This window comes from Zootoca vivipara, chromosome 3 (genome assembly GCF_965207765.1).
Source record: "Zootoca vivipara chromosome 3, rZooViv2.hap1.1, whole genome shotgun sequence".
Taxonomy (NCBI): domain Eukaryota; kingdom Metazoa; phylum Chordata; class Lepidosauria; order Squamata; family Lacertidae; genus Zootoca; species Zootoca vivipara.
This window is the reverse complement of record NC_142586.1, coordinates 115971083-116547798: the sequence shown is the minus strand read 5'-3', so window position 1 is coordinate 116547798 and position 576716 is coordinate 115971083. Positions and strand designations below refer to the sequence as shown.

General features: G+C 46.4%; 7 protein-coding genes and 1 long non-coding RNA gene across 23 annotated transcripts; 3 read left to right on the top strand and 5 right to left on the bottom strand.

Moving 5' to 3' along the window:
- The first annotated feature begins 4056 nt into the window (after positions 1 to 4056).
- On the top strand, positions 4057 to 18460 carry LOC148686483 (uncharacterized). Its single transcript, XM_088667455.1, has 7 exons — positions 4057 to 4174; positions 6842 to 6999; positions 8797 to 8969; positions 9996 to 10254; positions 11960 to 12210; positions 16961 to 17058; positions 18360 to 18460. The coding sequence occupies exons 1-7, from the start codon at positions 4057 to 4059 to the stop codon at positions 18458 to 18460; spliced, it is 1158 nt and encodes a 385-aa protein (XP_088523581.1).
- Positions 18461 to 32980: 14520 nt separating this feature from the next.
- Positions 32981 to 91620, bottom strand: ZNF395 (zinc finger protein 395). 2 transcript variants are annotated; one of them, XM_060273189.2, is made up of 10 exons: positions 79051 to 79086; positions 59105 to 59351; positions 53795 to 54099; positions 50553 to 50668; positions 46964 to 47190; positions 44270 to 44370; positions 42691 to 42973; positions 38021 to 38113; positions 37182 to 37327; positions 32981 to 35838 (listed from the first exon to the last, which is right to left on the bottom strand). In XM_060273189.2, exons 2-10 carry the CDS (start codon positions 59339 to 59341, stop codon positions 35727 to 35729), a joined length of 1620 nt encoding a protein of 539 aa, XP_060129172.2. In that variant the 5' UTR covers positions 59342 to 59351; positions 79051 to 79086; the 3' UTR covers positions 32981 to 35726. The 2 variants fall into 2 exon arrangements, with proteins under 2 accessions (XP_060129172.2, XP_060129173.2); XM_060273190.2 differs by lacking the exon at positions 79051 to 79086 and adding an exon at positions 91431 to 91620 and having other exon boundaries at positions 34175 to 35838.
- Positions 91621 to 132368: 40748 nt separating this feature from the next.
- Positions 132369 to 160622, bottom strand: LOC118082660 (uncharacterized). Its single transcript, XM_035110471.3, has 6 exons — positions 160408 to 160622; positions 154318 to 154484; positions 153330 to 153396; positions 150513 to 150576; positions 133317 to 134071; positions 132369 to 133005 (listed from the first exon to the last, which is right to left on the bottom strand). Exons 2-6 carry the CDS (start codon positions 154455 to 154457, stop codon positions 132964 to 132966), a joined length of 1068 nt encoding a protein of 355 aa, XP_034966362.2. The 5' UTR covers positions 154458 to 154484; positions 160408 to 160622; the 3' UTR covers positions 132369 to 132963.
- A 51604-nt stretch (positions 160623 to 212226) lies between these two features.
- On the top strand, positions 212227 to 480486 carry NCOA1 (nuclear receptor coactivator 1). 11 transcript variants are annotated; one of them, XM_088666956.1, is made up of 24 exons: positions 212403 to 212695; positions 214419 to 214542; positions 279906 to 280082; positions 346164 to 346282; positions 388070 to 388175; positions 394989 to 395155; positions 416750 to 416844; positions 420383 to 420560; positions 427777 to 427956; positions 431300 to 431395; positions 432175 to 432315; positions 433745 to 433892; positions 434663 to 436001; positions 450277 to 450445; positions 452982 to 453167; positions 458578 to 458704; positions 462041 to 462209; positions 463651 to 463974; positions 465291 to 465392; positions 468611 to 469016; positions 470881 to 471055; positions 471252 to 471435; positions 474777 to 474863; positions 478961 to 480486. In XM_088666956.1, the coding sequence occupies exons 5-24, from the start codon at positions 388087 to 388089 to the stop codon at positions 479126 to 479128; spliced, it is 4530 nt and encodes a 1509-aa protein (XP_088523082.1). In that variant the 5' UTR covers positions 212403 to 212695; positions 214419 to 214542; positions 279906 to 280082; positions 346164 to 346282; positions 388070 to 388086; the 3' UTR covers positions 479129 to 480486. The 11 variants fall into 11 exon arrangements, with proteins under 11 accessions (XP_060129170.2, XP_060129169.2, XP_088523084.1 ...); XM_060273187.2 differs by lacking the exons at positions 214419 to 214542; positions 346164 to 346282 and adding an exon at positions 478783 to 478844 and having other exon boundaries at positions 212227 to 212695; XM_060273186.2 differs by lacking the exons at positions 214419 to 214542; positions 346164 to 346282 and adding an exon at positions 476159 to 476240 and having other exon boundaries at positions 212227 to 212695; positions 478961 to 479097.
- Positions 336279 to 348223, bottom strand: LOC148686482 (uncharacterized). The gene is made up of 2 exons (XR_015949253.1): positions 348086 to 348223; positions 336279 to 336468 (listed from the first exon to the last, which is right to left on the bottom strand). It is a non-coding gene; the product is annotated as an uncharacterized LOC148686482 (long non-coding RNA).
- A 3262-nt stretch (positions 480487 to 483748) lies between the features above and the next one.
- Positions 483749 to 486445, bottom strand: PTRHD1 (peptidyl-tRNA hydrolase domain containing 1). Its single transcript, XM_035110842.3, has 2 exons — positions 486195 to 486445; positions 483749 to 484130 (listed from the first exon to the last, which is right to left on the bottom strand). Exons 1-2 carry the CDS (start codon positions 486387 to 486389, stop codon positions 483960 to 483962), a joined length of 366 nt encoding a protein of 121 aa, XP_034966733.1. The 5' UTR covers positions 486390 to 486445; the 3' UTR covers positions 483749 to 483959.
- Positions 486446 to 486480: 35 nt separating this feature from the next.
- CENPO (centromere protein O) lies at positions 486481 to 494473 on the top strand. 5 transcript variants are annotated; one of them, XM_088666962.1, is made up of 7 exons: positions 486481 to 486804; positions 488066 to 488226; positions 488841 to 488967; positions 490242 to 490501; positions 491966 to 492137; positions 493542 to 493768; positions 494013 to 494149. In XM_088666962.1, exons 1-6 carry the CDS (start codon positions 486789 to 486791, stop codon positions 493721 to 493723), a joined length of 918 nt encoding a protein of 305 aa, XP_088523088.1. In that variant the 5' UTR covers positions 486481 to 486788; the 3' UTR covers positions 493724 to 493768; positions 494013 to 494149. The 5 variants fall into 5 exon arrangements, with proteins under 5 accessions (XP_088523088.1, XP_034966734.1, XP_088523089.1 ...); XM_035110843.3 differs by having other exon boundaries at positions 493542 to 494473; XM_088666963.1 differs by having other exon boundaries at positions 486500 to 486960; positions 493542 to 494473.
- Positions 494474 to 495709: 1236 nt separating this feature from the next.
- Positions 495710 to 576334, bottom strand: ADCY3 (adenylate cyclase 3). Its single transcript, XM_035110846.3, has 21 exons — positions 575732 to 576334; positions 574053 to 574936; positions 546945 to 547094; positions 528810 to 528940; positions 527463 to 527574; positions 523771 to 523898; positions 518719 to 518877; positions 515387 to 515549; positions 513507 to 513626; positions 512115 to 512257; positions 510629 to 510790; positions 508643 to 508730; positions 507123 to 507239; positions 503588 to 503850; positions 502316 to 502397; positions 501629 to 501787; positions 500841 to 500987; positions 499496 to 499615; positions 498432 to 498558; positions 497583 to 497707; positions 495710 to 496836 (listed from the first exon to the last, which is right to left on the bottom strand). Exons 2-21 carry the CDS (start codon positions 574740 to 574742, stop codon positions 496654 to 496656), a joined length of 3369 nt encoding a protein of 1122 aa, XP_034966737.1. The 5' UTR covers positions 574743 to 574936; positions 575732 to 576334; the 3' UTR covers positions 495710 to 496653.
- Between the last annotated feature and the right edge of the window lie 382 nt (positions 576335 to 576716).

The following is a 576716-nucleotide window of genomic DNA, read 5'->3' as shown; positions in this document are numbered from 1 at the left end:
GTGAATAAAAGTATGGGCGGGGAAGGAATATGCAGATGATGTTATGTTATTGCCTTAACTAAGCCTTGCAATAGTCAATGGAAACAGAACAACTCTTTGATGTCTGTGGGGCCCCTGGCAGGATAGAAGGTTAATATAGGGAAAATAGAATTATTGGGAGTAAATATGAGTACAAATTCAGAAACACAGATTAAGGGCAAGATTGGGTATAATTGGAGGTAAAGAGCAATCTTGCCCTTAATCTGGAGTTATAATTCATATTGCTGTGGAATATGCTATAATTTAGATATTACATGAAAATGAAAATAAGTAGGAATCTCTGAACAAATCTCTTGCATTTCAGTGGGGAAACTATTTTTATATTTTATTTTCTCACTGCTTCTGCTTCTTCATTAAGAAGGGAAAGTGCAGAATAGCAGCCTAACTGCTTTGCAGAGGTGGATAGGAAAAGGCACAGTGGGAGGAGCTGTCCCTGGGGGAAGTGGAAGATGTGTTGTGGGTAGAGATGTAAGAAGGCTTCATTTTCTGTTCTGCCCTATATTTGACACATGCGTCGCTGTTTCCATTCCACTGCAGGTCACTTTCCACCAAAAACTACATTATCAATATTGCTGTCTGCAGCGGTGAATTTATACAACTTATGTAATTAATTAGATAAATTATTATGTAATTATGTAAACTAGGTTGTCATTACGTTAGTCCCCCTCAGTGCAAATGAGGGGGGGCATGTAATCAATTACTTACAATTTGGGGGACAAAAGCAGCAGTGACAGCAAATGCAGTTGGCATTCACTGGCTGGGTTTCCATTCTGGACGTGGGGCAAATAAGCGAAGATTGGCAATTTCCGTTTCCATCAGAATTCTCCAACATCCCTGTTTGGGGCAAACCTCCTTTGTCCCTTTGCATGTTTCCCGTTTCCCATTTCAAGCTATTTCACATCCTGCCCCACAAGTCCTTTCCCTTGATCCGTTGGCTCTCAGCCGTAATTAATTGCTTTCTAGAATGAGGTTTCCACATCTCACACACTTCAATTAGCTACTTAATTAGCAGACTGAACTGCAAACAGCCAGCACTTACTTCCAAGTGCGGCTGAGTAGTTTCTGACTGTAATCCTGTAAGGTTGCAATATTGTGGGTCTTCCTTCTCAGCAAGCGCACAGAGGTTGCAGCTGCAATCCTCTAATCCAGTGGCTCCGAATTAGGGGTCTGGGGACCCCATGGGGTCCGCAGAACACACCCAGGGGGTCCACGGCCCCATCCCTTGCCTTCCCCCCTCCCACAACTAAATTTTTGTCATTTTTGCATGGTGAGATCACAAACCCGCTTTTATTTACTGTTTGAAACAAGCATTCATATGCCACCGATTCACATGGCGTACGATATAGACAGCCAGACATAGAAACAAATTCAAATTAAGCATTGCTTTTCCCTGTGGCCCCTGCTCAGAAGAGAATGAGGACCTGTTTTAGCACTGTGCAGTTTTTCAATATATTGGCCAAAATTAGTTTTGAAATCACACCGTGATAACAATTTTGACCTGGCAATATACAGCAATATATCGCTCCTTGCGCAAGGGAGAGCAAGGCAACCAATTTCAATGAATAATAATAATAATAATAATTTATTGTTGTTGTTATTGTTGTTGTTGTTGTTGTTGTTGTTGTTGTTGTTGTTGTTGTTGTTATTTATACCCCGCCCATCAGGCTGGGTTTCCCCAGCCACTCTGGGCGGCTTCCAACAAAAGATTAAAAGTACATGGATTCAAACTACAAGAAAGAAGATTCCACCTGAACATTAGGAAGAACTTCCTGACAGTAAGAGCTGTTTGACAGTGAAATTTGCTGCCAAGGAGTGTGGTGGAGTCTCCTTCTTTGGAGGTCTTTAAGCAGAGGCTTGACAGGCATATGTCAAGAATGCTTTGATGGTGTTTCCTGCTTGGCAGGGGGTTGGACTGGATGACCCTTGTGGTCTCTTCCAACTCTATGATTCTATGATTCTATACATTAAAACATCAGCCATTAAAAACGTCCCTATATAGGGCTGCCTTCAGATGTCTTCTAAACGCCAGACATCTGTTGTTTATCTCCTTGACATCTGATGAAAAACAAGCCACAGTCACAAAAATGAAAAAGCCACACAAACAAAACACAAAAACAGCAAAAACAAAAGCACCAAATAGCACCTCAGAACACTGCAATCAGAAATGGAAGGCTTTAATTAGGGGGGGGGCTTAAATTAGCTGTTCACGGGTAAAAATGGGAGGGGGGAAAGCCTTAATTACGATGGGGGGGACTCAAATGAGCTGCGCAGTAATGAAAACGGAAGCTCAGGAGCACATTTGACACCGGAGGCAAAGTTCAAAAACCAGAACACCTACTTCTGGGTTTGCAGAGTTCACGTTCCAGGTTTTGGGGAACTAGGCTGTCTGAAAACTGAGGTACCACTGTGTTGTTGTTGTTGTTGTTGTTGTTGTTGTTGTTGTTGTTGATCAACCCTTTGCCACCCATTGAAAATTAAGCAAGGGCAGAGGTCAGCAAACTTTTTCAGCAGGGGGCCGGTCCATTGTCCCTCAGATCTTGTGGGGGGGGCGGACTATATATTTTTATTAAAAAAAAATATGAACAAATTCCTATGCCCCACAAATAACCCGGAGATGCATTTATAAAAACTTCTGCTTCTCATGTTCTTATTTTTTTTAAAAAAAAATTAATCTAAATATATAAAAATGTTCACGATGCATGCGCAGGGGCCAATGTATGGAGATACAGGGGGGAGGGGACAACACTCCCCGGGGGAAACAGAGGGAAGGGTATCCTACGGAAACAGAGGGATGAGCCAGGGGGTTGGAGGGAGGAGGGGCGGGATACGTCATGGATTGGGACAGGGTGGGGGGAATCACAGGGATGACCCACAGCAACGCGTGGCCGGGCCAGCTAGTTTTAAATAAAAGGACACATTCTTACTCATGTAAAAACATGCTGATTGCGTAACAAGGCCCCAAGAAATCCCAATAACTCACAACGGACACAATAATTATGGTTTTGGTTTTTGGCATTAATTTTAGGCCACAACTTTATTTAAAATACAAATTAAATTCGAGTGTTGGCTTAGGCTTTGGTTAATCCTTCTGTCCACCCTAAGGGACAGGACCATTTCCATCTGACCACCGGGTCAGGACCATTCCATCTGCTCTGTTGAGCAGGACCAATTCCATCTGACCATTTGGGTCAGGACCAACTCCGACTTACCTCGCGGTTGGTAAGTCAAGTAAACACCCCAAGGGATTGGAGGTACGGTTTCCCAGTACTCTCCTTCCCCCAAGGAGTGTTCCCCGAGGCTCGGCTCTGTACTGGACACACCATCCTTGCTTAAGGCCGGATGATGGACTAGAGTCCCTGAGCCCCAGGATTCCTTTAACGGAATACTTCTATAAGGAGCAAATAATTGGGGGATAGGCCTATAGGCCATGTCCCTCCAAAACCATTTAACCAAAGCCTAACGGCCAACCTAACAAGTTGTGACAAATTGCTCGTCAGTAGGCGAAAACCACGTGGCAACAGCCAATCAGCCAAGTGGAAAAATTCCTACTGAACTCCTGAATACAGCGAGCCCCGCTAATCGGGCAAGCAGTGTCGGCTAAGGCCTAAAACTGGCGGCGGGTGGGTGGGGATTCGAAGCTTCTCCAACGGACTGGGCAAAAACGAAAGTGAGCGGTCATTAAGTTAGAAGTGCCTGTCAATCAAACTCAAGGCACGCCCCGTGAGTCAGCTTAACATTTTAACCCACCCCCTCCCAGATTTCTCTCAGGCCTGTCCGCAAATGCCACTACACTTTATTGAGTGTAATGGTCCTTGCCAGACCATCTGCAGGCTGGATTGAGAAGGCGATTGAGCCGCATCCGGCCCCCCGGGCCTTAGTTTGGGAACCCTTGAGCAAGGGAAACGACAAAATAGAAACATTCCTTATGCAAGAAATGAACTGCCCTGGTCAAGTCACATCCAGGTCAGCACAGGAAATCCCCAAAATTCCAACACTTCTGACCCATCTATTGTGCAGATGTCAATTTTGTCCAGGATACCAGCCTTTCAAAGGGGAGAAAACAGCCGGCCGAAGTCGCCTACGTCAGACAGAGAAGATCATAAGGGGAAAAGGGCATATCTCCAAGGCCATGCAGGTGAGTCAGGGTGCTCTGTCCCTAAGAACATGCACATGAAATAAGAGCCTGCCGGATTAGGCCAATGGGAGCCCATCTAGTCCAGCATCCTCTTCTCACAAATAAAGTAATATTCAATAATCCGTTAAGAGTATGATGGTAAACCGTAAAGGTAAACATCAGCAAATAATAATTAAACAGTTTGCACTTAACAGTCACAGCAAAGAATTGCTAAACTAAAAATGACGACAAGTCACAATGCCCATAAATTTATTTTTATAATATACCCTTGTCCTTGTCTTATCTCTTCCCAGCTGCTTCTGCTGTTCCCAAAGTCATGGACTGGGAAAGGTTCCTAGGGGTGGAGGGAGTGGGACAAGGCAGGTGGGAAAAGCCATTGCCGCTCTCTTTCCCCAAGCCGGTGCCCTCCAGATGTTTTAGACTACAACTCCCATGATCCCCACCCAGCACTCTGCTGGGTGCTGTGGGTCCAAACATCTGGAAGACACCGGGTTGGCTGCCCTACACGGTGCAGAACAGAAGCTGTGCAGTTGAATCCATAGATCCTATCTCTGAATCTCTCTCCCTCCTCCCTTTGCGTTGCTGCTACGATCTTAGTGCGAGGACAGGTGATGATAGGAAATGTCACTGTTATAAATGGCGAGGCTGGATTCATGCTTTATTTGTTGGCTGCTAGACGCTGCAAATATTTCATCGACCAGAGGAGCAGCCTTGCCAAGTCTGTCTCTGCAAAACAAAAGCGACACGAACCCAAGAGTCTCGGAGCACCTTTATCACAAACAGATTGATTATAACTTAAGCTTTCATGTACTAGGAGCCCGATACATCACGGGCATGAATTGTTATCATCCTAGGAAGATGCCTTATACAGTGGTACCTTGGTTCCCAAACTTAATCCGTTCTGGAAGTCCATCCCAAGACCAAAGCACTCTAAAACCAAGCCACACTTTCCCATAGAAAGTAATGCAAAATGGATTAATCCGTTCCAGACTTTTAAAAACAACCCCTAAAACAGCAATTTAACATGGATTTTACTAACAAGACCATTGATCCATAAAATGAAAGCGATAATCAATACTATAATAAATAAGAAAGTATTGTAGATGATAAAAATAAAACTTATTATTTTTTCTTAGGTGCACTGATAATAGTCATTGTTTGGATGGGGGCTTTCTGCAGTCACACAATCAATCAGTAGCTGAATTGGGTTCCACACAGTCACAAAAACGAAGCCACAAGCCATAGTTACAACAACAACGAAGTCACAAGCCACAGTCACATGTCAGTCCCATAAAACGAGGAACAAGTCGCAGTCAAGAAAACAGAAAAGCCACACACAAAAAGCACATTTCTTTTTTTTAGCAAAAATGAAAGCTCCAAATATCACCTCTGTGTTGTGTGGGTGCTTGGGACTCAACAGCCAACAGATTCAACAGGAACCCTGATTAGCAGCAGGGGACTCGATTTACAAATGGGACACACTCAAGCGGAACATGTTCGACTTCCAAGGCAAAATTCACAAACCAAAACACCTACTTCTGGGTTTGCAGCATTCTGTTTCCAAGTTGTTCATAAACTAAGCTGTTCTAAAACCAAGGTGCCACTGTATATACTGTGTCAGACCAATGGTCTATCTCGCAGAGGCGTTTTTAGGAGCGCCATTTCCACTGGGGACCCTTGAGCAGTGATGGAAGTGGAGCAAGAGCAGGCGCTGAATTTTAGCGCTGCTGAATTTTGAGAACCCAAAGTCTGCCACTGTGTCTAGCTCTGTATTGTCTACACTGGCAGGCAGCAGCTCTCGTGGGTTTCACGCAGGGGGTCCTTCTGCATGCAAAGCAGATGCTGTACTGCTGAGTGTAGAGAAATATTGAGGATTCAAATGGTTGTGTAACTTACAAAGTACAGCGTGTAGCGAAACGAAACCATTCTGGGACTGCTTTATTCTCCAAAATAAAAGTGGTTGGGTTAAATGTGTCGTGTGTGTGTGTACATGTGTGCACATGCAAAGAACAGAACAGCTTCATATACTTTAATAAGCAATTTATTATTTCCAGCATTTATATAACTCTTTCCAACAACCTCCCAGAGCAGTTTGCAGAAATGTTAAAACAAAGAAAAAAAATATACTGTACATATAAAGGGGGAAAGGGGGGAATACAGGAAAAAAACAGACATAGGAAAGCAAACAACAACAACCTGTTTTTAAACAACCAAAACACACATTCGTCCAACCTTGTGTATACATGTCTACTCATAAATGAGATCCATTCAGTTTGGTAGGGTTACTTCCAAATAACTGTACCTAAGATTGCAGGCTGAAACTCTGGACAAATAAAAAAAGGTCTTTGCTCCCAGCTGGAAAGAATTTGGGTTCGGGCTGGAGGAGACAGCTGAAATGTCAACTAGCTGAAGGGACCAGAATAACAGGCAGTTTTGACAAGCATCCTTCCTCAACCTGCTGCCCTCCGGATGCTGTTGGACTACAACGCCCATCATCCCTGAACATGGGCCATGCTGACTTGGGCTGATGGGCGTTGGAGTCCCACAACCTCTAGAGGCCATAGATTCCTGTTAAGAGTGTAGGGACAGGCCGTTTAGCTTCTCCTTGCTGCTAAAAAACGGCACTCTTTTGCATGTAACGCTGAGGCTGTGGAATCTCCCTCGCAGGTGGCCGCATCCTGAAGCTCTTCCACACCCCACATGAAAACATCGACTTCTCTTCTCTGGCCCAATCCCCGTTTGAGACAGTTTTGCAGAAATACCTCGGGAAAGGAGAATACCCAAACTTTCGGTCTGTTGCCATGTTCGAGAGCAGCTTTTTCCAGGTAAATGGAACTGCAGAGAGGTAAGCTACAATGACCTCAACTAACTCTGGAGCCCAGCATCCTATTTGCTGTGGCTCAGTGGCAGAAAACCTGCCCTGCATGCAGAAGGTCCCAGGTTCGGTCATCTCCAGGTAGGGCTGGAGAGCTGCTGCCGTCAGTGTAGACAATACTGGGCTAGATGGACAGATGGCCTGCTTCCTCTGTTCCTATAGCTTGTCAGAGCAAGTTGCAGGGAGCTGGACTGGATGACCCTTTGGGTCCCTCTCAACTCTACAGTTCTACGATTCTAGGAAAATAAAGGGAAATGAGATGTAAGAGGGAGACTACGGCACTAAGAGTGTCTCTCCTGAGAAATTATGTCAGGGCTGGTTCAGATGCAGGTCATCACAGAAGTTGCAGAGACAAGCAGAAAAGTTAGCTCTTTATTCAAGGAAACAGTGTACAAGGTAGCAATGCCTACAGACAGGACTGGCCCCTATGAAGCAGTTGCCAGGAGAGAAGGTCCTTGGCTTCTACTTCCTCTAACTCCTTCCCAGCCTCAAACTATGTGGGGTGTGTGTCTGTGTTCTTTGTTCTGCTACAAAGCCCCCCATGTCCTTGGAGACAAGGTTGAGCTTTTAATATAGTAGGAGCAGCAAGCTCTTAGGACGCTTCTGCAGCCTGTGTCCCCTCCACCTCTGCTTTATCTGCTGGATCTGAACCGCTTTCTGCACCTGACTCCTCTTGCTCACGAAAGCCTGTTGCCTCTTCAGCACCCAACGATTCCTCCCTCCCTTCCCCGTCTGACGTGTCCTCATGCCCTGGGAACTGAACTTCTTTTTTGTGGGCATGTTCAGGGTGGCAGGGCAGCATACACAATACGCAATTCAATCTGGCTTGTCCAGATTGAAATGTGTTCTGATATTTTCCTGGTAAGACCCCTTGAATCCCTCCTAAAAGAATAAAGACACCACAGTCTTATTCATAAGTAACATAAGAACTGCGGTGCCCGGAACTGGACACAGTACTTCAGACCTCACCTGGAGTACTGTGTCCAGTTCTGGGCACCACAGTTCAAGAAGGATACTGACAAGCTGGAACGTGTCCAGAAGAGGGCAACCAAAATGGTCAAAGGCCTGGAAACAATGCCTTATGAGGAACGGCTTAGGGAGCTGGGTATGTTTAGCCTGGAGAAGAGAAGGTTAAGGGGTGATATGATAGCCATGTTCAAATATATAAAAGGATGTCATATAGAGGAGGGAGAAAGGTTGTTTTCTGCTGCTCCAGAGAAGCGGACATGGAGCAATGGATTCAAACTTCAAGAAAGAAGATTCCACCTAAACATTAGGAAGAACTTCCTGACAGTAAGAGCTGTTCGGCAGTGGAATTTGCTACCAAGGAGTGTGGTGGAGTCTCCTTCTTTGGAGGTCTTTAAGCAGAGGCTTGACAGCCATATGTCAAGAATGCTTTGGTGGTGTTTCCTGCTTGGCAGGGGGTTGAACTGGATGGCCCTTGTGGTCTCTTCCAACTCTATGATTCTATGATTCAAAAAGAAAGTTTACTCACGGTCAGGCAGAGCACAGTGTGATCCCTGAAGGCAGGCTTTAGGCTTAAAGTTACAAGCATATACAAACAGGTTTTTTATACAAACCCCATATGTGGGTTGACCTAGTGACTGCAGTTAGCAGTCAGGGAAGTTTGCGGGATTCCTCATCCAGCCAGTCCCTGGCAGATCAGCCTCCTAGTCTAATCTAGGAGAGCTTCCCGCCCCGCCCCATTACCTTCTCCAACAGTTGCTCTTGATTTCTGCTACCCCAGGTGACGAAAAGGGGCCGGCAAATCTTCATGCACAACCAGTGCAACGAGGCCATCATCGGCATTGCCTCCACCAACGTCAAGCTCCCACTACCAACCCTGATGTTTATTGCTCGCCCTGTTGGTGCTGACCAAGTCTCCTCTGAGCCACACACAGACGAACCGATGCTCACCAGGCAAGTTAAGGCATCACGTCCAAGTACTGCTGTATAAATGTACAAAGGTAAAGGTAAAGGGGCCCCTGACCATTAGGTCCAATTGCGGACGACTCTGGGGTGCAGCGCTCATCTCGCTTTACTGGCCGAGGGAGCCGGCGTACAGCTTCCGGGTCATGTGGCCAGCATGACAAAGCCGCTTCTGGTGAAAGCAGCAAGCCCTAGGTTCTGTGGTTTACACCCACCCACGTCCCTAAGTGTTCAAGTTGTTGTTGTTGTTGTTGTTGGACATCCCTTTAAATAGTTGAAGATGATGTGAGAACAGCAGCTAATTTAGGGGCTGCCTGGCAGCCAAAGTGACACATTATGCTCTGTTCTCCAGCTCCTCGGTGACTCTCCTTTGCACCAGCCTTCTGGAGCAGCTACCTTACTCTGCCCAATGAAAGAGTTGGCCCTGGCTGCAGAACTGCTATGTTCAAAGCCGCACGGCTGCTTCCAACTGTGGAGCCAGAGTAGAGCCACCCTGGCTAGTTGCCAACAATAGCCCTCTCCTCTATGAATTTTTGTATTCCTCTTTGAAAGCCCTCCAAGCTGGTGGCGATCGCTGCCTCCTGTGGGAGGGAGTTCCGCAGGTTAAGTATGCGCTGCAAGAAGGGCTTTCTTTTATCTGTCTTGATAAGCTAGATGGATCGGTCCTCTTGGCTTAGGTACAAGGCAGTGGCTCCCCACAACCTTCTGCGAGCCAGTGTGGTGTAGTGGTTAAGAGCGGCAGACTCGTAATCTGGGGGACCGGGTTCGCGTCTCCGCTCCTCCACATGCAGCTGCTGGGTGACCTTGGGCTAGTCACACTTCTCTGAAGTCTCTCAGCCCCACCCACCTCACAGAGTGTTTGTTGTGGGGGAGGAAGGGAAAGGAGAATGTTAGCCGCTTTGAGACTCCTTCGGGGAGTGATAAAGCGGGATATCAAATCCAAACTCCTCTTCTCTTCTTCTTCTGCTGACTTGCCCCGAATATTATATTTTTGCATCCCCTCTGCTGCCACTGCAGGCTCATCCCTCTGAAATACGTGCGTATCTCCATTCACGACCCGGAGAAGCGGATAATCAAGATCAAGCTGATCAATGGGCGCACTTATTACCTTCGGTTTCACGCGACCAACGAGGAAGAGGAAGCCGTCTTTGACCGCTGGCTCTCCCTGGTCTACCTTCTCCAGCACCCGCCTCCCTGCTACCTGAAACCCCAGCCCAAATCCTACGCCGTGCTGGAGAACCTCAGCATTCGCATCTTCCCAAGCGACGATGAAGCTGTGAGTAGGAGCAAGACTTCGCAGGGGGGGCATTTTCGTGCCAGAATTGGGCGAGGGGAGTTGGAGGCACCCTTTGAAGCAGCACAATTAGCAAGAGAATAAAACATTAGACTCTGTCTGCTGCTGCTGTCGCTGCCAATCCTGCCAAGGTCTGGCTTTCCCAGGCCAGGTGGGGAAAGGCTTGCAAGGAATGACAATGTAAATTATTACGTTTTTCCTTTTAATTTACTCATGGTACCATAGAGGTTTTTTTAATAGGGACCCAGGTGGTGCTGTGGTTAAACCACTGAGCCTAGGGCTTGCTGATCAGAAGGTCAGCGGCTCGAATCCCCATGACAGGGTGAGCTCCTGTTGCTTGGTCCCAGCTCCTGCCAACCTAGCAGTTCGAAAGCACGTCAAAATGCAAGTAGATAAATAGGAACCGCTACAGCGGGAAGGTAAACGGCGTTTCCATGTGCTGCTCTGGTTTGCCAGAAGCGGCTTTGTCATGCTGGCCACATGACCTGGAAGCTACACGCCGGCTCCCTCGGCCAATAATGTGAGATGAGCGCGCAACCCCAGAGTCGGTCACGACTGGACCTAATGGTCAGGGGTCCCTTTACCTTTACCTTTACCATAGAGTTTTAGGGACATGAGTGGCACTGTGGGTTAAACCACAGAGCCTAGGCGGCCTTGCCGATCAGAAGGTCGGCGGTTTGAATCCCGTGACGGGATGAGCTCCTGTTGCTCGGTCCCTGCTCCTGCCCACCTAGCAGTTCGAAAGCACGTCAAAGTGCAAGTAGATAAATAGGTACCGCTCCGGATTAGTGCAAGTACTTTCAAAGTGCAAGTAGATAAATAGGTACTGTGCGCTGCTCTGGTTTTGCCAGAAGCAGCTTAGTCATGCTGGCCACATGACCCAGAAAAACTGTCTGCAGACAAACGTCGGCTCCCTCGGCCTATAAAGCGAGATGAGTGCCGCAACCCCAGAGTCGTCTGTGACTGGACCTAATGGTCAGAGGTACCTTTACCTTTACCATAGTGTTTTAGTTATGTTCTCCCTCTTCCCCTTTCATATGTCATTTTCTTGCCTTTCCTTCTCTCTTCCCTCCCTCCTTTCTTTCTTTCTTTCTTTCTTTCTTTCTTTCTTTCTTTCTTTCTTTCCTTCCTTCCTTCCTTCCTTCCTTCCTTCCTTCCTTCCTTCCTTCCTTCCTTCCTTCCTTCCTTCTGTCTTTTCTTCTTTCCTTCCTTCCTTCCTTCCTTCCTTCCTTCCTTCCTTCCTTCCTTCTGTCTTTCCTTCTTTCCTTCCTTTCTTCTTTCATTTCATTTTCTGAATGAATATGAGAGAGAGAGAGAGAGAGAGAGGCAGCTCAGTTGGTAGAGCACTAGACTCTCAGTCTCAGGGCCATGGGTTCAAGCCCCATGTCGAGCAAAAAGATTCCTGCATTGCAAGAGGCTGCACTCGGTGGCGCTCTTGGTCCCTTCCAACTCTACAATTCTTTGGTGACAAAAGCAAGCAACAATACAATAGCCAGTTGCTTGGGGGAAGTAGATGGTGCAGCTAAAGAGTTGTTTTATCATGGAGTGTTTACTGCCTTGGACTCCTGCATGAGGAATTTGAATAAACAACACATTTTTTTAAAAAAAATAATAATCTGCCCCTGCAGACTTTTCTGCTACGTCTGACTAGTTCCTGCCCTTCTCACCCTTACGCCCTGAACTCCAGGAGGTTTCTCCTCTTCCAGAGGAGCCAGAAGAGGAGGAGGAGGAGGAGAAAGAGAAGGAGAAGAAGAAAGAGGAGGTAGAGAAAAGCCCTGTTGAGAGCCGCATCATCTTTGAGGAAGAGGAGTATTCCACAGAGGAGAGGAAAGCGATAGAGGCAGAAGGACGCTTTCAATATAGCTTAAGGGACCTGTACGTGAGGGGACAGAGCAATGAGATCTACGAGAGCGTTCCCACAGTGCCAAACACACCCAAGTAAGACCAGAAGAGGACGGAACAAGGTGCCTCTAATGTTGAATCGTTACATTTCCTGTCTCTAACTCAGCCTTCCCCAACCTGGTGCCCTCCAGATGTCTTGGATTGCAACTCCCACCAGAGAGCGGGGCGCCAGGTAGAGGGAAGGCTGCTTTAACCACTTGGTCAGCTGGTCATCTATATCATCCTTTCACACAGAGGTTGGATGGCCATCTACCAAGGATTATTTAGCTGTGACTCCTGCATTGCAGAGGGTTGCACTAGAGGACCTCTGGAGTTCCCTCCAACTCTACAGTTCTAAGATTCTATTATCCACTGAAGGTTTTTAAACAGAAGACAGATGACCATCTGTCAGGGAGTCTTTAGTTATCATTGCGACATGGGGTTGGACTAGATGACCCTTGGGGGTCCCCTCCAACTCTATGGTTCTACGATGCTATTATCTTGCCCAGGTTTCTTGAGAAGGAATCAGAAATCCAGGGAATAATAAAAGTAATACAATGTTCTTGGGAAGGCTGGTAGAGAGGACCAGAGGACAGAAATTCTCCGAGGTTATTTAACGCTCTTGCGGTGGGGTTGTTGAAACAGTCTTCACCTGCAGCCAAGTTGTAGGGAGACCTTTAAAAAAAGCCCCACCCCCTTACAGAGCTGTCTTATATTTTACATCCGCCTGCTGGTAAATCGCCACCTGATAAAACCGAGTCAGTCCGCACCCAAAGGCTCTGTGGCCAATTGAATTTCAGTGTGTTCTGAGAGAGAAAAGAAAGGACTTGTTCACACAGTAACTATGGAACTCACTGCCACAAGAGGCAGTGATGGCCACCAACTTGAATGGCTTTTAGAAAAGGATTAGGCAAATTCACGGAGGAGGGTCAATGGCTACTAGCTAGGATGGCTCTGCTCTGCCTCCAATTCAGCAATGCTTCTGAATACCAGTTGCTGGAAACCACAGGAGGGGGAGGCATGCCCAAACCCCGCTTGTGTGCTTCCCATTGGAGCATCCGGTTGGCCACTGTGAGAAAAGGATGCCAGACTCAATCGGCCATTGGCCTGGTCCAGCAGGCTCTCCCTATGTTCTTATGCTTAGTAGTTTTGGGCTACATCTCCTAACCATCCCAGCCAAAGGCTGCTTTAAATATTCCCTCCCGCTACTTCATTGAGCGTTGGCTGGGGGCTTTGAGGGTTGTGATATGGACTGGAAGCTGGAGACAAAATGTGGGTTAATTCAACTCAGGCTGATCGTACACAAAGGTGCCATTGAGCCTGTTGGCGGTGTCAATCAGCAGAGCTGTCCAAGGTGCTGAAAGGTGGGCTCTCATTGCCTCCAAGCCAGAGATGCCTGGGTCACCGTCACAGCCCATCGCAATGTCTTCGCACAACGGTCTGCTGGTAAAAACATTGTGCTCACACTGACTTGTGCGGACAGGCTCTTCTCCAATTTGCTGGTTGAGCTTTTGTCAGTTTTTGGCACCCTTTGGTTTTTAGGCACTTGAGGAAGTGGAGTCTACCTGACCCGATGTGAACTGGACTCCGGGACGTTCTAGTGTGGCCAGATGGGATATCTCAGTTTCTTTCCTAGCCTCCATCATAAAATCATAGAGTTGGAAGAGACCACAAGGGCCATCCAGTCCAACCCCCTGCCAAGCAGGAAACACCATCAAAGCATTCCTGACAGATGGCTGTCAAGCCTCCGCTTAAAGACCTCCAAAGAAGGAGACTCCACCACACTCCTTGGCAGTAAATTCCACTGCCGAACAGCTCTTACTGTCAGGAAGTTCTTCCTAATGTTGAGGTGGAAGCTTCCTTCTTGTAGTTTGAATCCATTGCATCAAGAGTTGAAGGGTGCCTGGTTGCAGCAAAGAGGCAGTTCTGAATGCTTCGGGGCAGGCGAGGGAACTTCCACCCTGTGTCAGACTTAAAACCCTTCCACTTTGTGTGAGGGGAGGGAGATTAAATTTTCATCTGTATGGATGAACATACAAAAAATACCCAGGTGCAAATAGGAAAAGTAATCATAGAGACAACACACTTTACACAGAATAAGAACTGGGCTGCAATCCTAAACCAACTGACTAGGGAGCAAGCCCCATTGAGCATCTGAAAAACAAAGGAGAAACCAAGGTTGTAATTTGTAAATAACCAAGAAAGAGACTAAATGTTAGAATAATTAAATAAATTGAAGAAGTGTGCATGCACACGAAAGCTCATACCAAAATAAAAAACTTAGTTGGTCTTTAAGGCGCTACTGAAGGAATTTTTTTATTTTAAATAAATTGAATCCTGAAGGAGCGTCTCCACCCCCATCGTTCTGCCCGGACACTGAGGTCCAGCTCTGAGGGCCTTCTGGCGGTTCCCTCGTTGCGAGAAGCCAAGTTACAGGGAACCAGGCAGAGGGCCTTCTCGGTAGTGGCACCCGCCCTGTGGAACGCCCTCCCATCAGAGGTCAAAGAAAAAAACAGCTACCAGATTTTTAGAAGACATCTGAAGGCAGCCCTGTTCAGGGAGGCTTTTAATGTTTAATAGATTATTGTGTTTTATTTTCTGTTGGAAGCCGCCCAGAGTGGCTGGGGAAACCCAGCCAGATGGGCGGGGTATAAATAATAAATTATTATTATTTGATTATTATTATTTTAACATAACTAGGCTTCTGTCTATTGTTCCAATATTGTGTTAAAGGGGTTCCCAAACTTAGACAAGGAAAGTAGCCACAGCAGGGCCAGACTCAAATATGTTAATGCGTGGGAAGGATCCTACGAAGGAGGGTCCCAAAGTACCTTTAATTCATTAGAGGTTTTAAAGCAGAGGTTGGCTGGGCATTTGACAGGGATTCTTTAGCCCTGATTCCTGCCTTGCAGGGGGTTGGACTGGATGACCCTTGGGGGTCCCTTACAACTCTACAATTCTGTCATTCAATGATGCATATTGGGCTTTAAAGTTCAGCACCAGGGCCTTGAATTTAGCAGGGAAACAAAGAAAACAGCCAGCCAGGATCTCTTCAAACATCAGCGTCACACGACCCACGAGACCTTCACCAGTTAATAACTGCATTTAGGGCCCAATGGTTTTCCCAAATGATCTTCAAGAGCAGCCCCACGTAGAGTTCATTACAATGTTCTCATCTTTACCAAGGCATGTATAATGGGATAATAAACCCTTGGCGGACCATCGTCCAGCTGTCATTAATGTAACAGCTGACAACATTCGCAGATGTGGATGCTGGCAGCCTTGCAGAAATAAAATGCAAACTTAACCAGTGCTGGGGTCAGGGCATTTACTAGAAATACTTCCACTGCTATATTTTCCCAAAATCCGTGCCACACACACACACACACACCCATTTTTGGGAAAATATATTTTGTAAGTTAAAATTAGTGACATAGCAAACAATAGCAAACAATGGATTCAAACTACAAGAAAGAAGATTCCACCTAAACATTAGGAAGAACTTCCTGACAGTAAGAGCTGTTCGGCAGTGGAATTTGCTACCAAGGAGTGTGGTGGAGTCTCCTTCTTTGGAGGTCTTTAAGCAGAGGCTTGACAGGCATATGTCAAGAATGCTTTGATGGTGTTTCCTGCTTGGCAGGGGGTTGGACTGGATGGCCCTTGTGGTCTCTTCCAACTCTATGATTCTATGATTCTATGAATACAAGACTAGGCAATGGAACCGATAAATGTCAGAATAAAAATTTCAATTAACTAATTTATTAACAAAAATAGTGCAAGCATAACAAAGGGGGAGGGAGCAAAGAATCAAAAATTTGAACCATAAAAGCATCACAGCCTGGAAGGACAAAAGTACAAAGCTATAGTGCAGCTCCAAAGAAATAATAAAGTATTGACTCATGCAAATATTCCCTTTACAAATAATAAAGATTTATTTAAAAAATAAGTGTTCTCTACTTGAGAATAAAGGATCTAAATGACCCAGACGTTTGCATTTACTGGTGGCAATAGCTGCAATATCTGTATGAGAAATAAAACCATGCCATATATTTATATATCTAAAGTCTTCCCTTCAGATACATTGAGTTTAAGAAATATCTTTCTAAAAAGGGCAATTTGCCAAAGCCTTGAATACCAACAATCCAGATTATAAAGATTTTTTTAATAATAAAAAAACTTGCAACTACCGGTAATTTTTTTCAGGTGACTTTTTTATGAGGAAGGAAATTGGAAAAATTCTTGAGATATTTTTACAGCATACAGAATTAATGTAGGGTAGTATCCGGCTATGTTGTAAAGTGGACCCTTTAAAGCAGAGGTTTAAAGGGTCTTGATTAGTCAAGTGTCAGACTGTGTACACACCGTGCCTTAAAAAAAAAAAATTCAGAGCACATCCTTTCCCTCAAAGGATTCTGGGCACTGAAGTTTACCCCTCATAGAGTTGCCATTCCAAGCAACCTTTAACAAACTACAGTGCCCAGAATTCTTTGAGGGCAAAAAAAAATCTGCTTCGAATGTGCTTTAAAGGTGCAGTGTGAACTCAGACCAAGCCTTCTCTGAGAACGGCTTGGCTGGATCAAACGAAGAAAGAGATTTGGTGGCTAAGAGGCTGGGCGGCAAATTAGGGAACCCCAGGTTCAGACCTCTGTCATGAACTTTGCCTCAGGTGGGCTCAGGTGAAGCCCCCCTCTGACTCACAGACCCCCCCACCCCTGTAATATGAGGGGTCACAGTGCTTGCCTACCTTGCAGGGCCCTTGGGTGTGTGCCTGTGAAGCGCCATTAAGTGTTGTTGTTGTTATTTCTAGGGTATTGAGCTCAGAAAGTTTTACCTCTGGCAGTTCGTCAAGCAGCTTGACTCCAAAAGCTTCCAGCAAGCCTCAGCCGCCACCGCAAGTTTTCCCAGGTTTGTAGAAAAACATTCCCCACGCGTACTGCTCCTTACTCTCTGCACTTGAGAATTAACAGGAAGGACCTGTACAACTCCTGGCTGAGTCAGACCCAGCAAGCACAACGTCATTCTGTTCTCACTATGGACCAATATTAGCTCCAGGGAGATTTTCAAACTTGTCGGGGAGCCTCCGACAAGGACGCTCTTCCCTTTATCCTGGGATTTGGGTGGTCCTTGTGACTCCAGAAAGCCTCACCTGCCCTCACCCAGGCTGGGCGAGAGAATGCCTTTTGGCAAAGTGGCTAATTTCCACCCCAAATATGAAGCTGGTAGCCAGAATTGCAGCATTTTAGCCGTGCCTGCAACTAAGCTCCAGCACTAATGGAGTTTGTGGAAGGATGGTGTCCTTCTCTGGGAGCAGGTGGCAGCACCCGGTGTTCTTGGGACCCCAGGGCTCAGAAGGACCCATCTACTGGAAGCCAGCCCTGATCCTGCTGCGCTACTCTAGATAACCTCCCTGTACCAGTTGCTAGTCGGCAAAACTTGGGCCACAGTGTGCTAAGGGTGACTGTAAGAAATGCCTGCTATCAGTATGGGCTTGCCGTCAGACGTAACCCTAAGGAAGAGGGGGAATGTGGCCCTCTGGGCTTCTCTATATGGCCCTTGGAACAGTTTCCAGGCCACACCCCTCATTCCACATTTTTGCGTGGCTGGGATGTACCCTTAAATTATAGAATAATAAAATAATAGAGCTGGAAGGGACCCAGAGGATGGAGAGGGGTATGTGTGGAAACTAACCGACAGTACAAAGGAAAAATTGACAACCTTTGCTCCACCCACTTTAGCCTCTGGCTCCACCCACCACTCACATGTGGCCCTTCGGAAGTTGCCCAGAAGGGAATGCGGCCCTCAGGGTGAAAAAGGCCCTCCACCACTGCCCTAAGGGGATGGTTCTGACTTTGGGCATAAAGAATGGTGGTGTGGTAGTCTTTCAGCTCAGCCGTTGCTTCTTGACACTTCAGCAAAGTGTGGCGTAATGGTTAGAGTGTTGGACTGGAACCTGGGAGACCAGGGTTCGAATCCCCACTCAGCCATGGAACTCACTGGTTTACCTTGGGCCAGTCACCATCCCTTAGCCTCGTCTACCTCACAAGGTTGCCGTGAGGATAAAATAGGAAGGACAAACATGTATGCCACCTTGAGATCCTTGGAAGAGGAAGGTGGTATGTGAATGGAATGAATGAATGAATTGGACAAGGTCCCTGCTATTCCTCTCTTACGTAGATATGTGTGTCTGGTTTGGTCTTTTTTTGCAGTCCCGAAAAAAGAAGGAAGCAGCAGTCTTAATATTGTCACGCTCTATTCTATTGTCTCCAAAACGATTGAAAAGCAGGAAGGTGAGAAGAGAAAAAACTGAGCAGAGATGGGAAATGATCTCGGCCTGAACGTTATGGAGGAAGCAGAAAGGGAAAGCAGGGACTCAGGTAACCTTTGATGGCCCTTAGGTTTTATTGTTAACAGGAACAGACGAAGAGCTTGCTGGATTCAGGCCAGTGGGCCATCTAGTCCAGCATCCTGTTCTCACAGTGGCCATCCTGATGTTTGTGGGAAGAGAGCCCTCTCCCTTCCTTTGATTTCCAGCAACTCGTATTCAGAAGCATCCAATTTTCACTTTTTGCATCCTCGTAAGCCACTTGGGGATGCGGGTGGCGCTGTGGGTTAAATCACTGAGCATAGGGCTTGCCAATCAGAAGGTCGGTGGTTGGAATCCCCGTGACGGGGTGAGCTTCCGTTGGTCGGTCCCAGCTCCTGCCCACCTAGCAATTCGAAAGCATGTCAAAGTGCAAGTAGATAAATAGATACCTTCTGGCGGGAAGGTAAATGGCGTTTAGTGCGCTGCTCTGGTTCACCAGAAGCGGCTTAGTCATGCTGGCCACATGACCCGGAAGCTGTACGCCGGCTCCCTCGGCCAGTGAAGCAAGATAAGCGTCGCAACCCCAGAGTCGTCCGCGACTGGACCTAACGGTCAGGGGTCCCTTTACCTTTATGCCGCTTGGAAAAGACTGTCCTTAAGCAGTGTGTAAACTGTTTAAATTTAAATATATATATCAAAATTCAGTATTTTAAAAAGTTTAATTGCAGTCCCAGGAACAGGGCACATTCTGAAAACATCCCCCCAGTTGTTAAAGGCCATGCTCCTTGGCATTCAGCAAGAGCTGGTATCACAGACCCTCCAAGTGCCCCAACTTTCCAGGGACGTCCCTATTTTCATTGAAGATTCTTTTAAGTATTTAATGCTTTATTATGTTTTTATATATGTTGGAAGCCGCCCAGAGTGGCTGGGGGAACCCAGTAAGATGGGTGGGGTATAAATAGTAGGATAATCATTATGGAACGGGACGTCCCTATTTTCATCCGAGAAATGTTGGAGGGTATGGGATCGTGAACTTGCAAGAGGAGGGAGTTCCAGCACTCGGGGGCTGCCAGCTTTTAAAAGGAGGTGCCAGGGGGGGGGGATTCAGTTCTGCTTGCACTTAAAGGAAAAGGGGTCAGTGGGTCACAAAAAAATCACTACTTTTGAATTAACCTGGCTCTAGGCACATGGCAACTTGAGGAATGACACCTTTGCTTGAAAACGGAAAGCACTAAAAAGGTTAAATGCAATTAAGTAGACATTTGGTGCTTCTGTTGGAGAGGACTGCTGAATACTTATGGTTGCTTCTTGTACAATTAAGTTAAAACAGTAGAAAATTTGGGTGGAGATGGGAGAAAGCTTTCCTATTAAGGGAAATGTAGAATAATTTTCTGTTTTAACATTTTTCTTTTTCACTTCTAAGTGCCTTGAGACTCCCAAACCAGAAAGGCAGGTTAGAAATCCTCATCGTTATCATCACCATCCGGAGATAGCAGCTATTGCAGTACTACAAAACGCTTGCTGGCATTCAGACGGGTACAGATTCTTAGGCAGAAAACACTGAACGTTTGGAGCTTTCTACAACCTTGCGGTGTTTGTCCCTCTGCTATGCAAGGCGATGGACGCCTCTCTGTGTCTTGCCTAGGTGATTTCAGCCTTCAAAGCCCAAGGCTGGAGTCTGCAAGAGCCTGGATTCTGTGAGCTCAGAGGGGAGAAGACTTAAAACCTGGAAGCAAAGTTAGAAGAAGGGAGACAGAGGAAGAAGCGGAGAATCTGCAAATAAGAACTCGGGGAAGAGGGAAGGTGGAGATAGGTTTATTTTATTCTATTAAAAAGTCTGTTTTAGCTGCCATCTTAAACTCCTTTACTGTTTAAAGGCACAAAATTCTTGATTTGTGTTTGTATGGACCATGCACATTTGTTTTCTGTTCGTATTGTTGCAATGCCTTCACCCACCTATGGCCAAAGCATAGCAAACACAGCTCAGTTTTTAGCCTGGGTACTTTAAACTTTCTTTCTTTCTTTCTTTCTCTTTCTCTCTCTCTCTCTCTCTCTTTCTCTCTTTCTCTCTCTCTCTCTCTCTCACACACACACCCCTCTTTAATTAACCCGGGATTCACCTCTTTTGTAACCTCATTAGCAATCAAAGCCAATAGGTAATTGAGCTATACCTTAATTTCGAGAAAGAAGCCAGCTTGCGTTTTCCACAACATTGAGCAGAAACAGAAGACCTGACAGGTCTCCAATCTATTGTATTAGCAAGAGGGGGGGGGGTGTCCATAAGCGCACAGAGGTGCAGAATTCCACCAATTAATATTCCTGCTCGGTCAGCATTAGCTGGTGAGCGTGGGAAGGAGGCCGCCGTGGCACAATGGGAGCTCCTGGGTTCTGTTCCTTCCTCACTCGTATCTCGCAATCCATAGCAGGGAGATCCTAGAACAGGCATCCCCAAACTGCGGCCCTCCAGATGTTTTGGCCTACAACTCCCATGATCCCTAGCTAACAGGACCAGTGGTCAGGGAAGATGGGAATTGTAGTCCAAAACATCTGGAGGGCCGAAGTTTGGGGATGCCTGTCCTAGAACCTAGAATCGGAGATCTGGAAGGGGCCTGAGGGTAATCGCCTCCAACCACCCCAAAGCAGGCATCTCGACTGCAGGATTGCCAAGCACACACTGTTGGGCCATTCCATATCAAGTGGTCCAACTTTTTTACCTTGTGTCCTCCAATTTTCTTAATATTTTTGTACACTTGTCAAATGATCAAAACTAAGTTTCAATCTAAACATTTAGCAAGCTGTCAATCTGCTTTGGAACACGTTTTTAAAAGAAAAGCCTGACTAGCTTTTCAGATAACTTTTAATCATATAGCTTTCTAAAGAAATGCCTGATCTTATAGTTGGAAGTCTCATTTCTTCCGTTACATTTTACTCCAAGAAGACCCATTTATCCTAAGCAGAACCCAATAAGGCAGACATGTATGTACAAAAGATGTGACCCTATTGAGATCCTAAAATGAAATTTTGCAGGTAGATCTTAGAAATACTAAATAATGCATTTTTTGAATTTTAAAAATTATATTAATTTTTGCAACCACTTTTTAAATTTCGTAACTTAAATTTAAAATTTAAAGTAAGTCCCTCTTATGACATATCATATTAAAGCCCATGAAATTCTGAAGAGATCGGTGTTTTCAGTTTTGACATATCTCAATCCTGGGCTGAGCTTTTAAAGCATTTGTGTAGCCCGACGAGGCCAAAATCATATTTTTATTTGAAATTTCAAACACTCAAAACTAAAAAAACAGGACTGGTTAAAAAGCTAATATTTTAGATTTAAACTTAGTTTTGATCATTCAACAAGTGTACAAAATACTAATGAAATTGGATGACGTGAGGGGAAACCGGTTGGATCACTTGCTATGGAATGACCCAGTTGCAAAATGCTATGGTCGCCTTTCCATTGCACATTTGTGCAAAACCCAGTTAAAACTATTTAGTTTAATGAATTCAGCAAAATTGATGGGCTTGAGCCAGCTTTCCAAAGTCTGATAGTCCTTCACACCTCCAGCTCCCCCTGCTGCCTCCTAGTGCCCCCCAGGAATCCCTTGCCCCCCCCCCAAGAGGAGCAGTACCACCTGGCATTTCAGGACTATGACAGGAGTGCTCCCTGCCTGCCTCTCCACCCCCCCCCCACCCCCAATAAACCATTTGCAGAGGCGGGGAAATGTTTCCTACTGCCTTCGCTGAGAGGGAGCCCAACCAGGCAGAAAAGAGGAGTTTGACAGCAGTTATGAGTCCCAGATCGCCAGGCGGGCCCAGCAGCCTGGAACGGGTTGATTGCCCCGAATCAGGATCTTCCTGAGCCGGCATTCATCAAACAAGCTCTGGGAAGCACTTGAGCATGCTAGAAGGCATTTGAGTCCGTTGTATTCGGAGCGTTTTGGAGCAGAATGGGGACCATAAAACTCAATGCCACGGAAAGAGGAGAGGCGCGGAAATGACAACTCTTCGTTGTAGTTTGGGGAAAATTTATGGGTCGTTTGTGGCGCGAGATGAGGCTGCCGAGTTGGGGGCTGAATTATTGGCTATACAGGCTTATTTCTGTTGGGGACTGAATCATTTGCTACACCTTATTATTTCTTTAACTGAGCAGAACTCCAGAACTCGTTGCAAAGAAAGCAGTAGCAAGGCTTCGTTTCAGGACTGAAGGGAGGCCAGAATTTCAGGAGACAGTGCAGTTAGTCTACCCTCCCCTAATCCCGATGCACATGGGGCTAGAGGGCAGGATGTGGGAGCTATGTACTCTGTGCATGCTCAGAGGCACTGAAAAACTTTCATTACCGGTAATTATTCACATTTATGACTTCCTCACTGATTTTCCTTAAAAAAAGAAATGGACATACCATCAGCTCATATAGAACGGTGAGGCATTATGCAACAATGTTGTGCCCTCAAAGCGGTGCATCACAAATAGATCAAAGCAAAAATTAACAAATAAACAGACCTACAAGAAACGCAAAAAGCAAGCCAGAGACAACAGAGCAGGCTTTGCCAAGCTGGTGCCCTCCATATTGTGTTGGACCGCAATTCCCATCAGCCTCAACTTCAATGGGTGTCCATGAATGTTAAGAGAAGCTTTCCTCTGTCCAGATCCTTTTCAATATCCATTTTGCACTTATGCACACCCTAATCTCCCCACAGTGAGAGACGTCGCTGCACCTTTTCCCTAAATATATGCATTTTATGCTTGGGCAAATGCCTCACAAAAATCGGAGAGGTGGGAATTTCGAGAGCTGCATTTTGTCTCGCATCTTGCTTTGGGAAACACGAATCAGGAAGGTTTGCTTTAAAATGTGGCCTGAACGACTCCCATCCCTAATGCAACCCTGGACTGCTTGTCTCCCGGTGTAATTTTGCATGTGTCTACTCAGAAGTAAGTCTCACCTGAACTCAATGAGAAAGTGAGCGGAAGAGTTCAGCCTTAATCTGAAACTTCTCACCATGATATTCACACTGGCTTTACCTTTCAATGCCTGAGCAAGAAAAAAGAAAGTTAACATTTGGGTGGCTAAACACCTTCCATAGCCAATGCTCTAATACAGACAGACAGACAGACAGACAGACAGACAGACAGACAGACAGACAGACAGACAGACACACGACAGACAGACAAACTAATACCAGTGTACTGGAAGAAGCAAAGATCACCAGTGTTGAGCAATGATTCTTCAACATCAACTTCGTTGGACTGGTCATGTTGTGCGGATGCCTGATTATCGTCTTCCAAAGCAACTACTCTATTCCAAACTTAAAAATGGAAAGCGTAATGCTGGTCAACAAAAGAGGTTTAAAGACCGTCTCAAGGCAAATCTAAAAAATGGGGAAATACTTGCCTACGAGCACTCCAGTTGGAGAACAGCCTTTACCAAAGGTGTCATGGGCTTTGAAGACACTCGAACTCAGGGTGCAAGGGAGAAAACGTGCTAAGAGGAAGGCACGCTTGGAAAATCCACACCAATGTCCTCACTGTGGAAGGATGTGTGGGTCCAGAATTGGCCTCCAGAGTCACTTACAGACTCATTATTAAAACCATGTTTCTGGAAGACAAACTTACTCGGCTACGAGTGATCGCCAAAGAAGATGAGAGAATACAGAGACAGACAGGCATGTCTGCTTTCAAGCCAAGCCTCATATTTGGGAACGAGAGAACAGACACTGCCATCTGGTGGGTGAAACATTGTAGTGCGTTGTAGGAGGAAAAAAATGGGTCAACAGTTCCCTCTAGTGGATTCATGGTAGCATGACATGCACACGAAGTGTCTGAAATTTGGGGTCGAGCTGGGAAGGGAGAAAGAGCACTGGAGTCAAGCAATATCAGTAGGTGTTAAGGCAGGCATCCCCAAACTTCGGCCCTCCAGATGTTTTGGACTACAATTCCCATCTCCCCCGACCACTGGTCCTGTTAGCTAGGGATCATGAGAGTTGTAGGCCAAAACATCTGGAGGGCCGCGTTTTGGGGATGCCTGTGTTAAGGGATGGGGAGAAATTCTGTTGGGTTTGCATCTAATTCTGTTTAACTTGGACTTTCTGAAACGACGTGTGAACCGCAGCAGCTGCCTGCATCTTTTACCTCTCCATTATCTGAAGGCAGCCCTGTTTAGGGAGGCTTTTAATGTTTAATTGTTTTATTTCATTTTTCTGTTGTAAGCCGCCCAGAGTGGAAACCCAGCCAGATGGACGGGGTATAAATAATAAATTATTAGTATTATTATTATATAGCACAAGATTCACAAACTATTATTATTATTATTATTATTATTATTATTATTATTATTATTATTATTTATACCCCACCCATCTGGCTGGGCTTCCCCTGCCACTCTGGGCGGCTTCCAACAAACATTAAAATACATCAAATATCACAGATTAAAAACTTCCCTAAACAGGGCTGCCTTTAGGTATTTTCTAAATGTCAGGTACCGTAGTTGATTATCTCTCTGACCTCTGATGGGAGGGCATTCCACAGGGCGGGCGCCACTACCGAGAAGGCCCTCTGCCTGGTTCCCTGTAACTTGGCTTCTCGCAACGAGGGAACCGCCAGAAGGCCCTCGGTCCTTGACCTCAGTGTCCGGTCAGAACGATGGGGGTGGAGACGCTCCTTCAGGTATACTGGACCGAGGCCATTTAGGGCGTTAAAGGTCAGCGCCAACACTTTGAATTGTGCTCGGAAACGTACTGGGAGCCAATGTAGGTCTTTCAAGACCGGTGTTATATGGTCTCGGCGGTCGCTCCCAGTCACCAGTCTAGCTGCCACATTCTGGATTAGTTGTAGTTTCCAGGTCACCTTCAAAGGTAGCCCCACATAGAGCGCATGGCAGTAATCCAAGCGGGAGATACAAGTCGAAACAAAATATAAAAATTCCTTCCAGCAGCACCTTAGAGACCAACTACTGTAATTTGTCGTTGGTATGAGCTTTCGTGTGCATGCACACTTCTTCAGCTACACGAAAGCTCATACCAATGACAAACTTAGTTGGTCTCTAAGGTGCTACTAGAAGTAAATTTTTTATTTTGTTTCGACTACGTCAGACCAACATGGCTTACCTAACTGTAACTTAAACTACAAGTGTTATTCCAATCCTACTAATGATTTTAACTGTTCACAATGATTTTTAGGATAAATTATAAATTTCCCCCATTCCTTTTTAGAATTTTGGTCTTCCTAATTTTGGCATAATCCATCAACATAATCTGCCATTCTTCTCTGGTAGGGACTTTTATCTTCTTTCCATCTCTGGCCCAGAGCTGAATGCTCTTTTTTCAACCTTCCCCAGCTTCCTAGTCCATCGTAGAATCTCCATCATAGAATTGTAGAGTTGGTGGGGCTGCAGAAAAGTGGGAAAGAAATTGGAGTTGTGTGTACGAAGAATTTAAAAAGATGCTCAAAATTCCCCTAGAAAAAAAACCCTGAAGCGTTTCTTTTGAGCATAATTGGAAAGGACATACCACATTATTTCTATACGCAACTGCCGCAGCCAGGCTCCTACTTGCCAAAAACTGGAAAAGAAACTATATACCTACAAAGGAAGATTGATTAAATAAACTTTTTAAATTCATTGAATTGGCAAAATTAACTGCAGTAATAAGATATCATCAAACAAACCAGAAATTAAGGTCACAATGGAAACGGTTTGAAGAATACATGAGTAAACACTGTTCTAAAAACAACATGCTAATACGTTTAGACTAAATGTGTAAAGCTGACTCAGAAAACAAAATATTAGTAAAATAACAATATTAAGGATTAGAGATGAAGATTGCAATGTAAATAAGAATATTAAGGACTTGGAAATGACGTACACTGGTGAAGGAAAGTCACATAAGTGTAGTATTTATTTTTGTAATATTTTCATTTGTTTGTATTCAAGTTGTCTAAAATAAGTGAGTATATGTTTGGTTGTATGTGCATATTAAATAATAAAAGTAAAAAAGAAAGAATTGTAGAGTTGGAAGCGACCCAGAGGATCTTTTGGTCCAACCGCCTGCAATGCAGGAATACGCAGCTGTCGTTTAAAGGAATCGAAACTGCAACCATGGCATTGTCTGCACCCTGCTCTAAGAAGAAGAGTTTGGATTTGATATCCCGCTCTGTCACTACCCGAAGGAGTCTCAAAGCGGCTAACATTCTCCTTTCCCTTCCTCCCCCACAACAAACACTCTGTGAGGTGAGTGAGGCTGAGAGACTTCAGAGAAGTGTGACTAGCCCAAGGTCACCCAGCAGCTGCATGTGGAGGAGCGGGGAAGCGAACCCGGTTCCCCAGATTACGAGTCCACCGCTCTTAACCACTACACCACACTGAGCTATGGGTAAGGCCAGAAATAGGCAAATTCGGCCCTCCAGATGTTTTGGGACAACAACTCCCATCATCCCTGACACTGGTCATGTTAGCTAGGGGTGATGGGAGTTGTAGTCCCAAAACAGCTGGAGGGTCGAGTTTGCCTATGGCTGCGTAAGGCAGTGGGTGGGGGGTGGAATAGATGGCCTGGCACTACCTTTCCCCCAAAGAATCCTGGGAACTGTTGTGCATACCTGCAGAGAACTACACTTCCCAGCACCCTGAACAAAATGTTCAGTTTCTGTTAATTGGTTCTCATGGGAAACTTACAGATTCTTGCTTCACACAATTAACTCAAGGCAGTGTCAATTTACTCTTGGCAGAAAGCCAAGGTCTGCCTGGCCTGGAAACTACTCTCTGATTGGTTAATGACCAGCACTGGACTCTGTTATCTAGGAATGCTAGCACAGTTGTTTCTTGTTGGGTGTTAGGAGTAGGAGTGCTGCGTATGGTTGGAGAGAGAGAGACAGAGAGGATTTATTTTGCTTTGCTTTGTATGCAGAAACTCTGCTGGTTTTATTTTCTTTTAATAAATCCTGTAAATAGTTATTCTGCGTCTAGCCGACTAGTCATTTCCACCTCAACTAGCTTCTGCGCTGTGCAGGAAAACTCTGCTACGTTTGGGCTAAAGCCACTAGAGCTATGCCTGACACTTCAAAATTCTAAGACAAAAAGTACGGATGCAAATGCGCTTGTGATCTATCTGGGGCCAGAATAAGCGAGGGTCTTATTGAAGTACAACACACTCACACACCCAAATCAGAGGCAAAAGCAGGCTGTCCGGCCACGAGGCTCATCGCTCAAGCACCCCTGCCTCGCAAGAAACGTTGGCCCGAGGTGTGAGCCACCCAGGAGCATGTTTTTTTTATTACTTTCCTGCAAGCAAAGCCCAGGTGTTCCATCTCGGGGCGATGGTGTTTGCATTCCTATGAAGTCATAATTCATAGCAATTGAAAGGGAGGGGGAGGGAAATTCCAGTAGGGAAGCAAGCAAATGATGCGCCCGGTCCCACCCAGGCCGCACCTCACCCAACTCCATGTTTCCTTTTCCCCTCTCCCACCCTCCCTCCCTTTTTAATTTCCCTACTCAAAGCCTGCCAAGGAGGCTGGAGGCACTTTACAAAATAGAGCTCTCCATCGCCCTTCGCACTGCCAAACCTCTGAGACGGAGCGTGCAAGGCTCTGAACCCAGCTCACCCAAGCCCTGCACAGCTTCTTTGAATGGCTGCGTAAAAATCATAGAATCGCAGAGCGGGAAGGGACACCCGTGGGTCATCCAGTCCAACCCCCTTGCAATGCAGGAACAGCAGCTGAAGAATCCGACCCAATCGTCTTCCCGATCTGTTTAAAAACCTTGCCACGGAGGAGAGTCTGCTGCCTTCCAAGGGAGTGCTACCCTGCCTCGCAGGGTTGTTGTGAGGATCGGATGGGGGGGGAGAGCTTCGTGTGGCACCTTGAGGTGCTGAGAGGGAAGGTGGGATATAGAATCATAGATTCATAGAATCATAGAGTTGGAAGAGACCACAAGGGCCATCCAGTCCAACCTCCTGCCGAGCAGAAAACACCATCAAAGCATTCTTGACATATGCCTGTCAAGCCTCTGCTTAAAGACCTCCAAAGAAGGAGACTCCACCACACTCCTTGGTAGCAAATTCCACTGCCGAACAGCTCTTACTGTCAGGAAGTTCTTCCTAATGTTTACGTGGAATCTTCTTTCTTGTAGTTTGAATCCATTGCTCCATGTCTGCTTCTCTAGAGCAGCAGAAAACCACCTTTCTCCCTCCTCTATATGACATCCTTTTATATATTTGAACATGGCTATCATATCACCCCTTAACCTTCTCTTCTCCAGGCTAAACATACCCAGCTCCCTAAGCCGTTCCTCATAAGGCATCGTTTCCAGGCCTTTGACCATTTTGGTTGCCCTCTTCTGGACACGTTCCAGCTTGTCAGTATCCTTCTTGAACTGTGGTGCCCAGAACTGGACACAGTACTCCAGGTGAGGTCTGACCAGAGCAGAATACAGTGGTACTATTACTTCCCTTAATCTAGATGCTATACTCCTATTGATGCAGCCCAGAATTGCATTGGCTTTTTTAGCTGCTGCATCACACTGCTGACTCATGTAAAGTCTGTGGTCTACCAAGACTCCTAGATCTTTTTCACATGTACTGCTCTCAAGCCAGGTGTCTCCCATCCTGTATTTGTGCCTTTCATTTTTTTGCCCAAGTGTAGTACTTTACATTTCTCCTTGTTAAAATTCATCTTGCTTGCTACATATAAATGTAGTAAGTCAGGGAAAGAAACTTTAATAGCTCTTTTAGATCCTTCCCCCCAAAAAATATAATCAATGGGAGCAAACCAGAGTTTCAAACCCAAATAAAGACTTCAAACCCAAATAAAGACTCAAATTGGAATAACACAGAGTCCAAAACATTATCAGGCTGTTTCCAAAAGGCCTTGTGGTTGCTGCACACATACCTGAAGCACACAGGCACATCCACCAGGGGATTCTGCATGGAATGAGAGGCAGCGGTGGTGTAGTGGTTAGCGTTGGGCGAGGACCTGGGCGACCAGGGTTCAAATCGCCACCAAATCAGCATGCTCCCTGGGGGGCCTTGGGGGCCAGTCACTGCCTCTCAGCCTACAACTACCTCACAGGGTTGTTGTAGGGATGCCACCTTCAGTTTGAGAAAAAGTAACGTCTAAATGTCACCTTGATGATACAGTAATAGCAAGTGGAGCAGGGGGAGAAGAAAAACCCAGAGAAACTTAGGGTTATCAGGCCATATCATTTTATTATAAAATATATTTCATATTGCCATTGTAAAAATTACATTTCACATTGTTTTTGTTTTGCTTACAATAAAAAATAATACTTGGAAGACAATCAAAAAAGAAAAGCTCCAATTAGAGACAGTAATTCACCGATACGATATATTCCTCTGTTAGGCTTGGTAGAGTATCACCACCCAGGTTACAAGATCTCACCCCTTCCCCCTTTCCTGTCCAAACGCCTCGTAATAACTGGGAGGGGGGGTTGTGCCTCGGGGGGGGGGACTGTCCCTCACCTTTCCCACCCCACGAGCAACCCAGCAAGCCCACAAAACGGCCATGTCGCATTCCTTAGCTTTCTAAGGAGATCTTGACAGACGGACATTTGGAGAGGACGGCTAGCATCTTGAACGTCTGAACTGGCTGGTGTGACTGGTGCGAGGGAGAAAGGGCAGAAAAGGGAGGATCCTGGTTCTTTCTCCTCTTCCCGCACCTTTGTTAACTCTTTCAAAAGAGAAGAAGGAAATTGCTGGTGATCAGACTGGTCCCCTTTCTCCTGCACCCACAGAACTGCTTGCACCAAAGTGTGTGTGTGTGTGTGTGTGTGTAAAAAAGATTTCTACCAAATGCAAAAAGGAAGGAGTTTGTATCCAGGCGACTAGAGATGCGAGTTAACCCCGCCAGGCTGAGCTAACAAAAGTGTCTATGCATGCCCAACAGGTCACAACATCCACACATGCAGCCATTTCCTTGTGGGATTTCGCTGGTAGTTTATTTTGGTTGGGGTGGGTGGGAAACTTGCGGCTTTTCAGGCAACCTCCAAAGGATTGTGGGTGTTGTAGTCCAACAACATCCAAAGAGTCTCAGGTTCCCACCCACCCCGACTGAAACCCAAGCGTTCATTTTTCTTTCCTGGTAGGAAGGGGTCACAAATGAGTTCTGGATCGAACCAAACATTGTGCAATGGTTCAGTTTGTGTCGGTTTTCTGCCCAAACTCTTCCTCTCTCTCTCTCTCTCTCTCTCTCTCTCTCTCTCTCTCTCTCTCTCTCTCTCTCTCTCTCTCTCTCTCTCTCTCTCTCATGTGGGCTTCCAGCCTCCCAACAACAAAAAAAAAATCAACAGTGCAAAGTGTAAATTAGAAAACAGCTCCCGCCTCTTCCTATTAGTGCCTGGTAGAAACGATTCCTATATACATGTGCACAAAAGTCCTCTTAAAGTGGGGTGGGAGACCCAGCCCACAGTGGTGTGTGATCTTTCCTGGGTGTTCAACTCAAGCGACTACTGTCTCGCAAGGTCAGGATGCAGAAACGACAAACCACCAGATGGAGAAGAATATACCATAGGTGGCATGCAACAGAAGAATTGTACAAGTGTGGGATTTCGTGCTAACACGGCAGGATCCCCCTCTGATGTGTGTCCCGTTATGGAATGGGAACCCCTAGGGCAGATTTAGGAGGTGCAGGGAGGAGAGAAAGTTTCTGTTGCACAAGAACAAATTCGGAGCTGCCATTTGTACGAAGGCTGAAAACACACCTGTGGTCAGAGGAGCGACACACACACCCCATTTTACAGAGAGGTGAGGAAAAGAGAGACTTTTCACTATAAAAAGTTCTACGTAAGAAACTCAACCACATTTCAAGGGGAATTGAGAGAATGGGCCGGGGGGGAAAGGAAAAGGGGCAGGGAAGAGATTTTTAAAAATGAGATCTAAACATTTAGGTTTATTTTTCCAAAACAGAGGAAAGGGGAGCTCAAAGCTGTAAAGAAAATCCGGAGGAACTGCTGTTTTGGCTAGAGGAAATAGCAAATACTTTGCTTTCGGTTCATTTCCTGCCGAGGGAAAAAACTGAAGTTACCTGCAATAGTTGCAAGGCTAGTGTTGATCGAAGCTGGATTGTGTACTTTTGGGCCCTGAAATAATTTGCAAAACACCTCCCTGGGCATCATGCAGAGACACAAGATGAAGCTCACGCCTTTCGAAGTAGTGATGGGATTCGTGTATTGCTGGTTTCCACTGAGTGCAAAGTTCCGAAGCTCCCACCATGCCAAATACAAAAAGCAAGGCACTAGTCCACAGCGTGGCAACACACAGCCTTCCTCCTGGCTCTACGTATGCCCGTTACCGGTGCCAGCAATCAGAGTTACATGCGGGGCCACAAAGCGCTTGGCGGGGAGGACCAGAGTCTAGGAAGCAGAGCATCTTGAGTGGAACAAAGCAGGGAGGGGTAGCAGGCTGCATCTTAAACCTGGCTCCTCAATGAGGGCTAGTCTCATGCATAGGCAGCCCTCACAGTCAGTCTGCCAGGAGGAGGCGGTGGCAGAATGAGCCAGCCCTCCCTGTTCCCATCACTCGCCCCTTAGTTTCTGGCCGCCACACGTAGATGTAAAGTCCTCTATCCTAAGTGTAGAGAAAACAGGATTGTGCCCTTTTGGTGCAGGGGAAGTCGTGTGCCCTAGAAATAATGGCAGAGCGGAAATCTGTTGCATGGGTAGTAGATTGTTCCCTAGAGCTTCCATTGCGTTCTGGGTTCCCACCCCACCCCCCAACTTTAGACATATGTTGTCCAGTCTAACTTGTACTGCACAGCTCAGAAAATAAAAGAGAGGGGGGGGAACTCTTACCCCATGGAATAAAACAAAAATACTGACAACAAATATATTCCTATGCATGCTTAGCGTTTCCGTTTTCACTTTCCAAAATTTAAGTGCTATAGAATTGTGGAATGAGGCATTCTATGAACAAGGCTGGGAGGGGGGGGAGCATACAGCAACCAGGGCGCTGAAACCAGGGTGCTGCAACCAGGGTGGTGCTTTTGGCGGTGAGTACAGCTGATGGCCTCCCCACTGATGGAGTGCACATTCCTTTAATAGCTCGGTAACAGCAGGAAATATTCCCCAACCCCAGGGTTTTTGCAGCTTAGCAAGAAAAACCCAGATACCCGAAGTCCTTTTTTTTTCCTTTTTCCTTGACAAATTATTTCTCTGTTTCCGCCTCCTCCTTAATCACCTTTTAACAAACAAACAAAAAAGAAAAACAGAAGCGAAAAAGAGATTCCCAAGGGCCCAGACTTCTGCCAGTGAAGAAACTGGTCTCCAAATCTCAAGACAAATAAGTTCTGATGGGGAAGAGAGGTCAGGAGGCTCCTTCAGGAGCAGAAACAGACCGTTTTGGAAATCTGGTCGATTTTGCCGGACCTCAGAAAGGTCAAATGCAGAGAGATAGCTACGGATTTTTGAAGCAGGATGAATGAGTTTTCCAAAGAAACGTCCCAGATTATTTGTCCCCGAAATTTAAACACAGCTGTCAAAAAGACAACGTTCCCTCATCATAACTCATAAAGGTTTTTTCCCCCCAAAAAATGCACACTGCTTTGAAGAAATCAAAAGTCCACAAATATCCCAAAATCCGGCATTTGGAAATATAAAAATGCAGAAATCTGGGCTCAAGCTTTGTGTTCATTCTCTGGCTGTTCAAAGCCCTCAAATAAGACCCACATTTTGGCGTCAACCAGCTTTAGCACTGACCAGGAGTCTGGGCTCAGAGAAATAAAAAAAAATCAGACATACTGTGTATAGCAGCCTCCTGTAACTTTCGAGTCTTCCAGATGTTTTGGACCAGACCTGCAAACCAGCCCCAGCCAAAACACCAGGAGATTGAGGGAGGCTGGTGTGTGTATGATGCACAAAATGACAACAGAGAAAAACACAAAATTTTCAACAAGCACCAATAATGTACATAACTCCTTTAAAAAAAAAACTATCCCACCCCAACCCTTTAAAAAGTACCCTTAAAAGTAAAGCAGGGCTAGCTTTTGTTTTCTGTAAAGAAATCCTCGTTCTCAGAGTGTTCCTTGTTCATTCAGTTGCTCTTTTCTCAAGGAGAGATCTTTGTCTTTAGTTTATGGCTCATGATTATCAAAACGCAGGTGATTGGGAGGGGAAAACCACATATTTAATCTGAGCCCTTGTCGAACTGCCCCCAGACACACACCCGAAATTGGCACTGCCGCTGCTGCAACCGCAAGACGTTTTGACATCTGCAAAACGAAAAGCTGGCCAGGCAACTGGTTTTTGTGGAGGGAGGGAAGCGCTTTCCCAAGGAAGGGAAACCACGATTCGTTAACAAGGGCCCCCCTGTCGTGACTGGCAACCCCAAAGTTTAGTGACCTCGATGAGGGCTCTCTCCTTGTGCAGTGCCGCACCCACACCTGAGAGAGAAGCAGATGGAGTCGAGTGACAAATTGTAGGTGGGGGCTCCCACCTCCCCCCCACCTCCCCCCAGGGTCCTGATGCCTGAAATGGAAACCTGCTAGAAATGTGGTGTGTTAAAGCAAGTTGAAAATCTGATTATTATTTTTTTAAGTACTACCTAAACCAGGCATCCCCAAACTGCGGCCCTCCAGATGTTTTGGCCTACAACTCCCATGATCCCTAGCTAACAGGACCAGTGGCTGCGGAAGATGGGAATTGTAGTCCAAAAAAATCTGGAGGGCCGAAGTTTGGGGATGCCTGACCTAAACTTTCAGCTAAACCTGGGGGGGGGGGGTTGCAGGGAAACAGAGGGCTTTAACATTCCTGGAGTTTTTACATCTCAAGTTTCCACACCTGTCCCAAGACATCCCTGGGCTGCTTTGCACTTTTATCGTTCCCCAGTGCGGAGATCTAGTTCTCTGCGTTGATTGTCATTTGGCAACTCCGCTGTCTTTTTCCGGACCGCTGGCAGCCGTAGCCAAAGATACCCTGGCGCTAGGCTAGAAAGAGTGTTTTCCCAAAATGTTTTGCCCCTCCACACAACTCCACCGCATGAGCCAAGTGCATTCTCCCAGCATGCTCTGCAAAACGGCGCAGGACGCAGAGACGTGCTTCATGGGCTGGGTGCGTTGGCGATGAACGGTCTGGATTGCATGCGCAATGGGGCTGAACCCGAAGAGGAAGGAAGGAAGACCGTGATGCAAATTCCTCGACCTGACGCCCTGCCAGCATTTCGGACTACAACTCCCATCAGCCCCAGCCAGCCCAAAAGATTTGCAGGGGGGCCAAGCTGGGGAAGGCCAGGATAATGGCTTTTATGTTCTGGCACCCGTGACTTTGCTCGCTCCAGTTCTGACCAGAGCACCCACGAAACCACCCAATGGCACAAGTCTTGATTGGCAAGCCCACCATTAAGCAAAAATATTATTTCCTCCCTTGGGTAACACTGGGTCTGGCCTTTGAGGCCGGGGGCAACTGAAGCCACATACTTAGTTGCCCCAGGGCTGTTTTGCACATTAAATTTTAGGTATAAAATGGGGAAATAAAAGCATAAAGCCAATATAGCCAGGTTCCTTCCACTTCAGTTTTAGAAAACGAAATAAGCATTCGCTGGATTGTAGCTTAATGCAAGGATTGTTCTTTTGACAGCACAATGTTTAAAAAGAAGGGGAAACCCAATGCTTGGGTGCAAGCGAGTAATTCCTCCCGGGCACCAGAAATGAGAGCCAGCATGCTGGCAGAGTCCACAGGAAGTCAGCCACGCCCCTTCCTCCTCCAGCTGATGGACCCAGCGCCCTGTTGAGTCCACATCCGGCACCCTCTTGATTTGGGGGGGAGGGGGGTTAGACAAGGGGTGCTCCTATGTTCTCCATATTGCAACCACCGACCCAAACACTCAGCCAACCACGTATTGAGGGAACAGTTCGAAAAAAAGGTTCTTTGGTCCCTGGGCACACCGAGAAACAAGTCTGTTGAACTACACCAAGCCGAAAACTCTCTTTCCTCCCCCCATTGCACCTCTTATTTACAAATAGAAAGGGAGGCGCTGTGTGTGTGTGTGTGTGTGTGTGTGTGTTAAAAAAAGGAGGATAAGATGTGTTTAAAAAAACAAACATTCCCACAAAACACTGAAAATTAGAGGAGAAGAAAAAAAACCTGCCGGACGTAGAATATACGGAGCCCAAGGTGCACAGGTGGGCTCTCGAGATCTCCGCTGAAGCACGGGGAGAGTGGCTTCCAAGGGCGCCGACGCTGCAAAAACACAGAGGTCCAGCCCCTTGGCGCTTGGCTGGCAGCGAGAGAGAGAATTGCTCCCTCCAACTTTCCGCTGGGAAACTTGCATGCGCTCAGTCCAGGAATCGCTGGCAGGCCTTTTTCCACCGGCAAGCGGTGCACCACTGATCACGGTGCTCGATCCCATAGACCTTCCGGCACTTCTTGGCTTCGCCACGGACTTTCCTGCGGGAGAACGAAAGGCAGGGGACAAGCGATGAAGGAACCGCAGGGCTGGATCGTCGGCATGCAAAGCCTGGAGAACTTCCCAGGGTTATCCTCGCCTGAACACGGCCGTGAGAACAGGGGAACAGAGGCTGAGGGAAGCCTTTGCAGTCCTTCTCCCCCCCCTTTAAATCCTTTATTGAAATTCATAGATATCATACAGTATCTTAAATCCACACATACAAAGAAAAAAAATAACCTTACATAAATTTACAGTGAAATGTTAAATTACTCTTTCCACTTATTTTTTAACTAAGATAATATAAGATAAAGTAAAATAAAATAAAGTAGACTTCCCATCATTTCCCAATGTAATTGACATTTGTAATATTGAATGTACTTATAATTACTACCTTACTCTTAATATATTTTCTAATACTTTCTTACAACATGTCATACCATTTTTCCTTATCCTATATAATAAAGTCCAATGTCTCTGCGTCCAGTATTCCGTGTGTCCCTGGGTTACTGCGCATGTGCCCCACGGACACAGGGTTTGGACGCAGAGACAACCGCCAACCACCGCTCCGCCAACCCCCGCTCCAAAGCCCAGTCTCATGCTGGAGGTGCGCGGCGAGGCGGCGGGGGAGAGAAGCGCTCCTCCCCCCCCCACTGCCTTGCCGCACACTGCCAGCATGGGACGGCGCTTCCTCGGCGAACGCAAGCAGGCAGACAGCCCGCCTGCTTGCCTTCCCCGAGGAAGCCGAAGCGGCAGCGGGCGCCAAGGGAAGCCGGCTTTGGCTTGGTGGCGGCGGGAAGAACGGGAGGAATTCCTCCCCTTTTTCCCGCCGCCGCCAAACCAGTCCCCGAGCCGAAGTGCGGCGCGCCGGGGGCTTTTCGCCGTTTGCCTCCTCCTGGGGGGAAGGGAAACGGCGCGGAGCACCGCATCAAGGAGCCGGTCTGCAGAGTCAGCGCCCAGCAACGCCGCACAGAGCATCGCCTCCTCAATCCACCACGGCGTTGCTGGGCGCTGACTCTGCAGACCGGCTCCTCGATCCGGTGCTCCGCGCAGCGCTCACATGTGTTCTAGCGCCCGTTTATTTAACTTATAATTTATATAACTTATAATTACTTATAATTACTACCTTACTCTTAATATATTTTCTAATACTTTCTTACAACATGTCATACCATTTTTCCTTATTTCTTAATATTTACTTTACATTTACTTTACATTTGAACGCTGCCATAGATGTCATATCACTGTTACATTTTTGTAAATATCTCTTGAACATACCCCATTTTTGAATGGGTGGGGTATTATTATTATTATTATTATTATTATTATTATTAGTCGGCATTACCTTGAGCTGCTGGGCACCCGCAGAGGAGATGTGACAATCAGGTGGGATTTCAAGACAGGTGGCGGAGGAGGAGGAGGTGGCGGAGGAGGAGGCAGCGGCTGCGGAGGAGGCTGCTGCTCACTGAAACTCAGGGACCGGCTTCGCACCTGCAAACAAGAAACATACGCGCTTTACGATACACCCAAGAGCAAGTCTCTCCAGGACCCACCTCCCCAAGGAGCTGGAAACAGCCCTCTGTGCCACTCAAGATTCCTGCGGCCACAGAAATCAGGACTAGAGATGGGAAGGCCTGGAAAAAACCCGGGAAAATTGGGGGGGGGATCAGTTTTCCCCCCTGTTTTTTTCCAAAGCCGTTTTTTAGAAGTCCATGAGAAAAACGACAAAGAGGAAGAGGAAGAAGAAATGGAAAATGACAGTAGTTCAGAAAATGGGGTAGAATAAACTGCATGTATATGTTGTGTCTTGCATTTCTTCTTTTGAAAAAGCACTACTCAAAGGGTAGACCTTCTATGGATCTTAAATATGGAGGTGTATCTTAACTTTTCTTTGCTGTTGGTGCTAAGGGGAAAATCTGATGATTTTTACCTTGATGGTTTCTTGCTTTTTTGTTGCTTTTGAGGGGAAGGCGGGTGGTTACGTGTTTTATTGCAGGCGTAATACTTTTATATACACTGGGTTCCACGCAATTTGTAAAACTACTCCACACTAAACTTTGCTTCAGTTTTTCCAAAATTTCTATTCCCCCCCCCCAGGAAAAACGGGGGGGGGGAGGAACGTCGACATCTTTTTCTCATGGCTTCAAAATTTCCGTAATTTTTACATCTCTAGTCAGGACTTACCGGCGAGAGCGTGGGTATGGTTGATGTTGCGGCAGCCCAGCTGATACTGGTGAATATGTGCGGGGATACGGGAATCTGGATGGACGGCAGAGCCTGGGAGAGGAAAAAAACAAGGGAGGTGTGAAAGGATTCGCTGCATTCCCATCTCTGCTAAATAATAATAATAATAATAATAATAATAATAATAATAATAATAACCACTCTGGGCGGCTTCCAACAAAACATTAAAATACAGAAATCAAACATTAAAAGCTTCCCTAAACAGGGCTGCCTTGAGATGCCTTCTAAAGGTCTGGTAATTGTTGTTCTCTTTGACCTCTGGTGGGAGGGTGTTCCACAGGGCGGGTGCCACTACCGAGAAGGCCCTCTGCCTGGTTCCCTGTAACTTGGCTTCTCGTAGCGAGGGAACCGCCAGAAGACCCTCGGTGCTGGACCTCAGTGTCCGGGCAGAACGATGGGGGTGGAGACGCTCCTTCAGGTATACTGGACCGAGGCCGTTTAGGGCTTTAAACTTCAACACCAACACTTTGAATTGCGCTCGGAAACGTACTGGGAGCCAATGTAGGTCTTTCAGGACCGGTGTTATGTGGTCTTGGTGGCCGCTCCGTCACCAGTCTAGCTGCCACATTCTGGATTAGTTGTAGTTTCCGAGTCACCTTCAAAGGTAGCCCCACGCAGAGCGCATTGCAGTAGTCCAAGCGAGAGATAACTAGAGCATGCACCACTCTGGCGAGACAGTCCGCGGGCAGGTAGGGACTCAGCCTGCGTACCAGATGGAGCTGATAAACAGCTGCCCTGGACACAGAATTGACCTGTGCCTCCATGGACAGCTGTGAGTCCAAAATGACTCCCAGGCTGCGCACCTGGTCCTTCAGGGGCACAGTTACCCCATTCAGGACCAGGGAGTCCTCCACAACCGCCAGCCTCCTGTCCCCCACAAACAGTACCTCTGTCTTGTCAGGATTCAATCTCAATCTGTTAGCCGCCATCCATCCTCCAACCGCCTCCAGACACTCACACAGGACCTTCACCGCCTTCACTGGTTCTGATTTGAAAGAGAGGTAGAGCTGGGTATCGTCCGCATACTGATGGACACCCAGCCCAAACCCCCTGATGATCTCTCCCAATGGCTGCATGTAGACGTTAAAGAGCATGGGGAGAGGACAGAACCCTGAGGCACCCCACAAGTGACAGCCCAGGGGTCTGAACACTCATCCCCCACCACCACTTTCTGAACACGGCCCAGGAGGAAGGAGCGGAACCACTTTATGACAGTGCCCCTAGCTCCCAAGCCCTCTAGACGGTCCAGAAGGATGTTATGGTCGATGGTGTCAAAAGCCGCTGAGAGATCCAGCAGAACTAGGAAACAGCTCTCACCTTTGTCCCTAGCCCGCCGGAGATCATCAACCAGTGCGACCAATGCAGTTTCAGTCCCATGATGAGGCCTGAATCCCGACTGGAAGGGATCCAAATGGTCCGCTTCTTCCAGGCATGCCTGGAGTTGTTCAGCAACCACTCGCTCAATCACCTTGCCCAGGAATGGAAGATTTGAGACTGAGTGATAGTTGGCCATATTGGCCGCATCTAAAGACGGTTTTTTAAGAAGTGGTTTAATAACCGCCTCTTTCAGCGGGTCTGGGAAGGCTCCCTCATGGAGAGAAGCGTTTACCAACCCGCGAAGCCCATTGCCCAGCCCTTCCTGGCTAGCTTTTATAAGCCAGGATGGGCAAGGGTCAAGGAGACAGGTGGTTGGTTTCACTCGTCCAAGCAGCCTGTCCACATCCTCGGAGATTGGAATTGATCCCACACAACTTGACTAGACAGGACTCTAGCACTCCGCCGCCCCAGCCCTGCTCCCACGGTGGAGTCTACCTCTTCCCGAATCTGAGCGACTTTATCTGCAAAAAACTACATATTTTGCAAAATGCATTTATGGGGTGGCGGGGAGAGAGAGAGAGAGAGAGAGGTCAGTAGTTTAACTCTGTGCTGCCTGAAGGAGGACTCTGTTTTCAAAGTGTGCATCACCCTAGCCAGAATACCCTTGTAGGTGGCATAAAGGTAAAGGTAAAGGGACCCCTGACCATTAGGTCCAGTCGTGACCGACTCTGGGGTTCTGCGCTCATCTCGCTCTATAGGCCGAAGGAGCCGGTGTTTGTCCACAGACAGCTTCTGGGTCATGAGGCCAGCATGACTAAGCCGCTTCTGGCGAACCAGAGCAGCGCACAGAAACGCCGTTTACCTTCCCGCTGGAGAGGTACCTATTTATCTACTTGCACTTTGACGTGCTTTCGAACTGCTAGGTGGGCAGGAGCTGGGACCGATCAAAGGGAGCTCACCCCGTCGCGGGGATTCGAACCGCCGACCTTCTGATCGGCAAGCCCTAGGCTCAGTGGTTTAACCCACAGCACCACCCGCATCCCTGTAGGTGGCATACTAGCTGGTAAAAGCCACTGCGGCCACCTGAGCATCTGGGCACAAAGAGGGATCTGCGAGCAGCCCCAAACTCTGACCCTGTTGCTTCGGGAACCAGGCAGAGGGCCTATGGAATGCCCTTCCATCAGATGTCAAAGAAATAAACAATTATATGACATTTAGAAGACACCTGAAGGCAGCCCTGTTTAGGGAACTTTTTGATGACTGATGTTTTAATGTATTTTTAACCTTCTGTTGGAAGCCACCCAGAGTGGCTGGGGAAACCCAGCCAGATGGGCAGGGTAGAAATATTATTATTATTATTATTATTATTATTATTATTATTATTATTATTATTATTACTGCAGATCAGGCAACTGGCCAATCAGCTACAACACCAACATGACGGCAGAGGTGTTTCTGTGCAAAGTTGGTAAATTAAGTTGCAAACTGCCCTGTGAACTTTGAATAAAAGGCAGTAAACAAATTTAATAAATAACAGCCATGATGCAAACTAGCACAAATCCAACAAAATAACAACCACAGAGTTCCTGCTGCCACCGAAACACCAGGTGGTGACGGGTGCCGTGCACCCTGAAAAGATTCCAAAACGACCTGCCAGGAAACAAAGGGTCTCAAAATATTTGGGAGGGAATGCCCTTGGGTTTCTGGTCCCAAGTACAGTGGTACCTTGGGCTGCAAACGCTTCAGGTTACAAACTCCGCTAACCCAGAAATAGTACCTCAGGTTAATAACTTTGCTTCAGGATGAGAACAGAAATTGTGCTCTGGCAGCACGGGGGCAGCAGGAGGCCCCATTAGCTAAAGTGGTGCTTCAAGTTAAGAACAGTTTCAGGTTAAGAACGGAGCTCCAGAATGAATTAAGTTCTTAACCAGAGGTACCACTGTATATCAAGAAATCTCAAACAGCTAAATTACCTGTCAATGTTTCCCCGCAACTGTCATTCCTACAGAGAGCTTGTGATGCGTGGCTGAAGCAGGGATCTTAACAGAGCAGCAATGGAAAACCTTGGGGAAATCTGCATTGGTCTTACGGCTATTTGGCTGTTGTGTGGGGAAATGAAACACAATCCAGAAAGCTTTTATGACACCTGGTGGGGTTTTTATTTCCTACACTTTGGACTTAGATGCTCAACCTTCTCCATCCATCCGTGCAAAGCTTTGGGACGAGGGATGCCTCGGTTATATTGGTAAGTCCCTATTCCTCTTATTTTATTTTGAAAGGCTGGACTAGATGAATCCCAAACCGGAATTAAGATTGCCGGAAGAAATATCAACAACCTCAGATACGCAGATGACACAACCTTGATGGCAGAAAGTGAGGAGGAATTAAAGAACCTTTTAACGTGAAATAGGAGAGCGCAAAATATGGTCTGAAGCTCAACATCAAAAAAACCAAGATCATGGCCACTGGTCCCATCACCTCCTGGCAAATAGAAGGGGAAGAAATGGAGGCAGTGAGAGATTTTACTTTCTTGGGCTCCTTGATCACTGCAGATGGTGACAGCAATCATGAAATTAAAAGACGCCTGCTTCTTGGGAGAAAAGCAATGACAAACCTAGACAGCATCTTAAAAAGCAGAGACATCACCTTGCCTACAAAGGTCTGTATAGTTAAAAGCTATGGTTTTCCCAGTAGTGATGTATGGAAGTGAGAGCTGGACCATAAAGAAGGCTGATTGCCGAAGAATTGATGCTTTTGAATTATGGTGCTGGAGGAGACTCTTGAGAGTCCCATGGACTGCTAGAAGATCAAACCTATCAATTCTTAAGGAAATCAGCCCTGAGTGCTCCCTGGAAGGACAGATCGTGAAGCTGAGGCTCCAATACTTTGGCCACCTCATGAGAAGAGAAGACTCCCTGGAAAAGACCCTGATGTTGGGAAAGATGGAGGGCACTAGGAGAAGGGGACGACAGAGGACGAGATGGTTGGACAGTGTTCTCAAAGCTACGAACATGAGTTTGACCAAACTGCGGGAGGCAGTGGAAGACAGGAGTGCCTGGCGTGCTCTGGTCCATGGGGTCACGAAGAGTCGGACACGACTAAACGACTAAACAACAACGTCAGACCAACACGGCTACCTACCCGTAACTCCCTATTCCTCTTATTATTTATCGTTTGACTGCTTTGCACGTGGCAGGTTGCAATACCCCACAGCCACACTTTTGGGTTTTTCTAGTTGTCATAAAAAGGGTGAGGGGGGGATATATATTTGGGGAGGGCTGGCAGGGCCCTACCTGATACGCATGGTCGGCTTGGATGTGCCAGAAGGAACTCGGGGCCGACTGGCTGAGGGCGCTGCTGGGCAGGTGGTGCTCCAGGGGGGCTGCTTGGTCCAGGATGAGAGCCTCTGGCTGCGACGGAGTCTGCTGGATGGTGATGGGAGAAGAAGCACCCGCAGAGGTGGCGGTGGGGCTGGAGACGGCCGCTGCGGGTTCCGGGGGCGCCTCCTCCTTCACTTGCATTTCCGTGTAGTAGAAATCCTCTTCCCTCTTCCGCTGGTCAGAATTGGCGCCGTCTCTGCAGAGATGGAGGAGAAAGATGAAGCAATGCCCTGGGGCGACACAAGTCCAACATTTGCCAAATTTGGGGCTCTGGGGATTTAAATTAGAGGCACCCTTTCTCCATCAGCTCCCCAGATCAAATGGGCAGGTATTGTCCTCTCGACCGCAGAACAGCCCAGGTAGCATTAACCGCCCACCTCCCAGTTTCCCCCTTTGCTCGTCGACAATGCTGTGCTTTTGGGGGCAAATCCCCTGGGGATGGGCAATGTTGGCGGCTGCAATTGGCAAGCAGCATGGCACCTCCAGATTGGCCAGGCTTGGTATAAATACAGTGGTACCTCTACTTACGAATTTAATGCGTCCAAACACACGTTTGTAAGTCGAAAAAATTTGTAAGTCGAATCCCATAGGAATGCATTGGGGAAAAAAATTCGTAAGTCGAAGCAACTCTATCTAAAAATTCGTATGTAGAAAAAATGCTATCTAAACCGCATCCAAGATGGCGGATGGAGCTCCATTTGTAAGTAGAAAAATTCGTAAGTAGAGTTATTCATAAGTAGAGGTACCACTGTACCAGGTGGCTGGAAGTTCCAGCTCCAATTCTGGCCTCTACGCCAGTCGCGGCATCCACCATGTCTGGCTGTGATGACCCAACGGGGACAACTGTGACACTTGGGGTCGCTTCCACCTCTACAATTCTGTGATTCTACAACAACAACAACAACAACAACAACAACAACAACAACAATTCCTCAGGCTGCCAGGTACAGCAACTGATCTCGAGGAGCTCAACTTGGAAGTCCCCCTGCGCACAAATGTTCCCACTCTGGAATCAGGCACACCTGGAGCCTCTGGTTCCGTGAATAGCACCCAAGTTCCATCACAGAACGACAGAGTTGGAAGCTCCCCCAAGTCCATCTAGCCCAGGCAACGTCCAACTCCCTGTTGGGCATTGCTGATCTCTAGCCCAACCAGCTGCAATGAAAGGAATCTCAACACCGTGTCGCTTCCCTCTGGGTCAGGGGTCAGCAATTTTTTTCAGCCGTGGGCCGGTCCACTGTCCCTCAGACCATGTGGTGGGCCGGATTATATTGGGGGGGGGAGTGAACAAATTCCTATGCCCCACAAATAACCCAGAGATGCATTTTAAATAAAAGGGCACATTCTGCTCATGTAAAAACACGCTGATTCCTGGACCATCCGTGGGCCGGATTGAGAAGGCAGTTGGGCCGCATCCGGCCCACAGGCCTTAGGTTGCTTACCCCTGCTCTGGGTGAACGCCATTCGGCCGGGGTCTGGGGGCCTTACTCACCCCAAGTGCTGGGTCTTCACATGCCTCTTGATCCCCACGATGGAGCGAAGGACTTTTCCGCAGCTGGGCCACAGGCAGGTGTACATCACCTTCACAGAGTTCTAGGAGAGAGAGACACACCTGGGTCAGGTCTGCAGGCAAAACCAAGCAGGGGGGAAAACCCTCATTTGGGGACCCTGCATGGCTTTCCTCCTCCTCCCCTTCCGCTTGGACGGGGCAAGGCAGGGAGGAGCTCGGGCACAAATCCCAAATGTGTCCCCTTCTCGGCCTCTCCACCTGGCCTAGGAAATCTCCACAGATTTCCCTGCCCCACATCATTCTGGAATGCTTTCAACTGGCTGGAATGGGCCGTAGAAACCCAATGGTGCTTTTTTGCTTGCATGGAAGGAGGGCAGAGAAGAGAGTCAAATGGAGGCCACTGCACAATGGCAACATTGAAATGTGTTGCTCCACCCAGCCTTCAGTCTGTCATGTGGCCCTTGAAAGGCTTCCCAGGACTGAATGCGGCCCTCAAGGTGAAAAGGGTCACAACCCAAAGCTCTTGGAGATGAGCTCCCTCGGTGAGACCAGGAGCTTCCATTTTCCTAGCGCAATTGCTCCTTAGGAAACTAGAATGAGTGCTGGTTGGAGAGCCAGCGTAGTGTAGTGGTTAAGAGCGGTGGACTCGTAATCTGGTGAACCGGATTCGCTTCCCCACTCTTCCACATACAGCTACTGAGTGACCTTAAAATCTATAAAATATCTTTGTTCGCTTTCCATATTTCTGTCTCTGCATCTTCTCCATAACAGTTTGGTTTTTGTGAATTTAGAAGCAGCCCTGGGGCCCTCCCTTCTTCTTTCTTCCCTAGCACAGCCAAAGCCTCCCAAATCATTTCACACGAGGTTCCCTCTTTAAGAGGCTACCTTATGTGGCGGCAATGTGAAATTATCAAAAAGGCCCAGGAAAAGACATGCTGTATAAAGATTTAAAGAAAATGTGGGAAATCGTTGTCAAAAAAAACAAACACCTGAAGTTATGATATTGAGATGTACAGGACTTGGTGGTTTGTTTGAGCGAAAGACTTGGTTCTGATATGTGGGACTGGAGGCCAGGCCAAGACCAGCCAGCCCCTATGGACGGAAGAAGCCTCAGCCAAAGAAGATAAAGAAGAAAGACTGGCAAAATAAATTACTGAACTATCCAGGACAAATTATTACAAAAAAGGGCAACCGTTCTGTCACAGTGGCCGGAGTGGACTACTTCAGAGTAACGACGCTACGCAGCTCTGCATTTTATTCTTTTATTGGTGCTGCGTATTTACAGTGCTCAAGTCATTGCTATTTACACGGAGTGATGTGGTCAGTCGGTTTCAGAACCTCCTAATGGCTTTTGGCGCGTCTTTCTCCAACACAAAAGCTTTGGCAGACCCATCCTCTTTCCCCTCCTCTTTCTGCGTAATTCCGGAGTTGGGGGGATGGGTCTCCCGCCCTTATTCGCCCCTTCCTGTCCCACCTGGGACCCTGGCTCCTCTACCTTGCCTGAGCCTCGGACACGACTTCCTGCTTCCCCACTGGAATCGGAACTCTCTCTGCTTCCCCCTGTGCTCGGGGATTGGCTTGAACTCAGGAGGGGAGGGACTTCGCGATATCCCCTGTCCCTCACACGTTCAATGCATATTTTTTAAAGCTTTGTGTATAGATTCTTACATTGGTGTAACCTTTAAAAGTCACTTGTAATAAGATGAAGAAGGTTTTAAAATTGTATTGTTAAGTACTATGGACATGCACAAACAAGTATATTATAATAAAGCCAAGAGGGGGTAAATGGAAGTCAACCAAAAAAATTATCGTTTAATCTGGTTATGATTTTTTTTTCCTGGTTTGTTTTTTTTTTATCCGTTTTGTCATTTTTGGAAAACCAAAAAAATGTTATCAAAGAAGAGGAGGAGGAGGAGGAGGAAGAAGAAGAAGAAGACGCAGAAGAAGAAGAAGAAGAAGAAGAAGAAGAAGAAGAAGAAGAAGAAGAAGAAGAAGAAGAAGAAGAAGAAGAAGAAGAAGAAGAGGAGGAGGAGGAGGAGGAGGAGGAGGAGGAGGAGGAGGAGGAGGAGGAGGAGGAGGAGGAAGACGCCCCAGGACTAAGTCTATCGTCAAGCTTTCTTGTGTGTGCCTTGCTCATTAATAGGTATTTTTTGCTTAACTGAAAAAAATCAGTTAAAAAAAATTCTTACAAAAGGGACATCCACATGAGAAAGAGACCTGTTTTTCTCATCATTAGCAAAGTTAATTATCAGCCACCTGCTGAGTAAGAACAGACAAGTCTGCAGATCAGGCCAGTGACCCACCTACCGTGTTTCTCCAAAAATAAGCCATACCCCGAAAATAAGCCATAGTGATAGGCAGTTTAACCTTGTAGGTTAAGCTGTACCATACTTAATAAATAAATAAAAAGACATCCCCTGAAAATAAGCCACCGTGGGGGGTTTTTGAGGAAAAATAAATATAAGACGGTGTTTTATTTTTGGAGAACACGGTAGACCAGCATCCTCTTTTAAAGCCACCTGAGTCCGTGGCAATTACTGCCTCCTGCGGGAGGGAGTTCCACAGTTTAACGGTGAGTTAATGAAAGTCGGGGGGGGGGAACCAGCCAGGGAAGAATCCGTGTCACGTGGGCCGATTCTCCAGCCACTGCCCCTCCCCACTTATGCCGCCCCCTACCTTTCTCTTCCGGGGAGCAGGCTCATCAAAGAGGAAGGGGTCCAAGTCCGTCTCAAAGCCGTCGTCCGGCCGGGGAGAACTGAAGGCTTCGCTCGAGTACTTGGGGCTGGCCTCAGAATGGGGCGGAGACGGGGTAGACAAACCGCTCCAGTGCCCACTGGTGCTGCTGCTGCCACCGTCTGACATGTCTCCGCTTTCCTTCCACACATCGCCCACCGCTTGGGATGCTGGGGAAAAGAGGAGAGAGGATGAGAGGGGGTTGGACTAGATGACCCTCGGGGACCCCTTCCAACTCCACAGCTCTTTGAGAAACAAGACACCAACGTCTTTTCCAAATTGCTCTTTCCCCCCCAGATACTAGGCCAGGCTTCCTCAACCTTAGCCCTCCAGATGTTTTTGGCCTACAACTCCCATGGACCCTAGCTAGCAGGACCAGTGGTGAGGGATGATGGGAATTGCAGTCCAAAACATCTGGAGGGCTGAGGTTGAGGAAGCCTGTACTAGGCCGTGGCTCAGCAGCAGGGAATCTGCCCAGCATGGAAAGGGTCCCAAGTTCAAGTCTCACCTTCTCCAGATAGCCATTCAATCCATTCACCCATCTATCAACCTCTGTTTTGTTTTGTTTTGTTTTTGCTTTTTATTTATATACTTTTCAAATTTATACATTTCATTAGTTTTACAATCAATTTAACATTTCAAAATTTTACTTCCTTCCCCCCTCTTTCTGCGGTTCCTTAAATTTATTTTTTGATATCTTCTGCATATCCAAATTCATTTCACTTGCTCATTTAATTATCTACTGTAAATAAAAAGGTAAGGTAAAGGGACCCCTGACGATTAGGTCCAGTCGTGAACGACTCTGGGGTTGCGCGCTCATCTCGCATTATTGGCCGATGGAGCCAGCGTACAGCTTCCGGGTCATGTGGCCAGCATGACAAAGCCGCTTCTGGCGAACCAGAGCAGCACACGGAAACGCCATTTACCTTCCCGCTGTAGCGGTTCCTATTTATCTACCTGCATTTTGACGTGCTTTCGAACTGCTAGGTGGGCAGGAGCTGGGACCGAGCAACGGGAGCTCACCCCGTCGCAGGGATTCGAACCGCCGACCTTCTGATTGGCAAGCTCAGTGGTTCAACCCACAGCGCCACCTGGGTCCCTAATCTACTGTAAATATACACCCTTATAAAACTGCAGGTTATTACAATGATCCTGCTAATGTTTTTATCTGTTTGCAATTGATCTGTAAATTTATTTGTTTTGCTTTTTAATTATCCATAACTGAAAAGCATATGCACACCTGGGGGGGGGGGAGGAAAAGCAGCTTCACAATTTTGTGATTCCACCAGAATATTGAGGGTTGTTTCTGGGGTGGGGATACATCAGCAGTCTTGCTGAGATGGCCTTCTTCAGGCTGGTGTCTTCCAGATGTTTCAGACCGCAATTTAACAAACATAAGATGAGTCTACTGGATCAGGCCAATGGCAAATCTGGTCCAGCATTCCCCTCTCATAGTGACCAACCAGATGCCCATTATGGGAAACCCGAAATCAGGATTCGAACACAGGAGCGCTGTCACTTCCAGCAACTGATATAAGTTAATTTGTTTCCATGGGCCTGCGCTGGGTACGACATTGCTGGACAAAGCCCAACAAACTCAAAAGGGATAACCTTTGAGCAGGCATGGACAGGATTCCACCTGTGAAATTTGCATCTGGAAAGGAGGACAAGAAAATAAACCCCACACAACTCTGAGCTTCCACAACTGCGCTGCCAACTCAAGTCGATCAATGGCCTTTCCCACATGGGCAGAGTCCTATTTTTAACTTGTTTCCTGGGAAGCACCTCTAAATAGAGACACCGGCTCCTCTGGGTGCCCCAGGACCCATCGCTCCCATAATAGGCTGAGCATCCGACTGGAAACGGCGGCTGGGAGTCGGATTACGTGCTCCATGCCTCCACCGTCCCCCCTCTCTCTAGGAATGCAGACACAGTCCCAAATGCAGCCAGCTGCCCTCCCAAGCAGCTGTCCGACAGCAGGGCAGGGCGGAGGACACAGCGAGGGAAGCAAACGGTCACAAACAGCAACTCTCAAGGGACTCGGCCGGCAGGCTCCTCGGAGATCGCTTGGCCAGCAAAGTCCAGCCCCCACCTCCTTGCTGGTTTGAGAAGGCGGCTGAACCAGACGGTCGCAGGGGGGACGCAGAGGTCCCGTCAGACCTCGGAGGGAGACGGGGCAGCTGCTGGAGGGGAGAAATTGAGTGCTCTCTCTCACTCAAGGCCCGCTTGTAGACTAGAAGAGCCACTGTCCTGTAGCGCAGTGGTTAGAGTGCCAGGCTAGGACTCGGGTTCAAATCCAACCGCTCGGCCACTGAGCATGCCAGGTGACCTTCGGCCAATCGAATGGAACACAGCTGTGGTCAGCCTGAGGAAGGACCATCCACCTTGAGCCGCCCATAAAAAGCAAGTCTAGAGTGAGAGGCTAGGGCGAGGAACGCTGTTTTCAGGAACTCTTCTCGCAGTGATAATTTTGGGGGTGAGCTGAGAGTTTGTTTGGACCCTGGTGAGAACCTGGAGGCTGAGAGGGAGAGTTTGGATTTGATATCCCCCTTTATCACTATCCAAAGGAGTCTCAAAGCGGCTAACAATCTCCTTTCCCTTCCTCCCCCCACAGCAAACACTCTGTGAGGTGAGTGAGGCTGAGAGACTTCAGAGAAGTGTGACTAGCCCAAGGTCACCCAGTAGCTGCATGTGGAGGAGCAGGGAAGTGAACCCGGTTCACCAGATTACGAGTCCACTGTGTGTTAAAAAGAAAATATTATATATATTAGCAATTTTGCATTAACGCAACGTTTTTATGCGCAACAGTGTGTTTTTGCAGTATTTCGTTTACATCGTCTGTTGTCGCTTCAGTTTACTCAAATGTTTTAATCTATTAAGCCGCACAGAAATTGAATGATCAGTAGTCCATCAATCAATCAATCAATCAATCACTTGATCTACATTTAGGTCACATGCTGTTTTCTGGAACAAAACCTTCAGCAAATCTCATTGAGAGGAGAGTCTGAGTGCTCTGTGTGGTGTAGTGGTTAAGAGCGATAGACTCGTAATCTGGTGAACCGGGTTCGTGTCTCCGCTCCTCCACATGCAGCTGCTGGGTGACCTTGGGCTAGTCACACTTCTCTGAAGTCTCTCAGCCCCACTCACCTCACAGAGTGTTTGTTGTGGGAGAGGAAGGGAAAGGAGAATGTTAGCCGCTTTGAGACTCCTTCATGGAATTGATAAAGCGGGATATCAAATCCAAACTATTCTTCTTCTCTTCCTCTGTGACCGCGGAGGAAACAGGACACCTGAACTGCCTGGAAGAGGCTTCCCAGGATTTCACCCTGTGTTTGAAGGGCTTTCACGCATACGGAGCAAATTTGCTTTCTATTGCTCTGTTGCAGGGGAGCAGGGAGACCAGAATGACAATGGAAATGGAAAGCCTTTGCCAGCCTTACTTGGAGGCACCTGGGGTTGAACCTGGGACCTTGTGGCCCTTGCCACTGAGCCACGGGGTCCTTCCTATTTGATCTCGGTGCATCAAGCTCACCTGGGATGGCAGCGTCACCATTAGGGGGGCTCTGCACCACGGGGCTGCAGGATAAGCTGGTCAAGACCATGGCTGCCATCATCTCGTCCATCTCCACAGCAGCAGCATCCGATTTCCTGAAAAGAGAGACCGAAAAAGAGGGTGGAGGGGTGTTGAATATGAAGCCAACATACAAAAAAAGGTGACACACACCAGCATGTCCTACGAGAGACGGCGCCAGGTTTGAACCTGGGATGAGGCTGGATTCGAGCCCTGCTATCGAATCCAGCCTCTTCTGGGCTGCATCAATAGGAGTATAGCATCTAGATCTAGGGAAGTAATAGTACCACTGTATTCTGCTCTGGTCAGACCTCACCTGGAGTACTGTGTCCAGTTCTGGGCACCACAGTTCAAGAAGGATATTGACAAGCTGGAACGTGTCCAGAAGAGGGCAACCAAAATGGTCAAAGGCCTGGAAACAAAGCCTTATGAGGAACGGCTTAGGGAGCTGGGTATGTTTAGCCTGGAGAAGAGAAGGTTAAGGGGTGATATGATAGCCATGTTCAAATATATAACAGGATGTCATATAGAGGAGGGAGAAAGGTTGTTTTCTGCTGCTCCAGAGAAGCGGACACGGAGCAATGGATTCAAACTTCAAGAAAGAAGATTCCACCTAAACATTAGGAAGAACTTCCTGACAGTAAGAGCTGTTTGGCAGTGGAATTTGCTACCAAGGAGTGTGGTGGAGTCTCCTTCTTTGGAGGTCTTTAAGCAGAGGCTTGACAGGCATATGTCAAGAATGCTTTGATGGTGTTTCCTGCTTGGCAGGGGGTTGGACTGGATGGCCCTTGTGGTCTCTTCCAACTCTACGATTCTATGATTCTATGATTCTATCACCCTTTGAACAGCTCGCATTTGTTTCAATGAGCTGCGATTCCAGAATTGCAGGGGTGCCACAGGTTGCCTTCATGGGTGGGAGAGATCACCGTGTCTCACTGGACAGCCTTGAGCTGGGCAGTCCCTGGTCAATAAAGTACTGACCCACCACTGTCCCCTGCTTGCTTCAATGGGTGCTTGGAGCTCAGAGTATCGCTCAACAAGCGGATTGAATTTCTGCACCGGGGAGGGGGGGAGAGACTTCCAACAGTCTGACCCCCCCCCAAAAAAGCGCACTCCTCCACTGTCTCCTGAGACAGACAGGTGCTAACCATCGAGCCAATCAACGAGGGGATTGGATTAGATGACCCTTTGGTCCCTTCTAACTAGAATCGTCAAACTGAAAGGTACCCCCCCCCAATGAAATGCAAGAACCACAGCGGAAGAATCCCTCTAAGCCTTGATCAAGCATCTACTCAACAAGGCAGCAATGGAGGGTTTCAATCGGGACACTCAATTGGTTGGGTTTCAGCAGGCATTTTAAAAAAGGCAGCTTTGAAACCAGCACGGGGGTCAAGGAAAGTCCAGGTCTCTTTTCTCCAAATCTGCATGGAAAGCTGAACTCAGCTCAGCGCTGAACTCGCCTCGCCTGCTTCTCCAGGAAGAGAGATCTATAAGAGGCGCTTTTAACAGAATGAATTATTTAAGCAGTGAGTCCAAACAGCCCCCGAGATTTGGAGAACATCACGTACCTGGAGTCAGGAGAGAAAGCATATCGCTTCCCCCCCCCTTTTATTTTAAAAAATTAAGCATTAGTTGTATCCAGGAGTTAAGAAACCTTTCCTTAGGCTTTCCAGCTTGGACTGCCATGTAATGCTTTGGTCTCCTTTAACGCGGAGGGGCTGGAGCTCAGAAGTAGGCAGGGTGGGGGAGTTACTGAGGAAGGGGCCACATTCAGTCACCAGCATCTGTGATGAAAAGGCGTGTCTGGAAGCAGGATGCGCCCCTCCCCGAGACCCTGAAAACTCCTGCCTGATTTAGGAACATAGGAACCTGCCTTGCACAGAGTCAAATCACGAGGCTCCACTGGTTCAACAGAGCCCCCCCCCCCCGCCCCTGGCTCACGCGAGCTGGAGGGGGTGTTCTTTAAACTGCTCTGCTGAGCAGCACGCGGCATTTTCACACACACACACACACACACACACACACACACACACACACACCTCGATATACCGCTGGGCGAAGCTACCATCGCACTCTGCCCCTGGTGTATTGTTTGCTATTGCTATGCAGATTCTGGGGGAGACCAGAACAGGTTGCAATTAAAAAGAAAAGGGGGACTGAACATTACGAAGACCTTTTTGACAGAATGAACATGCTTGATGATATCTGAGGTATCTGAAGAAGTGTGCTTGCTAGCCAGGCACTGGAGGGACCTGTCAGGGGTAAGCATGGACCAATGGTACCAAGTTGTATGGGAAACGGCTCTACTAGAAAAACTAACCAGTAAGCTGAAACTGACACAGGGACAAACAGAAGAAGACACCCCAGAAGAAGACACCCCATACTTCACCCCAGTATGGTTCCCCTACATCACTTATACAGCCCAACATGACAACAACAAAAACTTACCGTCAGCATACAAATCAATATGGCTAACCTAATCAAAACATCCTCCCTCCCCACTCACACGAGAAAATAAAGATAATCACAGCCAACCATAAATGAGCAATCACATCTTAAGACAAATCCCGACCTCTCTCACCAACAGAGAAGCACGAACAAACAACAGTGAACCTGCACAAACGGCGATGACGCCGAACCCCTACACATATCACGAAAAACAGGAACATTGGCAATCCACCACACCCAACTCCCCATTCCACCCACCTCTTCCCCCCTTCCTCCTAATGTCTCAACATGTAAAATTGATGTGTAAAAATGATGCATGAGACACTGCTCTACCTTTGTAACCCAAGAAAATCCTTAATAAAAATGATTTTTTTAAAAAAAAAAAAGAAGTGTGCTTGCTCACGAAAGCTCATACCAATGACAAACTTAGTTGGTCTCTAAGGTGCTACTGGAAGGATTTTTTTTATTATGCTTGATGATGGATGCTGTAACAGATTCTGTGCATCACCGGGGGGGTGGGGGGGTGGACTTAGGACACCTTTTAGGAACCTCCCAACTTGCACCCACAGCAGTGCCGGCCCAACTCCTTCAAAAGGCAAGAACTTCAGTGAGGAAGTGAGCAGCCATGTGCAGCTGTTTTAACAATGGCGATCCATGTTTTTAAGGTGGTCTTATCACTTGCAAGCTGCCCCGGAAACCGAGCATTGTAAGGAAATAAGTATGACGCAGCCATGAGCGAAACATCTGGGACTCACCTTTTTGGCACGTCGATGCTCCTGGAGACCGACCTGGGTCCAGGTGCGGCTGTGGCAGCTGCCTCCATGGTCGGTCCGTGGTCCATGGCCACTGGGACGGCCTCATAGCCCGTCATGGCAGGAGCCCCGAGGTCCATCTCCAGGGCTGGGAGAGGCAAGGCCTGGATGTTAGCCAGCCTCACTTCCTCGGCTTTCCGGCAGACATAGAAGCCCTGCTCCAGAAGAAGCACCTTCACTTCGTTGCTGAGGTGGTCATGGTGCTCCACCAAACCGGGGGCCTCTTGCCCTTTGTAGAAGACATAGACCTATAAAGGGAGGAGGAGGAGAAGAGGAGTAGTAGTAGTTTGGATTTGATATCCCACCCGAAGGAATCTCAAAGCAGCTAACATTCTCCTTTCCCTTCCTCCCCCACAACAAACACTCTGTGAGGTTAGTGAGGCTGAGAGACTTCAGAGAAGTGTGACTAGCCCAATGTCACCCAGGAGCTACAGGTGGAGGAGTGGAGACGCTAACCCGGTTCCCCAGATTACGAGTCTACCGTTCTTAACCACTACACCACACTGGGAGGAGGAAAGGCACTCTCTCGTCATGGCTGCCGTTTCAGTCTGCGGCTCAAACCCCCAAGCCCAGTGTGCCATGCCTTGGGTTTTCAAGTTCCGAACTACCCTGAGATCTAAGGATGAAGGGCAGCGTGCAAATAAATAGAGAAATAGGTAAAGGTAAAGGGACCCCTGACCATTAGGACCAGTCGTGACCGACTCTGGGGTTGCGCGCTCATCTCGCATTATTGGCCGAGGGAGCCGGCGTATAGCTTCCAGGTCATGTGGCCAGCATGACAAAGCCGCTTCTGGCAAACCAGAGCAGCACATGGAAACGCCGTTTACCTTCCCGCTGTAGCGGTTCCTATTTATCTACTTGCATTTTTTGACGTACTTTCAAACTGCTAGGTTGGCAGGAGCTGGGACCAAGCAACGGGAGCTCACCCCGTCACAGGGATTCGAACCGCCGACCTTCTGATCAGCAAGCCCTAGGCTCAGTGCTTTAACCCACTGCGCCACCTGGGTCCCTAAATAAATAGAGAAATAAAATATACTAAACCCCTGAAAACAGGCCCCATTGTGCCATAGAATCATAGCTTTGCAAGGGACTATGAGGGTCATTTGGCCAACCCCCTGCAATGCAGGAATCTTTAGCCCAACTTGGAGCTCAAACTCACGACCCTGAGATCAAGAGCTTCGTGATCTCTATCAACTGAGCTACGCCCCCCCCCCCAGCATCCTTCTGAAGAAAATTGCACCTTCAGCCTAGCAGGAGTGAAGAAGGTGTTTGACTAGCAAAGCTGTGTTCGTGTTATTATTACTGCGATTTGTTGAATTAATTGACTTCCGAAGCACTGTCTCAATGCAATTCACACCTAAGATAATTGAAACCACAAATGCATTTAAAGCAAGACCGAAATCCTAACAAGCAGACACTTGTGGTACAGTCCCTGTTGTTGAGATTCCTGCATCTCAGGGGGTTGGACTAGATGTCCCTTGGGGTCCCTTGCAACTCTACAATTCTATGATTCTATGACCCATTTATCCAGCTGGGACAAGCTCATCTGGGAGACCTGATATCCACGGCCTAGATGGGTTTCCCCTCTCCACAGTGACCTAATTGGACACAGAGCCACTGCCTTGATTCCCAAAGTCTATTTTTACGTATGTAATTGCATCTGTGCGGAGATTGTCACACTTGTGTTAGTTATTCTTGGGGACTATTTATAGAGAACTCCGGTTACCCTATGGAAAGACTTAGGGTGCTGTAATGTACAAGCCGGTATGGAATGGGCAGCAGAAAATGAGAGATAAAACAGCACCCTCTTGGGAGGATAGATTAGCTGTGGACCAGACTCGATGGCTCAGAGTAGCATCTGCATGAAAAATCCCAAGAGCCTGCTGGATCAGGCCAAGAGCCCATCTAGTCCAGCATCCTGTTGTCAAAGTGTCCAACCACAAGTAAAAAGGTAAACAAGGACCCCTGGACAGTTATGTCTTATCAAAGGCAACTATGGGGTTGCGGCGCTCATCTTGCTTTCAGGCCGAGGGAGCCAGCGTTTGTCTGCAGACAGCTTTCTGGGTCATGTGGCCAGCAGGACTTAACTGCTTTTGGCACAACAGAACACAGTGATGGAAGTCAGAGCGCACAGAAACATCCGTTACCTTCCCGCCACAGCAGTACCTATTTATCTACTTGCACTGGCGTGCTTTCGAACTGCTAGGTTGGCAGGAGCTGGGACAGAGCAACGGGAGCTCACCCCGTCACAGGGATTCGAACTGCCGACCTTCTAATTGGCAAGCCCAAGAGGCTCAGGGTCAACCACTATGGTGTCTCCATTCCCCTCATCCAGCATGGGAAACTGAGGTCCAGCTCCAAATGCCTCGTCAGTTTTCTCACTGCAAGAAGTGAAGTTACAGGGAACCAGGCAGAGGGCCTTCTCGGTGGTGGCGCCCCGCTTGTGGAATGCCCTCCCATCAGATGTCAAAGAGGAAAAACAATTACACGGTTTTCTGTAGACAGCCCTGTATTGGAAAGCTTTTAATGTCTGATGTTTCAATGTGTTTTTTATATTCCGTTGGAAGCTGCCCAGAGTTGATGGGGAAACACAGTCAGATAGACAGGGAACAAGTAATATATGAGGAGGAGGAGGAGGAGGAGGAGGAGGAGGAGGAGGAGGAGGAGGAGGAGGAGGAGGAGGAGCATCATCACCTACAGGACCGCCTCTCCTGGTATGCCCCGCAGAGGACCTTAAGGTCCACAAACAACAATATTCTGGAGATCCCGAGCCATAAGATGGCTAGATTGGCCTCTACTAGAGCCAGGGCCTTTTCAGTATTGGCCCCAACTTGGTGGAACGCTCTTTCCCAGGAGACCAGGGCCCTGCGGGATTTGTCATCTTTCCGCAGGGCCTGCAAGACAGAGCTGTTCCGCCTGGCCTTTGGGTTAGACTCAGCCTGACCCCTGTGTTTTCTTCCCTCATGGCTTGGATTTATGGACTACTTGAAATGAGGCTGCACTTTAAATTTTAATACTGTATTTTAATCTGTATTTTAATTAATTGTTTTTATGTTTTATTGTAATTCTGTTGGTGTGAGCCGCCCTGAGCCCGGTTTTTGACTGGGGAGGGCGGGGTATAAATAAAAATTTATTATTATTATTATTATTATTATTATTATTATTATTATTATCATCATCATCATTTAGCAGTGCCTGAACACAAGACCAGCACTCTCCTCTCCTGTGTTTTCCAGTAACTGGTATTATTAATAATAATAATAATAATAATTGAGTTTATATACCGCCCTATACCTGGAGGTCTCAGGGCAGTTCACAACATATATAATCAGAATAAATCAGAATAAACAGAATAAAAACAACAACCCCCCAATAACACACACACACACACTCCCAGAAAAGAGCCACATGTCTTCTAGGGCTGTGAGAGAGGGAGAAGAACCTTTCTCCATCCAGGTTGCAGAAGACACTCTGAGCTCCCCAGAAAAAGAGAACGGCACAAACATCATAAAATCAATGTGAGGCAGGCCACAGCCTGGGCACGAGACACCCACTTCCGTTCGGAAGCTTCGCAGACGGATGCTTGCTGAATCGGGATGGGGTTTCTGCAAGAGCCCACAAGTCTGTCCAAACTCAACAGGAACCCTGCCCAGTATGTTTTCTGGCTAGCTGGCCTGGCTTGCGAGCTGGGACTTTGGGGTATATCCAAGAAGCCTTTGGACCTTGCAATCTCACCCACCCATCCTCAAATATCGAAACCTGTGCCAGCACCCACCTATAAGGCCAACATAAAAGGGACACGGCAGAGAGGTCGTTTTCACAGGCCATCCTGGCAGGAGACACTTCTTATTTTGCAACAGTGTTATAAACTCATATACAGTCAAACCTCGGTTCCCGAAAAAGCTCCGTTTTGGAACATTTCAGCTCCTCGACGCCGAAAACCTGGAAGTAACTGCTCTGGTTTCCGGATGATTTTCGGAAGCTGAACATGCTATGCGGCTTCCGTTTTGAGTTTCCCTATTGTATTGAGGCTTCCGCTTTCAGTTTTCGGTTGTCGGAGGTTTCGGAAGTCAAACGGTCTTCCGGGAACGGATTACGTTTGACAACTGAGGTTTGACTGTATAAACTAGTCACTAAATGGCAACTTAAACTTATGGTCACCGCAACGTAAGATCTTTTTCCCCCCAATGAAATTTATCATTGTTGTTAATTGAATTTATTTATTTTAACAATTTTTCAATTGGTTTTTAAACAAATACAAACACGGTAACCAAGTTCAAAAAAGTTTCTTGGAAGGTGTCTCTATTCGTTATGCCTTTAATTGCCCCCCCCCCTGTGAAATGCTCAGACATTGCTGTATCCCCACTGCTTTCCCCTTTAAGTTGGAAAAGCTGTGGAAAGCTTGGTTTGTTTATGCATTGGTGGGAATGGACTTATGTTTAAAAAATTCATTTATGCAGTGCTTTTTTTCCTGGGGGGACGCAGGGGTACACATACCCCTATACTTTTTGTGAATCTAAGTTTGACCTCGTTGAGGGGCAGTATTTCAATATGAGTATGAAAATGAGAGTACCCCCAAACATTTTTTAGAGGGAAAAAGCTCTGCATTTATATACCGCTTTACATTTTAATCCTGCCAATCTAGCAGTTCGAAAGCACATCAAAATGCAAGTAGATAAATAGGAACCGCTACAGCGGGAAGGTAAACGGTGTTTCCGTGCGCTGCTCTGGTTTGCCAGAAGCGGCTTTGTCATGCTGGCCACATGACCTGGAAGCTTTACGCCGGCTCCCTCGGCCAATAATGCAAGATGAGCGCGCAACCCCAGAGTCGGTCACGACTGGACCTAATGGTCAGGGGTCCCTTTACCTTTACCTTTTTACATTTTAAAGGGGGGGGAATCAAAGCAGTATAAAGGTGAAGGGGCCCCTGACCATCAGGTCCAGTCGTGTCCGACTCTGGGGTTGCGGCGCTCATCTCGCTCTATAGGCCGAGGGAGCCGGCGTTTGTCCGCAGACAGCTTCCGGGTCATGTGGCCAGGATGACAAAGCTGCTTCTGGCGAACTAGAGCAGAGCACGGAAACACCGTTTACCTTCCCGCCGGAGCGGTCTACCTTAAAACATCAAATCGCTCACTCTGGAATATAGTTGTAATAGAGGGAAATCATGCATAATTTGAGATATTGACAAGGACTAGAAACTCCAGACCCCTTTTACATGCTACCACACCCAGCAGAACAAATTGGTTCGGTTACCTTTTGGCCTGTTTGCAGGAGTGGCCAGTTCTGGCTCTGACCGCCAGAGTCTCCGACAGGCTCCTTGAAGCGGCCATCCTCACACGAAGCCAGCCGAGGAGACTCTTTGACATGCTCCGGCTGCAGGGGAGGGAGCTGGGCCATCATCAGCACCCCGTCCCCCAGCAAGGGGGGAGCGGAAATTCGGGCGCCCAGCAAGGACCGCTTCCCCAGCCTCCTGGAGAGAACACTCGCCATCTCGGACCCGCTGCAGAGAGAAAAAGGGGCAACAAAGGTTAGTTCACGGGGGATGGGCGACTGTATTTTCATATTTGTTTTCTCCATAAAATTTATGCACCTCTCGGTTGTAAAACAAACCAACTCCAAAGCGGCTTACAAAGAGAGTAACACTGTAAAACTATCAGTGAAAACGATGCTTCAAAACATTCAAAAATATAGTATCAGCAATGGCCTGAAAACAGATTAAAACACACATTCACATTCTTCACGTGGGCTTCTCTGTTCTCAGTGGGCGCAGAGAAGACTATAGGGAAGGCGCTTGCCTGATGTCAAGTGGCAGAGAGTTCCACAGTACTGATTCTGCCACCCAAAAACGGATTCAAGTTACAAGAAAGGAGTTTTTGTCTAAACAGGGAAACAGTTTCCCTTGGAAGGTGGTTGACTCTCCTTCCTTGGAGGTTTTTAAGCAGAGGTTGGATGGTCATCTGTCCTGGATGCTTTAGCTGAGATTCCTGCATTGCAGGGGGTTGGACTGCATGACCCTTGGGGGTCCCTTCCAGCTCCACAGTTCTATGATTCTACGAAACATGGAACCTGTAACCGTGCCAGTTCTGCCAATCACAGATTTGTAGTGTTGGAAGGGACCCCTGAGAGGGTCACCTAGCCAGGCCTTCAAGCAGAGTTAAAACACTCCTGGGTGGAAAATATTGGTAGTGGCGGAGCATCTCCTTTGCATGGAGAGCCCCCCCCCCCAATTCAATCCCCGGCAACTCCTGGTAGAACTGGGAGAGATCCCTGACTGGATCCCTGGAGAGCCACTGCTGCCGGTCAGTGCAGGCAGTATTGAGCCAGGTGAGCCAATGGCTATGACCCAGCGAAAGGCAGCTTTCTAGGAAGCAGTGATGAAATACGGGGGGGGGAGCATGTTTCAGAACCTCAGGGAAAGCACAAAGGGGGTTACTGTGCCGTTGCAAACATGCAACATCAGGAATTATTATTATTATTATTATTATTATTATTATTAATACATACCCCACCCATCTGGCTGGGTTTCCCCAGCCACTCTGGGGGGCTTCCAACAGAATATTAAAATACAGTAATCTATTAAACATTAAAAGCTTCCCTAGAGCTCCCTTCAGATCTCTTCTAAAAGTCTAAAATGTCGCCTGCAGAAACCCCACCAAATGCAGGGGCCTCTCAAACAACAATCGCCTTCCCAGCTGCTTTCGATGCGGTTCGACCAAGACTGGGGTGTCTCGGGAGCGGTGGCAGAGAGGCAGGAGAGAAAGAGAGCTTCCTTGTGCAGCAAGTGTTTGTGCAGCCAAGTATAGTAGAGATATTCATTTATTTTGCATTTGACCAGGGAAGTTTTTTTAAAAAACAAAACAAACCAGGAGGATGGCAGGCAGGCAACACCAGTGCCCACGCGTCCGTCTCCCCCCGCCCCCCAAGGGACAGCGCTGGCAGGAAGCGGCAGCCGAGAAGCGGAGGGATGAGCCTCGGCTGTGTAAACAGAAGTTTGCGCTTCCAAAATTCAGCAACAATTCCGCCTGTTTCTAAAGAGATCTGCAGCTCCACCGCCGGGCAAGCAGGGTTCCTAGAGGAAGCCCGAGCTCAATCGAAGCCCAGGGCTCACCTCTGGAATCTGCAACAGCGAACATGTCTTCTGGGCATGGGCAGAGAGCCTGGCTCGGGGCTGGCACCAGGGGACCATACAGGAGACCACCAAACCTCCATTCTCTGAAGATGCCCCTACCTACCTTTCGGTTGCCCACCTGCTCGGCATCCAGCACCTGTTTCCACCCTCTTGAATTGGGCTCTCCTTTTGGGTAGCTGAGATGACTGGGCCCAAGGGATGAGGGCAAACTAACTGGCAGGGGTGACGGCAAAAAGGAGACCAGCCCACACATCTGCCAGGTGTGCCCCCCAAATGCTGCCACTGGGTCTGGCAGCACAACCTAAGGAGAGCCTGCCAGATCAGGCCAACGGCCCATCTAGTCCAGCGTCCTGTTCTCGCAGCGGCCAAACCAGATGCCCCAGTGGGAAACTGGAAAGCAGGATCCAAGCACAAGAGCAACACTCTCCCTTCCTGTGGCTTCCAGCACCTGCGATTCAGAAATATTGGTGTGTGGGCAGAGCATAGGCCTCCCGGCCAGTAGCCTTTGATAGCCCTCTTCTCCTCCATGAATTTGTCTAATCCTTTTTTGTTGTTGTTTAGTCGTGTCCGACTCTTCATGACCCCATAGACCAGAGCATGCCAGGCACTCCTGTCTTTCACTGCCTCCCACAGTTTGGTCAGACTCATGTTGGTGGCTTTGAGAACACTGTCCAACCATCTCGTCCTCTGTCGTCCCCTTCTCCTAGTGCCCTCAATCTTTCCCAACATCAGGGTCTTTTCCAGGGAATCTTCTCTTCTCATGAGGTGGCCAAAGTATTTGGAGCCTCAGCTTCACGATTTGTCCTTCCAGTGAGCACTCAGGGCTGATTTCCTTCAGAATGGATAGGTTTGATCTTCTTGCAGTCCATGGGACTCTCAAGAGTCTCCTCCAGCACCATAATTCAAAAGCATCAATTCTTCGGCGACCAGCCTTCTTTATGGTCCAGCTCTCACTTCCATACATCACTACTGGGAAAACCATAGCTTTAACTATTTTTAGCGCCACCTCCTTTTTTAGAGCCACCCAATTTGGCAGCCATCACGGCTTCCTGCAGGAGGGAGTTCCACAGTTTAGCCGTGCACTGCATGAAGGACTGGATCTTATCCGTCCTGAATCTCGCAACATTCAGCTTCTTTGGAGTTCTAGTGTGCTGAGGGAGGGAGCAAAAACTTCCCTCCGTCCACTTTCACCAGGCCAGGTGTAATGTTATTCACTTTATCATGTCGCCTGTTCCTCACCTTTTCTCAGAACTCAGCCACCACAATGAGTCCATGTATACCAGTAAGGACGGGGTGTTTTAATTCTTGGGAGCAATTTCCAAACTGGTCTGAGCTACAGCACTTTTTAAGAACGTAAGCACCAGGTAGGGGCCAAGCCAGAGGAAGAGCAGCAGAGATATGGCAATGTGAGCAAAGCACTTTTGGAGGAAAGTAGAGGCACACAGCATACACCTGGCGCCCTCCAGATGTTATGGACTACAACTCCCATCAGCCAAAGTATCATGCAGCTGTGCTGACTTGGGGCAAAGGGTTGGATCTCTACACTGCATCCTTAAACCAGTTTGAGCCATTCCCTCTTCTTCACCTGGGAACCGGAGTTTGTAGAAAGGGATTTCTAACAGCAATGCACCCAACTGCTACCCCAAGAATTATTACTATGAACCTCACACTCCATCGCTAAATACCATCATCACCTTCAAAGTAGCCCAATGTAGAGCACATTGCAGTAGAAAGAGAGATCATGTACCACTCTGGCGAGACAGTGCACACAGACGGGAGTTAGGTAGACAGCCGCCCTGGACACAGAATTAACCTGCACCTCCATGGACAACTACAAGTCCAAAATGACTCCCAGGCTGCACACCTGGTCCTTCAGGGGCACAGTTACCCCATTCAGGACCAGGGAGTCCCCTGTCCCCCAGAAACAGTACATAAACAACATTAAGTACATTGGGTTTACATTGCTTTAATTGCCACACATGCACCCCTCTGCAAACACTCCCATCGCACTGCCAGCAAAGGAAGGTGATCATGTGGGATGAAGAGGCTGCAATTCCCCCGTCAAAGATGGCCGGCCTAGGTCACAAGGAAAACTTTGGTGCCACGCAGGGGCTGAATCATTTGCACCATGAGGCAGCCTCCACAATGTTCCTGGGGAAACAGAAACTGCCAAGAGCACTTCTTTGACAACATTCCCATGAAAGGGAAGTTTGGAATTGGAGTTGATAGACATGCCACAATTCAGAGGCTTCACCCCCTCGTGATAGGCTCATCCAAATGACCCATTTACTGAACGCTCATCCTGATTCGCTTGCACATTGCTTCCACAGAGGTTAGGCGGTGTCCAATCTCTACCGAGCGTATGTTCCGATTTATTCATGGGGCGGGTCTACAACAACGAGCATTCATCCTGACGTGCCCGCGTACGGGCCATGCATCTTTTCATTTAACCATTTATTCATCCCACACTTTTAAGCGCATTTCCTCATCACCCTCCCCGAACCCCTTTTTAAAGTGGGTATATTGCACTTGGACAACAGAGCACTTTAATCCACTTTTTAACTGTGCAAACCTAAGATTCCAGCATGTGCCTGGATCTCTCCCAGAATATACTGCCCATCTGAAGGTGACCTTAGCCAGACAGGAATGCAAAGACAACTTATCGCCATAGCTTTTTCCCTTAATCCCCCCCCAAAAAAAATCACTTCATATCCAGAAACAAGTTGGAGGAATGGGTCAAGAGCAAGTCATCACCCCTATGCACTAACCATGGGTGCAGGAAATGGAAAGGTGTATGAAAAGATGACCCGAATGATCAAGAGGATGGACCAAATCCCATAGGAGGGAAGGTTGAAACGCTTAGGACATCTTAGCTTACAGAAAAGGCAAGGAAAACCCAACACGACAAAGGTTTATGCTACTATGTTTGGCATGCAGAAAACGGCTAGAGAGACATTTTTCTCCCGCTCTCATAACACAAGAACTTGTAATGCTCACTGGTGTCAAACCCTTCTGTGCTGCCTGGCCTTTAAAGCCCTAAACGGCCTTGGCCATATTGATCTGAAGGAGTGTCTCCACCCCCATCATTCAGCCCGGACACTGAGGTCCAGCTCCGAGGGTCTTCTGGCAGTTCCCTCACTGCGAGATGTGAGGTTACAGGGAATCGGGCAGAGGGCCTTCTCGGTAGTGGCACCCGCCCTGTGGAACACCCTCCCATCAGATGTCAAAGAAATAAACAATGATCAGACTTTTAGAAGACATCCGAAGGCAGCCCTGTTTAGGGAAATTTTTAATGACTGATGTTTTAATGTATTTTTAATCTTTTGTTGGAAGCTGCCCAGAGTGGCTGGGGAAACCCAGCCAGACAGGTGGGGTATAACTAATAAATTATTAGTATTAGTATTATTAAAGGTAAAGGACCCCTGACAGTTAAGTTCCGTCGCAAATGACTCTGGGGTTGTGGTGCTCATCTCGCTTTACTGGCCAAGGGAGCTGGCGTTTGTCCGCAGTTTTTCCAGGTCATGTGGCCAGCATGACTGAGCCGCTTCTGGCGAAACCAGAGCAACACACGGAAATGCTGTTTACCTTCCCGCCACAGCGGTACCTATTTATCTACTTGCACTTCGTGCTTTTGAACTGCTAGGTTGGCAGGACTGGAGCGGTACCTATACCTATTTATCTACTTGCACTTTGACGTGCTTTCGAACTCCTAAGTGGGCAGGAGCTGGGACCGAGCAACGGGAGCTCACCCCGTCGCAGGGATTCGAACCGCCGACCTTCCGATCAGCAAGCCCAAGGCTCAGTGGTTTACAACACAGCGCCACCCGCGTCCCGTTGTTGTTGTTGTTGTTGTTGTTGTTGTTGTTGTTATAGCCCATTTGGGAGATGTCAACTGACAGGTGTATGTGGCTCAGGGGAAATGGCCTCCTGGGCCAAGACTGGTTCACAAGCTGGAACCCCCACCCCTTCAAAATATACTATGACTCCTGCACGAGCCCTAGGTCAAAGGGAGTGGTGGCCAAACTCGGCCCTCTAGATGTTTTGGGACTACAACTCCCATCATCCCTAGCTAACAGAACCAGTGGTCAGGGATGATGGGAATTGTAGTCCCCAAACATCTAGAGGGCCAGGTTTGGCCACCACTGGTCTGAGGGGTTGGGTGGACCCTGCTGGGCGTGGGTGCCAGACATCGCAGCCAGGGAGCACGCTGACCTGCTGGAGAGAAAACCAAGTTAAGATGCAAGACTGTGACTTGGCAAGACGAGGGTTCAGATCTTGGCTCAACAATACCGCTAGAAAGGCAGGATATAAATAATTCCAGTAAACCAGTTAAAAATATCTCATGGCTCTGAGCAGCCTCTACTCCAGGGTGGACATGCCCTCATCTGCGAAATGGGATCAGTCTGGGCCTGTCTTACAGCATTTCTGTTTTGCTGAGTAAGGAGCTGTTCTTAGCCGTCTGGGCTTCCAGACGGAGCAGGCTAAGAGATCTTCCAAGATAATTTTAGGCCAGTGAATTCTGACGATGCAGAAAGCCCTTTTAATAACCATGCATGCAAATTCAACTCTGCATGCCCATTTTAATGGGTGCTATGGGTGAAATCTGGAACGTGTCCAGAGGAGGGCAACCAAAATGGTCAAAGGCCTGGAAACGATGCCTTATGAGGAACGGCTTAGGGAGCTGGGTATGTTTAGCCTGGAGAAGAGAAGGTTAAGGGGTGATATGATAGCCATGTTCAAATATATAAAAGGATGTCATATAGAGGAGGGTGAAAGGTTGTTTTCTGCTGCTCCAGAGAAGCGGACACGGAGCAATGGATTCAAGCTACAAGAAAGAAGATTCCACCTAAACATTAGGAAGAACTTCCTGACAGTAAGAGCTGTTCGGCAGTGGAATTTGCTGCAAAGGAGTGTGGTGGAGTCTCCTTCTTTGGAGGTCTTTAAGCGGAGGCTTGACAGGCATATGTCAAGAATGCTTTGATGGTGTTTCCTGCTCGGCAGGGGGTTGGACTAGATGGCCCTTGTGGTCTCTTCCAACTCTACGATTCTATGAAATCCTGCTGCAGTCGCTACCCCACCACACGTTATCTATCTATTGCATGTATATTCTGCCTTTTCTTCAAAGCTCAAATTGGTAGCGATTCTTTTAATCAACTCTGTGAGGCAGGTGGTCAGGCGATGAAAGAGACTCACCATCTTCCCGGGGGGGGGGGGGTCCGTTCCACTGTCAAACTGCTATTACTGTCAGAAAGTTCTTCATAAGGAATCTCCTTAGCAGGAATCTCCTTTCTTATCATTTGAATCCATTGGTTTGGGTTCTCTTCTCTAGCTAAACATCCACAATCCCTCAGTCATTCCTTGTAAGGCTTGGTCTTCCAGACCCTGAACATCTTGGTTGCCCTCCTCTGCACGCCTTCCAGCTTGTCAACAACCTTCTTAAATTATGGCACCCAAAACTGGACACAGGACTTCAGGTGAGGGTTTGACTAAGGCAGAAGAGAGCGGGACCCTGACTTCCCTTGATCTGGACCCTCGACTTCTGTGGATGCAGCCTAGAATAGCATTAGCCACCTCAATATTACAGTCACCAATGCGGATGTGTGGACTGTTGGCGATGACCCAGGATGTTGGCCTTTGGTCAGGCTGATGGCGAGGCTTGGGAAAGCAGTTGATGAGTCTCTGTAGAGCTTCCTTGGGGTGCACTGTCAAGGCTACATCGTCTGCAAACATCTCTCGGATAAGGACCCCCTTTTGGTTGGTGTGGAGACGTGTTGGGTTGAACAGGCTCCCATGGCTCCTTGAACAGAAGTACAGTTGTGTCTTGAATCCCAAACGCCTTGGTACTCGGACATTTCGGCTCCGAATGCCGCAAACTCGGAAGTGAGAGTTACGCTTTGCAAACATTCTTTGGAACCCGAACATCCGACGATGGATTCCGTTCGATTTCCAAGGTACGACTGTACAAGCTGTCTTCAGGCGAGCTGAAGGCGTAGGAGAACAGAAGGGAGAAGAATATGCCAAAGAGGTTTGGGGTGAGAACACAGCCCCGTTTCATACCACTCTCTACAGAGAAGGTGTCCATGCTATTGGAGAGTGCTGAGTGCTCTCGCAGAAGGATACAATCATTTTTTGAAGCTCAGGTGGACATCCTATCTCGCTGAGCAGAGTGAAGAGTCCCTTTTGGCTGACGAGGTCAAAGGCCTCTCAGGTCTACAAAGGCGATGATGCCCAGGGGTGTCTCTGCCCCTTGCATTTCCCTGCCGCTGGCGCAGCGAGGAAATCATGCCGACTGTCGACCTCTGAGCTCTAAAGCCGCATTGTGACTGTCTGCGAGTGGCTGTAATCTCTTGAGAACGCACACGGGCAAAGGCTTCCCCCAAAGTACCCTGCAGGGAGATTCCCCGGTGGTTGTTTACAAAAAAAAAAAAAAGATAGGGCGATAAAGCTATGAATAAGAAAAAGTCAACGAGGACAGCCTACGCCTCCCCGCTCTGCTTCCATTCTGTTATTTGTTTCCTGGCCTAGAGACTCTCCATCTCTCTCTCTCTCTCTCTCTCTCTCTCTCTCTCTCTCTCTCTCTCTCACACCCACACACACACACACCCCTTGCTCTTTGCAAGAGCACTGCATACCTGCAATACCTGCAGGGGGCGGATAGGCGGGTGGGTCACCCAATGAGTAAATCAGAAGATTAGGTCTGGTCCTATGCTCTGCGCACACAACAAAAGCCACAATGTGCCCCACCCTCCACAGGGAGGCAGCAGGACAACACCCAATGCTGCGGTTTATTATATTTTTATTTTGGTTTTATTTATTTATTTATTTGCTATACTATTATTACTATTAATAATAATTAATCAATCAATTAATTGATTGATTAATTATACCCTGTCTCATCTGGCTGGGTTTCCCCAGGCACTCTGGGCAGCTCTCAGCAGAAATGCAGAAAACACGATAAAACATCCAACATTAAAAACTTCCCTAAACAGGGCTGCCTTCAGATTATTATCATCATTATCATCACATTCATTTATATCCTGCCTTTTTTTCCCCAGACTGTCTTGCACAAATTAAAACAACACAGATGAAACACAAAACACTAACACACACACACACACACACACACACACACACAGAAAAGATCATTAAAACAGAAAAGATACAATATAAAAGTTAAACCAGGCATCCCCAAACTGCGGCCCTCCAGATGTTTTGGCCTACAACTCCCATGATCCCTAGCTAACAGGACCAGTGGTCAGGGATGATGGGGATTGTAGTCCAAAACATCTGGAGGGCCGAAGTTTGGGGATGCCTAAGTTAAACGATACGTTGTTTTAATATTCCAGCGGTCCACAAGCTTTTCAGCTGCTCTGATGAAAAATCGTACAGCAACTCGCACGGTGCATTATGGAGAAATATTTAAGTCGTCCACCAAGACCCTCAACAATTTTCAAGTGGTCTGTAGGGGGCAGGAAAATTGCAAAACCTGTGCCCTATACAACTAGTACTGAATGGTGTAATGTCCAGGAAACCAAGTAAAGCAAGCCTTTAAAAAAAGCCTCAAAAAAAAAAAAGGACACCAACTATTTACTTTAGCACTCCAGAAAGTCTGTTATGCCGGAAACATTTTTGAGCAAAATTTTAACTCTTTGATTGAAAGCAGCTGTATTAAGAATATTCAGAGCAGGCAAAGTATCATGGGATTCAAAATTCTGTGTCTGTGTGTAAAGAAAACAACTTGTTCATCTTCAAAAGTACAATGCACAGGTGAGAGTCTTAGGCTCCCAGGTCAATGGAGAGGAAGTGACAACTCACACCTCAATACGCAGGTAAACTCATCCCAGGGGCCATCAGAATACAACCCGTGAATTTCGAAATCCAGGTTCCTGGTGCCAAAGTTTTATTCCAGGCAGCAAAATATTGAGCGACCCAAAATTCCACAGGGAATGTCACAAGTTTTGTGCCACAAGGTGTGTTTTGAGTCGCAAAGCAGAGGTCTTCGCTATCTTCAAGGGGACCTACTCGCATGTAAGGCCAGCCTAGGCTGCAAACTCTAGACTCCTTGCCTGGGACTAAGTCCCACTGAAGACAGCAGAACTTACTTCCAAGTAAACATGCACAGGATTGCACCATTAGCTTCTATATGTTTTTGTTTTTTAAATTGAAGTACCAAAACACAAGCTCTGCAAAATTTGCTTCGCCATTTAAATCCAGGCGAAATGCGAAATGCTACTACCATTGAGATGTTCCCATTCTGTCCTTATCTAGAGAGCCAGTGTGGTATAGTGGTAAAGATTGCCAATTGCACTAGCACCTGGGAGAGACCTGGGTTCAAACCCCGCCTCTCGACGTTCATTGGGTGCCCCTGAGGGCCAGTCCCTACCTCTCAGCCTACCCCACAGTTGTTGTGGGCATTAAATGAGGAGGGGGAGATCCCCAAAGACCTCCTTGAGTTGGAAGGGAAGTCGTCTAGTCCAACCCCCTGCAATGCTAGAAACAAATAAATATTATCGTTATTAATAGGCTACAGAAGCTACAGTAAGAAGCTACAGTTAGAACTGGATATGGAACAAGTGATTGGTTCAAAATTGGGAAACGAGTACGACAAGGTTGTATATTGTCTCCCTGTTTATTTAACTTATATGCAGAATTCATCATGCGAAAGGTTGGACTAGATGAATCCCAAGACGGAATTAAGATTGCCGGAAGAAATATCAACAACCTCAGATATGCAGATGACACAACCTTGATGGCAGAAAGTGAGGAGGAATTAAAGAACCTTTGAATGAGGGTGAAAGAGGAGAGCGCAAAATATGGTCTGAAGCTCAACATCAAAAAACCAAGATCATGGCCACTGGTCCCATCACCTCCTGGCAAATAGAAGGGGAAGAAATGGAGGCAGTGAGAGATTTTACTTTCTTGGGCTCCTTGATCACTGCAGATGGTGACAGCAGTCACGAAATTAAAAGACGCCTGCTTCTTGGGAGAAAAGCAATGACAAACCTAGACAGCATCTTAAAAAGCAGAGACATTACATTGCCTACAAAGGTCCGTATAGTTAAAGCTATGGTTTTCCCAGTAGTGATGTATGGAAGTGAGAGCTGGACCATAAAGAAGGTTGATCGCCGAAGAATTGATGCTTTTGAATTATGGTGCTGGAGGAGACTCTTGAGAGTCCCATGGACTGCAAGAAGATCAAACCTATCCATTCTTAAGGAAATCAGCCCTGAGTGCTCACTGGAAGGACAGATCGTGAAGCTGAGGCTCCAATACTTTGGCCACCTCATGAGAAGAGAAGAATCGGGTGTTTTCGCTAAATCGGGTGTTTTCGCTAAATTGGCAAAATGCCTGGGAAAAGCTCAACAACTCACTTTGGGGAATATGGCAGCCCTATAGTTTGCTCACTGGAAGGGACAGATCCTGAAGCTGAGGCTCCAATACTTTGGCCACCTTATGAGAAGAGAAGACTCCCTGGAAAAGACCCTGATGTTGGGAAAGATGGAGGGCACAAGGAGAAGAGGACGACAGAGAACGAGATGGTTGGACAGTGTTCTCGAGGCTACGAACATGAGTTTGACCAAACTGCGGGAGGCAGTGGAAGACAGGAGTGCCTGGCGTGCTCTGGTCCATGGGGTCACGAAGAGTCGGACACGACTAAACGACTAAACAACAACAATAGGCTACACAACATCAAACTAGGCTATGCAATGTTACAACCACTATAACAACCCCCAACCGTGAGCGCTGATTAAGTACTGAAAGCACATCACAAAGACATGTGTTAACATACAACAACTTTAAGAGATGCGTTCTTGCCCCCATACTGCAGACAGAGGAACTGAGGCAGGTGGCAATTGCCCATGAAATCCTCAGCTGAGATTTGAGCCAAGAGTTTGAGGTTCACAGTGCAACATTTCCCCCTCAAATGGTTTGTAACATCCCAATCCTGTACACATTTCCTCAGAAGTAAAGCACAAGTAAATTTCCTCAGAAGTAAATTTGAGCTTACGTCCAGGTGAGGCTGCCCTGCTATGTACATATTTGCAAAGATAACATAAAAGCAACACAGGTTAAGACAGCAAGAGAGGATGGCAAGTGTGGCGGGAAGATTCAAGGACATGTAACATGTAAACATTTCAGTGCAGCACAGTCGTCCCTTGGTTCTCAAACTTAATCTGTTCCGGAAGTCCGTTCCAAAACCAAAGCGTTCCAAAATCAAGGCATGCTTTCCCATGGAAAGGAATGCAAAATGGATTAATCCATTCCAGACTTTTAAAAACAACCCCTAAAACAGCAATTTAACACGAGTTTTACTATTTAACAAGACCACTGATCCATAAAGCAATAAACAATGTACAGTGGTACCTCCGGTTACAGACGGGATCCGTTCTGGAGCTCCGGTCGGATCCCAAGGCTTCCGCAACCAAAAGAACCACTTCTGTGCATGCGTGTGCAGCGACAGAGCACTTCTGCAGATGCCCACACAGCAAAACACTTCCAGGTTTGCCGCTTTCGCAACCCGAAGTTTACGCTACCCGAGTTTACGTTACGTTACGAGGGTAACGTAAGCCGAAGTGCTACTGTACTGCAGTCACACAATCAATCAGTAGCTGAACTGGGTTCCACACAGTTACAAAAACAAAACATAAAGAGCTGCAAAAACAAAAAGGCAAAATAAATAGCAAAGACAGACCTCAGCTTAACACACAAATCGGAAGTGTAATACTCAAAACGGAGCATGTTTGGCTTCCAAAAAAAGTTCGCAAACCAGAACACTTACTTCTGGCTTTGCAGTGTTTGGGTTCCAAGGTGTTTTGAGTACCAAGGTGTTTGAGAACCAAGGTACCACTGTATACTACATTATCAAAACTTTTTTTAATTTATTTGCGGAATGTGGGTAGATTTCTTTTCAAAACGGGAGCAAGAGCATCAAGCGAAACTGAGGACAATCCTAGTCGAGATCCAGAATGGCCGTTTGAACAGAGCGCTGCAGAAGACTCGACAAGCAAACCTCCAAAAAAGAAAGTTAGTTGACAATATGTGGATAGCTATCCAAGTCTTGGTTTCACACGGCAGTATGCCACTGGACTCCTTCTGGATATACAACCCAAAGCAGTATCCACGCCTCTCTTCAAGAGCATTGGCTATTCTTCTACAGTTCTCCGCGACATATTATTGTGAGCCGCAATTTTCAACTCTGACAAATATGACAGATCAGAAAAGAGAAAGGCTTATTTGTGCTGAATAGGAGGGGAGTTTGCTTGCTCAAATTAAACCTAATATAAATGAAATCAGCCAGCAAAAAGCTCACTCACACCTCTCATTGAGTTTGTAGAGTACACATACCTAAGGTACATAAGAGGCTTGTTTTTAATTATATTTTGGGAATGATTTGTGTTCTTAGGTAGTTGCATTGTTTTATACTTTCTGGGTGCCCCGTGATAATATTATAAAGTAGTTGTGTTCTACATTATAAATCAAGCACTTTAGTTTCTTTTTGTTTCCCAGCCTATTTCTTATCAATTAAAAAAAAAATCGACGTCGCAAATTTTCATTCTGAAAGTGTGGCCCAGAGATAAAGGTTTGAGATCCACTGATGGAATCTACATTGACTGAGAGCTCCTCTCTGTGTTTCGGGCACAAAGTAGTTCTCCCTGCAAGGAAATAACTCTGCCACTGAGCCACGACCCTTCGCAGGACAGAGAAAGCTGCAATATACCAGTCAGGCCTCTGCTCCGTTTAGCTCAATACCATTGACACGGACCAGCGGAAGCACTTCAAGGTTTCAGGCAAGGGAACCTTTCCAAGTCCTGCCTAGAGATGGTCAGAACTTGGGTCTTTCTGCACGCCAAGCAGATTTCCTGCTGCTCAGCTACGGCCCTCCCTTCCTAAAGGCAGCTGTGCGAAAGGGTTAACAGTCAAAGTCTCCAGGAAGGAAAAGGCAAGGATTAGCAGCTCTCTCTGAAGGAAAGCCTGCAGCTTGTAAACTTAGATCTGACGGCCTCAGCATATTCCAACAGAGAGACAGGGAGGAGGGTGGTTACACAGAGGGGGGTGTGGCGGTCTTGCCCAGAGGCAGGAAGGAGCCGGCAATGGGGTGTTAGGAAAGGGCACCCAAGGTGCAAATAGGAAAAGGAGAGTGGGGAGCTTGAAGGGCCGGTGGAACGCAGGCAAAGAATGTACAGTATAGCCTAGTGGAAAGCTGCTGAAAGCATTTCATCCCGTTGCCCAGATCGGCTTGGAACTATCATTCATAAGGTAGTTCCTGCCCTCATGCCTACAAAACTGGAAGAAAGACATGACACAAAAGGAAGATGGGTTGAGAGGGAGGAGGAAAATAGGTGGGGATGGCAGTGGTAATAGTATCCCTTCCTCCCAGGGTCCTTCCCTGTGGGAAGCCAGGGCTAGGATATGACTTACTGACCACCTTTAAAATTCCAGCAGCAAGGGGCTCAGGGAAGTCCAGCATTGCGTGCTTTTTAGAGGTGACAAAACTATAAGCAACGGTAGAGCAATTTGCCAAAGGAGCGTATAGATAAGGCTGAGTGCCTCAAACCTGGCTTTAGAACACTTTGGTTCTGGAAAAAGATATATTTGTGATGTTACGGTGGCAAGCCAATCGGCACAGTGCACGAAAAGCCAAATTAATTATTTTTATTATTATTAGATTTCTACACCAGCCCTCATCTGAAGATCCCAGGGGCTTTAGGATTTCTTTTGGATGCTGCTGTATTTGTTTGTTATTATGGGATGTATTCTTCTGTCTTCATATTGTAAAGACAGAAGAATACAAACAAAATTCAGCAGCATCCTAAAGCAATTTACAACATTGTATTTAAAATAGTTTACATACATAAAACCAGTTAAAACAATTGCATAGATAAAAACATTTTTATAGAGTTGTCAATAAGAATCAGTTGACAGGTGCCGCAGATGCCCTCTCCCCCGACTGCCACAGAAAACAACCTCTTGACACATAGCAAACTAGCAGGCTCTAGCCTGGCCTTCTCCTTGCCCTGCTAGCTTTCCATGTGCAGGGAGGTGCACAGCATTCTGTCATTTCACTGTTGCCACCTGCTGCACAGAGTGCTATCCTCCAATGAAAGCAGCTTCATGTGACCCCCACCGTCATTCTGAAGCCCACACAAGTTTCGAACACAGAGGGATTTTTAAGCACGTCATGCAGGGTTTCTGTGGCAGGATGGCGACAGGTCTTGTGACACCGCGCGGCCTTGCGACAACCGATTTTATCGTGGCAGAAGGTCGCGTGCAAAACGAGCCAGACTCCAAGGTGCCACCGGGGCCGTTTGCTGTGTGCTGCAACAGCTAACGTGGCTTGTTCCTCTTGAAATTACGCCTGCGATAGTCATCTGTGGTTTAAAAGGGGGGGAAATCACACAGAACCAGCCGCCTGTCGGAAAGAAGCTCCAAAGAGGCGATTCCTCCCCGGCTGCAGACTATCTATGTTTTCCGTCAGTGGCACAGACACCCACACAGGTGAGCATACAGAAAGAGCAGCCAGGTAGACTACCGGGCATATAAAAAACTGCCAGCCAAATAAAGGTGTGGCGGTTAGGGTGCCAGACTAGGACATCGGAGCAATGTTAAAAACTCAGGTATATAAGCTAGGAGCCAAATGGCTCCTTGAAACAGAGTTACAGGTGCCAAAACAGAATGTCTAGTTGCCATTTGGGGGCCAGGTGTCTCGAAAGTCGTATTTTTTTCAATACAACTTCTCGGTTCCTGAAATTCATTGGTTGTGCAGATAAAAAAACATAACAGAATTCTGCAGGAGGCATTGCTAGTGTGTGAAAACAGGCAGGATCCAAGGATTCCCAGGTACAGTGGTACCTCGACTTCCGAACGACTAGACAACCAAATTTTTCGACTTACAAATGGGGCTTACGAATTTCTCGACATCCAAATGGAAACCACAGCGGTTTTAGATAGGGTTTTTTCGACTTACGAATTTTTAGATGGGGTTGCTTCGACTTACGAATTTTTCGTTTCCAATGCATTCCTATGGGAAATCGTGTTTCAAATGGTGCTTTTCGACTTGCGAATTTTTCAACCTACGCAGGTGCCTTTGGAACGGATTAAATTCGTACGTCGAGGCACCACTGTATGCACCTCCAGGTGGTGGAGATGTCAGGTGCCATCCTGGCACCCGGGCATCTACACTTGGTCTCAAGTGGCTGATAAAAAAGGTAAAGGTAAAGGACCCCCGACAGTTAAGTCTAGCCGCAGACGACTCTGGGGTTGCGGCGCTCATCTCACTCTATAGGCCGAGGGAGCTGACGTTTGTCTGCGGACAGTTTTTCCGGGTCATGTGTGGCCAGCATGACTGAGCCACTTCTGGCGAAACCAGAGCAGCGCACGGAAACGCCGTTTACCTACCTACTTATCTACTTGCACTTTGACGTGCTTTCAAACTGCCGGGTGCGAAACACGCCTGGCGGATTTTGAACGCTGCCTGGGAGACCAGGGTTCAAATCCCCCCTCTCGGACACGAAGCTTACTTGCTGACCGCGGGCCTCTCAGGCTAGCCTACCTTACAAGGTTGTTGTTACTGGGATTAAATGAGGCGGGGAGAGACAGGTACACCACCTTGAGTTCCTTGGAGGAAAAGGAGGGCTATAAAGCCAATAAATCCAGTTCATTTCCTATCGCGGCATTAGGTGTTCCAAGGCAAGGTGGCAGTGTCACAGATTGTCCCAGGGAAAAGACCTGAGATACAATCCAGAAGAAAGCAGGAGAATTATCGGAAGAAGGAGGCAAAACCCATTTCAAAGGGACCTGACACAATGGGGGGGGGGGGAAGCACTCCACTCCAATCCTTTGCGCAGCTGGGCCCAAAAGATTCATAGAATCATAGATCTGGAATGGGTCCCAAGGGTCATCTAGTCCAACCCCCTGCAACGCAGCTGAAGAATCCTTGGCAGATGGCCATCTGATCTCTGTTTAAAGCTCTCCAAGGAAGGAGAGTCCACCACTTTCAGAGTGGGTCTGTTCCACTGTCGAACGGCTCTCTCACCGTCAGAAAGTTCTTCTGGATATTTAGTGGGAATCTCCCTTCTTGTAACTTGAGTCCATTGGTACTACCCTCCAGAGTAGGAGGGAACATGCTTGCTCCATCTTCTGTGTGAAAAGCCCTTGAGATGTTTGAAGAGGGCCGAGAAGAGTGGAAGCCAGGAGTGTCCACAAGGCCATTTTCTGCATCCGAGGCAGCCTGCTCTCATTCATAGCCTGAAAGGGCCACAGTCAAGGTTGCTCTACAGGAGTCGGCAGCTAAAGGCCATGCTGACAAAACTACCCTCCTTTACCCCACCAGCCAGAAAATTAAGAGGTCTCCATGGCCTACAGCATCACGGGTGGTCTGAAGACACTTCAGCACTTCTGAATAAGAGGTGCAGGGACTCGACCCAACCTTGGAACCAGGACCTACAACCCCTGCTTACAAAGAGCCGGCCACAGAATCGCAGAGCAGGGAGGCACCCCAAGGGTCATCTAGTCCAACCCCCTGCAATCCGGGAATTGCAACTAAAGAATCCCTGACAAGTGGCCACTTGAGAGCCCCAAGAAGACAGCAGAAGTAAGGCCCTAGTTGCCATCCCAAGCACACTTGCCTGAGAGTTCAACAGGCTTACTTGTGAGTAGACACACTCAGGCCTAAACCAGACCAGGAGAAAAAAGTAGCACAGCAAAGGGCCAACCAGATGTTGCAGCATTGTGTATGAAAGCAAAATCATAATGGGAGAGAAAGGACTGGAAATCTCAAAGTGCAGTGGATGCCCAAAAGGGGCCTGCCACCCAACGAGTAGGATCATAAAATTGCAGGGTTGGGACCACAAGGGTCATTTGGCCAGCCCCCTGCAAAGCATAGGACTCAAACCCACAACCCTGAGATTAAGAGTCTCATGCTCTACCGACTGAGCATGACGTTTTATTTGTTGTTGTTATTATTATTTATTGAATTTATATACTGCCCTATACTAGGAGATCTCAGGGCGGTTTTATTATAATACTTACTTATATCGTGCCTTTTCCCCAGGCTAGGACTCAAGATGGCTAACGCAAATCAACACAACAGCTCATAAAAAATATAGAAAGGTAAAAAAGCATGAAAGGCCATCACTTAAAGGCCACCATATTCTTAACAGCACTGTTAAAAGCCCTTTGCCTAAAACACAGTACAGTACTGTTCCCAAAGGACAACAAGGAGCAAGCCAGTCTAGCCTCAGAAGGGAGTCCCGAAGTCTGGGAGCAGCCACCAAGAAGGCCCTGCCTGCCTCCCCACCAGAACTAGAACTCCCATTACCTCTGACCATTGGCCAAGCTGGCTGCTAAGGTTTATGGGAGTTGGGAGTCCAGCAATGTCTTGAAAGGGGAGCCCTGGAGTCTCCATCCCTCAGTGTGCAAGGAGCTGTCCTACTCCAGATCAAACTATTAGCCTACCTAGGCCACGGCTGGCCCATCACCATGGCCGGCTACATTATTATTATTTCATTGTTATTTGTTAAATTTATATACCACCCTTCATCCAAAGATCTGAGAGGGGTTCACAGAATTAAATACAAGGTAAAAACACAAGTAAATAATTAAAACAGAACAGCAAAACAGCAACACCCCCTTTCCCACAGGTACATTTAAAAGGCTGTAGGATATTAATCAGCCCAAGGCCTGGTTGAAGAGGAACGTTGAATTATGCCTGGAAGATAATCAGTAGCCACTTCTCAATGTGTGCAGAATCCTGGTTCAGTCCCTAGCATCTCCGCTTGAGCCAGTGTGGCCCAGTGGTTAGTGTGTCAGTCGAGGACCTGGGGAAGACCAGGGCTCAAATCCCCCACTTGGTCATGGAAGTCACTGGGTGCCCTACCTCGCAGGGTTGTTGTGGGGACTAAAGGAGCGGGAGAACCATGCATGCCACCTTCCGCTCCTTGGAGGTAAACGTGGGCTAGAAATGCAGCAAACAGACAGATCTTGGAGAGAGAGGATGACCCCCTGCTTCGCCACGGGGGAGTGCCGCAGCTCACCGGTAAAGCTTCTCCTCTGCAGGCAGAATGCCCCAAACGACCATCAACCTAGATGCCCAAAGCCCCGGTCGGTGCGGACGCTCCCAAGCTCCTTTTGATCGAGCCGTCGCAGCGCGCACCTGGGAAGCGGCCTGCCGGACGCACGGCGCCACTTGCGAGGAAGGATCAGGTCCCCGCGGGGGGGGGGGCGCGGCCTGTGCACTACCGCGACATGGCCGCGAGGGGAGGGGGCGTGGCGGATGCCGACCCGAGCCCACCACCAACCACCGTTTCGCGCGGTGCCCCAGCCCGGCTGTCCCGGGGGTGGGCGTGCCAGGTAGCCCAAGGGGGCCGGGGAACGAGGCCGAAGCGGAAGGTGCGCGGAGAAGGCTCGGCCGCGGAGGCGAGAAGGGGGTGTGCCGGCCGGCCGAAAGCGCCCGCGGGTGCCGCCTCGCCGCGCGCCGCCGCCGCCGCCTGTGCAAAACACCGACACGGCTCGGAGGTGGTGGAGGCGTGGCGAACACGCGGGGAGCAAAACATAAGCGCGCACTACGCGATCACCGGTGATGGCGGGTGTGTGCGCGCGCAAAAAGCAGCGGAGGCGGCGGAGAAGGGCTTCCTGCAGCGGGGAAAGGAAAAGGGCGGGCGAGAACCCGTCGAGGGGAAAGCGGAGGCACCCAGGGCTGCGATCCGGGGCGGGGGGGGCGCAAGAGGAGGCTGCACGGTTGCAGGGAGGGATAATCCACGCACGATCGCCCTCCCTGGAAGAAGGGGGGGTCGTTGCATGGCATGGCAGGAGCGGAGGAATCGAGGAAGACACGCATGGAGAGAGAAAGAGTGCGCGCCTTCGGGCAGCGCGGAGTGGCCCGAGCAGCTTGGCTAGGGTGCACGGGCGCAGCGCGAGGGGAATGCGTCGCCGGCGCGCCCCCTCGCACACACCCCTCTCACCGCCGTGCAGCTGCAAGAGCAGAGTCGCCCACCCGCACCACAACCAGCCCCCCCATCAATCCCCACGCCCGCACCGCCAGCCCCCGACGGGCGCCCCCTCCCCGGCTTACCAGCTCCGTGCGCGCTCCGCCTCGCCTGCCAGCTCGGCTCCCTCCTTCCCTCGCGCAGCTTGTTTTGAAATTCCCCTTCCAGCTCCGCCGCGGCTCGCCCGCTCCCTCCGCCCTCCCTGCCGCCGCCGCCTCCTCCTCCTCCAGTCCCCTCCCCTCGGCTGTCCCCGGCACAGGCTGCCTCACGTACGCGGCTGCAGGCAGCCCCCGGAATGGAGTCCCCGCGCGCGGAAGGGAGTGGTGGGCGCGCAAAAGGAGAGAATCTCGCCAACGCGCGGAAGGGGCCGATGGATGGACCGACGGGCGTAGCGGCGGAGGCACCTGGCTGGAGGGAGGCGGCGCGCAGCGGTCCCGCCCTGGCCGTGGAGCTTCCAGAAGCGGCGGCAGGTTACCTGCGTGTCGCCAAGGGCACACCTGGATGACCGCCAGCTGGAGGCTGAGAGCCGCGCTATCTAGACTTTCGATCCGAGGCTTTTGGTCTGCAGAAAATGCACCCCCCACCCACCCAACAGGGAGTGAGAAAGGCCTAAAATAGCTTTTATTATTACTATATGTACATCCCACCTTATTTCAAAGGCTCTCAAAGTTAGACTGGCCTAAGGTCATGCAGCGGGATTCATGGCTCATCAGGGATATGATCCCTGGTCTCCCAGGTCCTAGACCAGGACTCCAACCTTGGTGCCCTGCTAGTTCTCTATATGTTACAGCACAAAGCTGGGTGGGAGGAGAAGGAGAAATTGGGACCCTGAGCAGAGAAAAAAGGGCCAAAGTGGGCAAAGGCAGAAAACAGAGAGTGCAGACCCAGGGCTGGCCCTGTTGCGCAAAGTCTGAATTGCACAAAAGTTGCTTACAAAGGGGGCTTATGGGAAGCCACAGGATATGAGCCAAACAGATCACGAATTTCTAGGCATTTGGTGTTTCCCCGCTCCCCAAAAACATAGTCTAGAATCGCTATGGACAAACAGTTTCTTTGAAGGAAGAAATAAATAAAGAGTGAGATGAAATTTGAGCATTCTTAGAATTTGGGCATGTATTGATTTGGAGGATTTTTTCCTTGACAGGGTGAATCGGGTCTACCCATCTATCCTCCCTTAATACAGTACTCCTAAAGTTCCCATCTTCACTGGCCAGCAAATGAGTGCCACAGAATTAAACACTCCCCCTCCCCTTCACAAAGGATGGCGGGTGGGTCTGCACCAGTGCAGGAAAAGAACTGTGTATTGGAACACTAGTCAGGAGTCGCCACCAGTATTTTTTAAGCTACACCAGTAGCTACACCAGGGACTGAGTGCAGCTCTTCAGGTCTCTCAATATGGCCCTCAGGACACTCTACAGCCCACATCTCCTTCCTAGTCACACACACCTTTGCAACCTCCCTTCGTGTTGTTTTCACGTGGCGGGGACCTGGGCTTGAACTCCAACAATGCCTTTTGCTTCCTTAGATGATGGACAGAGAGGAGGTGCAGGGGTGTCTTTGGAAACTAACCTACCATACAAGAGCAAGATTTAAGCGGTTCCTCCATCCATGTTTGTCCCTAGCTCTGCGCTCTGAGCCACTACTAAAATGCGGACCCTTGAATGCTTGCCCAAAAGAAAATGCGACCCTCATCTTAAAGGTTTCCCCATCCCCAGGTCTCTGCAAATACAGCAAGCCTGCAACTTGCCCACATTTAACATGTGTCCATTCAGCTTTACGCACTTGGCAGAATTAAATAGTACCGATAGTAGTAGTAGTAGTAGTACAGTGAAACCTTGGTTCTCAAGCAGCTTACAGTGGAACCTCGGTTTACGAACACCTCGGTTTACGAATTTTCAGGTTTACGAACGATTGTAACCCGGAAGTAAGTAAACCGAGGTTTCCGAGGCCTACGAAGGCCTCCGCGAAGGCCTGAAGACTGGGCCGCAGCTGTGGAGGCGCTCCCATGGCTCCGCAAAGGTCCGGAGCGAAGGCCCGGCCTCCGCGAAGGCATTGTGATTGTGGAAGAGGACCTGAGCCCCCATCCAAACAATGACTATCATCAGCCCAGGTAAAAAATCAATGCTAATTTTTTCCACCTAAAATAATTTTTTTCACCTAAAATACTGTCTGATTTATTTTATAGTACAGTACATTGATTATTGCCTTCATTTTATGGATCAATGGCCTCATTAGACAGTAAAATTCATGTTAAATTGCTGTTTTAGGGGGTGTTTTTCATCGTCTGGATCGTCCACTTTCCATTACTTTCAATGGGAAAGTTCGCTTCAGGTTAAGTATGCTTCAGTTTAAGTACAGACTTCCGGAACCAACTGTGGTTGTAAACCGGGGTACCACTGTAGTTGACGAACAAATCGGCTCCTGAATGGCAAAATCAGTTCCAACCAGTACCCCGTCATGCTTGACCCTCACAGGGTGCCATGGCTACCACTCGGGTAGGCCACCAAGCTATTGCCCCTTCATTCCACCGTGTCGGCGCACAGAACCAAGGATACCTGCTTGCCCCGGTCGCTGGCAACCCACGCTACGCCACTGGAGGGCATCAGTTTGGGGAAGGGTGCTTGTGCAGTGGAACCTTGGTTCTTGAACGCCTTGGTACTTGAACATTTCAGCTCCCGAACGCCGAAAACCCAGATGTAAGTGTTCCGGTTTTCAAATGCTTTTCGGAAGCCGAACATCCGATGCGGTTGTCGGCTATTGTTTCCGGGGCGCCTACGCCAATCGGAAGCCACAGCCTTGGTTTTCGAACATTTCGAAAGTCAAACGGACTTCCGGAATGTTTTGTGTTTGAGAAACTGAGCGGACATGCAAAACATTGCCCTGTCCATCTCCCCCGCACATTGCATGGCTGGGAGCTGAATGTGTGAACTGCCACCCCTGAGAAGCAGGGGTGCAGGCTCTACGCCAGCCTAGTGGCATGAGCTGCAGTTCTCACCTACTGAAGACACCTATGTGATCCAGCCCCCAGCAGAAGCTTACACTACCCCTTTGTTTGCACTGGGAGTTTGCAAGATATTTCTTTGGAGAGACACACCTAAAGTGCAAACAGGCAGCTGAGTGTTTGGAGGGAAAGGTGGCAGGGCGCCATATTGTTGAAACTCTCTTAATGAAAAGAAAAACAGGGGCGGGGCGGGGCAGGATCCAATTGTATGTTTCGCAGCACCTTCGCAGCAGAGAACTTTCTCTTCCAAAGAACATCCTCTTAGTATTCCTGTCTGCAGGGAATAAGGGGACAAGTGTGCTCTGTATTTCAATTTGGGGCGGTGGGGGGTAGGGGTTTGCCACAAGCTACAAAAATAGGACTACTTGAGGCAAAGTGGGAGTTGGCAGCCCTGGGCACATTTCCTAATACGTACAATTATAACAACCCACATTAAAGAATGTAAATGTTTCATAGAATCATAGAGTTGGAAGAGACCACAAGGGTCATCCAGTCCAACCCCCTGCCAAGCAGGAAACACCATCAAAGCATTCTTGACATATGCCTGTCAAGCCTCTGCTTAAAGACCTCCAAAGAAGGAGACTCCACCACACTCCTTGGCAGCAAATTCCACTGCCGAACAGCTCTTACTGTCAGGAAGTTCTTCCTAATGTTTAGGTGGAAATTTCTTTCTTGTAGTTTGAATCCATTGCTTCGTGTCCGCTTCTCTGGAGCAGCAGAAAACAATCTTTCTCCCTCCTCCATATGACATCCTTTCATATATTTGAACATGGCTATCATATCACCCCTTAACCTTCTCTTCTCCAGGCTAAACATACCCAGCTCCCTAAGCCGTTCCTCATAAGGCATCGTTTCCAGGCCTTTGACCATAATTGTCATTTGCACATTAATTGAAAGATCGTTGCAATTGGGTTTTGCATACCATCCAGTCACCTCAAGTTGCATCCGAAAAGGTGGGTTTTACCCCCCACCCCCTTGACCTGGAGTATACAGAAGAGCTAATCACAACTGCTTTTAAAAACACCTGAAGAAGTGTGCATGCACACGAAAGCTCATACCAAAATAAAAACTTAGTTGGTCTTTAAGGTGCTACTGAAGGAATTTTTTTATTTTGCTTTTAAAATCTTAAACTTTAAGCATTTCCTAGGAGAATTGCATCCTATCTCCATGGCAAGGGACACATATGTGAGACTTGTTCTTGGTGAGGTATCTCTGGTTAAGGAATTTCATCTTGCAGACTTTGGAAATGACTGCATCCTAAAGAACTAGGTCTGAGAACTACCACAGGAGTCTTCACACCACCTCAGATGTGGCTTGGCTGAAAGCGCTTTCAACCTGAAATACATTGCAAAGTCCTAGCTCAGGCATCCCCAAACTGCGGCCCTCCAGATGTTTTGGCCTACAACTCCCATGATCCCTAGCTAACAGGACCAGTGGTCGGGGAAGATGGGAATTGTAGTACAAAACATCTGGAGGGCCGAAGTTTGGGGATGCCTGTCCTAGCTTGACATTCAGTTCATCTGCAACATGCAGCCAAGAGCCATCAGTGGATATAGATACGAGTCCTATGAAGTCAGGGAGGAAAGGGCAAGCAGGAGGCCCCAGATTCAGTCCTTGGTCTCTCTAGGTATGGCTAGGAGAGACTCCTGTCTGAAACCCCTGGGAAACACAACCAATCAGTGTAGACAATACTGAGCCGGAAGGATCAATGGTCTGACTTGGTATTAAAAAAAAGCTTCTCATTTTGCTAGTCCTCTTGACTGCATCCTGGAGATGTAGTCTCTATGTCACAAGACTCTCTATTGTCAAAGGAAGCTGCCCTAGACCAGGTCAGGCTATTTTCCATCTGCCTGCTACCATCTAATCACACTGGCACAGCACTCCTGGGTCTTCTCTACAGAGTCTTGCTACCTGTGTTTTGTTTTGTTTTGTTTTGTGTGCGTGGGGTCGGAACTGGAGATGCCAGAGATTTAACTAAGAACCTTCTGTGCTAAGTTAGGCACCCTCCCTGCATTTTCCCAAACACCATTGTAATTCTACAATAGATATAACTCCATAATATTGCAATTCTATAAGGAAGGCTCTGGTGGCTCGATATTCTAGGGCAGCCTTTACCACGACAGTGCCCTCCAGATGATTTAAGACTGTAGCTCCCATCTTCCCTAGTCAGCAGGGCCATAGGATGCTGGGTTTGATGGAAGCCGTAGTCCAAAACATCAGGTGGACATAGTAAGCTACACAGAATCGGCTGTGCTGCTTTTGAGACAGGGCTATTTCAAGTACGTAAAGAAGGATTAATATATATATATATTAAGGAAGGGGTCTCTTTCACAAAGCTATAAAGGAGTTCCACGTTCACCTGCTATCAGGAGATTCACACTGTTTTGCAAAACAAAACCCATACACCTACCCCCATCAGACTCGCAACAAATCCATCTGTTTACACATCCCAGGCCGCTATCAGCAGGTGGAAATTCACAACGGGCAGAGCAAATATCTCCAGATGACTTGCTGGCATAGGAACATAAGGAGAGCCTGCTGGATGAGGCCAATGGCCCATCAAATCCAGCATCCTGTTCTCACAGTGTCAACCAGATGTTTATGAGAAACTCATAAGCAAGCTCCAAGCACAATTTCACAATTGATGTTCACAAGCATTGCTGCCTCCAACTGTGGAGGCAGAGCATAGCATAGGCATGATGGCTACTACTAGCCATTGATGGTTCTCCTCCTCCCATCTGGGTTAAAGCCATCTGGGTTGGTGGCCATCATTGCCTTTCTTGTATCTGTCCCCATTCATCCAACACCCAGCTTCATTGGAGGTGCACAAATGGTAGCATGGCAAGGCACATACCACAGTCTCTCTGCCACATGAGCTCAGAAGTGGGGCAAACATATAAAAATAAAAAGATTACAAAAGAAAGGAGAAGAGGGAGGGGGGAATCTATAAGCCCAGGCCTTCCTTCCTTCCCTTCCTTCCTGGGAAACCTAGCCAAATGGGTAAAGGTAAAGGGACCCCTGACCATTTGGTCCAGTCGCAGACGACTCTGGGGTTGCAGTGCTCATCTCGCTTTATTGACCGAGGGAGCCAGTGTACAGCTTCCAGGTCACGTGGCCAGCATGACAAAGCTGCTTCTGGCAAACCAGAGCAGCACATGGAAACGCCGTGTACCTATTTATCTACTTGCACTTTGACGTGCTTTCAAACTGCTAGGTTGGCAGGAGCTGGGACCGAGCAACAGGAGCTCACCCCGTCACAGGGATTCAAACCACCAACCTTCTGATCGACAAGCCCTAGGCTCTGTGGTTTAGACCACAGTGCCACCCGCGTCCCTAGCCAAATGGGTAGGGTGGTAGTAACAACAACAACAACAACAACAACAACAACAACAACAACAATCCCCAACCTGGTGCCCTCCTGATGTTTTGGACTAAAACTCCCATCAGCCTCAATCAGCATATCAGGCTGATGGGAACTGTAGTCCAAAACCTTTAGAGGGCACCAGCTTGGCAAGGGCTGTACTAGATTACCTACCTGCAACGTTCTTTCCTAGCACCAAAGGCAGGATCTGCAACCATTAACTGTTAATATTCATAAAGGTGCAAAAACAGCCAAAAAAAGGTAATTAAAATGACTGTGAAGTTTAAGCATCTTTCCTTTGTGGAAGAGTTTAAGCAGCCTGGGCTGATGGGATCTGCAATCCAAAACATCTGGAGGGCACCAGGTTGGGAAAGGCTGACCTTAAGGCTATGATGCTTTTTTAAAAAAATTAGGAGAACAACAAGATGCATGGGAGAGGGTTGGGGGAAGTATGCACGGTGCAAGAAAATGACCAGAGTCCTATCTTTCATATAGCTCATTTAGCAGAGCATGAGACCCTTAATCTAAGGGTCATGGGTTCAAGCCCCACATTGGGCAAAAGATTCCTGCATTGCAGGGGGTTGGACTAGATGACCCTTGTGGTCCCTTCCAGCTCTATAATTCTATGATTTAAACCTACCTCACAGGGTTGTTGTGAGGATGAAATGGGTAAGAGGAGAATCATGTACACCACTCTGAGCAACTTGGAAGGAAAAGGTGGCATATAAATGTAATAAATAAATAAAATACGATTCTATGTTTGTCCCATAGTTCCAGAATACCGGGTCCACCGGATACTCTTCCTAGCAGGAGAGGCAGAGCAGACGAAGGGGAGCACTTCCTCACATCATCCCCTCATTATTGCACGGAACTCCTTGCCACAAGATGTTGGCGGCAGCCCTTTGCGTAGATGGCTCTCAAAAAGGACGGAGCAAATCCATGGAGGAATTTTAGCTACACCCATGTAGGAGTGTGGTCATAAGCCTGAATTAAGCCCACCTCTCAGTACCAGCCGGCTGAAACCAACAACAGCACCGACGACAAAATAAGGCTTTCTGCCTGGCTGCCCTGCTTGCAAGAAGGACCAGGTGGGCCTCTGTTCGGACGTTTCCCCTGCAACACCAAACCACTTTTTTCGGTGCCCCCCGATGCACACACCCCACTGTTGTGTATTGAGTCAAAGGATTTTATATCTGTATTATTATTGTCTGTATTTGCATTAGGATAAAGTAACTGCCTTTTGGTTCCAGAGGGTACAGCTACTATTGGTTCATTTAAGCTGCTGTATTTGGATCCTCTGTCTTATTGGTTTCCTCCAAAAGGCAGCACTGTGATTGCTTGATATTGTTCCCTCCAAAATGTATCCCTTCCTAGCTAGTCCCCTGTCCCTATAAATGTAGCTTTCCTCTCCTCAGTCTTCAGTCTTGTTCACTTTAATAAAGAGCTGTTACTAGAGAACTGTCTCCAGCATGTTTTGTCAAGAGAGCTGAAATCACAAACCCCACGTCACAACAACTGGCGACGAGGATGGGATCCGGAATGCTGAGGAGCGGTTAAACACAACCCTGCCTCAGAGTCCGGATTGCAGCTGAGAAAAAGACTCACTGGCCAGCTGAGAAGACGACCCTGCCCGCTAGGACAATGGAGAGTCCAAGGGTATTGGAGCCCTTCCAGCCATCAGAGCCCCACACCTGGGAAGACTACGTCGAACGCTTCGAGTTCTTTGCAGTGGCTCAAGGGATCACCGATGCCAGCAAAAGAAGGGCCACATTCCTGAGCTACTGTGGGCCCGAGACCTTCAAGCTGGCCAAGGCATTACTTGCTCCAGCGAAGCTGAGTGAGACATCTCTCAAAGATATTCTTGCCTGCCTAACAAGCCACTTGGCGCCTACTGAGACCAAGATGGCCCGGCGGATGGAGTTCCATAAGAGGCAGCAGCATGCTGGGGAGTCTGTATCCACATTTCTGGCTGAACTCCGGAAGCTCGCTCAGCACTGCGGCTTCCAAAATCTGGAAGAGACTCTCCTGGATCGGTTTATTGGTGGTCTGAGCAGCAAAAAAGCCAGAAGACGCATCGTGGCTAAAGAAGAGGTTACCCTTGCTTCAGCCTTGAAAGAGGCCACCGCCACGGAGAATTATGAAAGAGAGGAGCTTGATGCCAGTCGCAAGGCCACTAAGCCACAGATAGAAGTTGCGCATGCCATGGACGAGCTAGAGGCTACTCCGAGCCAGAGCCCAGTCCGTGGGGTCGAGTCGGTGCGTCAGGCCTGCACAGTGCACAGAGATCGCCGAGGCAGTTGCCCAGGTTGTGGCGGAAACCATGAAAGGAAGAGTTGTCGTTTCAGGGATGCTATCTGCCGCACGTGCGGAAAGACGGGTCACATCGCCAGGGTCTGTAGATCGGCGGCGTCGGGAGCGACAGGAGCACCTAGACTGGAGCATCGCAGACCGCCCGCAGCAACTCGTTTTCTAAAGGACTGCCACTACGTAACGGAGATCAACGGGAGGGCCGTGCAGTTTCCAGCGCAAGGCAAGGCACACGTCAAGGTGAAGATTGAGGGTCAGCAGTGCGACATGGAGGTGGACTCCGGATCCGCATTCACCATCGTGTCGGACCAGACCGCGAAGACATTCTTCCCCAGGGGTAAGTTGCCCCCTCTGGAGCCCTTTCCGGCAACCTTGCAGTCGTACTCAGCAGGACGCATCCATGTTATGGGAATGTGTGCCGTGAGAGTACAGTTCCGGGACAAACAGGCTGTACTCAAACTGGTGATTGCGAAGGGCAGTCGCCCCAGTCTCCTGGGCACTGACTGGTTCCCTGCCCTGGGACTGAGTATCTCAGGGCTTAATTCAATCCAAACCTGCCCTGAGATGAGTGAGGTATTATGCAAGGAATTTGCTGGTCTCTTTAATGGAAAACTGGGTTGTTATAAAGGGCCCCCAGTTGACTTCGAGTTGGACCCCGGGGTGGCTCCAATCCGACTCAAACCAAGGCAAGTGCCATTTGCACTGCAACCCAAGATCGAGGCAGAGCTGGATAAATTGGTCAAGCAGGGAGTTCTCTCACCCGTGGACTCTGCTAAGTGGGAGACTCCAATCGTCACACCCCTTAAAGCAAATGGGGAAGTCAGGATCTGTGCAGATTACAAATGTACTATCAATAAGGCACTCAGGGGAAACTCATACCCCATTCCAGTCGTATCACATCTGTTGGCTAAACTGGCTGGGGGCAAGGTGTTCGCCAAAATTGACCTGGCACAAGCTTACCAACAGCTGCCAGTAACCCCACAATCAGCGGAAGCACAGACTATTGTCACACATAAAGGGGCGTTCAGAGTTAACAGATTACAGTTCGGAGTTTGTGTGGCCCCAGGGATTTTTCAAGGGCTCATGGAACGCCTGTTAAGAGGTCTGCCGGGGGTCTTGCCATTTTTTGATGATGTTTTGATTGCTGGAAAAGACCCACAGGAACTGGTTGCGCGTGTCCGTGCAGTGTTGCTCAAGTTCAAGGAGGTGGGGTTGCAACTGAAAAAAGAAAAATGCAGTTTTGGGGTGCCAACTGTGGATTTCTTGGGGTTTAAAATTGATGCATCAGGCATCCACCCCACAGATGCTAAGATTAAGGCCATCATCGAGGCACCACGACCACAGAACAAGACGGAGTTGCAGTCATTCCTGGGACTTATTAACTTTTATCATTCGTTCTTACCCCAGAAAGCTTCGGTAGCTGAACCATTACATAGACTATTGCAGAAAAAGAATGTGTGGCGATGGGGGCGGGAGCAGCAGAAGGCTTTTGACTCCTTGCGAGGAATGCTGAGTAGCAGGAGCGTCCTTGCTCATTATGATGAGTCAAAGCCGCTGGTCCTGGCATGTGATGCCTCTCAATACGGTCTGGGGGTTGTGCTGAGTCATAGGGAACCGGATGGGTCGGAAAAGCCCATCTCTTTCTATTCCCGTACGTTGTCGCCCACAGAGCGCAACTATGCTCAAATTGATAAAGAGGCACTGGCTATTGTGTCCGGAATCAAAAGGTTCTATGATTATTTGTACGGTCGCCATTTCTCCATTGAAACGGACCACAAACCACTGTTAGGGTTGTTCAACCCAAACAAACAAACGCCACAAATTCTCTCCCCCAGAATGTTGCGTTGGTCAATATTCCTGAATGGGTTCCAGTACACCTTGACCCATGTGCCGGGGAAACAGTTGTGCCATGCTGATGCGCTGAGTCGATTGCCCCTTCCTGGCGGGAGCAATGAGGATCCTGCTCCGGCGGAGCACATTATGATGCTAGAAACACTTCCGGGGGCTCCTGTAACAGCTACGGATATAGCTGAGAAAACTAGGAAAGATGCTGTTCTCTCCCGTGTGCTCACTTGGGTGGGGAGGGGGTGGCCAGGTGGTCCGCATGAAGAAAAATTCAGGCCTTATGCGACAAGGCAGCACGAATTGTCCATGCATAAGGGTTGTCTCCTATGGGGAGATAGGGTGATAATCCCAGCACCACTGAGAAACAGGGTTCTTGAGACGCTTCACATGGGACACCCGGGAATGGTCAGGATGAAGTCGCTAGCCCGATGTTATGTGTGGTGGCCTGGAATGGACCAGAACATAGAACAATGGGTACGAACATGCAAGGCATGCCAAGAGGTGCGGCCAGAAGTGGCCAGAGCACCAGTCCACTGGTGGGAGCAGTCCAGGACTCCCTGGAGCCGGCTGCACATAGATTTTGCTGGGCCATTCCAAGGGAAGGTCTTTTTGGTTATCGTTGATGCATATTCCAAATGGTTAGAAGTGGCGATGGTCCCTAGCATGGCATCAGCTGCCGTAATCAAGGTGTTGAGGCAGCTGTTTGCTACCCACGGGTTACCTGAGACCATTGTATCAGATAATGGGGCAGCTTTTGTATCCCAAGAATTCAGGGCATTCTTGGCTGATAACTTTATAAGAGGGGTCACATCCGCGCCCTTTCACCCATCCTCCAATGGGCAGGCGGAGCGCATGGTAAGAACAGCCAAAGAATCCATTGCGCGCTTAATGGAGGGTAACTGGTCGGCTCGCATTGCGCGAATGTTATTTTTGCAGCATGCGACACCGTGTACTGCGACGGGCAAGTCGCCAGCCGAGCTGCTCTTAGGTAGAAGACTGGTAACGGTGCTGGATTATGTCCACCCAGATAAAATGCCAAACCGTAATTCAAGAGCAACCCCCCAGGCTGAGACTGACACAACAAGGTATCTCGCCCCTGAAGATCTGGTCTGGGTGAGGAACTATTCACGAGGTCCGCGGTGGGTGGCCGGTGTGATCACCCGGGCTAGTGGACCTGTGTCCTATTATGTGACCTTGGAAAATGGGCAAGTTTGGAAGAGACATATAGATCAGCTGAGGCGCCGGGCGCTCAGCAGGGAGGAGTCAGATAATTCATCCCTGGCTAATGACGCACAGCTGCAAGACCAGAGTGAAAATGGTCCAGAGGTACAGTCACCAGGGGCTTCAGCAAATGAACCAGGGTCTGCTAGTCCTCATGATGACGAGGTACAGGTCGGGAACCCTGAGATGTCTGGGACTCCATCTGTTCCTGATGAAACCCCTATAGCAGCCCCTCCACCACAGGTAACACCCAATCCAGAACCTGCAACACCTGTTGTCAGGAGATCAGGTAGAAGTTGTAGGACCCCACAGTACCTGAGGGATTACGTCTGCTGTGCTCACTAGGGGGGGAGGGGTGTTGTGTATTGAGTCAAAGGATTTTATATCTGTATTATTATTGTCTGTATTTGCATTAGGATAAAGTAACTGCCTTTTGGTTCCAGAGGGTACAGCTACTATTGGTTCATTTAAGCTGCTGTATTTGGATCCTCTGTCTTATTGGTTTCCTCCAAAAGGCAGCACTGTGATTGCTTGATATTGTTCCCTCCAAAATGTATCCCTTCCTAGCTAGTCCCCTGTCCCTATAAATGTAGCTTTCCTCTCCTCAGTCTTCAGTCTTGTTCACTTTAATAAAGAGCTGTTACTAGAGAACTGTCTCCAGCATGTTTTGTCAAGAGAGCTGAAATCACAAACCCCACGTCACAACACCCACAACCTTCCTTCGAGCTCACCTCTTCGCCTCCGAGCCGCGGCGGGGTCCTCTCCTAGCGGGGCCTCCTCGCGGGGGCCGCCGCGCCCATCACCGCAGCCTCTGGGCGCGCACCGGGTCGCAGGAGAGCTGGCGCACAGCCTCCGATCCCCCCCCCCCCGCGCGCGCGCGGCTCCTCCACGTGCTCCGGGGCGCCGGGCTTTCCTTCTCGCCGCCTCCTCCACCTCCTTTGCCGGCCGGGTTCAAGCTTCTGCGAAGGTCTGTTGTAAACAAGCTGCCCACATGGCCCGGCCCCTCGGCGCGCATTGGCTGCGCGGCGCCATTTAAATACACGCCCCCCAGCCGGAGCTCTGCAAAAAATAAACACCCGAGCCAGAGAAAGGGACCTTCAGCCCTCCTCCTCCTCCTCCGCCTCCCTTCGCGCTCCCTCCCTCCCTCTCTCCACCTCCCGCTGTTGCTTTTCCTGATCTGTTTCCAGGGCTGCCTGCAAGCGCCCTGTTGCCAACTGCAGGGCTCGCCGAGGAGATGCGCGCATTCCCACGAGCCCGGGAAATGAACAAGAAGGCGCTCCCCGCTAAGAGGAGGGAGATCCAAAGGGCTGGGGCCTCTCGGCGCACCGCGTTCTTGCTGCAAAACATGCTTTAAGCGCCGTGGAGAGGGGAATTTATGTTCGTTTTCGTTTTCATTTGGAGAGCTCTGTGGCATCCTCAAAAGGCCGGCGCATTCAGGGCGGGAGCTGCCAGTGAAGCGAGGGGCTGGGTTCAAATCTCACTCGTGCCACGACCTTGCTGAACGCCTTCGGGCCTGGGGCGTTTGAAAACAGGCCACGTGGGCAAAGGGGCTTTGCAAACGCCACCGATCAGTTGAGCTGTGGCGCTGGCATAGCGGCTAGGCAAGAAGTCCCCCACCCCACCCCACCCCACCCCCTTACCGCTGGTCAGTTTCAAATCCTCTTTGCTTGCGAAGCCGCTGTATCTTTGTTTTTTTCTGCCACAAATAAAACCTCTGTGGTACCTGGCATCATAGTGTTATGAGTTTGGGAGGGAGGATGTAGGCTGTTTGCGACGTCCCTCTTTAACGCAGTGGTTCTCAAAACTTTTTTCTCTGGGCCACACTTTCAGAATAAAAATGTGTTCCGGCTACACCGATTTTTGTTTTATTGATAAGAAACATATTGGAAAGGGGGGGGGGCATCTCCTAGCAGTGCTTGATTTATAACACAGAACACAACTAGTTTATAATATCCACATGGGGAACTTTCACCTCTGCTCAGCTAGAGGTTCTCAAACATGCAGGAGGGAAACTTTGCCCAGCATTTATCCCAGAAGGAAGGAAGGAAGAAGAGGAGTTTGGATTTGATATCCCGCTTTATCACTACCCTAAGGAGTCTCAAAGCAGCTAACTTTCTCCTTTCCCTTCCTCCCCCACAACAGATACTCTGTGAGGTAGGTGGGGCTGAGAGACTTCAGAGAAGTGTGACTAGCCCAAGGTCACCCAGCAGCTGCATGTGGAGGAGCGGAGATGCGAACCTGGTTCCCCAGATTAGGAGTCTACCGCTCTTAACCACTACTACACCACACTGGTTCTCAGGAAGGGCAGTTTGGTACCTGGCAGTCCTCCACACGTGATATTTCTCCTTACAGCTCTCTAACCAAGATTTGGCCTGCATAATAGCTTTTTTCTGTGCATTAAAGCAGTGGTTCCCAAACTTTTTTGGGCCCTTGTTCCATGAACTCATCCCCAGTGCCCCTGCCCTATAAAAAGCATTATTCAGAGTAGCAGGTCGTAGGACCCACTGAGGAAGATGATAACACAGTGAGAGTGCCAGAGTGCATGGAAATGCTGTTTGCCTTCCTGCTGCCTATTTATCTACTTGCATTTTGACATGCTTTCGAACTGCTAGGTTGGCAGAAGCTGGGACAGAGCAACAGGAGCTCACCCTGTCGCACAGATTCAAATCGCTGACTTTCCAATTGGCTAGCCCAATAGGCTCAGTGGTTTAGACCACAGCACCATCCGCGTCCCTAAAATATGTTTTAACTGTTTTCATGGATGAAACTGTTTTGAATATGTGATTATACTGCTAATCGCTCTGCAATGCCTACTGGAAAGTGGTTCCTAAATGAAATAAAACTGCTACTACGGTATTAACATTACAAATCATCACCATCATAAAAAATAATGGTCGTGCATTTGTCGCGATGTCCCCAAATAGGTCACTGACTTTCTTTCTTTTCTCAGGGAGTGACGAGGAACATGTGTAGGCATGGCTGGGAAACTCATGCCAAAAACATGAAGAGTTACAAATGAGTGTCAGATCCTCATATGCTTGGCCTGGCATATCGTCAAAACAGTGTCGTGCTAAAAGGGAGAAACTCATACAAGAAACAAAAACTACAGTCTTCATCTATATCAGCGGCTCCCAAACTTTTGGTAGCCGTCAGTCCCTTGGTTCCACAAAACCATCCCCAGGCATTATTCAGAATAGTGGTTTACACAACTCACCAAGGAAGATGGTAACACAATAAAATTCAGTGAAGAATATTGCATGAAAATTTTATTTATGCATTCTTACTAATAAGGGTGAAGGCAATTTATAGCACAAAATATTTATATAGAACTCCATGCCAAACATACACAACCTTCACCTGCAAAGGATGTACAGTAACAATGTATAGTGAAATCAACTGGCTATCTTGTGACAACTCACAATTGTAAATACAAACAAAGAGACCAAAGGGTGACTGGGCGACGTCCAACAGGGTCTAAACAACAACAACAACAACCACCAGCAAAGTAGTCTAGCTTTTTCTGGAGCATACCAGCGACTTCCAACAGGGTCTAAACAACAACAACAACAACCAGCAAAATAGTCTAGCTTTTTCTGGAGCATACCAGTTCATGCTGCACAGGTGAAGCTACTGCAGTCTTAGGCAAACTCGGCCCTCCAGATGTTTTGAGACTACAATTCCCATCACCCCTGACCATTGGTCCTGTTAGCTAGGGATGATGGGAGTTGTAGTCCCAAAAACATCTGGAGGGTCGAGTTTGCCTATGCCTGAGCTACTGTATCTTTGCTTTCTCGACCACAGATAAAGCCCCTTTAACACGCCGGAATTAACACGCCGGAAAGAAAATATGACTATTAAAAGGAGCTTTTTCACGAGCAGGTCAAGGGTCAAGAATGCAGCCCACCACCCACAATTTACTAGAATGGAGTTTAGAGAATCTCCTGCATGCAACATAGTTAACAGCACATCATGTTAGTGAATGGCTTTCAGGCAGGGAGCTCTGACTTCGGATCCTGCCTCCTCCGCCATGAAACTTATTTGGCAACCTTAGAGAGGACATTATCTCTCTGCCTATCTTATCTCACAGGGTTGCTGTGATGGGAAAATCGAAGAAGAATGCAGCCTGTCATCTCCCTAGTGAAAATGATAGCCATGTGAGAAACCTTGAGCGTAAGATTTTGGTCAGGGGAAATGGCTAAGGAATTGTAAATCGTGATTTTGCCATGATCATTTGCCAACCGCTGATACCTGGCGCAAGAAGTGACTCTTTCACAGGCTTTTAACTCACATCACAACACTAAGCCCCTTCATCCCGCATCTCCATTTGTGGGTGTAAAATTTCCCTAAAACCACGCTTAGGGGTGGGGGAAGAAATTAAGTCCAGTCCATGTTTTAATGCAAAACGAACCGAGATTTGCACTTCTTGGAGCAATATGCAAACTGAAATGCAGCTATTCTTCAAAATCCACACCTCTTCAAATTTTGGGGTGTATATCGAGGGTAAGCAGCACAAAAGTGCATTTATTAAGGGATTGTGCATATCAACTTGCATTATATTAGGCAGAATTACCTACAACTATGTATTTATTAGGATAAAAGTGCACTGAAATTACAGATTTTCAGTAGGAAAGGTGGAGAACCTAGGACTGGGAAAGTGACAAACTGAGAGAAAGGAAACCTGACAGATTCATCTATCCCTTTCCTCTCCTTACTCTATCTCAAAACCGAAGTTGTTTTAAGCATTGCATTTCAATAAACACCGGCCACAGTTCTATTTGCTCATTGAAGGGTTTGGGGTAAGTAGAAACCCTGCTTATTATTTACCCCAGGGCCCAATGAAAAGTATCTCTGTTCCCCTTTGCCAGTATCACTGCCTTTACAAGATTAATACACACCCGCTTTTCCCTGCAGGGGGATTGAAATCCATGCCAAAGGTTAAACGGAACTTAAGCCAAGTTGTCTGGCTGCATCAGGCCGCTATCTTTCCGCGGGTGAAAGTTTCAAAAACTCCCTTGTTATTGCAATCCAGTTTCTTCCTATATACATAAAAATGTAAGGTTGCCATCACGCAGCCCCCATTGGAGGATCTGCAGTGCCTGTTGACAATCCCAAATTTGCATGGGCCAAGGTGGGGTAGGGACACAGAAGAGGAGGCGGGGTTTAAGATGGCGGTTTCAAACAATGGCAGAAGTTTGAATAAAGCAGGAATGGATGGACATATTATATGGAAAGCCTGAAGGAGCTGTGAGGATATGGTGGGGCTTGAAGAAACTTTGAGGGGTCGGGGGGTCGGGGTCGGGGAGCAGGGGAGGGGGAGGCCGGGTTGGAAGGCAGTGGGAACAGCAGGAGCAACTTAAATGGAGTTTGTACAGAAGGAATACAGTGGTACCTTGGTTTACAAACACAATTGGTTCCGGAAGTCTGTACTTAACCTGAAGCGTACTTAACTTGAAGCAAACTTTCCCATTGAAAGTAATGGAAAGTGGATTAATCCGTTCTAGACGGTCCGTGGAGTACTTAAACTGAAGCGTACTTAACCTGAAGCGAACTTTCCCATTGAAAGTAATGGAAAGTGGATTAATCCGTTCCAGACAGGTCCGCGGAGTACTTAAACTGAAAATACTCAAACCGAGGCGTACTTAAACCGAGGTATGGTTGTACCTGAGAGATTAAGTACACCCAAGCACTGTGCTGTTTAAGCAAGAGTGGCAAGCATCCACAGTGAGCACCAGTCCCAGACAGCTTTTACTACTACAGAGTTATATAACTTAATAATGCTGTAATTGCATATCCAATAATATTCAACCACACCCCCTTAGTTTTAATGATTTTGCAGCTCCCGTCGCTGCACTGCTAAACAGCTTCCCAGCCTTGGGGCACATCCGCGTGCAACACTTTCCTCTGAAGTTGATGAGATGTAATTTTACTTCTGTGCAAGTTTCACAGGCTACGTGTCCCCCGCCCCCTTTTCCAAATTACTCCTCCTCAGTCATGGGATCAGAGAGGAGGTGTCTGCCTCTCCCTTCTTTTCCCTGCATTTTGGGGTGGAAGTGAAAATCCACGCACTTTCATGCACTGGCAATGTGTTTGACACATAGTCACATGTCTCTTTCCCTCGAGAACTTTAAAAACAGCAACCAAAACGAGTCACACGGGGAAGCCTTATCTCTAATCCATCTGAGCTAGGAATGTCTAAAATCACGGGCAATTCTGAGGATTCACACAGAGTTGTTTCCAGCCCCAGGCCGCTCCGCAAGGTTATTTTTGGGCTGGTCTTAAGGAGTGGAATGTGGGATCTTGTAGGATTGCCATAGGTCCAGAATTTCCCAGACATACCTGGAATACTGCAGTCAGAAGCAGGGTCCAGGTGGAAATTGGAAAAAAATGTCCAGGAAAATCCAGACAAGTGTAATGCATTTTTAACATTATTTTTACCAACATACACATTTTTACACACACTTTTTCTTAACACACATTTTTTTTTGGGGGGGAGGGGTTTGCTGCAGAATTGCTCTGCAAAATTTGGAGGAACATATATGTTGACCAACAGCTGCATTTTCATTTGCGTATAGTTTTTTTGGGGGGAAGTCTAAATCAGGTAGGTTCTAAATGAAATGTGAAGCCAAATTTCTCCCACATCCCAAGCACCAACTTGGACCAGCTACCCCCACCGCAGTGGAAGTAAGATTCAGCCAATAATCTGGTTGGCTTCAGTATGTTTAATGGGAACATCATCCTTGCCCTTCCGCCTCTGGCAGCAAAATCTCTTGGGAACATGGGGAGCTGCCTTACACACACACACACACACACACACACACACACACACACACCATGGAAACAATTTCTTAAGAGCTAAATTTGGGATTTGCCTGGAGCACCACACATACCCTGTTTCTCATATTTTAAGACATACCCATAAAATAAGCCATAGCAGGATTTTTAAGCATTCAAGAAATATAAGCCATACCCCGAAAATAAGACATAGTGATAGGCACAGCAGCAATGCTGGCCGTGGCAGGAGGAGGAAGAAAAAAATAAGACATCCCTTGAAAATAAGCCATAGTGTGTTTTTTTGAGGAAAAAATAAATATAAGACATGTCTTATAATATGAGAAACACGGTATTAGTAAACATACGCTTAAAGAACTTGCTAACAATAATTCAGACAACTGCATTTGTCCCACTACAACAGTGATGGGCAACCTTTTGAGCTTGGTGTGTCAAAATTCACCAAAAAACCGAGCATAACTCGGGTGGTGTGTCACTTTGAGGGGAAAAAAACACCATAATTTCACGATATTTATAATTTAAATAACAAAAATGTGTAATTGTAATATATAACTTATTTAATATATCAAAAACTAATTATTTAACCAAACCAAACCAAAAAAACCCTTATTTATCACAAAGTGCCCAGAGTTGTTGAGCTTTTTGGGAGGGCTGCTGACCAAAGTTTTGGAGGTTTTTTGGGGGGGTGCAAAAGTTGCTTTGCTTTTTTGGGGGGGATGCCCCAAAGCTGCTGTGCTTTTGGGGGGGGGAGAACAGAAATAAATGATGAATAATACATTCGCTGGAACTAACACGCAGCACCGACATAGTCTGCCAAAGCGCCAAAAAACCCAACACAGAACAGGTTAAAAAACGAACACTGTTACACCCAATCATAGTCTGCCAAAGCGCCAGAAAAGAAACAGCACAGAAAGGGTTAAAAAACCAATATTTGGCTACCAGCAACAACAACAACTAAAAAGGATCAGCGGAGACAAGCTCTAGTGGAGACAAGCTGTAGGAACAAATGGGGGGGAAACAACAACAACAGTGCGAATGGGACGATGGGGCGCGTGCCAGCAGTGAGGGCTCTGCATGTCACGTCTGACACGCGTGTCATAGGTTCACCATCACTGCACTACAAGGTGATTTTTATTTACATTTATTGTGCACGGTTAGCCTTGCAGACAGAGATGTCCACGCGGAGCTGACTCGTGAGAAAGGTGCAACATCCACAAAAATCGAAGGCTATTTGTTTATTCATACACATACACACACTGCTAATTATTATTATTTTAAATCACAGAGGTTTGCAGTAATGTATGTACAAACCATACAATAAAACATTATATTTTAAAAAGTTGAAATCAGGTAACTGTTGTGGAAAGATGCATTGTTAATTGCCTGCACAAACCTGATGGAACTGACAAGTTTTCAGCAAGCATTTAAAAGTTGAAAGGCTGATTCTCTAGTGGCAAGGTGTTCCGCAGGACTGGGCCAGTGAGGCTGAAGGCTTGGTTTCTTTTTGTCAAATGAGCCTCGCCAACTCAGGGGAATGGCCAGCGATGCTCCTGCAGGTGATCTCAGTAACTGAGCTGGGAGCTGTCCAGAGCTTTGTAAATGAATACAAGGCTCCTGAACCTGGCTCAATAGTAGATGGGCAGCCAGCACAGAGGTCTGAAAAGCGGTGTAATATGTTGTCAGTCAGATCAGCAAAACTGGTTTGGCATACTATATTCTGAATGTGCATCAAACTCTTCCCAAATTTCTAATCTTTATGACAGGAGGAGGAGGATGTTTAGTAGGCAAAATTGTGGCCACTGCAGCAGACGTTGACCTCATGCACCAACAGTTCTGATTTTACAGGCGGATGTAAATGGTCAGTAGGTCCTTCAGGTCAATAGGTTCAGCAAATGAACAGAAAATCACAATTATTTCATCAAGTGATAGTGATACAATGGAAGGAGGAACTTGTGGTTACAAGAGTCATGAATTCTGGGTATACTAGGCTGGATCCACACTCAGGTTGCCCTCTTAACCCAATTTATGAGGGAATAAGCCTCACTGAACAAAGCTGGACTTATTGCTGGGAAGGCACAGCCAGTTGTCCTTGGAGCAGACCAGGTGTGTCTTGGACTAGATCCAGGCCCTTGAATTAAAAACATAGAGCAAGTGAGGCTCAGGCAATTAGACTAAAATGCTTTACATGAGTTTCTGAACAGGCGGAAATTGCAGGTGAACATGCCAGTCCATTTGGTGGGGTGGGGTGGGGATAAAAAAGTAACGCCACTGTAATATCTTTTGTGAGAACAAACTAAAACACCACAAAGCAAGCTTTCAAGTTACACAGGACTCTTTTTTAGGCTAGATATTCAGTATTGTATTGCTTTCAAGTCATGATGGTAATGACTTGGAGGCTTGAAATGCCCTGAAATGCTGTTTTTCTTCCTCCTTCCCCTCCTTCCCTCACTGCTTTTTTGCCTGAGAAGTGCTTGAGGGGGGGGGGTGACTTGAAAGCTGGCTTGCTGGCTTCTGCCATTTTAGTTGACACCAATGACCTCTGAGTTCCACAGAACTCTTGCTCAACTTCTTCAAAAAATAAAATATGTGAAACGTATTGCAAATATGGGTGATGATCCAAGGTGGACTCTTGAGCCGAGAAGTGGAGCCCAAGACCCATTCCTTGCAAAGTTGCAGTGGAGGCCTAGGGGCACTCCAGAACCTTCCAAGCTACCTTGAGATGTACCGTGTTTCTCCGAAAATAAGACACCATCTTATATTTATTTTTCCTCAAAAAAAATAATACTATGGCTTATTTTCAGGGGGTGTCTTATTTTTTCCTCCTCCTCCTCCTCCTCCTCCTCCTGCCGCGGCCGGCGTTGCTGCTGCGCCTATCACTATGTCTTATTTTTGGGGTATGGCTTATATTCCTTGAATGCTTAAAAATCCTGCTATGGCTTATTTTATGACTACGTCTTAAAATAGTGGAAACAGGTTAGCTCTCAGATTGAAGAACTGAAAGAATTTCAGTCTAGAAAAACAAGGGCATATACACTGGAGGCAAGGGAACCTCCGCAGAATGAAGTAATTAGATATGGGAATGGGATGTCCATCAACAACAAGTGTGGGGCCTGTGGCACTATGCTATGTGTCATGTCTAAAACATGGCTGGTACTCTCAAAGTGCTGTGTCGAAGAAAGTTTTGTGCATTACAGGTATACATGCAGAAGAGTACAGTATTAATGATAGCCCATTGCAGCAAAAACAAGTTGCAGAACACCTTCAGAACTAATGGATGTACTATGCCTAAGTGTTTGTGGACTCACATCCACAACAATTATGCCATAAATCTCTTAGCCTTTCAAATGCCACCATGCTCTTTGCTGTAGACTGACAGTGCAACTGGGATTGCCAAACAATTAGGGGAATGTTTGTTGGTTAATCACTCTCCTTTTTAATTGATTCAGTTCATGTATATTTGCAAATTAACCTCAGCATGTTATCGGCAAGATGGGGAAAATGTGAGCTCACACAACCTAGTGAAGGATAAAACACCCTTAATGTGTTTTCTAAGGCATTCCATTATATTTTCATGTTTCATTTCATGAATGGCGGTGGAATATTTTAATAAAACACAATGGAAAACAAAACAGAACAGAACCAAATTACCTGGATGTAAACTCCCCTCAAACACAATGGGATTTACTCCTAAGTAAATATTGACATAATGTTGCACTATGTGAGGGAAGGTGGGAAAGAGTCTTGCCACAACTAACAGATGGCCCCCAGATTCAGGAGTGCATCGCTGGCAGATTAAGATGCTTGGTGATTTAACAAATTTATAAATATATTAACAAATTTAAAAATATATGTGTGTGCACACTTGTTGTGGCGTGCTACTGTGGCTGCAAACACTACTGCATATGAAAGTTATTGCATTTTAATTATGCGATGGGTTAAGGCAGGGGTCAGCAACCTTTTTCAGCTGTGGGCCGGTCCACCGTCCCTCAGACCATGTGGTGGGCTGGACTGTATTTTGGGGAAGAAAAGAATGAATTCCTATGCCCCACAAATAACCAAGAGATGCCTTTTAAATAAAAGCACATTCTACTCCTGTAAAAACACTAGGCGGGCCCCACAAATAACCCAGAGATGCATTTTAAATAAAAGGACACATTCTACTCATGAAAAAAAAACACGCTGATTCCCGGACAGTCTGCGGGACTGGATTGAGAAGGCGATTGGGCTGGATTCGGCCCCCGGGCCTTAGGTTGCCTAGCCCTGGGTTAAGGTTAAGGTTAAGAAAGGAAATTCCCTGCTGGCTGTTGGGAGAGAAAGCATTCCTCCTCCCCTCCACCATTATCTCCCGCCATTGGGGGGGGGGGTGTAGCATCTGTTTGCAGCATGCACAAGTCAGTTTGCACCATGCACAGGAGCACAGAAGTCAATGCCCAGCATGGACCTAAGTTCTTGCGACAGAATAAAGCTCTTGATTCTCCCATTCAGGAGATTAATTCTGCCGCTGCTTCACTTCCCCCCCCACGTCCCACGTGATCTTGAGGCGGGGGCTGCCCCTTGCCTCGCCCCCCTTCCCGCCCGGACGGAAAAGTGACTACGTGCAGCTCCCCACGTGGAAGGGAGCCCCAACCGCACACAACAGCCGGGGCTGCACGTTCTCGCGCGCGCGCGCGCGCGACGGTAGCAGCGGGTGGGGTTGGGTTAAGGAAACGAGGGAGAAGGGCAGCAGCCAATCAGGGCCCTCATGACCATGGTAGGGGAGGGGGGAAGGAAGAGATGGCGGGGAGCGGGAGACCAATCGGCAGGCGAAGCGGGGAGTTGGGAAGCGAAGCGAGCCAATCGAAAAGCGAGCCGGGAAAAGGCTTTTTTTTTAAGAGCCGGGGCAGCTTGTAGCGGAGCGGGATGGGCGGCGTAGAGAAGCCGCGAGGGAAGGGGAGGGGCTGAAGTAGGAAACCTATAGCCAATCGCTGAAGACTGCCGGGCGACGAGGAAGCTGCTGTCGACCAATCCCGATGCGATGGCGCAGATAAGATCAACAACAGTACAGTAATAAAAAGCCTGAGCGCGGCGAGAGGGGAGGGGGAAGGAGGGGTAGTGAGTTCGGCCGCGAAAGTGCGCGCTCGAATCTGCTGAGGCAGCCGAAAAGGAGCCCGCCTTTTTTTTCCCTCCCCCCTCCCCCCCATGGCCGCTTCCTTGTATCTCCCTCACGAAGTGGGCGGGGTTTGTTATTCTCTCTCCTCAGCGCGAGGAAGCGGCGCTCGCCCCTCCCCCTCCCTTCCGAGGAGGGCGTTGGCGGGTTGCCCCTCCCCCCGCTGCAGCTTCATGAGGCGATTTCGCCTTTGGCTCCTCAGTCCCCCGCTTCGTACACAATTCACACGATGACACGCGACACGGGGAACAGCAACAGTCGACGAGCTAAAATACCAAGGCGTGTTTACTGCCCCCGCCCTCCGCGAAGTGGCCAGCCGCCTTTTTTTACTTTGATTCGGAGCATCTGTAAAACCCAACACACGACACAAAAAGAGAGGGTTTCGTACAATTAAAACAGTAAAAAAAAAAATCCTTCCAGTAGCAACTTAGAGACCAACTAAGTTTGTCATAGGTGTGAGCTTTCGTACCTATGAAATTAAAACAGTGTTTCTCGAACGTTTTCCCTCAGAATAAAAATGTGCTTGTATCACGCCAATTTTTATTTTTATAAGAAATACATTGGAAAGCAGCTGTGGGGATTTAATGTGTTAGTTGGTGCTGAGGGGCGTTTGGTGGCGCAGGGAGGACAAACACAAGAAGCCACTTTTCCATTCAATTTATTCTATTTCTATGCCACTTCCCATTCAAATAAATCCCAAAGCGGCTTACAAACAACAGGATAGAACATCGCAGATAATCACAAATACAATGCAAATCATGTAGTTTTGTAAACCAGTTGGAGGTGACTGTAGTTGAGCAGTAACGGTAGAAGGAAGGAAGGTGACATGCTGCAAAATTCCTATTCCTGAGGCAACCGGGATTTTAAAAGATCAGCCAACATAATAAAAATAAAACCATGCACAATTGAAATCGGAATGCTCCTGCAAGAGGGTTTTACTATTTAAGAAAGCTAAACAATACAGTGAAATGGATGATTACATGAATCAGCTTTCAAAAAGAGATATAAACTGGAAATTTGATTGCAAACAGCACTTTTAGCCACTATTTTCTTTTGAAAAGATTGGGAGAAGATGAGGAGGCAAAATGCCTCCTATTCCACAGGCCCTTCTTGCTGCTACTTTCTCCATTCGAACCTCTCTTGTTTCTTTAAATATGGCCCTACTTTAACGCAAGAAAGTCAAGCCGTTTAAAGAGGAAACACAGAGAACCAGACAAATGGTGTTTTATCCAGACTGATTCTAATATTTGTGTGTTGATTATTCAGCCAGCCATTTTCTAGGCCACCCATGAGAGGCCCACAAAAAGTCATCTGGATGGTTTGCAAATAAAAAATAAAAAATACAGTTCATACCAGAAAAGTAATTTGAATTCCACGAAGGACAATGTAGTATTGGAAAGGGTTGAGATATAACGATAAGAGAGAGAGAGAGAATAGGAGTGGAAACACGTGAAACAATGTGATAGTTTTTCAAAGGATAATTTTATTGTTTCCCTCATTTGTAAAACGCTTTGAGGTTTGCTTCTTTTTCACAAACAAGCAGTATATAAATTTTACTTCTCTGCAAATCAAGGAGTTTGAATTCAAATAGAATTTTTTATGACAAAAATAAAAAAAATACAGGGGTGAGGAGGGGAGGCAGCAGAGCCGTGGAAGAATTATAAAGGAAATTCAGCTGGTGTCGATGGCACAAGAAGAGATTGTTTTTAAGTCTTTCAGTGAAGCTGCGGTTCCATTTTTATACAGTATTTTAATGTACAGAACCATTTATCTTATACAGATGTTTTGGCAGAGTACCTGAAACGTGTGTGCTGCCTCTACACAAACAGAAAAAAAAGAGAATCGTGGTTTCACAGGGAATATCCAGAAGTAACATAAGTGACTCATTTAAGATTCACTTGAAACCGCACCACAAGTCCATATGAGGGAACTTTTCCCCAACGCCTTCCATGAGCCTACCATTGAAATTTGGGTTTAGCTTCCAGTTTAAACAAAGCCTTCTTATAATTTTCTTGGCACAACCTTTGAGTCTTCCATTTATAGTTTCCTTTGCAAATTACACTTATCTCTTTCATACTGAGTTGTTGTAGCTGACAATTCGCTGCTCACTTTGGTTTAGATCAAAACCACTCCCTCAGATTTTGTGAAGAAAAGATTAACAGTTCAGCCCAAACCGTTTTTTAATTTTAACATTCATGCCATGTTTTTTTATTGTTGCGACATGCTCTGGGGTCTATGGACAAATTACTTAAATTGTAAAAATGAGTTTAAAAATAAACAATTATTTGCCATATCAGTTCTTTGACACTACATCACCCAGAGGTAGTAATTTTATGAGGGTCCGAATAGAAGATCAGCCACTGACTTTGGACGATCCTGTTTTTCTTCTGCTAAGGAATATACATAGCTTTTAGTGAAGCTTTGTCTGGAAATCTCAGGAGAGGCAGGAATCTAACACCAAGTGGCAGAAATACTGGAAGTAGGGTTGCCAGACTCAATAGAGGACAGGACTTCTGTGCCTTCAATTGCCCTGCTCTCTTTTGAGTCTGGAAACCTTAAAGAGAAACCAGCAGACCCTTTGTTTAATTTCCAAGCAAAGGGTCTGCTGGTTTCTCTTTAAGGTTTCCAGACTCAAAAGACAGCAGGGCAATTAAAGGCACAGAAATCCTGTCCTCTATTGGGTCTGGCAACCCTAATTGGAAGGTGGAAGGTGGTTTGTGTTCATTAATCTGGACCAGGCCTCTAATGGGTGCTCTTGTTGAGCAGTTTGTTGTTGGAGCAATTGAATTGTAGAGTTGGAAGGGAGCCCAGGGGTCACCTAGTCCAACCCCTTGCAATGCAGGAATCTCAATTAAAGAATCCATGAGATACATCCCATAGATGCCCTTAAAGCACATGTTCAGGGGGCAATCTTTTCCATACACAGCTAGTTGACACAGACTAGCAGGATCCACATGGAAAGCCAAGATACTGTTGCACCAGAACAGTAACAGTATCTCAAACCCACAACAACATGCATTTTTTCTTTAAACGAGACCGTTGGCCCTTCCTGTTTCTTGGTTGCAGAAGCTCATCAGTGCAACATGTGCAAACAGGCCGACTTGTGTTTGTGCACATATATTAAAACTTACCCCTTGGTTGCTGGACCATGAAGTATCTGCAACATGCAGTTCTTACTTCCTGATAGTCCATCCTAAACAACCTGGGGCCGCCTCCTACATATCTGAACCCGTCTGAGAAATTGGTTCCACTATGGAGGCCGCCCTTGCTGCCTTAAGTTTTCATTCTAGGAGGTAGTTCATCTGACCTCTAACTTTTATTGCAGGTACTCTTTTGTTGTATTTTATTGTGTTATTTGTTTTACTATTCAGGTGGGCTGCTTTGACTCTGCTTTGTTGCAGGCAGGCAGAGCAGAAATCCTTGGGGTTGTGGAATAAAGAACCGTCACAACATATTCACAAAACTGCAGCTTTTTACTAAGTGTGAATCAATCTGGGACAACCTCCTGGTTCGATACTCATGCTCTGTTTTTGTCCCTGTATAAGGCTTTTTGCATGCAGCTCCTGGACAAAGTCTAATAATAATAATAATAATAATAATAATAATAAAATTTTATTTATACCCCGCCCTCCCCAGTCAAAAACCGGGCTCAGGGCGGCTGACACCAACAGAATTACAATAAAACATAAAAACAATTAATTAAAATACAGATTAAAATACAGTATTAAAATTTAAAATGCAGCCTCATTTCAAGTAGGCCATAAATCCAAGCCATGAGGGAGGAAAACACAGGGATCTTGCAGGCAGGACTGCATTTTGGGATTCACACACAAGTCCCAGCGCAGAAGCTTGCTCACGGAAGCAATGCTTAATCACCACAAAAGCAACTTCTTAGTTAAGATCACCCCCATCTCTAGCAAAATATGGAGTTCCCATCATAATAGTCATGGTGGGAAGGATTTTGAACAGCAGGAAAACCAGAACAGTGCAGAGCTGAATATATAATGTAGCCTTATATTGTGTTAGACCATTTAAAGACTATTATTCTCTCATGGGTGGGTTTTAATCACATACCAGCAAACTTAGGTTGTGCAATTAAAGTGGATATGGGGCTCTTATAAAAACCAACCCACTTCCCCAGCACAAAAAAGTCAGATGTAAAGTGACAGGGAAATGCACTGGGAAGTATGAGCTAACAATTTCTCACTATATAACCTGTTACTTGCCTGCAGACAAATCAGAATGAATCATCAATAAATTGTGGAAGTTTTTTTTAACCCACCTGTAAACACATCAGGATTCAGGATAGATGATCAACAAACGGGTCATCTGCAATCAGCCTTAGATAGTTACAAATTAGATAGTTATAAGTTAGTTGCAAAAAAGGAAATTCTGACTAACCATTAGGAAGAACTTTTTGACAGTAAGAACGGTCTCCCTTGGGAAGTGATGGACTCTCCTTCATTGGAGGTTTTTAAGCAGAGGTTGGATGGTCATCTTTCAGGAATGCTATTGCTGAGATTCCTGCATTACAGGGGGTTGGAGTAGATGATACTTGGGGATCCCTTCCAACTCTATGATTCTATGAATTTGCCTGTCTCATCCAGTATTGCCTATTCTGGCTAGCAGTGTTTGTGGTCTACAGGATCTCAGACATGGGGGGGCACAAAAAAAGATGGCGAGAAGTTTACCCCTATATATATATACATTAATGTTTTTCTTGTATTCATTAAGCCTATATTAATGATGAAAATTATTACCGCTACCCTCATAGGCCCTGTGGCAGCAGTAGGCCAGGTCAGAAGGGAATGATTTCTAGGATTGCCAGAGCACATCGTCTCCCTTACCATCTGTACATGACCTCTTTCCTTGAAGTTGTTGCATGGGTGAGCTTCTGAGCACATTAACTCCCCCCCCCCCCAAAAGAAAAAACCCACAATGATTTTTGGACTTAGAGTTCTCTATTTCATTGGCAGGGACTCTAGTCCAAGGTGCCAAGCCAGAGAGGCCTTTCTCTGCCCTGCTGCCCAAGTTCCTTTCAAACTGGAAATGTAAAGAACAGCAATCTGGGGCCTTCTGTACGCAATACATGTGGACTACTCCAAAGCTCTGGGCTCTCCCAGCCAATTCTGCAACATCTGAAAACAGAAACAAAAGCAATCCAAGCCCACCTATGAGCCAAGACTCTCTGGGTTCTAGTAGGAGACCGATGACCAACTTCCTCCTGTGCTTTTCACTGAGAATTGACTCTCTGCCAACATTCTGTGCTCAAAAGTAACAAAACCAGCACGTGCAATGCGTCCCAGAGACTTCTCAGCTACAACCTATGGTAAAATATTGAATGCCGGCAATAAACACAGCGTTAGAATGTGGTTATATGAAGTCAGACTTCTATTGGCCCTTACCCAGGGAGGGAAATGGGATCTAAACAATTAAATCCCTTCATCGTAGTTTCTAAGCAGTTGTTTCTTTTGCATTTCGCTGCGTGAGAATACCACACTTGCTTCCACAGACTGCAGTCATAGAGCCACTTAACTGGGAAGAAACCCCATTAAGCTCAATGGGATTTGCTTGCAAATGATCAGCAACAGAAGTGTGCTGTCAGTGTGAGATTTGTTAGTTCATTAAGAATAAGCATGGACAAACATGTCAATTTTACATCCTCATTTTGCCAACTTTAAGCCCAGTTCTCCATATTTCCACACCAGTTTGCAGGAAAGAAAGAGAAAAAGAAAGAAAGGTATCAGGCATTTTAGTGTAAATTCCTCCTAATAGGCACATGTTTGTATGCAATTGTGCCTAATATATACATTTTTAAAATTTATACTTTCTTCAGTCATGTTTTATTCTGGATTGTTTTAATTGATGTTTTAAAGTGTAAACCATTTTGAGATTTTTTCTTAAAAATATAAACCCGTATAGAAATGAATAATAATATTTTTTGCAAATAATTTTTTATAATATCATGCATTTTTATGCTACTCTCACTGAAATAAGTCTTTTTACACACATGCTACCCTAGTACATGCATTTTTGTACATTTTACTTGACCAGAGGAGAACTGTAGTGCAAAATTTGGAGGTGTGAATTTCAAAGTACTGCTGTGCTTTGGTTTGCATATTGTTTCAGAAAGGGTGGATTTGGTAGGCTTGCCTCTAAATGCAAACTGAATTGAATTTCTTCCCCAACCATAATTAGGAAGTGTATATACTGTAGCATCCTCCAGCCATAGGCATTTGGAATGGCTGACAAAAGCAAAGCAAGAGCAGCAAGATAAAAGCATGCTAATGACAATAACATTGCTTTTTAAATAAAAAAAGGCAGAAAACAATAAAATCATTGGATGAAAATCTATGGGTAAATACTCTGCTTTAACTGATGTAAAATTGCTCCCAGTCCCTCATTCTAGACTATTAACAGATTGGAACCCCCATTTTGTCAGTAAACATGTACTATTTTATGGGTGGATAAAATTCATTATTTTTAGCACTGTTTTTTAGCTGCCGGACAACGAAAGTGAGTGGTGGCAATCCATTTTTGTTGGTCTTGTTCATGCTCCCTGGTTTCCCCAGCTCACACTCCTGCATGTAACAACCACATTTTTATTTAAAGTGCAAGAGGCGTTTAAGAGTGTTGTAGCTGTAGTCAGTTACATAACTGCTGTTTGCAGCATCTTCAAAACACCCTCGGGCACCCTTCCACAAACACATGATGGATGGAAAGCCCTCCATATTTCATTCAAAAATGCCAAGTTATAAATTCACGCGGGATGGAGCGTGTTCTGTTGGACAAATGGAATGTTCTGGATCGCGGTTTTCTATTTGTACTATTTGGCCAGCATGTTATGCTTTTTGCAAAGCAGATGTACTGGAACGTGAAATACTGGCGGCCGCCCTCCCCTTTAACTTCAGCTAACGAAAGTGCTTTTAACAGGGGAATAACTCACTTGAATTTACACTTAGAAGCCTTAAATGTCATTTTATTTCACTTAACTACACATTCAGCACAGATCAGTGTTCATTTAGAGTTCCAGTGTCACCATATCAAAGTTTATGTTTACCAGCTTCGGATTGTCAAAATACTAGTCCCTGGCATAGCATTAGAGAATGGGGTGTTTGTATAGCAAGACACCCTCTGCTTCCATTTCACTGTATCTGAAGAAGTGTGCATGCACACGAAAGCTCATACCAAAATAAAAACTTAGTTGGTCTTTAAGGTGCTACTGAAGGATTTTTTTTATTTTACTTCGATCCAGACCAACACGGCTACCTACCTGTAACCCTCTGCTTCTGTTTTCCCTTCTGTAAAATGGGAATAGCTGGAAGTTACTTCAAAGGCTTGTTGTAAGGAATGAAAATAAAAAGGGTAACACCCTTTGCAAATTAATCATGATATATGAATGACATGCCCTAGTAATTAGGACTGTCTTACTTGTGCTTATTCTGCAAGTTTATCCTCTGCGCTCATCATGCTGTTGGAGTCACAGCACTGAATTTCTCTGTTGGAATCGGGACACCTGAAGAACCGTAACTCTTCCATCCAGAACCAGCCTTCTATTCAGGGCCAGCCCAAGACATTTTGGCACCTGAGCCGAACCACAAAATGGCGCCTCCCCGTCCTGGCCAGGGAAGAAGGGGTGAATGAAGATCTTCATCAGGAATAAGGGTATTCACCAAAAGGCCACTGTAGAGGCGGAATGCGGGGGCTGCCAAGGAAATGACAGGTCCGGCCTCCAAGGTGCATTCCTTGGAGGCTAGATCAGCTGCCCCTGTGGATCCTGCCACCTGAGGCAATGGTCTCACCTTGCTTCATGGGTGGGCCGGCCCTGCTTCCATTCCCCACTGATGTCTGAAACCTTGACCCATGGCGCCCTAGTGGGGATTTCGCAAGGCAGATCTCCTGCTATGCCCTGTTGTCCGATGAAAGCCTAGCTTAAGAAGTGCCCAGCTGCATCAGACCTTAAGGCCCATGTGTCCATCACCCTTCTTCCATTGCAGCCAGCCAGAGACCTCTGAAAAACACTTAAGAAGCATTGTAGCCATCTGCTAGATCAGGGGTCCCCAGACTTACCAGGCTTCGGGCCGGAGAGAAGGGGAGTGCGCGCGCAGCGGGCCGGAGGGCGTGGGAGTGTGCGCTCGTGCGCATGCGCACACGCACACGGTCGGGAAAAAATCGCCGAAAATCGCTTGTGCGCATGCGTATGGGCCTCCCCCGACCCGGAAGTGCATCGGAAATGACCTCTTCTGGGTCGGGAGAGGCCCATACACATGCGCACAAAGGATTTTCGGCTATTTTTTGCCGATTTTGAAGATCGCCGCCGCGCCGTGCGCCGTAAGAGCGGGCGGCGGCAGCGGGCGGCGGGGGTCGTCGTGGGCCGGATTGGGAGGCTAATTGGGCCGCATCCGGCCCGGGGGCCGTAGTCTGGGGACCCCTGTGCTAGATAAAACTTTTAAGATTGCTCAATATTAGTTCACCACGCAATATTTCTCAGTTAAGGTAATTCATACTTTCAGTGGACTGGTATATATACATCTGTGAACCAGTCATACAAACTTCTTGAAATAATATAAAGTAGGGATTTTATACTCCACTCTTCATTCCAGGAGCTCGGAGGAGTATTTTGCCATTCAAAGAACCCTGCAAGGTAAGTTAAACCAAGAGGCAATGCTTTGCCAGTGGTACCTGTTGTGACGTGGGGTTTGTGATTTCAGCTCTCTTGACAAAACATGCTGGAGACAGTTCTCTAGTAACAGCTCTTTATTAAAGTGAACAAGACTGAAGACTGAGGAGAGGAAAGCTACATTTATAGGGACAGGGGACTAGCTAGGAAGGGATACATTTTGGAGGGAACAATATCAAGCAATCACAGTGCTGCCTTTTGGAGGAAACCAATAAGACAGAGGATCCAAATACAGCAGCTTAAATGAACCAATAGTAGCTGTACCCTCTGGAACCAAAAGGCAGTTACTTTATCCTAATGCAAATACAGACAATAATAATACAGATATAAAATCCTTTGACTCAATACACAACACCCCTCCCCCCCTAGTGAGCACAGCAGACGTAATCCCTCAGGTACTGTGGGGTCCTACAACTTCTACCTGATCTCCTGACAACAGGTGTTGCAGGTTCTGGATTGGGTGTTACCTGTGGTGGAGGGGCTGCTATAGGGGTTTCATCAGGAACAGATGGAGTCCCAGACATCTCAGGGTCCCCGACCTGTACCTCGTCATCATGAGGACTAGCAGACCCTGGTTCATTTGCTGAAGCCCCTGGTGACTGTACCTCTGGACCATTTTCACTCTGGTCTTGCAGCTGTGCGTCATTAGCCAGGGATGAATTATCTGACTCCTCCCTGCTGAGCGCCCGGCGCCTCAGCTGATCTATATGTCTCTTCCAAACTTGCCCATTTTCCAAGGTCACATAATAGGACACAGGTCCACTAGCCCGGGTGATCACACCGGCCACCCACCGCGGACCTCGTGAATAGTTCCTCACCCAGACCAGATCTTCAGGGGCGAGATACCTTGTTGTGTCAGTCTCAGCCTGGGGGGTTGCTCTTGAATTACGGTTTGGCATTTTATCTGGGTGGACATAATCCAGCACCGTTACCAGTCTTCTACCTAAGAGCAGCTCGGCTGGCGACTTGCCCGTCGCAGTACACGGCGTCGCATGCTGCAAAAATAACATTCGCGCAATGCGAGCCGACCAGTTACCCTCCATTAAGCGCGCAATGGATTCTTTGGCTGTTCTTACCATGCGCTCAGCCTGCCCATTGGAGGATGGGTGAAAGGGCGCGGATGTGACCCCTCTTATAAAGTTATCAGCCAAGAATGCCCTGAATTCTTGGGATACAAAAGCTGCCCCATTATCTGATACAATGGTCTCAGGTAACCCGTGGGTAGCAAACAGCTGCCTCAACACCTTGATTACGGCAGCTGATGCCATGCTAGGGACCATCGCCACTTCTAACCATTTGGAATATGCATCAACGATAACCAAAAAGACCTTCCCTTGGAATGGCCCAGCAAAATCTATGTGCAGCCGGCTCCAGGGAGTCCTGGACTGCTCCCACCAGTGGACTGGTGCTCTGGCCACTTCTGGCCGCACCTCTTGGCATGCCTTGCATGTTCGTACCCATTGTTCTATGTTCTGGTCCATTCCAGGCCACCACACATAACATCGGGCTAGCGACTTCATCCTGACCATTCCCGGGTGTCCCATGTGAAGCGTCTCAAGAACCCTGTTTCTCAGTGGTGCTGGGATTATCACCCTATCTCCCCATAGGAGACAACCCTTATGCATGGACAATTCGTGCTGCCTTGTCGCATAAGGCCTGAATTTTTCTTCATGCGGACCACCTGGCCACCCCCTCCCCACCCAAGTGAGCACACGGGAGAGAACAGCATCTTTCCTAGTTTTCTCAGCTATATCCGTAGCTGTTACAGGAGCCCCCGGAAGTGTTTCTAGCATCATAATGTGCTCCGCCGGAGCAGGATCCTCATTGCTCCCGCCAGGAAGGGGCAATCGACTCAGCGCATCAGCATGGCACAACTGTTTCCCCGGCACATGGGTCAAGGTGTACTGGAACCCATTCAGGAATATTGACCAACGCAACATTCTGGGGGAGAGAATTTGTGGCGTTTGTTTGTTTGGGTTGAACAACCCTAACAGTGGTTTGTGGTCCGTTTCAATGGAGAAATGGCGACCGTACAAATAATCATAGAACCTTTTGATTCCGGACACAATAGCCAGTGCCTCTTTATCAATTTGAGCATAGTTGCGCTCTGTGGGCGACAACGTATGGGAATAGAAAGAGATGGGCTTTTCCGACCCATCCGGTTCCCTATGACTCAGCACAGCCCCCAGACCGTATTGAGAGGCATCACATGCCAGGACCAGCGGCTTTGACTCATCATAATGAGCAAGGACGCTCCTGCTACTCAGCATTCCTCGCAAGGAGTCAAAAGCCTTCTGCTGCTCCCGCCCCCATCGCCACACATTCTTTTTCTGCAATAGTCTATGTAATGGTTCAGCTACCGAAGCTTTCTGGGGTAAGAACGAATGATAAAAGTTAATAAGTCCCAGGAATGACTGCAACTCCGTCTTGTTCTGTGGTCGTGGTGCCTCGATGATGGCCTTAATCTTAGCATCTGTGGGGTGGATGCCTGATGCATCAATTTTAAACCCCAAGAAATCCACAGTTGGCACCCCAAAACTGCATTTTTCTTTTTTCAGTTGCAACCCCACCTCCTTGAACTTGAGCAACACTGCACGGACACGCGCAACCAGTTCCTGTGGGTCTTTTCCAGCAATCAAAACATCATCAAAAAATGGCAAGACCCCCGGCAGACCTCTTAACAGGCGTTCCATGAGCCCTTGAAAAATCCCTGGGGCCACACAAACTCCGAACTGTAATCTGTTAACTCTGAACGCCCCTTTATGTGTGACAATAGTCTGTGCTTCCGCTGATTGTGGGGTTACTGGCAGCTGTTGGTAAGCTTGTGCCAGGTCAATTTTGGCGAACACCTTGCCCCCAGCCAGTTTAGCCAACAGATGTGATACGACTGGAATGGGGTATGAGTTTCCCCTGAGTGCCTTATTGATAGTACATTTGTAATCTGCACATATCCTGACTTCCCCATTTGCTTTAAGGGGTGTGACGATTGGAGTCTCCCACTTAGCAGAGTCCACGGGTGAGAGAACTCCCTGCTTGACCAATTTATCCAGCTCTGCCTCGATCTTGGGTTGCAGTGCAAATGGCACTCGCCTTGGTTTGAGTCGGATTGGAGCCACCCCGGGGTCCAACTCGAAGTCAACTGGGGGCCCTTTATAACAACCCAGTTTTCCATTAAAGAGACCAGCAAATTCCTTGCATAATACCTCACTCATCTCAGGGCAGGTTTGGATTGAATTAAGCCCTGAGATACTCAGTCCCAGGGCAGGGAACCAGTCAGTGCCCAGGAGACTGGGGCGACTGCCCTTCGCAATCACCAGTTTGAGTACAGCCTGTTTGTCCCGGAACTGTACTCTCACGGCACACATTCCCATAACATGGATGCGGCCTGCTGAGTACGACTGCAAGGTTGCCGGAAAGGGCTCCAGAGGGGGCAACTTACCCCTGGGGAAGAATGTCTTCGCGGTCTGGTCCGACACGATGGTGAATGCGGATCCGGAGTCCACCTCCATGTCGCACTGCTGACCCTCAATCTTCACCTTGACGTGTGCCTTGCCTTGCGCTGGAAACTGCACGGCCCTCCCGTTGATCTCCGTTACGTAGTGGCAGTCCTTTAGAAAACGAGTTGCTGTGGGCGGTCTGCGATGCTCCAGTCTAGGTGCTCCTGTCACTCCCGACGCCGCCGATCTACAGACCCTGGCGATGTGACCCGTCTTTCCGCACGTCCGGCAGATAGCATCCCTGAAACGACAACTCTTCCTTTCATGGTTTCCGCCACAACCTGGGCAACTGCCTCGGCGATCTCTGTGCACTGTGCAGGCCTGACGCACCGACTCGACCCCACGGACTGGGCTCTGGCTCGGAGTAGCCTCTAGCTCGTCCATGGCATGCGCAACTTCTATCTGTGGCTTAGTGGCCTTGCGACTGGCATCAAGCTCCTCTCTTTCATAATTCTCCGTGGCGGTGGCCTCTTTCAAGGCTGAAGCAAGGGTAACCTCTTCTTTAGCCACGATGCGTCTTCTGGCTTTCTTGCTGCTCAGACCACCAATAAACCGATCCAGGAGAGTCTCTTCCAGATTTTGGAAGCCGCAGTGCTGAGCGAGCTTCCGGAGTTCAGCCAGAAATGTGGATACAGACTCCCCAGCATGCTGCTGCCTCTTATGGAACTCCATCCGCCGGGCCATCTTGGTCTCAGTAGGCGCCAAGTGGCTTGTTAGGCAGGCAAGAATATCTTGGAGAGATGTCTCACTCAGCTTCGCTGAAGCAAGTAATGCCTTGGCTAGCTTGAAGGTCTCGGGCCCACAGTAGCTCAGGAATGTGGCCCTTCTTTTGCTGGCATCGGTGATCCCTTGAGCCACTGCAAAGAACTCGAAGCGTTCGACGTAGTCTTCCCAGGTGTGGGGCTCTGATGGCTGGAAGGGCTCCAATACCCTTGGACTCTCCATTGTCCTAGCGGGCAGGGTCGTCTTCTCAGCTGGCCAGTGAGTCTTGTTCTCAGCTGCAATCCGGACTCTGAGGCAGGGTTGTGTTTAACCGCTCCTCAGCATTCCGGATCCCACCTTCGTCGCCAGTTGTTGTGACGTGGGGTTTGTGATTTCAGCTCTCTTGACAAAACATGCTGGAGACAGTTCTCTAGTAACAGCTCTTTATTAAAGTGAACAAGACTGAAGACTGAGGAGAGGAAAGCTACATTTATAGGGACAGGGGACTAGCTAGGAAGGGATACATTTTGGAGAGAACAATATCAAGCAATCACAGTGCTGCCTTTTGGAGGAAACCAATAAGACAGAGGATCCAAATACAGCAGCTTAAATGAACCAATAGTAGCTGTACCCTCTGGAACCAAAAGGCAGTTACTTTATCCTAATGCAAATACAGACAATAATAATACAGATATAAAATCCTTTGACTCAATACACAACAGTACCCAAGTGCATTTTATAGCTGGGCAAAGATGTTAACCCAGGTTTTTTAAAAGAATGACATTGGTTACATACACATCATACATTTAAGGCACCTCCACCTGCAAGAATCCTAGGAATTTCAGTTTGTTAATACTGCTTAGAATTGTACCTCTGTGAGGGGAAAACTACAGTTCCCATTATTCGTTGGGGTGTGCTTTAAATATATGGCGTATACACAGCTACTCTCTTTCAACAATGCTAATTCAAAGACAACACTTTTCTTAAGCACTCAGACATCTTAACGTACATTAACTGCAGTATTCCCCATGAGGGATGGCAGCTTACATAGTCTGTGCAATTAAATAGATTTGAGCCATATTCTGCAGACAAGGTTAATTCAAACAAAATGCACCAAACTGTGCAAGAGAGGAGCGGGTGCCGTTAGAGCTCCTGTCTTCTAAACACCCTTGGAGCTGCTCTTTCTTTTTGCAAAAGCCTCGTGTTTTGTTTTGTAGGTGTTTTTGTTTTTTCCAAGGAAAGCATTCTATAATGTGTCTTGAGAACTTTCACCACCATTGTGGTAACAAGAGGAATAGGAACCAAACCCACACGGCCTCTTTTCTTTTCTTTTTTTAAACTCTCCACAGCTGCCAAATATTTTCTGAGCCAGAAAGATCCAGTCTCAGCAGGCTGGATATATAAACGTGATGAGGGAGGGAGGGAGAGGATCTGGGTTGTTTGGCTTGGCTCTCTCTGCTGTTAAAAAAAAAAACAGGCCCACATGGAAGCCAGCAGAGAGAAGTTTTCTCCCCTTAAAGAGACAGCACTGAAAACCTATTAAGGGAAGCTGGAAAAGGGATCTGTAAACACATAGCCGACTTTCAGATGATGTCAGTGAACTGAGCCATATTTAGATGGAAGAATTCACATTTCTAAGCATTAATCACAACCCACACTTCCTCCTAGCTTTGTGCGTGAATGCTGAATATTAGCCTAGGCCTTCCCTACGCTGGTGCACCACAGATACTTTGGACTACAACTCCCATCAGCCCTGTGTGTGGGGCAGATGGGAACTGTAATCATACAATCATAGAATTGTAGAACTGTAGAGTTGGAAGGTATCCAAAGGGTCTTCTAGTCCAATCCTCTGCAATGCAGGGATCTCAGCATCCATGGCAGATGGCCATGCAACCTCTGCTTAAAAACCTCCAAGGAAGGAGAGTCTACAACCTCCCAAGGGAGACTGTTCCCCTGTTGAACAGCTCTTACCATCAGAAAGTTCTTCCACCGCCTTCCGAGGGAGACTGTTCCAATGTCTAAAACATATTGAGGAGCCCAGGTTGGAGAAAGCTAGCCTAGGTTCAGTTCTGATCATCAACTTGATGTTCCCGGAAGAGATCTCTTTCAAATTGTTGTTATTCTACTGCTTTGTTACATTTAAAAGGCTCGCCTAGCCGCCCAGAGTGGCTGGGGAAACCTAGCCAGATGGGCGGGGTATAAATTAATAAATACTACTACTACTACTACTACTACTACTACTACTACTACTACTACAGTGGTACCTCTGGTTAAGAACTTAATTCGTTCTGGAGGTCCTTTCTTAACCTGAAACTGTTCTTAACCTAAGGTACCACTTTAGCTAATGGTTCCTCACGCTGCCGCCGCACAATTTCCGTTCTCATCCTGAAGCAAAGTTCTTAACCCGAGGTACTATTTCTGGGTTAGCGGAGTCTGTAACCTGAAGCATCTGTAACCTGAAGTGTCTGTAAGCCGAGGTACCACTGTATTATTATTATTATTATTATTATTATTATTATTATTATTATTATTATTACCTAGTCCAGTATCCTGTTCTCGCAGTGGCGAACCAGAGGCCCACAGGAATCCTGCAAGCACAAGCTGAGTGCAAGAGCACTCTCCCTGCTTTTGATTCCCCAAAATTGACATACATAGATATATTGCCTTGGACCAGGGGTCGGCAAGGTTTTACCTGCCTGGGCTGGTCAAGGGCCGTGGAGATCTCTCTGTGGGCCGGCTCATGTGCGCATGCGATTTCCGGTGTCTTGGCATGCGCAGACACAGTTTCCAGCACCACGGAAGTGAGGCCCTGCCCTGCGCTGCGCCGGTTTAGCGCAGCGTGGGGGGACTTGCCGAGCAGGCGGCTTGGTTCGGGGGCAGCTCATGGGCCGGTTAAACTGCCCCCGTGAGCCGCTTGTGGTCCATGGGCTGCAGGTTGCCGACCCCTGCCTTGGACAGTGGACATAGAACTTAGCCTTGCCCCCCCATCAATTTATCCAATCCTCTTTTAAAGCCATTCAAGTTGGTGGCCATCACTGCCGCCTGGGGCAGTGAGTTCCGTAGTCCAACTATGCCTTCCCTCCTCTCGTCTTCCATTCTCCGCATGCTCTCAAGTGCTCTATGTCATAGTTTTGCGCCCCCTCGGCTTGGCACCCTGTTTAGTTGAACCACCTGCCCCACTCTAAATCCGGCGCTGAAAGTAGTTCCTATAATTTCCAGATGAATTGGAACATAAATCAAGTTCTTTTCTTCGTGGAATTTTGGTCAATTTTTAAGTTAATTCAATTTTAATTCAATGATTTTTATATACAGTATAAGTGTTTCATTGCACTTTACTCTGTGTTTGATTGTGGCCACTGCATTTGTCATGCTGCTGTTTAAGCTTAAATATCATAATGGTTGGGAAGAAGAAAACACAGTGTGTCTTGATGTTTTCTTTGATTTTTAAAGTATCGTTTAAACCTTTGCAGAGCCACTGGTAAAATTCTTAAGGCTTGGTGGGGGAATGCCAAGGACTGCATGAGTGAATTGTGAATCTAATTCAAACTAGAACTAATTCCCTTTTGGAGCTGGTATACTGAAACTAATTACTTTTTTTAAAATGAACTTTCCAAGCAATGTTACAATCGTTAAAAGACCAGCTATTTAAGAGCTCTCAGGTGGGTGCCATTCAGACCCCATGATAGAATAGTTTTAAATTTTTCAATAAAGTAAATCTTTTGTCTCCTGTCACCATTATGTACTACAGTTTCTCATATTCCCTTTCTGCGAAAGTTATTTCAGGCATAAGAACCTGCCCTGTATGGTCCTCATTTTTGGGGGGTGATAGAATTAGTAATTTTTAAAAAATTCTTATTGAACAGATTAAACTAAAATAACAATAACAATGCAGCCAAATAGGTTACAAGAATCCCCGAAAAGATTCAGCACAAGCACGTAAAGAGGCAAAATCAGGAGAGCGAATTTTCTGAAGACATGTTCTGATTAAAACCAACTGCTCCAATATGTAATAAAACTCCAGTTCTCCTTGCCAATATATTCGTATCAGATCATTCTTTCCCTTCCAATTAAAGGTGTGGCTTTGCTTATAAACAACTTACGTATTTAGCCAAAAGGATTTAGAAAAATCTTTCAGTTTTGCCTTTAAATGTCAGCGAAGAAGAAGAAAAAGACATAGTTGAGCATCACATGGCTGGATTGTCAGCCAAAGTTCAAATCTTAGGGGCATAACTTGTGTCTTTGACCAAAAGTCCATTTCTGCAGTTCAAATATTACTCCTCTCTCCTCTAAAAATGTTGAACATTCACAGAAAGTACATTTATGTGACATTTTAGTTTCCTGATGAGGATGAGGTGAACATCAGTGATATCCTGTGCAATTTTCTAGTAGTGGCACAGCTACCTGCTTCTGTTATGGGGGCCGGAATACTGTTCTATACTCGCAGAACCTCACAAATCCAGGCAGAACATCTGGGACAATAGCATTCAGCCCTGTCAACCTGCAATCCTCTACTATGCTGTCTGTCATCACTAAGCCTCTAGGCAAACTGATACCTGGATACCTGGTGCTTTTTATCACATGCCATCATGGGATACTTGGAATTCCATGGGTTGTTTTTTTTTAAAATAATTAATATTAGATTTCTTGCCCCCTTTTGACCATAAGGCAGTAGCAGATGATGTGGTGGGATGGAGACCCTTACCATACCTCCGGGCAGGTGGATCACTGCTGTTTACCAGAAGAGGTGAGCTCAGCATGGTGCAAACACTCCAGCAGAGCCAGCCAGCACTCCTAGTGATGTGTTTCCACTGTGCCCACCCTCCACGCTGCCTGGCCCCTTCCCCTTCTGGGAAACAGCAGCAACTCACCTGTCAGGAGGTCAGGTAATCACCTCCGCCCCACCATGCCATTTGCCAGGGCCCCGGGGGCTCAGGGCAGTGTGAAACTATTTAATAACAGTATTAGAAATCAGTTAAAACAAATCACATTCTTTCATTTAAAATATCACAGTATTCAATCATATTTTTTAAAATGTTATCTTGTGTTATCTCAGTTCACACTGATTCTTTAACTGATTTTAGAAATGTGTGTTGATGTGTTTTAAAATATCGAATGCCGCCACCCCTGTGACTGTATGGCGAGGGGCGATATAGAAAAACCTCAATTTGTTATTAAGAAAAATACATTTAGATGTTCCAAGTTCTGAGAGGAGGCAATATTCACTTTGCTGAAGTTAAGCAGGTCCCAGTCTAGCCAATGTCTGGATCTGAGGTCTGGATCTAAGGCACTTCCAAAAATTTGTTATAAGTCAATGAAAACAACATCCCGTTTATTGGGGAGGGGGGAGGGAACAAGATAATATATTAATCTGGAAAATCCTCCCTAAAAATGTGTTAATAAAGAGCAGGCCAGGAGTTAACTATTAATCATCGCCAGCAACATCACATATGCTTCCATTCCTCTGCAATGCCCTGTGTGCTCTTGGGGCCTTATTTCCCCTTCAGTTGCACTATTATCAGTTGCACTATTATTTTCTGGAAACTGCCCTGCCGCTCAGTATGCAGAAAGCAGCACTTGCACAATCTTTCAAACAAGGGTTTCTTGGCGGTTGTCGTGTTTTGTTTTGTTTTTGCATCCTTCCCCCATGTGGCCACCCTCTGGCCTGTGTTTTCGTCAGTCTGGGTGGACTCTGGGGAATGCATGTGCTGTACAGGGTTCTGTCACTGTGGCATGTGAGGATTACACAGGGCTGGAGCATGTTTCCTTCCTCCTTCAAGGAAAAAAAAACTCCCTACCCCTCCATACCTTCAAATTCTAGCCATTTTGGCTGAACATTGGATAGCCGGTGCAAAATTATGCTCCTGCTTCAATACAAGGCTGGCAGCGCAAGGGTGAAGTTGCTTCCACCTCCCTCTCGCTTCCTCCCCCTTCCATATCTTCTCCTCCTTTTGCTCTCCCAGCTTGAGCAATCAGGGTCCTCCCCCCACCTCCCTCTCAGTTTCCTGGCCTCCTTCCCAAATCTTCCCTTGCGGTTCTCGCTTGGGGACATTTGTTTGCCACATGCTAAATTGATCTCTCTCTGGAGGCTAAATTAACCCACAGCCACTGACACAGTTTCATAAACACACACACAAAGACAACGAGTCTTGGATTTCAAAAACGCTGCAGCCCCGGCTTTTGGATGGAGTCCCTTCCCTACAGCCTAGGAACCTCCTGCATTCCTTTCGTCAGATCGCTAGCAGCAGCGGAGTGAAAAATGAACCCCCTTCCCAATCCCTCTTTCGTTCTGGAGCAAAAGCAGTAGTGAAACCTTGTCTCTGCGACTTTGACCGTTTCCCCTGGCTCTGTTTCTGGAATGCTACACTTCCAGTCTTCTTTCCTCCTCCTCTTTCTCCTCCTAATATTTTCTGCCTGCTTTGGAAGAATATCTGCTGCACAGCAAAGAACCCTGCTGATTGCAAGAGAGGACTAAAACCATTTTTAAAAAAGTTATCCTACTGAATAATAAGAATGACAATTTTATTATTTATATGCTGCCCATCTGACTGGGTTGCCCCAGCCACTCTGAGCAGCTCCCAACAAAATATTAAAAACACAATAAAACCTCAAACATAAAAAACCCTTCTCTGATGAGTGCTGTCTTCAGATGTCTTCTAAAAGTTGTGTGGTTCTTTATATCCTTAACATCTGATAGGAGGGCATTTCAATGGGCAGGTGCCACCACCGGGAAGGCCCTCTGCCTGGTTTCCTGTAACTTCCCTTCTTGCAGTGAGGGAGCTGCCAGAAGATCCTCGGAGCTGGACCTCAGTGTCTGGGCTGGATGATGGGGGTGGAGATGCTCCTTCAGGTCTACAGGGCCGAGGCCTTTTAGGACTTCAAAGGTCAGCACCAGCACTGATCATCTGCCACAACTGGGCCACAGATGCCTGCTTGTGGGCTTCCCACAGGCATCTGGTTGGCCACTGTGAGAACAGGATGCTGGATCTGATGGGCTGTTGGCCTGATCCAGCAGGCTCTTCTTATGAATGGGCATATAACTCTGAACGTCTGCCTTTGAGATGAACATGAGTGGTCCCCAACTGTAGGCAAAGCACCTCTTATTCCAGGCAGCATCTGGACACAACAGCTGGATTCACATGTTGCAATAAACCAACCAGCTTTCTTCAACCTGATGCCCTCCAGATAGCTTAGACCACGACGCCCATGCTGACTGGGGCTGAGTTGGAGTTCTAGTCCAAAAGATCTGGAGAGCATCAGGTTAGCAAAGGCTGCAATGAACTGTTGTTCATCCCACTCACACCCCCAGATGGTGGTTTGCTTCACTCAGCCAAGTGCGATCACTAAGTGTGATCACTAAGCCAAGAACAAATTCTGGCTTCACAGCATGGTTTGTTTGGAGGGAAACAAACCACAATCCCCAGTTTGGATGTAACACTAAGCCGGGGATTGTTACTCCTGCTCACACAACGAGAAGAGCAAAGCAAGAAATAATGTACCCCTCTCCTTATTCCTTCTCTGCTTATGCCTCTGATTCAGAAACCATTTTGCAAACTGTCCAGGAGTGCATTTGGAGAGAGAGTGCAAGAGATCTCACGTTACATTGCTATCACCAGCTGACATGCAAGCCCCGTGTTCATAAATGATCAACCAGAGTTGTCTTGAAGCTGGTAGCGGTGATGACATCCTAAGCGGCCCCCTCCCCTTTTTTGCTGATTCAGGATAACGACACCCTCTGTGACTAAGAGGAAGAAACACTGCAGATTTTGTGTGTGTGTGTGTGTGTGTGTGTGTGTGTGTGTGTGTGTGTGTGTGTGCAGGTTCCTTCCATGCACAGAGCGCAAGGCATGGAGGTTTTCTTTAACGGCCGCGGATGTTGTGACATACCTCCAGGGCTAGTAGGGGCAATGTAACTGAATCACACCAGGATAAGGAATCTGGGAAATTTACAGCCGGCTTGCTCATGGTTGTGTCACACTTGCAAGGAAAGTACGTGCATTTTGACTGCTCTGCACCCAAGAGGATTCAGGCCGGTTCTTGCTAGAGTCAGCGGCCACTGAGAGATTATCTGTTAACCTCTGCTTTGTACACAAGGGGTATTTTCACACAGAAGAGGCATGCTGCAGACTTGGTCGAGCCGACATGGGTGGCTGCCAAGTACAATAAGCAAAAGTGGAGCCATTTGCGCCGTCACTAAAGAACTGCAGCCAAGGATTTGATGGGGCAATTGAAGTAAATGCACAGAGCTTATGCATTTAATGCCTTTTATATCCAGCCTTTCCAAAGCCCCAGGCGGCTTACGGAAAAGATTATAGCAACTAAACCACAGAACAGTTTTTTTAAAAAACAACAACATCAACCACCAACTGGTAAAATGCAAATACTGTATAACACACACAACCTCAGTGAAAGTGGTCAAGAAAATGTAATTAACACCCAGTAGCTGAAACTCCCTTTCAGAAATCTGAAAGGACCAGCTCAAAACCTCAATTGGAAGGCAATTCTACTGCCTCAGGGCCATTGCAGCCAAGGTCCTGTTCCTTCCTGCAGATGCACTGACTGCAAAACACAAAACTGTTGCAAGGCTCAGATGGGGGAAGGCTGCCTTCAGAGATAAGTTCCAACACACAGCCCCTTCCTCCTCCCTCTGTGCTATTTCCTAATCTGTGACCTTACTAAAATCTCAATATAGGCAGCCGGAACGTGCATTGTATTTAAGGTCCCACTAATCCAAATTCTGTGACTCACCCACCCACCAAAGAGTCTGAATTCTGCAACTTACTAGAGCATATTGTATCAATTAAGAAGCCATGAATGGGTCAGGGTGGCCAGCCACACTTCTTCAAGCAGCTTGTCCACATCCTCAGGCTGCAATACAGTAATCTGAACTGATCCAGTATAGATAGAGCAGACCTTGGACTTGCTGGCACCCGAATCTGTCTGAATCAGAGCAATTTTGTCCCTAACGTGCCCCTGACAGTGTGAGAGCAACACACTCTTGGCCAGGTGACAGAAGTCCATAAAAAAAAATCTGCTGGACAGCGACTTGCGGATGCAAGGAAGCAGAGAAGTAGGCTTTCATCATTGCCGCCCCCGCCACATGGCAGGCACAATGTTGCCATCTCACCTGTGTTTGGTTAGGTTTGGACCGAGTTTTAAGCTACCTGTGCTATAGCCACCCATCATTCTGTTTCACCGCACACAGGTTGCTGGAGTACCAAGCTGGTCTATGTGTTCCACAGCGATGGTGAGGGCACACAGCGGAGTGATCGTGTCAACGGCTCTATGCCTCTCACCATTCCACAACAGAGGTGCGAAGTGTGAGGGGGCCAGTCACACATTGTGCATGTGTGATGGCACATACCCTTGGTGAATGCACAGCCTTGCATTGTTGGGAGGAGGCCGGACGCAGAACCCAGCGTGGCACGGCTTCCGTCGCTGTCTCGTGCTCAGGAGGAGTTGGCCACTGAAACCACGATGCACTTGGCTCCATGCTTGGCCTCCTCTGCCCTCTCCACATTGAGGGAGCCCAGCCCCCTGCCACAGATATTGGGGGGGGGGACAAAGACAGCTCAGCTCCATAGAGTTGGCGCCCCTGTTCCACAGTGAGGCAGGAGCCAAACGTGTCAGCTGGAAAATCACTCAAGAGCATTCAGGAATCTATCAGGTTCCATCGGTTTCAGGGGGCGGAGCAACTCAGTTGCAGAATGGAGTAAGCGCTTTCTCTGCCGCACAGCTGAGGGAAAGGCGATTGGGCCTGGAGGAGTGTGGACTCAAGAGGACGTGTCAACTCACCGTGGCTGCTTACCTACCGTAGTTGTGTTAAAATTATTCTGTACGGTTTTGGAGTGAATCAAAGGGTGGACTTCCTCTTCACCAGCCAAACTGTACCCCCTTGAGAAATGTGGAAGTCAGAGTCGACAGCGGGAACAACTCTGCCGATTGCTCCACTTCGCAGGGAGATGACATAGGAAGGCCAGCATTTGCACGGGTCCACGAATTCAGTTGGACTTGCACCCTAGCTATGCCCCTGCACACACAAACACACACACCGGCATCCCATTGTTATGTCTCAGAACAACAAGTAAATAGGTACATATGAAAAGCCCGCTAGATCAGGCCAGTGACCCATCTAGTCCAGCATCCTGCTCTCACAGTGGCCAACCATGGGAAACTTGCAAGCAGGATTTGAGCACAAGAGAGCCCTCTCCCCTCCTGTGGTTTCCAGCAACTGGGATTCAGAAGCACTGCCACCTACAACTGTGGAGGGCAGAGCATGGCCATTATGGCCAGCAGCCGTGACAGCCCTCTCCTCTTCCATGAATTTGTCCCAATTCCCCACCCCCTTTTTTACATGTGATAAGATATCATGGGGTCACGAAGAGTCGGACACGACTAAACGACTAAACAACAACAAGAAGACATCATTTGGAAGCATGAAAAATAGCAGGCATTTTCTTCTGCCTGATGCAGCATGACAAATTCCCCATTTTTTGGAGAAATATAGATCTTAATGTGCTTGGAAGGTGGTGGTTGTTTTTGCTTAACTTTGGGCACAATGAGTGTTCTCTCTGTGTGTGTGTGTGTATGTGTCATTAAAATACTTGCTCCCCAATAACATACATATGACACAATGATCTTCTTGTAAATCAGAACATGTGATGGTGCCTCCTTGTTTTTGCTTCCTGCACACAATGCACAATTGTGCGCAGACAGGAGGGCCAAATGGAGCCATGCGAATCTTCCACCCAGAAGCTGTGTGACAGGCCGCATGGGATGGACTTCCTCCCCCGACTGCTGCAAAAGCCACATTTGGGGAAGGGGGCTTGTTCTTTCAACCTATGGAGGGATATCAGAACATACTTTTAAATCGAATCAAGGTGATATGTGTGAAGAGGAAGGCCTGGCGAAAACATTACACTGCTCTGCTAACACTGGAACTCAGGGACGTTCAATGAAGTTGAAGGCTGGAAGATCCATGTCGGATAAATGAAGGTCCTTCTTCTTGCATTGCAGAGTTAAACTGTGGAACTCCCTGCCACAGGAGGCAGTGAGGGCCACCAACTTAGAGGGTTTTAAAAACGGATTAGATAAATTGATGGAGGAGCCATGACGGATGTGCTCGGCCTCCACAGTCAGAAGCAGAAATGCTTCTGAATACCAGCTGCTGGAAACCACAAGAAGGGAGCAAGCTCTTTTGCTTGGGTCCCATTGCGAGTTACCCATAATGAGCAACTGGTTGGTCACTGTAAGGACAGAATGCAGGACTAGGTGGGCCAGTTCCCAGCAGATAATTGGTTTGCACAGTCAAACTGAGCAGGATTTAACTCCTACACAAGCTGGTGTCAAACCGTGCACAGCCAACACAGAATCGAAGCCCATCTCCCTTCCAAGTGATGTCAACTGATAGATAGGTATATGTGGCTTGGGGGAAATGGCCTTGTGGGCCAAGAAGAAGAAGAGTTTGGATTTGATATCCCGCTTTAGCACTACCCGAAGGAGTCTCAAAGTGGCTAACATTCTCCTTTCCCTTCCTCCCCCACAACAGACACCCAGTGAGGTGGGTGGGGCTGAGAGACTTCAGAAACGTGTGACTAGCCCAAGGTCACCCAGTAGCTGCATGTGGAGGAGCGGAGACGTGAACCCGGCTCCCCAGATTACAAGTCTACCACTCTTAACCACTACACCACACTGGCTCACAAGCCAGAGGTTCCCAACCGTTTCAAATTGCTGGAAACCACTGGGGGGGGGGAAGAGTGCTGGTCTTGTGCTCAGGTCCGGCTTACGGGCTTCTCTTTGGGACATCTGGTTTCCCCCTGTGAGAACAGGATGCTGGACTAGATGGGCCACGGGCCTGATCCAGCATTCTCTTCCTATATGACTCTGCCGTGGGCCCATGACATTATTTCAAGTTGGTTAGCCAAACGCCCTGCGTTGAGGATAACAGAGAGATGCCAGCCCTTTTTGGCACGTAGTTCTGCACATGCTGCCCGCTATCACTTAATCAGCGCATTCTCCTCCCGGTGTTGACTTTTTCAATGCAAACAGAGTTTCTAGGAGAACCTGAACTGGTCCTGCAGGGTTTTTGTTTTATCTTCCAGGCGGCTCAGATACATGCCTCCGTCAACACCCATCTCCCTGCTCTCAACCAATTCTCTGCATGGCTCTGGCTCCCCCACTCCCCTTCCCTCATCTGGGAGACAGCAGCACGGGAACACAGAGGGCAATCTCCTGCTCCAAAACACCCCTTGACAGCTGCTCTTTCAAACCATAAAACAGAAGGTTATCCAAGAAGGGGAGACCACATGTGTGCACATGCAACTGATCAGCACCACATTAATAAATTGTGGGGGGAGGAGGGGGAAGCATCAAACAATTTAAATTAAAGGGGAGGAAGCAGGTTTCCAAAAAGCCAAGATGTGAAAGAAATTTAGTTATGTGCGTTGAAGTTTGGCAGGTTGATGCTTTTGAAAAGGCCAAGAAACCTTGACTCTGTGAGAGAGGCACCCACGTTCGGAACATGGGAAGCTCCCTTATACTCACTGGTCTATCTAGCTCAGTATCGTCTACACTAAGGCTAAGCTATTGCCCTCCCCCAAGTGGAATTGATAATGATTTTAGGCCTGATGGAAAGTTTTGTGTGGGTCTTGCCCTCCCCTTTTTTTTTGCACTGCACCAGCCTAGACAGTGGCAAAGAGCAGGGCTCTGGGCAACATGCTAGCAACCCCCTTGCTGCAAAATGCCTCCTCGGTTCCCTGGCGACTTTTATCCATTGCCCTTATCAGACGTTTATTCATTTACAACTCCCTGACTGCAGGAATAAGGTTTGGAATTTCAACCCTGTTCTGGCTTCCCGTTGCCAAAAATCCCCCGGCATGTTACTGGCATCAGGCACATGAAAGATCTTACAAAAGAACCCCAGCACAGAGCAAACAAGCGAAGGCTGTCTGGGCAAGAAGAAGCATTTCGAAGGACCTAAGGGCAGTTTTGCACACACACACACACACACACACACACACACACACACACACACGGGCACACACAGGCACACACGGGCACACATTTCACTTTTTTGCTTTGCAGCTCAAGACTGCAGAAAGGGGAAGGGCTGTAGCTTAGCTGCCTTGCATGCAGAAGGGTCCCCGGTCCCCGGCAACATCTCCAGGCAGGGCTAGGACATACTCCCTGCCTGAAACCCCAGACAGCCACTGCCAGTCAGAGTAGATAATGCTTGATTTCACCTTCCTAGACAAACCGCAAGGAGTGAACCAAAGAGCAAGCCTTGGCTACAGCTGCCTACTTTGTCACCACGCTCCGCCTAACGTTAGGGACGGGCCAGCATGCAATAAATTGAAATAGTGTGCACACACAAACCACAACCCCAATCTCCCTGCAGGGGAGGGGAACCTTGGACACCGAACTGGCTGCAACGTCTTTTTTGCGCAAAATCAAATTGTATATAGCCCACTCAAAATTAATCCAACACAGGCAGTGTTGCTGAGGGGAGTTCAACCAGAGATTGTGATGATTTACTTGAGTTTTATCTGCCATTCCCCACCGAAGGAGGCCAGGGCAGCCGGCATCTCTACAAAACACTACAGAAATTCCAAATGACTAAAAACATGTTTTGACTTTATACAGCAATTGCCAAGCTGCTGAAATATGCCGCCCTTCAAGCAGAAACAATTAGAGGTCTCATCTGAATGGCGGCAACATTGGGGGCAAACACACTTCAGCAAGGACAGGGAGGTGGTTCCATCCTCAGGGCACCACCACAGGGAAGGCCCTGCTGCTGGGTCCTGCCTTGCAGGCCATGCACATTGGTAGAACCACCAGCAAGGAAAGGCCGGCCCACCCATTAGCCTTGGTTGGGCAGTCGCCTCCAGGCAGCAGGCTGAGAACAGCTAGGAGGGCCACCAGATCCAGGCACACCATCCACTTCCTTCTGTGCTTGTCGGCCGTGGCCACCTAGGAAGAGCGATGCTTTGGCTGCCACCGCCCAATCCTCTCTTGCCCCTTTCTTTCTCCTCCACTGCCTTCAGCGTGCTGGAACTTCCCTGCATTGCCAGCCCACCGATGAGGCAGACTGAAGCAGTTGCCTCAGGTGGCAGAATCCCGTTGGGCGGTGCCTGCTTCCCCAGACCGCCTCCAGTTGCCTCAGGCGGTGGCAGAGAAGGCAGAGGCACTGGGAGGTTGGCAGAGGAAGCAGAGGGGTGGACGAGGAGTTGGGGCGCCATTTTCTGTTTTGCCTCAGGCGGCAAAATGTCTTGGGCCGGCCCTGAGCACAGCCTCGCTTGCCAACCTTCAGGCTGGTCCATATTGGGGGAGATGGTGCCTGTGTCTTTAAAAGCCTCACAATCCCTGCCATCGGCAAACATGGCCAGCCTCGCTGGATCACACATGACCACGCACAGGAATATAACCAAGCACTAAGTGGCCGTAATCCCCGCACTCGGACCCAGCCAGTTATTAAAGTACAAAAGGGCAAATGGAGGCCAGAGGTCAGGGCAGTGAACCGTGGGCAGACAAGAGAATCGTGGAGGGCATCTGTGCGCAACCGCCGTCGTTTCCAGGCCACGCTTCCTGCTGCTCAGATGCTCCGGCTGCCAATTTTGCAGTGCTATCTGGTCAACCTTTTCTGCTCGATTGCTCTGCAGCCCAACGGACAATCTGGCTGATAGGACTCTTCATTTTCCCCCAAAGATCAGATAAGCCGAGGCACATCAAATCGTAGGATCATATGCTTCACTCTTACAGCAAAGTAATTGCTTTCGTTTAGATCGGATGCTTTAGTTGGGATTCCTGCATTGCAAGGGTGGACCAGTTGACCCTTGGACTCCCAACTCTACAATTATATGATCCTATGATTATGTATTTAGAGTAGTAAACTGCCTTCGAAGAGCCTCCCCTTGTGGTGTCGTGGTTAGAGTGCTGGACTGTGACTTGGCAGAGCAGGGTTCGAATTCCCGTTCAGCCATGAAGCTCCCTGGGTGAGTTTGGGCCAGTCACTGCCTCTCTGCTTAACCCTCCTCCCAGAGTTGTTGTGAAGAGAGGAGAAGGAGGAGAACTATGCCTGCCCCTTTGAGCTCCTTGGAAGAAACGTGGGATATGCATGCAAATAATAATAATTTTATTTAATGACATTTATTTCTACTACCACTACTCCAACTACGGGTATTAGATTCCTTACCCACATTTCAAGTAACATTTCCTAGACTTGTCAATAAAACATTATAAAATGCAACAGAAAAACAAGCAAAGTGAAGGTTGCCTTGCTGAGTGGTCCCGTTCAGGGTGCCAGCCAGCCAGCTCCCTCTGCTCCTAAGATACTCCATTCCCTTCCCAGCCACCACCCCTCAGCACCCAGCAGTCTGGGCCCACAGAGCATATTCAGTCCCCACCGGGCTCTTTTTCAGAGGAGGGAGAGTTCCCCCTCAAAAAGATGTCTTGTGCTTCTGCAGACTTCTGCTCCCTCATAACACTAGAACTTGCAGACATCCACTGACGCTGAAGATTCAGGACAGACTAAAGAAAGCCCTTCTTCTTGCAGCACACACACTGCGGAACTCACTGCCACAGGACAGGAGGCAGTGACAGCCACCAACTTGGTTGGCTTTAAAAGAGGATTAGACAAATTCATGGGGGAGGAGAGGGCTAGCGATCGCTACTAGGCAGGACGGCAAAGCTCTGAACGTCTCTCTTTGTTGATTAGAATGTGACGCTGATAACACCAAGGTTGCAGGTTCGATCCCCGTATGGGACAGATGCATATTTCTGCATTGCAGGGGGTTGGCCTAGGTGATCCTCAGGGTCCCTTCCAACTCTACAATTCTATGAGGGGCTGCTGAACTATGAGCAAAGGTGCCCCTTATTCCAGGCAATATCCAGACACCACAGCTGCCTTTGCAGGTCACAATAAAGCAGGCTTCTCCATCCCGGTGCCCCCTAGTTATTCAGGAGCACGACTCCCATGCTGACCAGGACTGATCCATCAGCCTCTTCTTACGTTCTTACATCCCATGCTCAGGAGCTGCCAGTCCTCTCTGCCAAGCAAGGACCACAACAACTGGGCTGCCCCAGATCCCGAATTCTGAATGGCCTGCCATTGTTTCCAGTTCTAGCAGTGCCCCAACATAACGTCCCTTTGTCATTTTACAAGGCAGATAGAGCAGCGCTGAGGGAAAGTGTTTGGGGTGGAGGGGAGAAGAGAACTGGGGCAGAAGACAATGGCCTCATTGATAGTCCCGTGTTGGGGGCAGGGTCACGCGTTGGGTGCATACGCATTCGTATTTTCTTCCTAGAGTGCGTCTGGCTGCTGAAAACAGCATGAATAATCATTTTTTATAAAATGACCAAAGGACAAGTTTGCAATCCAAAATGTTAAGAGTAATAACACACCTCTCATCTCAATGCACAAGCTTCAGGCAGCTCGATAAGATTATCTGTGAATAACTTACCAAATATTTGCAAATGCAGTATCTGTCTGTCTGTCTGTCTGTCTGTCTGTCTGTCTGTCTGTCTGTCTGTCTGTCTATCTAAAAGTGGGGCATCATGGACTGAGGAGTCCTTGCGCAAAAGCCCCTTTGAATTCAAGCCACACCTTGGTTCACACATCCTCAAGAGAGCTCCATGCAGCAGGGCTTCTGTCGTGCCCATTTTGCAGATGAGAACTGAGGCTGGGAAAGCAATTCCCTGAGACCATCCGGGGAGTTTGCCGCCAAGACTGGAACGGACATACCTTTTGCCAAGCGGGCACAGCAACACGCTTGGCGCTTCTTCAGGCAGCTTAACATAAAAGTATGGGAATGGAAAGCCCCCCCCCTAAAACCTTCTTTTTAAAAAAGAGTTGCTTCTGTGGTTTCCAACTGATAATTTTATTGGTTTATTCTCTTTGTAAACTGCTTAGAGGGTTTTTTTTGTTTGCTTGTTTTTACAATCAGGCGGTGCACAAATTTTATGAAATAAATAATAAATAAATGCAGAATTAACTTTTAATCGTTGCACCACCACCATCATCATTATTATTAGTGTTGTGCTCCGGCGATATTAAAAACTTTTATTATAAACAATTGCAATCGCCGACGTGCTTGTGGAAAACGCAGGCTATAAATAAAAAGGATGCGGCGGTGCTTGTTTTGAGCCCGAGTCTGTTGTTCCACATGACAACAAGCTCCTGTGCAGCTCTTGGAAGACCCACGGACACGCCCCCCCCCCAGCACCCTACAACAGAACACCACCACCACCCAAAGCCCTCCACCTGCCAAGTCCTGTAGAAAATGTTTACTGGGGCAGAGGAGAACCCAAATCCTGAAATGCTTTCTGGGTCCCCAAAGGCTTTCCGCCTGCCCTCCGTCCAAGAGGCCTAGAAGGAGCCTTGACAGCTCCGGGGGGCATGTGTGTCTCCAGTCTTTTCCAGCGTCTTGCCTCTGCTCTTCCCTCACCCCGACCTCGGGTCATACCTCCAGTGGCGCGATGGCACCCGGCGTGTCGCCTCCCTGTGGAAAGAGAGAAAGAAGGGGAACGAGGAAAGCAAAGCCTGAGGGTTTATGTCATTCCTTCCAAATGAACATGCACGTATATGAAAGACCACCAGAGTGGCTGGGGAAACCCAGCCAGATTGGGCGGGGTATAAATATTATTATTATTATTATTATTATTATTATTATTATTATTATTATCACATTGGATATGACTCATGGATGATGTGTGCGGCCATATTACCTACAAGGACCTATTCACACATGCAAGGGAGCCTTGAAGGCGCCCCCTTGGGTGTAATGGGGCCTGATCCCACAAGGCAGCCTACCTGCATCTCAGCATCGAGGTTCAAGGTCTCGTAGATGTCCTCAAAGCGCTTCTCTGGGATGGGGGGAGGCTCCTCCTCTTCCTGTTCGGGGGGCTTGCGGTGGTCTGCTGGCTGCCACTCCTGCGCTGGCCTGGGCCTCTTGCACACTTTGGCATACATGGCGCTCAGCCTTTTCTCCATGTCATAGCTGGTCTGGATGGGAGCCCCTCCCTCGGGTGTTGGTCCCGGCACCTGGCCCAGGGACTCACTGCCCTGCAAGGCTGTAGGTGGCTGTATTGGCACCCCACTGGACCCTATACTCCCCGTGTCCCTCCTGCGCAATTCGGCGGATCCTGCAAGCGGGTCCCCCGGGGTTGCAGCACAACCTGCGCTGCTAATGATTGGCAAGCCAGAGCCCTCCCTTCCCTCCCACCGGTCCCTGGTATATAATGCCCTTTTTCCATCCTCGATGCTTTCGTAAACTTGGTTGTCGATGCTCCCATTCAGGGGCTCCGCTCCAGATACACGGGCCTCCTTCGGGGTCATCGGGAGTTTCCTGAACTGCAGCGAGCTCGGGGAAGTTGCTTTTGGGCAGGATGCTCCTGATGGTCCCGAGGCTCCTAGGTGGTGCGGATCCGACTTTCTGGCCTTCTCCAGAGTTTGGTGGTTTGGGCTAACTGTGCGTATTTCTTTTGGGGAGCTGGCATTTCTGTGCTCGAAGTCTGCAGGAAAACCATTCGTTTGCCTCTCCACCTGATGACTGGGCAAAGAGCTACCTGCAGATAGATAACAATATGCATTTTAATTACATGTTGCTTTGAGTGCCTTTTTTTGGGGGGGGGGGAGAATATAACTCGTTTTTTTAAATAAATGCACATCATCAACAAATGTTCCCTTCAATAATAAGCTCACAGCAACAACATCCAACATACCATCTCAGGACTATTTAATTGCTCATCTTCTAACATTGTGTATGCCCTCAAATGCCAACAGTGCCCTTCAGCTCTCTATATTGGACAAACAGGCCAAACCCTACGCCAAAGGATAAATGGACATAAATCTGACATCAGGAATCACAAGACAGAGAAACCAGTAGGAGAACACTTCAATCTCCCAGGACATTCTATACAAGATGTCAAAGTAGCTGTCTTATTACAAAAAAAATTCAGAAATAGACTGGAAAGAGAAGTTGCTGAATTGCAACTTATTACCAAACTTAAAACCACGGAGAGACCTGGTCTGAATAGAGACATTGGATTCTTATCTCATTATACATGATTTTTAGCCATCTCGCCTTTGCTTTTTCCTGTAAGACCAATTGCAGTCATTAACAGTCGTCAACAGGTTTACCACACCTATCAGCCAATCATCCATTCCCACCACCCTCCTGAGAATACCCTTCCCCACTCTCTCACTATATATAAGGGTCTGGTGACTTCTGTTTCAGTGTATCTGAAGAAGTGTGCATGCACACGAAAGCTCATACCAATGACAAACTTAGTTGGTCTCTAAGGTGCTACTGGAAAGAATTTTTTTATTTTGTTTCGACTACAGCAGACCAACACTGCTACGTACCCGTGTTTCTCTGAAAATAAGACACCATCTTATATTTATTTTTCCTCAAAAAACACACTATGGCTTATTTTCAGGGGATGCCTTATTTTTTTCCTCCTCCTCCTGCCATGGCTGGCATTGCTGCTGCGCCTATCACTATGTCTTATTTTCAGGGTATGGCTTATATTCCTTGAATGCTTAAAAATCCTGCTATGGCTTATTTTATGACTACGTCTTAAAATAGGGGTGTAAGGGGAAGGGCTTATAGAGAACAGCCCCCCCCCTCATCAGAAGCAGCCCATCTCCAAGCAGTCAGGAAAGGGAAGGGGCGGATGAGGAAAGTCAGGAGATGGAAAGGGAGTGCCCAGGCTCTGGCAACATCCAAGGGCCCCTGCTCCACAGGCAGGAAGAGAGGGAGAGAGAGAGGAGAGGAATAAGGCAGACCGCAGACCCTTCCCCCCAACACCGGAATTGAGGAGGAGGAGAAGAGGGAGGAGATTCACTGTCCCGAGGCTCTTATGTTGGTCCAAATCGCGGAAGGGGGCAATGCCGGATTCTGACTCGGAATGAGGAGACATGAAACCATCAGCTCGCTACACTGTAAATAATGTGCACTAATAAAGACTTCCCTGACAAGGGGAAACAGGGTACCTGTAGCAAGAAGAAAGCTAATGCAGTAGGGATCATGGCAAACTGGAAATTTAAACCCCAACATGTGCAACAGGCCAGAGGCATTTACTGGTGCACATTCCAGGCACTGGTGTATGGAGGGGAGGGCGGGGGGAGCGCACCGCACTGGGTACCATTTGGGGAAAGGTTACCATCATGGCCTCCTACTGGGACGCGCTCCGTGCCCCCGCGCCGTGCCGCACACCGTGCCCCGGGCAGCATGCCACGCCCCCATGGGTGACGCACCACGCCCCCACAGGCGATGGGCGACACCCCCGGGGTGCACGCCAGCCACAGCTCCACCTGTTCTCCACTCCGGGGGGCTGCAGTATGTTGCTCTGCCACTGATTCCAGGATCCCAAATATTGAAGGATACGTCAAGGGAAGGGATGTTATTATTAATTGTTGCTATTGTCATGAATATTATTATTATTATGGTACCTTACCCCTCTTCAAGGAGGCTCCCAAGGCAACTAACAACAAGTAAATAAATGCAGCCAGCCCAAGACGGCAAGCACAAAGCAGCAGGATTGGTCTGTTAAAACTATTTAAACCATAGCAGCTTCCAAAATGTGGAACTTCCTCTCCATAGAGTTGCATCAGCCATCCTCATTATACAGTTTCCATCCTTTGCCGAAGATGCACTGGCTTTTGGACGGTTAAAACTTGTGCGATTCTCCTCCCCTCCCCGTTGGGGCCAGCTTTGTTGTCTGATGGTACATTCTTTGGTTTGCTTATAAATCGTTTTATTGGATTTGAAGGTCTTGTGGCTATACGGTTGTAACTAGGGATGGGAAGAAATTTGACTCAGTTCGCATTTAAAGGCGAATCATCCACACTTTCCAGATCGATACTCCAGCCGAAAAGCAGGCTTCTCCGAATTTTGCAATTTGTTAATGTGTACAAAACCAAGGTAAAGTGTGCATGAAAAAAATGCATGTACTGGTGAAAAGAACAAGCAAAAAATACATTGTTTTGCAGGGAAATGTTTTGCAAGAAAAGAAAAAAGAGGCGATTTTTGCACACAAAGCTGTACTATATGCAGTATTAGGAGAGGTTCACGCTAAAATGCCGATGAATTTTCACGTGGACTTTTTAACAAGAATGGAAATGCGCAAGTGATGTGGAACTGTAGAGAACCGAGTTTAGGGCTGGAAAAGTGAGAAATGGAGTGGAACTTAACTGGACAGATTCACACACACACACACCACTTACAACCCCCTATAGGACAGGTAAGAGGCCTCTTCAAGAAATTAATGGCTAAAAAACTCCACTGCACCTCTGTACCATAGACATGAGCAAATAAATATATTTTAAGTGGCAACTGGGTGGGGGGAAGTGTCCCTGAAGGATGATGTTGAAGTTACTTATTAGTGTCCAGTTCCTCACTTGCATGAATGTTTGAAGCACAACTCAGGCAGAAAATGTAGAATGAAAAAATTCCTTCAGTAGCACCTTAAAGACCAACTAAGTTTTTATTTTGGTATGAGCTTTCGTGTGCATGCACACTAGAAGTGTGCATGCACACGAAAGCTCATACCAAAATAAAAACTTAGTTGGTCTTTAAGGTGCTACTGAAGGAATTTTTTCATTTTACTTCGACCCAGACCAACATGGCTACCTACCTGTAACCAGAAAATGTAGAGAAAGACCTAATGCTTCTGAAGGCAGCCCTGTTTAGGGAAGCTTTTAATATTTGATAAATTATTGTATTTTAATATTTTAATATTTTGCTGGGAGCTGCCCAGAGTGGTTGGGGAAACCCAGCCAGTTGGGCGGGGTATAAATAATAATAATAATTATTATTATTCTGCGTCCCTGATTCCCAGTGTGCACCTTAGTTATACCCATTTTCTATCTCTCCATGAACAGTAATACTGAGTCACACCATTGAGCCCATCTAGCTCAGTATTGTCTACACTGACTGGCAGCAGCTCTTTTAAGTTTTCAGGCAGGGGACATTTGCCAGCCCTAACCTGGAGATTCCAGGAATTGGAGCTGGGACCTTCTGCATGCAAAGCACCTGCTCTACCACTGAGTTAGGGTCTATGACTGAGTGACTCTCCCCTTTCAGATTGATAATAGTTTTCTGCAATAAAATTGGTTTTGCACGCACAATCACTCACGAACACGTGAAGGAATTTGGGGGAAAGAGCACCGGGGCATTGCAGGCAGTGATGTGCTCTGGTAAATCATGCTGCAAGGACCACTGCCTCGGAAAGATGAGGGACAGAGGAAGGGCACGGCCCTGCAGGTGTGCGAGGGGAAGCTGGGCGGACAGAGGATCAAGCGGGCATTTTTGCAAAGCCTCGACATGGCCCTTTCCCACCCACCACCACGAACAGCATCAAAGCCTTTGATCCTGCGGTTACAGTTTGGGTTTTCTGCAAAGCAAACACTGGTTCGGCAAGTATCTCTGATGAAGGGCCCCACCTAGGCTCAACTTGCCATGCCACCCGTTTGTTTCTCTGTCAGGGAATTTGCACGCTTCACAAGACACACGTGTGTGTGTGTGTGTGTGTGTGTGTGTGTGCGTGTGCGTGTGTGTAGGGGAACAGAATCCAGGCTTTCCTTTCCTCTCCTGTTTTTGCAGAGAATCTGTTCTCCCCAACACCTCGGCAATCGTTTGGCCGAGCGCCAACACTTGTAATAAGTTTGTTCCTTTGGTTAAGCGTTTAAAGCCACGGAACAGGTTCCAACGCTGTCTGCAGAAGCTGTCAATTGCTGGGTCTGGCAGAGAGAACTTGCCCAGCAGGTTCGTTCTGCGGAAGATAAAATAACTGAGCGCAGTCTAGTGGGTTGGCCTTGGACCAGAGAGGCTTTAGGGGCTCTGCCTGCGTTTCCCTCCCCACCCTAACCACCCACCCCCAATGGAGCAAACACCAGTTTTGCAAGGTGGGGGTGGGTTAGGGTTGACCTTGGGCTGGTCACACTGCCTCTCTCAGCCCACCTTACAGGGTTGTGGTGGGGACTAAATATAGGCCACCTTAAGCTCCTTTGGAGGAAAAGGTAGGATGTAAATTCAATTAATCATCATCATAATGAACGACTGCATGAATTGATTTCTGACCCTGCAATCATCATCTCAGGCCTTCTTTGTGTCCCCCCCCCACCGTGAGAAGTCCAGAAAGTGGCAACATGGGAACAGGGCCTTCTCTGCAGTGGCCCCCCGTCTGTGGAATGCTCTGACCAGGGAGGGTCCTAGAGATGGAAGCCCCGTGGGGCTCAAATGGTTTGGCTCCATTTATCTCTATTTATTCCATAAGATTTATACGCCACTTGGTTGCTAAAAAAACAAAACCTCAAAGCGGTTTACAAAAAGATTTTAAAAAATCAATAAGAAAGTTAGCAACAATAATGTAAGTCTTTCGAAGAGTTAAAATAGCAAGAAACTGAAAAATTCCATCAACTTTCTAAATATCAGAGGAGGCTGTAGTCTTGTGATGTGTTTGTGTATGTACATACCAGTGCCGGATTTATGTATAAGCTAAACCAGCTATACAGCTTCGGGCTCCACTCACTTGGGGACCCCCCAAAAAAATTAAAGGGGAAAAAAACCTGGATGTACATTTCCAAAATATAACATAAAATAAAACCTACATACAGCAACAGTGTTTTGTGTTGTGTCAGCTCCTATGATGCAGGTCATGGGCCCGGCCTGCTAGCCTGCTCCCTAAAATATCACTGGTTTGCTCATTTCTATATCAATTACTTTGATAAAATACATATTTTGTTATGTACACATGGCTTTAGATACCTATTAGGTCCAATCACCATTTATTTATTTATTTATTTATTTATTTATTTATTCATTCATTCATTCATTCATTCATTCCCTGCCCATCTGGCTGGGCCTCCTCAGCCACTCTGGGTGGCTTCCAACAAAATATTAAAATACAATGGTCTGTTAAACATTAAAAGCTTCCCTAAACAGGGCTGCCTTCAGATGTAGACGCTCCTTCAGGTATACTGGACCGAGGCCGTTTAGGGCTTTAAAGGTCAGCACCAACACTTTGAATTGTGCTCAGAAATGTACTGGGAATATATAGCATATAGTCAACACAAAAACAGCGAACATTTGTTGTTGAACTGGAGGCTCATTCACTAGTGCTGATTTGATACTATCCCTAATAATATTTTTTTTAAGAGGAACTAAAAAGGGATGCCTGACTCCTAACCAAGCCTGTTCACAACATAAACAGAACAGGGATGTCCTGTTTAGGACGGAAGGAAGGAAGGAGCAAGGACTCTGAGGTTTCCATGCAAAGAAGGGGATTTTTCTGCCTCGTACTGACTTCCGCAAACACATGTTATTCTGGCTCCGCTATTCTGCCACAGGGCACCGCCAAACAGCCTGCTTATTGAGCATTCGCCCTGATTTGTTGGTAGGGAGATTAGTTGCCTGGCTATTGAATGCACGCCCGCTCTGGTTTGTTTGTGGGCAAGTTTAATGACTTCGGGTCAAAGCAAGTGCCTTATCCTTTTTGCGAGAAGTCTGATCTCCTGTGGACGGCGGAGTTTGCGGTGGCAGAGCTCAAAACAAACTAGAATCATGCGGCCTGAATTTTCTGGACATGCCAGTGAATCCCTCCCCCAAAGGGTGACAGGTTCCCAGCAGTAAGACCACCTGGAAGGAAACGTCTCTGCTTCCGCCCTGCTTTTGCTCCTGCAAAGAGCATGTTTCAGGTGGGTTCGTAACGCCTCGTGCAGAGATTCTGCCCTGCACAAATTCCAAATGCAGTGAAGTTGGGCCTGGGAACCTAGGAAGCTGTCTATCCTGAGACCATTGCTCCATCTAACTTAGTATTTCCTGCCCTGGCTGGCAGCAACCCTTCACTGTTTCAAGCAGGACTCTCCACTGTAAGAGCTAGTCAACAGCGGACTTTAAACAGAAGTTAGATGGCCATCTGTCATTGAGGCTAAAGTTGAGATTTGTGCATTGCACTCTATGATTCTATGCTTCTGTGAATGAAATTAAGAAATAATGGCTCAACTGTCCTTGCAAAGGGGTTTTGTTGCTCAGTTCCACAGGATTAAAGTGTTAAGCGTCCACTACTCTTGAATTTTTCTTTTTGCTCTGCAGCCAGGACAGGGAAGCCATGTCAATGCCCAGCAACACACACTCTCGGCCGCCCCTCCTCTATCCAGGGCCGGCTGCCCACAACTCAACGCTGCCTTCTCAACTCTCCAAATGCCCTGGCTCATTCTCAGCAAAGAGCTGCTCACCAGCAAAACGTAATGATTCACCAAGCTTGGCTGTCTGGGTGCAGGAGCCACACAAGCACACAAACATCTCCCATGCCTGCGTCGCACAGGAGAGCACCCCCAGAACCCCCCAGGCTCAGGAGCCAAGAAGTCTCCCCTGCCCACTCTCTGCCTGCTCAGGAGATTTGTCCATGTTGCAAGGAGTGTGTGCTCCCTCTGGCTGGAGAAGGCGCTGCTCATGTCTCCCTCCACAGCTCCAGCCTTGCACTCAGCCAACAGCAGTTTGGTGTTGAATTACTGCTGGAAGATTCCCCCATCTCTGGGGGAAGCAGGAGCAGCAAAGGAAGAAATGTGGTCAGCGCTGGAGCGGAGCGTTAACTGTTTCTACAGAACAGCCGTGCCAGGCTCCTGCAGCTGGGTAGGTGAAGGGGTGGGTGTTTCGCATTCAGGACATCCAGAGTTCAAATCCCCAGCATCTCTAGGCAAGGCTGGGCCAGACCTCTGTAAGATCTGCTGCCAAACAATGTGGAAATATACCAGGCTAGGTGGACAGAAGGCACATTTAGTATACCTGAAGGAGCGTCTCCACCCCACCGTTCAGCCCAGACACTGAGGTCCAGCTCCGAGGGACTTCTGGCAGTTCCCTCCCTGCGATATGTGAGGTTACAGGGAACCAGGCAGAGGGCCTTCTCGGTGGTGGCGCCTGCCCCGTGGAACGCCCTCCCAGCAGATGTCAAGGAAATAAACAACTATCTGACTTTTAGAAGACTTCTGAAGGCAGCCCTGTTTAGGAAAGTTTTCAATGTTTGATGTTTTATTCTTTTTTTTAATATTCTGTTGAAAGCCACCCAGAGTGGCTGGGGAAACCCAGCCAGATGGGCGGGGTAGAAATAATAAATCATCATCATCATCATCATCATCATCATTATTTAGGAAAAAGACGAGCTTGCAAAATTGTGTGTGGCATAGAGAGAGAAGGGAGAGAACAGTTTTTCTCCTTCTGCCATAACACTGGAACTCATAGATATCCAACAAAGTTTTACAAAAACAATTCCTTTAAAAAATCACTAGCAATTTAAAAAATCACTAGCAATTTAGTACGAATTTATATGAATATATAGCTACTCGCATGCAATTTTGCTTAATATACACATTTTTGCAAAGCAGTTTCCCCTTAGGCAATGCTCTTTTGCATTCTATTTTCACTGGTATATGCATTTCTACGCATACGGCTGTAGTATACCGGTATGTGCAATTTTCAACCTAAGGCCCATGGGCCACAAGCAGCCCATGGGGGTCATTTAACCAGCCCACGAGCCACCCTTGAACCAAGCCGCCCGCTCGGCGAGTCACCCCACGCTGTGCTAAACTAGCGCAGTGTGGTGCAGGGGATTGCTTCCGCGGCGCCAGAAGAAGAGTTGTGCAATGCCTGACCCTGCACCCGGGGTGGGGCGTTGCTACATACGACACATGTGCCGTATGTTGCGACACTGCACATGCGCTGTACATAGCGGTTTGCCGCCGGCGCTGCTTGAGTGCCCTATGGATGGCGGTGGGATCCCTCTGTCACCGCTGCAGCCGCATACAGAGGATCCTCCATTCACGGCTGTAGCGGTGACGGAGGGATCCCGGCACCATCCGTACAGTGCTGGAATGGCGCCGCCGGCAAACTGCTATGTACAGCGCATGTGCGGCGTCGCAACATACGCCGCATGAGTCGTACATAGCGACGCCCCACCCCGGGTGTCACAACGCCTTCGTTCGCCCCTGCCGCAAGCAGGATCGGGCATCGCACAACTCTTCTTCCACAGAGCAGTGCCAAAGCTACCAACCCGAAAGGCTGCAGGGTCAGTTTGTGCTATTAACACCATGGTTGCAGGTTCAGTCCCCCTATGGGACGGCTGCACATTCCTGCATTGCAGGGGGTTGGACTAGATGATCATCAGGGTCCCCTTCCAACTCTCCCATTCTATGAGCACGGCTAACCACGCTACAGGGTCTCTGACGCGTCTGAAACAAAATCTGAATGAAACTCTGCCCTGCCACCCTCCACCTACAATGAGGTCTGTGCCTCAGGCTTTCTGCCCTGAGAATTAAAAACGGCTGCCGGGGAGTTAAAGGGATTGTTCTCTTTGCTCTCGGTGAACTCAGGGATAAAGATCAAAAAGGTCTGAAAGCTGGACTGTGGGAGGGTGGGGAGTTGAAAGTAAAGCCCCTTTTCTGTTCCAGGGAAATCTCCTCCCAATGCATAGCCCAGTCTTCCCCAACCTGGCACCCTCCGATGTGTGGGGCTACAGCTCCCACCACCGCCCCCTGCCAGCACAACTGTCCAGAACATCTGGAGGGCACCAGGTTGGGGCAGGCTGCCGCCTTCTCGCCCCTGGCCCCAGCCTAGCCGGAATCACACAGATGTCCCCTCAAAGCCACCATCTCCATCTGGCGGATAATCCACGTTAAATAGATTCCAATCGCCTTACGCTCACGGCAGGCAGAGGCATCTCGGGACTTATATGCCGGAGAGACCCTCCAAGAGGGGGAAGCCCACCGCAGCACTCAGATTCACATACAAAAGGGTCGTTAACTTGGGGAGGGGGGGCAGTGTGCTTGCCTGAGCGTCTCCCTGGAGCCACATAACGTGGATCCTGCAGAGTGGCCTGTGAAGCGGGACGAGAGCCACTTTCAAATATCGAAAGGGCTGTCCCGTCCCGTGGGAGGCGGAGCAAGACAGCTTTCTGCTGCTCTGGTGTGGAGGACCCAAGCCGGTGGGTTCAAATGGCAAGAAAGGAGATTCCGACACTAAACATTCGGAAGAATTTTCCGCCCACCTCGGAAAGCGGCGAGCTCTCCTTCCTTGGTGGTTTTAAAGCAGAGGTCGGGTGGCCATCTGTCAGGGATGCTTTACCTGAGATTCCTGCATCACAGGGGGTTGGACTAGATGACCCCAGGGGTCCCTTCCAGCTCTATGATTACAGGGGTGGGTTGAAGGCTTTGTTGTAAACGTGGGCCAGCTCTAGAACTTCACAGAGTCATCATTACCCAACATCCCAATCTATAACATGCCCTGAATTAGGATCTACTGGCAGAGATGGCCTTTAACTATTTGGGGGGGGATTTGGCAGCTGCACCCAAGCAGCAGGTTCAGGGAGGAATTAAAAGGTCTGGGAAATGGGAAGTGATGTAGTTCTGGCCGCCGTTCCATGAAATCAGTAGGACTCACTTCCAAATAATGTGTAAGATACTTCCACATGGAAGTTTACTGTGGACTTGGCCCTGCCTAGCCTTCCAAGTTTTGTATGTTGTTCGCACAACACCACCCTCATTGAAATACGGCCCCTTTTTATTTCCCCAAATTATTAATTGATCTGGGGAGTTTATGGGAAGTGAGACCCTATCTTGCCAGAGTGGTGCATGCTCTGGTTCTCTCCTGCTTGGACTACTGCAATGCGCTCTACGTGGGGCTACCTTGGAAGGTGATCTGGAAACTACAACTAATGCGGCAGAATGCGGCAGCTAGACTAGACTGGGGACTGGGAGTGGCCCCCAAGACCATATAAAACCGGTCCTGAAAGATCTACATTGGCTCCCAGTACGTTTCCAAGCACAATCCAAAGTGTTGGTGCTGACCTTTAAAGCCCTAAACGGCCTCAGCCCAGTAGACCTGAAGGAGCATCTCCACCCCCATTGTTCTGCCCGGACGCTGATGTCCAGCGCCAAGGGCCTTCTGGCAGTTCCCTCACTGTGAGAAGTGAGGTTACAGGGAACCAGAAAGAGGGCTTTCTCAGTAGTGGTGCCCGCCCTGTGGAACACCTCCCATCAGATGCCTGACATTTAGAAGACATCTGAACGCAGCCCTGTTTAGGGAAGTTTTTAATGTTTGATGTTTTATTGTGTTTTTAATCTGTTGGGAGCTACCCAGAGTGGCTGGGGAAACCCAGCCAGATGGGTGAGGTAATAATAATAATAATAATAATAATAATAATAATAATAATAATAATAGTGTTCTGCAGGATAGTCACACCCCCACACCCCTGCCAGTCCCTAAAATATCAGAATCCCGCTCCACAGCAACTCTGAGCAGGGCTTTCTGTGTGGTTGCCCCTGCTATGTGGCAAACCATCCCTGGTGAGAAACGATGGGTGCCCACAATCTGTCCTTTTTGCAAACAACTGAAGGCATTTTTCTTGAGACAAGCTTGGATGGAAAGGTCTCTTGCCTTATATATTCATCTTGCATTGCTTAAAAAAACCCTTTCTTTCCTTTCCTTTTTTGCATGGTTTCAAAAACTTTATTAACTGTTTTTATGGCGTGTCTGCAAACTGCCTTGAGACACACATAAAAAAGTCAGTTGACCGATTGACTGATGGGTGGATGGAATAAAACCAATCAATAAATGTGTCAGAATTAAACAAGCTCCCAGCCAGGATCTACCTGCCTCCCTCAGCTGGCAGGAGATGTTGTTTTGATACTCCCCTCTCGCTATCTTATCTCTCATCGCCTCCCAAGAACTGATTCCACGCACCTCCCTGGTTTCTTGACTCCCACAATGGCTCTTTGGGGCAAGTTTCTGACTCGCCTCCAGCGAGAGAAGAGGGTGCCACACTTGCCAGCCGCTTTCTGGCGCACCCTTGGTGTGGATCCATCTTCCTGCAAGGATCTCCTGCTCCTCACGCCATCACAGTGGTCGCGCTCAGGAAACCACTTTGCAAGGCTTATGACATCAGGAGGTAACATGTGGTCGTGAGCAATGCCAACAGGAGATTCGGCAGCAACATGTGGGAGACGCTGCTGTGCCAAGCGACACACACACACAAAAAAAAAAGCTAAACAACTTCAATCCTAAAAAAAGGCTAACAACTTTGGGAGGGGGTTAAAAAAAAAAGCTCAACAACTTTTATCCTAAGAAAATCTCAACAACTTTGGGGTAAAATCCCAATCCTAAAAAAAGTCAACAACTCTTTGGTTGGCCCTCATACATGTTCACTTCATCAAACCTGGCCCTCTTTGAAAAAAGTTTGGACACCCCTGACATACGTAGTTAAACTATGGCTGGCCACTGTGTGCCATCCGCCAGATCCAGCAGGGCTCTGCCTATGTTCCCAAGGAGCTGCCGGTGGTCAGAGACAGTGAGATGGACACACACAGATCTGCAGCCACCCTGTCGACATAGAGAGCTGTCCATTTCCGTTAGAACAGACCTCTGGGAATTAATGGATTTGAGTTAGACATGTCCATTGGCTCCAGTGGGTCTGTTCTGTGCAGGATTAACACTGAATACAAGCGGAAGCCTCCCTTGATGTGATCTAAGCACGACTGACGCCCTGCTCAGCTGACGGTCTTCCCTTATTGAGGCGTCTCTCAAGAGATGCTGCCACGCTCTGGCTGCCTCCAGGCGGACTCTCGACTCACACAAAACGTGGCTGCTGTCCCAAACTTTTGTCGGATCGTAGAACAGTAGACCTCTGAGGGTCCTCTAGACCACCCCTGTGCAATGCAGGAATCACAGCTAAAGCATCCCTGGCAGGTGCCCCGCCCCAACAAACCTCTGCTTCAAAACCTCCAAGGAAGGAGAGGTCCCCCGCTTCCAAGGTAGCGCAGTCACTCTGTGCCACTTTCCGAAGCGCAAGAAGTCCGGTAAGAACAGCGATGGAAAATGGTGCTGGAAAGTGCTAGATCACAGCCGCTAGCTTGCAATGGTGACACCATTTAACCCCTGTGCAAGTTTGGCGTGAGCAGGTCTGGAAGCAGCCAAGAATTGCTTGCTTCCGCCTGAGATGCTCCAGGCATTAAGGTCATCCGAGGCAGTCGTTCTTAGGGTTCCCTGCCTCCCATCTCCAAGTGGGGACAGAGAAGTGGGGCTTTCTCAGTGCTGGCTCTCTGCTTAAAAAAAACGCTCAGTGCTGGCTCTCTGCTTAAAAAAAAAAAAAACGCTCCCCTTGCACATGACCCCCCCCCTACAAATTTCAGGCACCACATGGAAACAGATTTATTTGGCTGTGGCTTTCAAAGGCTGGGTGCTTTCATTTGCCGGCTGCTTTCAGTGTTTTATGGGTTTATTGCTGTTTTTATTGTTCTCGTGACCTTTACAGTTCTTTTTGTTTCTGCCGTTCTTCTGCATTTAATTTGGCCTTGGTTTTTTTAATAAAACATGCTTGCCACCTTGGAAGAAATAACGTTCACTTTAGAAGGCAGGATAAGAAATTGACGAAACAAAAATAGGTGTGTGAAGGGGCATTTAGCAGAAGAGCTTTGCTGAAGGGACTTGCTATGTTAGGGATGTGGGGTGGAGGGAATTGGGTTCTGTTCTCACTTAAAAGTGAACCAACCCGATTTGCTATTTCCAAAATAAAAAGCAGACCAAAAACACAGGCACCCTTCAAAAACCGCAGTTCTCTGAATCTTGCAATGCAGCTCTCTCGCTAAGTGATGTATAAAAAGTAAAGGGACCCCTGACTGTTAGGTCCAGTCGCGACCGACTCTGGGGTTGCAGCCCTCATCTTGCTCTATAGGCCGAGGGAGCCGGCATCTGTCCGCAGACAGCTTCCGGGTCATGTGGCTAGCATGACTAAGCCGCTTCTGGCGAACCAGAGCAGCGCACGGAAACACTGTTTACCTTCCCACCAGAGCGGTACCTATTTATCTACTTGCACTTTGACATGCTTTCGAACTGCTAGGTTGGCAGGAGCAGGGACCGAGCAACAGGAGTTCACCCCACCACGGGGATTTGAACCGCCAACCTTCTGATCGGCAAGCCCTAGGCTCTGTGGTTTGACCCACAGTGCCGAGAACTGCATATCCAGGGGTAAAGTGTACACTGAAAGGCCCATGTTGGTGAAAATAATATACAGTACACAGATGTACTATACTGCAGCAGGGCCATCTTTAACATATGCGCCGCTGGGGTGCAAAGATCCACCCAGAGCCCCCAAATTTAGTTTAGCCGCCCCCAAATTAGGTTTTATTGAGCTTTTCTTGGGAGGGGGTGAAGCCAAAGTTGTTGGCCGGGGGGGGGGGCGAACTCAAAAAAGGTGTTGAGCTTTGTGGGGGGGAATCGCTCACCTGCAAGAACGACGCAGCAGGAAAAACTGCTTTTGTTTCCTGACTCGTCGGGAATATTTGACGCTACAGAGTAACAGAGAGATGGAGGGAGAGGGACTTTTGCTCCATTGCTTTTCACTGCCGCCGATCGAGAGGGACTGGTATACAGTAGGTATACATTTGGCATCCCCCAGAATTCGGTGCCTGGGTGTCTCACACCCCTTGCACACACACACACACACCCGGTAAAGACCCTATACTGCAGGAAATTGCTTTGGGGAATTTTGGAGAAATTCACACTAAAATGCTAGTAGTTTTCATGAGGATTTTTTTTTAAGCGAACTGATATGGAAATGTGAAGAAATGAAGACTGGAACTATGAGAGAAACCAGAAGTGACACATTTGACTAATCCTATGCTAAGTCAAAGCAAACCACTGTCCAAATTAGGGCACGAGTGGTTTCCCCCTTGCCCTGTTCCTGTTCCCAGGGAAAACCTGCTCTTCAGTGATAAATCAGAGCAAACATCAATACAGAGAAAACCTGGATTGCCATTTGCTCCGATTGCACACTTTTGAGCAGCGGGACAAGAGAAAGTGGCAATAAACCCTTGGCCTCTTACAATACGGCCCCTTTGCATGTTTACTCAGAGAGTCCCGGCGAGTTGCATTGGACAAGTAAGTCTGCTGAAAACTGCAGCCTTGCTGAAACAATGACGTCTTGCAAAACCTGAGCTGCCTGATCAAAGCAGAAGGCGGCGCAGCAGCTCAGGTTTAGCAAAGTTAACCTAAAAGAGTCTACAGTGAGTTTAAATTAGAATCATAGAATCACAGAGTTGGAAGAGACCACAAGGGCCATCCAGTCCAACCCCCTGCCAAGCAGGAAACACCACCAAAGCATTCTTGACATATGCCTGTCAAGCCTCTGCTTAAAGACCTCCAAAGAAGGAGACTCCACCACACTCCTTGGTAGCAAATTCCACTGCCGAACAGCTCTTACTGTCAGGAAGTTCTTCCTAATTTTTAGGTGGAATCTTCTTTCTTGAAGTTTGAGTCCATTGCTCCGTGTCTGCTTCTCTGGAGCAGCAGAAAACAATCTTTCTCAGGTAGAACCTGAGATAGCTCAGGTTCAGCAAACATTATCTTTGTCGGGTTTAAACAGGAGGTGCCCTTATTAGGCTCTATAAATGGAGCAAATCTGTGGGGAAATCTGCCCTCTGCCATCGAGACTTGTGATATGGAACACCCTGGTGTGTTTGCTGTCAGTACGCAGCAAAGAATATTATCTGAGCTATTGGGAGCATTGAAGCAGAGCCCTTTGTTTTCTCCCCGTAACCGTAGGTGAAGCCAACGAGTCTGGGGGCAGAGCCCAAAGAGCTTTCACTTTCCGAAAGCTGAGAAGCCGCTGCCTCGGACACCGACTCCAGGACTGGAAGGGAAGCGCATATGTGTGCAGAGGCAGGCGCACCGTTTGCCTGCAAGGCCTCCAGCGATTTGCAGATGGGAGGCTATTGTTCCAACAGGAAAGAGAGCTTTCCCCTTTGCTGCTGGCTGCCCTGAGTTCCCGGCCAAAGGTGTGTAGGGAAAAACACTTTCTCACACTCCTGAGGATGAGAGAGGCTTTCCCCACCTGTCTTGCCCCAACATCCAGCCCTAGGATCCTTTCCCAGACCATGACTTTGAGAACAGTAGAAGCAGCCGGGAGAGAAAAGAGGAGTTCAGGGATATATAATTTGTGTGTCCTTCTTTCTCAGTTTGATCCTGTCACATGGTTTTGTGGTTTTTATGCATTGTGACTTGGCATTATTTTTATTGATTACAGTTTAGTAATTGTTGTAATTGCTAAGTGCAAACTGTTTATTTATTATTTGCAGATATTTAGATTGCTGAATACAGTGGAACCTTGGTTCTTCTTGAATGGCTTAGTTGACAAAAAAAAATCATTTCCCAAATGCCAAAAACCTGGAAGTAAGTGTTCCGGTTTTTGAATTTTTTTGGAAGCCGAACGTCCATTGTGGCTGTCAGCTATTGTTTCTGGGGTGCCTGCGCCAATTGGAAGCCATGCCTTGGTTTCCGAATGTTTCTGGAGTTGAAAAACTTCCGGAATGGATTAAGTTCGAGAACCAAGGTTCCACTGTATTGCTTTACTTGATATAAGGCAGTGTTTCTCAACCTTTTTTGGGCCAAGGCACACTTGTTCCATGAAAAAAATCACGAGGCACACCACCATTAAAAAAGTTAAAAAATTTAACTCTGTGCCGCCCTATATTGACTATATAATTATGACTGTAAGAAACACTTGCCAATTGCTGTGTTGGTTGCAATCTCCTGTAATAAGGCTTCACAAGCCGCTGATTTCTCTGCCAGCACAATCCTTTGCTCAGCAAGTTTCAGGTTGAGCTCATCCAGCCAGCTTCTTTAAGTTTGTCTAAAACCACCCTCCCGTGGTGGTGGATGTTGAGAGCTGCGCTCGCCCCGCGTCGTGACCCGGCCGGCTTCCTTTCCGGCAGGTCAGTGCTGTTTATTGGCGGCCGCCAGGCACGTGACAATGCAAATCGCCCTTCTCGTCGCTGCACGTTGCAGCACACCAGCCAGCATCTCGCGGCACACTAGTGTGCCGCGGAACAGCGGTTGAGAAACGCTGATATAAGGGATTCCCTTGGAATCTATTGCAGAAAGACAACTTGCTAACATGTCACTCTTATAAACGGCACATTTCAAGCATGGAGAAATCCCCTCCCATACTGCCCACTTACTGTTGTGCAACTCTCCATCTTCAAGGGTCTTCTCAGCTGGGCTCAGCCGGTCTTCCAGTCTCGTCTGCATAAGAAGGAATGAAAGAAAAATGTAAGAAGTTGAAGGATAAGGTGACACCTCTGGGGCCTTGGCAAATCAAGACGCAGTGCTATGGGCATCCTGCTGAAAGCGTGTCTCCTGTGGCTGCATCCAGACAAAATACACCTGGACTTCCTTCATGGCAGAAAGAGTTTTTCTCGGACTGCTGTTTGCTCCGATTCAGCTTTAAAGAGCAGGTTTTTGTGGGGGAGGTTCTGGAGCAAAATAAAAAAAGGATGCTCTGTCAGAAGTGGCGCTCCAAAGAGCAGAAGCTGCTCCCAGGGCCATTTCAGGGGTGCTTGCCTTCTCCTCCTGGTGCAAAAGCAAGAGGCCGGGGGGGCAATGAGCCTGGAGCCCAAATTTGCCATGCAAAAGCGAGTTGTTCCCTAAACCAGACTGTGCAGCCTTCATTTATGCTGTGCTGCTAACCAAACATTCACTTATCACTACTGTATTCTGTGCAATAGGCTCTTTAGACATTTGTGGAGTGGGATAGCTTTGCGCCATGAGAAGAGATGGACCCCTAAAAATGAGATGGGTACATTTCTTGCTGTGTTACTTCCTGGAAAACACACCACATCTGATCCTTTGCCACTCTGGTGCCCCGGTTTGTTTGCACTTTTGACTCCTGGGGTCCCTTCCAGCCCTACAATTCTATGATTGTACGTGATCACAAGGCTTCACGCCAAGCAATTGTTATCTTACTCTTTCTAGCGCACTTTCCTTTCCACAAAAAGCTTTGGGGAAAGCAGGCTCCTTGTGCAAAAGCCCAGATCCAATCTGAACTCTGCAAGCTGTGTTTGGCAGTATGCAACTGGATGCCACCCACAAACAGTGACTCCTGCACAAACTTATAAGTTTCCTATGTGCATCTTGGGCTTGGTGTGTGTGTGTGTGTGTGTGTGTGTGTGTGTGTGTGTGTGTGTGTGTGTGTGTTTTGAAGGCATCTGGCTGGTCTAGCCTGGCCTGTTCTTAATCACAAGCAAAAGGAACGGTAAACCGCAGAGCTGAGCATATGCTGCCACTTAGTGGCAAACACCAGCTTCAACATGCCTTTCTGAGGAATGGAGGAACCAGAACAGCCGGCCCACATTACCACCAGGAGGAGGAGCCAAGCCCAGCCACGAGAGAACGGTGCCACCTAATGCCTTTGGAATGGGTCTCATGAGAACAGCACCTGCTTTGTATATGGAAAGTCCCAGGTCCAATGACCGATATCTGGGACAAGAGACACCATGTTTCGAACCCAATAGATCTGCTGCCAGTCAGGGCAGACCAGTGGCTCTTAACCTTTCTGGGGTCACAGACCCCTTTGAGAATGTGACGGAGGCTACAGAGCCCCTCCGCAGGAAAAAAAAAGTGTGCACAAACCGCATGCACACACAAACGTTGAACGCAATTTATTTTAATGCCCTGGGGAAAGATTTCCTTCAAGGACCCCCTGAAACCCATGCATAACTGTACGCTTAAGGTCTTTATGCTGGCAAATCAGCTAAGGAGAAAGTTTCCATTAAATGGGCTTCTCTTTTTCAGTATGAAAACTGCCAGAATAAATAGCCATGTGTCTGAATTGGGACCCTAAAGGGGGGGGGGCTAATGGTTAAAGTCCCCTAACTGCATGATAGGGTTACACACACACACACACACACACACACCACTGGCAATTGGTGTTTTTAAAATACTGTAGTTAAGGTCGTGTGCAGTGTCTAGGTTGGCTCTAAGAGTTAATGATTTACCTGTCCAGGTTATCAAAGGAGCAGCAGAAAGGCACACATTCTTATTTGTTTTGTATTCCTGACTCCTCCAAAGCTCACGGCAGCTTAAAAAACTGATTAAGAGACAGCGCAGGAGTACCAAACGACTCAAATGCACAGCAGCACCCTAGAGGAGAAGCCTGTTTCTAAGCAAAAAGCCAGGATGCTGGTCCTGACTTCTGAAGCCCTGTGCACCTTGGAACCTGAGTGCCTTGAGGACTGCAACTTTTATGTGTTTACTTATAAAGGAATAAAACTTCTAAATGGCTGACTCAAAGAAACAAATACAGTCGTACCTTGGTTCTCAAACAGCTTGTGACTCAAACGTTTTGGCTCCCGGTTTGCAAATGTTTTTCGGAAGCCAAACGTCTGACACGACTTCCGCGGCTTCCAATTGAGTGCAGGAAACTGCTGCAGCCAATTGGAAGCTGCGGCTTGGTTTTCAAATGTTTTCGGAAGTCGAACAGACTTCCAGAATGGATTCTGTTCGAGAACCAAGGTACGACTGTAGAATAAATTAATAAAATCTCCAAGTGGTCTGGGTGGGGGAGAGATCGCGGGGGGGGGAGGAGAGGCAAGAGAGAAAAGTGACCAGGAGGGTTGACACCCATGGCATTCACTCAAAAAACCAAATGTGCCTTAAAATTCTGGAGACACCCCCTGGTGTTTGATTTCCGAGATCAAAGGCATAACTGCGGGGGGGGGGGCTCAGAGTCTTGCCACCATGCTGGTCACAAATGCCAGCTGGTTCCCCATGCTTCCCCAACCTAGCATCCTCCAAATGTTTTTTGGGGGGCAAATCTCCAATCAGCCGCAACCATCACAAGGAAGAAAACGGTCAAAGCGCTGCCGCCTAGGGCTGGTGGGAGTTCTAGCTCAGAACTGCTGGAGGGCGCCAGGTTGGCAAAGGCTGCCTTAGGACGTGGGCAGCATCTGGCTGGCGTTTCCAAACCTCCCTTGGAGACAGACACTGGAAGGACTCACCACGCTGATGAGATCTGATGCGTTGAAGTCCCTCTTAAAAGTTCTGGTTGATAATTGCCGTTTTTTCCTGGAACAGAGAGAGGGAGAGAGGGAGAAGAAAGAGAGACAGAGACATTTGCTCGGCTTTTGAGTCAAGAGATTTCACTGCATGCTCCTTGCGATGCCATTGAAAACACGTTTCAGACCCAGAGGCCCTGAAATCAAAGCAAACTCAGGAAGTTTCTTGGGCTATCCAGCATTTGGGTAAGTGGCCAAGTTGCCCATACTAATTCATTGGAAACTTCACTCAAGACTGCCAAATCAGATGGCAGCAATAGACACAAATTTGGTCAGACCCCGGGTTAGTCCTGTGTCCAGTTCTGGGAACCCCAGTTTAAGAAGGATATTGAATGTGTGCAGAGGAGAGAGACCAAGAGGATTAAGGGCCTGAAAACCAAGCCTGATGAGGAACGGTTGAACCCGAGTTTCCAGCTACTGTTGGACTACAACTCCCATCATCCCTAGCTAACAGGACCAGTGGTCAGGAATGATGGGAGTTGTAGTCCCAAAACATCTGGAGGCACACTGGTTGAGAAACACTGATCTACACTATACATTTAAATCCCATCCAGTGCACATTTAAAACGTGTAACTGGGGGCTGTAGTTACCCCCTCGGAGTTTGGGCTTTGCTTTGTTTCCAGTCAAAGTGTGCCCTGTGGATTCCTGCGGAAATCCTGTACCTCTTCATATCGTGTATGCTGATAAGTGGGTGGGTGGGATCCTGCCTTTGTTGTGGCGAGAATATGTTAACACCGGGGAGGCACCGTTGAACAACTATTAAACCAGAATGACGTGTGGATGGTCCAGTATAAATCCACAACTAACCCACTATTACTGCATCAATGACATGTTGTCTGTCCCTGGAGAACCTCCGTCCAGGTTCTCCTCTCTAAGTGCCCCAGGACCCTGAACACAGCCCCATTGTGACACCCCAAGGCTGCCACCTACCTTTTGAAGGGAAAGCAGAGCAGCAGCAGCAAGATAAGGGGGGCAACGGAAGCCACAGCCCCCAAGCCCCACACATGGGGGGAAAGCGGGGGCCCGGGAGAGGTTGCAGTCTCTGTCTTCTCTTCCAGCGGAGGAGCCATACACTCACGGGAAAGGAGGAAACGAAACTGAGGGGAAAGAGAGGTATGGTTTGTTTCTTTAATCTGCTTGATAAAATTTATATACCGCCTTGTTGCAAAAAACAAAAAGCAAGCAAACAAGCAAGCGAAAACCCTTCAAGGTTTACAAAAATATGAAACAAGAAAGGTTTAGAGCCATCCTCTGAAAAAATTTAAAATGCTAAAACAGATTAAAACCACACCAGCTTTCTAAGGATCTGGGTGGGCCTGCCTGAACAAGGATGCTTTTAGCAGGCCCCGGAAAGAGAACAGCTAAAGGCGGCTGCGACATATCAATAGGCGGGAATATAATGTCTGTAACTAAATATTATAAAGCGCAGGCCAACAGAAGGTTTTTAATCTGTGCAAATTTTATTTTATTTGAATCGATGTGCCAACTTTTTTCTCCAAGGAGTGCAAGGCAGCGTACGTGGTTCTTCCCCTCCTCATTTAATCCCCACAACAACCCTACGAGATCGGTTGGTTAGGCTGAGAGGTGGTGGGACTGGCCCCCAAGATCTAGGGAGCTTCAGGATTCAGCGAAACCCTGTCTCTTTCTGGTCACAGCCCAACACCCAACACCCTACTTGCTGGCTGCTGCCCCATAATGGCTCAGTGGTGGAGAACCCCCATTGCCCATCAAAGGCATCTTGCAGCTAAAAGGTTTGGATACAGCAGAGTGAGCGGGGTGTTTCTGTCTCTCAGATTATTGACTTTCAATAGGAATTTAACGGCATCATTGTTGACGCAGGAATTGGGTGGTTCAAAGATGTCGTCTGCCACGGCAGCCTTGGAGTCACAAACTGTGCCATCAATTTTTTGAATCTGTAGTTATGGGCGAAAGGGAGGTCAGTTGGTGGTATGGGGTCTTTCCGCTGTGCTGTTGTATTGTGAGGGGAATAGTGTTTGTATGAGGTATGTTTTTTCTTTATATTATTATTATTATTATTATTATTATTATTATTATTATTATTATTATTTATACCCCGCCCATCTGGCTGAGTCTCCCCAGCCACTCTGGGCAGCTCCCAGTTGAATACTAAAACAGTACAGCATTAAATATTAAAAGCTTCCCTGAACAGGGCTGCCTTCAGATGTCTTTTAAAATTAGGATAACTGCTTACAGTATTTCCTTGACATCTGATGGAAGGGCATTCCACAGGGCGGGTGCTGTTACCGAGAAGGCCCTCTGTCTGGATCCCTGTAACCTCACTTCTCGCAATGAGGGAACCGCCAGAAGGCCCTCGGCGCTGGATCTCAGTGTCCGGGCTGAACGGTGGGGGTGGAGACGCTCCTTCAGGTATACAGGACCGAGGCCGTTTAGGGCTTTAAAGGTCAACACCAACACTTTGAATTGTGCTCGGAAACGTACTGGGAGCCAGTGTAGATCTCTCAGGACCGGTGTTATGTGGTCTCGGTGGCCGCTCCCAGTCACCACTCTTGCTGCCGCATTCTGGATTAGTTGTGGTTTCCGGGTCACCTTCAAAGGTAGCCCCATGTAGAGCGCATTGCAGTAGTCCAAGCGAGAGATAACCAGAGCATGCACCACTCTGGCGAGACAGTCTGCAGGCAGATAGGGTCTCAGCCTGCGTACCATATGGAGCTGATAGACAGCTGCCCTGGACACAGAATTGACCTGTGCCTGGCTCCATGGACAGCTGTGAGTCCAAGATGACTCCCAGGCTGCGCATCTGGTCCTTCAGGGGCACAGTTACCCCATTCAGGACCAGGGAGTCCTGCCCGCCTCCTGTCTCCCACAAACAGTACTTCTGTCTTGTCAGGATTCAACCTCAATCTACATTGCAATGTAGTCGAAGCATAATTCCAAGTATGGTTGATACTTGGCCAATAAATTGTTCTGTTCTGTTCTATTCTATTCTATTCTGAGAGCCAACATCCAGGAGGCACCTTTAAACTGGTCACCCCACTCTCACTTTCTCTCTCCCTCTTCGCCCATCCATCCTATGACCCTGACACATGTCCCTGCAAGAAAAAGATTAATGAACGCCCTGACTGACTGCTCATGTTTCTTCAAAGACGACCCGGAGAGTAGGAAAAGAAGCACTGGAGGGATAACAGAGGTGAGGAGGAGGCACAGATGCAGAGCGTTAAGGACAGCAGGCGTACTTGGGAGATTGCTTTTTTAAAAAGAGAGAGAGAGAGAAGGCCTTTATTCCTCCTGGGACTCCATGCCAGAGAGGAGTCCAGCTCAGGGACCCACCAGGAAGAAGAGGCTGTATTTGAAGTCACCCAAGTGGCGTCTGCTGCAAACGACAAACAGGACAATCCGGTTTGGGTGAGCCCAAGGGAGCGATGTGTGATCTGGAGCTGAGCAGCCTCTGCTTGTTGATTGTCCCTCCCAGTTCTGGCTGGCTGGTGAACAAATGCAGGTGTCGGAGAGGAAGAAGAGGCGAAAGAGAGGAATCTGATTGATTAGCGGAGGGCTCTCCTTCCTGGGAGGTTTTTAAGCAGAGGTTGGATGGCCAGCTGTCAGGGATCCTTTGGCTGTCATCCCTGCATCGCAGAGGGTTGGGCTAGATGCCCCTTGAGGGTCCCTCCCAACTCTATAGTTTTGTGATTCTGTGATTCTGATTTCCTGGTTGGCTGTAGCTGTGTGGAACAGCACCTGCTTTGCACACCAAAGGTCCCGGGTCCAGCCCCCGGCACATCCGTGTAGGGTTTGGGAAGACTCCTCCGGCAGAGGAGCTTGACAAGCTGCTGCCAGCCAGTGTAGGCAACAGAGCTAGATGGACCAAGAGCCTGAGACTTATACCCAAAGCAAAATGGGGAAAGGAATAGCAGCAGAGTGGGTCCTTGCCCTGCCTTCTGCTTTTATCTCCAATGCTGTACCTGAACACTGACCTCAGTGTTTCTCAGTTAGCAAGTATTTCATGCCACTGCCTACATCAAAAAGAACTCGGATATTTAGTGTTTCCTAAGCTGACTACAGCTGCCCTCCTGCACCCATCACCTTGTGAGCAAGCTGCAAAGAATTCAGCGGGATTCACATACGATGAATAGGATTGCCCTGCAATTTGCTCTGTGCCCGGGTCCATGCCACACTTTATGTGCTTTTAGTGGTGCAAAATGCTCAATGTGTGCACACAGTAAACGCATTATGGCTGCGCATCTCACACAGGGACATCGTCCAGGATTGGCCACAGCTCCCTGCTACCAGGAGTTGGAAAAGCACATTCGTCGAAGGGTCACAGATTAAGCTGCCCTGTATTTCCCTACAGAATGGCAAACTTCACCCTGCAAGGAGAAACATCCCCTACTAGATGCACTGGAAGACTCTCAGGATCCCTTCCAACTCTTGTTTAATCCCTCCTATCTGTGCTTCGCCCGATAAAGACATAACAAGAGACCGATTCTGTAGTCCAGAATCCTATTCTAGCATCCAGTCCACCCAGATGCCCATGGAAAGTCCGCATGCAGGACCTGGATGCAACTGCAGAGCTCTCCCCACCTGTAATTCCTAGCAAGCAGCTTTTCGCTTCCAACGGTGGATGGGGAACATAGCCATTGCGACTAGCAACCACGGAGAGCCCTTTCCTCCTCCAAGAATATGTCTAATCCTCTTCTAAAGCTATCGAGGTTGGTGGGCATCACTGCCTCCTGTGGCAGGGAGTTCCACAGTTTAACTCTGCACTCCATGAAGAAGTCCTTTATTTTGTCTTGTACCTTCCAACATTCCAGCTTTATGACAGAGAGGAGGAAAACTTTTCTATGCACATTCTCCGTGCTGTGCATAATTTTATAAACTAATACTGTCCCTCCTTTTATGCACCATTTTTTTTCTGAAATAAAAAGCCCCCCCAAATGCTGCCACTTTTCCCACTAGAGGACTTGCTCCATCCCTTTGGCCATTTCACTTGCCCTCTCCTGAACCTTTTTCCTGCTCTACATTATTATTATTATTATTATTATTATTATTATTATTATTATTATTATTATTATTTTGGGTGCAGCAGTATTCCAAGTGCAGTTGTGCCATGGATTTGGACAACAACATTATGATATTTTCCTTTCTATTTACTTATTTATCGAATTTATACCTCACCTTTCACAACAACCCTGTTAGGCTGAGAGTGAGCGACTGGCCCAAGGCCACCCAGTTAGCTTCGTGGCTGAGGGAGGATTTGAACCCTGATCTCCCAGGTCCTTGTTCAACACTCTAACCACTAGGACACACTGGCTCATGTGTGGACAGAACGCATGGGGCAGATCAAAGAATGAGGTGGCCTCAGCTATTGCTAGCCGAAAAGAGGCCCACCCATGTCCTTTGCCCCTCTTATTTGGGGACGATTGAGGGCGAATACATCTTCCCAGCTCCAAGGCCTCAGTTGGAATGTCAATGAGAGGCAGAAAATTACATTAAATTATATCACTAATGCACTCCTTTTCCACCACTGTCCACCAGGTCCAGAGGGATTAATAAAGAGAGACGGAAATTAGACGAGGTCCAATTTTTGTCTCTAATCGCAGTGCCAGGAGAGAAATTGCTATGCAGCCAGCAAGGACTGCCTCCCTTCCATCTCCCTATGTTATCCACCTGTGTCTCTGCTCCAGGTGAGCACCAAATCTGCCTTAAAATTGCACCAAGCAGTTCTGTCCCGGTTGCTATCTATGATGTAAAACAATACGACGAGGCTGCCAGCCGAAAGTCATAAGAGGTACAGTACTTGAGATTCATTTATGAGGCGTATGTCCCTGGTTGAGATGGCAAAGTGACAACCTGTCGGAGTGGGATGACTGAACACTTTCTAAGGCAGAACTCTAAGTGTGAGAAACGTCACACGTGGGGAACATGTGGAATTAGAGATAATGAAAAATATTCAACGTGGTTGAAGAATTGATGCTTTTGAATTATGGTGCTGGAGGAGACTCTTGAGAGTCCCATGGACTGCAAGAAGATCAAACCTATCCATTCTGAAGGAAATCAGCCCTGAGTGCTCACTGGAAGGACAGATCGTGAAGCTGAGGCTCCAATACTTTGGCCACCTCATGAGAAGAAAAGACTCCCTGGAAAAGACCCTGATGTTGGGAAAGATTGAGGGCACTACTGGTAGGAGAAGGGGACAACAGAGGATGAGATGGTTGGACAGTGTTCTCGAAGCTACGAACATGAGTTTGACCAAACTGCGGGAGGCAGTGGAAGACAGGAGTGCCTGGCGTGCTCTGGTCCATGGGGTCACGAAGAGTCGGACACGACTAAACGACTAAACAACAACAATTCAACGTGGTAACATCGGAAGCTAAGGACTGCATTAATTTTGGCAATAATTTAGTTGTAATTTGTAAAGTCAATTTTAAAAATTGGTGGGGGGGCACCATGTGGAACTGCCTGCCACAAGATGAGCCACTGGCTACGAGCTTAGACCCATATTTCGATCTCTTCCCACAGGAGAGTTCTTATTGCAAGAGTAGTCCTGGCATTTTTGTGAGGAGTGGGGCATAGCTCAGTGGTAGAGCACTGTTGCAAGGAGGAGGTCCTGGTCTAATCCCTGGTAAGGCTGGCAGTGCCCCCCCCTCCCTGAAACCCTGGAGAGCCGTGGCTGCCACTCACAGAATACTGAGCTCAGTGGAGCAGCGCTCTGACTCGGTTCAAGGCAGCAGCAATATTGTTCTTGTGCCAGAAGACACAGCCATGATTTTATCAGCTAAGGAGGAAGAGCAGGAATGTTCCTGTCTTATCAGAACAACTCGCCAGGTAAAAACAGGACAGCAAAGAGCATCCTTGAGGAGGAGGAGGAGAGGAAAATGAACCAGCCCTGGGCATGCACAGAGTGTCTCTTCATCACCACCCAGCCAGATCTGTAGGGAGAGGCCAAATCTCTGGGTTTGCCAGCTTTCTCTCTCGTTCATTCCAGCCAAAACCAAATTTCTGCTCCCTCCGTGCAGGTGAAAAATGACTGCCAGCAACACTCACCTCGAGAAAGCGGCCAAGTCCTCCAGGCGAACATGTGCTGCTCGCCCCCCTAGCGCAGAAAAGGGCCCATTCTCGGCAGGGCAAGGAAGGGCTCCGGAGCTCCTTGGCACAAACTCTGAGCGGGAGTGTGGGCGGCTGGCTGGCTGACTGCTTGTCCAGGCAGGGAGACTGTGACTTCCTGGTTGCATCCACCCAGAGCCGCTCCGAGATCCACCTGCCTTGTCTGCAGAAAGGTGAAAAGAGCCACAGGTGGAATTTGTCCTGCCTTACCAGGAAACGAAAATCACTTTCTGCAAAAGGGAATCAGTGAAAGTCAGAAAGGACTAAGAGCTTTCATAAAAGAGAAAACATTCCTTAAAAAACAAACCTCCGCAACGATTAGCAAAATGGAACAAGACATTACTGCCCTCTCATCACGCTACAAACAAACAGGATCCAAAAAAACTTCTTAAACTTATAGAACAAAAGAGAAGAGAAATAGACTCTCTAGAAATCAACAAAACAATGATCAGAAAGGACTAAAGCTGCAGGGAATCCCTCTCCTGAGATTGAAGGTGGATTGAGGGTAGCGATGGGCAGATCTGACAAATTTTGGCTTCTCTCCATTTCTCATTTTCCATTTCCTGAGTTCAGTTTTCACACCAGTTCATGATTTTTTATTTCTAAGTTCCTTGTGAAACTTTGTCAGCATTCTAGTGCAAATTTCTCCAGCTGCACACATTTTGCAAAGCAATTTTGCCTCAAAGCATTTCTGTTTCAACAAGCCTGCTGGAATGTTTAGAAAGTTGGTGTGAATTTGATCTGCTTTTAGTCCGCTGTTGTTTCGGAAAGTTTTAAATTACAGTAGTACCTCGGGTTACGAACACGATCCGTTCCGGGTCGCAGTTCGTAACCCGAAAAGGTCGCAAACCGAGTGCCATTTCTGCGCATGCGCAAAGCGTGCACCACTTCTGCGCATGTGTGGAGCGCACGTGCGACAAAAACACTTCCAGGTTTGCGGAGTTCGTAACCCGAACTGTTCGCAACCCGAGCAGTTCGTAACCCAAGGTACGACTGTATTGCTGTTATTTTTCCTTATAGTTTTATCTCTTTCAAAAACTGCTTTGAGTGTTTTTGGGAGGGGGCTTTTTTGCAATCAAGGGGTGTATAAATCTTATGAAGTAGATAAAATAAATAATACGGTGCATGCTAGTTTCACTTACATATGCATTTTTATGCACACTTTGCTCCAGTAAGTGCCCTTTTGAAAAAGTTGCATGTTACTCGGCAGGAGAGCTGCATTGCAAAATTCATTTTTTAAAAAATAATAATAATAATTAGATTTTACAATTTTATATTCAGTTAACACAATGACATTACATAATGGGGGAAAAGCCCCCCCAAAAAAACCACCCCCTATCCCTCCCCACCCCACCCCAAGGACTTCCCCCAACTTCCCCTTCTGGTTTTTTTGATACATTTATTCCTTCTGCTATTGTTGTTCTGCACTGCAAAATTCAGAGACGTGTGGATTTTGATGGTGCCTATGTTTGCAAAGTTTCAGAAAGTGCAGATTAGGGTAAGATTGCTCTGAAAACACCAGCTGAATCTCAAATTCATCCCTAACTGGAATCAAGGCAATTTCCCAGTAAACACCAGCTGCCTTTTGAAAATGCACCATGTTTATTTACCCTACTATTTATTGCATCTTGGATGTCTCCAGGCCCTCTTAGGGTTTTGCCTGTTTTACAGGCCTTTAGCAGCTGACTACAGGAAGACATGGAAGGGACAAAGCGCACTTAGGAGGAGGCGAAACTTTGTCCCTTGCATTAGACTTCTTTAATTTTGCCAAAATAAACTTTTAAGAATGCTTAGGGTTGCAGCAGGCGGCCAGCATATTGCAATTGCAACTCAAATGGGGTACAAGAGAGCCAGTGTGGTATAGTGGTTAGAGTGTCAGACTAGAACCTAGCAGATCAGGGTTCAAATATCCACTCGGCTGCAAAGCTCCCTGGCCAATCACTGCCTATCGGCCTAACCTGCCTCAAAGGGTTGTTGCGAGGATAAAATGGAGCAGCGGGAGAACCAGGGGAGGCAGCCCCCTGGGGGAAAAGGTGGGTTGCAAATGCAATAAATAATAATAATAATTGCATACTGGAAATTTAGGTTTGCATGATTAAAGCGCAACACTGTCACCCTGGGGCAAGAAATCCACTTCTTTTTATAGGGGGGGGGGGCTTTCTGCACATAGCTGCCAAGTTTTCCCTTTTCTCGCGAGGAAGCCTATTCAGCATAAGGGAAAATCCCTTTTAAAAAGGGATAAATTGGCAGCTATGTTTCTGCAGCTATGAAAACAACAGGTAGCTGCTTTGAAAGGTCTGGAATGAACAAATTATTAGCAGGGAAACATACAGCCATTGTACAAGCAACTCAGGATGAATGTCTGTCAATTGTGCAACCTCCCCTCAAATAAATCAGGATGAATGCTCACTCATGATTGGACATTGTCTTACCTCCAGCAGGTAAGCTTTGTGGAAGCAAATTGAAATGAATTCGTCTCCCAGAGGAGTCTGCATGCAAAAAGTGTGTTTTCTTCAAGCAGCCACGGGTATTGAGCCGTGAGGTGATGCCAGCATTTGCCTCTTGCCTTACTGGCTCATGTACAGCAAGGGCCTGGTGACTTCTGTTTCAGTGTAATAATAATAATAATAATAATAATAATAATAATAATAATAATAATTTATTTATACCCCAGCCATCTGGCTGGGCTTCCCCTGCCACTCTGGGCGGCTTCCAACAAACATTAAAATACATCAAATATCACAGATTAAAAACTTCCCTAAACAGGGCTGCCTTTAGGTATTTTCTAAATGTCAGGTAGTTGTTTATCTCTCTGACCTCTGATGGGAGGGCGTTCCACAGTGTATCTGAAGAAGTGTGCATGCACACGAAAGCTCACACCAAGAACAAACTCAGTTGGTCTCTAAGTTGCTACTGGACATACATTTATTTATTTATACTTTGAATGCCAGGTGATTGATTGAGCTTCGATGAGATGGCAGCAGTCCAGATCTCAAAGCCATCGCACGAGGAAGCACTTATTTGCACGTGATGTTTAGGGCATATTATGACTCCAGGTACCCCCATTTGCACTTCAGCTATGCTTGCAGGTAGGGTTGCAATTAGGTGCTTAGCTACAGCCAAGCAAACAGCAAGCAGTTTCACGTCTGCTTCGCAACGGGGCACGAGGGGTGAGAACGGCATGCCATGTGCATGTGAGCTCATTTCTTGGAGGAATGCGCAGCTGCCACACCCATGAGACTGTCAGACCGGAATGAGGAATCCCCAGGTGGGAATGAGAAAGAAACTCCTTCCAGGGAGACAGGGAAGGGAGCTCCTGCCCCTTTCATTTATTTTTATCTGTTTCATAAAATTTATTTATAAAAAAAACCTGTAAAATTAATTAAAACATTCAAGCATTTAAAACCAGCTATAATTTTTTTAAAAAAACTAGATCAGCATTCTAGCTATGTGGTTCAGCTTGTTTAAGCGAAAATGTTTTCAGCAGTCACCGAAAAGAGTCCAGTGAAGGCATCTGCCTAATGTCAAGAGGCAGGGAGTTCCAAAGTCACCACGCTAAAGGATCAGTTTCTTGCAGCTGCAGAATGCAAATGGTATTACAGTCGTGCCTCTAGTTACGAACTTAATTTGTTCCGGAGGTCCGTTCTCAACCCGAAACTGTTCTTAACTAGAGGCGTGCTTTCGCTGCCGGCACACGATTTTCATTCTCATCCTGGGGCAAAGTTCTCAACTCGAGGGAACTCTTCTAGGCTACCGGAGTTTGTAACCTGAAGTGTTTGTAACCTGAGGCGTTTGTAACTTAAGGTACCACTGTACCTGTAACAGTGCCAGTTTGGGAAGCCAAACATTTGACTGGAGCCACTAGGCCTCACAGTCACTTGATCTTGGTTTTATTTGTTTGTTTGTTTGTTTGTTTGTTTGTTTTCTATACCGCCCTAGGCCCGAAGGTCTCAGCTTGCTGTTAGTATCCAAGCACAATCCAAGACCCTGGTTTTGACCTATAAAAGCCTAAATGGGCTGAAACCAGAGGTCCCCCCTTCCCCCAAAAAATATTCTTTCCCCTCTACATCAAGGCTGGGCAGAAGTTGAACTGGGGCTTCTTGGCAGAATGGTGATTCGCATGAGTTTGTTGAGGGTTTGTGATTCCCAATTATTTAGCAATAGCAACTGCAGATATCTCCTCAACCCAGCCCCAAATTATATCGCTGAAAGATGGCACTTGTTGTTGTCGTTTAGACGTGTCCGACTCTTCGTGACCCCATGGACCAGAGCACGCCAGGCACTCCTGTCTTCCATTGCCAAGATGGCACACTTAATGCTCTTCTAAACCTTTAGCCTAAGAGCCCTCTGCAAGTGAAAAACAGACTAATAATTTCATTGTCACCTCATTAGAGCTCTGTAATTAAAGGCACATTAAACTCTCTCTCTTTTTTTTTAAGTCAGACATTGCCGCAGGATGAAATATGTACCCACAATACCCCAAGCTAAATCATTTAGGTCTGTAGTTGAGGGCAGTAAATTACTGCACGATAGTTAATTAAATAGCAAGCGAGAGAGAGAGACCTTCAGATTTTCCGTCCTATTCCTCACCATAGCAAGTCTTTGCCGTTTATTTAATTCTCTAACTACATCACATTTTATTTCATTTTAAAACATTAAAGCAGAAGCCAGAGGTTAATTTCTTCAGAGAAATCTACTTCTGAGGTTCAAAATCTACATAGAAGTCATGGCTCCAAGTTTACCTCTCAGTAGTAATCTCCTAGTAATGGGTGAATCTGACAATTTCACTTTCTTGACTTTTCCAGCCTTAAATTCAGTTGTTCATATTTCTACATCAGGCTTTTAAAAATGTCTTCAGAAAACCCACCAGCATCCTAGTGTGATTTCCTCCTACGATGTACAATTTCATATGCAATTTTGCCTAACGCACACATTTTTGCAAAGCAATTTCCCCCAGTATTATGCATTTTCGTATGTCCCCCCCCATATGTGCTTTTTTTTCCCTCACATGCTTTACCCCACTATATGCATTTTTATATACATTACTTGTCTGGAGAACCACACTGCATGATTCAGACAAATAGGAATTTTGAAGGTGAGCTGCGCTTTGTTTTGCAAAGTGCAAATCAGGTAGGTTCACCATTAAATAGGAACTGAAGGCAATTCTCCCCCCCCCGCCCTATCTATGAACTATACAGGAGCCAGACAAATTTCAAGCAACCTATTTATTTATTTTTTTTTGGGGGGGGGGTTGCATCAAGCGTGTGTCTTACTGCTTCCCACTAACTAAAGGTGACCTGTTTGTTCAGCATCCGTTCTGATTTGCTTGCAAAAAGCTTGGATTATATCCAGTCTTTTCTGAGCATTTGTTCTTATTTGTTTATGGAGAGGTTATATGAAAATAAGCATTAACCCTGATTTGCGACTAAGTCTCCTGGCTAATCGTTCATTCCATACTTCTCAGTGCAATTTCCCCATTACCTTTCCAAATTGCAACATGTCTGATTCTTTTCTTCTTCTTCAGGTGGATTTCTTGCACTGGCGTATCTGACGAAGTGTGCATGCACTCGAAAGCTCATACCAATAACAAACTTAGTTGGTCTCTAAGGTGCTACTGGAAGGAATTTTTTTTATTTTTTTATTCTTTTTTTGTAAACCACCTTGAGGTTTTCTACACTCAAGCAGTATTTAAATTCTATTAAATAAAATTATGAAATAAGAGTGTTTTAATCCACTTCAATTGCACAAATCTCAAGTTCCAGTGTGTACTCAAATTCCTCCTGCAAAATACTGTCAGCTTACAAACACCATTTCCAACTTCTCGAAAGATTCCATCAACGGTGTCTCCAAAAAATCTTACACATCACTTGGGAAGACAAGCGAAGGCAGAAGAAGCAAAGATCACGAGTGTTGAAGCAATGATTCTTCAACATCAACTTCATTGGTCTGGTCATGTTGTGCAGATGCCTGATGACCGTCTTCCAAAGCAACTACAGTAGTACCTCGCTAGACGAATGCCTCACAAGACGAAAAACTCGCAAAACGAAAGTGTTCTGCGATTTCAATGGAGACTCGCAAGACGAAGTTTCCTATGGCGCGCTTCGCAAAACGATTTTTTTCGTCCCATAGGGTGCCTCGCAATAAAAAAACAAAATTCGTCTTGCGAGGTACCCTATGGGAAACTGCACTTCAATGCGTTCCTATGGGAGCTGCTTCGCAAAACGAATTTTTCGCTATACCAAGCGACTCGCGGAAAGAATTAAATTCATCTAGTGAGGCACCACTGTACTCTATTCCCAACTTTAAAATGGAAAGCGTAATGCTGGTGGTCAACAAAAGAGGTTTAAAGACTGTCTCAAGGCAAATTTTTAAAAATGTAGTATAAACACCAACAACTGGGAAACACTGGCCTGTGAGCGCTCCATTTGGAGAACAGCCTTTACCAAAGGTGTCCTGGGCTTTGAAGACACTTGAACTCAGGACGCAAGGGAGAAACATGCTAAGAGGAAGGCATGCTTGGCAAATCCACACCATGATCAACTCCCACCCAGGAACCAATATCCCCACTGTGGAAAGACGTGTGGATTCAGAATTGGCCCCCACAGTCACTTGTGGACTCATTGTTAATACCGTGTTTATGGAAGACAATCTTACTCGGCTACGAGTGATTGCCAAAGAAGAAGAGGTGTGGGTGGCCATGAACATTTTCCGTAACTGTTTTCTTTTTCACTGGTCAGGAATGTTCCAAATGAGACTTTTCAAATCTGTAGCAAGAAGTCATAATAGGAAGGAAGGAGAAGAATTATGACCGAAACTAGAAGAAGAACTTGATACATTATCCCTTTGGGAGTTACAAAACAATGGAGGCATCTCATAATTAAACCACATCCCTGTTGGGAGCCTTTTGTGGAATAGTTAAAAATCCAGTCATCATTCCCCCCAACATCCACATAAGGAGGAGGATAAAGGAACAAGATAAATGGGAAATGGGAAGGATGAAATGACCCGGGAGGGGGGGTGTTTTTCTGTGTTTGTCAGCTGGGTCAGGAATCAGATTACGAGGTTACCACAGCTGCTCTTTGAGGGCAGCTGTGTTGCAGTTAAAGCACTGCCTTACATGTTTAAATTTATCCAAGGTTTTCTTTTGTGAGCTTGTCCCTCAATATGCATATCCTTAGAAGCACCACTCCAGAACCTGGTGTATTCCAGACCTGGTTTTTGGAAAGCAGATTTTTCCAGCAGCACCAGTTCCCTGTCAGACACCCCACGCTAAATGCCAGCACAATCTCTGAGTGGTGCGATTTTCTGGGGGTACCAGCTGTTCTTCCCCAGGGTCCATGTTTCCTTTGGGAATGTGGCACAGCAGAGACTGTGGTGTCTTTATGATATATGGTTTTTTTATTTACACACATATATATACAAACACTATGAGCCTGTGATGGAGGAGCTCACAGCATCAACACCCCAGGAGAGTCTTGTTTCTCCCATAGTCGCAGCCTTGGATTCAAACAGAAATCAAACATTGTTCTCTCTCTGCCCTTTTCTTCCTTTCCTTTCCCTGCTTTGCTTCTAGTTCACAACACTGAACTCTCAGCTCTCGCCTTTGTCTTTTTCTAACCACCATCCAGTTGAGGGAGGAGGGTCACCTATTTGCCATTTCCCATCTCACACAGATCCACTTCCTTTGTTCCCTTTAATGGCCCATCACCCAGGCGATCCCCTCCTCAGGAAGCCCACCTGGGTTCTATTTTAACACTTGCTGGATCCAGGGGTCAGAAGGGTCTCGGCCTACAGCCTACTCCCACCAAACTCATAACAATACAGGCTGGTCCCCATTTCCACGGGGTTTACGTTCCGAGGCATCGTGCATTTAAGTGAAATCTCATATAATGGGAACACTATTGAAAAAAGCCTGCAAACACTCTCTAAAGTTAAACCCCTGGAAACTCCTAAAAAATCCCTTTTAAAAACCATCAGCACTTACCTGATCTGCCAAACTCCACCACGATCGCTCCTTCCAAACCTCCTTGCTCAAACGCCAGTTCTCCACAGGCATCAAACATCAGTGCAAGGGCTCCTGGGGTTGTACTTGCAATGGCTCGTGGGATTGCTACGCCCTTCTTTCAAGCCATGTTTGCCTTTTCTGTGCTCTTTTAGGGCTGTTTTTGCCCTTTTTCTAGTCACTTCCACATTTGACGTGATGAGCATGGCCAAATGAACGCACATAATTTGGCCGTTGCCCGCACTTTCTTCCTCACTTACACCCTGTTTCGCCCGCAGTTTCTCCACAAGACTCGGGAGAGTCCTTGTCTCTCTGCAGTAACTAAGAGGTCGATCCAATGGCCCTTGCACGCATGCAAATCCCAGCTCAGTGACGCTCTGGGGAAAGCTATATTTCCTGCTGCCTCGTCAAAACTTAAGATGCCAAAACCGGCACTTCTCGAACACTGGCTGCTGTTAGCTCACAGTGGAAACAACTAACACTGCTGACACTATATGGCATTATTGTTTGGGTTTGGGCAGGCTCTAGGGTGAGGGGCATGCATATGGGTAAAGAAATAAATCTGGATAACCACTCTGTACTTCCTATTGGAAAATACAGTAATATATATGATAAGAATAATATTGGCGAAAACTGGATATTGAAACCTGCTTAACCTAAATCATATATCCCAGTTTTACAGCGGCCCTTTAAAGTACGCTTCACGCAGAGTATATGCAGTCAGAAGTTGACCTGGCTAAGAAAACACCACCAAGAGCGTAGGGAATTATCTCCCTTATATGAACCCCCTTACTAGCTGCACACTTGTAAAAGTATGCAGATGGAAATACAAACGGTTCGGTTTCTTTAACTGAAAAACAAACTGACTCTAAAGAGACTTTAAACTAAAGATAAATGCTTTCTCTCTTAGCAATGTTATCTACCCACATTCAAAACCTCCCACCAACCTCCCATTGAACTACCCGAGAATTAACAGCAAACTAGCATTATAACTAAGCAATCATACTAAGATTCAACTAAGGAATCTCTTAAACTGAGAACAACGGAGAGAGTGATCTACTATGAGATGAATCAAACTGAAATATCTAACTAAGAGATACAGAAGGCTTTCTGGCAGAGCCTTATATACAAGAAGCAGAGCCCACGCCTGGGAGCAATTAACAGAAACACAGACACCTGTTTCTCTTAAACAGACAGTATTTACATTAGACCGGCTCTAAAGTAACTTGACTATTCAAAAAATCCAACACTTCCCCACCCCACCTGGTTCTGACTCAGAACATCCCTGTACAGTATCAGACACAGACGATGGCTTGGGCTTGTCCCAGATGATCTCCGGCAAGCAACTCCTCTGCCCTTGAGTGTCTTCTTCTCACTCAGCCCTTCAGAACCTCACTCTCCTCAGTTGTTGCAGCGACAATTCGCTGTCACTTCTTTCTCTCTCCATTCAGAAAAAAATGTCACAGGACAGACATTCTTCAGGGCCTTCAGGCGTTCCCACTCAACTTAAGGCAGCTGCAGCACAACTTCATAGGATCATAGATGACCCCAAGTGTCATCTATTCCAACCCCCTGCAATACAGGAATCTCAGCTCAAGCATCCCTGACAGATGGCCATCCAACCTCTGCTTGAAAACCTCAAAGGAAGGAGAGCCCACCACTTCCCGAGGAAGCCTGTTCCACTATTAAACAGTCAGAAAGCTCTTCCTTATGTTTAGTTGGAGTCTCCTTTCTGCAACTTGAAGCCATTGGTTCAGGTCCGACTCCTACCATCAAGAGAAAACAAGCTTGCTCCATCTTCCAAGTGACAGCCCTCAAGATATCTGAAGATGGCTCTCATATATCCTCTCTGTCTCCTCTTTCATGGGCTAAACATACCCAGCTCCTTCAACTGTTCCTCATACGGCTTAGTTCCCAGACTCCTGATCATCGCCTCCTCCTCTGCACACCTTTCAGCTTGTCAATGTCCTTCTTAAATTGTGGCACCCAGAACTGGACACATGTGTTCTGACCAAGGCAAAATAGAGTGGTACTATTACTTCCCTTCATCTGGACCCTCCAAGATTTTTAATGCTTTTCTTGAACTCTCTACCTGCACCTTTGGCATTCTGCATCGTGCTTGGCAGTCCAATATCAGTGGTGCCCCGTGCGACACTAACGTTTGGCACCCCTTTGCCGCTTGCACTCCATTCTACAGCATTGTTGTGGTGCTCCCTGCAGTGCAGCGCCAATTGTGGTCAAACCAGTCGCGCTACCATAAAACCACCTCTGACATAAGGACCTTGGTTGTGATGTTGTTGGATTTTTTTACAGGGTGGGGGAACAGAACAATAAGCAGCAAAATCAGTTACAGGTAGGTAGCCGTGTTGGTCTGAGTCGAAGCAAAATGGAAAAAAATTCCTTCAGTAGCACCTTAAAGACCAACTAAGTTTTTATTTTGGTATGAGCTTTCGTGTGCATGCACACTTCTTCAGATACGTATCTGAAGAAGTGTGCATGCACACGAAAGCTCATATAAAAACTTAGTTGGTCTTGTTATGTACTGAGCTGAATCCTAGAACAATAGGATTCAGAATCAGCAGTCCGATTGGTCCGCAGGAGCTACCTAATCCAACTCCAGGTGGAAGTGAATCCGCAACCTGATTGGCCTGCAGGAGCAGCCAATCAGGCGGCTGGTAGATATTTCAGGTCTTTAAGGTGCTACTGAAGGAATTTTTTTCTATTTTGCAGCAAAATCAGGTTAGCTAAGTTTGAATCGACAGGTCCCTTCTATTTTCCATATTCTGCTTTCTCCACTTGGCCCCTTCTCTTCCAGTACCTACCATAGCTGCCAAGTTTTTCCTTTTCTCGCGAGGAAGCCTATTCAGCATAAGGGATCTGGGGCAATTCAAGCACCCTGCAAGGGTACTCTAGTGTAGGAGCCCCCCAACGAAGGAGAAGAAATGAGCTGGACTTTTTCTTCGCCTTAGAGCTTAGGAAAGGCCTCTCATTTTTCCCACACAGTGATGAAAGTTCATTTTTACTGCAGCCAACCCTGGTCTCTCTCTCTCTCTCTCTCTCTCTCTCTCTGAGAGGGAGGGAGGGAGTGAAATTGTGACTGCTGTCTCCATAGAGCATCTGAAACAGATTTGCTCAGTTCCACTCACAGCTGAAGAGGGGAGGAAGTATTTCCAGATGTGTTAATGCACTGCAGAGCCAAGAAACAGTGAAGGAAGAGGCGGGGGCCATTCACCCCGTCCCAAATGCTCTTGCCTGCAACTTTCCCTGCACCTACTGAATTAGACACCCTGTGCAATTAGAGACTCTGTGCAATTAGATATTTCATGCAATGACTCAAGAGAGGCCATGCAAAACCATTTCCAAGGTTCATTCGTACAGTATGTGCTTTAATGCTACACACGCTATCTGATTTGGGTTGTCTCAAAGGAGCAGCCCGGGTCTCAACTCTTCCCCTCATCACCACCTCCACCCTTTCAAAGGTCTTCTCAATTTTCCTACTCTCGGTGCCCAGAGTGGAGGCGGAAATTTAAAACGATCAGCCTTCTAGCTAGATGAAAGACGCCAAATTACATTAAAAGTCTTACCAGCAATTTAAAGTACCCTGCATGGGTGGGTGGGACTTTACGTTGAAGCAGGCAGCCTCGTTTAAAATAAAATTAAAAAATGAATGATAAAATTGCCTTCTTCTTTCTGCCATTTGCAGGTAAATGCTTAGAAATAAATAATTTTTTTTTTTAAAAAAAAATGTCCAGTAACACCTTAGAGACCAACAAAGTTTGTTCTGGGTATAAGCTTTCATGTGCATGCAGGCACACGAAAGCTTATACTGTACCCAGAACAAACTTGTTGTTGTTGTTGTTTAGTCATTTAGTCGTGTCCGACTCTTCATGACCCCATGGACCAGAGCACGCCAGGCACTCCTGTCTTCCATTGCCTCCCGCAGTTTGGTCAAACTCATGTCCGTAGCTTCGAGAACACTGTCCAACCATCTCGTCCTTTGTCGTCCCCTTCTCCTAGTGCCCTCAATCTTTCCCAACATCAGGGTCTTTTCCAAGGATTCTTCTCTTCTCATGAGGTGGCCAAAGTATTGGAGCCTCAGCTTCACAATCTGTCCTTCCAGTGAGCACTCAGGGCTGATTTCCTTAAGAATGGATAGGTTTGATCTTCTTGCAGTCCATGGGACTCTCAAGAGTCTCCTCTAGCACCATAATTCAAAAGCATAAATTCTTCGGCGATCAGCCTTCTTTATGGAACAAACTTAGAACAAACTTAGTTGGTCTCTAAGGTGTTACTGGACAATTATTATTATTATTATTATTATTATTATTATTATTATTATTATTATTTTCAACTGCATCAGACCAACATGGCTACCTACCTGAATCAACAATTCCTAGTTCAATTGTGGCTCAGAACAAATATGGGGGTGGGGAATGAAGGGTCTGTATGGACAGGCAAAAGGCATGTTCATAACTCAGCTCATTAAACTGAGATGTGATCCTCCAAATCAGGCAAAACCAAACTACAGAATAGGATTTCCCAGTCATCACCAAAAGATTGAAATTCCTTCTTCTCCGGGACCTTGGGAAATTGTAGCTCTGTGAAGGGGAAGGTGTCTCCTAACAACTTTCAGCACCCTTTAACAAGCTATGACTCCTAGAATTATAAGAAGCGCAAAGGTCTCCCATCGCATCTTCAGTTTTGGACCAGGCAGTGGGAGCCAGGAGGGGGGCGCATCTTGTACTTGCAGATGCAAGCATCATTTGTGTGTGTGTGTGTGTGTGCTGCTGTCATGAAAACCAACACAGGGTAACAGCCAAAAGGTTAGATTTGAATTGCTGGGCCTGAACCTGCACTCTGCCAGATCCCTCTCTGTGTGGCCTTGGACAAAAACAGTCATCTCTCCGATCGCCATTTTTTACATCTATGTCATAACCTGAGATCTTAAGAAGAGGCAAAGTGCTGGATCCGACCAAAGGCCCATCTACTCCAGCAATCTATTCTTGCAATTGCCAACCAGATGCTTATGGGAAGCTCGTATGTCACGTGACATTGCTGGCACATTTAATGGAGTCGGCCGGTGGACATTTTAACAGCCAACACGCAAGGAAATTACACACCTGGACATTTTTGGCTTCTCCTGACCAAGTCTTTCCCCTGTCCATCCTCCCCCTCCCCAAATTGGAAATCTAGTTCCAGAAGGAATGCATTTCTGAGTGTTTTTCCACGTTCAGAATTCTCCAAGGAGGAACTAAAAGTGCAGTAAATAATGAGCATAATAATTAATGATGAACTCTGCAAGCGCTGGCAGCAGACAAAGTTAATGACACCCGAGCATTGCCAAACTAGAGACTCTCGTGAGATCCCAAAAGCAAAACTCGTCCAGAACTCCTCATGGAAATATTTTGACTGTAACCACAATAGTCTTGGCATCCTTCTGGTGTTATTTATTCCTTCTCAGATAATCAGGATTTACAGTAGTTACAAACATTGGCATGAGTGATCTTAGAAAGGGTTTTTATTGTGACCTGTAACCCAAGGGCTCAGCACTGTTTTTTAAAAAACAAATTGATTCACCTTACCCTACCAGTGAACACGATACTTTATAGGATACGGTAACTTACATGGCTAAAAGAAAAAGAGAGTTTCCTGCTCCTACATTTTATTGGTATATCTCCTGTTTGACTAGCCTAGCCACCTGCCACTTTTTAGCAAAAGATGGATATAAATTATTTCCTATAAATAAATTAAAGTGAGGTGCCCACTGTTGGGAGTTGTCAGGAGTATGGGCAGGAGTCAGGCTCTGGGGCCTGTAGTGCCTTGCAGGACTGGGGCCTGCCTCAGCTTGTGCTGGGGAAGCAAGGCGTGGCCACACAGGTGAAGACCTCAGCTTGTGCTGGAGAGGCAAGGAGTAGTCACTCAGGTGAGGCCACTTGAGATCTCACTGCACCTGGTGGCAGGAGCTGGGAGAGATAAAAGCTCAGCATTTTCCTTCAGCTCTTTGCCGCAGCAACGCGTTCTCTACCTTGCTATGTCTGGCTTCCTGCCTCCTGACTCTCGGACCTTCGCCTTTGGGACGCCTGCCTCCTGACCTTTGCCTGCCTCCTGACCTTCGCTATCCCTGCCTGGTTGCATCTGGCTTCTTGATCCTTGCTCCATGGACCTTTGCCTTGCCGACGTCTTGATCCTTGCTCCGTGGACCCTTGCCTTGCCGTCTTGATCCTTGCTCCTTGGACCCTTGCCTTGCCGACGTCTTGATCCCACAGGCCCTGTCCCTGCCTCCTTCCACCTGGTCTAGGGCGGGGCCTGGAAGGCCTCATAAAGGACTGCTGCCGCTGCTCTGCTGCTGGTGCTGCCCAGGACTCTCTCCTGCTGTGAGTGCCCACAGGCCCTGTCCCTGCCTCTCTCCACCTGGTTTAGGGCGGGGCCTGGAAGGCCTCATAAAGGACTGCTGCCGCCGCTCTGCTGCTGGTGCTGCCCAGGGGAACTTGAAACAGCACAGAGTCCTTTTTAAAATGCCTTTTAAAGAATTTTTAATGTTTTTATCTTCTTTGGGGTGGTAGGTGGGAGGGATTTTTAGTTGGGTGTGGGAATCTGTTAAATTTTAGTGTATTTGTAATTTTTATTGTTTTTGGTTTTATTGTTTTATTGTGTTTGGGGTGGTAGGTGGGAGGGATTTTTAGTTGGGGGTGGGAATCTGTTAAATTTTAGTGTATTTGTAATTTTTATTGTTTTTGGTTTTATTGTTTATTGTCTTTTTTGTGTTCTTCTTTTGTTGAGTTCTTTGCTGTTTTTTAGAGGTTTTATTTTGTTTTTAAGGGGAGGGGTCAGGGCTGCCCGGGAGGGGGTCCCAGCAAGCAAAATGGCTGGGGCAGATTCCACAGGGGGGGGTGCACTGGAACAACCGATCTCAGTGGTCACGGGTAGGAGGAGGAGTTACGCTAAGACCAGACCATGTCATTACCGAGGAGGCAGACTTAGTCGTTGTCTGAGGACTATCCCTGCCTCCAGGTCTGGTCCTGACCGGACGGATATTGGAATCAGCAAGGGATACCCACATGACCTGAAGGTGCTGCTGTGCAATGCCAGGTCGATGATGAATAAGACCACCGCCATTCACGACCTGATTGTGGATGGAGGATTTGACCTGGCATGTGTGACAGAGACCTGGTTGGAGGAAGCCGATGGGCCCGTTCTTGGCGCTGCTTGCCCACCAGGTTTCTCTTATGCACAGCAACCCAGGCCATCTGGGCGGGGAGGGGGGGTTGCAGTGATTTTTAGGAAGTCATTAGTTTGCACCAGGCGTCCTATTGGGAAGACCCAGTTCTCTGAGTGCATGTTCTGGAAGTTGGGCAATAGAGGCAGTACAGGATTCCTTTTGGTGTACCGACCTCCCCGCTGCACCAAGGATTCCCTGCCCGAGCTGCTTCAGGTCGTGTCGGATGTGCTCCTGGAGACACCTAGCTTGGTTGTCTTAGGGGATTTTAACATCCATGCCGACACGACCTTACAAGGAGCCGCTCGGGACTTCGTGGAAAGCATGGCCACCATGGGGCTGTCCCTGAATAAGTCTGGCCCAACTCATAGCCGCGGACATGCCTTGGACTTGGTGTTTACCTCTATGGATGTTGGTGATCTGACATTAAGTAAAAGCGAAACAAAAGAAGTGCCATGGTCAGATCACTTTCTGGTGCAACTGGACTTCTCCGCAACCCTTTCCCTCTGCAGGGAGGTGGGACCGATTCGGATGGTCCGCCCCCGCTACTTAATGGATCCAATTGGCTTCCAAAGAGTGGTAGGGGATGTTTTATCCCATGTCGATGGCCTTTCAGCTGATTCCCTGGTGGCCCGCTGGAATGCGGAGTTAACCAGCGCTATTGACTGTCTGGCTCCGAAGCGCCCTCTCAGATTGCATGGAGCCCGGACAGCCCCGTGGTTTTCCCCGGCGCTGAGGGCAATGAAACAGTCGTTGAGACGGCTAGAGCGCCGGTGGCGGAAAACTCATTTTGAATCAGACCGGACACGGGCTAGAGCTCAACTTCGAGCCTACCAAGTGGCAATGGCGACGGCGAAGAGGACCTTCTTCACCGTCTCCATCGCATCTGCAGAAAACAGCAGCAGGAGACTCTTCCAGGTGGTTCGCAATTTAGCGGAACCACCTGCTCCATCCGGGCCCAGTACGGGCCACATGATCTCCTGCAATGATTTTGCAAAGTTTTTTGCAGATAAAGTCGCTCAGATTCGGGAAGAGGTAGACTCCACCGTGGGAGCAGGGCCGGGGCGGGGGAGTGCTAGAGTCCTGTCTAGTCAAGTTTTGTGGGATCAATTTCAATCTGTTACCTCCGAGGATGTGGACAGGCTGCTTAGACGAATGAAACCAACCACCTGTCTCCTTGATCCTTGCCCATCCTGGCTTATAAAAGCTAGCCAGGAAGGGCTGGGCGATGGGCTTCGCGGGTTGGTAAATGCTTCTCTCCATGAGGGAGCCTTCCCAGACCCGCTGAAAGAGGCGGTTATTAAACCGCTTCTTAAAAAACCATCTTTAGATCCGGCCAATATGGCCAACTATCGCCCAGTCTCAAATCTTCCATTCTTGGGCAAGGTGATTGAGCGAGTGGTTGCGGAACAACTCCAGGCACGCCTGGAAGAAGCGGACCATTTGGATCCCTTCCAGTCAGGATTCAGGCCTCATCATGGGACTGAAACTGCCTTGGTCGCACTGGTCGATGATCTCCGGCGGGCTAGGGACAAAGGTAAGAGCTGTTTCCTTGTTCTGCTGGATCTCTCAGCGGCTTTTGACACCATCGACCATAACATCCTTCTGGACCGTCTAGAGGGCTTGGGAGCTGGGGGCACTGTCATGCAGTGGTTCCGCTCCTTCCTCCTGGGCCGTGTTCAGAAAGTGGTGGTGGGGGATGAGTGTTCAGACCCCTGGGCGCTCACTTGTGGGGTGCCTCAGGGTTCTGTCCTCTCCCCCATGCTTTTTAACATCTATATGCAGCCACTGGGAGAGATCATCAGGGGGTTTGGGCTGGGTGTCCATCAGTATGCTGATGATACCCAGCTCTACCTCTCTTTTAAATCAGAACCAGTGAAGGCGGTGAAGGTCCTGTGTGAGTGCTTGGAGGCGGTTGGAGGATGGATGGCGGCTAACAGATTGAGATTGAATCCTGACAAGACAGAAGTACTGTTTGTGGGGGACAAGGCGGGCGGGTGTGGAGGACTCTCTGGTCCTGAATGGGGTAATTGTGCCCCTGAAAGACCAGGTGCGCAGCCTGGGAGTCATTTTAGACTCACAGCTGTCCATGGAGGCACAGGTCAACTCCGTGTCCAGGGCAGCTGTTTATCAGCTCCATCTGGTACGCAGGCTGAGTCCCTACCTGCCCACTGACTGTCTCTCCAGAGTGGTGCATGCTCTAGTTATCTCTCGCTTGGACTACTGCAATGCGCTCTACGTGGGGCTACCTTTGAAGGTGACCCGGAAACTACAACTAATCCAGAATGCGGCAGCTAGACTGGTGACTGGGAGCGGCCGCCGAGATCACATAACACCGGTCCTAAAAGACCTACATTGGCTCCCAGTACGTTTCCGAGCACAATTCAAAGTGTTGGTGTTGACCTTTAAAGCCCTAAACGGCCTCGGTCCGGTATACCTGAAGGAGCGTCTCCACCCCCATCGTTCTGCCCGGACACTGAGGTCCAGCTCCGAGGGCCTTCTGGCGGTTCCCTCATTACGAGAAGCCAAGTTACAGGGAACCAGGCAGAGGGCCTTCTCGGTAGTGGCACCCACCCTGTGGAATGCCCTCCCACTAGAGGTCAAAGAGAACAATTACCAGACCTTTAGAAGGCATCTCAAGGCAGCCCTGTTTAGGGAAGCTTTTAATGTTTGATGGATTTCTGTATTTTAGAATTTCTGTTTTTTTTTTGGAAGCCGCCCAGAGTGGCTGGGGGAACCCGGCCAGATGGGCGGGGTATAAATAATAAATTATTATTATTATTATTATTATCCTTGCTCCTTGGACCCTTGCCTTGCCGACGCCTTGATCCTCGACCCTTGTACCTTCGCCTTCCTCCTTGCTCCTTGGACCTTCGCCTTGCCGACGCCTTGCTCCTTGACTCCCAGACCTTCGCCTCTGCCTTGCTCCTTGACCCTGTGACTGCCTGCTGCTGGACCCTCAGCCCTGCACCTGTTCCTGCTTCTACACCACCATCGTTCGCGACTGGACTTACCTGTCAGGGGTCCTTTACCTTTACCTTTTTTAATCTCATTCGTGAGATCGTCACCTTGTTGTGATGAGTGGGCTTGCATGTTCCTATGATCCTTGTGAGCGAAGCCATTGGGAGTCCTGTACTCCCAGCAGGGTCATCAATGGTGTCTCCCCAAAATTTTACTTATTGTCAGTGTACTGGAAGAAGCAAAGATCACTAGTGTCAAAGCAATTATTCTCCAACATCAACTTTATTGGACTGGTCATGCTGTTCGGATGCCTGATCTTCCAAAGCAACTATTCTATTCCCAATTTAAGAATGGAAAGTGAAATACTGGTGGATGACGAAAGAGGTTTAAAGATGCTCTGAAGGCATATCTTTAAAAAATGTAACATAAGCGCTGAAACCTGGGAAATACTGGCCTGCGAGTGCTCCAATTCTTGAACAGCCTTTACCAAAGGTGCTGAGGAGTTTGAAGACGCTCGAACCAGGACGAAAGGGAGAAACGTGCTAAAAGGAAGGCACACTTGGCAAATCCACACCGTGATCAACTCCCGCCCAGAAACCAATGTCCCCACTGTGGAAGGACCTGTGGATCCAGAATTGGCCTCCACAGTCCCCTACAGACTCACTGTTAATACCGTGTTTATGGAAGACTATCTTATTCGGCTACGAGTGATTGCCAGAGAAGAATTATGTAATCTTTTTCATGTTGCAAGCCACCTTGAGCATGGTTCTAACTATGGAAAAGCAGCATACAAATAAAATGATGTATGCTCAAGCCTTAGCCTGCGAGGACAGCAGACATGAGCACAGCTTTGCATTCTGTGGCAGAAAGAAGTTCAGGAATCAACAAACAAGATGAGTTGGGTTGTGCCTCCTTCCTTTGGGCCAAAGCTTTCAGGATATATTAGGAGTGTATGCCACAAGCCTGGAACAAGTCCTATGAAGTTGGCGAACACAATTGCAGGTTTATACGAGGTTTATTCAACTGGCAACACACAACCCCCTGGATTATGGAGCAGAAGTGGTGGCGTTCGGAGCGCTTGTTTGTCTTGAACAAAGCAGTATACCTTATCTGTCACTGACCCTGTTGGGCTGCAAAGGAGGTCAGAGTTTGCACAAGTGGTGTGGCTGAGAGTATTCAGTTAACCGCTTAACCACAGTAGGCAGCTCGCCTATTTATAGGCAGGCCCCAAAAATAAATCCCAACATCACGTGGGTTCTGCAGTTTTGTTTGTTTAGCCAGTCAAAGCATTTCTACCTCCGCTCCGCAGCTGGAACAGCTTCCAGAGTGGCTTACCGAGAAAACATAATTCCTGTCTTTAAACTTAGGATCTATTCTAAACAGACACAGCACAAAAAGAAAAAAGTGATGGGCAGGGAAGAGGAAAGCAAGCAAACTCAGGCACCCAATTCTTAATGTTATGAGGTTCTTATAATGGTCAGTTGTCTTTGTCCATGGAGTTTTCTTGGCAGGGATACTGGAGTGGCTTGCCAGTTCCTTCTCCAGGTGGATCACGTTTAGTCAAAACTCTCCACTATGACCTGTCCATCTTGGGTGGCCCTGCATGGCATAGCTCATAGCTTCTCTGAGTTATTCAAGCCCCTTCGCCACGACAAGGCATTGATCCATGAAGGGGACAAGGCATTGATCCATGAAGGGGCTGATCGCCGAAGAATTGATGCTTTTGAATTATGGTGCTGGAGGAGACTCTTGAGAGTCCCATGGACTGCAAGAAGATCAAACCTCTCCATTCTGAAGGAAATCAGCCCTGAGTGCTCACTGGAAGGACAGATCGTGAAGCTGAGGCTTGAATACTTTGGCCACCTCATGAGAAGAGAAGAATCCTTGGAAAAGACCCTGATGTTGGGAAAGATTGAGGGCACTAGGAGAAGGGGACGACAGAGGACGAGATGGTTGGACAGTGTTATCGAAGCTACGAACATAAGTTTGACCAAACTGTGGGAGGCAGTGGAAGACAGGAGTGCCTGGCGTGCTATGGTCCATGGGGTCACGAAGAGTCGGACACGACTAAACGACTAAACAACAACAACATAATGGTCAGTTAACAAGCTGCTCACATTTTTTATTTTTTGAAAAAACAGGTATTGGCGGCCTCTAAGAAAAAACAGTTACCCCCAACCTTCCTAGGTTTTAACTGGTATTTACTCCCACTTCCTGGGAGTATCAGAAATGCAGTCAAAAATTGCTGGGCTGGGTGGGGCTTTGAGTTTTGAGGGCCTGCCTGGAATCTGCTGACTTCTAAGAGGTATGATAATTTATCTGTTAGCAGCTGCCAGAGTGTTGGCACACACCCCAAAAGTGCACATATTCATGAAAATAATAAACAAAAACACTTTATATCAAGGGAAGTTGCTTGGAAAAATGTGACTCTATGGCAAAGCTACAGATCTAAAAATGCAGTGGTTAACAAATTTTTCATGCAGACATTTAAAAAAAAATTAAACCAATGAGGAAATGTGGAGAACTGAATTTAAGACTGGAAAATGAGAAACAGAGAAATTGAAATTGACAGATTCACCCACCCCTAATTTTGGCACAGTTTAGGGTTGCCATATGTCCAGAATTTATCGGATGTATCCGGAATACCGCAATCAGAAGCAGTGTCTGGGTGAACAACCTCCGTCTGGATTTTCACTGTAGCTCAGCGCTACACAAATCATGTTCAGATTTCGGCTGTTTATTTCCACTTAATCTAAGGACCGTAGCTGCAGCTCCCTCTAGAGGAGGCATGGGGGATGTCTCTACAAGGCTCCCAGAGGCATGTCCTTTGTAGGATGGGCCTCCAACCCCCATTTCTTGGGGTACCAGAAAAAGTGAGCCACAGCAAATGGTGAAAATAGGAAGGGAAACTTTGTCCTGGTGAAAATGCACCAGATGGAAAACTTTGGAGAATCATAGAGTTGGAAGAGACCACAAGGGGAATAGTGGTTGATGTTGTTTTGCTAGAGGCAGAAATAGGCATTGCATACCGTTTGTGTGACCCCACTGTTGGCTTAACAGATTGATTTAATAAAGAAATTCCTTCAGTAGCACCTTAAAGACCAACTAAGTTTTTATTTTGGTATGAGCTTTCGTGTGCATGCACACTTCTTCAGATACATTTGAAACAGATCTGTTTCAAATGTATCTGAAGAAGTGTGCATGCACACGAAAGCTCATACCAAAATAAAAACTTAGTTGGTCTTTAAGGTGCTACTGAAGGAATTTTTTTATTTTGCTTCGACTCAGACCAACACGGCTCCCTACCTGTAACTAGATTGATTTAATGTACTGGTATTCTTAAGTTTTTTAACTTGGTACATGGCAAGGGACCACCAGGGGTCAGAGCGGAGCCCAGCGGAGCGGTGCCAGGGCTCCAGGAGGCTGGTCATTCTGAGGGTGGTGTTGAGGCTCCCGAAGCGGAGAGTGGGCCTGGGGATCCTGACAGCTCACAGTTCCCTTGGGGAAGGTCTGAAGTGTCGGACTTGAGCGCTGTGGAGGGGGAGGTGTCAGAGACCAGGGAACCCGCTCAACCGTTGAGTAGCTCAGGGGGTGAAGTGAATGTCCCCACCCCTTCACCCCAGGAACGCAGGGGGGACAAACGCCGGGAGCGGAGACGGAAGCTAAAGACTCCAAGGTTCCTATATTGGCGCCAATCTAGACGTGTGCCACTTCCGGATTCTGACTCGGACTGAGATGGTCATGGACTTTTGAGCTCTGTCTTGTATATATGTATATAATAAAACTAGCTACAGAGTTTTGGAGCAATTTACTCGTGAGAAGCCACCCAGGGTCCTTACAGTACGTTGAATTTGTTTCTCTTTTTGTACATGACATTATGTTTGCAAATGTTGGGTGTTTTATAAAAGGTAAAGGTACCCCTGGCCGTTAGGTCCAGCTGCGGACGACACTGGGGTTGTGGCGCTCATCTCGCTTTACTGCCCGAGGGAGCCAGCGTTTGTCCGCAGACAGCTTCCGGGTCATGTGGCCAGCATGACTAAGCTGCTTCTGGCAAACCAGAGCAGCGCACGGAAACGCTGTTTACCTTCCCGCCAGAGTGGTACCTATTTATCTACTTGCACTTTGACGTGCTTTCGAACTGCTAGTTTGGCAGGAGCAGGGACCGAGCAATGGGAGCTCAGCCCGTTGCGGGGATTCGAACTGCTGACCTTCCAATCGGCAAGCCCAAGAGGCTCAGTGGTTTAACAGTGCCACCCGTGTCCCTTGAGTAGTTTATACATGCTTCAAATAAAATAAAGAATCGTATGGAAGGCGTTGGGGATGTTTATCCCGGAAAAAAGGAGACTGAGGGGAGATATGAGAGCCATCTTCAAATATTTCAAAGGCTGTCACATGGAAGATGGAACAAGTTTGTTTTCTCCTGCTCTGGAGGGTGGGACTCGAACCAATGGCTTCAAGTTACAAGAAAAGATTCTGACTAAACATCAGGAACTTTCTGAGGGTAAGAGCTGTTCGACGGTGGAACGGACTCCTTCAGAACGTAGAAGTCTCACCTTCACTGGAGACTTTTAAACATAGGTTGGATGGCCACCTGCCGTGGATTATTTAGCGGAGATTCCTTCATTGCAGCGGGTTGGACTAGATGACCCTCAGGGGACCCCTTCCACCTCTACAATTCTGAGATTCATATTGAGCTCCCCACTCATCAGTTAAAATAAAAGCAAGAGACCTAGCTAAGCCCTCCTTTGTGTTGAAGTGCATGCCTAGGGTGACCCTCGGCTTCATTTGGAGCAGATATTGGCCTCCACATCCTTGCTTGCCTGTCTCCAAACCCTGAGCTTCTTTTCCTGACGCACCCCCCCCCCGACTGTGCTGTGTCTGCCTCCTTCTGCAGCATGGGTTTTGTTGTGTATTGAGTCAAAGGATTTTATATCTGTGTTATTATTGTCTGTATTTGCATTAGGATAAAGTAACTGCCTTTTGGTTCCAGAGGGTACAGCTACCGGTACTATCGGTTCATTTAAGCTGCTGTATTTGGATCCTCTGTCTTATTGGTTTCCTCCAAAAGGCAGCACTGTGTTTGCCTGATATTGTTCCCTCCAAAATATATCCCTTTCTAGCTAGTCCCCCGTCCCTATAAATGTAGCTTTCCTCTCCTCAGAGCTCAGTCTTGTTTACTTTAATAAAGAAGTGTTACTAGAGAACTGTCTCCAGCATATTATGTCAAGAGAGCTGAAATCACAAACCCCACGTCACAACAGGTTTCATTTCATCATCGATGCATCGCGCGGTTCGCTCTTCGTTTCATCTGTGTATTTCAACTTACATAAAGCACAAAGCAACAGGGGAAGGAAAGCGAGCTGCTCCAGTTTCATCATATTCTTTCCCCACTGCCTACTGTGTCTCCTTGCACCGTGAATCGCTGCAACGCCCATTCATCACAGCCAGAAGTTTCCGAGGCAGAAGAAAGGGGTTCGGAGGAGATGGACCATCAGCAGGACAGGTGCAGAAGGCAGCCTTGCCAGAGGATTCTTCTGCACGAGCCCCCGGGGGGGTGGATGTGGGTGAAAGTGACGTGAGTGGGATTTAATGGCTGGAAAGAGTCGTTCCAGCACAGCTCAGCGAGAAACTATGCACGACCAGGGAGGCTTTTGGAGAGATGAAACCAGATAGGGAAAGGGGCTGGCTGGTGGCTTCGGGGTTATGAACTCGGAGCTGGGAAATACTAGCACAGCTAACGACCCAAGGCCCAAAAAACCAAGGACGAGCCTGGCTGAGATACCAGAAAGCAAACCTTCCTCAATCTGATGCCCTCTATTAAAAGCACCAGTCCCTTCAGGAGTCTAGGCAGGGGTTAGAGCGCGGTGCTGATAACACCTACGTTGCAGGTTCGATCCCCGTATGCACTGCAGGGGTTGGACTAGAGAGGATCCTCGAAGAGAGGGACCACCACCCTGAGGAGGCAGCAAAAAACGCCCACAACCCTAAGTCCTTTAGAGAAGTTCCCAGGAATTCCAATGAGATTATTTGCAGGTAAATTCAGCAGCGATCCAGTGCTGGCTGGTGAGGGGACATTTGTTTCTGAGAAAGCAAGCAGAGAAGGAGCAGCGACTCTCTCTCTGTCTGAGATCATTTTGAGGGGATCCCCAGGGATCATCTAGCCTGCAATGCAGGGATCTCCCTGAGCAGCACTGAGCCTAGGAACCAGACGTGCAATTTGATCCCTCCACGTTCCGTCTGAATCCGGGCAAACGCGCTGCCTGCCCCGCCCGTTGCCTACCTGCGTGGATCCCACGCCACGCCCAGCCCAGGGACGCAATTTACCGAGAAACTACAATCCCCACAATGCCTTGCGCCAAAACCCGGGATTCTTCCATCATCTGATTGGCCAGGACTTGTTGACAGTGACAGATTGCCGCTTTCTATTGGTCGGGGAGTCCGCGAAAGACGCCTTTTCCTTTACTCCCGCCTCCAAAGACTATGCTCGGTGCTCGGGCCAATGATCGCCGAGGCAGCGATCGGACTGGCGGCGCGGCTGGCCAATGGGCGTGAAGGCGCGAATGGGGATAGTTTCGAGCGGAGCCGCGGCGCCGTGAGGGGGAAAGTGCGGCGGGAGCTCTGAGGTGCCTTTGGGTGGGAAACGTGAGGTAAGAAATGGAGCAAAAGCGCGTTTTTTGTGAGGGGGAAAGTGGGCGCAGGTAGAAAGAGGCGGGAGGCGAAGTTTTTTGGGTTGTTATGGTGCCCGAAATCTCCCTAGGCTCCCTTCCCGGGCGAAGAAGCCTCCGTCGAGGGAAGGGGTTCCTCGGCCTACTGATGGTAATTCCTTAATTCCTGAGACAATGGGAAGGTTTTTTTTAAAAAAAATTCCTCCCTTGCAGAGAAACATTTGGTCAGTTTGGGAGTTAAAATGGTTTCAGGGCTGTCTTCCTGTGCTGCTTCAGACATGTGTTTTATATATTCATGTACGTGTTTGCTTGGTACATTTATGAACATTTATTACATATCTAAGACCTTAAAATTCTTATAACACACGAGCTTCTTGTTGGAAGAACTCTATAGGAATGGAGTTATGGCCCTGTGGTTTTGACAAAAGAATTGAACTGAAATAGCAATGGTGAGACTCAGGGGCGTACCCAGGATCAAAACTAGGGGGGGGCAAGGGGCGGGGCCAAGGCACGGGAGGGGAGGGGCCACAAAGTGGGAATGTGGGCGGGGCTACAGAGCACAGGTGAAATCAAAATAAACCTGAAGCGACGGCGGCGAAGGGGAGAAAACCAGCGGCCGCCTAGAGGAGAAGAGGGAAGTCTGGGGGTGGGCGGGGGGGGGGAGAGAAGGGAACCAGGCTTGGATCGGGGCCTCCGCGGAGGTCTGGAGCAAAGCCCCGGCCTCCGCGAAGCTATCCGAGGCTCCGTTGCTGCAGCGGTCTGGCAGGCGCTGAACGACTCCCGACGTTCGGGAGACCTTTGAGCACAGCCGCGCTGTGCGCATGCGCCCCGCTTTGCGCATGCGCAAAGGTCTCCCGAACGTCGGGAGCGTCAGCCCTTGCCCCCTCCCACACAGCGCGGCTGTGTGGACTCCGCACGGCTCGGGCGCAAGAGACTGCTGCGGGCGCCGAACTCGCGCTCCGCTGGGCTGTCCTCCGCCTCTGCCCACCAGCCCCGCCGGCAGCGCCACTCTTGCCCGCAGCTGCCCGACCGGCCCTGCCTCTAGAGTAGGGCAGCGGCCCCTCCCTGCCCCGCGGTGGGTACGCCCTTGGTGAGACTTAAATATTCATAAGAATAGGGCTTTTGGGGGGGGGTCCTGAAGGGGTGAAAGGTGGATTAACAGCACAGCCCTATCTCCTATACCTGTATAACTAGAAGAAAGCCCTGTTGAGTTAAATGGGAGTTGCTCTCAGGGGAACAGCACTGCAGCCTGTGTATGTAAATAAGTATGTAGTAATAATCATATTTTCTGTGGGACTTTGACATGGCAGCACAAATATTTGAAATTAATAATGTCTTTATTATATGATTTATTAACTGCTTAACCTAGTTTTTTAGTTGCGGCTATCTGGAGGAGACAAGCGCAGTAAGTACTGAGTGACAGTGAGATACTGCAGTGATGGACAAGTTTTTGAAAAGGAAAGAACTGGACTCTGAACAAAATTTGGAGCCAGATGAGAGCCCAAGTATGAGTGGGGATCAAAAGAAAGCAAAGATGGTTAGCTCAAGCAAATTCTCTGGCACAAGGCAATATAGCGAAAGCTATATTTCATTTGGATTTACTTTCACTGGAGATGCAAACAAACCAACTCCACTGTGCGTGGTGTGTGGTGAAAAGCTAGCTAACAGTGCTATGGTCCCAAGCAAACTTAAACGCCATCTCCAAACGAAACACCCTTCGCTTCAAAACAAGAATGCGGACTATTTTGTTCGCCTGCGTGAAAGCATGGAGAAACAGGCAACTTTCATGAGAAAAACCACAAAGGTAAATGAAAGAGCTCTTAAAGCTAGCTATCAAGTTGCTGAACTTATAGCCAAGTCAAAAATGTCACACACTGTGGCAGAGACATTAATACTTCCCGCCTGCAAAGCTATTGTAGAGGAGATGCTCGGACCTGAAGCAGCTAAGGAAATAGCCAAAGTCCCTCTCTCTTTTTTTGCAAGGCATTGCCAGAAAAAACAACAGGAGAAGAAATTTTTCGGGTCACATCAGAATACCTTGAACAAGGAGGACTTAAGTGGGAAAACTGCACAAGTGTCTGCACCGATGGAGCTGCAGCCATGGTCGGGCGCACCAAAGGCTTTGTAAGCAGAGTGAAGGAAAGAAATCCAGATGTGATTGTTACGCATTGTTTTTTACACCGTGAGGCCCTCGTAGCCAAGACTTTACCAGCAGACCTAGTTCATGTGTTGGATGATGAAGTGTGCATGCACACGAAAGCTCATACCAAAATAAAAACTTAGTTGGTCTTTAAGGTGCTACTGAAGTAAATATATATACAGTGGTACCTCGCAAGACGAATCCCTCGCGCAACGAAAAACTTGCTAGACGAAAGCATTTTGCGATGTTTTCGGCGCTTCGCCAAATAAAGTTTTCTATGGCCGCGCTTCACAAGATGAAGTTTTTCAGTTTTTTGTTTGTTTTTGCTGCAGCAAACCACGCTTCGGAAGACGAAGCGACTCGCGGAATTAATTACTGTACTTTCGTCTTGCGAGGCACCACTGTATCTAAAAACAATTTCAAGTCCAACACAGACGCCAATTGGGATTTTAACAATCACTTTTAAAAGCCTTCTTGGAAAAGGAAGTTCATTAACAGGCACAAAAAAAGTAACTGTGTGGCATATAGCGTGAGGGCCCTTCCTCAAAATTTTTCTGATCCCACTGTTTAAAATGGGGGATCTGTTGATTTCAGCTTCTCATTTTTCCATTCATAAGTTCAGTTCTCCACATTTCTGCACTGACATGCCATTTTATTTTTAGGAAAATCCTCACGAAAAGTTGTCAGCATTTCAGTGTGCAAATTTCTCCTGGTAAACTCACCTTTGCCTAATATAGTGCATTTTTCTCCAGGGTTTTTCACACAACACATTCATTTTTGTGCATTCTTTCCCCTAACGCACACATTTTTTTTGCACACAACATAACGTTTGCGGAACTGCACTGGAAAATTCAGAGAGCTGCAGATTTTGAAGGATGGCTGGTTCTGCCTGTGCGTTGCTTCAAGAAAGCGCAACTTATGTAGATTCACAGTAAAAAGTACTCTGAACCGAAGCCCCCCTGCCAACCCTCCTTTTTTAAAAAGCATATTTTTAATTAAAGATTTCATGGTTTACAAAAGTATGTGCAATGTCTTCTTTTTTCCAAGTTACATTTTCTACATATCCCTCCTTGAAATCTTTCCATGGGATCATGATGGGTGCATTAACTTGTTTCTAACCCAGTTTACGGATTAACATTTTAACTTCTGCAAAGTCATGAGATGTTTTGGAGCAGGCCTGAGTTACAGAGGCGAGCCTTCTGCACGGTGCGGTCAAAAGAAGCTGGCTCGCATTCAAATGTATCTCCAGGTAGAGGGCAAGAAAAGGGTGGCAGGAGGAGGGGAGAGAGAGAGAGAGAAGAGGTATAGTGTTATTGAAACCACTTCCAAAAGACTCCTGCCCTTCAGGTACATGGCGTTTCACAGGATCTGTAGGCAAGGAGGTGTTTTTAATTCTCTCAAAGTGTTATCTTGGATACCTTCCAGGGCCTAATCAATCACCAATGTCCTAGTGCTGGGAGGGTCTAAGTATTTTAGAACAGGTTTCTCAAATGAAGGTTTTTTCAAAGGCAAGTCAACTATTACAGAAAGGGGCGAAAGGAACAGAGCGGGAACTGGCAGCCCCAGGATGTGATGCAGGTCAGTGGGGGACCGGAGGCATGCCGTGCGTTTCAAATGCTGCTCCTCTTGCTTGCAATTGAACCTTGCCGATAGGTAAGTTAGGGGAGTTTTTAATATTTGATGTTTTATCGTGTTTTTCATATTCTGTTGGGAGCATCCCAGAGTGGCTGGGGAAACCCAGCCAGATGGGCAGGGTATAAATAAATACCTGTAAATAAATAACAGGTAAAGGACCCCTGGGAGGTTAAGTCCAGTCAAAGGCAACTATCAGCTTTCCGGGTCATGTGGCCAGCACGACTAAACAGCTTCTGGCACAATGGGACACTGTGATGGAAGCCAGAGCGCACAGAAACGCTGTTTACCTTCCCGTCGCAGTGGTACCTATTTATCTGCTTGCATTGGCATGCTTTTGAACTGCTAGGTTGGCAGGAGCTGGGACAGAGCAACGGGAGCTCACCCCATCGCGGGGATTCGAACCACCGACCTGATCGGCAAGCCCAAGAGGCTCAGTGGTTTAGACCACAGCACCACCCGCTCCCATAAAAACATTGCCAATACTGCTCACCTGCAACACCACCGACAGAACCACTCTCAGCTGGGAAACAAGACTGAAAACAAAGTATTGTTACAAGGGTTGTGCAGCACCCCAAATCTCTGCTGTGTGCTAGGAAGAGTCCAGAGGGTTCCACACAATATCTGGGGCAACTCAGACCGATGGGCAGGGTACAAGTAATAATAATAATAAACACTATTACAGTATTCCAGGCATTCACCCGGGGTTGTGCTTCCATTGGGGAAATGGAGGCACAGCAGAGGCTAGTGTCTTAGAAATATGGTTTGTTGTATGCATATTTACATCTGGGGTCTTCAGTGGAGGGGGCGGGCAGAACATCGTACCCCAAGGGCGACTCTCATTGCTCCTCTCATAGCCCCAGCAAGCTCAGGGCCAAAGCTGCAGTCTTACCTCTTGGGGCAGCATCTTCCAGCCAGCGCCAAGATGGTTCTGCCTTTTAGTCCCTGCATGGAGTTCTGCACACTTCCTTTCTTGTTCCTAGAAAGCTCCTAAACTAATAATAAAACCGCAAGCATTGCCGTGTGTGTCTGTGTAGAATATCTTCTCCTGCCTGTAGGACAGAAATAAGTTGCCAGCTCAGGGCAATTTACTTGAGTTCACCGAGGAGAGATATGTGAAGTCTCTGCACGCAGCCCACCAAGCCCAGCGATGTCTGGGTGGCAGGGGCTCCAGATTCTTTCCTGCTTCACGAAAACCTGTGCCACCCTCATGGCTTTAAGGTGCCACAAGACTCACAGCATCACAGAACTGTGGAGTTGGAAGGGACCCCAGGGGACATCTAGTCCAACCCCCTGCAATGCAGAAATCACAACTAAAGCACCCCAAAACTCCTGGCTTTTGCTGCAAGAAAGACTCATCCAGGGATTCCTCTGGAAGTTGTTTCCTAACCCAGCTACCTGAGAAGAAGAAAAAAGCCCCTTGCTCAGGCACAGAACACCTGCTTTACATGCAGAAGGTCCCCTGCTGAGCTGCAGTCAGTGTAGATCAGTGTTTCCCAAACTTGGGTCCCCAGCTGTTTTTGGACTCCAATTCCCATCACCCCTGACCACTGGTCCTTGCTAGGGATGGTGGGAGTTGTAGTCCAAAAACAGCAGGAGACCCAAGTTTAGGAAACCCTGGTATAGACAAGACTGAGCTAAGAGGACCAACAGTCTTTGACTTTGTGCAAGGAGTTCTTATGAGTTTGTGTTTTTTTACCAGGGGTTCTGTAGCTCTGAATGCAGGGGGCTGGACTAGATGGCCCTTGGGATCTCTTCTTAGCCTACCTTTCTTTTATTCCTTTGTGAGATGTGCTGTCAACCAGGCAGAGTGCAAAGAGCCCGTGGGGACATCAGAGACCACCCCTTGGAGAAGAGGAAGGAGTGCGGCTGGATCACTTTTCTTCCTGCCTGGCTTGTTTCCATTTCAGAATTAACAAAGAGAGAGAGAGAGAGGCCTATTATTGGATATTTCGTGCACAACAGATGGTTCTGCCTTTGCCTTTGAATTCTAAGCAGAAATTGCTAAGACAGCAAGAGAAATATATATATATATTTCATTTTCCATTGTCCTTGGGCTTCCTGCATTTCTCCAGGACAGATTAGAGGCTCCTCGGGGAAGCCAGAAGGGGGAACACGGCACCTACAGAGGCAGAACGGAAAGGGGGCGCGCAGAACGGAATACGGAGGCATTTCTGAGATGTGAAGCGCAGTTGACAGGACAGGACTGAGTGGCTGCAATGGCAGCGCCTTCCCAAAGTGGGAGATCAGGTGTGAGAAGAATGTGGGGGATCTTTGGAGCAAGTCCAAACGTGTGGAGGCTGGGAAGGAGAGAGGCGAGCGTTTTTTGCTCCAAAAGTGAGCTGGGGCCGCAGCCGGGCTGATAATCCCGATTGCTTGAGATAGAAAACCAGGAAGTCATTGCTCCTACCAGTCAGCAAAGACTTGGCATTGCAAACCTTAGAACCCAGATCCTTAAAAAGCCCAAACAAACCCAGAAACTGCTCACTTGGGCTGCATTTAAAGTACATGACTTCCTCTAAGGATTCCTGGAAACTAGTTTCTTGGAGCTCTGTTAGGGCAAACTACAGTTCCCGGGATTCTTTGGCGGGCGGAGCATGCTTTAAATGCGAAGCGTGTGTGAGTTATGGACTCACATCCCATTAAGTGTCCTTTATTTAGCAGAGTTTTTCGAGTGCTTAACACTTTAAATACCAGAGCAGTGCACAAGAGGAGAGAGAGAGAATTCAAGCTAAACAAAATAACAATGTCATAAATACAGTATAAAACAAGGTTCACACGGGCCCAATGCTAGCTGTGGACAGAAACTATCTATATGAGAAGGCCAGAGTGAAAAGGAAGGTTTTTCGCATCTCCCCAAGTTCATACCCCAAACAACTTAGGAGCATGTGAAGAGCCTGAGGATCAGGCCAACAGCTCATCAAGTCGAACAACCTGTTTACATAGTGGCCAAATGCCTCATAAGAGTTGAGAAATCTAGATAGACTGCTTCTGGGCCTGGAGGTTCCATAAGATCAGAAGAAGAAGAGACCTGTTGGATCAAGCCAGCAGCCCATCTGGTCCAGCATCCTGTTCTCACAGTGGCCAACCGGATGCCTGCGGGTCACAAGAGCCCTGCCCCTTCCTGTGGCTGCCAGCCACGGAGGCACAGCATAGCCACCGAGATTGGTAGCCATTGACAGACTTATCTTCCATCAATTTGCCCAGACTTATTTTAAAGGCACCCAAGTGTGTGAATGTTTACGGAGGCAGGAGAGGATATATTGTTTATTAATATCCTTCCTAACTTGCACTAGCAAGTTCTATAAATTAGCAGAGTTTTAACATTCCCATTTAAACGCACAGTGGGTAGCTGGTTGCAAGCTTGTTTAAGCTTCTCAATATAGATTCCGGGTAAGATCCCTTATTAACCCCTCTTAAAAGAATAAACACACCATAATCTTATCTAAGATACATAAAAGTAGTTTACTCACAGCATCATCAGTTCACAGATGGATCCCTGAAGGCAGACTTAGTTACATGTGAGTCTTTCCCATATGGAGATAGTCTCTTTCTCTGTTGGCTAAAAAGCTACTGGTCCAACGACAAAGTCCAAAAGGAGAAAAGAGGGAGATTTGCTACCTGCGCAGGTAAGGTCACACCCACCTGTAGTCACATGCAAGAGGAAGGATGAGCCAGGCCAGGAGTAAACAGGAAGTTTTCAACTGGCTGGAACAATCATACCCTTTGCATTTCCACTCTAGGCAAACAAGGAATGCTGTACTTGACTGCCACTAATGTATCGCATCCCACACTAAGTTGGTAGCTGCCTTGTTGCTTAGCTGCTCTGAAGCTTCCTGGCCCTGGGGATTGTCCCTTGTCCCTCTTCCCTTGCCTGCTCACCTCCAGACTGGGCAGGCTGTGAAACATCCAAGCATCACTCCCATTAACAATTAACTAATAACCAATTCATTAATTGCCCAAGCATTCACTGCAGTGACATAGGGCACCATCCGACCAGCGGGCGCTGCCATCACAACTAGGGTTTCTCCTGATCTCGGCTGGGTTAGAGCATGAGACTCTTAACCTCAGGGCCGTGGGCAAAAAATATTCCTGCATTGTAGAGGGTTGGACTAGATGACCCCTGTGAACCCTTCCAGCTCTGAAATTCTATCATTCTATGACTGCTGCACACAGGTCCCTCTTCTCTGTTTATGACATTGAGAGGTTCGCTGGACGCCATCACCTTCAGAGAGGCCCTCGGCGCTTGCGTACTGAGCTTCCTGCAAATCTTGGATTCTTTTCACTCCGAACTGCTGAAGAGAGGACAGATTCCAAGACAATAATGCCCACGTACACTACAAAGAACTTATAACTCACTCACTCTCCGCAACCAGAAGCAGCATAACCAGACGCTGGAAAGACCTGTCAGGAGTAAGCATGGAACAATGGTTCCAAATATTATGGGAAACAGCCCTACTAGAAAAATTAACCAATAAGCTGAAACTGACACAGGGACAAATAGAAGACGACGACTTCACCCCAGTATGATTCCCCTTTGTCACATACACAGCCCAACAAGACAATGACAAAAATCCACCAACAGCATACAAATCAATATGGCTAACCCAGGTATCCCCAAACTTTGGCCCTCCAGATGTTTTGGACTACAATTCCCATCATCTCTGTTAGCTAGGGATCATGGGAGTTGTAGGCCAAAACATCTGGAGGGCCGCAGTTTGGGAATGGCTGGGCTAACCTGATCCAAAACACCCACCCACCCCACTCACACACGGAACAAAACCCACTACAGCCAACCACACATGACTAACCATACCCTAGGCCGACCCCAACCTCTCTCACCACCAAGGGAACAATAGAGAACCTGCACAAGTGACGCTGACAAACCCGCCCCCCACATATATTAAGTAAAATAGAAACACCGTCACCTGGCCCCCCATCTACTTCTATCCCCCTCTTTCTTCCCAATGTCTCAACAAATGAAACTGATTTGTAAACATGTTATGAGAGACATTATATATATTTCCGTAACTCAAGAAAACCTTTAATTTAAAGAGAGAGAGAGAGAGAGAGAGGGACAGATGATCAGGAAGCTTGCTGTTCCTTTCTTACACACTGGGGTGGTTGTCTCTTAAAAAGAAAGAGAAAAGTGGCAGAGGGGAGAGAGGGAGGGAGAAAGAGAGAGAGAGACTGATGCTTCCTCTGTATTTTAAACTTGGCCTCTCACCCCATGTCTTCAATTAATGGAGGCAAAACTAATTAAGGAGGCAAACTGCGCTGCAAATTCCGCACAGGCTCCCCCATTTTTTTCCACCCAGCCTGTTGCCAGATTAGAAGGCGAGATCTGAATCGACATCTGTGGGCTTCATCTGTTGCTTGCATTTCTCTCCTCTTGTGGGAGTGAGAGGAGGGGAGGCAGCAGGGAGCAGTGATTAGGAGGACGGAGCTTGTTTTAACTCAGCCATTTATTCCTAGTTGTGTCATTGTTATCTTCTTGAAGCTGAGTGGAAGTTTTGCAGGCTCGGAGGTGGGAAGGAGCCAGCCTGGAGTTCTGAGCTTTACAGGGGAAGTGCAACTGTTGCAGAGTCAAGCAGCCTGCCGAGCCGGCTTGAGACTTAGCCGTGGATGGATGGAGCCTGGCTTTTGAAAATGAAGCTGTATCCCATCCATTCCGAGTCATGCGACTGTTTGGGTTTTTCTTATGTTTATTGATTTTTATACAACAGGCAAAACATTGGCCCTGTCTCCTTCCTCCCTGTCCCCAGATTCATGGCTGGTTAGGATGCGTTATCCCACAAGTTCAACATGTGTTTCAGGCAGATGAAAGCCATGTTCTTTTGGCCTTGCATCTATATATGTAGGCATTGTGCGCACAGATGTAACAGCCTTTCTCCGTAACCGCTGAACCATAATGTAACAAATTTGGCCACAATGTTCCATGCCCATCAGTGAGGGATCTGGCATAATTTTTTTTCCAAAAAAGCAAGCCTTTCATACCTAAAATAAGGATTAAACACAAAAAAGTGACACCCAAATTAGACGTCACCAGCAGAAGCTCTGAAGACTCCAGCAGCATCCAATAGAAAGGCAGATCGCCACCAGATGACATCACAAAATTCCACAGCAACCAACTGAAAACAGGCCTTTTGCAGCAACAAGGCTCAACATTGCCAAGTGGAGGTAGGGGCCTGCCTGGGGGGGGGCGAATATGGGGCAGGGATAGGTAATGGGTCAGAACAGGGTGGGGGGAGACACAGGGATGAAACCTGCCCTCTCCACAGTATCTCGCCTCGGCTTTGCAGACTAGGCTGAGTGGATTTAGGGGCCTGCCTGGGTGGGGGATGGGGGGGCAAATAGGCCGCAGCATAGAATCAACTGAATATGGGCCTTTTACAGGGCCATGCCTTTGGGTAGAATAAATGCTATTTCACATAACACACGTGGGTAGGGGAGTCAGGGTCGGGACAGGGCAAAAATTTGCAGAACACACGCATTGGGGAAATGTTTGTGTGCAAAATGAACGGGTCACAGAACGGGTCACAGGGATAACCCGGGGGGAGGGGCATAATAGGTCATGGATCAGGACAGAGTTGGGGGATTCACAGGGATGAAGGAGGGGGATGAGGGGGGAATCACAGGGATACTCTTTCTGACTATCGGTCGAATAAAGTGTTTTGATTGATTGATTGAATCACAGGGATACATCATGGATCGCCACAGGGTAGGGGAAATCACACAAATAACCCACAGCAATGCGTGGCAGGGCCAGCTAGTAGGAAATAGAATTCGACCAAATAGGGTTAGGGTTAAAATTGTCTGTAGCAGAGTCTTTTTCTTTTTCTTGCTGGCAGTTCCTGTGTTAATTCTTTCCATGAGGGTGAGATGCCGTTCTAGATTCCATTCTAGAATCCGTTCTCCAGTGCTTTGATATTACCAACCTAAGTCGCTTCCAAAGTTCCTCACTCCCATTACCGTAGCAAAGAAAGAGACCACACATATTTGGTAAGTTAAAAATGGTTTACTTACAAACTCTTCAAATTCATGAGCTTTTCCACACAGCAGTAAGAAAACACAGGCAGTAAAACTGAAGTTCCAAAGTGGTGCATGTTTCTAAATTATTTGTGTAGAAACACAAAGATGGCTTGCTTAAGCCATGTGGTCTAAGCTTGGAGCATCTTGCCTAAACCTCCTTGCTAACAAAGTTCACATGGTGGAATGGGAAAAACAAAGTCTTGATAACCCTTCCGCCCAAAGTTAAGGGGAGTGACCTAGCTAAGCCTGGCAGGACGGCTGAATATCCCACACAAATTTCAAAGAATGGCTGTGTTTCAGTTCTTCTACTGTTTCGGAAAGCGTGAATTAGTTCGATTCACCTTTAAACGCAAACTGAAACAAAATTCTCTCCAACCCGCTCTTGTGATTGATGGTGAGCAATGAATTGTTCCTGGATCTCATTCCCCCCCCCCTGCCATCTCTAAGCTCGTTACATGTCTGAGACCACAGAGGCTGGATGTTAGTCCACCCTGAAGGCTTTTCTGCAAAGTGGAAAGGCAGAGGAGAAACATTTTAAAATAAAACAAATGGAACAAAGTTCCTGTTGCCTCATTGCCTTAGTCAAGCTGATCTCACAATGCATTTAGAGGGCTTCGAGTGCCTCCTTTTTAATCAAAGCTAGGGATGGGGAAAGGAATTTAATTTAGTTTACTATTAAAGGTTTAAACCTGAAGGAGCATCTCCACCCCAGCCCAGGCACTGAGGTCCTTCTCTGGGGGCCTTCTGGCAGTTCCCTCACTGTGAGAAGTGAAGTTACTGGGCAGAGGGCCTTCTCGGTAGTGACGCCTTCCCATCAGATGTCAAGGAGATAAGTAACTATATAACCTTTAGAAGACATCTGAAGGCAGCCCTGTAATAATAATAATAATAATAATAATAATAATAATAATATATTATTATTATTTATACCCCGCCCATCTGGCCGGGCTTCCCCAGCCACTCTGGGCGGCTTCCAACAGAAAGATAAAACACAATAATCTATTAAACATTAAAAGCCTCCCTGTCTTGGAAAGTTTTTAATGTTTGATGTTTTGCTGTGCTTTTATTATTCTAGAAGCTGCCCAGAGTGACTGGAGCAAACCTGAAGGAGCAACAGATGAGCGGGGTATAAGTAATCATCATCATCATCCAATGCCAGGGCCTTTTCAGCTCTGGCCCCGGCCGGGTAGAATGCCAAACCGCAGGAGATCAGGGGCCTGTGGGATTTGACATCTTTCTGCAGGGACTGCAAGATGGAACTGTTCCGCCTGGCCTTTGGGCTGGACTCAATCTAACACCTCCCCCTCTCTTTTTTTAAAAAATGGAATTTGTATACTGTATAGGTTTTCCCTCGGCTCTTTTTGCTGGCCCATGTAGGACCAGCATGGATAGTTGGCCCCGGTGAATATTTGATGTTTTCTCCCCTTATGGCTTTGATCTATAGGCTACCACTAAAACGAGGCTGTATTTTAAGCTGCATTTTAAACAGTATTAATCAAATGTGTGGTTTTTTTTTAAAAAAAATGTTTTTACTGTATTTATATTAAGTGTTAGCCGCCCTGAGCCCGGTCTTGGCCAGGGAGGGTGGGGTATAAATAAAATTTTATCATCATTCAATATGCACTTACCAAAGCAATTTGAGTATCGAAACACAGCCATCCTTCAAAATTGGGACATACCAGTACCTGAATTTTGCAGTGCAGTTCTCCTCTAAAACAAGGTTTGCAAAAGTGCACATATTACTACAAAAGCGTACATATAAATTAATATATCTGTGAAAAGAACATAAAAATACATTATATTAAGAGAAAGCAGCTGCAAAGGTGTGTGAAATAGTCAATGCTGTCTGCAAAATGTTCCTAAATGTATTTTTACAAGGACTTTAAAATAATAACAATCACAAATTGCTGCAGAAATGTGGCGAACTGGGTTTACGGTTGGGGGAAAATGAGAAGTTGAGGGAACCAAAATGGACTGTTCCTTTTGTTCCTACCCAAAGCCTAAGTGGGGAGTCTCATCTTCATTTTCATACTGTATCTCCCTCCCAAATAAAACCCTCATCTCTGTGAAAAGAGCTAAATTGCCACCTAAGCTGGCTCCCCTTAAGTTAGGCCACAAAAACAACAATAATAGGATGGTGTTCCTTTAAATATTATTTCACTGCTGGTCCCAGATTATGATGATGTTACATAACTATCTTGGAGACATTCCATGCAGACTTTCTAAAACGCTGTCCTTCCGGTATAGAAGCACAAGAGGGCGCTGCGCCTGAGCCTTTTCCCTCCCCAGCCTCCGCCAAGCAGCTTGACATTCAACATTTCAGCAAAACCCTGCAACAACCAACTTAGCAAAGGATTTATTTAAATGTAGACAGCTACTTTCCTGTAAACCGTGCAAGTCTTACAAAAAAATAAAAATTCTCCGCACTGCCAATCGCTTGCATGAATTATCACTGGATAAGTAGCTGTTGGAATGTAAAACAACTAATTAACCTTAATGGAATTATGCATTAATCTTGGCTGAAGAATATTTCCAGACTGTAGAAATAAAAACGACATGAGATATTAAATCAGTGCGTGAATTTTATTATTATTAAAAAAAAACACAACTCCACAACTCTGTGTGCTTTTGAAATGTGTCATAGGTTAGCAGCAGGCGGGAATCAATGCGCTCTTACAGTGGACATCTGCTTAAGCTGGGCAAACATTTTAACCCTCTGAGGTAGATGCAAGGCTTAGAATGGGGAGCAGCGAAGAGAGGAGCTGGGGCAAATCTGCCCCCTTGAAAAATATCAGCTCTCTCTGTTTGTGTGTGTGTGTGTGTGTGTGTGTGTGTATGATATTGTGGCACTGGGAGAGAGAGCAACAGCTGGGGCAATGGGGAAGGAGTTACCAGAAAGCTCAGTGACTTCGTGCAAAACATTCTATATTCATTTTTTGGCATCTCCAGTTAAAAGAACATCTGGTTGCAGGACACAGAAAAACCTCTGCCTCCTCTTGATTAAAATAGAGAATTAACGGATTTTTAAAAAAACAAAAACACCTCGGCTAGCTTTAGAGAAGCGTTAAGGTGCTCCTAAATTCACTCGTGCAGCAGAAAGGCTTGGGAATTGCAAACGAAGGTGCCCCGCCTTGACTGAAACACCATGTGTAAGTCAGCCTTTGCCAACCTGGTGCCCTCCAGATATTTTGGGACACAACTCCCATCAGCCTCAGCTGGCGCGGGTTGGTGAAGAAGGCTAACCTCATCCCTAAATGCATCCCACTCTCTCACAAATGTGATGTTGTAGAGTACCAGACTAGGACCTGGGAGACCCAGGTTCATATCACTGCATCTAAGACTAATTTCCTATTGCTAAGGCAAATCTCCTTGGTTTTTAGGATGAATGTCATAGGCTGTATTAGGGCTGCCAGATATATCTGGGATTCGCCCATTGGGAATAGTGTCCAGGTGGATTTTTCGAAAAACACTGAAATGTCTGGAAAAACCTGGACTTCTGGCAACCATATTGAAAGTGTTGATTTTTTTATTTTGGCAAATTTTCTTTGCAGAAAAAGATCAACAACTTTTCACTTTTAAAATATGGCAACCCTATGCCATATCAAGGTAATATGCTGAAAAATCTACACAATGCATTTTCCCCCTGTTCGGGATAACTGAAGTAATTGTACAAACAGCTCCAGAACCAGCCATCTGATCTCTTTTAGATATTCCAGGGGCAGAGCACTCAACTCCTTATGGATATTTGCAGGGGGGGGGGTTCAACTTTGTAATTGCTGCAAGCCCAGCGTGGATTGTAAAACAGCAAAATTCGCATCTGACCCCTGAAGAGTTAAGGCAGAGTGAGCCAAAAGATAAATACTGTCATATATTATGGGCACAACAGACCCAATGTTAAGCACTTTCAAATTCCACCAGTATCAACAAGAAGAGAGATAAACATGTGCTTGGTTTTCCCATTGAAATCAGAGGGCCCTAACTTTGGCTCAGTTTGTACCCTGTGATTTTATTACTGGGCAGCACCGAGCCAAAATTGGTTTAACCAGTGAATCGCTTGTAGCAACTGCTGCTTGTCTAAATGAATTATTTTACAGGAGCTTTGATAATCTGTTGTTATCACACCCCCAAAACTTGTTTAGACCTTGTTTTCTCTGCGGTGCAGGAAGAGGGTGATCTGAAGCGGGGGGGGGGTGTTGATATCAGTCCCTTGTCACGGCCAGGTGATTTCCCAGTTGCTAGGACTGGTGCCCTTTTTGAAGCCATGGCCAACCTGTGGAACATCCATATGACTTGGGCCATTGGCATGATCCCTGCTGTTTTGTGGAGCCCTCTTGGCTCCCTGGTATACTCCAGAGCTTAGGGTGAGGAAACAAGCTGGGAGATGGCAAATAATAATAATGATAATGATAATAATAATAATATATACCTCACCCATCTGGCTGGAGTTCTCTAGTCACTCTGTACAGGTCCCAGCAAAATTGTAAAAATACAATAAAACATCAAATATTTAAAACTTCCCTAAACAGGGATGCATATTGATATTTTTGTTGTTAGGCGCCCTGAGCACGGCCTTGACTGGGGAGGGCGGGGTATTATTATTATTATTATTAGGCTGAGGCCATCTAGGGCTTTCAAGGTCAGCACCAACACTTTGAATTGTGCTCGGAAACGTACTGGGAGCCAATGTAGGTCTTTCAGGACTGGTGTTATGTGGTCTCGGCGGCCGCTCCCAGTCCATAGCTGCCAAGTTTTCTCTTTTCTCGCGAGGAAGCCTATTCAGCATAAGAGAAAATCCCTGTAAAAAAGGGATAACTTGGCAGCTATGTCCCAGTCACCAGTCTAGCTGCTGCATTCTGGATTAGTTGTAGTTTCCGCGTCACCTTCAAAGGTAGCCCCACGTAAAGTGCATTGCATTACTCCAAGCGGGAGATAAATAGAGCTTGAATGCAAGTGCAGAAAAACTCCAGTTGAATGCAATTGAACACTGATAAGGACTCATCATTGAGCCTACCTAGTAGGGTGGAAGGCATACTTTGCAGCCTCCATTGCATCCTCATTGTGTCTGGCTCAAGTGAGGCGACAAAACTGGCAGTAGCTTGTTTTTGCAAAGCATTTTGAGGATAAAATTGATCCTGATACTGTCAGGATTCACCAGGATCCTGACTGCTGTTACCACAGATTGGATTCAAGAAGTGTCCAGTCCTGTGGTGTTGGGTGAGTTTAAGTTGGTAATGATCGAAGATGTGGACAAGGCCCTTGGATTGGCCAGGGAGAGCCCTTGCGCTCTTGCCCCTCTTAGTTTCTGGTGGTGCGCTCCTTCCTGAAACTTTGCTGCTTCAGCCTATAAGTACAAGGATGTAGGGTAGGATCGTCCTTTGTGTAAGAAACTCCCGGCAGTAGAAAGCCAGCAGTTCAGGGTTTTAATTCAGTTTTCTCCCTGACGTCCAAGTAAACTGCCTTGTGGGGTATATAAATTAAGTAAATAAATGCCCCAAGAGCCTTGCAAGAACAATGCGGAAATATTAGGAGGGAATAGTGGTAGCTGCAATGGGCACCTGCAAAGCTCTCATAGCAAACCCCCTCCAATTTCTAAAGCAGACACACTAATTGGTGCACTTTGCAGGCTCTGCCAGTAGCTCCCGGACAGCCTGAGCAGCTGGGACTAGCCTTTTAATAAAGAATTCCTAGTGCCCTGCTCTGGGGAACATTAAATCAAACGTGTTTGTTATGGCTTTCAATAGTCATAGCAGCAAGCGGCAAAGGATGGTGCTCTGCCCATCTCCCCCCCCCCTCCGCCAGGAGTCTGTGTTTTCTTGGAACAGGCCTTGGCTGGCCTCAACATCCCACAGTGTGCCCTGCAAACATGTTGGAGGACACTTCTGGGTTCAGATATCTAACAGTTTTTCAGTGACTTTGCAGGTTTCAGTGCTGGAAGTCAGAGTCATAGCTATAAGGGGCTAGATGGGGGGGTTGCCCCAGGCGAAGCATCCAGAGGTGGCGCTGTGGTCTGAACCACTGACCCTCTTGGGCTTGCTGATAAGAAGGTCAGCGGTTTGAATCCCTGTGACGGGGTGAGCTCCCGTTGCTCTGTCCCAGCTCCTGCCAACCTAGCAGTTCCAAAGCACGCCAGTGCGAGTAGATAAATAGGTGCCGCTGTGGCGGGAAGGTAAATGGCCTTTCCTGGCACTCATCACGGTCCTCCATGTGCCAGTAGCAGTTTAGTCCTGCTGGTCACATGACCCAGAAAACTGTGGACAAACGCCGGCTCCCTCAGCCTGAAAGTGAGATGAGCGCCACAACCCCATAGTCACTTTTGACTGGACTTAACCATCCAGGGGTCCTTTGCCTCTTTTTTTCCTTCTGTGTGTGCATTGATCCTCATTTGCTTGTGGGGAAATTAGAAGACGCTGGCCATTTAATGAGCATTTGTTCTGATTTGTTCGTGGGGCAGTCAGACAACGCTACATCAATGCAAGTGATACTTGACATATCACAAAAAGTCCAATCCTTTTAGGGAAGAGGGTATTCTGCACGGAACATCCCAATGATCAACTATCTTTGGATAATTATCTTTTGCCGGTACGTGATTGAACCCCACCCCAAAACAGTAAGAGCCTAGAAGCACCCTCTGTTAGGTTTTTATGTGGGATTATTTCTGATTTGTTTGCAGGGTGGTTAGATGACAAGAAAAGGAGGAGGAGGAGGAGGAGGAGGAAGAGTTTGGATTTGACACCCTGCCTTTCACTCCCCTTAAGGAGTCTCAAAGCAGCTCACAATCTCCTTTCCCTTCCTCCCCCACAAAAAAACACACTCTGTGAGGTGAGTGAGGCTGAGAGACTTCAGAGTAGTGTGACTAGCCCAAGGTCACCCAGCAGCTGCATGTGGAGGAGCGGGGAAGCGAACCTGGTTCACCAGATTACAAGTCTACCGCTCTTGTCTTCCCATGGGTCACTTGTGGTCACTGACTGGTTGGACACAGAAGAATGGTAGGAAGAACCAGCTGAGGAACCTCCAAGGGAAGAAGGCTCAGAACCAGGGGATTGGAGGTGTTGGAAGCTGAAGAGCTAGCAGGGGGAGTCTGTGGCAGAGAGAAGTCCAGAATCAGAGGCAAACAGGCATAGTCTCCGTTTCTTGGGTAAAACACTGGAGAGGAGGGGACATAGGCAACTGTGGGGAAGCAAGGGCTTTCAGTCTCATCAACTGCTTCATGGGGGCCAGACCTTCCGGACAAGAGTTGCTGTACCCATTAGGCATGACACTCCTGTGCAGATTGTGGTTTTGCTAATGAAGAGTTAACGTCAACTTGTTTCGTGTGATTTACTGCTGGCTTGTTCCTGTCACTTGTTCATTCCACCCTTTCCAATGCATTTTGCCCTCAGTCTGCAACATATTTCTGTGCACGTTTGCTTGTTTTTAAGTGCATTTGTTGTGCTAGGCCTAGGGTGACAGAATGCTTTAATCCACCTCATGCTGAGATCTATAGATGAAGACTGTCTCAAGGCAAATTTTAAAAAATGCAGTATAAACATCAACAATTGGGAAACACTTGCCTGCAAGCGCTCCAATTGGAGAACAGCCTTTCCCAAAGGTGTCCTGGGCTTTGAAGATGCTTGGCAAACCCTCACCGTGATCAACTCCCACCCGGAAACCTGTGTCCCCACTGTGGAAGGATGTGTGGATCCAGAATTGGCCTCCACAGTCACTGACGGACTCGCTGTTAAAACAGTGTTTTGGAAGACAATTTTACTTGGCTACGAGTGATCGCCAAAGAAGAGAAGAAGCAAGAAGACAAATTTAATAAATAAATAAATAAATAAATAAATAATAATGTATTATTTGTACCCCGCCCATCTGGCCGGGTCTCCCCAGCCACTCTGGGCGGCTTCCAACAGAAGAATAAAACACAAGAATCTATTAAACATTAAAAGCCTCCCTGATGTCTTCTAAAAGTCTGGTAGTTGTTTTCCTCTTTGACATCTGTTGGGAGGGCGTTCCACAAGGTAGGCGCCACCACCGAGAAGGCCCTCTGCCTAGTTCCCTGCAACTTGGCTTCTCGCAACGAGGGAGCCGCCAGAAGGCCCTCGGTGCTGGACCTCAGTGTCCGGGCAGAATAATAAAATTATTAACGTGCAAACCTGAAGTTCCAGTATGCATCTGAATCCCTCCTGCAAAATACAGACAGCCTGGAGGCTCCCTGAGAGATGTGGATGGTCACCACTGACTAGATATGGCAGATTTTAAAATACAGATTGCATCAGCTGGGGATGGGGGAGTTGATAATTAATGGGATCAAAGCTGTTGTAGAGAGGAAATGCAACTCTTCCCCTCCCCTACCGCAGTCCTGATGAAAAATCCCTCCTCTGAGGTTACTTTGTGTGGAAACTCCCCACAGATACTGGTTGGGGATTCTGGTAAGTAGGCAGGTCAATCAGTTATCTGCTCCCAGTGTTGGATGCGCAAGACAACATCCTCCTAAGATGCATATATGCTTGTTATCTTTCTGGAGCGTCTGTGTGCATACATTTTAAGATGCTGCTGTGAGCCCGCCACGGGCTGCAGCCGTTGCTATAGCATCCTCTAGCAAGAACTCTGTTGTTGTGGGGGTTTTTTTGGTATCTGGGAGAAGATGATCTGGAAAAAAAACATTTCTGCAAAGCAGCTCTGAATAGGTGTCACCAGTATTCTGATGATACCCAGCTCTATTCCACTGTAACTTCTGAATCAGAAGAGGTCTTGCATGCCCTAAATCTGGATGGAATCATGGGCTGGATGAGGACTAATAAACTGTGTGTAATTATCCTGACAACAGAGAGACCCTATAGAGGGGTAGCCCATTGGGAAGTTTTTTTAAATAAAAAAAACTTACCAGATTTCCTCCCCCCCCCCCCAAGGTAAACCTGGATTTAAAGAGCGGGGGACAGAATGTAGCATACCCTCCAACATTTCTCTGATGAAAATAGGGATGTCCTAAAGGTAAAGGGACCCCTGACCATTAGGTCCAGTCGTGACCGACTCTGGGGTTGCGCGCTCATCTCGCATTATTGGCCGAGGGAGCCGGCGTATAGCTTCCAGGTCATGTGGCCAGCAAACCATAGCTTCCAGGTCAAACCATAGCTTCCAGGTCATGTGGCCAGCAAACCAGAGCAGCACATGGAAACGCCGCTTACCTTCCCGCTGCAGCGGTTCCTAGTTATCTACTTGCATTTTGACGTGCTTTCGAACTGCTAGGTTGGCAGGAGCTGGGACCAAGCAACGGGAGCTCACCCCGTCGCAGGGATTCGAACCGCCGACCTTCTGATCAGCAAGCCCTAGGCTCAGTGGTTTAACCACAGCGCCACCTGGGTCCCTATTCCATTATTCCATTATTCCATTATTATGTCCTATTCCATAATAATAATAATAATAATAATAATTGTTGTTTAGTCGTTTAGTCGTGTCCGACTCTTCGTGACCCCATGGACCATAGCACGCCAGGCACTCCTGTCTTGCACTGCCTCCCGCAGTTTGGTCAAACTCATGTTCGTAGCTTCGAGAACACTGTCCAACCAATGATAATAGTAACAACAACAACAACAACAACAACAAGAATACTCCACCCATTTGATTGGGTTGGACTGGCCACTCTGGGCTGCTTCCAACATATACAAAAGCATAACAAAACATTAAATATATAAAAAAACTTCCCTATACAGGGCTGCCTTCAAATGGCTTGGGGGGTCGGATGATGCCAAATAGGGACATCCTAAGGAAAAGCAGGACATTCCAGGATCAGATGAGAAACTGGGACTGCTTCTGTAAATCTGGGACTGTCCCTGGGAAACAGGGGCACTTGGAGAGTCTGATATAGATTGGTATTTTGAGGCTGCCACCATGTGGACTTTGTGAAAAACTTTCATGCATGAAACCATCCACCCCATTTGGAAACACCCAAGATATCCTGCCTGTGCCATGCGGTTGCCACAAACATTTATATTCAGGTAAGGAAGAATGCACCAGGAAGCTGAGCGGCTATCATCCAGGCCTCAAAGATCAGAAGGACTTTTTCCTTATCCCTGCCATACTTAAATCCAACTAGTATGTATGTTTTGCCCAACACAAGAGGTTAACCGTATCAACTTCCTGCTCTCCCCCGCTCCCAGGAAAACAGACAAGCAGCTAAGTTACACTGCAGAAGTGATCTTATTTTAAGGCGGCTATTGTTGGGATTTCATGCCCCTGCCATGCCAGGAGGAGAGAGCAACAGGTGGTAGCTTGAGTCAGCCTCTGTTGAGGAAGTCATGCATTTGTTGCAACCTTTGGCTTTGTTAATGAGGTCTTAGTTGTGGATTTGATACCAATGGAAAGACAGGGGAGGATCTACTTGCACCTGTTAGAAATCAGGGGAAGGTTTTGGTTAATGGGTCTGATGATGTAGTGGACATGACTGAACCCAGTGCTTATGAAGACGTTAGCTGGGGTGGAAGCATGAGAGGGCGAGTGTTATTATCATCATCATCATTATAATAATAATTATTTTCTATACTGCCCTTCATCAGAAGATCACAGGGTGGTTTACAGTATAAAAAACACAAAAATGCATAACATAGCAACCACAACAAAACAATGATAATTCCCCACCCCCTCAAGTTTAAAAGTCTATAGATTGTTTAAGTAGACAAAGGCCTAGGAAAAGAGGAATGTTTTTGCCTGGCGCCTAAAAATAGGTAATGAAGGTGCCAGGCGAGCCTCCCTTGAGAGAGCATTGCACAAGCAGGCATCACACAAGCTATTGGAGAGTTTTGAATTTGAGCAGTTACATACATGCCCAACCTCTGTCTATTTTGTTTTGGTTTTAAAAACAAACATTAAAACTTAAGTTTTAAATGACTCAGGTCCCAAGTATCTAAAAGGCTGTATTGGGTGCTGAGGTAGGCAGAGGAGGCTCCCTGTGTGCAGATGCTCAAGGGAGAGACTTCTTTGTGGTGGCCCCTAAGCTGCGGAACTTCCTCCCCACAGAGGTGCACCCGGCATTTTCATTATACAGCTTATAGAGAATGCTGAGGATGCACTTATTTACCCTAGCTTTTGATACTTGAGGTGTATGGGTTTTTTTAAAATTTTATTTGTGACTCTAAGCTGTTTTACACTGTTGTTGTTGTTTTTAATTGTGTTTAATGCTGTATCCTGTATTGGGACTGTAGGGTGAAGGGCTGGCAACAAATAGATAAAGGAACAAATAAATAAAGTGGGAAGAAAATGCATGCCGGCCACACTCCTAATTCCCCATTTAGAACCCAGCCCACTTTGTTTGATCTTTGGACATCTGGGTTATGTTAGTGAGCAGATATAAAGAAGTTGGCTAGCACATCCCAAATATGAAAATCTGAAAGTATTAGGCATATATAACAATACACACTGGAAAATTAAAGAAGTGAATTATGTGAAAGATAGATTTAAAAAAACCCTCTTGGGCAGCAAATCCCACTCACAATAAATTTGTGAATTTTTTTAAAATTAATTTTGCTCACCACATTACTGTATTAGATTGCTCATCACACTCAGCATTTTATTTTCACTTAATGTATTTTCTACATATTTTCTATTGACTAGAGTTGGTGATTATTCACCAGAGAGGATGTTCCGGGGCAATGAGCACCCTGACAAGCTTTGCTGGTGTACTCTTTGAAACAACCTCCTCACAGAAGCGTTTTACGCACAATGAGCAGCAAGTGTACTAAACACGAATTTCCAGCATGGTGAGTACACGTGAAGTCATATTGTGTGTGGTAAAATTGTGGGTTGAGGAACTGCGTGGGCTGAGCGGTGTGCTGTGTTCCAAGAATGCATCAGGGCCATGATACGCTACAGCAAGGCTGCCAGAAATAGCATGACTTATGGCGTCTCCATGAACGTAAGTTGCATTTGTGGTTAAGTAATCTGTGATTCTGCTGCTGCTGTACAACGTGGCTGTGATCTGGTTCACACTTCATATGGCAAGGACGTTCAGATTACGGAAGGGTCATAGCTCAGACCCAAACCACATGCGTGGTGTTGTTTTTAACACAAAAAGCGTCAGATTGAGGACGAGAGCTGATCATTTTAAGGATTACAGCAGGCAGGGGGATGAGGAATTAAAGTCTTTCCTCCCCAGTTGCATTCCATGGAACATGCCACCAGAAACTGATACTACATGCATTGGGAGGAAATCCCTTCAGCAGACTTGGGCCTCTTTTAGTTTAGTAAAAATACAAGCAAGCGGGTCCAGTGTGGTGTAGTGGTTAAGAGCAGTAGACTCCTAATCTGGGGAACCGGGTTCGCGTCTCCGCTCTTCCACATGCAGCTGCTGGGTGACCTTGGGCTAGTCACACTTCTTTGAAGTCTCTCAGCCCCACTCACTTCACAGAGTGTTTGTTGTGGGGAAGGAAGGGCAAGGAGAATGTTAGCCGGTTTGAGACTCCTTCGGGTAGTGATAAAGCGGGATATCAAATCCAAACTCTTCTTCTTTTTATCGAGGAGCATAAATGATGGATGGTGTGGAAAAAGTAGTTTCTCTCTCTCAAAATACTAGACACCCAAGTCACCTGGATTCAGGATAGGCAACAGTACTTCACACAGCATATAGTTAGACTATGAGGTTTGTTGTTTAGTCGTGTCCGACTCTTCGTGACCCCCATAGACCATAGCACGCCAGGCACTCCTGTCTTCCACTGCCTCCCGCAGTTTGGTCAAACTCATGTTCGTAGCTTCGAGAACACTGTCCAACCATCTCGTCCTCTGTCGTCCCCTTCTCCTAGTGCCCTCAATCTTTCCCAACATCAGGGTCTTTTCCAAGGATTCTTCTCTTCTCATGAGGTGGCCAAAGTATTGGAGCCTCAGCTTCACAATCTGTCCTTCCAGTGAGCACTCAGGGCTGATTTCCTTCAGAATGGATAGGTTTGATCTTCTTGCAGTCCATGGGACTCTCAAGAGTCTCCTCCAGCACCATAATTCAAAAGCATCAATTCTTCGGCGATCAGCCTTCTTTATGGTCCAGCTCTCACTTCCATACATCACTACTGGGAAAACCATAGCTTTAACTATACGGACCTTTGTAGGCAAGGTGATGTCTCTTACTTTTTAAGATGCTGTCTAGGTTTGTCATTGCTTTTCTCCCAAGAAGCAGGCGTCTTTTAATTTCATGACTGCTGTCACCATCTGCAGTGATCAAGGAGCCCAAGAAAGTAAAATCTCTCACTGCCTCCATTTCCTCCCCTTCTATTTGCCAGGAGGTGATGGGACCAGTGGCCATGATCTTGGTTTTTTTGATGTTGAACTTCAGACCACATTTTGCGCTCTCCTCTTTCACCCTCATTAAAAGGTTCTTTAATTCTTCCTCACTTTCTGCCATCAAGGTTGTGTCATCTCCATATCTGAGGTTGTTGATATTTCTTCCGGCGATGATTACAGTACTTGAAGATGCAGTAATTAGGGCCAACGAGACAGCATGCATGGGGGCAGGGGGGGCAGGAAGCTGCTACAAATGGCTAGAGCTTGGAAGGGCCTCGGGGCCCCATTATCTTGCATATGTTTTATGTAGCACTTAAAATATATATCTTGCATTCAGTATATGCAGAATTCTGAATAATGGCTTGCAAACTTGTGGAGTGAATAGAACATTCTTGGCTCTATACGCTTCTGGCCTATGACAGTGTAATCTCCTCTGAGCAGTCACATTTACATGTTTTCGTAAGTGAACACTGTGCAAATGCAACAAAGTTGTCCTGTTACACAGCCAAGTTAAAAATTTAAAGTGTATGGTTAGTTCAGCAATGATTGTGAGGGTGATTGTATTTTTGACATGAGCCTTTAGGCTCTTCATATTCTCAACAGGTACTGTCAGAGGGTCTGATGTGGCTACTCTAGAGTAACGACTCCAGCATGGTCTTTTTAGGCTTTTATTAAGTGCTGATTATTTACAGTGTTCAGAGCGGTTAATATACATCCTTAAGGTGAGGTGTCAGAACCTCCGAATGGCGATTGGCGCGTTTTCTTCCAGCATAGAAGCTTTGGTAGACCCAACCTCTTCCCCCTACGTTTGCGTCGCAATTCGGGAGTTGGGGGGATTGGCCTCCCCCCCCCCCGTGCGCCCAACTTCCTGTCCCACCTGGGGCATGGGCTCCGCAACCTTGCCTGAGCCTCGGACACCACTTCCTGACTCTCCGCTGGAGGCAGAGCTCTCCCTACTCTCTCCAGCGCTTGGGGATGGGCTGGAACTTAAGATGGGAGGGACTTCCCTGTATCCCTTGTCCCTCACAGGTACAGATCCAATCATATTTATGATTGACATAAACATGAGATAACACACTTGTTTTATATCCTGTGTAAATATTTTTAGCTGGTCTGCGCTTACCGGGGGCCCAATTCCCCCCCCCCCGGGGGCTCCAAAGCCACCCTTGGCTGCCTTGGCAGTAACAATCACGACCCTGGAAGGTTTAAAAAGGGGATCGAACAAATTCATGGAGGAAAAGGCTATTGTTTGTGATGGCTGTATAATGCTATGCCATGTATTGGAAGCCGTGTACACTTGAAGGCCAGTCACTGAGAGACAACGGCAGGTGAGCGCTTGTGCCATACTTGTGAGCTTCCCACGTGGTTCACCAAAGGATCAGGCCTTTGGTCTGACCCAGCCGGGCTCCTATTGAGCGTTTATAAGTTGCAGATTCACAAGAAAGGTTCTCCTTGGGGCTCTGATGGAGAGGCGAGGATTAGTTCCCATTCTGTGCCCACTGTGACCCTGATAATTATTGCCCCACCCTCAGCCGATGCTATTTTTATTTGTTAAAAGGGCTTGCGTGTTAAATGCAAAACCACTTTTATTTTGCCCTTAAGTGACAGAGCACATGCTCCGCACGCAGAAAGCCTTCATGTCCGTCATAGATTGTGGGGCGGAAATATGGATTTATAAACCTAAGAGGTTCACCAGGAAGCTGCAAGCTGGAGAGGAGAGGGCCGAGAGAGGCTAGCCATGAATAAAAAACGCTTGACCGTTTGCGTTTAGCTAGCACCACCAGTGGCTCAGCTGGGTGTGCTGCCACTGTGCTTAATGTGTGAATGGACTGACCTGCAGGCTAGCAGCACAGCCCCTCAGCATGCACAGTCTGAAGCCCCTCTCGCCTCCAATGCGCTGTGCTTTCTGCAACCCTCTCAGCACATTTACTGGGGAGCAAGCCGCACTGACGGCACTGGGGCTTACTTCCAAGTAAAGCCGCACAGGAATGCGATGCTGGCCTGCTGCCCGTTTGTAACCCACGCTTACGGATTTTACTTTTAAACTGCTTTTCAAAGAGCGCTGTCAACTTAAGCGGCGCCTTGTACAACAGAAGCACCCCGACCACATGCACAGACAGGTGATGCCCTAAATATCCTGCCAAGCACACTCACACTTAGGTGGTGGCTGTCACGGGGGGGGGGGGCAACTTGAATATAATATGGGGGGGGGGGAGACAGGTAAGCTCTGCCCTGCATAATTGCTCACTTGACGTGCAACAGAAATTCCCTTATGCTGAATAGGTTTCCTCGTGAGAAATGGGAAAACTTGACAGCTATGCATGCAACACACCCACCACTGGAATGGCAATGCCCATCAACTTTTTTTGGGGGGGCGGCAGCCCCTCAAATATTTAATTGGGGTGCATGGGCGGGTTTGGCCAGGGGGGCACAGAGGAGGGCAGCTGCCCCCTAAATAAAGTAAATAAATGAAAAAATGCTGAACTGAGCAACTGCGTCTCAGATAACTCGGTTCTGCAACCCCCCCCCCATCAATCCTATGGCTGTCCCCCCTCCCCGCGTCTACTTGCAGGGAGAAAAGCAGCAGAAGAATTCAACCCCCCCCCTTCTAAAACGAAGCCTCTCGTTAACATCTAACGCCTGGTGAGGAGGATACAGGCAGCTTCTGCGCCCGCAGCCCGGCGAGCTCTCTGCCCATGCTCAGAGGCGCTCTTTCCCGAGGGGCAGGTAGGCGGGCGTGAGGCGTCGTCGTCGAGTTCGGGCTGCTGCTGCTGCTGCCGAGGGGAGCGCGGCCTGGTGTCGCTGCTGCTGCCCGCGACCGGAGGAGGCGTCGGCGTCGGCGGTTCCCCTCAGGCGGCTCCTGCCACCCAGCCCAAGATGGCGGCGCGCGGCTGAGGCGGTTTGGGCCCCTCGCCTCGTCGGCGGCGTCGGCGGCGGCCTCCCCTTCTCCGTCCTCCGCCAGCCCCTCGGCCGCGTCCCGCCCCATCTCCTCCTCCTCCTCCGCGCCCCCTCGCCATTCCGCCCGCCCTCGGGAGCCGAGCAGGCGGAGCAGGCGCCGGAGGCTGAGGGAGCCGGACTGGACAGGGGGCCCCGGGCGCCCAGGAGCCCCGCCAAGGGAGCCGGGGCCCCAGAAGAAGAAGGAGGAGGAGGAGGAGAACCACCAGCACCCGCCGCCCCAGCAGGAGAGAAGAAGGGCCGCCCCAGCCACTGCGCTCCTCGCCGGCCCCGGGCGCGCCCGGTCCTCCTCGCCGCCAAGGAAGGCGACGACCCCCGGTCCTTCCCCGCGGAGGAGAGAGGGAGGCCTTGGCCCGGCCTGAGTCCGGCGGAGGCAGCAGGTGAGCCCGCCGGGGGTGGAGGGGCTGAGCTGTCAGGCGAGGAAGGGAAGCCCGGGGGTCGAGGCTTGGCTTTTGGGGTGGGGGAGTTTGCAAAAAATGAATTTTTTTTTGGGGGGGGCGAAGAAGCTCGCGGGGGGAGGTTTAAAGAAGGGGGCGGGGCACCGGGGTGCATTTTGGAGGGGGGGGTCTGCCAGGAAGCCAAGGGGCGATTTGGGTGGGTGCGAAGGAGGGGGCGGGGTCCGGGAGTAGGGTTTTTTTTGGCGCTGCACCAGAAGGAGGGGGGGAATTGTATGATTTTGGGGTCTGGGGGTGACAGGGCAGGGGGCAGGGGCGTGTTGGTGCAAAAGCCTGGCGATTTTTTTGGGGGGGGGTCGTCGTGGGGTGGGTGAGTCTCCCAGGGGAGTATGGTGGGTGCTGGAGAGCAGGGCTCCCCCGGGGGAGGTCTCTGTGCCAAGAGGAGGTTGTGGCAGATAGAAGGGAGTTTGCTTCTTTTGGGGAGGGGAGCGTGTGAGGGCAAGGGGACACACGGGGGTACCCCCCCCCCGCAGGAAGAAGACTTTCCCCCAAATGGTTGCAGACAGGTCAAAGGGGTTGCACTCCCCACCCCAGATTAGGGAGATGTGTAACGAAAAAAAGGGTAACTAGGATCCCTAGGGAGCTGGAAAGCTATAGGCCAGCGAGGGGATCCCCCAGAAGGATCTGTCAGATGCCAGAGAAGGTGGCGAAGTACCCCAAAACGGGTGAGTAATGGAAGATCCCAGCAGTGGTGGATTTAGGGTGGGGGTGGGCAGTTCCCTGACACAGGGTGCAGAGCAGAGGGGGTGCAAAGTTGTAGCAGTAGTAATCATCACCGTCATCATCCCTGTTTTTATACTGGTACCTACTCAGTTATTGCGAAAATAAGAAATATTGGGGGGGGGACTTGCTCAATTTTGCCTTTGCTCAGGCAGGGTGCCCTATTACCAAAGTCCACCCCATAGGTGATCTGTAGAGAAGTGGAGAGAAGGTGTGTTTGTGTGGGAGTGATCTTTAGTTATGGGGAATTGTTGGGGGGAAATGGAGTGGGAAGGGAAGGGGGGTGCCTGGGGTTTGATGGAATGTATGGGAAGGGGTTTCTGAGGGTTCACCAGGCTCTGAGGGGATGTGGTGTACCATCAAGTTTCCCTTTGCATCTTTGGTTAAACCAGAGTAGAAAGCAGTTCCTGGGGTTGAGATTATCTCCTCCCCACAACAAATCAGAAGTGGTGGTGAAACAACAGTAATAACTTTGGCTCTGAATGGGAGGGCTTGTCCCCCCACCCTCAAATCCCGGGGAGAGTCAGTTGAGCAGGGACCAGGAGAACACTAGAGTCTTAAAATCGGAGGCTTGTGGAAGGAGAGTGTCAGCAAGTATTTGTGTGTACAGAGGCAGAGAGAGCGCCTGGGTTGGGAGGAAGTGTGTATATGGTTGTTCAAAGTCGCTTAACTAAAAATCTGTAGGTGGGGGAATGCTCCTGCTCGTTTCTGGGTTATGTCAAGTGCCACATACACCCTCTCCCTCACCCTCCCCTTTAAAATTTCAGATGAATAGTGTAATTTTCAGGAGTAGGGAAAACTTGCCTACTCTTCTCCCACACCTAAACTTTTGACATGCCTGCATGTTCATGTTCTCCTGCAAAACGACACACAACCACCAGCAAGTTTTAATAGCAAAGTAGTGAAGCTGCGCTTTCTTCTTGTACAGATTGGTCATTGGGAGCCTGGCCTGCTTTGACTGCATAAACATGGCTGGGGCAGGGTGTCGTGCGACGGGCCCATATTGGGGCAAAGATGCGCAGTTGATGGTGCTGGTGTCAATCCCACAGCCTGTAAGCAGAAGTCTTCATTGCACAGAGAGTGGGCTGGGAGGGTAGGTGTTCTGCGTTGCTGCTTTTAAGTGAGGCCTCTTTGCTTTTGCATGTTGCATCTCATCATGTTAGAATGATTATCAAAAGCAGAGGCAGCAAACTCTTTTATGCACATTAATTGTTTACACACTCCTCTTTCAGAGAGCCTGGGGAGAATAAGTAATGTACTTGTGCAGTTTTTCTGGTTGAAGGAAATCAAGATGGCAATGAGGTGTCAGATGGTTTGGAGGGTAATTTGAGCTCAAGAGATGGATTTATTTATTTTTAAGGGCAAGGGATGAAATAGTCTTTGAATAAGGACTGAGGGTGATGCGAGTCTGACTTGGTGCTGTGTTAGAGTTTATGTTTAGAGACTGCCCAATTTGTGTTGCCTTCTGAATGGTTTGGTTTCATATAAAAGGCTTTTCCAGGCACTTGCCAGTTCTGCTCTAGTGTGTTATCAAATCAGCTTAGTGTATGTGTTTATAGATAATATGGTTTAATGTCTTACACCTGCAGCATAATGTTGCTGACTGGCTTTAGAATTATATGCATGAATCTCATGTTTGAGTGCATGTAAATTGCTTTCCTACCCTCGTCTTCAGGCAACTTGAAGTTTCTGAAGCTCACATCCTGGAAGTGACCCTCTTCTTGAATTAATCTCATGGGTAGGAAAGAGGGAATTACTTGGTTTTTTTTTTTTTTTGCTGAATGTGACATTCAGGGTGGAAAGAAATAGTGGCTGAAAGGAAACTTTTTTCCAGTGTGGGTTGAGAGCACTGCACCTTTACGTACTGCAGCACATGTTGACGTTTCAGTAACTGAGAACTGGGTTATCATCCTACCCTTTATTGTGTATTCCAGTCATTCTACTGGTTTACATTACAAAAACTGGAAAGTGTTCTTTGAAGTAAAGCGCACCATGTTTTAAAAATAAGCAAAGTTTTTGTAGTTCAGTAATGGGAAGAGGCTTCCAGGTATTTTCAAACCTTTTTGGGGCCATCCTCAGTCTCTTAGGTGCTGTTTCCTTGGAAGAAGGGCAGGATGCAAATTGTGTTTGTGTGTGAGAGTACTAAATGTCCATCTGGAATACCTGGAGTGGCATCAGTTTAGACTTCTTTAAGTCCAATGTCTGTTCATTCATTTGACTTCATTATAATCTGTCTCTTAACTTTGAGTCACTCCCCCGCCCAAGTGACTGACAATATAAATTCAATTAAAAGTGAACACCACCACATAGAAACAATGAGTTCATTAAAATCTATCCTAAAACTGAAGGAAGAAAAAAAACAGAGGCCAATGGGGCAGAACTGGCTTCATTCCAAGTAATTTGCTTCAAATGGATTGAGGGGGTGTGTGAGTTTAAAAGAAATGAAAAGAGAAAGAAGAGTTGGAAATGGTTTTCTGTTGTTTGCGTGTGTAAATCTTCTGCATATGAAGAAATACTAGTCCGCAGAATGAAGCTAGCACAAGCTCTAGTCGTGGTTTTAACAAAATACAGTGACATCCTTAAATAAAGTATGGAACTTGCTCCCCCAGGAGGCAGTGACGGCCACCAGCTTGGATGGCTTTAAGAGAGGATTAGACAGATTCATGGAGGAGAAGACAATCAGTGGCTGCTGGCCACAGTGGCTAAGCTCTCCCATCATGGTTAGTTGCAGTATGGTTAGTTGCAGTTCTTGTGCTCATGTCTTGCTTGCTGGTTGACTGAGGTGAAAACGGGATGCTGGACTAGATGGGCCTATGTGACGTCCTTATGACATTTTCATCTTGTGGTGATCTGCGGTAGATCTGTAAGAACTTGCTGTCTTAACAATAGCCACAACAAAATGACCCCCACCCTTTCGGATTATGCTGCTGAAACATAGACAAAGTGGATTAAACAGAAGTGGATTTTAATGGGGAAAAACTGTTAAGGTCCTCTAGTTCCAGGGTGGATAAAAATAAGTGATTTTAAAAAATAATAATAATCAGATTTTTCAAAAAATTAAATCGGATTTTTTTTATTTACATCGGATTTTTAAAATAAAATGCTTTTGGAGGAAAAATCTTTCTAAAGATAGTTTTCTATTTAAGTTACACTATAGTCCAAAGGCTATTCATCAGGAAATAAGGATTTCTTTTAAGTTTTTCATGTGTGCTAAAACTCAGTCTGTTATTTCTTTAAAAAAGTTTAACCACATCAGTTAACAAACATGGATTCATATGCTATAGTGTTATTGCTTTAGTTAAATAAATTGTTTAAATTGTAATTAAGGAAATGATTATTTTTCTCCTTCCAATAAAGTACAGCAGAAAAGTTATCCAAATATAAACAGTTAATTTATTAAACTTCACAATAATTTCATAATTATCTCTCTATGTAATTCTAATGGTATAACCAAATCTGTAATTTTTTATATAACTGTAAAAACTACTCTGAAAATTTATTATTCTAAAAATGAAACCTTCATCTGGTTGTAAATATTAAGATCATACCAGCAAGAATGAGTCTTTCTGTAAAAAATTTAATGATTTAAATCAAGTCTTATTGACTAGTGATTTAAATCAAATCTTACTGACTAGTGATTTAAATCAAGTCTTACTGTAGTGATTGAAATTGTGATTGAAATTAATTTGATTTAAATCAGATCCACCCTGTCTAGTTCTAGCACTCAAAGCAAATTCCTGCATGCTCTCATCTGGATTGCCCGGGTTCATTTGTTCCAGTGGCGGGTGCTTGGTTTTTATTGGGAGGTGTGTGTAGGTACATGCCCAAACTTTAATACATCACAGTTCTAATACTGCAAGACTGCCCAAGAACTGTGAATGTAGGTTTGCCTACTTAAAGAGGGATTTTTTCCCCTTTGGCAGCAAGGAGGCAAATGACCTAAAATAGAAAAACTTGAGTGTAAAACCATATTTCAGTGGTGGTGAAATATTTTGTTTTCCGCCGGCGTGGGGTGGGGAGTAGATCAAGCTGATGTTCATTTCAAATATATGGACAACTAGTTGGCCCTGCCACGCGTTGCGGTGGCTCAGTTTGTTAAATGGAGCCTCAGAGTCCCACTTCAGACTCCCCTCACCTTCAGAGTCCGCCTGTTTTTCGTGTGTTATGTTTACATAGGCACATTCCCTGTGTCTCCCCCACCCTGTTCTGTCCCTCCCCCCATCCCCCGGTTCATCCCTGTGATTGGGCCCACCCTGTCCTAACCTATGACCTATTCGGCCCCCCAACCCCCATCCTGGCAGGCCCCTACCTCCACTTGGCCTAGTCTGGAAAGTGACCTAGTCTGCAAGGCAATGTTGGGCCTTGTTTTCAGTTGGTTGCTGTGGAATTTTGTGATGTCATCTGGTGGTGCGGCTTTCGAGGCAGCAGCGTGCGATCTGCCTTTCTATTGGATGCTGCTGGAGTCTTCAGAGCTTCTGCTGGTGATGTCTAATTTGGGCACCACTTTTTGTGTTTAATCATTATTTTAGGTATGAAAGGTTTGCTTTTTTGGGAAAAAAATTATGCCAGATCCCTCCCTGATGGGCATGGTACACTTTGCCGTAATTTGATGCAATTTGGTTCAGCGGTTACGGAGGAAGGTTGTCAACTGGAGATATTTGATGCATCAGCTGAGCTTTTCTTTTAATGCACAAATTTCCTCTTGCGGCAAGCAAGAATATTTTATTTTATTTATTAAATTTGTTATTCCCTATATCTTGCCCAAGGCAACCCAGAGTGACTTCCATCCATCCATCCATCCAACCAACAAAAATACCCACAATACATTAAAACCAGGTGGGTGGGTGGGGAATGCATTATTCATAAGTGTGACTGATTTACAGTTCGTTGTGGAAAGTAAGTTGTGACTTATTGGAATGACTTTCTTGAATCTTATTACTGTTTTGGAATTATGTATTTTACCCCAACTCCTGGGCATCATGCATTTGAAAATATAATCTTAGTTGTTTATTATTATTAAGCTTACATTGTTCAAATATATTTGTAATGAGCTGATTTGGAGAGACATTTGGTGGTTGCTGCTAGTTTTGCGAAGTTTGAAAGGGAAGCTGTCAGAACTTATTACTATTACTGTATTACTTCCTCCATTTATGAATCTATTCTCATGAAGCATTTTGAATTGACTTTGCATTACAATAAAAACATATATAAAACAATTGCATGTATTTTTTAAAAATAATTAAAATAATTGTATATATAAAAGAGTTTCAAGTCCAGTAAACATACCAACTGGCGATAAAAATCTTGACTTAGAGGGCTCTTGAAAGAGGAAAGCCTTCAACAGGCACCATAAAATGTGGGTGGTAGTTTTACTCAGAGTAGACCCATTGAAATTATTAACTGACTTATTAACGTTTGTTCACTGAGTAAAATTTAGTTAAATTCCACCCATTATCTGTATATAGTCATTGCCTGTCTGAACTCCCTGTGAGGGAGTTCCAGTGATAAGGCACCCCACACCATAGTCCCAAGTTGCAATTATGAATCAATAATGCAGGATATAATATTATAGGGAAGCTTTTCAGCGATGGAGGTAGTTGTCCTTATTTTTGTAAAAGTAAAGTTTTATGTTTTTGTTTTGCCTAATATGCTCGCTGGAAACTCTGATCCTTCACTCTTTAAAAATGTTGTTTTAAAAGAAAATGTTGTTCTCTCAAAGAGAGAAAAAGAAGCAAAGCAACTTGAGTGTTAAAACAAACTATATGAGAGAAGACTAAGGGACTAAAAAGACTATGGGAAAGAGCAAATATAGTTTGGATTGGCATATGTGGGGGACAATCTTTTTACATAGTGTAGGCCAGGCATAGGCAAACTCAGCCCTCCAGATGTTTTGAGACTACAGTTCCCATCACCCCTGACGGCTGGTCCTGTTAGCTAGGGATCATGGGAGTTGTAGTCCCAAAACATCTGGAGGGCCAAGTTTGCCTATGCCTGTTGTAGGCGCTTGGCCTTAATGGGGGGCTACTTTCATTTACATTAAATTAAAAAGAGACCTTTTGTTTGAGACACAGGCTTAAAATATTTAATTGCATCCGGTGTATGCTAATATGGTTCTGCTGGTGCAAGAAGACTCCCCTTTCTTCTTTTCTCCCATCCACCTGCCCCCTCCAACCTTATAGAGTTGCTTTTGAAGGTGTGTTGGGAGAGAGGAAGAGGAAAAGAGGAAGCTCCGCCCACATGGAAGTCTGTTGCACCATCAGAGCTGTAACATTTTATAGGGCGTATTGTTGGTATCCAAAAAGATTTGAGAGTATTACATGCATAATGAAATTGGAAAAGTGTCTGTTGCCTAACTTGCTAGAGGCCCTTGCTTGTGTAAGGTAGTCTGTGTTGAGTCTTATAGGTAAATACTTCCCCACCCCAGGAACTGGAATAATTATCCTCTGTACTATAACCAGATCTGGATTTACATTAGGGCTGGCAACTCTGAAGTGTTTGGTAGGTGGAGGATTGGGTTTTTTTTTTTTTTTGCACAAACTGCTGTATTTGGAATGGGCTGTTTCCATAAAACTAGCAAGAATGCATCCAGCCAGAACCAGTGGGGTCTCATTTGGGCTTGGGGATGCATCAAACATTTATACGTCTTCCATGTGGAGAGCACTTCTGTGTAGGGAAAATAATATACAGATCTTTCCATGTAACATTGTGTTGTATAAAGATGTTAGCTTGGTTTCCATTTCATCAACAACAAGGAACTGAGCTTTATTTAGTACAACTTCAGGCAAGTCACCGAATAAATAGAGCTGCAATATAACTTATTGTAAATTATATTACAGCAAATATATGAAAGTTTAATTTGCAATAGTAAACATTTCAGAATAGTTGTGGTTTATGCTTACCGTGTTTCTCATATTATAAGACACGTCTTATATTTATTTTTTCCTCAAAAAAACACACCATGGCTTATTTTCAAGGGATGTCTTATTTTTTTCCTCCTCCTCCTGCCGCGGCCGGCATTGCTGCTGCGCCTATCACTATGTCTTATTTTCGGGGTATGGCTTATATTCCTTGAATGCTTAAAAATCCTGCTATGGCTTATTTTATGGGTATGTCTTAAAATATGAGAAACAGGGTAGCAAATATCCTCTCACTGTTATTTTTCCTCACGCTGTCTGCTTTGGCCCTAATTTTATGCAGCGACGTAGCTTAGTAGTAGATCTGGTTTGATCCTAGGCTTCTCCTGGTAGTGTTGGAAAAGGCTGCTATTTGAAACCCTGGAGAACCTCTGCCAGTGTGTGATAGTGGATTGCTCAATGGTCTGACTCTGCGCATGGAAACTCCCTGTGTTCCTGACTTTGATGGGGATTTTACTGTCCCTCACAAATATTATTACTGGTTTATTTCTAAACTACCCTTCCTCTGCTGGATCAGGCCAGTGGGCCATCTAGTCCATCATCCTGTTCTCACAAAGGCCAGCCAGATGCCTGTGGGAAAACGGTAACCAGGATCTGAGTGCAACAGTACCATCTAATATTTACTACCTTACTGGCTATGCAACAATGCAATGAAGGACTAACAGAACTCTGAAGCATTCAAAAACCAGGGTTGAAATCCTGCACCCAGTAAAGTCAAAGGGTCTTCGAATATATTGCTCAGGTGTTTTGGCCAGAAGGGAAATTTCATTGTCCCTGGTTTCAGCTAATCTAGCATAAAACATCAATAACTGCTGGAATAAAAGAGAAGAAACTGAAAATGGGCAGTCTATGTTTGGCTAGATATGCAAAGCTGTACAGCTGCAACATTGCAGTTCTACTTTCAGAATAAATGGCTTTCGAAGCTAACTGTTCAGCAAACTGTCCAAACAGTTTGTGCAACTTTTCTTTTCCTTTGCTGTGCACTGAATATTGTTGCCGTGAGACTGGAATGATGAAATCTCAAGTTCGGTTCCTATTTAAGAGAAATCAAGTTGAGTACAGTACATGTGAGTAGCATGACTCTGAAGAAACATAAAGGAAACTGGGTCAGAGTTGCTTACTTTATTTCAGAGCAGCTTTAGACTGGTTGTCTGTGTGTGTACAGAGAGGGGCCTTTTTCAGTTTGCTGTTTTGAAGTAGGACAATTATTTTTACAAGTGGGACCTGCATTAAGAGATTCAAATCCAGTTTCCTCACTCCTTCCCCTGCCCCAAAACAGTCAGCCTGCATGGCATGGCTTCTGAGCATATTCAGCCCTCAGTGGGGCTGTTTGGGGGTTTAATTTTGCCCATTTAGATTTATGGCCTGCCTTTCTTCATTCTGGAACTCAGCCCGCCACATGATCACAATGAAAAATATTGCGATCTGAACCAAGACCTAAAATCATGTTATGTACATATAAATCTTTCAAATTTTGTGCAAAACCTCCAAATGCCACCCCCTCCATTTCTTCCCCTTCTAATGACACTGACCTAAAAATTAATTGTAAACCTAACTGTGATTGCCAAAATGTGCCCAGCAGCCTGGAAAAAAATGGATGCCCTCTTAATTTTTGGAAGACCAATTAAAGAATCGACAAATAGGTTTGTTGAAAGATAGACTTTATTTGTAATATTTGGGAACAATACATTTCTGGATAATATCCAACCATATGCTTATTTCTCTTTGTTTTGAGGACCTGCTTCCCCTTCCCCTTATTTTCTTTCAGCACTTAGCAGCCCAGTACTTGGCCCCTTTTTATATATGGTACAGAAAGAGGTGTGTGTAATATGAATAAGCCATCAAAATAAAATTTAAAAACCTGCTGACCAACTCTTATTTATTTAATGTGCTATTATTATGCTGGTCAGCAATTAAAATGGGGGTGGGGTAGTTTAATTTTACCTAGGTGGCATCTTTTTGGGAGAAAAGCAATGACAAACCTAGACAGCATCTTAAAAAGCAGAGTCATCACCTTGCCGACAAAGGTCCGTATAGTTAGAGCTTTGGTTTTCCCAGTAGTGATGTATGGAAGTGAGAGCTGGACCATAAAGAAGGCTGATCGCCAAAGAATTGATGCTTTTGAATTATGGTGCTGGAGGAGACTCTTGAGAGTCCCATAGACTGCAAGAAGATCAAACCTGTCCATTCTGAAGGAAATCAGTCCTGAGTGCTCAATGGAAGGACAGATCGTGAAGCTGAGGCTCTAATACTTTGGCCACCTCATGAGAAGAGTAGACTCCCTGGAAAAGACCCTGATGTTGGGAAAGATGGAGGGCACTAGGAGAAGGGGACGATAGAGGATGAGATGGTTGGACAGTGTTCTCGAAGCTACCAACATGAGTCTGACCAAATTGTGGGAGGCAATGGAAGACAGGAGTGCCTGGCGTGCTCTGGTCCATGGGGTCATGAAGAGTCGGACACGACTAAACAACAACAACATTGGTTAAACCTTTAAAGGAGCTTAGTAGTATAATTTTAGGATTATGTGGTAATAGATATCCAGCTATTTAATTTATTGAGTTCATAATGGTAGTACGAAACCATAGTGTTTTAGGAAGTCTCCAAAAACCTTCAAAATTCTGCTCTATTCATCTGGTTGCACCGACAGTTATACCCTGTGCTACTGCTGACATTGAGTTACAAAGAAATTTTCATCCAGATCAGCAAGTAATAAGTTAGGTGGTATGTTCTTCCGTATCAGGTGCCATTAATTGGTATGGATTTCTTTTGCCTACATTCTTACAAACATACCGGCTGAATTCCTAAGCTACAATAAGAAGGCATATAACTTGCCTATCAAGCCTTTGGGGTTATTTACTTCAGTCTACTCACCTTGGTTTCTCTCTCCTCTCCCTGGTCCCCATTTGCCTCTCTGTGTTTTCTGCATAGGGGCATTGATATGTATCTTGCCTGAAAATATTGAGATCTTGGGGACCCACTCCCCTACATAGTCACCCCTTCATACGTTAAAATATTCCGGCCTCTTGCCAAGTTTCTGATCACATTGTTGCCATAGTGATATGTCTCTTGCCATACCCAGGACATACATACATTACAGAAGACACAGATGCACGGTAATAATGCAAGTGTTTATTTTTGATTTTTTATGCATGTCACATCTTTACATTTAAGCCTATATTATAGTATACACAGGTGCGGGGTGCGGGTGGCGCTGTGGTCTAAACCACACAGCCTAGGGCTTGCCGATCGGAAGGTCGGTGGTTCGAATCCCTGTGACGGGGTGAGCTCCTGTTGCTCGGTCCCAGCTCCTGCCAACCTAGCAGTTCGAAAGCACATCAAAGTGCAAGTAGATAAATAGGTACCGCTCTGGCGGGAAGGTAAATGGTGTTTCTGTGCGCTGCTCTGGTTCGCCAGAAGCGGCTTAGTCATGCTGGCCACATGACCCGGAAAAAGTGTCTGTGGACAAACGCCGGCTCCCTCGGCCAGTAAAGCGAGATGAGTGCTGCAACCCCAGAGTCGTCCACGACTGGACCTAATGGTCAGGGGTCCCTTTACCTTTTTATAGTATACACTAGCTAGCTAAATAGAGATCAGAAGACCCTTGGGTGGGATCTCATAGATTCCTAGGGACACAATTAGCTGACAATCAGGTACTGTATCTGGAGGCAGTGACATGTTTATACAAACATGAAGCAGATGCTGGTTTGTTTTGGGTCAGTCTTACACCAATTTACTCACTTTTGCATACTTGGGCACTGTACCTTTCAACACCCCCTACATAACTGTTCTCCCCCCCCCTTTCTCAGTGCAACGAAGGGTCACCCTTTGCAGTGCTCCCAGGTCTTAGCCTTTGCTTTCTGTTTCTTCCTTGAGGCCCCCGCCCTGCTTCCCTACTTTGCCTATCCCTGTGTTCCTTCTCAGATTGCTTCCATGGAACTGACCTCTTGTTTATCCAGAGTGTTTATTCCCTTGGTGATGCACATCTGTATGGCAGTTTTCCTGCAAATGGCCGTGTGTATCGCTGCCTCCTCCTCTTAAGGGGTTCTGATCTCTGAGAGAGGTGTTGGGTTTGACCAAACCGTGAGGCTGTTTCCACACAGTTATCATCTTGCTTTCGTTGATTCTACCCCTTAATATACCCAGTGATTTATCATGCTGTTAGAAAGCTTAGGGAAAAATCTCTTGGAGTTGTCTGCAGGGATAACTGATATCACGGGTGAGCAAATCATCGTTAAAAGTGTGGATTGGAAAATAATTGCATTAAACAAGAACACCCCCCCCCTGTTTACATTAAAATATTTTCTTTTTTCACCCCACTTTCTGCTGGCATAGAGTAGTCCTTTGCTATTTGTCAGTCACTGGCAGCCCCTGTGTTAGGAGAGGGCCGCCTCTCTGGATGCTCTCCAAGAATGCAGGATGACAGCCAGCACCCTGCTTTGGGGTCTCTTGGAACTCGTGCAGCTGTTGTCCCTCCTTCTGATCATGGGACTATGGTGGGGTGGGCTGGGGAGAAGGGGGAGGCTTTTGTAGGAGTCGGCCAGAAATGTGTTCAGTTGGATTGGAGAAAAGCAGCAGAGGCAGAGGCAGCTGGATGACGGTGACATTAAATCCGCAGCTGTTTTCTCTTGCTTTTACTCTGCACTGATTTTGCTGCTGACTGCATGTTTTCTCTCCCTTCCTTCCACTTCCCTCCACCCCTTGGCTCATTCTTTCGGCGCTGTGCTTTCTCACAGAAACATGTTTGTGGGTTGTTGGAGTTTACTGTAACTCTGGCTTGTCCTCTTACAGTGTTTGATGGTGGGTGTTTGGATTGTACCTACCGTAGCAGGATGGGGCCTAGGTACTTGGGTGCAACTCCTGGGTTGCTTTCAGATGACCTGTTTAGTGAGCATCCATCCTGATTTGCTTTTACTGGGTTTGTGGGGAGGTTATAAGATGACATGGCAATCACCTGTTACTCCAGTGTATTTGTCTGTCATTTTTTTAAAATACAAAACATCGGTTTGGGGTGGGTGAGGGGAAGAGTGTTGCTCAAGAAGTGCCAAATCCACTTTAATGGCAGATCCTAAATTTGCTATATGACTGAATCCCACCCACAAAATAGCACCAGTCTGGAAGTTGCCCAATAAATGTAAGCATATGAAACTGCCTGGTACTGAACCCGATCTTTCTTCTTGTTTCTTCTGACTGGCAGTGGCCCTTCAGGATCTTGGCCAGGGTTCTTTTCCAGCTTGGCTGCCTGGAATCCTCTGAATCTCAGACTTACTACATGTGAAGCATGTGCTCTGCTACTGAGCAACGGCTTCTCCTTTTTTTATTCAAGATGCCATTGCTTTGCGAACACGTGAGAGAGGGAGGGAGTAAGTTAAGATTGCCCCCAACAAGATGATGGAAGAATAGCAATAGCAGAAAGGCAAGCTGTGAGTACGTAGTATGGGAAATGGAATGGGGAGGAGGCTGGCTGTAGCACTTGAAATGCTCCAGTAGCTATTCCGTCTTTGTGGCCTTTCCTGCCCAATACTCTATTTCCTTTCATGAAGATCTGAAATTTATTCCAAAGTGGATTAGGCAGCAAATACAGGGCAGCTACATGAAAATGCCTACAGACCCACTTTTCATTCTCATAGTTAGCATGTTCTATATCACTTTAAAGATAAATTTCCCAAGTTTCATTATCTGGAAACAGTTTTCCAAAATGGCATTTTACACACGAGTGAAATAACCAGAAGTGTGACATGCAAGATTGCATAAGAACATAAGACGAGCCTGCTGGATCAGGCCAGTGGCATATCTATTTTATTTTATTTTATAAAATTTATACACCGCTTGATTGTAAAACACACACACACACACACACACACACAAACACACACACACACACACCAAAGCGGTTTACAAGAAGTCCATCTAGTCTAGCATCCTGTTCTCAAAGCGGCCAACCAGGTGCCTGTGGGAAACTAGCAAGCAGGATTCGAGCATGAGGATGGCTATTCTTGGAGGGAAGATCAAGCCATTTATCACAGAAATATTTTAATGTTAATTGGAGTTCAAATAATATTGGCTAAAGCACAAAATATTATGTAAAGAAGCTTACAAATGTTATATTGGTTACTATGGAGTTACCCTATATTCATGTGCAGTGCTCCACCATTCAGGTACGACTTGATCTGCTTCACATACATTACATCATGGGTAGGCAAACTAAGGCCCGGGGGTTGGAATGCGGCCCCGTCGCCTTCGCAAATCGGGTCACAGACGGTCCGGGAATCAGTGTGTTTTTACATGAGCAGAATGTGTGCTTTTATTTAAAATGCATCTCTGGGTTATTTGTGGGGCATAGGAATTCATTCTTTTTTTTTTATTTAAAAAAAAGCCTGGCCCCCCACAAGGTCTGAGGGACGGTGGACCGGCCCCTGCTGAAAAAATTTGCTGAGCCCTGCACATGAAGCAGGGTGGGGTGGAATGCTGCCTTTGGCTTATAACGCATACGTGTTTCAACACTGGAATAGTAACAACATAGAAAAGCAAAACACTAGAAGTGTACCCCTGAACCTAAAGAAGTCTTCTGTTCATCCAAAAATCTGCTTATGAGCCCTTGAATTCCCACCAAATCTTTGCCTTACTGCACTTTTGTTTCCACAGCAGGGCACAGGATACTCAAGGATACGCCTTTTAAGGGCTGCGTGCGTACTGGGGTCTGGAGGCAATTACAAGAATTGGTACAAGAGTAGGAAGCTTAGATTAATAAGGAGACAGCCAGCAGAGATGTTATAATCTGACCCAGAAGCCACTGTCTGCCATTTAGCGGAACTCTTAAGTCAAATACGCTGGCTTATTACAGCTGGGGATGTGAACCTTGTTCTCATAGGTAAATCTCCCTTAACAACGTACAGGCTGTGGTTGCATCTTGAAACTGAGTGATGAAATCCAAATGGCTGCAGTTTTAAGAACAGATAGGCAGCCATGGGAGAGGGAAAAACAAGAGAAGCAGTTCGTTATTGCACAAAAGTTAAGGCTCGCTAGCGCTTGTTAAACAGGCTCAGCAACTCGGTTACAAAGGTCAGAGCCTGTGCCTCTCGCTGTTCATTGCCAGAATCCATGATCCAATCCTCAAGCTTTCTTCCACAGCTTTGTTTGCTGGCCTTCAACCTTTCCAAAGCCAGGACCCACCTTTAACCCTCTTCTGCAATATGGAAACCACCTTTAATTTTTAAATATATTATCCTTACCTTTTAATATGTTTATGTCTTCCCATTTCCCTGGTGTTTTATCTTAGTCCTTGCCTCTTCTTCCTTCTCCAAAAGATGCACGATATGAACCATCTTGGAGGAAGGTGTAGTGACCCATCAGTTAGAAAACAGTGACATAGAACAGCTTGGACCTATGAGTCTCAGCCAACATAGCCAGTGGTCAGGAATGATGGAAGTGGTAGTCCACAATATGTGGAGTGCAAACGATTTGGGGAAATACGATGCAGACCAGGCCACCTACCTTTGCCTGGGGAGAGGTCCCTTCATCTTTCTAGTAAAAGTGACAGACAGATTACCTCTTTCACTAAGCTTTCTCAGTCCTCCCCTCAAGGCAATGTACAATAAAAACTGCCAAAAAACATTTAAATACAAAACCCAGCAGATATATATGAGAATGATAGATAGATAGATCGGTAGATATACAATACAGAATAGACACTCACGAAAAAGACCCATTCATCTGGCTGGGAATACCCAGTCTTCAGTTGTTTCCAGAAAACTGCATATAGCGGGCACCTCTCATACCCTGACATGAATGCTATTCCGTAGAACCAGCCACAAAAATCCCTGTTTCATATTCTTGAAACGGCCTCGGTCCTGTATACCTGAAGGAGCGTCTCCACCCCCACCATTCAGCCCAGACACTGAGATCCAGCACTGAGGGCCTTCTGGCGGTTCCCTCATTGCGAGAAGTGAGGTTACAGGGAACCAGACAGAGGGCCTTCTCGGTAGTGGCGCCCGTCCTGTGGAACGCCCTCCCAGCAGATGTCAAGGCAATAAGTAACTATTTTACTTTTAGAAGACAACTGAAGGTGGCCCTGTTTAGGGAAGTTTTTTAATGTTTAATGCTGTACTGTTTTAATATTCGGTTGGAAGCCGCCCAGAGGGGCTGGGGAAACCCAGCCAGATGGGCAGGGTATAAATAATAAATTATTATTATTATATTATTATTATTCTTGTGGAGAAGGCCTCTTTTTCTTTGAAACTTGAAGGAGAAGCTCTCCTGCAGACCACAGTGACCCACTGAATAAATAAGGGACAAGGCCGTCGCTTAAGTAATCTGGTCCTGAGCTGTCTAGGGCCTTATATGTGAATACCAATTTTTTGAACTTGACCTTAAATATATTTTATTACGCAGTTTAAAAGGCCATAGACTGGCTAATTAGCCAAAGGCCTGGGAGAAGAGGAATGTTTCTGTCTGGCACCTAAAGATAGGTAATGAAGGATTACATATGTATTAAAGAATACACAGTAAATTTAACATCTTCATTTACTGATGTGATTATTTTTTCTGAATTAATGCAAACTTTGCACTGAAAGTTACTTATATAGCTTCTGGGTTGGAAACTTGGTCAAATGAGGTAGTCTCTGCTACTACAATTACATTTTAAACTTTGGCTCTTTCCATTCCCGATTGCATTTTAGTTTCATTGTAATCAGGTGACCAGGTGCTCAAATCAGCACAGATTTCCTGTTTCATTCCTGGATATGGAGACTTGTGAATGGTGACTTACTGGAATTCTTTACATTAATTAAACCTTTAGCTGCAATGGTATTGAAATGTGTTGGCTCTTGCACTTTGTAGAAGTCCGAAGTAGCCTTTTAAGCTCTGAATCTGCACATTGCATGAAATTACTTGGAAACATAGTCTGCATGCCAGGAATACTCGTCTTTTATGTATAGGTCAACTACAGAGGGTCTCCATCTCCTGTTCCCCCGCTGTCTTCATGTTTCTCTTTTGAAGGAGAGCAGATAAACTGAGATGAGACTTTTTTCCACAGTGAATCATTCTTCTGAGAGGTAGTGGAAACACTTCATCCTTCTCTCATATTCCACTGAGAGGGCTTGGAAATAATGTCACTCACTCCAGGGGTTGGAAAAGCCCATTGGCAGTTTTACCTAGCAATATGCCTTTGAGGGTTGTAAATGGCAATTGCTGTTTGGTGCAAGTGGTCCATAGTCAGTATTGGAATTGTGCAGCAAACACACCTAAGCTGGATAAAATGAAATTTAAGACTAACCAGGTCAAACAAACCCCTCTAGAATGGAAGTCTTCAGCAGTGGATAGCACAGCAGACAAGAAGACCCTTGTAGGTACCTCTCTAAGGCTTCTTCATCTCAGTGCTGAGGTGAGCAAATGGAAAGCAATTCATACGCAGATGCCAAACATAATTCTAACGATTCTGCAATCCTTAATCAAAACTAGTCACTGTGAATCACCAAGGAGTCCTTCCATCTTCCTTTGAGGACCAAAATGTAGGAGATCCCTTGCCACTTGGCACAGCTCTGCTCTTGTGTGGATGCAATGATGGCGGGAAAAGTGGTTACTGTATCAGTCCTCTATGAATCGCACCCCCTCTTTCATCTGTGCTCTTAAAACAGCAACTACAGTTAAATACTTGACAGTTTAATAAAAGCTCACACAGCTTCCATAAAAGTATTGTATTTGGGAGGAGAGTTTGCAACCAATTCGAGAACTTATTGTGTCAACTCTTTTAGGTTGCTTTCTAGGCTAGGCATAGGCAAACTCGGGCCTCCTGATGTTTTTGGGACTACAACTCCCACGATCCCTAGCTAACAGGACGAGTGGTCAGGGATGATGGGAATTGTAGTCCCAAAACATCTGGCGGGACGAGCTTGCCTATGCCTGTTCTAGACCCTAAAACTAAGGGAGGTGAGAATGCTTTTAGTTGCTTTTAAAAAGCAATATTTCCTCCAATTTCCTCCAGTCCAAAGCCACTTCCCATTCTAACATCATAAGTTCCAACTTTTCCAAGACCACCTAGTGAGTGAGTGACTTGTTAACTCCAGTTATTTATCTTTTTGGACACACTGACTTAGCTGCTTATAAATGGTGTTCCTACAGTTATCAAAATGCTATGAAGAAATTGACCAATGATATTCCGACCCCAAATGAAATGCTAGCCAAATGGCAGGTAAGGCAACATTGCTAAATTGAATGTTTCCTGTTGCAGTTATATAAAGTTTGCATTACCAGCTGTAGAAATTACTAAATGCACCATTATTATTTTAAAATTCAGAGTGCAATACCAAATAAACATCAAAGCATTACTCTCATTTTAAGTTGCATGCCCTGTTAAATTGCTAATGCTCTGATGAGGTTCCAAAGCAATGTGGTGAACATGTGCATGACTGTAAACAGTGTTTGCAATGCCAAAACAGGAAATGCAAGTGAGGATATATATATATATATATATATATATATATATATATATATATATATATATATATATAATATTAAATATAAAATATTCAGGGTCACTTAGGCATTTCTTCCCTGGAAAAGAGCCCCACATGAACAACACTTGCATTTCTCCATGGAGGCAGTACAAGTTAGATGATTTTCAGTAGTCTCCCTTTTTAACATTTGTTAACACAGGTACCTTACATTCAGTCTTTTCAGTTATATAACAGCGGTTGTAAATATTTATTTATACAAATTGGTCAGTCACATATGCTAATTCTGTTGACATATTTACATAATATACTGTTCAAATGCTGATTTTGTTTAGTTGGGAGCTTCACTGAGTGATTATGCTTGAGAAGCATATTTTAATATATAATGCAAAGAGGTTGCAGAATGAAACATTCCAGTTGAAGGAGATCCCAGCGCTAGGAATGCTGATGCTAGCTTCCATTTTATTGTGTAAGCTGCTTTTCTGTCCATTTTTATGTTGAGGATAAGTTTGTATCCCAAACCCTCCTTTTGATACAGCACCACAGTAAGGTGTAGTGCCATGCTGTAGCAACCTCGGGCAACTTCTGACCTTCCAAGCAGGAAGATTTATGTGCCCCAGTGGCCCCAACAAGTGCTAAACACATTCTAATAAAGGTGACCACTGACTTTTTAATGCACGATCTGTTCTTAAATTGCCTCTTGTGGGCCCTAAATACTGAAATAAATAATAAGGGGCTTCAGTTGGGGTCATTTTGGGGGAGGGGCAAAGCTCATTGTGCATTTCCCTAGATTACAGCCATAGTGGCTTGCTCAAGGCAGTGCTTTCTCTGTAGCCTCTAGGTCAGGGGTCAGCAAACTTTTTCAGCAGGGGGCTGGTCCACTGTCCCTTAGACCCTGTGGGGGGCTGGATTATATTTTTTTTTGGGGGGGGGAGGAACGAATTCCTATGTTCCACAAATAACCCAGAGATGCATTTTAAATAAAAGGGCACATTCTACTCATAAAAACACGGTGATTCCCGGACCGTCTGCGGGACAGCTTTAGAAGGCGATTGGGCCGGATCCGGCCCCCGGGCCTTAGTTTGCCTATCCATGCTCTAGTCTAGGTTTTAGTTACAGGTAGGTAGCCGTGTTGGTCTGAGTCGAAGCAAAATAAAAAAATTCCTTCAGTAGCACCTTAAAGACCAACTAAGTTTATATTTTGGTATGAGCTTTCGTGTGCATGCACACTTCTAGTGTATCTGAAGAAGTGTGCATGCACACGAAAGCTCATACCAAAATATAAACTTAGTTGGTCTTTAAGGTGCTACTGAAGGAATTTTTTTATTTTGCTAGTCTAGGTTATTATAATTCATTACATTTATTTATTATATCCTGCCTTTCAGGAAACAAATCTTTCTAAGGTGGCTTATGAGAAGCATTAAACTACATTTTTTAAAAAAAGAACTAGGATCCTTCCTACAGAGCAGTTGGCTGTAAAATACCTCTCTGGTGGTGAAAGAATCCAACTGGATCAGGCTTTGAGGTGGTCTGTGCTTGCCTCCCTCTCTCCTTCCATCAGTAAAATGGGAATTAAATCTTGGACTATGGAAACTTTGCAAAAGCTCTTGGCGATGTAGATGCTAAGGACTGGAAAGAACATTGCAGCTTACAAGGGCTGTTTTCTTCTTCGCCAAGTGGCATTGGTGTGCATGGAGCTCTTGATTTTCAAGTGTTTTCATTTCCTTTTCCTTTAAAGTCAGGTGCCCTTTCAAAGACTCAACCTATAAGAACCCCTTATCTAATTATACTCTCATAATGAAAACTTGCCACAGCAACTTTTAGGTTCCTGCTGCTGCTGCTCTCATTAAAATGTTGTCTGTTACTCTTCCTCCAAGGAGCTTCAGGAGGCATTTTTAGCCTTACAAAAAACACCTCTGTAATGTGGGCTGGAGTGACTTGCCTGAGACGAGTTTCATGGCTGAGTGAGGAGAGTTTGAATCTGGGTTTCTCTTATTCAGACTTGGCTCTCTTTTTCTCCTACGAATAGCTCTGCTGGATTAGCCCAGTGGCTCATGTAGTCCAGAATCCCCTTCTCACAATGGCCTACCTACCGGATGCCTGTGGGAAACTGACAGACAGGACCCTAAGCACAAGGGTGTTCTCCCCTCCTGCAGTTTCCGGGAACTGGTATTCAGAAGCATCGATGCCTCCAACTGCAGAGGCAGTGCATAGCCATTGTGTCTCTAATTATTAATCAGTTAATTAATTTTCTATACTGCCCTTCATCTGAGGATCACGGGGTGCTTTACAATATAAAAACACAAAAATATATAGCATCATAACAAACAAACAAACAAATACCCCTGCCCTCTGCCAAGCTCCTTCCTTCCTTCCTTCCTTCCTTCCTTCCTTCCTTCCTTCCTTCCTTCCTTCCTTCCTTCCTTCCTTCCTTATACAAAAGTACATGCCTTGTCTCTTTTTTTCGGGTTGCACAATCTTTCTTACAAATCATTTACATTTGTCGTGAGACATCAGTGTTGAACACCGGCGTGTATGTAGTGCTTTTTATAATGTGCATTGTGTGAAACCTTTTAGTTTTGAATTACATTGACTTAAGAGAAAAAGATCATAACAGAGACTGCTAATGAGCCGTAGCTTTGGCCAAGGTAGCGGTCGAGGAGAAATCTATGAATGGTTGGGTCATTCAAGTGGCAGACACGCCCCCCCACCTCTCTGTGCAATGCTGGATCCTTGCGCACTGGCACGAGAAATGAAAGAGGGCTTGTGCTCCCAGCATTTGGAAGAAGCCAGGCCAGGCTAGGCTATAACTAATCATCCCAGCAGCGGAGAAAGTGGTCTGTGAAGGCATTTTCTTCCCCAATAGAAAACAAAAAAACGTCAAGAGGGGGAAACTGCTTAGGCCTCTGAAAGCAGAGTTAGAATCTAGGTGGGGAGGAAGAGCGTGAAAAGCCTGGAGAAATAGAATCCCAGCTTTGGCTGCTGAGTCATGGTAACACACGGAGTGCTGTGTTTAAAAGACACTCTGAACATTTTACACCTTGTCTTTCCAAGGTGAAGGAGCTTTTGCAAGCTGTCAGAAGTGTGATATCTCTCCCCCAGTCGTGTGTGTGTGTGTGTGTGTGTGTGTGTGTGTGTGTGTTTTCTTTAAAAAAAAACCATTTAACTTTTTTGTTTGCCGTGAGGGAGGTTAGGAGGGGCAGATGTGTACCCTACAATAAATATTTTTTTGTGTGTACTGTGTTTGCAAATAAATGGAATGGTGGGAAATAATTATTACTATTATTACTACTACAGTGATTTATATACTGCTTAATTACTGAGGTTTCTAAGTGGTGTACATAAAAATTACAGTTACAGGTAGGTAGCCGTGTTGGTCTGGATCGAAGTAAAATAAAAACATTCCTTCAGTAGCACCTTAAAGACCAACTAAGTTTTTATTTTGGTATGAGCTTTCGTGTGCATGCACACTTCTTCAGATACAGTGAAATGGAAGTTTCCAGGCACTTATGTAGAGAAGGGGTGGGGAGGGGTGGGGATGGGGAGGGGGGATCACTCAGAAGGGTGGTGGAAATGGGTGATTGACTGACTGATAGCTGTTGATGACTGCAAACGACTGCAAATGGTTTTGCATGAAAAAGCAAGGGTTGAGATGGCTGAAGATCGCTTATCATGTATAATGAGATAAGAACCCGATATCTCTGTTCAAACCAGGTCCCTCCATGGTTTTGAGCTTGGTGATAAGTTGCAATTCAGCAACTTCTCTTTCCAGTCTATTTCTGAAATTCTTTTGTAGTAAGACAGCTACTTTGAGATCTTGTATAGAATGTCCTGGGAGATTGAAGTGTTCTCCTACTGGTCTTTCTGTCTTCTGGTTCCTGATGTCAGATTTATGTCCATTTATCCTTTGGCGTAGGGTTTGGCCTGTTTGTCCAATATAGAGAGCTGAAGGGCACTGTTGGCATTTGATGGCATACACAATGTTAGAGGATGAGCAATTAAATAGTCCTGAGATGGTATGTTGGATGTTGTTGGGGCCAGTAATGGTGTTGTCTGGGTGTATGTGGCAGCAAAGTTGGCATCTGGGTTTATTGCAGGCTCTGGTACCAGTGTCCATGTTAAGTCTGGTGGTTGTATTATTGTGGGTGAGGAGTTGTTTAAGATTGGGTGGCTGTCTGTAGGCAATGAAAGGTCTTCCTCCCAGAGCTTGAGAAAGGGAGCGGTCATTGTCCAGGAGAGGCTGTAGATCTCTGATGATGCGTTGTACTGTTTTAGCTTGGGAGCTGTATGTGATGACTAGTGGTGTTCTGTTATTTTCTTTTTTGGGTCTGTCTTGCAGCAGGTTCTCTCTAGGTATCTGTCTGGCTCTGTTGATCTGTTGTTTAACTTCATCAGGTGGATATTTTAGTTCTAAAAAGGTTTGCTGTAGATCTCTTAGGTGAGATTCTCTGTCTGTAGAGTTGGAACAGATGCGGTTGTAACGTAAGGCCTGGCTGTATACGATGGATTGTTTGGTATGTTTGGGATGGTAGCTAGAAGCATGTAGATATGTTTGTCGGTCAGTTGGTTTTCTGTATAAGGTGGTGTCTATACGTCCATCCTGTATTTTTATAGTAGTGTCCAAAAAATGTATTTCTTGCATAGATTGGTTCATTGTTAGGTTGATGGTGGGGTGAAAGTCATTGAATGTCTGGTGGAAGGTTTCCAGGGTCTGTTGTCCATGTGTCCAGATAATAAAAATATCGTCAATGTATCGCAGGTACAGGAGAGGTTTGAGTGGGTAGGAGTTAAGGAAACGTTGTTCTAAATCTGCCATGAAGATGTTGGCATACTGTGGGGCCATGCGGGTGCCCATGGCTGTGCCGCTGATCTGGAGGAACAGGTCATCACCAAATTTGAAGTGGTTGTGGGTAAGGACAAAGTGGCAGAGTTTGGTAGCAAAGTCCGCTGTGGTTTTATCTGAAATGGTGTTCCTTATGGCTTGTAAACCATCATTGTGTGGGATGTTGGTATATAGAGATTCCACATCCATAGTGGCTAGTATAGTGGCTACCTGTTCCTCCAGATCAGCGGCACAGCCATGGGCACCCGCATGGCCCCACAGTATGCCAACATCTTCATGGCAGATTTAGAACAACGTTTCCTTAACTCCTACCCACTCAAACCTCTCCTGTACCTGCGATACATTGACGATATTTTTATTATCTGGACACATGGACAACAGACCCTGGAAACCTTCCACCAGACATTCAATGACTTTCACCCCACCATCAACCTAACAATGAACCAATCTATGCAAGAAATACATTTTTTGGACACTACTATAAAAATACAGGATGGACGTATAGACACCACCTTATACAGAAAACCAACTGACCGACAAACATATCTACATGCTTCTAGCTACCATCCCAAACATACCAAACAATCCATCGTATACAGCCAGGCCTTACGTTACAACCGCATCTGTTCCAACTCTACAGACAGAGAATCTCACCTAAGAGATCTACAGCAAACCTTTTTAGAACTAAAATATCCACCTGATGAAGTTAAACAACAGATCAACAGAGCCAGACAGATACCTAGAGAGAACCTGCTGCAAGACAGACCCAAAAAAGAAAATAACAGAACACCACTAGTCATCACATACAGCTCCCAAGCTAAAACAGTACAACGCATCATCAGAGATCTACAGCCTCTCCTGGACAATGACCGCTCCCTTTCTCAAGCTCTGGGAGGAAGACCTTTCATTGCCTACAGACAGCCACCCAATCTTAAACAACTCCTCACCCACAATAATACAACCACCAGACTTAACATGGACACTGGTACCAGAGCCTGCAATAAACCCAGATGCCAACTTTGCTGCCACATACACCCAGACAACACCATTACTGGCCCCAACAACATCCAACATACCATCTCAGGACTATTTAATTGCTCATCCTCTAACATTGTGTATGCCATCAAATGCCAACAGTGCCCTTCAGCTCTCTATATTGGACAAACAGGCCAAACCCTACGCCAAAGGATAAATGGACATAAATCTGACATCAGGAACCAGAAGACAGAAAAACCAGTAGGAGAACACTTCAATCTCCCAGGACATTCTATACAAGATCTCAAAGTAGCTGTCTTACTACAAAAGAATTTCAGAAATAGACTGGAAAGAGAAGTTGCTGAATTGCAACTTATCACCAAGCTCAAAACCATGGAGGGACCTGGTTTGAACAGAGATATCGGGTTCTTATCTCATTATACATGATAAGCGATCTTCAGCCATCTCAACCCTTGCTTTTTCATGCAAAACCATTTGCAGTCGTTTGCGGTCATCAACAGCTATCAGTCAGTCAATCACCCATTTCCACCACCCTTCTGAGTGATCCCCCCTCCCCATCCCCACCCCTCCCCACCCCTTCTCTACATAAGTGCCTGGAAACTTCCATTTCACTGTATCTGAAGAAGTGTGCATGCACACGAAAGCTCATACCAAAATAAAAACTTAGTTGGTCTTTAAGGTGCTACTGAAGGAATGTTTTTATTTTATAAAAATTACAGAAAGCAAATGGTGGACATATAGTGGACATCACCTTGCTGACAAAGGTCCGTATAGATAAAGCTATGGTTTTCCCAGTAGTGATGTATGGAAGTGAGAGCTGGACCATAAAGAAGGCTGATCGCCGAAGAATTGATGCTTTTGAATTATGGTGCTGGAGGAGACTCTTGAGAGTCCCATGGACTGCAAGAAGATCAAACCTATCCATTCTGAAGGAAATCAGCCCTGAGTGCTCACTGGAAGGACAGATCGTGAAGCTGAGGCCCCAATACTTTGGCCACCTCATGAGAAGAGAAGAATCCTTGGAAAAGACCCTGATGTTGGGAAAGATGGAGGGCACTAGGAGAAGGGGACGACAGAGGACAAGATGGTTGGACAGTGTTCTCGAAGCTACGAACATGAGTTTGACCAAAGTGCGGGAGGCAGTGGAAGACAGGAGTGCCTGGCGTGCTATGGTCCATGGGGTCACGAAGGGTCGGACACGACTAAACAACTAAACAACAACAACATATGGTGGACAAAAGAAAAGAAAAATAAGTATTATAAAAACGGAAAACTTGCTTTAAAATGCCACCTGGAATGGAAAAGTCTTTGTGAGGCACTCAGCTTGCCAGTTTCCTGCTCTCAGCCACAAGGGAGTTACACAGGATAGAGCCCACAATATGGCGCACAGGACACCTGGTAGACACAAGGCATGCGTCGGAGCCAAGTGGGATCACTAATAGAGACGGAGGAAGTTCTTAAAGTATCCTAGACCCAAGGTGTTAAGAGCCTTGTAAACTATTACAAGAACCATGAACTTCGCTGGGGAATGTATGGGCAGCCAGTGCAAGCTTTTATGCACCAGAGTTATGTGGCAGTGCATAAACTTTGGTGTGTGCGCGTAGGGGGGGGGTGTCAAGGGGAGGAACTTGGATGGATGATTTTATTGACCAAAGGAGATGTTTAATGCGTGGCTTTTTGTGTGCCACGTGGGACACTATTTAGATAGAAGGAACATGTCTCTAAACTGATATACTTATGGCACCATGATAAGCTGGCAAACCAGTGATTTTGACTTGAGTCTTTAGACTGTTGTTCCTCAAACTGAAAGAGAAAGAGTTAACCTAAGATGATGAAATAAACTGTCTTCAGACCTCTGGTAACAATGATTTTGTGTTGCCTTGCTTGTGTGTTCCTTTAGGACTAGATAGGACTAATCTGAGTGTATTGTTGGTGTAACTCTGTTTGCCACAGAAACTGTGGCATGGAAGAATGATTTTGGGCAAAAAATTGGTTATGAGAAATCTTGTTTATAAAATCTTGATAGCCATGCTGAAATTATGGTAACTTCATGCTTGCTCTTAACCACTGTTATCATGTCTGCTTCAAGAAGCTTGAAGTATTTCCATAATTTCTGTGTTTGTTCTCTCGATATTTAATGCTTCTTTGCCAAACCAACTTTTTTCTGGTAACATTTTAACCCGTTGGTGCCATATTACCATGGCGATTTTTTAAAAGATAAAACATACTTTATATGTACTGCTATTCATAAAAAATCAGACCATTTTACAGCAATCATATATAAAACCATGCAATAAAAACCAGTTTTAAAATGAAAAATCAGATATTATGGAAATATGTTTTCTTTGTTGCCTGCATAAGCCTGGTGGAATAGAAAAGTTTTCAGCAGGCGTTTAAAGGTTGAAAGAGAAAGGTGCCTGCTGATTTTTTGTTGGCAGAGTACTGGCATTTCACAGTGCTGGCTGGATGAATTAAGGCTCAGTTTCTTGTTGGTGTCCAATGAGCCTCACTAACTTGGGGAACAACCAATGACGTTTCTGTACATGATCTCAGTGATTGAGCTTGGATATAAGTTCAGGTGGTACTCTAGACCTAAGTTGTCAAGGAATTTGTAAATTAATACAAGGACCTTGAACCTGGCTCAGTTGTAGACGGGCAGCCAATGCAGATGTTTTTATAATGGTGTGGAACCCGGCTAATTTAAAATTACACATGTAGGCTTATTTTCATCATGGGGAGATTCTCTTGTGCAACTTGGAAGCTGTTGCTGCCCTTGTCATTCTGTTGTGTGTTTCTTTCCACCATTGTACACCCAGAAGAATATGTGTAGGTGATACTTTGCAAAATTGTTGATAGAGCATCACAATACGGCCTAAGCTATGCCTTGCTCTGAATGATCCATGTGCTAGTTCGTGCTGCCCAGTTTCTTCATGCTGAACAGAAGCAACAAACCATGATCTTGGGTGGACTGTATATCTTCTGGGCCTGGGATTGTGGTTGGTTTATCCCTAAACAAAACATGGTCGGAAGCCATGGTTTGTTCACGGGAAGTCATGGTTTGTTGCCACAACACATTTCTGAATGGCTAGGGGCGTTCTCATCTAAATGCTGCCTGCAAAAATGGAGGATATACCTGCTCTGCACAAACAGGACTATAAGACCACTTTTGACAGAAGTTGTATATTAGAGCTTTGCATGCTTTTTCACTGCCTCTTCACCCCTCCCCCCATATATTATTAACCATACATACCAGTATATGATAACACCGTATTTTCTCATAGCATATGGTTGCTGTGCAGAATACCGGTATGTGGTTAGCATATGTTGCAGTAATACTTCTAAGACAAGCAGAGCAAACTTGCTTGTATCCACAAGAAACTAAAAACAGGATTCAATAATTAGGTTTTATTTTATTTTAGTTTGTTCTATAGTGAAAAATAAACTGGGGGGAAAATGATAAAATACAGAGAATATGAAAATGCTTATGAAACACGTTGACATGAAATTATACAGATGTGAAACACATGGTGGCAGCTCTGACTTGACAGTTGCCTTTAATCTAATTAGAATGAAGCAAAGATCCTGTTGCCGCGTAAAATGTTGTTAATCCCAGGTTCTGTAAAATTGAAAAGGAGACAGAAAAAAAAACTCTTGTCTAATGGGACACACTCAAAGTAGCCAGGGTTATCTGCCCTTTTTAGAAATCTGCAGGAAAAGTGGATGAGGAAGGAGATACTTAAACCCAGTTGTGTTGAAAAGTATTTAACCATCTGATGGAATCAGCATACATTCAATTTCACTAAAAAGAGAGTAGTTGGCAACATTACATTTGGGTTGGGATGGTGTGTCTTTTAGTTCAGGGGCAAAGGTGATGTTCCAAGGCGGTTCTTGTTTACCTTCCGGTTGAAACGGGATGATTATTGCTATGTCATTTCTTAGACTGTGCCCAAGTCCTGAAGGCTCCAATCCCTGAACTCAGCTCCAAAGACTGTAATTTTAGCTTTTGGTAGTTAATCATTAAACATTATTTTGCACAAAACCTACCCAGGCATCTTTATAGCCCTTAAGATTGATAGTGCTCTTGGAACAAAGTGCCATGTCATAGACATGAAGCAAAATTTTCACTGACCAAGTGTTTAGTTTTCCTGTCCTGTAAAAGAAATATACTGTAAATACATAAACTAACACAGTCCTAACACATCAGAAACGTGTACCGTGTTTCTCATATTATAAGACACGTCTTATATTTATTTTTTCCTCAAAAAACACACACTATGGCTTATTTTCAAGGGATGTCTTATTTTTTTCCTCCTCTTGCCGCGGCCGGCATTGCTGCTGCGCCTATCATTATGTCTTATTTTCGGGGTATGGCTTATATTCCTTGAATGCTTAAAAATCCTGCTATGGCTTATTTTATGGGTATGTCTTAAAATATGAGAAACAGGGGTAGTGTACGTATTCCACAAATATAGCCAAAACTCACGTTAAAGCAAGTGTAAAAAAACACAAAAACCAATCAAAGTGAATCCTATTGGCTACATTTTCTAAAGTGCACAACATTGCACGATTCCGTTGTGGATGTAATAAGTGCATGAGCAACTGAGGCAGATCCATCTTGTGATCTACAGTAGTCCTAGTAAACATCTATCCAGTCCCAATCAACAGCATTTCAGCTTTTTCATCCTTGTCTGGCCAGAATTCAATAGAGATTTGCATTGGGAGTAGCTTGTTGCATGAACACATTCACTTTCTTTCTTTTGATGGTGGTGGGGGAATAGCATCCCCTAATGTACTGTACATCCCCAAAGGGCCAAGTGGGGGTAAATTAATAGAAGTCATTTTTTCAGTTGGAAGAGCCAGAAGCCAAAGTGACAGAGTGACATCAGGGATCTGGAGAACAATTGTCTGCAACCGAGATCCTCTCTGACTACTGTATCTGTGTTACTCTTCTAGGCGTTTTGCTTCTGGGTAACTCTGTTTCTTCGGCAGGAGAATGAATGGCAAAGCCAACTGAAGGACAAGAGAGCCATTCAGTGGGTACGTGAGAGAAGATCTTGTGTACAGTTTTGCCACCCTCGAATTTGTTTTTATTGTGGTTTGGTGCGATGAATTGCAGCTTTCTTTTCAGCAAGATTTTAATTTTGCATGTTAATTATTTATAAGCTACCTGGAGCTTTGGAGAGGCCGAATTAAAAATAAATAAATTGCCAGCTTCCTGCAGTTTCACTCCGGGGTTGTTGCTTTTGCTAACTAGGCAAGCAGATTTGAGATGAGAATGTTCGTGTACTCCCAACCCAGAATCATTAATTTGTGCATTAGACTCCCAGTGCAGCTTTTTGATGCAGAGAAATTCCTTCAGGCATATTTAGCTTGATCTGGGACAATTTTCTCCCCTGGAAGCCAAGTGATCTGCTGTTGGTAGCTGTCACTTTATAGATGCATATTGAGGTTAAATTTCAATCTTTATTGCAGTAGTAGACTATGTAACATGACCCAACAGTCCCTTCAAAGCAAAGCTAAACCAGTCCGGGCAGCTCCAAGGAAGCTGCAAGAGGGGTGTGTGTGGCTTTGGAGCAGAAAATAACACAGCTTTTTTCTTTACAATCTTGGGCTTTAACAAATGAGGTTCAGACTGTTCTCCCTGCACAGATTTGACAACTGATTACTTGCATGGCCCTTAATGGTGTCACCTAAGCAGGGAAGGGGATATTTGGGGATGAATGAGGAATAGGAAGTGGGCTGTGTAACTTTTATATAAGAATGTTGTATTGAAGAAATAGTACTCAGCTGATTTACTTACTATTGAGATCTGTAGAACTATGTAAGCTAGGTGCAGCAAGTAACACCTATGCTATCCTTCCTATGGGAAGGATCGGGGCAAGCAAGTTTTCTTCTGTGCAAGTGAAGGGCAGTCAAGCTGCTGAAAAAATTTCAAGTGCTGCAGGATGGTTTATGGAGGCTGTCATGCTTGGACCCTGTTTGTTGAAAACAGGATGCTGGATTAGATAGGCCTTTTGTCTGGTCTAGTAGAACTCTACTCATGTTTTTGTGCAATGATAGCCACTGACTTTGTAAGCCTAACTAACAGGGTCACTGTGACTTTCGTCTTTCTCCTCAAGCCAACATGATAGATGAATCAGCCCTTTTGTGTATTGCTGCAGAATCTAGAGACACTATGCCAATTGCTGTAAATGGGAATATCTACCTGGATCAATACAACTGGTCAGGGTGACCGGTTTCTTATAACTCAGGTGTCCTTGTTGCAATATCAGGACTTGAAATCTGCAGGGGGAAGAGTGGAACAACAGTCTGTGCCTATTGGCAGAGGATTTTAGGGTTTTAAACATGCTGACCTCTCTTCCAGCCTTGCTTCAGTTTGTTTTATTCCTGTCACTTATGTGCTGCCTTAGAGAGCAAAGGGCTCCCAAGATGGCTTCCATATAGAATTAAAAGCACAAAATACAATTGAACTTATCTCATTACAATTTCAAAACTAAAACAGCAATCTCTAAAACACTGTACAGCACAGCAAAACACAGCAAATAGGATAAATCAGATTAAGACAGTTAAAACGAAGACCTGCAACAGTTTAAGCAATAAAATACCCAGCCCAGCAGCTTAACTGAAAGCAGATTGAAACAGGAATGTTTTCAAGGCCTGTTTAAAATGTGGTCGATGTGGTTGTGTCCAGCCTGGGCTGTCCCAGGGATAATACATGCATGTGCTACTTTTATTGGGTCATGTTTTATATACCTTTCTAGACTGACAGAATTATGGCAGTGCAAGTTTGGCTGTTTCATCTGAACGGTTATGTAATTCTTACACCAGCACTGTGATAGCTTAATGAAGTGAAGAGAGGTCTGCCCTATTAACCTAGTTAAAAGGCTAACTGCAGGTAGCAGCTGTGATCTGATAATCTTCCTGTAAACATTATGCAGAATATCATGGAGAGACGTTTTTCTATTCATTGTGGGGGTCTTTGCTGCCTATTGACTCCCCTGGAAACAGCAACAGCTGTTGTCTGCCAGGGAAAGGCAATTTTCTTAAAACTGAGCTGAGCATATTTTCTTCTTGGTGCTTCTCACTAGGTTTTGCTCTCCTTTCGCTCCTGCCTCTTGCCTCAACTCCGTATCCCCACCTTTTCTTTTGATGCTCCTGTGTTTCCAAATGGAAAGAGTAGTTCATTTTTGCTCTTTTGCTATGAATTCCTTCAGATGAGTCTAGCTGCTTTTTTGTTTCTGTGCAGTGGCATCAGGCAGAAACTAGGGTTGGGAAGAAGTTATCGGTCAGTCTTGGAAAGCTGTTGTCGGTGTAGATACTGCTGACCTAGATGGACCAAGGGCCTGATTTGGTGTGCTCCCAGCGCAAACTCTGCAAAGCTTCATGATGAGAATGATGCTTGATATTTAGCCTAGTCGTCTGGCTCCAGTCCAGTGCTACTGAAGAAAAAAACCCAAAGACCTTGAATAGTTGTCCCTCTAGTCAAGCTCAAGTTCTGTGCATAAAAAATCTGAGTTAGTGGTGTGTGACTGATTTCTTTGGTATTCGTTAAATGTGTGTATTCTGTAGCAGCATATTTTATAAACGCAGAAATCGGGAGATGGCATCGTAAATCGTCTACCACAGAAGCATGAACTCTTTCAGAATGCATAGCTGACGACCCATTTATGGTTCTGTAATTCTAACAACCGTATGTTGAACTAAGGCAGGGCTTAACTGACTGCACAGCAATTTTACTAATTATTTGTATGCATTTATCAAATGTTTCTAGGCTGCTTTTCCAAAGAGTTCAGAGTAACTTATGTAAAGCAAGAAAAAAAAGCACAATCAGTACAAAGACTACAAATAATATTGCACCTCAGTAACTGAGAATCATCATTAAGAATTTGGCCAAATGTAAATTGAAATAAGGTTTTGCATCCATTGCAGAAAGTAGGCAAAAATGCACCACCTGGACTCATTAGGCAGAGTATTCCAGAGCCCAGGGACTACAGCAGAATGTCCCTGATCCTCTCACCATGGTAATTTTAGTGTATCATAATAAAGCCATACAGAGAAGGGCTTGATTTCCAACTGTGTGGCTCATGTAGCAAAATAAATTTTTCTTTTAGTTCAGGCATCCCCAAACTGCAGCCCTCCAGATGTTTTGGCCTACAACTCCCATGATACGTAGCTAACAGGACCAGTGGTCAGGGAAGATGGGAATTGTAGTCCAAAACATCTGGAGGGCCGAAGTTTGGGGATGCCTGTTTTAGTTCTTAAAGGGATGGTGCTTTCTCTCTCTCTCTCTCACACACACACAGAGAGAGAGAGAGACAGACAAAAACGCTAGAGAATTCAGCTGCTCATAATTTTTGGTTTAGACTTCACTCATGATTAATAATGATCTCAGCCAGAATACATCTTGCTCCCTCTGTCACCAGAATGGTGGATTACATTGTTCTGGGCAAGCTCTCCACATTTACTGGAGACCTCGGCAGACTTTCACTTATGACTTTGCGGAAAAGCAGAGTTGAGAAATGCCCTGGGAGTGGTTTGTGAGAAGGAGGATTGATTACATCTGAAGCAGAGAAACAACTGGATTTGAGCCGCTCTTGTTTTGTCCTGGTGATCAATTTTCTTACTTGCTTGGCTTCCAGTGACTTTAAGTCCCATATTCTGCTTTTGTACCATTCGTGTTCCTCCTTTCAAATTGACATGGCGTTGCAGCCTTATGTCATCAGAAGTATAACGGGGCCATGAGCAGATTTTTGGGAGGGTGATGGGAGAAAACTGGTTACAGTGGAACGGACAGCACAGTGCATAGATGGTATGTTTGGAGACAACACAGCTGTGAAGGAACAATATATTAAAACAGACAAAATGATAAAGGCCCTGCAAGCTCTAGACTGGAGAGATTTCAAGGAATGGAGGTATTCCACAAATGCAAATTTGGCTCCAAAACAGCAGCAAACAAAAAATGAAGTCATTCTCTCCTTACAATGGTCTTCAGACAAAAAAAAGGTACTTCTTTTAGTGTGTAACAGTTCAAAAGGACTTAATTTTTTCTTACATATGTGTGCAGAATTCCAGGTTGACTGCAATGCGGATTTGCAATGAACCTACACAATCTGTATAATACAATTGTGGTGTTGGGACATGCACTTGATTTCCCAGTGCTGTTTTCTTTACCCTGACTTGGTTTGGTTTGGTATGGTAAGGTAGGTAGTTGAACACATATTTGGGGAGTCAGATTTTTGTATAATACTAAGGAGAAGGGGACGACAGAGGACGAGATGGTTGGACAGTGTTCTCGAAGCTACCAACATGAGTCTCACCAAACTGCGGGAGGCAGTGGAAGACAGGAGTGCCTGGCGTGCTCTGGTCCATGGGGTCACGAACAGTTGGACACGACTCAACGACTCAACACCAACAAAACTTGAACCTTATAATCTTGATTCTAGATTATGCTTTATTCTGATTATTTCAATCAGATTAATTGGATTAATCATCAGCCTACTGTTCCATGTGGCTGAAAATAAAGCTTGGAGAGAGACCCCATCTTGTATGTCTGAAACTGTTATTTCCTAAAGATTCTGTATCTCCAATAGATTCTAATATCAATTTATTTATTTATTTAATACAGTAATGTGTTTTAGGTCATGGCTTTAACTTTGTTTCTAAAGTTATGTTTATAGATGCTGTTAGCCATCCTGGGCTCTGTGTGAGGAAGAGTGGGATACAAGCACTGAATAAATAAATATTTTAGCAGGTATGCATTGCTCATGCATGGGAGAAATATTTCACCTCACCTGCTTCAATTCAATTTTTTTGTTTGCATTTTTAGTTACATTTAGTATCCCGGATTTGATTTGACCGGTCAGATGCCCAAACCTGAAATGCCATGTTGTGAGCTTAAGTTCACTAGGGTGCTTGAGTAAATTTGTTTTAGACCTGGGACGTATATTAGCTAAGGATTAATAGGTTTATTCCAGAAAGTTTCAGTACTTCAGGACATCACCCAAAAGAGCAAACTTATCTTTCTGGAAGCTGTATATTTAGTGGCAGCTTCATGCTAGAGAATAGCGAGGTAGATGAGGGAGTGAAATAGGATGTTTGTTGGCTGGAGGTGCATCAAGAGCTAAATTGGGAAATGGATGTTTGAGAGCAGGATGGCCTTCAGATAATTATGCTAAAGGAAATTTCTAGCAACCCAACACCAAAAGGACCTAGGTCACGTACAGTTCAAGCATAAACCACAAAAAACGCAACCTGCTGAGAAAATTACATACAATGTCTAATTTATCTCCACATAGGGGTACACAATGTAGTAAATAGCAGTGGCACTCAACCGCTCTGTCATGTAAGTCCAAATAAAGTATTACAAAAAATGTTCAAACAGGACCCAATATATGTGGATCCTATGAAGTACGAAGTCCATAAGTAGATGCAAGCAGAACAAGGTTTTCCAGAATAAAAACAACCTGTTTCGCCTTTTGGCTTCTTCAGCCGCTTGAGGCCTAAATGATGTAAAAAAAATGCAAATGAAAATCTCTTCTTATACATTCATATAACCAAATGATCTATTCAATATTATACGTACATACCAACATAAGATTATAACCAGGAATACCATAATTATTTCTAAGGTTGTAAACCCCTTCACAATTTTGGTGAGGAACATCCTTTCTTCAACGTAATGAAATCTACAAAATGTACATAAATGCAATGCTATAGTCTTGTCATATTGGGATTAACAGACTCAAAATCATAAACCTGTAATATTTACAAGAGAGTAATACACACCCAACACTGCTTTCTATTCCAGGACACTGTGCGATACACTCATGTTACAAACTGTAATTTATACAGAAAGCCAAAGTACCCACCCAGGTGTATACAATTAACTAATAGTTACCTCAGTCTTAAAGCGATAAACCCCCCAAAATTCTGCAAGATTACAGTTCTTAAATGATAAGAAACAGTTAAGATCTAAATCTGTATTAAGACCTGAAGGTGTTAATGTATTAAATAAGTAAATAAATCTGGTTTCTTTCTGTAGAAGAATCTTCTTGGCTAGTTCCAAAGGGTACATGATATGCCCAAATAACGAAAAAAGATAAATCCTCGTCAGTATGAGACGCTTCATTAAAGTGTGCAACTAGGGGAGCATCATTTATATTGTTCCTTATTCTGGAACGATGCTCCAAAATTCTAACTTTAATGGGTGCATCAGTGTGCATGCCACATACAAGAGACCACATGGACATCTGATAATGTAAACCACCCTCAACGTGGCACATGTGGCAAAGGACTGTACTGTAAATTTTAAGCCCTCTGAATTGGTGAACTCCTTAACCTGCAATGCAAACCTACATGAAACACAATGACCGCATTTATAAAAACCACGGGGAGGATTGGAAAGAACCTGTTGTGTTGGAGTGAGTTTAATATCTGTGTACACTAAGGTGTCTTTAAAGGATCTAGTCCGACGTTTGGCAAATACAGGAGGGACATCACAACCAAGAATATCCTTTAATATGTGCCAATGGCGTTTGATGATGTTTTCAATCTTAGAAGTCATGTAATTATACTCAAGAGAAGCAAAAATCCAAGATGGGTGAGTACGGTTCTGTGTACTGGATGTTAACAGAGTAGATCTGTCTCTCATCTGGGACTCTCATCTATTTGTTTCAAATCAAATCAATAACCTTTATTAGGCATGACAAATTCAGAAGCTTCATAACAAAATTATGAGTAAAACATTCACATTATAAACTTCATGAAATAAAATACATATTAATTGATTTAGTATTTTAGAGCAATATATCAATTTTCAATTAGCATCCCCTGGTCCTCTCCACAGTGGCCCAATCTCTCTGCATAAACCGAGCACAAAAACTCAGCCACCACTAAAGTAACTCCATCATTATTATCTGACAATAACCCCTGAATAGTTGGCATTCCACCTGCAAATCAACATCTGTGATTCTCTGGCCCTTAATCAAATTTGATCATGGCCATAGTCATTCACATGGCATGGTTGCTCTTAATGAAGGGATGACCAGACTTCTCTCTTTGTTTGTGGTTGGAGGCAGCTTGCCCCAACATTGCTCTGACCTTTCTTTAATACTTCTTCTATTTTATTAACCCATGAGTTGCCTCTGTAAATGTTAACATGTTGCTGGAGGAAATAGCTATAGCAGCAAAATGTTGTTATGAATTTTGTAATTTTGTATTTTTATGCTGTAAACCACCCTGAGATTTACAGATGAAGGGCGGTACCCAAATTTAATATGTAAAATAAAAATAAAATAAATTTTCTTTCTTTTGGTCATGTTGCTGAACATTCAGTTCACTCTAAGTCAAGAAGTCACGGGTTTATAACAAAGTCAATTTAATTTATGTTAAGAAATAACAGTGGGAAGAGTCTGGGCAGCTCAGTATAGGAATTACTATTTTTGGACAGATTTCCTGTCATGTGGACATTGTAGTTGTTTAGTCTTTCATTTCAGACACGAATGGATGTAAAGGCACAGTTAAATTCCAGTTAGTCTTTGGGGCCTTTGAAACATGCCTGCAGGTTTAGAACGAGGGGAGAGCACACTGCACCTTTATATTTACAATACAAACACCTGTACATGAAGATCTACCCTTTGGGGAGATCAGGGAGACGAGATGAGACAAGACTTGAGAAGAAGAAGTGGGAGGAAAAGAAATCTCTTTAAGCCAAGCAAGTGTTGCTGGTATTCCCATGGACAGAAATGCTAAAAGGGAAGGGAGTTCATGATGGTTGGGAGTTTGTTAAAAGGGAGGTATTAAAAGCACAACTTCAGGCAATAACAATGAGACAATTTTTTACTTTTCCTCCTCTGTTTCCTTTCTTTATGGTTTGGGAGAGAGGGCTGTGTTTCTGTTAAAATACAATTAAAACTCATAGCATTCAGCATAGTGTATTACAGTTGCAACAACAGGTGGAATAATAATTAAGTGGCCCACTGAGCAATTTTCAAGTGGTCTGTGGGGGGGGGGAGTTTCGGGACTGCTTTCTTAAACAACAAAATGTTTGAATAAACAAGAAACTTTAAAAATTATTTCTCTGCTTGGTCGCCTTTGGCAGATTCTTACTCCCACGGGCAAGTGGCTATTTACAAGCTAAAGCAAAGTGACTTTGACAAATCATAGCAATAATTTATTACTTACACCACACCCATCTGACAGGGTTGCCCTAGCCACTCCGGGCAGCTTCCAACATAATAAAGACAGCAAAACATCACACATAAAAAACTTCCCGGTACAGGGCTGCCTTCAGATGTCTTCGGAAAGTTGTGCAGTTGTTAATCTGTTTGTCATCTGGGGGGGGGGAGGCCGTTCCACAGGGCCGGTGTTACAAAGAAGTCTACGGAAGGACATTTACCTATGTGCAGAAACTCGGGAGAAGCATTTATATTGCAAGACCTGTTTTGAAAGAGAAAGAGATGTGTGCTGGGGGGTCCACCATAATTTTCTGGCCTCCCACCTGTCCCTTCATAGGTTTCCCCATTCTACACATATGTGGCACTCCTTACCTGGACAAAGAGGGGCAAAGCTGACCATTAACCATTTCCTAACAGGGAATAAACTAGGAATTCCCACTGGTACTTTTTAAACTCATGAGCGTGGTAGAGTTAATTTTCATTGTTGTGGCAGCTACATTTAATTTTGAGGACCAAACTGGTGGTGATGAATTTTCTTAATTTTTTGGATGGCAGGATTTATGTTTTAAGTAAATGTGAACATCTGTGGGTTTGCATTACAGAACTGTGACTAACTTATTTTGCTTGATAGTGAGGAGAGCATCAAAGGGAAGGAATGTTTCTTTTCAGATAAGTGAGTGTCTATTTGCATGTGTGCACATGTGCGCACATTCTTGTGACGTATGGTCAAATGAAGCAGAAAGATACATTTTAAAAAAGATACATTTAAAAAACTTCAAAAAAAGAAATAAAGCAGTAAAAATAACCCAAAAAACAACAAATGAAGCAGAAAGGTCCCATTGTTACGGTCTGTTTGGATGTTTAACTCTGAGCACATCAGAAACGAGATCCAAACAAGATTAACATTACAGCAAATGTCCCTCTTCCCCCTAGCCCTGGTAATCCCAGATAGTGAAGGCAGAAGATATTTGGGCTTCGATGGGTCTCTAAGTGGAGTCTATTGAGTAGGCTCAAACCTCACCTTAGCCCATCATTTGCTTGTTCATTTAGGATTTGTAACCCCAAAATGACAGGGATTGCTTGATGGGTGCTTGATAACCTTCCTTTCCTGTTTTTGCGTTCATGAATTGCATTAAAATTGGTGAGTGGTCACAGACCTGCCACAGTGTAGTCCAGGCACCCCCAAACTGCGGCCCTCCAGATGTTTTGGCCTACAACTCCCATGATCCCTAGCTAACAGGACCAGTGGTTGGGGAAGATGGGAATTGTAGTCCAAAACATCTGGAGGGCTGAAGTTTGGGGATGCCTGGTGTGGTCTTTCTTCAAGGATAGTGAGTGATCAGCCTTGGACTGTCAGCGGTTATAGGGAGGCGGCCTCTTGAGTTCACAGGGCTCAGGTTTTTTAAGGTAATAAGGTGTGGAATTGAGCTTCCACAGACTACTTGCTCGTCTTGGAAGTGTGAAACTTGTAAAGAACTAGTATAGCCTCCAGTCTTTATTGAAGCCTGTCTATGGGGCAGTACACTTTCTGCTCTAGGGCTAGGAGTGCATCAAAGCTTTTGTTGCTAGTTCTCATCAGGGAAAAACAACATTGGTGTCTCCTCTAATTAAGGGTGGGCTGTCTTTAATGCCATCAAGGGGAAAAAGTAATTTTTAAAAGCATCAAAGCCCCTTTTATCTTACAGCTGCTGGTCTGAAGCATATACTAGAATTTTTATTTTTTAAACAACTTTTGGGTAGTATACAGGAGATATCCTGTCTCCATGTTAGAATGCATGGAAAGGTATAGTGTGTATCACATGCCCAATACTGTAAGAGTGAGATGTGGACTCTCAAGTTTATGTACAGTATCTGAATTATCTGTGTGGAGGTAGAATGTTGCTGCCAAATGGCTTTCTCACCCAGTGGCATGGGCTTACCGGGCATGTGCCTTTCCCTCCCTGGAAACTAGTGTCTTGAAGAACACTGTGAGGATGCAGGTACAGAGTAAAGAGAGGAGGAGCGTTGGACGGAACAAGGAAGCAAGTGGAAATAGTGAGGCAGAATGACACAATCAGACAGCAGAATTATTTCCCTGTGCTTTCCCTGTTGGATGCTCTTTTGCTCACCTGCACAGGGATAGATTGCAGATGGACACTGGGGGAGGAATCTCTCTATTGGGCTCCCCCTACAAGGCTTTAATGTTAGCTGATCTAAACCAGGGATCTTTGGGTATGACTCTTGGAGTACAGTTAATCGACCAGCAAAATGCCAAATGCAGCCAGTGGAAGTTGCCCAAACTGTGATTATGAGTACACGTATATAATATTAGAGGTGAGTGTGTGCTCGTAGCTGTTATTCTGTACGTTATTTCTCACCCATCTCCCTTAAAAGTGTGTGTGAAACATATTTGCAGATGTTAGCCTGCTTGCTAAACATCTCACCCTCAGTATGCTGGTGCCAAAGTCTTTGCAACTTCTTTTGTGCTTGCCACACCTGCTTGCTTTTCAGTAAGCATTGCATGGACTTACCACACCCTTAACACTAAATGAGTCCATGAGTCCACCTAGTTTCCTATTTTCTAGCAGCAGCTCTTCCAAGCTACTTTCTAGTTACCTTTAAGGTTGTAGAGACATGTTTTTTAATACTGTACTATTATTTACAGTGGTACCTTGGTTGCCAAACTTAATCCGTTCCAGGAGCCCGGGAGACAGCTTCTGATTGGCTGCAGGAGCTTCCTGCACTCAATTGGAAGCTGTGGAATCCATGTCAGATGTTCAGCTTCCAAAAAACATTCGCAAACCGGAACACTCACTTCCGGGTTTGCGGTGTTTGGGAGCCGATTTGTTCGGGAGCCAAGCCATTCGAGAACCAAGGTATCACTGTATTTCAATGCTAAAATAATTGGGCAGTTAAAATATTAGATTTGGAAGGTACCCCAAGGGTCCTCTAGTCCAACTCCTTGCAGATGCAGGAATCCTGCCCAGTTTTCCCTGGGTGGGTTCGAATACCAACCTTCTGGTTAACAGCCAGACACAATGATCCATTGTGCCACAGGAAATTATAATTACTTGTGAACTTGCTGATTGTTAGATCTCTTTCAGTCTCATGTGATAAACTTAATCATAAGCATTGCATGTAACTACACTCTTGTCACAATGCTGAGGTGGAGTATTAAAACAATCAAATAATTTTTAAAAATGAAGAAGGCTTTTTTTTGTTTGCCCCCTTACCACCTAAACCACCAGTCTAAATTTGTCTTCAGGTTATCTCTCTGGCATATTTATTGTTGCATTTATATGCTGCCCTTTTCTCCAAGAAGCTCAAGGTTGTGTACATGGTTCTTTCCCTCCTCAATTAATTCCCACAACAACTCTGTGGTGTAGGTTAGGGCAGTGACTTGCCCAGTTCTCCCAGTGAACTTTATAGCCAGGTGGGAATTTGAACCCTGGTCTCTCAGGCTGAAAACCGGTTTTCCTGTGGATACTTAATAATGGAGCAATTTTAGTTTCGTATTCCATTCTGATCTGGAGCAAACCTGCTTGATATCTGTTGTCCTGTGTCCAGCATTTCCCCCGCTACTTTGCAGTGATAATTTGCCTTTGGCAAAGGTTGACAGTATCCATTTTTAATTGCACGTGTTTTGTGTAGATTTGTAAGTGCTTTCCACGAATGTTTCTCTATAGAGACTCCTTGGGGGAATATCCATCTTCCCTGTTATGAAATGGATATTCTCCAAGGCTTAGTTTACATAATATCTGATCAGTGATGTTGGAGGCCTTTTGTAAATTTGATAAGGTGCTTACTAAGTAAGTTGTGTTTGCCATGAAAACAGGCGGGCGAGCTTGAAATGCTTTGCCGTTTGTGCAAGAGCAGGAGAACAAAGTGAAAGGTGCAGCACAGCTTTTGTCAGGTGCAACTGCACTCAAGACTAGGAGTGGCTTTAGCGCATGGAGCATTCTCAGGCCAGTCTGCATTTTAATGTGCAAATTGCAGGTTTGTTTTGCTGGTGTATTTTGGGTGGAGATGCAGCTCCAAATTGGAGCTCTGTCTGAAGCTCTAATTGACTGTATCACACCTTGTGTTCCTGTGGGTTCTTCACTAATTTTGCACTTCTTGTCGCTGATCATGTGAAATGGCCTTTTCAAAGCAGCTTGACTTAATGTGCAAGCAACGAAAAATCAGAATGGGGTGCAAAGTAGGGCAGTTTCTTTTCAGGCTCTTTTGATAAGCCGACTGTGCGCACTTGGGAGTGGTCCAGTTTCTACATACGGGAATTTCAAGGCTTACCTCATTTCTTTCGCCTGCTTCAGATCCATATGCTGTTAACTGCAGGAATTTGTTGAGAACTGCATTTTGCTGGTTTTCAAACTTAGCTTTCTTAACTTTACTTTGCTCAAGGGGCACCAAAGGGGGGAACCAAGGAAGTGATTAAAAATCTAGACTTTCCAGTGTATCCATGTCACAGTGACTGATAACAGCAGGTTTTTTAGCAGGTTCGGAGAGGCAGAAATGATTTGCTTCTCTGTTCCTTTCTTTGTTTTCGCTCTTTCTGTGTCTCTCCTTAGCCCTGCTTTTAACTCTCCTGGCAACGCTGCCTACTTCTGCTGACTCATGCCAGGCCTTTCTTCAGCACAATTTGACAGCCTTTCAAATATGAATGCTAGCTTAACCATAAAAGTTATTTTTCTAATGTCCTTAATGTTTGGCCCCTGTGAGTAATTTTTTTTTTTTTTTTTACCGAGCCGAAGCCTGCATAAGAGTAATTTATTGCTGGAAATTAAATCAAGGCCAACTGCAGTGATTCGGTCTTCAAAAATTAAAATCCCTGATTGCTGACTCAATTAGAATGCCAGTGGGTAAGTACGTCAAGCCTCCAGCATTTACAAGAAAAAGAATCGGCGCTCTTTTGTTGTGCACTTCTGAGCTTAAAAGCACTTACTGACCAAATACAGTACTTTATTCTGCTGTGCATTATTGTATTTATGTAACAGCCATTGTCTTCTATGTTGTGTGTCTTTGAAAGTGTTGGGTGAATGTGGTCTTGTGTTACCTGCTGAACCACTTCACTTTGCCAGTGGCCTTCAGACTGTATGGAATCGTTTTTGTCTAACTTAATTTTTAAATCTTGCTGATTTTTCTATTAGAATAGCATTCTGTGGTGCTCTCCATGCGGTGCTTAGGTTGGCAGTGTTGCTTTTCAACGTCCTACCTCTTTCAAGTGAATATTCCACGAAAAAGCCAACACTACCACTTTTATAAAGGGGGGGGGAATCAAATGTTCAAACTTTGTGTTCCCACTGATTATTTTCTGCAGCAGTGTGTATGTAATACAACCCTGAAAAGTGTGTTTGTGTGTTGTGATGCAGTTGTGACCCTGATCTAAATTACATCATGCAGGTTAAAATACAAGTTTGATCTTAAATTATAAAACAGGTTAGGGAGATCATACCACAGCATATGTGTGTGAACAATGTTAGGAATATTTCCATGAAGAAAACTCTCTCTCTCTCTCTCTCTCTCTCTCTCTCTCTCTCTCTCTCTCTCTCTCTCTGTGTGTGTGTGTGTGTGTGTGTGTGTGTGTGTGTGTGTGTGATATTTTCATGGTAATATTTCTTCTCTGGTTGCATAATCTTTATTATTGGTGACAATGTGTTAAAAAGGCTGCTCTTGGTCATACACTTAAAATATATATACATATGTTTGTAGCTTGCAGGTTGGAAGCAAATAAGAAGGCAGTAAACTATTGTCTGGTAACATTTCAGCCTTTGAATCAATTTTATTTTTGTGCTGTTGGGCATTTTTATTATGGATTTTTGTGGAGTAAACTTAAGGACCCCGCTTTCTCCAGTCATTGCAACAAGGGACTTAGCTTCCATTAGCATTAATGGGCATTAACCATTCCACGTATAGAAATTGCAGACATGCAAGGCAGTGCATATACTGCTCTGTGTGCACAGTTCCTGCATTATAACCATGGACTCAAGTCTTGTATGCTGGGCAATTGCAAGCCTTGTATTTCAGTCCCTTAAGTAAAGGGGGACAGAGGCAGGGAAGAAGAGGCAGGGCAGGTTGGTGTAAATCAGCCTTCCTCAAACTTTGGGTCTCCAGATGTTGTTGCACTCCAATCTCCACCTTCTCAGGCAGCATGGCCAATGATCAAGGATGATGGGAGTTGTAGCTCAGCAACATCTGGGGATCCAAGTTTGGGGAAGACTGGTCTGTATGCTCTGTATGCCCCTACTAGATTCCTTTTGGCTTCCAGAGTACAGTAGTCTTTTAGGGTTGCATGTTGCCTTCCTCAAAGATCTCAAAAATTGGCACACTCTTAATATAAAGTCTGTATTCCTTCTGATTGTTCATATGAGTGAACATGCAGTATGTCATTGTAACTCAAGGGCTCAAATCGAACCTTCGTAGCTGTCTAAAGACTCCTGTTGCTGCAGAGACCTGGATGTGGTTTGGCTTTTTTCCTCCTGCTTTTCCTCCTTATTGCTCTGCCAATTCTGAATAGATGGCTGGTGCGTATAGCCATAGGTTGATGTGAAGACTGATAAGATGTGGGGCATTTGGAGAAACTGAGGTAGCCAGGTGGATGTGGGTGGGTGGGAGATCTCAGTGGTAGATCATACACATTTTATGCTCAGAAGGCCCCAGGCAATTCCTGGCATCTCCAGGTGGGGCTGGGAGAGACCGCTATCTGAAACTGAAAAGCCACTGCCAGTCAGTGTAGGCAGTACTGAGTTAGATAGAACAATGGTCTGACTGTATTAGACAAGTTCCTAGGTTTCCTATGGTGCCTCTCACTGTTGATTCAGGTCTTGCCCACAAGAAGGAGAGTGTGCAGGCAGTTAGTTGCTAAGCAGCTGCTCATGTTCTAAACTTCATCTGTTGATGTAGTCTTCACACATAGGTACATCATCACATAGGTGATCCTGATTCAACCCTGGCGATCAATGGGGTGACAGATGTTGCAGCCAGATCGCCCTCACATCCTACATAGGTGATCCTGATTGACTGTAATGACTTCAGCATGTAGGTCCTGCTTAGAAATACACAGATAATATATCTAGATAATTTCATTTGTGTGCCACCTTTCCATAGTTCAAACCATGCTCAAGGCAGCTTACAGCATGAAAAAATACCTAATTACAACATCAGCAAGGCAGTTTATCACCTCCCCATCAATTTTTGAAATTAGCCAGGTGCCAGGTGTATTTTGCACCTGGGTATCAGCCACTTGCGACCAAGTGAAGGTGCCTGGGGTGCCATGATTGTGCCTGACATATCCGCCATATGGAGGTGCTTTGCCTGAGGATCATTGGATCTTGACTGGTTTCACACACCAATACCACATCCTGTTGAGTCTATCAGTTGTACAGTATTTTATTTGCACAATCAAAATGAATTTCAGGAACCCTAATGCTTTTTCTGCCTAGCCGGAGCAGCAGCAGTCAACGATGTTATAGTTAGTTGTTGTCACCTGTCTTCACTTACCCCACCCCTCTGCCCAGCTCACAGTTGTGAAGAATATTCCTAATGGTCCATGTCACCATTACAAAGAAAGGTCAGAATAGGCCAATATATATGTGGACTGTCCCTGGATAAAGTGACTTTTCTTCCTTATGTTCTCAAAGTTTGTATTTTAGTTCAAGGTTGTCATCTGAACTAGCCAAGTGTTAAATCACAGTCACTCCATCATTTGAAAAATAAGACTTAATAATAATAGTAACAATAACAACAACAATAATCATAATTTATTTGTACCCCGCCCATCCGGCTGGGTTTCTCCAGCCACTCTGGGCAGCTTCCAACAAAGATTTAAATACATTAAAATGTCACACATTAAAAACTTCCCTAAACAGGGCTGCCTTCAGATGTTTTCTAAATATCAGGTAGTTGTTTATCTTTTTGACATCTGATGGGAGGGCATTCCACAGGGCGGGCGCCACTACCGAGAAGGCCCTCTGCCTGGTTCCCTGTAGGTTTGCTTCTCGCAGTGAGGGAACCGGCAGAAGGCCCTTGGTGTTGACCTCAGTATCCGGGCAGAACGATGGGGGTGGAGATGCTCCTTCAGGTATACTGGGCTGAGGCCGTTTAGGGCTTTAAAGGTCAGCACCAACACTTTGAATTGTGCCCGGAAATGTACTGGGAGCCAATGTAGGTCTTTCAGTTGCCTGCCCCAAAATGGCAACTAGACTTTCTATCTTGCTGACTGAAACTTTGGTTTAAGGAGCCATTTGGGGCCTGGCTTATATATCTGAGTTTCTAACACTGCCCCCCCAATCCCTTTCTGCTTTCCTCTTGGTTAAATGAAATTACCTTGGACAGTAGTAATTGTTTCTTTGCCATCCTTGGTAATTAAAAGAATAAAGGGTCTTAGTGGAAAGTAGATTTAGCTCAGGAAACTGATTGCCAAATCACATCGAAAGATGTCTGAATGGAAGATTGTTGGATCTGCTTGCCTGATCAGGCTGTTTTCAATGGGAATAGCAAAAGTCTTTTTCTGTGACGAAAGGTATTCCTTGAAACAAATGTGCTCTTCTCCCCCCCCCCCCCAAGACACGGGTAGCACCAAGCAACACACAGTGACTGCTGGTTGAATGCATGTGTGTGCAGGCATGCAGTTGATTATTTGACAGGAACTGAAAATGGATTCAAGAAAGACTGATCAAGTGATCTAATTGTCATGATTAATGTTTGTACAGTATTCATGTGGTTGGAGGGAATGGAGAGAGAGAGGCGGGAGAGTGCTGCCCATCTCCCCAAGCTGCAAACTCACCCCTATAAGTTGCTGTAGACCAGGCATCCCCAAACGTCGGCCCTCCAGATGTTTTGGACTACAATTCCCATCATCCCTGACCACTGGTCCTCTTAGCTAGGGATCATGGGAGTTGTAGGCCAAAACATCTGGAGGGCCGGAGTTTGGGGATGCCTGCTGTAGGTGATGGTTCATGCAGTGGTACTCGGTTTATGTATGAGTTGCATTGTTTATCACTATTCACAGTGTCCAGGACTATCACGTGGTTGTCCATTGTGCTATGCTTGTGCAATCTTGTTGCACACAACAGGAGTCACTTGTTATTTCCAATATTTGGGAGATGTATGCGATAACCCTGCAGCCGGAGTGCCACCCTGAGGGAAGATGTCTGGATCCCACACACTAAATTGCAACTGCATGTTTATTAAAAAGGAAAAAAAGAGAAAAAAGATTGTATGCAAATTCTTTAGAACAACTTCAGAGAGAGAGAGAGAGGTAACCTGCATATCTTGTGTTAGCAGTACCAATGATTAGTTGTCCACTCATGCTGGGAAGCTGGTACTTTGGGGGGACAGTTCTCAACATGTAAAGGATCAATAACTTCTCAAGAATTTGTCTAACTGACATGCCATGTAATTACAAGAAAAGTAGTCCTTTCCCATCATTAATGAAAATTGAGATTTCAGCAAACGGATGACTCTGGGTCATTACTATGGGATTTCACTGGCCTTGACAAAGGAAGCATCAGAGGTTACCAGCCATGGTCACAAGATTTTGCAAACTTTATTTATGCTAATCACCTCCCTGTTCCGTTCCTGTTGTGGTATTGTGGGCTGAGCCTGTTGCCCACATAAGCTATTGCATGTTGAAACTGGGGCTGGGATGCAGGAGGCAACCAACGGATGCTGCATATTTTTCTGGGTTTCGTTGTAGCACAGTTATTGATCAGTTTAAGGAATCTAGGTCAGGGATTACTGTTCATGTGTTAAATGGAAACACATTGGGCAGGGATCCACAAATTTTGGCTTTGCTGAATACGTACAACCATATCCCCCGTAAAATAATAATAATAATTGCCTTTTTCAGATGATCACCATACAGCATATCTAGATATATAGATATATAATGAAACAATGAAACCACGAAACCTTTAGGCATGTGGCCCATGTCGAAAGAGACACAATACATTATCCATCTACATAGCATGGAGAGGAAGATGTAAAACAGGAAAGTACATGCAATCATAGCCTAATAATTACACATGGTGCCAGATTTTCCAGGCCTGTAAAGATGGCCTTCTTGAGAATGTATCATTTGAAGTAAAGTCAGTAAAGGATTGCCAAATCATATAGAAATAATCTTTGCAATTCAAGAGAACTTGAGGGAGGGCAGGCAGGCATTCTGGGTGGGCATTGTTGCCAGTGGTGGTCTGTTTGTGATGTCAACATATTGAAGCCAGTATGGGCATATCGTATATTGCTTTTTTCTTTCTTTCATATTCTCACTTTTATGTGTATCTTTGTTGTTGTTTTTCTCCCCCTCACTTTTCCTTCTTTTTTTGTATCACTTTATTTCTTTTAATTGAAATCACCTTTTTTTTAAAAAAAAGCACACTGAAGCCAAATTCACATGCAGTTTACATTAGACATAGCTCTCAAGTATATTTGCAATGAGATAAGTGTGTGGTGTCTGGATGTAGGATTCTTAGTAAGAGTGTTTTATTCAGTTCTAGTTAAAGAAAGGGAAGGGAAACTTTTATTTCATGACTGTCATCGCTCTGCACAGAAACTGCAGTGTTAAGGTTTATGGTTTACCTTTACTTAGAACTGACCTCTTCAAGTAGTTCTGCCTAGCCCGGTTTAAAGTTTCTCTTTCTCTGTCTGCTCTGATAAGCAGTGTGCTCCCTACATTAACAACTTAAGCTCTTTGGGTTTAAATCCACTTAAAGTTAAGCCTGCTGACCTCCCCAAACCAACAGAGTGAGCTGCGTTTATCACTTCGTGGAATCAGCATTTCTAATTCATGACACAAGATGGGCCCAGCGGCTTCTTGACAGCATATTCAATAGCTCATTGTGCACCTGCTCCTTTAATTCAGCACAGAAGCTCTGCTGTCCACATCACCTTGCTCAATAAATGTTGTCGTCTGCATCTATTTTTATTTTCTTTCTCTTCAATGCTCCAGTTGCTTTCTGGGCAGCAGCAACGGCCTGGCTGCTATTTTCTGGTGCCCATGTATCACGAACACATCCAGCATGTTCTTTTGTAGACAGCCATGGTCTTTGTAGGGATGTCTGGGTGATGGGTGTGTGTCTGTCATTTTCTTTGTCATTTTCCTGGCATTTCGGCTTCTTACAGATGTTTACTCATCATCAGTGTGTAGTGATGTACACAGGGCATTGAGGCTACTGCGCCTGAGCATAGGAAACACACTGTTGAGGTAATTGTAAATACATGCCTGGTGTCCTTGTGCCTTTGCTCATCTCTTTGAAGTTGTGCTGGCATCTGTCTGTCTTGGGAAACAATGTAGGAGCGTCCCTTTGGGAGTGAGGTCAAACTGTTGGAAGGTTGCAGTGCCTGCTGTGGCTTTAGAGACCAAATAAGGGAGAGACATGCTGTGTTGCAGCTGGGGCAGATGGAGGTATCCGGTTGTGCTGCTGCAGATGCAGGGCGTTTCTTTCCTCTGAGCTCCTCCCAGCGGTTATTCCTCCTCTGGTCATTGCTATATGAATACATGACGTGTCTGTCTGGCTCCTGGCACTGCGGTTGTCTGCAAGGGATTCCCAGGTGGCATGGTTGATTTTGCCAGCCTCCATGTCACATTTGCAAACATCTTTGTAACTCTTTGAAGTGGTCTTCCATATACAGTGGTACCTCGCAAGACGAATGCCTCGCACGACGAAAAACTCGCAAGACGAAAGCGTTTTGGGATGTTTTTGCCGACTCGCAAGATGAAGTTTTCTATGGCCGCGCTTCGCAAGACGAAGTTTTTCGGCGTTTTTTTCCCCCCCACGGCAAACCGCGCTTTGCAAGATGAAATTATCGCAAGACGAAGCGACTCGCGGAACAAATTACTTTCATCTTGCGAGGCACCACTGTATTATCCTTTTCAGCACTAGTAATGTGAGCGTAACAAGACATACTCTTTAAAATAAGCCCATGTTACCTTGGGCCTATCTATCATTGGCTTTGTGTGTTGGTTGCTATTCCTCATGCCTTGCATATTCTACTAGGACATTTATGTTAGCAGTGACCAATGCAACGGGCACCTTGCTTGTAGGCCGAGATCGAAAGGTTGAAATTAATAAGCTTAACTTGACCACTGTTTAAATCAGACTGTTCATTCTACTTGGTTATTTTGTTACTGCCACTTTGAAAAGTTATTGGAGATTCACCCCACCCCTCTTTTCAACCAATAGCCAATTACCCCAGTCCCTCCAACCTACTTAACCACTCGGGCCAGAGGGCTACACTTACAGAGTCTTCTGCTTGCTCTTTGTGCTCTGGAGATTCTCGGAGTTCACCTGAACCTCTGTCGAAGTCTTCACCTGGGCACAGTAGCCTCTGCTAACTGAGGCACTCTATAGTCCATGCTGACCCTTGGCTTCTAGATTACCTCAAAGGCTGCCTCTTGGGACACTCACACTTACTTGCAAACCTCCTTCAACCCCAGTCAATGATTTCAGCTCTTGGGTTCCTTGAGGCTTTGCAAGGCTCTTGTTTTATTTTATTTTGTTGCATTTATATACCACCTCTCCTCCAAGAAGCTCATGGTGATGCACACGGTTCTCCTCCTCCCCATATTATTCTCACAACAACCCTGTGAGGTAGGTTAGGCAAAGAGGAGTGACCAGTCCAGGGTCAACCTGTGAGCTTCATGGCTGAGTGGGGATTTGAACCCTGGTCTCCCAGGTCCTAGTCCAGCGCTCTAATGACCTCCACGTCCTTATGCCCTTTGCCTGGCTCCTGGCTTCAGCTGCTGCTGCCTCACGGGATAACTTGACCACGGTAGTGTGAGGCAGAGTGTCCGCTGTGTTATGCAAGAAAAACTCACCAAATTTCAACCAACTGTTTCTGTGTAAATGTACAAGACCTCCGTCTCAAAGCTGTCCTTGCTTTGACAGAATGCCGACTGACAGTTCACCCACCTGAAGTCCTATTTTGGAGATGTTGCATCTCTTACAGCTCCTCACGGCAAATCAAGATCATTTACTCAGTTAACTGTGAATTTGTGTGTGCAACTTTTAAGACAAACGCTTTACCTTATGAAAAGAACAAGTAAAGAAAAGGGATCCACCCCCCCCCCAAGAGTTTTCTCTCCCTCTCTCCTCCTTCCAGCAAAAGAGCCCAAGGTGGGTGGGTGGGTGGGGAAGCTAGCTTTGTGGCAGACATTTGTGCCAGAAGAGAACAGGATCTCTCACCACTGTCTAGTGAGTGAGTGGCTCTATGGAGTCCTGGTCTTCAGAATATCAGAAGATGTAGCCCTCTTCCACATGAACTACATTGTTTGCAGATCTCCATCATGCACAAATTTAGTCCTTTCCCTTTGGGAGAGGATCCACAATTATCTTTGAAAACAGGCAGCAGTATTCATCAATCATTTAATCAGCCACTTAATCATTTTTCATCACGTCTGTTGTCCAGTCACAAACAGCTCTATTTTGCTGGTTAAGAACGTTTAGCAGTCTGGAAATCATTTAAACTTTCGCAATGTACACTAGCTCCAGAATGTGACGTATTAATTAAATTCTGCTGCATCAAATATATCTTCACTCCCCCCTTCTCCCAACAGCTCTGCAAGCTTTATAACTCTGGTCTGTGAAGGATTGTGTATAAGTGAGTTTTCTTCATACTGGAGAACTGTAAAACACATGTTCTGGTTTATTTTTTTAATAAACCTTTTTTAAAATTAGATTAAGCACAGCAAAGAACGCTATAAAGTGAATGCATGTCAGAAGAATATTGGCGCAAGGATTAAACCTCAGATCTCTCCTCCCACGTCCGCCTTCATCCTTGCACATGTTGTGTCCAGGAAACTAACTCCACTGCAGATTTAAAGCACCAGGCAGTAGAATCAAACGAAATTATTTTGGCTGACTTTGTGAAGCCATTCAAGACTTGCGAACTGCGTTTTGTATGTTAAACGTTTATGACCATGTTTCCTTAGTCCAGCCTTTCTCAACCTTGGGTCCCCAGATGTTGTTGGACCACAACACCCATAATCCCTAGCTCACAGGACCAGTGGTCAGGGATGATGGGAGTTGTGGTCCAGCAACGTCTGGGGACCCAAGGTTGAGAAAGGCTGCCTTAGTCATTTCACTTTTAGATTGGGAAACTGAATGATATTGATTAATAAAGAATCCCCACCTGTATCCCCACCCCCGGCCTTTTTGGAAAGCACCTGGCAGGTGAGCAACTACAAGAAGCAACAGGTGCGCTGTGTGTTTTGTACATCTGAGCTCACCTAATAATGCATTTCAGATTCCTATGTGATTTTATTTTAATAGGTTGTTTTCATTTGGCATAAACCCATTCATAGCTTCCTTAATAACTAATAGCAAGTATGTATTAAAGATTATATAAGAATCTGTGTCATTCACTGGGACCTCATCTTGGGTAGATGTGCTGTTGAAATACTTGAAAGAGGTCATGTCTGTTGTTAAGCTTAGCTGTAACTTCCATGTTTAGTAGCTCAGCTAGGGCTTCTGTTTCCCTGATGCCGCCCCCATTTTGTATTTCACTTTGCAGCCAGAGATTTCTGGTTGCAATGGCTGGTGCTGAACTGGGAGAAGCTGTGCAAATTCTAACTTCGAGGAAACCCCCATAAACTTCTCCTTTTATAGAAAGCGGAAGGGCAAGGCTCTGATAGTGCTGATGTGGATTTCTAGAATTATCCCTCCAAGCAGTATATTTAGTTGGAGGAAGTAGGAGGTTGGGTTCAACGTGGTGCAATTTACAGCACAGTCTTGCCTGCACCATACCTGTTTGCATATGTTGCAAGTGCCCATAAGCTGAACCCGTCGCAAGGAATCCAATACTTAGGCAACACAACATGTTGGGGTTACAGGAAACAAACAAACAAACAGAAAACAAACTGCACAGAAAAAGTTGGCAAGATGCCAGCATGTTCTAAGCCAGAGGTCAGCAAACTTTTTCAGCAGGGGGCCGGTCCACTGTCCCTTAGACCTTGTGGGGGGGGGGCGAACTATATTTTGAAAGAAAGAAAGAAAAAAGAACGAATTCCTGTGCCCCACAAATAACCCAGAGAAGCATTTTAAATAAAAGCACACATTCTACAGTGGTACCTCGGGTTACAGACACTTCAGATTACAGACTCTGCTAACCCAGAAATAGTTACCTCAGGTTAAGAACTTTGCTTCAGGATGAGAACAGAAATTGTGCGGCAGCGGCAGCAGGAGGCCCCATTCAGGTTAAGAACGGACCTCCAGAACGAATTAGGTTCTTAACCCAAGGTACCACTGTTCTCATGTAAAAACACCAGGCAGGCCTCACAAATAACCCAGAGATGCATTTCAAATAAAAGGACACATTCTACTCATGTAAAAGCACGCTGATTCCTGGACCGTCCGCGGGCTGGATTGAGAAGGCGATTGGGCTGGCTCCGGCTCCCGGGCCTTCGTTTGCCTACCCATGTAATCTAAGCATTGCAAGCCTGTGCTGTTACAATGAGAGGTATGGGAAGTTGCAATGGAGGTAACAAAATAAAAAAATTCCTTCAATAGCACCTTAAAGACCAACTAAGTTTATATTTTGGTATGAGCTTTCGTGTGCATGCACACTTCTTCAGATACACTAGAAACAGAAGTGTCAGACCTCATTTCAGAGACAAAGAAAAACAGGAGCAGCTGACATGCAACACTGTTACCTCCATTTACAGGTAGGTAGCCTAAGGGTCTGACACTTCTGTTTCTAGTGTATCTGAAGAAGTGTGCATGCACACGAAAGCTCATACCAAAATATAAACTTAGTTGGTCTTTAAGGTGCTACTGAAGGAATTTTTTTTATTTTGCTTCGACTCAGACCAACACGGCTACCTACCTGTAAATGGAGGTAACAGTGTTGCATGTCAGCTGCTCCTGTTTTTCTTTGTCTCTGAAATGAGAACTTGCTAGCTGTGCCCCTTAGCATTTGCAGCTTGTCAACACAGAGGCATGGTTTCCAAACCATGTGAGGTTCAGCCCTAGAACTTCTTTCCAGCAGTAAGGATGATGGGATCTGAGCAGAGTCTGTGGCTCTTCAGATATTGGGGCAAATGCCCTGCTGGGGAGTAAGCAGGGAAGGGTTGAAGGTAAAAACATCCACTGTTGCTATAACCTTTATCAGTCTGGAAAGCGGTGTCCGTGCCTCTCCAGGACTAACCTGGGCTTCTTCTTCCCCCAGTTTAGAGTGTCTCTCTATACTAGTCATGAAGAAAGCCTTTTCTCTTCCTTAGAGGACTTACGCGGGCCCTTCATTTTTTATTTATTTTTTTAAAAAGCAGTGCAGGTGATGTGTTTTATGATGCACCGGGTTCAATTAAAAAGTGTTAATTCTTTTTCGCTCTTCCTTGTCAAGGGGAGCCAATCAGTATTTTTTTCTGCTGCTTTTGCAGCCTATTAAGTGCAGACCTCCCAGCTGAGGCTGGAAATGGGACACACAGCGGCATAGCTGTCAGGATGCCACATCTACATGGAAAGGAGGGAGCACAGAATTAGGGCGCTGCAGCAGCCTGTTCTTATTACTGCAAGAGCAATTCCTTTCTTCTTCAGAGGGGAAGACACTGAATACATGCAAATGGAATAAAAGGGATTGCGGGAGGAAGGAAGGAATGGGGAATGACTTCCAGATCTTTCAAGCTAGGTTTATTTGGTTCACATGGCTTCTGATTTGTGTCGTTGGAACTCCTCAGTTTGGTATGTAGATGTTTATTGGCTTGTTGGAGATGATTTGTAAAGCAAAATGCACTTGATGACGAAAAGCTAAGTTGTGACCTTGGGTCAGAGTTGCCCCTTTGCTTTGGTTACTTTTAAATCTTGTTTCCTGCAGATCCTGTATTGCAGGGGGGGGGTCTTTCAGATATCACTGAACTACAACTCCCACAGTCCCTGGCCTTTGGCTGTGCTGGTTCCGTCCAATAAGAGCTGTAGTTCAGCAACATCTGGAGGGCCACAGTTTAACCACCAATAGTATATTGGAGCTAGAGATCTTCAGTTTATTTCAGCTTTGTATCTACTTGTGTTATCCAAGCACTGTTCTACGATTATGGCAAGTTGAGGGTAGAGAAGTCAAGTTGTGGGAGGTATAAATGATAGAGTTGGTCTAATGCAATGTCTACGAGACTGAGTTAGGAGCCGGGTGCTCTTATGGGTTTGCTGTAAGAATTGCTGAGATAACGTGAGTTGAGTGTTCAGAGCCCTAGGTTGGCAAAGGCTGCTTTACACAGTGCATAAGTACTGTTGCCACAAGAAGGTGTGATTTGCCTTGGGCTTAGATGACTTTAAAAGGGGATTGGGCAGCTGCAGGGAGGAAGTTGTAGCCTATCAATGGCTTTTACAGTATTCCCAATGGCAATATGGGAAACTCCATGTTCAGAGGCAGTTTCTGGGGGCGGGGAAGCATCCGCTGCCTAGTACTGTTCTAGAGAACCTCCGATATTTCAACCCTTGAATTCATGTGCCTGAGCTTGAGGTACCCATATGTGCATGTGCTTCCTCCTGCTTTTGTGTGAATCAGCCTTAAAAAGCCTCGGCAGGGTTGCATGGCTGAAAGACAATCTCCTCTGGGTGAAAGAAGTGTTTTACAGTAGATGAGAGAGGAAGCTCTTCTGAAGCATCTTTGGAAATGTACAGTGCTGTAGACTTTATTACATTCCCTTCTCCCAGGACAAGAGCGAGTTGAGTTGGCACAAGCTTCTACTTGTATATGAATAAGCAGCAATTATGATGAAGCAAGCTTGCTTCAGACTTCAAACACCAGGGAGTTAATTTGCTGTAGCCTGATTGAAAACACAAATAAAACATTTGTAGGTGGCTTGCCTTGGGATAGAGAAAATACAGCCGGCATGTGGGGTTCTTTTTTAAACATGCAGATGTTCAGTCATAGTTTCCTTCTGCTGCAGGTATTTGACTACGCAGAATTAATGTGTGTCAGCTATCTTCAGAAGTAGCCTCTTTTGTTATTGGTTCATACATTTAGCTGTGCTAGTTATCTGTCGCTGGTGCACACCCGACTGGACAGCATTGCCATTTGCTAACATCCTGTCTTTATGTTGCTGCATGAGCCACCCTGAGAATATTTATATTGAATGGAAGCATAGAAGTGTGTAAAAGAAAGAAGGGATATGCATGGTAAGGAGCTGGTGTGCCTCTCCCAGCAGTAATGTGATGCAGTCATGTGTATGCAGACCCATTCTGCATGAACTTTCTCCACTTTTTGAGGGGAATGACTTGCACATAATTGGGTTCATGCTGCTTTCACTTCCAGCCTCTCCTGGACTTTCACCAGCATCTGGCTGGCAGGGTAACCAGACAGACCTGGCTACTTAGCCAAGCAGGGAAGGAATGTCAAAGACCCAAGAAAGTGGTGGCCAAACTCAGGAAGGCTGAAGCGATGGACTTTCCCCCAAGCAAATCTTAACGAATCTGTAAGAGAGCTCTGTGGCCAAATGGTCTTAAGCACATATCCAGCAGGATCCACAAGTACTGTCATGCTCTCCCTGTTGCCATGCAACCTCCCTTGGGTGGGTTGTGGACTCTCCTTCCTTGGAGGTTTTAAAGCAGAGGTTGGATGGCTACATGTCATGGATGCTTTAGCTGAGCTTCCTGCATTGCGGGGGGTTGGACTAGAGCAGGCTTCCTCAACTTCGGCCCTCCAGATGTTTTGAGACTACAATTCCCATAATCCCTGACCACTGGTCCTGCTAGCTAGGGATCATGGGAGTTGTAGGCCAAAAACATCTGGAGGGCTGAGGTTGAGGAAGCCTGGACTAGAGGACCCTTGGGATCCTTCCAGCTCTACAATTCTATGATTCTTTGCTCATTTTGCTAAGGGATGCTGGTGTGAGGAGGTGGACAAGCATGCAAAAGACTGATCTTTTATGAGCTCTTCTGCTTGATCTTGCCTGGAAGCTTTCCGACCTGCTGTACCCTTGCTATTTGAAACTTAATTTTTACCACAGCAGATGGCTTAGTCCTGTGGGCTCACACGTGGAAATGGATTTTGCACCCCCTGGGGTATCTATTAAACTTGTTCAAAAACCATCCTGTGAACTGAGGTTGGATTCCTGAATGTGCCCACTTTGCAGTATTTTCTTCAAACCGGTTAGCAATTGACCTATTCTGATGATACACAGTCAGGGGCATGGGAAGCTGCCAGTCAGGCAAGTGCATTGAGAGATTTCGCAGTGCAGTATAGTGGTATGCTTCACAAAGCTACTTCGGGGCTGCAAATAAATACAGTAGTGCCTACTTTTTAACATTTCTCTGATCTGCTGAAGGGAGGATAAAGCAACAAGTATTTTTTCTTAGGGGTCACAAGCCTGCCAAACTCTTCCTTGCACTGTTAAAAGCCTTTTTTACTTTTCATTTGCAAAGGACAGAGTATTTGACATCTGCTCCCTTGTTCTGGAGCAACTCATTCAGTGCAACAGGTGATGGTCAAATACCCTTGTATCACTGGTTCAAAAGCTCTGCTGCTCTGCTAAATTAATTTTGCAATTAAATGGGCTATTCCTAATCCAGTTTGGTGAGATGCAGACAAATCTGAACACTAATAATGTGCCCACTTTGCTGGGATGTTCAATCAGAGAAGCTTTGTAGCTTAATGGTATTAAAAAAAAACTCTGAGGTGGAAGTGGAAAGTTTTTTATTAGTCTTACAAAGTGGAGCACAGAAGGAGTCCCATCTACTCTGTCCTGCTGAGAGAGATTGAAAAGGATACAAGTTTGTTAGTGGACAGTCCTAAAAGCTTTTAACAGCTGTAAAACAGCCGAATATATAACAGCGTCTTTATTATCGTGATGTGAGAGGCTGTCCAAACAACTCTCAAGCCCTCCTCCCTGCCTGTTTTCTTAATGGCTTTACACATATCTTATTTAGAGATCAGCAGTTTTCTATGTAAATAGGACCCAGGCATTGCTACCTCTTCCCATTTGTGTTTCGGAACTGTGACCAAGTGTCTAATTCTAACTGTGACCAAGCTTCTAATTCACGTCTCCTTTCTGTGAAGGGAGTCAACACTCTGTGCTGCTGGAGCAGATTGCAAGTTGTTAGTATTGTTGCCTGATCTCTGTGATGTTGCAAGGCCACCAGGGGAGGTTTCCAGAGGTTCATACTGCAGCTTCCTTTTGAGCCAGTGGATTTCCATCTTGCCTTAGTTTTTAAAGCTATGCACTCTGGCCTAGCACCTTAGGAAGTAGCTCTAGACTAAGTTAGCCATAGTCAAGCTGCCGGCTTGATTCCAAGCCACCAGCCCCTGCCCCACCTAATGATCGCAGAAGCCTCTGTCTAGAAGTACACTGGGCATGCTAGCCTCTGCCTGTATTTGTTGGCATGGCTCAGAGAGCAAACATTTACAAGATTAGGTTGAAAATTTCATGCTAGGCTTTTGGTTGGCTTAACCTAACCCAGCCCTATTCTAGCTTTCTCTCTGGAGCAGTAAGGAAGTTGGCCCAGTTATGCACATAGCTTGGGTGAATTATTACAGAAGTGCACCTGTGGCTTCTAGAAGATGTCAGCATGTGACAGTGGCCACACCTAGGAAACAGCTTCGACTGGATGGCTAAACCAGGTGAGGGTAGCCCATGGATATCAAAACCTTGGTGAGACCGCTAGGGAGTTCCCTTGCATGCAAAGACAGGCTCTGGTGGATTGAGCAGATGAGACTACAGTGGAACCTCGGTTTATGAACACCTTGGTTTACGAATTTTCGGTTTACGAACGCCGCGGACCCATCTGGAACGGATTAATTCACTTTTCATTACTTTCAATGGGAAAGTTTGCTTCAGTTTATGAACGCTTCAGTTTTCTTTATGTGCCAATGCCAAAGATACTCAGGCCAGACCTCACATTCACTCCACACTGTGCATTGACCTGTTCATGTCTGTCATGTTTCTAGTTTGCTGTTAATTATATTATTCAGTGCGCTTTTGGAGAAAAGGGTTGAAGAGGTGGGGTATGCAAGGCCATGTCCCGCTACTGTGGTGCAGCAATCCAGCTCATCCAATTACTCTCCCATCCACTTCCTTTACTCTTCCCTATCCATTCACCACCCACTGTAATCTAATGAAAGATTATAGGAGGGGAAGCATCCCAGCTATATAGCTTCTTGACTGATATGAGGTGGGGAATATAGTGCAGTGAGGGGGCTGAAATTCTATATACTGTAAGGTGGTTTTGCCATAACTTCCTAGGTACTTCTTTTGGGCAGTGGTCAAGGGCTTGAGAGGCTGTGGCATTGCTTGCTTCTGCTGGCAGCTGACCATTAAGGAAGTTTACCAAAGTATTACAAACCATTGTGCAATATGCTGCTCTGCAGGGGAAATTGCCTTTAATCCACTGAATGTCTCCATTTATGCCTCTGTTTTTCTTTGTGGTGGGTGGGTGGGGCAGATAGAGCTGTTTTTTAGGGTGCTGGTGGCTTCTCCAGAAAAGTTTGAATTGGGGAAGGAATTAGGGAGATTTGCATAGGGCAGAGTTCTACAATATTTTCCCATAAATTACAGTGATCTAATTGAGCATGTCCGCTTAACTTGTATTGGGTAAACAAGCTAAAAATGTTGAAATTGCTAAGCTTCCTTAATATTGCATTTGCAGTTGACACCCATTTGTGGCTACTAATGGACTTATGAAATGCAAATTTTCCCACAGAAAATAAAGAAGACAAACCCTCCCTTTTCGACTCTCTAGACCAGGCATCCCCAAACTTCGGCCCTCCAGATGTTTTGGACTACAATTTCCATCTTCCCCGACCACTGGTCCTGTTAGCTAGGGATCATGGGAGTTGTAGGCCAAAACATCTGGAGGGCCGCAGTTTGGAGGTGCCTGCTCTAGACTCACAGGAAGATAACAATTTAGCAGGAGATGGACAATTCCTGGCAGAAATCCTACTTGTACTGTGAGCTCCATACTGGGGACTTCGTGTCCCCCCCCCTTTTGAGGAGGGTGTTTGGGTTTTGGTTATGTGTTATTAGCTTTTCTACCCACATTTTTAATTATACACGCAAGCTCTTGGTCATGACTTGGCTACCCTACCTTCATGGAGTTTTACAATATCATTTGTTTGCTTTGGTATGTTTAATGATCAACCTAGGATTATAATAAACAAGCCTGGTTTGTATTCGTATCTGTTTGTGTACTTGGAGCTATCACACTACTGCGTTATCAACATATTTAAAATATAATTATATTGCAAGGTGGGGACAGGTGACTGAATGGAATAAAAGCTTGGAACAAAGCCTTTGCCAATCCTAAACCTGTATTCAAGAACAGAATCAAATGCACCCCCTTTTCCTTTTATGGCTTTAAACTATGAAAAGAATCCTTAATTGAGAGTAATAACATCTTAGAAAATTCACCAGTCATTGTCCTTTGTTCCATTTCCTGCTTCAGAATTATTTTCCTTCTCTCACACCCATCCCCCATCCCCTGCCCCCTGTGGTTGGGTTAGGGCTTCCCAGCTAGTTGGGAAACATTTAGTGAATATGATGGTGCAATATTATGTAGTCAATCCATTTGGTTGCATCAGTGAGGCGAAATAAAGCCCTTAAAGAGTGAGAGCAAGGCTTTCTCAGAAGGCATAGTCGCGTATCATCCTCTTTTGAATCGGGTGCCCCCCAAAAAGCCAGTATCTTATTTTTGGTGTTTGTTTTCAAAAGGGGTGAAATGCCTAATCACAAAGCATTGCCTTCATTCCAGAGGGCATTCCAGTGGTACAGTACTTTGGTTCTCAAACTTAATGCATTCCGGAAGTCCGTTCCAAAACCAAAGCATTCCAAAACCAAGGCACGCTTTCCCATAGAAAGTACAGTAATGCTAAATGGATTAATCTGTTCCAGACTTTTAAAAACAACCCCTAAAATAGCAATTTAACATCAATTTTACTAACAAGAACATTGATCCATAAAATGAAAGCAATAAACAATGTACTGCAGTCACACACACAATCAATCAATCAGTAGCTGAACTGGGTTCCACACAGTCACAAAAACAAAAAAAAGAGCAGCAAAAACAAAAATGCAAAATAAATAGTAAAAACAGACAGGCCTCAGCGTAACAGAAGTGTGGCACTCAAATTGGAAGTGTAACACTCAAAACGGAGCACGTTCGGCTTCCGAAAAAAGTTTGCAAACCGGAACACTTACTTCTGGGTTTGCAGTATTTGGGTTCCAAGTTGTTTGAGTACCAAGGCGTTTGAGAACCAAGGTACCACTGTAGTTTGCTCTCAGTGACATTGGCAAATAACCAGCATTGACTTAATGTTCGTGACCCTCTCTTCTTCTATCTTAAAGTTCCCAGTCTTCCCATTTCTCCCTTTGGAATTCTGTTCTGTTTCTCGCATTCAGAAGTGCATTCCTTCTCTCATTCAAACCCCACTGACAAATTTATTCTTATTATTTGTGTTGTGTTCTACCTGCTTCACTGATTTCTCCAGTGAAATAAGTGATCTTAACATTTAGAACCTCCTCAGGGCCATTCAGGCAAATATGACTTTCTTATAATAGATAAAGTACTGACAATATGGCTGTTAACATAGGAGACCGGTAGTGGGATATGATATGATTGGTTGTACAGTACATTAGATTTCTTACCTGCCCTTTACCTAAAGATCCCAGCATGGGTTATGGCAATAAAATATACAATTACAGGAATAAAACAAGAAAAGTGTAAACAACAAGGAAGAAACAATTCCAGATATAAAAACAATGCAAACATTTAAAAACTATTCCATATATAAAAGAAGTTAAAAGTAATTCTAGTATAGTTGTGGACTGAGATATGAAGGGCTCTTTCCAGTGTAATTCTGCCTCTCATATCTCCTGCCTTTGCCTCTGTGACATTGTGTCGGGGACAGGACGCTTCTTGTTCTTCTGTAGCGATCTACAGGAACCAAGGAAGGGCGCCATAGCTGTGCTTTCTGGAAATGAATGGGAGGCATATACTGCGGAGGCACAAGGTGCCCTGCCTGCCTGTTTGCTTGCCTGCCACTCTTCACCCCAAGGTTCCGAGGTGAGTTACATCTTTAAAATGCAGTATTAAAAACAGTTTGAAACAACTTTTCAACCCTAACCCTGTGGAACGCCCTCCCACCAGATGTCAAAGAGAAAAACAACTACCAGACTTTTAGAAGACATCTGAAGGCAGCCCTTTTTAGGGAAGCTTTTAATGTTTGACGGACTACTGTATTTTAATATTCTGTTTGGAAGCTGCCCAGAGTGGCTGGGGAAACCCAGCCAGATGGGCGGGGTATAAATAATAAATTATTATTATTATTATTATTATTATTATTATTATTATTATTATTATTATTATGTGCATCCTTCAAACATATGTCAAAAGTCAAAAGTCAGGGAAGAGAGGTGTGTCTTAAAAATTCTCTGAAAGTTGTATAAGAAAGGTGCCAGGCGTACTTCTGTCGGGAGGGAGGTCCTCAACTTGGGGGCTGCCACAGAGAAGGCCATGGGTGTAGCCAGGATTTTTGTTGGGAGGGGCAGGCTTTTTGTTAGGGATGGCAGAACTTCAGTTTGCTTTGTATTTTTTTATGTTCTTTTATTGACTTGGCATGGCAGATGCCCCTCCCTGCCCTCCCTTGGCTATGCCCATGGAGAAGGCCCACTCCTCGGCTGCCAGTCCCCCCCTCCTTACCTCTGAGGGCAGAGGAACTACCAACAGGGCCCCCTTTCAACTGATCTCGGCACTTGAACATGAAAGCACCAGGCAACCCTTGACTATTTAAACCAGGGGTCAGCAACCTTTTTCAGCCATGTGGTGGGCCGGACTATATTGGGGGGGGGGATGAATGAATTCCTACGCCCCACAAATAACCCAGAGATGCATTTTAAATAAAAGCACACATTCTACTTATGTAAAAACACACTGATTCCCGGTCCGGCCCACGGGCTTTAGGTTGTCTACCCTAATTTAAACCTCAGTTTTCAGGTGCTAGCAGCTTTTTGTGTGAAGAAGGGCTCTTCCTAACCACCAGTGTGGAGGGAAAACTACTGCTTATCTCCAGCCTTATCTGTTCTTCATTTCCATTTATACATTTGCAGCTGTTTGTTCTTAATCCCATTTCTGTGGTAGTAAACGCCTTCCCTTTTAGGAGTGAGAAGTCACTGATGCTGTGCTCTGAGCAGTAGTGAAGCAATCAGCAAGAGAGAAGGTCCTCTCCAGAAACCCACCAGGGCAAAAAGAGAGAGAAGTGATTGTGTTTGGATTGTCAAATTTATACAGTAATAGAAATACAGAGCATTCTAGTTTTATTCTTCATTCAAAAGATCTTAGAATGAGCTGTTGCTTCATTCTGAGGAGATGGTAAGGTAAATAATTTGAGGCATATTACTTGAGCTCTATTAGAGGAAAGGAAATTACTGTCGCGGTCCGGTCGGCGGGCGTCAGGACCAGAGGCAAGATGGTGGTGAAGAAGCAGGAACAGGTGCAGGGCTGAGGGTCCAGCAGCAGGCAGTTGCAGGGTCAAGGAGCAAGGCAGAGACGAAGGTCCACGGGGCAAGAAGCAAGGCGAAGGTCCAAGGGTCGAGGAGCAAGGCGAAGGCAAAGCAAGGGTCCCAGGATCAAGGAGCAAGGCGAAGGAACAAGAAGCAAGGCGAAGTTCCAAGGAACAAGAAGCAAGGCGAAGACAAGGCGAGGGTCCAAGGAGCAGGAGGCCAGATGCAACCAGGCAGGGATAGCGTTGCTGTGGCAAAGAGCTGAAGGGAACTGCTGGGCTTTTATCCCTCCCAGCTCCTGCCACCAGATGCAGTGAGGTATCAAGTGGCCTCACCTGAGTGACCACTCCTTGCCTCTCCAGCACAAGCTGAGGCAGGCCCCAGTCCTGCAAAGCACTACAGGCCCCAGAGCCTGACTCCTACCCATACTCCTGACAATTACTGCCTTTTCTAATTAGGGCTGGAGGGGGGGGACCCTCATAAGGAACTGAGTCACAATAAAAGTGCATTTTAGACTTCTTTGCATAATCCATCAGATACAACTAGAATGATTAAATTAAAACTGGTAATGTGCAGTAGCCATCATTCTTTAGAATCTTAGTAAATTATAATAATCTTTCATTTTATTGCTGGTTGTATTTTTTTAAAAAACCAAAGTACTATTTCCCATCAAAAGTTATGAATTTTGGCAGAAAAAGTGACAGCGACATCTGCTCAAGGCTGTTGGGGTTTCTGTTATAAACTATCAAATCTTAATAGTGGAGAGAGCGTGAAAAATTCCTTTTTGGAGTGGTTTACTGTATCTGTAATGCAGAATGCAGCTGTTTAGAACTGTAGCAGGTTGAATTTCAACAGGGTGCATGTTGAATCTGGGGCTTAGCATTGCTTCTCTTGCCCCCAGTGCCTGTTTCTGGGGAATTTCTTTCTCAAGAGAGCAGGAATGATTTCATGGTCTTTGTAGCCTGTAGATGTTGAAGTGTTGTTTTTAGCATATGGGGGACAGTATTGAATAAATTATTCTGTGCAATGCTGTCACAATGTTCTGTGCAATGTTATTTTGTTCAGGTGTCAACTGCCTTCGTTAAACTTTTTTTTAAAAATGATTCTGTTCTGATTCCCTTAATAGAGAGTGGGTTCCATGGAATCTGGTTTCAGGTGCCCAAGACTTGTTGGAGGAACCATGGGCTCCCGAGCTCACAGGTGGTTCATAAGAAGAGACTGTTTGTGGCTTAATGCATGGGCTTGTGGTGGGGCAAAATACAATGCTGAAGAAGTGTGCATGCACACGAAAGCTCATACCAAAATAAAAACTTAGTTGGTCTTTAAGGTGCTACTGAAGGAATTTTTTTATTTCAATGCTGAACAAATTACTGTATTGCTATTAGTAGTAATTAACTTGTAGCAGGTTGAAGTTCAGTTTCTGTCAGTCGCACTTTATTACGTGCACGGAAGGAGCATTAAGATGCATCTTAAAATGGGTTAAATCCTCCCACAGTCGATCATCTCTGCTGAATCACTCAAAGGCAGATGACTCTGGAAGCAACAGCTTGTGATGGCATTAAGGAAGCAAAAGACCTTGGCATCCATTAATGTGGTCTAGTGGCGGTATAAAGAAGAAGAAGAAAATCTGCAAGTAACGAAAACATCTTTTGGCAAATGCGTAGGCCTTGGGAAGGGAAGAGAAATTCAAGCATAATAGGTGGATTGCCTTCAAGAACCATTTGTGGGTGTTAATTATCTTTGAATTGCAGTTGCTCTTATAATAAGATGTCACCAGGCCAAAGAGGAGACGAGATTTTTCCCATTCTGCAATGCCTATTACTGGTTTTAAACTAAATGGGTTGTTCCAACACTTGCAGAAAAGAAAGACAACCTTGATTTTTCTAGGTGGGAAGTGGAGGAAGGGAAGCCTCCAAACAGTCCCGTTCCAAGATTGCTTCTTGCCTCTGCAGCACATACATCCTCTGGGATCATTACTTGTTCTTTACAAGGGTTGTTGGGTGTGTGTTTTTTAGTTTTCTAGTAGAGATTTGTATTAATAAGCCAAAAGCCTTTTGACATTACATTTTGGAGTACAGGAGAGAGGACTTGTATAATGAATTTTTAGGGCACCGCCAGACTGTCAATATTGTAGGAGGGATTAAAGCACATAATGGAAATTTAGGTTTGCACAATTGAAGTGGGCTAAAGAACTCTGCCGCCCTAGGGCAATAAATCTATTTTGTTTTTTTAATGTTGTTAGGAAAGTGATGGAGGAATGTGCTGAAAAGTGATGGGTGAAGACTGATTAACGGGAAGATGTGTAAACACCCAGCAAACAAATTAGGATGAATCTTCCTTGTTGCATAACTGCCCTGCAAGCAAACCAGAATAAATACTCAATAGACAGGTCATCTGGAGGAGTCCTAAGAGGGGAAACCTTTGTGCTCTGAATCTAAAATAATCCATGGAGCAATTCAACATGTGGGATTGGTAAAGTGCTGGCTGCAAATGACTTCCATGTTTTGTTGTTGTTGCAAACTTTGAGCCCTATGACTTTGTCTTTTGCATGGAATGCCTCCGGACTACTGTAACTTGCAGCCTCTCTTGTAAAAAGGGTGTCACTGATAAAAGGGTATTCCATACGTGTTGCCGTTTACTGGTGTAGCAATAACTGTGTGGCGCCACACTCACATGGGAGTGTGTTTTCTTGGCTAACACTATGCTAATGTCACATTTGCATTGAGGTCAAATAAAGCAAGCTCTGATAATTTGATCAGCAGAAAGGATTTGAATAAATACTGTGGGCTGCAGCTATCGTGCAATTTTTTTATCCATGCACTTAATAAAATTAGCATATCAAGTTTCATAAATGTGGCAGATGGCTGAACGCCAGTTGGACATACTTCATTTTTCTTACAGGATTTTTATTCTGAAATTGCTACTGCCCAAAGCAAAATATTTTGATAACTCTTGATAATTGGACAGAAATCGGGACGGTTGAGAATCTGGGTCTGTTTCCGTTTCTGCTGTTATGTTTGTACAGTGGAGCTGTCCTCTCCCCTTCAGAGGATTCAGGGAGTAAATGTTGGGAGTGTGCAGGGAGAGAAAGGGGGAAGTCCCATTGTGCAGGCAGAACTCGGCTCACGCAGTGTTGGACACAATCCGCAGTGAATTGGACCTGCTTTTTATTATTTTGTGGTTCAGTTGTTGTTGTCAAAAATTTTGTATCTCCTAACGCAAAGTGCCTGTAGGCAACTTAAAGTAATAATTAAAAATACAACAGTACGTGATTTTTAAATACATTCATTAACCTCAGTGACAAAATTCCAGTTTGAACCAAACGCTAAAGAAAAACAAAATCCCCACTGAGAATATTAAAATTACTTTCTGAGAAAGGTGGCACTGCAAAACAGGAAAATGCTGCTACAACAGCTAGAACTATGAAAACACTAAAAATGAAAAGAAAAGAAAGAACTGGTCGGTGAGTGGAAGGAAGAAGTTTTCACCTGCCTCTAACTTTCATCTTTTGGATAGATAGCAGACAGATAGTGACTGTTCAGACAGCCACTCTTGTCTGTTTTAGCACTAGTACGAGACTCCATGTCAAAAGGAAAGAGAGTCAGCCCACAGCTAGGGTCTTTGAAGAATCCGCAGCAGAAAGGTTGACCCTCCTTCAGCCCCTCATTCAAATGCGATGCAACAGCAGCACATGCAGGAATCCCTGCATTTCCTTCTTGGAAATTCTGCAGCTGGGGAAATCCCAGCTATGCAAAACAAGAGTCTTTCTAACAAACTGCTTCCCCCCCCCCCTTAAATGCTGTTCCATGTTCGAACTTATCCCTACATTCATTCAGGTGGTAACTTAACAGAAGAAGTTGAGATCTACTTACAGTACTTCTCAGAAGCTGTTCTGGTCTTTGGGCCATTGGCCAGCATTTGCCCTCCACTGGTCTAAAAGTACATAATTGCCTTAATTGCTTTCAAAAGCAAATCTGATCAAAGCAGGGTTCTAGAAGACAATGAGGAGAGAAAGGGGATTGTGCCTTTCTGTAGCTCTGGCATATATAGTGTCTTTGAGTGGTGTGTTGGTGGAAAAGTTCACATCAGCCTTACTGCCCCATGGGGAATTAACTGGAAGCCAGAGGGGAAAAGTACTGGTGCTGAATCAGAGTTTTTTGCGACTTGTTTTCAATATGTATTCCATAATACCTTTTGCTAGGAAGAGGCAGAAACAAACTGCCCAGATTCAATTGTTGGCGTCTCCAGGTAGGGCAGGGAGAGAGCAGTATTGTAGACAATATTAAGCTAGATGGATCAGTGGTCTGGCTTGGTATAAAGCACTTTCCTGAAGTGTCCCCTCTCCTTAGAAGTAGTATAACCTCTGCAGGTTGTTTAGTGGTTGGTTTTTGGTTTGGTTTTGCATGTGGAGGTACAGGGACTTTGGGGGGACAAGTCCTGATGTCCTGGTCTCTCAGGCAGAAGCCAGGATTGGTTGAAGCACCATCTATGCCTGGATTGCAGGAATTGGGAACACTTTTGATCCGTGCAATGAGTGCCATCTGGAAATTAAGTATTTTTGTTTGTGACATGGTTAATCTGGAATTTGAGTCCAAGGTTGTTGAGCTAATGGGAAGACTTCCCCTTTTCCTCTCCAGAATTCAGTAATTGATGCTGAGGCCTTCCACTGGAGACTTAAGCTGACAGCTGCCCATTGAAGATAGATGCACCTGTTTGCTGAAGTTCTAAGATTCCTTTACTCGGCTTATGTGATTTACTGAAGAGTCTGATTTTTGTTTCCTCATGAATTATCTTCCACCTCTGGAAAGGTAGAGGTAAGTTGTGTTTCCCAGATTATTTCATACCTTACTCCTTAAAAAATAAAAAAATAAAAATGTTTTAGCCTGTCAGATACATTTTATACAGAAGCCTTTCAGCAAGTCATCTTCTTAAATATACATGCCATTAATATGGTAACAGTCAGAGGTATTGCTAAACAGTGGACTATGGTGAGCCTCTGTTTAATATGCTCTCCCTACCCCTTTGTGGGGCACTGAAAGTTTTTACTTTTGGTTTTGAATAAATTTATGTTTCCTGTTGTGGTTGAAGTCTGAAAACTGGTTTATTCTAACTGTGGTTAGTTCACACAAACCAGGATCAAGCAACGGTTTCAGATCCTGGTTTAGCTGAGCACTGATGCTTTCAGTCACCTTCCCTCAGCTGCAGAGGGGGAGGAGAGTCGCATGGAGTACCGAGGCTGTAGCTCACCACGTGGCTTCTTATTTGAATGCTAAGCCAGACCGTCCTGTTTCTGTGACAAGTAATAGCAGACATCAGTCGAGTCAGCCTCTTTGCCACCTAAGCTCACTGTATTCCTATCTCTGAAGACGGTTTGCCACTTTTGGCAGAGTATGATTATATACTCTTCTCTAGTTGAGTGATAAAACTCATCAGAAACATACTATCACATGAGGGCCATGAACAGGAGTGCTGTCTCCTGCCTCTTCCCCTTCTTTTAAATTTTTTTATTTTTATTTGCTGGTTGGTGGGTGGGAGCACCCAAAATGCTGTGCAGGTGAGATCCTATCCATCTACCTTCTGAATTTGTCTGGTGGCAGTTAGGCAAATTTGTGTTGTGGGCCTGTGCCCCACATCCATGCATTTTCTTCCAAAAGGCACACGCCAGGCAGACATTTTAGGAATTAATTCTGGAATCAATTGATGCATTAGATTATGAAACCTGCAGCAGGAGACTTGAAACCTCTTGGCATTTGTTCATATTTATTGTTTGCTATTAATGAGTTCAGTTCATGTTTTTGTCTTACTGGGCTTGTAAACTTACTTACTGCTTGCTTTTTAAGAAAGGTGGGATAAAAAGCATTTAAAACAATAAACAATTTGGGAAAATAAATGCAATAAAAGGTTTCTATTGGCGGTCTTTTTGTGTTACTTATAAGTGCCACATGTTCACCAGATGTAGCTTAGTTCCTGTATAATATGTAAATTGTGTTGTTTAGATGTAAAGAAATTTCAGGCTTCTGTTATCATAACCCCGAGTTTTAGTACCTCAGTAGTACAATATGTTTGGCAAAAGGCTTGAGTTTACCCTCAACCCCCACTTGCTACCAGGATAGCACTAGCTTGCTTGAAATGGGCTGGGGTATATCTGGATATATCTCAAGGGGTGTCCAACCAGTCGACCGTGATTGACAGGTCGACCCCTGGATGATCGTGATCAATCGCAGGATCCTTATCGCTCGCGTTGTTTAGAATCATGTACCACCCCCTCCCCCCTTGTTGTTTCCTGCATCACATTCAGTGAGCGTTCTATTGTTGTCTGCACACTTACTGTTTAAAAAAAGGTTAAAAACTTTGGGGAGCCCCCCTCTAAAAAAACCCCCAAAACCTCCACAACTTTGCAAAGCCCCCCCGGAAGCTCAACAACTTAGACCTGCAGCCCCCCAAATGGGTAGATCACTGCCAGTCCCCCCCCCCAGTAGATTGCAGTCTCTTGGGAGTTGGGCGTCCCTGTACTTATGGGCATAAGTTGGCAAGAGGATGAACACAGGGTTGTTGTAAAATGTGATACCACCATTGTGCACCTCCCACCCACCCTTTTTAAACTGGTAATGTCATGTGGCCAGTCTTCTGCTTTAATTTGTTGCAGGCATGGTCAAACTTGGCCCTCCAGCTGTTTTTGGGACTACAGTTCCCATCATCCCTGACCACTGGTCCTGTTAGCTAGGGATGATGGGAATTGCAGTCCCAAAACAGCTGGAGGGCCATCTGCCAGAAAGCTACCTACTGTTTTCCCCCCTCTCCTGTCATAGTGAAAAGGGGGCAGTTCATTTTATTTCACCTTGGATAAGGCAAGTATCAAACTGCAGCTTCATAGGAAAATGCTGCCAGATGCAGAAATGAAGCAAAATGCAAGGATAAAACTACCAAAGTGATTAATCATAGGTACCATATCTCTGCTTCCCTTAGAAGAGACCCAAGCTGGGACATATTAGCATTACTTAACTGCCAAGTATTCCTGCCTCTTTTTTAGGTGCACCTGTAATAGGCTTGAAAACAGGTAGACGAAAGGTCAGATCCCAGGCAAGGGGCTTGGCAGGCACAAAAGGCTCAGCCAGTTTGGATCGAGGGTGAGAAGCTCAGGAACTGGATGCAAGAAACAGAGGGCAAAACATCCTGGTTTAATGGGGCCCATAATTGCTGGAAGGGCTTATTGCACAGGCGAAGAACTGGAACCAGATCCAGTAAAGCTGAGGCGCTCCAGTTAAGACCAGGCACGCTCCTTGTGTGAAGTTCCGCAGGCCACGGCCTGCCCTCAGGTATGTCAAGCCTGCAGGATTTGTCATCTTGTGAGTTTCTCCCGTTAATCCCAGGATCAATAGTTCTGTTGAGGGAATAACAGGAAGAGGCACGAGCAGAGTGTCTGTGCCAAGTAGTTTCATGCCAAACTCAACTTGTTTTAGAGTGGCAGCCCTTTTGCTCAGGCAGAAGCTAATTTCCTAGAGGCAGGTGCACCTACCCCCTCCACCTACCCCCCTTCTGCAAAGCACAACTGGGGAACAACATTATTAGCTCGCCCTGGCCTCGGTAAATTTTATTGCTTTGTATTTGGCCGTTTTGTTTTAAGGTCTAAACATTTCTATTGCAAACTTGAATCTGCATAATGAAAGGCAGTGTGCAAATCCAAATAAATTAAATTAAAATTAAAGCTGAGCTTGGGCTTTGACATGCACTGTTGGGGCTTTCACGATTGGACTCAAGGGAGGAACGAGGGCACGGCAGTGTCGTTCAGGATCTGACCCCCAGCTGTGCAGTGTTGCATTTGCAGCTAACTATCCTGCAGAAAGAACTCTGTGTGCAGAGACCACAGCCATTGGGGACAGAATCCGATAGAGGCACTGAAACTTGCTCCCCCAAGTGATCACTCCATTTCCTTATATTCTGCGTCTTGTGTTTTGTGTGTGTGCTTTACACGGGAGCTGCACGCAGCTCACTCGCACATAGCCATATGTTGGGTGTCTCATATTAGAGAGAGGGTGCAAAGAAAAGCCACGTCGCTTCGTTGCCTACAAAGTGTGAACAGAATAAATGGCTGGGAGGTTTGTTTAGACAATATTAAGATGTTTAGTAAGGTAGCTAACGAGATGCTTTCTTCTTGGAACAGTCCTCAGCTCAGTGGTGAGCATAATTCGGTTAGCTTTGAAAAGAGTCTCCCCTTTCCCTGCATGTTCATGTTAACATTTATAAGAACCAGAGGTGACTGCTTGGCTTAGCTCACAGTAAATACTGAAAAGGCTTCAAGGTTGGGTGGAGAAACAACTCTAGGCTTTTAAGCAATCTGACAGAGAGACCTAACACATTAACAAACCTTTCAGTCTTCAGTGAATGAGAACTGAGTGAAATAAATTTGATTTCAATTATAAATGTGGGCATTGTGTTTTGGGCTCATGAAATTTTGCAGATCTTTATTTAATGTGCACTGAGATTATATAAATATATATATATATTCTGGAAGCTTATTGTAGCGAAGGTCTTGCAGTGTCTGAGATCATGCATTTTGAAATTTCAATTATATGAGCAATATGTAATGCTAAATGTCTGCTTTTTTTAAAAAAATGGTTAGAACACCACTTTCTTGTATATCTTTTATTATAAGTAGGTTGACCACACCGTTGTAAAGTCAATATATTGTTTTATCTAGAAACTTGTTAACGTTCTTATTGAAAATAACTAATCCTGTACTTTCCAAATGAGGGGCTATCTTAAAACCAGCAGCATCAGACAAAATCAGACTAATTAGTTGGCCTCTAAGGTGCTACTGGAAGGATTTTTTTTTGTTTCAACTATGGCAGACCAACACGGCTACCTACCTGTAACTAATTAAGGGGTGGACAGCAACTGGTGTCTTCAGAGACTGGTTGCAATCAGTGAAGGAGGTTGTCCATGAAAGCACATGCTACAGGAAGCTAGTTGCACAAACGGTGCCTGCTTTAAGGCAGCCCCTGTGATCCTACCTGAGCGGGGGCCTAACGCTCTGTGCAACAAACTCTTCCCCTCTTTAAAGATTTCTCCAGTGGTTTTTAAAGGGTGGATGGGTGAGGAGACTCCTTCAAAGAGTCCCTGTTTCTTCATCGCTGCATGACAGAGCAGTCCCTGTCAGAGCCAGTGTCTGCATAAAGCAGACAGCAGCTCTGAAAGGGACTGATCCCTTGTGCAGCAGTAAAAAAAATAACAGGGTCTCCTTGCTTTTGCTGCATTATCTTTTTTTTTTTTAAAAAGAGAGACTGCTCCACCTTCTTGGAAACCCCAACCCCATACGGATCCTTTACAGAGGTTGAAGGGATTGGACCAGGCAGGATTCCTTAGAAGGTTCCCCCCCCCAGCTGACACTACCAGTGACAATAGCTGATGGATGGCTGGGTGTGATTTTGGGGGAAATGCCCTCACTGGCCAAATTGGAGCCCCTGGCAGGCCAAGGTTGGCCCATGGCCTGAAGGTTCCCCACCCCAATCTAAGAAGAATGAAAATTTGAGATACACTTTAATGAGGTTTTTATACTAATGGTAGGCTTTTAATATACTTGCATTGAGGAATGGCATTGATATATGGGAACCTTTATATAGCACCAGCTGGTGTTGGCACTGTAATTATCCTAATTATTTAATAGGTACTTAATCTATAGCATTGCTATTTTTAAAAGACGAGAATTAAAAATGCCCTTTGGTTAGCAGCCAGATATATATATTTTTGATTGAGGGGCCATTAAAAAATACACCAGGTTTTATGGGTTGTAGTTTTTCAAAGGGACTTGGGCAAGCAATAAGATTGAGGAGGAGATGCAAATTAATAATAATAATAATAATAATAATAATAATAATAATAATATACCACTGCCCATCTGACTGGGTCACTTCAACCACTCTGGGCACAATACACCTGTCTTTAATAGGTTGAAAGGAATGTCAAAAAGTGATGATTCCCCCAGCAGTTCCTACAGGTCTCGGGAGCACCTTTCGGACTAGTACTTGCATATTTCTGTTAGTATGCCATCCTGTCCAGAAGATCAGGACAAGCAGCCACGTGTGATTGAAAATACATGGCTGGATGCTATAATCTTAGGTGTGTTGGGCTTGAGCCATTTTATGCTTTACCACTAAACCTAAAGTTTGAACAGTGTTCCAGCGATTACCGGTTGATGCTGAAAATCCCTTGGTGTTGATATCCTGCCCTCCTTGTGTCATGATTGAAAACTGGCAAGCTAGCGTTGTCAGTTTGCGGTCCCTCACCCATAAAAATGTTAAATGGTTTGCTTCCCTTCCCCTGAAACCTGGGAAAGTTTGATGGCTTCTAAAATTCTACAAGGCAGGCTGAAGCAGTATGTGGACCAAGAACTCCCAGAAGTGCAAGCTGGATTTCGAAGGGGCAGAGGAACCAGAGACCAAATTGCAAACAGGAACCAGAGGCCAAATTGCAAACATGCGCTGGATTTTGGAGAAAGCTAGAGAGTTCCAGAAAAAGGGGAGAAGTTGGACAACAGAGGACGAGATGGTTGGACAGTGTTCTCGGAGCTACCAACATGAGTCTGACCAAACTGCGGGAGGCAGTGGAAGACAGGAGTGCTTGGCGTGCTCTGGTCCATGGGGTCACAAAGAGTCGGACACGACTAAACGACTAAACAACAACAGCTTGAGGGAGTTTCTGTTCAGCTGTTTCTTGGTAGCCTTAATGTTCTGGGCATTGTTTTAATTCACTGAATGGCTTTTATGCAGATTTTCTGTGGGTTCTTTTCTCTGGATTGAGAGCAAGCATGGGAAGGGAAATCTCTGTCTGGGGGGGGGAGGGGGTGCTTGTCTGGGTAATCTTTGATCTATCCTCTGAAGTGTGCAGTCTTGTTTGCCTTTGGAGAAGCACGCACCTTAGCCCCAGGTCTATTTCCTGGAGTTGCAGTACAAATGAAAAGCATACACCCCACCTGTTTACCTTTTTTTGCATGACAGGTGGATGTCAGATAGCAGAAGATAAAATCTAATGCTTTGCCACTTGTAATGTCCATTGAGGCTGATCTCTATCTCATGCTTATTTTGTGTTATCCTCACAACTCACGTGACAAGATGGGCCACTGTAATTCTCTCCTGCAGAAAGGGGGCTGAGGATTTGAAACTGGACTTGCAGATTCAAATCCAGGTTAGTCCGCCAGATCAACATAATCAGGTGTGTGGCATGAAATTGCAAACTTGCAACTGACCAGCCAAGAGTTACCTAGACATGAGGATTCTCAGTAGCGGGGGGGGGGGAAATCAATATTGGAGTTGCAGTGGTTTATCATGACTTTCCTCTCCTCGTATAAAATTCATAATTTTGCATCTTTCTTGTTGTTACCTTCTTGCCCATATTTGGAAGGGGATCATAAAGGAATCGCTTTGTTAAGATGTGGAAGGAAATTGGAATTTACAGGGAATTTTTTTAAATTTACGTTAATAACTGGTAAATGAAAGCTTGGTAAAAATATGTATTCCACTTATATGCATGCTTGTTTGTGGCTACTGAGTTCCCTGCTTGAGGTAAAAGATCTTAACAATGAGCCTTAACAACGATGTTTTTTGCAAAATAAATAAATAAAAATAAAGCAGTTCTATATTTTAAAAGGAAGACAAAAGCAGTTCTATATCTTCAAGGAAGACAAAATAGCTCTTCACGTTTGCCCTGAAAACAGCAAATGGGAAGCCAGGTTTCACCCCCTCCCTGCTCCTAAAGGAACATCAGTTCACAGCTGTGGAGAGCAGCAAAACAAAATTAGCAGGGCAAACAGTCCTTGTGCCAGAAAACGTTCAGGAATGTATAAATATGTCAAGGCTGCAGTATCAGCCATAAACTGGGAAATGCAGCTGGTGACGTTTGCCAGGTGCCACTAAGGATTGCTGCTGAAAAATGAATCTGTACTGTTGTTCCAGGACTGCCCCATTGGGCTTGAGGTTGGGTGTGCCTTTATTGGGGGGGACGGGGACTAAAATGTTTCCTTGCAAAAGTGAGGCCCATAAATCATTACTAGTTCTGTATGCATGTCCCTTTTGTAGCAAGACAAAATATTACATTAGCAATCAAGAAAGTGATTAAGTGAATTCCTACTGGAAAGAGCCTCTTGATTTATTAAATCATAAAATAACAGCCGTATAACTTTTGTGGCCAATTACAGACTGCTGAAGAGGGTTTGGAGGAAATTTAAACATTGAATATAATTCAGAAACAGCCTGTTGTGGAAGAATAGTCTTCCAGGAAGCCAATCTCTCTCCCCCCCCCAATATATTTTTATTAAAGATTTCTTAGTTTACAAAAATACACGCATTGCCTCTTTTTTCAAGTTGTGTTTTCTACAGGTCAGTTTCATTTGTTGTGAGGCATTAGTGTTGCGTACAGTGTTAGGTTAGGAAGAAAAGAGGGAGAAAGAGGGGAATGGTGAGTGGGGTGGGGTCAGGTGGCAATGCTTCTATTCTTCCACTTAGTGTATGTGTAGGGTTTTGTGTCAGTGTCACTTGTGTGGGTTCTCTTACTATTCGCTTGTTGTGAAGCCAATCTCTTTACATTGGATTCTGCTGTCTGCATTTCTTGTCCATGCGGGTTTATTACGCCACAGCTGAACCTTTTCTGTGGCCACCGGATTGCGGGTTGCTTAGTTGGAGGGATCCTGGTCTCTGCAGTAAGCAAATTTTACTCTCCTTTTAATACCGAGAGACTACACAGAAGTTCTAGATATAATGCCTATCACTTTTCTCTCTCTCCATATAATCATTGATTTTTGTCTTTCAAAATAAACCTTGCTTTTACTTAACAGTCTTTTGCTTTACCCTTGGTGGTCATAATTCTTGGCACTTAAGATGCCTTGCTGGACCTTTGAATCACATTACACCTGCTATAGTACAAAGAGGAGAGATCTGGCGGGTTGTGATGCCAACTGTATTATGGTGTGTATAGAGCTGTGTCTGCTAATGTCTTGCAGGTATGTGGCAGCTATCCAGGGTGAGGCTCTAGTGTGAACGCTAATGGCCCTAAACTCATTTTAAGGTTAAAATTCACCATAGATTGGCTCAGAGAGTGATGAGCATCTGGGGCTGCCCAAATAGTCTCTGGAACTGCCACACAAGGAACAGTAAGAACCAGGCCCAGAAGCGGGATTCATATTTTTGAAGGAACCTTAGCAGCCTGATCTTCCTTTTCTTTGGAGCGTTATAGGGTTTCTATTTTTCCTTTGTTTTTTTTATTTAATTAAAGGGTGGGAAACAGTATGAGGTAATTGCTGGTTCTAACATTACTTGAATCTGAGAACCTTTTCTAATTTTTCATGTTTTATGCGGTGTATTGGCACATTCTTGTATTTAATCCTCTGAACTATTTTAATTTTGTTTTGGCTTGTTCTCTCTCTTTGTAAAGTTAGGTTCAGGTTAAATCGTAGTTGACATGGCATTAGGAGATTTTTTTTAAAAAAATTAAGATTCTAACTGCGCATTTACATGCAATGAAAAAATACATTTCTGTTTGCTATGTGTATTTTTGCTTCACTATTAGCATGCACGATTTCTGGCGTCTGCACATGCACAGATGCAATTTCCAGCGCTGAGGAAGGTTTAGCACAGCGCGCGGGGGCTCGCCAAGCAGGCGGCTCGGTTCGGGGGTGGTGGTGGTGGTGGCTCATGGGCCAGTTAAATGACCCCCATGGGCCGCAGGTTGCCTACCCCTGGTGTAGTCGATCTAGCAGGTTTTGGCTTTACCACCTGTCAGCTCTTGGCAGGCGAGTGTGGTTTTCGGGGAACAGTCTTGCAGACCAATTTTTATTTCCCGGCGGGCCGCCTTTGATTCACAGGCTGTCAGTTCCCCAACCCTGATCTCTGGTACTCTCCTGTACACAGGGTTCTATGCATTTGTTTTGTTTTAAGCATTTGTCCTCACCTGGTAGGTTTGAATTTTCAAGTGCACTGGGCCTGGGCCTAAAGTTTTGTATGGATTTCTGGAGATGCCACCACAACATCGTACTTGGTTCCAGGGCTCAGTGGAAACCATTAGCCACATTTTTTCACTCTCGTATCTCAAGTGCAGGGCCGGCTCTAGGTAGACTTCCGGTGGCGCGGTGCGCCAGGGCGCCGGGCCGATAGGCAGGGCGCCGCGCGGAAACCATGCTGCACCCTGCGAGGGCGGGGGCGCCGGAGCGATCTCCGCTCCTCAGCGCCAGGGCGGCCGACCTGCTCGAGACTGCCGTGCTCAAGTGTCGGAATCAAACCACAGCTATAAAAGTTTATACTGGATTGTATTTGCTGTAATTTACTGACATGTTACTTTAATCCTTTATTGACCAGGAAGCATTAATGTGACTATCAAGAGTGTACTGTTTGACAAATACCTCTTCTTGACGCACCATGTTTTCTCTGTTTGCCTTGTCAATAAAATTTGTAAGATTAATGTGCATATTTTAAATCCAGAAGATTAGAGAATTTGATGAGTCGGGAAAAGCATGATGGAAATCATTCTGCTCCATACTTGTTTATCATCAGTGCCAGATTCTGTAAAGTAAATAGTTATAGTGGCCAATATAAAGACCTTATTTAAACACTTTAACTACCTCATCAACCAATTAGCAAATATTTAATGGCAATTATCTAAGTCTGTTTAGACTTCCATGAAACTCGGGTATCTATCCATAGTGACTTTCCAGAGCTCACACAGGATTCCTTTTTTGGCATGTTGATTCATTTGTAGAATCTGGTTATGGAAGGTTCCATAGGAATACCCAAGCTGGGAATTGGTGAAATATTTGCTCTCTGAAAGTTCATGAAGGTGTTTGGTTTCTGTGGAACCCCAAAGAATTGATGCATCAGTAGAATTTGCTTTGTAGTTACCAGTTTTAGCAGAATGTCAGCTGAGGGCCTTAGACTAAACCCAAACAAGGTGTTTGTTCTCATCTTCAATGTGATAGGTGGTTATTGGCTTTATCTTTCATGATTTGAATATTGTGCCATTCTGTGCAATACTGTTGCCATTCACAATAACATAAGAAAAACCTGCTGGGTCAGGCCAAAAGGGGCCCATCTTGTCCAGCATCCTGTTCTCACAGTGGCCGATCAGATGCCTGTGGCAGGCGAGCAAACAGGATTTGAGCATGTGGGTGGCGCTGTGGTCTAAATCGCAGAGCCTAGGGCTTGCTGATCAGAAGGTTGGCGGTTCGAATCCCCGTGACGGGGTGAGCTCCCATTGCTCAGTCCCTGCTCCTGCCAACCTAGCAGTTCGAAAGCACGTCAAAGTGCAAGTAGATAAATAGGTACCTCTCCGGCGGGAAGGTAAACGGCATTTACGTGCGCTGCTCTGGTTTGCCAGAAGCAGCTTAGTCATGCTGGCCACATGACCCGGAAGCTGTCTGCAGACAAACGTCGGCTCCCTCAGCCGGTAAAGCGAGATGAGCGCCGCAACCCCAGAGACGTCCGCAACTGGACTTAACGTTCAGGGGCCCCTTTACCTTTACCTTTATCTTGTGGTTTCCAGCAGCTTGTACTCCGAAGCATTGCTTGCCTCCAGCTGTGGAGGCAGAGTATAGCCATCACAGCTGGCAGTCATTAATGGCCGTCTCCTCCATGAATGTGTCTAATCCTCTTTTAAAGCCTTCCAAGTTGGTGACCATCACTGCCTCCTGGGGAAGCGAGTTGCATAGTTTAACTATGTGCTCCACGAGGAAATACTGTCTTGTATATGACCTAAATATTCCAACATTCAGCTTTATTGTCCACATCTACACAATGTTTAGCTAAAATCGAAGAAGGCACTGGCAGAAATTTGAATGTCAAACACTTTAATTTGTTGATGACAATGACAGCAACAACAGTGATTATGATTTAATTTCAGTGCCTTGGACTTGGCTGTTCACACCTGAGTTAGTTGATTGAGGATAACAAGCATTTAACGTGTAACGTAGCCAGAATTTATGAGCCTGGTCCATCCCTCTTATTTCCAAAGATCACAATGTTTTTCGGAAGCTGAACGTCTGATATGGCTGTTGGCTATTTTTTCTGGGGCGCCTGCACCAATCAGAAACTGTGCCTTGGTTTTGGAACATTTTGGAAGTCAAACGGACTTCCGGAATGGATTAATTTTGGTGCTTTTGTTTTTGCTATTTATTTTGCGTTTTTGTTTTTGAGGCTTTTTTGGTCAATTTGTTTTTGTGACTGTGTGGAACCCAGTTCAGCTATTGATTGATTGATTGTGTGACTGTGTAAATGGATAAAAGCCTCCCCCATCCAAACAATGACTATCATCAGTGCAGGTAAGGAAAAAATAATAATTTTAATTTTTATCGTCTACAATACTGTCTTATTTATTTTATAGTACAGTACATTGATTATTGCTTTCATTTTATGGATCAATGGTCATGTTAGATAGTAAAATTCATTTTGGAAGAAGCCGGGCCTGTGTGAAAGTGGTGGGCTGCACCTGAACCAGAATGGAACCAGGCTGTTGCTGCTCAGAATCCAGAAGTTAGCAGAGCAGCTTTCAAAATGATTACTGGGGGGAAGCCAGCAGGAGATGAGGAGCATGCAGCTGGGGATAAATCATCCCCCAGGGATGAGTGAAAGTGTTTTTATGATTGTCCAAATGGTGGAGGGTAGAAACCGGTAATGAAAGTAATTCAATTATAGAAATTCAAAGAGGCCAGAATGCCGCAGGGTAGAAAGAAACACTGTGTGTTTATATGCTAATGCTAGAAGCCTCAGAGCCAAGACAGGTGAGCTAGAGTGCTTGGTTTTAAAGGAGAGCAAGGTATGGGGAACAGATATCACACCTGGAGAGAGACCTGTTTGAATGTAATGTAAAAGTGCTGTAAAAATGTATAAGATATTATTTGAATGAGAGACAAATGATAAGCAAGTAAAATCCTCAATGATACATTAGGCAATAGATATTGGTCATAATATAGATATGGAAGCATGGGAACGATTGTGGAATATGGATATAAAATTTACAGCGTCTTATGGCCTAAGAGAAAATTATATAAAAATGATATATCGATGGCACCTAACACTGAGTAAATTGACAAAAACATATAAATCCAAAACAAATAAGTGTTGGAAATGTAAAGAGAAAGAAGGTTCTTTTTAACATATGTGGTGGTCTTGTAGTAAGGTTTCCCAAAAGGAAAGCTTCTGGTTTTTGTTTTTTTTAACAAACATTATTTTAAACATCTTTTTCAATTCATTATATATCATTTCCCAGTAGTAAGGTTAAAGCTTACTGGGAAATAATATATAATGAATGGATAAAGATGTTTAAAATCATGTTTGTAAAAAACCCAAAAAACCCCAGAAGCTTTCCTTTTGGGAATTATAGGGACAGAACTACCCAAACTGTATAGAAATTTATTTATGTGTGCGACTATAGCAGCAATACATTACTTGCCCCCAAATGGAAATAAGCAGAAGTCCCAGCAAAAGAAGACTGGATACAAAAACTTATGGAATATGCAGAAATGGAGAAACTTGCCGGAAGAATAAGAAATCAGGATAACAAACTTTTTATAAAAGAATGGAAATGGTTTATTGAATATTTACAAACAAACTGTAAACAGATAAGAACACTGGCAGTTTTATAAGAGTATATATTTAAAGTAGATGAATAAATTAACAAATTAATTACAGGTAGGTAGCCGTGTTGGTCTGACGTAGTCAAAACAAACAAACAAACAAACAAAAATCCTTCCAGTAGCACCTTAGAGACCAACTAAGTTTGTCATTGGTATGAGCTTTCGTGTGCATGCACACTTCTTCAGATACACTGAAACAGAAGTCACCAGACCCTTATGTATAGTCAGAGGGTGGGGAGGGGTATTACTCAGAAGGGTGGTGGGAATGGGTGATTGGCTGATAGGTGTGGTAAACCTGTTGACTACTGTTAACATCTGTTAACAACTGCAATTGGTCTTGCAGGAAAAAAACAAAGCGTGAGATGGCTAAAGAAAGCTTTATCATGTATAATGAGATAAGAATCCAATGTCCTTATTCAGACCAGGTCTCTCCATGGTTTTAAGCTTGGTAATGAGTTGCAATTCAGCAACTTCTCTTTCCAGCCTGTTTCTGAAATTCTTTCGTAATATGACAGCTACTTTGAGATCTTGTATAGAATGTCCTGGGAGATTGAAGTGTTCTCCTACTGGTTTCTCTGTCTTGTGATTCCTGATGTCAGATTTATGTCCATTTATCCTTTGGCGTAGGGTTTGGCCTGTTTGTCCAATATAGAGAGCTGAAGGGCACTGTTGGCATTTGATGGCATACACAATGTTAGAAGATGAGCAATTAAATAGTCCTGAGATGGTATGTTGGATGTTGTTGGGGCCAGTAATGGTGTTGTCCGGGTGTATGTGGCAGCAAAGTTGGCATCTGGGTTTATTGCAGGCTCTGGTACCAGTGTCCATGTTAAGTCTGGTGGTTGTATTATTGTGGGTGAGAAGTTGTTTAAGATTGGGTGGCTGTCTGTAGGCAATGAAAGGTCTTCCTCCCAGAGCTTAATTAAGTTACGGTAATTTGGATATGCAGAAAATATTAAAAATAAATTTAAGGAACCACAGAAAGAAGAGGAAGAAAGTCAAGTTTTGAAATGTTAAAATGGCTGTAAAATTATGGAAATGTATAAAACTGAAAATAAATTTTTTTACACACACACACACATTAAAAAATGGTTGTGATTTTGCCAGCTCTTGTGTTCACTTATCCAGCTGCGGCCATCTGTGCAAGGTTCAAGATAGCCCCCCTCCCACCCCATGTTGTGCAGAATGTTGTATTTCATTTTCCCATTAGGTCTACTCAACAAAAAGCCTTTTGTGTTTCCTGAAACAGGCGAACATGTCTATGCCTCTGGAACTATCAGTCTAATTCCTTGGTGTTCTGTAACATGTTGCTTTCGTTGCATTCTCCGCGCTCACGTTGTTGCCTCTCTCTAAGTGTGGGTTAGTAAAGGGCAGGTGAGGGTGGGGTGTGGAAGAGAACATGGAGCAAAGCTGTGCTATACCTCTTCACTGGGCACAGGCCATTTCATTCCTTTCTATCCTTTTCTGGGGTGGGGGCCTTCTTTTCTCTAGCACGGGAGGAAACCCACCCTTCCATTGCAGGGGCCTTTTGTTGCCGAGTTACGGCACTACAAGGCTTTTACAGTCTAATTCAAGGAGGGAGCCTGCAGCCGTATATGTAGCCAGCCTTATATAACGTCGAAGCAGCTCAGATTTGCTCCTGCAAAGCAAAATGCACTAGTAAGTGGAACTTTGGCTACACGGATGGCTCTGAGGCATCCTTGCTCGATAAATGTGGCGCTGATAGAACTCCCCCGATTTATTTCCACCAACCAACAGAATAAGCAACATCTTCATTATAGGTTTAATGCTGCTGAGGCTTGGCTGACAGAGTCAAGCTCAATGGCAGAAGGCCAGGCTCTAAGCTGTGGGCAGGATTTTGCCCACATGGCTATCAGCACATCTGGCTCAAGCTCCATCCAGGTGGTGCAGGGTGGCCTTGGGCTGCGCTTGAAAAATGGCCTTGAAGGCACCGGGCTGGCTGAGGAGGGGAGAGAGTTCCCAGGGATTCCAGGGCTTGATCCAGGAACTGGATGTCTGATGGTGTTTCCAGATGACAGCATGAAACTTTTTTGGTACTGTATATGAGAGAGAAGAATTATAAAAGGCCTAAAGCGTGGTCTTCAGCATGCACCAGGGGGAAAAAGGTGGGAGGGTGGTGTTTCAGAGCCTAGGCATCCCCACTTCAATCTGTGTACCTATCAGTCTATCCACAGGCAGACGGTGGGACGTGAAGCAGAGTTCTCCTCCAAGGATCTGAGGAAGTGTCATAGCTCAGTGGTATATCATCTGCTTTGCATGCAAAAGATACCAGGCTCAATCCCTGGCATTTCCAAGTAGGGCCGGCAATGTCCCCTGCCTGAAATCCTGGAGAATGGTTGTCAGTCAGTGTAGACAATACTGAGCCAGGTGAATCCAGTAGTGTGATTCATTTTCAGGCAAATTCCTGTGTCCCTGCCTGTTCAGGCAAGGAGAAACATGCGGGGTCAAGCTAGCCCTTGTTTTGGCTCCAGGTGCAGCTGAAACCCCCTAGAAGTTGACCAGAGAACTTAGATTGGATAGCACACCCTCCAAGATTAGGATATGGCTTTCCCTGGCCTGCTGGTGGGAATCAACAATCCCTCTGTTCTTTCAGACAAAATAAAATAAAATCCTTCCAGCAGCACCTTAGAGACCAACTAAGTTTATTATTGGTATGAGCTTTCGTGTGCTTGCACACTTCTTCAGATATACTTCTTCTTTCAGACAGTTTTTAGACTTGAGACTTGCCTTCAATGCCCACCTGCAATATTGTGACCCAGTTGGGTTCTTTTTAGAAAGAAAGAAAGAAGGAAGGAAAGAAACCCCTTTGCTGATATGGCATCTCTACCCACCCCCCTGGCTTAGCCCTACATGTGATCCTGCCAAATCATGGTTTCTTCAGAGAAGAAGAAATGCCAAATTTGTATATGTGGTTGGAGTGTGGCTGGCCCCTTCCCAGTAGAAAATTGTTGTGGGACCCTTGCCAGCAGTAGTCACTGAAATGCCCTATATGTGAGACTTTGCTTTCCTCCTTTTAAGTTCAGGTTCATTTAGCTCATGGGTAGGCAAACTAAGGCCCGGGGGCCGGATCCAGGCAATCGCCTTCTAAATCCGGCCTGCAGACAGTCTGGGAATCAGCGTGTTTTTACATGAGTAGAATGTGCCCTTAAATTTAAATTGCATCTCTGGGTTATTTGTGGGGCATAGGAATTTGTTCACCCCCCCCAAAAAAATAGTCCGCCCCCCCCACAAGATCTGAGGGACAGTGGACCAGCCCCCTGCTGAACAAGTTTGCTGACCCCTGATTAGCTCCTTTGTCCGTGCCATTTACCCTCCATGAGCCTTGGCGACAGCTGCCCCATCATAGTACACAGTCAGTCGAGCTGTCTTATTTATAATCACTTATAAGCTGTCGCCTACGAAAGCTTATGCCACAGTAAACCAGTTTGTCTTTAAGATGCCACAGCACTTTATATCGTCTGACTGTTGACCTAGTTAGGTTCTTGAATGCCTTTCGGTTGCAGCTAGGCCTCTCAATATCACCTCATTTGGCAATATCTGTCTGTCACCTCATTTGGCAATATCTATCTATCTATCTATCTATCTATCTATCTATCTATCTATCTATCTATCTATCTATCTATCTATCATCTATCTAGTACAGATGGGGCTATTCAGAGGTTTGTTTGGGGCTATATACATTGTGCCAGGATTGAAATACCTCAGGGTTTTTCTGCTAGATCTCATGAATAGTAAGTAACCTGTTTTGTTGTGACAGTGACTAGACGTTCCATCCAGGATTTTAGACTGAATTGCAGTAGTTGGTGTAGAACTTCCTTCCTTCCTTCCTTCCTTCCTTCCTTCCTTCCTTCCTTCCTTCCTTCCTTCCTTCCTTCCTTCCTTCCTTCCTTCCTTCCTTCCTTCCTTCCTTCCCAGAAATATTCAGAAGTATTGAGATGTAAGGCTGGATATGGATAGATAATTTTGGAAGAAAAGGAACCTTTCTAGAAACAGGTGGGGGAAAGCAGCTGTACTTCTCCAAGCTTCACTGGAGTTTGGTAACCAGTAGCGCTTCTGGGTTGACTTAGCCACATTCAGTTATTAAAACTGCACCACACTATTTTTCAAAAACATTTTTCATCGGTGTTTGCAAGTTGCCCCCCCCCCATTTTCATTTGCTCTGCCCCTACCCCTCTCTTACTGTCCATTGGAACCAGATTTTTTTCCTGCCCTCTGAAAGATTTTTCTCCAGCTTTGGATTGCCATTCGCATCCCAACTGCACCCTGCAGGGACAATAATAATAATAATAATAATAATAATAATAATAATAATAATAATAATTTATTATTTATACCCCGCCCATCTGGCTGGGTTTCCCCAGCCACTCTGACTAGCAAAGAACATCAGAATATTTGCATTTTGGTTCATTTACCAGCGACTTAAACTAGGAGGTAAAGTGTTAGGCTGTTTTTTATCACAATAACTTCAATAATAACAATAAACAGAAGAAGAAACACTTTTGTCCTAAAATAATAATAATTGGAGTAGACGTTTATTATTGCTATCTTGAGTATATGATGAATGTATTTTATTAGGACTTGCACCTCCTTTGATGTCTAGGAACTCCCAACAATGTTGTTGTTTTTAATGCTGAAGAAAATCCCATAAATTTCTGATCTGTGTAGATTGTTGAATAATGGAACAAGCCCCTCTCACTCTCCCAAGGGTCCTAAGCAATACTTTGAAGGTCTCTGCAACAGGCAGTCACATATGTCATTTGTGGAGAAAGCTTCTTTGCTTGAAGTTAAGTTTCTTCCAGCTGGGTGAGAATGGACGCTGGGTTTGCAATGCAAGTGAGGCAGTTTTACTTCTCCAAGTTCATTAATTTATTTCCCACATGTCCTTTTGATAAATTGCTGTTCTCCAGTAGAACGTTTTGTGTGCCTTCCAGTGGTTACAAAGTGTTAGAATTTGTGCGCTTACACGATACCATTATTATTCTATGCTTACAAGATACGGTAGCACAATTGAATAGTGTGTTTATATCTGATAAGTTCTCATTAATGGGCTTGGCTAACACCCAAAGTGTCAGGTGTTTGCTCCTTTTCTTCTGGCTTTACGCCAAGATCAAACCCAATTTTTATCTTTATAAGAACTGAACTGTTGGCTTTATCAAGAGAGAAATTATGAATATACCACCAGAAGCTTTCAGGTGAACATAAACAATGACAGGTCTATGCCCCATGGAGCTTTGCAGTCTGTGGGAAGAAGAAACAGGGAGGGAGATGGAGGGAGAAGCAAGGATAGATGTGGACAAATGTAGCTCCATGTGTGTGAATTTGTGGAGATGAGAATAATGGTTTGCACCCAAAGCTTCACAGAGTCAGGCATAAGCTATTACTGAAGAAGAGCAGAACAGCTTTGAGAAACATGGTGTGTCCTTTGGGGCCTGGTTGTGGAGCCTTAATCTGGGAGGAATAAACAACTTGAGTGCCCTCATGCCAGAGCTTCTTGGTTTCAACACCATGAAGGCATGAAGCACACATGTTTACTATCTGCAGGCAGTGGAAAGCCTGAACGTTTTGTTTCCTCAGATGTTTGTCCTCATCTAAGCCTCAGCAACCCTTCACCCTTGATACACTGTTTTGTAGTTAAGTAAATGAGCTACCCATAATATATTATGACAGCCATGGGTAGGTTCTGCTGCTGCAGCAGCAGCAGCAACAACAACATCCTTGCAACATGTCTCTACCACCTGAGCAGTGAAGAACCTGCCCAGCCCCAACTAGGCCTTGAAATGTTATGGTGGAATACCTGTCCTGCTTGCTACCACTGTCTCCAAAGGATGCCATCAGTGGTTATTTAAATAATATATTTAAAGGTCTTTGGTGAAACACAGTCACATGGGAGTGAGCCAAAAGTATTGGTAAATAAGCATAGCTGTCAAGTTTCCCCTTTTCTTGTGATGAAGCCTATTCAGCTTAAGGGAATTTCCCTTTAAAAAAGGGAGAACTTGACAGCTATGTAAATAAGTGTGGTCTGAGAAGCCAGAATCCTTTGTTTGTACAGAGTTTAATTTTTTGTTGCATATAGACAATCTTTTAGGCCTCCTTAGAGTGAGGAAAGGAGCTCTTTTATGAACCAATTCTTTGCCTGTATCTTTTATTTCCTTGCATGTTTCATTATTTCTCCTACAACGAGACTAGCAAAAACCTTTTTCAAGCAGCCTCAAGCAGTACCTGATTTTTTTTTGTTATAGCCTTGGAAAAAGTATATTGGCTGTATCTGTGAATGAATTACTATGTTAAGTAACTTAATAGACTTGGACATGACTGGAAAGCTTAGTGAATGTAGTATTACATAATCTCCTTTTTTTGTGAAGGGCATATCTGAAAACATATTACTATCAGGAAGTTGTCCTGAAGCTTTGGCTGCAGACTTAGGGCTGTCCTTGTAGAGTTTTCTTTAATTAGGTTTTGAAGTAGACCTTGTGTTCTCAAAAACTTGCATGAAATGAAGACTTGGCTAGTCCAGAGTACATTTATTCAGATCTTTTCTTTGCTAGTAATTACTACAGGAATGACTGGAATGAAAAGCTGGAGCTTGCTGAAATTGATTTCCCCCCTCCCTTATAAACATGATCTCATGTAATGAACTGGATTAACATATATCTCAGATTGGACCAGAGTAGTATTGTAAAAAAGAAAAGAGAAAGTGAGCTTTAGCATAAAGCAGGCATCCCCAAACTGCAGCCCTCCAGATGTTTTGGCCTACAACTCCCATGATCCCTAGCTAACAGGACCAGTGGTTGGGGAAGATGGGAACTGTAGTCCAAAACATCTGGAGGGCCGAAGTTTGGGGATGCCTGGCATAAAGCATTGCTGTATACACCCCCTCTCTCCATACCTCCTTGCAGATACTCATTTGCGAAACTTTAATTGCATCACATACTCATTTCTTCCAGCTGCTTGCAATAGTGGAATGCCCTAGAGTTGAGACTTCAAACAGCCCCTAGTAAATGTTGCTTAAGTCTTTCCCCAAGATCTTCAGGGGATGAGATCTCAATAGCTTCTCTGGGCAGTTTGTTCCATTTATTCACCAACCTGTTAGATCAGGCATCCCCCATCTGCGGCCCTCCGGCTCCAGATGTTTTGGCCTACAACTCCCATGATCCCTAGCTAGCAGGACCAATGGTCAGGGAAGATGGGAATTGTAGTCCAAAACATCTGGAGGGCCGAAGTTTGGGGGTGCCTGGGTTAGATAGTTAAAGTATAGACCCACATGGGGTTTTTCAGGTGGATCAGAGTAGCTCCTTGGTCTAAGCAGCTGTACAGCTCCCTCAGATTGCATGGAGAGAGGCATTCTAAAGGGCAAGGGGCTGCCCTGTAGCAAGTTCCCTTCTCCTTCCTTAATGTCCCGTTCAGCTTAACTATGCTCTGAAGTCACACTTACGATGGCAAATAGGGCTGGGTGATATCTGGGTTTCAGCATTGCAGTATAGCATCAGCTAAACATCACTATACCAATATATTGCTATGTCTGAAATAAGGATAAGCCATTGGCTGGCTTCACGGTTTTCCCATATCGTGACTTCTGCAAACAGGTTGCATACACACACATGATTTGCAATATTTTTCCAGGTCAAAAATTATGAAACCAATATCATAACATGGACTTCAGATTAGTTTTGGACGATATATCAATATATTGCCCAGCCCTACTGGGAATTAAGAAAATATCATTGTGGCAGAATGAGCCACGAACTCGGTTTCTAAGTGTGTTGTGTGGACAACAATTGTGCTCCATTTATACATTTTCTCTCAGCTAGCTTGCAGAGTTCTCAGCGAGGAGCGTTTACTACTAGGGAAAGTTTTTATTTATATAAAAAGTCCCCTTGGGGAGGCACACGTCCTGTGCATTTTGAAAAAGAGGCCTTTCTGAGCAAAGTGCTTTCAGTTCTGTTTCCCCCCTGCCCACTCTCTGTCTCCTCCTGCTCTGGAGGCCAGCAGCTTGGCTGGAGGGAGTGGTGCAAAAAAGAGCTCTCTGGGATTCACAGCGATCACGTGGCATCTCCTCTTCTCCAAGGCATTGCAGCAGAGTGATGCTTGATAAGATACGGAGACCAAAGCCTTTTCCTTGAGAAATCCCTACTTGCTCTTCATGCTTGTCTCAGATAGACCAGTTGCGGAGGCAGGGAGTGGACAGAAAGAAGAAGGTAGGCCCTGCCAAGAAAAGATTTTTATTGGGTGGGAAATGCTGCTTTTCAGAGTGGTCCTCTGTGAAGGATTCCAGAATGCCATGGAGCCGTATCTGGACTGCTGAGTCTTGCTTCCTCTTTGTGGTTGAGAGAGTCTCTTCTTTTATGTTCAAACCGCAACACACATGAATGTTGCCTGCCCCATTTCTTGGCCCCAAACAGTAGCAACAAATACCTGCAGAGTATCGTATCAGAAGAGAATAAAATACTGTGATTTGAATGTTTTAAAAGCAGTATGATTTTTAGAACCATACTCAGGTTGGTTTAACAGCAACTTCAGAAATAGACTCTGCAAACAGCTCAAACACATGTTAAAAGGGTGACTGGAAAAGAAATCCTCTTCTAGTGCTTTCTAAATGGTATCATCATTCACTGCTTTTTATTATAGAATCATAATGAAGTCTGAAAAAATTCTCATCCATGTGTCTGAGCTCCATAGAAAGCACAATATTTAGGGGGGGAAACCCGCCCCAATTTTCAATTCATATTTTTTAGTCAAAACATTGCTACCCTGCTTTTCGGTTTAAAGAATTTCCAAAGCAGTTTACAGTTTGAAAATAGTAATTACAAATGATTCAAAAAAATATCATTTTTGTTTCACCGAAAGCAGTGATTAGGGACACAGTAAGGCAACATTTTGGAAATAGAAAGTGGGGTTGAATCTGCACACATATAAAAATGCTGTGAAAATGCTTTCTTTGAAAACATTTTGAAAAATACATGGAATTTGGCATAGCCATCTATTGTCACATTTGTATAGTATTACACTCTACAACACGTTTAAAACGTTTTATTTGCAGCTGTATAGCTGATGAGTCCTGAGTAAAGCTGTGTGTTCTTTAGCCTGGTAGCCATGGCATTGGTAAGATTCTTTAAACAGTCAAGATTCAGAAGTTGTCATTTTGGTGTTGTGGTCTTGAGACAACAACCACTAGTGAAAAGAGCAAACTGTTCCAGGATGTTTGAGGCATGATCTCTGAAGACTCTTGGGCCATTCACTGATCATTTTGTTTCTCTATTGAAATGTCATTAAGAACTGACAAGGAAAATCCACTGAAATTCTAGTAGTATCTTACTGTGTATGTGATCACTCTTCTTAGATTCCCAAATAGAATTCTCCTCTTTTATATAAATGCTGTGGTTTGTATCCAACTACGTTACACTCAGAATAGACCCATTGCATTTAATGGACCTAAGCTTATCAGTCCATTTTCAATTAATCTCTAGTCTGAATAGGACTAATATTGAAGAGCACCTTTGCAGTTCTTAAAAGAGATTTATATTCTCAGAAGTCGTTTATGCCTTCTTCACATCCAGATGTGTATGTTTAGTACTGCAGTCTTAATTTAGTTTAAAATTCTAATGTAAGATGCTATTCTGTATCTGTCTATAGATGTGGTTATAGCTATAACTATAGATAATGGTTTGGTTGTACTCTTTAGGCGCTGCTGAATGCATGTTATTTTTCTAGAAAGACAACAAGTAGCCTTCATGATATTATGGATGTAGCCCTTGTGAAGCAAGAAAGCTTTTTATTTTTTAACAGAAATTCAACAGGGTTAGCTTTTCTGGCATGAACACAGTGATAGAAAGCTTTAGTTTCTGATTTCACTGTGTGTTTTGCAGCTGTTTCAATGTGCAGAGTCTCTGGCTCGAAGAATGTTAGGCTTAAAAAAAACCCACTTGTGAGCCAACCAGTCCACACACACTAATGGAATCTGTGACATGATGGCTAAAGGAGAGTTAAAAGGTAAAGGGGACCCCAGACTGTTAGGTCCAGTCGCGGATGACTCTGGGGTTGCGGCGCTCATCTCGCTTTATTGGCCGAGGGAGCCAGCGTACAGCTCCCGGGTCATGTGGCCAGCATGACTAAGCCACTTCTGGTGAACCAGAGCAGCGCACAGAAACGCCGTTTACCTTCCTGCTGGAGCGGTACCTATTTATCTACTTGCACTTTGTGCTTTCGAACTGCTAGGTTGGCAGGAGCAGGGACCGAGCAATGGGAGCTCACTCCGTCGTGGGGATTTGAACCACCAACCTTTTGATCGGCAAGCCCTAGGCTCAGTGGTTTAACCCACAGCGCCACCCGCCAAAGTGAAAGGAGAATATGGTAGAAGCCGTAGTGGAGGATGAGTTTCAAAACATGAGTTGAAAAGGTGGCAGATAATCACAGTGTTTTATTCTTTGTTCACTCTGGAATAGTTAACTATTTGTTCACTCTGGAATAGTTAACTAATAGTTAATAGTTATCTGGAATAGTATTAGTGAGATGCAATAGCCCTTCAGGACTTCTGTGTTCCTACCAGAAGGGCAACAAGTGGAAAGGAGGGAAGGAACCTTAAATTGCATCTGCAATGGGATAATAGCTCCTAGAACCACCTGGAAGGGGAGGCCCCTTAGCTCAGTGATAGAGCATGCGCTTTGGATGCAGAAGGTCCTGGGTTCAAATCAACTGGTATCTCCAATTAACTACAGTCGTAACAAGAAAGCAGATGGCCGTGGAAGGGCCTTCCTTACCAGAGGCCCTGGAGAGCTGCTGCCAATTACAGGATCTGACACTGAGCTAGAACGTCCAATGGGCTGTCCTGGTATAAGGTACTTCCTTAGGTTTCTCCTTTTGAGATAGTATTACTCTACCTCTCTTCACTAGCGCCTCATAAATTTTCCTTGCTTCTCTCCTCCCCCCCCCCCCCCAGTTTCCTCAGGCGAAATGTTTCAAGAGATTCAGGAGGAAGTTATTGGCCCTCCTGCTAATCTGCCGCTCAGCAGCTTCTGGCTGAGCCAAAGCAGAGCTTGAAGAAGCCAACTAAGATAGCTGGAGCTGAGCCAGAATGTGTACCAAGTAGTTTGTTAGCAAAGGAGGTGAGCTGCTTGCTCACTGGCCATTTGATGCCTTCTTCTCGAGTCCAGAGTTCAGCAGTCCAGAGAGATAGCCATTGCAAGTGGCAATTGTAACTCTGCCATGGTCTACCCTTCCATGCAGAGAACAATGTACTTTTCTGGTATTGTTCCAGCAACGGACAAGGTATTTTCCTGGCCTTTCCCCACTTACTGTACTTTCTGTGCAGGTGGATTATCCCAGTAATATTTACAATAGACCTGTGAGGTGGTCCAGTGTTGTTCTCATTTGATAATTGGGAAACAACCATCGGCCCTTAGCTGGCTTTTCTTTTTAAAATACAGATGTGGAGAGCTGATTGTGACAGAGCATAGGCTGCAACCCGTTTCTTGCTTTGTCACCACCAAGACGATGCTTCTCCTTCCTCAGTTTTATAAGAGACTCGCATCGCAGGGGTATGTTGTGGGGTGAACATCTTGCTCGCAAATATTTATCTTTACCTCTGGGATTTACCTTTTAATGTGAAAAAGGACGAAGGCAGGATTTTGTAAGAGTAGCGGTAATGGGAAGGAAGCGTGTTAGCAGTGGCAGCGAGGAGACAGTATCCGTTTGGCAAACATGTTCAGAGGCTGAGGAGCAAGGTAAAGATCAGTACATAATAGAGAAACCATATTGAGAGTGGAGCTGTGGAAGTCTTGAGAATTGTGGTTTGGGTGTGGGAAACCCAGATTTGAGTTCCAGTTCATAACAGGGAGAAGGTAACCGAGTTTCCTTGGAAGCCACAATTTTTTAGCCAAAATTTCCTTGCAGAGGAGCTGTGAAGCTTAATCCATTCTGAGCTCTTGGGAGGAAGGTAATGACGAGCAGTTATTAAATAGAGAGGACATCAATTTGTAGATGTGAAATTGTCTTCTCTGATTTGGACTGGGAGTATATTAGCAGACGGAACGTTTCTGCAAATCTACATCTTCTGTGCTTTGATTCCTGCATTCTTTTCACTGTGGAGGATAGGAAGGGTAAAGGGACCCCTGACAGTTAAGTCCAGTCGTGAATGACTCTGGAGCCGACGTTGTCCGCAGACAGTTTTTCCGGGTCATGTGGCCAGCATGACTAAGCTGCTTCTGGCAAAACCAGAGCAGCACAAAGAAACGCCGTTTACCTTCCTGCCAGAGTGGTACCTATTAATCTACTTGCACTGGCATGCTTTCAAGGGAGTCAGTGTAGGCAATAATCAAAATGGCCTAGAGGGAAATAGGTGCATGCAGTGAAATTAATATATTTTACAGCCCGTTTAATCTGGAATCGCTCCAGTCTCCTGTTACAAGCGCTTAGAGGCCCATGTTTCTGGGCTGCTCTTATCCCATTTCTCCTTGCTACTCTGTCTTTCTGTTTTCATGGTTTAGGCAAAATCCTGCTGATTCCAGAACCACAATCCAAGTTTGTCAGATGGATGTTGCTTTAGTGAAACATTTCCCCCTCAAAATCGGGCCATTTAATGAGTGAGTTGAACCAGCAGAAAAGTTGTAGGATTCCTTCCAAAATACTTCCTTTTGTTAAATTCTATGCACACACACAGTAAAGCGTGTTGTATAAACTGGCTGAATTGATCCATAAAACGTTAAGTCTTTCATAATAGTGATGGCCCTTTCCCCTCCATACTCGACCAGTTCCATCATATTTATTTCTTAACCCAAACAACGCCCCCAGGCTGAGACAATGCATCTCTTGAGCCAACTGCCTTGCTTTGTTTGCCTAGACATGGGTCTGCCAAAGTACAGTAGACTGGATATTTCTGCCTCCTTCCAAGAACAATATGGATTCCTCATCACCTGCAGATATGGGGAAAGTAAGATGTATCGTTTTTCTGTTGCGTTGGCTTCCCATTGCATGATCTGAGCATCGCTCCACTACTGGCTGATTTCTTGCTTCTCGGTTTCAGAGACGGGGAGTAAAGTGTGGCCTCACAGTGACAACTCCTGTGGCAAGTTATCCCACTAACAGGACGTAATATAAGTGTTAGCTCAGCTCTGAAATCTATATGAATTGGAACACATTTGGGTGTAGCTGAAGAGTAGCCTCCCAGCGCCTGCTTTGCTTCCTTTCCAGCGTAGCTTAACGACCTCTGCCTCCCTGATGTGCTAGCTATCAGCGTGCAGGGACTTCTTCAAAAATTCAGTTCTTCACCCTGTCATCTGGAATGAAAAGCCTCTACTGTGTGGTTCTGCTGACTGTTCAGAGCGAAGTTCAGAGTCCTGGGTCCTTTTTATTTTCTTTTTCTCATACACTTGTGAAGCCAGTGGATGATGGAGAAACCACCAGCCATTAGGGAGCATTTAGTTTCATTTTGTCTCGCTCTGAAATGTGGTGTGTTCTTGTGAAGTTATTACTTATTTTATTCTCACTTTTTTTCTGTGGTGCTTGGTTCTCCCCCAGCCCTTTCCTCTTTTTGCTTGACTAGCTTCTTGTGTGCAGAGAGTGTAGCATGTATGGCCACCCTATTTGTGGGGTTGTGTAATGCCCGGTCATTCCAGCATTTGACTTTATGTAACATTTTAATTATCCACACACACACACAGAGGAATTGCTGCAGTTTCACAACCTCTGCTCACTGTTTCCAGGCATGAATCCAAGGTAGGCTCTTACTCCACAATGTTGGGGCTTTCACTATGATGGCAGCCACTGTAGAACAACAGAAGCAGTAAACAGTTTGTTGTGCTCCCCTTGTTTATTATTAATAATAATAATAATAATAATAATAATAATAATAATGGCTGCCATTTGTTCATTGAGTCTTTCCCTCTGGTGTGTCATTGTTGTCCAGTCCTACATCCCCATATAGATCAAACCTATGCAACTAGTGGCACACCAAGCTGTGTGCGCGATATCACACCTGCCAGACTGCAATACATAGTTGGTGGGCTGACTTCAATGGGGTAGCCCTCAAGTTGTGCAGCCCAGATGTGGATCTTTAGGATTCTAAGGGAAGTACAAGGTATAATACTTTGTATGTTTTTGAAAATGTTACCTATCATAACCGTGAAGGCAGACTTTCCATTTACACATTTTAATTAGCTGTAGTTCCAGTAGCAAACAAATGTCTCTGTTAAAATATTTTTCTTTGCAGGCGGAATCAGTTTCTAGGTGCATTTAATTACTCCCCCCCCCCTTTTTTTCCTACCTGAAAGACAGTAATTTGGATGCCTTTTGCTTTTTGAATCTTAAATAATAAGTAAATTTTGCATTCTTTCTTTTATTTTGCCATTTTGGTGGTGGCAGAGACACAACTACTCCTGTGTGTTTGTGGTCCCAGAATCTTGCCTAACTGAATGATCCCTTCATGGTTTGTCAGTTTTTTAAGCGGAAGCATTTCGGCTGAAAATGTCACAAAAGGGTTGTTGTGATATATGTCGTTTTACTTTTGTTTTAATAGCCAACTGGTCTATTTCCTGCTCAGGCAAATCTTGGCTAATGGGGGCCACATAGGAAAAGCCCACATGCCAGATCTCAAAACTTCAGAGGGGAAATTAAAAAAAAACAAGGATAAAAATATGTGCCTCCAGATCGAAGGCTTGACAGGTATTAGTGAACTTTTCTCTTGTGATCTTTACCTCTTGCATGTCTGATACAGGTGGGGATGTCTAATCCCAGAGTTAGAACACTGGAAGTGGCAAGCTTATAGCTCCGGCTGTGTTGAATGTGTTGAATGTGCACACCACCCTCAACCACTCCACCCCCTTCCCCAGTTGTTGTGGAAGGTTTTGTCTCTATTGTGATACCCATGGGACCATCAAACAGTTGTTTAAACTCCCTGAAGTATAAAAGCAACCTGAGGGGCTGGTGGAAGGCAAAGTACAGATGAAATGGAAACTCAGGAAATAGAAGCATGTGCAAATGGATGGCAAGCTTCCTTTTCAGTAGCTTTTGCAAAGCCCCAGATGGCAGAAAAGAAGAGAAAAGAAGTGTTTCTGTGTAGGTTGTTAGGATGGAAATACTCATATATGTACAGGCGTCCCCCCTCACTTATGTAGGGGTTATGTTCTGGGCCCCTGCACGCATAAGTGAAATGGCGTAAAGTGGGAGACACCCTCTAAAAAGCCCCCAAATGCCTATGATTCGTTGCTCCCCAGCTCTGCCTCCCTCCCTCTCTAATCCAGACCAATATAGCTAGAGTTGAAGCTCTGGGGCTGGCTGGAGGACGCATGGGGCAGCCACTGCTGCTGCTGCTGCTGCTGCTGCTGCACTACCCTGTGTGTCAGCTGTTAGGCGGAGAGGCTGAGCAGTCTAAAGAAAGCCCTGCTGCACCTCAGGTCTCTCTGGGGCTTCCTCCACCCTCACCGATGCCCCTCTTCAAGCTCTGGGGAAGGGCTCCTCGTGGCACTGTGGTCTAAACCACTGAGCCTAGGGCGGGCACCCCCAAGCTGCGGCCCTCCAGATGTTTTGGCCTACAACTCCCATGATCCCTAGCTAACAGGACCAGTGGTCAGGGAAGATGGGAACTGTAGTCCAAAACATCTGGAGGGCCGAAGTTTGGGGATGCCTGACCTAGGGTTTGCCGATTAGAAGGTCAGCGGTTTGAATCCCCGCGACGGGGTGAGCTCCCGTTGTTCAGTCCCAGCTCCTGCCAACCTAGCAGTTCGAAAGCACGTCAAAGTGCAAGTAGATTAATAGGTACTGCTCCGGCGGGAAGGTAAATGGCATTTCCGTGCGCTGCTCTGGTTCACCAGAAGCGGGTTAGTCGTGCTGGCCACATGACCCCCTAAGCTGTCTGCAGACAAACGCCAGCTCCCTCAGCCTATAGAGTGAGATGAGTGCCGCAACCCCAGAGTCGTTCGCGACTGGACCTAACAGTCAGGGGTATCTTTACCTTTACCATCCTCACCGATGCCCTCTTCTAGCTCTGGGGAAGGTCTCCCCACGAGCTCTCTCCCAGCATTTCCTGGTATTATTCTATTTGTTTGTTTGTTTCCTGGCACCACACATATATGTGGTTGCACATACGTGGGAGGATTCCTCTGCGTGTATGTGCATGCACAAAATTCTGGATTCTTTCACTGTCCTATGAAAGTGTGTTACCTCCAAAGCTTTTAAAAACTAAGGAGCCAGGGACCTGGGAAGCTTTACAAAACTGATGCCCCTCAATCTCTAAGGGCACCCCTGGGACGCCAAAATAGCACAAAGCATCTGCTCATGAAGCACACCTCAATTATAGGAGCAAGAGAAGAGCCCCACCCCACCCCACCCCACCCCATGTGCCATGAGCAATGTGAGTGAAGGGAAGTGGGTTAGGCTGCCAGGCAGACTTGTCTTTGGATCTCCATGGCAACAGAAAGGAATAGGTGGATCACTGTCTTGAGAAATGCCTGCTGGTGGTCTTGGTACATTCTCGATTTCTCCTCTTATTCCTTCCTCTCCCCTTTCCCACCCACTGTGCCTGACATAGCCCACTGCCTTTCCAGGTTCTTAATTGGCGAGGGCTAATAACCACATAGATAATCATGCACTATTTTCTAGTGCTGGTTATTAGATCAGCAGATGCTGTGGGGAGTATTTATTAGAGCATGCCATGTTAGTAATCCCAAGGTGTAATTAGACTTGCAGATTTCTCCTGCTTCCACAGAGCTGATAACATGGTCCAGATGCTTAGATGGCATGTGTGTTCATGGTGGTGGTCAGCCGATTAGACATTTTGCACCGTGCGTCTTGTCAGCTGTAAGATGCTGTTAGGTAACAGAGTCTTTGGGATTGATCCTTCAATTGCTTGTGTGGGAATGAATATTGCTTTGTGCAAGATGCGTGCGCCATGCCTTAAGTTTCTTTGTTGTTTTAATCAGTTGGCATTGACCTTCCATCTCCTGTGGTGCTTTCTCTTTAAAGTGTTGTTCTAATTGCTCTCTACTCAAACATCATTAAAACATTAGGAAATTGCATCCTGTGCTCCCTCTTGAATTGCATTGTCTGTGTAAAGGCTGCAACCCCAATTATTGTTCTGTTGGAAAGATTATGATTATTAAATTACTTCTCTAGCATTTTTCTGGCTACACAACTTTAGCTGATTAATTTATCTAACTTACGCACCACTTCTTCCTCCAAGAGTAGGCTTCCCAAGATGTCTCACATCCAGGCAACAGGTGCATTAGCAGAGCTGCATCGAGTGCTCTGGTCCATTCCTTCCTCTTCTCTCCGTAATGTTATTTCTGTGACCCCCCAAGAGGATGTTGACCCAGGAAGGCTGAGGACCCATGAAGGTATCCTGTTAAGGACTAATATTGGGGACAGAAACTAAGTGGGTTATACATGATCCCATCATTCTGCCTTGTCTTCCTGGGTTGACAGCACCCTTAGGCCACTGACTTCCCTGGAGCTGCTCCTGCAACAGCCCTCTGAGCAAAAGAATGGGCTGTGCAGTTGGATTTGTTTTCTTATTTCCCCTGGTGGCAGCAGCCATGTGGACAAAGTTAGAAGGGGGCTTCTTGTATGCTTTTGCAAAACAATTCAAATATTTTTTCTCAACTTGGCACAGTGCTTTTTTTCTTTTCTTTTAAACATTCCATAGCATTCTTAGCTCCTAGAAGTCTCCACTTTTCTAGCCACCCTCTCCCCCCCCCTTTCATTGGTAGCATAACTTGCTGGCTCAAGGCCACCTCCTGAACCTCATATTTACCAAGGCTTTAAATTTGGATCCTCAACATGGTGCCCAATTGGCTCTAAGAGCATCTTGCAGTCAGATGCAGGCAAAGCCAACTTGTGGTCAGATGAAGTTTCATCATGTCACGAGAAAAGCAGGAGAAAATGACAGCCTGTTTCCAGCAATGAAGGACAGATAAGACAGAAGGATGGAGCAATCAGATGACTGCGTTCCTATGTGGTTAGCTGTTTCGTGATTTGCACTGGCCATGTTTTCAAGGCCAGTTTTGTTGCTGTGAGATTTTGCCCAAATTTGGAACTGATTGGGTGTGGTCTTTGGACAGGAAAGTTTCAGGTTTGCATGATGTGAACAACAAGATGCATTCTGAAATGGTGGCTCTGAGAAATCTTTGAAGTGTGGGTTGAGCCAAGACGGTGAGCCACATTCCCAGCATGTTTGAGCATTTGGAAGACAAAAATGGTTACATACGGCAGCAGTTGGAAACACCAGGTTTGAGGGTAATGGAGCTCTGCAGATAGTGCCTGTTTGTTCAGATCTGTTCCCTTTAAGGGCGCCTCAGCTCATCATCTTAGGGCAGCCGTCTCGCTGCCCTAACCTCGGGACAACAGTCCCTTCCTTTTTCAGTTGAGGTTGGGTGGGGAAATGGAAGTTCTAAGTGGATTTGATCCTCATGGTCTAATTTGGCCTTTGCCAACTTGGTGTCCTTCAGGGGTTTCAGACTAAAAGTCCCCATCAGCCCCACCCAACATGGCTGTTGTTCCAAACATCTGGAGGATAACAGGAAGGTAAAGGTTGACCTACTCCTAAAATTCGCTAAGGAAAAAAATCACTAGCTTAGTGACAGAGCACATGCTCTACTATCTCAGGTATGGGGAACCTTTGTTGCTATTTACAGGTAGGTAGCCGTGTTGGTCTGAGGCAGTCAAAACAAAATAAAAAAATCCTTCCAGTAGCACCTTAGAGACCAACTACCGGTAAGTTTGTCATAGGTATGCGCTTTCGTGTGCATGCACACGAAAGCACATACCTATGACAAACTTAGTTGGTCTCTAAAGTGCTACTGGAAGGATTTTTTTATTTTGTTTTGACTTTGTTGCTATTGTTCAGCAACACCTGCTTGAGTTTAAAGGATTTGGGGCATCCGGGCTGGAGAGCTACTGCTGATCAGAGCAGTAGAGAGTACTGGGCGAGATGGAAGCATGTTCTCTAGGATAGTGAGTGTTTGTATGACTCAGGAAGGTGTATTCAAGGCAGCAGCCTCACTTCAGTGTTGCAGAGCGGAGCACTGGTGGCAGATAAACCAGCTGAAACATTTAGGATGACAGATTTTGCTTATTCCAAGGCCTGGATTCTTTATGATTTGTCTTAGAAGGTTTTTAGGCAGGCTTACAATGTGTAACATAATTGAGTGAGCAGCCCTATCAGACAATCCTTATAAGTAAAAGCAATTAGGAATGTTGTTTCAAACCAGTTGAGCTCTTTAAAGGTCAAGTGTGTTGGCATGCAGCTGAAGTGTTGGTAATACTAGCTGAGTAGCTTTGCTTGGGAGTAGTAATATTGGTTTGAAGCAAAAGAAGAATTAAGGGCTTGGAGTCACTATTTGCAAGAATGTGATCTCATTAAAGAGTGGGAACCTTGACAAGCCAACATATTGAAGCCCCTGTGTTTTCTCTAAAAAGGAGAAAAGACACCATATGCAGCATTTGATACCTCTAATTATCAGGCAAGCTGATTGCTAATTAACAGCTGAAATCACATAGTTTTAAAATATATGTTTAAAACCATTTTTGGCAGGTTCCAAAATTGCTGCTAACCATTTGAAAGGAACATTTAACATACAAGCATTTCACAGTGTCTTATCTCATTAATTTCTGTATCTGCTCTGTGAATTCCGATTTTATTGTTCTTCACTGTTATAGGTGAAGAACTGAGGTTAAGTGATAATTACTTGCTTAAGGCCACACAGTGTGTCCTAGATTTTAATCCATGGGAACCATGTCTAAGGCCAGCTCACTGTCTGCTGCATCTCACTGGAACATACTTTCTCAGCTTCTCCTAAAGAAGAATATCTGTGTTGCATTTTGGTTGGGGGATGCATCTAATGTAACTGGAGTAGCCAATTTTATTGTTGAAATATTATGCGATATGAAGGTGCCTTATACAGAGTCAGAAAAGTGACCACAAAATGGGGGAAATCACCATTGAGAGTAAATGAAAAAAGAGGAACTCCCAGATGTTAGAAGAGTTATTTATTTCAGGACTGATATATTTCAGAATAAACCTTATTCAGGGGCATGTTTTAGTATAGCAAATTCTTTTACTTTCAAGAGCGACATGAAATGACTTGGGTCTGGACTTAAATCTTCCTTCTGCAAATCCTGGGGATTGATTCTAGGATATTTTATTTATGCAGAGTGTGTGCCCTGCTACAGAGAAATGAGCCTTCCTTTCCATCCTTATTCCAGGAAGACCCCATGCTGGCAAATATTATTGTAGGGATTATCCCTGACCAGCTACTTTTGTCAGGAATGGTTAGGCAAACAAAATGGAGACTCATGCTCAACCATGTGCTACTACAGTACAGTGTGTGGTCCATATGCAAGGCAGGTAGTTTCGTCCATGGACATACTGGTTATCAACAATTAACATAAATTCTTTTAGTTTTTCACCTCTGATCTTAGTTGTCTTGTTCTTCAAATAGGAAATTAGTGGATCAGCCATTTCCATAAAAAGTTATAGGATTGCACTCTCTGTATTATAAGGGAAGAGTTCCACACTTTCTTCATGCTGCATGCGCTTTAATAAATCCTTTTTATGCACTTCACTGTTGCCTTCACTGTTGTCTCCTGCCTATAATTTGTGAGTGTTCCCCACCTGTAGATCTTAGGCGCAAAATTCAGTTGTTATGCTTGGACAATTGGAAGTCTGATGGTGAAAGAGTGAGATTTTCAGGGCTTTAAACAATGGAAGGGTACTAAATTACATATAGGGCCCATTGCGACTTGCCATGATGGGAAGTTATTCTGTTGTGGTGCATCCAGCTGCCAAATGGGTCCATAGGACTGGTCAGAAACCTGTGGTCTTTGTTCCAGCTGTGGGGCTATTCTCCTGCCCACTGAGAAATCCTTGGTTGTAGCAGCCTTGCAGCAGTGGCAGCAATATTTCTCTGTGTGCCTCCCTTCTCTGTAAAAAGATGGGCCACCACTTCTCCCCCACTATACCCACCTGCCTTCTCTGTGGCTAATGGCAGAGCTCATGCTTTATGTGAAGAAGGTCCCATGCTCAATCCTGCCAGTCTCTAGCCCTACTGGTTCATACCAAGACCAAGGTAGGTAAATAAGTTAGAACAAATCCTCAGTAAAGACCAGGTATAACCTCCATGACGACTTTGGATGAAAGTTAAATAAGGGGGGCTGCCTAGAGAAGCCCTTATGCTGTATCAGATCATTGGTTTATCTAGCTCAGTATTGTCTGCATCGACTGGCAGCAGTTCTCTGGGGTTTCAGGCAGGGAGCATTCCCAGCCCTCCCTGCACATGCAAGTGATTGAGCCTGGAACCTTCTGCATGCCAAGCAGATGTTCTGCCACTGAGCTACAGATCTTTCCAGATACTCATGGGGAGGACAACAGCCCTAGTCTGTTGTCGTTGTTCCCATAATGACTAGTATATACTCGACTCTAATGCACCATCAAATCTAATGCGCACCTCAGTTTTCAGAACCTTGAAACAAAACAAAAAAGTATTTGCTGGCCAACGTCAATGTGTCATCGAATGTAATGCGCACCTTAATTTTTTTGCAACATAATTTGGCCAAGAAAGGTGAGTGTTAGGTTTGAGTAGATGCGGTAGTTGAGCAGCTTGAGACTTTGCTAGAATGCATGTTTTGGATCGATGGTGCCAACCATCCCCCCCCCCAAACACACCATTTCAACAGGATTTGAAAAGCTTGAGAGGGGAGAACTCCCTGGTGGGGCTCTAGGGTTGTATATCTTCCAAAATTGGAGACAGCTGCAGCATGATGATGTCCCTTTGCTGTATGACAGGTCTTTCTGATGTATCCTGTTGAACAAGGTGGAGGTGTGTTGGTGTGTGGCAATTTGTTTCTGCTTAATTAAACGCAGGGTTTTGATACCATTCTGTCATTGTCTTTCAGATTAATGGGAGGTGGCACAGGTGGTTGGAGGTGTATAAATCTGGTGAAATCCTCCCGAGATCAGGTGCTGCAATGGTTGCACCATTGGGCTGCAATTTGTGCCTGGCTAATTAATCCCAAGGGGAGAGGGGTGTTTTTTTTTATTCGTCCTTGTAAGAGTAGCTAAAAAGAAGGGAATGAATTAAGAAGCATGAGCTGGGATAGAAAAATAGCTCCCACTTGCAGGTTGCGGTGCACATTTCAAAAACACAGTTGTGCAGCAACACATTTTTCTTCTGAGCCTGCCAGCAATCCCAGGTTAGGAGACGGAACATTGCTAATTCATGTAATTTAGTGCATGCTAATCTATGTAATTTGGTGCAAATTTAAAATAATACCTATTGTAACTAAAAATAGCAACATAAAAATATGTCTGCGGAACGTGAGTTAGGGTTCCTTCTTTAATGAATGTTATTGAGTAAAACTTTAACAAACATGAAAGTATGCTTTTCCACTTTCCACAATATTGGGGCTGGCTCAGGGCATTTCCCCTAACAGACCACTGACACAAGGCACAAGGAAGTTCTGCAGGGCAAACTTCATTGAAACAAATAGGAGCTGCTGGGCAAGAGCACTTTGTGTTCCCGAGCCTGATATTTGTCCCCCCACCCTTAATGGCAAATGTGCTCATGAAGCAGCTGCTCGCTGTGCTTCGTGTACAAGCCATCTCTTACAAACCAACAGGTAATTCAGGAAATGTTCCCCTAGATTCGTGGGAGCAGTAGCTTGGCAAACATTTTTTTTCCAGGTACCTTTCCCTTCTTGCATCGAAGAAAGGCTTCACAAGTTTCCCAAAGATTGTGAGAAGACTGCGCATGTTCTCCTCCCACAAATAATTAGATTCCCTATTTAGATAATGCAAAATCAATGCACCAGCAATCCCATTCTCACTGTTTCCGGATAAATTTTAAAATAAATGGTAAAGTTGCTGGCTTAATTGTCACATGGTGCTTGCCTTGCTGGATCAGATGAGCGCTTGTCTATTTTGGAAATCAATTTTCCCCTAGTGGCCGGGTAGATGCTGCTTAGCCCTTAGGAAGGTGCGGAGGTGGTGGCCTCAATGTGCCGTTGGAGTCTTGAAGAAAATATATGGCTGTTTGAATGTTAAACCCAGAGGCAGAGAACCTTTTCCTGCCTGGAGCCATGTTCCCCCAGGGGGACTATTCAGCATGCCTCTTGCCAGGGGTGGGTGGGGTTAGAAACAAAAGTGGGTGGAGCAACATGTGTGACTCATTATCATCATCATCATTTTTAATTTGTATACCATCTTTCTATCTTACAATTCTCAAGGCAGTTTACAAGCTGAAGAAACAAAAAATGTACATCTTATAACAATCTAATGCAATACAAAAATGTGATAATAAAACATAATTTTAAAATAAGCAACCTACATAAAAAGGCAACACTCAACAATCATTGGAATAGCATAAAATAATATCAACATATAAAAGTGAAACAGAAATCCACTCAACAGTTACAATAAATAATTTCTAAACTACAATCAATAAAACAGCGGCAAGCCATAGTACATCTAGGGCCGGAGGGTGGGGCAAGGCATTGTATAGCAGCTTGCATTCCAGCAAGTCAAGTCAAAAGGTTTCTACACACACAAACATACACACGCCTTTCTCTGTTCTCCATCCAGGTAAACAAGGGGCAGTTCAAGGATGCATTCCATCCAAACACTTAAGGAGGGCATGGAACAGGGAAGGGTGTGCTGCCTAGGGAGAGTGAAAAAGACCAGAGAGAAAGGTCTGTTTCCCTTTCACGTCTTAAATTGTAGGCATGTTTGGGGCTGACTAACAAGAAAGCAGAGCTGGGTGCAACGTCAGCGAGCGAGACAGTCCATTCCTCCTTTCTGCACTGACAAATGAGAACGAGGTGGCAATTTCAAGCACACTTAAGGAGCAGCTTCCATTCAGCTAATTGTAACTCTGCCTTGGGAAACAATTGTTTTATGTGACTGTCCACTGGTGAATTATAAAATGGGAGCTCAAAGCACCTTGACAGCATAGGGAGACTCTTTGCAGGGTATGTGTGGCTGCAGCATCCCGGCAAGTTGAATGCTGGCCTATGCACTTCCCTGCTGCTTGGCTGCCCAATTCCTCCTGAGACTGGTGGAGGTTATGTAGCACTTTCCCCCCAGCAGCATCAGCATCAGGAGGTTGTGGTGGCCGTAGCGGAAAGGGGGCAGATAAGGAAGAGAGAGGGATGTGCTTCATACATTCCCAATCGAATATTAGACCCTGAAAGGAACCTACCTAAGTTTTCAGATCTTCAGGGGCGGCCCTTCTTTCGGTCCCACCACTCTGTAGGCACCTGTGATGGGACACGAGAGAGGGCCTTGTTGGTGGCTGCTCCCAGACTCTGGAACTTACTTCCTGGAGAAGCTAGAAAATTCCTTCCAAGACCTACATTGGCTCCCAGTACGTTTCCGAGCACAATTCAAAGTTTTGGTGTTGACCTTTAAAGCCCTAAATGGCCTCGGTCCAGTATACCTGAAGGAGCGTCTCCACCCCCATCGTTCTGCCCGGACACTGAGGTCCAGCGCCGAGGGTCTTCTGGCGGTTCCCTCACTATGAGAAGCCAAGTTACAGGGAACCAGGCAGAGGGCCTTCTCGGTAGTGGCACCCACCCTGTGGAATGCCCTCTCACCAGAGGTCAAAAAGAACAACAATTACCAGACCTTTAGAAGGCATCTCAAGGTAACCCTGTTTAGGGAAGCTTTTAATGTTTGATTTCTGTATTTTAATGTTTTGTTGGAAGCCGCCCAGAATGGCTGGGGGAACCCGGCCAGATGGGCGGGGTATAAATAATAAATTGTTATTATTATTGTTATTGTTATTATTAATTGTCTTTCCACTGGCAGGTTGAATACTTTTTTGTTCCAGCAAACTTTTGAGAACTGTAAGTTGTCAGGGAAAAAAGGCGATGTATAAATAAATATTATACTATTGATAGTAATAGGAGGTGGCAGAGACTGGCCAGCAAGGCAGTGTGAAAGAGCATGTGACAGCGGTTGGTTTTGTGTTAAAAGGAGATAATCAAGCCTTTGAAAACACTCGGGGGGGGGGCTTTTAATATTATGTCTCTATATATCAAAAGAGTTTAAAGTGAGTTGATGCAAGCCTCACTTCATGTAAGGGGTCTTACTGATTTCTTTGCCCTCCTGCCGCCTCCGCTAACACAGGTGTTACAGTTTTTGGAACAGTACAAATACCTGCAGAACCTGTTACCTGTACTAGGCGTGAAAGTGGGATGAGCAGAGATCGCTCCATCAAAGGCAGTTTGATAAAAATCATCTGACTTCAATTTAAACTGTGAGCCAGAAAGAGCATTAACCAATGCTAGAAAGAGATAAAATTGAAAGTGAAAGAAGCCAGTGCATTTATCCTGACCCAAGTGTTGCTTGCAAACTCAGAGCTGAAATTAACGCACAGAGAACAAAAGAAGTCATACAGGATGCAAGGGCTGGGAGAAACAAGAGAGACGATGGGAATTAAAGGATGCAGATACAGAAAGAAGAGGGGGAAGAAATAGAATTGGAGACAGTTGTGTGAGTACAAGAGGAATTATTTGTAATGGAACAGGAACCCCATGGGGGGGGGGCTGATGAGTAATGGGTCACAGTGTACTGCAATGAAGAGAGCATGATTTCACACACTTCTGATACCAGTGCCTTTTAGTGCAGACTATTACAAGAACAAAAGTGTAATTGCCTTCCTTCTCATGTTGGTTATGTGGAAAGCTTGAAGGATCTATTCAACTTCGATATTAAAAGGATACAAAAGCAACTAATAAAGCCAATATCAGTGCTCCAATAAACATCTAGGCCAGGGGTTCCCAATTAGCTAAGTACTGTAGACCCTCCTGTTTTTCATAAGCCAAGTCATGGACCCCCTACTTTTGATATATCTATGGTAGTTTTTGTTATGTGAATGGTGCCACGGACCCCCTGGCTGGGTTACACAGGCCCCCTGGGGTCCACAGACCACCAGCTGGGAAACACCGATCCAAGCAGTTGAATTTGTTAACAAGGCAACTGCATGCTCAAATCTGTGGTTCAAATCAGTGTTAAGCTGCTACATCCTGTTTTGTTCACCTGGGAGCACTGCATAAAGTAAGATGTTTATCATAGCTATAAAAACACCACTTTTACCTGTATTTCACTATGCATTTATAACGTTTTTAGAAAAGAAGAGTGAGTGGCGAAGCAGTAGGATAGGCAGTTGTTTGCTGTACTTTCCCCCTTGGCCACAGTTGTCCTCAGCAAACTGCTAGGGATGGGTTGAGAACATCCAGAAGAGTTTGCCAGCAGATTTGACCCAATGCCCCTCCTGTTTGTGGCTTGATGTGGAAACCCACATTGCTCTAGCAGAGGCTGGAAGAAGTTGGAAATGCTCACCAGCCTCAGTGGGAGTTCACTCTGACCTAACACGGTAAGGGAAAAGCTCAAGGAGAAAACTGTGGACTTGTGTGGAAAGGGTGAGCAAATTCATCTTGTTTCCAGATAGTCAGCTCTTGCTCTCAAGCAAGTGCCTTCATGTAGGGACGTACTCTGTTTTTATTCTGAATAATTCATTTAGCTTGAGTCAAGCATGGTGACATTTGCTCTGGATTTTCTGAGGCGTGACATGTAACACTGTTAAAAAGCAAAAGCAAAAAACAACACATGCCCTAAGTCGCATAGCGTTAGGAATCTTGAGGTCTAGATTCAGCCCATGTGAATTCAGTGCAATTCAGTGCTAGGGGTCAGGGGGTGGGCCCAAGCCGGGGATGGGGAGAAATTGGTTCAGTTCACACTGCAAACTTACTATTTAGGACTTTCCGAACCAATACAGGTACCCACAAAAAGGCATATATTGGTGAAAATAACCTGAACATGCATTATATTAAGGAAAATTCCTTGTAAAATATGCACACTAGGCAAAAAATGCTACCATTTTATTTTGCTACCATGCCCTAGATCATTAAACCTAGCGTCACTGTAGGACGTAAGGGAAATTAAAACAAAGGCTCAACAACCCACCTGTCTTGAGACATAAAGTGCCCAGGCAGGTGTTGATGCTAGTGAGCCTTTCTCAGGTACTGGGGCCCCGGCAACTGTCCTGGGGGACACCTAGTGCTGAGTCTGGCACTGTTTTCAGACAGTATAAAATCAGCCCAGAGTACTTCTGGTTGGATATTTTGGGAAATAATAATAATAATAATAATAATAATAATAATAATAATAATAATATATTTATTATTTATACCCCGCCCATCTGGCTGGGTTTCCTCAGCCACTCTGGGCAGCTTCCAACAGAACATTAAAATACAGCAATCTATTAAACATTAAAAGCCTCCCTAAACAGGGCTGCCTTCAGATGTCTTCTAAAAATCTGGTAGCTGTTTTTCTCTTTGACACCTGATGGGAGGGTGTCCCACAGGGCGGGCGCCACTACCGAGAAGGCCCTCTGCCTGGTTCCCTGCAACTTGGCTTCTCGCAACGAGGGAACCGCCAGAAGGCCCTCGGCACTGGACCTCAGTGTCCGGGCAGAGCGATGGGGGTGGAGACGCTCCTTCAGGTATACAGGACCGAGGCCGTTTAGGGCTTTAAAGGCCAGCACCAAGACTTTGAACTGTGCTCGGAAACGTACTGGGAGCCAGTGTAGATCTTTCAAGACCAGTGTTATGTGGTCTCGGCCGCTCCCAGTCACCAGTCTAGCTGCCACATTCTGGATTAGTTGTAGTTTCCGGGTCACCTTCAAAGGTAGCCCCACATAGAGCGCATTGCAGTACAATCATACCTTGGTTTAAGTACACCTCGGTTTGAGTATTTTCAGTTTAAATGCTCCGTGGTCCTGTCTGGAATGGATTAATCCACTTCCCAATACTTTCAATGGGAAAATTCGCTTCAGGTTAAGTACGCTTCAGTTTAAGTACTCCACAGACCATCTGGAACGGATTAATCCACTTTCCATTACTTTCAATGGGAAAGTTCGCTTCAGGTCAAGTACAGACTTCCGGAACCAATTGTGTTTGTAAACCGAGGTACCACTGTAGTCCAAGCGAGAGATAACTAGAGCATGCACCACTCTGGTGAGACAGTCTGCGGGCAGGTAGGGTCTCAGCCTGCGTACCAGATACCTCTGAATAGCGTTCCTTAATGGCAATGCTAAATCATATGTGAGCATTGCATGCTGGGACTGGTAGTCCCCTTTTCCTAGTGTGAAGAGTGGTGCACCATACAAAATCTGTGAGGGCTGCTTTTCTAGCATCTGCTTGTGATTGCATGTTGCATTTGCTCTAGAATACTGATGCCCTATTTACGCTTGGGCCCTAGAAGCAATAAGCAGCAGCTCAGCCAGTTTGCACCAGCAGAACAGACTCCCTGAGTGTTTTGCTCTCTGTGGATGATGCAACACTGGGTGGGCCTGTGCAGTTAGGCATCATCATCATCAACAACAACAACCCAGCAATATAAGTTTTCTGGTGTTGCATGTGTGACTTGGTTAACATTTTTAAACACAAATATCCTTGCGTTGTGATTCTCTGGCAGGCTCTTTCTCAGTAGGGTAATATGTGGGTTGCAACACCCTTTCTGAGCTTCCGTTTCTCCTTGCAGCCTGATGCACCTTATGGTGAAGGGTGGGCAATAAATAAATAAATAAATAAATAAATAAAATTCATTCATTCATTCTTATAGTGGTTCATGTGTAGAAATAACAGTTGATGCCACATAACGGACCTCTCTCCATTCCTGAGCAAGCAGGTCAAGGGGCAAGTTGACTTGCTCAACAGCTTGCAAAAAGCTATCTTGATGCAATGAGGAGTTTTATCATTCTTGTTTTATCCAAAAATCTTTTTTGCATTTAGGGTATCTGGGGGACCTTCAAAGCAGTTTCTGCCAGACCACTAATCCTAAATTTCCTTCTCAAATATTCAGAAATGGAGGTAGAGCCGCAGCAGGTAGCTCATTTCTGATAATATGAGAAAGTGTTAATTGCAAGAGAGAGTACCGGTGAGAGTACTGGATCTGAAATATCCAGATTGAAATCCCAGAATTCATAGAGATCTTGATTGTAGGTCCCTTATGTAATCCACTTACAACTGTGAAGTAGGGAATGGTCCAACACCATTATGTAGGTGAAGTGGAAGCATGTGAATTCTGTGGTATTATTATTAATTATATTTATATACTGCCCTTCATCTGAAGATCAAAGGGTGGTTTACAACGTAAAAACACAAAATACGCAACAAAACAAAACCCAACACACATAAATAGTTTAACCAGTCTTTGGCCTGGTTGAAGGAACGTTTTCACCTGGCACCTAAATATGTGTAATGAAGACACCAGGTGAGCCTCCTAGGGAGAACATTCCACAAACAGGGAGCCACCACAGAAAAGGCCCGTTTTCGTGTTGCCACCTTCTGGACCTCTTGTAGAGTGGGCACACAAAGAAGAGCCTCAGATGATGATCACAGGGTTCAGGCTGGTTCATAAGAGTAAGAGGAAGTCATGATCTCTCCTTGGAATGTTCTCTTGGACTGTTGTAGTATGTCACTCAGAAAGCCATTTTGATTTAAACGGGGGGGGGATGCTTCAATTTAAATAATACCCTCCCCTTGACTCATGCTGCCTTGATTGGTTGATTGATAAGTATGTGTCAACTTCCATGGGTCATGATGATGCTATCCTTGGGGGGATATGGATTACCGTGTGAAATGCTTATAATGTTGTTATATAATCAGCCACCATTTGGGATTTTTCTTTCTCCACAAACAAGCTGTTTAATTTGAACATAGCCTTCTGATATTTCAGGATGTACCCAACATAAATATAATTGATTGTGTTTAGCACCAGAGCAGCCATCCCAAAGTTGTTACGTAATGATACATAACTGCATTCAATCAAAATGTTGGCTTGGCCAAAGCCAGCTGTTCAGCCTGTTGTTTTGGCTCAAAGCAAGTAACAATTTAACAATTACTGGATGTTACCGAAAATAGTTTAGCACTCGGCCAGGCTGTCTGCTGTGAATTTCAGTGGCATCTAAGATAATATTGTACAGTGGGAACAGATAACTGAGGGCATGGAAGCCAGTTCAGATGACCTATTTTTTATAACATAAAAAGAGGATGCTGTGTTGTGTTGGGTCAGACTTAGGTCCCATCTGGTCCAGTACACTCTCTCCTGTGTGGGGCAGCTTCCCCAGGTCTTCCCCAGTCCTCCCAATCTATTTAACTAGAGATGCTGGGGACTTCAGCTAGCAAGGCATGCCCTTGGCTACTTGGGTATGGTCTGAAAGGTGAACGGAGGGATTGTTCACCTGGCCCACTGATTGAAAGATGAGAAGCAATTGTGTCTGGGGAGACACACCATTGCAGGTCGAGGACACCCATCAAGAACCATTTATTGACTGTAGCAACTGGATGCGGGGTAAGTATCAGGGACTGGTTCAGTATTTAGAAGGACCCTTGCCTTCCTAATGCATTGATGGTCTTCTGTGTGGTGGTGTGCATACCAAAGCAGTTTCCTTTTCTTGTGCGCTGGTACAGAATAGATCCAGTGATTTCCTTAAATATCTATTATGCCACCACCTGTTCTGCTGCATGGGTTATTCCTAAAACATTTGCCTTTATAGAAGCACAGTACCTCCCTTCCTGTCTTATTGCTGAAAAGGTGGAGTTGCTTCTGTCAAGCTCTTCATCTTTGTCAGAAATAGTGACCAGACTTAAGTATTCAATCACAGGGTTGCCTGACTATTGTAAATCAACCCATGAAATATAATGCCGCCTGAATGTTTATAGAGTATAATCTGTGGCGTGTTGCTGGTGCATTGGTATCTTGGCAGCAATATCAGGCTGTCAATCAGGTGCCAAATTAAGCATAGAAGTCCCTTCCATAATCCAAAATGAAACACCAAGTTAAAAAGCACTGTCAGTAGTGTGGGATCTTTCTGGTTTCTAAACACAGCCTGAAATCTGCCTGGACCAAAGCTGATTGGTATTTGCTGTTATGAAAGCAATACAGTCAGTTTGCTTCATACATGCGTTTTACTTACATGAATTCGTTTTTATGCACTTGGTTGCTGCCCCTCGGTTTATTGGGGGAAAGACCCTGAAAGATTGGGAAAAGAGTCCCAAGAAAGTGAACAGGAAGGAAGAGATGGAAGCTGAGGGAGTGGAGAATGTTTTCCTCAAGCTGAGAGTGAAGGTAAAAAGTCCCCCTTTTTATATGCTGTTCTTGCTACCGGTACTTCTCTGCAAGGAATGTTGCCCAGTGGAGCTGACAGGAAGTGAACTGGGAACAAAGTTTGCAGCTTCCTGCCAGTGGAGAAGTGGGCAGAGAAGGCCTTCCTGCTGGGCTTATACACCTCCATGCTAGCCAATGGAAAAGCTCCTCTTTCTCTTCCTCTGATTTAAAAAGTTTATTACCAAATGTAATTTGGGTTATACACAATTTTCACCTATATGTGCTCTGCCAAGAACCCAGTCTCTGTGTATGGTATGCTGCAACCGTATATGCATTTAAAAGCTACTAGGGAAACATGATTTCAAGCAGAAATTAGAAAAGTGTTTTCAGCATGCTGCATAGCCATCCCCAAAGGATGCGCATTGATGAGACTGAAATTATTATTGGCTCCCATACCTGTTGCAGAGAGAAAAGATAGCGCCTTTCCTGCAGCAGAACCATGACTGTGGAATTCATTTCCTGAGGAATCAAGGAAGCCTCTCTCTCTTTTACATTTTTAAATACTCTTAGAAGGCATTTTCTTCAGGAATTTTTTGGTTTGCTTTATGTGTGTTATGCCGGCTCATTTAACAAAACTTTCTAGCTGTACTGTTTCGTTATTTGTATTGTTTCATTATGACTGTATATATATCTCATTATGTACCACTGAGTAAAAACCCCCACTTTCAAAAGGCATGATATAGTCTATAAAATAAAAAGAGCCTGTTTGGATAACCCACAAAGCTGCTTCAGTCATTTGGGCCTGTGCTTCGGATTCATGCTCATTTTGTGAAGAGACCCTTTAATGTCAATAGTGCAAATTGTTCGGGGAGGGAAACGCTTGAAAAATGAGATCTTTAGTGTTGATGGTTGTGTAGATTTGATTTTTGCAGCTGGCAACCCATTACATGAACTGCTGTTGTTCCTTGGAGACTTCCAAAACCATTTGAAGGGGACCACAACAGACACCTGTTCTCAGTGACTATTGAGGCCCTAATCTTGGCTGCAGTATTGTATTATATGGAAAATATAGCAGCTGGACCCTGTTGCTGGCAGCCGTTGCAAGCAGAAAAGAAAGGCACTGGGCATCAGAGGCGAGCTCTCTGCTGCTTGTGATGGCTACTGGCAACTTGAGGCTTGGCTAGCAGAGCCTTTGCTAAATGATGCATATTAGATCCTACTTAGCAAGACTTTTTCCGGCAGCCCTATTTGAGCAGCCAAATCCTAGGCCTCAGTTCTCAAGCATGGGAGCTTAGACAAGTCGATTCAGAAGGAAGCACTTAAGTATGTGCAAAGGCTTCCTTTGGGAGTAGAAAGCGGAGCTCCGTCTTAGAACATCAAGGTTAAGCGCCTGCGGAATCCCATCTCCCTACTGCCTTTTAGAAAGCTAAGATCCATCTATGAATTAGCTTCAGTGTTTTCAGCTGTATCTCTGGTGGATTCTCATATCCAACTCTTCTTATTGAAGAACTAGCTTTCCCTTTGCTCTCTGGAAATGTAAGCTTATCGTCACTGAAATCATGCATGTGGCACACTTAAAACCTCTCAAGTGTATGCTGAAGTCAATGTGGTCTTGGCTTTCAGTAGCAGCAGAATATTCTTTAGCAAATCTAAAGCGTATTGTGCATTCTAATCTTCCTTGACAAGGGAACAGCAACTTCAAGCCCATCCTCTCTCTCTACCCTGCCTCTCCTGCCACCACTATGTTCCCTAAGTCCTGGGGATTTATGCACTTGGATAATTGTGCTGCAAAATGCCCTTAGTGATGTAGCATTCTTAATCTTTACTGTGCGGAATTGGTATTTAAGGGGATTGGTTGCAAGTAATATCCTTGTTAGTCTCAACAAACTAGACTAGACACATATACCGTAATCTCCTTGCCAACTACATGTTGCAAATGAACACTGCACTAACTGAAGTGAGTTCAGTCTTTGAGCAAGTGGGCCATTTCCCTATTTTTGCATAGTCTGCTGTGCATTAAGACATGTGCTTTAGCCGGGTAAAGTGTTCCCTTGTTGGAAGTCTATGGTTTGTTATCATATGTGCTTAGACAGGCCTTTTAGTTGTTGCAAAGTTAGATGTCCATGAGTTGGGGATTCTTGGGGAGTAGGATGCTTGGAGGTGAAAGGGCTCTAGAAGCACTTAAATCCTAGTCCTTTGTGCTTCCGCAAAACATTCTAAAGAGGAGTTCCAACAATAAGTTCTGTTGCGATCCTGTTGCAGCAGTCAGGATGCTTATCCTAAGATTCCAGGGCAGGTCACAACAATTAAAACACAATGTTAAAAACAGTTTAAGGGATAGATTTGGGGACACGATTGGTGTGGAGACTCAGTTTGCTCCTAGTGCAGGATAACTCCCACCACCAGGGGTGCCAACTTGAATCAAATGGGGTAGGAAGGTACGTCCTGGCCCACATAATCAATCACATGACATGGTGCGCACACACACACACTATTTTAAGGGCAATGCCCATCAACTGGGGGGTGGGGCGGGCTGACCCTCTCAAATATTTTATTGGGGAGGCTGAAGAGACCTTGGCCCCTGGGAGTTGACTGATAATCAAAGCTGCTCCCATCTGTGTAGACCCACCTGCAGTTTTGGGTTTTGGTCACACTAAAGTGTGATAAAATTATATGTGCGTGTAATTGCCTTTCATTTTCCAGATTCATATACAGTACTCACCAGCCCAGTCAATTGAGTGTTTTTGGACAAGAGGTGCTCCACGTTTGGGATGGTGACTGTTTTAGTAAGTGCTGTGAAGCAGTATTCTAGTAGGACATTTATACATGTGGCTTCCATGATTATATGCTCATATTGCCAAATACGCATTTTTGGTGCTGTTCCAGGCATTGGCACACAGGAATATGAAATCCCTTCCTTTACCATGTGTAGTGATGACTGCGCTCGGTTCAAATTGGGGGGAAAGGTTTACATAAATAGTCTGCCCTCCTTTAAACAAGTGGTTAAGAAAACATATTCTACTGTTACGGCTCTTTATGAACCATTAAAATGCTTTTAAAAGTGTGTGTGTGTGTGTCCCGACCATCCCCGGGTCTCCTATTGTTTCTGTTTTCCAAAACAATACCAGCTTGCAAGCATAGACATATTTCAAATGTTCTGAAATTCTGCTTGCACATAGGCTTACATGTCTGCATACTCCCCTCATTCGACAGAATAAAGGAATGACAAATGAGAAGATGGGTAAACAGCCCGCAAGCAAGTCAGGGTGCATGCAGAACAAATGCTGTTTTTTGTCTAATTGCCCCGTAAGCAAATAATAAGAAAGAATGCTAAATAAAAGCCAAATATAATCTAACCTCCATGCAAGTAAACCAGGAGGAACATTCAACAAATTGGTTGTTTGAAGGGGCCTCTCACAAAAACACTGTTTTGTGCAAGTTTGGTATATCTGAAAACTTTTATCTCAAAATCAAACAAATTGGCCATGTGTTTACCTGTGTAAGCCAATATCTGTGTGCATGCCCGCGATGGACCTCAGGTTTCCAGAATTTAGGGAGAATGGGGAAATGTTAACTACCCTTTAGTGTGGACAGGGAACACTGAGATGGAGATCAGTTGAAAGTGTTCATGTGTGGATGAACGTCCACCCAAGCACACATGGAAAATCTGGATCTGTGTGACCCACATGTGCACTAACACTCTGATGTGCACACAGCCTTTGCTTCAGCTGACTGCTGCTGCTGCTGCTGCTCCTCCTTGCTCTTTCCGCCAGTGTACACCTTGTTCAAGACAGACTTGTGTTGGTTTGCCTTACTCTGGGCTTGCTTAGTTCACCATCCCTGCTCTCTTTCACAATTGCTTCAGAAATTACATTCTTTACTTCTGGTCCTTGTTACCCTTCTTGGATCACTCCAGAGCTACTTAATTCATATGCTCAGTTCTGAATCTACTGCTGAAAATGAGTTGTTGTTGTTGTTTTTAAAGGATAGAAAATCCAGTATGTGTGCCAAACTTTACATACAGGGAATCTAAGCCTGGAGTTTAATCATTAGCATTTGTTTAAGAAGCAGAAATTAAATGAATTTCCTCCATCTTAAAGTTCCATCTTAAGATCTGTAATCACCCTGAAATAAAATGCTAAAATTAAAGCTACTCCTCTTTCACGGTAGCATCCTGCTTAATATTTTTTAAATGGGCATGTTCAGATGAGGTGCTTCTGCATCCGAAGCCTTTCCAGGGCTAGGATGGAACAGCAGCCGATGAGTTTCTTTACAGCTTGGGAAACTCTGTTGGCAAAGCACGTTGAAATCTGAACAATGTAGTTTGAATTATTAAGAACATGGGAAGAATTTATGTGTATTATGTCTGCTTCCGAGAAGAATACGAGCACCGCCAAATTACTCTCCTATATATTTTTTTTGCATAAATGACTGTTCCTCAGAACCAGCCATGTATGTACATGGGAGTAGTGTACTGGAACACACCCTTAATTTCCTTGGACCTTTGTTTCTTCTCAGTTTCAAAAATCTGCTTTTAATGGACCTCCAGATGAAGACTTGCCTACTTTGGAAATCTGCTTTCCTTGTTGTTCGTGATCAATGCAGATACATTTGCACTCTTCATGCAAGGAGAAACAGGGGACTCAGAGCCGTCTTTGGAGGCCCCATTCCCACAACTTCCTTAGACGGCCGTAGGGAAAGTGTGAGCCTCAGCAAGGTGCTTGTGTGCATGCAACCACTGTGTGTTGGCATTTGTCATTTTGCTAGAAACATAGATTGTAGAGTTGGAAGGGACCCCAAGGATCATCTAGTCCAACCCCCTGCAAAGCAGGAACCTCAGCTTAAGCATCCGGGACAGAGGGCCATCCAACCTCTGCTTCCAAGGAAGGAGAGTCCACCACCTCCCGAGGGAGTCTGTTCCACCTTCAAACAGCTCTTGCCGTCACCTTACCTGATGTTGAGTCTCACACTCTTTTCCTGTAGCTTGAAAGCCAATGGTTTAATATGCCTACAAGAAATACATCCTTTTTGGAGGGGAGCCCTTTAGATATTTGAAGGTGGCTATCATATCTTCCCTTATCCAGGCTAAACATACCCAACTCCCTACACCATTCCTCATAAGGCTTTGTTTGCAGGCCCTTGATAACCTTGGCAGGCCTTCCTCTGCACACATTCCAGCTTGTCAATATCCTTCTTTAATTGTGGTGCCCAGAACTGGACACAGTATTCCAGGACTTATCTGACCAAGGCAGAATAGAATGGTACTACGGTATTACTTCCCTTGATCTGGACACCATACTTCTGTGGATGCAGCCTAGAATAGCATTAGCTTTCTTTGCTACTATCACACTGTGGACTCATGGTTAAGATTGTGGCCTACTAAGACCCCAAGATCCTTTTCATCCTAAATGGGGTAACTGTGCCCCTGAAGGACCAGGTGTGCAGCCTTGGAGTCATTTTGGACTCACAGCTGTCCATGGAGGCGCAGGTCAATTCTGTGTCCAGGGCAGCTGTTTACCAGCTCCATATGGTACGCAGGCTGAGACCCTATCTGCCCGTGGACTGTCTCGCCAGAGTGGTGCATGCTCTAGTTATCTCCCGCTTGGACTCCTGCAATGTGCTGTATGTGGGGATACCTTTGAAGGTGACCTGGAAACTACAATTAATCCAGCTAGATTGGTGGCTGGGAGTGGCCGCCAAGACCACATAACACCGGTCTTGAAAGACCTACATTGGCTCCTTGTACATTTCCGAGCACAATTCAAAGTGTTGGTGCTGACCTTTAAAGCCCTAAACGGCCTTGGCCCAGTATACCTGAAGGAGCGTTTCCACCTCCATCGTTTTGCCTGGACACTGGGATCGAGTGCCGAGGGCCTTCTGGCAGTTCCCTTGCTGCAAGAAGCCAAGTTTCAGGCAAGCAGGCAGAGCGCCTTCTCGGTAGTGGCACCCACCAACACCCTCCCACCAGATGTCAAAGAGAAAAAGAACTACCAGACTTTTAGAAGACATCTGAAGGCAGTCCTGTTTAGGGAAGCTTTTAATGTTTAACAGACCATTGTATTTTAATATTTTGTCGGAAGCCGCCCAGAGTGGCTGAAACCCAGCCAGATGGGCGGGGTATAAATAATAACATTATTATTATTATTATTATTATTATTATTATTATTATTATTATTATTACTACTACTACTACTACTACTACTAACTACTGACAGGCCAGGTGTCTCCCATCTTATATTTCTTCTGGTTCTTCCTGCCTAAGTGCAGAACTTTACATTTGTCCCTATTGAAATTCATTTTGTTAGTTTTGATCCAGTTCTCCAATTTGTTAAGGTCATCTTGAATTCTGATTCTGTGTAGTGTAATGTGTAGTTTGGTCCTTGATTCTGTTGGAATTCTGTTATGAGTTTTGTAAGCCGCTATGGGAAATTATTCCTGCTTTTAATTTTTGCTGCGGAAGAAAAGCCATTTACAGCTTTCATTAGAATTGTATATTGCTTTCCAGTGTAAATCTGAATGTACACATACGCAGTTCTTACCTGTTTTCTGCCTTCCCATTGAACATGCTTGAGCTTCCTTCCTGATACCCCATATAACTTTCTGAAATGAGTCTCTCCCCCCCCCACAAAAAAACCCAATCCTGTTTCTGCAGCTTGCAATGTGACTCTTAAACCTGTTCAATCAGAAATAAATCCCTTTTTAGTCAATGGAACTTAATCTCAGATAAGTGTATTGATTGTTAGTCAGCCAATTCAGAAAACTCTGAAGATGACCCCTGGTTTATGAGGGCTTGAAATTACGATTTTTCTCCAAAGCCAACTATATTTTGTTTTTAAGAAATACTGTGGAACTTTTTTGAAGAGTGGCAAGCATGTGCGTTTGCTTTGAATAAGCTCTGATCTTTCAACAGAAACATTAAGGTTTTAACTAATGGCCTAGTAACCTAACCTAAGCTGAGGACGGGTTGTAGATCAGTGGTTTGGATGCAAATGGTTCCAGGTTTTGGCCCCAGCATCTCTGGGAGACACCCCTCTGTGAAACCCTGGAAAACCACTGCCAATTAGTGTTTACAGTACTAAGCTAGATGGACCCAATGGTCTGACTCACTATAAAGCAACTTCGAAGGAACCTAACTTGGATTCTTGTGTGAATGCCAGATCCTTAACAAATTACCGCATTTTCCCATGTATAAGACTAGGTTTTCCCCCTAAAAAATAATGTCAGAAATTAGGAAGTGTCTTATACACGGATACATCTCTCTCCCTTCCCCCCAATTTTCTTAAATCTGAGTCCCCCAAAATAGGGGGTGTCTTGTACATGGGGGTGTCTTATAGACGGAAAAATACAGTACCAAGTTCCAGAGCTGTCCCTCAGGACACAGTACTGTATTTATATGCCACTTAATCATTGACATATGTAAGTGATGTACATAAAAGCAATCGACAGAGAGCTGGACAATAAAAGTATCAACATTTATCATAAAACCAATGCTTTATGGAACAAGGAAGTCTTAGCTTTACCCCTGAAGCTCAGCAAGGAGGGTGTCCCTGTTAATCTCAGTTGGCAGGAAGTTCCACAGGCTTGGGAACACCAGATGAATACAGGGTTTCTGGTAGTTACAAGCCATGCATCTGAGCCATGGACAACCACCAACAGGATATAAGGGTTCAGGTGGTCTTAAGATATCCTGGATCTGCATTGTTAAGGTCCTTGTAAAGTAATGCAAGAACCTTCAACCTGGCCCTGTAACTTACAGGCAGGCAATGCAAGCTTTTAAGCACCAGAGTTATGTGCTCCTGGATATAGTATGTCCTCACCAACAGTCTCGCTGCAACTTTTTGCACCAGCTGGAAATTCCAGACCAGGCAAGGGTTGCATTGCATTGCAAGAAGCAAGTCTTGAGGTTCCACCAATGCATGAATCACCGCAGCCAGGCTATTCCTGTCCAAGAATGGCTGGAGTTGACGCATTAGTCATAGCTGGTAAAAGGCCCTCGTCCTCCCTCAGTACTATGGTGATGTTTGGTTTTGCAGGTTCATGTGGTATTATGGTAATGCTTCTATATTTAAGAGAGCTATAAATAGACCAAATGGATTGTTATCCTTAGGTGTTTTGGGTAATACCCACAGAGATCGGAACAGGGAGACTTTATCAGTTACCTTCTGGTGGAGTTCTGGCTTCCCAAGAATTCCACATGTGCTTCATAAAGCTATTAGCATACAGAACCATAAACTACCCCTGCATTGTAGAATTGAGAAAAGGCTAGTTTGAGCTGATGAGTTTTCCAGCAGAAGTTTGCGAGCCTTAAAATATTGCCTTGAGTGATGCATGTGGCAAGTGTTGCCCTGATGATTTTTCATGAGTTGCCTTCTTGGATCAGGCCAAGGCCCATTGTGCTTCCAAAAGCAGTCAGCCAGATGCCTCTGGGAATATCGCATGTAGAACATTAGAGATTTGGCCTTCCTCTCCTGTCTGCTCCAGAATCTGGCACTGAGGCATCTGCACAGCTAGTGGCCATCGTCACTTCTTGCACAGCAAACGAGAAGAGTGAATTGATAGAAGCAATGGGAGGCTTCCATACCTGCCTTATGGATTAATGGATGTGCACCCCTGCATGGCGCCAGGGATGTGTTTCCCGCCATTCATCTTTACAGTATTGCGTGTTTCTGTCCCCTTTGCAGAATGCAAAGCTATTTTTTCTGGATTTCTGCCATTGCATTTGAGGTTGCATATAAAAATGAAAGCTGAACTTTATTGTACTTGTAACTGGGAAATAACTGAAATGTTAAGCTACAAATACAACCGTTTGTATTATTCTGTGTTGCAGTGTTCAGGAGATTGTGTTCCATGTATTTTGTGTATGTGTAGTTATAATAAACATCCCTCTCCCCACAAAGAAACCCTAAACTAGGTTTCCTATAAGTTTGTCTCTTAAAGTGAGACTCTGCTTGTCTCCTCTGACCAGTTCATTCTTCTTCTCTAACCCAGCTCTTTCAGCAAGGCTGCCCTGTTTTCAGTTGACTTAACTGTTGTTGGCAACTGTGAAAAGAAGAGACACCAGTAGGCCTGTGTGTCTCCATGGTGAAGCACCAGCACCTGAGGCCAAGGCAGATAAGACGGAAGCCAGGTCAAGTCCTGGGGTGTGGTGCAAAGCTCCCTCAGACAGTCATGTGAGGAGCTCTCTTCATGAGCTCAGTTCCTGGGTGGCCTCTGCTCTTGGGCCAGTTGTGCCCAGCAGATTGTCCTCTTAAACAACTGGAATAGCCCACTTCCCATTGGCCTATGAAAGTCCCTTTGGCTGGTCCAGAAATAGGGGAATGTCTGGTCAGAATTCACCCTCTGTGCCCACTCCTCAGCTCTAGCCAAAGGAGTTGCCTGGTGCCTAAATATATCTAATGAAGGTTCCCGGCAAGCCTCCCATTGACCATACTGGCTGGGACTGATGGGAGTTCAACTACACCTGGAAGGCCACAGGTAAGCCAGCCTTGCACAGCAGGATTGGTCCCCATCCGTTAGCAATGTTGTTGTGGACTGTTGATAGGAAGCACTTTTCACCATCTGGGTGATAATTAAGTCTTTGGATAAGAATAACAAGAGAGAGGTGTTTTGGAGAGGGCGTTCAAACCCAGGGTACCACCTTCATTGTTTTCTCTTGTCATTTAATTGAACCCCAAGGTCTCCTTTGCTCTGCGGGAAGCGAGATACTTTCATCAGTAGCTTATAATTATTTATGTTGTGAAACCCCCTCATGAGGCATTAAAATTAAAATAATAAGGGCAGTGAGCTATTGATCCCTCGGCGGGAAAGGATTTGGCGTAAGGCGGGCTGACGCCGCTGCATAGATGGCTTTGTTTGTGAAGTGCCGTAGAGGCAACTGAAGACTCTTCATGCTAATGAGAATAATAATGATCATCAGTGCCTTGTAGCTGTGGAATTATGCTGAGCAAAGGTTAAAGAAGCGCATAATTGACTCGAACACAAGTGTGGCGGTTGAGAGGGGGAAGGAAAACAGGACCCACGAATCTACAGTAACTCTGCAAGACCCCTGCCAATTCCCCATGCTTGGCGCTGCCAGGAACTGTGGCTCCTTGTGCACAGCAGAGTGAAGATTTGCCTCCTGCGCAGCTGGTGTGGCCTAGCATAAAACAGTGCTGGTCATGCTGGGCTGCTGCCTGGAGTTTGAATGCAGACAACACTTTAACATGGTTGGAATGCCAGTTGCTGGAAACCACAGGAGATTTCCCACAAGCGTCTGGTTAGCCACTGTGAGAACAGGATGCTGGACTAAATGGGGCATTAGCCTGACCCAATAGGGCTCTTATTATGTTCTTACCACCTGGTTCCATACCCTGCTACAGTAGGGTTATTTATTTATTTGTGTGTGCGTGCACATACTGCTTAATGTAATAGTATAATAATATACGGTAATAAAAATCTTTAGACTTCCATGAAAACAATAAAGATACAACAACAACATTCAATAAAATTTTCTAAAAACACAATTGTGTCTCACAAATACTCGTGAGCAGTGTACAAACCAAACCAAACAGTTGGAGTCAAGGAAAACTTGGGCTTTTAAAGGTCATTACTTTCTCCGCCTCATGAATGAGCAGAGGAAAGGCCTGCTTCTGTGTTGTCACCTACTGGCAATCAGCTGGTTGTCGAGCAACCACGAAATCTCTCAAAGATCACAAGCCACCTCAAAATGTCTTAAAAGATCAGCTTGGTCTACTGGGGGAGGTCAACTGCTAGGTGTCCTGGTCCCAAGTCGTTTGGGGCTTTAAATGTCAACAGGCAAAACCTGGTGCTTGGTTTGGTAGCTAATAGGGGACCAGTGCAGATCCTTCAGCAGTGGAGTAAATTAGGCCAACAAGGCAGCTGCCTCAGGCAGAGACCTCAGAGGGGCTCAGTACTGACTTTTGAGAGGCACAGTTTTATGCAGATTTGTTTTTATTACATCTTAAACATTTATGATAAATTTTGACTTTTGTATTTTGAAGAATTTTATCATTTTTGAAGTAATGTATATATGAGAACTCTTTTTTATGCATGTATGAAATAGAGAGTTGATTGGAGGTTAGGTTTTAATAAGATAATCCTGGGCATAGACCCACATGCACACTCTTTAAACTTGGTAGTCAATGATGCTGCCAAGCGTTGTCTGGAAGCAACTAGTTTCTTCAGGCTGGTTCAACAGATTTTTAATGATTTCTCTGCATCGATTCAGCATTGGCAAATTCTAACTAGCCATGTATCAGACTTAGGCATAACCATTAAGCCATTGTGTGAAACAAGAGGGGAGAGTCAGACTGATGCTTTGAAACCACTGAGATACCATCTTAGTAGTATATATGACGCTTTAATAGAGATCTTTGATGACACAAGCCTAAAGGCTTTACTTGGGAATACTTCCCAAATTGAATCCAAGGCCCTCGCTGATGCGATTTGTAAGTTCAGATTTGTGGTATTCCTTCTTATCCCTACAAAATGAGGAATCTGATTTAAATTCAGCTCCAAGCCAATTGCAAGTGACCAAGTGTTACCTTGTGGGCTGCAGGTATGATGAGGCTTTTCAACAAGTTACTGAGATTGCAAAGGAGCTGGAAATGCTACCAGACTTTGAGGCAGAACAAGTTAGAAAAAGGGTGAGGCACCCTAGTGAGAGCTTTCTGCAAGTGGGGAGACACCATTGAAAAGGCCTGTTCTTGTGTTGCAACCCTCCAGACCTCTCATGGAGAGGGCAAATGAAGGGTTTTGGAAGACAATCACAGAGTATGGGTTGGTTCATGTGAGGAGAGGCAGACTTTTAGGTCCTGGGCCTCCTGAGCCACATGAGGCTTTATAGGTCAAATTCAGCACTGAGAATTGAGCCCAGAAAAGAATTGGTAACCAGTGCAGTTTTTTTTCAACAAGTGGTATACAGGTGGTATATAAATTTATTTATGAAATAAATAAATACCTGTGGCAGAAGAATGGTTAAATGTCCACTCTACTTCTCTTTAGCTGTATTTTGAGTTGTTTTTATGTAAACAGCCTTGTGACTCACAGGGAAACTTATCTTTTAAAAATTACAATTATTTATTAAATTTTTATATGGCCCTTCGTCCGCAGATCACAGAGCAGTTTACAGCACTCAAATACAAAATGAGAACACAAAATGTATAACAAAAAAAAACCCCAAAGAAGCCACAAACCAATCTCCCTCCCTCCCACAAACACATTTAAAAGACCATTGGTTGTTTAATCTGCCAAAGACCTTGTTGAGGAGGATTGTTTTTGCCTGGCGCCTAAAGCTATGTAATGAAGGCGCCAGGCAGGCCTCCCTAGGGAGGGGAGATAGGGAGCCAATGTAGAAAAGGCCCATTCTTCTTCTGCCACCCTCTAGACCTCTCATGATGGGGTCACACAAAGAAGGGCCTCAGATGATCACCGGGTCCAGGTCGGTTCATATGTGGAGAGGCAGTCCTTGATTCATAAGCTAATAAAATGAAAATGAAAATAATAAGCAACTGTTATTGAAGGTCTTATATTCTATTTCCAATGTAGACTTCCAGATAAGCTTGATATTCCAAGGAAAAGAGAGTGGGAAGTTGTTTCCAATACAAGCTATCAGATCACACACACCCCTTTGGTGGGATTTGTAAACTCAGAGCTGACCAGTCTCAGTTGTGAAATGGCGTTGATGTTTTTGCTCTCTTTTTTATCTCTACTTTCTTTATGAATCTCCAAGTTGTTGCTGCAAAGCAGGCAGGTGAGCTAGGCTTTTGTTTTTGTTTTTAAAAGGCACAAAAGGAAATCGATCTTTCAGTACGTCATTAAGGCCCTTTAAATAATCTGTAGGCTAAGGGAACCGTTTCTTTCCGATTAGGCAGGGTAATTATGATGAGTAAAGGAGTCAGATGATGCAATAAAGCTCAACCTTGCCTTTCCATCTGGGAAGCCCTTGTTTACTTAGAGACTGTTTTGTCTCAGGGTATTATTGTATCTACTGTACTACATTGGCACCTGCATTTTCTGTCTCTGTAATTCCAAGGTAATATGTGCAATGCTAAGAATGTGTACAGTATTTTATTTTTAAAATATATTTTTCACTTCCTATCCCATATGACATGTGCACATAAATAGTATGAGAGAAGCTTAAAGGCATGCCATGTGTAGAAAAATGCCTTTCTAGGCAGTTGATTTTTGTGTAATCCTGGTGCAATGGAGACCCAGAAGGGGGTTGTTTATGCTAGGCATGTTGATACTTAAACCCTCTGTACTGTATTCTGAGATTAAGGGAAGCCTTGTTGGATTGAACCATCTTGTCCAATGTCCTGTTTCCCATCTGGTTTTGAGAAACCCACCAACATGGAGTTTTTAGCTTTCCCTGCAACTAATATTCAGAAGCATGCTGTCTCTGATTTTTCCACTTCGCTATCATGGCTACTAGGGACGCGGGTGGCGCTGTGGTCTAAACCACAGAGCCTAGGGCTTGCCGATTCGGCAGTTCGAATCCCTGCGACAGGGTGAACTCCCGTTGTTCGGACCCAGCTCCTGCCCACCTAGCAGTTCGAAAGCATGTCAAGTGCAAGTAGATAAATAGGTATCGCTCTGGCAGGAAGGTAAACGGTGTTTCTGTGCACTGCTCTGGTTTGCCAGAAGTGGCTTAGTCATGCTGGCCACATGACTTGGAAGCTGTCTGCGGACAAACGCCGGCTCCCTCCGCTTATAGAGCGAGGTGAGGGCGCAACCTCGGAGTCGTCCGCGACTGGACCTAACGGTCAGGGTTACCTTTACCTTTACCTTTACCATGGCTACTAAGCGTTGATAGACCACTTCCATTAATCTGTTGAATCCTAATCTGAGGAAGAGGGTGATATTGATGATATTGTTTAGAGTGTGGAGCTGATACTGCCAAGGTTGTAGGTTCAGTTGCCATACGAGACAGCTGCCTATTCCTGCATTGCAAGGGGGGTTAGACTGGATGATCCTCGGGGTTCCTTCCAACTCTACAGTTCTATGATTCTATGACTCCAGTTCCCATCAGCCCCAGAAGCATGGCCAATGGTCAAGATAATGGGAGTCATAATACTGTAACACCTGGGAGGTCACAGGTTCCCCACTGCTGGTTTAGTCTCCCTCCCTCCCTCCCTCTATGCTAATAGCCATCACCATATTGCCTGGCAGTGAATTCCACCATCATCATATACTGTTATATTTGGTATATAAATGAAACTACATCTGCATCAAAATTGCAAAGGAGTCTACATAATACTACAATAAAATGCAGTTGTGAAGAGCTTCGAAAAGTGATGCACATCAAGGCAAAAAATAAATAAATAGTACTGTTGGAGGCAGAATGCCCCTGAATACCAGTTGCTGAGAATTGCTGAGAATTGGTAGGGAGAGTGTTGACGTGCTTAGGCCTTGTTTGTGGGTTTGCCATCTTTATCTGGCCAGCTACTGTGGGAGCAGTCGGCTGGGCTTGTTGGGTCCTTTGGCGTGACCCAGAAAGCTCCTCTTAGGTTCCTTTGTTCTTCTCTAACCCATTATCTGGGTTTAGGTTAGGAGATAACAGAAAGTATAGGCTGGTCATTGCCAGAGATGACATTAGCTTAGCAAGAGAAAAGTGAGATACTGTCATGACTAGCTAATGCAGAGTATCAGGAGGGTGTGTGTGTGTGTGTGTGTGTGAGAGAGAGAGAGAGAGAGAGAGAGAGAGAGAGAGAGAGAGAGACAGAGAGAGAGTGATTTGCCACCCTTTACTTTATGTGTTCCAAGGCAGCCAGTGCCGGATTTATGTATAAGCTAAACAAGCCATAACTTAGGGCCCCACTCTCTTGGGGGCCCCAAAAAAAATTAAAGGAAAAAAACCTGGATGTACACTTCCCAATATAAGATAAAAAAAGAATGCTTGTGTGACTGTACCAGGTTCTAACACAAGGGTGTATCTGAAGAAGTGTGCATGCACACGAAAGCTCATACCAAAATAAAAACTTAGTTGGTCTTTAAGGTGCTGCTGGAAGGAATTTTTTTACAAAGGGCACCTGTTATGTTGCCATCCCTCCGTTGTGGAAGCCCCTTCACCTAGAGGCCAAAGTAAAAAAATAAAACCTACATACAGCAACAGTGTTTTGATAAAATACATATTTTGTCATGTGCAAATGGCTTTAGATATCTATTAGGTCCATATAGCATATATTCAGCACAAAAAACAGCAACAATTTGTTGTTGACAAAGGACAGCTGGACATATAAAGGGCCCCATTACCTTCAGTAGCTTAGGGCCTCATCAAACCTAAATCCGGCCCTGAAGGGAGCACATCCAGGCAGTAAGCCATTTTGGCAGTGCTGTGCTCATTTCAGAAGCACTTATCCTTGGCAGTCCCTCCTCCTTGCCCCTCCTCTGTTCACCATTATCACCTGGGTGGGTGATTGATGAGCAGCAAGCCACTTTTTGAACAATGGACTACAGGGGGAGAACTTGGTCCCTTCAGTTTCCTTGGGTTTTGCAGCACTGGCAATTAATCTTTGTGCCCAGCCGAACAAGAGGGAGCGTGAAATTTGAGCTGCAAATGGCATTTCGGTGTATCTGTACATCCTTTCTATCCCACTCCAGAGCTCTTGCCCCACCACTTGGCTCTGTGATAAAAGCTTGGGTTTTTTAAATTTCCCTTAAAAAAAACCCAAAACCCAATACTGGACAGTATTTATTTATTTGATTGTTTTAAAGTATTTCTAGACATTCACAACAACTTACAACATAAAATATACAGATAGCCTAGGCACCTTTAAAAAAATTACATACAGGGTGCTTGTTTACAAAGTGTGCAGCTGAAATAAACACCAAACAGGGTACCAACTCAGCACAGGCTGAAAAAACGGAGCAGGTTTAGCCTGGGTAAAAAAGAAGTGTTGTTGTTGTTTTTTTGAGGGAATGTGGGTACCTATTCTGCAAACTCACTCAGATGTATTAAGGTAAAACATTGGAAAATTACTGTATGTGTAGTTTATGTATGTTTGTGGAAGTATTTGCACCAATAAGGCCACAGTGACACATGCTGAAGTTACATTTACTTACTTACTTATTTTATTTGTATACCGCTCTTCATTCGTAGGTCTCAGGGCAGTCTACAACATTAAAATACAAAAAACAAAACAATACCCAAAGTACATAATAAAAACAAGAACAACCCACCCAAACCAAGAAACCCTCCCTATACTCCACTCCCTCCCACAAATACATTTAAAAGGGAATACATCCCACTTGGATTACTGTAACATGCTCTTTGTGGGGTTGCCTTTGCAAAGTGCTCAGAAACGTCAACTGGCTCAAAGAACTGCAGCCAGATTACTGACTGGGGCTGATTATAGAGAGCATACAACTCCTATACTACAACAGCTTTACTGACTACGGGTCTGTTTCAGGGCACAATTCAAAGCGTTGGTTGTGATCTATAAAGCCCTACATGGCTTTGGTCCCAAGCTATCTGAGAGACCATATTCCCTCTTATGAGCCAGCCCAGGTTTTGAGATTATTTGGGGGGAGGCCCTTCTCTTGCAGGCATAGAGAATTAGCCTCTAGTCTAGTGCATGGGTAAGCAAACGAAGGCCCGGGGGCCGGATCTGGCCCAATCACTTTCTAAATCTGGCCTGCAGACGGTCTGGGAATCAGCGTGTTTTCACATGAGTAGAACGTGCCCTTTTGTTTAAATTGCATCTCTGGGTTATTTGTGAGACCTGCCTGGCGTTTTTACATGAGTAGAATGTGTGCTTTTATTTAAAATGCATCTCTGGGTTATTTGTGGGGCATAGGAACTCGTTCTCCCCCCCCAAAAAAAATATAGTCTGGCCTCCCACAAGATCTGAGGGACAGTGGATCGGCCCCCTGCTGAAAAAGTTTGTTGACCCGTGCTGTAGTGCTTATTGGCTGTGGCAGTGGGAGTGCCTGATTTATACCCATTGCGAAATATCAGAGCTGTTATAGGGCCTTGGTGAAAGATGGGAATTGAGAATCCCAAGTTGCTCCCTCCCCCAAAATATTGCAAGCTAGGGATAATATTGTTCTTATGCAGCTGGCATAAGGCTTCCTTAGATCACGCATGCGTGAAATGCTTTGAACGCTCAAGAGAACTGTACAGCTACTAAATGTTATAGTTGGGTGGGCATGATTGATAGGTATTAGAAGTTAAATGAAGTGTGGAAAATCCTTTCTCCTGCTGAAATCTTACTATTTTATACAGTAACTAGTGGTTTTCAGCCCGTTCAATAACGGGCGCTAGAATCCTGGGGTTCGGAGAAGCACTTGCGCAGCGCTTCTCCGAACCCTGGGACCTGTCCTTGCTGTCGACGGCAGGGGGACAGGAACGGAGGAGGAGAAAGCGCTGCTTTCTCCTTCTCCGTTCCTCTCCCGCAGCCGCCGACAGGAAGCAGACATCCCAGGGTTTGGAGAAGCGCTTGCGCAGCGCTTCTCCGAACCCTGGGACCCGTCCTTGCTGTCAGCGGCAGGGGGACAGGAACGGAGGAGGAGAAAGCGCTGCTTTCTCCTTCTCCGTTCCTCTCCCGCAGCCGCCGACAGGAAGCAGACATCCCAGGGTTCGGAGAAGCGCTTGCGCAGCGCTTCTCCGAACCCTGGGACCCGTCCTTGCTGTCGGCAGCAGGGGGACAGGAACGGAGGAGGAGAAAGCGCTGCTTTCTCCTCCTTCCTTCCTCTCCCCCAGCCGCCGACAGGAAGGACGCGCGCACTCTCCCCCCCGCCTCCTCCAACCGCCGCTCCTCACGGCCAGGGAGGGTTGTGAGGAGGCCTTCGCCGGCCTCCACCCTCGCTTCCCTGACGTGCCCTGCAGTGAGGCAGTGTCCGGCGGGAGCGGCGGTTGGAGGAGGCAGAGTGGGGGGAGAGTGCGCGCGCGCAGTCTCTGCTGTCCAATCCCTGTATCCCTGGGGCACATGCGCAGTGACCCAGGGACACACGGGACAACTGGACGCAGGGACAACATGGACTTTATATATATAGATGTGCAGGGAGAATTCTGATGATGCAAATATCGACTAGAAGACATGAATTTCAGTGGCATTGCCCAGGAATCTGTGTTCTTTTTTTTCAGCGATGGGCATATTGAGGGGGAAGGGAATAAACCATGCATGGAATAAGGAAAGAGCGGGATTAGCAAGATTTCGCTGCATTCCACAGTTGGAATTCAGCACTTAAAGACCAGCCAGGCTGTTGTGAAATTCTCTGCTGCTAAAGAGACTATGACTATCCTTTTGGCATCTGTTTATCTCTTGTCCATCAAAGATTCAATAACAGTGTGTTTGGGGCTGGAGCGAGACCATTAAGAGGAGCTCAGATATACACAGCTTTAATGTGTAAAAGAAGAAGAGAGAGTAGAAAGCATACACCCTGTGATCATGAAATGAGCTTTCTGCCCTTCTGATTCCTTTAATTTTGGGAGAGATCCTTTGATAAAAGGTGAACCTTCCATTTAGATTCTTAAACTGTGCCCAGGGATTGGCTTGCCTCCACACTTCCTTGGATGGTTTGGAACTTAACACAATAGTGGAGAGAACACAAAGAGTTGTATGGAGTTTTGCACAATGATTCCTGGCCATGCTTTCATTGGTCCTGTTGTACCACCTTTCTGATGCCCCAAGAATGTGATAAAACAGTTTAATCTGTTTGTTTGAAGGTGAGGGATCCTCTGGGATCTCAGCCTGGCGCTCCTCTTTCCTGCCTCTTCCTGGAGTGACTCTTTGGGTACATTTGTCCCCAGATGGATGAAGAAAAAAGGAAGGGCTGATTCTAGCATGAGCTTTGAAGCCCAAAGGATTCCTTTTCAAAGTGAGCCATCATTGCATGCACATGGCCAAAGTATGATGAAATAGTGGATCTGGGCACATGCCATACAGCCGTATCTGTTGGGTCCTACCCCCAGATCTGTCCCTGTCACCAGATCCAATTAAAGTTTGAAAGGACATGTGCCTGACAAATGTTGTGTCTCAGCTTGGGGTTGGACTATGCTTTACCTGCTACATTGGAAGGCTTAGCTGGCCGGTCTTGGGAAGTGGGCCTCCTCACAAATAATAATTGGTCCTTCCTCCTTTCCCTTCTGTTGTTGTTGTTGTTTAGTCGTTTATTCGTGTCCGACTCTTCGTGACCCCATGGACCAGAGCACGCCAGGCACTCCTGTCTTGCACTGCCTCCCGCAGTTTGGTCAGACTCATGTTGGTAGCTTCGAGAACACTGTCCAACCATCTTGTCCTCTGCCGTCCCCTTCTCCTAGTGCCCTCAATCTTTCCCAACATCAGGGTCTTTTCCAAGGATTCTTCTCTTCTCATGAGGTGGCCAAAGTATTGGAGCCTCAGCTTCACGATCTGTCCTTCCAGTGAGGACTGTGAATTGCAGAATTATTGTAAAGTGTAGGAAAGAATCAGGCTGTTAGATGACCTGTTTAGGGAAGCTTTTAATATTTGATGAATTACTGTATTGTATTTTAATATTTTGCTGGAAGCTGCCCAGAGTGGCTGGGGAATAATAATAATAATAATAATAATAATAATAATAATAATAATAATAATAATTGAATACATTGGCACACTGGGTGACTAGAATTCATCGCATTGGTATCCCACTTCCTCTAAGAATAGGAAAATACCGTAGGTGCAGGAGAGCGGCTCAAGGAGCTTCATGGCTGAGCAGGGATTTGAACCCAGGTCTTCTGTATCCAAGTTCTAACATTTTATCTCTCGTGGCTCTCAACTTTGAATATTACAGCATCTTTCTGAACCTGGCTAGCTTAGGTGCACGACTGGATGCTTGCCTGCAACTTGCATGTGACCAGGGAGCTTGAGGAGTCCTTGAGGAGTCCTAAGCTCCAGACTTCTCTTTCATCCCAGGATCTTGTTATGTAAACAGCAACAGTGTTGTCTCTGGTGAGTGGAGTTCCCAGCTCCAAAGAAAAACACAGTGACTTGAGAATAACCCAAGGGAGTCTACAAGGCACCCTTCTCCCCATGGGTGGGAATCAGCCTCTCCTGGACAGGCCTATGGGGGGGGGAGGAGCCATGTGCACTTGCCCTGGGCCTCAGAGGGTTGTGTTGGCTGGGTACCCCAACATAGACCGGCTGCTTTTTTGTTTGAGTTTATAACTTCATTCTAACAAGATCCCCATCCCAGGCCACTGACAAGCTCCGTACGGGCCTGCTCCTGGGAGTTCAGCAGAAACCGGCTGTGAGAAAGGGGCTAAGCCCCATCTCTCCTCCACCCACTAGTCCTTTTGCTCAATGTTGCATCCTCTCACAGCAGCTTTTTGTTCTTCTTGGAGGGTGGAACATGGAAAGTTGCACAAAAGTCTGCGGAACATGTAGTTTGGCACCAAAAGTCCCTGTGATTCCTTCTTGAAGAAAACAGTATGACAACCCCAAGAGCCTGTCCTCTGGTTGTGTGCATGAGCAAATTGCCGATTGTGCTTCTTCCAGAAAGTCCAACTCCAGCAAGAAATGCCTCTCCTCCTTTACTTGGAACAGTGTCTGTGGCCTTTGCTTGGGGCAAATGTTCCCCCTTTTGCAATCAATCTTTGTGTCTGGAGCAGTCTTGCTGCATTCCTAAAGAGCACTTCGTTTCATTTTCATTTGTCCTCTCTCCCTTTTCCTTGCTATTTTTGCCTGCAGAGCCTGCAATGTTTAACTTTCTGTTGAGCCTGGAGGGGGTGAGGGGAATGAAAAATGTCTTGATTTGGGGAAGGAACAGAATGGGTGTGCCTTCATGGTTTCAGTCGTTGTTGTAAGACTCCTCAAGCCTCTGAGAGGCCGAATAATACAAGTGCTTTAAACAGATGTGCTCATTTTGCTTATTTAGGAGAGGGGATTGCTCAGTGGTAGAGGAATGGCTTTGCATGCAAAAGTTCGTGGGTTCAACCTCCAACATAAGAAGAGTCTGAAGGATCAGGTCTGTGGTCTGTGGTCCATCTATTCCAGCGTCTGGCTAACCAGATGCCTGTAGGAAACGCTCAAGCAGGACCCAAACACAATAGCCCTTTGAGTCCTGTGGCTCCAAGCAGCTGGTATTCAGAAGCATTCCTGCCATAGACTATGGAAGCAGATTATAGTACAGTTGTACCTTGGAAGTCGAACGGAATCCGTTCCAGAAGTCCGTTCGACTTCCAAAACATTCAGAAACCAAAGTGTGGCTTCTGATTGGCTGCATTAAGCTCCTGCAGCCAGTCGGAAGCTGCCCCAGATGTTCGGCTTCTGAAAATCGTTCGAAAACTGGAACATCACTTCTGGGTTTTGATAATTCAGGAGCCAATTTGTTCAGGAGCCAAGGCGTTCAGGATCCAAGGTACAACTGTACAGTGGTACCTTGGTTCTCGAACTTAATCCGTTCCAGGAGTTGGTTCGACTTCCAAAACTGTTCAAAAACCAAGGCGTGACTTCCAATTGGCTGCATGAGCTTCCTGCACTCAAGCGGAAGGCATGTTGGATGTTCGGCTTCCGAAAAACATTTGCAAACCGGAACACTTACTTCTGGCTTTGCGGTGTTCGGGAGCTGATTTGTTTAACAACTAAGCCTTCGGGAACCAAGGTACCACTGTAATAGCTATTGATGGCCTTAATCTCCACGAACTTGTCCGATCATCTTTTAAAGCCTTCCAAGCTGGTGGCATCTTCCACTTGTCATTTTCACTTTTCTGCAACCAGGGCCAGCCCAAGACATTTTGGCACCTGAAGCACACCCCAAAATGGTGCTTCCCTCCCTGCCAGGGAAGAAGGGGTGAGGGAAGATCTATATCAGGAACATGGAGGGGGAAGAAAGATCAACATGGGAATCTGCTGCCCCTGGTGGATTCTGCTGCCCGAGGCAGCTGTCTCACCTTGCCTCTTGGTTGGGCTGTTCCTGTCTGCAACTAATGACAGGTTGGAGACAGCTTTAAATTGAAGAAACAGCACAGGGAGGAAAGGTTGCCCCACCCTTCTCAATACCATAGCCTCAGTCCAAGTATTAAAAAGGGGGTTTCCCAGGTTTAGATAATCCATTAAAGATAGGTTCCAGGAGTCACAGTAAAGGTTGGCAGGCAGGTGAAAGACCCAGGAAGGATTTATGCCTGGTCAGGTGAGCAGGAACCAGAAGGCTACCTGGTGTGGACAGGGGTGGATCTGGGCTACAACACTTCCTGCTTCTTCCTCTACTTTGCAGCCTCCAGTGTCTCACCGCAAAGGGCTTCACTTCTGTTTGATTCCTGTGGAAAGGCTCCATTGTCAATAGACCATCATATGCTGACGGGGAGAGAACCACAAGATGTGCTGATCTCATGGGTATGTGCAAACCTGCATTTGAGGTCTGTAAAAAACCCAAACCTCCAACTTAAATTTGTGTCTAGAGGGCTGTGGAAAGTCAGTGCAGAGCACAGATGAGGCTCAACAGCATAGCTGCCAAGTTTTCCCTTTTCTTGTGAGGAAGCCTATTCAGCATAATGGAAAATCCCTGAAAAAAAGGGATAACTTGGCAGCTATGCTCAACAGCATCATTTTAAGGACAGGTGGGCCATTTTAGAGAGGCAACCTATGCAACCACTCCTCTTGTTGCTGTAAGACACACAGGTCACAATCCCAAGTGTGCATGTGGGACTTCTATTTCGCTTGTGCTTTAGCAACTTGCTTCACCTGAAATGTCAAAGCTGATACCGTGGTCCAGCATGTTTTAAGAAGAGACCAGCATTATTCCCAATTATCACTAAGCTTATTTTATCTATTTTCAGTACTGTTCTATCCTCCTAGGTTGCCATAGAAAGTTTTTTTTAAATTTCATTTAAAAAAATAATAATATAAAAGTAATCATACGAAAACACTAAAAATGCAGCATGCAAAGCACCAAAACCATAGCAACCAGCAGCTAGCATCTCCCTAGCTCCAATGTTCTCCCTTGTTTCCTCACTCCATCAGTAGGAAGACACAGATCAAGCCAGGTGGATCTCTCTTGGAAAGTCATTCCAAAGTTGCAGTGGCATAACATGAAAACTCCACCCACCTCAGTTCAGGAGGGAGGGGGGGAGGTGTTGGTGCCTCAGTTGTTGTCTTGAGTGCATGAGAAGGCACATGCAGGGGGAGGCAGTCCTTTGGGCATTCTGCTTCCATAGCATTCAGGGCTTCAATGTTTAGCACTGGCAACTTGAACTGATCCAAGAAACAGATTAGGTAAGCAATGCAGCTTAAAAAATATCAGTTATATACTTGGACTAGAAAACTGCAGCATTTTTTCACCCGTTGACATTTCCAAGCTGTTTTCAAGGGCAGCCTCCCTAGAGGGGAGCACATCCTGCACAATACCCTGGACATGATTACAGTGACCAAGTATGCCTTCAACAGGAAAGGGAGCTTCCACATGCAGAGGCACTATACCTCCAAATACCACTTACTAAGGACAGCTTGATGCCTCCACTGTGTCATATTTCTAGGTTTCCTAGAAGCATCCAGCCGGCCACTGTTGTAGGCAGCATGCCAGACTAGACGACCATTTTTGTCTGAGCAAGCCGAACTGCCCCAGGACCAGTCTAGTCCAGCATCTTGTTTGGAACAGTCCCGAGCCAGGTGCTTCCAGGAAACATAGAAGCAGGACCTGAGCGAAGGCAACCCCGCTGCCTGCTCTCCTGCAGCTGGAATTCAGAGGCATCCTGTCTGCAACATGGAGGTTGTCTTGAACAATTATAACTGGTAGCCTAGCGGTTGACTTGACCCTGGATTTGTCTGATTGTTCCATAGGTTTAATTGTGTGTTGTGTGAAACACTACTTGTGCCTTTTTAACATGGAGGTAGTCTCTGACACAAAATGGGGTATGTGAATATAATACTGCATGGGGGGTGGGTGACCAGCACTACCAGTCTGTCAGCTCCATCCAGGGAATCCTCCCACTTGCCATATTGTCGTCGTTACCATTTTATGTCTTAAGTTTCTGCACTGCTTCTGAGCCCCAAATGGGGCTTTCAGAGCAGTTGGCAGTATAACTATTTGCAACAAATGCAACACGTTTGTCACCGAGCCCTTTCAGTTAAGCAGCAACTGAAACAGCATCAGCATCTGAGTCGGTGTTGTGGCTCAACTGCCTTCCGCACGTGGCTTACCGCTCCGCCGGGCGCTGCAGAAGCGTGGCGGCTGCCTATGCGCCTGGGCTGCGATCTCCTCTGCCACGCGGGGGTGACTGACTCCTCTGTTTTGTCGCCTGTCCGGTCCTTTCAAGGAAGCCGCCTCGCAGTTCCCTTCCGGCATCCCGAGGAAGCGCACGGGAGCAGCCGGTGCGGATCTGCTTTGCGGGGCTCCTTCGCGTGGGCACCTCGCCGCCGGGACGCACGGCAGCGCCCTCGCCCGCCGCTCTCCTCTGCGCGTTTGTTTCCCGAGAGCCGCTCCCTTGTGCTTGGCCAGAGTCTGCCAGGTGGCACCAGGGATCCCAGGAGCGTCGCTGGGTTGGAGTGGCTCTGGCGGCATGTGTTTAGTTTAATTATCCAGTCAGCTGGTGTGGAGATCGAGCAGCAGCAGCAGCGCAGCAGCAGGAGCTCGGCTCTGGTGCTGAATCCTCCTCCTGTCGCAGCAGCAGCGAGCGCACGCCAAATGTCTTCCGAGCAGCCCGGAGCACATGGAGCCGAGGGGAGTCGAGGGAGCCTTGCAGGGGCGGCATGCTAGTCCTCAGGTTGCTGCTGCTGCCGCCGCCCAGCCCACGAGCGTGCTTGTCTAGCTGGAAGCCGTCCAGGTAAGGGCGACAGCCCCGTGGAGAGGCGTCCGCGTTCCTCTCGCTTCCGACTGTTGGGTGTCCTTCATCGAAGACCTTTCTCCCGCCAGGCGCTCTTCATTGGCTGCAAGGCGGGAGGCAGCGAGGAGGACCCTCGGCACCTCTTATCTTTGTTTATGTAACCGTGCAGACCAAAGGCAATGTCCAGCTGCAGGGGGGCAGCTCGATCTCTCCAGCGACAGGCTGCTTTGCCTTCAGCATTGAAGCTGGCGTTCACTGTAGGCTGAACTTTGGTAGTTTGCTCTTTCTTTCTTTCTTTCTTTCTTTCCTCCCTCCCCCACCCTTCTCTCTCTCTCTCTCTCTCTCTCTCTCTCTCTCTCTCTCTCTCTCTCTCTCTCTCTCTCTCTCTCGTATTCAGTAGTGCTGCGTAGTTTTGGGAGAATGCTGTTAAGTGCAAACTTGCCCATTTCAGCAGTGACCTTGAAAATCAGCGAATAAAAGTTCAAATTGTTCATACTTGGCACGGATTTTCTACGCACGTTGCTTGCAGAAGTAGGCACACGGTGGGGTTTTTTTATGGGGGGGGCGTGGGGGAGACCCTTAAAGGGAAAGCAAGTCAGAGGGGAAAGAGCTCTTGGAAGGGGGGAAGCCCTGCTGATCACTTAACAGCCCGCTAATCATTGACAAGCACTAAAAGCAGGAGAAAAAGTTAATTATTTCAGATTGTTTTCTCCTAATAAGCTGCCGCACAATAGCAAGCAAGTTTTTCCTCTGGTGGAAATTAATTTGCTGCTGTTGTATCAGCAAGTTCTAAACAATTGCTGAGTGAGGAATGTTGGACTCGGTGATCTGGCTTGAGGCTCGAGAAATGTTGAAGGCACATTTTAAAAGCACGCAGTAGAAAAGGCAGGGGGGGGAGTGGTCTTACTGTTTTTGATCACTTCAGTGGATTATCAGCACTGTGTTTTGTGACTGAGGACTTAGAAGCACCGTGAGCAAGTCTGTCCGTAACAGCCAAAAGTACCGCTTGCGTTATGCTAACGTGTCTCTGACAGAGTTCCACGTGCTGGGAAGCAGAATTGGCACAAATAGCTGTATGTAACAGTTGCTACACAGCATGCAGTGGAAGTGCATGGCTGGATGTAGCTGCACCAAAGCAATGATTTGTTCCAAACTTGGAAGCATGAGTGCCTGCAATCTGATAAGATGCATTAATATGTGTGCGCCATGTTGTGTAGCAATTTAGCTTGTGTGCGGTTCTGTATTAGGCTTGTGCCCTTTTGATGCACAATCCAGTCGTTCACCTAGATGGCTGGTGGTTTGCATGGTTTCCTGCTGGCAATCGTATGGCAGTGAGGTGGTGCATGGCATCCAGTGGTGCTGAAACCTTTTGCTGTTTATCTCTCTACTTCCTCCACCTCTCGTTTTTAACTTTTGTGCAAAAAGCTCCTGTACCGCACTGTACAAACCTTCCTGTGCCTGGCCTGGAGATGAGTCTCAAGAGCCCTTTCCCCTCACCGCTGTGTTGCTGTTCTTCCTTCCCTGTGAGAACTCCTTTTTTTTTAAGTGCATCTATGCCATTGGACCCATTCCAGAAAAGGTAATTTTTGAGCAGAAGTTAAGTCCAGCTGCTTTTATTATCCCTGTCTTAAGGTTCTCCTACTCCCAGCATGGGCACAAAGCACTACATTTATTAAGTTTTGTCCGGATGCATGGTTACGATGCATAGATCACCGTTAGTTTGGAGATAGAAAATTCAAGACACTCTGCAGGTGTGGGAGGCAGAGGCTTGTGTGTACGAGGAAACGCACAAAGATTTTTACTGGAACCAGAATGGGCAAAACGAGAATGACTTTGGACCTATGGAGCTGCCTTGTCGCGAGTCAGATCCTTGGTTCTCCTAACCCAGTACATTCTCTCATCTGGCAGCAGCTTTCCAATAGCCTTTTCTAAATGGAGGCCAGGGGTTGACTCCTAGGTGCCTTCAGATGACTTGCACTGGGTTATGGTAAATGTGGCCCCAGTGGCAACGAACACCCTGAATTGTGGGTGGGGAACCTGTAGTCTTCCAAATGTTGTTGGACTCCAGCCTGGCAAATGGTTGGGGATGGCGGGAATTGTATTCTGGCAATGCCTGGAAGGCTAGAGGCTTCCTACTCCTGCCCCAAATCCATCTCTCCATTCTTTTGCAGCCCTGCTCTGCTTCCTCTTATTTACGGAGGTTAGCATTGTGAGGTTTGAAAGCGAGAGGTTCTTCGTTATGGTGCTGCCTCTTTCGAAGTGTTTAACCAAAGAGGGATTTTGTTTGTCTCATTATTATCCCTTCTTTTCTCCTGCATGGAAATCAAGTCAGTGTAGGTCTGTTTCCAGGCAATCTGTTTGGCTTCGTTGTTGCCTTATTCATTACGCAGTCCAGTCAAAACAGTTGTCTTAAGGAAGGCCTTTTAGAATGTCTGAGTCCTTTGTTTGCTGCGGCAGCTCCTGCTGTTTTTCCTTTATCATCTTGGTTTGCTTAAGTAACTGTTTCTTTGTCTTATAAATTGCATGTTTCTGGGGTTATTTAATAGACAGGAACCTAACACATTTTATAAATAAATAAATAAATGAAAGTGAGGCTAAAATAAAGCTTGCATTGAAAGCAGAGAACCTTTAGCAGAGTGGGGGAGATGTACCTGTATGTTGCCAACACACACATGCTCCAGCCCCTCTTCAAGGCTTCAACCGACCACATATCCAGCAGTAACTACCCTGGAGAGAAAGCACACATCTATACTACCAAAGTAAAATAGCTTTTATGTTTTCATAGCCATCATTCCTCTTAAACGGGAAGCCTGGGAACAGAGATTTGGTGAAAATATTGGCAATTTTGCATTCTTTGCAGCATCACAAAACTGCACCTACTAGTGTGCATTAAGAGTATCATGGTATCTTACACCTGTTTCGAACCAGTTGAAGTTGTGTAGTGTAGACAGACACAAGCAGCACAATTGCCTCTCTGTGGCTATTACCCAATGTGAAAGTGCTTCTGAAGTAGGTATGTGGCCGGGGGGGGGGGGGAGAGATGTTAATAATATATAGTTCAGGCTTTCCATTTAAGTTATTTGCTTAATGTACTTTTTGCACTATAAATTTCAGTACTCTGGACTCCTGTGTGTGGACTCTCTTTTTCTCCCATCTTGCCACAGCAAGCCATTTGTTTCTGCAAAAATGAGGCCATGCTTTCTTGCCCTGTGATCTTTATGAACTGCTGTATGTGCCTGCTCAACTGCTTTTTAAAAAATTGGCAGAGATGCCAATGATACATTGGAAATCCTCTCAGGTTGGTCTGATCTAGCCTCAATTTGGAAACTCAAATGAATGATTATCGTTTGTCTTGAGAGTTCTCCCTTTTCTGGACCATCTTAATGGTTTCCAGAAACAGTGTGAAATGAAAGCTAGGATCACTGTTTCCTGCTCTCTGCTCCTCAGTTTTTAAAGTTTTGCTTCACATTCTGTCCTGTGAGCATATTTTGTGCTAAATCCATTTGACTTCCCTTATTTTTCCAGCAATGACATTAGAACCCAAAGGTTGTCCAAAGGGCACAGGATGATGCAATCGCCAGTTCTCCTTTCTTCCTTTGCAGAAAGGAGTCCCTTTCCAGCATTATGATGATCTCAGGAATATGGTGCTTTGAGAGCTCCCCCGCTTCTCTTAGCAGTAACACATTGATAAAGTTTTTGTGACTTGTCATGAATAAGCTTGATGGATTCCTAATATGCTAACTTTCAGTTCCCATATGCATAATAGCAACTTCAAGCTGCATGTGGAGGAGGATAAAGTGAATTGCTAGCTGTGCGATTTGCCTATAATGTTTGTTAAGTGTAGCCCTTCTCCCATAAGGATCCTTCTATTGACCCTGGGGCTTCATTAGCAGAGAGTGCTTGGTCTCACATAGTCCCACTGTGTGTCACTTCCTAGACCAGGAATGTGAAAAACCTGATATTTTATTTCCATGGAATTTTCTGTGTCACCTCTATCTCCACAGCCTCAGAGATATATGGAGCATGTGGTCCATGGAGTTTCTTGGCTGTCCTTCCCTTTGTGTCCTTATTCTCCCCATCACCACCACTGAAAAAACCCTCCACTGTTGCACAGATTGTTGCACATTATAACCACAACCTAGTGCTCATTGACAAATGAGTGCCACGGTTTCCGTTTTGATGACTTGCCTTTCATGCATAAGCACATGTGCAGTTGTGCCTGTGTAGAAGAGAAGAACAAAGTTGAATTGGCAGGCCAAGCACTTGTTTGTAGACCAGGGGATAGGAAGCATGTGGCCCTCCAGATGTTGCTGGACTACAATTCCCATCATCCCTGACTGGCTGGAGCTGTTGGGAGTTGGAGTCCCACAATATCTGGTGGGTCACAGGTTCTCCAACCCTGACGTGGACCATTGTGGCAAGAATAGGGTCTGAAAGTGATTGCTTTGCTCGCTTAGGCTGGACGTTAGTCTTTGCCCATATACACCCCAATCCAGTTCTGCTTGTGTGTGGCTTGTTGTGGAAGCAAATGCACATCCATTAAGAGTAATGCAGTGCTGAGGACATTTGGTCTCAGGTGTGCATTTGTAAAGCATTCAACCCATGATCCCCCCACAACAGTTTCAGTTTTCGACTGCCAATTAATTCTTCTCCCAAAAGGAAAATAAATTGGATAATCAGAGCACAGGAAGACTTCAGAAAACTGTCTGCATCGGTGCATCAAGAAAATGTGCATTAGAAATTGAACTGGTTGGATTGCTGCAGGATCTCTTATCTTGGGCTTTCTCCCCAGGTATCCAGGCAGCAAGAAAGTCCACACCTTTCTCCCCCTTGTCATCTTGGAAGAACAGAGATCTACTTAGGCAGCAAGTCTGTCAGCTAAGAAATTGATTGGAAAATATTGTAGGCCAAGAACCCGCTTTGAATTAAATATGTGGGCTTCTCTATGAAACGAGGGACATTGAATGTGGTGTGCTGTTGTGAGTTTGGTCAACACCCCTTACTTAGTATTAGTGGAGATATTGCATTAAAACATGTTGCCTAACTCACTTAAGGTGAAATAATTGGTATAGCAGAGCATCATGGCACCCTTGGTTCAAACCTTGCTTTTGCCATGAGTTCACGCAGTGCTCTTAGGGAAGTCTCAATTCGTCTTCACACCACCTACAATATGGGGGCAATTATACCAGTCTTACCGTAGTTCCATGGCCATTGTAAGCAGTCCTTTCTTTTCTAGAGAAATAGGTGTCAGTGCTCACCATGAAGTTGTTACAGTAAGTGTCACACTTTTTAACAACAAAAAAGAGGTGTCGGTATAGCGTAACCCTTAAGTACCCCCCCCGGGGGGGGGGGAAGACCAATTGTAAGGATTATTGAGATAATGTGTGTATCTCAGGAGGACTGGAAAAGTGCTTAGTATTTTTAATATGGTTGCTCTTTATAGTGAGACACACTGTGGCTACTTTTTAGTTATGTATTACAGCAGTGTTTCTCAACCTTTTTTGGGCCAAGGCACACTTGTTACAAGAAAAAAATCACGAGGCACACCTGGAAGAAAGTTCCCCTCTGCCGCTCATTCCGGCGCCCCTAGAAGCAGCAGCTGCGGCTCCAGCGCGCTCGTCTCCGCTAGCCTGAAAGGGAGAGGGGCTTCGGAGGATCCACCACTTACGGAGCTTCCGGACGAACGGCGACAAGGACAGCTCCGTCGGAGGAGATGACGAGGCAGCGGAGTGCGCTGCCATCGCCGCCACCGCCCCACATTCAACCACCGCGCCGCAAGCGAGCGCGAACTTGTGAGAGGTGGGGTTGGGGAACAGAGTGGCGCCGGGCCATCTCGCGAGAGCAAGCGGCGAGAACAGTTGCCCGAAAGGAGCCCCTGGGAACTGTAGTCCTTTCTCTGGCTCCCTTTCCCTCAACGGCGTGCGGGGGTGGCGGAAGTGGAGCTTTCTCTCGTCAGCCAGGTTTGCGCTCTCGCGAGCCTTGAGCTGAGGCTTCCGGCTGGTGAGGGTTTGCCGTTGCCCGGGAAACAAGCCGCACGTCACGGCACACCAGCCACCGTTTCGCGGCACAGTAGTGTGCCGCGGAACAGCGGTTGAGAAACGCTGTATTACAGGCACCTCTCCACTTGCAGGAACTGTGCCTGTAATGCCATGTGGGATACTCTGCCAGGAGATGCCTTCTGTGCCAACTTTTAAAAGCCTGCGGAAAACTTTTCTATTCTGTCAGGCCTATGCAGGCAATTACGAACCTCCCACAATGGGTTACTGATCTTTGTTTTTAGCTTTCTCTGCTTTCATTTATGGCTTCATCTTATTTTTGGTATTGTAAACTGCTTTGATTTTCAGTGGTACCTTGGTTCTCAAACTTATCTGTTCTGGAAGGCCGATCCAAAACCAAAGCGTTCCAGAACCAAGGCGCACTTTCCCACAGAAAGTAATGCAAAATGGATTTATCTGTTCCAGACTTTTAAAAACAACCCCTAAAACAGCAATTTAACATGAATTTTACTATCTAACGAGACCATTGATCCATAAAATGAAAGCAATAAACAATGTACTGCAGTCACACAATCAATCAATAGCTGAACTGGGTTCCACACAGTCAAAAAAAAACAAAAAAAGAGAGCCACAAAACCGCAAAATAAATAGCAAAAACAGACCTCAGCGTAACACTCAAAACAGAAGTGTGCCACTCAAATCAGAAGGGTAACACTCAAAACGGAGCATGTTCGGCTTCCGAAAAAAGTTCAGAAACCGGAATACTTACTTCTGGGTTTGCAGTGTTTGGGTTCCAAGTTGTTTGAGTACCAAGGCATTTGAGAACCAAGGTACCACTGTGTTTTTGTGATATAGGAGTATATAAATATTTTTATGAATGAATGTGATGCCTGCCTGTGGGGACGGGGCAGGGGGACAGTACCAAACACCCAGAACCAAGTGGTCTTTGATATTGCAACTTCACCCTAAGAACCCAGGCTTCTAGATTTCACCTTGGGGCGCCGTAGAAACATCACACTGGCCATCATGGGGTAATCAGAGGCTGAGAATGGGAGTAATCAGCCTCCCTAATCTTCCCGGGGGGTATGGGAAGACATAGTCTCATCCACAGATGCCCATTAACCAGCTTCGACTTTGGAAGAAGAAGGGGCTGGGGGCTCTGGATGGAAGCCCCCGCGACGGTCTGGCACTCCTGGATGCCCGCTTTTATGAGTGAACCAAGCTCCATAGCTTAAGAATAAAAACTGGATATAAGCTTTGGACATGCTTCAGATGAGGAAGGAAGATTTATTCTGCTAAGTTTGGCCTCTGAGGAAATAAAAGATTAGGAATGATCACCGCAGAGCTAGAAATGGTATGTGACGGAGTGGAAGGGGGGAGGCAAGAACTTTATAATTGTGTTTTATTATCTACTTAACAAAATCCACCCCAGAAGAATCGTCTATAACCGTTTATAACATTTATAAAGCAAGCAAGATTGGAAAGCTGGAAATTTATTGAGATAATATGATTTCTTAAATATATAAACTGTGTGAAATGAAAATATCAACAATTAAAGCTTTTAATTTTGGACTTGCCTGGAAGGTGACTGAAGATTCCCTAACTCATGGATATCAGAGAGAAGCATTCTCATTAGCAGCTGGAACTTTGTCAAGAAATTTCTTGGACATGACGCAGTTATAAATAGGTTCCACCATATTGGAGACAAAGCTGGGCTACGATAAGAGTCAAAGGGGGAGTGAGCTATAATTAAGACATAAGATGTGTGTTTTTTAGCTTTGATCTGGCAAAATCTCCCCTGAAAAGGCTGTATTGAGTAGTGGCTTTGAGAAATTATTGAACAGAGGCTTAGTTTGATTTATTGAGATTGTGCGAAGATGGCGGCTGCCGGCTGTGAAAAGGACTGTTGGATTCCTGGACTGACTTGGCAAGATACCAGGGTGCATAGAGACAATGCTATTCTACAGAAGGGAATTATAGGCACAAAATCCACACAGAAATATATATTGTTTGATTAAACTTGCTTGCCGGAACAACTCAGGGCCTTGAAAAGAAGACAGAAGGATTATAACAAATTTAAGGGAAACGATTTGGACTATATTGAATAGAAAGGCAGTATATTATAAGCTGATTAGGCCTTCTGAGTCTGAAGCATGGGAAGTGATTAAAATTGTATAATTTGGCAGAAGATTTGGTTTAATTGTTTAATTGATATTGGCATAATTTGTATAATTTGGAATTGGATAGGATATTTAAAGTGGAAAATTTAATAAAAATGTTTATAAAAAAGAAAAAGGAACCCAGGTTTCTAAAGTGTGATACCCCCAACGAAGGGACACTGTCATGTGTTGCCTCTTGAGAGTCTTGCATTAAAACTACAGTAGCACCTTGGTTTGCGAACATTCTGGTTTGCATACGTTTTGGATTACAAACACGTCAAACCCGGAAATGCGTGTTCCGGTTTGTGAACTTTTTTTGGATTACAACCCATTTTGGGCGGATTACGAACAAATTTTTTTGGAGGCCCCATTGGTGAAAGTGCACCTTGGGTTACCAACTGTTTTGGTTTACGAACAGACCTCCGGAACGGATTATGGTTGTAAACCAAGGTACCGCTGTAATGAGGAAACCAGACAAGAGTGCTGGTCCTGGACTTTGCAGTCCAGCACTGAAAATCAATAAGGATGAAAAACAAAAATCATTACCGTGTTTCTCATATTATAAGACATGTCTTATATTTATTTTTTCCTCAAAAAAACACACTATGGCTTATTTTCAAGGGATGTCTTATTTTTTTCCTCCTCCTTCTGCCGTGGCCGGCATTGCTGCTACGCCTATCACTATGTCTTATTTTCGGGGTATGGCTTATATTCCTTGAATGCTTAAAAATCCTGCTATGGCTTATTTTATGGGTATGTCTTAAAATATGAGAAACAGGGTACATGCTCACCCACTTGTCTTCCCCAGTCCAGGTGTTGAGGCCCTTTCAATAGGAGTTGTCAGGATCAAACCCCGGTCCATGGCCATGAAAAGGAGCCATTGGCCTGTCCCCAAGTGTCAACAGACAATAGTAATGCAAAGACTGGGGGGATTTGTGGTGGTTTTTGTTCCCAAATAACACCCCCTGCTGCCTTGGGAACTCTTTGGAGTTGAAGAGTGAGGGATGGGTGTAGGTATAAATAAATAAATAAATAAATAAATAAATAAATTTATAAATAAATTAATGACCTACTTTGGAGGGTGGAATAATTTGATAAGAGAATAGATTCAGGTAGGTAGCCATGTTGGTCTGACACAGTCGAAATAAATAAATAAAATTGTCTATTAGCACCTTAGAGACCAACTAAGTATGTTCTGGGTATAAGCATGCACACAAAAGCTTATACCCAGAACATACTTAGTTGGTCTCTAAGGTGCTACTGGACAATTTTATTTATTTATTTAGATAAGAGAATGTTACTTGCTTGGAGCTTTTGAAATAAGGCACTCAAAATGGCACCATCAGGGCAGGACTTTGAGGCAAACGTAGGACTTAATATATATTTAAGTAGGTGGAGTATTGAATACAACCATATAAAGAGCACAGTTCCCATAAGACTCTGAAGTCCAAAGTCTAAAATTAGCAAACTCTACCATTCATTATATATGGAACGAAGAGCAATTCAGAAAGGTTGTCTGTGGCATAGCTGTTCATGCAGCCCTCAGAACCTAAGAGCCTGCAGAATCAGGCCAGTGGTCCATCCAATCCAGCATCCTGTTCTTGCAGTGGCCAACTAGATGCTTGTGGAAAACCAGCAAGCAGGACCTGAGCACAAGTGCATCTCTCCCCTCCTGTGGTTTCCATTAACTGGGGTTCAGGAGCATCACTGCCTATGATTGTGGAGTCAGAGCGTAGTTCTCATGGCTAGTAGCCCTTGATAGCCCTCTCTTCCATGAAAGCCAACTCCATGCAATGGGAATCTGCAGGGTGACCAGACCAATTGACATAGTATGGGTTAAGTGTGTATACCAGCAATGTCCAACCGGTCGACCGTGATTGACAGGTAGATCCCCTGGAGATCGCAATTAGACCACGTGATTGTCTCTGCCCATGCCCCCCCCTGCTCTGCCCCCCTGTCACATTAATTGTGCGCTGTTTTCCCGAAAATATTAATAATAATATATTATTTATACCCCGCCCATCTGGCTGGGTTTCCCCAGCCACTCTGGGCTGCTTCCAACAGAAATATTAAAATACACTAATTTCTTAAAGATTAAAAGCTTCCCTAAACAGGGCTGCCTTCAGATGTCCTCTAAAAGTCTAGTAGTTATTTTTCTTTTTGACATCTTGTGGGAGGGCGTTCCACAGGGCGGGTGCCACTACTGAGAAGGCCCTCTGCCTGGTTCCCTGTAACTTGGCTTCTTGAGGGAACCACCAGAAGGCCCTCGGCACTGGACCTCAGTGTCCGGGCAGAGCGATGGGGGTGGAGACGCTCCTTCAGGTATACTGGACCAAGGCCGTTTAGGGCTTTAAAGGTCAGCACCAACACTTTGAATTGTGCTTGGAAACGTACTGGGAGCCAATGCAGGTCTTTCAAGACTGGTGTTATGTGGTCTTGGCGGCTGCTCTCAGTCACCAGTCTAGCTGCCGCATTCTGGATTAATTGTAGTTTCCGGGTCACCTTTAAAGGTAGCCCCACGTAGAGCGCATTGCAGTAGTCCAAGCGAGAGATAACTAGAGCATGCACCACTCTGGAGAGACAGTCAGTGGGCAGGTAGGGTCTCAGCCTGCGTACCATATGGAGCTGATAAACAGAGCCCTGGACACAGAATTAACCTGTGCCTCCATGGACAGCTGTGAGTCCAAAATGACTCCTAGGCTGTGCACCTGGTCCTTCAGGGGCAGAGTTACCCCATTCAGGACCAGGGAGTCCTCCACACCTGCCCGCCTCCTGTCCCCCACAAACAGTACTTCTGTCTTGTCAGGATTCAACCTCAATCTGTTAGCCGCCATCCAACCTCCAACCAAAGTTCAACATCTGGCCTCCCCCCCAAAAAACCCCTCCCCACGCTCCTCCTCCCTTCAGTGACAATGAGTAGATCACTGCCAGTTTTTTTAATACTGGGAGTAGATCGCAGTCTCTTGGGAGTTGAATGTGCCTGGTGTATACCATCACATTCAATGTAATTGCCCATAATGTTTTAAGCAGGCCCAAGCCGATAGGTTGTTATACGGTAGTTGTGAAGAGCTTGGCTTCCGACTTGATGTGGTCTCCTTCCAGATCCAGTTTTTGAGTCTTTTCAAATGCAAACAAGGAGAATATACAGAATGTCCTTTTGACAAGTCTTCCCCCCAGGTAGTTCAGTTATCCAGGTAACTGTCAGATATGTTTGCACTCCTTCCTCTTGTGTTGAGATTTGTCTGGGCTGCTCTTGTTAGCTAAAGTCAGGGGATATCTTCTATAATGCAGAAAAGAAAATAACAAATTCTTTGGGGGGTGAGGGTATTTTGGGAATTGCAAATATAACCCACATGATCTACTTGTTAAAAATTATTGGGCTGTATTCCATGTTGGTCCTACTCAGAGTAGGCTCATTGAAAATTATTATTTATTACATTTGTATACTGCCCTTCATCTGAATAATGAACATGACTAATTTAGCTACATTAATTTCAATGTGTCCACTGTATAGGGAAGTTTTTACTGTTTGATGTCTTACTGTATTTTAATTTGTTGGAAGCTGCCCAGAGTGGCTGGGGTAACCACCCAGTCAGATGGGTGGCATATAAATAATAAATAAAATTATTATTATTATTATTATTATTATTATTATTATTATTAATTTTATTATTACTCCTATTATTATTATTATTACTACTACTCTGAGAGTAACTTGGTTGGATACAACTCATTGGAATTGTGCAGAATATATTGGCTGAAATCTATAGACATAGAATAAGTTAGGATGAAATGAGTAACCCTGGACTGACTGTAGGAATAAGTAAACCACATTTGTTGCAGAAAATAAAGTATGCATTTGGAAAGGATCCTCCCATGGGGGGAGGGGGGCGGATCGGATAACTTTTAAAAATGTGATTTGTTAAATATAAACATTCTTTCCTGCTGGGCTCCAGATCTTGATACAGTATTTGGCTTCTCTCGTTTGTTTTAATTTGCTGCTGAGCTGTGATAAGGAGTGCAGAATACCATATGAATAAGCAAACTCCCAGGAGTTTACTGTCCAGCAGAGCCTGCGCCCATAAAGCCTGCAAGTAGCTAATTACCTTTTGGAGAGGGGAAATGACACTCTCTTGGAAAATTATTGACATAATACTACACTTCAAAGTGAAAACCCCTTATTTTTGCAACTGTCTTCATGCCTGTATAGCCCCTGCTAAATGAGTGTGAATTGCTGTTGTGCAGTGTTGCAATGCTGTCTTATACTGCATCAAAGTACTTGACTGCTATCAGCGTGGGTGGAGTAGACAATCAGACATTAATTGTTTTGCTCATCAAATACTCAACTTGCCTGTCGGAGATGTCAGGCTTTGACAAGTCAACCAGATCGATCACATGGCGTGTATTATTCTTCATTGTACGGGTGCCTCACTACCCACAAATTGCAGAAGCCTGTCGAGCCAAACTCTGAGCTCAGCAGAGCCTGATTTGGTTGCCAAGATGTATCACTGAAACATGTGTGAAGGAGTAGCAGTACACAGTTCCTCTGAGCATGTGCCAAAATCCATTCCTTTGTCGTTGAGCAACCACAGCTAGATGTGGGATATGGCACTTAGGGGAGGAGGCGCCCCCCCCCAAAGGAAACATTGCAGAAACTGTTCTTCCCTCTCCCCCCCTTCTTCTGGGGCAGATTTAATCTTATCAGTGACTAAGTAGACTGAACAAATGGTGGACGAAACCTGCTGAGCTTCATTCCATTCCGTTCACAGAAGCTCTTACTTTCCTGAGTGCTTGAGTTTGTCACTAATCGGTAGGCTTCTTTTGAGCCCATTTGCTCTCAAAAGCGAGAGATATGTATGAAATTGAAATAATTGCAGCAAGTTAAGAACTATCAATTCCACCTCTTGAGACTTTTCTCAGGGCTGCCTAACTGCGGGAACTTAGGGAAGCTCTCACTCAACGCTGCTGAGTAGAGATAATTTTCTTTGCCCGCCCACCCAAGCTGTCACGGTCCTTGAATGATGGTCTATCACAGCACAGCTTGGGGTTGAAACAATGGGCTCTGAATACTCTGAAGGGAGCTTTGCGGAGAACCTTATAAGCGGTCCTTGAGTTACGGAGCACTTAGCAGGCTTTCCGTCTCCCCTCCCACCCCACACACCTCTTCCCCCACCCTTTTCTTTATTGCTAGATGCAAAAAGTTTTGAAGCCAGATGTAGTGCAGGCCTCTCCCACCTGTTTCCACCTACAGTCGCAGGTGGGCTGGAATGGAAGTGGCACGGTCTCAACCCCAGTGAGGATCTTGCTTTTTTTTTTTTGCTCCCAGTCTATTCCACATCTACATGAGCGGGGCTTAGGTTGCACAAACAGCATGAAAGTGTGTGTGGGGGAGAGGGAGAGAGAGAGAGAGAGAGAGAGAGCGCTACAACATGGGTAGGCAAACTAAGACCCGGGGGCCAGATCCTGCCCAATCGCCTTCTAAATCTGGCCCACGAATGTGCCCTTTTATTTAAAATGCATCTCTGGGTTGTTTGTGGGGCCTGCCTGGTGTTTTTACATGAGTAGAACATGTGCTTCTATTTAAAATGCATCTCTGGGTTATTTGTGGGACATAGGAATTCGTTCATTTCCCCCCCCCTTCAAAATATAGCCTGGCCCCCCACAAGGTCTGAGGGACAGTGAACCGGCCCCCTGCTGAAAAAGTTTGCTGACCCCTGAGCTACAACAAAGCCCAGGCGGCCTGAAAGTTGTGCATGGGATGCTACCGTATGATGAAGCACACTTGCACTTCTCAGGCACCTTCTCTCTTCAAATTTCTGCCACAGAGACGCCTGAGGTCCTGTAGTTTGCATCTGCTGTGCCCTAAAGGCTTAACAAGAGGCATCCGAGACCCACAACAGATCACCTCTGTGTTCTTTGTTTTGCAAATAGCTGCCTCTCCCCTCTCCATTTTGGATCAAGCCCACCACCTGGGTGGGTGTAACTATCTGGCTTCTCGGAGCCGTCTTTCCTGCAGTTGGTGCTTGCTACAGCTGCTCCTTCCCTTGGGTGGAATTTTGTGCTCCTTCCTTCATAGTAATGTGATTCGCTTGCAGCGCTGTGTTTACCTTGCTCTGCACACCTGCTTGTTTCCTTTACAGAGTTGACATCTAACTCCAGATACTGTACATAGATGTGGCACATTGGCACCAATGGAAGAAAGTGGAAAGCAACAGAGCACGCATGTTTGACAACGATTTCATTTGGGCGGGGAAGAGAGACAGCACTATGTAGCCCTTGAAGTTCCTATCAGAATTTAATAACTACTCTGATTATGCAACACTAGATCTATAAAGTAGTCCCAAGGGGAAACATCAGTGCTTGCCAGTGGTTACCATGGTTACATCCAGTTCTTAACAAAGGAGGAACAAGTGTGAATTCAATTATTCTTATTTCAAATACTGTGCAGCAGCACTTATCCAAATGGCCTGTAGGACATAAAAACACATTTGGATAATTAGGAGTTCATATAATCAAGGGCTGGAGATCGTTTACATTAGCAGTATGTGGTGGCAGTGGTAGCAGCAATGCAATAACCTGGCAGAAAGATGAAATTTAAAATAGCTAAGACTCTGCTAAGACACACACATTTTATTTTATTTTATTTAAAACCATTTTTGTCGCTCAAAATCTCTTAAGTGTTATTATACAACAGATAAAGAAGAAGAAAAAACAAATATCGCCAAAAATATGCAATAAAACCACCAGGACAGTTTACTAAAAACTGCGGTAAAAACTACAGCGGTACCATAAAGCATTATCACCTACAAAAAGGGGCAGGGTCCAACTTTAATAATCAGGAGGAACCTGAGAAAAAGGTGTGTGTTCAAATGACACTAGAAACTAGTAGCCTGAATGGTTATTCCCATACAGCACTGTGGGAAAACATTCCAGAGAACATGGGCATTGGCAGAAAATACCCTTTTACAGGTCACAGCCATATGATGGTCTATTAACACATTTTGCCACTAACAGTAACATCCCTGATGATCTCAGTGATCTACCAGGTCTATACAGGGGCAGGCAGTTCTTCAGCTAACCAGGTCCTGTGCTTATATGTAAATAACATATAAGCTATATGTAAATAAAAAGACCTTGTACATATCCCGGTCAGAGTCGGTGTAGTCCAATCAGCACATGTGTAAAATGGGCACATCCATACATTTTGTCCTGAAGATAGTTCAGAGGCCTGGGTCCCAGGGCCTGCTTCAGTTTGCTGTCTTGAGCAGCTGCACCACACAGGCCAAGAAGTGTGTCCTGGGGTTCCTTAAAAGTCTGCAGGCAATCTTTTGCAGCCTCTTGAGGTCCTGGAGCTCTTTTCTTAGATGCCCTGGTGTTTCATGCCTATCCCACCCCCACCCCACCCCCATGCATTGCTATTCAAAAGCAACCACATGGAGTATTCTGGTCATGCTGCCCTAAATCTGCCTCTGGTTGAAGTGCTAGACTAGAGGAAGTTAGTGTTGTCAACAGAGCTCTGTCATCTATGCTTCCTGGCTGTGTTTCCCAAGCGAAAGACTTGTCTATCAAACCTCTCCATTCTGAAGGAAATCAGCCCTGAGTGCTCACTGGAAGGACAGATCGTGAAGCTGAGGCTCCAAGACTTTGGCCACCTCATGAGAAGAGAAGAATCCTTGGAAAAGACCCTGATGTTGGGAAAGATGGAGGGCACTAGGAGAAGGGGACGGCAGAGGACGAGATGGTTGGAGACAGTGTTCTCGAAGCTACCAACATGAGTTTGACCAAACTGCGGGAGGCAGTGCAAGACAGGAGTGCCTGGCGTGCTCTGGTCCATGGGGTCACGAAGAGTCGGACACGACTAAACAACAACAAAAGTCATGTCTGTTTGGATTGAGAGCGGAAGCTGCTTCTGACTGTTGCAACTGCTGCTGCTGCTGCTGCTGCTGCTGCTGCAGAAATAGTCATTGCTCTGGTGGCCTCTTATATCTCAACCATTGAAGAGTTACAGTATCTACCTTGGCAGAGAACTTGTGGAAGGTGGCAAGGACAGTGGTACCTCTAGTTAAGAACTTAATTGTTCCGGAGGTCCGTTCTTAACCTGAGACTGTTCTTAACTAGAGGCGTGCTTTCGCTAATGGGGCCTCTTGCTGCTACTGCGCCGCCAACACATGATTTCCGTTCTCATCCTGGGGCAAAGTTCACAACTCGAGGTAACTCTCCCAGGTTAGCAGAGTTTGTAACCTGAAGCATTTGTAACCTGAGGCATTTGTAACTCGAGGTACCACGGTACTCAGTTTTCTCAAGGGCTGTCATCTTGAAGTTCCTGGATCATGTCTTCTCTCTTGCAAGCTTTGAAATGGTATCTGTTGCAGCTCTTTCCAAGGGCATGTACCTTTCCCCTTTATCCTGCAGAGGCCTGCCCAGTGGGCGAGCTACCGAAAGGATCTGTGTTATGTACTGAGCTGAATCCTAGAACAATAGGATTCAGAATCAGCGGGAGCTACCCAATCCAACTCCAGGTGGAAGTGAATCCGCAACCTGATTGGCCTGCTGGAGCAGCCAATCAGGCGGCTGGCAGAAGTGAATCTGCTACCTGATTGGCCTGTAGGAGCAGCCAATCAGGCTGCAGGCAGAAGTCAATCCACAATATAATTGGCCCACAGGTGTAGCCCTGAAGTAGCCAATCACGCAAGGCCCATTGTGTAAATAATGTATATAAGCAGATGGTTTTGGGAAAAGAGCCATTCGTCTTCTCTTCTTCTCCTTGATGAATATGAGCTGAATAAAGAGCATGAAATTCACTCTCGACTCCGAGTATATTTCACTGGCGACGAAGGTGGGATCCTGCTGAGCTGACTGCCACCACGCACTGCACCGCAGCACCGCCACCTGCTGCACCGCTGCATCGCACCGTGCATCCAGGCTTCAGCTCCAGGACCCAAGGAACCCAGAATGGCAACCGACAGCAGCTTCTCGCCATTCAAACCAGCATCAGGAGACTGGGAAGGGTACGCCGCCCGTTTCAACTTCCTCCTGCAAGCGAAAGAAGTCACCAACGATGCCATGAAGAGGGCGACATTCTTCAGCGTCTGTGGAGAGGAGACGTTTGAAATCGCCCGGGCTCTCCTTGCACCTAGAGATGTCGCTACCGTCTCTTACAAAACAATAATGGAACGGCTGAAGGAGCACTTCTCACCACAGCCCTCGGTGGTAGCTTGCCGAAATGCCTTCTACGCAAAGCGGCAAGCCCCGGGGGAAACCATAACTGGGTTTGTGACCTCCCTCCGCCAAGCCGCCCGGTTATGCAACTTCTCAGAATTGGAGAACATGCTTCGTGACCGCCTCGTCGGTGGCCTGAGGGACGAGATGTTGCAACGACGCCTCTACGCCAAAAAAGACCTCACGTTCCAGATTGCTCTGGAGGAAGCCCTGGCAACCGAAGCCGCCGAGAGGTCAACGCAAGAGGCACGACCGGCCCCGCCATCCCAACCGAGGGTCTACCACGAAGACCTCACCGACGAATCCGAATCTGACAGGGAGGAAGTACACCGAGTACAGCGGCGCACTCAAGCAGCACACACACCACAGCAGCCTCGACGAGAAGGAGGGAACTGTGCAAGCTGCGGGGAGAACCACGAGAGGAGGACCTGTCGTTTCCGCAACGCAGAGTGCAGGCAGTGCAGAAAATTGGGACACATCGCCCGGGTGTGTCGGGCTCGACTCACCCGTCGACAAGCATCAGGTGACCGACCCAGGAGCCCCAGGTCACACGGCACCATGCACCAAGGCAACTCAACAGAGATCACGGACTACCAGGGATTCCTGGCGTCACCCCCTTCTTCGATGATGTACTGATCGCCGGGCCCACACCAGAGGAATTTGAGGACCGCCTCCGCTCCGTCCTGCACCGTTTCCAGACGGTGGGCCTCAAGGTGAAGCGGGAAAAGTGTTTACTGGGAGTGCCGCAGGTGGACTTTCTGGGATTTAAGGTGGACGCAGAAGGGGTCCATCCAACCGGTGACAAGGTACGGGCCATTTGTGAGGCCCCAGCGCCCAAGAGCAAGCCCGAACTTCAGTCATTCTTGGGACTATTGAACTTTTACCATGCCTTCCTTCCCCATAAGGCAGCGGTAGCGGAGCCCCTACACAGACTCCTAGATAAAAGGGCCCCTTGGGTGTGGGGCCAGCGACAAAGGGCCGCATTCCAGGCAGTCAAGGACTTGCTCGTCTCGAACTCGGTCTTGGCACACTTCGACGAGAGGCTGCCAGTGGTGCTGGCATGCGACGCCTCTCCCTATGGCATCGGCGCTGTCCTCGGACACCAACTCCCGGATGGAAGAGAGGTGCCGGTGGCATACTTCTCCCAGACGCTTGCTGCAGCCGAACGAAACTACTCACAGATTGACAAGGAGGGTCTGGCAATCGTGAAGGGCGTAAAAAAATTCCATGATTTCTTGTACGGGCGGCCCTTTACCATAGCGACTGACCACAAGCCGTTGCTTGGCCTGTTTGCCCCCGAGAAGCAGACCCCCCAAGTGTTGTCTCCACGTGTCCTCAGGTGGTCAATTTTCCTTGCCGGCTACCAGTATGCACTAATCCACCGCCCTGGGAAGGCGATGGGCCACGCAGACGCACTCAGCAGGCTACCACTACCAGAAACAGGCCCCGACCCAGCGCCTGCGCAAGAGGTTATGACCCTGGAGCTGCTTCCCGACCGACCCATTCAGGCACAAGAAGTTGCGCACCATTCCACAAAAGATAGGGTCATCTCCCGGGTCCTGGACTGGGTGTGGCGAGGATGGCCCAGCAGCAGCCCCGGGCCAGAATTCGCTGGCTACACAAACCGCAAACATGAACTGTCGGCCCACAAGGGGTGCCTGTTATGGGGAAGCAGGGTTGTTGTTCCCCAGCCCCTCCGCAAAAGGGTCCTCACAGCCCTACACGAGACACACCCAGGGGTAGTGAGGATGAAGGCCCTTGCCAGGAGTTATGTGTGGTGGCCGGGGATTGACAGAGAGATAGAGGCCTGGGTCCAACACTGCCAGACCTGCCAAGAATCCCGCCCGGATCCCCCAAGGGCCCCAGTCCAGCCCTGGGAGTCCGCCCGACATCCATGGTCACGCTTGCACGTGGACTTCGCTGGCCCCTTCCAGGGAAAAACATTCTTCATAGTGGTGGATTCCTACACCAAATGGCTGGAGGTCGCACTGGTACCGTCCACTTGTACGGCGGCAGCCATCCGGGTACTACGTAAGCTGTTTGCAACCCACGGGCTCCCTGACACCCTCGTCTCAGACAATGGAACCGCATTCACGTCAGAGGAGTTCCAGACCTTCACAGCGCAGAACGCCATCCGCCACATCCGCTCAGCACCATTCCACCCTGCCACCAATGGCCAAGCGGAGCGCATGGTGCGGACCACCAAGGACAGCCTCCGCCGCATAACACAAGGGGACTGGGAATACCGCCTTGCCGCATTTCTTCTAGCACAGCACAGCACCCCAAGCACAACGACGGGCCGGAGCCCAGCTGAACTACTCATGGGCCGGCGCCTTGCAACTAGACTGGACCGACTTCACCCCGACAGAGCTCAGGATGAGGTAGTGGTGGGGAAAGGCAGGAACCCCCGGACATTTATGGCCCAGGACCCAGTGTATGCAAAGAATTTTGGGGCAGGCCCAGCATGGGTACCCGCCACAGTCACCAAGGTGACCGGTCCCGTGTCGTACGAGGTACTAACGGAAGGGGGGCAATGTTGGCGCCGCCACTGCGACCAGCTACGGCGACGATTCCCAGGAGGAACCCGGGAGGAGAGCGGGACAGAGGGATCCCAAGGGGACAGCAGGGCAGTGAGGCCTGTAGAGCGAGAGGGGTGGGCAGGGGAAGCAGAAGCAGTAGGCACAGAGGGGCGCCCCGAGGCTGGAAGGACACTGGAACCAGAGTCACAACCTAGTGGTTCAGTGGCGCCAGACCAGACAGCCCCGGCACAGCCAGCAGCCTCGGAACACAAGCCAGAACCAGAACCCCTGACCAAGGAACACCCCAGGCCACAACGCACACGGAGGCGGCCAGCAGACCTTGGGGACTACGAATGCAACTTCCCGGGCAGGACTGGAACTTAGAGGGGAGGGGTGTTATGTACTGAGCTGAATCCTAGAACAATAGGATTCAGAATCAGCGGGAGCTACCCAATCCAACTCCAGGTGGAAGTGAATCCGCAACCTGATTGGCCTGCTGGAGCAGCCAATCAGGCGGCTGGCAGAAGTGAATCTGCTACCTGATTGGCCTGTAGGAGCAGCCAATCAGGCTGCAGGCAGAAGTCAATCCACAATATAATTGGCCCACAGGTGTAGCCCTGAAGTAGCCAATCACGCAAGGCCCATTGTGTAAATAATGTATATAAGCAGATGGTTTTGGGAAAAGAGCCATTCGTCTTCTCTTCTTCTCCTTGATGAATATGAGCTGAATAAAGAGCATGAAATTCACTCTCGACTCCGAGTATATTTCAATCTGGAATCAGTCAAAACTTAGGGATCCAGCTGTGGGTGTGTCCAAGTCCAAATGTGTGACAAACGGAGGGGTGGCTGATATTTATCCCTTGTTTGCAGCTTATTTGGACAACTTTTAATGGGCAAAACTGCCTCGTAAGAGCTAACAGCAATGAAAACCAATGGGAAGCAGGAAGAGAGAGCAAAAGACGGGCAGAGTAAAGAGTATGAGCAAAGAGAAAAAGGCGGATGGGAGAGTCAAATAGGTCAGGAAACTGGTTCTGCTCTTGCCTGGCATTCAGGTAATCTTTCTGAACTTCCCAGGATGTGGCTGTGGAATCTGTCATCAGATCTGAGGTTCCAAACCTCCAGAATTAATTTTAATCCTGTCCGCTTGGGATTTTTTATGTGCTTGATAAACATCCATGCAGCTTAAAAAAATTCCTTCCAGTAGCATCTTAGAGACCAACTAAGTATGTCATTGGTATGAGCTTTTGTGCATGCACACGAAAGCTCATACCAATGACAAACTTAGTTGGTCTCTTAAGGTGCTACTGGAAGGAATTTTTTTATTTTGTTTCGACTACGGCAGACCAACATCGCTACCTACCTGTAACTAGATCCATGCAACTGTTCAGGTTATGCTTGAGATCTGAAAGTTGTGAATCTCTTTAAATTCTCTGCATATAATTTGAAGTTGCTGGGACAAGGGGAGAAGGATGTATGCAGGTCTGTTTTCTTTTGTTAATCGAGGCCAAAGCTCGGAAATCATTAACCTGGAATTGAACCAGTTCAATCAGTTTCAATTAACTATTCAGCGTAAGCTGCAAGAATCTGATGATAACAGATAATAGTTGACATGGTCGCTTTGCACGTGTGTATTCTGCCTCCTGATGCTGGCTGGTAATAGCAGATGGGAGGAGACAGGGCCAAAAATGCCCATGGCTGGCAGGTAAGGCTTTCAGGAATTCATTTAGAATGGCAAGTATATGTGATTGGCAACAGATGGCACTTGTGGAGAGGTGGGATGGGCAGCATAAGAAGTTGGGGAAGCAAGTTGAGCCTGAACACATGTGGAGCATGGATAATCCACTGCTTGGGAGCTTTGTTTTGCATATCCTGCGAATGTGTCGACTGAGTGGGTGGCTTGCAGGTCGTCCGGATGGTGTCAATCTCATGTAGAAGAGGAGCTAAAGAGAAAGCAGGGCCTTGAAGACAGGTGAGGGCAGCAGAGGATGTTGAAGTCCAGGTTCTAGTTCCACCCTAAGCTAGAACTCTTGCCAGATGTGGTGGTTTCTACTTTCACTGAGCCTCTATTTAGATTAGAAGTTGGTGCTGGCCATACATTCATTGTCAAAGCTTGCGCAGCCAATGTCCCCTCTTATAGCAATGAGTGGTTCCCAAACTTTTTGGGACCACTGCTCCCTTGATTCCATAAACTTATTCCCAGTGCCCCTACCCTTCCCTATAAAAAGCATTATTCTGGATAGCAGTTTGCATGACCCACTAAGGAAAATAACAACACAATAAAATCCAAAACACTAACAATTAATTGCACATTTATTCAAAATCCATTTGAAACTATTTAGTTTAATTAATTCAACAAAACGGATTAAATTGATTCAGTGATACCAGCTTTTTCATTTACACCTCCAGCGGCTCCCTGCCAGTGCCCCCCTGGTAATCCCTCTGTTCCCCACTTTGGGAACCGCTGCATAATAGTATGTGAAGAAGGGGCTGAATACATAATATTTTCTATAGGTTTTCCCCTCCTCATAATGAAAACGGATGCAGATGAAAGCGCCTCCATGGATACATCAGTGTCTCAAAACAACCAAGAGTCTTTTTGAACCTTAATGGGCTAACAATTGCATGCCTTAATCTCACAGACAGCAGGGGGGGGGGCATTTCATAGCATGATTGGGTATGCAGGTGGTACTTTGAGTAACCATACCACAGGGGTAGACGACTCTTTTTCTGCTGAGGACAACTTTCCCTCTGCTAAGAACCAGATGCTGGCAGTTGACAGCCAGAGCCAACTTTGGGCAGAGAAGTGTTGATAGACAAAAGTGTTTTCGATTACCTAGTCTGGAGCAAAGACCGCTCTGCTTCAGTTTTCACCATGGTTCCACCGGATTACAATTCCCAGTCTTAGCCAGGGTCACACCACACCATGCATTTAAGGTTTATGGCTTGCTCCATAGAATCTTGGAAACTGTAGTTTACCATATTCAGGTAGGTAGCCTTGTTGGTCTGATGCAGTCAAAATAAAATTAAAATTAAACAACTACATTTCTCAGGATCCTGTGGAGGAAGCCATGTGTGTTGCATGTGCTTTGCATATATGGTTTGGATGTGACCCACATTTGCTCAGAAGTAAACCTCACTGGGTTTAATGGGGTTGCTCTCAAAAGAAATACACAAGAGGGCACTTTAATAAACCTGGAGGAGCAAAGGAAGGAATTCTAGTGGGGTGGAAGAAGGAGGCAGATTCAGGAAGCATAGGTTGGCCAACACATGGAAGGGGCTTGTAGACCATCTTATCCAGGCATCCCCAAACTGCGGCCCTCCAGATGTTTTAGCCTACAACTCCCATGATCCCTAGCTAACAGGACCAGTGGTCAGGGATGATGGGAATTGTAGTCCAAAACATCTGGAGGGCCAAAGTTTGGGGATGCCTGATCTTATCCAACCTCCAATACAGGAACTCCAGAGCTTGAGCAGCCCCCACAGATTGTTGTCCAGCCTCTGTTTCAAGACCAAAGCAAGAAAGCCAATGCAATTCCGGGCTGCATCAATAGGAGTATAGCATCTAGATCAGGCATCCCCAAACTTCGGCCCTCCAGATGTTTTGGACTACAATTCCCATCTTCCCCGACCACTGGTCCTGTTAGCTAGGGATCATGGGAGTTGTAGGCCAAAACATCTGGAGGGCCGAAGTTTGGGGATGCCTGATCTAGATCAAGGGAAGTAATAGTACCACTGTAGTCAGACTTCACCTGGAATACTGTTTCTGGGCACCACAGTTCAAGAAGGATACTGAAAAGCTGGAATGTGTCCAGAGGAGGGCAACCAAAATGGTCAAAGGAAACAATGCCTTATGAGGAACGGCTTAGGGAGCTAGGTATGTTTAGCCTGGAGAAGAGAAGGTCAAGGGGTAATATGATAGCCATGTTCAAATATATAAAAGGATGTCATATAGAAGAGGGTGAAAGGTTGTTTTCTGCTGCTCCAGAGAAGTGGACACAGAGCAATGGATTCAAGCTACAAGAAAGAAGATTCCACCCAAACATTAGGAAGAACTTCCTGACAGTAAGAGCTGTTCGACAGTGGAATTTGCCAACAAGGAGTGTGGTGGAATCTCCTTCTTTGGAGGTCTTTAAGCAGAGGCTTGACAGGCATATGTCTAGAATGCTTTGATGGTGTTTCCTGCTTGGCAGGGGGTTGGACTGGATGGCCCTTGTGGTCTCTTCCAACTCTATGATTCTATTATTCTACCTCCAGAAAGGGGAAGCCCTCTCACATCTAAGTAATTGCTTCCATTGTTGAACTGCTTTTACCACCCAGAGGTTTCTCTTCATGTTTAACCAAAATCCACCGACTTGTAACTTAAGCCCATAAGAGCTAGCCCTGCCCTTTGGAGCAGCAGAAATGCTCTATCCTCGTGGTGGTGAGTCCTGTGCAGCTACAGAACAAGGCGCGCTCCATCGCTTCAAGTACAGGTGAAACTCGGAAAATTAGAATATCGTTGAAAAGTGCATTTATTTCAGTTACACAATTTAAAAGGTGAAACCAATATATGAGATAGATGCATGACATGCAAAGCAAGATATGCCAAGCCTTTATTTGTTTTAATTATTTGTCGTTAGGCGGGTCAATTATAAATGGAATGTAATTAATGAAATGTAATAGCGATGTTTATTTTTGTTTATTTTTTATTACTGTGGAATTTCCAAAAGAAAGCATTTGTAAAAAATAAAATAAAATTTAAAGTTGCATTACTGAAATAAATGCACTTTTCGACGATATTCTAATTTTCCGAGTTTCACCTGTACATAAAGCCTTGCATCTGTGCTGCAGAAAAGAACCCAGTGATTCCTGCTGGTATACAAGGCTGGCTCCATGTTGCTGACCACTGCAATATTTATCTGTGCAGTGACCGTAAAAAGGGGTGTTTGGTGGCATTTGCTGCTTTTACAAGCTGGGGCACTGGGGAAAGATGAAATTTAGTGAAGAGATGCACTGTTTAAACAAGACAGACCTAACCTTGACTCACCTTTTTGAAAGTTGAGTTTCTTTTGCTTACCATCCAGCTTTCAAACGATGCCTTCATTTCCCTTAACCTTGCTACCAGCTTGTCTTTTTCCCAGTGTTTTTTTTTTTAAGGCACCTGATCTATCCCTCAGGGAAACACATGAGTAAAATAGCTGTGGCTTCATAGAATCATAGAGTTTGAATCATGCTTCGTTTTGGTCCTGGTTGTTGTGAACCAAAGCAATTGAAAGAGGATAGTTCAGTTGGTGTTGAGGCACTTTTATTTTATCTGAGATGCCACCTGGAAAACATAAAGGGCAATATTGGGATACCATCTGCAAAAGCGTTGTTGGAGCAGTTCTTTGATAGTTCCCTTCTTGGTCAAGCCTCGGGATCCTGTGTGGGGTTTAAAAGAGTGCTGTGCATAATTTAAAATTAATCACCTGGCAAGGATCCTGTAATCACCTGAACCCATGGATGCCTTAAACCGGGATTGATTTGGAGACATGAAGTTGCACTGCAGCTTTCATCTTACCGAGCAGTCAGTTCACTCGGCTAGTAATTTCCAAGCCAAAAGAGAACTAATACCATGGAGTACAACTTCTTGTTTAGCAACATGCCCCGTGCCCACCTTGAATTCTGCTTTGTGGCAATATGGCCATGGACTCCCCTGTCTGCCTTGGTCACACAATTTAAAAGGAAAAGGAAAATTATTCCACGTATTTTATCCCTGGGATTCAGTTTGCCAGCTGCCCGGTCACTAGAGTAAAGTAGCATTTTCATCACAGTGACATGCAAGTAAGTGGCATGCAAGGCGGGGGGAGGGGGGGCTATTGTAGCAGCACCTGTCATGCACTTTCCAGAAGTAAGCACCACCATCATCCTCCCTGCTCTACTGTAGCTGCCTCTACAGGAGATGAGCAGTGTTTCTTCTCTATTTGGACTCCATATTTTTAAGCATTGGGACGCAGGTGGCGCTGGGGTATAAGCCACTGAGCCTTGGGCTTGCCGATCGGAAGGTCGGCGGTTCAAAACCCTGCGACGGGGTGAGCTCGCGTTGCTCGGTCCCAGCTCCTGCCCACCTAGCAGTTTGAAAGCACGTCAACGTGCAAGTAGATAAATAGGTACCACTCCAAGCAGGAAGGTAAATGGCGTTTCCGTGTGCTGCTCTGGTTTGCCAGAAGCGGCTTGGTCATGCTGACCACATGACCTGGAAGCTGTACGTCAGCTCCATCGGCCAGTAAAGCGAGATGAGTGCCACAACCCCAGAGTCGTTCACGACTGGACTTCACTGTCAGAGGTCCTTTACCTTTACCTTTACCTTCATAAAATAAAATAAAAATTCCTTCCAGTAGCACCTTAGAGACCAACTAAGTTTGTCATTGGTATGAGCTCATACCAATGACAAACTTAGTTGGTCTCTAAGGTGCTACTGGAAGGAGTTTATTTGTTTTGTTTCAACTAAGGCAGACCAACACGGCTACCTACCTGTAACTTTACCTTTATATTTAATGGGAAAACCTGACTGTTTCTCTCAAGTTTTCATTTTTCCAGTCCTAGGTTTAGTTCTCCACATAATTTCCTCATCAGTTTGCAATTTTTATTTTAAGTGGGATGAAATGCAAGTGTTATATTCTGTTTCAGTGTTACCCAGGTCTCCTCCCCCCCCCATTTGTGGATCCCAAAGGCAAAAATGCCACGTTTGCACTAAGAATGTTCACTAGTGAGGAAGTCGTATGAAATGGTGGTTTCCTGAAGTTGACTAAGGGCTAACCCACACTTACCTTTCCTCTGCTCTTTCCAAGCATGGTTCACACTTAAAAGCTCCCTGCCTGAGCGCCCATCCCTCCCTCCCCCCAGCTCTCCCTGTGAAATCCTGAATTGATGTTTGCTGTGACTGAGTGCTGAAGAGTGGGATTTCACGGGGAAAGCTACAAGGGAGAAAAGAAACAAGCAAAATGCCCGGACACATATCAAACCTGTGCCTGTAAGGAGTGGGGCAAAAGGTAAGTGTAGATAAGCCTTAAAAGCGAAGGTTGTCATTCTCTGCCACTTTGCTCCTTGGTAGGTCTCGCCTGCAGTCTCTTTTGTTCTAAAACCAACAAAACTGGCAAAGGGACCCACCTGCTTTTATACTGTAGTGCTCCAAGATGGTCCTATCAAGAAGGAAAGTGAAACGATTGTCACATGAAGCAGGTTTTAAGGGCCATCAAGGGTTACTGAGTAGTACGGTAATAAACGTGAAGTTCTGAGCTGTGGAGCAGAATTAATCTGGAGATTCTTTGGCACAAGCAGTGTACACACTTTCTATTTACAGTATTTCAGTGGGGTTTACAGGGGTGAGCCTTTGCAGTGTGATTGGGGCAGGGGGATGAGTTTTGAATTTTCTCTTTGGGGCACCAAAATGTCTTGAGTGCATCCTGGCCACAGAGTGAAGCTCTTTGTGGTTGTGAGCATAGCTGCCAAGTTATCCCTTTTTTTAAGGGATTTTCCCTTATGCTGAATAGGCTTCCTCGCGAGAAAAGGGAAAACTTGGCAGCTATGGTTGTGAGTCGATGGCTTCTTGAGTGGCAACCAAGTTGTCCTCAGCCAGGTGTGCCTGCCATCCCAGAATGAGCGGATGTTCTTAGTGTCTCAGCTGCCGCAGTGCTGAGGTTGGCTGTGGAAAGAATGAATGCTTGACTTTGGGAAGGAGCGTTGCTGTGTTCAGCTGAGTGCCACAGACCAACTAATGAGAGAGGTGATATTGAACCAAACTGTGTCTGCAGAAGAGGCTGTCTGCAGTGGGAAAAGAATCTGCAACTATGCAAACATGAAGGAGATTGGCTTTTGCAAGTGGAAGATCAGCCAGGTGGGAAGTGTTTCGATGTTAACAACAAACGCGTGTTTTTAATGCCACTTTCCTGGTTATAAATTTGTGTGTGTGTGTCATTTCCATAAGCACAACTCTAGTAATGAAACCATTTGGCATGCGGAAGGGAAACAGCTGCTATAAAGAAGTAGATTTGAATTTCCAATGACTCCATAATGAGTAACATGGAATCAGATGCTCTCCTAACATGAAGAGAAGATGTTTATAATAGTTTGAAGCACTTTGCTTGCTTCCAGAGTGGTGCCTTTAGTACTGCTGAGGCATTGCATTTCACAATTAGCTGGAAGTGAAATTAAATGGAGGCTCAACATAGCATTTAATATAGCACTATATTATCCAGGAGTGCCCTCCTCCATGCTCACGATCCTGCTTTAATGTTTACTCACTAGTAAGTTGCATTCAGCAAAGGTCCTTTTAGAGTGATGTTTCTCCCAGGTAGGAGAGAAAGCTTAATTGCTTGAAGGGGAGGGGACATGGCACACACACACACACACGATTTGGAGACAGTGGGTAGAGAAGAAAGTACTGCAAACAGGGTACTTTTAATTAAAGGTACAGGAACACTTAAGAACATCAGTGCTGAAATGCTACAAATAGATCTGGAAATCCACAGAACAATTTGCAATTCAATGGACTGCAATGTTTTGATAATGGTGTCCTGATTCTCCATAGAAAGTAAACGAATTATGCAAAAGGTGCGAGTGTGGAAGCAACCTTTGACTCTGTCTCCTGCAGTTTTAGATGTTTAAGAAACATTTGGGTGAAAGGCAGAATCTCCAGGCTTGAAGCTGAGATAATGCAATTCTGAGTCAAAAGAAGCAGGAGCTCTTGATATTTCCTTGGAGATCTAGGTATTTGTCTTGTGTCAGTCAAACTGGCTTTATGGTGCTCTGTCAAAATTATCCCCTTGTGCAGTAATGAATGCAAAGGCTGCTGCCAGGCCAGCTACTTTGCTCATTTGTAGAATTTGGTGGCTAATCAAACATTATTTTTGTCCTGTTCCTTTTTTTATCAGTAAATGTCACAGCGGCTGGATCATGCTGTCCTTTCATATTGGACGTGCCATCCACTCGCAATCTAGAATGTTAATGCGAAGCTTTATTCCGTTATGTTGTTATAATGTCTGGGTGTGCTAATGTTGACACAATTTCCCCGAGTTGGTGAGGCTCATTTGGCAGCATCAAGAAACGGAGTCTTTAGTGTCAATGGCTCAGTCCTGCGGAATACTCCGCCCATGGAGATTCAGCAGGCACCTTCTGTTTCCGCCTTCAAACACCAGCTCAAAACTTTTCTATTCTGTCAGGCTAATGCAGGCAGTTAAGAATGCACCTTTCCATAACTGGTAGCTGATTTCTGATTTTAAAATTTTATATGCTTTTTATTGTATGGTTTTATATATGGTTGTTGTAAACCACTCTGCTTTATATTTATGTTGAATAGCAATATGTAAATATTTTTATAAGTAAATAAATACTTCAGGGACATAGGTTGCCAGATTCTAGTTTTTACACTCAATATCCTTTCTGGGCTTTGGTTCTTTTCTAGTACCTTCGAAGCTTGCATGGAAAGAGCTACTCCAGAATTGAGTGAGATTTAAGTAGCATCCTCTGTTCGGATTCTGCATGCGTTCATAGATAGCAGAGCCATTGTGTGGCAGAAGGAATGCTGTGCTGCCTTTTAGGCAGAGTCTGTGAGCAACGTGCAACCTTTTTCTGGTGTTGTCAACCGCCTGGAAGACTGTATTGTGTTCTACCAACGGCTTTGGTAAGGGAGAAAAGGCAATAAATTGAGTGGCAGATGACATGCTTCATATGCGGGGTGGGGTCACAGTTTCAGTCCCAGCTTCTTGGGTAGCAGCCCTGGGGACAATGTGTTCTTGGGATCCACCACCAGTCAGAGAAGACAAGAGAATGGTTAGACCAGGCTTCCTCAACCTTGGCCCTCCAGATGTTTTGAGACTACAATTCCCAGCATATCTGTTCTGGCCACTAGTCCTGCTAGCTAGGGATCATGAGAGTTGTAGGCAAAAACATCTGGAGGGCTGAGGTTAAGGAAGCCTGGGTTAGACTCTGCATAAGAGTTACCAGTTAGATTACTGCAATGCATTATAGGTGGGGCTGCCCTTGAAGATGACTCAGAATCTGCAGCTGGTCCAGAATGAGGCAGCCAGAATTCTAACTGGCACAGTCAGTGGAACCACGTCGCATCTTTTCTAAAAGAGCTGCATTAGTTTCCTGTTTGCTTGCAAGCCCAATTCTAGGTGCTGCTACTTAACTTTAAAACCTTTTTGTTTGCTCAGAAATTTTAAGTGTTTGCTGCTCTGTTGTTTTTAATTATTTTGCAATGTGTTCTACTTCATTGTTTTGAGAGGTTTTGTATTGTGTTTTGTTTTAGTATGAGTCAAACTGTTTGTATACTAACCTGGTATCTGTAAGGATGAAGGGCACTTAGAAATATATTTTACCTAAGTTGTTTGTTAATAATAAGACAGATTCGTAAACCTGAGCAAAAATGCTCACTAAATATTTTTGCTAAGGCAAATCCCACCTCCCAGGGGTTAAATTGCTCCTCTCCATCTCTCTTCATTCCTTCCACCTTTCCTCAGATTCTGAGCAGTTAGTTTTCATACAGGCAAGAATGAAACAGGTGCAGGGCTCCCCAAAAGCTGCTTCTGCTTCTGCAAGGGACTCTTACTCGGGAGGAGTGAAGTTTAAACAAACTTTAAAGAAAGAGCACCGTTGATGGGGCTGTGACTCATCTCACTAAAAGAAAGATTTGTAAAATAGCAGAAACAAGAAATGCTTTGGTGCTAAAATATAGGGATGAAGTGCCAGAAATTGGTGATTTTTTTAAAAGCCTAAGTAATTGGTCAAATCCATCCCTTGTTCCCTACTTGTCAGAATTTTGGAACAGGGGACCACCTTCTTTAAAAAGAGGTGTCTGTTGCCCTGTAAAGCATCATACACACTGATCTGGTGCTAAATAAATAAATGAATGTTTATTTCTCCATCTGTGGCCAGTTGCTTCAGATTATCATCATCATCATCATCATCATCATTATTAATACCCCGACCAAAACCGGGCTCAGAGCGGCTAACATAAAACGGATAACACATTAACATAAAATCAGGCAATCAATTAAAATACATCCTAAAATCAGATCAGGATCAGAATAAAATCCAATCAGATGGAAACCTGCAGATTAGGGTTGGGCACCTTAAATGCTCACCAGGCCCAACTGTTTGTCCTGAACTTATATGAGCCTGCGAGAAAAATTGGAAGGCCACTTTCATGCAAGTTCTTGTGAAAGGGGAGAGGGAGTCAGACCAAACCCTGACCAAAGGCCTGGCGGAACAGCTCCATCTTGCAGGCCCTTCGGAAGATCCCGCAGGGCCCTGGTCTCTTGCAACAGAGCGCTTCACCAGGCCGGGGCCACGGCCGAAAAGGCCATGGCCCTGGTGGAGGCCAGTCTCTTCTCCTTGAGGCTCGGGATCTCCAAGATGTTATTATTTGTGGACCTTAAGGTCCTCCGTGGGGCGTACCAGGAGAGGTGGTCCTGTAGGTACGGGGGTCCTAGGCCATATAGGGCTTTAAAGGTACTGGAAGATACTGGAAGAATAGAAGCTCAAACTGGCACCATGAGCCGGGCAGTTTTTTGCAGTGACCCATAGATGTCGCTGAGGAAGCTTGTCCCTAACATTGTGGGAGAGAGCACCTTTATCCTTATCCTTGCAGCCTCCCCTTGCTTCATCGCTCCCGGTTTGCCCTCCTTTTTGCCTGGCTAACTTGCCTGGCCACCAGTTGAAGCACAGGCTTCTAAAACGGAACTTCCTCATATGTAAATAAACATGTACAGACAGAACATGATGGTGGTTAATGCTGAAGTTTTTAATTGCTGTTGGAAATACGGGTGTTTTTTTTGTTTGTTTTAATCTTGCTATCATCTCAAGCAACAGTATTTTATTAGTCACTTCTGCTCATTTTTTGTTTCAGGCTGATGCTTTTAATGTCATCACTTAGAATGGTGATCATTTCTGATATGTTGAGTCAGATACAGGAATCATCCAGAGAGCAGTCACCTTCTGGGGAGAGGATAGGAGAGCCGGCAAGACAGGGTGTTTTAGCAGGAAACATTTGAGTTGACATACCATGTTGTTAGTAATTAATCCTGAGCATTTCAGGGCTGAGAAATGCATGTGGAGAGGTCCAGCTGGATGGTGGTTCCTTTCAAATCTTGTGGAGGCAGAAGGCTTCCTTCGGTTTGTTTGGAGGGGCCCTAGTTTTTTTTGTAAGTGTGGAATTCATTGGAAATATATCAGATGTACCTACCTGTACATTCAGATCAACACCTTAGGACTTGTTTCATGTTTCCATGCCTTAATAAGTGAAGAAAGGAGGCATTACGGACAGGGCCTTTTTGTCTGCGGCACCCCCCCCCTCCTGAAGGAGACCCATCCAGCTCAGCCACTGCTCAGCAATGAGCGAAAACGTGGTAATTTCGGAATCTTTCAGTTTCTCTGCTGGTGAATTCAAGTCAGAGTCTTGCTTTGGGGATAACATTTTTTCTTCTTAATGCTATTCATTTTTTCTTCTTGTTGTACTCAGCCTTTATATTATTCTTTATTGTTTTTAATATTCTTTGTCAGCCACCTTGGGACCCTAAGTGTGGGAAACTAAATATCACAAATCCATGCATGACTACATTTGTGGGTGGATAAGAGAACTCTGAGCCCTTTATGCTTTTGGTCCCATTTATAATCTTTATGTTGCTTTTGTAATTTAATGACTGCTGAACTGTTACGCAACTATCCTAGCATTCTGTTTTCAGTAATAGTTAGCTGGATGCCACATAAATAAGATGCTGAAGGAGCTACTCATCCCTTGTACATCCCCCAGCCTCTGGTAATTAGGCACACTCTGCTTCTAAACCAGGCATCCCCAAACTTCGGCCCTCCAGATGTTTTGGACTACAATTCCCATCTTCCCCGACCACTGGTCCTGTTAGCTAGGGATCATGGGAGTTGTAGGCCAAAACATCTGGAGGGCTGAAGTTTGGGGATGCCTGTTCTAACCTCTGAGACTTCATGTAGTAACTAGGAGTCATAGCCATTGGCATAACTATTTACATGAATTTGTAGGATAATCCCCTTTTAAGGCATTTCCCATTTCACACCCTAAGAATGGGAAGCCTCCGCACATATGGGGCTCAGCACTTGCATTGGAGCAGTTTATTGGACTGCTTGGTTCAGACTTCCATCTTCCCACATCTGTTGTTTGCCCTTGAGCATCAGCTGTGGTCTTCTTGATCTAGGGCTAGTTTTGGAACCAGGTACTCACAGCATTTCAAGAACATCTGTGCAGAGCACAGCTCATGGTAAGGGTTGCTTTAGCAGTGGAGGGCAGGGGGCAGGGGCTCCACTTGGATGTGAACATTTAAGAGGCACTCATGGGAGCTTCTGAAGAACCAGTTGCTGCACAGAGTGGTGAGAGCTGGTTGCTGTTCATAGGTAGCAGCCATAGGACCATATATGCCTTTGGGACCCATTTTATCTTGTGCTGGTGGCTGTCAACATGCAGGCATCACCTGTGCTTCACAAAAATCTGGCCAAGGGGAAACATTTTTCCTCTCTGGTGGCCAATAGCAAAACTTCTATTAGTTTGAGTGAAGCCCAATGACAGTTTTTATCTTTCTGTACCTTATTTTGCTATCAGCATGTAATGGTGAAGTTTCTTTTCTTTTCTCCTGCTTAGATAATGTCTTTAAAGGAAGGCTCCAGTCTTGGATTGTAAGTTGGCGTCATTTCTACAGGCAGCTTTCTGTGTAAACTTTATTGTCAAAGGAGGAGGCAGAAGCTTATCTCAGTTTTAGCACTGAGGAAAATCACTTATCTTAGAACTTGGTGCTCAGATGGGAGATAAAAGATCTTGGTACCTGATATCCTGTGATGTCAGGTGACTGACAGGTGGGTGTCCTTTGACCAAAATGGCCTGTGGGCCAAAAGTTCCCCACCCTTTTAAACTGTAAAGCAAGGGTGGAGAACCTTAGGCTGGAGACCCAAATGTGGCCCCCCAAGCCTCCCTCTTTGGCCCTCAAGACTCTCCCCAAGCCACACACCCTCTTTGAATGCATCATTGAACATTTTTGCCTGACTGGAATGCATCCTTGAACTCCTTGTGCTGCTTGTTTCCTGGATGGAGGATAGAGAGAAGTGTGTGAGTGTTTGCAGAAAGTAGCCTACTGTACAAAGATAAAATCCAAACTCTTTGCTCTGTCCACTTTCACTTCTGCCCCTGGCCACCACTATTAGTGGCCCCCAGACTGAATAAAGGGTTCCTGCCCTTTCTGTAGAGCATTGCAAATAAAAAAGGCATGAGGTAGATTCTGGATCTTCAGTTGCTGGCGAGGGGAGCTGGTGGCTGGAGACATTTTGTTTTTGTTTTTTTTTATAAATACTTTTTATTAAATTTTCCAATTAAAAAAAAACAATTCAAACAATTCAAATGGAGACATTTTGGTAGCTGAAGTCGAAAATCTAAATGACACCCCCTTCCTGATGGTAGTTAAACATAGTAGTAACTATAAACAGGCATTTTGCTGCCTTTTAACGCTGCTCCAAGATCTATGGTCCAAGTAAGCTGCTCCACCATGTTGGATGGTAGGACCAACCACTGCCTGGTGATAGATACCAGCTTCAGAATGTCCGTGTTATGTATACCCTTAATCCATAACATGTGAAATGCCCTTTGGATGGCACATCTGTTTGGGGTGCATTGCGTGGATCTGATCGATGTGCTTTTTGGTGCAAGGCATGCTTCATCTGCACTGGGTCGCTGTTTGTGTTCCAAAGTTGGGGTCTCTCACTTGGTGTCCTGTCTCCTTTTGCATGAATTTCTTCCTGAGCGTCAGCTGAGAACTTGCAGTTAGGTACTTGCACATTCAGCCTGAGCTTCCTGGAGCCTGTTTGCATGTGTGGCATGGCTCAACCTGCCATTGAAGCACAGGTATGTGCAGGCAGGCTTTAAGAAAACATTTGGAAATTGGTGAATCAACATCTTCACGGCTCCACTAATGTGGGAAACTTCCATGTGAATGCTCCTTGATGGAAGCTTTATTCTTTGGTTCTGGGTCGGTGCTTCTTCTCATCCTTGAAAGAGATTCTGCTGACTGTACACCCCACATATTGTCTGGCAGCAGTGCCAGTAGCTCCATCTGTCAGCCTCTCCATCAAGCTTAGCCTGGGGGATGAGAAGAGCAACTGTGCTTAGAGGATTGTGGGAAGTTGTTTTTGATTCTAATCCGGAGCCAGCTGTTAGCATTTGGGCCACAATAAGGTAGTGCCTTGGGAACTGCCAGTCAAGGTTCATCGTCCAGTTCCGTGGAAGGAAGCCTGCATTGCACAGTTGCTGGAATGGGTTGCGTGAAACAGGTGAGAAGAAAACACAAGCAGAATTTGGCATGGTAACCCGTCCAGTAACAGATGGGTCTCTGAAATCTTGCCCTTTCCTGACGACGCCCCCAGGCAGCGGAGTGTGCTTGTTTTCCTTGGCTGTTATTGATGTGGCTGGCTTGACGTGGACTGTTGACCGTTTCCTCTTAATGGGAGGTCAAAAACAGAAAATTCCACTTACAAAACCAAGTCAGGGCCCAGCCCTTTCTGGCTCAGTGGAGTGGTTTACTTAATGATTCATGCGTTTCCTTGCTGCGCCAACAGGTGGTTTCAGTATTTTGGAATTGCAAAAGTAGAAGAAGAGACACTTGAAGTTCCAATAGGGTTTTTGAAAGAGGATAGATATAGATATAGATATAAATGAGTCCTTTTGGATGGCTCTTAATCATCTCTAATTGAGGACGGTTTATGTTTTCTTAGAGGGGAGGCATCTGATTGACAGAAACCAGAACAATAAATAAAAGCTGCCCAGGAAATATTTGTTTTAGTATCTAATGCTTGCTTTAGCAGCAGCTCCCTAATCTGCCTTCTAATTACCTGTGGATTTGCTTCTGGAACTAACCCAGGATGTATCCCTCAGGCTATAGGTTTGGAGGTAAGCTTCAGTTTCAAGAATCACAGGAGTTGGCAAAGGGTTATATGGGTCAGTTCTGGAGTCCAAGCGGAATAGAATGTGCACAATCCCACTTCTTAGGAATCCGTCTTCTGGTAACTGAGAAGAGGGCAGAGGATGTGGAGCAAAGGCAGTGAGTACAGGGATTGTCCGTGTGCACAACTGTAGATCACCGCTCTCTCCACCGCCGCATGGAGCAAGTATCACCTTTAGAGCTGGGAGACGTATTTGGAGCTCTAGGGGTCGAAACATTTTTCCAACTACACCATCAAAGCTATTTTTAGGATAGTTTAAATTGTTTTTGGCTTGTCAGCCTTGGCAAGGTCCATTGCAAAATAAACTGGATTTACAATTAAAAAGAAGCCCTGAACATATTACATCTCAAGTCTAGATGGAGCCAAATATTTCAGCTAAGCCTGCAGTTCTGTCTTTTGCTTTATTGGACATACAGATGATTTTGCCAAGGTCACCATCTTCTTTCTTATCTTCTCCCTGAATGGGATTTGAGTGGGTGGGAGGGTATATATGTAGTTTGTGGCCCTGATCCTGGAAAACATTCCCTTTGAACAAAGGGCCTAGCTTTCATTAACAGCATTTCAAGTATTTTGTGAATGGTTTCCTGGCTAGTGTGAGCAGGCCAAGAGTTTTCATATTGGCATAATAATTTCTGGTGTGAATTTTTTTTTTTAAGCAGAGCCAAAGCTGGCTATAAATAAAGAGTGGTTTAAGCAAATTGGAGAGCCCTGGAGGAAATGGTTGAAAAACAAGCTAAAATCAAGCCTGTAATGAATGCATAGCTCTTGTACCCAGAGCAGATGAGTTTTGCAGTCCTTGGCTTTGAAAGGGCCAAGTCTGTCCCCCCTCCTCCCCATTACATTTGTTTTGGCATCATTTTAGACTCCAAGTACGCCACAGAAGAGAAATAAAATTATATCAGTGGTCATCGGCTCAGCTGCTGGTTCTTGAACAGCAGTATTCTCATTTTTATGGTTATTCTCTCTCTTTTAAATCAGGACAGGTGACCAAGGTTTCCAAAGCTGGCACAGGTGGGAATTATCTGTTGGGGGTGATAATACTTCTAAAAAGATTTCTGGCTTTGAACAAACACCTTCATCTTCATAAAGTGATTTGTACGTTAGCACACCTCATGCAAAGAATCATTTCAAACCGACTATATGACAACATTTGGCCCAGTCCTTTTCAGACTGACAGGTTCATCTTGGGGCAAGCGGCTCTGTTAACTTTTAGTAACAAGCAGAAACCACTTGCCTCCTTCCAATGATATCATTGGGACTGACTTCCAAGTTAAACACTTCTAGGATTAGAGATTTGTGCATGTTTACCCAAAAGTAAACCCCATTGTGTTCCATGAGGTTTACTCCTTAGGACTGCAGTACTCAGCCTCACAAGTGTCCAAGGTGTCTGCTTCATCTTCCTCTGAAAATTAAAAGCAATGGAGAAATGTTAATGAGGAGATGGCATCCCAAGGGTGCCACACTTTTATTCCTTGAAGGAACTGACCTTTAAAAACTTCGTTTAAGGACAGCTGTAACTAGGGACCTAGGGCGGAACACAGGGTGGAATTTTGACCTAAAAAAGCTTCATTAGGGGCTATTAGTGAATGTACTTTGCTAAGGTTCTAGCTTGCTATTTGAGTTCCTTTTCCATCTCTCTTTGCCTAGCTCACTTGCTGGTGATCTAAGACCGTTTGATCTCTACAGCACTTCTTCCTTTGCTTGTTCTTGTGCCTCTTTCCTGCAGGTTCCACACAGAGATCTGGATTAAATGCTTTTGTTTGATTTGCTGAGGAGCGGAGTGGGGAGGTTGATGGCTCTTGATGCTCCTCTCTCCTTCAAACATCAGAGGAGCTTTGCTGGATCAGAGCAAAGGTCCACCTAACCCAGCATCCTATTTCCCATAGCAGCTAACCAGATATATTTAGACAACGGCGTTTCCATACTGCCTTTCATTCTATTTGGGATTTCAGTGCGGTGTACAATCATTTGTGCCACAATACAATAATACAGTAATAATTAAAAGCATTAAAAGAGCTTTTAAGGGGAAGGCATTCCATAAGTAGGCACCATGGCTAAGAAACTGTTTTGCTGCCCAAAGTCATTGTGCTGGTGCAGGGTTTCCCAGACTTGTCTCTCCAGCTGTTTTTGGACTACAATTCCCAACATCCCCACCACTGGTACTGCTAGCTAGGGATGATGGAAATTGTAGTCTAAAAACAGATGATGACCCAAGTTTGAGAAACCCTGTGCTAGTGGAAGCAGTGCATTGGGTATTGCCCAGTGACGTGTGATGGGGATTTTTCCAGTGCTTATTTCTCCAAGGAAAATGTTCTGTTTGATAAGTTCATTGATGACAGTGAATCAGAAGGGCCATGGCCCCGTGTGCAGAGTTTTGAGGGGGCACGAAGCAGGTGTCTGCTGCTCAGCCTGGCACGCCTCTCCTGGTGTTGGTTCCTCCCAACCAATGCCAGGAGGAGAGCACTGGGCCATGCCATGTTGCGGGTACCAGCGTGCGGGTGCCTGCTTTGTGCCCACCAAGTTCTTTGTTGGCTGGCCAGGCTCCCCACTGTGTGGGCAGGAGGCACAGTGCGTGATTGTTGTTTTCTTCCCGCACCAGCATCACCCTCCCCGGATCCCAGCTTTGCAAGGCTGCTCGGGAAGGGCAGTGTGGGGATGCAGCAGCAGCTGTGTGCCCTTCTATTCCAGCAGCAGGGGGGTGGGGCTGGTTTATTCAGTTTTGTTTAAAATAAACATGTTAAATTAAGTTGCTCTATAGGGCAGGAAGGGGGAGCCTGTCTCCCACCAGATGTTCCTGGACCAACTGACCACTAGCCAGCCTGACAGGGACTGATGGGAGGTGGGAGTCCAACAGCATTTGAAGACCAGAGATTCCCCGCCCCTGTTCTGGGACTTTTCTGAAGTTCCCAGTGCAAACTGAAAATCTTCTAATTTGCATAGGATTCAAAATTGTCCAGAACACAGTCACCCCAGGTGAAAAACCTGAATGGGTGCATTCCATCCTGCAGCACCTTCGCTAAGCGCTACCTTTATTCAGCAATGGAGGAGAAAGGCTTCCTCCCTCTTGTTTCCCCAAGCAGCCCCCCCCCAAAGAAAACTTATTCAGGGGGCTTCTCTAAAACTCCAAAGCAGATGGTGGCACAAGGGAAGAGGAGAGCATAGCGAAGACGGACCACCTGCTTGTCTGGCTAGCCTTAGTGCATCTATGTGTCACAACACGGTTGGGACAACCACTTTTCAGAAAGTCCTGCTAAAGGTTAGCAAAGCTGAGAAGCCATAATATTATGTGTCAAGCTTTTTGCATAAAAGCTGGTTGAAGGTTGGGCTATGGTGTCACGTGGTTGTTGAAAGAGAAGCTACTCGAAAGCATCTGCCTCACATCTCCTCTGCTGGATCACCTGAGCCTGAATCTGCTCTGGACGGACCACGCAATATCTTGATTTTACCCATTTTATTCTGCTCTGTCCCTGAGCCTTGTTCCTTGTTTGCTCCTCAGGTGTGAACTGACTCAACATGAGTGGCCTCGGGAACAGTTCAGCAGACCCGGCAAACCCAGATTCCCAGAAGAGGAAGGGGTCGCCGTGTAACACCCTAGCCCAGAGGTGAGTAAGGACTTTGAAGATTTGTTCCGTCCAGGGGTGGGGAGCTTCCTCTGTCGTTCTAACACTCTCATTCTGCACAAGCAGATGGGAGCAGATTTCATCAACTCAAATAGTTCACACTTCCCACCAGGGCTCGGGGGTTTGAGAGTAGCTACTGTGGAAGATGGAGCTCCACTTCCCATCTGCTCCTTTTCACTCCTTGGGAGCAACTGTTGGCTTGTTGCTGAATATGTTTTAACTTGCTGATTAATTCAGGCTTTTAGTTCAGTCCACGTGCTACAGTTGTTTCGATTGCAAAGCGAGAGAGAAACAATGTCCAATCCTTAAGTCCCACTGGTAATTAAAACTTGGAGGAGAAATATTGACCACCCGCCAGACTATGGAGTAATAATGTTCTCTTTTTCATCCAGAGATGGCAATCTTTCTTCTGCCATGAACAGGTAAAGGAAACCTCTTACTGCTAAGTTCTCGCCCAAGGGCCAGGTTTTAACTACGACTGCCACATTTAGTTAGTTCATCCATTAGTTAGTTCATCCAATCAGAATGTAATTATTTGTTCAATCAACTATCCCCTTCCCATTAACTGACCAGCAAATTTTGTTAAATACAAGAACTTAGTGCCAACCACCTGTGGTATCTCAAAAGCAGAGGTGCTTCCAAAATTCTCCCCCTCTGAATTTCCCAGCTGAATCTTGGACTTTAGCTTAATAGCTTCCCTTCCAGATTAGCACTGATTTGTCCAGAATCCAGATGCCTCTGGGGTTGGATTTACAGGATTTGCACAGAGCAAACAGACCCGGTTGTTTTCATCCTTTACTCCTGTCCTTTCCATCCCCCTGGTTTGTCATTAAGCGCAGAAGCTGGCTGTCACGATTAATGTCTTCCTTCTTCAGCTTTGTAAGGGCATTGCATGCTCATGTAGGCCACATCTTTTTCTAACTTGGCCACCCCAAAGCTGTACTATAGGGTAGAAATGGGGTGGCCTTGCTCTGGTGGGAGGGATCCCACTCCAGTGGTCAAGCAAAATTTAGACAGAGACCCTTGTAGCATTGAGCAACTTTCTGGAGCTTAGAGATGTGAAGGCCCGGAAAAAACCCCAGAAAAATTTGGGAAAAAACCTGTTTGTTCCCCGAAGCGTTTTTTGTTTTCCCTGTAAAATTGGAAAAAAATAGGCTAGGGAAGGAAATATGATAATATTTTTCTTTTATAAATGAATTGTATGATTAGCATTAGGTAAATGAATGTTATGAAGTAGATTGTAAGGCTTATAGAAATAACAAATGTCAAGAAATTATAAGGGAAGATGGAATGTTATATGGGAGTGGTGGAGCCAGCCCGCTGCTCCCCGTTTGTCTCGCCCCCCCTGGGATCCCATGGTGGCAGGGGGGATTGCTGGGGGGGTGGGATGGGGAGGGGGGTGAGATTTCACTGGAAAAAGGGCCGCCTTTACCTGTCTGCTACACCTCGGGACTTCTGGTGGCAGTGGGAGTCGCGGGGAGGTGGGGGATGGGAGGGGTGGACAGAGGAAGAAATAGAGGAATATAACTGAAAAAGAGGATGACATTGAAATGTGATTTTATCTTTGTGATATTGGGGTTGAGAATATGATAGATGAAATATTGCTAAAGATGGGGGGGGGATGAGAATCAGTGGGGGGGGGGAGTCCAGACGATAATGTTTAGTAAAGAGGATAAGATATATATAATTGTGGGGTGGGTGTTTTTGTTTATTGTTTCTTATTTCTGTGTTGTTGTTATTGTTGGTTGTTGTGATATTTGTTATTATATAAAATGAATAAAAATTAATTTAAAAAGAAAAAGAAATATTGGAAAAATTGGAAAAATAAAAAATAGATTATGCAATGTTTTATTTTAACATGATGAATAAAATATTTTAAGATAAGGGGTTCAAATATTTTATAAATCATTTTTTGAAAATATGTATGGTATCAGATTATTCTAGTTTCTGTGAGGACAAGCAAGTCCTAGGTTACAAACTGAACTCTCCAATGCAAGAACAAGATACATTTCTTCCTTTAGGAGGTGCTGTTGTCACCAGAAAGGAAAAAGGTTTCAGTTTTGTTTTTGCATACATGTGGTATGCATTGGTTCTGTTCCTCTTCACTAGGCCTCAAAGCACTGGAAGAAAATATAGAGCAACAAAAAGGGCCTTAAAGTATATGTGTTGTTGTGGTAATCAGAGAAGTGTTATGAAATAATAATAAAAGAAATGAAAATGAGGTGGAGTAAGCATGTTGCATAGCAAACAGTGATGAATGACAAGTTAAATTTCAGTTCCTGTTTGGATACACTATATTTTTAATATGCTAGTTGTGATAATTTTATGCCCATTAAAATTATCCATGGTTATATTTTATGTTTCTAAAGTAACAGAATGACTTTCAATCTGGAAAAGAAAAAAGGAAGTGCTAATGTAGCATATTTTTTTTCAATTTCCCCGAAAATTTCCATTTTCCGAGCTTCAAAATTTCCGGAGATTTTACATCTCTACTGGGGCTCCCAGACATGGGTGTGGGCCTTGCAACTCTTTGAAAATGTGGGTGGTAGGCAGGCATGAACCATGCATGATTCGCTCTGCCTTGTCACCTCCCCGGAGGAATGTCTTGAACATTTTCACCTCATTTTGGCAATAGGGTCCCTCCACACGGCAGTTCAATGGGTACTTGGTGCTACTTGCAGCTGCATGCTTTCCCTAGAGTCCACATGGCATCCTCCTCAACCATTTTTGCCATTGAATCTGGATTTCCTGGTTCACAGATAATCTGAAAAGGGGTGGGGGTGGGGATCCAACATGAAATCACACAATAAAGTGTATTGTGAATCTTTTTGTGGACACCTCTTTACATGGCTGGGGAGACCCAGCCAGATGGGCAGGGTATAAATAATAAAATTACTATCAATTAATGATTACTTGTAGCACATAGCTCCTTTGTGCAAAACTGGTCATGTGCAAAGCAAACTTATGTCAAATATACTTTCTGAACCAATGTGAGAACCAAAGCACTGCTATCCTTCAAAAGTCTCCGAATCAATACTTCTCTGAATTTTGCAAGGAAATTTTGTAGAGAAATGCACATACTAGTGCAAAGTGTGCCTATAAATGCATATATTAGTAAAAAAAAAATGTATAAAAATCATTCTTTTAGGGAAAACGTCACCGAAATGTATATATTAGGCAACATTACATAAGAAAAAGTGTATTTCAGATAAATTTGCTTTAATATGCTGCTGAATTTTCATGACGTCTTGAGGGGGGGAATTGAAAGTTGGAAAAAAATTGAACATTGAAAGCTGATGTGAGAAACTAGAAGAATGAGAAGCAGAGAAACTAAAATTGACATATTCTCTGGGAGAGCTGTCAGGGAGGGCCTGCTGCTGAGGCATAAAATGGAGTGAAATCTGAAAATTCAGATCCTCCCTTTTCTAGCAGAGGAGTTCAGTTTTTTAGCTCCCTCACCCAGTCCAGGTAGGCATCCCTAGCATTAGCATAATGGAATGGAAGAACTCTGTCCATCCTTCGTTATGTCTCTCCTTTTCTTTTAAGATGGTTCCTGCTGTTTCATTTGCTTGCATCAACTAAAATAGACTACTTTATTTTTCATTTAACTATTATTTTATTCACTTGCACACCCATGCCAATTTAACTGATTGATTAAGCACTTCATCAATTAGCTTGTATGATTAATCGACTTGAGATATTTTTTCATTGGCTGTCACCCCTCGTTCTAGCTTTGGGTCTTGCTAATTTGCAGCTTTCTTTTGCATTAACGTCTAGAGAGTTTTAACTGTTGCAGGGGATGGTACTTTGGTATGGTAGGAAGACTTTCTCATTGAAATCATATCCTTATGATGCTTTTCTCTAGGGGAAATTGCCCTTATTCTTCTCTTTCCTATACCTTACATGTTGCCATAGCAACAGAGGCATTGAGTTACATTCTTTAATCTTTAAATAAATTCATGCACAAGTTACTTTACTGATCCCCCCTCTTAATTTGACCTCAACTAAAATGCTCATGCTACTATTTACTTAATATTTCAATAATCAGAGCAAACCCATCATCCAGCAGATCTTGCAGATGTTACAGTACCCCCTCCTTAACATGACAGGAGTGTGTCAGCAGTAAATCATACTGTGCAAGTTGGTATTAACTCTTTATTAGCAAACAATGCAATTTGCACAAGAGTGTCAGGCGTAATGAGCACATCAACTCATCTCTGGTAGGTCTTGCCCCATGGATCACTTGTCGAGACTGAAAGTCCCCACCTCCCCACAGCTGCCTAAGTCCCGTGCTCTCCAGGGTTTTTCCTAAGCAATCTGAGACTGCGCCTAAGTGTCAGCAATCTCTCCTCCACCCTTTTCATGCCTCTTCTGCTTCTGGGAGACCAGGGGAAGGGGAGCTCATCACAGCAGAAGGGGGAGACACCCATGACTCGTCACCAGCCTGACTCATCTCTGCCTCTTGGCCTCCGTCCTCTCCTGCTTCAGCTCCTGTTCTTCTCTCTGCCACAGACTCGCCATACTCACAAAGCCCTGTTATGTCTTCAGCGTCCGACACCTCCTCCCCCCAGTCTCCTCCTTCTTCTCCCTCTGACCACTCATCGTTGTCCCACAAGCCATGCCCTGGTCTCCGAGCCTTCATCCCTTGATGGTTCCCCAGCTGGTTCCTCCCACCATTCCTCTTCATTCAACCAGTCCATGACAGCCCTTATCTAACAGAATATATATTTTTTTTTTGGGGGGGGAGTTTCCTGCAAAAGATAGCTTTGCTCCTGTTCAAGCTTTTAAAAAATGTCGATAGGTCTAGATACAGCTTCTAACCCTTCAGTATAATCTCCAAAGAACAACATGAAAAAGATGGAAATGGTTATTGAAATGGCAGGACTGAGCGGGAGCTGGGAGGGTAACCTGGTAGCTGCTGGGGCTGCATTTTGGGGAAGGGATGGGGGCTTTGTTCCCCGTGTTGATGAAGCCCTGCTAACAGAAGGCGGTGCTGGGTGGGAGGGAAAGGTTGTGCCTCCCCCAGCAACGAAGATCCTGTAGTTGCAGTGCTGTGAAAATGCAGGATCTCCCCACCCCCTCAGCAACAGAATTGCAACCTTGGGGAAAGGCATCCAAATCCCACTCAGCAATGAACCGTGCTATCATTGCATTAAAAAAAGAAAAAGAAAAAAAGCCCGCAGAATTGCTCTTAGATGCTCCAAAGTATAAAAACGAGTAACTGCAGCCAAGTAAAGGCGACTCACTCTTCATCTATATAGTTCCATGGTGTGTTGGAAGCTTCTTAGATTTGCTTATAAAGCGATTGCTTTAGCAGCTTTTGCAAACAGATTGATTGCCCTTCTTTCTTTCTTTTCTTTTCTAAAAAAAAATCTCTTCTGCCTTTTAGCTTATTAACTTGCTTTCTTGGCGCACTGCCATCACAATTTATTCCTGTTGGCAATTTACCAGTTTCTTTTTGCCTTTAGTGGCCTCCTTATAACTTGAGCGGTTGAGTGGCTGTTCTGTGTTCATAGCCATATAGCCTGCTGAGGCAGAGAGTGTGTGTAGAAGAGAAGTATGAGCCTAAACCAATGAGAAAGAGAGGGGGGCTCACATATTTCTGTGCAAAAGCAGCAAAAGTGCATTGCAACTCGAGAGCTAGCATAGGAATAGTAAATGCACTCTTAAGCACAAAAATGTAGACTGTGATGATAAACCTAGTGCAATACTTGCTAAGAAAATGCACATCTGTGGATCAAAAATCTCATATGCTAATAAAACTTGACAATAAAAAGTCTGCATCCTCTTGACTAGCCTTACATTGTACACACTGACCATAGGAATCTGCCTTATACCCAGTCAAACCATCGGTCCATCTAGCTCAGCTGGCAGCAGCTCTTGAGGATTTCAGGTGGAAGAGTCTCTTCCAACCTGACCTGAAGATGCCAGGGACTAAACCTGAGACTTTCTGGGCAGATGCTCCACCACTGAGCTCCGGGAGCCCTTCCCGGGGGCAGCAATTGAATAATTGAATTGCTAACATGTAGATTCTTAGCAAGGGACGCGGGTGGCACTGTAGTCTAAACCACTGAGCCACTTGGGCTTGCTGATCAGAAGGTCGGCGGTTTGAATCCCCACAACAGGGTGAGCTCCCGTTGCTCAGTCCCAGCTCCTGTCAGCCTAGCAGTTCGAAAGCATGCCAGTGCAAGTAGATAAATAGGTACTGCTCCAGTGGGAAGGTAAACGGCATTTCCATGCGCTGCTCTGGTTTCAGTGTTCCGTTGCACCACAAGCGGCTCAGTCATGCTAGTGACATGACCCGGAAAAACTGTCTGTGGACAAACGCCGGCATCCTTGGCCTGTAAAGCGAGATGAGTACCGCAACCCCAGAGTCGTCTGCGACTGGACTTACCCATCAGTGGTCCTTTACCTTAGATCCTTTACCTTAGATCCTTAGCAAGTTGCCATGAGCCCTTTATCATTGCATTTTATTATTAGCTGATGCTATACACTACGTGACACTGGTCTGGTTTTGTTTTTACCAGCGTTTGAAATGGTTATAGTATGGATGGAGTTGGATCAGATAATCTTGAACTGATGGCTGGATGGAACCTCGCTAACACAGCCTGTGGCTTGTTGTTGGATTAGATTGCAGTCAGGGGCATACAGTATTCACAAAACACTCACAAGTATTCAAGAAACTCGCGTCCTTATTTTGGGCTGTCCTTAGTGTGAATTTTGGATTATTTTAAAGCTTGCATAGGCTTTGATTACTGAGGAATTTAGTAACTGAGTGTTGGTTTTCTCCAACAGCAATGAGAAACGGCGCAGGGAGCAAGAGAACAAATACTTGGAGGAGCTGGCAGAGCTACTCTCAGCCAATATCGGGGAGATCGACAGCCTAAGTGTCAAACCTGACAAATGCAAGATTCTGAAGAAAACGGTTGACCAGATTCAGCAGATGAAGAGGCTTGAACAAGGTAAATTGGCAAGGCCCTCTGGTCTTTTCTTGTTTGTTACTGGTGTGTTTGAAGGTGGCAAGTGGTTCCTAAACTTTTTCAAGCCACACACCCCCTGGTTCAGTAAACTCATCCACGGTGCCCCATGGCCAATAAAAAGAATTATTCAGAATAACAGTTTGCAAAGCCATTGAGGATGATAATAACACAATATACGGTAATTCAAAACAATTAATTGCACATTTATTCAAAATCCAGTTAAAACTAGCTTAATTATTTCAACAAAATGGAAGGACTTAATCTAATGATCCCAGCTTTTCAAAGTCTAATAGTCATTTACACCTCCAGCACCCCCTTGCCTCTTGGTGCCCCTAGGGTTAATGCACTCACTTTGTGAACCACTATTCTAAGGCAAGACTTTCATAAGGTGTGGCCTAGATCATCCTCGGAGAGAACGGTGCAGGAACTGAGTAATAAAAATATATGATTAGAAAACATCCTTCCCCCCACAGCTGAGTCCCCTTTCTGAACACCTTCCCCACAGCAAAGATATGATAGCCATCTTCAAATATCTCAAGGGCTGTCACATGGAAGATGGAACAAGCTTGTATTCTCCTGCTCTGGGGGGCAGGACTCAAACCAATGGCTTCAAGTTACAAAAAAGGAGATTCCGACTAAACATCAGGAAGAACTTTCTGACAGTAAGAGCTGTTGGATAGTAGAGTGGACTCCCTTGGGAAGTGGTGGTTTCTCCTTCCTTGGGGGTTTTTAAGCAGAGGTTGGATGGCCGTCTCTCAGGGATGCTTTAGTTGAGATTCCTGCATTGCAGGGGGGTGGACTAGATGGCCCTTGGGGTCCCTTCCAACTCTCCAGTTCTATAATTCTTTGAAGGAGGCATTTGCCAGGGAGAGTCAGCGGCACAGAAACGGGTCAGCACAACACATACACACACAAGCACACTCTCTTAACTCATTCATTCTCCCCTACAGATGCCTCCCCTGCTCTCACTTGCAATTTCTGAAAATATGGGTTTTCAGACTGGCGTCAACTAGAGATCAGGCATTTAGGATGGAATTAAGAGAGTTCCTTCAGCACAAGCATTTCTGTTTGTCCGATGGAGCCATCTCCTACCCCTGTTCTCCTAATCACCCAGAGCAAATTTGGGGGATGTGTATGGGGGTACACAGAGACAAGGAGCAGCATAAGGCCCTGTTGCGCTTTGCATATCTCGAGGGAGGCGAGGCTGCTGCATTTTGGTCAGCAAATTTGCAGTCGCTTCGTACATTTCATGTTTTAGTGGCAACTTAAGTGTAGGTTTAAAGTGTAGTGTGTGTCTCCTACAGTTGTGCTCATTGCCGACAGCCACCCCTTGAGTCTATTGACAGAGGCAAATGAAGGTGTATTGAAATGGCCTTCTGTCTTTGCAAGGACTGCAGAGGTCAAGTCTCAGAACCACCTTTGCTTTCCTTCATAGAGTTTGTATCTAAATAATATTTACTTGTAGATTGTTAGGGAGATCTCCACCATCAAACCACGACTGAAGCCCCTTCCTTGCTTTATTTCATTTCAGCTTCATCCAAATACGGCTTAGTTAGTAAAAAGGGCCTGCCTGCAAGGTGGATTGATTTTAAATTAAGGCAATTAGAATTCAAATAATTTGGTTTAAATAACATTACTCATTTTGTAATTCATACATTTCCTGAACAAGATTGCATCCTAATCATCATCACCATCATCAGGTATATATATATATATATATATATATATATATATATATATATATTTGTAATGAGAGCTTATAGTAAGGTTTCCATAACAATCAAAAGTGGTTAGTTTGCAACTAAATGAAGTCTTTATACTACCTAGGCTGGGAGCAGCATCCAAATCTTCTGGCCATATAGTCCTCGGACCTTTTGCGTTTGACCATTGTCTGCTTAGAGACTGGAGTGGTAACTGGGAAATTAATAGATTTCCATTTAGCTGTAAGAAAACTTAAGTAAGACCTCTCGCTTAAAGACAACGACCATGATCCACAGCAAAATTCGGAGTGCTCGGTTGTGAGCAATTTCCCTTTCACTTCCTGGAATCACTTGCCCATGTCTTCCACATGAGGAACCCTTTGTCCTCTAAGGAGCTCATATGGTTCTCTCCATCCCCATTAATACCTTGCAATACCCCTGTGAAGTAGGTTTGACTGAGAGACAGTGATGGGCCCAATATCACTTGGTGAGCTTTATGACTCAGTGGGGCTTTGGGCCCTGGTTTCCCAGGTCTTAGCCCAACACTCTAACTACTACCCAACACTGGTTTTCAGTATGGAAAGTACATTTTCTCACTGCTTGGTGTGGTGGATAAAATATTTAAAATTTGCAACAATAATACAATACATGACCCTTTATTTTATAACACTTGTCCTAGAATTCAAATACTTCCTGCATTCCCCGCCCCCTTTTCCATAGAAGAAAACAAGAATAACAACTTAAATTTTGTACCCCATCCATCTAAGTGGGTTTCCCCAGCCACTCTGGGCAGTTTCCAACATTATATACAAACAACATCACACATTAAAAGTGGGCTTTCAGTTCAGTGGGTTTGAAAGAGGATCTTGAGCTGTTACATTCTGAAGGTATTTCATTTCTTCATTCATTCACTAGACTGGTCAACCGATTAATTTCATTTATATCCCGTCTTTCCTCCAGGGAGCTTAAGGCAGCATACATAGTTCTCTCCTTGCAAGAATTCTCACAACAACGCTTTGTGGTAGATTAGGCTGATTATCCCAAAGTCAACCCGTGAACTTCAAGGCAGAGTCTGGGGGTTCAAACACAGACCTCCCCGCCCCCAGACAGGCTCTCCTACATCTGTGTGGTATAGCGGCTTGAGGACACTTCAGTGTTTACATAATAATAACAATAACAACAATCATAATTTATTATTTGTACCCCGCCCATCTGGCTGGGTTTCCCCAGCCACTCTGGGCGGCTTGCAACAAAGATTAAAAATACATTAAAATGTCACACATTAAAAACTTCCCTGAACAGGGCTGCCTTCAGATGTCTTCTAAAAGTCTGGTAGTTATTTATCTCTTTGACATCTGATGGGAGGGCGTTCCACAGGGCAGGCGCCACTACCGAGAAGGCCCTCTGCCTGGTTCCCTGTAGCTTTGCTTCTCACAGTGAGGGAACCGCCAGAAGGCCCTCGGTGCTGGACCTCGGTGTCCGGTCAGAACGATGGGGGTGGAGACGCTCCTTCAGGTATACTGGACCGAGGCCGTTTAGGGTCTTAAAGGTCAGCACCAACACTTTGAATTGTGCTCGGAAACTTACTGGGAGCCAATGTAGGTCTTTCAGGACCAGTGTTATATGGTCTTTGCGGCCGCCCCCAGTCACCAATCTAGCTGCCACATTCTGGATTAGTTGTAGTTTCCGGGTCACCTTCAAAGGTAGCCCCACGTAGAGTGCATTGCAGTAGTCCAAGAGGGAGATAACTAGAGAATGCACCATGCAACTTGACCAGACAGGGCTCTAGCACTCTCCCGCCCTGGCCCTGCTCCCACAGTGGTGTCTACCTCCTTCCGAATATCAGCAACTTTATCTGCAAAAAAAACTTTGCAAAATCGTTGCAGGAGATCTTGGGGTCTTTACAAGGCCCTGATGGTAAAGGTGGTTCCGTTAAATTGCGAACCACCAGAAAGTGTCTCCTGCTACTATTTTCTGCAGATGCAATAGAGGCGGTGAAGAAAGTCCTCTTCGCCGTCACTATCACCGCTCGGTAGGCTCGACGTTGAGCTCTAACCCGTTGCTATGTTACATTCAGATTTCATTTTAAACCGAGTTACTGGTTTTCTTTCCAAAAAATGACATTGTAACTGACATTTAAAAATAAAACTCTGGTTTTAAATCTTTCGGAATCCAGGTGGTTTTTTTTAAATAAAAAGATTAATTGTAGAAAGAGCCAGGATGCATGGGAAAGCGCCCTGAGAATCCATCCACAGAGGTCTTCCCAGTGTTGCTCAGCCTCATTCTGCATTGCCCAGCTTCCGTTTTTGGGTGGGTAGGGGCAAGAGGCAGTAGGAGAGAAGCCCTTTAACAGGGTCAGTGTGGGAGGAAATATCCAGGTGGAAATAATGCATATTTCTAAAAAAGAGAGAGAGAGAAAAGTTCCAAGAGTTTCTGTGATCTTTCATTGGCTCTGGGGAGAGAGCGGTGCCTCTCTCGTTCCTTGCCCTCCCACTGTGGCTGAATCGCAAATGGTTGGGAGCATGAGAAATGGGGCTCTGCCAGAAGCTCAAGGCCTGCCCTGCAGCAGTCCCTCCTTTGCTTGGAAGAAGGCGCTCCATATTTCTCCTCGAATGAAATGCTCGCCTTGTGGCACCAGCAGCTCTTTTCAAAAGACAAAGTGCAGGGCGTGTAACTTGTCAGCTTGCCTGGGAGCAAAGGCTGTGCTTAGCATCCCAAGATGCAAGGGGGTGGGGGAGAGGGCCTAAGGCTTTTGCAAAGGAGATTTGCCGTGTCCCATAATATGCATGTTCCGATCATAATGTTTTCATGGCCTTACTCCTGTCATTTGTGCTCCTTGGAGGTAAAATACGGCACTTGCAGGAGGCCTTGGCAACTGATCGTGCCTCTTTGTAGAAATGGGATCGTGCCTGCCTCGTTGCTGTTGTTGTTTAATTAGATACTCACACTTATAGGGATTATTGTCAAAAGTAAAATGGATGGTTTCCACATTAGGAACCATGTTATTCCTGTCCCAAGTTAAATATAAATGTGTTGGGGACAAAGAGGTGTTGTTGGTACTTGCGAAAGTGTCTTGAGATTCTAGTCATCTGTATTCCTCACTTTCTTCCAGTGTGGAGAGTTGGCTTAATTTTTAAAAAAAACAAAACAAAACTGTGTGTGTCAAATTTTGTATGTTGGTACTGTATTGATGCAAAATGTTTTGAATCTAATTTTGAAACAGGGCCTAGCTCAAGTGTAGCACACATAGTTGGTGTGCAGAAGATGTTGAGTTTGTCTCTGACACGTCTAGTTGCAGGCTTGTTAAAGGCTCTTGGATAACATGACTGGTAAAGGTATCTGTATAAGACATGAGATCTGTTCAAGTAGGTGGTTATAACTCAGATGGACCAATGGTCTGATGCTCTAGTGGGCAGCCGTATATCATTGGATAAAAATGGTAATCTGATGTTAATGATATCAACCTCTGATGCTGTGTGGATATGAAAGCTTAGAAGTTTCACATCAGTTTGCCTTCCCCTGATGCCCTCCTTCTGTTTTGGGACTACAACTCCCATCAGCCACAGTGAGCATGGACATATTGATGGGAGTTGTAGTCCAAAATTATTCTTTAAATAATTTATTTCATATTGCACTAAGGAATCTTAAAGTGTATCGAACTGAAGTTGTCTCTGCCCTTGTAGCTTTCAGGTGTGCTTCCTCAGAACACTAACAGTGGCTGCTTAACGGGGCATTCTAGATATAACTGAAACAATCTCTTTTATCATTATTTTCCACAGCTTTTTAGCCAGGAACTACCCCAAATTTTCGGACAAGGAACTACATTTGATCCAGTTCCCTCTGCTCAAATTTTGATTTTGGCTTTGACAACTGAAAAATACTCCCACACATGCTAAACAGTTCCTAGAGAGAAATTTTCCCTGTGCCTTTTTGTGGGTGTCAGAAGCGCCAGTCTTTCTGGAAAAACACATCATTTGGGCTGTATATGGAGGAAACACAGCCATGGTCCCTTCTGTTGCTGCTCTCTGTTGCCTCAGGAGTGATAAGGTGGAACCCAGAGGTCAGGCAGAATTTAGACAGGGCAGGTAGTTTGGAAACTTCTGTTCAGTATTGAGGGGTGTCACATTTCATGCACATTACAGATGAAACCAGAAGGGAGTTTCTTATCAGGTAAGTGCTTGAGAGTCTCCCGCTTATTGCCTCTTCAGCAGTCATTAGTTTTCTTGGCAGGGCACAGCATGGCTGAACATTAACGAGAGCAAGAGCTACTACACTGAGTGGTTCCTTGAGCTTTGCTCTCCATTACCAGCTGGTCTCTTTTCTGCTGACCATGTTGTTTGTGGGGGTGGGAGGGTCGGAGGAAGGAAATTGCACCTATTCAGTTTCGCTCCATTTAACTCTGGGCTGTTGGGCACAGACGATAGCAGAGTAGTATCTTAGGCAGGGATTGGGAGGCCGAATGCGGCCCACAACATCTTTAAATCTACCCTGTGGCCTCCCCTCTCCAGCTCTGCCTCTAACAGAGCAGTTAGGTTTGCAGCCGCAGGTCTCCTATTGGCACCAGTGAAGCTTCTTATTATTTGAAAGCTTACTAAGCTATACAGGAAGATCTTCTCCCTTAAGAGTGAGAAATGAATGAATAATCAATTGCGGGGGGAGTGGGAATGGGTGAATGGGATGCATGCATCTGAGTGTGAGACATGAAGAAGGTGTCTGTGGCCCCACTCACCTTTTGGGCTCCAGCCCTGTCCATTGCTGGCATGCATTCTCCAGCAGGTGTTAGCACCAATTTGTGCATTAGATTTCTGTTTTTGCTCAATGGTGATCTTCCACCCCTGGATACCCAGGGAAATGTGATGTGTGGATATGGTTCACACTGCAGCCCTCAGAGGTTAAGCAGATTATATACTTGAGGAAAGTACCACTATTAGGTCTGTTTATGTCCCGTCCCGTCCCCAGCTGTGCTCTCTGCTAAGCATAAGCCGCAGGAGTCTTTACTAAAAGACTGGGGAAGGGTGGGTCTTGTAGAGTTTTGGCTGGGGCGGAGAGACTGTTGGGAGAAAGGACAAGGAGAGAAGGTGGGGACTGAGCTCCATGTTCAGGTCCTGGAGGCAAGAAAAAGAGAAAGAGCATCGCCTTCAATCCCTGCTCCCCTCCTTGTGATTTCCAGAGGTGTTTGGCTGGCAGCTGTTGAAAACAGAATGCTGGACTAGGAAAACCCTTGGACTGATTCAGCAAGGAAGTTCCTACTGAGCTCTGGTCCTGATAGGGGCACAGGAGAATCAGAACCCAGTACTCACCTGCTGCCCTCTGCAAGATTAAGGCCTAGAGCTGTTTGTTCAAGTGGGGGCAGAAGGACATGGATATTTGGATGTAAGGTAAACGGTGGTGATTGTAGGAAGTTAAGGCACGCCATACAAGAGGGACTCACACAAGTTGATGAAAATTCTTCTCCCCACTCCCCAAACCACTGGGAAGCCTAGCCTAGCCTTCCTGATACCTGCATGCACCTTTACCTGGTGCCCTACTCCTTTCTAAGCCGTTGTCCACATTCAGTGAGGAATAGAATCTTGCAGTGTTGTTTGGAAGTCTCAGAATAATTCTGTATGTTGTTGTTGTTCTTGTTGTTTTTCAGTTCGTAACGAATATTCAGAGGCATAAAATGCACAGACCCAGGCAGAATTCAGAGCCTTAGACGAAGCAGTAGAACAGTTTTCATTGCAGAGATAGGATGTGGTGCAGTGAGTTGCCCGGCAGAGTTGCATGTGGGGGCAGCAGAAGCCTAATGAGCTGCAATGTTGTTTGCTCAGCTGCAGAAGAGTCAGATGCCACCAGTCACTCTGCAGTGAAACTTAGGGGCTACTTCTCCCCACTCTGCTTGTGGCCGGAGTCGGGATGCTTCAGGAACCCACCGGGAGTGATGAGTGGTGCAAAGGAAATGCCTTTCAGAGCTCTAGGACACAGGCCAACTGATGCAGAAGAGATGATGAAGCTGACTTCATCAGAGCTTGTAAATGCTTCCTTCCTCGAGCAGAAAGAGCTATAAACATGTGCAGCTACGTTACCTGTTAATTATTACTATGCTTTGTTTCCTCTCCTTTCCTGGGCTGTTTCTTTATGAAGGTCTACAGCAAGAATTCACCAGGGCAGAGATCCTGGTTCAGACTGTCCCTGTTCCCTGCATTGTTATGGCAATGTAGAACTGACCCACTTGCTTGCAGGCAGTTTTAAGGGAAGGTCTGGAAAGGTGTTTGCCCAGGAGTAAATATTACTGTCCTCTGACGAGTGTTCAGACGCATAGCGATGGTTTCCTTCCCCCTCCACACTTCTGCTACCATCTGTTTCAAAGAAAGATTTAGCTCTGCCAAGGCGCTGTGGCTTAGCTGTACCTATCCCTTCCCAGGGTTGAGCATAATCTGGAAAAGAAAAATAATTTTACACAATTTTAGCCGATTCGATTGATCGGCGCTGTGCTTACTTATTGGCGGTACTCTATATACGGTCTGAATTGTAGGCCCTCTGACATTCAAAACCAGAAGCCAGGGCTAACGAGATTCCTGGCTGCAAATAAGTTCAGGGAATAGCTAAGTAGGAAAAGAGAGGCTGGTTGCTGTGGAATTTCTAATGCAGCGGAGAGAGGGATTTTCAAATAAAGAGGCGGCAGACCAAAAAAAAAAATCCCCTTCAAATTCCGTAAGCAGAATTTTTTAATGGATGTTTCTCCGGCATCAAGAGCACTAATTGGAGCTCTCTGCAAACAGCAGAGTTGCAGAGCAGCAGGTGGAAGTTAGCAATGAATGGAAACAATCCACAGTTAAGTCTCCCCTCGCCAAGTGCTCCCCAGAGGCAGTTCCTCCTGCTGACGGATTTCAAAGCTTGCCCCTCGTGAAGAGGTGAGAGGGCAGCTCTTCCTCTTCCTCCCCAACCGGGAGCATCTCATTTGTTTCTCTCCCTTGGAATTAGAGGGAGGAGCCCAGGGGAGAACACAGGAGGCCTTCTGAATCCACTCCGCATGCCTATACATCAGTGGAGGCCTCCGCCACCGCCAGAGCTTTGCTGTTTGAAAGTATCAAGCAAATGCTTTTAGAGCGGCTTTCCCGGGGCTGGAGCCCTTCCAAGGCTAGTAATGTACAGTTGGCAGGACATGGAGTTTGCGGCGGTGGCAGCAGTCTGAGGTGCATCTGCCAAGACAGCCATAAACCAGGCAAAGGAAGGGGCCAGGCAGTTAATTTTTCAGCACTCCGCCATCCCACAAAACTTGCATGGCGATTCTAAGCCAGTGAGGCTCTGTGAATGCTGCTTTTCAAGCATTCGGCGCCCCAGTTTGCCAGAGAGCAGAAGAAAAGCTCTCTTGATGAAGTCATAATTTTGCTGGGTTGGGGTTATTTTTGCAAGTGGACGAGGAAGGAGGTTTAAATGTCTGCACCTTGGAGAATGCAATGATGCCTGCTGCTGATCCATCTTGCATAGTACCCCTCTGGTTATGCGAGTCCTTTGCTGGTAAAGGCCAAGGGCCACGAAGGCCAGCATTGAGCTAAAGCTTTTCCTGCAATAGCAGTTTACATGCAGCGTCAATCTACCAAATTGTTACGTGTCATCTCTGAGAAGTCTTCCTCTCCCGCCCCCCACCCACGAAGTGTACCAGACCGACTCTGTTCCCACCACTGGCCACAAGCTGCAAAGTGACTCCCCCCTCCCAAAAAGAGGCTTAAGACGGAGGACATCCTGATGGATTGCGACCCATGTCAATTAGTGTATGTTGGGTGCCATTCAAATTCTCTTCCTCAAGCACCAGAAATGTTTAGAGCAGTCCTAGTAATGCTCACTTCCAAAGCTGTTTTTTGACCCATATCTGCCCGGGTTGTGTCAACAAGCTGCAACACTTGCTGTTGCTTCTCTTCTCTGCCTGTGGATCGTGGGCTGGGACAGACCCAGAGGTGATCTTGCTCGGCCTCCAGCCCTTTGGCAGCATCTGCCTGTTATCTCCCATATGGATTAATTTACATCCCCTTAATTAAAGCAGGCCGCGGTTTGATTTAATTAAATTTTCCAGGACTATTGACAAACTTTAAATCAATCAAATAAAATCAGGCCGAAAGAATGCACACTGAAACCGGACACCCTTAAAAGCTTCAACCATGGCCACTGAAAGCCAGCAATGTTGCTCTGCTAATAAAATAGGAGCAACACAGAAAGGCTGCCTTATAAAAATTTTGGCATTGGTCCATCCTGCTCAGTATTGTCTACTTTGACTGGCAATGGGTTTCCAGGATTTCAGATTTCAGACTCTCAGCCTTTACCTGGAGATGCCAGGGATTGACCCTGTGGCCTTTTGCACAAAGGGCATATGCTGCAGCCCTTCAAATGAGAATTGCCTGCTGGATCAGGCACCTCTCCTAGTGCAGCACCCCATGTCCCACCGAGTCCAGGTGCATGCCCCCCCCCTAAAAAATAAACCCATCCTGGCTTTTAAAGCAGGTTTTGAATACATCAGATTTTTCTTTTGGAAGGAATCAAACTTGGACACCCAAGTTAAATCTGAAAATTACTTTTCGCAGTTGTGGATTTGCATGTGTTTGTTCAGCAGTGTTAATCCCTTTTAAATTCTCTGCTGGAACACAACTGCTTTTGTTAAAGTTTTTGATTTCACAGCTGGTTGTTTCTGCCAAAACATTACTTAAAAGAGAGAGGGAGAGAGAGGAGAGAGAGAGAGCTCTGTAGAAGAGCTTTGCCCAGGAATGAACTGAGTCTGGGTGTTTCAGGTGACTATTGTCAGTTTCTGCATTCTGCCCAGCATCAAGTCCCCTGATACTTTGGCTGGAGCTACTACACATCCAAAGGAAAACATGGGGTTTAGAACCCTGCCTTTTCCTCCTGTAAAAATGAGGCCATGGGATGATAGCTTTGGGGAGCTAGCTTGCAGTGTCTGGCTGGCTTTTGGGGGAGATAATCTGCTGAAATAATAGCCCTGATGCTGCAAGGCAATCCACATGTTCTTGAATCTTAAAAGAACTTTACTGCTTTTGTTACTCTCATGCTAAGAATCACAGTTGACATTTTTTAATATATTATTATTATTATTATTATTATTATTATTTATTATTGTTGCCCACTGTGTTTAGGAAGGAGTTTTAAAAGAATTGTGCTTACTGCATGCAAGCATGATCAATAGAGTGGTTGCAGACCTCTGACTTGCGAATTAAGGGGATTTGAAATTAAATAAAGGATTTTAAATAAACGCATTCTGTGGTGCCACATTAAAGGTTGTGTCATATCTAAAATTGGATCATGATCTTATCAGAGCTTGATTGTCAGTCTAAATCGAATTGTGTCAGTTTAGCTACATTGAATTTTAATGGAGCCCCCCCCCTTTCCTTTTTTATTTAAAGGAGACCAAAATTGTGAATCGTTTCATGTGTTCCATAAGCGGCACTCAGTGTTCCCCATGCTTTGGAATGAAACAGATAAGGAAGATCTCATACTTCTGTGTTCCACTCTATTCAAAATGTGACCAGGACTTGACAGGGTTTTTTTGGGGGGGTGGGGCTGAGGGAGACACAAGAGGCTCATAAAACAGTATGGAGAGAGTGGACATGCAGCTTGACATCTTTCTCAAATTGCCAGAACTGTGTCATTTAATCAGGTTGCTGGCCAATAGGTTACAAAGGAAATCCAGAAAATAATGGATAATAACCAGTTCTAACCTGGGTCCATATAGTTAAAGCTATGGTTTTCCCAGTCGTGATGTATGGAAGTGAGAGCTGGACCATAAAGAAGGCTAATCGCCAAAGAATCGATGCTTTTGAATTATGGTGCTGGAGGAGACTCTTGAGAGTCCCATGGACTGCAAGAAGATCAAACCTATCCATTCTTAAGGAAATCAGCTCTGAGTGCTCACTGGAAGGACAGACCCTGAAGCTGAGGCTCCAATACTTTGGCCACCTCATGAGAAGAGAAGAATCCTTGGAAAAGACCCTGATGTTGGGAAAGATTGAGGGCACAAGGAGAAGGGGATGACAGAGGACGAGATGGTTGGACAGTGTTCTTGAAGCTACGAACATGAGTTTGACCAAACTGTGGGAGGCAGTGCAAGACAGGAGTGCCTGGCGTGCTATGGTCCATGGGGTCACGAAGAGGCGGACACGACTAAACAACAACAGCAAACCTGGGTATTGCTTCCCTTAAAGGAATACTTGCACAGTTTGGGGGTGCTCCTAGACCCACTGTTTCCCCTTGATGTGCCAGTGACAGTTGTCCTGGCAGAGCCTGGTGGAAGCAAGCTGGGCATTGTCTTGGAGCACATGGTAACCTAGAGGCAGAGACTGCATAGCAACTGAACAGGCCAGGAACCAGACTGAGTGAGAAGCAGGTGTTTCAGAACCCTGGACAGGCCCATGGGAAGAGACGGCTTGTATTGAGATGGACAGGGGTTGAGTTCTGATACTTAACAGTATTGAAGCCTGAGGCCACCTCTCGAGTTCTGCATCCTTGCTGGAAAGTGGAGACTCTTAAAGAGGCAGCCATTTGGCCCAAAGCGTGGCACTCAAATTGCCTCTCCTGGGTCTTTTTGAAGTCGTGTGCAGACTTGGCTGCACATTGCACAAGAGGGTCTTGGAGCAAAGATCCTGGCCCTTGGAGAGGTCCCACTTGAAAGGGGGTAGTCACTTGGGGTCTTACTTTAGGTGTCTCAGGTAACGAAGGTCCCTGTTTGCTGGACTTGGGCCCAGTGATGTCCGAGTCCTGATCCAGGGTGCCTTCTCCTGCCTCTCCTGGTTCCATTGGTTCCTCTTCCTCCAAGTCCAATGACAGCAACTAGGAATACCTTTTACCAGCATCTTTTGGTTTGCCAATCACCTTTACTCTCCTCTCCTCCCCCTTCCTCCCAGTTCTACAGACTAGTAAACTGGGATTGTTTTGATGAAGTGCCAGCATTGGGACATGCCAGTCCTCTGTACCCTGGACGGTGCTTGCCTGGGCGCTGCTGTGTTTTGCAGCTACCAGACTCTCAACCACCCACTTGCAGCCATGTATAAGCAAAGGTTTTTTTAGCATGCTGCTGCAAAGCACATCCTCTGTAAATGAGCCATGTTTTTCCCCCTAGGGTCATGAATTCCAGTGAGCCGGCAAACTCCTCCACCCCTTTATTTCAGTAGGGCTGAGTTGCTGCCCCCATCTATAAAACTGGCCTCCCTGTCTCCTCCCCTTGAATCTGGCTTCTATCAGGGATTGATTTCAGATAGAAACTCCAGTCACTGCTGTAAAATTCTGTCTGCGCAGCAGCGCTGGGCACTTTGCTCTGTGTGCATTTATTTTATAGAGCCCTCCCTCCTATGAAGCAAGTCAATAAAATTCTAATTCATCTGCTGACAGTTTCAATCTAGTTGACAGCTAAATATAGAACAAGGGGAAGGGGAGACGATGAAGGCAGGGGAGGAATTGCCCCTGCGTCTTCCCTCATCCAGGCCTGTACAATTTCTGCAGGCTCACTAGTCTGCCATGCAAGGGGAGAGGCTGGCAAATGAGCACAAAATATGATATCTAGAACAGGGGTAGCCAACCTCCAGTCGTCGTCCCCAAGTCCCCACTGAATTTGACACTGGCATCAGAAAAAAGAGGGGTTGGGAGTCTCAGCTGTGCTTTGCTGGACTTTCCTATTCCCTGGACTTGAATGGGCTCTGAAGAGTTGGCCTTTAAGGGCTGAACCAAGGAAGGGAAATACCTGCCTTCTGTCCTGCCCCAGTATGGGCCACATTCAGACCACAAATGTGATAGTCCAAGCCTTGGCGCCGCTGCCTTCATGCTCCTTACCAGATATCTGGAGGAAAACTAAATAATCATTGAAGTCCCCATTACTGGAAACAGCACCGTGTTAACCTTTGGGGAGGGCTTGCACTCTCAGTGGAGTTTCGGACATGAAATGTTGAATTGCATGTTTACATTCCCCAAGTGGTTTCTTATCAGAGCCGGAAGCAATAATGAAAGAGCAGATAACACTGAGGTGACTAGTCTTAACCACTCGGCCCAGCTCTGAGTGCTGAAGTCTGACTGGGATCTAAGGCGCCCCCTGTTTCGTGCCTGAAAGGTCTCTAGCCATGCCCTGAATCGACTTTGCTCTGGCGAGAAGCACTGTATAATGAGAACATAAGAAGAGCTTGCTGGATCAGGCCGATGGCCCTTCTAGTCCAGCATCCTATTCCCACAGTGGCCAACCAGATGCCTGTGGAAAACCTTCAAGTAGGATTCGAGCACAAGAGCAGCTCCCCCTTCCTGTGATTTCTAGCAACTGGCATTCAGAAGCATCACTACATCCAACTGTGGAAGCAGAGCAGAGCCATCATGGCTAGAAGCCGACGATAGCCCTCTCCGTAAATTTGTCTAATCCTCTCTTAAAGCTATCAAGGTTGGTGGCAATCTCTGCCTCCTGCGGGAGTGAGTTCCATAGTTTAACTTGGTGCTGCATGAAAAAGTACTTCCTTCTGTGTGTCTTGAACCTTCCAACAATCTCCTCCATGGAATATCCATAAGTTCTAGTGTGATGAGTGAGGGATAAAAACTTTTCTCTATCCCCTTTCTCCATGCCAGGCATAAGTCTATGAATTGCTCTCATAATAGCTCACTAGAAGGTTGGCGGGCTAACCATTCTAAGGAGTGAGCTGCAGAAGAGGGACTCCCCTTTAAAATTCCCTTTTAATCCTGAGGTGCGACACTGTGGCCCTCCTTCAGCTGGAGATACTGGGAAACCAGGGGGCTGGAGGGCTGTGTGTTCTTTCATGTGGGGCTGCCTGTGTGAAGGTTGGCAGAGAAAAAGGCAAGTATTTCCTGACGGAAATTCTTGACGGAAATTCTAGGGCAGCCTATTTATTTACACACACACACACACACACACACACACACACACACACACACACACCCTTCAAGCAGGTATTCGAAGCCCCAAGCAGAATCAGTTCAGCACCCTGAAATCCTGGAGAAAAAAAATACTCTCCGTCCATAAACTTTCCAACAACTTGGGCAGTTGTTTACAACATCGGCTCATGCTGTACCAGCTGCCCATTATTTGCCATGAAACCAGAATTAGAAAGCTCTGTTTTCAGCTGGGATCCCAGTTCAGACTTGGAGGCAAAAAAAATAAAAATTGCAGTAACTGCAATGTGTTCATTTTGGACCTTCAGGCCAACCACATGAACCAGAAATTAGGAGGAGGGAATGGAAAGACAGGATCCTGAAGCACATTGACAGGGGGTCAGACCGTGACATGTAACCATGACTCCTGGAGCCAGGCCTCTGTCTCCAGTCTCTGAAATCAGGAACATTTTCTGGGGGACCTACTGGAAAAGCTCTGGTTGAGCCTTGATGGGTGGAGTATGAACCATCTCTGGATGAATGGCTGCAAAAAGAAGGGGGGGGGGAGAGATGTGCAATTAGTATCACATTCCTTAAGAAGTCGTACATCAGCAGGCAGTCACTGCTCATTAATTTTATGTTCAGTCGGTGCTGCATAATTTCCCTTGTCACAGTTGAGGCAACCAGCCCTTTTCGACTTCGTAAGGCACCAGTGCAGTATGTGCAGCTGCTAGAAATGGCTTCCTTTTGCTGTTGTTGTGGGAGGTGGTGCCTCTGTGGTTCCTCTGTGGTTTCTGCTTATGCTTTGAAAGGGTTGCTCCGTAATGAGACATGAAGGACGCCAAACTCTGGAGAGACTCCGCCTCCCCTTCCCGCTTCCCAGACCCCTTTTATTTCAGCGGGGAATGTGCACGAAAAATTCTCAGTGGCGTTCGTCGGCTCTAGTGAGTTAATTGGACTCATGTTTGCTCGCAAAACGGCAAGATCGGAAATGTTGAAAAGACTCTTGTCATTCGCTCCCTGAGATCAGCCAGGGAGACTCTTTTCGTGGTATCTTCTGTGGCCAAATCAGGGTTGGTCAGGAGGGAGTGCTGTGAAAGCCTTTTCTGTGGTTGCACCTCATTTGTGGAATGCCTTGCCTCAGGAAATTTGTTTCCCCAGCTGTCAGGGCTAGTGTGCGGCTTCCCACGACCAAAGACCACCAAGGCTCAGTGATGGCTTTTCAGATTTTAATGTACATATGTACAGTTCAGAGTTCAGAAAGACATGACCGCCTATTCCGAGTCAGAATCCGGAACTGGCGCGCGTCTCAATCTACGCCAGCAAAACAACCTTGACCCACCTCATTTCCTTCTTTGCTCCTGACGCTTTTCCCGTCTACGGACCTCAGGGGAGGGAGCGGGGGCAAACCCCTCCCCTGAACTGCTAAACAGCCTCCTCGATTCCCCCACTACCGATACCTCCCCTGCTGCAGTACCTTCGGACACCTCCTCTGCCGCGCACGTGTCGGTAGCATCCCATGACCCCTCCGCCTCGCTCAGAGCCCTCGCACCGCCTTCTGGCTCGCGCTCCAGCCAGCCCTCCTCTTGCTTGGCTGGTCCCCTTAGTTCCTGTCTCTTGGCAAACTCGCTGCCCTCCCAGGGTCCCCTGACATCCGCACCCACCATGGGCAGGCACGTCTGTTGGAATGAGAGCTTTTATGTGGCAAGCCCTAATACCTACTCGTATTTTGATTTTCGTGATTTGGTTCGGCTGTTAGCTGCCTTGAACAATGTGAATGCTTTAGAAAGGCTTTATATAAAGGAAAGAAAGAAATTTTTACTAAGGGCTTGATATATCACAGGCCAGTTTCTTTAGTGCCACCTTCACCAGCCTGGCTGGGGAAGATGGGAACTTGGTAGTCCAAATCAGTTTGAGGGCATCAGGTTGGTGAAGGCTGCTTTAGCGAGTGAGCCATCCCCAGAAGTCTTGCTTGATCCGAGCAAACGCCCACTGAGTCCAGCATAATTTGGCTTTTAAGTTTTAATTGTTTGATAAGACATTGCATTGCTGTTTTAATTACTGTTTAGTTACATTTCATATTTTCTTACTACTGGCTATCCTGGCCTGCCACCCATGGTACAAAGGGCAGGATACAAAATGGAAACAATAAATAAATAAAGCAATGCACTAATATCAAAATCATTCTCCAAGCATGAATCCATGTGGATCCAAATGGGGTCACCCCACACATAAGTAGGTGGCAGCGGCAGGCTCTTGGGAACCCTGAAGTTTGCATAAGTATTTCGGGGGGGGGGTTGAATGGAGTGGATTGTTTGGCTGGAATCCTGAAGAGGAGCACTTCAAAACCACACCATTTCCTTACAGGTCCCATTGTTGCAGAACCCAAATGTTCTGTGAACAGAACCATGTTTTACAAAACAGTTAATTTAGAATTGCACTTTTTTAATAATGAAAAACCACCACAAACTATGATTTAAGAATCCTATAGTTAGTATGAACAAGGCTAAAGAAAGGGGCATACGAAAAGAGAAAGGGTACTTGTCTTGGCTGAAGGCGGGAGTGGAGAACCTCAGGGCAGAGGCCAGCTGCTGCCCTCCTGGTCCCTCTCTCTTGCCCTTGGGACTCTCCCCAGACAATATCTCCTGCCCCCTGCACCCCTCAGTAGCACCCTCCTTGAGATGTGCCCTTGGATTCTGATGGTTTGCCAGGATGGAGGATAGAGGACTGGGATATGCAGAAATGAGCTTACTCTACAAAATAAAATTCACATCCATCACTCTGCCCTTTCTGCCTCTGTCCCCACCTACCACTGCCATGTGGGTCCCAGAAAGTTGCCCAGAACAGGATGCAAATGGCCCTGAAGCTGGAAATTGCTCCCCATCCGTGGCTTAGGGCGTCACCTGGCAGAAGTCACAATGGCAAGAGGGGTATGATGGGAACTTCCCTCTGAAGATAAAGACGATAAAGTAATTTGCTCGAGGAGCACTATAAATGATTGCTAATAAATGAAAAGTGAAGGAGAAGCTTCAAGAGAAAAGAAGCAATGTATAGCTGGATTTTCACCTCCTGACTGAATGAATCAGCCACGTAGATTGCAGCTCTTTCCAGTGGAAGGCCAAAAGCCCGAGGGCACCTTGGAGGCAGATTTGTGGAGGTTTAAATGCATTAGATAGTGACAATTCCATAAAGAGCAAGAAATATTTCACAGTGAAAAACCCCACCAACATCCTGAGTTCTTTCCACAATGCATTATTTTTCAGCAGATCCGGCCTGGCTGTGCATTTCAGTTCTCAGGTATGCCTTGGGACTAAATTCAGATAACATCCGTTTTAGAACCACAGTGGAGAGCTGAGAGTTTGAGTTCAGTGCGGCTGAATCCTACATTTTATAAAGCCAGAAACCCTAAATCGGTGGATTCTGCCGGTGGTCCACAAGCTCCACGCATGTAGAACACGGGAAGGTTGCAGAGCAATTAAGGATACCTGTACTTGCTTTGCACACTCAATTTATTTATTTTTTCTGATGATGTAGATGGCGACCGTTCTGTCCAAGGCTGGATTACCAAACAAATTAACAAGGCCCTAGCCTGATGGAATATGTGATGCTAACAGTATGGCTCTGAATTTGACAACGTTGCCAAGCTTCTTATTCAGTGCTGAAGTGAAATAGATCGCTGTGAGGACATGCTAGCTGAGGATGGAAGGAACTTGCTGTTCTAAATATCTGGGGAGCATCCGCTTAGGAAAGGCTGACCTGGTCAGTCTCACAAACGGCGAGTGAGGTGTTGTACTTCTTCAGATTGCAGGTGGGATCTCTTCCCACGGAACTTCATGCCCCACAAGAAAATCTACTGTGTGTAAAATGTAGCATATCCCGAGTGAAATTCTGTACTCATTGGTATGCTTGTTTTCTATGTGCAGGAAATGTTAATTGGTTTCTGTATGGGAGAGCCTTCTATCCTGTGAGTCCCCACCCACAGTCTGGGGCGGTACAGCTCAGGAGGTGCAATGGCACTTTCAGAAGCGATAGACCTAGGACAGTCACTCCATCTGCAGCCTTCCTTGGCCCCTAACTCCCTCCTCTGCAGCTTTTGATGAATGCAGGTGCTCTAGCTAGCCTCACTTTCCCAACCCTCGTGCAGCCTTACTGTGACGGCAAACCTTTTTTCTTTCCTTGCCTTTCCCCTCTAGTCGCACACACATCAAACACACGTGTGTGTTGCTGACCCCCAAAATCCTTCTGCTGATCTTCCCACCGCCGGTTCTTTCCTGTGGGTTAGGCCGTGTTGAACTAATTCCGTACCAAAGTACTAATGAATGGCATGACTCTGTGTCAAGCCCTTGATCGATGGCCACACCGAAGTCCCTTTAAGTTTGATTTTAATTATCTGGAAATCAAAGCTCTGCATCAAGGGAGCTGCGGTTATTCGCCTTCTGTTGCTTCCCCAGTTGCTCGTACGAAGAGAAGGGCCAGCCCTGGGCTCAGGGCTCTCTTAACACCTTTGCTGTCCGGGGGGGGGGGGTTGAGGAGGCAGGTGGTGAGGAGCTGTGTTGCTTCTAGAGTGCATGGGTATCACTTGTGCTTATGGGACCTGCCATCTTGCACTCTTAGCCTCTCCACATTGCTTTCCATCTTTTCAGCCAGTTAACCAATCCATGCTTGCCAGCTTCCACTGGTCTGTGTCAGGGATAGAGTCTTTCAGCCACTGCCTCTCCTATTCTCACAACGCAGCAGATGGGATGGTAAACAGGTGCCTGGTTTTGCAACACTTGCGACTGCCGATGGAGTGGGCTGGAACTTTCATCATGAAGTGTTCTCCTAAGCAAACACATTCACTTCACAAAGAAAAGTAGCCTTTCAGGGAGAAGGGTTGAGTTTTGCTTCCTCTCTGAGCTGGGATTCTTTTCACAGGGAGGAGCACCAGAGCTCCCGCATCTGAAGTACATTTGGAACCAGGCTTCCCATCTTCTCTGTTTGTGAGAAAGGACCACGCCTGTGTGGCGGAGATGGTCTTGGATGCTCTGACCCACCTTAAGTAATAGACATGAGACTAGATTGGGCTCTCTTATGCCACCATTTGGCTATTGGTTCCTTTGAAGGTGCTGGACTACATTCCTGGGATATCAAGAGTGAGGAGGGCTGTGAAAGAGAGAGAATCCCTCCCCAGCCCCAGTTTTCCAATTGGAGCACACTAGCATCAGCCACATCCTGTTTTCAGCTAGTGTTTGTTGGGAGGTCTTCATCTTAGAAGCACGGTGGTCCTTTTTACATCAAATTGTGAAAGGCAAGAGAGGATTACTATCACTATCACCATTGTTCAAAGACCAGTGCTTGGTTTTTGCCCCTTGCTGCTCCTGGGCCGCAGAAACTAGCTCAGGGCACAAACACCCTCTTCCCCCTGCAAGCTCCAAGCCTCCAGCCCTGCCTAGAGCCAACCGAGAGGTGCTCCATATTCTGCAACGTACTGTACTGAAATGCTTGTGAAAGATACCACTTCAACCACAGAATCTAAATGCTCATCAGGAAGTATGTGTTAAATGAAAGTGGAGGCCAGGTTTGGGGAGTGGGAGACATTGCTTGGGGGGTGGGGTGTCCTACTCCTGATCTTAATTCTGCTTCCAGCCTAGAAATGTCTGTGAATGCCCCTGTGTTTCTGAAGCCAAGAGATGGGAAGGGCTCCCGGGCACAATGGCGAAGGCCGTGGCGCCTCGTTCCACCCGCTAATCCTTTTGAATAATAGGCTTGGAAGTGCTGTATGAAACTATTTTGCTAAAGTTGGAGGAGGATTCCGCAGCCCAATTAAAGGATTAGAATGGAAAGCCACCACATTACTCTTAAGTATGTGAATATATGAAGTTGGGGTGGAAGCAGCAAGATAAGCCATTCTTCCTTCTAAGACGGCCTGATCCTCGGCTGCGCTCCTGGCCCAGGGGCTGGCTTTGCGGGAGGCAAATCTTTTGTCCTGTAGGGAGGGAAAAACCTTCGTTCCTCAAGTGTGTTTCCCAGCTCTGTTCCCCAGCATGCGCAACTGGAGAGAGAGGTTATTGTTCTCTTACTCAGAACCATAGAGCTGGGAGGTTCCAGCAGCTGCCACCACCACCCTGCAGGCAGGGCTATGTATGTATCTTCTCAGTCCCCCTTCAGATTAATCTCTGCAATTAGTGTGTCACAATCAGAGTACAGTCATACCTTGGATCCCAAACGCCTTGGTACTCGGACATTTTGGCTCCCGAACACCGCAAACCCGGAAGTGAGAACGTTCTATGGAAGCCAAACGTGGGGCTTCCACAGCTTCTAATTGGCTGCAGGAAGCTGCTGCAGCCAATCAGAAGCCATGCCTTGGTTCCCGAACTGTTTCAGGAATCGTATAGACTCCCAGAACGGATTAAGTTTGGGAATCATAGTTCCACTGTAGTTGCTTTCAGAGACCACACATTGCATGCAGGAGAATGGTGCAAATGAAAAGAGCCATTAGACAATCCAGATTGGCCAAGATTCCTTTCTGTGTGCGCTCAGGGTGATCAGAGCCTGGATATGCGCAACTGAAACGCTGCTGGGCCCAGCTTCATGCTGCTTGACAGCCTGTGCCTTGTGTCAGCTCCTGTTTCCCTTTCCATCCTCAACCCAGAATTTCTCCATTACCTGTCTTGGCCACAGCAGCTCCCTCTCGCTCTCCCTGGACTGACTCCTCAGCTTCAATCAGCTCTCAAGTTCCTGACGCTGCTTCAGCCTGGTCCCTGTATCTGAGCTACAGCTGACAAACTCTTGTTCGAGGGCAAGGGATCGGCTGCTTTTGTTTCTAAACCAGGACTGTCTCTGGCTGTCAATGCATAGCCTGATTCTGCTTCAGCTCGCCAGCCTTTGTGTGTGGCTTTTCCCTGACATGTCCCTAGTCCCTGAACTTTATTGGCACAAGTGGTCTAAACATTTGTCCTGATTTCTGTCCATACTTTTTGGAACATAGCTGAGATGTACTCGAAACTGAAAGCGAATCTCCTTTGACTTGAAAGTTCCCTTTTCTGTGTTGCAGAGAAAACAGCTGATGATGATGTACAGAAGTCTGATATCTCGTCCAGCAGCCAAGGAGTGATCGAAAAGGAATCTCTGGGGCCTCTTCTCCTGGAGGTATGTACTTAAGGGAGGCAGCTGCTCTGTATTGCCGTCATGCAAAACACCTTCTAAATATCAGGAAGGAGTGTTCTTTTAAGATTATCCTGAAAGTGGAAATCGGGGACCATAGAGTCCTACTCCTCGGAGCATTTACAAAACAGGTTAGAAAAATAGCTGAGGCAAATGAATTAAATACACCTAAAGGTAAAAGTAAAGGGACCCTGACCATTAGGTCCAGTCATGACCGACTCTGGGGTTGCGCCGCTCATCTCGCTTTATTGGCCGAGGGAGCCGGCATACAGCTTCCAGGTCATGTGGACAACATGGCAAAACCACTTCTGGTGAACCAGAGCAGCACACGGAAATGCCGTTTACCTTCCCGCTGTATCGGTACCTATTTATCTACTTGCACTTTGATGTGCTTTTGAACTGCTAGGTTGGCAGGAGCTGGGACCGAGCAGCGGGAGCTCACCCCGTCACGGGGATTCAAACCACCTACCTTCTGATCAGCAAGCCCTAGGCTCTCTGGTTTAACCCACAGCGCCACCCGCGTCCCTATCAAATATGCCTAGTTGTGCCTTAAATCTAGGAGACAGTTTGCGCAGCTCAAAGCCCCCCCAAGGCAGTTCGCATGCAGGTCCTCAGTAGGAAGCCAGCACTAATGTTAATTTTAAATAAAGCTTCTAGTATTCATGGTTGCAGGGAGAAGGGGTCTTTAAAAAGTGGATTTCAGGCCAATTAGCCTAACTTTGGTCCCAGATTAGTGAATGGGAAGCATGGCTTTACTGCAGGGCCGAAATGCAGTGCGGGAGCAAATGAGTGGGGAAAGAGGACCTACTGGCAACTCTTGCAGAGCACAGACATAGCAGAAGTGCCTGCATCAGGGTAATTCCTTGTTCATCCTGCCCTCTGTAGTGGCTCTTCCACTTCTGCAGATCTAATGCAGATCTTTAACTGGTGGCACCCTTACCTGTTTGAAGGATCAGCAGCTTGCACGAGATTAAAGCAATCTGCCTTGGAATGAAAACAAATGCATTGGCCCAAGTCGTGAGATGTTGACGTACCTAAGCAGGCTGGAAATTGCCTGTTGTGCTAAAGGCTCTCCTACTGACCTAGCTTTCCCCTCTGTGCACGAGACCCCCCTTCATAGCATAAGAGGGGGGTTGAGGGGCTGAGGTCCCTTCGCCCCCACCCTAAATAAAATATTTGAGGATGCTAAACCCCTCCAAAGTTTATGGTGTGTGCCCCGTGTCATGTGATCAGTTATGCTGAGTGGGGCCTACCTGCACCACACCACCCCCAGAATTTTTTCCATGTTGGCACCCTTGCTTCATAGCTACCTGCAGGCATTTGCTGTGAGCTGGTGGTGTTAATCTTGGTGCACCTGTTGAATCCTGTGTTGACACAGGATGCAGCACCTCTCTTTTCAGGAAGCTTTTGATGAAGACTGCAGCCCCCACTCCCTGTTTGCCCCCTCCCCCAGCAGCTGGTACACTACCTCTGAGCCTGGGAGCTGTTTTGGCAACTAGCTGTGGTTAGAGACCCAGCCTCCCATCTCCCATCAATTTGTTCTTGGAACAGACATGGCTCACAGATCCCTCCCCAGCTCATCCTTGCCATTTTGAATGCCTTGCTGATGTTCACCTGTGTTGTTTTTGTGGTTTCCTCTCTCCCCCCCCCCACACACTTTGGCGTTTGTGGGCTTGCCCTCTTGGCTGCTTCAGCCACACAGGACCTAGAGTTTCAAAGCCTGTGCTGCTCTCTTTCCCTTGCGCAGCAGGCAGAGGGAGTGACTGACATAGCCAGCGTGACGATAATGCCACTTTACCCACAGGGGGAAGGCCTGGCAGCGGCTCGTTATCTTGTTACCGCTGATGATCTGTGTGCCCCTGCTTGAAACGCCTCTTGAAACGTAGCAGCGGCGTGCGGGTTCAGTTTTTTTTGTTATTTTAATCATTTCTCTCTGATTTAGGATGCTCAGGAGAGAGGAAGGGGCCCTGCTCCTAATTTCCGGAAATGGATTATTCAGTACCAGTTGCAGGCTGGTTAGGCACCAGGCTGCCTGCGTTAATGGAACGGAGATTGATTTACACCCGCTACCATTTCTGAGCTGCTGATTCACTCTGTTCCCCTTTTCCTGCTGTATATCCTGCCTGACTTATTCATGCTGCTTTTCCTTTCCTAAATACCTTTTTAAAACGCCAAAGCGTTCGGGGATTTCTTTTTTTTTATGTCAGGGCTGGAAGATGCACTGAAACAGGCGGAAAGTTAAAGGGGGGGAGTTTTAATTCAGGCAAGATCCTGCTTGGCTCTGATCTGCAACTCACCCCTTGCCATTGGGGGGTGTAGAATGCAGAAGCCTCTGGTTGCTTAGCAACAGGCAACAGCTGTGACTAAGGGAAATTGCAGGTCATGGGCCAATTTGAGGCGGGGTGGCGGGGGGGGGGGAGGAATGAAATTGCTTCCTGTTTCCAACAGCTAATGCAGCAGGATGGGGGAAACACAATTATTCCAATGAAAAATAAAAGAGTGTGAAGCCAAGTAAATGGTGTCTGTCTGCTTAGGGAGGCAATCAATTATCTGGGAAAGGGGCGCAAATGTTGCCAGTTATGCACATGTGGGTGGATGTGCCTGTGAATATATAGCCTCGAATTATGAAGGGGCGGGACTCTGTCAGCTCTCTCAGATCTCAGGCAGAGCTTAAGAATCCCCGGACCAACCATGCCCGAGGGAGACCTCTCCAGCCTCTTTTGGAAAACATACACCTCAATCATAAACCCACCATGCCTCTTGCTAGATTTTGCTTGCCATCGTTCTTCACTATCAGCAGTGGCAGCTGTTCCAAATATTTTTCTTTTTTCCAAATTGAGAGGCACTCCTTGCTAAAAGTGGGGCCGTTGGGGTTTTCTGCCAAACTATCTAAGACACCTAGTGGCTGCTGGAGCACCGATCCTAGCAGCCATTTCCCCCTCATTTTACTGGGCAGGCTCAGTGTTGTAAGGAAGCATGCGAGTCACGATAGGATTGCTGGCACAACGACCTGGAGGTGCAAAGAGCAGCACAGGTGCAATGAAGGTAGCTTGGCAGGTGGGGTAGGGAACAGAAGCTTTTGTGTGCTTGTTGTTGAGGTCCCGCAGATCCCACGTGCTGCAGAGCAGGCTTTCTGTATCCTAACGTAGGTGGTACGAAGTGGACTGGGCCAGAGAGGTGGCCTCTGCTGCTCGTACAGTATTGTACATGTGGCTTATTAGAGAGACATCCCTCTAGTGGGTCAGTGGCATAGTTAGCACTAGTTCACCCCAAGGGCCTGTTTTTAGGTATGGCGGCTGCATGGCGAAATCGCCAGCTGTTCTCTGGATTTTCAGCAGGGTGACCCTCTCACCAGGCCCTGTATCAGATCGTTACCAATCCTTAAGCGAGTGGAGGTTCTCATTACGCTGACAGTTCCACTGGGAAGTGAGGAGCGCAGGCCAAAGTCCCCCAAGGCCCTGCCCTGTGTGACACAGCGCTTTCCTTGACGCTTCTTTGCTTTGCTTTGCTCTCGGCCCCACAGGCGCTCGATGGCTTCTTCTTCGTTGTGAACCGCGAAGGGCGGATCGTGTTTGTGTCCGAGAACGTGACCAGCTACTTGGGCTATAACCAGGAGGAGCTCATGAACACCAGCGTCTACAGCATCTTGCACGTGGGAGACCACGCTGAGTTTGTCAAGAACTTGCTGCCCAAGTCGCTTGGTAAGCAGCTTGGCTTTCCTGACCCCCTCCTCTTCCAGAGACCCTGCAAAATCAGGCAAACAAAATCATTAGCAAGCTGTGGCAATGTCAGTTCACGTCACAACCAATGGGGTAATTTTTCCCCTAGATGCTGTGAGGGGTAATTAGTCGGGGAGCAGGTAAGACAACAGGTCCTCAAGACACCCTAAGCAGTGACCATTATAAGAACCAAAAAGGAGCCCTTGGCCCATGGCCCATCTAGTCCAGCGTCCTGTTCTCTCAGTGGCCAACCAAATGCCTATAGGAAACCTGCAAGCAGGATCAGAACACAAGACCAGCACTCTCCCCGCTTGTGGTTTCCAGCAACTGGTATTCAGAAGCATTGCTGCCTCCAACTGTGGAGGCTGAGCATCACCACCCTGGCTAGTAGCCACCGATAGCCCTCTTGTCCAATCCTCTTTGAAAGCCATCTAGGACGGTGGCCATCACTGCCTCCTGTGGCATCTAGATCTAGAACAGCTTGCAAGCATCAGACCCAGTTCTACCCAGGAGAGCTTATTTATCTAAAGAGGGGGAATTTCCCCAGCATAGTCCTGTTTATTTTCAGAAAGGAGAATCTTCTTCTTCTTCTTCTTCTTCTTCTTCTTCTTCTTCTTCTTCTTCTTCTTCTTCTTCTTCTTCTTCTTCTTCTTCTTCTTCTTCTTCTTCTTCTTCTTCTTCTTTTTTAAGTGAAGGCATTAGTTAACTAGAAGCTGAAAGATTCAATTAGAAGGGTCAGCTTCAATGAAGGAGCTAAGTAGTATGATTCCCTGAGGGCAACCCGATTGCCCAAGGGGGTTCTGTACTCTCACTTGTGAAGAAAGGCTTAAGGTGTAGCTTTTTGGATGGATGAAAGGGGAGGGGGAGGAGCTGGGGGGGAGCAGGGTGCCTGTGTCTGGAAAGCATAGGACATCGTTTCCCTTGTGCCATGAACCGAAGGGGTCGTTTGATAGAATACATTTTCAGCTCTTTGAGGCTTCAGCTTAGTTGCCTGAATTCTGCTCGGAAGGTGCGTGAGTTGAGTAAGTGCAAGCTGCACTCAAGAGCACTAGCGGGTGGCTGGGGAGATTAGGAGGCGGCCCTATTTTGCAGACGGGATCCAATTTAATCCTGTCGACAACTCGCTCACTGCCATTCTGAATGTGTGTCATTTAATCTGCATTTAAGCTCATTTTTTGAATAATATGCTTACTCAAGAGCATCATAATGTAATTCCCAGTAAGAACCTCAGTTGACTACTCAACCAGAAACCCCAACAGATGTAAAAGCTTTGCTTTCTGCTGTTGTGGAAGCTGCAAGGCAAAAAAAGTTAGTTGCTTGCTGGGTGCCAGCCCCACCAACGGACTCAACCTGTGACCACAGGCGCAAGGGACGCTCTTTGGTCCTCACTGCCGTGGCACGCTGAGTGCATGGTTGGTTTCAGCAAAGAGGATTCTTGCTGCTCCCGGATCAATGTTTTCTTCAAGGTAGGTCAACTCTGCGGCCTGCCAACCTTGCCAGTGTTTAATCGACTCAATGATAAGGCTCTTCTTGCTAAACACAGCTCCATTTATCAAAGTTATGGCCTATTAGCTAAAGCCTTATTAGTTGACGAGCCACTGACCCAGTAAACTCTCATAGCTGTTACGGCTGCCTCCTGTCAGTGCAGGAGTCTGCTGAAGGCTGCAAGCCGTAGAAATTACAGTTCTCCGGAGGGGATGGGGAGCTATTAGCAGCACATCAAGCATTTTATGTAAAAGAAGTGGGGAGCTTGCAATCATAAAATCATAGAATTGCAGAGTCGAAAGGGACCACAATTTGCAGTGAGGAGAGAGAGCAGGGCAGGTGGGAAAAGGGGGCTTTTCAGTCCTCCTTCCACTCCATTCTGCAAGTGTCCTGTGGGGCTTGGACAGGGTGGGTAGAAAGTGAGCGCAGAAGCAAGGGAGTCGAATCTCCCTCCCCTCACTATGTGGGGCCCTCTGCCCAGCACAGCCTTGCATGCCCATGCATGGCATGCATACATATATGCTGTCAGAGAGCGAGCTGGCAGTAAATCACACTGTTTACGGCTGGAGTACATTTTTCTTAGCAAAAACGCAATCTACATTGGCTGAGTGCCAGGCCTAATGAGCAGAGCAGTTCATCACCATTCGGTCTTTTCCCCATGCATCAGTTGCCAATACTGAAAGTCCCTGCCTCCACACAGCTGTCTTAAGTCTCCTCCTCACCAAAGCTTTCCCCAAGCAATCAGAGACTGTGCCTGCATGAAGCCAACCTCACCCCCACCCTTTTCATGCCTCTTCTGAATCTGGGAGCTTGTCACCGCAGGAAGGGGGAGACATCCATGCCTTTTCAGCAGCCTGGCTTATCTCTGCCTCTTGGCCTCCTCCTCCTCCTCTCACTGTCCTGCTTCAGCTTCTGCCTCCAGACTTACTTCTCTCTGCCACAGACTCTCCCTGCTCACAAAGGCCTGTTACCTCTTCAGCTTCTGACACTTCTTTTTCCCAGTCTTGTCCCTCTTCTCCCAATGACTACTCATCATTGTCCCTCCACCACTCCCTGGGCTCTGAGCCTTCTTCCCTTGGTGGCTCCCCTGCTGGTTCCTCCCACCATTCCTCTGCATCCAACCAGTCCATGACACATCACCTATGTATGCACATGGTGCAGAAACATACAGCCTATACTCATGCATGTGCACCCACCAGAAGTCACAGAAAGGCCAAATGCTATCAGATCAGACATAACATGTGAGGAGTGCCATGCCCAGGAGGGAGTCAGGGCGCAGAGACAGCAGTGAACAAGAGGGCTGGGATTCAGCCAAGATAAAACCAGTTGCCCAGAATAGTCAGGGCTGGCAGAGATGTGGGAGCAGCAAGCAAGGAGGGCTCCGCTCCCCATGCAGATTGAGAGTGCTAGGAAACCTCACCGCAGAGGCTCATGGAGCACAAGATCAACAGTGGGAGGGGAGTTTCCTCCAACCTACCAGCTTGCAGCATTTATATTCTGGGCAGCTGCCAGTATCAGCAGGGATTGCTGCAGTACAGTCAGATTGGACAATGGCTGTACGGGGAGCATCCTGCAAATGGCTTTGTTCCTCTCATATACTCCCTAGAGGTCCTCTAGATGCTGTTGGACTCCAGCTCCCATCAGCCCCCACTAGCATGGCCCACTGGCCAGAGGCAATGGGAGTTGTAGTCCAGTAATACCCAGGGGACTGCAGGTTCCCTACCCGTATTTCATGGCATTAAGTCTTCAAGTGGTAGATCCAGTTGACCTAAGGTGAATCACAACAGTAGCATTATCACCTGGCAGTAGACATGCATACAGTGGTACCTCGGTTTAAGTACACAATTGGTTCCGGAAGTCTGTACTTAACCTGAAGCGTACTTTCCCATTGAAAGTAATGGAAAGTGGATTAATCCGTTCCAGACGGGTCCACGGAGTACTTAAACTGAAAGTACTCAAACCGAAGCGTACTTAAACCGAGGTATGACTGTATTTGGGCTTCAGATAAGTCCCAGGTCTGAAAATGTTGCATGCTGCCACTTGACCACATAACAACGGTCTTGAAATACCTACATTGGCTCCCAGTACATTTCCGAGCACAATTCAAAGTGTTGGTGCTGACCTTTAAAGCCCTAAACGGCCTCGGTCCAGTATACCTGAAGGAGCGTCTCCACCCCCGTCATTCTGCCCAGACACTGAGGTCCAGCTCCGAGGGCCTTCTGGCGGTTCCCTCGTTGTGAGAAGCCAAGTCCCCTTCTCCTAGTGCCCTCCATCTTTCCCAACATCAAGGTCTTTTCCAAGGATTCTTCCCTTCTCATGAGGTGGCCAAAGTATTGGAGCCTCAGCTTCACGATCTGTCCTTCCAGTGAGCACTCAGGGCTGATTTCCTTAAGAATGGATAGGTTTGATCTTCTTGCAGTCCATGGGACTCTCAAGAGTCTCCTCCAGCACCATAATTCAAAAGCATCAATTCTTCGGCGATCAGCCTTCTTTATGGTCCAGCTCTCACTTCCATACATCACTACTGGGAAAACCATAGCTTTAACTATACGGACCTTTGTAGGCAAGGTGATGTCTCTGCTTTTTAAGATGCTGTCTAGGTTTGTCATTGCTTTTCTCCCAAGAAGCAGGCGTCTTTTAATTTCGTGACTGCTGTCACCATCTGCAGTGATCAAGGAGCCCGAAAAAATAATAATTATAATTTCTATCATCTACAATAGTGTCTTATTTATTTTATAGTACAGTACATTGATTATTGCTTTCATTTTATGGGTCAGTGGTCTTGTTAGATAGTTAAATTACTGTTTTAGGGGTTGTTTTTAAAAGTATGGAACGGATTAATCCATTTTGCATTGCTTTCTATGGGAAAGCGCGTCTTGGTTTTGGAATGCTTCGGTTTTGGAACGGACTTCCGGAATGGATTAAGTTTGAGAACCAAGGTACCACTGTATTTGGAAATTTGTATGGCATAACAGAGTGCTTTATTTGGATCTAGATTCAAATACCACGAAGCCACCCGGGTGACCTTCAGATTCATCGCAATCTTTCTGGCTTAAGCTCCCTCACAGGGTTCTTATGTGAGGATAAGTGCACACAAGCCTACAAGGCTGGCTGTAGGTGGTGCCAGTGGTGTTGTGATGGTTCCCTTTCCAGTTCAGTGAGCTGCAGGGTAATAATCCATGCCAAGCTTGGACGTACCAAATCTGGCAGCTGCTGTGGCAGCTGTGGCTCTTCTGCAGTGCAGAGACAGGGGGGGATTTCTGCCGAGCATTCATGGGTGCCCCCTCCCTGCAGGGTCCGTGCCCATGACCTAGAGGCCCCTTTGAGTCTAGCAACAGCGAAGAGAGGGGCTGAGTGGCCTCACACCCCTTGCAAGCCCATGCAGCTGGACGGGATCCAAGTGATCACCCAGCCGTGCCCTTTAATAAATGCTGCTCTTCTCAAACGCAGCTCCCTTTAAGCCAGTGCCAGCCCCCGCTGCAGACGACACCATATAACATTGATTTCAGCATCGTTTGTATCCAATTAGCTCCATTCAATACGAAATCGACTTGAGCTAATTCAATATAAGGCAGGCTTGAATCAATATCTCACTTAATCAGGCCTCAAAACTGATCCTTACCTTGCCGCACACTTTGTGTCGATGCGGTTCAATGTTTTGTGAAGTGTCACCGTAGCATTAAAACACACAGAGAGAACGTTCCATATCTGTACTGAACATGGATCCCGCCCCCCTAAGGAACAGAAGAAGAGCCTTCAGCTGGATCAGGCCAGTGGCCCATCTAGCTCAGCCTCTGCTTCTCACAGCGGCCAACCAGATTCCCCAAAGGGAAGAAGCCCACAAGCAGGACCTGAGCGGAAGAGCAGCTCTCCTCCCTTCCTACAGTTCCCAGCAACTCGTATTCAGAAGCATCCTGACTTCAACTTGTGAATGTGGTTGCCAAGGGAACTACTTTACCATGCAACTATGTAAGGATGGAAGGGAATTGTGGAAGGGCTGTAGCACATCCTTATGGCATCCCCGCTTTGGAAACAATTTGGTGCAGTACAGTTCCTGGGGGCAGTGCCTCCGCTCAGTGGTAGAGCAGAGACAAAGGATAGCCTCTGATTCAATCTGTTGACACCCCAAAGTAACAGGATCCCGGGCAAAAGTTTGGCTCTGTGTAATAAGGCAGCCCTGGATGTTCATGTGAGCAAAACCCACATTGGGCTGCATCTCTCTCTGCAACATGCAGCTCCCCTTCCCTGGTATGGTGTTGCTCTAGTCCCCCAGCAGAAGCAGGAGGGAGCGAGGAAGCCCCACTGAAGCTTTCTGATTCCAGCGGGCCACAACTGAAGCATCAGGTTAGCAGTGGGGTCTTCGTTATTAGTATACTAGGCGTGTGTGTTCATGATTCATGCAGTTGGATGATGCAACCCAAAAGGTCACAAGAAGACTCTAGTCTTGTGCAGCTAAATAAGGCATCTTTGCTCCTGTGTATCTGCTGCTTCCGGTGCCTTCGCTGTTAATGGGGTGTGTGTGTGTGTGTGCCCATCTGTGCCCATGTGCCACTTTGGAGAGCAAAGCAATAGTCACCAAAGGAAGTGGAGTAGGTGGTGTTGGTGACCCTCATGTGGCCACCAGCTGCCAGACAGGGCCTGGTAGGAACAGTGGCCTGCAGACTGAATAAGGGGGCTGTGGGAAACCTGCAGCATAACAGAATAAAGCAATCCGGTGTCCTCTGTATGTTTTGGACTAAGGCCTCCATCATCGCCAGCATCACACAACCATGTTCCCTGGGGCTGATGAGAGCTCCAGATCAGCCGGGGGCCACCAGGTTGGTGAAGACTAGATTCAAGGACCTGAAATTTCCCAGGAGACACTTGTCACCTGCTCTCAAGTTCAAGTGACGCTAATAATGTGGTGGTTTTGTGTGTGTTGAAAGCCCTTCTGATACATTATCTCAGTAATCCTAGTGATGGCAGTGAATGCAGAGCAGGGTTTGCATCTCAGACGATGAGGTAGTGCTGGCTCAATCAAAAAATAATAATAATATCTGGCTCCTTTCCGCTAATGTAGTCGCTCGGTTCTGTTTATGGATTTAAAGACCACGGAATGTATCATAAGCTCCGTGAGTGGTTTCAGCAATACGTTCAATGAATCAGAATTGGTGGTGTCACAGCCACTGAAGGACAACGGATAGCTGCTCAGTGGGGAAGTGTGTGCTTTGCATGCCGGGTGCCACAGCTTCAGTCCTTGGATCTTCAGTAGTGGAGCTGGGGAAAGACCTCTGCCTCGCACCTTGGGGAGCTACTGAAAGTCACAGCAGGCAGAAGGTGATGGCCTGGCCAAGGCTTTGACTCAATTTGTTAGCTTTCCATGTTCATTTACAGGCAAACACCCCCCCCACATTGGCACACATTCAGTACGTGTGTAACTGTATGCACACACATTGCGCCAAACCCAGAAGTGACCCGGAAACATCTGCAGAGGCAGAACAGGGTGTTTGCAGGCTTTTCCAATGGTGTTTCAGATATACGTGATTTGACTTAAACATATGGTGCCTTGGAATGTATAAATGGGGGGTTGCCTGCAATCATAAGGATTTTGTATTTTAAGAGGGAACCGTGATTTCACACCTCTGCCAAGTTTCCAGATCCTGGTCTTTTTGCATGTGCACTTCTTCGAAGCCTTTCAATAGGGCTCCTTGCTCTTCCTCCCCTTCTTCTGCAGTGAACGGCGTCCCTTGGCCTCAAGAGTCCACCCGGCGCAACAGCCACACCTTCAACTGCAGGATGCTGATCCGCCCCCCGGACGAGCCGGGGGCAGAGAACCAGGAGGCCCGGCAGCGTTACGAGGTCATGCAGTGCTTCACCGTGTCCCAGCCGAAACTGATCAAGGAGGAAGGCGAAGGTAGGAGCAGACGGTGGCTTGTTTGAAGAGGGAAATAGTGCTTGCGTGTGCAGTGTTGCATTTCTGGGGAGGGGAGAGGGAGAGGAGGAGAAGGAGGGAGGGACAAATCGCCCTCCGCCGTCCTCCTGCAGGACCTTCCTTGCAAGGGGACTGCAGCTCTCTGAGGGCTGGATATTCTGCATGCCGCATTTCCTGCTCACTTTGGAGGACTCAGGATGCCTGCAGCTCAATGTACACAGCCCACAAGCCCACCCTTGGGGAGGTAGGAGGTGTCCTACCTGTGCAGCTGGCACACGGGTACATCTGCGCTGCAGGCTTGAGTGAGAGGCAAGTGTGGCAGGCGCATTGCTTGCAGGGCCTCTTCCCAGTGGCAATCCTAAGAAACTGCTGTTGTATTTCACATTACCCTTTGCACAGAGGATGCACCTCTACGTTTGCAAACATTGACAGGCCCCTTTACCTTTGACAAGCTCCTTTTGGAGAATCAAGCACAAGACCTTTCTGGTCTTGGCTGCAGAGAAGCAAATGAGTTGTCTCCTCCCTTGAGACCTTTAAAAAAAAGATGGGAGGTCCTCAGCCAGTGGATCTCAGGTGTTTGCTAAGTAGCCCTTCCACTGCAGGAGAGCCCCCCCCCCCCCCGATTTGCATCACTTGGCTCCCTTGACGCCAGGAGCCATTGATGAGCATGTGTAGCTTGCTCAAGCGCCACAGTGGGTGCTGTGTGTGTTTTGTGTGTGTGCTTAGCAGACATACACACATACACACACACATCTTCCAAACAAAACATAACATCTCCTCCTATCTTATACAGCATTTGGGCTATAAGCCTAGGACTTCCATCTACCACGTCTAATGATTTTCAATCTTCCTCACTTAGCCTTGCATGTCATTATTTCCACTATTACTTTTAACAGTCCATAGCTTACAATCCAATCTCATAAATTTCCCCTGCAATATTTCATATAGTTCTCCTTACAAAACCTCTTGCAATCCTACGAGCGTAGTTAGTTGATTACAATTAGTTTTCAAATAGTTTGCATATTTACTCCTGTCTTCTAAGAAATCCTGATCCCGCTGGTTTCAAATTCTCCATGTCATCTTACCCAATTCTGCATAGTCCATTAATTTCATCTGCCACTCTTCTTTCATCGGTAATTCTTCTTGCTTCCATTTCTGTGCCAATAATACTCTCTTGCTGCCATTGTCGCATATAAAAACAATTTATTATCTTGTCTATTAATATCCTTACCAACAATACCCAGTAAAAATGCTTCTGGTTTTTTTTTTATAAATGTATATTTCAACATCTTTTTCATCTCATTATATATCATTTCCCAGAAGCTTTTCACCTTACATTCCCACCACAAATGATAAAAAAGTACATTTTCCTTACATTTCCAACATTTGTTACTTACTTTATACATTTTAGCTAATTTCACTGGCCTGATGTATCATGACCGACTTTTACCTCCTCATCTTTCAAATGCCATTCCAACAGCAATTTATACATTTTAGACAATATTTTAAAATTATTCAATATTTCAATTTCAAATTTTGATTTAGTATAATCAAATCCATTTTCCTTTAAATCCTCTTTGAACATTTCATTAATTTGGCAATAGCGCAACCAATCATTAACATATTCTCTTACCTCTTCATAAGGTTTAATTTTCCAATTATTCCCTTCTTCTCTTACTAGTTTTTCATATGTAACCCAATTTTTACTCATATTTATCTTTTTCACACTCAATGCTTCCAAAGGTGATAACCATCAAGGTGTTTTTGGTTCTAATAGGTTTTTATACTTCAAATAGAGATCTTCGGAATATATGGTTACCAAATCCTTTATGAACTTTTGTTTTATCATACTATAAATATGCATGCCAACCAAATCTATTATCAAATCCTTCTAAGTCCAACAAATCTGTATTTTCTAACATCATCAATTCCTTCAACCAACAGATGCAAGATGCTTCATAATATAACTTCAAGTCTGGCAAGGCGAAGCCCCCTCTTTCTTTAGTATCCGTTAGCAATTTAAATTTTATTCTTGGTTTCTTCCCCTGCCAGATATATCTTGAAATTATTTTCTGCCATTCCTTAAATATAGCTGCCCCCTTGAATTGATTGAAACAAAAATAACATTTTTGGTAGCACATTCATTTTAATAACAGATATCCTACCCCATAGGGATAGTTGCATCCGCCCCCATCCTTCCAGATCTCTCTTGATTCCATTTCACATTGGTGTATAATTATTTTGGAATAAATCTATATTCTTTGATGTTAACCAAATTCCTAAATACTCAACTTTTTTGACTACTTCTATACCAGTCTCAGGACTGGAATCTCAATACGCATCTGCACTCTGGCTCAACCATCCCCTGATGCAAAATAGACTTTCCATCAGAACACTTTGGGCTCATATCTCCATGGTGGCCATTTTGTTCCAGTGCATTAGCTGAATTAATCCATTGCAGCTTACACAGGAGATCATGACTGGAAGAAATAAATCACACAGGGGTTTATGACTTTGCCCAGGAGATGATAGTTGTTGGCTTTCACCGCTGCCTTTTATTTTACAGTGCTGCCAGATCCAAATGGCCTCAGAATTAATTCTCCCAAACAATAAGGAACACCCACCCACTGTGCCAGTGCCAATCGTTCTCCCCAAGCAAACTTTCAATAGTTCAGCTGCTGTGTAAGGTTTAACTCAACAATACGGCTTTTCATTGCAAAATGCAGAAAGGCATTGACTTAGGCTTGGCTCCGGTGATCTTCTCTAAGCCAGCTGGGGGGAGGGGAACCTGCTAGAGCTTTCCCCCCAAATTAACAAAGATGGGTTGGCATCCCCTAGGACTTTTCTTCTGTGCAAGAAGTCCCATCTCCCTACCTCCATCTCCCTTTCCTCCTTGGAGTCCTTCCTTAAGGCCCCAGTTCGTTTACCCCAGTTCATTCTATGGGATGTATCCTAGGAACAGCTCATGCCTCTGACACCAAATCCCAGACGGGAGCCACTGTTTCCCTGTTCCATTTTCAGGTTGGTTGCAGGGAATGTGGATTCCTCATTTTAAAAGATTCCAAGAAGAACTTGTGCTTCCTTTGGCAAAAGTCGCATCTTCTTTGAAGGGGGGTCTACTTTACTCTTTGGGAATAGTGGTTTTGAAGGCATGTATGCTGCTGATGGCAGGCAAGCTCCTGTGAGGAGGCAATGCTTGCAGAGTCTGGAAGAGGCGAGTAAAAGGCAGGAGGGTTTTTCACAGGTAAGCACTTGCTCTGTATAACCTAGTGCCTCTTCCCTTCCAACCTCGCTCTTCTCCTTCTCCTCCTCCTCTTCACGGCAGACTTGCAGTCCTGTCTGATATGCATCGCACGAAGATTACCTCGATCCACAGCCCCTGCTACATCAGAATCCTTCATGACCAAGCAGGATACTACAGGTACCATTCAGAAGGGTAGCCAAGCCTTTGGCCCCAGAGGGCATTTCACCCCAGTGCAGCCACCAATCATGGCATGGAGAGGACTGACTTGAGAGCAGGCATCCCCGAACTTGGCCCTCCAGCTTTTTTGGGACTACAACTCCCATCATCCCTGGTCCTGTTAGCGAAGGATGATGGGAGTTGTAGTCTCAAAACAGCTGGAGGGCCAAATTTGAGGATGCCTGCTTGAGAGCAACTGGCCACAGTCTGCAGTTCCTGCATACGTTTGGAGTTCTGTGTCAGCAAGAGGGCCTCTGTTTTCTTCAAAACTGGGGAGAACTCAATGGACATATCCCAGTTGTTCCCCTCAACCATTTCATAAAGAAACATGGCAGGAACTGAAAGGGAGGTGGGTGGTCAGTGGAAGTGAGCAAGGGAAGGGAGGAGAAGGGACAGTGGCCAACCCTCTGTGTGGAATAGTCTACTTATTTATTTCTAGAAAAAGCGCCCTGAGCAGGAGAATGGGCAGGAATTGTTTGCTGGGGTAGCAGGGAAGCTCAAATGATGGAACTGGAAGAATGAAGGCAGGATATACATTCAATACATGCATTATTGGTATTTAGTTATTTATTGAGGAATTTATACCCTGCCTTTCAACCTATTTCAATAAAAAATAAAAAACTGAACCACCTACACATACGTAGATAAGAGTCAGCTGTGCTTCTGAATCCACATCGCTCCATTGCTCTTGCTTTAGCCGTTCAGTCCTAAGGTGCTTCTCTCGCTTCCGCTCTGCTCAGGTAAAATCATCTCCATCGACACCAGTTCGCTGAGAGCGGCAGGCCGGACCGGCTGGGAGGATTTAGTGAGGAAGTGCATCTACGCTTTCTTCCAGCCTCAGGGCAGGGAGCCATCTTACGCCAAGCAGCTATTTCAGGAAGGTAAAAAGGCTCCTCTCTTTGCACGCACTGCCATTGTTGCTGGATAAGTGCTTTCCGGACTGAAAAATAAAACTTGGGGGGGGGGACGGGGACAAACACCCGACAAAGAAGGCAAATAATGCTCCCATAGGAAGTAGCTGAAATGACTGACTAATGCCCGTGGCTTCTCCGGCTGGCAAGGGGGAGGGGGGTCCTTGCCTGCACACTCAATAGGATTCCATCAACCTGCTGCCAGTTGTCTCTCCGCACTCCCATGGCAACCTTGCCTGGGAGGCTGTTGGCCTGCAGTTTAGGGGTGGCGTGCCAAGTCAGCGGCCTTCTTGCGGACCTTTCAGGAAGGAGGAACTAAAGCAAGTGAGCCAAGTTATTCAAGGCTGGCTGCCTTCTTGGTCCCAAAAGAGGATAGAGATCGTCAAAAGCCTTTTTTTTAAAAAAAAAAAAAAAAAGAGGGGAGGGCACCTTTTATCCAGAAGGCTAGTGTGGGCATTGTGGTTAGATTGCTGGACTGGGATGAGGGAGATTGGGTACCCAGTGGCCTTGAAGCTCCCTTGGGTATCCCATGACCATTCATATTCCTATTCTCTCTCTCTTTCTCTCCCCTCTTCTGTTCTCTACTGCTCTGTTTGTCTCTGTGTGTCTCTCTCAGCCTGACAGGGTTGTTAAGAGGATATAAGTGGGCACAGGGCAGGGGATAGCTAATCTATGCTCCCTTGAACTCCTTGGAGAAAGAAAGGTGGGATAAAAACAGACAGTGAAATTTCCTAGTGCTTTATCTTTTTATTGCTGTAAACCACTTTGATATGCAAAAATATTTTAATGAATAAATTTATACGCCACTTTTCCTGAGTGCTCAAAGCACCTCACATGCATTACCCTGTGTGACCTTATAAGACCTCTGCAAGGTGGGACAGTACATCACCCCCCTAGTGCGGAGGCTGGGAGAATAATGTATTTGCCTTTCCATGAATTGGTTCTCCTTATTTGTAGCCCTGGGAGCATTTGGCACCAGTGAGCTCTATGGATATTTTGTGGGTAGGGTGGTGGTGGTTGTTTGATGCTTCCTCCTGGTACCCAGGTCCTGGGGGGTCTTTTTCTCCCCCCCCATCTCCTTGTATTTCCCTGGGCACTGGGGCGAGGGGCGGGAATGGTATTTGGGAGCCAGTACCCTTCAAATGCTCAGCCGCAAACTGATTTGGGTAACCTTGACAAGCCACTGCCTCAGTTCTCCCATCTGTCAAATGGGAGCCATGCTCACCAGCCTCCACATTTATGTGAGGACCAAAACAAAACACCATTATACAGGGGAAAACCCTGCCAAAATCATTACTGGCCATGGTAAACAGAAGGCAGATGAACGAAAACATCCCAGCCTAGTAACCCACGTTCTCTCTCCCCCCCCCCCTTTGCCCCACTTTTTCCTCCTCCCCAGTGATGACACGGGGCACAGCCTTCAGCCCATCTTACCGGTTCACACTGAGTGATGGGACTGTCCTGAGTGCTCATACCAAGTGCAGACTTTGCTGCCCTCAAGGCCCGGAGATGCAGCCTTTCATCATGGGCATTCACATAATTGAGAGGTGAGTCTCAAGAACCCCTCAGTTTCATTACTCTTCCTCCCTTCCTTCCTTCCTTCCCTCCCACCTTGTGATTGTCTGAATTAAGCTGTGACCTCCTTGGCCGGGGGACCTGCCTCTTTTTTGCCTGTGCGACCCCACAAGACACCAGATACGTCAGTCCTCAGGAAATGGCCTTTTCATTCCCCTTCTGCCACCCCCACCCCTAAACTTTAAAAGACTGTTTTCTCCACCTGCTTTATTTCCTCTCGTTTGCCTCTCATTCCCGTTCACCTTCTGAGTTAGAAGAGAAGTGTGCTTGAGAAGGTGGAGCTTGAAGGAAACCCCTAAGGCAGACCCTGGGTTTCAAAGTTCCCTGAAAAATCACAAGGGGGTTATCATGCCTTTTTCTGATGCTCAAGAGGAGGAAGAACCAGTTAGGAGCTTTCCCTTCTTTGGGCTTTCGGGCTTCTTCTGTTACAGAAAGAATGTTAGATGGGGATTTGGTGGCATGTGGTGCAGTTCTGTGAATGTTTGTGGGACAACTGCAGAAGTGATCAAGCAATGGGATCACCGATCTTCCGTCTAATTTCCATATGGGTGACTAGCTCCTATGTAATGTTTCTCACAAATCATCATCATCGTCATCTATTACTTATACCCCTCTTCCCTCCAGTGATATGGAGTACCAAGTGATGCAGGTACCAAGCCTTAGGGCTTATGAAACATCCAAGCTGCCCCCTCTCCTTCCTCCACCAGTCACCCCCCTCTCTCTCTTCTTTTTCCTGACTCAGAGAACACGGCACGCTGTCACCTCAAGAAAACACTAACTCCGGGATGCCTCTTCCCCGCATCAGCCCCTCGCTGAACCCCAACATCTCCCCCGGACAAGGCATGGCTCTGCCCTCCCCTCTCCCTCCTGCCAACAGTAGCATGCTAACTGCCAGCGCAGCAGGCCACCCGCCGGGATCCAGCCTGCATGGCAGCAGCAGCAGCAATGCTACCCCCAGCCAAGCCACTTTCGGATGTTCGCCTGGGAGCCAGATGGGAACGAACGTTGCCTTAAGCCAGGGCCAGGCCGGTCCCCAGAACAGTAGCCATCCCATGAGCCACAACAACTCCCCGATGGGCAGCCCCGGGGTCACCCCACCGCAGTTCATGTCCCCCAGGCATCGGGTGAGCCCCGGGCTGGTCCACCGGCCCAGAGTGCCAAGCAACCCTTTCTCTCCCCCCATGCCCACCACGCACTCCCCGGTGGGCATGGTGAGCGGCTGTGGCTCCAGTGGCTCCCTTGGCAACAGGTCGTACCCAGGCACCCCGCTGAACTCCATGCAGGGACTGACCGAAGGGCCCAGCCCCCCGGTGGGCTACTCCACGCCCTCCCCTGTCCTGCGGCAGCCCAGCAACCAGAACTCGCCCAGCCGGATGAGCCTGCCGCCCGTGAAAATGGAGCCCAAGGACAGCAAGGAGATCGCCTCCATCCTGTGCGACATGATCCACTCGGACGGCGGCCCAAGCAACACCAAGCCTGTGGAGCCAGGCTCGCTGCACGGCGGCGACCGGCTCTCCGAGGGCGACCACAAGGGCCTGCAGGCTACCAGCCACAAGCTTGTCCAGCTCTTGGCCACCACGGCCCAGGAGCAGCTGCGGCATGCTGACGCAGACACCAGCTGCAAGGAGCCCTTGTCCTGCACGGGCTCCTCTGGGACCCCTGCCTCCGGGAACCCGGTGGGCAGTGCTTGCCCGTCCTCCCACAGCTCCCTCACAGAGCGGCACAAGATCCTGCACCGGCTCCTCCAGGAGGGCAGCCCTTCGGACATGGGCAGCCTGGCCGCCATGGAGCAGGAGAAGAAGGACAGCGGGCCTGGCACAGCGGCCCCTGCCCTGCAGAGCCAGGCCCCGGATGCCCGGCTGGAGGCAGATGCCGCAAAGAAGAAGGACTCAAAGGACAACCAGCTCCTTCGCTACCTGTTGGACAAGGACGAAAAAGAGCTGGCGTCCAACCCCACCTTGAGCTTGGACGACGTCAAGGTGAAGGAGAACCCGGAGCAGCTGGAGCCTTGCGGTGTCGCTCAGTCCCTGCACACCAAGCCCCCCGCGCCAGAGGAGGGAAAGCTACAGCCACAGAGCCAGGTAGGTCTCCCCTCCTGGGGGAAGGGGTCCTTTCCTCTTAGAAGAGCAGCAAACATGTCGCTCCACGTTGGGTCTTGGGTTGCCGCTGTTGACTTGCACCTTCCTTGCTTGGCCAGTGCAAGTGAGCTTTTATTTATTTATTATTTATACCCCGCCCATCTGGCTGGGTTTCCCCCGCCGCTCTGGGCGGCTTCCAACAAATACAAAAATACATTAAAATATCACAGATTAATAACTTCCCTAAACAGGGCTGCCTTTAGGTGTTTTCTAAATGTCAGGTAGAATCATAGAATCATAGAGTTGGAAGAGACCACAAGGGCCATCCAGTCCAACCCCCTGCCAAGCAGGAAACACCATCAAAGCATTCCTGACATATGGCTGTCAAGCCTCTGCTTAAAGACCTCCAAAGAAGGAGACTCCACTACACTTCTTGGCAGCAAATTCCAGGTAGTTGTTCATCTCCCTGACCTCCGATGGAAGGGCGTTCCACAGGGCGGGCGCCACTACCGAGAAGGCCCTCTGCCTGGTTCCCTGTAGCTTTGCTTCTCGCAGTGAGGGAACCGCCAGAAGGCCCTCGGTGCTGGATCTCAGTGTCTGGGCTGAACGATGGGGGTGGAGACGCTCCTTCAGGTATATTTTGCGCGACCCTGAGATTTGTGGATGCTCATCTCACAATATTGGAGGGGGGGTTACCCTTTTGCAGTCTGTCTGTCGAGCCTTGAGGAAGCAGAAGGTTTTACACACAAGGTTCAATCCTCACAGTATTCTGTTTAAAATGAATCTTGGCGAAGACCTTCCGTTGCTGGAGAGCTGCCGCCAGTCAGAGTAGAGGGTATTGGGCTAGATGGACCAGTGGTCAGACTCTGTATAAGGTAGTGCCATTAGGAACGACGTCAGCATGTTGATTTTTGCTTGATCTTTACCATACAACCTGCAAACTGCATGGTTCTACTGAGTTCTCTGCCTTCTTAACAAAACTTCCCCTTTGAATGAAACATGTATGATAATTTTTAATATTAGTATATCCACTCCAGTCATTTATTTTCTTTTACTGAAAATACACAGAAACTCGTGCTTGGCTGAAATGCCCCTTCCTCAATTTCAGGGCCCCTTTTGCAGGGTAAGGGAAATTGTGGTGGGGAGGGATTCTAGCCAGTTCCAGGGAGCCAAAGTTCACTTGGATTCCACTCTGCTAGTGGCCATCTCTTCTCCACCCCATCCTCAAAGCCTTAAGAGCAGGAATAGGGAACTGGATCTGACCCATGGCAGACCACTTTGACAGGTGGGTGGGGCCAACGATCTGCCACTGGCGATCCATTTTTCCTATTCTGGCTGGTGAGCTGTGCTACAAAGGAAAACCCAAGCCAGGTTTGCCACCTGGCAACCGAGAGGCAAGAAATGGTCTTCATTACATCCACCAGCTCTTCATATATTTTGGGACATGTTGTTTAGTCGTTTAGTCATGTTCGACTCTTCGTGACCCCATGGACCAGAGCCCGCCAGGCACTCCTGTCTTGCACTGCCTCCCGCAGTTTGGTCACTCATTTTCGTAGCTTCGAGAACACTGTCCAACCATCTTGTCCTCTGTCGTCCCCTTCTCCTAGTGCCCTCAATCTTTCCCAACATCAGGGTCTTTTCCAAGGATTCTTCTCTTCTCATGAGGTGGCCAAAGTATTGGAGCCTCAGCTTCACGATCTGTCCTTCCAGTGAGCACTCAGGGCTGATTTCCTTAAGAATGGAGAGGTTTGATCTTCTTGCAGTCCATGGGACTCTCAAGAGTCTCCTCCAGCATGCGATGGGACATGTGATGCCACTAATGCAGTCCTGATGGGGGGCTGTGCTTTCAGACCAGAGGGCCCAGAACAAGGAGCAGGTTTGTTGGTTTGTTTTGCTCATGTTATGGTATAAAGCACCACAAATCATAGTAAGATGAAGTAATAGCCGCATGCCAACACCAGCATCTGAGGACTCAAAAGTCAAAGGCAAGTGTTTCAATAGTGAAACTGCAAGACCTCAAATGCACCAACCATGTTGTCACTGTTGGTCATAGAGTCCTGCAGCTGACCCAGTTCTCAAATAAGTGTACCTGCGTCAATGGGCATATCTTCAAAGATCACTTAATTTAGTTGCACACTGAAAAGAGGCCCGCAGTGCGAACTATTTGCTAAGCACAACACATGCCCCTTTGTGCCTGCCATGGTGTAAGGCAGAAGAAAAACTTCCATGCGGACTGAGGTGCTTTCGTTTTATTCAATATTTTGCAGGGATTTTGTGCTCAATGATTGCTTAAATCAGTGGTATTAAATCTCTGCAGTCGAGCCTGTTGCAAGGCTGCATTGTAGATTCTGTTGGCGTGACTGAGAGACACACCTTGTTTCAGAAGCCCCTCTGGCATCACCAATAGGAGGGCTGGGGAGTTCACAGGCCTTTAAAGGGCTTTGGGCTATTCATCCCCAACATTTCCTGAATTCAAGAGCCCCATGTCTGTGAATGGGCTAAGCACGGCTAAGAGAATTTTCAGTCTCCCTCCTGTTCAGTGGCTGGGAACCGGCAACTTTAAGGTACCATTATCTCTTGCAATAGAGTTATTAAATGGCAATGATGGTTCCCTGCAAGAGAGATTTCGGCGTATAAATATTCATTACAATTGGCCATGAATAGGAGAGGGCACCGCTTTCTTTTCTTTTCTTCTCCAGCTGAGGAAGATGACAACATGGATAAGGCTGTGTTAATCCCTTTTTTATCAAATAGACCAGGGAGAGTTTGACATTTCAAGTGCGAGACCACTTACAGGCTTGTGTCAGAATGGGGCTTCTGTGTGGGAATAGCCCCTTGGAAAGCCTCAGATAACAAATAATGCCCTAAAGTGCCCTAATTAAATTAAGGGGCCCATTCATCTGGGAATCCCCACGTGGTGACCCCATCCGGCACAGGGGCTTCAACTCTCTTTGTATCCTGTCCCACAAAAGGCCCTTGAGCTGACGGCTTCCCATCAGCTGCTCCCGGCCTGCTCTCTCTGGTTTCTTCCCAGACTTTGTAAACGGAGCTTCGTTATATGTCAGCTTCCCATGTTCCATTGCAGTGCTAAATTGGAAGCAAAGGCCATCTCTTTGGGGGCACCGTGGTTTCCCAGGAAGCCTGTCGTGCTGGTTGCATTTTTGGCCATGCTGGCCAGAAGGAACCTGTGCACCTGAAATACACTGATTTGGAAGCTTCTGAAACCCCTGAAATTATATATATTTAGGGGAAGAGTTATGGTCTTGCAAGGCGCTCAGTGTTAGATTTAACAGCTCAGGTTTTGCATATCCTGAAATGTGCGGATTTGCTCAGGCCTCTCCTGTGATCTGTCAAGCTCAGCAGCTGCACTATTTATCTTCACTGGCCCTGCTTCCATTTGGTTTTGATATCCTAGACGAGGAAACACAACTGTGCCTTTAGTGTACCTGCTCTGCATGCAGGTGTCCCCCAGCCCCAGCCCTTGGCAGCATCTCCAGTTCAGAAGGATCGGAGAGTGGTGGGTAAGGTCCTTTCTAGGTCCCAAGGAGCTGCAGCCATTCGCAGGACTGAGTTAGATGAACAAAGAATCTTGGGGAGGAATTTAGTGGCGCACCAAGGCAATCATTTCTTCAGGGCAAGCATTTTGGCTAGACAAGAACAGCCCCCTCCTCCCTGGGCTGTTCTGTGGGAGGTGGTTTCTCCTGATCCCACCCCTAGAGCCCATTTCAGGGGGCACAAGGGAGAGGAGAGGGCAAACCCCATTGTGGAAGCAGTCCTATCTAGTTGTTGGTTTCTTTGTTTGTTTAGAGACGCAGGTGGCGCTGTGGTCTAAACCACTGAACCTCTTGGGCTTGCCGATCAGAAGGTTGGCGGTTTGAATCCCCGCGACGGGGTGAGCTCCCGTTGCTCTGTCCCAGCTTCTGCCAACCTAGCAGTTAGAAAGCACACCAGTGCAAATAAATAAACAGGTACCACAGTGGCGGGATGGTAAACGGCGTTTCCATGCACTCTGGCTGCTGTCACGGTGTCCTGTTGCGCCAGAAGCAGTTTAGTCCTGCTGGCCACATGACCCAGAAAGCTGTCTGTGGACAAACGCCAGCTCCCTCGGCCTGAAAGCGAGATGAGCGCCACAACCCCACGGTCTCGTTGGACTGGACTTAACTGTCCAGGGGTCCTTTACCTTTTACCGTTTTGCTTGTTTATGTCAAATTTATAACCAACCTTTCCTCCAATGTTGATCCTCCCTGGCTGGGAGTGAGTGACTGGCCCAAGTCACCCAGCAAGCTCCGTGGCCAAGTGGGGATTTGAACCCTGGTCTTCCAGGTCCAAGCCTGAACCACCATGTTGCCTCTCTGCTTCCTGTGCCTCCCGAGCCCTCTCCAGATGTCCCTTTCTCCATGAAAAAGCACACTCAAGCCTTACCTCCTCCCTCACCCTCCATGGGTGGCTGTGTGCAGTGGGGAGCTTATGTGAGTACAGCAGGCTCCCCCCTGCAGAAGACAGTCGCCCTCCATCATGACCTGGCCTAGTGACTAGTGGGGTGCCACAGGGTTCTGTCTTGGGCCCAGTCTTATTCAACATCTTTATCAATGACTTGGATGATGGGCTTGAGGGCATCCTGAGCAAGTTTGCAGATGACACCAAATTGGGAGGGGTGGCTAATACCCCAGAGGACAGGATCACACTTCAAAATGACCTTAACAGATTAGACAACTGGGCCAAAGCAAACAAGATGAATTTTAAAAAAATTCCTTCAGTAGCACCTTAAAGACCAACTAAGTTTATATTTTGGTTTATATTTATCGTGTGCATGCACACGAAAGCTCATACCAAAATATAAACTTAGTTGGTCTTTAAGGTGCTACTGAAGGAATTTTTTTATTTTGCTTCGACTCAGACCAACACGGCTACCTACCTGTAAGATGAATTTTAACAGGGAGAAATGTAAGGTTGGGCAAAAAAAAAAAACCTGAAAGGGACAAATACAGGATGGGTGACACCTGGCTTGGGAGCAGTACATGTGAAAAGGATCTAGGAGTCCTGGTAGACCACAAACTTGACATGAGTCAACAGTGTGATGCAGCAGCTAAAAAAGCCAATGCAATTCTGGGCTGCATCAATAGGAGTATAGCATCTAGATCAAGGGAAGTAATAGTACCACTGTATTCTGCTCTGGTCAGACCTCACCTGGAGTACTGTGTCCAGTTCTGGGTACCACAGTTCAAGAAGGATACTGACAAGCTGGAACGTGTCCAGAGGAGGGCAACCAAAATGGTCAAAGGCCTGCAAACGATGCCTTATGAGGAACGGCTTAGGGAGCTGGGTATGTTTAGCCTGGAGAAGAGAAGGTTAAGGGGTGATATGATAGCCATGTTCAAATATATAAAAGGATGTCATATAGAGGAGGGTGAAAGGTTGTTTTCTGCTGCTCCAGAGAAGCGGACACGGAGCAATGGATTCAAACTACAAGAAAGAAGATTCCACCTAAACATTAGGAAGAACTTCCTGACAGTAAGAGCTGTTCGACAGTGGAACTTGCTGTCAAGGAGTGTGGTGGAGTCTCCTTCTTTGGAGGTCTTTAAGCGGAGGCTTGACAGGCATATGTCAAGAATGCTTTGATGGTGTTTCCTGCTTGGCAGGGGATTAGACTGGATGGCCCTTGTGGTCTCTTCCAATTCTATGATTCTATGCGGAGGCCAGGTCAAGCAGCTCATCCTTGCTCTCTCCTCCTGGCGATGTTTGTCTTGTGCAGACAAAGGTTTGTCTCGTGCAGAGGGCTGTTGTGCATTCTTAGTGCTCTTCAGTTGCTTTCTAGTTATCTCTCTGGGGGAGCGGGTGTTTTGAACTGGTTGCAGCTTCTTTTTTTACCCTTGTACATGTTAGCTGCTCCGGGAGCCCCTTTGGTGTTAAAGAACTGGTTATAAATGGATGAAATAAATGAATAATAACTGTGCGAGCAAGTTGGAATCTCAGCTGTGCCATGAACTCAGTCGCTGGAGGAGAGAGCCACTCAAGCAGAAATTTTCAGGGAGCACTTCTCTCGCTGGTGTCTAGATCCACAACAGAATGTTCTTAAAATACGTTGTTTGCCAACACAGTGCTGGGTCTGTCGAAGAGCAGACCTTTGTATCTGTCTATCTATCTATCATCTGTCTATCTATCTATCTATCTATCTATCTATCTATCTATCTATCTATCTATCTATCATATGTCTGTCTGTCTATCTATCTATCTATCATCTATCCTATTTATACCCTACCTTTTTCTCCAAGGTGCTCATTTAATCCCTGTGAAGTAGGCTAGACTGAGAGGCATCCACTGGCCCCCAAGACCACACACTGAGCTTCATGGCTGAGTGGGCATTTGAACCCTGCTCTCCTGGTTCCTAGTCAGACACACTAACCACTACACAACACTGCCTCTCTTGCTGCAACCCTTGCACACCCAGACACATGTGCACAGACTTGAAACTGAAAATAGTGCTCCTTGAGCCAGTTTGCCATGAACCCTCTTCTGCAATAGGGGAATAATTGTCCTGGGATATTCTGAGACAGGGCGTGCGAAGTGCTTTGAGCACTGAGGAAGCACAACATAAATCTCTCTAGTTATTGTTTCCCCCCCTGGTACTTACAGTAAGTCCTGCATTTCCTCCCAGTGAGACCGCAGAGTGGCTGACAATACAGTATCGCGTGCACAGCATTACAAAACATTTTAAAAACCAGTTAAAAACATAGTCAGAAATGAAAGCGGAATAGGAACCGCAGTAACGGGGAAAGGAAACACAGAGTCAGCCAAGAAGGTTGGCTACATTCCAAGGATCCAGGTTAAACAGAAAACGCCTAAACGAGGCCTACGTGTGGAACAGCTGCATGTCATTTGGGAGGGAGCTGCATAACTGGGGGGCCACCACCAAGAATGCTCTGTTGCACATCACCGCCAGCCCCACAGAAACTGAAGCTGGAATAACAAGCAGGGCATTCTTTGCAGAACCTTAATAATTGGGCAGGGCAGTTGTGGACGGCGAAGGCACCCTCTCAGGTTCCTGTTGTTTGGGGCTTTGGATACTAATGCTGATGCCTTGAATAGGGCTCAGAAATTCATAGTGTGGTGATTTGAGGATCAGGGTAATGCTATTCCCCCTCGCTACTCCAGAAAACAGCAAGGCAGCAGCATTCTACATGCAAAGCATCGCCCTCCTAGCTGCTCCTGGTTTGGAAAGTGCTCTACATCTCTGCTTCTTGTTATTTTTTTCTCCGTTGTCAGGGATGGGCTGTTTCCCTGTTGCTTTCTTTTAGCCTTTCTAATCCTGCCATTGTTGTTGTTTTTTTTTATAAATATTTTTTATTAAATTTTCAGATTATAAACAACAAATAAAAACAATCATGACAATCTTATTTCCAAATCCGTATGTCCACATCCGAAATATAACATAGAATAAAAACATACACAGTTAAGAAAAAGAACAATAATAACAATAAAATTATAGTATTAGTAATTAGTAATTTTATTGGTAATAATCCTGCCATTGTTGTTGTTGTTGTTTAGTCGTTTAGTCGTGTCCGACTCTTCGTGACCCCATGGACCATAGCACGCCAGGCACTCCTGTCTTGCACTGCCTCCCGCAGTTTGGTCAAACTCATGTTCGTAGCTTCGAGAACACTGTCCAACCATCTTGTCCTCTGTCGTCCCCTTCTCCTAGTGCCCTCAATCTTTCCCAACATCAGGGTCTTTTCCAAGGATTCTTCTCTTCTCATGAGGTGGCCAAAGTATTGGAGCCTCAGCTTCACGATCCGTCCTTCCAGGGAGCACTCAGGGCTGATTTCCTTAAGAATGGATAGGTTTGATCTTCTTGCAGTCCATGGGACTCTCAAGAGTCTCCTCCAGCACCACAATTCAAAAGCATCAATTCTTCGGCGATCAGCCTTCTTTATGGTCCAACTCTCACTTCCATACATCACTACTGGGAAAACCATAGCTTTAACTATACGGACCTTTGTCGGCAAGGTGATGTCTCTGCTTTTTAAGATGCTGTCTAGGTTTGTCATTGCTTTTCTCCCAAGAAGCAGGCGTCTTTTAATTTCGTGACTGCTGTCACCATCTGCAGTGATCAAGGAGCCCAAGAAAGTAAAATCTCTTCACTGCCTCCATTTCTTCCCCTTCTATTTGCCAGGAGGTGATGGGACCAGTGGCCATGATCTTGGTTTTTTTGATGTTGAGCTTCAGACCATATTTTGCGCTCTCCTCTTTCACCCTCATTAAAAGGTTCTTTAATTCCTCCTCGCTTTCTGCCATCAAGGTTGTGTCATCTGCATATCTGAGGTTGTTGATATTCTTCCAGCAATCTTAATTCCGGCTTGGGATTCATCTAGTCCAGCCTTTCGCATGATGAATTCTGCATATAAGTAAATAAGCAGGGAGACAATATACAACCTTGTCGTACTCCCTTTCCCAATTTTGAACCAATCAGTTGTTCCATATCCAGTTCTAACTGTAGCTTCTTGTCCCACATAGAGATTTCTCAGGGGACAGATGAGGTGATCAGGCACTCCCATTTCTTTAAGAACTTGCCATAGTTTGCTGTGGTCGACACAGTCAAAGGCTTTTGCATAGTCAATGAAGCAGAAGTAGACGTTTTTCTGGAACTCTCTAGCTTTCTCCATAATCCAGCGCATGTTTGCTATTTGGTCTCTGGTTCCTCTGCCCTTTCGAAATCCAGCTTGCACTTCTGGGAGTTCTCGGTCCACATACTGCCTAAGCCTGCCTTGTAGAATTTTAAGCATAACCTTGCTAGCGTGTGAAATGAGCGCAATTGTGCGGTAGTTGCAGCATTCTTTGGCACTGCCCTTCTTTGGAATTGGGATGTAGACTGATCTTCTCCAATCCTCTGGCCATTGCTGAGTTTTCCAAACTTGCTGGCATATTGGGTGTAGCACCTTAACAGCATCATCTTTTAAAATTTTAAACAGTTCAGCTGGAATATCATCACTTCCACTGGCCTTGTTATTAGCAATGCTTTCTAAGGCCCATTTGACTTCACTCTCCAAGATGTCTGGCTCAAGGTCAGCAACCACACTACCTGAGGTGTACGGGACCTCCATATCTTTCTGGTATAATTCCTCTGTGTATTCTTGCCACCTCTTCTTGATGTCTTCTGCTTCTGTTAGGTCCTTACCACTTTTGTCCTTGATTATGGTAATCTTTGTACGAAATGTTCCTTTCATATCTCCAATTTTCTTGAACAGATCTCTGGTTTTCCCCATTCTATTGTTTTCCTCTATTTCTTTGCATTGCTCATTTAAGAAGACCCTCTTGTCTCTCCTTGCTGTTTTTTGGAAATCTGCATTCAGTTTCCTGTATCTTTCCCTATCTCCCTTGCATTTTGCTTGCCTCCTCTCCTCCGCTATTTGTAAGGCCTCGTTGGACAGCCATTTTGCTTTCTTGCATTTCCTTTTCCTTGGGATGGTTTTCATTGCTGCCTCCTGTATAATGTTACGAGCCTCCATCCATAGTTCTTCAGGCACTCTGTCCACCAAATCTAAATCCTTAAACCTGTTCCTCACTTCCACTGTGTATTCATAAGGGATTTGATTCAGATTGTATCTTACTGGCCCAGTGGTTTTTCCTACTTTTTTCAGTTTAAGCTGGAATTTTGCTATAAGAAGCTGATGATCTGAGTTACAGTCAGCTCCAGGTCTTGTTTTTGCTGACTGTATAGAGCTTCTCCATCTTTGGCTGCAGAGAATATAATCAATCTGATTTCGATGCTGTCCATTTGGTGATATCCATGTGTAGAGTCGTCTCTTGTGTTGTTGGAATAGAGTGTTTGTGATGACCAGCTTGTTCTCTTGACAGAACTCTATTAGCCTTTGCCCTGCTTCATTTTGAACTCCAAGGCCAAACTTGCCAGTTGTTCCTTTTATCTCTTGATTCCCTACTTTAGCATTCCAGTCCCCTGTAATGAGAAGAACATCCTTCTTTGGTGTCATTTCTAGAAGGTGTTGTAGGTCTTCATAGAATTGGTCAATTTCACTTTCTTCAGCACCGGTAGTTGGTGCATAAACTTGGATTACTGTGATGTTAAAAGGTCTGCCTTGGATTCGTATCGAGATCATTCTGTCATTTTTGAGATTGCATCCCATTACAGCTTTTGCCACTCTTTTGTTGACTATGAGGGCCACTCCATTTCTGCTACAGGATTCTTGCCCACAGTAGTAGATATGATAGTCATCCGAACTGAATTCGCCCATTCCCTTCCATTTTAGTTCACTGATGCCCAGGATGTCGATATTTATTCTTGTCATCTCATTTTTGACCACATCCAGCTTACCTCCACTCATGGTTCTTACATTCCAGGTTCCTATGCAATATTTTTCTTTACAGCATCGGACTTTCCTTTCGCTTCCAGGCATATCCGCAACTGAGCGTCCTTTCGGCTTTGGCCCAGCCGCTTCATCAGCTCTGAATCTACTTGTACTTGTCCTCTGCTCTTCCTCAGTAGCATGTTGGACGCCTTCCGACCTGAGGGGCTCATCTTCCAGCGTCATAACTTTTATATGCCTGTTGTCTTTGTCCATGGAGTTTTCTTGGCAGGGATACTGGAGTGGCTTGCCAGTTCCTTCTCCAGGTGGATCACGTTTAGTCAAAACTCTCCACTATGACCTGTCCATCTTGGGTGGCCCTGCATGGCATAGCTCATAGCTTCTCTGAGTTATTCAAGCCCCTTCGCCACGACAAGGCATTGATCCATGAAGGGGAATCCTGCCATTACAGAGGCTTAAACTCGGTGGCCTTTGCACTGATTTCCATGACTCTGTAAGACTTTGCTTTTTTTCCCCTCCTGGACCTTTGCTCTTTATTGCTTCTGAGATGCAGAGGGCAGAACCGCAGGCCGCATTTGAGAGGTGTGCTTTATGGTCAGTCAGGATCCCTAATGCCAGTCTGGCTGTGGCCTAAATGGCAGCTACATCCCTGTTTAGAGAGGCGCTTCTGTGGCACTTCTAAGTAAACCAGCTCCTCCAAATGTCCATTCCGAGTTGCCCAGCCACTGCCACAGTGTCCTTTCTCCTGGCAGATCAAGATGAGCAGGTGACAGCAAAAGTTGCAAGGTTTTTAGCTGGGGCAATCAGAATAAGGTCTAGTTTTGACTATTGATTCAAAACCCTTAAAAGAATTTTATATAACTGGCTTTTTATTTCTATTCTTTGTACAGTATATCGTATTGTTGTTTTATTGCTGTGGCCAATGGCTGACGCAAATACAGTGGTGCCTCGCTAGACGAATTTAATTCGTTCCACGGGTCTTTTCTTATAACGAAAAATTCGTCTAGCGAGTCCCATAGGAATGCATTGAATATATTTTTTTTGCCCATAGGAACGCATTAATTGAATTTCAATGCATTCCTATGGGAAACCGCGATTCGCTAGACGAATTTTTCGTAAAACGAATTCGTCTAGCGAGGCAACCTCCGCTAGAAAAAACCTTTCGTTAAGCGGAAATTTCGTTGCAGGGCATTCGTTAAGCGAGGCACCACTGTAAAGATCCATTCATTCCATCAATCCATCACGATGACAGCAGCATACAAATCGCCCAAGTCATTATTGCAAACTTCGCCAGCCTGGTGCCCTCCAGAAGTTTTGAGCTGCATCAGCCTCAGCTTGTGGCTACTCTAGCTGGGGGTGGGATTGCAGTAGTATAGCATGCAATAGCCAGGGCTGGGGAGTGCTTTGTTTTACACTTGTTGAGCAAAATGATGCAAGTAAACTCTTATTTCTTAAGGCACCGTGATGGGCTTGGTTCCTCATTATATCATTTCCCCTCTAATTGTCTCCTTAGATCACATTCCCACCTTCAAGTACATTTCCAGAGCTTATTCCTTTGAGGAGGAGATTTGCTAAAATGTCTCAGTGAAGAGACAGGGAGGAGGGAGGGATGGAATGAATCTAAGCAGACAAGGCTGTCTTTTGCCGTTTTTCTTACAAATAACTGTGGAGAAATTTTGATCTGAGAGGGGTGGGGGGTGGGGAACGAACCTTGGATCTGAGCCAATGAGACATAGCTGCCCTGCATCAATACCCATCCGAGGGCCCACCCTTAGCAGACAAAGCGGCTGTGGCAAAGATCTTTCACCCATTTTTTTTGTCTTGTTTTTTTCTCCTTTTTCTTTATTTTTGGAAATTTAATCTAAAAAATTTTTTTTAAAAAAGGAAGTAGCTAAGCCAACAGAGTAAGCAATTTTTTTAAAAAAAAATAATCTAGTCCACCAAAAAGATGTTCAGGTTTTCAAAATAGCTTTTAATTACAAGTAGCTTTTAATGCAAGTAACTTTTAATAGTTCTTAATGCCGGGGTGGCAAGTGGACGAGGCATTTGCTATCTCTCTCTCCTGCAGGAGGGAATCTCTTGAGATGATGCCCTGCAGCAACCTCCATGTGGGCCATCATGTTATGGTCTAGTTAGGCCCTGTTGGCCTCAGAGGAAATGCCCAGGTACAGAAAGGCGAGCCAGCAATCTCACATTTTTTCGGAATACAAATAGCCAGAAATGTGTGCCTGCGTTTCCCTGAGCACAGTGGATGCAGAACTCCCAGCTGGTAGATAGGGCTGCTCTCTCTCTCTCTCTCTCTCTCTCTCTCTCTCTCTCTCTCTCTCTCTCTCTCTCTCTCTCTCTCTCCAGGCTCCTAGTTATGAAAATGTTCCCCATGCATGTGAGTGTGTGTGTGTGTGTGTGTGTGTGTGTGTGTGTGTGTGAGAGAGAGAGAGAGAGAGAGAGAGAGAGAGAGAGAGAGAGAGAGAGAGAGAGACTGATTCAGCATTTCAAACATCTTGCTCTGTGGGTGTGAGAGTTGAAATGTCTTGTTTCCAAACTGGAACAGTTTCTGCTCAAAGAAAGCCCACCTCACCTTGCCAATGTTTTCACTCTCGGAATGTTTCTGGATGTTCACTTTTTTTTGAGCCCGTGATGTGCTATCACTCTCTGGATCAAACTGAACGTAATGCATACCCACCCCTTTTCTTCCGTTACATTATGGCGGCGGACTTATCTGATTTGTCCAGGCACGGTGTGTGCCTGGAACAGTCCAGGGAACTGCTGGAGTAGAGAGTCTGGTGAAACTGAACCCCGTGGTTGCTGTAACTGCAGGCCCAGCTTCTTCCATACAGCATTTCCCCCTCCCCTCCACTTAGCACCTTTAAGGAAACAATTTATTTATTTTTTTCTGGTTGGAGGCTGTATGTTGCCATCCAGCCAAACGTCAAATTACTGCTGGGTTTCTGCAGTATGTGTTCCATGTGGAATGTACAACAGCTTCTGACCTCCAATGCAGAACTTTGCTTGTTTTTTAATTTAGCATTGTTTGAAATAAAAGTAATACAGTGGTACCTTGGTTTACGAACTTAATCCGTTCCGGAAGTCCATTCTTAAACCAAAGCGTTCTTAAACCAAGGCGTGCTTTCCCATAGCAGCGGGGGACTCAATTGACAAATGGAAGACACTCAACAGGAAGTGAAACATGTTCTGCTTCCAAGGCAAAGTTCACAAACCAAAACACCTACTTCCGGGTTTGCAGCGTTCTTAATCCAAATTGTTCATAAACGAAGGTTCCACTGTACTTGCAGAGAAGAAAGAGGAAGGATTTTAGCTCATTGGTAAAGCACCTGCTTGGCATGTAGAAGGTCCCAGGTTCAATCCTCAGCATCTCCTTATAGGACTGGGAGAGACTCCTGCTCTGAAATCCCGGAGAGCCAATGTTGATCCTTGTAGACAACCGTGAGCTAAATGGACGCAATGGTCTTAAGTTTATGCTGCATTATTATAATTTTATTACTGGTTGTTTGCCATTCTGGAAGCTTTATACAGAAACATAGCCAGGAAGCTATCTGAATTAGCATAGTATTTAGCATAAAAACATCAATATAGATTTTATTTTTTAAAAAAATGAACATTTCACAGGCCTGTCTGAATTACACAGTTTTCCCGAATATGACTGAAAGCCAGCTGCGATTATTCCTGCCAAACCTCTACTGGCAGGGAGTTCCACAGGACAGGGCTAAAGGCTCAGTCTCTGGTGGAAGGCCAACTGAACTTGTGGGGAGGTGTGGGGAACCCCCCAGAAGTGCTCTTATCAGGATGGAGCATAAGGAATGGGACCCAAGTTGTTCAGGGCTTTTGCAAATTTGCGCCATCAAGCTCAGAGCAAAAGGGTTGTGGTTGATTTCTTGTTCCACCCGTGGCTGCCCTCAGAGGTTCCATGGCTGACCTGTGGCCTTGTTTCCTTCCTTCAGTTTGCATCGGACCTTGACCAGATTCTGCCGTCGCTGGAGAAAGCCCAGCTGCCGCCAGGACTGTGTGGATCGGAGGTGGCCGAAAGTGGCGGCATTGCCATCAAGTCAGAGATCCTGACCCCCTCCCTCCAGCCTGGCACCGCCGCAAGAACTCCCACGGGGATGAGCTGTACGTACTTTTGTGAATTCTTTCTCCCTTTCTATAACTCCCAGGGCTGGACCTGCTCTAACTTTCTCGCACATGCTCTTAATCCATGCTATTCACAATGTGTCTGATGGACTGGAACCTGGTACCATTGCGTTGTCGTGCTGAATGCCAGGTGTTGGTTGAGGAGAAAGAGGCAGTGGGAATTCTCCTTTCCGAATAATAATTGAAATAATTTATTATTTATACCCCGCCCATCTGGCTGGGTTTCCCCAGCCACTCTGGGCAGCTCCCAACCGAATATGAATATATATGTATGTACACACACACACACACACACACACACACACACACACACACACACCAGTATTAAGCAGAACAGTGGGGGTGGAGACGCTCCTTCAGCCCCAGCCAGCATAGCCAGGGGTGAGGGATGGTGGGGTTGCATCCCCAAATTATCTGGAAGTCACCATGTTGGCTCTAAACCAAAATAAAAGGGCTCACTCACAGGGAAGAAGCATTCATTTGCTTGATCTTACCATTGTTGAACATCGCCTAAAACAGAGGGTCAACAGCCACCGGATGAGAACAGCCCACCTCAGGTCAAGAGAGGAAATTCTTGAGCCCTGGTGATGTTTGTGAGTGACAGCTACGAGACGCATCAAAGGAGGGAGCTTTGCCTTCCCATAGTCAGGAGGTCTGAAAGAGTGCTCTCAGTTCCCAAGCTGCACTGCTTCTTGCATCCCCTCACAGCCAGTGTGGTATAGTGGTTAAGAGCGGTGGACTCGTAATCTGGGGAACCGGGTTCACGTCTCCACTCCTCCACATGCAGCTGCTGGGTGACCTTGGGCTAGTCACACTTCTCTGAAGTCTCTCAGCCTCACTCACCTCACAGAGTGTTTGTTGCGGGGGAGGAAGGGAAGGAGAATGTTAGCTGCTTTGAGACTCCTTAGGCAGGGCCGTCTCAAGCATGTTGGGCGCCTGGGCACCGTGGTGCGGAGATTGCTCCGGCGTCCCCGCCCTGGTGGGCGCAGCACAGCACACACCCCGCGCCACCCAGCCTACCCCGAGAGCCGGCCCTGCCTTAGGGTAGTAATAAAGTGGGGTATCAAATCCAAACTCCTCCTCCTCTTCTTCTTTTTCTTCTTCTTCTTTTCTGATAAATTCCTGGAGCAAACGTCAGGCAACTGCTTTCCACCCAGGCTTGTTCCTTGCATGCTAAAATCCTTATTCCAAGGATCTGAATGCCTGCAGAAAAGCCAACTATAAGGCCATTCATAAGTCATTGGCATGTTTTGACTTGACTGGGCTCCTTGTGCTGCTGGAGATTCAGTGATGCAGAAAAGTTTTTTAGTTGACCGTCAGTTCCATTGACCAGTGATCACTTTCCTTTTTATTCTTGTATTATTGGAATGGGCTTTCATGGCTGGGAGTGTGCAAACTTTTGAGTTAACACAGAACTGCTCTTCCTGGCAAAGGGCATTGTGTGATACAAAAGCTTACACATGCCTTGGAGATGGCCCAGAAGACAAAATGATCTTTTGGGATGGTTTGGAGTGGACCCTGAAATGTATACAGCAAAAATAAAAATAAAAAAAATTAGGAAGTTGATATTGGAGTATATCTATATGGCCTGATCTGTTTAAGGCAACCAAGTAGGATTCCATTAAACCCAAAACACTTTTCAAGTTGGCAACATTTTTTAAAAAAATCTGAATAAAAACTTTTTGATTTCTGGAAATTTTCAAATTTGAGGTTTCTTTTAAAAAAATCCTTTGTGGTTTTGTTAAATTTCCAGGAAATCTGGCAAAAAATTAAGCTTTGTCTGTTTAAATGCTTAGCGTCCCTTTTCTGAAGCTCTCAACAAAATAAATTGTTATTGGGAAGGTAAACAAGAAGAAATAGAGTTGGGAAGTAAAAAATGTGAAAGTTTGCAGTCAGAATTTTCAGCTTGTGGACTTGTGGTTGAAACCAACTTGAGTGTTTTAGTGGCAGTTGCATGAAAAGAGTAACTGACAAGAGCAAGCGGTCCAAAAAAAGAAGAAAGTAAGCCAATTTAATTTGGATGAGTAGTTTCTGAGAAGAGGGGACAGGAGAGCCCTCTGGTGGACTGTGCAAGAACTCCAGCACATGGTGGAGACTCTACAGCAGTGTTTCTCAAAGGGGGTGGGGGGAATATAGTTCCCTCCCCCCCCCCGGGAATATTCCAGGGGGCCGCAGGTGAAAATCACATAAATGGGGGGCCACAGCACAAGACTAGGGGGCCACAGAGAGACGAGAGAAGTGACTAAGAAAAGAAAACAGATCACAAGAGAAGTAAAACACTGCTGTATATGGCATGGATATCCCTTGCCATTGGTTCACTGTTGATTTGAACACATCGCGTTAGCATGGCCATTCTTGGTAGTGAGGTTCCTGGAGGGTGAGCAACCGTACTGTCCCGAATGAGCCCATTTAGGTTTCTGCAACCCAGGTGCCAGCTTGATCCTCATCTCACATCCCTGTTAGTTACTCCTGGGCCCACAGCCACCATCTCTGATGTTTTACTTCTGTGTTCCAGCTGTCAACGGTGGGCAGGGCATGCAGGCCGGCCGGTCCCCCTTCGAATTCTGCGACCCCCTGGAGCCGGTTCAGCTCAGGACGGCGCCTTTCCCCACAACCAACGGCAGCAGCCCTCACCCTGGTTTGCCTTCCGAGCAAGGCAGGGGGGCAGTACCTGGACCAAGCCCCTTCCAGCCTGACACAGGTAGGTGCATCTGTGGCACCTCAGGGAAGGATCCATGGCATTTTTCAATAGACAAAATATACAGTGGTACCTTGGTTTACAAACTGAATCCGTTCCGGAAGTCTGTTCTTAATCCAAGGTGTTCTTAAACCAAGGCATGCTTTCCCATAGCAGCCGGGGGCTCAATTTACAAATGAAAGACACTCAACAGTTCCGCTTCCAAGGCAAAGTTCACAAACCAAAACGCCTGCTTCCGGGTTTGCAGCGTTCTTAATCCAAGTTGTTCATAAACTAAGCTGTTTTTAAACTGTACAGTCCTTCTCCCAATGACCCTTTGAGGTAGTCAGCCTTAGAAACGATGAGCCACTGAAACTCACAACTGTGCAGGGATTTTCACCATGCTGTAGTCTTGTCTCTCGACCACCCCATTCCCATTTGTTGTGAGTTATCATCCTCATCAGTCAATTGCTAAAGTACCCTTATTTGTTTATTAAATTTGCATGCCGCCCTCATCAGGGCAGTTCACAACATGAAAATGCATTATAGAAAAAGGGAAATAGAGAATAAAAACAGAACAAAAACCTTCCCACAGCACCCCTTTAAAAGGGTATAGGATGTTAACCAGCCCAAGGCCTGGTTGAAGAGGGACGTTTTCGCCTGGTGCCTAAAGATCTGAAGATCACAGGTTGGTATACCCACATGATGTAAAACCATGCAGTTTTAAAAAATCAAGAAACGTTAAAACCTCATAGGAATTTGAAACTGAGATGAATTAAACGAACAGACTCAACTCCCTCCAAAGGGCCCGAGCAAATAAATGTCTCTTTAAAAGTCATGCTTAACCTGCTAGGGAAATAGGCAGCCTAGTCGGCCCAGCATTAGTTCTGACATGTTAAGCAACTGCACCCCCAGCCTGCCAGCTCCATCTTTCACCCTGAAGCAAGGCACAGGAGAGCTGTGTTGAAAGTCAGTGCGGGGAAGCAGCTTCGCTACAGAACCCAGAAAAGTCAGTTCCTATCATTGTCCCAGTTAGCAGGACAGGGAGCTCAGCCCTGTGGCATTATAAACGTGTATGGAAATCTTTAGGAATTATCCCCAGCCTTAGCAGTTCCTGCCCATTAAATCCCAAAGCCCCTCATTTTGTCAGTGTCACCACATCTGGGATATTGGCACTCCTGTTTGGAGAATTACGCAACAAGGGGCCTTTTCTGATGCGCTCCTGTATTGCTGCTGCCAAAATCCACAGATAGCAGAACTGAGGTTGAATGCAGACTTTCTGACCATTTCTTCCGCTGCCAAGCTGATCCCACAACCATCAGACAGATGAAAGAGGTTTTTGGTATTTTTAAACACTACAAAACCTATGATGCAGTATGAGCCGGAGGGAATATTCAAGCACTCCATGGCCCCCACACCCAAGCAGCCTTTGCAAGCAGCCTGTCCTTTGAGATTCACTTAGCTCAGCCCCACCCCTATCTTTGTCTCACGACTGAGAGATCCAAGCGAGATCTGAGAGATAGACTAAGCAGGGCAGACTAGAGCAGGTTGTTTTCATCCGACGAAAATGAAATTGCCTGCATTTGGCCTCTAGAGCGTAAATATTCATGTCTGATCAACTGCTCAAATTGGTTTTTGATTTACAAAGGAAAGCTTCTTCTAAACTCGGTGTATGTGGCAGAGGCACATATTCTGTTTAGATATTAACCGAGTTAGAGGTTATCCGGGCATGGCAGGGCTAATGTTAAAAAAAAAGCTTTAGTGTTAATATTTTTTAAAAAAATCAGATAAAAAAATTGAAATATTTTTATCCACCTCTCAAGATGACTGCTCATAAAAGGATGAAGGTTTATTTGCTTGTTGGGTGTTTTTTTTAACGAATGGCAAGAATGGGAGATCTGTGCTTCCTCAGAAGACAGAATGTTAGGAAACAGCTATGCTGTCTCAGACAAAACGGCTACCTAGCACCGCGTTCTGTCTCCAACTGCGGTCAGTTAGGTGATGCAGGATGCTCACAAGCAAGTTTTGGTCTCCTGGAGTGAGTGTTTTTAAAACACACACAGAGAGCAAACAGTGTTGGTACTGGGGGTGGGTATACGCCTTGTCTTTCACGAGCAGCGAATAACTCGTTCTCGGAGCATAGAAAGGAATGGCGCCATGCGATTGTGCTTGCTAGCATGTTCGGGAAGGATGTTTGCTTTGGCCTCTGGAAATGCAAGATGCACAGCTTAGATCACCATCTCCAGGTTTGCTTTCCAGTTGCACTTCCCAGGGGCAGCTGGGCGGGCGACACCCTGTGGGTGGAGTGTGCACCTGAGCCACTTTCCCCCCACGTGGCGCATATCCTTGCTCAGCTGTAAATTGGCAGCGCCGCTGCTGTTGCCAGTGCTCCCTTTTATTTTCCTGTTGCCAGGCAACCCTTGCGAACACTTCATCTCTGCTGCATAGCCAGCACAAGAACAAAACCTGCTCTCTCTGGTTGACTTTGCTCTCCAACCCATGGCTGCGGCGCACACTTTGCGGGTTTCACATTATCAGCAGTGTTGCCCGTCCACGGGAGGAGAACGATGGCCAGGGCTCGGCCAGCTAAGCAGATGTTCAAAACCAGGGCGAAGCTCTAGATCAGGGGTCCCCAAACGTTTTCAGGGCCCCGCCCCCTCGGTTCCATAAAATTACCCCCAATTTCCCCGTACCCTACCCTATTAAAAGCATTATTCAGAATAACAGTTTCTGTGACCCCCAAAGGAAGATAATAGCACAATAAACTTCAGCAACAATTAATTGCACATTTCTTCAAAATCCAGTTAAAACTATTTAGTTTAATTAAGTCAGCAAAATTGATCAGCTAGCTTTTCAAACTCTGATAGCCGTTTATTTACATCTCCAATGCCCCACTGCTTCTCCTTTGCCCCCATGGAGGTGAAAGCGCTACCCCCCCCCCTCGGGAACTAGGGAAGCCAAGGAGATAAGTAACTTTCCATCCTTTAGAAGACATCTGAAAGCAGTTTTGAAATGTTTAATGTTTTATTATGTTTTATATACGTTGGTTTATATACAGAGTGGCTGGGGCAATCCAGTCAGATGGGCGGGGTACAATAATAATTATTTTATTTTTATTATGGAATAGGACGTCCCTATTTTCATCGTAGAAATGTTGGAGGAAATGCTAGTAGTTTAGATTTTCTGCTTTGGGCAACCAATTTAAACCTTTCTACAATGTAGAGAGCCAGTGCGGTTAAGAGCAGTGGACTTGTAATTTGGTGAACTGGGTTCGCGTCTCCACTCCTCCTCATGCAGCTGCTGGGTGACCTTGGGCTAGTCACACTTCTCTGAAGTCTCTCAGCCTCACTCACCTCACAGAGTGTTTGTTGTGGGAGAGGAAGGGAAAGGAGAATGTTAGCCGCTTTGAGACTCCTTCAGGTAGTGATAAAGCGGGATATCAAATCCAAAGTCGTCGTCGTCGTCGTCCTCCTCCTCCTCTTCTTCTTCTTTCAGTGCCTTCAGCAGCACACACACACACCGCCTCTTCTCTCTTATCTCACACATAATAAACGCAGTTTCCCCATCACTTTGGCCCATAATTAAGAAGAGAAGTTTTTGAGCGTTTGCAACATAGCTTCTGATTGGCTCATCCTCCCTTACGGGGATTTGAAACGATGTCTCTTGTGGATCTTTAAAGGCCCTTGAAAGGATCCCTTAATGCATCGGCTAAAAGACCGGGCCAGCTAATTGGCAGTCTGCAGGAAACCTTTAATACGGCTTTGTCTCTCCCATCCTGGGCAGGCAGAGCCAGCTGGATGAACATGCCTGCGCTCATTTAGATTTCACCCTGCACTGCCTTTTCAACTTCTTACACCGGGCGTGTGGCTGAAGAACACAGATTGAATTCAACAATAAAACTTTTACATTGGCAGCCTCATTAGCCCCAGTTAAGTCTTGGAAATATTATTCCTTAAACCTGTGTGTGTGTGTGTGTGTGTGTGTGTGTGTGTGTGTGTGTGTGTGTGTGTGTTAAAAAAACCCACTTTAGTTTAAAATGAGGCCCTTTAAAAAGGAATAAAAGTCTCGTTCACAGATTTCTGATTTTTCACTGTCAACACACCTCCTGGTGCACTGATGTCTATCTCAACTACTCTCTCTCTCTCACACACACACACACTTACACTTTCCTGGTTTTGTCATTTCACTCCCCAGCAACCTTTTTCCATTACTTGGAAGGCTTAAGGAAGCATTTTGGCTGGGTCTTCTACTGCAGGAACATTTAGTTCAAAACCTATTTGTTTTTGCTCTTGCTTTTATTATGTATTTTGTGTGTTTTATCTTGCATTTTTTTATGCTGAGATGAAGGGCGGTGTACAAATTTAATTAATAAATGATAATAATGATAATAATAATAACGACAACCTGTAGCTGCAGGGAGCTCCCTCCAGCCATGCAGCCTTTATGGGCATACCAAGAGAAGCTTAAGACTGGCATATCGTGAGCCAGCAGGTCCCTCCTTGCCCTCCTGTGCCCCGCTGGGCTTTGGCAGCACCTGGCCTTGTGACAGTGGAGCTCCTGGAGTTTAGGAGAGCATGCCTTCTGACTCCCAGCTTGTTCTGCAATTCTCAATGCAGCTCTGCTGGCTGAGCAGAACATTTCCCGCTGTGTTGCCACTCGCCTTGACCTGGACACCTAGATGTGCTAAACTCCTTTCTAATTAGCCTCGGCCACCGCCATCCTTGATGTCCTCCCACCCTCTCTTTTAGTCTCACCGCATTATTATTATTATTATTATTATTATTATTATTATTATTATTATTATTTCTATACCGCCCTATACCCGAAGGTCTCAGGGCGGTTCACATAAAATACCAAATACATAAAATCTAAACAAAACCAACAACCCAATAACCACCCACCCCACCCCCCCACCCCAAAAAAAGAGCCAGCATTTTAAAAAGAGTATAGGATGTAGATCAAGTCAGGTTAAAAAGGAAGGTTTTCCCTGGCACCTAAATGTGTATAGTGAGGATGCTAGGCGCACTTCCCTGGGGAGAGCATTCCACAGACGGGGAGCCACCGCAGAGAAGGCCCCGCTCTTTTGTTGCCAGCCTCCGGACCTCTCACGGAGGAGGCACACGAAGGATGGCCTCAGATGATGATCTCAGGGTCCGGGTAGGTTCATATGGGAAGAGGCGGTCCTTGAGGTATGGTGGTGCTGAGCCATTTAAGGCTTTATGAATCAAAAACAGCACTTTGAATTGGGCCCAGAAACTAATCGGTAGCCAGTGCAGTCGGATCAGGATTGGTGGAATATGCTCAGACCGTCTTGCTCCGGTGAGCAACCTGGCCGTTGGATTCTGCACCAGCCGAAGTTTCCGACCATGTCAGGGTGGGATCCTGCCATGTAACTTCTCTTCTCTTCTCTTCTCTCCTTCCTTCCTCCCCCCAGGATTGCCTGAGCTGGAACTGGGAGTCACAGATCATCAGTTCGGTCAACCAACAATCGGGGAGCAGATCTCATGGGCAGACAACCTCATGACCTCCATTAATCGGGGACCTATAAGCAAACCGGATGAGTAAGTATAGGGGCTTCCGCACCCCCACCCTGCCGTTGCTTGCTGTTTGAAAGCGGTGGTGCTGTTTGAAAGCGGCCAAAGAGAGCTCTTGCCCATTTGGAGATGGCAATATGCAGCTGGCCATCCTGAGACCAGCTTTGGGGGCAAATATCCATGTGCAATATCCGTAGGAGTTTTTCATTTCCTTTCATCTGTTAATCGCTTCTCACAAGGCATCTTGAAGCAATTTACAATATAATGGCATACATAAAACATTATCATATATAAAAGCAGCTAGAAACAATTGCATATTATGAACATGATTATATATATATATACACGCTATAAATATAAAAACAGATTCAGTTCAGATCTGGGCCAGAAACTGGGAGGAAGACTTGTGCTGATTCCACAGTCTTGCTGCTGCAGTGCTAATTGGAGCTCAGCCCTGGTCTGGCTGAAGGCTTCCTCACACTTACCCCTGGGGGAAAGCACTTTTTAGCGCTCAGTTGAAGCAAATGGCAATTCAGGTTTTCTCCAGATAGATGTTTGCTCTGATTTAGCCCTGAAGACGGGTTTTCCCTGGGAAAGGACACAGGGCAAGAAGGAAACCACTCAAATTCTTGCTTTTTTAGGCACAGGGCAAGCGGAAATGTGAGCAAACCCTTAGTGCCTCTGCGTCCAGACCTGGTCTGGTGGTCTGCCTCTCCCCTCCCCCCACAAGCTAGGATATATAATCTCGATCTGGTCATCTTGACTTCCTGTTTACAGTTTGCCTGGGGGAGATAAACCACCAGCACAAGCATGGACAAAACGGCTAAGCCAGAGCATTTCTTAGCCCCAAAGCTATTGCTTCTGTAAATTAACATTCTACTTGAATTGAGAGACAGCACACCATACTGCCTTCCCAGCTTGCAGCTACTGCCCATGCCACACACGCCTCTGACACAATACTTGCCCTTGGATATGGAAACAATCATTTTTCTCACTGCATTGGGAAAGGGGGATTGGAGCGGGGAGCAAACTGCATGCTGTCTTGGGAAGGCAGGATTTTCAGGACAGAAACCTCCCTCTCCCCCTTCCCGCCAGCCATCCTCTCTCCCGTCCCCTTAACAAGGAACATAAAACTGTTTTGGAGCAGAGAGGAGCTCGGGGGGGGGGGGGCAACCAGGAGGGAGCCCCAGCCCATTAGCTCTCTTGAGTGGGAGAGGGTCCAATTTCAGCTTCCTGGCCTGGCGCCCCAGTTTTGCTCTTGGCAAGCCGCCTTGAAGCTAAGATGGAGCTCAATACTCAGAGTTCATTACAATCCCCTTTGTTCTTAGGCAAGCTTTCCCCAGGGGGCTGTGATTGGGGCTTGCTGCAAGATCTATGCCGAGCGGGAGTGGGGCGGGGGGACGACAACAACTGCTCCCTTCCTTCTTCTCTGAAGATCTCCTGCAAGGAGCACCCACAGCAGGGCGATCTGAGGACCAGCTGCAGCAGCCATAGGAAGTCTTGTGTGGGGTTTTCCCTCTATATTTTCCCCCTAGACTTTGTCTTAGGGGAGGGAGCAAGCTGGTTATTTTGCATTATGAGGGATTGTTAACCGAGGCGAGGAAATGTGAGTAGGTGGGGTGGGGGGAATGAAACTGCTTTCTCCATAGTTAACGTCCCTTTCTTTTGTAAAGTGCAGTGTTTAATTTCCTTACTGTTTGGGTGGTTTCTTTAACTTCAATAGCTTCCATTGCCTTGATGGGGGAAACCCATTAGCTCTCCAATTATTATTATTATTATTTCTATACCGCCCTATACCCGAAGGTCTCAGGGCGGTTCACATAAAATACTTGCTTCTCTTGCCATCAACCATGTGCATTGGCAACCCTGGGGTTAGGCTGGATATCCCCCTCCCCAGCCTGTGATTTACATGTGGTGCTCATCTGGAGCAAACTGTGTAGACTTGCTGGCTCCTCAGGAAGTTTTGGCATGGCAGGGAGGGGGCCTCTGGCTTCCTGACTCTTTCCAGTGAGCGTGATGTCCTTCCCCCTGGTGATGCCAGGCCCAGCCACCCCTTTGACTTCAGTTAGCCCCATCATCAGGATGATTACATGCTCACACAACTTTGAGATTGGAAATAGCTTTGCAGATTGCAGGGAGGGAGTGGGGGCACACGAGCGAGAGTGAGGGGTAGGGTTCTGTTTCCTGCTAGCTCTTTCCCCCAAAGCCTGCCCCAGTTTCTAAGGACATGCTCTGCTTAGAAGCTGTTGTTTTTATCGGTGACACTGGGAACCAGCTGGGCACTTAACTGAGGATGTAAACTGCAAGGGGGCAATGCCCAGGGGCTGACAACATGGACTCAGGAAGCAGTCGGTACAGTGTAGTGGTTAGAGTACTAGACCAGCCTGTCCCAAGTATTGAGTTCCAATTACCTGTCGAAACCATTTTAGTATGCAGAGTAAGGCAACATTAAGGAGTTGAATCTTGGTTAGAGAGCATACTTTCCCCTGTTGCAATCGCACGCACAAGCACACACACACACACAGAGAGATGCTTGTAGGTAAGGAAAATAGCAAAGTCATTTATTGTCGGAAACATAACTTGGATAGAAAAGTTCCCAGTTCTAGTCTAACTGACTAGCCTGTACTGGAACAAGGTCAGCCTCATTGGTTCCTCTCAGAGGACAAAACAACCGAAATGACTTTAAAGATTCGTGGAGGAGGAGATGCTTCTCTCTGCAGAGGTTGTGCCCCTCTGCTTAAGTGATGCTGGGGACAAGCCCATTGTCTTCATGCCTTGCTTGTGGGCTGCCAGGGACATTTGGCTGGCTTCTAACGGATACCAACTGCAGAGCCAGGCAGATGGAGCTTCCAGCCCAACCTTAGTTTTGTTGTGTTCATTGGAATACTAAACAAACATTGGTGGATGGAGTTCATTGGTCTTTGCAGGGATGCCCCCAGATTTTTGGAAACCGCAAACTAATTTTATACCCAAGAGCGCACTGATGGTTTTCCCTTGCAGACCCCCAAACAATCATTTGTGCATTAGCAGATGGGCCCATAGTGAAGTACAGTGGTACCTCTACTTACGAATTTAATGTATTCCGAACGCACATTTGTAAGTAGAAAAAAATTGTAAGTTGAATCCCATAGGAATGCATTGGGAGAAAAAATTCGTAAGTCGAAGCAACCCTATCTAAAAATTTGTAAGTAGAAAAAATCCTATCTAAACTGCATCCAAGATGGCGGACGGAGCTCCGTTCGTAAGTAGAAACATTCGTAAGTAGAGTTATTCGTAAGTAGAGGTACCACTGTAAACTGTTTTTTCTTGTAGATAACCAAGTGCCTTTCGATTCCTTCACCTTCCTCGTTTGCATCCCTACAGCCATTGCATCACTTCTCAGCTCGATGAGCTCCTGTGCCCTCCCACCACCCCGGAGGGGCGAAATGACGAGAAGGCTCTTCTCGAGCAGCTGGTATCCTTCCTGAGCGGCAAAGACGAGAACGAGCTGGCAGAGCTGGACCGAGCGCTTGGCATCGACAAACTGGTCCAGGTAGCAAGCTGCCTCTTAGATGTCAGAGCCCCGAGACCTGCTCCAGTTTGCTACTTGAGAAGGCGGCCCAGCGGGTGGAGCGCTTGCTTGAAAAGTAGCAAAGAACAGGAGTAGCCCATGAGCCCCTTACCCTGTAAAAGCTGGATTCAAAAGCCTCTCTTTATGCACCATAGTCTCTCTGTTACAGAGGCATTCCTAAAGGTATCCACTCTTCCCTTCTTTGTACCAGTGATTTAGGGCATATCCACACTTAACTTTTGCCCCACTCTTTCCAAGCAGAGGTCCACGCTTAAAAGCTCTGTGCATTGTTGTTGTTGTGGTGGTGGTGGTGTGTTCTTTGCCCTGAGCTTTCCTAGTGCACACTTGCTCTTCAGCACTCAATCAGAACAAATGACAATTTGGGTTTTTCGCAGATTACTATTTGCTCCAACTGAGCTTTAAAGAGCGAGTTTGCACTAGGAAAGCTCTGGAACAAAAAAAGAAAGGGGAGGAGGAGGAAGCACTTGGGCACAGAGCTTTAAAGCGCTGACCAAGCCTGGAAAGAGTGAAGGACATCTAAGTATGTATAAGCCCTTAAACTCTGAGATGCTGATTCCACAAGTAAGATTCTACAAAGATGGAAACTCTACAGGTGCTATTTGGTAATTTCATTTAGTGCATCAGCTTCTGGTTGGTTTTAATACAACATATCCATTCAGCATCAAAGTTTGAGGCTGCGCCCACCAATAAAGGCTAGGGACTTAGTCCTGACATAAAACTGCCTTAAAAGAGGAGTGGAAAACAATGAATGTTGAGGACGCAGCAGAAGATCTCTCCCTGTCTCCACCAGAACACACATTTCAGGGTTTTGGAGCTTTTACTAGATTCAGAACGCATTCCCAAGAAAGTGTGGCCAAGAGCTGAAGTAGGAGGGGGGTGTGAGAGAGGGGAGGGTCTCGCCTCAACAATAAAAGGAGCATGTGTGAAAAGGGGCACTGAACTGTCCCCCCCACCCACCCACAGCCACCACCCCTGCAGTGAATCTTTCCATATTCGGATGCTGCAGCCATTTCCCCCCCCCCCTTTGTGGTTCAGGTGCCAGAAGTCAGCCAAAATCGAAACCTCTCCTGCCAGGGAAAACCTGTCAGTGGGTTATTTCTTCTAGTCGTAAGCAATTGAAAGCCACTTTGTACACTACTTTTAATAATAAAAAATTACACCTAGGTGTTTTGCGCATGCACCTAAAAGTGTTCTGGGTGAACAGTTTTGTGAACACTTCTGCCCTGCAGAGTTGAGAGAGGCTGCCGCTCCCTGGCCAAAGGTCCACTTTGCCAGTGACTCACCTGGGTTTGCAGCCGGGCAACAGTGAAGTAGCCCTTAAAGTCGCAGAAGGTGCTGCATGTTTGGAACCATGTCGAAACGCAATGTGGCCTCACGCTTTTGTTTCCTTCTCTGTGAGCAGGGAGGCGGCCTGGAAGCACTGACGGAGAGGTTCCAGCCCCAGCAAGCCACGCCGCCACCGCCGCCTCTCATGATGGATCAGAAGCCGGGCATGTACCCACAAGCTTACCCCTCTGCTTCCCCCACCACCAACCTCCCTGGCCCTTTCCCCGGCATGGTCCGGCAGAAGCAGTCCTTTGGGTCGATGCCAGTCCAGGTCCCGCCGCCGCGTGGGGCCTACCCCACCAACATGGGGATGCAGCCGCGGCAGGCGCTCAGCAGGCCTCCGACAGCCCCCAACCAGCTGCGACTGCAGCTGCAGCAGAGGCTCCAGGGGCAGCAGCAGGTGAGCTCCCACGCAGTGCGGCTGGTCCCTTTGCTTGCCAGAGTCCCATGGCCTTGGCTGGTAGGCCTCTAGCTCCCCTTCTGTGTCACTGGAGGGCACCAATGATCACAACATGGTTGCATCTCGCACGGGGGTTCAGTTCCAAGGGTTCCGGGTGTACACAAAAGTCACATGGAACCAAACTCCTCCCTGCAGCTAGAAGGGAAAGGGGAGAGAGGGAGATCATGCCCCAGTAAGAGTCTCCACCCCCATCGTCCAGCCTGGACACTGAGATCCAGCACCGAGGGCCTTCTGGCAGTTCCCTCCCTGCGAGAAGTGAGGTTACAGGGAACCAGTCAGAGGGCCTTCTCAGTGGTGGCACCCGCCCTGTGGAACACCCATCAGATGTCAAGGAAATAAACAACTATCTGACTTTTAGAAAACACCTGAAGGCAGCCCTGTTTAGGGGAAGTTTTTAAATGTTTGATGTTTTGTCGCTTTATTATTATTATTATTGTTAATATTCTTTCGGGAGCTGCCCAGAATGGCTGGGGAAACCCAGCCAGATGGGTGGCATATAAATAATAAATTATTATTATTATTATTATTATTATTATTATTATTATTATTATTTCCTTCAGAAGCCTAGGGGTGCTTGCGCAAGGTCTTGCCAGAGCATCCCACAACCAGCATGTTCACGTACATGCCCCCCCCCAAGCAAGCCAGGAAGTTTAAAAGCTCTTTCCCCACCAGGAAACCCCCAAGCGGACACAGCGCAGAAAGAGATTTCAAGTTCTCCACATTGCTTGCATTTATTGTTTGTCGTTTTTGTTGTTGTTGTTGTCAAACTCACACAATTTCACTCAGCCTGCCTTCAATTGCGTATGGTTGAAACCGTGCTATTTAAATGCGCACAAGGTTCAATTGTACTGCATTTTAAGGAGATTGGGGCCATTTTGGGGAAGTAGGTGGAGGGACCACTGGAACACGCTCTGTCCAGCTCCCAAAGGCTCCCTGCAAGATTTGGTCCAGGCACAGCTGCACCTCTCCCTCCCTTATCTGCACAGCTGCTTTCATCACTGGACTTTCTCTTAACATGCAAACAACCCTCCTGGTGGCAATTCCTGGGAGCATTTTTTGTGTGCAAGGTTCCCCCTCCCCGCCCCAGGCTTTTTTTGCTCTGCCATTCCAAGAACAGGTAAAAGATGGCATCCTTCCCTGCTTCTCCAAACCTCTCCTGGAGGCTCTCTTGCAGCGAGTGTTGTTAGCCAAAGTGCAGCTGTGCCCAAACGGCAGCCTGTCACACCCTAAGGTCTCCCTTCTTGCCTTCTCTGTAGTTGATACACCAAAATCGGCAGGCTATCCTGAACCAGTTTGCGGTGAACTCTGCAGGTGGCATCGGCATGAGGACAGGAATGCAGCAGCAGATGGCGCCACAGGTAAACGATGCCTTTGTGGTCATTGGGGCCAGCACAGCTGAGGCCACGTATTTGTAGAGCTTGGCACCAACCAGTGCCAGGGTTGGAGCTACACTTGTTGTTTAGTCGTTTAGTCGTGCCCAACTCTTCGTGACCCCATGGACCATAGCACGCCAGGCACTCCTGTCTTCCACCGCCTCCCGCAGTTTGGTCAGACTCATGTTCGTAGCTTCGAGAACACTGTCCAACCATCTCGTCCTCTGTCGTCCCCTTCTCCTTGTGCCCTCAATCTTTCCCAACATCAGGGTCTTTTCCAGGGAGTCTTCTCTTCTCATGATGTGGCCAAAGTATTGGAGCCTCAGCTTCACGACCTGTCCTTCCAGTGAGCACTCAGGGCTGATTTCCTTAAGAATGGATAGGTTTGATCTTCTTGCAGTCCATGGGACTCTCAAGAGTCTCCTCCAGCACCACAATTCAAAACACATACACTGTTTAAACACATACACTGTTTAATCTGGAAAAGGCTGGGCTTTGCTTTCTGTTATTTGTTTGTTTATTCTAGTCATTTATTTCAAAAAAATTAAAACGTTTGAATAATTAAAATAACAATTAAAAACAGATTGGGACTCACATCAACCCTCTAGACATCTGGGTAAGCTGCTTGCCTGAACAGAAATGATTTTATCCGGCACCAAAAGGAGTACAGTGAAGGCAACTGCCTGATATCAAGAAGCAGGGAGTTCCAAAGTGTAGGTTCTGCCACTCTCAAAGATTGAGTTCTTATGATGTGGAACGGGTGTTATGTGGCACTTGCAAGAGGACCAGTTCTGCTGTTCAAAGCGATCAAGTGGGCACAATTAGGGTAAGGTGATATCATAGGTAAACTGGCCCCAAGTTGTTAAGAGCTTTATATACTGACAGTGCTTTGGCCATCTCATGGGAGGAGAAGACTCCCTGGAGGGGACCCTGATGTTGGGAAAGATGGAGGGCACTAGGAGAAGGTGACGACAGAGGACAAGATGGTTGGACAGTGTTCTCGAAGCTACGAACATGAGTTTGACCAAACTGCGGGAGGCAGTGGAAGACAGGAGTGTCTGGCGTGCTATGGTCCATGGGGTCACGAAGAGTCAGAAACGACTAAGCAACAACAACAACATACTGACAGTAGCACCTGGAACTTGGCCTGGTAGGCAAATCAGCAACCAGGTTTCTGTAAGGTTTTGTGACTTCTGCACAAGAACAACCACCAATGGCTTATGCTCAGTGATCACTTCTTCACCCAGCAACCACCCCTCTTGAATCAGTACACTTGATGGAGGGATACTCCCAATAGATAATTTTAAAAACAGCTTGCTTCAAATTGTCATCTCTGGATATATCGACTAAGAGTAGCACCAGCAGTGAAAACAGCACATGTGTTGCCAGGAATTACTAGGACATCAAACAGGAAGCATCAGTGAATTCCGTGAATACCTGCTCCCATGTATGGGGTTCTGGTTGCTCCCGAGAGAGTAATATTCTGCAGCTGCTGGGAAAGGTGATTAGAACATAGGAGCAGCCTGCTGGATCAGGCCAAAGGCTTATCTAGTTCAGCTCCTCTCCTACAGTAGCCAACCAGATGCCTATGGGAAACAAGGGAGCAGAACAAGGACATTTCCCCCGCCTTCGGTTTCCAGCAGCCGGCATTCAGAAGCCCGGCTGCCTCCCATGAATTTCTCCAGTCCTCTTTTAAACCACCCCAAGGGCTCTTGCTACATTCTTAAGCAGTTCTCGCTTGCAAAATGTGGAGAGTCTCATCAAGCTGGGCAAGAGGAAACGGAAAGGAGTTGGGTTGAGTTTCCAAGCAGCCTGTTTTTTGGGGGGGGAGGGATAAGCTTGTGGGCTATAAGGCATAGGATTGTAAAGGAACGAATATACATAGTCATAGAGACAAGCAGCAGCTGTTTTTCAAGGCGAGCAAGAGAGGCAGCTGGTGTATCTCCACACTCCCCCCCCCCCCCAAGCTAGCAGCTGCATCAAACACAGCAACAGCAACAACAAGAGAGCAGGAATATTTGCTCACGGTTGCTCCACACCACAGCTGAACAAGGAAGAGACCTTTAGGTTGCAGCGGTGTTGCTCCAAACTGACTTCTGCATCTTTTAAGGACCTCTGGGGCCGCCTGCTGTGACTCTGCAGATCCTGCCGTGTAATGGGCAGGCTGCAGGAAGGGAGGGTGTGTCCTTGTGCTCAGGTCCCGCTTGTGGATTTTTCCCATCATGGGCCTATGTGAGAACAGGATGCTGCTATGGGTGGGCCAGTGGCCTTAGCCCAACAGGCTCTTCTGAAGACCAGACTGAGCTTGGGAAGGTTTGTGGAGGACACAGGGCAGAACTGCATGATCTTTCCACTGTTTGGTTGTGTTTCCCCCCCCCCCCAAGTGTCTGCACTTCCGGGCTCCTGGGCTATTTGTGATAGATATAGATATACTGTAAATATGTTTGTTTATTTGCTTTTCAAATCAAAGTTTTACAGTCAAGATTCCAAAGAATCTCCTGGACTTCCCTCCTCCCCTTTGTGGGTCCTATTGTTAGTCATTTCCTCCTGCATCTTTTATAATAATCCAAATCTTTTACATCTCCATTATGTCCAAAATTCACCATCAAACTACAAGTGTTATTCCAGTCCTGCTAACAGTTTTAACTGTTTACAATGGTTTTTGAGATAAATTATAAATTTATCCCATTCCTTAATAAAGTTTTGGTCTTCCTGATTTCTGATTCTCCCAGTCATTTTTGCCATTTCAACATACTCCATCGACTTGATCTGCCATTCTTCTCTGGTAGGGACTTTATATTCTTTCCATCTCTGGGCTAGTAGCATCCGCGTGGCCGTGGCTGTGTACATAAATAGTTTTTTCTGCTCTCTTGGGATTTTGGCACCTAAAATTCCTAAGGCTTCAGGTTTTTTAGAAAATGTTGTTTTAAACATTTTTTTCAGTTCATTATATATCGTCTCCCAGAATCCTTTTCCTACCTTAAATGTCCACCACATATGATAAAAGGTGCCTTCTTTTCCCTTACATTTCCCACTTATATTTGACCCTGTTTTATACATTTTTGCTAATTTACTGGGAGTTAAATACCAACGGTACATCATTTTCATATAGTTTTCTTTCAGGGTGTAACATGCTGTGAATTTCAAATCCCAATTCTGTAACTCTTGGCCCTCTTTGTGTTCTTCCTCCTTGTCCTCCTCAGCCCCCCCTGAACGCTCAGATGCTGGCCCAGCGCCAGAGGGAGCTGTACAGCCAGCAGCACCGGCAGAGGCAGCTGATGCAGCAACGAGCCATGCTGATGAGGCAGCAGCAAAGTTTCGCGGGCAACCTCCCCCCCTCGGCCGGGGTCCCCGTGCAGATGGGGGGCGGGCGCCTCCCCCAGGCTCCCCCGCAGCAGTTCGCCTTCCCCCCCAACTATGGTACGAGCCCAGGAAACCCCCCTACCTCCACCAGCCCTTTCTCGCAGCTGGCGTCCAACCCCGAGGCGGCGCTGGCCGGTCGCAACAGCATGGTGAACCGAGGGATGATGGCAGGAGTCGGAGGAGGGCAGTTCGGCTCTGGCATGAACCCTCAGATGCAGCAGAACATCTTCCAGTATTCGGGATCAGGTGCGTCCCGGGCTGGGCCTGCTTAAGGGGGTGGGGGGGGTGGGATTCTGCTCCATTGTGCCTTACTCAGAGAGAGAGAGAGGTGAGGGAAGGGCTTTGCCAAAGCTAATCGTAGTCTGGCTACTTAACACTTTTTCCTCTCCAACTTCTGGGCAGAAAATGATCGTTTGCATCTCTCATGGACAGTTCCGCCTCCAGCTGGAGGCAGAGAATTCAGAAGGCTGGAAAGGTTTAAGAGGGCCTTGTGTGCTCCTCCCAGCTTTGTCTAGTCAAACACACTTTTGCAAGGTTTTCTGTGCTTCAAAAATCCCGCAGCGCCTGTTTGGTGTGAGAGTAAGGCAAAAGGGAATGGGTCGGCAGCCCTTTATTTCTTTGCAGTGTTTGTAGCACACTCTTTTTGGAGTGTCTTCAATCCCAGAGCAGAAAACAAAGTAATAAAAAAAAAACAGAGGGAAGACAATGCAGAAATATTACAAAAATTGCATGAACGGGGCTGATAAACAGCTAAGCAATTCTAACATAAGGTGAACAAGCAGAATCACAACAACGTAAATTTGTATTCCCAGTTTAATGAAATATGACCCTCAAGGTCACTAGGTCTGCTAAGTAGTGTGTGCAAATGGATTTGCCTTTCAACTAGTCACATCTACCCCAGACATTTGAAGCACCAAAGAATTGTGGGAAGTGTAGTTTCTTGAGGAAGCTAAGAATTGTACCTCTGTGAGGGGTAAACTATGGTTCCCATGATTCTTTGGGGGAAGTCATGTGATTCTAAGGTGTGGGTGTGGCAGAAACAAGTATGTTCTTCAGATGCTTGTTAGCAGTTAGCCTTATACTTACCGCTTTCTAGGCTCCTCTGCCTTCAAGATAAGTCCTGACACAAACTCATCCATGAGATCTACTGATGGCCAAGGCCTGTCAGGCCGCCTGCCATGTAAGCCAGGAAATTGGGGGTCGCTGGAACTACCTGGTGTCTGAATCCCAACTCAGATTTTGCAGGATTCCCAGTCTTTCCCCCTGGAGATAAAGTCTTGCAACTGCCTGGCAGCTTAGGCAGCATCTTATTTGCTTACTTACATTCTTTATAGCTTGCTCCAAGAGTTATATAAAAAGGACCTATAAGCAACCCAACAATTCTGTCATAAGGTAAATGAGCAAAATGGCAACAACATAAATTAAGATTTCCAGCTGAATGAAATGCAGGTTTTGAGGTCAGCAGGCGCCAGGTAATAATAATAATAATAATAATTTTTTATTTGTACCCCGCCCATCTGGCTGAGTCTCCCCAGCCACTCTGGGCGGCTTCCAGTCGAATATCAAAACAATACAGCAATAGTACAATTACAAAAGTCACAAAAAATACATAAACCACATCAAAAAATACACAACCTAATAGAAAACAATTTCGACATAAATCAAAATCTAAAACTAAGAACACATCCTTAATACAGTTTAAAATAACATAGGTAAAAAATAACAGGAATTTAAACAAACAAAACAAAACAAAATGGAGCCCTCTCTGCCCAGCAGCAGCGGCGGCAACAGTCCTTTATAAAGCCCATCAGGCCCCACCCTGGGCCAGGTGGTGAGTGGCAGGACTGGGGCCTTCAGGCGCTGAGCAGGGGAGTCCTCCTGGCTGGTAGCAGCAGCAGCAGCAGTTCTTATAGGCCTTGGCGTGCAGGTGGACGTGCAGGTGGATTTCCCAGTCTCCCCCCTCCTTAACAGCTGGCACAGACAGCAGGGTATTGGGAGGAAGGTCTACGGCACCAGTCCTTAAGTAGGGACCTCTAGGCAGGTGGCGTTCTGGGTCCTCTGGGGTTCACGTAGGTTCATCCTGAGGATTGTTCTTCTCTTCTTTCCCCAGGAATGAATCAGCAAGGGGAGGCGGGATTTGCTCCGTCACTCAGCCCCAGCAGCCCCTTGATGTCGCCGCAGATCCCTCCTTCTCAGAGCCCCATGCTCCAGTCGGCTCCGCCAACGCCTGGGTACCAATCGCCCGATATGAAGACCTGGCAGCAAGGACCCATGGGGAGTAACAAGTAAGCCAGGCCCGAGGGTGCAGAGCACACGCCTCCATAGGCTTTACTCCCACGTTTTAAAAGTTCCAGGACCCAGGAAAGCTTTTGGGGGGCAAGCGGCACACACAAAATTGGCACCCCTGAAAATCTGGCAAGTTGCTCTGTCCCCTGTGCGTAACAAAATCTCTCTCTCTCTCTCTCTTTCTTCGGTCTGCAGTGTCTTTGGCCAAGCTGGGCAGACCCAACCTCCGCCAGCCCAGCAGGGAATGTATAACAACATGAGCATCACTGTCTCCATGGCCGGCGGGAACGCCAACGTCCAGAATATGAACCCAATGGCTGGGCAGATGCCCATGAGCTCGCTGCAGGTCCAAGGCATGAACCAGCTGTGCTCTGAGCAGGTCAGTGCAAGCAGCTGACTCCGCATACGCAGAGAGAGAGAAAGAGAGGGAGGGCAGGCCAAGACCCACGTGGGGGCGGTTTATCGGATTGTTTTCACTTTTGATTGCAGTGGTACCTCTGGTTGCGGACATGATCCGTTACGGGGTGCCATTCGCACCCCAAAAAAGTCTGTAACCAGAGCGGGGCTTCTGCACAGGTGCGAAGCGCGATAGAGTGCTTCTGCGCGTGTGTGCGCGGCGAAACCTGGAAGTAAACCCTTCTGGGTTTGCCGCCTTCTTAACCCAAAGAAACGCAACCTGAAGCGTTCGCAAGAAGAGGTATGACTGTATGTATTTTGCGGTTTTATATTTTGATTTTATTCTCTGAACCACCCTGAGACCTCTGGGTATAGGGCGGTATAGACATTCAATTAAATAATTAATCATTCATAATGGTGGTGGCAAGATCAGCGAGACAAAACGCCCCTGAAAACAGCGATTGTAACCAGACAGTGGCTTGGTAGTAGAACCTGGATTCCTGTCAGTGGGATGGAGGGCAAGAAAACAACTGGCGAGGAAGGGGTGCTCAGCACTTCTGCCATTGGCCACTTCTCCTTCCCACCAGCAGAGGGCAGCAGCAGCCGGAGGAAGTGCTGGACAGTCCTCTCTGCCCAATTGCTTCCCGTCTCCAAATATGATAGCCTGGTGAAATGAGAGCCGGAAGGGCTGTCACACAGAAGATGGAACAAGCTTGTTCTCTGCTGCTGCAGACTCTCCTTCATTGGAGGTTTTTAAGCAGAGGGTGGATGGCCATCTGTCAGGGATTCTTTGTGATTTCTGCACGCAGAGGGTTGGACTAGATGATCCTTGGGGAACCCCTTCCAACTTTACAATTCTGCAATCCTATTATTGAATATTAATATTATTAAATAATAATACTGCTCATTCAGTTTAGCGGTCGCTTGCGATGTAAAGAGTCTCTAAGCAACTTTTAAGAGCGTAAAACGGGGCACTGAGTCGGTTAAAAAAAGTCTGCTCTTTCCTGCCCACTGTGCTGTTTTTAAGTGTCCCACCGGCCCCAGGACTTCCGCCCAGGTATTTCATTGAGCTCCAAGGCATGTTGAAATTCACTGGGTTCTTTTGTCTTCTAACTTAAGCTACTTTGATACGCAGCCGGTAGAGGGAAAACCACATTTTACGCAATGGGAACCACACATGAAGTTTCAAAGCAGATGTTATTTTTATCGAGCTTGAAGTGTGAATCTCCGCTGGCCAAGATGCTCATGCATGTGACGAGGGTCTCTCTTCCCCATTCAGCACATGAACAGAGATAAGCAGTAACATGACAAGCAAGAGGGTGCTTGAAAGGCTTGTCTGAAAAACACTATAGAAATTGACATCTCTGAGCGATACTACACTTTCTGCGGGAACCAAGAGCCTGAAAACTCTTGGTTAGTACAAAGAACAGCACCTCTCAGCAGTGACAACTCTGAGACCCTAGAAGCTGATTGCCACTGCCTTACTCTGCTAAAGCAGGCAGAGAAGGAAGACTGAGTGGGTGCCCTTTCCCTTTTCCCTGCCCTGGAAGAACTTCTCCTCCTCCTCCTCAGTTTCTCTGTTTGCAGGGACAGTCCCCATCTCCTCACCCTGCCATGGAATTAAAACAATATGCACATATGCAAGAACTTGATATCACTTAAATAAATGAGTTGGTTTTAAAGGAGACGGAAAGAAAGAACAGAAAAATGAAAAAAAGAAAGGAAAGAGAGAGAAAAGGAAGGAAGGAAGGAAGGAAGATCTGACCACACAGTGGGATATACACAGAAATAACATTAACGTCCACACCTATGGAAAGTCTTTTTTTATATATAAATATTTTAAAAAGGAACTTTATTAAAGTTAAAATGCATATACAAAACAAAAACACATAGATGAAATAAAACGTTAAACAAAACAACGATAACGAAACACTAATAATAAATAACATCAATAAATCAAATAATAGCAAAATAGCAAAATAATAATTATAAAATACAAACAAAAAATAAAGAGACAAAAAATAAACCCCAACCTTAATCCCAAATATGTATAAATCATAATAAATCATAAATAAATAATATATGATTGCATATGTATATATAAATCATATATAAATCATAAATTAACACAAAAAACATATCTATTATTCATTCAACATAACTTCACAGATATAGGAAATAAAAACTTAAATCCCCTACTTTCCTCCCATCCCCCCTTTCTCCCTATAAAATTGACTTCCAGTCAACCCTTTACTCTGGTCTTTTTTTACATTTGTGTTTTTATACATACTTTCCTCCTCTGTTTTCCTTTTGTTCCTTTTTTTGTGCCTTTTATATATCCGCTAAGAGGTTGGCTTTTTCTATTATTATTTTTTGTATTGTTTAAATGAATTCCATTTTTCCCCCCAAAATGTCTTCTTTTACACCTTTTACCCTCCCCGCTCTAATGTTAAATTTTGGTAAATTATCAATTTTTCCACCCAATCCTCTTTTTTTTGTTTTGCTTTTCCAATTTCTTGCGATTAGTGTTCTGCCGGCTGCCGTTGCATGCCATATTAATGTTCTGTCCTTGGCCTTTATCTCATCACTTAATAACCCTAATAGAAATATATCCAGATCTTTTTTGAAAGGATATTTTAAGATTTTTTTTCAATTCATTATATATTTCATCCCAAAACCTTTTAATTTTTTTTTTGCAATTCCACCAAATCTGTAGGTAGGTTCCTGGCTCTTCCTGGCATCTCCAACAAATATTATTTAATCCTTCACACCTATGGAAAGTCCATTGCACTTCTTCTTGTAAATTACAGCGGAAGAGCAGCTATGTAGCACAGGGAGCCAACCATCTGTCCATCTGTCCGGAAGCCCCCAAAGATGGTTTTTAAAGGGGATTAGACAAATCCATCTGTGTTCAGGGGCAATCAAGAAGGGAGTGCTGTTGCTTCAGGGCTTTCTGGAGACCTCTGGCTGGCCCCCAAGGAAAAGGGGGTCCTGGACTGGATGGATCTGGGCCAACAGTGTGGCTCTTTGTGCTTCTCCCCATTCAGTTGAGGATGGAGTGACTAAGAGCCACTTTAAGTCTGGTCCTAGGTATGCCCGACGGATTCTCATTTTGTATGTGTGTGAAGATCAGTGGCTAGCTGCAGAGTTAGTGAGTGAGTTTGGGCTGCATCAAGCACTTCCCTTAGGTTTGGTTGTTCATTGGTCTCCCTTTTCCGGTGATGAGGGACCAGATTTGCCGGAGAGACACTGGAGATTAAACGCTGCTTCCAAACCATTTCTGAATTCCCGGTTTATTTTTATTCCCCCCCCCCTTTCTCCCAGGTAAACGACCAGGCTCTCAGACCTGCAGGTCTCTACTGCAACCAGCTCTCTTCTGACCTTTTGAAAACAGAAGCAGATGGAGCACAGGTCAGTAAAACTCTTCTAAGCCCAGAACTGCCTCGGGGAAGTCTGCAACGGCAGCCTCGGTTGCCTTGGACTTCCTCTGAAAACATGGAGAGCAGTCCAGAACAATTGCTTTGGCTTACAAGCAAATTGGCTCCTTGGGGTCAGAAACACACACACACACACACACACACACCAGAGACTGCCCTGCTTGAAACTGAATTTGTCCAAAGGCAGCCACCTTCAGGCATTCCTTTTGCTTTGGCAGGTCTGCAGGAGGTTTTGTTTTTTTTTTGCCAGTGAATCCTGCACATTCAGGCTCACACAGATCCTCGCAGCAACGGAGCTGGCACATGAAAACCCACATGGCAGGGCCCCAGCAGTGTGTAAGGAACTCAGGGTGGTAGAGCATGAGACTCTTAACCTCAGGGTTGTGGGTTTGAGCCTTGTGCTGGGCAAAATATTCCTGCATTTCAGGAATCTGGACTTAGATGACCCTCGTGATCCCTTCAGATTCTATGATTCCCAACACTTGCCCCAGGAGAACATAAATTCCTTCTTGAGTTAGTAGGTTCAGGATCAAGCTGCCCAGTGATGGTTAAGCAGGAGAGGGAAAACCATATTTAACATGGAGGCGGGGGCAGGCTGATGGGTGTTAGGGGGGCGGGTTAAGCACTTTAGTGTCCAGTAAATTTTGCACTCTGGGCAGCCGTTCCATGTAGATGTTAAAGCAGTGTGGAGGACAAAATAGAGCCTTGGGAAACTGTAGTGTCACCGCCAACTCTTAGGTCAGAACAGAACCAGTTAAGGGCAGCGGCCCCAGCCCCTCACCTCAGAGAACTGGTTCAGAAGGATGGTATTAAAAGCTGCTGAGAAAAGACACACAGACCCTTCTTCTCCTTCTAAGGTAGATCATCCATGAGAGCAATCGGGGTAATTTCAGTCCCCAATCCAGGCCAGAAACCAGATTGAATTGGATCTAGGAAATTTAGTTGGACTGCTTCTCACATGCAGGGCTGAAAGTTGCATACGAAATTAAGATGCAATTAATCAGCTGGGTCTCTTCCTCTTGGTGCATTAAATGGTACTGCCTCTTTGAAAGCAGCCCTGCCTGCTTCCAGTTGCATACGTGCTTTGGGTCAGGGGACAAGGAGCTTCTCTTTGTCATGCTGGCTGGGGCTGATGGGAGTTTGAATCCAATAACATACGGAGGGCAGCAAGTTCTCCATCCCCCCACCCCTGCTTTGGGCAAGCTGACACTCTCAATACTAAAAATGTTTTCCTTCGTTTATTTGCTTCGCCCAATTGACATTTCTCAGGAGTGCTTTTTTCACATTGAAGAGGCTTTTCAGAGTTCTACTGTGGCTTAAAAACAATACAAATGAATGGTAAAGCTATCAGGTAAGAGCTTCGCCACTATGCTAGCTTCAAACAAGGGTTTACTGAGCTTGCTTGCCCACTGGAAACCGTGGTTAGTTGGTCTGTCTCCTAGGAGCCAGTTTGGATCCCATTTAGGGGTTCTGCAGTCAACAGGGTGATAGCTTCTCCAATTCGGCCGACATGAAATAGCAATAGATCTGACTTCCTTGGAGATTCACCCAAGTGCCCTCTGTTTCCTGTGGCCCACAGTCAGACTTGCAATCAGTTCAGAAACACGGAGGGCATTTACTGGAATTTTAAGGGCAGCAATGGCTCTCGATCACGGGTGGCTAACCTCTGGGAGGGGCAAAGGCTGAATTTGACTCATGGTCAACTCTTAAGAGAGGCACACATTAAAACGGCCAGTGGGTGTAGACAAAATAATATAAAAGTGAATATAGCCAAAAAGACATATTTTGAAGTCTGGGGCATCACAAAAACCTTTTGGCACCACACAACCTCAGCAGGGAACCTTCAGGACTGGTCAGTAAAAAATAACAACCCCTTTTGCATGGGCGTAGCCAGGATTTTTGTTGGGGGGGGCAGGTTTTTGTTAGAAGGGCAGAACCTCAGATTTGTATTGATTTAGGGGGGCAGCTGCCCCTCCGGCTACGCCCATGCCCTTTTGTTAAAATTTGACACATTTGTGGATCAGGGGCTACTTTTGGCATCACAGTATCTCAATGAGGAACCTACGGGAACGGTCAGTTACTATTTTAAAACAATTAACAATTATTTTATTTAAAAATGAGGGCCTTGAGAGATTTCAAAACCTCTTCGGGCATCACTGCAGGAGAACCATATGAGCAGCAAAAAAAAAAAATTGTATCAAATTGGGGGTGTGATATTGGTGAAGCACACATGGGCGTACCCAGGATCAAAACTAGGGGGGGGCAAGGGGAGGGGCCAAGGCACAGAAGGGGCCACAAAGTGGGCGGGAACAGCGAACTCGCGCTCCGCCGGGCTGTGCCCCTCCCTAGAAGCAGGGCTGGTGGGCGGAGGCGGAGCCCAGCCCAGCGGAGCGCGAGTTCAGCGTTCCCGCCCGCCGCGCCGCGCTCTCTGGTTCCCCGCCGCGCTTGGCCTTGCCAGAGGGCGCGACGGGGAGCTGGAGGGAGGGTGCGGCGCGGTGCGGCGGGAATGGCGAACTCGCGCTCCGCCGGGCTGTGCTCCGCCTCTGCCCACCAGCCCTGCTTCTAGAGTAGGGCAGCTGCCCTAACTTGCCGCATGGTGGGTACGCCCTTGGAAGCACAATAAAACTCTTACTTAGCCTCCCTTCCCCTTCCAATGTTCTAGCTCAAGGAGGAATTCAAGGTTACAGAAACGACTCCTTGGCCCACAAAACTGCTCTATATCCCATAAATTGAGGGACATGTAGCATTTCGAGTCTGTGCTTTATCCTGGTGCATACGATCTTCTCTCCCAAGTTTATTTTTACACAGAGATTTGGCACTCCCTGTTCAAAGCCAGATGAAAACACTCACTTTGACTTTGAACCCAACTCCTGATTGGCTTTACACCTTTTCTTGCAGCAAGAGCACTGGGGCCCTCAAGCAAGGAATGTGTTGACTCTGAATCAGAGGGACAACTTAAATAGAACGGGGCTATATTTCTATGTGTCTGGAGGCAGTTTTGTGTCCCTAGGCATTTGTGGGAGGGGGAAATGGAAGGTGATGGACAGGGCACAGGAATGAAGATCTGGCGTGGGGTGGGGGCCTCGGAGTGGACACCGACCAGAGGGACAGATGAAATGTGGGCATCGGGGGATAGACTGTTTGAGGCACCTGTCCACATACTACGTCATTCTGGGACAATGTGGATTGCCCTGTTATGAGAGACGCTTTTGGCATGTGGGTTATCTGATTCTGTAGACATTACTAGAACTGCCAGCAGATGCTGGAAAACCCCAAGAAGGCAGGAGCAGATGAAAACTCAAAGGGAAAGGGGGTGTTGGGGAAAATATTCTGAGACTTGGTGTTCAGCCCCTCTTGCTTCCAGGTGCCATTCGTAACAGAGACCTGCTTTCTGCTGCCCCGGAGCTGCGGGAGAGAACCGGCAACTTCAAGCAAAGGCTTGCAGCGGGAGGTGGTGCCCCATTATTCTTGACCACTGGGAGAGAGTTTGCGAAAAGGGGGTCCGGATCAAAATGTAAAACCAGTCTTCTCCCCAAGCTGGTGCCCTCCAGATCCATTTTGGGCTACAACTCCTACAACTCCGTCATCTCTTCATCCAGGACAGTTCACAAGATTAGAATCGCAATACAGAAAACACAAAATGCATACATACAAAAAATACATGGATGATGGGAGATGCAGCCCAAAACATCTGGGTGGGGACACCCAGTTGGGAAAGGCAGAGAAAATTGACCTCCTGGGCTGCCCAGGACCTGGTGGTTTGGATTCCTTCCTGTTGCAGCCCTGCTTTGCCAGTGGTGTTTGGAAACTCAGGGTTGCCCCGCCTTAACCTTTGACGCGAGAACTTCTACTGAGCTCCGATCCAAATGAGTGCAGCAGTTTTCTTTTTGTAGGGCAAGAAGACAGAAGAGTTCTTCTTCTCTGTGGTGACTACAGGCTAGAGGAATTCTCTCTAGTGAGTTTCCACTTCACCGTAGTACCTGCCTCCGTCCACCGGGAAGCTCTCTCCCCCTCTCCCCCCTGGCACCCGCATGGCTAATGGCCCCCCTCTCTTTCTCTCTCTCTTGGCAGGTGCAGCAGGTGCAGGTGTTTGCTGATGTGCAGTGTACGGTCAACTTGGTGGGCGGAGACCCTTACCTGAACCAGCCGGGCCCTGTGGGGGCCCAGAAAGCCTCTGCCGGCCCCCAGACCTCCCAAGCCCAGCAGAAAAGCCTCCTGCAGCAGCTACTGACTGAATAATCTGCTTTTCAAAGGAATGTGAAATTTAAATAATAAGACATAGAGATATATATATATATATAAATATAAATATATATATATATTATATTTTTCTGAGATTTTTGATATCTCAAAACTTGCAGCCATTCTCGTAGTGTTTGGAGCAAAAAAAAAAAGGTTCCCCCCTCCTTTCTTTTCTTTTTTTTAAAGGTAATGGATGTCGCAAAGTGACAAAACAGTTGAGCCAAAATGACAGATGATCCTTATTTTTGTAATCAGTTGCTGGCTTCTTCTTATCCCTGATGGAGGTTACTCTTGGTTTTAAGGGGTGGGGGTGGGGAGTGTGTTATGAGAGTGAGGGTCTTGCTGGGGGGGGGGAGGAAGAAGAGTCGAGTTCTCAGTTTCAGCTGGATCTGTCACTGATTTGCGTCTTCAGCGAAGCAGGAATTGGGTGAATAATCGCACTTGTCTCTTCTCTGGGATGTTTTTAGCTGTTCTTAAAAACGCACACGCCCTTGACTGACCACCTCCCCCTCCCCCCCCCAACCCGTTTGTGCAATCAGCTTTTTCTAGCAATCGTGAGTTTGTCGGTTTTAAAGAAATGATGATGATGATGATAAGGATAGAGTATTTTGACCCATTTTTTTCCATGTTTTATGCTGGTATATAGACGGCCTCCTTAGCGGAAAAAAGGCCTCTGTGTATATGAAAAGGGGGGTGGGGAGCTCGTACAAAAAGCTAATATAATAATTTTTGAAAAGACAGACACACAAGTACAGTTTGGGGAATAATTGCAATATTTTTTAGGGGTCGGGAGGGCTAGGGAGAAGTGGCTCGGGGAGCAAAACACCGAGGGTCAACGCTGTGCCATCGTTCCTTTCATTTCGACAGGGTTTGTGATACGGTAACCCTTTGGAGATGAAATGGGAGAGGTTCACAGCAGAAGCCTGCGACAAAGTTGCGTCCTTGGGCTACTATTGTAGATAAAATTCTTATTAAAAATTAAGCAGTCCTCTCTCTCTCTCTCTCTCTGCTTTGATTGTGTTTAACAGCCAAGGTAGCTTAAAACTATTTAAAATAATATTGATTATGATGATTATAATAAAAAAGGCAATTCTCTGTGGAATGGGAGACAAGCTTGTTCTTTGCCCCTTTGAGGCCTTTTCAGTGTAAATAGCTCAAACCTCTTGTATAAATTGGTTTCCTCTTTTTAGTTTTGGGGCGGGGGGGGTTGCTCTTAAATAGCATTGCTTTTGGAAGGGGGGGTTATTTCTTTCTTTCCTCTTTCTCTTTCTGAAATTTTGTTGATGTGTGAAAACAAAACTGTGTAGCTTTTTGTTAATTGAATTTGCAAGAGTTTAAAAAAACAAAGAGACAAAGTTGGTGGCTTATGTTGCATTATTGCATAAAAAGGACAACGGGGGGGGAGAGCTCTGGGTGCGTATGTGCTTTTTTGTGGGCTGTGGGGAAGTGGCTTCATAGGGAGAAGGGCTAGGAAGGAAAGGGAGCCCATGCACAGTAGTCTTTTAAATATTTTTATTGAGATTTTTCAGATACCGGTAAACAAAAAGCACATAGTAACAAACAAGACACATTTAACAAAGCTTGACTACAAACTTAGTTCCAGTGCTGCTTGCAAATGCACTGAAAGAAAAACCCAAATAGCAACAGCAATTATGGAAAGCCAACAAAGATACTGTAATATCTAGAATTCAAGCTATTGGACACAAAGAAGGTATACCACTCCATAATGGATGATGGAGATTTGGATGAAGGACTGCTATCTGCTGTTGCAAAACAAATTTGACAAATGGAAACCAAATAACTGAGGCTGAAGCTTTAGATTTAACCTCTCTCAGTTGTTTGTTAACACTTTATGACTGCCAGCCGCTATATGTGGTTCCACCATCCCTTTGGAGCACCATGGGAATGATGCGTCACCAATCCCAGCCTAGCTGCTTATGGATCCTTATAAAACACATTTTGCATGGTTTCTGTAAAGAGCGATAGCAGCGCTAGACCTGGGCGTGGAGGAAAAAATTGTTGCATAGCAGTCCTCTTGATCATGCTAGAGTTATTAAAGTGTGCACTTGAGGGTACCTGTGAGCCTACCCTCTCCTGCTGAGATCTGCTATACAGAGCAACACTCCTTCCTTGCTCTTTCACACATGTACTGGAGTTTTTATGAAGCCGGGGCAGGGGCAGGATTCAGCACTAGGCCTCAGAGCCCCTACAACATGCTCTACTCCCTCCTGTTGCAGTCAGGGGCCTGGGAATAATAATAATAATAATAATAATAATAATAATAATAATAATAATAATAAATTTTATTATTTATACCCCGCCCATCTGGCCGGGTTCCCCCAGCCACTCTGGGCGGCTTCCAACAAAAAGATGCCTTCTAAAGGTCTGGTAATTGGTATTCTCTTTGACCTCTGGTGGGAGGGCATTCCACAGGGTGGGCGCCACTACCGAGAAGGCCCTCTGCCTGGTTCCCTGTAGCTTGGCTTCTCGTAGTGAGGGAACCGCCAGATGGCCCTCGGCGCTGGACCTCAGTGTCTGGGCAGAATGATGGGGGAGGAGACACTCCTTCAGGTATACTGGACCGAGGCCATTTAGGGCTTTAAAGGTCAGCACCAACACTTTTTATTGTGCTCGGAAACGTACTGGGAGCCAATGTAGGTCTTTCAGGACCGGTGTTATGTGGTCTCGGCGGCCACTCCCAGTCACCAGTCTAGCTGCCGCATTCTGGATTAATTACAGTTTCCGGGTCACCTTCAAAGGTAGCCCCACGTAGAGCGCATAATCCTTCCTTGCCATCCACACAACATGGCTCAATCCTGCAGAAACCCTCACAAGCATCGGCATGAAGCACTGGGAAGAGAACTGAAACCCCATCATGTTGCTGAACATAACGTTATTACTCACATTATTACCTGGACCTGTAATAGAATCTAGGGAGCAGCTTGGTCCAAGTAGCTGCTCAGTTTCAAAGCATGGCAGCTCCTAGCCCCCAGGCGACAACAAGGAATGTGTGGGGCTTCAGCACTCGTCCGGCACACCAGGAACCCCCACCTTCCCCTGAAATAAAATGGGGAGTGGAAACAAAGCATTCCAGCTGCCACAGCTCCGGTGGCTTTCCAAGGCTATAAACACACGTAAGTAGTTAAACTTAAGAATCCCAAATAACAAATCTTAAGTATTGCATGGCTAGGGATTTCCACAGCCAGACTGAAGCAGATGGTTAATTATATGCCCAAGACACTTCAGAAATATGCAGCCACAGTGACTGAGTGCTGCATTTTGAGGACTATGGGTTCTTGCACACGGTTGTGGATCATGGAGCACAGCAAAAAATGTGAAGCAGCACCTCAAAGGCCTGCTGTGAAGAAACAGTGTTATTCACTTGCTCTGTCTTAAAATACTTCCACGGTCCTCCAGATTTCGGACTCCAATGTTGGAGGCATTATGCTGCCAATTACCAGCTACTGGGACTCAGGTGGGCAGAATGCTGTTACGCTCATGTCCGGCTTGCAAACTTCACACAAGTTAGCTAGCACTTTTAACCAGTTTGCAATCCCTAAAAATACTGCTAAATTTACTTGGCACCTTTGGTGAGTGATTTTGTAAAAAAAAAAAAAAAAAAACTCCTTGAGATTCCAGCAAGGCCTCTTGAGATTCCTACATACTTGTGGAAAGCTAGACAACCACCCCAACCCATTTTCCAAGCCTTTGCAAAAAAAAAGGCCTTCTCAATTGTTTGACAGCTCACTTCTGAACCTAGCCCAACAATCAGTGTCAATAAGCAAGCTTTGTTTTCATAAATGTATAGCGTCAGTCCAAGAGACAAGTACAACCTCAAGTTTTGCCTTGCACCAATCTACTTGGCAGTCCCCTCCCACATGTGCACAATCTTGGCGACAATGCTAATACAGTGGTACCTCGGTTTGCGAACGCAATCCGTTCCGCGGAGGCGTTCGCTCGCCAAAGCATTCTCTCACCGAAGGCACGCTTCTGCGCGTGCGCGAAGTGCCGATAGAGCGCTTCTGCGCACGCTCGCGCTGCGCAGATCCGTCTGCGCATCCGACGCCGTGGAACCCGGATGTAAACACTTCTGGGTCCGCAGCGTTTGTAAACGGAGATGTTCATAAACAGAGGTAGTCGTAAACCGAGGTTCCACTGTATAGGAAAAGGCATTCCTAGGCAACAGAGCATAAAACAGAGTGGGGAGCATGTGGCCTTCCAACTGTGGTAGGACTCCAACTTTCCTCTGCCCCAGTCAGCATGGCTGCAGATCAGGGATGATGATGTGAGTTGACCCTCCAGATGTTGGCATGTAAACTCCTCCACTGCTTCAGATGTTGGAATTCCTACAAGCCCAGACCCCTGGCTATGCTGCCAGCAACACCACCTGTGAGGGCACAGATTTTCCCCCACCGCCCTATATTTTTTCCCTTTCTAACATGAATATTGCTGTCAGATTTCAAACCCCCAAGGAGATTTTAGCAGGCACAGATCAATGTCACCCAGAAGCCTGCCTCTGAGAGTGGTTTATTCATCTTTAAATTGATCAAGGTGTGCGTCAAGAGTTTCTTCTTAAAATAAGAGGGGTGTTTTGTGCTAAAATAAAAGAACCCCAGCTCTGAATAAACCCTTCTTTAATCATCTGCAGAGACACACATCAGTTGAAACTGCACAATTACCAGCAACATGCAATGAAAAGATGGTTCTTGATTCAGTTATTGCACTTCACCATGGTACTGAAAATTGTCCACAAACTCTTGGCCACAAGTGCCTACCTGAGAACTGGATATTTTTGGCCAGTCCTGAATAGGGCCAGAAATATATAAGATCATTTCAGCAGTTTGAATTTCTTCAGGTACTGGTGTACGTGCTCCTTAGGGTATGGGCGAAGGGCAATGCAAGTGGCAATGTTCTCTGGCTGTTCAATCCACACTTTGTGATCGATGTTGTTTTGCTGCAGTGCCTCTGCTAATGCAGTCAAGGCACAATCATCTGGGGCCTAAGGAAAGAAAAGTGGGCAGGGGAAGGAAATCAGATTCTTACTGCAACACCCAACATTAAAATAATGCCAAACTGCAGTAGCTTCCACAGTGTTACAGCAGAAGGACAAGTTCACCTCTGCTTTTTAATACCAGAAGAACTAGGAATCCCAGAAGAAATTTACTTATAATAAAATATAAAATAAACGGCATCAGCTGAGAGCTCTACTAATGCAGAGACTGGGAGCCTGTGGCCTTCCACCAGATGCTGCTGGACTGCAGTTCCTATCACTTCTCAGGTTCCCCCTCCTCAGCTTTAGCACAAGGGCAGAGACACAGGAAGCTCTTGGTCCAACTAGCTCAGTATTGTCCACGCTGGGAGTGACTTGCCAGGATTTCAGACATGGAGTCTCTCCCAGACCTACCTGGAGATTGAAGCTGGACCTTCCGCATGGAAAACAGATGCTCTGTCACTGAGCTGCAGCCCTTCACCAACACAAGAAGCTGCCTTATACTGTTGGGCTATCTAGCTCAGTATTGTCCACACTGACTGGCAGAAGCTTTCAAAAGACTTCAGACAAGGAGTCTCATCCCTACATGGAGATGCCTGAGATTGAGCCTCTGCCACTCACCTGCAGCCCTTCTCTAGCAGTGTTACTTCTTGCATGCCCGCAGCAACAGACAAGCTGCTATTGGAAAGGGAGTTGCCCCAAAGCACTCTGCTAGAGCTCCCCTCTAATCCTCTAGTTTGCCACACAGTGTTCGGAACTTCCATGGTCCTCAGCGCATTTTGCAACAGGGAATTTCATTAGTGCGAGCTCTGGGTGCATTACTGTGCCTAAGATTTCAGATTAAAACTGCAGAGTGGGAGGAAAGGAGGACCATTTTCTGCCTCCCCCACTTCCAGCTACTCTCTGAAGACTGGGGAACAGTCCCTTTTAAGAATATATAGGGGGTGGGCAGAGGAAGGACTAGACCAGGCATCCCCAAACTTCGGCCCTCCATATGTTTTGGACTACAATTCCCATCTTCCCTGACCACTGGTCCTGTTAGCTAGGGATCATGGGAGTTGTAGGCCAAAACATCTGGAGGGCCGCAGTTTGGGGGTGCCTGGACTAGACCATGTGAAAAATGAACACATTATTTTAGCTGCAGTTCATTCATTTTCAGCTTTGTATTCTTGTTATTAAAAAGTGTGCCTGGACATTCCATTGTTGCGCCCACATCCTAGGTTTAAAGTGCCATTTAACTCCTAGCGTTCATATCTCTGTTTCTAACACTGTTGCCACATGAGTGACTCTTGATTACAGGGGGCTAAAGAGATGAAAGACAGGTTACCCAAACCACTCCTGTGTTATTGGAGAGAGGAAGAACCCATTGACCAGGCATCCTCTACTACAACTCCCATGATCCCTACCTAACAGGACCAGTGGTCGGGAAAGATGGGAATTGTAGTCCAAAACATCTGGAGGGCCGAAGTTTGGGGATGCCTGCCCTTGACTAACTGGCCGTTCTGGGTCTTTCCCTCACAGGCCAATGCTGAGCTGGAAGACTGGTGGGCTGGCTGTCCTGCACAAAGTGACACAATCCCCACCCATTTACTGAAGAACCAAGGAAGGGTTGTCATATTAAGCCAGGCCACTGACATGTCCAATTCGGTATAGCCTACAGTAGCCAGCAGCAGCAGCAGTGTCTCTCCCAGCCCTACCTGGAGTTGCCAGTGGGGCCTTCTGCATGCAAAGGTAGCTGCTCTCCCCCTCTGGGACTACAGCTCTCCAGATGTGGCTGAGCTGTAACTCCTCGGCCATCTCTGACCACTGGGAAGTACTACCCTGGGGCGGTGGGGGGGGTTGTCCTCCTGATGAGCAAAGCGGCCAAGACCGAGGTTCGAATCCCCGCTCAGTCACGGGGCTCACCGGGTGATCTCCTCTTAGCCTGGCCTACCTCGCAGGGTTGTTGTGAGAATGAAATGGGATGGGGAACCACGTGCACCACCTCGAGCTCCTTGGGAGGAAAAGGCGGTATGTGAATATGTAGACAAACAAACAAACAAACCCCCTCCCCCGGGCCCCCAAATCCCTCACCTCGAGCACGACGGTCCTCATGCTGCCGCCCTGGGCCAGGTAGGCCGCCGTGTCCGGGTGCTCGTAGTGTGCGTGCACCACGGCCAGGGCCGCGTGGCAGGCCTGCGCCACCAAGGCGCCCAAGGGCCATGAGAGGGGCTCCCGCCGAAGGTCCCCCCTCAGCACCACGTACTGAACCAGCACCCGCGCCGCCATCTTGTCCCGGGTAGGCGGGGCGCGCGGCTCCCGGAAGTCTGGGCTCCACCAATAGGACGGCGGCGAACGGAATCCTGGGAGGGGAAGAGGTGGGGAAAAAAGGACGCCAGGAAGGGGAGGGTGAAATCTCTAGTAGAGGGCAGCCATCTTGTTGTACGGAAAAGTCCGGTTCGAACGGAAGGAGGCGGTTCTGAGGGTTATCATTCGAAAGCGGGACAGCGTCGAGGACGCCCCACGCACGGGAACGCGTGACGCACTTCCGCCGCTGGGTCGCGCGGGGTTTTCGAACGCGGCAGTTGGGCGGTTGCCGCGGAGACGGCGGCCTGTCCTTCCGGCGAGGGAGGCGCTCGAGGGTCCCTGTCAGGGCCGCCCGTTCAGCTCGGCGAGACGGAGGGGAGGATGGACGGCGGCGGCGGTGAGTGAGGACCCCGGCCGCACCCGGCTCCGGGCATGGAATGGGCTCCGGGGAAAACACGCTGTGATCTGTGTGTCTGTAGGGGACTCAAGGAGGGAGTCACTGAACGTTCATAGAATTCAAAATACACCGGTATATAATGATGAGGGAAATAAGGTAAATTTTAATAAGGAGGTGCTATTAAAGTAGGTTTATATTAATTTTAAAATTAGGGAATGCTAAAGGTGAGTAATCATGAAATTCAGAGAGGGGGGACTCGAGGAAGTCACCCAAAGATATGATTAGACATTAGGCAATTGAAAATTGTATATGTATTTTGTGTTTTTATAGGGTTTTTTGTATTGTTTGTATTGTGTTATATGTTTATAATTTTGTTTGAAAAGGAATAGTTTTTTAAAAAACAAAAAATACCGGTGTATATATACCGGTAGGCAGGTAAAGAGATTAAAAAGCTATTGAACGCTAATAGAATTCAATATGTATATCTGTAGATAGATTAAAAAGCTATTAAACGTTAATTGAATTAATATATAGATATATGTATTTCTATAGATAGGTACCGGTAGCTATAACTATTTTAAAAGTTTGAAAGCTTTACATCATGGGTGTCAATTTTTCTTAATGGGTAGGGTATAATAAAATTATTATTGTTGATAATTTTATTGTTTTTATTTCTTTTTGTGGTTTCTTGGTTTGTTTTGCAATCAAATAGAGGACAAATTAAATAAAAACAAGCCACACGTGGATGAGGTGGGGTGCAAGAGGTGTGTCCTCTAGTCACTGATATGGCTGAGGAAGACCAGAGAAGAATTGCAAGAGCCGCCCTGCAGCCGGATCAGGCCAGCAACTGTTGCTCAGGAACAATACGGCCTTGACTGGGCATGTTGTTTATATGAGGCTGATTTATCCCACAGATTGGAGGTGGCAATGCTTCTAAATACCAGTTTCTGGAAGCGACCGGGGTGGGGTGGGGTGGAGAAAGGGCTCTTGGGTCCTGCTTGTGGGATTCCCATAATGGGCATCTGTTGGGCCACCGTAACAACAAGGTGCTGGACTATATGGGCCCCATTTGGCCTGATCCAGCAGGCTCTTCTTCCAGTCTTAACTTAAAATTGGAGAAGTTAATTCTCACGAGGTGAATTTGATGGCAAATTTTGCATTTGTCCAGTGCACCAAATATGCAAATATTGTCCGGTTATTATCTCTGCAGTAGAAACAAATCGATGCTGCTGCCATTGACTTGCATTGTGGTTCTTTGCAGGTATCTTTTCCCACCTGGAAAAGCTGGAAGCTTCTGCGCGCAAGAAACAAAGGGAAAAGAGAGAACATGAGGAGAATGTGGACAGAATGAAAGCAAGGATCAAGGAACTGAGGCGTCAAAGAGATTTGCTGAGGGCCAAGTTGGAAGTGTGTCGTTCTCAAGTAGGTGCAAAGTGCACCGTGAACAACAGTGGTTCCGTCCTATGAAGTTTAAGCCTATGGCAGCACACGGTTGCATGCACAAGTGGGGAAATGTGCAAAAATTGAATACTGTATGATCAAGTCAGAACAGTTGCATATATTTATTAAGCAACTTACATTCTTGTCTTAACCCTTAAGGAAACTGGGTATGCATAAGACACTGAGGTCCAGTGCTGAGGGCCTTCTGGCGGTTCCCTCGCTGCGAGAAGCCAAGTTACAGGGAACCAGGCAGAGGGCCTTCTCGGTGGTGGCACCCGCCCTGTGGAACGCCCTCCCACCAGATGTCAAAAAGAAAAACATCTACCAGACTTTTATAAGACATCTGAAGGCAGCCCTGTTTAGGGAAGCTTTTAATGTTTAATAGATTGTTGTATTTTAATGTTCTGTTGGAAGCTGCCTAGAGTGGCTGGGGGAACCCAGTATTATTAATAATAATAATAATAATACTGTAATAATCTTTCTAGAAATCCTTGACTGAATCCTCTGCGGTTCATCTTCAACAGCACTTGAACTGGTTTCTGCTTGTAGTGCCAGACATGCCACCTAATAACAGCTGAGCTTGTGGTCTTTTATAGATTGTTGGGGTCAAAGACAAAACCAAAAGTGGTTCTCTGACTTCTAAGGCTACAGAGATTCAACAAGTCCTCCTGGAGTGGAAGACTGAGAGCGCCAAGGAGTTACTGCACATCTTTCATCTGACAGGTAATCATCTCAGTTGTATGCTGCTTGGCTAGGGCTCTGCTGGGTGGTGTCTCTTTTTTGCTCTAATCTAATGACATAATTCAGCATTTGGCACCTCTGCTGCAGAGCACAGAGGTGGTGGGGTGGTGAATCTCTTTTAATCCCCTACTTGTGTCGATCTTTTTTCTTAATTTTTATTGTAAATGTAAAAAGTATACCAAAAGTGTTGATGAAATAGGCATTCATCACACCATAAATAGCAAATAAAGGAGGAGATGGAAAGCTTTTAGTTCTAATGAAAAGCATCTTACACTCTCTTCAAATTTTTCATTATAGGAATGACTTCTTTGTCTGTGAGCTTATTCTCTCTCTTTTTTTAATAAGATATTTATTGATTTTTTACAATAACAAAACATGAAAAAACACATAACATACAATGTACAAAAAACATACTAAATGACTCTCTCTCTTGTATGGCTGTCATGAATTAACATACATAACAGCAACATCCCAAATTCCAAAAACCATTCGGACACAGGATAAATATGTTTATTTTTATAAATAGTTATTGACATTTTACTGGGGTCAAAATAACCCCCATTTAAATAAATCTTCCAAATACAGTGGTACCTCGGGTTAAGAACTTAATTTGTTCTGGAGGTCCATTTTTAACCTGAAACTGTTCTTAACCTGAGGTACCACTTTAGCTAATGGGGCCTCACGCTGCCGGCACACAATTTCTGTTCTCATCCTAAAGCAAAGTTCTTAACCTGAGGTACTATTTCTAGGTTAGCGGAGTCTGTAACCTGAAGCGTCTGTAGCCAGAGGTACCACTGTAATTTGAAAGCATATTTCTGGGATACATTGGTATTTCACAATCTGCTATTTTCGTAATATAGCTTAATACCCTTTTTTATATCAGCTGTTTGTGTGCTTCATTATCCTCTTAGGACTGCTTCATATGTATCCCAAACATTGGGGGTCATCCTGAGCACCTGAGGGTGCAAGTTCCTTCATTCTTTTCCAGTGACAAGGCCTTTGAGTCTAGCAGGCCAAAAAGGGAGGAGAAAGCTTGGGACCAAGCAGAAGCAGGCAGTAGCTGGGCACCCTGGGAGTTTCATGAAACCACATGCCAGGATTAAAAATAAGAAATAAATTGGCACAATATTAGAGGAAGCTGGAAACTGTTCATCATTTGATGCTCCTCCACACTGTAAAGGAACTGTCCACTCTTAATACTCCTGCTTTTGTAAATCTGATTTGACGAAATACTGAGTAAGGATGTTTTTTCCTAGGCCTCAGTGGGAAGCTGACCAAGCAAGGAGTCTGTCTGTGCATCAGCACTGCCTTTGAAGGCACCTACCTGGACTCTTATTACCTGGACCTCCGCATACATCAGCCAGTCCGGATCCTGCGCCACTCCGTGCCACCCTTCATCCCCTTGGAGCACATAGCTCGCAAGCATTTGCAGAAAGACATCAAGCGCTTCTTGTCTGTGCTCTCAAACCACCTGAACGCTTATGCTGGGAGAAAATTCCAGGCAGATCAGTTACAGGTAGGAGAGACCCTTTTTGTGCACTCCAGGGTCTATGTGTGTGAAATGGGAAGCAAGATTTTTTTTATTCAGCTGCATTGTTTGTTCACTGTAATTGAACGATCGGTCAAAACACTTAATATATCTGAACTTTTTTAAAATTCTGTTTCAAATGGGTAAATATTACTGATTTTGCCTTGGCCCACTGACTCCCTTCCATGTGAGCAAGCCACTTACCCTGGACCTCAGAGATCTAAGCCAGCCTGGGACCCTGCCAAGAGCTGATTGCTTTTTTTGTTTGAGTTTCAAACTGTTTTCTAACAAGGCCACTGAGAAGCTCTGCACAAGCCTGCTTTAGACACTCTTAATATGCACTATGCAAGCTGGCCACTGGGTGGCCTTGGACAAGTAAGCTTTGGCCTGATCTGCCTCACAAAGCTCTACACAATACAATAATAATAGAGATCCTGCTAAAGGCCGTGATTCTCAAAGTGATGGCTGCAGGGGGAAGCCTAGGTTCTTCTCTCTGTAGCTTTGTTTTCTCATAAAGGACATGGGGCAGTATCCAGCCAACATGCTCCATCATTTCAAGGATTTCCACTTGCGTAGTGGAACTCCAGCCCCCTCCTCCCATGCTCCCTAAATCTGTTCTGCGGATTCTCTCAAGACACTGCAGCAGATTTGGGGAGGGTGCAGGGAATGCCCGGTGGGCGGGGAGTTGCATTCTTGCACTGGCAGAATGAGTTAGTTGGCTGCCACCCATGGGGTTGGAATCCACCAAACAGTCACTGATTCAACTGCATTCATTTGCCTGCAGCCCACACCTGTTAGCCACTCTGGATTATCCCTCACACCCACAGAAATCGGAGCAAAAGGTTTCCTCTGTGATTGAAGGCCAGTTGAGTAAAACCATCCAGTTGGATCAAGCAAGATGCATGCAGCAGGGGAGCCTAGCAACACACCGTCCCAACTTACTGAGTGGCAGCCCATCAAAAAAGGAGGATTTTGAGTGTGTGATTCAGTGCACACACACACACACACACACACACACACACACACACACACGGAAGGAGAACAATTGTCTCCAACACAATATTGTTCTGTCCAGCACCTCTGGTCAGGATTAAGCCAGGGAGTGAGACTGAAACCTCATTCTCTCTTTACTTTCTTCCCCCACCCCTAAACAACAATAACAACCTCCTGGAATAAGGGCTGTGATTTGAATTGCATTTCCAAATCCGGCACAAACTTTTCCTGAGAGGCTGGATAACCTCTGAAGAAGGCAGGCTGGTGCTTTAGAACAAACTTGTCCATCCACACATTTGGGAAAGCGGTATGCGGTGCTTTTTTACAGTGATTGACCTCTGACAACATCCAGCGTGCTGCATGCAGAGCTGAGCTTTTCCTACAGATGTTCAGAAGTGGGGAAGCTGCCCTCTGCTGGGTTTCCTTAGTGGTTCAACAGTTGCCTCTCCTTACTTGCAGGAGCGCTTTGCTGCTTTCCTTGAAGGACATTTGCAGGGGAATTCCTTATACAACCTACTTAAATTTAACTATGGTGTGGCAGGAGAAGGTCGGACTTTCCCATTCACAGCAAAACTAACTTACGGAGATCCTGTGAGTGCCTTCCCAACCGAGGTCACTGTTACGTGTAAAGGTGAGAGAACTGCAGCTTGGGGTTGGTAATCTACTATATACTTTAGAAAGTTGTTTGTCCGTCTCCCACTGCCTGTCCATCTGTCCTCTGTGCGTCTGAAAGCAGCTTAGAATACCATCGCCCAGTTTGGTTCCTGAGATGTAGGTACCAGTTTTTGTGTACTTTTGAATATCATCCGGCACTGTATTGATTCAAGATGGCAGACTGAACCATTCCAAATGCCACTTATTTGGGCACCTCTGAAGGTAATCATTGCCCAAATTGGCATGGTCCCTGAGATCAGAGAGGATTTTAGTCTGCATTTGGATATTGGCAGACACCATTTTGAATCAAGATGGCGGACTGAACGGTTCAAAAGTGCATGCATTTGGACACCTCTTAAGATATTGTTCATGCCCCTGCTGGAGGAATCTTATTCGGAAGAGGACTTGGCACTTCCCAGAGCAAAGGTTACAGAGGAGCAGGTGGTTTCTATGGACAATGAGACAGAACAGGGAGATACAGATACGAGGGGGTCACAGAAGCCCAACCTCCAACATAAGGCACAGGGTTCCCCTGTACAGAACTGGAAGTGAAGCCTGAGCTCTCATGTTCACATGAAAGGCAAAGGGACTGCCTGCACCTGTACAAAGCTCATGGGTATCTTGGTGTATTAAGCTAGGATTTGACTGTGCAAAAAAGAAACAAAGAGGTGACTCTTCAAATACTACAAACGCCTAATATCCTGGCCAGTGATCAGAGTTATAGGATATGTATTCCAGCATCATGTGAAGGCCCACAGTTTCCTCACCTGTTTTGAGCAGTCCTCTGCAGAACTCACAGAAACAGCATATAGAGTGTGCCTAAATGGCACGAGGCATTTGCATGAATTACATTTTTCTGGGTTTGTGTTTTAGTTGCTTCTTCTGAAGAGTTCTTACACTCAAGATATGTTGATGTAAGTGTTGAAAACTAGGGCTTTTTGAAATAAACAGTACTATCACCTTGTGAGTTTCGCCTGGCTGTCTTTCCCTGTACTGCCATTTACTTCATAAAATGCAAAAGATTTCCCCTTCTTATGAGTGTGTGAACAAGCTGTGAGGATGAGTGGATGGCCCTTGGTCTCCAGGGAATATGCGTCCAACCCAAAAAAGAGAAAGGCAGTTGCATAGTGCCTTTTCCTGCTAATGATGTTGCCAATGAAACCATCCTTATAGAATCCAGATTAGCTTGTGAAAACAGCACATGAGAAACTCCTTTTGGGATATATTCTTTCTCTACCACGCGTAGATATTTGGGACAACAACGAAACCAAGTCACTTCCCCAGAGTCTGGGGGAAATAAGTTGTGTTGGGGAGGGAGGCTAGCTGTTTTGTACTGTAACCCTCTCACTCTTCCTCCCACCTGCTTTTTCTTCTTCAACAGAAAATTCTCCAGCCTCTATGCTCGACATGGTGGCAGTTCATTTGCCCCTGTTCCAAGAGAAATCTCTTCTTGAAGCTTTTCATTGCATCACCACCTCAGAAGAAAATCGGAGTCTGTCTTCTTTACCAGGTTTGCCTGCCCCTTCCACAGGCGTGACTTCCAATGATGACATGGCTCTCTGAGAGTGCTGCAGTGTGAATTACCTATCAACAATGGCACTTCAGAGTACTGCAGATCAGTCTTACACAGAAAATCTCTGCTCCATGTGTTACTGAAAAGATGCCTTCTAAGAAGCTGGCTGTTTGGAGTTCTCTGCCAGCCCAGTTGGCAAAGTGTGCACCTCTAAAGTAGTGTGGGCTATTGAAGCATGATGGAAGCAGCTACCGGCAAAAGATTCTCCTAAATGCTGCTAATACAGTTATGGGCGTGAGAGTTGTTGTTCTCCCCCCCCCCCACTTCACTTTTCAACCTTTGTGCTTTCTGTGACATGTGGGAGTCATTTCTATCCCATATCCTTGCCATGAAAGGGGCCAGAGAGGGTTCATGTGGCAGGATTCACACGAGAAACAGCTCTTTTCTTGTATTTCCTTTTGAGGCCGGCTAGAGTGTTTCAATGCTGCAATTTTTCATGCAAAGCACGAGGAAGCATCTTGGCCATCTCCAAAACAGCTGCCAACCATGCAAAAGCAGCTGGAACTACGTGGAGAAGCTTAAAATGTAATACTGAGTTTCCTTTTTAAAAAATTAAATGGTTCTATTTTCATAATATGTTGAAAAGCAAATTAATTGCTCACTTGGACAGTAATGCATACGTCACTGGTGAGGATATACAAGAATCTGTAGCATGTGTGCTTATTGATATCAATCTTATATTGCTCTTTATAAAAGGTCAATAAAGGTAAAGGGACCCCTGACCGTTAGGTCCAGTTGCAGACGACTCTGGGGTTGCGGCACTCATCTTGCTTTACTGGCCGAGGGAGCCGGCATACAGCTTCCAGGTCATGTGGAGAGCATGACAAAGCCGCTTCTGGCAAAACCAGAGCAGCGCACAGAAATGCCGTTTACCTTCCCGCCAGAGCAGTACCTATTTATCTACTTGCATTTTGATGTGCTTTCGAACTGCTAGGTTGGCAGGAGCTGGGACCGAGCAGCAGGAGCTCACCGCATCGCGGGGATTCAAACTGCGGACCTGATCAGCAAGCCCTAGGCTCTAGTTAAGCTCTAATATTTTGCTGCCATTCTCCCTCCCCCCCCGTCTCCATTATTCCCGTGTTACCACCTCTTCCACAAGAGCACCCTTAACAGGACTCAAGCCGTGTAATAGTTATGAAGTCACCTTAGTAGATCAGGCTTACTAGCAGATGCTGGGCAGATGCTTCAAGCAAGCACACTCACTGGGGCATAATGCAGTCTGCCTCTGCATGCCAGTTGCTGAAAATCACAAATGGGAAGAGCGAGGCTGTTGTGCTCATGTCCTGCTTTTGAGACAGAACAGGATACTGAACTAGATAGGCCACTGGCTTGATCTAGGAGGTCTATTTTGGAATAGGACAAGCAACCCCTTTCTGTCTTCAGCAGCAGGCAGAGCCATTTGCCTCAGTTTCAGGAGCTTGTGTTTTTACTTATCGCCATCAGACCTCTTCCATTACTGAGTCTACAGGATCCCATCTGCAAAGCAACTGGAAGCAAGGGCTCCCTCACCACTGCCCTCTGTTACCTGGATAAGGAGATTCTGCATTCAAATAGTTGCACATTCTAATTTCTGCAACAGGAGGACTAGGCAGGAAATGTACTGCATATCCTCACTGCCCGAGACCTTCCTCTAATTGTGGAAGAAAACATTTTCCCATCAGGCTCCTGAGCTCAACACTGCAAGGAGGACCACTCTCTAACACAGCCACCCACACCAGCTGCTTGCTCCTGCCCATAATGGTTTGCTTTTTAAAAAATCACATACTGTCACTCTTGGGCTTCATTTTGAGATGTGGAAACCTGTTCTTTAAATGAAAGCTGGTATTCTCAAATATCCACCACTCTGGAACCAGTTCATCCAGCCAAACTCCACACGGTACACTTGTCTGCTTGTGGTATAATAGCATCTCTGGACTCTGCACAAGGAAACTGAGCGTTTTTGCTCCCAGCCACCAACAAGAATGAAACAAGACACCTTGTAACTCTAAAACCAAACTGATTCTATTTGAGAAACTAGAGAAATAATTACAGGTTGTATTTCAACTTAACAATCGGATGAAGGTGTAAAAACAGTCTTGGACCAGGCTACGGTATATAAATCTCTTTTACAGCATCAGCAGAGGTGAGGGCAGAAAAAAGATGCAAGTTGTGGCTTGAAAGAGCCATCTCACTCTCAGAATTAAGACGCAATTAAAAATATAAAGTTAATCTGTATCTTTTATATATATATATATATATATTTATATATATAATATATCTGAAATAGGACATCTTCTTAGTCTCAAAAGAAATAGATTGCACTTGCTCTCCCACCCCTTTCCTTCTACTTACCTACAGTGGTTTTGTGGCAAAAGGTGAGCTCCAAAGGTAAGAACGAACGACCCAACCGTGAATCTCATTTGGCTTTCTCTCCCAGTCTGCTTCCCATAATAGCCACCCTGAGTTGGCATTGGTTTCAGCAAAAAGCTCTATACAGAGGCCAGGCACATGAAAAATTAAGACCACATCACCTGCCCCTTTCTTGGACTAGAAAAAGGTAACATAGCCAGGTTGATCCTACTCAAGCAATGCTGCACTGGAAATTCTACTCCCGCTTCCAGACCCAAATATGCAAGAGCCCGTGTATTTGTGCAAGAGACAGGAATTCCTCCCACTGACCCCTCCTTACTCCTCTGCCATCTACATCACGAGGCAAAGGCAGGCACTGCTGTCAAAGGGAGCCCCTTTACAAATAATAAACCTCCAAGAAGAAAGGAACAGGCAAAGGGAGGGTTTGGTTTCCTGTAAATCTAATGGTGTCAGTGGTGTGTATATCGGTCTCCCGCCCGGAGTATGAGGTGCCAAGAACTCTCTGCCTCCTTGGGCACTGCAAGGGGCACCCTCCTTTTCCGCAACGGACACATGCGAGGCCCAAGAGGTATCACGAGCTGTCAACCACCTGGTGAGGCAAAGTTACGCAAGAGCCGTTGACGAAGGATCCTTGTTTCTCGCGGCCTTTCATGAAGTAGGTCAAGAGGTCCCCTTTGCCTTTGACGAAGATGTGCCCTCGGCGCACGAAGCGGAACCCATACTCTTTCAGAATGAAGTGGGTTTCCTCCACCACCTGGAAAAGAGGAGGAAGAAGGTATGGATGCAACCATCTGGTGGGACCAGCCTTGCAAAGCTCTCTCCCACAAAATGGTGCCTTCTAGAATTTGGGGGGACTCCAAACTGCATCAGCCGAGCCAATGACAAGGTATGGTAAGGGGTGCCCAAAACATCTGGAGGGCAGAAGGTTGGCTGCTTCACCCCATCCTGTCTTGTATCAACGAGACTTCAGATTGACAGAATGAGAATGGACAGGAAGTAGTAACGTTGCTTGGGCTTAGATGTTGGCACCACCAACAGCAGCCAGAAAGAGAAAACATCTGCTGGAGGGCAATCCTATGCAAAGGGCAATGTGAGATCTGGAAATGCCATGAGATTTGATCACACAATCCACAAAACACAATTAAACAGTGCGCAAGGAATCTGAACCCCAAGCTGTGCTTTCCCAATTATGCTCCTAAAGATGGGAAGAGGGTAAAGAGATAAAATACAGGCATAGACTTCAATAACCCCTTGAACTCAGGGTTGCTGGGCTGTTTTGACCCTGCACTGCTCTGAGGCTCCTGGGAGCTGTGCTGGCAATTTAGGAGGAAAGGGTGGTTTGTGCAAAATGCGAAGTATGGCTGGCTCTTCCTCTCTCCTCTAAATGCGCTAACAAGGTGTGGTTTTTCAACTAATATTTTGGAGAACCTAGGGCTTCCTTGGAAGTTTTATGTGAGTCACTCTCATTCCCACCACCGCAAGCCTTCAAACCCTCCTCACCTGAATATTCCCCATGACGCCTGTGGACTCCATTCGGCTGGCCACGTTCACTGTGTTCCCCCAAATATCATAGTGAGGTTTGCGGGCACCAATGACCCCCGCAAGCACTGCCCCCTTATTCATGCCTGCCAACGCCATGCGAGAGAGAGAGAAAAAAAATGTACTTGTTTATTATTTATTTATTGCTTCTACACCCCACACCTTTGTCTCCAGGGAGCTCAAGGTGGCGTACATGGTTCTCCCCACCCCCTCATTTAATCCCCACAACAACCCTGTGAGGCAGGCTAGACTGGCCCCCACTGTCACCCAGTGAGCTTCACGACCAAGTGGGGATTTGAACCCTGCTCTGCCAAGGTCGAGTCCAACCCTCTAGCCACTACAACACACTGGCTCTCTGTTCAAGTTATAAGTGCATACTTCTAAAAGTCTTTGCCCCAGTGTGCAGGGCCAAACTAAGAGGAGGCTGGAGAACACAAGAAACTCCTTGCCAAATCAAACTAAGATGCCTCAGGGAAGCCCACAACCATTTCCCAGTCGACAACTCCCACCCTTCCTCTGCCAGCAACACGTCAAAGTATACTGCCTGAAATCTGGAGGCTCTATTTTGGTACTGAGGCTTAGGGCCATTGATGGACCTCCCCTCTCCATGAATCTGCCCAATCTCTCTAAAACCACCTGAGCCCGATGCTACCACTGCATCTTGCGGCAGTAAATTCCATAAACCTATTCAGCATTCTTGTTTGTCCCGGTTCTCCTGTCAACCAATGTCTGGGAAGGACTCTGTGTCTGATACAGCTGAGAAAAATGTCTATCCACATTCTTTAGGTTCTGCCGAAATCTTCCACTTGCCTATTCTCAGCATGAAGTTATTGAAGGACTGATAGTTTATGTTCATCAGTGTCTCCTTCATGGCCAGGGCGAAGTCGGCAAGATCTGCTAAGTGCTGCCAACGCTCCTTTTCCGAAATATCTTCCTTCTGAGCCGAGCAAAGGAAGGAAAGCAGACAGGATAAGGTCCCCCAGGGAGGCATAGCTCCACTCCTAAGTACTTCACGAGCCTCCGGAGCAATAGATCCTCTATTCTTGTTAACACAATGAGCTACTTTGCACATCTCAAAGGGACTGAATACAACCAAATATTATTTATTGAACACTGGTGCTCTTTCTTTATTCCTAATATTCTGCACGTTAACCAAAGCCCGTTTGTTAATTCTGAAATGGATGCAAAGACTTTTTCGAGCATTGAATGAGCAGAACCCACGACTCCTCTCTCTTCCATAAGCTCCCATAGCGAACATTTCCCGGCTCTTTCTCAGAGCTCTGTCACTCGAAATAGAGAAGCAATGGTCAAGTCTCCCTCATTCAGGCTCTACAGAAGGATTTGACATGCTGCAGTGCTTGTTACACAAATCTAGTGGGCCGGACTCAGCAGTTCCCCTGTTATTGTAAAAAGGTAAATGTAAAGGACCCCTTGACAGTTAAGTTCAGTCAAAGGCAACTATGAGGTTGCATCTCATCTCATCTGCGGCGTTTGTCCACAGTTTTCCGGGTCATGTGGCCAGCAGGACTAAACCAGAGCGCACGGAAATGCCGTTTACCTTCCTGCCACAGCGGTACCTATTTATCTACTTGCACTGGTGTGCTTTCAAACTGCTAGGTAGGCAGGAGCTGGGACAGAGCAAAGGGAGCTCACCCCGTCGTGGGGATTCGAACCGCCGACCTTCTGATCGGCAAACCGAAGAGGCTCAGTGGTTTAGACCACAGCGCTACCCGCGTCCCCTGGTTATTGTAACCTTTGCTAATAAGGTGCTTTCTGGATGTTTTAGACCTCAACTCTCATCAGCTGTTGGAATAAGCTTCCCTATTCACTTCATCCCCATAGCTGTGCAAACTATCCCCTTCCCTTCTGTTTACCTTAACAGCATTGTTGTAGCCATTGGTGTTGACGTCGGGGGTCACGCCAGAAGCTGCCATGTAGGTGCTGCCAATGGTTTTGATCTTGGTAATGCACCGGAACTGGGGGTCATCCAAGAGCTGTGGGAATCAAGGGACAAGAAGTGTCCGTCCGTCCCCAAATCGTGATAGGGGTCAGCAAACCAGTTAGCAGTTGTCGTGGAGTTGGTTGGAAACAATGGCACTCTAGGGCTGGTCTGCCCTCCTTCTTGGCTAATGATCCCCTTCCCTTGATGGAGGGGCAGATACGCATACTTTCCAGCAAGCAAATAACGCACCTCCCCACTCCAGCAAGCACATAATGCGCCAGGTGCATGCACAAAGGGTCTGGGACCCAGGCCTCATGAGAAACAGTGGAGGAAGCTGGGACTGTTTAGACTGGGGAAGAGAAGACCGAGAGGTGATATGAGAGCCATCTTCAAATACTTGAATGGCTGCCCCATGGAAGAGGGAGCAAGTCTGTTTTCTGCTGCTCCAGAGGGGAGGGACTTGAACCTATGTATTCAAATGGCAAGAAAAGAGATTCTGACTAAGCATTGGGGGGGGGGCGTTAATGGTTTATTTTTGTTCAATTATGTACAGTGGTACCTCAGTTCTCGAATGTAATCCATTCCAGAAGACCGTTCAAGTTCCGAAACGTTCTGAAACCGAGGCGCAAAGTGCTATCAGCAAATTCAATTGAGAAAATTGAAAAACATGCAGCGGAAGCCGTTCGACTTTGAACATTTGAAAACGGAAACATTTACTTCTGGGTTTTCGGCATTCGGGTTCCAAATGGAGACATTTGAGAACTGAGGTACCACTTTATTTTGTGGGTTTTTAAATAGTCTATGTTGTGAACCGCCCTGAGATCTAGGGATGAAGGGCAGTATACAAATTTGATAAACAGTAAATATTATTATTATTATAAGGAAAAAATTTCTGACAGTAAGAGCTGTTCAATCCCTCAGAAGGCAGTGGGCTCTCCCTCCTTGGAGGTTTCTGCATTGCAGGGGGTTGGACTGGATGACCCTTGGAGGTCCCCTTTCAACTCTACAATTCTATGGTTCCATGATGGATCATCAGCCCAAGGAAATTCTGCCGGTTTACTGCATTAGCTTTTGTACCTTACAGAATCATAGAATTGAAGAGTTATATACTTACTGGTTCTTTTATTTGGAATTGTAAAGTTCCTTAGCAGGAATGCCATAAAGAAAAACACAAGCAAGACATTCAAGACCACATCATACTTTCCCTCCCTTTCTGGACTCCCTTACAGCAAACTGGCCAACCAGCCAACCTTGGCTGCTGGTCTGGGACGACTTACCGCGTCAAAATCCGAGATGATCTCGTTGAGAAAGCGCAGGCACTCGATCCCGCCATTGTTGATGCTCTCCTCCGTGTAAAAGTCAGCAAAGTTGGGGAGTGACGCAAACATGACACCAATCTCATCGTAAGACTGGCTGTATAGCTCCTGAACAGGAGGGCAAGGAAAAGGGAGAGGAAGGAAGCAGAAACAGAGTCCAGGATCTCGCAGCCAATTTGGGTGTTACCGTTAGTGGATATAGCAGGCGACGAGAATAACCTACACTTTGGAAGTCCTGCTTAAAACCTATATGAGCTCCGGAGGACACAGATCTGACCAGTGGTGAAATCTGCAAATCAACTCATTGGATGCTGAGATTTTGGGCAGGGATTCAGAAGTGCGAATGAGATCTGTAATCGTTTCTTTAATACAGTGTTTCCCAAACCTAGGTCTCTAGCTGCTTTCGGACTACAGTACCCATAATCCCTCACCACTGGTCTTGCCAGTTAGGGATGATGGGAGCTGTAGTCCAAAAACAGCTGGAGACCCAAGTTTGGGAAACGCTGCTTTAATATCTGAAGACCACAGATGGATGAGGCCGAGGGCAACAAACAGCCAGATGTGTTTTTTTTTAAATCTGAAATCAACCTATGAAAACAGGAAGCTCCAAATGCCGCAGCATTTATCTATCTAGCCCAAAAGCATCCACTGTGGCTGGTGAAAGCTCTCCCTGGTCTCTGGGCACACAGACAGCCTTTCCTACCCTCTCCCAGCCTGATCCTTGAAGCTGCTCGCCTTCTGATGCTCACCTCGTCCCGTTTCTTGGAGCCAAGGAAGTGTCGAGCGACATGGTCTGGCAGCATGTTGGTGACCAAGGCCTCATTCCAGCGCCTCATCTCATAGACCCGCTCCTTCTGGTCGTGAACGTCGATCTTCCACAGGAATAAAGTCCTGGCCAGCTTCTCCACCTGCCAAAGATTCATCCCAGGAAGGCCTCAAATAAACGTTGGGTGTCCGATCTCGGTTGCGCCTTAAGATACCTTATAAGGACAATCCGCCACTATAGTTACTTGATCCAAAGCTACACTTGTGTCGTGTACTTTTGCGTTTGGATAATATGCTAGTTTCTGGGCCAGCCTGTGAGACAGACGGCAGCTTTGGCCCCCTGGCAGATGAGGGCTACAGTTGCCGTGGGAAATGGTTCCCCAACACAACTGAGTAAAATCTGCCCATCCTTCATGCTCTGGAAGGACATGAATGAACATGGAGAAGTAGTTTGCATGTGAGAGTAGCAAGGTTATCTTGCCAGCTGTTGTTGGATAACAACTCCCAGCATTCCCAACCCTTTGGCCATGCTGCTGAGGCTGATGGGAGTTGGAGTCCAGGAACATCTGGACTCTATACACATCCCGAGGGGGGAGGGGGAGGGCATCATTGCTTAGGTTCTGTTGCTGTTGTCAGATTCTGGGAATGAGAGAGACCGGCAGGCTACTCACATGCCGCGAGAAATAGTAGAAGCTGAGCATCATCACTAAGATCATCGCTGTCATTGAATATTTGGACGGAATCAGTGAGGACCTGCAGAGCAGAGCAAAATTAGTCATGGCCACACAGCAGAGGGTTGATTTGCACATCCAGCAAAACCACATCACTATAGTATAAACCAAACAATCTCCCTGCATGGAGAAAGCCACTCTTTGGGAGAAGACTAGATTAGTCCCTTTCCCCTTGATGTGCTAGTTTTCTACACAGATGGATTTATGTAGGATTTAGAAATATTTCATTTCACTTTTAATTCGTATACCACCTTTCAAAGGTAAGGTAAAGGACCACTGGGCGTTAAATCTAGTCCAAGGTGACTATGGGGTTGTGGCGCTCATCTCGCTTTCAGGCTGAGGGAGCCAGCATTTGTCCACAGACAGTTTTCCGGGTCGTGTGGCCAGCATGACTAAGCTGCTTCTGGCACAACGGAACACTGTGACAGAAACCAGAGCACATGGAAACGCCGTTTACCTTCCCGCCACAGCAGTACCTATTTATCTACTTGCACTGGCATGCTTTCAAATTGCTAGGTTGGCAGACGCTGGGACAGAGCAAGGGGAGCTCACTCCGCCAAGCAGATTCAAACCACCAGCCTTCCGACCGGCGAGCCCAAGTGGCTCAGTGAGTTAGACCACAGCACGTCCCATATTGCTATACACAAGGCGGCAGCAACAAAATATACAATAAACAACGAAGAACACTGTAATAGTCTGATCCAATTCAAAAAGTCATAATGAAACCTAACTTTAAAATGGAATGACTTATACCAAATAAAGTAATAGTCAATAATCTAGTAGAATATAACAGTACCCAATAAAATTAACTCTCAAAACATCAGCAGATTGTAATTGAACTGGAATTCACTCTTAACAACCACAATAAATAATCACTAAACTGCAATCAACAAAAATAACTGCAAGTCACAGTGCCTAAAATACCATTATACATACAAACCCATGTAAAAGGATCATATTCATAGTGGTTTAAGAACACACTATGATTTTCATTTTTGCAAATAACAGATTTGCAACAGTTTCTCCATTATGAACCACGCCAACTGCAGGCTTAAGTCACAAAACACAGGAAGATCTTAGTGGTGTGGGTTGGTTTTAAAAAACAAAACAAAACTGTGCTCTTCCACATAGTGAGATCTTCCATTCCTGCCTCCCCCCCACCCCCCTAGGTGCATCACCCCATGCCGCTCCCCCCGACCCCGGGGCGCTTACCTGCTCTCTTGGAACCGTTCCTCATCATATTTGTCGAAGATGTGCTTCCAGGCCAGGATGTTGACCACTCCCACCGCCCCGGTAATCATGAGCATCAGGGTGAGCTTGACCATGTGGCTGACTTGCACCAGCATGATGGTCGCGATGAGCGCCAAGACGGTGATGTAGCTGTAGTACTTGGGGTTCTCCACGCAGCCCCCGTCTAGCAGTGCCTGCGTCGTGCTGTTGTAAAAGGTGTCTTTGTAATACTGCTGGCAGCTGAGCTGGAGAGGCAGAAACAGCAGGTTAGGGTTGGGCGGTATCTGGTTTTCAACATCACGACATATCACCAGCTAAACATCACGACAGACTGGTATTATTGCGATGTCTGAAATAAGGATGGAGCTGGTTTTCAACATCACAATATATCACCAGCTAAACATTGTGATATACTGGTATATCACAATGTCTGAAATAGGGACGGAGCTATATAGAGGCATGGGCTGGCTTCACAGCTTTTCCCACGTGATTTTTGCAACACACACACACACACACAAAGCATGATTCACAATATATTGCCAAGTCAAAAATCATGAAACCTATACAGTGGTACCTCGGGTTACAGACACTTCAGGTTACAGACTCCACTAACCCAGAAATAGTACCTCGGGTTAAGAACTTTGCTTCAGGATGAGAACAGAAATTGCACGGCGGCGGCAGCGGGAGGCCCCATTAGCTAAAGTGGTACCTCAGGTTAAGAACAGTTTCAGGTTAAGAATGGACCTCCAGAACAAATTAAGTTCTTAACCTGAGGTACCACTGTATCATGATATGGACTTCAAACCGGTTTGGGGTGATATAGCAATATACCACCCAGCCCTACAGCAGATGAGTTCTTGCTGGTGTTATTGTTGTTACTTTATTTATGCCCTGCCTTTCCTCCAGAACTGGGAATCGAAGCAGCTTGCAAAGTTTTCAAACCAACACAGATAAAACACACATAGCTAAAAACCTTACAGAAGGTTGTTGTTTAGAAGTAATGGAACTATGGAATTAAAACGTATCTATCAAAAGAAATCAGTTCTCCAAAGGCTGCCAAAATAAAACCATCTTCATCAGACACACCGGAAACTGGTGCTTGTTCCGTTTCAGCCACTGACCCTCCTCACCTGCCCAATCTCCAGCAAAGGAAAGCATTCATCTCAGAAAGAACAATGGATCTCACTCAGTAAATTTGTAGAAATTATCACTTTCATTCTTCCTGCTGAGAAACTTGTGGGTGGAGTAGCTGGCTTTTAGGAGAACTAGATTATTCTTCTTACAATCTTCCAGCTCTTCTTGCTTTCTTAAAAAACTGGATTTGCTCAAATCTACCCATTCACCCAAGGGACGCGGGTGGCACTGTGGGTTAAACCACAGAGCCTAGGACTTGCCGATCAGAAGGTCGGCGGTTCGAATGCCCGCGACAAGGTGAGCTCCCATTGCTCGGTCCCTGCTCCTGCCAACCTAGCAGTTCGAAAGCACGAAGTACAAGTAGATAAATAGGTACCGTTTCAGCAGGAAGGTAAACAGCATTTCTGTGCGCTGCTCTGGTTCACCAGAAGTGGCTTTGTCATGCTGGCCACATGACCCGGAAGCTGTACGCCGGCTCCCTCAGCCAGTAAAGCGAGATGAGCGCCGCAACCCCAGAGTCGTCCGCGACTGGACGTAATGGTCAGGGGTCCCTTTACCTTTACCTTTTCCCATTCACCCACCTCCTTCCTTAGTGCTATAATCCTTATAAATAAAACTGTTCCTGCTGAATTTGCACAAACTCCAGATTTCTCAGGGAGATTCATTTTAAGATCCCTAGACACCAGAGGGATGTGCGAATGTTGAATTATGGTGCTGGAGGAGACTCTTGAGAGTCCCATGGACTGCAAGAAGATCAAACCTATCCATTCTGAAGGAAATCAGCCCTGAGTGCTCACTGGAAGGACAGATCGTGAAGCTGAGGCTCCAATACTTTGGCCACCTCATGAGGAGAGAAGAATCCTTGGAAAAGACCCTGATGTTGGGAAAGATTGAGGGCACTAGGAGAAGGGGACGACAGAGGACAAGATGGTTGGACAGTGTTCTCGACCCCCTATTCCCCTCAGAGCTACAATTCCCAGAGTGGTTTAACAACCAATCCCTCTTCTCGGGGAACTTCGGGAAATGTATCTCTAAGAAGGGGAAACGGGTCTCCCAGCATTCATCAAAAGATCTCAGAGTGGTTCGCAAGAAACCCAAGGCCTGGTTGAAGAGGAACATCTTCGCATGACGCCTAAAGGTGTATAATGAAGGCAAACCTCCCTGGGGAGAGCATCCCACAAGCTGGGAGCCACCACAGAAAAGGCCAGCTCTCATGTTGCTGCCCTCCAGACCTCTCACGGAGGAGGCACACAAAGAAGGGCCTCAGATGACGATTGCAGGGTCCAGACAGTTGCTCTTCCAACCCCTCACCCAATCTCACACCCCCGTCCATTTTTCCCAACTACTATGATCATTTACCACTTCTGTCAACCACACATTAAAGGTGGGTGGGGGGTAGAGTGTGCTCAGACGCACGGAGATTTCCTTGTGTTGTGTTTTTCCCTTTCTTTCTTTCTTTCTTTCTTTCTTTCTTTCTTTCTTTCTTTCTTTCTTTCTTTTCTTTTCTTTTCTTTTCTTTTCTTTTTTTGCAAAGAGAGATCAGACCTCTCTCCCTCCCCATCAATCCACCCCACAGCGCCCAAAGGCTCCTCAAGGTCTCCCAGCGTGTAAATGGCAGCGCCTCCGTATCAGCAACGTCAGCAGGGAAGGGTTCAAGGTCTGGCCAATTATTAACAGGTTCTAAAAATAAACCTCCGCAGCCGGCCGGCCTGCTAATTTCCCTTAATGATCTGTACCGCACAGCTCTGCACACCAGAAGCGGGAGAGTTCACAGGGATGTCAGCTTGGAAGGAAAAAGAGGGGAGGAGGGGGGCTTTGGGCCCAGGAAGACTCCCTCCTCAGTGGACCCTCTGTGCATTCAGGGCTAGAGTCGATGTTGCACAGAGTTCCTTGTCTCTCTCCACCCAGAAGAGAAGAAATAAAGAAAACTCAAATGGACTTCCAATTTCCCATCCGCCGGTTACGTTTAAAAAAGCTATTTAAGACATTAACGCCATGGTAACATGCATCTTCTCCACTTTCTGTTAAGCAATATTTCTCAAAACCATTCGTTTCCTAGTGCCCTCCAGATGTTTTGTGGGACCAAGGAGGACTGTGGTCCAAACCAGCTGCAAGTCACCCAGATGGGGACAGCTGTCCTTGTGGCACAAGTGCCCGCTACTTTTGTCCAGCTGCAGTCGGAAAGCTGGCAATAGGAGTGTGGCCACCTCCCCAGGACACAACGCTTTTAGTAGAATGCCATATTTTGAAAACAACAACACTGGCTTGCCATCAGTGCTAAGTGAGACATTCGCACATCCCAGAACGACTCTTTCTACCGTGCTTTGGACGCGGGAGCAAGGAGAGGGCAGGCAGGCAGAGCTCTTGTGCCAGCCTTGCTTACCATGTCTACGATGTTCGCCATGGTGAGGATGAAAATGGCAGACATGGCCCAGGTGTTCCTGGCCCACCTCGTTCTGTCGATCCACGTGGAAAAAGCCACAAGCTTTTTAGGGAAAGCCTGTAGGCAGAGGAAGGCATTAGAAGCAGAGCTGGAGGAGAAGCCATTTCTCGGACCCAGGGCCACGTCCCACAGGGGTTGGGCTAGAAGACCCCTGGTATCCCTCCCCCCCCCCCGCACACACATACCCTGGGGGCAAACCGCACCTTCCCAAAATATGTTCCGGAGGGCCGGAAGCACCCTAATAATAATAATACAGTGGTGCCTCGCTTAACGAATGCCCTGCTTAACAAAATTTCCACTTAACGAAAGGTTTTTTTCGAGCGGAGGTTGCCTCGCTAGACGAATTCGTTTTACAAAAAAGTCGTCTAGCGAATCGCAGTTTCCCATAGTTTCCCATAGGAATGCATTGAAATTCAATTAATGCGTTCCTATGGGCAAAAAAAAATTCAATGCATTCCTATGGGATTCGCTAGACGAATTTTTCATTATAAGAAAAGACTCGTGGAACTAATTAAATTCGTCTAGCGAGGCACCACTGTAATAATTTATTATTTAAACCCCGCCCATCTGGCTGGGTTTCCCCAGCCACTCTGGGCAGCTCCCAATAGAATATTAAAAACACAATAAAACATCAAACATTAAAAGTTTCCCTAAACAGAGCTGCCTTCAGATGTCTTCTAAAAGTCAGATAGTTGTTTATTTCCTTGATATCTGATGGGAGGGGCGTTCCACAGGGCAGGTCTGGTAATTGTTGTTCTCCTCCTCTGATGGGAGGGCGTTCCACAGGGTGGGCGCCACTACCAAGAAGGCCCTCTGCCTGGTTCACCGTAACTTCACTTCTCGCAGGGAGGGAACCGCCAGAAGGCCCTCAGAGCTGGACCTCAGTGTCCGGGCTGTACGATGGGGGTGGAAACGCTCCTTCATGTATACTGGGCTGAATTTAGGGCTTTCAAGGTCAGCACCAACACTTTTAATTGTGCCCAGAAACGTACTGGGAGCCAATGTAGGTCTTTCAGGACTGGTGTTATGTGGTCTCGGCGGCCGCTCCCAGTCACCTGTCTAGCTGCCGCATTCTGGATTAGTTGTAGTTTCTGGGTCACCTTCAAAGGTAGCCCCACATAGAGCGCATTGCAGTAGTCCAAGCGGGAGAGAACCAGAGCATGAACACGTGTGCGAGAGAACAGGGGAGTTGATAGAGCTGCTGGGACACATTACTGAGCGCTAACACAATGGAAGCAGATTTCCCCCAGGCTGAGTCCTGGAGAAAGGTGGAGCCCCAGTGCAGAAGGAATTCCTTGGGGGGCAGGAGTCTTATTTCCCCACAAGCCCACCCTGAGCTTCATTGCAAGAAAGGGCACAAGATACACTTGATGGATGCATTTGGGTAATGACTGTGCATTCAGTGGGTGTGTATGTCGTGTTGAGAGGGGAAGGGAGAGGCATTGGGGAGAGGCCCTTACCCTGGGAAAGATGGCAGCCAGAGAGCAGAGGGTAAGGATGAGCAGCAAGACCTCCCCGACAACAAACGTCACATAATTTGTCATCAGCCTGCAAGGCAGAAAGAAAAAGAGAAAGGCAAAATGGAAGTCAAAGATCCATTGCTCTACCCAGACTTTAGAGGCAGCAGAATTCTCGGCTGAGAAAAAATAAATCTAAAAGCACATAATGAAAGGCAGTGTGGTGCAGTGGTTAGCACTGGGTCAATAAACAGCCAGTGCCGTGTGACCTCCTCCTGAACCTCGTGCAGACCAATGAATGCTCTGCAAAGAGGGCCATCTGGAGGCAACCAGCCTAGGTTGCTCATTGTCTTAAGATGGAACGTGGGTGGAAGGAGAAGACCTTCTCATCAGCCTCTAGCACAGGGGTTCCCAAACTAAGGCCCGGGGGCCGGATCTGGCCCAATCGGCTTCTAAATCCAACCCGCAGACGGTCCGGGAATCAGCATGTTTTTACATGAGTAGAATGTGTCCTTTTATTTAAAATGCATCTCTGGGTTATTTGTGGGGCATAGGAATTCATTCATTTTTTTCCTTCAAAATACAGTCCGGCCCCCCACAAGGTCTGAGGGACAGTGGACCGGCCCCCTGCTGAAAAAGTTTGCTGACACCTGCTCTAGCAGATGTTCTGCAGGCTTCAGGCCAGGGCTGCCCTGAGATTTCCAGGGTTAAGGGTGTCTCTAGGAAGTCTGCTTTTTTCAGCATTCATCCCAGCTTTCTTGCATAAAACTGGAGATGTCAAACGGCGGGGGGGGGGGGGCAGAAAAATTGCAGCAGAGGAATTCCCATTCTTCCCCGGCCCCAATTTTTCTGAGTCCATCCCCCACCTTGTTTCTGAAAAAAGAAGAGACAGGAAATGAGAGGAAATGCCCACCCCACCCCCCATGTTTCCAGTTTTTTTCCAGCTCTTCACATCTCTACACAAAGCTTACCCGAGATTTTTTAATGTTGAATGTTTTAATGTTTTAAATATCCATCCTGATTTGCTTGGGGGTGTTCATAGGGTTTCCCTATAAACACTTTCCCATCACTTTCCTAAAGTTGTTTTGTGTGTGTGTTTCGGTGGATTTGTCTCACTAGGGTAACAGGGTGCATTGATCCACACACACACACACACACACACACACACACACAGTGGTACCTCTACTTACAAATAATTCTACTTACGAATGGAGCTCCGTCTGCCATCTTGGATGCGGTTTAGATAGGATTTTTTCTACTTACGAATTTTTAGATAGGGTTGCTTCTACTTACGATTTTTTTCTTCCAATGCATTCCTATGGGATTCGACTTACAATTTTTTTCGAAGCAAAATATAAAAATTCCTTCAGTAGCACCTTAAAGACCAACTAAGTTTATATTTTGGTATGAGCTTTCGTGTGCATGCACACTTCTTCAGATACGAAGAATTTTTTTCGACTTACAAATGTGCGTTCGGAACGCATTAAATTCATAAGTAGAGGTACCACTGTATGTGTGTGTGTGTGTGTGTGTGTGTGTGTGTGTGTGTGTGTATATATATACATATACATACATACATATATATATATATATATATATATATATATATATATATATATATAAAGGGAGCCCTGACCATTAGGTCCAGTCGTGACCGACTCTGGGGTTGCGCGCTCATCTCACATTATTGGCCGAGAGAGCCGGCGTACAGCTTCCAGGTCATGTGGCCAGCATGACAAAGCCGCTTCTGGCGAACCAGAGCAGCACACGGAAACGCCGTTTACCTTCCCGCTGTAGCGGTTCCTATTTATCTACTTGCATTTTGACGTGCTTTTGAACTGCTATATATATATGCACCCAAATCCTTGCAAAACACTTGACAGCTTAAAAGCACCAAAAGGAACAAATAATGGTTGAGCCCCTAGCTTTGACATGCATGTCTTTTGGCAGAGTCCTGCAGGCCCTGGACACAGACCAAGCTGCACTCACTGTGGATCAATGAAGATCTCCACGAGGGCGGTGAAGAAGAGGACGACGCAGGAACAGCTGAAGGCCGCCCCGCTCTGCTTCTCCTTTTCCACGGAGTACCGCGTCTCCATTTCGGGGTCGATGAAGCGCATGGAGAGTCGATAGGTGGATCTGCCCTTCATCCTGCCAGAAACATGAGAAGTGCAGAGAACTTACGATTCCTAGAAGGTCTGCAGGACAGCTATGCCCCACCTCCATGGCTGCTAGAGGCAGCATCCCTGTTGCTGGAAATCTTACAGGTGAGGGCTGCTGCTCGTAGGTCCTGCTTGTTGGCTTCCCACAGGCATGCAGCCGGCCATTGTGAGACCAGGATTCTGCCCTAGATGGGCCATCCTTCTATGTCCTTGTGCCTGAGAAGAGTCCTCAGGTCCACTGTACAGCCGTCTCATGCAAAATCACACCATGGCCCATCTAGGTCAGTGCTACATACTCTGACTGGCAGTGGTCTTCTTCACCCCCTGAGGTGCACCCTCCCCTGGTCTCCCAAGACATCCAGATGCCAGCCAACCAGGTTATCGAAGGCATTTTTTAATTGTCTCCTATCTGAGCATTCCACATGGAGAACAAGGCTTTTAAGGGCTGCTAACCTTGATGGCTGCTAACCCTGATGAAGCTAACCCTCCAATACTTTGGCCACCTCATGAGAAGAGAAGACTCCCTGGAAAAGACCCTGATGTTGGGAAAGATGGAGTGCACTAGGAGAAGGGGACGACAGAGGACGAGATGGTTGGACAGTGTTCTCGAAGCTACCAACATGAGTTTGACCAGACTGCGGGAGGCAGTGGAGGACAGGAGTGCCTGGCGTGCTATGGTCCATGGGGTCACGAAGAGTCGGACACGACTAAATGACTAAACAACAACAACCACCCTGATGGCTATGCTCTACACCCCATCATTTCCCAAACTTGGGTCTCCGTCTGTTGTTGGACTACAACTCCCCTCATCCCTAGCTAGCACGACCAGTGGACAGGGTTGATGGGAGTTGTAGTCCAACAAGAGCTGGAGACCCAAGTTTTGGGAAACCCCGGTCTACCTCCACTGCTGGAGGCAGCAATCCTTCCGCCTGCCACAGGAGGGGAGAGGGCTCCTGCGTTGAGGTCCTGGTTGTGGGTTTCCCTTGGGAGAGAATTTGGTTGGCCACAGGATGCTGGACCAAAATGGTAAATCAGGTATTTGCTCCTGGGACGTGGTCTGAGGACACACAATTGCACTGCCTTGCTGATGCTAAGCCTGGATGGAAAACCGCTTAAGAACCACCTTGGGTTCCATGATGGAAGAAAGGTGGCGGGTATAAAGGGTCTAAAAACCCTAACAGAAAATAAGCAAAGCCTTCCGTATCTGGGCATTAACCCTATATGGGTTCCCTCCAGCTGCTTTCGACCACATTTCCCTCCGACCCCCAACCACACCAGATGCCCCCAAGGTATGGCGAAGAGGGGAGACTTACGCCTGCACCGACTCCCTCTCCAACAAGGCCTCATTCAGCAGCTTGTTGAGCTCCTGCTCGTTCTCGGAGGCGTCCACCACCCTCTCGGCCAGGTCACGCAAGCGCAGGCGCCGCCGCGGGTTGGGGAAGGAGGGGTTCACCACCTGAGCAAAAGGGAAGAGGCAGTTTGGTGCAGTGGTTAGGGTGCCAGGCTAGGGCCTGGGGGTCTGGGGATTCAAATTCCCACAAAGACCGCTGGGTGAACTTAGCTCCTTGCAGGAAAGACAGCACATATATTTCATGTTTTTAAAAGGGAATACAAATGTAAAATCTCACACCAGGGGCCAGGAAGTGGTGTGTGTTTGTGCAGAGACAGCTCTTCTTGGCCAAGGAGTTCTAGAAATGCATTTTCATTCAACAGGGAAGCAGAGAGGATAAGTGTTGATTAAGCCACCCAAGACTGAAGGCATGGTGCAAGCAAGTGAAACAAAACAACAGAAGCCTTTCCTCCTGTAAATCCATCCCAAAGTTTGCCTGCTCTACATCTATTTGTTTTTGCTTCAGCTCAGGACCTTCATCATCCCAAGTTTCACTTAAAACAAAGCCAAGTTTCTAGCCCTCAAGACTGGAAATAATAGGTGTCAGAGCACACGGTCAGTTCCTGGTGAAATCTCACAACACTATTGAGGGAGTGGGGGGATTGAGCAGAATCACTGGGGTTTGTGGCGTGGGATCCTGAGCCTGCAATAGATCTTTGCTCAAGCTGAATGGCCATCCTCTGTGGCCGTCCTCCTCACAGTCCTCCCACCACCAGAAGCCAGGCAGGTGACGACTGCAGAGGAGACCTTTGCTCCCCTTTGGGATGCTTTTCTCCCCAAAGATGCCTGCAGGGTCCTCAACTCTGTAGAAGGCTTTAAAAAAAAAACAAATAAATGCCCAGATATTCCAGCCTATTCTGTGGCTGGTGTGCAGATCCTTGAGTCTCCCGCTGAATTTTGTCATCCTTGAGTCTCCCGCTGAATTTTGTCATCCTTGAGCCTCCCGCTGAATTTTGTCATCTTTTTATGGCTCTGTAGCTCCATTATTTTTATGATGGTCATTATTGATCTTTGTAAGCCAGTCTGGAAACCTCTCTCAGCTGAAGGGAGAGGGATACATGCTTTGAACAAACAAACAACTTGTGTTTTCAAATTTCTAAAAAAAAGTATCTTAAAAAAAATGTTTCTAAAAAAGTGTGCATCGCCTCAGGCGACTTCTGCTGTACGTTGGAGGGGAGCAGCTGCTTAGATATTCTCCAAACCTGTAAGAATGCCCAGGTGTGCAAATGTTCTTAATTCCCATCTGCTTTCCATTTGAGTGTGTGCATTCTGGCCCTGTGGCTCTTTCTCGGCCTTCCCCAACACCCCAGCATACCCTGGTGTCCGACTCCTCCGCCTCGTCGGGGGTCGTGCAAGTGGTGTTGATGCTCCCGTTGCACTCCTTGGTGTTGATCAGCTGCGGCGACTCGCCGTGGGAGGAAGAGACGGACAGCTTCTGCAGAGAGAAACAAGGGCATGGGCACAGGAGGTCCAAGGCCCTGCGCCCAGGGGCGGGGCCAGGCACCCGTGGGGGCGGGGCAAGTCGGGGCAGGACGCTCCGCGGGGCCTCGGAAGAGTCTGCCTGCCTCTTCCCACTTCCCACCCCTTACAGCTGGGGGGGGGGAGGCGGCAGGCGGACCATTTGGGGCAGCGCAGAGCCCAGAAGAGGTGTGTGGCTTCGCCACGCTGCTGGCCCCATGGTGAGTGCCACCTGGCATTTTGTCACCCCCCTCAGTGGTGACACCCGGGGCGTACCACCCCCACCACACACCCCTTCCTCTGCCCCTTCCTGAGGCCTTTCAAAACTAGAGGGTCAGAGCAACTAGGGCTCAAACCTATTGCAGGGGGTTGGACTACGATCCATTCTAGGACCCAGTGCTGAATTACGCAATAGGCAGACTGAGCATGTGCTTAGGGCACCAGAAAAGCAGACTCAAAAGGGGGGGGGATTTGATACTTCTTCTTTTTTTTTTTTTAAGCATCCAAGTAGTCCTGATGGGAGAGGAAGGTTAAGATTTCCTTGCACTCCATTCCACATGCTCCCCCCATTTTCCTTTTTATTACTTACCAGGGGGTGTCCTATTAACGCAACTCAAATTAGAGGAGTCAGATCTAGTCACGTGTTGCAATAAATACATGTTTTGTTTATATTGAAATTGTATTCTACAGTTTTATTTTGAATCGCATACGGGGGGCTTTTCGGAGGGATGCTTCCTGTTTTTAAACTTCTATCGCATCCCCTTTTGCTTCCGATTTCTCTGAACTGAAAAGTCCCGAATGCTGCAATATTTTCTTGTACAGAAGTGGCCCCATCCCCTTCGTCATTCCGTTCTCACAGTGGCCAACCAGATGCCTGCCTGAAACCTGCAAGCAGGATTCGAACCCAAGAGCCCTCTCCCCTCTCCCCAGCAACCAATATTCAGAAGCATTGCTGCCTCCAGCTATAGACAAACAGAAGGCATCCTCTTTAACCCTGAGAGCAATTAGCCCGCTGGGACAGGCTATTTAAATTCCTGGCTGAACGGAGAACTAGGCTTGTTAATCAACTATTGATCCTCAGCGCCCAAGTGGATTGGAATGGAAATGTAGCACATGGAGGAGACCAACTGAGGCAGAGAAGCAGACTCCCACCATCAAATCCCTTTTCACTCGTTCGCCTACAGCAGCAGCTTCCCCCAAGCTGGCACCCTCCAGGTGTTCTGGACCACAACTCCCACCAGGAGTGCCGGCTGGCGCTAATGGGAGTTGTAGTCCAAAGATCCAGAGGGCACCAGCTTGGGAAAGACTCGTAACATAAGCGTCTGATTCGCCAACCAGCCCAGCTCTGGTGCAAGAAAATGACAGCAAGTCCGATCTTCTATCGTCTTTGCTTTGAAATGGATCGTAGAGCTGAAAGGCAACCCCAAGGGTCATCTAGTCCAACCCCCCTGCTATGGAGAAATCTCAGCTTTCTCAGTGTTCTGGGCAGGGTTTGCCAACATGGTGCTCTCCAGGTTTTATCAGACCACAACCCTTGGTCATGCTGGCTGGGGCTGATGGCAAGAGATGGAGGGCAACACATTGGCTACTCCCCAATCTACTGCAACGTAGGAACCGGAAGGCCCAACCCCAGAGCACTGCAAGGCCAAACTTCCTCTGCTTCCACAGGATCCATGCGGTGCCAGCCCTGACATTGGGCAAATGGGACATGCGTCCCTATGAGCCGAGAACACTCACCACACCATTGATCCCATTCTTGAGCGGCTTGTTGGTCACCACGATGAGGTAGGTGACGATCCCCTTCTCCTTCAGGTATTCGCAGCGAGCCCCACCGTCTCCCGGCTCCACCTCAAACTCCCCCTTTAGGCAGTCCATGGTGCTCTGAGAGATGTGCACACGCCTGAAAGGGCCACATCGAAAGCAAGGTGGTCATTGCCAAGGACAGAGGTCAGAGGTAACGGAAGGGGAGGCTGCAGGAAAAGCCAGAGCGTGGCTGGGGGGCCTCTGTGGTACTCTAGATGTCGTTGGACTACAATTCCCATCATCCCTTGGTCATGGGCGGCTGGTGCCGATAAGAGTTGGAGTTCCAACAGTTTAAACTAGTTGTAAACTGCTTGGATGTTTGTTTGTTTTTTAATGAAATTGTGGTGTACGAAAATTCACAGAATCATAGAACTGTAGAGTCGGAAGGTGACCCCAAGGGTCATCCAACCGCCTGCAATGCAGGAATCTCAACCTCTGCTTAAAAACTTATTGTGGGAGTCTGTTTCACCGTCAAACAGCTCTTACCATCAGAAAGTTCTTCCTGATGTTTAGTTGGGCTCTTTTTTTTATTGTAACTTGAATCCATTGGTTTGGGTCCTACCCTCCAGAGCAGGAGAAAACAAGCTTATTCCCTCTTCCATGTGACAGCCCTTGAGATATTTGAAGATGGCTCTCGTATCTCCTCTCAGTCTCCTCTTTTCCAGGCTAAACATCCCCGATTCCCTCAACTGTTCCTCACAAGGCTTGCTTTCCAGACCCTCCTCTGCCCAACCTTACAGCTTGTCAATATCCTCCTTAAATTGTGGCGCCCAGAACTGGACGCAGTTCATTGTTAATACATAAAGGAATTGAATAGGATAAACGCCTGGGTGGCACATATTGCCCAGCTCTGAAATAGGGCTTGACGTAGGTTGACAGAAGAAGAGGAGAAGTGATATGATAGCCATGTTCAAATATATGAAAGGATATCATATGGAGGAGGGAGAAAGATTGTTTTCTGCTGCTCCAGAGAAGCAGACACGGAGCAATGGATTCAAACTACAAGAAAGAAGATTCCACCTCAACATTAGGAAGAACTTCCTGACAGTAAGAGCTGTTCGGCAGTGGAATTTGCTACCAAGGAGTGTGGTGGAGTCTCCTTCTTTGGAGGTCTTTAAGCAGAGGCTTGACAGGCATATGTCAAGAATGCTTTGATGGTGTTTCCTGCTTGGCAGGGGGTTGGACTGGATGGCCCTCGTGGTCTCTTCCAACTCTATGATTCTATGATTCTAGGAGGAAGTAATCTGACCAGCTCCGATGCTTGGCTCTCTCATTTTACTTTTTAGCTGTCAAGCAGTGATGCTGGAACAGAACTCCCCAAATCCGGCCTTCACAGAAGCCACAGCTGGCCAGTCCTTTAGCATTTCAGGGCTGTGGGGGTGGTACTGCAACTTCTAAATAAAGCCCAGATAGCGCTATTAATAGCCAAGCCCCTTTGCCTCCTAAGCAGACGCACGAAAGGCCCACGCCATTGACCCTCTCGGAATGATGCACATTTATGAGCTCCTTTTGCTTTTCGGCTGGCTGCGTTTCGCTCTTTGGCCTGATCCTTGCCCCGAAGCAACCATTTCTGACAGCTTACGAGGGAGGGGGGAAACACGGCCGAGTAGACAGCCCCAGCGCCGGGTGGGGAGAAAAAAAGAGGTAGGGAACCAGAGACCTCCAGAGGTTGCTGCGCTCCAGATCCCAACAGCCCCTGCCAGCATGGCCAATGGTCGCAGGTGATGGGAGTTGTAGTCCAGAGAGCCACAGTTCTTCACCCCTGTTTGTGAAGATCAACGTGCGAAACAACACATTCCACGTAAAATGGGGAAGCAGTAAAAACAACAACCATGTATCTGTATGTTGAGCTCTCCTCCTCGCCTTGCCTTCTTTTTTAAAAATAATAATATTTTTATTAGCTTTTTACGCAAAACTTGACATTATTCAATTTACTTTCAGTGAATAATTTCTTACATTTTTACTTCCCCTCCTTACGTCCACGATGTTCCTGTTCTCCTCCTTGACCTGCTGCCGTAACTGCCATTTATTTTCAATTCTATTACAACTTCTTTTACAACCATTTATTTATTCACCTTCCCTTGCCTATTATTCAAATCCTGTTCACTACAGCTCATTCTCCTGTGCAGGCAGAATGGGGCAAGAGTTCTGGGCTTCCTGCTAAATACCTGAACCAGTGAAATGCTTTCAGCTTTGTGGGGGTGGTTGCAGAAGGTAAATGAGAACTACTGCATAGCTTTCATTTGGCTATAGTTCCACCACCCCCACCCCCAAAAATAGTCTGCTTGCAACAACCTTTTTAAGTAGGTTAAGGTGACTGGCCCAAGGTCACCCAGTGGATGCCATAGGTGGGTGGGGGTCTGAGCCTGGGAGTTTCTGCTTTCCAACCCACTAGACCACAATGGCTGTATAGCATGAGTTTATGAAAAGAAACACGATTCTCTCTGTATTTCCTATTTCTTTTGTCCTCTCTTCTTTCTCGCCTGCTGGAATGATCCCCCCCCCCCACACACATAAATTTTCTGTTTCACAATTTAGAGTATTCATTTAAACAACCTTAAAATACTTCCCATCTTCTCTTTCCATGGTTCATTTTGCATGTCATAAATCCCTGCATGTTTTACATAAACTAAACCATTAAGTATTCCATTATTACATCCATCAAAACTTATTTATACTGTTGAATTTATCTTAATGGTGCCAACTTTTTCAAGTATACACAATTTCCCCCCATATACTCAATAAACATTTTCCAATCTTTTTTAAACGCATGTTCTTCTTGTTCTCTTATTCTCTATGTTAGGTCCGCAAGCTGCGCATATTCCACCAGTTTAAGTTGCCTGCTTTCCATTTTTCGGCTCACAAAACACAGGCCACAGTAGTGGCATACATGTTTATGGAAGACAATCTTACTCAGCTACGAGTGATCACCAAAGAAGAAGAAGAAGACGACGACATAAATAACATTTTTAGACACTTGGGAATTTCCGTCTGACCCGTCTGACTCTGGTCGTTTTTTTGGGGGGGGGAAGTGCTTTTAAAAAAAATTTCAATTCATTATGAATTATTTCCCAATACTCTTTTACCCTTTTACAGGTCCACCACATATGAAAGAACATACCCCTCAACCTCATTGCATCTCCAGCACTTATCTGATTCAGTCTTAAACATCTTAGCAAGCCTAAGATGCTGGAATGATTTCCATCCCAGACACAGGACATTTAGAAAGCAGTGGGGAAACTCCCATCGTCCCAGAAGGCTCTCACCCTGGGATGCCACCGGCTTCCATCTTATTTGCCACTGTCACGTCTGTGGACCACACATCGTACTGCCAGCGCTTCTGGCCGAGGACCCCGCCCAGGACGGTGCCGCTGTGGACCCCCACGCGCATGTCCACGTCTGTTTTGGTCTTCTCTCGGACGTAGCTGGGGAGAAAGGAGCCCACGGGGACAACAAACACTCAGTTCAATTCTCAGAAAACAAAAACCTGTCCCCAGCAGCTCACAGACAACCAGCGAGCCTTTGTTTGTCATTCCTTTGGCTGCTTTCCCTGGACACTTTTAAAAGTTTCCAACGCAAGTTGCTTTAAATTGTTGTCAACATTGGGGTTTTTAAATGGTTTTTATGAGAGGTTTTCTTAGGTTACCAAAGTCCCCTATCCTATACCTTTTTTAAAATGTGGAGGTTTGGGGGGGTTTATTGGGTTGTTGTTTTTATTTTGATTATATATTTTGGGGTTTTATATTTTGATTTTGTTCTATGAACTGCCCTGAGACCTCTGGGTATAGGACAGTATATAAATTCAAATAATAATAATTAACAACAACAACTCACTTTGTCTCTCTTTTCGGATCATGAAAAGAGTTCTATTCAATGTGAAACTTTAAATGTTGTATACAATATAAGGTTAGGGGAGAGGAGAGGTGGGGGGGGGGAGAGAAGGGGGTGGCAAACTTGCACTCTTTTCCATAGTGTATGTGCAAGGTTATTGTCTTAGCATCACATGGGGAGACTCTCTTTCTTTTCATTTATTAGCTTTCAGTGCGAGAGGTTGGGGGGCCCAGGGCATGGTTAGAAATAACAGGTGATAGATAGATATAGATAGATAGATAGATAGATAGATAGATAGATAGATAGATAGATAGATAGATAGATGATAGACAGATATTAAATAGAGATAAGGTAAGATAAGATAAAAAGCAGAGATATCACCTTGCCTACAAAGGTCCGTATAGTTAAATCTATGGTTTTCCCAGTAGTGATGTATGGAAGTGAGAGCTGGACCATAAAGAAGGCTGATCGCCGAATAATTGATGCTTTTGAATTATGGTGCTGGAGGAGACTCTTGAGAGTCCCACGGACTGCAAGAAGATCAAACCTATCCATTCTGAAGGAAATCAGCCCTGAGCTGAGGCTCCAATACTTTGGCCACCTCATGAGAAGAGAAGACTCCCTGGAAAAGACCCTGATGTTGGGAAAGATTGAGGGCACAAGGAGAAGGGGACGACAGAGGACGAGATGGTTGGACAGTGTTCTCGAAGCTACGAACATGAGTCTGACCAAACTGCGGGAGGCAGTGGAAGACAGGAGTGCCTGGCGTGCTCTGGTCCATGGGGTCACGAAGAGTCGGACATGACTAAACGACTAAACAACAACAAAGATAAGATATAAAGATATAGATGAGAGCGAGATTAGATAGATAGATGATAGATAATAGGAAAAAAACACAACCCTTGTGCTTGACTTTTTAAAAATGACTTTGAGCCAAAAGTTTAGGAACTTGAGCAGCAGGCCTGAAGAGGCACATATAACTCACTCCCACATTGAGGCAGGGGTGGCCACAAATCCATGGAGGAGGAGGACGGCTATCAATGGCTCCTAGCCAGGAGAGCTCTGCTCTGCCTCCACAGTTGGAGGAAGCAACGCTTCTGAAACCCAGTTGCTGGAAACCGCAGGAGGGAAGAGAGTTGGCACTGTGAGAACAGGATGCTGGACTTGATGGGCCACTGGCCTGATCTAGCAGGTTTGTATTGTGTTCTTAAGAAGACATCTCTATTAGATTATGGACAAGGGGTGTGAGATGTTGCCACCAAACATCAGGAAGGGCTTCCTGACAGTAAGAGCTGTTTGACAGTGGAACAGACTCTTTCGGGAGGTGGAGAACTCTCCTCCATTGGAGGTTTCTAAACAGAAGTTGGGTGGTCATCGGTCAGGGATTCTTCAGCTGTGAATCCTACAGAGCAGGACTCCATGATTCATACAGCGAAAGAGATCTGAGTTTCCAAAAAAACAGAGTTGAGCAGCCCACCACTCCTCTCTCCCTTCTTGCACGCCTGGAATTTAAACGATTGTCCCTTGTTTCTATAAACGAGCTACTAAGCCAGCTTTCATTGCTATCCCCTGGTAATTTTCCATAAACATAAGAGCTTTCCATCCCTGAGACCTCAGTTCAGCACCGAGTTTTGTTTTAGAAAAATGAGGAGGAATAATTAGCGGGAGAGGGAGACTGTTTAGCGATAAACTCTGTGGGCGGAAAGAAGATCTGTGGAGAAAGGTCTCCAGCCATATGAAAGCTCACAGCTCAGAAGCAGCCAGGCGTTAATAAGAGGAACCATTTTGAGCCTGTGGGCCGCATTCCCTACTGGACAAACTTTCTGGGGGCCACATGCCAATGTCTGGAGTGAGAGACAAAAGTGGGTGGAGCAACAAATGCCATTTTTTTTCCTTAGGAGGCCAGTTTCTTCTCTCTAGTTTCTCCCCCTCTTTCTGCTCCCTCCAGGCGAGCAAGGGGCAGTGTGTGGCTTGGGGAGAGGGCCCTGGGGAGGAGGGGGCGCAGCCTGGTGATTGTCCCAAGGGCCACGTAGAGAGGCCTGGAGAGCTGGATTCGGGCCCCCTCCTTAGGAGAAGAAGCACAAGGTGTGAGAATCCTGGCTTGAGTCAGGGAAGGAAGAATACTTGCTTAGTTCAAAGAAGGCAGGGAGGTGGCCCAAAGATCCTAACCCATCAGAGAAATATTACAGGCAAGTCCATGCCTCTGGGAGATCTGTACACACCAGATGAAGCAGCCAAATTTGGGGCTGCAAATCTCTGATCCCACAGATTTCAGGAAAGAGCAGGAAAAGTGTCCCAGGAGAACCATCTCAACAATGGATCTTTGTGGGTGGGAGGGAGGGAGGGAGGGAGGAAGGAAGGAAGGAGAAATGATTCCTCCAAATCATAGAGCTGGAAGAGACCACGAGGATGTCGGATGTAATCCACTGGGAGCAGTCAAGTACAACATTCCTTGTTTTGCTAGAGTGGACATGCAAGGGAATGTTTGGTCCAGCCAGTTGAAACTTCCTGCTCCTCCTGGCTGGAGCATCCTTCCTTTTGCATGTGACTAGTGGGTGGGTGTGACCTTTCCAGACCTGGCAAAAGGCAAAGTCACGCTGCTACCTTCCTCTTTTCGACCTTCCTGTCTGTCCTGCCTGCTTCCTGCATCACCTAGACTGTAATTCTCGCTGCCACAGCAGTTCCCCAGGTTATCTCCCATATGGGCTAAACCTGTTTGTACATGTTTGCAACTTTAAGCCTACAGTCTGCCTTCAGGGATCACACTGTGCTCTGCCTGATTTGGACTAAAACTACTTTTTGTTACTTATGAATAGGACTGTGGTGTCTTTATTCTTTTAGGAGGGATTCAAAAGGGGTCTTACCAGGAAGATTAGGGCATATCTCAATCTGGACAAGCCAGACTGAATTGCTTATTGTCTTAAAAAACTCACACGAGTTTGCAACCAGCTTTCTGAAGAAGTTTGCTAGCGCAAGTTAGGAAGGATATTAATAAACAACATATCCTCTCCTGCCACCCTCAACATTCCCACAGAGGGCCATCTAGTCTCATGCTCTATCGGCTGAGCTATCGCAGGTCCATGACCTGTTTATTGAGCGTTCATCCTGCTTTGCTTTCACAAAGCTTACGCAGAGGCTAGATTACACCTGGCCTTTATTGAGCATTCATGCTGATGTGGTTATGGGGATAACCAAATGTCTGTAGGTCAGATGTTGCTGAAGTATCATTGCCTTCTCTTAATATTTTTGCAGGGAACATCGTTTGCCTTTTTGGCAGGAACACGGATGTGTATGGTTTTTAGAAAAACTACTCTTGGAATAATGGGTGGCGCTATGGTCTAAACCACTGAACCTAGGGCGGTGGTTCGAATCCCCGCAATGGGGTGAGCTCCCGTTGCTCAGTCCCAGCTCCTGCCCACCTAGCAGTTTGAAAGCACGTCAAAGTGCAAGTAGATAAATAGGTACCACTCCGGTAGGAAGGTAAACAGTGTTTCTGTGCGCTGCTCTGGTTCACCAGAAGCGGCTTAGTCATGCTGGCCACATGACCCGGAAGCTGTCTGTGGACAAACGCTGGCTCCCTCGGCCAGTAAAGCAAGTTGAGCGCCACAACCCCAGAGTCGTCCGCAACTGGACCTAACGCTCAAGGGTACCTTTACCTTTTACTCTTTGAATATTTTGACTATGTATCATTTGTATCGCTTGTATTTGCATTATTTCATTTGTAAGTTTATTCCTGGGATCCTTTTGGGCTGGAAGATGACATAAAAATCAACATAACATGTATTCATCTTGCATTCAACCTTGTGGGGTGTTTAGGTGTCTTCCCACCACTCCTCCGTTCATCCCACACTTTTCAGTGCACTTAGCCGTCACTTTCCAAACAGTTAAAAAGCTTATTAAAAGGGGGAAAGTGGATTTGTTGGGATGGTGTGATAGGGCCTTCAAATGTGCTTTAATTGGGCCAGCCTAACATTCCAGCATGACTCCAGATCCCCCTCGTGAAATACCAACAGTCCTTCCAGAGAAAGGAAGGAAGCTGTGGATGGCAAATAAAACTGGAGCCAGAGTCAATGCCAAGAGTTAAGAGCCACAAAAATACTGGAAGAACAGGCAGGAATTGCTTATGAAATAGTTGGCGGATTATGCCAAAATGACCAGAAGAATCAGAAATCAGGAAGACCAGAATTTTAAATAGAAATGGGGGAAATTTACAATTTACCTTAAAAACCATTGTAAACAGTTAAAATCATTAGTAGGAGTTGAATAAGGCTTGTAGCTTAATGATGAACTTTGGATACCATGGGGATGTGGAAGATTTGGAGTATTATTATAAAAGATGCGGGAGGAAATGGTTAATAATAAGACCCACAAAGGGACGAGGGAAGTCCGGGAGATTCCTTGGAATCTTGTTTTTATGATGTATGTTTGCGATTGCAAAATTTTAATTTGAAAACCAGGTAAATAAATTTATTAATAGGAATGCTTACGAAATCGCGTCCACCATAGCAAGGCCCATCAAGATGGAACAAACGGCGTGGTCCTCCCGGTAATCGGGCAGACCACAGATGCAGTAGTAGCAGTCTCCCAGGATCTTGATGCGCAGCTGGTGGTATTTCTGGAAGAGCAGGAAAGGAAAAAGGAAAAGGAAAGGAAGTAATTCCAAGAGTGGAGGGTTGTCAGGACATAATGTAGAAATCCGCCTCATGGAAAACGTAATGCTGGTGGCCAACAAAAGAGGTTTAAAGGTGTCATGGGCTTTGAAGACACTTGAACTCAGGACGCAAGGGAGAAATGTGCTAAGAGGAAGGCACACCATGATCAACTTCTGCCCGGAAACCAATGTCCTCACTGTGGAAGGATGTGTGGATCCAGAATTGGCCTCCACAGTCACTTACGGACTCATTGTTAAAACCTCGTTTATGGAAGACAATCTTACTCGGCTACGAGTGATCGCCAAAGAAAAAGAGGAGAATCCTGGAATTGTAGAGCTGGAAGAGACACCGAGGATCATCTAGTCCAACCCCCTGCAATGCAAGAATATGCAGCTGCCCCTTACGGGGATCGAACCTGCAACCTTGGAGTTAATCAGCACCACGTTATGAGCAGCCACAGTTGTTAAAATTGTTTGTTTTATTATTTCATAAAATTTATATCCTGCTTAGGTGCAAAAAACAGAACCACCACATCAAAGCAGTTTAAATGAAGAATAGAACAATAAAACAATCCGTAAAAAGATATTTCTACTTAAAACATTTATATTTAAAGCATTTGTATTTATATTGATGGCATTCAAAATTATTTGTTTAAAGGGCAGGCTGCTCTATCCATGCTGACCTTCAGATCTGCTGAAACTGGTTTTTAGGGCACAATTTCTTGCACTGCTTGGAATGAAGTCTCCTAACAGAAAACGTTGGGAGCCCAAAACGCCCCTCCTTATCCATTCAGCCTCTCCACTCAGTTAAAGAGAAGCCATTTCTTCTCTCCAAGTCACATTCACAAATCTTACTAACCCACCACAAGCAACCCAGTCCTGTTAATTTCCCAACGGAACAAGGCCTTAATTAAACAACAAAGGAAGGTAACCATGAAAATTTGCAAGAGTAATTTTAAAAAGAAGCAATTTCCCAAGCAGATAATATTGGTAGTATAAAAGGATTATCACATGAGCTTAAAGAGGATTCAAATGATCAGCCATAGAACTGCTCCCAGACAGACAAAGGAGGAGTTTTGCTCTAGTGTTTATTGATGGTTTATTCTTCTCTGCCACAAAAATGTGGATTTTAAGCAGCTGGCATTATAATAGGTCATAATACTGAAGGCATTCAGCCCTTCTTTATTATAAGACCAGCAGGCTCCACCCCAGCTCTGCTTGGGAATCCTAAAAAACAAAAAGTCAGTGCTTTTCAAAGTTTGGTCTGCCATCTTGATTCAAGATGGCAGCCAACTGTATCCAAATATAGACAAACACTAGCCCCTTGGTCTCAGGAACCAGATTTCTATGGTTGTAAGTTGTTTTAAATTGCTTTAATGTTGCTTTTGATGCTGTAGCCAGCACTGGGACATTAGATTGAAGGGCAAGAAATAAATACAAAGCTAGATAAAAGCAAAATTTGTTTTACGACATCTTAAGAGGTGTTGAAACGCATATTGAAGAAATGAACAAGTTTGTAAAATATACAACAGACTCGCAGAAAGCATCCAGCGTTGCCTGTGAATTCTTAGAAACCAAAAAACACCGAGGTTTATACATTTATTTATTTGTCTTTGTTTCTTAATGGGGGAAAATATGTATTTTCTAGGGCTCTGCATAGCCTGCCAGTTCCAGGGCGAACCCTGGGAGGTAACTTATACTGGGAGCAACTGGCCAAAGGTGGTCCAGGGAATATTGTGACTGAGCAGGGATTTGAAACCTATTGTCCTAGGGTCCTTGTCCACTGTTCTCACTCCACCATCAGAGCCAGTGTGAATACCAGTAGTTACTGGGAGGAATCACGGGTGGGAAGGGTCCTGCATATGGGCTTCTCATGGGGGCACCTGGTTGGAGATGGTGTGAAAGGAGTCTGGACTAGATGGGCCTTTGGCTTGATCCAGTGCCAGATTTATGTATAAGCTAAACAAGCTAAAGCTTAGGGCCCCACTCTCTTGGGGGCCCACAAAAAAATGAAAGAAAAAAACAATTGGATGTACATTTACAAAATATAAGATAAGATAACAAATAGAATAAAACCTACATACAGCAGCACTGGTTTGCTCATTTCTATATATAGGATGCCTACATTCTGCATGGACTGGTTGCACGGCAACATGTGCAAATGGCTTTAGATACCCATGAGGTCCATAAATGACCATATAGCATATATTCAACCCAAAAAACAGCGACCATCTGTTGTTGACAAAGGACAGCTGGACATAGGAAAGGGCCCCATTACCTTCAGTAGCTTAGGGCCTCATCAAACCTAAATCTGGCCCTGGCCTGATCCAGCAGCCATGCTCATCTTATGCTTTGACTCTGCCACACTAGCTTACCCCATGCTCCAAAGCAGTGCCCAGCTTTTTTACTAGCAACAGAGTTAGGGGGGTTTCCCAAAGGCCATCCAATCCAGCCCTCTGCCAACACTGGAAATTCAGCGTCCCTGATTGGTGGCCCTCCAGCCCCTTCTTAAAACTCTCTAATCAAGGCAACCCCCCCCAAAAAAAAACATTTCCAAGGCAGTTCTGTTCCACTTATGAAAAGCAAATCCACCCCCCCACACACACACACCCTCTCAGGAAACTCTTCTTAATCTTTTGTTGAAATCTCTTGTTCCTGAAGAGAGTGGCTAAAGCCTGATCGAGACTGAATTAGAACAGAGGATAATGTGTCCCTGGGCTTCGTAAATAGGTTTTATATTCTGATATTCCAGGAAACGCAGCTATATAAAGGTATCAGTTTACCAGGATATGAGTCTCTCAGTCCCTGAGCGCTTTTGATCTCATGCTCTGGAGCGCTTTTCTGAGAACGCCCACAAGACCAAGAAAATAAGGTGGCAGCGCTCAGCACTGCTCGGACAATTGTGTCCCCCCTGTTCCTGGGCTCTTGGCACTGCACAGGAGAAGGAATTGTACACACAAGCGGTGTATAAGTGGAACAATGACTGTTCCCATGACACACCACCCCCAGCTCAACCAGTCCGGCCAGCATCCTAGAGGGCAAATATTAATAATAATTTTATTTATACCCCACCCTTCCCAGTCAAGACCGGGCTCAGGGCGGCTAACAGCAAAAATATCAATGCAAGTATAAAAGAAACAATTCAATTAAAATGCAAATTAATACAATGTTAAAATTCAATTTTAAAATTAAAAATCTACAAGTAAGATAAAACCATTATAAGATAAAACCTTAGGGGAGGGTAACCCCGGGGTCAGACTGCGTCAGTCCAAAGGCCAAGCGGAACAGCTCTGTCTTGCAGGCCCTACGAAAAGATGACAAATCCCGCAGGGCCCTCGTCTCCTGAGACAGAGCGTTCCACCAGGTCGGGGCCAGTACTGAGAAGGCCCTGGTCCTGGTCAAGGCCAACCTAACCACCTTGTGACTCGGGATCTCCAGTATGTTATTATTTGTGGACCTTAATGTCCTCTGTGGGGCACACGGCCTGCCGCCCTCTGAAGGAACACACGGTCTGCCGAGGAAACTTACCGCTGCTAACTTGTCGAAGCGAGCAAACAGCTCGTTCAGAAGCTTCACCAATTCCTGGGCGCTGCAGTAGGACGACAGCTGCGTGAAACCCACAATGTCCGCAAAGAGGATGCTGTGAAGCAAAAGGATCAAAGGAGGTTAGGTTGGCAGGTCACACAAATAGCTGCTATAGCAAGAAGCTCGTGTACCAAGTCGGGGGCCAACTAGATTCCTCCAAAAATTGACTTTTTCGGCCTGGTGATTCAACTAAAACCTTTATTCAGATTTTGTGTTGGCTTTGGTGATATTTTGCTTCCTGATCTGCCTGTGGGAATCCCTTGCAGGTGACCCCAATGCATGAGAGAGAAGCCGTCAGGACGTGTATCCATAGCAGAAGAAGAGTTTGGATTTGATATCCCGCTTTATCACTACCTGAAGGAGTCTCAAACCGGCTCACAATCTCCTTTCCCTTCCTCCCCCACAACAAACACTCTGAGGTGAGTGAGGCTGAGAGACTTCAGAGAAGTGTGACTAGCCCAAGGTCACCCAGAAGCTGCATTTGGAGGAGCGGGGAAGCGAACCCGGTTCCCCAGATTACGAGTCTACCGCTCTTAACCACTACACCATGCTGGCTCTCTCTGTGCCTTTCCTCAGTGACCAGAGGAGGAACGACCACTGGGAGGAGCACAGAGAGAAAAAATGTCATGGTATGTCTGCAGCAGCACAACGGGATGCTTTCATCCGCCCCGGCTGCAACAAATCATGTCTCTCCCACATCAGTCTTTACAGATGTCTTGCGAGACAGACAAATGCCACCTTCTGGTCTGCCTGTATCTCAGCGTAAGGCTACTATTTTACACCTCACCCAGCTTGTGTGAAGTTTCCTCAGTTCCCTTCCAAGTTCCCTCTCCCCTTTGTCTCAACACTTCTAAATTGTGAGACTATTCGTTTTATTTATGTACAGCACCAACAATATTTCAGTATCGAACAAGGGACTTCGGAGGCCATCCGGTGAGACTAATCCCTTGCTCGATGCAGGAATCTTGCAATGTAAGCCCTCTTTTCACAGCTGCTTTTCCTGGGGAAAGCCTGGGGGGGGCAAACCTATTCAGACACAGAGCTTTAAAGTGCGGACGTGCGCCTGGAAAGCACAGCACAAAATAAAGTTTGGGTGAGCCTTTAATCTCAGTTCCCCAACTTCAAATCTTGTGCCTCCCTCGTTTGCTGGGCTCTGAGCAAAAGGCTCCACTCTGGTTTTCCTATTATGTCTCCTTGAGAAACAAAACCTGCCTTGGCACCAGGCAGGGCCTTCTCGCTAGTGGCACCTCGCATGTGGAATTCCCTGCAAAAGTTAGTCCCGCTCCTTACCTGACATTCTCATGGCGGTACATGTACATGGTGTTAAACTGCTGCATCTCCTTCTGGCTGGCATCCTTCTTCATATCCTTGAGCATCTCGTCAGCTACGTGCCTGGGCAAAATCGACAGCATCAGCCCTTCCTGAGGCACAAAGAAGGGAAATGTGAGAAGGCTGGGTAAGACTTATTCACCTGCAAGACCACCCTGGAATTACAATCAATTAATATCAGGATTTCCTCCTCCTGCGGCAAGCAAGAGAGGCAGAGCTCAGCATATACGTGTGGAAAACCTTAGGATGAAATTTCCAGCCTTGGCCAATCTGCTGCTGTCTGGGTATTTTGGAGTCCAGCTCCTGTCAGTCCCTGCATCGTACAGCTTTGCTGTTTGGGGCTGATCAGAATGGCAGAACTTCCAGAAGGCACCACTAGGCTGGCTCTCCATGAAGGAGTTGGTCCAGTTTCAAGATAAAGAACCAAGAGCTACACTGGTGTGGCAGGAAAGGGTGGCAAGTGCAGCGGGAAGATTCAAGGGCAATCAAAGAAACATTTGAACATTTCAGCGTAGTATAATATAGTAACATCAACTCCGCCATGTGGGAATCCCATGCAGACGACCGCCTGAAACATGCAGTCAGGTCGTGCATTCACAGCAGTGACCAGAGGAAAAATGACCACTGGGAGGAGCGTAGAGAGAAGCAATGTCATGGTGCACCTGCATCAGAACAACCAGGTGCCTTCATCTGCCCCGGCTGCAACAAAACATGTCTCTCCCTCATTGGTCTCTACAGCCACAGCAGGCGCTGCAACCTTCCAACAGTTTGGCTTCACACACCTCCCTTTGTCTCCCAAGACAGAGAGATGCCAACAGCAGTATGGAAAAAAAGTATTTCTTTTATTTGTAGAATATGCAGCTGCATTGTTTTAAACTCCCAGGTGCCCCACAATCGTCTTATAAAGTAATCGTGTTCTGTGTTATAAATCAAGCACTGCTAGGAGTCGTTTCATTTTGTTTTCCAATGTATTTCTTATCGATAAAACATCTGTTGTGGCACAAACCATGGTTTATTCCAAAAGTGTGGCACCAAGGAAAAATTTGAGAACCATTGCTTTAGTACCTGGAGGGCAGGCTGAGCTGGAACACCCGGTCACCATCCTGCCTAGATGTATTCTATTCCTGTTTAAATTACAGCATCCTTTTCTCCATTTCCACCTGTGCCTATAAATCAGCATGCACACCTTTTAAATGCAAACCTGTCCTCCTTTTACTCTCTTTCTTGCTGGTCCCTCAGTGGCCACTCTAGGGCAACAGCTTCCATCCAAAGGCCTCAATGTGCCAGTGAGCCCTCGGTGGCATACTCCATACAGTGTTTACAACATTTCCTTTGGAAATGAGACGTTCTTACTGCCACTCTCCTCTTCCTATTCTTGTGTTCTTAGACACCACCTGTGCCACCCCAGCAGGATGCAACCGCCGCATTTCGGAGCGTCACGACGCGCTGTCAGGCTCTGGCATAAATGTGCCAGCAGCTTCCCTCTGGTAGGACTTACAGCACAAAGAATGATGATTGTTCCATGAACACACCATCGCCTTCTTGTAGGAGCAATTCCTTAGACAGGTTGCTCAAAACGTAGCAGAGACCACAATTTAACTCAATCGATTTGTCCCCTTGCTGTCCATTCCCAAGTGGTTTCTTTTTCACCGGCTGCTGTAAACACTTCAGCTGTCCAGGCAAACCCAAGTTTTCACATGCATTTTCCCCAGTTGCTGTTTCAAGCAACCATGCTTCCTTAAGAGGAAGTTCCACATTTTTAAAAAACCACCCAATAAAAGACAATGGTGTCCATGGAAAGCTGGTAGGAGAGATTTTAAAGCAGAGCAGATGTCCTTTTCAGATTTTCCAAGCATAAGAAAACTCTGGATTTAGCAGGGAGAAAGTTTGGGACAGCAGCTGTTTCTGGTAGACATTGTATGAACAACCGCAGACCCTCCAAGTGCCCCTATTTCCAGGGACAGTCCTGGATGTACAGAAGCTGTCCCAGATTCTGATTTGACCCCGGAATCTCCTGCTTTTCCTTAGGATGTCCCTATTTTCATCAGAGAAATGTTGGAGGGTATGGAGTTGTGCGACCCCCCGAGCCAAGAAGATTAACAACTATACAACCTTGAGAAGACATCTGAAGGCAGTCCTGTCTAGTGAAGTTTTTTTTAATGTTTCATGTTTTACTATGTCTTTATATATGGTGGAAGCCACCCAGAGGGGCCAGGGCAACCCAGTCGGATTGGCAGGGTCTGATAATAATAATAATAATAATAATAATAATAATAATAATAATAATAATAATAAATAATATTTATACCCCACCCATCTGGCCGGGTTCCCCCAGCCACTTTGGGCAGCTTCCAACAAAATATTAAAATACAGAAATCCATCAAACATTAAAAGCTTCCCTAAACAGGGCTACCTTGAGATGCCTTCTAAAGATCTGGTAATTGTTGTTCTCTTTGACCTCTGGTGGGAGGGCATTCCACAGGGTGGGTGCCACTACCGAGAAGGCCCTCTGTCTGGTTCCCTGTAACTTGGCTTCTCGCAGCGAGGGAACTGCCAGAAGGCCCTCGGCGCTGGACCTCAGTGTCCAGGCAGAACAATGTGGGTGGAGACGCTCCTTCAGGTATACTGGACCGAGGCCAGATGATGATGATGATGGAATAGCACATCCCTCTTTTCGTTGGATAAACCTTGGCGGGTATACAAGGGGGCATTAAAGGATGCACAAAGGAGTTCATGTTCTGCAGTGCACAGTGCCAGAAACCACAGGAGGGGAGAGTTGTTCTTGTGCTCAAATCCTGCTTGCTGGTTTCCCATTGGGGTATCTGGTTGGCCACTGTGAGAACAGGATGCTGGAACAGATGGACCACTGGCCTGATCCGGCTAAAGGCTCCCCTTATGTTCTCATGTTAAAGCTGAAGTGTGGGTGGGCAGGAGGGCCGACCATGGGTCTCTCCAGCCCTGTACTGTCTACACCAGCCTTTGCCAACCTAGTGCCCTTCATATGTTTTGAACCACAACTCCCATCAGCCACAGCAAGCTGACTACAGCCAGGAGTCCAAAACATCTGGAATGCAACAGGTTGACAAAGGTTGGATGTAGAGAGCTACCTGCCTCCCCACGTGGCAGGGTGCCCACCTCTTTCTGCTACGGTTGTCTGAATCAGTCCCAAAATACATCAGGGAGATCCCCAGCTAGCTCTCGCACCCTGTACATTCCTTTTTGGGCTTTTTCTAACAATACAGAAGCAAGAGACTAAATAGAATACACATCACACAGCCCTTCCCATAGCTGCCAACCGGATATTTTGACAGGCTCATCCCACCCGCTCTCCTATGCAAACGTGAGAAAAACCAACTCTCCGTAAAGAGTGCATTATCCCTGCAATTCAAAAGGTGGTATTTGGAATGCTTTGATGACTCAAAACAAAACAAAACTGCTCCTTTCGCAATGTGCACAGTCGAACTGCGGAAACTGCACCGCCAAAATGCAGCCACGACCGTCAACTTGGGACGGCTTCCGAAAAGGGCTAGGCAAATTTGTGGAGGGCAAGGCTACCAATGGCTGCAAGTCATAATACGGTAGCTATGATGATCACTATTCCCACTGTCGATGGTCGTACACCTCTGAACACCAGCTGCAAGAAATCGCAAGTGGGGAGACAGCGGTCCACAGCTCTGAACGAAACCTGCTTTCAACCCAAGGTGGAAATATCGAAAGATTATCGGAAGAGAGATCTCATTACAGATCTCTCGTGTCTCATCTTTATTCCGCCTTTTGCTTTGTTGGGGAGCTTTCCTTGGCTTCCTGGCTTGGAGTGTTTGCTTTCCCCCTTCAGAACATCAGACACTGAGCAACTCTCTCTACGCACGCCCCCCCCCCAACCCTTTCCATAAGGGGAAAGGAGTCAGCCGGCACTTAGCGCATCTCATCCTTCATTTCCTGAACCGATCTGTATTGTCAAATCATCCTCATTAAAACCAAAGCATCAAATTATACCCACAGCATCCTCCCCAAGCAACTCCCAGGAGGAGGCAAATGGCAACGGCAGCAGCAAAAAAGCAAACATCAACGGCTCAAGCCAGCCTTACTCCAAGGCTTGCGGGGGGGTGGGGAGAGGGAAAAAACCTAGTGCTCATTTCTCTGACTGCTGTAAATACTTCGGCTGCCTCCCTCCCTCTTCGCAACAGCCACGCATTCCAAACCAAGAAAAATGGAGAAATAAAGCCTGCTGGGGAATCACAGGTCCTGGGTTCAAATGTGGCCCTCCAGGTCTCTCTACCTCACCCCCCCCCCAAGACTCGCCCTAGGTCACACTCCCTGCTGACCAAGCTTTGTATAACAAGGTTTTTTGCCTCTGGCCTTCAACTCTGCTAAGTCTGAGAGGAGGGTGGCGCACAGAAACCGGACCACTGTAGGAAGGTAAATGTTGCATTTGCTTCTCCACCCCCTTTGGCCCACCACTGCAGTGCTGTCCCTGAAAGGCTGCCTCAAAGAAAATATTGCCCTCTGGCTGAAGACGGTTTCCCCCTCCCGCAGCATGCTAGAAACCTACCCACCCACCCCCAAATTTTTGCAGCCGGCTTCCATTTTGCAAAAGCAGGCTTCATTTCTGGCTGCAGAATTGTGTGGCTGGGGAGGAAGGCAAGCTCCCCCGCCCCGTTTTGGCACGAGCTTTGCTTCCAGCAAAGATTAAAATACAATAAAATGTCACAGATTGAAAACTTCCCTAAACAGGGCTGCCTTCAGATGTTGCATTCAGGTATGCATTCAAGAGTTGCACACTAGAAGGGTCGCATGAGAAGCTTCTGCTGAATGAAGCTGCAGGCAGCCTTGTCCACAGCTAATGCCGGTTCCACAGGAGGGGACAAATTCTCTTATGCTCAGGTCCTACTTGCCAGTTTCCCTGTGAGAAACAGGTTGGGGAACTCTTCTTCTTTGGCGATCACTTGTAGCTGAGTAAGATTGTCTTCCATAAACACGGGTTTAACAATGAGTCCGTAAGTGACTGTGGAGACCAATTCTGGATCCGCACGTCCTTCTGAAGTGAGGACATAGGTTTCTGGGTGGGAGTTGGTCACGGTGAGGGTTTGCCAAGCGTGCCTTCCTCTTAGCCCATTTCTCCCTTTCATTCTGAGTTTGAGTGTCTTCAAAGCCCAAAACACCTTTGGTAAAGGCTGCTCTCCAACTGGAGCGCTTGCAGGACAGTGTTTCCCAGTTGTTGGTGTTTATACTACATTTTTTAAAGATTTGCCTTGAGACAGTCTTTAAACCTCTTCTGTTGACCACCAGCATTACGCTTTCCATTTTTCAGTTCGGAATAGAGTAGTTGCTTTGGAAGACGATCATCAGGCATCCGCACAACATGACCAAGTTGATGTTGAAGAACCATTGCTTCAACACTGGTGCACTTTGCTTCTTCCAGTACACTAGCATTGGTTCGCCTGTCTTCCCAAGTGAAATGTAAAAAAATTTGGAGACACCGTTGATGGAATCTTTCGAGGAGTTGGAGATGGCGTTTATAAGTGGTCCATGTTTCACCAGTGTTGAATTCAGGTATCACCAGAATTAAGATTGCCGGAAGAAATATCAACAACCTCAGATATGCAGATGACACAACCTTGATGGCAGAAAGCGAGGAGGAATTAAAGAACCTTTTAATGAGGGTGAAAGAGGAGAGCGCAAAATATGGTCTGAAGCTCAACATCAAAAAAACCAAGATCATGGCCACTGGTCCCACCACCTCCTGGCAAATAGAAGGGGAAGAAATGGAGGCAGTGAGAGATTTTACTTTCTTGGGCTCCTTGATCACTGCAGATGGTGACAGCAGTCCCGAAATTAAAAGATGCCTGCTTCTTGGGAGAAAAGCAATGACAAACCTAGACAGCATCTTAAAAAGCAGAGACATCACCTTGCCTACAAAGGTCCGTATAGTTAAAGCTATGGTTTTCCCAGTAGTGATGTATGGAAGTGAGAGCTGGACCATAAAGAAGGCTGATCGCCGAAGATCAAACCTATCCATTCTTAAGGAAATCAGCCCTGAGTGATCACTGGAAGGACAGATCGTGAAGCTGAGGCTCCAATACTTTGGCCACCTCATGAGAAGACTCCCTGGAAAAGACCCTGATGTTGGGAAAGATGGAGGGCAGAAGGAGAAGGGGACGACAGAGGATGAGATGGTTGGACAGTGTTCTCGAAGCTACGAACATGAGTTTGACCAAACTGCGGGAGGCAGTGCAAGACAGGAGTGCCTGGCGTGCTACGGTCCATGGGGTCACGAAGAGTCGGACACGACTAAACAACTAAACAACAACAATGTTTCACAAGCATAAAGTATGGTTGGTAGTACAGGGGTGCCATCTTGAATAAAATATGGGGAGGGTGGTTTCCAAATAAGCCCTGCCCCATATAATCGATCCCATGACGCTGTGCAAGCACATCATTTGAATGGCAATGCCCATCAATTCTGGAGTGAGGACGGCCCCCTCAAATATTTTATTGGGGGGCCCAAAGACCCATCCGCCCCTGGGAGTTGGCTCCTATGGGGGACTCGATGGGCCACCAACCTGATGCAGCAGGCTCTTTTTATGTTCTTAGGATCAGGACCCCCAGGGACCCCAGTGGGTGGGGAAATATACATTGAATCTACTCTACAGGTTTTTTTTATAAAAAAGCAACAACAACAACAACAACTGCAGCAGCCGCAAAAGGCCACCCAGAGGGTGGGAGCATGGCCTGCCCGCAGCATGCTCCCTCCTCGCAGCTGCTTGGTGTTGTACTCTAGAAATCTTTCTATGGAAGGAGGAAGCGGGTGCTTAAAATTGCCATGCCTACCGCCTGCAGGAGCTCTTAGCACCTCGGCTGCAAAAGTCCAAGAGGACTACGGCACAGGGTTCAGGGGCTCTTCCAAAGTGTGTGGGGGGGGATAAGCAAGGAGGTGGGAGGAAAAGGTTGCTGCACAGCGACCCTCAGCCCCAACATCCCTAGGCTCAGCTCCCAACCATTGCACACTGAGCTGGGAAGTCTAAAGCAAGTCCATTGCTCTAAATGGCTCTAAAAGAGGATTACTGCAATGCGCTCTACGTGGGGCTACCTTTGAAGGTGACCCGGAAACTACAACTAATCCAGAATGCGGCAGCTAGACTGGTGACTGAGAGCGGCCGCCGAGACCACATAACACCGGTCCTGAAAGACCTACATTGGCTCCCAGTACGTTTCTGGGCACAATTCAAAGTGTTGGTGCTGACCTTTAAAGCCCTAAATGGCCTCGGTCCAGTATACCTGAAGGAGTGTCTCCACCACCACCGTTCTGCCCGGACACTGAGGTCCAGGACCGAGGGCCTTCTGGCGGTTCCCTCGTTGCGAGAAGCCAAGTTGCAGGGAACCAGGCAGAGGGCCTTCTCGGTAGTGGCGCCCGCCCTGTGGAAGAACACCCTCCCACCAGATGTCAAAAAGAAAAACAACTACCAGACTTTTAGAAGACATCTGAAGGCAGCCCTGTTTAGGGAGGTTTTTAATGTTTAATAGATGATTTTATTTCATTTTTCTGTTGGAAGCTGCCCAGAGTGGTTGGGGAAACCCAGCCAGATGGGCAGGGTATAAATAATAAGTTGTTGTTGTTGTTGTTGTTGTTATCTCTCCTGAGCTCCGTGCTGCCCCAAATGGTCCGCCCGCTGCCTCCCCCTCAGCTGTAGGGCAGCTGAGTGGGAGGAGGAGGCAGGCAGACTCCTCGGAGGCCCCGCGGAGCGTCCTGCTCCAGCTCGCCCCACCCCGCGGGCAGCTGGCCCCACCCATGGGCACAGGGCATGTGCACCACCCCAGGCACCCGGTCGGCTTGCTCCCCCACTGCCTAGCTCAACACGCTAACCACACTGGCTTATGAAGCCTGATAATCTGCAATTCAAATAATTTCTATTCCATCGTTTGAATTATGGACTTTCAGTGTCCCAAACCCAAAGCGGCCTAAGGAAGACTCTGCCTGCTGGGGCAGAAGGAAGACTGGGTCAGGTGCAGAATCATGGATGAGGCCCTGACCGGCTGCTGAAACCCTGAAGAGGAACACTTCAAACTGCAACGTTTTGTTGCAGAGCTCGCTTGAAAATCCAGTTTGTCTTTGGGAGAACTCCCAGTTCTCCTTGTCTCCCAGCGCTGGGACAAAAACCCCAGCCATGGGGGCCTGTTTCTGAGCTTGGTTGAGACCCGACACCCCTTCCCCACCTTGTAAGTTCAGAAACAGGCAGGAGCGATGGGAAACTTTTGCAGGAAGAAAGACGTTCACCCCTTTGCCAGGGAGACATTTGCTTGCTCTGCCTGGCTGTGTGTTTTGTGGCACCAGAAGGGGTAACTGTCTCGAAATGTTTGCCATTTGCAGCCATGGAAATGGGTTGCCATAGCGACCCCACCTGACATCCAAGCCGAATTACAGGAAGTGGAGCAAGAAATGATTTGAGCCAAGGGATGAAGAAGGGAAAAGAGTAATAAACTTTTTGTGTGAGAGAGAGAGAGAACAGAAGGAGGCAAGGAGACATCTGTTTCTACAAGGCAGACTCTTCCCTTCCTAAAATCCTGCCATCCCAAGTGATAGGTCTGGGGCTCAATCTGCCCTTAACAGACTGGAGAACCGCACCAAAACTAACAAAATAAATTTCAATAGGGACAAATGGAAGATTCTGCACTTCGGCAGAAACAATCAGCTGCACAAATATAAAATGGGGGATACCTGACTTACTAGTACAGTCAAACCTCAGCACTTGAACGGCTCTGTTTTTGAACGCTTCCACTCCCAAACGCTGAAAACCTGGAAGCAAATGCTCCAGTTTTTGAACGTTATTCGGAACCCAAATGTCCGATGTGGCTTCCATTTTGAGTTTCCTTATTGAAGCTTCCACTTTCAGTTTCCAGTTTTCAAACGTTTCAGAAGTCGAACGATCTTCTGGAACGGATTACGTTTGAAAACCGAGGTTCCATTGTAGTCCATGTGAAAAAGGACCTGGGGTCTTAGCAGACCACAAGCTTAACATGAGTCAACAGTGTGATGCAGCAGCAAAAAAAAAAGCAAATGCTATTCTAGGCTGCATCAACAGAAGTCGAGTGTCCAGATCAAGGGAAGTCATAGCCCTGCTCTATTCTGCCTTGGTCAGACCACACCTGGAGTCCTGTGTTCAGTTCTGGGCGCCCAAATTTAAGAAGGGTGTCGACAAGTTTGCAGAGGAGGGCAACCAAGATAATCATGTGTCTGGAAGCCAAGCCTTATGAGGAACAGTTGAGGGAACTGGGCATGTTTAGACTGGAGAACAGAAGGAGATATGGGAGCCATCTTCAAATGTTTGCAGGGCTGCCACATGGAAGAGGGAACAAGTTTTGTTTTCTGCTGCTCCAGAGGGCAGGACTTGAACCCATGGATTCAAATTACAAGAAAGGAGATTCTGGCTAAACATTAGGCGTTAACACATCTGGTGTTAAGAGCTGTTCAACAGACGATCTTGGAAAGTGGCCGACCCTTCTTCACTGGAGGTTTTTAAGAAGAGGTTGGATGGTCATCTGTCAAGGATTTAACAGAAACCTCCCGCAATGCAGGTATCACAGCAAAATGCTGAAAAGGTTTTGCAAGCTTTCTGCATGGTTCCAAAAACCGCCAAGCCTGTTTGGGCTGGAGACAGCAGAAAGAGGTATGTGCAACTTGGGAAGCAACATTAGAAAGTGGCATCACATACTCCCTGCAAATCTTAAGTGTTCCAGTTCAACTTACTAGAATTCTGGCACTGAAGTGTGTTGCATAAAACCTATTCACCGCTCCCACCGAAATTATTCTTTCCCCAAAGAGCACTGTTCTTCCAGGTTGCATGCACAATATATTCTAGCGTGTGTTTACTGTAAACATGAAGAATCTCTCATGGCCACACATTTATGGTGGACCGTGGAACTTGAACAGAATCATAGAATTGTAGAGTGGGAAGGGATGCCAAGGGTCCTCTAGTCATAGAATCATAGAGTTGGAAGAGACCACAAGGGCCATCCAGTCCAACCCCCCTGCCAAGCAGGAAACACCATCAAAGCATTCTTGACATATGCCTGTCAAGCCTCTGCTTAAAGACCTCCAAAGAAGGAGACTCCACCACACTCCTTGGTAGCAAATTCCACTGCCGAACAGCTCTTACTGTCAGGAAGTTCTTCCTAATGTTTAGGTGGGATCTTCTTTCTTGTAGTTTGAATCCATTGCTCTGTGTCCGCTTCTCTGGAGCAGCAGAAAACAACCTTTCTCCCTCCTCTATATGACATCCAACTCCCTGGAATGCAGGGGAGACATATTTGCAGGAGGGAACTGAAGGAGTTAACATCCTTCCAATTTGCCCATCAAGTGCCTTTCCCCCCCCCCCAACCAGCCTTAAGTCTTGTTCTCCTCATTCTCCCCAATTGTATATCCAACTGGCAGTGTATGTCCAGATTGCATCTGCTGGGTTCCCCCCCACATACACACACACAGAGGGGGCAATCTGCAGGCACCAGGGCTAAACTGCATACACAATACACACTTTTTCTGACAATTAATCTTCACAGCAGGGGGGGGATGGGCAAAAGGGCTCTCAGATGCTGAAATTGTGGCTTGATCAGAGGCTCCCAAGCTCACCATCCTTCAGCAGAGAACTGCAGCCGTTTCACACTGCAGGAGCCTCCATGCAGAAGGCAAAGTAATAATTCAGATTATATCAGAGACACACCTCTCCCTCCTCCCTCCCTCCCTCCAGCTCTCTAGGCACCCTATTAGAGTGTTTAAAGATGAAGCCTGCCAGACTAATTAGCTCTTCTGTGGCTGCCTAAGCTAATTGGCGGAGCTGGTGCTGAGGCCGGGGCAACATTCGCTAAGCGGAACCGAGATGCGACTCGGTTCTTGATGTGATCAAAGCAAGCTCCGTCATTCTGAGATGCAGGAATGAAAGGCAGCTATGGAATATTGATGCTGGGGTGGGGGGAGGTAGAATAGAAAAGTCCAATCTTAAATGCATTATCATCATCATCATCACTAATTTGAAAAATACTTGAAGGTTTTTTGTATATATATAATAAAAAAAATGTATTCTGAGTATTCAAGTGCCAATGGTCAAAGGCCTGGAAACAATGCCTTATGAGGAACGGCTTAGGGAGCTGGGTATGTTTAGCCTGGAGAAGAGAAGGTTGAGGGGTGATATGATAGCCATGTTCAAATATATAAAAGGATGTCATATAGAGGAGGGTGAAAGGTTGTTTTCTGCTGCTGCAGAGAAGCGGACACGGAGCAATGGATCCAAACTACAAGAAAGAAGATTCCACCTAAACATTAGGAAGAACTTCCTGACAGTAAGAGCTGTTCAACAGTGGAATTTTCTGCCAAGAAGTGTGGTAGAGTCTCCTTCTTTGGAGGTCTTTAAGCAGAGGCTTGACAGGCATATGTCAAGAATGCTTTGATGGTGTTTCCTGCTTGGCAGGGGGTTGGACTGGATGGCCCTTGTGGTCTCTTCCAACTCTATGATTCTATGATTCTATGATCTGAATCTGCCCAGGTGCTAAAATACTGAGGTGAGCACCATCTCTAGGTCAACACCTGATGGTGACACGAGGCAGAGCCTTTTTTGTGGCTGCTCCCATACTGTGGAATTCACCCCCAAGAGACCCAGATTGGCTCCCTCCCTCCTTGTTATCCTTCTGCCGGTAGGCTAAGACCTTCCTGTTCAGGAAATGATGCTGATCGCTGGGCTCCTCTCAGGGCAACCTTTACTTTAACTGCTGGCTCCGAAAGTGTTTTGACGTACCATAAATATTCCTCTGATTACTACCGTAGTTGCTCAGGGTAGAGGGGAGGAAATTTCCTTTCACTGTTCCCTGCTTATGAGCTTCCCAGGACACCTGCTTTGTGCTCATGAGAGAAGAGCCTTGGAGCCTAAGTTCCCATAAGCAGAATTCGACTCATGACATGCTCTGGGCAGCTGATTAGAGCAGGGGGAGGCAACCTAAGAGAGCTGGACCATAAAGAAGGCTGATCGCCGAAGAATTGATGCTTTTGAATTATGGTGCTGGAGGAGACTATTGAGAGTCCCATGGACTGCAAGAAGATCAAACCTATCCATTCTTAAGGAAATCAGCCCTGAGTGCTCCCTGGAAGGACAGATCGTGAAGCTGAGGCTCCAATACTTTGGCCACCTCATGAGAAGAGAAGACTCCCTGGAAAAGACCCTGATGTTGGGAAAGATGGAGGGCACTAGGAGAAGGGGACGACAGAGGACGAGATGGTTGGACAGTGTTCTCGAAGCTACGAACATGAGTTTGACCAAACTGCGGGAGGCAGTGGAAGACAGGAGTGCCTGGCATGCTCTGGTCCATGGGGTCACGAAGAGTCGGACACGACTAAATGACTAAACAACAAATCATATCACCCCTTAACCTTCTCTTCTCCAGGCTAAACATACCTCACAGCGTTGTCGTGAGGATAAAATGCGGAGGAAGAAAACCGTGTACGCCACCACCTTGAGCTCCTTGGAGGGAAGGAGGGGTATAAATGCAATGGAGATATAAATACAGACAGACACACCAACCCCAAAAAGGAAAGAGGCGGTCTTGTTGAGGTTCCTGCGTTGCAGGGGCTGGACTAGATGACCCATGGGGTCCCTTCCAACTCTACAATTCTGTGATTTCTATGAAAGGATGGTTTCATCATCTGCACAGTGAGGAAATAGAAAGATAGATAGATAGATAGATAGATAGATAGATAGATAGATAGATAGATAGATAGATAGATAGATGATAGATATTTCAAAAGGCATGTTCAGATTTTATTTTGGGATTTGCTCCGAATGTAAATAACTTGGTTAATTAAGTGGATTTCTACCGAGAGCCTACAGGGGTTACTCTCCGGCAGCAGATACAGAGAGAGTGTTGCTATGGGAACTGGACTGTCACCAGGGCCTCCCTCTCGATTTCTCCGAGAACAGGCAATCTATAAGAGTATAAACAAGGAGAAATCCTTCCAACCGAGAGCAACAGGAAGCTGCGGAGACGCAAATCCTAAACTGCAGAGCAGAAGCTCCATCTCTCTCTCTCTCTCTCACACACACACACACACCACGAGCTGTTGCAAAGGGTCTGTCTCTTACGGACAGGCCGCTCCAAACACCCAGAAAAGGCTGCGTGGTGAAAAGAAAACCCAATTGTTTAATTGGGTTAGCCCGCATTTGGGATGAATGAATGGGCTAAGTCATAAATTCCACCAGGTGACTTTAACCTCTTCCATGTGGGAACATTGGTCCATCTAGCTCAGTACTGTCAGCACTGGCTGGCAGCTGCTCCCCAGCGCTTTAGGCAGGAGTCTCCAGGTGGGGAGGGGAAAAGGCTCCCCCCACCTAAAAACCCAGGCAGGCACCGCCAGGCGATGGAAACACTCAGGTAAATGGGCTGAGGGCTCAGTGTCAGTATAGCTTCCTATGCTCTCTACAATTTGGCCACAGGGAAACACAGACCGTTTGGGACTCGGGCGGAGACCCTCTTCTCCAGGAAAAGCTGCTGCAATTGCTTTTACGGTGGGGCATTGACTGAGAAGGGGGTGGAAGCAGCTTCCAGAGCGTTAGAAACTCAGATATATAAGCTAGGCGCCAAATGGCTCTTTAAACCAGGGCATAGCTGCCAAGTCTCCCGCCGAAAAATGCGGGCTCAGCAGCGGCGCGGCACCGGAAGTCCGGACATGCGTAGAAGTGACTTCCGGTGCCGCTCTGCCCCATTTCCAGTGCCCAGACATGGGTAGAGCGGCACCCGAAATGGAGCCTCCCTGGCAGGTAGGAAATCCGGGGGATTTCCGGGATTTTTTTCTATTTGGGATAACAGCAGGAAACAGATTAAAATCTGGGGGTTTCCAGCGAAAAACGGGAGACTCGGCAGCTATGAACCAGGGTTACAGCCGCCGAAACACAATGCCTAGTGCTCATGGTTAGTCCAGAAGGCTCAAAAGTGGTATTTTTCAACGAGACTTTTGGGTTCCTGAAATTCGTTCTGATTGTGCAGATAAAACATAACAGACACAATTCTACAGGAGGTGTTGCTAGTGTGTGAAAACGGTCAAGATCCGAGGATCCCCAGGCATGCAGCTCCAGATGGGGGAGACATCAGGCGCCAATCCTGGCACCCGGGCATCTCACTTTGGTTACAAGTTGCCAAAAGCAAGGTGCTAAATGTGCCTGGAGAATTTTGAACGCTGATTGCAGGGGGTTGGACTGGATGACCTTTGGAGTGCCTTCCAACTCCACAAATCTATTATTCATCCCAGGAAAACCAGCCCCCGTTTTTCTGCCTGCCATACAAACGTAGAGGAGCCTTGTCTAGGTACCCCCGCCATTTCCCCTGAACGAGCAACATAACGTTAAAGAATAGAGGCTTGCTTTCATCCTCCTCCTCTTCTTCAGCCTCCATCTGTGTGATACAGCAGCAAAAAACGTGAATGCTATTCTAGGCTGCATCAACAGAAGTCTAGTGTCCAGATCAAGGGATCCTGGCGCCCGGGCATCTTCACTTGACCACAAGTGGCTGGTAGTCAGGTGTTAAATGCGCCTGGCAAATTTCAAAGGCTGGCAGCTGACCCTCCTTACCAGGCCGACAATGGAAGGAGGGAGCTGTGCTAGGATGAACACATCAAGGCCTTCCTAGAGACAGATAAGCACTGCAAATAAACTAAAAATTGGCAGAGGAGCCAAGTGGTAAGAACCCAAAGAGCCCACAAGCAGAATCTGAACACAATTTCATTCTCCTCTCCTGCGGTTTCCACAATACATATCACTGCACAATATACTGCATTTTAGACACCGAGTCAAAAATGCTTCATTTGCCCAAACTCTTAGTGAATAATATCTCTCGGGTTCTTTTTTATTGCCACGGTGGCTATGAAATGCGCTGTTTTATTGGCTATATTTTTTTCCGGTAATTATATTTTATGAGCTATCTTTGCTATCATTGTTTGTCTTTATTGCTGGAGGTTGCCTTTAAAATTCTCTGCGCTGGAAAGGCAGATTAGGAGGGTTTAGAGCAAACAAACTCAGTCCTAGCTGGGTTGAGGAGGATACTCTCAGGAAGGTTCCCATTTATTTTCAGTGCTATTTGAACCTGACTTCACCATGGCGCTTTTAAAGCAGTCGGTTGTTTGCCCCCCCCTCCAAATAGTGAACAAACAGGGTCTGAGAAAGGGTCATTTACAAGACTGTGATTTATCCAGAATCCAGACTGAACTACAGAAAAGTAAGGCTTCAATGCCCAAACAACAAGGGTGCAGCCCACTGGGAACTTTTTCTCCATAAAGCCTTTTATAAGCAACAAACCATTTCCCGGTTTAGTAAGGTTTAGGAGACAGTTACCCAAATATGGTTATCAGATGGAACCTAAGTATAGAAGCACAAAATGTGTGCATGTTTCAAGAGGGCAGAATAGTTTAAACATGCACCAATGTTTTTTTTTAATAAAAAAAACTTTCCAAAATGCTGATGTTCACTCAAAGTCCCAGTTCAAAGTGATGCATATTACTGGTTGTAACTCTCACAAAATGTTATTAAAACAAAGCTTTAAAAGCGGACTAATTATAGAGCACTTTCAAAGCTAAGCACTGCACAAGCTAAGTTTCTGATCCTGTTCCCGTATCCTATATATGCTTCTACAGGTTCCTTCCAACTCTACAATTTTACAATTCTGCGATACAATACCCGTTCCGCATTTGTAAGAACTTGGTCATTTAGTGTGGCAGCGCCTGCACTGTGGAACTCCCTGCCTATTGAGATCAAGCTGGCGCCTTCGCTGTGCTCTTCTCAGGACCTGCTAAAAACATTCTTGTTTAGGCAAGCCTTCCCAGATTCTTAGAACGTTGAAGTCATTTTATTCCGTTTTAGTATTTTAACTTTTCTGCGTTTTAAAGTAGGGATGTAATTCCTTCTTGATTCCATCTTTTCGTAAACTGCTTTGAGGTTCTTCACTACCAAGCAGCGTATAAATTTTATGATGTTTTTTTTAAAAAAATTCCTCATTATCCAATTAGCAGCCACATGTTAAGTACACCCCTAACCTTGGATCCCGAATGCCTTGCAAGTCGAGCATTTTGGTTCACGAAAGCCACAACCCCAGAAGTGAATGTTGCAGTTTGCAAACGTTCTTTGGAACCTGAACGTCTGACACGACTTCTGCGACTTCCGATTGGCTGCAGGAGGTTCCTGCAGCCAATTGGAAGCCGTGCCTTGGTTTTGGAAGTCGAACGAACTTCTGGAATGGATTGCATTCGACTTCCAAGGTACCACTGTACTTCCAAAGTTGAATTTTGTTCAGGCTAGAGCTCTTTTAGAGCTGAAGGGTGGGGGAAATAAAGAAACAGACCCTGTCCTCAATCCAGCCCTATCAATGTTTTATGCAAAACTGCTGCCATTCGCTGACACCCCTGATGTATAAGGGGAGAGGGACATGCATAAGAGTGCAGAGCAGAGGTCAAATTTCTGCTTAAAGGAATTTGTCAACTTCTCAAAAACTTTCCGTGTTCCTTTCCACTTCCATTGCCTCTCTCTCTCTCTCTCTCTCTCTCTCTCTCTCTTTTACCCCTCACAGGGGACCCGTCTCTGCTTATCAGTCGTACAGCACAAGCCTTGAGCTGATGATATGCCGCCTGTCTCTCTCACAGCAATGCATAAATATCTCTTCAAAGACCCATCCAAGCACTCTCTGACGCCTGCAAAAGTTTATCTCCCCGTGAACCCGCAGCTTAGGCTTGACATCAATAGCACTTTGGTGACGCGGGTCTGGAAGGCATTAGGAGCCGTCTTGGTGTGGGACAGAAGTCAGGAGCTGTTGACAGGGGGCCGGCAGCTGTGAATTGGATGCAGCCGAGTCTATAAAAAGAGCGCCAGATCTATTCTTAGCCCCAGGAATGGTGTGTGCGCACCTTTCCCCTCTGCACATGACACAGTTGTTGCAAACAAACCTCCCTCAACTTGCTCCCTTGCAGATGTTCTGGACTGTCACAGCCTTCGATGCTTGCGATCCATATGCAATCCACTTTCAGGTTCTTCGGAGGAGGCAAACATAAGAGCCTACTAAAAACCTGGCTTCTGGATCAGGCAATCTAGTCGAGCATCTAGGCGCAGGTCAATTCTGTGTCCAAGCAGCTCCATCTGGTACGCAGGGTGAGACCCTCCTGCCTGCAGACCGTCTTGCCAGAGTGTGCATGCTCTGGTTATCTCCCGCTTGGACTACTGCAATGCACTCTACGTGGGGCTACCTTTGAAGGTGACCTAGAAACTACAACTAATCCAGAATGCAGCAGCTGGACTGGGGATTGGGAGTGGCCGCCGAGACCACATAACACCAGTCCTGAAAGACCTTAATTGACTCCCAGTACGTTTCCGAGCACAATTCAAAGTGTTGGTGCTGACTTTTAAATCCTAAACAGCCTCGGCCCAGTATACCTGAAGGAGCGTCTCCACCCCATCATTCAGCCCAGACACTGAGGTCCAGCTCCGAGGGCCTGCTGGTAATTCCCTCCCTGTGAGAAGTGAGGTTACAGGGAACCATGCAAAAGGGCCTTCTTGGTAGTGGCACCCGCCCTGTGAAACGCCCTCCCATCAGATGTCAAGGAAACAAACAACTATCTGACTTTTAGGAGACATCTGAAGGCAGCCCTGTTTAGGGAAGTTTTTAATGTTTGATGTTTTATCGTGTTTTCAATCATCTGTTGGGAGCCGCCCAGAGTGCCTTAAGCTGGAACTGGGGGCAACTTCTGCTACGTAGGTATCTCACCTCAGATCCCAAATACTAATTACATCCCTTTGATGCTGGACTGGAATGCTTTGATGGTGTTTCCAGCTTGGCAGGGGGTTGGACTGGATGGCCCTTGTGGTCTCTTCCAACTCTATGATTCTATGATTCTATGATTCTATGATCCCTGGGGAGGAGCAGCAAGGAGAGATGGCTCTTGGACATAGACTCTACCAACCACTGGAAACTCAAGAACCACCAAGGGCAGACCTGTCCTTCCTGGGTATCCAGCTCAGCTCCTCCCACGGATGCGACACAGGGAGATAATGCTGGTTACTGTCGGAGCAATTCAACTCTTACCTGCTGCTGGCTTTGCTCCTCAAGGTTGAGCTTGACCTCCAGAGACTGACGAGCTTCCAGGAAGGCTTTGCGGTGCTTACGATCAGCCATGTAGTACGACATGATGCCCACGCAGATGGTACACAGGTAGATGGCAACATTGGACAAGATCTTGAATGAGAGAGAGAGAGAAAGAGATGATCTGCAGAAAATGGAGACCATTTCTTTGCTCCAGGAGATGCAGGTATGGAAGATGAGAGCAACCAGGCTTCTGTCCCACCCTATGCGTAAGAGGTCACCGTTGGTCGGAACTGCACTTTAGCCCTCCAGGTGTTTTGAACCACAACTCCTTTCAGCCCCTGATGGGACTTTGTAGTCCTGGCTGGGGTTGGTGGGAGCAGTAGTCAAAAACATCTGATGATACACAGTTTTGCTTCTCCAAAACATCTGAACCAGGAGAGGCTGCAAGAGCTCCGGATTAGTGTTTGAATGCGGTGGTGGACTGGATGAGACCGAATTAACTGAGGCTCTTCCCATGTTTTGGAGATACACAAGTTACTTGTTCTGGACTTACTTGTTCTCCCTCTGAAGGAGCAGAGGGTGTGTAGCTTGGGGGTACCCCTGGATACATCTTTGTGACTAGAGGTCCAAGTCTCCTCTGTGGCAAGGAGTGCCTTTTAACAACCTTGTCTAGTTCCCCAGCTATGGCTATTCTTGGGTAGAGGGCCTTCTCGGTAGTGGCGCCTGCCCTGTGGAATGCCCTCCCATCAGATGCCAAGGAAATAACCAACTATCTGACTTTTAGAAGACACCTGAAGGCAGCCCTGTTTAGGGAAGTTTTTCATGTTTGATGTTTTATTGTGTTTTTAATATTCTATTGGGAGCCGCACAGAGTGGCTGGGGAACAAATAAATTATTATTATTATTATTATTATTATTATTATTATTATTGGAAGCCTGGCCGCTGTAGTCTATGTGTTGGTAAACTCAAGGCTGATTTACTGCAATGTGCTCTTTGCGGGGCTGCCCTGGGCCTGGTTCAGAAGCTCCAGCTGGAAGAAAATGCAGTAGCCATTGCACTTATCTTTGTAAACCAAGAAAACCCTTAATAAAAACATATTTTAAAAAATAAATATATAATAAATAAATGCAGTAGCCAGATTGCTAATGGAAGCATCTGGCTAAGAACATGATACACCATTGTTAAAACAGCTGCTGGCTGTGCCCATCTACCACTGAGCCAGTTTCAGGGTCCTTGTATTTTTTTTAAAAGCTGCTCAGACAACGACCTGGAAGGCCCAGACTTCTACCTAGAAACACAGCACCAAAGGAAGTTTGGCTGAGCCCCAAAGTAAACAGCAATGTGTACACAGCCTCAGTCCGTATTGGATTTGAAAATGCTTTTTATATATGAAATTATTTTCATTGTTTTTACATGGAATTGCTTTAATGGCTTTCATATATGCAATTGTTTTGCATCTACCTAAATGTTTTATATTTGTTGCTTATGGTCTTGATCGTCAAATAGCTCCAAGGTTTTTTTTTAATACGAAGCTATCCACAAATGGAATTAAATAAATGAACTGCTGGACGTTGTCATCACCGAAGTCCTGTTTTTAAAATACTCTCCTGCTAGTTTTTTTTTCTGTTGTGCCTCTGTTTTTATAATACTGTTTTATGTTGTGTTTTTGTACACCGTTTGTAGATTTTATTATTATTAAGCATTTAGAAATGCTTTTGAATAAATAAAAATAACTGAATAAACTGTTAACCCCAATATTTTGTAAACTAATTAGAGGTTCTATTCACAATCAAATGGTATATACCCCCCTGACCCAACTGGGCCCAATCCGAAGAGCTGGTTTTGATCTATAAATCCTTAAATGGCTCAGGATCGCAATACCTCAAGGGCCGCCTCTCTCCAAATGTGCCCTGTGCCCTGAGATCATCCTCTGAGGCCCTTCTTCACGAGCCCCCTCCATGAGAGGTCTGGAGGTCGGCAACACAAGAATGGGGCCTTTTCGGTGGTGTCAACAACAAGCATGCAAACAATAATTCATGTAAGCGACCTAAGTGGATAAATGTTTTGTTTTCTCTTGTTTAAGGAAGGGGGAAACAAGCAAATAATCAGACTGTCCTGTTGAGAATGTGGAGAAACCGACATATAAAACCGTTCTGCTACTGCGCAGAATCTGCCTACACCAGGCACCCCCAAACTCGGCCCTCCAGATGTTTTGGGACTACAACTCCCATCATCCCCTAGCTAACAGGACCAGGGGTCAGGGATGATGGGAGTTGTAGTCCCAAAACATCTGGAAGGCCGAGTTTGGGGGTGCCTGGCCTACACCAACGAGGGAAGCTTTGTGGAGCACGGAGAGAAGCTGGGGCATCTACAAATCAAAGCTGCTGTTAAAGGCAGAGGAGCAAGAGCTGGTAAAACATTGGCAACCCTCCCAGGCCCACCACTCCTGGTAAGGTGTGGGTGGGCGTCCCAGCTGTTCCCAGGACGTCCTGGGACACAAAGTGTTTTCACCCCAGGGCTTGCCTGGCAGCCCTTTCAGATGGCTCTCACATGACTTTGCTCATTACAACTGGTTAAGGTGTTTTGGAAAAGAACAAAAGAAAAAAACCTGCCAGGTCTCTAAGCACCTGTGCGTTGAGGGGCCTGAGGGAGATACCTGGAGAGAGCAATTTCTTAAACGGAGCTTTGCATCTGATAGCCTTTGCAGCAAACAGTTTCTTGCCTTCCGTGGAGGAAGCAGATCGTGCCTGGGCTCGGATGGCTATGCTGCGGAGGTGCCTAATTTTAAAATACTTGCACACAGACGCTGGACCAGAGGGGACACTGGTCCGACGTTGTGTGCAACAGTTGTGCATGTCCCCGACGTTGGAATATAGGAATCTGTCTCACACCAAGTCAGTCCATGTGAAGGTAGCTGAAATCACCCACCGCTCTTTTGTCTCTCCTTTTCAGATGCTTCCTGGACTTGATTAATCAACTCAAGGTCTCCTTAAGGGTTTTGATCAGGGGGACAATAGTCTGTCCACAACAACAGCTTCCTTTCGGAGCCAGGTATCGCCAGCCACAGAAATTATGTGGTCTGTCCCTTTGGTCTACGAGCCGCCCCCAAACCAAGCTGCCCGCTCTGCGAGTCCCCACGCGCTGCGCTAAACCAGCACAGTGCGGGGACTTGCCAAGTGGTGCCAGAAATCGCATCTGCACATGTGCAGATACCGGAAATCGCTTCTGCGCATGCCCAGACGCTGAAAATCGCTTCTGCGCAGGCATGAATTTCCAGCGCCGTGCTGCGCTGGTCCAGCCCACAGACTAAACGGCCTCGGTCCTGTATACCTGAAGGAGCGTCTCCACCCCCACCGTTCAGCCTGGACACAGATCCAGCACCGAGGGCCTTCTGGCGGTTCCCTCATTGCAAGAAGTGAGGTTACAGGGAACCAGGCAGAGGGCCTTCTCGGTAGCGGCACCCGCCCTGTGGACCGCCCTTCCATCAGATGTCAAGGAAATAAGCAGCTATCCTAATTTTAAAAGACAGCCCTGTTTAGGGAAGCTTTTAATATTTAATGCTGGATTGTTTTAATATTCGATTGGGAGCCGCCTAGAGTGGCTGGGGAGACTCAGCCAGATGGGCGGGGTATAAATAATAAATTATATTATATTATTATTATTATTATGGCTGGTAAGCCTTGCCGACCCCTGCTTTGGAGAATTCTAGCTAGCATTGTGCCCTCTCTGTGATGTGCAGTGTGACATCACCTCCAGATAATCCTTCTCTGTCCTTCCAGTAGCGTTTATATTTATTATTATTATTATTAATTAAATTTGTATACCACCCTTCATCTGAATATCTCAGGGTGGTTCACAGGATAAAAATACAAGATAAAAACACAAAATACATAACAAAAACAAAGCAAAACAATAACCCCTATTCCCCCACCTCCTCCCACAGACACATTTAAAGTAGCACATATTGCTAGTTTGGATACAGACACATGTCTCCGCAGAAATATTGTTGCATTCAGTGCGACTTATTCCCAGGTGAGTGGGTTTAGGGGGGCAGGTTTAACTACCTGCCTTGGAAATACCATAAGATAGAAACTCAGACAAACTATACATGCTACCAGCGCATGGAAATGGGTGGGGACAGGGAGAAGGGGCAATACTTTGTCAGTAAGAGGAAAGAGAACAACAGAAAAGGACTCCTAAGTATTATGCAACAGCTACATTTAACATTTTAAATTGTTGGATAAAAGGTTCTCAATCTCTTCAGTAATCTTTTATCGCTCTGGGATGAAACACGTAGTAAGAAGCAGTAGAATTGCTAGTAATAAAACTGTGAGGGTCTAAATTACTACTGCTAAACGTTATTATAACTAGAGATTACAGTATCCCACTGGTTCTCTTCATCCCCACCAGGTTTTCGTTCTGCCCCTAAGACCAAGCTCTCCGGTTCGCCCATCGTTGGTTCGGAGGCTTCTAGCTTTAGCACATAAACACTTGCATGCGCTCTCTCTATCTTCAAGCATCTTCGGCACTCGTGTTTTGACCTGTGATGCTTTGTTCCGTCTGAATTCCCAATTCTGGGCTGCATCAATAGGAGTATGGCATCTAGATCAAGGGAAGTAATAGTACCACTGTATTCTGCTCTGGTCAGGCCTCACCTGGAGTACTGTGTCCAGTTCTGGGCACCACAGTTCAAGAAGGATACTGACAAGCTGGAACGTGTCCAGAAGAGGGCAACCAAAATGGTTAAAGGCCTGGAAACGATGCCTTATGAGGAACAGCTTAGGGAGCTGGGTATGTTTAGCCTGGAGAAGAGAAGGTTAAGGGGTGATATGATAGCCATATTCAAATATATGAAAGGATGTCATATGGAGGAGGGAGAAAGGTTGTTTTCTGCTGCTCCAGAGAAGCGGACACGGAGCAATGGATTCAAACTACAAGAAAGAAGATTCCACCTAAACATTAGGAAGAACTTCCTGACAGTAAGAGCTGTTCGGCAGTGGAATTTGCTACCAAGGAGTGTGGTGGAGTCTCCTTCTTTGGAGGTCTTTAAGCAGAGGCTTGACAGGCATATGTCAAGAATGCTTTGATGGTGTTTCCTGCTCGGCAGGGGGTTGGACTGGATGGCCCTTGTGGTCTCTTCCAACTCTACGATTCTATGAATCGCTGCTCTGTGCCTCTGCACTCATAATACCAAGTTCTACCCCTCTCTCTTTTCAATTGCCACAAACGCTTTCGCCTTCATATTCGCCCCAGAGGGAGGATTCCTTCCAAACCGGACTCTCCTCGGCTCCTGTCGGCTTGAAAGCTTCTCTGCCACCTTCTTTTTTTTATTTTAAGAACCAATGGTCTGGTTTCATCCCAGTTCAAGTGGGGCCTTTCCCTTTTGTTCCCCCCAGGGCGCCTAGCAAACCCAAACCCCTCCTTGGCACGCTATCCATGCATTAACACTACAAAGCTGCCCCTAAGGCCTGGAACCCATAGCGTTTCAGAGGAAGCTACCCAAGAAGGTCCTAGCTTTCAACATCCCACCTAGCAGCCTAAGCTTTCCTTCCATCGTCTCACAACTACATTTCCCTATCTTGTTGGTGCTGGCATGTACCATGGTCACTGGAACCTCTCCAGCACTATCTACAGACTATTTAGACGATAAGACACACCAGCAGCCTTCACCTCAGAGAGGCCAATTCTCTGCAGTCTGCACACCCATCACCCCCCCTCCCCGGCAAGCAATCTATGTTCTTTATGATCAAATTGCCAGCTGTTTCTATTATTATGCTGTAAGCCACCCGACAAAGGTCCGTATAGTTAAAGCTATGGTTTTCCCAGTAGTGATGTATGGAAGTGAGAGCTGGACCATAAAGATGGCTGATCGCCGAAGAATTGGTGCTTTTGAATTCTGGTGCTGGAGGAGACTCTTGAGAGTCCCATGGACTGCAAGAAGATCAAACCTATCCATTCTTAAGGAAATCAGCCCTGAGTGCTCCCTGGAAGGACAGATCGTGAAGCTGAGGCTCCAATACTTTGGCCACCTCATGAGAAGAGAAGAATCCTTGGAAAAGACCCTGATGTTGGGAAAGATGGAGGGCACAAGGAGAAGGGGATGACAGAAGATGAGATGGTTGGACAGTGTTCTCGAAGCTACGAACATGAGTCTGACCAAACTGCGGGAGGCAGTGGAAGACAGGAGTGCCTGGCGTGCTCTGGTCCATGGGGTCACGAAGAGTCGGACACGACTAAACGACTAAACAACAACAAGCCACCCAGAGTGGTGTGGAAACCCAGCCAGATGGGCAGGATATAAATGATGATATTATTATTATTATTATTATTATTATTATTATTATTATTATTATTATCCCTCCTCCACCATTCCTGACCAACATGCACCCATCACCTTCAATGTTGCCTAGAGTTCCTCTGCAGAGAGCAAAAGCCCACTAAGAACTGTGATTTTACTTTTTGGAGTTTGACATGCAACATTCACTTTTTAAATGACAGTGCTCGTTTTAAGTTACTGGATACGCGCGCACACACACACACCTTATTTTATTTCATTCTCTTTTATTCCACTGTACACATTTGTAATGCATGTTTTCTACTTTGTCTCCTTTAACTCTGTGCTGGTCCGTCAACCATAATAATAAAGATTCGATTCGATTCCTCTCTTACATGCCTTTTCTTCGAACCAAAATCCCCCAAATGCTGCAATCCTTTCTGCAACTTCTGACTTTTGGTTTCCCTTTTCTGAACCTTTCCCAGATCTACAATATCCTTTTTGACCCAGCCTGGGTGCTCTTTAGATATTTTGGACTACAGTTCCCACGAGCACCATCTCTATCTCTCTCTTGCATAGACCCACATACTTTAACTCGGGCTGCCAAAAGTTTTGTTTATCCAGTTAGACATACTTTTTTAAAAAAATTAAAGCTATTTTATGAGTTTTGCATTAAGGACAATTTCCCTGGGGTTGCTGGGAGACAATAAACATACCGCTAACATCTCGTTTATCTTTCAAATATCACTGCATTTGAATCGCTGGTTGCTGTTTCTTTACAAAAAATAAAAACCCACGATTCTCACGCTACACTATAACTTCCTACTTCCTCCATAAAGAGTTATCCTCGTAACTCAAAGGTAGCCAAGGGCCGGAAGAGGGAAGAGGAGACTGTTAAATTGGTCGTTTCTTCCACTCCATTAAGGCCCAAGCAGAGAATAAGGCCACCATCCCTGTGTCAGGGACTGGCAGGACGCTGACTTGTGTGTTGGGGGGGCTGGAGTCTGACTCAAAAGAGAAGAAATTTTAAAAATCCTTCCAGTAGCACCTTAGAGACCAACTAAGTTTGTCATTGGTATGAGCTTTCGTAGACAGGTAGGTAGCCGTGTTGGTCTGACGTAGTCGAAACAAAAAATACCTACCTACCTGTCTACGATCACACTTCAAAATGACCTTAACAGATTAGACAACTGGGGCAAAGCAAACAAGATGAATTTTAACAAGGAGAAATGTAAAGTACTACACTTGGGCAAAAAAAAAAAATTTGAAAGGCACAAATACAGGATGGGAGACACCTGGCTTGAGAGCAGTACATGCGAAAAGGATCTAGGAGTCTTGGTAGACCACAAACTTGACATGAGTCAGCAGTGTGATGCAGCAGCTTAAAAAGCCAATGCAATTCTGGGCTGCATCAATAGGAGTATAGCATCTAGATCTAGGGAAGTTATAGTACCACTGTATTCTGCTCTGGTCAGACCTCACCTGGAGTACTGTGTCCAGTTCTGGGCACCGCAGTTCAAGAAGGATACTGACAAGCTGGAACGTGTCCAGAAGAGGGCAACCAAAATGGTCAAAGGCCTGGAAACGATGCCTTATGAGGAAAGGATGTCATATGGAGGAGGGAGAAAGATTGTTTTCTGCTGCTCCAGAGAAGCGGATACGGAGCAATGGATTCAAATATCAAGAAAGAAGATTCCACCTAAACACTAGAAAGAACTTCCTGACAGTAAGAGCTGTTCGGCAGTGGAATTTGCTACCAAGGAGTGTGGTGGAGTCTCCTTCTTTGGAGGTCTTTAAGCAGAGGCTTGACAGGCATATGTCAAGAATGCTTTGATGGTGTTTCCTGCTTGGCAGGGGGTTGGACTGGATGGCCCTTGTGGTCTCTTCCAACTCTATGATTCTATTCTATGATTCTATGAAAGCTCATGCCAATGACAAACTTAGTTGGTCTCTAAGGTGCTACCGGAGGGATTCCCCCCCCCCCGACTACGTCAGACCAACACGGCTACCTACCTATAACTCGAAAGAGGAGGGCAGTGGTTTGTGGAGACCTGTACCAGCAAGGAGGCTAGAATCAGAAGCAGCGTAAACTTCAGAGCGAGTAAAAGGTGACATGGTAGAAATTTATTAAAAAATCATGCATGGCATGTAGAAAAATATTTCTCCCTCTTTCGCAACACTGGAACTCATGGGCATCCAATGGAAGGCTGGAAGATTCAGGACAGGTGGAAAAAAAGGACTGCTTTACGCAGTGCAATGTTAAACTATGGAACTCCCTGCCGAAGGAGGCAGTGGCGGTCACCAACTTGGGTGGCTTTAAAAGAGGATTAAACAAATTCATGGAAGGGAGGGTTGCCGGTGGCTACCAGCCAGCTGTTGGAAGCTGCATGCGAGGAGAGAGCTCTTCCACGGTGCGGGAGACTCAGCTAGATGGGCTCGCTAGCAGGCAGATTCCTCTGTTTATTTAGATTTACTGTTACTGCCCTTTATTATTTCTATCTTGCTCTTATATCCTACAGTAAGTACCCAGAGCAGATTACAAGAAAAGAATTATGTTCCCAGCAACTGATATTCGGAGATACACTCTCTCTGAACAAGGAGGCTCTCTATTAGGTCCCCATTACTAATACCAACTTGTATATATTTGTTTAATCCTCACCACAACTCCCTCTCCCCACTCTTTGTGTGTCTGTCTCCCCCCCCCCTTTTCTTCCTTCTCGATTGCAAATCAGCAGGCAAAGTTTCTCGTAAATATTTACCTGGTGCAAAGCACGGCAGGGATCAGGAAACAACGGTTAAAACAACCGAACCACTGTTTGGCAGTGGCGTGCAAATTGAGCCAGTGTGGTTACAGCGGTTAGAATGTCAGGCTAGACCAGGAGACCAGGGTTCGAATCCCCCACTCAGCCGGGGGTGAAGCTCACAGGGTGGTCTTGGGCCACTCACCGCCTCTGAACCTGACCTACCTCGCAGGGGTGTCCTGGGAATTAAACAAGGAGGGACAGAACCATGCACACCAACTTGAGTTCGGGGTGGGGGGTGGGATATGAACACAATAAACAATCTAAATTCAATGCAATGGAACAACACACAATGGTGGAAATCAGGATGAGGATAAAAGCTGCACCTGCTGTCATAGAATCGTAGAATTGTAGAGTTGGAAGGGACCCCCAAGGGTCATCCAGTCCAGCCCCTAGCAATGCAGAACTCTCAGCTAAAGCATCCCTGACAAGTGGCCATCCAACCTCTGCTTAAAAACCTCCAAGGGAGGATCCGTTCCACAAAGCCCTTCCAGAAAAGGAAAAGCTAAACAGTAGAATACCTGGCGGGGTTGGGGGAGAGGAGGAGAATAAATGCATGAAAGAAGAGGGATATCCCCTTCCGCAGGTTCTGAAGGGGGGGGGAGGGAAGCCACCTTCCACCAGCACCACCCCAACAAATGTGCACCAGGGACTTGCTATTCTTAGCTCCTCGGAGTTGCCATGGCAACCAACCCACTTTTGGAGCACTGAGGAAGCATCCGAGTGGGATTCGGAAGCCCGGTGATCGACGAATGCGAGCCGCAGCAAAAGAGCAGCACCCGTTCTCTCTGGGGTGGAGGCCATCGTTTTCCCGGGAAGTCCATAAACCCTGGAAGGAAAACGACCCAAAAGGAAAGCCGTGAGCTGCCCAGACAAGATCTGCTGCGGTGGTTTCTCCCTCGGCCATTTGTATTCTCCGGGTTTAGACAAAGAGAGAAAGCAAATGTAAGAAGAGGCTGCTGGATCAGGCCACGAGCCCATCTTGTCCAGCATCTTGTTCTCACATTGGCCAACCAGATGCCCCTTGTGGGAAACCCTCGAGCAGGATTCGAACACAAGAGCCTCTTGCAGGAGTGAGTTCCATAGTTTAACAGCGCACAAAGATGCTCTGCCTCCCAGACACTGAGATCCAGCGCCGAGGGCCTTCTGGCGGTTCCCTCACTGCGAGAAACAAAGCTACAGGGAACCAGGCAAGAGGGCCTTTTTGGTAGTGGCGCCCGCCCTGGGGAACGCCCTCCCATCAGAGGTCAGAGAGATAAACAACTACCTGACATTTAGAAATTACCTAAAGGCAGCCCTGTTTAGGGAAGCTTTTAGTCTGTGATATTTTAATGTATTTTGATGCGTGTTGGAAGCCACCCAGAGTGGCGGGGGAGGCCCGGCCAGATGGGTGGGGTATAAATAATAAATTATTATTAATTATTATTATTATTACTTATTATTATTATTATTATTATAAAATGAAAATTAATTAATAGTTTTGTAAGTTGTGTGTCTTCATTGCTCAATTGGATCCTTTTACATGGTTTTGCATTATGGCATTTTATGCATTGTGACTTGCAGTTATTTTTATTGATCGTTGTTTAGTAATCATTCATTGTAAATGTTAAGAGTGAATTTCTGTTTAATTATTTGCTGATGTTTTGAGAGTTAATTTTGTTGTGTACTTTTATATTCTAATAGATTATTGAGTATTACCGTATTTGATATAAGTCATGGGTCGGCAAACTAAGGCCCGCAGGTCGGATCCGGCCCAATTGCCTTCTAAAGCTGGCCCACGGACGGTCCGGAAATCGCCACATGGATTGCCAGTGCGGGCATTCTTTCTCTCTCCCTCTCTCTACCTCACACGGCAGCGGCGCCTCCTCCCTCCCTCCTCCTGGCTTCTCCCCGCCCTGCCTAGAGGAGGAAGGGGGCTGGGCTATGTTGCTGCCAGCCCCTCTCCAGAGCCCTTTCGCGTGCCGCTCTTCGTCCATCCGACGCCGTTCATCCCCCCCCAAAAAAAATATAGTTTGGCCCCCCCACAAGGTCTGAGGGACACTGGACCCTGCTGAAAAAGTTTGAGGACCTCTGATATAAGTCATTCCATTTTAAAGTCATGTTTCATTACAATTTTTTGCATTGGGTCAGATTATTATAAGATGTGTGCTCTTGGCTGAATATTTTGTTGCCGCCTTGGGCATAGTAATATAGAAAGGCATTCTGCAACTTAAAAGTGAAATGAAATGAAATGCTTCCTAATGGCAATTTCTGGAAACCGCAGGAGGGGAGAGAATCGTCTGGCGCTTGGGTCTTGCTTGTGAGCTTCCTAAAGGCATCTGGGACAGGAAACCCAAACCCGCCCCCCGGTACCTATCCTTATGTAGCCAAGACAGCACCACCCAGGCAAACGAGGGAAGTATTGGCAGGCTTGGAAGAAACCCCAAAACAGCCCAGTGTGGACTAAGCAGAACACTGAGTGTCTGTTGGGGCCAAGGACCAGAAAACGGAATTTGGGAGGCATAGGGTGAAGAAAGCAGCTGGCTGGCTGGGACAAAGAATAGCAATGGATGGCAGATATAGCTTGGCTGATAGAGCACTAGACCTTTAATCTCAGGGTCGTGAGTTCGAGCCCCACATTGGGCAAAAGATGCCTGCATTGCAGGGGGCTGGACTAGATGGCCCCCTGTGTTCCCTTCCCGTTCTAGGATTGTATGATCCACACACGACAGTATTCTGTTACAGGCCCCTGCTTGTGCTTTCTGCGTTTCCCTGCACAGAAAAGGCTGTGGATTGTCCTTGGGATCTGCTGATTTTTCGGATGTACCCCCCTATGAACAAGGTGCATGTCCAAAAATGGGCTTAACTACAGCGGAAAAGGTTCTGGAGCAGAAAGTCCAATGCCCCGGCCAAGTGTGTGTTATTCTCCTGCAGGCTCCTGGGCTCAGGAGGTGGTTGCTCCCTGCGGAGACGGCCGCCCAGGGCATTAGTTGTCTGCGTTAAACACAAGCAATTAGCTCTAAAGAGGGCAAGGGAGGCAAAGAGGCTGAAAACACGCAAACAAACTCCCAACAGCCGAGAGGCATCATCGTCGCCCCGCTGGGGCAGCCGGCCTCCGAGTGTGTGTGTTTGCGTGCAGTTATTGTGACAGAAAATTTGTGTACACACAACTCGCTCCTATAAATAGCACAGGGCCAGCCTAGCGAGGCAAACTCTGACTCCAAGGAGCTCTGAGTCTGAAAGCAGAAACGGCAGCAGTTCCATGCTGAGTTGCCCCCTGGGGTTTTTCGTAAAAAGCAGCTTGTTTAGACACTTCAGAGGCACCCATTATATCTAAGTCCAGCATCCTGCAGCATCCTACTGGATGCCTGTGGGAAACCAGGAAGGCAGGACCAGAGTGCAAGAGTTGTTTCCCCTCCTGCGGTTTCCAGCAACAGGTATTCCGCCTTGCCGCCCTCCAACTGCGGGTGCTGAGCTTTGCATCCTGACTAGTCGACATCGAGAGCCCTCTCCTCCTCCGTGAATTTGCCTCGCCCTCTTTTAAAGCCATCCAAGCGGGTGGACATCGCTGCCTCCTGTGACAGGGAGTTCCACAGTTTAACTCTGCACTGCGTGAAGAAGTCCTTTCTTTCACCTGTCCCGAATCTCCCAAGATTCAGCTTCGTTGGATGAATCCTGGTGCTCTGAGAGAGGGAGGAAAACTTTTCTCTATCCACCCACAGTCAGTTAAAGGGAGTGGGCTCTGTTTCGCCAGGAGATTAGAAGGCTGAAGAGGGGCATTTTCAAAGGACTTTTCGAAGACTTGGGGCTCATCCACACACACTCCTCCATTTGCCCTACTGCTTCCCCCCGGGGAAACTCGCAGTTAGCGCTGAATTGGAACAAATGAAAATCAGGTTGAAGCTGAAAGTTGAAAGGTTCAGAGTGGATAAAACACAAGAGTGGGCCCTTTCTGCAGTGGCTCCCCGTTTGCTGAATGCTCTCCCCAAGAAGGTTCAGCTGGTGCCTTCATCATCATCATCATCATCATCATCATCATCATCATCACTACTACTGCTACTGCTACTACAAAGCACAAACCATTGTCTCTCTTCCCTTCTTATTAACTTATTGCATTTCTATCCCACTACTTTTTTTCTAACAGCCTCAAGGTTGCTTACATGATTCTCCCCCCCCTCCCTCATTTAATCCCCCCCAAACAACCCTGTGAGGTTGATTTGGCCGAGAGGCAGTTACTAGCCCCCAAAGTCCCCCAGTGACCTTTATGTCGAGTGGGGATTTGAACCCTGGTGATCCACGTCCTAGTCCGACGCCCTAACCGCTACACCACCCTGCCTTTCCTCCAGAGACAGCATCTCTGAAACAGCTGTTGGCTGCCTCCAGGTTCATGAGACCCTTCAGGGTGTGGTTCGCCAGCCGTGTTCTGCAGCCAGGCTACGACTTTTCAAAGGGCCAGCTTTTCAGAATACTAAGCACACATACACAAAAACATGCATACGAAGCCATGAAGAGAGAAAAGGCCCACGTGCTTCCTCCTTCACCAAAGGCCCACAAATAGGAACATGACAAACACACACTTTCTGAATGACACACTCAGCCCCAGGGGCGGAGGAAGGGGGTACGGTGGGTGTGGGCCGCCCTGGGTGTCACCACTGAGGGGGGTGACAAAATGCCAGGTGGCACTCACCACAGGGCCTGCAGCGCGCCCGGGACATGCGTCTCTCCTGGGGGAGGCGCGGTGGCTTGGGCGCACGCAGGCTCCATGCTGCTCAAATGGTCCACCCACCCCCCCAGCTGTAGGGCAACTGAGTGGGAGGAGGCAGGCAGACTCCCTATGGGCAGCTCCTCCTGCCCCTGGGCGCGTCGCCCCAGGCGCCCGTGCCCCTTCCTCCGCCGCAGTTCGGACCTCCAAAGCTACCGTTCACAGCTATGTTACAAACAATCAAATAAATTGGAGTTCTAGTTGTGAGTTAAACCAAAAGGAAAGATACCAAGAATCATAGAATCATAGAATCACAGAGTTAGAAGAGACCACAAGGGCCATCCAGTCCAACCCCCTGCCAAGCAGGAAACACCATCAAAGCATTCTTGACATATGCCTGTCAAGCCTCTGCTTAAAGACATCCAAAGAAGAAGACTCCACCACACTCCTTGGTAGCAAATTCCACTGCCGAACAGCTCTTACTGTCAGGAAGTTCTTCCTAATGTTTAGGTGGAATCTTCTTTCTTGTAGCTTGAATCCATTGCTCCGTGTCCACTTCTCTGGAGCAGCAGAAAACAACCTTTATCCCTCCTCTATATGGCATCCTTTCATATATTTGAACATGGCTATCATATTACCCCTTAACCTTCTCTGAACTCTGGCCAGAAATTTCAATGCTAGGAATAAATCCTACTCACGAGTTGCAATCAAATAAAAGTATGTATTCTAGTAAGAATAGCAGATTTAAACAGAACACTAAAATAGCTTCAAGCTCTTACTAGAATACATATGTTACAAACAATGCCTGTCTTGGTTGCAGAGAAGACATGACGCCAAGCCACGGTGCAAGAATTTTAGCCATGACTTGCCAGAAGCTTCTGAACTGGCAAGCCACAGTTAGTGACCACCCAGCAAGCAAGAGTCTGGAAACCATGGTTTGGCATTAAGGCATCTGTAGCCAATGTGATGCTCTCCAGGCATTGCAGATGACAACTCCACTGGCCATACCAGCTGGGGATGATGGGAGATGGAGCACAGTGTATTGGCTAACCCTAGTGTAAGGTGCTCAGGGGACCTGCGTCTTGCCTGCTAGGCCTTTGGCACTCTGGTCCCTGAGCCACCCAGACTAGGCTCTGTAAGAGGTCACTGTGGGAAAACAGGGCGAGACTCTGCTATGTCTCTTTACGCAGATCTGGCTGGAGAAATTCCCCACTGCAAGGGGGGAGGGGAGCTGTATTTATGAGAGATGTCATCCTGACCTCTGAAGAGGCTTGTCTGACAGACACCTCGAGTTAACTTTCCCAGTGGCTTGTGGTGAAATCCATAGAGCTCTTAATGACCTCGTTTGTTTGCGACGGCAATTAGCTACTCTGGAAAGCACTCTCTAACCAAAAAAATGTATTTATTTGCTTGCTTCAGTGTCAACACAAATCAAGCTTCAAATCAACACAAGATAAACACACGAAAGTGTTAACACGTGAACTTTGCCCTTGCTTTACGTCTTGAAAGCAAATGTTCACATGGCATTTAACTGAGAGGTGAGCAAGCACGTCTGCGGGGATTGCAAGCTAATCTTTATTTCATGCCAACAGTAGCATGGTTTGCACATCGTGGGTAAGTCAAGCCACGCATGCGAGTTCTGCGAGAGGAGCTAGCATTCGCCTTCTTCCTCTTTGGCTTTCTTACTGCTACCCTGAGTCAAGCCACGGTTTGTCTTCGCATCCCAATCCAGGCTCAAGCCACAAACCACTGGAGAAACTTGGGTTGCAGCTCACGGTTTGTCTGGCAAGAGTTAAGCTGTGAGCTTGCGTTCGGACGATGCACTAAGCCAAGCCATGGTTTAGCGCAGTGCAGCGCAGCAACAGAACCACCAGAGAGAAGGGGAGTTTGCATGCTGACACTAAGCCACGGTTTAGCTTAGCATGTCGTGCAAACCAGGGTGGTGTGACGTACAACAGAAACCGGAGGCAGCCCTTTGTCTTCAGTGTGAAACAACAGTAAGGGGAGATTTCCAATGGCCTGTTTCTCTGTCTGTTCAAGCTGAGATCATTTTCAGGCTCTGCGCCTAGAGAAAAAGCATTGGGAGGGGAGGTGTAGAAAGAGAACTGGTGGCGGGGGGGGAGGAGTAGACATGGTTTCACCATTTCTGCAGCCGCCAATCAGCTTCTGGAGCTTGTCATTCTCCCTCTCTACAACACTTCCCTGCTGTTCGATCGCGACCTTGTTCAAAGATATGGCTCAGCAACCACCACATGCATTTCTCAACGTATTAGGTTGGTATATTTAGGAGCATACAAATACGGGAAGCCCACCCCAGAGACAGCTGCAGCTCTCTGGGGAGAGAACCTGGGACTTTCTGCACACAAGACAGAAACTCTGCCACTCAGCTATGACCCCTCCTGCCAAACTGGCTTGCTGGTTGTTGTTTTTTAGAAATCCAACTTGGATCTGGATCCCCTGTTTTGTCAGATACATACTTCAATCTGGAGTAAGGCGTGACTGATGTTAGGCTTTGTGCTCAATTCTCTCACCACCACCACGAAAAACCACCGTCACCCCGCTCCTAAAATTTGCTTGGAAGGCATTGAACTCCCGAAATATGAACAGGCCATAATACTCTGAATTGCACACTGCACACCCTCCCCTTCCTCCATATAGTTCAAGGTGCTAAGTTCAGGGTGCTGGCTTTGGTATATTATTATTATTATTATTATTATTATTATTATTATTATTATTAATACTCCACCCATGTGGCTGGGTTTCCCCAGCCACTCTGGGTGGCTCCCAATAGAATATTAAAAACACGATGAAACATCAAACATTAAAAGCTTCCCTAAACAGGGCTGCCTTCAGATGTCTTTTAAAAGTCAGATAATTGTTTATTTCCTTGACATCTGATGGGAGGGCGTTCCACAGGGCGGGTGCCACTACCGAGAAGGCGCTCTTGGGACTGATACCTGAAGGATAGTCTCACCTCTTACATATCCAGCTGATCACTGCAGGTGGGGGCCTCCTGCAGAAATACCGTCTATTCCACACATTGTAGGAATCGGGCTTTTAGTGTTACAGCAGCTGTTCTCTGGAATCCCCTCCCCTCGGAACTGTCTACACTGACTGGCAGCAGCTCCCCAGGGTTTAAGGAAGCGGTATTCCCCACCCCACCCCAACCCCACACCTTGCTGGCTCAGAAGCGCCACCTCTGATATCTGAAGACCTTCCTCTTCCTACAAGAGCATTCCCAGTCTGCATCTTGCACTGGTGTTATTCTTAAGATGCTTTCATCCACTTGTTGTTCGCTACCAAGTGCTCCTCTGAGAAGAAGGTCAGGGTGCAAATTTAATTAATAAATATACTTGAATGGAGAGCAGTGGGCATGGCTCCCCTGGCTTCTATAGAGAAATGGGGGAAGATCAGCAGTCGGGAGAAACATTCCTGAGCAAATAATCTCTGTGAACACCATGCATGCTCTAAGGCTGTTGAAATCCAGGTAAAGAACTGCTACCTGTACTTGCTTTCCATACATTTGAGGCATCCGCTCCTTCCCAGTTTACAAGGTTTCAATAATTCCAAGACCTGCTGGCCTGGGCTATGCAGCCGAGGCAGTGGGCTCATCATATAGGCATTGATGGCGAGAACACAACTTTTCTGAATGCCCTACTGCCTAAGACAATATCTCTGCTGATAGAAAACTAGCACATCAGGGAGAAAGGCTGTACCCACCCCACACACCCTGCTCTGTTGGTTTTCTATTTGCTGGGAGTTTCAGTGTAAGGAAGCGTGTAAAAAAAGAAAAATTAGATTCCCCAATGACAGCCTGAAGTGGCACAACTCCTTGCAAACCGCTCGGTTTTCTATTGTACCCACAAGCCAGTCTCCTGATAAGGCTAAATGAGCTACAGCAGGCTCCTCCACAAACTATTCTGTGGGTGGAAAGATAGAAAAGGTGGGAAGCTCTCTTGCAGCATGGCCCTTATTTCTGTTGACTTGGATATGAGCCTCCTTTCTTTATGTTCTACGGAGGTTACTCTCCGGTAGGGATGAGAAAAACCTGCCCGTTCTGGCTTTTCTCAGTGTCTTATTTTTCCCATCTTAAGTTCTCCACATTTGCATACTGGCCTGCAAACTGTTTTTTGAAAGGTCCTCGTGAAAATTCACAAACCTCTCCCAATATATACACATTTGTATGCAGTTTCGCCTTACATGCACATTCTTGCAAAGCAATCTTCACGAACAGAATGCACTTGTAGGTTGTTTTCACGTAAGGATACATATTTATGCATGTCTCAGTTCTCGCATTATTTTGGAAAGTGTGAATCGGGCAGTGTTGCCTTTAAATGCAGATTAATTTGCCTCACGCCTGTTATGTACTGAGCTGAATCCTAGAACAATAGGATTCAGAATCAGCGGGAGCTACCCAATCCAACTTCAGGTGGAAGTGAATCCGCAACCTGATTGGCCTGCTGGAGCAGCCAATCAGGCTGCAGGCAGAAGTCAATCCACAATATAATTGGCCCACAGGTGTAGCCCTGAAGTAGCCAATCACGCAAGGCCCATTGTGTAAATAATGTATATAAGCAGATGGTTTTGGGAAAAGAGCCATTCGTCTTCTCTTCTTCTCCTTGATGAATATGAGCTGAATAAAGAGCATGAAATTCACTCTCGACTCCGAGTATATTTCACTGGCGACGAGGATGGGATCCTGCTGAGCTGACCGCCACCACGCACTGCACCGCAGCACCGCCACCTGCTGCACCGCTGCATCGCACCGTGCATCCAGGCTTCAGCTCCAGGACCCAAGGAACCCAGAATGGCAACCGACAGCAGCTTCTTGCCATTCAAACCAGCATCAGGAGACTGGGAAGGGTACGCCGCCCGTTTCAACTTCCTCCTGCAAGCGAAAGAAGTCACCAACGATGCCATGAAGAGGGCGACATTCTTCAGCGTCTGTGGAGAGGAGACGTTTGAAATCGCCCGGGCTCTCCTTGCACCTAGAGATGTCGCTACCGTCTCTTACAAAACAATAATGGAACGGCTGAAGGAGCACTTTTCACCACAGCCCTCGGTGGTAGCTTGCCGAAATGCCTTCTACGCAAAGCGGCAAGCCCCGGGGGAAACCATAACTGGGTTTGTGACCTCCCTCCGCCAAGCCGCCCGGTTATGCAACTTCTCAGAGTTGGAGAACATGCTTCGTGACCGCCTCGTTGGTGGCCTGAGGGACGAGATGTTGCAACGACGCCTCTACGCCAAAAAAGACCTCACGTTCCAGATTGCTCTGGAGGAAGCCCTGGCAACCGAAGCCGCCGAGAGGTCAACGCAAGAGGCACGACCGGCCCCGCCATCCCAACCGAGGGTCTACCACGAAGACCTCACTGACGAATCCGAATCTGACAGGGAGGAAGTACACCGAGTACAGCGGCGCACTCAAGCAGCACACACACCACAGCAGCCTCGACGAGAAGGAGGGAACTGTGCAAGCTGCGGGGAGAACCACGAGAGGAGGACCTGTCGTTTCCGCAACGCAGAGTGCAGGCAGTGCAGAAAATTGGGACACATCGCCCGGGTGTGTCGGACTCGACTCACCCGTCGACAAGCATCAGATGACCGACCCAGGAGCCCCAGGTCACACGGCACCATGCACCAAGGCAACTCGACGGAGATCACGGACTACCAGGTATTCCAGTTGCCCCATCCCAGCACAGAGAAAATTTATATAGAGGTACAGATAGAGGGAGCCCCATGCCGCATGGAGCTGGACACGGGTTCAACTCTATCCATAATCTCGGCCCGAACATTAAGGGAACTGTGCCCTAATGGGGGTCCCAAACTAAGGCCGGCCCCATTCACCCTCCGGGACTTCCAGAAACGTAAGGTCCCTACAATGGGGGTGGGGACCTTCAGGGTGCAATATCGAGGGCGAAAGCAACAATTGGACTTGCTGGTAGTTAAGGGCCCCTACGTTAGCTTACTGGGACTGGCATGGTTTGGACCTCTGGGGCTAGCCGTTACCGGGGTGAACCGCACTAGCTTACAAGTGGACGTGGACGCCATATGCAAAGAGTTTCCAGGGGTTTTCGGTGGGGCATTGGGACGATATACAGGACCCCCCATTGCCCTACAGCTAGACCCCGCTGTACGACCCATCAGGCACAAGGCCCGCCGGGTCCCGTTCGCCCTGAAACCCCGCATAGACGAGGAATTGGACCGGCTCGTGGAGCAAGGAGTGCTGGAGCCGGTGCCCAACGCCCCCTGGGAAACTCCAATTGTCACACCCGTCAAGCCTAACGGTTCGGTCCGCATCTGTGCAGACTACAAATGCACCATAAACAAGGCTCTCACGGCCCATGCATACCCAGTGCCAGTGGTCAGCCATGTCCTCGCCACCCTGGCTGGGTCAAAAATCTTTGGCAAACTGGACTTGGCCCAAGCGTATCAACAGTTGCCTGTGGACGAAGCCACAGCAGAGGCTCAGACGATTGTGACGCACAGAGGGGCATTCAGAGTAAAGCGGCTGCAATTTGGCGTTAGCGTGGCACCAGGCATATTCCAGAATCTAATGGACTCTCTCCTTAAAGGGATTCCTGGCGTCACCCCCTTCTTCGATGATGTACTGATCGCCGGGCCCACACCAGAGGAATTTGAGGACCGCCTCCGCTCCGTCCTGCACCGTTTCCAGACGGCGGGCCTCAAGGTGAAGCGGGAAAAGTGTTTACTGGGAGTGCCGCAGGTGGACTTTCTGGGATTTAAGGTGGACGCAGAAGGGGTCCATCCAACCGGTGACAAGGTACGGGCCATTTGTGAGGCCCCAGCGCCCAAGAGCAAGCCCGAACTTCAGTCATTCTTGGGACTATTGAACTTTTACCATGCCTTCCTTCCCCATAAGGCAGCGGTAGCGGAGCCCCTACACAGACTCCTAGATAAAAGGGCCCCTTGGGTGTGGGGCCAGCGACAAAGGGCCGCATTCCAGGCAGTCAAGGACTTGCTCGTCTCGAACTCGATCTTGGCACACTTCGACGAGAGGCTGCCAGTGGTGCTGGCATGCGACGCCTCTCCCTATGGCATCGGCGCTGTCCTGGGACACCAACTCCCGGATGGAAGAGAGGTGCCGGTGGCATACTTCTCCCAGACGCTTGCTGCAGCCGAACGAAACTACTCACAGATTGACAAGGAGGGTCTGGCAATCGTGAAGGGCGTAAAAAAATTCCATGATTTCTTGTACGGGCGGCCCTTTACCATAGTGACTGACCACAAGCCGTTGCTTGGCCTGTTTGCCCCCGAGAAGCAGACCCCCCAAGTGTTGTCTCCACGTGTCCTCAGGTGGTCAATTTTCCTTGCCGGCTACCAGTATGCACTAATCCACCGCCCTGGGAAGGCGATGGGCCACGCAGACGCACTCAGCAGGCTACCACTACCAGAAACAGGCCCAGACCCAGCGCCTGCGCAAGAGGTTATGACCCTGGAGCTGCTTCCCGACCGACCCATTCAGGCACAAGAAGTTGCGCACCATTCCACAAAAGATAGGGTCATCTCCCGGGTCCTGGACTGGGTGTGGCGAGGATGGCCCAGCAGCAGCCCCGGGCCAGAATTCGCTGGCTACACAAACCGCAAACATGAACTGTCGGCCCACAAGGGGTGCCTGTTATGGGGAAGCAGGGTTGTTGTTCCCCAGCCCCTCCGCAAAAGGGTCCTCACAGCCCTACACGAGACACACCCAGGGGTAGTGAGGATGAAGGCCCTTGCCAGGAGTTATGTGTGGTGGCCGGGGATTGACAGAGAGATAGAGGCCTGGGTCCAACACTGCCAGACCTGCCAAGAATCCCGCCCGGATCCCCCAAGGGCCCCAGTCCAGCCCTGGGAGTCCGCCCGACATCCATGGTCACGCTTGCACGTGGACTTCGCTGGCCCCTTCCAGGGAAAAACATTCTTCATAGTGGTGGATTCCTACACCAAATGGCTGGAGGTCGCACTGGTACCGTCCACTTCTACGGCGGCAGCCATCCGGGTACTACGTAAGCTGTTTGCAACCCACGGGCTCCCTGACACCCTCGTCTCGGACAATGGAACCGCATTCACGTCAGAGGAGTTCCAGACCTTCACAGCGCAGAACGCCATCCGCCACATCCGCTCAGCACCATTCCACCCTGCCACCAATGGCCAAGCGGAGCGCATGGTGCGGACCACCAAGGACAGCCTCCGCCGCATAACACAAGGGGACTGGGAATACCGCCTTGCCGCATTTCTTCTAGCACAGCACAGCACCCCAAGCACAACGACGGGCCGGAGCCCAGCTGAACTACTCATGGGCCGGCGCCTTGCAACTAGACTGGACCGACTTCACCCCGACAGAGCTCAGGATGAGGTAGTGGTGGGGAAAGGCAGGAACCCCCGGACATTTGTGGCCCAGGACCCAGTGTATGCAAAGAATTTTGGGGCAGGCCCAGCATGGGTACCCGCCACAGTCACCAAGGTGACCGGTCCCGTGTCGTACGAGGTACTAACGGAAGGGGGGCAATGTTGGCGCCGCCACTGCGACCAGCTACGGCGACGATTCCCGGGAGGAACCCGGGAGGAGAGCGGGACAGATGGGTCCCAAGGGGACAGCAGGGCAGTGAGGCCTGTAGAGCGAGAGGGGTGGGCAGGGGAAGCAGAAGCAGTAGGCACAGAGGGGCGCCCCGAGGCTGGAAGGACACCGGAACCAGAGTCACAACCTAGTGGTTCAGTGGCGCCAGACCAGACAGCCCCGGCACAGCCAGCAGCCTCGGAACACGAGCCAGAACCAGAACCCCTGACCAAGGAACACCCCAGGCCACAACGCACACGGAGGCGGCCAGCAGACCTTGGGGACTACGAATGCAACTTCCCGGGCAGGACTGGAACTTAGAGGGGAGGGGTGTTATGTACTGAGCTGAATCCTAGAACAATAGGATTCAGAATCAGCGGGAGCTACCCAATCCAACTTCAGGTGGAAGTGAATCCGCAACCTGATTGGCCTGCTGGAGCAGCCAATCAGGCTGCAGGCAGAAGTCAATCCACAATATAATTGGCCCACAGGTGTAGCCCTGAAGTAGCCAATCACGCAAGGCCCATTGTGTAAATAATGTATATAAGCAGATGGTTTTGGGAAAAGAGCCATTCGTCTTCTCTTCTTCTCCTTGATGAATATGAGCTGAATAAAGAGCATGAAATTCACTCTCGACTCCGAGTATATTTCAACGCCCCTACTCTCAGGTAAGTAATAATAATAATAATAATAATAATAATAATAATAATAATTTATCATTTATACCCCGCCCATCTGGCCGGGTTCCCCCAGCCACTCTGGGTGGCTTCCAACAAAATATTAAAATACAGAAATCCATCAAACATTGAAAGCTTCCCTAAACAGGGCTGCCTTGAGATGCCTTCTAAAGGTCTGGTAATTTTTGTTCTCTTTGACCTCTGGTGGGAGGGCATTCCACAGGGTGGGTGCCACTACCGAGAAAACCCTCTGCCTGGTTCCCTGTAACTTGGCTTCTCGTAGCGAGGGAACCGCCAGAAGGCCCTCGGCGCTGGACCTCAGCCTTACTACCCACAGCAGAGAATTAGCAGGCCCAGCCACTCAAGAGCCTTTTGACTCTACTCTGAAGGCAAGCCCAGTGAAAATATTTATTTCCCAAGGATTGCACAAGTACAACATGCTGGTGGCCCTTCTGATTCTCACCTCCACCTGCCTCCCAGTGCCCTCGTCAGCTTTTTCTGTGCATAAAGGATCTCTTTCATTTGGGGCTGGTATTAAAACGTCCTCTTATATTTCAGTTATAAGCTCATCCCCAACTGCCCCAAGTTGAATAGATCCAATAGTCCCAAAGAGTCGGCTCCTTCCTTCCTTCCTTCCTTCCTTCCTTCCTTCCTTCCTTCTTTCTATCTGCTACGAGCAAATTTAGCTTTAGCAAAGAAAGTCTAAGCCTGATCCACGGAACAACTCTTTAGTTTCTTCTGCTTTATTTGATTTTATTAGCAAAAAAAATGTAGGTTTAGGAAAAGCATGGAAATTCATCCTGGCAAGTCAAAGATCAAGGCAAGGTTTTTCCCGAGCCAGAACTCTAAATACGCCTCCGTGGTTTGATCTCAGACGAGGAGGGTGGAGGGGAGGTTAGTGAATTTTTTCTTGTTATTTTTTACTTAAAAATATGAAGCTCCCTCTCCAAGAGCCAGATCACTAGCCCATCTACACCTACGTCCACACCAGCTTTTGTCAATATTTTGGACTACAACTCCCATGAGCCCCCAACCAGCAAGGCTAGTGGTCTAGGATGATGGGGGTTGTAGTTCAACAACAAGTGGAGGGGGGGTTAAACTGGACACTTTCATTGCTGGGTGGTAGGACTTCATTTTACACATCGGTAATGACCAACTGCATGGGACCCAGGTGGCGCTGTGGTTAAACCACTGAGCCTAGGGATTGCTGATTTGGCGGTTCAAATCCCTGTGACGGGGTGAGCTCCCGTTGCTTGGTCTCAGCTCCTGCCAACCTAGCAGTTCGAAAGCACGTCAAAATGCAAGTAGATAAATAGGAACCGCTACAGCAGGAAGGTAAATGGCGTTTCCATGTGCTGCTCTGGTTTGCCAGAAGCGGCTTTGTCATGCTGGCCACATGACCTGGAAGCTATACACCGGCTCCCTCGGCCAACAATGCGAGATGAGCGCGCAACCCCAGAGTCGCTCACGACTGGACCTAATGGTCAGGGGTCCCTTTACCTTATTTTAATGACCAACTGCACCAACCTCTTCCATTTTCATCACTGGACATACAGAAAATAAAGTCTTTGAGTTGCATGCCTTTTCAGCTTCTTACCATCTTTTCTTTTCAATACAACTTCAAAAAAAACAATAATGTGATTCATATTGTATATACAGTACTTCATATAATTTTTCCTGCTGGTTACTTTAAGCCTCCATCCTGACCCCATCTGGTTTGACTGTTGTTTATTGTTCGATCATTGACTTGTTCTTGGAACTGCTTTGTATCACTTTAATAAAAATCCCAATAAATATATATATATATTAAAAAATCGGAAGGCACCACGTTGTCTAACCCTGCTCTAAACCAAGCATCTTCTTCCCCCTTCCCAACGCAGGCAACTGGACTAGCATAGTGGACTCTCGTTGCAAGAATTATTACTCAAGGGGGAAATCTCAGCTGCTCCCCTAAAGAAGGAAACCATCCCTGAATTATATCCAGTCTCCTGGGATAAAAAGGAAAGCATACTGTTTATACTGTTTACAGACCTTGTGCTGCTCCAATGCAACATTCTGTGCCCAAAATATCTGAAACAGTAGACTTTTAGAAGACCAGATGTGAAGGCAGCCCTCTTTAGGGAAGCTTTAAATATTTGATGAATTACTGTATTTTAATATTTTGCTGGAAGCCGCCCAAGAGTGGCTGGGGAAACCCAGCCAGATGGGCGGGGTAGAAATAATTTTTTTATTATTACTACTACTAATATTATTATTATTGCATCCAGGGGTTTCGCAAAGGCCCTTCATCGTTCACACTTTGAATCGTGGAGTTCACATAAATTATGCCCACCAATATTTATTTATTTATTTCAAACATTTAGATCTCACCTTTCTTAAAAAGTTCAAGGTGGACTTGTAAGATCTGCCTGCTTCACTATGGACCTAATATTTGCTGGGATGCCATGAGGGCCGGATTTAGGTTTGATGAGGCCCTAAGCTCCTGAAGGTAATGGGGCCCTTGATATGTCCAGCTGTCCTTTGCAAATGGTAATTTATGTCAATTTATGGACCTAATAGGTATCTAAAGCCATTTGCCCATGCAGGCACCCTATAAATAGAAAGGAGCAAACCAGTGATATTTTAGGGCAGGCATCCCCAAACTGCAGCCCTCCAGCTGTTTTGGACTACAACTCCCATGATCCCTAACTAAGAGGACCAGTGGTCAGGGATGATGGGAATTGTAGTCCAAAACATCTGGAGGGCCGAAGTTTGGGGGTGCCTGTTTTAGGGAGCAGGCTAGCAGGCAGGGGCCACTGCTTACATCATAGGAGCCTACACAACACAAAACACTGTTGCTGTATGTAGGTTGTATTTTATTTGTTTTCTATCTTATATTTTGGAAATGTGCATCCAGGGTTTTTTCCTTTAATTTTTTTGGGGCCCCCCAAGAGAGTGGGGCCCTAGGCTATAGCTTGTTTAGCTTCTACGTAAGTCCGGCACTGGCTGCCGTATGCAAATGCACATGTGCCAATTTCTCAGCAACCAAATCACAGGGGAGGTCTGGGGGGTGCTTTAAGTCATCAGAGCAGTTGTGAGGGGGACCGTTACGAAAAAGGGGAGATAATTAGGGACACATAAAGCTCTGTGCCTCCAGCACTACAGAACTGCCATGCAGTTCATGAGGACTAGAAAGCCAGCATGAAGTTTAGTTTATTAAGTGGCAGCAGAGAGGTTATTTGGAATGGAAAATTCTGTGTTTTGGGGAATCCAAAATCTGTGCAGTCCACAACTACATTAAGCCAGGAATGCCACACAGGTGTGGAAGTAAAAGTCTTAAGAACCCTGAATATAGGTAGAATTCCTGTAATATCTTTTTATCCTTGCTGATAAAAAAAAATAAAAACCACTATCTCCTCCGTAACGTGCCTGAGCAGAAAGAGGAGCAAAGGGAGATGGCATCCACCACCCTGCTGAAACATGTTGGTTGGATCAAACTACGTCATATTCATAGCGGATCCACTCAAATCGAGGGACTTCAGTTAGTCATGCCCATTCAATTCAATTCAATTGGCCTCCAAATGGATACAGCTCTCCGTCTGCAAAGCCCTTCCCTGCCTGAGCAAGTTAAATCATGCACCGCCCCAAAAACCCTTTCCCTTTTGCTTAGCATTCCATGACAATCAGAGAATCGCAGAGCTGAAAGGGACCCCCAAGGGTCATCTAGTCCAACCCCCCCGCAATGCAGGAATCCGAGCAGATTGCTTCGGAAGACAGGGTGCGGGGTGGAGGCTCTCGGGTTCTGTACTCAATTACAGAACACACCTAGATCATTCATTTCCCCCAATTCGGACCGAAGCTGATGGATGTGTGTGTGTGCATCATAATTCAGTATTTCATTAGAAACGACAGGAGAGAGAAGGATGGGTTTTGGCGAATGCCATGCGCACAACCGCTTCCCAAGCCAGCAGTGGAAGCACACTCAAAGCAGAGTAAAGAGGAGTGTGCATACAGTGTCAGTTAGAGGGGGGCTTTAAGCAGAGGCCAATTGGCCACCAACTAAGGAATCTCGCAAGGGGGTGGATTGGATGATCTCTGGGTTGCCTCCCCCACAAACTCCGGCTACTGTTTTCCTTACCTGCCACAGCAAATACCCTCCCAGGATGGATTCTTGACTCAGCTGCATCTGCTGCTGCTGCGCTATGGTGACCCCCAGCACCAGGGTGTGGATGGCGCAGGAGATGGCCGAGATAAGGACGATGGGCGTGAGGCGCAAAGGGAGGGTGAGGAAGAAGGAGAAGACGAAGAAGGCCTGCCAGCCCACCGTGTCGCTGGCCTCGTGGTAGCGGGCATAGTTCAGGCCCAGGTAGCAGAATATCTGGGCGGCTATGAGGATCCACAGGATGTAGGGCATGAATTTACGGGTGACGCGGTCCGGGAGGAGGTGGTACTTGCATAGGATGAAGAGGAGGATCTGGGCGGCCAGGCCCACCGAGGCCGCCAGGGTGGTGGGCAGCTTCTCCGCAGTGTAGACCACCGTGCACATGACGACGACGTAGCAGTCGAAGAGGGCGGCAAAGACCACCAAGACCAGCAGGGTCTCGTGGCGCTGCCTCCGGAAATAGGTCTGGTAGAGGTTCTCCAGGGATTCCGGGGCAAACGTCAGGCGCATGAACCGCGGCAGGCAGAGGCAGGAGCCAGAGTTCCTCACCGTCACCTCATGGGTGCGGCCTACCCCATGCTCGGGGTCAGACGGCAAGCTGACAGAGTAGTCCGCCGAGTACTCGGCCGAGTACTCGGGCTCGGAGAAGGCCCTGTTCTGAGGCATCCTGCTTGCTGTTGCCGACCGTCAATCTGCGAGGAGGATCTGATGACCAAGTTACATCAGTGGTGGTCCAGCTCCCATTAAAAGCGGGAAGCGGGCAGGCCGCAAGGCGCGGAAACTTCTGGAGCAATTATTCAGCGCCTCCTTCCAGGGCCAGTGTGAAGCGATATCTCTCACAGCCCAGCATGTGCAGACCCCTGGCAGAAAGAGAGGGAGGGGGGAACATGTTGGTCACCCAAAATGCACGTGGCCTCCATTTTAATGCCAACCTCCGGCCTAGCGCAGCAAACCCCCCCCCCCAGCAAGCAGCAGATCACCACAAACCAGCTGCACCCAAAAGCACACTTCTCTATGCTTGCATCCGAACCCCACCCAAATGAATGTTTTCGTGCTGAGAAAATTCACATGCAGGAAGGTGAGGAAATAGCTGGCCAAGCTCCAGAGGAACTTCCATCGAAAACGGTTCAAGAAGCAGATGAGTCGAGGGGCTGTCCCTGGAACTACAGACCACCCCCTCAAATACAGAAGGGAGGCAGGAAAGATGCTGGCAAATCATTCCGCTGGCAAATCGATCCCTATCGGCTTGGCTTAAGCAAAATTCTTGGGCAGATGTTGAACGTGTCCTGCCCTGCTGGCTTCCACTGCCCCTCCAAGCGGCGACGGTTTCACCATCCAGATGTGGTTAGAAAAGGCAAGCAGGACTAGTGGTCAACAAGTTGGTCGCCAGGGGAGCACGCTCCCTTCCGTAAGAGCCAAGGGGCATTCGGACCACCACCCAAAAAAAAATACTTGAGGGGGCCTGGCCTGCCCAAAGTTGATGGGCATTGCCATTCAAATGGTGTGTGTGATCGATTAAGCAGGGTGGGGCCTACTTGGGGCCCCCAATATTTTATTCAAGTTGGAACCCTTGCACCATTCCCCACCGTGCTGTTTCCCTCACTTTCTACACCCCCCCCCCAAGCGTCGCCCCCCCCCAGTGTCTCCATCCTTACCATCTTCCCCAAGGGCATGTCTCCAAGCCGGTCAGGGTCAAGTCTTCGGCTCAGGCCCCGTCAAAATGACCCGGAGGGCTGGCACAGCCGGCCAGCTCTTTCCCACGGAGAGAGGGAGCGGCGGAGATGCGCGCAGGCTCCATTCAAGCTTCCTCCTGCATCTCTTCCCCGCGCCCCGTCTGCCGGCTGGAAATGGGGCGCCAGCGACGGAGCTGGCATCCAGCAGAAGGGAAACCGCCGCCACCACCTCTTTCTTGAGTCCAAAACTAAAGCTGCATCTTCTTCCCCAAAGAGCCACGTTTCCTTTCCCAGCAGAACAGCCCTGCTCGTCTCCTTTAGGCTCCCTTGCTCACCGCATCCCTCGCCCTCCGTCCCTCCCCGCCCGGTTCTGCCTCGCTGGCGTCTCGGACCCCGGCGTCGACGGCTTGGCTCTGCCGGCTCCCCTGCCTCTCTCTCCGGCCTGGGTGGGTCCTCCCCGTCGCCTGGAAGACCCGCGGAGCTTCTCGGGCGGGTGGCTGCGCCTGGCGCGCGTTGTGGGCGGAGGAGAAATGCGCGGATGGATGGAAAGGGAGGGAGGGAGGGAGAAATCTCCACCCCAGCGCAACGCCAAAAGTGTGTGTGTGCGAGGAAAAAAATAATAAAGAGGAGGGAGAAGGAGGAGCAAAAGCGAGGCCTCCGTGCGAGTGATCGCAGAGGGTGGAGAGAAGGAAAAACGAACTCAAACAAGTGCAAGGGGGAAGCCAGAGGCGCACGTGTGCACGCGTGCGCCCGGGCGCAGCTGCAACTGATGGGAGGCGATTTCTCTCGCAGAAAAAGGCAGAGGCAGCAGCGCCCAGTGGTTAGCGGCGGCGGCGGGAGGGAGAGGCTGGAGCTCCCAAGGAATCCAGGCCAGACGATGCCGAACTAAGGTAAGACTCTCCAGACCAGGAGGGAAAGGAGGAGAGAGGAGATCAGAGGCTGGGCCGCCGGGCTGAGCCGGCCCGCG

Bases quoted from the DNA above. Each gene is read 5' to 3' on its own strand.
- LOC148686483 (XM_088667455.1), top strand. From the start codon at position 4,057: ATGTCAATTTTGTCCAGGATACCAGCCTTTCAAAGGGGAGAAAACAGC. The intron at 4,175-6,841 runs GTGAGTCAGGGT...TCTCCCTCGCAG, and splicing joins ATATCTCCAAGGCCATGCAG to GTGGCCGCATCCTGAAGCTC. The intron at 12,211-16,960 runs GTAAGACCAGAA...TGTTATTTCTAG, and splicing joins ACAGTGCCAAACACACCCAA to GGTATTGAGCTCAGAAAGTT.
- LOC118082660 (XM_035110471.3), bottom strand. From the start codon at position 154,457: ATGGCTCCTCCGCTGGAAGAGAAGACAGAGACTGCAACCTCTCCCGGG. The intron at 153,397-154,317 runs GTAGGTGGCAGC...TCTCTGTTCCAG, and splicing joins CTCTGCTTTCCCTTCAAAAG to GAAAAAACGGCAATTATCAA. The intron at 150,577-153,329 runs GTGAGTCCTTCC...CTTCTTATGCAG, and splicing joins CATCAGATCTCATCAGCGTG to ACGAGACTGGAAGACCGGCT.
- ZNF395 (XM_060273190.2), bottom strand. From the start codon at position 59,341: ATGGCGAGTGTTCTCTCCAGGAGGCTGGGGAAGCGGTCCTTGCTGGGC. The intron at 42,974-44,269 runs GTGAGTAAGGCC...CCATCTCTGCAG, and splicing joins GTGAAGACCCAGCACTTGGG to AGACGGCGCCAATTCTGACC. The intron at 38,114-42,690 runs GTAGGGCCCTGC...TTCCTCTCCCAG, and splicing joins AAGCCGACCATGCGTATCAG to GCTCTGCCGTCCATCCAGAT.
- CENPO (XM_035110843.3), top strand. The intron at 488,227-488,840 runs GTAGGTGCAAAG...GGTCTTTTATAG, and splicing joins TGGAAGTGTGTCGTTCTCAA to ATTGTTGGGGTCAAAGACAA. The intron at 490,502-491,965 runs GTAGGAGAGACC...CCTTACTTGCAG, and splicing joins TCCAGGCAGATCAGTTACAG to GAGCGCTTTGCTGCTTTCCT.
- PTRHD1 (XM_035110842.3), bottom strand. From the start codon at position 486,389: ATGGCGGCGCGGGTGCTGGTTCAGTACGTGGTGCTGAGGGGGGACCTT. The intron at 484,131-486,194 runs GTGAGGGATTTG...TTCTTTCCTTAG, and splicing joins TGAGGACCGTCGTGCTCGAG to GCCCCAGATGATTGTGCCTT.
- ADCY3 (XM_035110846.3), bottom strand. From the start codon at position 574,742: ATGCCTCAGAACAGGGCCTTCTCCGAGCCCGAGTACTCGGCCGAGTAC. The intron at 523,899-527,462 runs GTAAGTTTCCTC...CTGCTCTTCCAG, and splicing joins GCTTCGACAAGTTAGCAGCG to AAATACCACCAGCTGCGCAT. The intron at 515,550-518,718 runs GTGAGAGCCTTC...TGGCCCTTTCAG, and splicing joins GAAGCCGGTGGCATCCCAGG to GCGTGTGCACATCTCTCAGA.
- NCOA1 (XM_060273179.2), top strand. From the start codon at position 388,087: ATGAGTGGCCTCGGGAACAGTTCAGCAGACCCGGCAAACCCAGATTCC. The intron at 416,845-420,382 runs GTATGTACTTAA...TCGGCCCCACAG, and splicing joins TGGGGCCTCTTCTCCTGGAG to GCGCTCGATGGCTTCTTCTT. The intron at 420,561-427,776 runs GTAAGCAGCTTG...CTTCTTCTGCAG, and splicing joins CTTGCTGCCCAAGTCGCTTG to TGAACGGCGTCCCTTGGCCT.